Genomic DNA, 576,716 nt, shown 5'->3' on the forward strand with positions numbered 1-576,716 from the left:
ATAGGAGAAAACAGAGTGAAACCTAAAAATTCAAACTGTTACTGGAAATGAACGCTTCAACATAGAAGAACGAAATTTGGGGAACCAAGTCGCCTTAGTGTACTGATCATTACCTGAAAGTATCATCCAGTTTGGGTGAAAAAATGTTTGCTGAGATTTCTGGAGATTCGTAATTTTGGGAAACTTGGCAACCCCTTCTCATGAAAGTGTTTCTCGCCAGTCACTGCTTAGGGCTACATCAAGAGGAAACAAAACGTAGAGATAGAACGTGAAACTACTTTGTTGTGTCAAGTTTCAAGAAGCTAGCACAAACCATATTGGATTTAGAGTTCCAAATACATCTATCAATATAGGAGAAAACAGAGTGAAACCTAAAAATTCAAACTGTTACTGGAAATGAACGCTTCAACATAGAAGAACGAAATTTGGGGAACCAAGTCGCCTTAGTGTACTGATCATTACCTGAAAGTATCATCCAGTTTGGGTGAAAAAATATTTGCTGAGATTTCTGGAGATTCGTAATTTTTGGAAGCTTGGCAACCTCTTCCCATGAAAGTGTTTCTCGCCAGTCACTGTTTAGGGCTACATCAAGAGGAAACAAAATGTAGAGATAGAACGTGAAACTACTATGTTGTGTCACGTTTCAAGAAACTAGCACAAACCGTGTTGGATTTAGAGTTCCAAATACATCTATCAATATAGGAGAAAACAGAGTGAAACCTAAAAATTCAAACTGTTACTGGAAATGAACGCTTCAACATAGAAGAACGAAATTTCGGGAACCAAGTCGCCTTAGTGTACTGATCATTACCTGAAAGTATCATCCAGTTTGGGTGAAAAAATATTTGCTGAGATTTCTGGAGATTCGTAATTTTGGGAAGCTTGGCAACCCCTTCCCATGAAAGTGTTTCTCGCCAGTCACTGCTTAGGGCTACATCAAGAGGAAACAAAACGTAGAGATAGAACGTGAAACTACTTTGTTGTGTCAAGTTTCAAGAAGCTAGCACAAACCGTGTTGGATTTAGAGTTCCAAATACATCTATCAATATAGGAGAAAACAGAGTGAAACCTAAAAATTCAAACTGTTACTGGAAATGAACGCTTCAACATAGAAGAACGAAATTTGGGGAACCAAGTCGCCTTAGTGTACTGATCATTACCTGAAAGTATCATCCAGTTTCGGTGAAAAAATGTTTGCTGAGATTTCTGGAGATTCGTAATTTTGGGAAACTTGGCAACCCCTTCCCATGAAAGTGTTTCTTGCCAGTCACTGCTTAGGGCTACATCAAGAGGAAACAAAACGTAGAGATAGAACGTGAAACTACTATGTTGTGTCAAGTTTCAAGAAGCTAGCACAAACCGTGTTGGATTTAGAGTTCCAAATACATCTATCAATATAGGAGAAAACAGAGTGAAACCTAAAAATTCAAACTGTTACTGGAAATGAACGCTTCAACATAGAAGAACGAAATTTGGGGAACCAAGTCGCCTTAGTGTACTGATCATTACCTGAAAGTATCATCCAGTTTGGGTGAAAAAATGTTTGCTGAGATTTCTGGAGATTCGTAATTTTGGGAAGCTTGGCAACCCCTTCCCATGAAAGTGTTTCTCGCCAGTCACTGCTTAGGGCTACATCAAGCGGAAACAAAACGTAGAGATAGAACGTGAAACTACTTTGTTGTGTCAAGTTTCAAGAAGCTAGCACAAACCGTGTTGGATTTAGAGTTCCAAATACATCTATCAATATAGGAGAAAACAGAGTGAAACCTAAAAATTCAAACTGTTACTGGAAATGAACGCTTCAACATAGAAGAACGAAATTTGGGGAACCAAGTCGCCTTAGTGTACTGATCATTACCTGAAAGTATCATCCAGTTTGGGTGAAAAAATGTTTGCTGAGATTTCTGGAGATTCGTAATTTTGGGAAGCTTGGCAACCCCTTCCCATGAAAGTGTTTCTCGCCAGTCACTGCTTAGGGCTACATCAAGCGGAAACAAAACGTAGAGATAGAACGTGAAACTACTTTGTTGTGTCAAGTTTCAAGAAGCTAGCACAAACCGTGTTGGATTTAGAGTTCCAAATACATCTATCAATATAGGAGAAAACAGAGTGAAACCTAAAAATTCAAACTGTTACTGGAAATGAACGCTTCAACATAGAAGAACGAAATTTGGGGAACCAAGTCGCCTTAGTGTACTGATCATTACCTGAAAGTATCATCCAGTTTGGGTGAAAAAATATTTGCTGAGATTTCTGGAGATTCGTAATTTTGGGAAGCTTGGCAACCCCTTCCCATGAAAGTGTTTCTCGCCAGTCACTGCTTAGGGCTACATCAAGAGGAAACAAAACGTAGAGATAGAACGTGAAACTACTTTGTTGTGTCAAGTTTCAAGAAGCTAGCACAAACCGTGTTGGATTTAGAGTTCCAAATACATCTATCAATATAGGAGAAAACAGAGTGAAACCTAAAAATTCAAACTGTTACTGGAAATGAACGCTTCAACATAGAAGAACGAAATTTGGGGAACCAAGTCGCCTTAGTGTACTGATCATTACCTGAAAGTATCATCCAGTTTGGGTGAAAAAATGTTTGCTGAGATTTCTGGAGATTCGTAATTTTGGGAAACTTGGCAACCCCTTCCCATGAAAGTGTTTCTCGCCAGTCACTGCTAAGGGCTACATCAAGAGGAAACACAACGTAGAGATAGAACGTGAAACTACTTTGTTGTGTCAAGTTTCAAGAAGCTAGCATAAACCGTGTTGGATTTAGAGTTCCAAATAAATCTATCAATATAGGAGAAAACAGAGTGAAACCTAAAAATTCAAACTGTTACTGGAAATGAACGCTTCAACATAGAAGAACGAAATTTGGGGAACCAAGTCGCCTTAGTGTACTGATCATTACCTGAAAGTATCATCCAGTTTGGGTGAAAAAATGTTTGCTGAGATTTCTGGAGATTCGTAATTTTGGGAAACTTGGCAACCCCTTCCCATGAAAGTGTTTCTCGCCAGTCACTGCTTAGGGCTACATCAAGAGGAAACAAAATGTAGAGATAGAACGTGAAACTACTTTGTTGTGTCAAGTTTCAAGAAGCTAGCACAAACCGTGTTGGATTTAGAGTTCCAAATACATCTATCAATATAGGAGAAAACAGAGTGAAACCTAAAAATTCAAACTGTTACTGGAAATGAACGCTTCAACATAGAAGAACGAAATTTGGGGAACCAAGTCGCCTTAGTGTACTGATCATTACCTGAAAGTATCATCCAGTTTGGGTGAAAAAATATTTGCTGAGATTTCTGGAGATTCGTAATTTTGGGAAGCTTGGCAACCCCTTCCCATGAAAGTGTTTCTCGCCAGTCACTGCTTAGGGCTACATCAAGAGGAAACAAAACGTAGAGATAGAACGTGAAACTATTTTGTTGTGTCAAGTTTCAAGAAGCTAGCACAAACCGTGTTGGATTTAGAGTTCCAAATACATCTATCAATATAGGAGAAAACAGAGTGAAACCTAAAAATTCAAACTGTTACTGGAAATGAACGCTTCAACATAGAAGAACGGAATTTGGGGAACCAAGTCGCCTTAGTGTACTGATCATTACCTGAAAGTATCATCCAGTTTGGGTGAAAAAATATTTGCTGAGATTTCTGGAGATTCGTAATTTTGGGAAGCTTGGCAACCCCTTCCCATGAAAGTGTTTCTCGCCAGTCACTGCTTAGGGCTACATCAAGAGGAAAAAAAACGTAGAGATAGAACGTGAAACAACTTTGTTGTGTCAAGTTTCAAGAAGCTAGCACAAACCGTGTTGGATTCAGAGTTCCAAATACATCTATCAATATAGGAGAAAACAGAGTGAAACCTAAAAATTCAAACTGTTACTGGAAATGAACGCTTCAACATAGAAGAACGAAATTTGGGGAACCAAGTCGCCTTAGTGTACTGATCATTACCTGAAAGTATCATCCAGTTTGGGTGAAAAAATGTTTGCTGAGATTTCTGGAGATTCGTAATTTTGGGAAGCTTGGCAACCCCTTCCCATGAAAGTGTTTCTCGCCAGTCACTGCTTAGGGCTACATCAAGAGGAAACAAAATGTAGAGATAGAACGTGAAACTATTTTGTTGTGTCAAGTTTCAAGAAGCTAGCACAAACCGTGTGGGATTTAGAGTTCCAAATACATCTATCAATATAGGAGAAAACAGAGTGAAACCTAAAAATTCAAACTGTTACTGGAAATGAACGCTTCAACATAGAAGAACGAAATTTGGGGAACCAAGTCGCCTTAGTGTACTGATCATGACCTGAAAGTATCATCCAGTTTGGGTGAAAAAATATTTGCTGAGATTTCTGGAGATTCGTAATTTTGGGAAGCTTGGCAACCCCTTCCCATGAAAGTGTTTCTCGCCAGTCACTGCTTAGGGCTACATCAAGAGGAAACAAAACGTAGAGATAGAACGTGAAACTACTTTGTTGTGTCAAGTTTCAAGAAGCTAGCACAAACCGTGTTGGATTTAGAGTTCCAAATACATCTATCAATATAGGAGAAAACAGAGTGAAACCTAAAAATTCAAACTGTTACTGGAAATGAACGCTTCAACATAGAAGAACGAAATTTGGGGAACCAAGTCGCCTTAGTGTACTGATCATTACCTGAAAGTATCATCCAGTTTGGGTGAAAAAATGTTTGCTGAGATTTCTGGAGATTCGTAATTTTGGGAAACTTGGCAACCCCTTCCCATGAAAGTGTTTCTCGCCAGTCACTGCTAAGGGCTACATCAAGAGGAAACAAAACGTAGAGATAGAACGTGAAACTACTTTGTTGTGTCAAGTTTCAAGAAGCTAGCACAAACCGTGTTGGATTTAGAGTTCCAAATACATCTATCAATATAGGAGAAAACAGAGTGAAACCTAAAAATTCAAACTGTTACTGGAAATGAACGCTTCAACATAGAAGAACGAAATTTGGGGAACCAAGTCGCCTTAGTGTACTGATCATTACCTGAAAGTATCATCCAGTTTGGGTGAAAAAATGTTTGCTGAGATTTCTGGAGATTCGTAATTTTGGGAAACTTGGCAACCCCTTCCCATGAAAGTGTTTCTCGCCAGTCACTGCTTAGGGCTACATCAAGAGGAAACAAAATGTAGAGATAGAACGTGAAACTACTTTGTTGTGTCAAGTTTCAAGAAGCTAGCACAAACCGTGTTGGATTTAGAGTTCCAAATACATCTATCAATATAGGAGAAAACAGAGTGAAACCTAAAAATTCAAACTGTTACTGGAAATGAACGCTTCAACATAGAAGAACGAAATTTGGGGAACCAAGTCGCCTTAGTGTACTGATCATTAACCGAAAGTATCATCCAGTTTGGGTGAAAAAATGTTTGCTGAGATTTCTGGAGATTCGTAATTTTGGGAAGCTTGGCAACCCCTTCCCATGAAAGTGTTTCTCGCCAGTCACTGCTTAGGGCTACATCAAGCGGAAACAAAACGTAGAGATAGAACGTGAAACTACTTTGTTGTGTCAAGTTTCAAGAAGCTAGCACAAACCGTGTTGGATTTAGAGTTCCAAATACATCTATCAATATAGGAGAAAACAGAGTGAAACCTAAAAATTCAAACTGTTACTGGAAATGAACGCTTCAACATAGAAGAACGAAATTTGGGGAACCAAGTCGCCTTAGTGTACTGATCATTACCTGAAAGTATCATCCAGTTTGGGTGAAAAAATATTTGCTGAGATTTCTGGAGATTCGTAATTTTGGGAAGCTTGGCAACCCCTTCCCATGAAAGTGTTTCTCGCCAGTCACTGCTTAGGGCTACATCAAGAGGAAACAAAACGTAGAGATAGAACGTGAAACTACTTTGTTGTGTCAAGTTTCAAGAAGCTAGCACAAACCGTGTTGGATTTAGAGTTCCAAATACATCTATCAATATAGGAGAAAACAGAGTGAAACCTAAAAATTCAAACTGTTACTGGAAATGAACGCTTCAACATAGAAGAACGAAATTTGGGGAACCAAGTCGCCTTAGTGTACTGATCATTACCTGAAAGTATCATCCAGTTTGGGTGAAAAAATGTTTGCTGAGATTTCTGGAGATTCGTAATTTTGGGAAACTTGGCAACCCCTTCCCATGAAAGTGTTTCTTGCCAGTCACTGCTAAGGGCTACATCAAGAGGAAACACAACGTAGAGATAGAACGTGAAACTACTTTGTTGTGTCAAGTTTCAAGAAGCTAGCATAAACCGTGTTGGATTTAGAGTTCCAAATAAATCTATCAATATAGGAGAAAACAGAGTGAAACCTAAAAATTCAAACTGTTACTGGAAATGAACGCTTCAACATAGAAGAACGAAATTTGGGGAACCAAGTCGCCTTAGTGTACTGATCATTACCTGAAAGTATCATCCAGTTTGGGTGAAAAAATGTTTGCTGAGATTTCTGGAGATTCGTAATTTTGGGAAACTTGGCAACCCCTTCCCATGAAAGTGTTTCTCGCCAGTCACTGCTTAGGGCTACATCAAGAGGAAACAAAATGTAGAGATAGAACGTGAAACTACTTTGTTGTGTCAAGTTTCAAGAAGCTAGCACAAACCGTGTTGGATTTAGAGTTCCAAATACATCTATCAATATAGGAGAAAACAGAGTGAAACCTAAAAATTCAAACTGTTACTGGAAATGAACGCTTCAACATAGAAGAACGAAATTTGGGGAACCAAGTCGCCTTAGTGTACTGATCATTACCTGAAAGTATCATCCAGTTTGGGTGAAAAAATATTTGCTGAGATTTCTGGAGATTCGTAATTTTTGGAAGCTTGGCAACCCCTTCCCATGAAAGTGTTTCTCGCCAGTCACTGCTTAGGGCTACATCAAGAGGAAACAAAACGTAGAGATAGAACGTGAAACTACTTTGTTGTGTCAAGTTTCAAGAAGCTAGCACAAACCGTGTTGGATTTAGAGTTCCAAATACATCTATCAATATAGGAGAAAACAGAGTGAAACCTAAAAATTCAAACTGTTACTGGAAATGAACGCTTCAACATAGAAGAACGGAATTTGGGGAACCAAGTCGCCTTAGTGTACTGATCATTACCTGAAAGTATCATCCAGTTTGGGTGAAAAAATATTTGCTGAGATTTCTGGAGATTCGTAATTTTGGGAAGCTTGGCAACCCCTTCCCATGAAAGTGTTTCTCGCCAGTCACTGCTTAGGGCTACATCAAGAGGAAAAAAAACGTAGAGATAGAACGTGAAACAACTTTGTTGTGTCAAGTTTCAAGAAGCTAGCACAAACCGTGTTGGATTCAGAGTTCCAAATACATCTATCAATATAGGAGAAAACAGAGTGAAACCTAAAAATTCAAACTGTTACTGGAAATGAACGCTTCAACATAGAAGAACGAAATTTGGGGAACCAAGTCGCCTTAGTGTACTGATCATTACCTGAAAGTATCATCCAGTTTGGGTGAAAAAATGTTTGCTGAGATTTCTGGAGATTCGTAATTTTGGGAAGCTTGGCAACCCCTTCCCATGAAAGTGTTTCTCGCCAGTCACTGCTTAGGGCTACATCAAGCGGAAACAAAACGTAGAGATAGAACGTGAAACTACTTTGTTGTGTCAAGTTTCAAGAAGCTAGCACAAACCGTGTTGGATTTAGAGTTCCAAATACATCTATCAATATAGGAGAAAACAGAGTGAAACCTAAAAATTCAAACTGTTACTGGAAATGAACGCTTCAACATAGAAGAACGAAATTTGGGGAACCAAGTCGCCTTAGTGTACTGATCATTACCTGAAAGTATCATCCAGTTTGGGTGAAAAAATGTTTGCTGAGATTTCTGGAGATTCGTAATTTTGGGAAGCTTGGCAACCCCTTCCCATGAAAGTGTTTCTCGCCAGTCACTGCTTAGGGCTACATCAAGCGGAAACAAAACGTAGAGATAGAACGTGAAACTACTTTGTTGTGTCAAGTTTCAAGAAGCTAGCACAAACCGTGTTGGATTTAGAGTTCCAAATACATCTATCAATATAGGAGAAAACAGAGTGAAACCTAAAAATTCAAACTGTTACTGGAAATGAACGCTTCAACATAGAAGAACGAAATTTGGGGAACCAAGTCGCCTTAGTGTACTGATCATTACCTGAAAGTATCATCCAGTTTGGGTGAAAAAATATTTGCTGAGATTTCTGGAGATTCGTAATTTTGGGAAGCTTGGCAACCCCTTCCCATGAAAGTGTTTCTCGCCAGTCACTGCTTAGGGCTACATCAAGAGGAAACAAAACGTAGAGATAGAACGTGAAACTACTTTGTTGTGTCAAGTTTCAAGAAGCTAGCACAAACCGTGTTGGATTTAGAGTTCCAAATACATCTATCAATATAGGAGAAAACAGAGTGAAACCTAAAAATTCAAACTGTTACTGGAAATGAACGCTTCAACATAGAAGAACGAAATTTGGGGAACCAAGTCGCCTTAGTGTACTGATCATTACCTGAAAGTATCATCCAGTTTGGGTGAAAAAATGTTTGCTGAGATTTCTGGAGATTCGTAATTTTGGGAAACTTGGCAACCCCTTCCCATGAAAGTGTTTCTCGCCAGTCACTGCTAAGGGCTACATCAAGAGGAAACACAACGTAGAGATAGAACGTGAAACTACTTTGTTGTGTCAAGTTTCAAGAAGCTAGCATAAACCGTGTTGGATTTAGAGTTCCAAATAAATCTATCAATATAGGAGAAAACAGAGTGAAACCTAAAAATTCAAACTGTTACTGGAAATGAACGCTTCAACATAGAAGAACGAAATTTGGGGAACCAAGTCGCCTTAGTGTACTGATCATTACCTGAAAGTATCATCCAGTTTGGGTGAAAAAATGTTTGCTGAGATTTCTGGAGATTCGTAATTTTGGGAAACTTGGCAACCCCTTCCCATGAAAGTGTTTCTCGCCAGTCACTGCTTAGGGCTACATCAAGAGGAAACAAAATGTAGAGATAGAACGTGAAACTACTTTGTTGTGTCAAGTTTCAAGAAGCTAGCACAAACCGTGTTGGATTTAGAGTTCCAAATACATCTATCAATATAGGAGAAAACAGAGTGAAACCTAAAAATTCAAACTGTTACTGGAAATGAACGCTTCAACATAGAAGAACGAAATTTGGGGAACCAAGTCGCCTTAGTGTACTGATCATTACCTGAAAGTATCATCGAGTTTGGGTGAAAAAATATTTGCTGAGATTTCTGGAGATTCGTAATTTTGGGAAGCTTGGCAACCCCTTCCCATGAAAGTGTTTCTCGCCAGTCACTGCTTAGGGCTACATCAAGAGGAAACAAAACGTAGAGATAGAACGTGAAACTACTTTGTTGTGTCAAGTTTCAAGAAGCTAGCACAAACCGTGTTGGATTTAGAGTTCCAAATACATCTATCAATATAGGAGAAAACAGAGTGAAACCTAAAAATTCAAACTGTTACTGGAAATGAACGCTTCAACATAGAAGAACGGAATTTGGGGAACCAAGTCGCCTTAGTGTACTGATCATTACCTGAAAGTATCATCCAGTTTGGGTGAAAAAATATTTGCTGAGATTTCTGGAGATTCGTAATTTTGGGAAGCTTGGCAACCCCTTCCCATGAAAGTGTTTCTCGCCAGTCACTGCTTAGGGCTACATCAAGAGGAAAAAAAACGTAGAGATAGAACGTGAAACAACTTTGTTGTGTCAAGTTTCAAGAAGCTAGCACAAACCGTGTTGGATTCAGAGTTCCAAATACATCTATCAATATAGGAGAAAACAGAGTGAAACCTAAAAATTCAAACTGTTACTGGAAATGAACGCTTCAACATAGAAGAACGAAATTTGGGGAACCAAGTCGCCTTAGTGTACTGATCATTACCTGAAAGTATCATCCAGTTTGGGTGAAAAAATGTTTGCTGAGATTTCTGGAGATTCGTAATTTTGGGAAGCTTGGCAACCCCTTCCCATGAAAGTGTTTCTCGCCAGTCACTGCTTAGGGCTACATCAAGAGGAAACAAAACGTAGAGATAGAACGTGAAACTATTTTGTTGTGTCAAGTTTCAAGAAGCTAGCACAAACCGTGTGGGATTTAGAGTTCCAAATACATCTATCAATATAGGAGAAAACAGAGTGAAACCTAAAAATTCAAACTGTTACTGGAAATGAACGCTTCAACATAGAAGAACGAAATTTGGGGAACCAAGTCGCCTTAGTGTACTGATCATGACCTGAAAGTATCATCCAGTTTGGGTGAAAAAATATTTGCTGAGATTTCTGGAGATTCGTAATTTTGGGAAGCTTGGCAACCCCTTCCCATGAAAGTGTTTCTCGCCAGTCACTGCTTAGGGCTACATCAAGAGGAAACAAAACGTAGAGATAGAACGTGAAACTACTTTGTTGTGTCAAGTTTCAAGAAGCTAGCACAAACCGTGTTGGATTTAGAGTTCCAAATACATCTATCAATATAGGAGAAAACAGAGTGAAACCTAAAAATTCAAACTGTTACTGGAAATGAACGCTTCAACATAGAAGAACGAAATTTGGGGAACCAAGTCGCCTTAGTGTACTGATCATTACCTGAAAGTATCATCCAGTTTGGGTGAAAAAATGTTTGCTGAGATTTCTGGAGATTCGTAATTTTGGGAAACTTGGCAACCCCTTCCCATGAAAGTGTTTCTCGCCAGTCACTGCTAAGGGCTACATCAAGAGGAAACAAAACGTAGAGATAGAACGTGAAACTACTTTGTTGTGTCAAGTTTCAAGAAGCTAGCACAAACCGTGTTGGATTTAGAGTTCCAAATACATCTATCAATATAGGAGAAAACAGAGTGAAACCTAAAAATTCAAACTGTTACTGGAAATGAACGCTTCAACATAGAAGAACGAAATTTGGGGAACCAAGTCGCCTTAGTGTACTGATCATTACCTGAAAGTATCATCCAGTTTGGGTGAAAAAATGTTTGCTGAGATTTCTGGAGATTCGTAATTTTGGGAAACTTGGCAACCCCTTCCCATGAAAGTGTTTCTCGCCAGTCACTGCTTAGGGCTACATCAAGAGGAAACAAAATGTAGAGATAGAACGTGAAACTACTTTGTTGTGTCAAGTTTCAAGAAGCTAGCACAAACCGTGTTGGATTTAGAGTTCCAAATACATCTATCAATATAGGAGAAAACAGAGTGAAACCTAAAAATTCAAACTGTTACTGGAAATGAACGCTTCAACATAGAAGAACGAAATTTGGGGAACCAAGTCGCCTTAGTGTACTGATCATTAACCGAAAGTATCATCCAGTTTGGGTGAAAAAATGTTTGCTGAGATTTCTGGAGATTCGTAATTTTGGGAAGCTTGGCAACCCCTTCCCATGAAAGTGTTTCTCGCCAGTCACTGCTTAGGGCTACATCAAGCGGAAACAAAACGTAGAGATAGAACGTGAAACTACTTTGTTGTGTCAAGTTTCAAGAAGCTAGCACAAACCGTGTTGGATTTAGAGTTCCAAATACATCTATCAATATAGGAGAAAACAGAGTGAAACCTAAAAATTCAAACTGTTACTGGAAATGAACGCTTCAACATAGAAGAACGAAATTTGGGGAACCAAGTCGCCTTAGTGTACTGATCATTACCTGAAAGTATCATCCAGTTTGGGTGAAAAAATATTTGCTGAGATTTCTGGAGATTCGTAATTTTGGGAAGCTTGGCAACCCCTTCCCATGAAAGTGTTTCTCGCCAGTCACTGCTTAGGGCTACATCAAGAGGAAACAAAACGTAGAGATAGAACGTGAAACTACTTTGTTGTGTCAAGTTTCAAGAAGCTAGCACAAACCGTGTTGGATTTAGAGTTCCAAATACATCTATCAATATAGGAGAAAACAGAGTGAAACCTAAAAATTCAAACTGTTACTGGAAATGAACGCTTCAACATAGAAGAACGAAATTTGGGGAACCAAGTCGCCTTAGTGTACTGATCATTACCTGAAAGTATCATCCAGTTTGGGTGAAAAAATGTTTGCTGAGATTTCTGGAGATTCGTAATTTTGGGAAACTTGGCAACCCCTTCCCATGAAAGTGTTTCTCGCCAGTCACTGCTAAGGGCTACATCAAGAGGAAACACAACGTAGAGATAGAACGTGAAACTACTTTGTTGTGTCAAGTTTCAAGAAGCTAGCATAAACCGTGTTGGATTTAGAGTTCCAAATAAATCTATCAATATAGGAGAAAACAGAGTGAAACCTAAAAATTCAAACTGTTACTGGAAATGAACGCTTCAACATAGAAGAACGAAATTTGGGGAACCAAGTCGCCTTAGTGTACTGATCATTACCTGAAAGTATCATCCAGTTTGGGTGAAAAAATGTTTGCTGAGATTTCTGGAGATTCGTAATTTTGGGAAACTTGGCAACCCCTTCCCATGAAAGTGTTTCTCGCCAGTCACTGCTTAGGGCTACATCAAGAGGAAACAAAATGTAGAGATAGAACGTGAAACTACTTTGTTGTGTCAAGTTTCAAGAAGCTAGCACAAACCGTGTTGGATTTAGAGTTCCAAATACATCTATCAATATAGGAGAAAACAGAGTGAAACCTAAAAATTCAAACTGTTACTGGAAATGAACGCTTCAACATAGAAGAACGAAATTTGGGGAACCAAGTCGCCTTAGTGTACTGATCATTACCTGAAAGTATCATCCAGTTTGGGTGAAAAAATATTTGCTGAGATTTCTGGAGATTCGTAATTTTTGGAAGCTTGGCAACCCCTTCCCATGAAAGTGTTTCTCGCCAGTCACTGCTTAGGGCTACATCAAGAGGAAACAAAACGTAGAGATAGAACGTGAAACTACTTTGTTGTGTCAAGTTTCAAGAAGCTAGCACAAACCGTGTTGGATTTAGAGTTCCAAATACATCTATCAATATAGGAGAAAACAGAGTGAAACCTAAAAATTCAAACTGTTACTGGAAATGAACGCTTCAACATAGAAGAACGGAATTTGGGGAACCAAGTCGCCTTAGTGTACTGATCATTACCTGAAAGTATCATCCAGTTTGGGTGAAAAAATATTTGCTGAGATTTCTGGAGATTCGTAATTTTGGGAAGCTTGGCAACCCCTTCCCATGAAAGTGTTTCTCGCCAGTCACTGCTTAGGGCTACATCAAGAGGAAAAAAAACGTAGAGATAGAACGTGAAACAACTTTGTTGTGTCAAGTTTCAAGAAGCTAGCACAAACCGTGTTGGATTCAGAGTTCCAAATACATCTATCAATATAGGAGAAAACAGAGTGAAACCTAAAAATTCAAACTGTTACTGGAAATGAACGCTTCAACATAGAAGAACGAAATTTGGGGAACCAAGTCGCCTTAGTGTACTGATCATTACCTGAAAGTATCATCCAGTTTGGGTGAAAAAATGTTTGCTGAGATTTCTGGAGATTCGTAATTTTGGGAAGCTTGGCAACCCCTTCCCATGAAAGTGTTTCTCGCCAGTCACTGCTTAGGGCTACATCAAGAGGAAACAAAACGTAGAGATAGAACGTGAAACTACTTTGTTGTGTCAAGTTTCAAGAAGCTAGCACAAACCGTGTGGGATTTAGAGTTCCAAATACATCTATCAATATAGGAGAAAACAGAGTGAAACCTAAAAATTCAAACTGTTACTGGAAATGAACGCTTCAACATAGAAGAACGAAATTTGGGGAACCAAGTCGCCTTAGTGTACTGATCATGATCTGAAAGTATCATCCAGTTTGGGTGAAAAAATATTTGCTGAGATTTCTGGAGATTCGTAATTTTGGGAAGCTTGGCAACCCCTTCCCATGAAAGTGTTTCTCGCCAGTCACTGCTTAGGGCTACATCAAGAGGAAACAAAACGTAGAGATAGAACGTGAAACTACTTTGTTGTGTCAAGTTTCAAGAAGCTAGCACAAACCGTGTTGGATTTAGAGTTCCAAATACATCTATCAATATAGGAGAAAACAGAGTGAAACCTAAAAATTCAAACTGTTACTGGAAATGAACGCTTCAACATAGAAGAACGAAATTTGGGGAACCAAGTCGCCTTAGTGTACTGATCATTACCTGAAAGTATCATCCAGTTTGGGTGAAAAAATGTTTGCTGAGATTTCTGGAGATTCGTAATTTTGGGAAACTTGGCAACCCCTTCCCATGAAAGTGTTTCTCGCCAGTCACTGCTAAGGGCTACATCAAGAGGAAACAAAACGTAGAGATAGAACGTGAAACTACTTTGTTGTGTCAAGTTTCAAGAAGCTAGCACAAACCGTGTTGGATTTAGAGTTCCAAATACATCTATCAATATAGGAGAAAACAGAGTGAAACCTAAAAATTCAAACTGTTACTGGAAATGAACGCTTCAACATAGAAGAACGAAATTTGGGGAACCAAGTCGCCTTAGTGTACTGATCATTACCTGAAAGTATCATCCAGTTTGGGTGAAAAAATGTTTGCTGAGATTTCTGGAGATTCGTAATTTTGGGAAACTTGGCAACCCCTTCCCATGAAAGTGTTTCTCGCCAGTCACTGCTTAGGGCTACATCAAGAGGAAACAAAATGTAGAGATAGAACGTGAAACTACTTTGTTGTGTCAAGTTTCAAGAAGCTAGCACAAACCGTGTTGGATTTAGAGTTCCAAATACATCTATCAATATAGGAGAAAACAGAGTGAAACCTAAAAATTCAAACTGTTACTGGAAATGAACGCTTCAACATAGAAGAACGAAATTTGGGGAACCAAGTCGCCTTAGTGTACTGATCATTACCTGAAAGTATCATCCAGTTTGTGTGAAAAAATATTTGCTGAGATTTCTGGAGATTCGTAATTTTGGGAAGCTTGGCAACCCCTTCCCATGAAAGTGTTTCTCGCCAGTCACTGTTTAGGGCTACATCATGAGGAAACAAAACGTAGAGATAGAACGTGAAACTACTTTGTTGTGTCAAGTTTCAAGAAGCTAGCACAAACCGTGTTGGATTTAGAGTTCCAAATACATCTATCAATATAGGAGAAAACAGAGTGAAACCTAAAAATTCAAACTATTACTGGAAATGAACGCTTCAACATAGAAGAACGAAATTTGGGGAACCAAGTCGCCTTAGTGTACTGATCATTACCTGAAAGTATCATCCAGTTTGGGTGAAAAAATATTTGCTGAGATTTCTGGAGATTCGTAATTTTGGGAAGCTTGGCAACCCCTTCCCATGAAAGTGTTTCTCGCCAGTCACTGCTTAGGGCTACATCAAGAGGAAACAAAACGTAGAGATAGAACGTGAAACCACTTTGTTGTGTCAAGTTTCAAGAAGCTAGCCCAAACCGTGTTGGATTTAGAGTTCCAAATACATCTATCAATATAGGAGAAAACAGAGTGAAACCTAAAAATTCAAACTGTTACTGGAAATGAACGCTTCAACATAGAAGAACGAAATTTGGGGAACCAAGTCGCCTTAGTGTACTGATCATTACCTGAAAGTATCATCCAGTTTGGGTGAAAAAATATTTGCTGAGATTTCTGGAGATTCGTAATTTTGGGAAGCTTGGCAACCCCTTCCCATGAAAGTGTTTCTCGCCAGTCACTGCTTAGGGCTACATCAAGAGGAAACAAAACGTAGAGATAGAACATGAAGCAACTTTGTTGTGTCAAGTTTCAAGAAGCTAGCACAAACCGTGTTGGATTCAGAGTTCCAAATACATCTATCAATATAGGAGAAAACAGAGTGAAACCTAAAAATTCAAACTGTTACTGGAAATGAACGCTTCAACATAGAAGAACGAAATTTGGGGAACCAAGTCGCCTTAGTGTACTGATCATTTCCTGAAAGTATCATCCAGTTTGGGTGAAAAAATGTTTGCTGAGATTTCTGGAGATTCGTAATTTTGGGAAACTTGGCAACCCCTTCCCATGAAAGTGTTTCTCGCCAGTCACTGCTTAGGGCTACATCAAGAGGAAACAAAACGTAGAGATAGAACGTGAAACTACTTTGTTGTGTCAAGTTTCAAGAAGCTAGCACAAACCATATTGGATTTAGAGTTCCAAATACATCTATCAATATAGGAGAAAACAGAGTGAAACCTAAAAATTCAAACTGTTACTGGAAATGAACGCTTCAACATAGAAGAACGAAATTTGGGGAACCAAGTCGCCTTAGTGTACTGATCATTACCTGAAAGTATCATCCAGTTTGGGTGAAAAAATATTTGCTGAGATTTCTGGAGATTCGTAATTTTTGGAAGCTTGGCAACCTCTTCCCATGAAAGTGTTTCTCGCCAGTCACTGTTTAGGGCTACATCAAGAGGAAACAAAATGTAGAGATAGAACGTGAAACTACTATGTTGTGTCACGTTTCAAGAAACTAGCACAAACCGTGTTGGATTTAGAGTTCCAAATACATCTATCAATATAGGAGAAAACAGAGTGAAACCTAAAAATTCAAACTGTTACTGGAAATGAACGCTTCAACATAGAAGAACGAAATTTGGGGAACCAAGTCGCCTTAGTGTACTGATCATTACCTGAAAGTATCATCCAGTTTGGGTGAAAAAATGTTTGCTGAGATTTCTGGAGATTCGTAATTTTGGGAAACTTGGCAACCCCTTCCCATGAAAGTGTTTCTCGCCAGTCACTGCTTAGGGCTACATCAAGAGGAAACAAAACGTAGAGATAGAACGTGAAACTACTTTGTTGTGTCAAGTTTCAAGAAGCTAGCACAAACCATATTGGATTTAGAGTTCCAAATACATCTACCAATATAGGAGAAAACAGAGTGAAACCTAAAAATTCAAACTGTTACTGGAAATGAACGCTTCAACATAGAAGAACGAAATTTGGGGAACCAAGTCGCCTTAGTGTACTGATCATTACCTGAAAGTATCATCCAGTTTGGGTGAAAAAATATTTGCTGAGATTTCTGGAGATTCGTAATTTTTGGAAGCTTGGCAACCTCTTCCCATGAAAGTGTTTCTCGCCAGTCACTGTTTAGGGCTACATCAAGAGGAAACTAAATGTAGAGATAGAACGTGAAACTACTATGTTGTGTCACGTTTCAAGAAACTAGCACAAACCGTGTTGGATTTAGAGTTCCAAATACATCTATCAATATAGGAGAAAACAGAGTGAAACCTAAAAATTCAAACTGTTACTGGAAATGAACGCTTCAACATAGAAGAACGAAATTTCGGGAACCAAGTCGCCTTAGTGTACTGATCATTACCTGAAAGTATCATCCAGTTTGGGTGAAAAAATATTTGCTGAGATTTCTGGAGATTCGTAATTTTGGGAAGCTTGGCAACCCCTTCCCATGAAAGTGTTTCTCGCCAGTCACTGCTTAGGGCTACATCAAGAGGAAACAAAACGTAGAGATAGAACGTGAAACTACTTTGTTGTGTCAAGTTTCAAGAAGCTAGCACAAACCGTGTTGGATTTAGAGTTCCAAATACATCTATCAATATAGGAGAAAACAGAGTGAAACCTAAAAATTCAAACTGTTACTGGAAATGAACGCTTCAACATAGAAGAACGAAATTTGGGGAACCAAGTCGCCTTAGTGTACTGATCATTACCTGAAAGTATCATCCAGTTTGGGTGAAAAAATGTTTGCTGAGATTTCTGGAGATTCGTAATTTTGGGAAACTTGGCAACCCCTTCCCATGAAAGTGTTTCTCGCCAGTCACTGCTTAGGGCTACATCAAGAGGAAACAAAACGTAGAGATAGAACGTGAAACTACTATGTTGTGTCAAGTTTCAAGAAGCTAGCACAAACCGTGTTGGATTTAGAGTTCCAAATACATCTATCAATATAGGAGAAAACAGAGTGAAACCTAAAAATTCAAACTGTTACTGGAAATGAACGCTTCAACATAGAAGAACGAAATTTGGGGAACCAAGTCGCCTTAGTGTACTGATCATTACCTGAAAGTATCATCCAGTTTGGGTGAAAAAATGTTTGCTGAGATTTCTGGAGATTCGTAATTTTGGGAAGCTTGGCAACCCCTTCCCATGAAAGTGTTTCTCGCCAGTCACTGCTTAGGGCTACATCAAGCGGAAACAAAACGTAGAGATAGAACGTGAAACTACTTTGTTGTGTCAAGTTTCAAGAAGCTAGCACAAACCGTGTTGGATTTAGAGTTCCAAATACATCTATCAATATAGGAGAAAACAGAGTGAAACCTAAAAATTCAAACTGTTACTGGAAATGAACGCTTCAACATAGAAGAACGAAATTTGGGGAACCAAGTCGCCTTAGTGTACTGATCATTACCTGAAAGTATCATCCAGTTTGGGTGAAAAAATATTTGCTGAGATTTCTGGAGATTCGTAATTTTGGGAAGCTTGGCAACCCCTTCCCATGAAAGTGTTTCTCGCCAGTCACTGCTTAGGGCTACATCAAGAGGAAACAAAACGTAGAGATAGAACGTGAAACTACTTTGTTGTGTCAAGTTTCAAGAAGCTAGCACAAACCGTGTTGGATTTAGAGTTCCAAATACATCTATCAATATAGGAGAAAACAGAGTGAAACCTAAAAATTCAAACTGTTACTGGAAATGAACGCTTCAACATAGAAGAACGAAATTTGGGGAACCAAGTCGCCTTAGTGTACTGATCATTACCTGAAAGTATCATCCAGTTTGGGTGAAAAAATGTTTGCTGAGATTTCTGGAGATTCGTAATTTTGGGAAACTTGGCAACCCCTTCCCATGAAAGTGTTTCTCGCCAGTCACTGCTAAGGGCTACATCAAGAGGAAACACAACGTAGAGATAGAACGTGAAACTACTTTGTTGTGTCAAGTTTCAAGAAGCTAGCATAAACCGTGTTGGATTTAGAGTTCCAAATAAATCTATCAATATAGGAGAAAACAGAGTGAAACCTAAAAATTCAAACTGTTACTGGAAATGAACGCTTCAACATAGAAGAACGAAATTTGGGGAACCAAGTCGCCTTAGTGTACTGATCATTACCTGAAAGTATCATCCAGTTTGGGTGAAAAAATGTTTGCTGAGATTTCTGGAGATTCGTAATTTTGGGAAACTTGGCAACCCCTTCCCATGAAAGTGTTTCTCGCCAGTCACTGCTTAGGGCTACATCAAGAGGAAACAAAACGTAGAGATAGAACGTGAAACTACTTTGTTGTGTCAAGTTTCAAGAAGCTAGCACAAACCGTGTTGGATTTAGAGTTCCAAATACATCTATCAATATAGGAGAAAACAGAGTGAAACCTAAAAATTCAAACTGTTACTGGAAATGAACGCTTCAACATAGAAGAACGAAATTTGGGGAACCAAGTCGCCTTAGTGTACTGATCATTACCTGAAAGTATCATCCAGTTTGGGTGAAAAAATATTTGCTGAGATTTCTGGAGATTCGTAATTTTTGGAAGCTTGGCAACCCCTTCCCATGAAAGTGTTTCTCGCCAGTCACTGCTTAGGGCTACATCAAGAGGAAACAAAACGTAGAGATAGAACGTGAAACTACTTTGTTGTGTCAAGTTTCAAGAAGCTAGCACAAACCGTGTTGGATTTAGAGTTCCAAATACATCTATCAATATAGGAGAAAACAGAGTGAAACCTAAAAATTCAAACTGTTACTGGAAATGAACGCTTCAACATAGAAGAACGGAATTTGGGGAACCAAGTCGCCTTAGTGTACTGATCATTACCTGAAAGTATCATCCAGTTTGGGTGAAAAAATATTTGCTGAGATTTCTGGAGATTCGTAATTTTGGGAAGCTTGGCAACCCCTTCCCATGAAAGTGTTTCTCGCCAGTCACTGCTTAGGGCTACATCAAGAGGAAAAAAAACGTAGAGATAGAACGTGAAACAACATTGTTGTGTCAAGTTTCAAGAAGTTAGCACAAACCGTGTTGGATTCAGAGTTCCAAATACATCTATCAATATAGGAGAAAACAGAGTGAAACCTAAAAATTCAAACTGTTACTGGAAATGAACGCTTCAACATAGAAGAACGAAATTTGGGGAACCAAGTCGCCTTAGTGTACTGATCATTACCTGAAAGTATCATCCAGTTTGGGTGAAAAAATGTTTGCTGAGATTTCTGGAGATTCGTAATTTTGGGAAGCTTGGCAACCCCTTCCCATGAAAGTGTTTCTCGCCAGTCACTGCTTAGGGCTACATCAAGAGGAAACAAAACGTAGAGATAGAACGTGAAACTACTTTGTTGTGTCAAGTTTCAAGAAGCTAGCACAAACCGTGTTGGATTTAGAGTTCCAAATACATCTATCAATATAGGAGAAAACAGAGTGAAACCTAAAAATTCAAACTGTTACTGGAAATGAACGCTTCAACATAGAAGAACGAAATTTGGGGAACCAAGTCGCCTTAGTGTACTGATCATTACCTGAAAGTATCATCCAGTTTGGGTGAAAAAATGTTTGCTGAGATTTCTGGAGATTCGTAATTTTGGGAAACTTGGCAACCCCTTCCCATGAAAGTGTTTCTCGCCAGTCACTGCTTAGGGCTACATCAAGAGGAAACAAAACGTAGAGATAGAACGTGAAACTACTTTGTTGTGTCAAGTTTCAAGAAGCTAGCACAAACCATATTGGATTTAGAGTTCCAAATACATCTATCAATATAGGAGAAAACAGAGTGAAACCTAAAAATTCAAACTGTTACTGGAAATGAACGCTTCAACATAGAAGAACGAAATTTGGGGAACCAAGTCGCCTTAGTGTACTGATCATTACCTGAAAGTATCATCCAGTTTGGGTGAAAAAATATTTGCTGAGATTTCTGGAGATTCGTAATTTTTGGAAGCTTGGCAACCTCTTCCCATGAAAGTGTTTCTCGCCAGTCACTGTTTAGGGCTACATCAAGAGGAAACAAAATGTAGAGATAGAACGTGAAACTACTATGTTGTGTCACGTTTCAAGAAACTAGCACAAACCGTGTTGGATTTAGAGTTCCAAATACATCTATCAATATAGGAGAAAACAGAGTGAAACCTAAAAATTCAAACTGTTACTGGAAATGAACGCTTCAACATAGAAGAACGAAATTTCGGGAACCAAGTCGCCTTAGTGTACTGATCATTACCTGAAAGTATCATCCAGTTTGGGTGAAAAAATATTTGCTGAGATTTCTGGAGATTCGTAATTTTGGGAAGCTTGGCAACCCCTTCCCATGAAAGTGTTTCTCGCCAGTCACTGCTTAGGGCTACATCAAGAGGAAACAAAACGTAGAGATAGAACGTGAAACTACTTTGTTGTGTCAAGTTTCAAGAAGCTAGCACAAACCGTGTTGGATTTAGAGTTCCAAATACATCTATCAATATAGGAGAAAACAGATTGAAACCTAAAAATTCAAACTGTTACTGGAAATGAACGCTTCAACATAGAAGAACGAAATTTGGGGAACCAAGTCGCCTTAGTGTACTGATCATTACCTGAAAGTATCATCCAGTTTCGGTGAAAAAATGTTTGCTGAGATTTCTGGAGATTCGTAATTTTGGGAAACTTGGCAACCCCTTCCCATGAAAGTGTTTCTCGCCAGTCACTGCTTAGGGCTACATCAAGAGGAAACAAAACGTAGAGATAGAACGTGAAACTACTATGTTGTGTCAAGTTTCAAGAAGCTAGCACAAACCGTGTTGGATTTAGAGTTCCAAATACATCTATCAATATAGGAGAAAACAGAGTGAAACCTAAAAATTCAAACTGTTACTGGAAATGAACGCTTCAACATAGAAGAACGAAATTTGGGGAACCAAGTCGCCTTAGTGTACTGATCATTACCTGAAAGTATCATCCAGTTTGGGTGAAAAAATGTTTGCTGAGATTTCTGGAGATTCGTAATTTTGGGAAGCTTGGCAACCCCTTCCCATGAAAGTGTTTCTCGCCAGTCACTGCTTAGGGCTACATCAAGCGGAAACAAAACGTAGAGATAGAACGTGAAACTACTTTGTTGTGTCAAGTTTCAAGAAGCTAGCACAAACCGTGTTGGATTTAGAGTTCCAAATACATCTATCAATATAGGAGAAAACAGAGTGAAACCTAAAAATTCAAACTGTTACTGGAAATGAACGCTTCAACATAGAAGAACGAAATTTGGGGAACCAAGTCGCCTTAGTGTACTGATCATTACCTGAAAGTATCATCCAGTTTGGGTGAAAAAATATTTGCTGAGATTTCTGGAGATTCGTAATTTTGGGAAGCTTGGCAACCCCTTCCCATGAAAGTGTTTCTCGCCAGTCACTGCTTAGGGCTACATCAAGAGGAAACAAAACGTAGAGATAGAACGTGAAACTACTTTGTTGTGTCAAGTTTCAAGAAGCTAGCACAAACCGTGTTGGATTTAGAGTTCCAAATACATCTATCAATATAGGAGAAAACAGAGTGAAACCTAAAAATTCAAACTGTTACTGGAAATGAACGCTTCAACATAGAAGAACGAAATTTGGGGAACCAAGTCGCCTTAGTGTACTGATCATTACCTGAAAGTATCATCCAGTTTGGGTGAAAAAATGTTTGCTGAGATTTCTGGAGATTCGTAATTTTGGGAAACTTGGCAACCCCTTCCCATGAAAGTGTTTCTCGCCAGTCACTGCTAAGGGCTACATCAAGAGGAAACACAACGTAGAGATAGAACGTGAAACTACTTTGTTGTGTCAAGTTTCAAGAAGCTAGCATAAACCGTGTTGGATTTAGAGTTCCAAATAAATCTATCAATATAGGAGAAAACAGAGTGAAACCTAAAAATTCAAACTGTTACTGGAAATGAACGCTTCAACATAGAAGAACGAAATTTGGGGAACCAAGTCGCCTTAGTGTACTGATCATTACCTGAAAGTATCATCCAGTTTGGGTGAAAAAATGTTTGCTGAGATTTCTGGAGATTCGTAATTTTGGGAAGCTTGGCAACCCCTTCCCATGAAAGTGTTTCTCGCCAGTCACTGCTTAGGGCTACATCAAGAGGAAACAAAATGTAGAGATAGAACGTGAAACTACTTTGTTGTGTCAAGTTTCAAGAAGCTAGCACAAACCGTGTTGGATTTAGAGTTCCAAATACATCTATCAATATAGGAGAAAACAGAGTGAAACCTAAAAATTCAAACTGTTACTGGAAATGAACGCTTCAACATAGAAGAACGAAATTTGGGGAACCAAGTCGCCTTAGTGTACTGATCATTACCTGAAAGTATCATCCAGTTTGGGTGAAAAAATATTTGCTGAGATTTCTGGAGATTCGTAATTTTTGGAAGCTTGGCAACCCCTTCCCATGAAAGTGTTTCTCGCCAGTCACTGCTTAGGGCTACATCAAGAGGAAACAAAACGTAGAGATAGAACGTGAAACTACTTTGTTGTGTCAAGTTTCAAGAAGCTAGCACAAACCGTGTTGGATTTAGAGTTCCAAATACATCTATCAATATAGGAGAAAACAGAGTGAAACCTAAAAATTCAAACTGTTACTGGAAATGAACGCTTCAACATAGAAGAACGGAATTTGGGGAACCAAGTCGCCTTAGTGTACTGATCATTACCTGAAAGTATCATCCAGTTTGGGTGAAAAAATATTTGCTGAGATTTCTGGAGATTCGTAATTTTGGGAAGCTTGGCAACCCCTTCCCATGAAAGTGTTTCTCGCCAGTCACTGCTTAGGGCTACATCAAGAGGAAAAAAAACGTAGAGATAGAACGTGAAACAACATTGTTGTGTCAAGTTTCAAGAAGTTAGCACAAACCGTGTTGGATTCAGAGTTCCAAATACATCTATCAATATAGGAGAAAACAGAGTGAAACCTAAAAATTCAAACTGTTACTGGAAATGAACGCTTCAACATAGAAGAACGAAATTTGGGGAACCAAGTCGCCTTAGTGTACTGATCATTACCTGAAAGTATCATCCAGTTTGGGTGAAAAAATGTTTGCTGAGATTTCTGGAGATTCGTAATTTTGGGAAGCTTGGCAACCCCTTCCCATGAAAGTGTTTCTCGCCAGTCACTGCTTAGGGCTACATCAAGAGGAAACAAAACGTAGAGATAGAACGTGAAACTACTTTGTTGTGTCAAGTTTCAAGAAGCTAGCACAAACCGTGTTGGATTTAGAGTTCCAAATACATCTATCAATATAGGAGAAAACAGAGTGAAACCTAAAAATTCAAACTGTTACTGGAAATGAACGCTTCAACATAGAAGAACGAAATTTGGGGAACCAAGTCGCCTTAGTGTACTGATCATTACCTGAAAGTATCATCCAGTTTGGGTGAAAAAATATTTGCTGAGATTTCTGGAGATTCGTAATTTTTGGAAGCTTGGCAACCCCTTCCCATGAAAGTGTTTCTCGCCAGTCACTGTTTAGGGCTACATCAAGAGGAAACAAAACGTAGAGATAGAACGTGAAACTACTTTGTTGTGTCAAGTTTCAAGAAACTAGCACAAACCGTGTTGGATTTAGAGTTCCAAATACATCTATCAATATAGGAGAAAACAGAGTGAAACCTAAAAATTCAAACTGTTACTGGAAATGAACGCTTCAACATAGAAGAATGAAATTTGGGGAACCAAGTCGCCTTAGTGTACTGATCATTACCTGAAAGTATCATCCAGTTTGGGTGAAAAAATATTTGCTGAGATTTCTGGAGATTCGTAATTTTTGGAAGCTTGGCAACCCCTTCCCATGAAAGTGTTTCTCGCCAGTCACTGCTTAGGGCTACATCAAGAGGAAACAAAACGTAGAGATAGAACGTGAAACAACTTTGTTGTGTCAAGTTTCAAGAAGCTAGCACAAACCGTGTTGGATTCAGAGTTCCAAATACATCTATCAATATAGGAGAAAACAGAGTGAAACCTAAAAATTCAAACTGTTACTGGAAATGAACGCTTCAACATAGAAGAACGAAATTTGGGGAACCAAGTCGCCTTAGTGTACTGATCATTACCTGAAAGTATCATCCAGTTTGGGTGAAAAAATGTTTGCTGAGATTTCTGGAGATTCGTAATTTTGGGAAGCTTGGCAACCCCTTCCCATGAAAGTGTTTCTCGCCAGTCACTGCTTAGGGCTACATCAAGAGGAAACAAAACGTAGAGATAGAACGTGAAACTACTTTGTTGTGTCAAGTTTCAAGAAGCTAGCACAAACCGTGTTGGATTTAGAGTTCCAAATACATCTATCAATATAGGAGAAAACAGAGTGAAACCTAAAAATTCAAACTGTTACTGGAAATGAACGCTTCAACATAGAAGAACGAAATTTGGGGAACCAAGTCGCCTTAGTGTACTGATCATTACCTGAAAGTATCATCCAGTTTGGGTGAAAAAATATTTGCTGAGATTTCTGGAGATTCGTAATTTTTGGAAGCTTGGCAACCCCTTCCCATGAAAGTGTTTCTCGCCAGTCACTGTTTAGGGCTACATCAAGAGGAAACAAAACGTAGAGATAGAACGTGAAACTACTTTGTTGTGTCAAGTTTCAAGAAACTAGCACAAACCGTGTTGGATTTAGAGTTCCAAATACATCTATCAATATAGGAGAAAACAGAGTGAAACCTAAAAATTCAAACTGTTACTGGAAATGAACGCTTCAACATAGAAGAATGAAATTTGGGGAACCAAGTCGCCTTAGTGTACTGATCATTACCTGAAAGTATCATCCAGTTTGGGTGAAAAAATATTTGCTGAGATTTCTGGAGATTCGTAATTTTTGGAAGCTTGGCAACCCCTTCCCATGAAAGTGTTTCTCGCCAGTCACTGCTTAGGGCTACATCAAGAGGAAACAAAACGTAGAGATAGAACGTGAAACAACTTTGTTGTGTCAAGTTTCAAGAAGCTAGCACAAACCGTGTTGGATTCAGAGTTCCAAATACATCTATCAATATAGGAGAAAACAGATTGAAACCTAAAAATTCAAACTGTTACTGGAAATGAACGCTTCAACATAGAAGAACGAAATTTGGGGAACCAAGTCGCCTTAGTGTACTGATCATTACCTGAAAGTATCATCCAGTTTGGGTGAAAAAATATTTGCTGAGATTTCTTGAGATTCGTAATTTTGGGAAGCTTGGCAACCCCTTCCCATGAAAGTGTTTCTCGCCAGTCACTGCTTAGGGCTACATCAAGAGGAAACAAAAAGTAGAGATAGAACGTGAAACTACTTTGTTGTGTCAAGTTTCAAGAAGCTAGCACAAACCGTGTTGGATTTAGAGTTCCAAATACATCTATCAATATAGAAGAAAACAGAGTGAAACCTAAAAATTCAAACTGTTACTGGAAATGAACGCTTCAACATAGAAGAACGAAATTTGGGGAACCAAGTCGCCTTAGTGTACTGATCATTACCTGAAAGTATCATCCAGTTTGGGTGAAAAAATATTTGCTGAGATTTCTGGAGATTCGTAATTTTGAGAAGCTTGGCAACCCCTTCCCATGAAAGTGTTTCTCGCCAGTCACTGCTTAGGGCTACATCAAGAGGAAACAAAACATAGAGATAGAACGTGAAACAACTTTGTTGTGTCAAGTTTCAAGAAGCTAGCACAAACCGTGTTGGATTCAGAGTTCCAAATACATCTATCAATATAGGAGAAAACAGAGTGAAACCTAAAAATTCAAACTGTTACTGGAAATGAACGCTTCAACATAGAAGAACGAAATTTGGGGAACCAAGTCGCCTTAGTGTACTGATCATTACCTGAAAGTATCATCCAGTTTGGGTGAAAAAATGTTTGCTGAGATTTCTGGAGATTCGTAATTTTGGGAAGCTTGGCAACCCCTTCCCATGAAAGTGTTTCTCGCCAGTCACTGCTTAGGGCTACATCAAGCGGAAACAAAACGTAGAGATAGAACGTGAAACTACTTTGTTGTGTCAAGTTTCAAGAAGCTAGCACAAACCGTGTTGGATTTAGAGTTCCAAATACATCTATCAATATAGGAGAAAACAGAGTGAAACCTAAAAATTCAAACTGTTACTGGAAATGAACGCTTCAACATAGAAGAACGAAATTTGGGGAACCAAGTCGCCTTAGTGTACTGATCATTACCTGAAAGTATCATCCAGTTTGGGTGAAAAAATATTTGCTGAGATTTCTGGAGATTCGTAATTTTGGGAAGCTTGGCAACCCCTTCCCATGAAAGTGTTTCTCGCCAGTCACTGCTTAGGGCTACATCAAGAGGAAACAAAACGTAGAGATAGAACGTGAAACTACTTTGTTGTGTCAAGTTTCAAGAAGCTAGCACAAACCGTGTTGGATTTAGAGTTCCAAATACATCTATCAATATAGGAGAAAACAGAGTGAAACCTAAAAATTCAAACTGTTACTGGAAATGAACGCTTCAACATAGAAGAACGAAATTTGGGGAACCAAGTCGCCTTAGTGTACTGATCATTACCTGAAAGTATCATCCAGTTTGGGTGAAAAAATGTTTGCTGAGATTTCTGGAGATTCGTAATTTTGGGAAACTTGGCAACCCCTTCCCATGAAAGTGTTTCTCGCCAGTCACTGCTAAGGGCTACATCAAGAGGAAACACAACGTAGAGATAGAACGTGAAACTACTTTGTTGTGTCAAGTTTCAAGAAGCTAGCATAAACCGTGTTGGATTTAGAGTTCCAAATAAATCTATCAATATAGGAGAAAACAGAGTGAAACCTAAAAATTCAAACTGTTACTGGAAATGAACGCTTCAACATAGAAGAACGAAATTTGGGGAACCAAGTCGCCTTAGTGTACTGATCATTACCTGAAAGTATCATCCAGTTTCGGTGAAAAAATGTTTGCTGAGATTTCTGGAGATTCGTAATTTTGGGAAACTTGGCAACCCCTTCCCATGAAAGTGTTTCTCGCCAGTCACTGCTTAGGGCTACATCAAGAGGAAACAAAATGTAGAGATAGAACGTGAAACTACTTTGTTGTGTCAAGTTTCAAGAAGCTAGCACAAACCGTGTTGGATTTAGAGTTCCAAATACATCTATCAATATAGGAGAAAACAGAGTGAAACCTAAAAATTCAAACTGTTACTGGAAATGAACGCTTCAACATAGAAGAACGAAATTTGGGGAACCAAGTCGCCTTAGTGTACTGATCATTACCTGAAAGTATCATCCAGTTTGGGTGAAAAAATATTTGCTGAGATTTCTGGAGATTCGTAATTTTTGGAAGCTTGGCAACCCCTTCCCATGAAAGTGTTTCTCGCCAGTCACTGCTTAGGGCTACATCAAGAGGAAACAAAACGTAGAGATAGAACGTGAAACTACTTTGTTGTGTCAAGTTTCAAGAAGCTAGCACAAACCGTGTTGGATTTAGAGTTCCAAATACATCTATCAATATAGGAGAAAACAGAGTGAAACCTAAAAATTCAAACTGTTACTGGAAATGAACGCTTCAACATAGAAGAACGGAATTTGGGGAACCAAGTCGCCTTAGTGTACTGATCATTACCTGAAAGTATCATCCAGTTTGGGTGAAAAAATATTTGCTGAGATTTCTGGAGATTCGTAATTTTGGGAAGCTTGGCAACCCCTTCCAATGAAAGTGTTTCTCGCCAGTCACTGCTTAGGGCTACATCAAGAGGAAAAAAAACGTAGAGATAGAACGTGAAACAACTTTGTTGTGTCAAGTTTCAAGAAGCTAGCACAAACCGTGTTGGATTCAGAGTTCCAAATACATCTATCAATATAGGAGAAAACAGAGTGAAACCTAAAAATTCAAACTGTTACTGGAAATGAACTCTTCAACATAGAAGAACGAAATTTGGGGAACCAAGTCGCCTTAGTGTACTGATCATTACCTGAAAGTATCATCCAGTTTGGGTGAAAAAGTGTTTGCTGAGATTTCTGGAGATTCGTAATTTTGGGAAGCTTGGCAACCCCTTCGCATGAAAGTGTTTCTCGCCAGTCACTGCTTAGGGCTACATCAAGAGGAAACAAAACGTAGAGATAGAACGTGAAACTACTTTGTTGTGTCAAGTTTCAAGAAGCTAGCACAAACCGTGTTGGATTTAGAGTTCCAAATACATCTATCAATATAGGAGAAAACAGAGTGAAACCTAAAAATTCAAACTGTTACTGGAAATGAACGCTTCAACATAGAAGAACGAAATTTGGGGAACCAAGTCGCCTTAGTGTACTGATCATAACCTGAAAGTATCATCCAGTTTGGGTGAAAAAATGTTTGCTGAGATTTCTGGAGATTCGTAATTTTGGGAAACTTGGCAACCCCTTCCCATGAAAGTGTTTCTCGCCAGTCACTGCTTAGGGCTACATCAAGAGGAAACAAAACGTAGAGATAGAACGTGAAACTACTTTGTTGTGTCAAGTTTCAAGAAGCTAGCACAAACCGTGTTGGATTTAGAGTTCCAAATACATCTATCAATATAGGAGAAAACAGAGTGAAACCTAAAAATTCAAACTGTTACTGGAAATGAATGCTTCAACATAGAAGAACGAAATTTGGGGAACCAAGTCGCCTTAGTGTACTGATCATTACCTGAAACTATCATCCAGTTTGGGTGAAAAAATATTTGCTGAGATTTCTGGAGATTCGTAATTTTGGGAAGCTTGGCAACCCCTTCCCATGAAAGTGTTTCTCGCCAGTCACTGCTTAGGGCTACATCAAGAGGAAACAAAACGTAGAGATAGAACGTGAAACTACTTTGTTGTGTCAAGTTTCAAGAAGCTAGCACAAACCGTGTTGGATTTAGAGTTCCAAATACATCTATCAATATAGGAGAAAACAGAGTGAAACCTAAAAATTCAAACTGTTACTGGAAATGAACGCTTCAACATGGAAGAACGAAATTTGGGGAACCAAGTCGCCTTAGTGTACTGATCATTACCTGAAAGTATCATCCAGTTTGGGTCAAAAAATATTTGCTGAGATTTCTGGAGATTCGTAATTTTTGGAAGCTTGGCAACCCCTTCCCATGAAAGTGTTTCTCGCCAGTCACTGCTTAGGGCTACATCAAGAGGAAACAAAACGTAGAGATAGAACGTGAAACAACTTTGTTGTGTCAAGTTTCAAGAAGCTAGCACAAACCGTGTTGGATTCAGAGTTCCAAATACATCTATCAATATAGGAGAAAACAGAGTGAAACCTAAAAATTCAAACTGTTACTGGAAATGAACGCTTCAACATAGAAGAACGAAATTTGGGGAACCAAGTCGCCTTAGTGTACTGATCATTACCTGAAAGTATCATCCAGTTTGGGTGAAAAAATGTTTGCTGAGATTTCTGGAGATTCGTAATTTTGGGAAGCTTGGCAACCCCTTCCCATGAAAGTGTTTCTCGCCAGTCACTGCTTAGGGCTACATCAAGAGGAAACAAAACGTAGAGATAGAACGTGAAACTACTTTGTTGTGTCAAGTTTCAAGAAGCTAGCACAAACCGTGTTGGATTTAGAGTTCCAAATACATCTATCAATATATGAGAAAACAGAGTGAAACCTAAAAATTCAAACTGTTACTGGAAATGAACGCTTCAACATAGAAGAACGAAATTTGGGGAACCAAGTCGCCTTAGTGTACTGATCATTACCTGAAAGTATCATCCAGTTTGGGTGAAAAAATATTTGCTGAGATTTCTGGAGATTCGTAATTTTTGGAAGCATGGCAACCTCTTCCCATGAAAGTGTTTCTCGCCAGTCACTGTTTAGGGCTACATCAAGAGGAAACAAAACGTAGAGATAGAACGTGAAACTACTATGTTGTGTCAAGTTTCAAGAAACTAGCACAAACCGTGTTGGATTTAGAGTTCCAAATACATCTATCAATATAGGAGAAAACAGAGTGAAACCTAAAAATTCAAACTGTTACTGGAAATGAACGCTTCAACATACAAGAACGAAATTTTGGGAACCAAGTCGCCTTAGTGTACTGATCATTACCTGAAAGTATCATCCAGTTTGGGTGAAAAAATATTTGCTGAGATTTCTGGAGATTCGTAATTTTGGGAAGCTTGGCAACCCCTTCCCATGAAAGTGTTTCTCGCCAGTCACTGCTTAGGGCTACATCAAGAGGAAACAAAACGTAGAGATAGAACGTGAAACTACTTTGTTGTGTCAAGTTTCAAGAAGCTAGCACAAACCGTGTTGGATTTAGAGTTCCAAATACATCTATCAATATAGGAGAAAACAGAGTGAAACCTAAAAATTCAAACTGTTACTGGAAATGAACGCTTCAACATAGAAGAACGAAATTTGGGGAACCAAGTCGCCTTAGTGTACTGATCATTACCTGAAAGTATCATCCAGTTTGGGTGAAAAAATGTTTGCTGAGATTTCTGAAGATTCGTAATTTTGGGAAACTTGGCAACCCCTTCCCTTGAAAGTGTTTCTCGCCAGTCACTGCTTAGGGCTACTTCAAGAGGAAACAAAACGTAGAGATAGAACGTGAAACTACTTTGTTGTGTCAAGTTTCAAGAAGCTAGCACAAACCGTGTTGGATTTAGAGTTCCAAATACATCTATCAATATAGGAGAAAACAGAGTGAAACCTAAAAATTCAAACTGTTACTGGAAATGAACGCTTCAACATAGAAGAACGAAATTTGGGGAACCAAGTCGCCTTAGTGTACTGATCATTACCTGAAAGTATCATCCAGTTTGGGTGAAAAAATATTTGCTGAGATTTCTGGAGATTCGTAATTTTTGGAAGCTTGGCAACCCCTTCCCATGAAAGTGTTTCTCGCCAGTCACTGCTTAGGGCTACATCAAGAGGAAACAAAACGTAGAGATAGAACGTGAAACTACTTTGTTGTGTCAAGTTTCAAGAAGCTAGCACAAACCGTGTTGGATTTAGAGTTCCAAATACATCTATCAATATAGGAGAAAACAGAGTGAAACCTAAAAATTCAAACTGTTACTGGAAATGAACGCTTCAACATAGAAGAACGGAATTTGGGGAACCAAGTCGCCTTAGTGTACTGATCATTACCTGAAAGTATCATCCAGTTTGGGTGAAAAAATATTTGCTGAGATTTCTGGAGATTCGTAATTTTGGGAAGCTTGGCAACCCCTTCCAATGAAAGTGTTTCTCGCCAGTCACTGCTTAGGGCTACATCAAGAGGAAAAAAAACGTAGAGATAGAACGTGAAACAACTTTGTTGTGTCAAGTTTCAAGAAGCTAGCACAAACCGTGTTGGATTCAGAGTTCCAAATACATCTATCAATATAGGAGAAAACAGAGTGAAACCTAAAAATTCAAACTGTTACTGGAAATGAACTCTTCAACATAGAAGAACGAAATTTGGGGAACCAAGTCGCCTTAGTGTACTGATCATTACCTGAAAGTATCATCCAGTTTGGGTGAAAAAGTGTTTGCTGAGATTTCTGGAGATTCGTAATTTTGGGAAGCTTGGCAACCCCTTCGCATGAAAGTGTTTCTCGCCAGTCACTGCTTAGGGCTACATCAAGAGGAAACAAAACGTAGAGATAGAACGTGAAACTACTTTGTTGTGTCAAGTTTCAAGAAGCTAGCACAAACCGTGTTGGATTTAGAGTTCCAAATACATCTATCAATATATGAGAAAACAGAGTGAAACCTAAAAATTCAAACTGTTACTGGAAATGAACGCTTCAACATAGAAGAACGAAATTTGGGGAACCAAGTCGCCTTAGTGTACTGATCATAACCTGAAAGTATCATCCAGTTTGGGTGAAAAAATGTTTGCTGAGATTTCTGGAGATTCGTAATTTTGGGAAACTTGGCAACCCCTTCCCATGAAAGTGTTTCTCGCCAGTCACTGCTTAGGGCTACATCAAGAGGAAACAAAACGTAGAGATAGAACGTGAAACTACTTTGTTGTGTCAAGTTTCAAGAAGCTAGCACAAACCGTGTTGGATTTAGAGTTCCAAATACATCTATCAATATAGGAGAAAACAGAGTGAAACCTAAAAATTCAAACTGTTACTGGAAATGAACGCTTCAACATGGAAGAACGAAATTTGGGGAACCAAGTCGCCTTAGTGTACTGATCATTACCTGAAAGTATCATCCAGTTTGGGTCAAAAAATATTTGCTGAGATTTCTGGAGATTCGTAATTTTTGGAAGCTTGGCAACCCCTTCCCATGAAAGTGTTTCTCGCCAGTAACTGCTTAGGGCTACATCAAGAGGAAACAAAACGTAGAGATAGAACGTGAAACAACTTTGTTGTGTCAAGTTTCAAGAAGCTAGCACAAACCGTGTTGGATTCAGAGTTCCAAATACATCTATCAATATAGGAGAAAACAGAGTGAAACCTAAAAATTCAAACTGTTACTGGAAATGAACGCTTCAACATAGAAGAACGAAATTTGGGGAACCAAGTCGCCTTAGTGTACTGATCATTACCTGAAAGTATCATCCAGTTTGGGTGAAAAAATGTTTGCTGAGATTTCTGGAGATTCGTAATTTTGGGAAGCTTGGCAACCCCTTCCCATGAAAGTGTTTCTCGCCAGTCACTGCTTAGGGCTACATCAAGAGGAAACAAAACGTAGAGATAGAACGTGAAACTACTTTGTTGTGTCAAGTTTCAAGAAGCTAGCACAAACCGTGTTGGATTTAGAGTTCCAAATACATCTATCAATATATGAGAAAACAGAGTGAAACCTAAAAATTCAAACTGTTACTGGAAATGAACGCTTCAACATAGAAGAACGAAATTTGGGGAACCAAGTCGCCTTAGTGTACTGATCATTACCTGAAAGTATCATCCAGTTTGGGTGAAAAAATATTTGCTGAGATTTCTGGAGATTCGTAATTTTTGGAAGCATGGCAACCTCTTCCCATGAAAGTGTTTCTCGCCAGTCACTGTTTAGGGCTACATCAAGAGGAAACAAAACGTAGAGATAGAACGTGAAACTACTATGTTGTGTCAAGTTTCAAGAAACTAGCACAAACCGTGTTGGATTTAGAGTTCCAAATACATCTATCAATATAGGAGAAAACAGAGTGAAACCTAAAAATTCAAACTGTTACTGGAAATGAACGCTTCAACATACAAGAACGAAATTTTGGGAACCAAGTCGCCTTAGTGTACTGATCATTACCTGAAAGTATCATCCAGTTTGGGTGAAAAAATATTTGCTGAGATTTCTGGAGATTCGTAATTTTGGGAAGCTTGGCAACCCCTTCCCATGAAAGTGTTTCTCGCCAGTCACTGCTTAGGGCTACATCAAGAGGAAACAAAACGTAGAGATAGAACGTGAAACTACTTTGTTGTGTCAAGTTTCAAGAAGCTAGCACAAACCGTGTTGGATTTAGAGTTCCAAATACATCTATCAATATAGGAGAAAACAGAGTGAAACCTAAAAATTCAAACTGTTACTGGAAATGAACGCTTCAACATAGAAGAACGAAATTTGGGGAACCAAGTCGCCTTAGTGTACTGATCATTACCTGAAAGTATCATCCAGTTTGGGTGAAAAAATGTTTGCTGAGATTTCTGAAGATTCGTAATTTTGGGAAACTTGGCAACCCCTTCCCTTGAAAGTGTTTCTCGCCAGTCACTGCTTAGGGCTACTTCAAGAGGAAACAAAACGTAGAGATAGAACGTGAAACTACTTTGTTGTGTCAAGTTTCAAGAAGCTAGCACAAACCGTGTTGGATTTAGAGTTCCAAATACATCTATCAATATAGGAGAAAACAGAGTGAAACCTAAAAATTCAAACTGTTACTGGAAATGAACGCTTCAACATAGAAGAACGAAATTTGGGGAACCAAGTCGCCTTAGTGTACTGATCATTACCTGAAAGTATCATCCAGTTTGGGTGATAAAATGTTTGCTGAGATTTCTGGAGATTCATAATTTTGGGAAGCTTGGCAACCCCTTCCCATGAAAGTGTTTCTCGCCAGTCACTGCTTAGGGCTACATCAAGAGGAAACAAAACGTAGAGATAGAACGTGAAACTACTTTGTTGTGTCAAGTTTCAAGAAGCTAGCACAAACCGTGTTGGATTTAGAGTTCCAAATACATCTATCAATATAGGAGAAAACAGAGTGAAACCTAAAAATTCAAACTGTTACTGGAAATGAACGCTTCAACATGGAAGAACGAAATTTGGGGAACCAAGTCGCCTTAGTGTACTGATCATTACCTGAAAGTATCATCCAGTTTGGGTCAAAAAATATTTGCTGAGATTTCTGGAGATTCGTAATTTTTGGAAGCTTGGCAACCCCTTCCCATGAAAGTGTTTCTCGCCAGTAACTGCTTAGGGCTACATCAAGAGGAAACAAAACGTAGAGATAGAACGTGAAACAACTTTGTTGTGTCAAGTTTCAAGAAGCTAGCACAAACCGTGTTGGATTCAGAGTTCCAAATACATCTATCAATATAGGAGAAAACAGAGTGAAACCTAAAAATTCAAACTGTTACTGGAAATGAACGCTTCAACATAGAAGAACGAAATTTGGGGAACCAAGTCGCCTTAGTGTACTGATCATTACCTGAAAGTATCATCCAGTTTGGGTGAAAAAATGTTTGCTGAGATTTCTGGAGATTCGTAATTTTGGGAAGCTTGGCAACCCCTTCCCATGAAAGTGTTTCTCGCCAGTCACTGCTTAGGGCTACATCAAGAGGAAACAAAACGTAGAGATAGAACGTGAAACTACTTTGTTGTGTCAAGTTTCAAGAAGCTAGCACAAACCGTGTTGGATTTAGAGTTCCAAATACATCTATCAATATATGAGAAAACAGAGTGAAACCTAAAAATTCAAACTGTTACTGGAAATGAACGCTTCAACATAGAAGAACGAAATTTGGGGAACCAAGTCGCCTTAGTGTACTGATCATTACCTGAAAGTATCATCCAGTTTGGGTGAAAAAATATTTGCTGAGATTTCTGGAGATTCGTAATTTTTGGAAGCATGGCAACCTCTTCCCATGAAAGTGTTTCTCGCCAGTCACTGTTTAGGGCTACATCAAGAGGAAACAAAACGTAGAGATAGAACGTGAAACTACTATGTTGTGTCAAGTTTCAAGAAACTAGCACAAACCGTGTTGGATTTAGAGTTCCAAATACATCTATCAATATAGGAGAAAACAGAGTGAAACCTAAAAATTCAAACTGTTACTGGAAATGAACGCTTCAACATACAAGAACGAAATTTTGGGAACCAAGTCGCCTTAGTGTACTGATCATTACCTGAAAGTATCATCCAGTTTGGGTGAAAAAATATTTGCTGAGATTTCTGGAGATTCGTAATTTTGGGAAGCTTGGCAACCCCTTCCCATGAAAGTGTTTCTCGCCAGTCACTGCTTAGGGCTACATCAAGAGGAAACAAAACGTAGAGATAGAACGTGAAACTACTTTGTTGTGTCAAGTTTCAAGAAGCTAGCACAAACCGTGTTGGATTTAGAGTTCCAAATACATCTATCAATATAGGAGAAAACAGAGTGAAACCTAAAAATTCAAACTGTTACTGGAAATGAACGCTTCAACATAGAAGAACGAAATTTGGGGAACCAAGTCGCCTTAGTGTACTGATCATTACCTGAAAGTATCATCCAGTTTGGGTGAAAAAATGTTTGCTGAGATTTCTGAAGATTCGTAATTTTGGGAAACTTGGCAACCCCTTCCCTTGAAAGTGTTTCTCGCCAGTCACTGCTTAGGGCTACTTCAAGAGGAAACAAAACGTAGAGATAGAACGTGAAACTACTTTGTTGTGTCAAGTTTCAAGAAGCTAGCACAAACCGTGTTGGATTTAGAGTTCCAAATACATCTATCAATATAGGAGAAAACAGAGTGAAACCTAAAAATTCAAACTGTTACTGGAAATGAACGCTTCAACATAGAAGAACGAAATTTGGGGAACCAAGTCGCCTTAGTGTACTGATCATTACCTGAAAGTATCATCCAGTTTGGGTGATAAAATGTTTGCTGAGATTTCTGGAGATTCATAATTTTGGGAAGCTTGGCAACCCCTTCCCATGAAAGTGTTTCTCGCCAGTCACTGCTTAGGGCTACATCAAGAGGAAACAAAACGTAGAGAGAGAACGTGAAACTACTTTGTTGTGTCAAGTTTCAAGAAGCTAGCACAAACCGTGTTGGATTTAGAGTTCCAAATATATCTATCAATATAGGAGAAAACAGAGTGAAACCTAAAAATTCAAACAGTTACTGGAAATGAACGCTTCAACATAGAAGAACGAAATTTGGGGAACCAAGTCGCCTTAGTGTACTGATCATTACCTGAAAGTATCATCCAGTTTGGGTGAAAAAATATTTGCTGAGATTTCTGGAGATTCGTAATTTTGAGAAGCTTGGCAACCCCTTCCCATGAAAGTGTTTCTCGCCAGTCACTGCTTAGGGCTACATCAAGAGGAAACAAAACATAGAGATAGAACGTGAAACAACTTTGTTGTGTCAAGTTTCAAGAAGCTAGCACAAACCGTGTTGGATTCAGAGTTCCAAATACATCTATCAATATAGGAGAAAACAGAGTGAAACCTAAAAATTCAAACTGTTACTGGAAATGAACGCTTCAACATAGAAGAACGAAATTTGGGGAACCAAGTCGCCTTAGTGTACTGATCATTACCTGAAAGTATCATCCAGTTTGGGTGATAAAATGTTTGCTGAGATTTCTGGAGATTCATAATTTTGGGAAGCTTGGCAACCCCTTCCCATGAAAGTGTTTCTCGCCAGTCACTGCTTAGGGCTACATCAAGAGGAAACAAAACGTAGAGAGAGAACGTGAAACTACTTTGTTGTGTCAAGTTTCAAGAAGCTAGCACAAACCGTGTTGGATTTAGAGTTCCAAATACATCTATCAATATAGGAGAAAACAGAGTGAAACCTAAAAATTCAAACAGTTACTGGAAATGAACGCTTCAACATAGAAGAACGAAATTTGGGGAACCAAGTCGCCTTAGTGTACTGATCATTACCTGAAAGTATCATCCAGTTTGGGTGAAAAAATATTTGCTGAGATTTCTGGAGATTCGTAATTTTGAGAAGCTTGGCAACCCCTTCCCATGAAAGTGTTTCTCGCCAGTCACTGCTTAGGGCTACATCAAGAGGAAACAAAACATAGAGATAGAACGTGAAACAACTTTGTTGTGTCAAGTTTCAAGAAGCTAGCACAAACCGTGTTGGATTCAGAGTTCCAAATACATCTATCAATATAGGAGAAAACAGAGTGAAACCTAAAAATTCAAACTGTTACTGGAAATGAACGCTTCAACATAGAAGAACGAAATTTGGGGAACCAAGTCGCCTTAGTGTACTGATCATTACCTGAAAGTATCATCCAGTTTGGGTGAAAAAATGTTTGCTGAGATTTCTGGAGATTCGTAATTTTGGGAAGCTTGGCAACCCCTTCCCATGAAAGTGTTTCTCGCCAGTCACTGCTTAGGGCTACATCAAGCGGAAACAAAACGTAGAGATAGAACGTGAAACTACTTTGTTGTGTCAAGTTTCAAGAAGCTAGCACAAACCGTGTTGGATTTAGAGTTCCAAATACATCTATCAATATAGGAGAAAACAGAGTGAAACCTAAAAATTCAAACTGTTACTGGAAATGAACGCTTCAACATAGAAGAACGAAATTTGGGGAACCAAGTCGCCTTAGTGTACTGATCATTACCTGAAAGTATCATCCAGTTTGGGTGAAAAAATATTTGCTGAGATTTCTGGAGATTCGTAATTTTGGGAAGCTTGGCAACCCCTTCCCATGAAAGTGTTTCTCGCCAGTCACTGCTTAGGGCTACATCAAGAGGAAACACAACGTAGAGATAGAACGTGAAACTACTTTGTTGTGTCAAGTTTCAAGAAGCTAGCATAAACCGTGTTGGATTTAGAGTTCCAAATAAATCTATCAATATAGGAGAAAACAGAGTGAAACCTAAAAATTCAAACTGTTACTGGAAATGAACGCTTCAACATAGAAGAACGAAATTTGGGGAACCAAGTCGCCTTAGTGTACTGATCATTACCTGAAAGTATCATCCAGTTTCGGTGAAAAAATGTTTGCTGAGATTTCTGGAGATTCGTAATTTTGGGAAACTTGGCAACCCCTTCCCATGAAAGTGTTTCTCGCCAGTCACTGCTTAGGGCTACATCAAGAGGAAACAAAATGTAGAGATAGAACGTGAAACTACTTTGTTGTGTCAAGTTTCAAGAAGCTAGCACAAACCGTGTTGGATTTAGAGTTCCAAATACATCTATCAATATAGGAGAAAACAGAGTGAAACCTAAAAATTCAAACTGTTACTGGAAATGAACGCTTCAACATAGAAGAACGAAATTTGGGGAACCAAGTCGCCTTAGTGTACTGATCATTACCTGAAAGTATCATCCAGTTTGGGTGAAAAAATATTTGCTGAGATTTCTGGAGATTCGTAATTTTTGGAAGCTTGGCAACCCCTTCCCATGAAAGTGTTTCTCGCCAGTCACTGCTTAGGGCTACATCAAGAGGAAACAAAACGTAGAGATAGAACGTGAAACTACTTTGTTGTGTCAAGTTTCAAGAAGCTAGCACAAACCGTGTTGGATTTAGAGTTCCAAATACATCTATCAATATAGGAGAAAACAGAGTGAAACCTAAAAATTCAAACTGTTACTGGAAATGAACGCTTCAACATAGAAGAACGGAATTTGGGGAACCAAGTCGCCTTAGTGTACTGATCATTACCTGAAAGTATCATCCAGTTTGGGTGAAAAAATATTTGCTGAGATTTCTGGAGATTCGTAATTTTGGGAAGCTTGGCAACCCCTTCCAATGAAAGTGTTTCTCGCCAGTCACTGCTTAGGGCTACATCAAGAGGAAAAAAAACGTAGAGATAGAACGTGAAACAACTTTGTTGTGTCAAGTTTCAAGAAGCTAGCACAAACCGTGTTGGATTCAGAGTTCCAAATACATCTATCAATATAGGAGAAAACAGAGTGAAACCTAAAAATTCAAACTGTTACTGGAAATGAACTCTTCAACATAGAAGAACGAAATTTGGGGAACCAAGTCGCCTTAGTGTACTGATCATTACCTGAAAGTATCATCCAGTTTGGGTGAAAAAGTGTTTGCTGAGATTTCTGGAGATTCGTAATTTTGGGAAGCTTGGCAACCCCTTCGCATGAAAGTGTTTCTCGCCAGTCACTGCTTAGGGCTACATCAAGAGGAAACAAAACGTAGAGATAGAACGTGAAACTACTATGTTGTGTCAAGTTTCAAGAAGCTAGCACAAACCGTGTTGGATTTAGAGTTCCAAATACATCTATCAATATAGGAGAAAACAGAGTGAAACCTAAAAATTCAAACTGTTACTGGAAATGAACGCTTCAACATAGAAGAACGAAATTTGGGGAACCAAGTCGCCTTAGTGTACTGATCATTACCTGAAAGTATCATCCAGTTTGGGTGAAAAAATGTTTGCTGAGATTTCTGAAGATTCGTAATTTTGGGAAACTTGGCAACCCCTTCCCTTGAAAGTGTTTCTCGCCAGTCACTGCTTAGGGCTACTTCAAGAGGAAACAAAACGTAGAGATAGAACGTGAAACTACTTTGTTGTGTCAAGTTTCAAGAAGCTAGCACAAACCGTGTTGGATTTAGAGTTCCAAATACATCTATCAATATAGGAGAAAACAGAGTGAAACCTAAAAATTCAAACTGTTACTGGAAATGAACGCTTCAACATAGAAGAACGAAATTTGGGGAACCAAGTCGCCTTAGTGTACTGATCATTACCTGAAAGTATCATCCAGTTTGGGTGATAAAATGTTTGCTGAGATTTCTGGAGATTCATAATTTTGGGAAGCTTGGCAACCCCTTCCCATGAAAGTGTTTCTCGCCAGTCACTGCTTAGGGCTACATCAAGAGGAAACAAAACGTAGAGAGAGAACGTGAAACTACTTTGTTGTGTCAAGTTTCAAGAAGCTAGCACAAACCGTGTTGGATTTAGAGTTCCAAATACATCTATCAATATAGGAGAAAACAGAGTGAAACCTAAAAATTCAAACAGTTACTGGAAATGAACGCTTCAACATAGAAGAACGAAATTTGGGGAACCAAGTCGCCTTAGTGTACTGATCATTACCTGAAAGTATCATCCAGTTTGGGTGAAAAAATATTTGCTGAGATTTCTGGAGATTCGTAATTTTGGGAAGCTTGGCAACCCCTTCCCATGAAAGTGTTTCTCGCCAGTCACTGCTTAGGGCTACATCAAGAGGAAACAAAACGTAGAGATAGAACGTGAAACTACTATGTTGTGTCAAGTTTCAAGAAGCTAGCACAAACCGTGTTGGATTTAGAGTTCCAAATACATCTATCAATATAGGAGAAAACAGAGTGAAACCTAAAAATTCAAACTGTTACTGGAAATGAACGCTTCAACATAGAAGAACGAAATTTGGGGAACCAAGTCGCCTTAGTGTACTGATCATTACCTGAAAGTATCATCCAGTTTGGGTGAAAAAATGTTTGCTGAGATTTCTGAAGATTCGTAATTTTGGGAAACTTGGCAACCCCTTCCCTTGAAAGTGTTTCTCGCCAGTCACTGCTTAGGGCTACTTCAAGAGGAAACAAAACGTAGAGATAGAACGTGAAACTACTTTGTTGTGTCAAGTTTCAAGAAGCTAGCACAAACCGTGTTGGATTTAGAGTTCCAAATACATCTATCAATATAGGAGAAAACAGAGTGAAACCTAAAAATTCAAACTGTTACTGGAAATGAACGCTTCAACATAGAAGAACGAAATTTGGGGAACCAAGTCGCCTTAGTGTACTGATCATTACCTGAAAGTATCATCCAGTTTGGGTGATAAAATGTTTGCTGAGATTTCTGGAGATTCATAATTTTGGGAAGCTTGGCAACCCCTTCCCATGAAAGTGTTTCTCGCCAGTCACTGCTTAGGGCTACATCAAGAGGAAACAAAACGTAGAGAGAGAACGTGAAACTACTTTGTTGTGTCAAGTTTCAAGAAGCTAGCACAAACCGTGTTGGATTTAGAGTTCCAAATACATCTATCAATATAGGAGAAAACAGAGTGAAACCTAAAAATTCAAACAGTTACTGGAAATGAACGCTTCAACATAGAAGAACGAAATTTGGGGAACCAAGTCGCCTTAGTGTACTGATCATTACCTGAAAGTATCATCCAGTTTGGGTGAAAAAATATTTGCTGAGATTTCTGGAGATTCGTAATTTTGGGAAGCTTGGCAACCCCTTCCCATGAAAGTGTTTCTCGCCAGTCACTGCTTAGGGCTACATCAAGAGGAAACAAAACGTAGAGATAGAACGTGAAACTACTTTGTTGTGTCAAGTTTCAAGAAGCTAGCACAAACCGTGTTGGATTTAGAGTTCCAAATACATCTATCAATATATGAGAAAACAGAGTGAAACCTAAAAATTCAAACTGTTACTGGAAATGAACGCTTCAACATAGAAGAACGAAATTTGGGGAACCAAGTCGCCTTAGTGTACTGATCATAACCTGAAAGTATCATCCAGTTTGGGTGAAAAAATGTTTGCTGAGATTTCTGGAGATTCGTAATTTTGGGAAACTTGGCAACCCCTTCCCATGAAAGTGTTTCTCGCCAGTCACTGCTTAGGGCTACATCAAGAGGAAACAAAACTTAGAGATAGAACGTGAAACTACTTTGTTGTGTCAAGTTTCAAGAAGCTAGCACAAACCGTGTTGGATTTAGAGTTCCAAATACATCTATCAATATAGGAGAAAACAGAGTGAAACCTAAAAATTCAAACTGTTACTGGAAATGAATGCTTCAACATAGAAGAACGAAATTTGGGGAACCAAGTCGCCTTAGTGTACTGATCATTACCTGAAACTATCATCCAGTTTGGGTGAAAAAATATTTGCTGAGATTTCTGGAGATTCGTAATTTTGGGAAGCTTGGCAACCCCTTCCCATGAAAGTGTTTCTCGCCAGTCACTGCTTAGGGCTACATCAAGAGGAAACAAAACGTAGAGATAGAACGTGAAACTACTTTGTTGTGTCAAGTTTCAAGAAGCTAGCACAAACCGTGTTGGATTTAGAGTTCCAAATACATCTATCAATATAGGAGAAAACAGAGTGAAACCTAAAAATTCAAACTGTTACTGGAAATGAACGCTTCAACATGGAAGAACGAAATTTGGGGAACCAAGTCGCCTTAGTGTACTGATCATTACCTGAAAGTATCATCCAGTTTGGGTCAAAAAATATTTGCTGAGATTTCTGGAGATTCGTAATTTTTGGAAGCTTGGCAACCCCTTCCCATGAAAGTGTTTCTCGCCAGTCACTGCTTAGGGCTACATCAAGAGGAAACAAAACGTAGAGATAGAACGTGAAACAACTTTGTTGTGTCAAGTTTCAAGAAGCTAGCACAAACCGTGTTGGATTCAGAGTTCCAAATACATCTATCAATATAGGAGAAAACAGAGTGAAACCTAAAAATTCAAACTGTTACTGGAAATGAACGCTTCAACATAGAAGAACGAAATTTGGGGAACCAAGTCGCCTTAGTGTACTGATCATTACCTGAAAGTATCATCCAGTTTGGGTGAAAAAATGTTTGCTGAGATTTCTGGAGATTCGTAATTTTGGGAAGCTTGGCAACCCCTTCCCATGAAAGTGTTTCTCGCCAGTCACTGCTTAGGGCTACATCAAGAGGAAACAAAACGTAGAGATAGAACGTGAAACTACTTTGTTGTGTCAAGTTTCAAGAAGCTAGCACAAACCGTGTTGGATTTAGAGTTCCAAATACATCTATCAATATATGAGAAAACAGAGTGAAACCTAAAAATTCAAACTGTTACTGGAAATGAACGCTTCAACATAGAAGAACGAAATTTGGGGAACCAAGTCGCCTTAGTGTACTGATCATTACCTGAAAGTATCATCCAGTTTGGGTGAAAAAATATTTGCTGAGATTTCTGGAGATTCGTAATTTTTGGAAGCATGGCAACCTCTTCCCATGAAAGTGTTTCTCGCCAGTCACTGTTTAGGGCTACATCAAGAGGAAACAAAACGTAGAGATAGAACGTGAAACTACTATGTTGTGTCAAGTTTCAAGAAACTAGCACAAACCGTGTTGGATTTAGAGTTCCAAATACATCTATCAATATAGGAGAAAACAGAGTGAAACCTAAAAATTCAAACTGTTACTGGAAATGAACGCTTCAACATACAAGAACGAAATTTTGGGAACCAAGTCGCCTTAGTGTACTGATCATTACCTGAAAGTATCATCCAGTTTGGGTGAAAAAATATTTGCTGAGATTTCTGGAGATTCGTAATTTTGGGAAGCTTGGCAACCCCTTCCCATGAAAGTGTTTCTCGCCAGTCACTGCTTAGGGCTACATCAAGAGGAAACAAAACGTAGAGATAGAACGTGAAACTACTTTGTTGTGTCAAGTTTCAAGAAGCTAGCACAAACCGTGTTGGATTTAGAGTTCCAAATACATCTATCAATATAGGAGAAAACAGAGTGAAACCTAAAAATTCAAACTGTTACTGGAAATGAACGCTTCAACATAGAAGAACGAAATTTGGGGAACCAAGTCGCCTTAGTGTACTGATCATTACCTGAAAGTATCATCCAGTTTGGGTGAAAAAATGTTTGCTGAGATTTCTGAAGATTCGTAATTTTGGGAAACTTGGCAACCCCTTCCCTTGAAAGTGTTTCTCGCCAGTCACTGCTTAGGGCTACTTCAAGAGGAAACAAAACGTAGAGATAGAACGTGAAACTACTTTGTTGTGTCAAGTTTCAAGAAGCTAGCACAAACCGTGTTGGATTTAGAGTTCCAAATACATCTATCAATATAGGAGAAAACAGAGTGAAACCTAAAAATTCAAACTGTTACTGGAAATGAACGCTTCAACATAGAAGAACGAAATTTGGGGAACCAAGTCGCCTTAGTGTACTGATCATTACCTGAAAGTATCATCCAGTTTGGGTGAAAAAATATTTGCTGAGATTTCTGGAGATTCGTAATTTTTGGAAGCTTGGCAACCCCTTCCCATGAAAGTGTTTCTCGCCAGTCACTGCTTAGGGCTACATCAAGAGGAAACAAAACGTAGAGATAGAACGTGAAACTACTTTGTTGTGTCAAGTTTCAAGAAGCTAGCACAAACCGTGTTGGATTTAGAGTTCCAAATACATCTATCAATATAGGAGAAAACAGAGTGAAACCTAAAAATTCAAACTGTTACTGGAAATGAACGCTTCAACATAGAAGAACGGAATTTGGGGAACCAAGTCGCCTTAGTGTACTGATCATTACCTGAAAGTATCATCCAGTTTGGGTGAAAAAATATTTGCTGAGATTTCTGGAGATTCGTAATTTTGGGAAGCTTGGCAACCCCTTCCAATGAAAGTGTTTCTCGCCAGTCACTGCTTAGGGCTACATCAAGAGGAAAAAAAACGTAGAGATAGAACGTGAAACAACTTTGTTGTGTCAAGTTTCAAGAAGCTAGCACAAACCGTGTTGGATTCAGAGTTCCAAATACATCTATCAATATAGGAGAAAACAGAGTGAAACCTAAAAATTCAAACTGTTACTGGAAATGAACTCTTCAACATAGAAGAACGAAATTTGGGGAACCAAGTCGCCTTAGTGTACTGATCATTACCTGAAAGTATCATCCAGTTTGGGTGAAAAAGTGTTTGCTGAGATTTCTGGAGATTCGTAATTTTGGGAAGCTTGGCAACCCCTTCGCATGAAAGTGTTTCTCGCCAGTCACTGCTTAGGGCTACATCAAGAGGAAACAAAACGTAGAGATAGAACGTGAAACTACTTTGTTGTGTCAAGTTTCAAGAAGCTAGCACAAACCGTGTTGGATTTAGAGTTCCAAATACATCTATCAATATAGGAGAAAACAGAGTGAAACCTAAAAATTCAAACTGTTACTGGAAATGAACGCTTCAACATAGAAGAACGAAATTTGGGGAACCAAGTCGCCTTAGTGTACTGATCATAACCTGAAAGTATCATCCAGTTTGGGTGAAAAAATGTTTGCTGAGATTTCTGGAGATTCGTAATTTTGGGAAACTTGGCAACCCCTTCCCATGAAAGTGTTTCTCGCCAGTCACTGCTTAGGGCTACATCAAGAGGAAACAAAACGTAGAGATAGAACGTGAAACTACTTTGTTGTGTCAAGTTTCAAGAAGCTAGCACAAACCGTGTTGGATTTAGAGTTCCAAATACATCTATCAATATAGGAGAAAACAGAGTGAAACCTAAAAATTCAAACTGTTACTGGAAATGAATGCTTCAACATAGAAGAACGAAATTTGGGGAACCAAGTCGCCTTAGTGTACTGATCATTACCTGAAACTATCATCCAGTTTGGGTGAAAAAATATTTGCTGAGATTTCTGGAGATTCGTAATTTTGGGAAGCTTGGCAACCCCTTCCCATGAAAGTGTTTCTCGCCAGTCACTGCTTAGGGCTACATCAAGAGGAAACAAAACGTAGAGATAGAACGTGAAACTACTTTGTTGTGTCAAGTTTCAAGAAGCTAGCACAAACCGTGTTGGATTTAGAGTTCCAAATACATCTATCAATATAGGAGAAAACAGAGTGAAACCTAAAAATTCAAACTGTTACTGGAAATGAACGCTTCAACATGGAAGAACGAAATTTGGGGAACCAAGTCGCCTTAGTGTACTGATCATTACCTGAAAGTATCATCCAGTTTGGGTCAAAAAATATTTGCTGAGATTTCTGGAGATTCGTAATTATTGGAAGCTTGGCAACCCCTTCCCATGAAAGTGTTTCTCGCCAGTCACTGCTTAGGGCTACATCAAGAGGAAACAAAACGTAGAGATAGAACGTGAAACAACTTTGTTGTGTCAAGTTTCAAGAAGCTAGCACAAACCGTGTTGGATTCAGAGTTCCAAATACATCTATCAATATAGGAGAAAACAGAGTGAAACCTAAAAATTCAAACTGTTACTGGAAATGAACGCTTCAACATAGAAGAACGAAATTTGGGGAACCAAGTCGCCTTAGTGTACTGATCATTACCTGAAAGTATCATCCAGTTTGGGTGAAAAAATGTTTGCTGAGATTTCTGGAGATTCGTAATTTTGGGAAGCTTGGCAACCCCTTCCCATGAAAGTGTTTCTCGCCAGTCACTGCTTAGGGCTACATCAAGAGGAAACAAAACGTAGAGATAGAACGTGAAACTACTTTGTTGTGTCAAGTTTCAAGAAGCTAGCACAAACCGTGTTGGATTTAGGGTTCCAAATACATCTATCAATATATGAGAAAACAGAGTGAAACCTAAAAATTCAAACTGTTACTGGAAATGAACGCTTCAACATAGAAGAACGAAATTTGGGGAACCAAGTCGCCTTAGTGTACTGATCATTACCTGAAAGTATCATCCAGTTTGGGTGAAAAAATATTTGCTGAGATTTCTGGAGATTCGTAATTTTTGGAAGCATGGCAACCTCTTCCCATGAAAGTGTTTCTCGCCAGTCACTGTTTAGGGCTACATCAAGAGGAAACAAAACGTAGAGATAGAACGTGAAACTACTATGTTGTGTCAAGTTTCAAGAAACTAGCACAAACCGTGTTGGATTTAGAGTTCCAAATACATCTATCAATATAGGAGAAAACAGAGTGAAACCTAAAAATTCAAACTGTTACTGGAAATGAACGCTTCAACATACAAGAACGAAATTTTGGGAACCAAGTCGCCTTAGTGTACTGATCATTACCTGAAAGTATCATCCAGTTTGGGTGAAAAAATATTTGCTGAGATTTCTGGAGATTCGTAATTTTGGGAAGCTTGGCAACCCCTTCCCATGAAAGTGTTTCTCGCCAGTCACTGCTTAGGGCTACATCAAGAGGAAACAAAACGTAGAGATAGAACGTGAAACTACTTTGTTGTGTCAAGTTTCAAGAAGCTAGCACAAACCGTGTTGGATTTAGAGTTCCAAATACATCTATCAATATAGGAGAAAACAGAGTGAAACCTAAAAATTCAAACTGTTACTGGAAATGAACGCTTCAACATAGAAGAACGAAATTTGGGGAACCAAGTCGCCTTAGTGTACTGATCATTACCTCAAAGTATCATCCAGTTTGGGTGAAAAAATGTTTGCTGAGATTTCTGAAGATTCGTAATTTTGGGAAACTTGGCAACCCCTTCCCTTGAAAGTGTTTCTCGCCAGTCACTGCTTAGGGCTACTTCAAGAGGAAACAAAACGTAGAGATAGAACGTGAAACTACTTTGTTGTGTCAAGTTTCAAGAAGCTAGCACAAACCGTGTTGGATTTAGAGTTCCAAATACATCTATCAATATAGGAGAAAACAGAGTGAAACCTAAAAATTCAAACTGTTACTGGAAATGAACGCTTCAACATAGAAGAACGAAATTTGGGGAACCAAGTCGCCTTAGTGTACTGATCATTACCTGAAAGTATCATCCAGTTTGGGTGATAAAATGTTTGCTGAGATTTCTGGAGATTCATAATTTTGGGAAGCTTGGCAACCCCTTCCCATGAAAGTGTTTCTCGCCAGTCACTGCTTAGGGCTACATCAAGAGGAAACAAAACGTAGAGAGAGAACGTGAAACTACTTTGTTGTGTCAAGTTTCAAGAAGCTAGCACAAACCGTGTTGGATTTAGAGTTCCAAATACATCTATCAATATAGGAGAAAACAGAGTGAAACCTAAAAATTCAAACAGTTACTGGAAATGAACGCTTCAACATAGAAGAACGAAATTTGGGGAACCAAGTCGCCTTAGTGTACTGATCATTACCTGAAAGTATCATCCAGTTTGGGTGAAAAAATATTTGCTGAGATTTCTGGAGATTCGTAATTTTGGGAAGCTTGGCAACCCCTTCCCATGAAAGTGTTTCTCGCCAGTCACTGCTTAGGGCTACATCAAGAGGAAACAAAACGTAGAGATAGAACGTGAAACTACTTTGTTGTGTCAAGTTTCAAGAAGCTAGCACAAACCGTGTTGGATTTAGAGTTCCAAATACATCTATCAATATAGGAGAAAACAGAGTGAAACCTAAAAATTCAAACTGTTACTGGAAATGAACGCTTCAACATAGAAGAACGAAATTTGGGGAACCAAGTCGCCTTAGTGTACTGATCATTACCTGAAAGTATCATCCAGTTTGGGTGAAAAAATATTTGCTGAGATTTCTGGAGATTCGTAATTTTTGGAAGCTTGGCAACCCCTTCCCATGAAAGTGTTTCTCGCCAGTCACTGTTTAGGGCTACATCAAGAGGAAACAAAACGTAGAGATAGAACGTGAAACTACTTTGTTGTGTCAAGTTTCAAGAAACTAGCACAAACCGTGTTGGATTTAGAGTTCCAAATACATCTATCAATATAGGAGAAAACAGAGTGAAACCTAAAAATTCAAACTGTTACTGGAAATGAACGCTTCAACATAGAAGAATGAAATTTGGGGAACCAAGTCGCCTTAGTGTACTGATCATTACCTGAAAGTATCATCCAGTTTGGGTGAAAAAATATTTGCTGAGATTTCTGGAGATTCGTAATTTTTGGAAGCTTGGCAACCCCTTCCCATGAAAGTGTTTCTCGCCAGTCACTGCTTAGGGCTACATCAAGAGGAAACAAAACGTAGAGATAGAACGTGAAACAACTTTGTTGTGTCAAGTTTCAAGAAGCTAGCACAAACCGTGTTGGATTCAGAGTTCCAAATACATCTATCAATATAGGAGAAAACAGATTGAAACCTAAAAATTCAAACTGTTACTGGAAATGAACGCTTCAACATAGAAGAACGAAATTTGGGGAACCAAGTCGCCTTAGTGTACTGATCATTACCTGAAAGTATCATCCAGTTTGGGTGAAAAAATATTTGCTGAGATTTCTGGAGATTCGTAATTTTGGGAAGCTTGGCAACCCCTTCCCATGAAAGTGTTTCTCGCCAGTCACTGCTTAGGGCTACATCAAGAGGAAACAAAAAGTAGAGATAGAACGTGAAACTACTTTGTTGTGTCAAGTTTCAAGAAGCTAGCACAAACCGTGTTGGATTTAGAGTTCCAAATACATCTATCAATATAGAAGAAAACAGAGTGAAACCTAAAAATTCAAACTGTTACTGGAAATGAACGCTTCAACATAGAAGAACGAAATTTGGGGAACCAAGTCGCCTTAGTGTACTGATCATTACCTGAAAGTATCATCCAGTTTGGGTGAAAAAATGTTTGCTGAGATTTCTGGAGATTCGTAATTTTGGGAAGCTTGGCAACCCCTTCCCATGAAAGTGTTTCTCGCCAGTCACTACTTAGGGCTACATCAAGAGGAAACAAAACGTAGAGATAGAACGTGAAACTACTTTGTTGTGTCAAGTTTCAAGAAGCTTGCACAAACCGAGTTGGATTTAGAGTTCCAAATACATCTATCAATATAGGAGAAAACAGAGTGAAACCTAAAAATTCAAACTATTACTGGAAATGAACGCTTCAACATAGAAGAACGAAATTTGGGGAACCAAGTCGCCTTAGTGTACTGATCATTACCTGAAAGTATCATCCAGTTTGGGTGAAAAAATATTTGCTGAGATTTCTGGAGATTCGTAATTTTGGGAAGCTTGGCAACCCCTTCCCATGAAAGTGTTTCTCGCCAGTCACTGCTTAGGGCTACATCAAGAGGAAACAAAACGTAGAGATAGAACGTGAAACTACTTTGTTGTGTCAAGTTTCAAGAAGCTAGCACAAACCGTGTTGGATTTAGAGTTCCAAATACATCTATCAATATAGGAGAAAACAGAGTGAAACCTAAAAATTCAAACTGTTACTGGAAATGAACGCTTCAACATAGAAGAACGAAATTTGGGGAACCAAGTCGCATTAGTGTACTGATCATTACCTGAAAGTATCATCCAGTTTGGGTGAAAAAATATTTGCTGAGATTTCTGAAGATTCGTAATTTTGGGAAGATTGGCAACCCCTTCCCATGAAAGTGTTTCTCGCCAGTCACTGCTTAGGGCTACATCAAGAGGAAACAAAACGTAGAGATAGAACATGAAACTAATTTGTTGTGTCAACTTTCAAGAAGCTAGCACAAACCGTGTTGGATTCAGAGTTCCAAATACATCTATCAATATAGGAGAAAACAGAGTGAAACCTAAAAATTCAAACTGTTACTGGAAATGAACGCTTCAACATTGAAGAACGAAATTTGGGGAACCAAGTCGCCTTAGTGTACTGATCATTACCTGAAAGTATCATCCAGTTTGGGTGAAAAAATATTTGCTGAGATTTCTGGAGATTCGTAATTTTGGGAAGCTTGGCAACCCCTTCCCATGAATGTGTTTCTCGCCAGTCACTGCTTAGGGCTACATCAAGAGGAAACAAAACGTAGAGATAGAACGTGAAACTACTTTGTTGTGTCAAGTTTCAAGAAGCTAGCACAAACCGTGTTGGATTTAGAGTTCCAAATACATCTATCAATATAGGAGAAAATAGAGTGAAACCTAAAAATTCAAACTGTTACTGGAAATGAACGCTTCAACATAGAAGAACGAAATTTGGGGAACCAAGTCGCATTAGTGTACTGATCATTACCTGAAAGTATCATCCAGTTTGGGTGAAAAAATATTTGCTGAGATTTCTGGAGATTCGTAATTTTGGGAAGCTTGGCAACCCCTTCCCATGAAAGTGTTTCTCGCCAGTCACTGCTTAGGGCTACATCAAGAGGAAACAAAACGTAGAGATAGAACATGAAACTAATTTGTTGTGTCAACTTTCAAGAAGCTAGCACAAACCGTGTTGGATTCAGAGTTCTAAATACATCTATCAATATAGGAGAAAACAGAGTGAAACCTAAAAATTCAAACTGTTACTGGAAATGAACGCTTCAACATTGAAGAACGAAATTTGGGGAACCAAGTCGCCTTAGTGTACTGATCATTACCTGAAAGTATCATCCAGTTTGGGTGAAAAAATATTTGCTGAGATTTCTGGAGATTCGTAATTTTTGGAAGCTTGGCAACCCCTTCCCATGAAAGTGTTTCTCGCCAGTCAGTGCTTAGGGCTACATCAAGAGGAAACAAAACGTAGAGACAGAACGTGAAACTACTTTGTTGTGTCAAGTTTCAAGAAGCTAGAACAAACCGTGTTGGATTTAGTGTTCCAAATACATCTATCAATATAGGAGAAAACAGAGTGAAACCTAAAAATTCAAACTCTTACTGGAAATGAACGCTTCAACATAGAAGAACGAAATTTGGGGAACCAAGTCGCCTTAGTGTACTGATCATTACCTGAAAGTATCATCCAGTTTGGGTGAAAAAATGTTTGCTGAGATTTCTGGAGATTCGTAATTTTGGGAAGCTTGGCAACCCCTTCCCATGAAAGTGTTTCTCGCCAGTCACTGCTTAGGGCTACATCAAGAGGAAACAAAACGTAGAGATAGAACGTGAAACTACTTTGTTGTGTCATGTTTCAAGAAGCTAGCACAAACCGTGTTGGATTTAGAGTTCCAAATATATCTATCAATATAGGAGAAAACAGAGTGAAACCTAAAAATTCAAACTGTTACTGGAAATGAACGCTTCAACATAGAAGAACGAAATTTGGGGAACCAAGTCGCCTTAGTGTACTGATCATTACCTGAAAGTATCATCCAGTTTGGGTGAAAAAATATTTGCTGAGATTTCTGGAGATTCGTAATTTTGGGAAGCGTGGCAACCCCTTCCCATGAAAGTGTTTCTCGCCAGTCACTGCTTAGGGCTACATCAAGAGGAATCAAAACGTAGAGATAGAACGTGAAACAACTTTGTTGTGTCAAGTTTCAAGAAGCTAGCACAAACCGTGTTGGATTCAGAGTTCCAAATACATCTATCAATATAGGAGAAAACAGAGTGAAACCTAAAAATTCAAACTGTTACTGGAAATGAACGCTTCAACATAGAAGAACGAAAATTGGGGAACCAAGTTGCCTTAGTGTACTGATCATTACCTGAAAGTATCATCCAGTTTGGGTGAAAAAATGTTTGCTGAGATTTCTGGAGATTCGTAATTTTGGGAAGCTTGGCAACCCCTTCCCATGAAAGTGTTTCTCGCCAGTCACTGCTTAGGGCTACATCAAGAGGAAACAAAACGTAGAGATAGAACGTGAAACTACTTTGTTGTGTCAACTTTCAAGAAGCTAGCACAAACCGTGTTGGATTCAGAGTTCCAAATACATCTATCAATATAGGAGAAAACAGAGTGAAACCTAAAAATTCAAACTGTTACTGGAAATGAACGCTTCAACATAGAAGAACGAAATTTGGGGAACCAAGTCGCCTTAGTGTACTGATCATTACCTGAAAGTATCATCCAGTTTGGGTGAAAAAATATTTGCTGAGATTTCTGGAGATTCGTAATATTTGGAAGCTTGGCAACCTCTTCCCATGAAAGTGTTTCTCGCCAGTCACTGTTTAGGGCTACATCAAGAGGAAACAAAACGTAGAGATAGAACGTGAAACTACTTTGTTGTGTCAAGTTTCAAGAAACTAGCACAAACCGTGTTGGATTTAGAGTTCCAAATACATCTATCAATATAGGAGAAAACAGAGTGAAACCTAAAAATTCAAACTGTTACTGGAAATGAACGCTTCAACATAGAAGAACGAAATTTGGGGAACCAAGTCGCCTTAGTGTACTGATCATTACCTGAAAGTATCATCCAGTTTGGGTGAAAAAATATTTGCTGAGATTTCTGGAGATTCGTAATATTTGGAAGCTTGGCAACCTCTTCCCATGAAAGTGTTTCTCGCCAGTCACTGTTTAGGGCTACATCAAGAGGAAACAAAACGTAGAGATAGAACGTGAAACTATTATGTTGTGTCAAGTTTCAAGAAACTAGCACAAACCGTGTTGGATTTAGAGTTCCAAATACATCTATCAATATAGGAGAAAACAGAGTGAAACCTAAAAATTCAAACTGTTACTGGAAATGAACGCTTCAACATAGAAGAACGAAATTTGGGGAACCAAGTCGCCTTAGTGTACTGATCATTACCTGAAAGTATCATCCAGTTTGGGTGAAAAAATATTTGCTGAGATTTCTGGATATTCGTAATTTTTGGAAGCTTGGCAACCCCTTCCCATGAAAGTGTTTCTCGCCAGTCACTGCTTAGGGCTACATCAAGAGGAAACAAAACGTAGAGATAGAACGTGAAACTACTTTGTTGTGTCAAGTTTCAAGAAGCTAGCACAAACCGTGTTGGATTTAGAGTTCCAAATACATCTATCAATATAGGAGAAAACAGAGTGAAACCTAAAAATTCAAACTGTTACTGGAAATGAACGCTTCAACATAGAAGAACGAAATTTGGGGAACCAAGTCGCCTTAGTGTACTGATCATTACCTGAAAGTATCATCCAGTTTGGGTGATAATATGTTTGCTGAGATTTCTGGAGATTCGTAATTTTGGGAAGCTTGGCAACCCCTTCCCATGAAAGTGTTTCTCGCCAGTCACTGCTTAGGGCTACATCAAGAGGAAACAAAACGTAGAGATAGAACGTGAAACTACTTTGTTGTGTCAAGTTTCAAGAAGCTAGCACAAACCGTGTTGGATTTAGAGTTCCAAATACATCTATCAATATAGGAGAAAACAGAGTGAAACCTAAAAATTCAAACTGTTACTGGAAATGAACGCTTCAACATAGAAGAACGAAATTTGGGGAACCAAGTCGCCTTAGTGTACTGATCATTACCTGAAAGTATCATCCAGTTTGGGTGAAAAAATATTTGCTGAGATTTCTGGATATTCGTAATTTTTGGAAGCTTGGCAACCCCTTCCCATGAAAGTGTTTCTCGCCAGTCACTGCTTAGGGCTACATCAAGAGGAAACAAAACGTAGAGATAGAACGTGAAACTACTTTGTTGTGTCAAGTTTCAAGAAGCTAGCACAAACCGTGTTGGATTTAGAGTTCCAAATACATCTATCAATATAGGAGAAAACAGAGTGAAACCTAAAAATTCAAACTGTTACTGGAAATGAACGCTTCAACATAGAAGAACGAAATTTGGGGAACCAAGTCGCCTTAGTGTACTGATCATTACCTGAAAGTATCATCCAGTTTGGGTGATAATATGTTTGCTGAGATTTCTGGAGATTCGTAATTTTGGGAAGCTTGGCAACCCCTTCCCATGAAAGTGTTTCTCGCCAGTCACTGCTTAGGGCTACATCAAGAGGAAACAAAACGTAGAGATAGAACGTGAAACTACTTTGTTGTGTCAAGTTTCAAGAAGCTAGCACAAACCGTGTTGGATTTAGAGTTCCAAATACATCTATCAATATAGGAGAAAACAGAGTGAAACCTAAAAATTCAAACAGTTACTGGAAATGAACGCTTCAACATAGAAGAACGAAATTTAGGGAACCAAGTCGCCTTAGTGTACTGATCATTACCTGAAAGTATCATCCAGTTTGGGTGAAAAAATATTTGCTGAGATTTCTGGAGATTCGTAATTTTGGGAAGCTTGGCAACCCCTTCCCATGAAAGTGTTTCTCGCCAGTCACTGCTTAGGGCTACATCAAGAGGAAACAAAACGTAGAGATAGAACGTGAAACTACTTTGTTGTGTCAAGTTTCAAGAAGCTAGCACAAACCGTGTTGGATTTAGAGTTCCAAATACATCTATCAATATAGGAGAAAACAGAGTGAAACCTAAAAATTCAAACTGTTACTGGAAATGAACGCTTCAACATAGAAGAACGAAATTTGGGGAACCAAGTCGCCTTAGTGTACTGATCATTACCTGAAAGTATCATCCAGTTTGGGTGATAATATGTTTGCTGAGATTTCTGGAGATTCGTAATTTTTGGAAGCTTGGCAACCCCTTCCCATGAAAGTGTTTCTCGCCAGACACTGCTTAGGGCTACATCAAGAGGAAACAAAACGTAGAGATAGAACGTGAAACTACTTTGTTGTGTCAAGTTTCAAGAAGCTAGCACAAACCGTGTTGGATTTAGAGTTCCAAATACATCTATCAATATAGGAGAAAACAGAGTGAAACCTAAAAATTCAAACTGTTACTGGAAATGAACGCTTCAACATAGAAGAACGAAATTTGGGGAACCAAGTCGCCTTAGTGTACTGATCATGACCTGAAAGTATCATCCAGATTGGGTGAAAAAGTGTTTGCTGAGATTACTGGAGATTCGTAATTTTGGGAAACTTGGCAACCCCTTCACATGAAAGTGTTTCTCGCCAGTCACTGCTTAGGGCTACATCAAGAGGAAACAAAACGTAGAGATAGAACGTGAAACTACTTTGTTGTGTCAAGTTTCAAGAAGCTAGCACAAACCGTGTTGGATTTAGAGTTCCAAATACATCTATCAATATAGGAGAAAACAGAGTGAAACCTAAAAATTCAAACTGTTACTGGAAATGAACGCTTCAACATAGAAGAACGAAATTTGGGGAACCAAGTCGCCTTAGTGTACTGATCATTACCTGAAAGTATCATCCAGTTTGGGTGAAAAAATATTTGCTGAGATTTCTGGAGATTCGTAATATTTGGAAGCTTGGCAACCTCTTCCCATGAAAGTGTTTCTCGCCAGTCACTGTTTAGGGCTACATCAAGAGGAAAAAAAACGTAGAGATAGAACGTGAAACTATTATGTTGTGTCAAGTTTCAAGAAACTAGCACAAACCGTGTTGGATTTAGAGTTCCAAATACATCTATCAATATAGGAGAAAACAGAGTGAAACCTAAAAATTCAAACTGTTACTGGAAATGAACGCTTCAACATAGAAGAACGAAATTTGGGGAACCAAGTCGCCTTAGTGTACTGATCATTACCTGAAAGTATCATCCAGTTTGGGTGAAAAAATATTTGCTGAGATTTCTGGAGATTCGTAATTTTTGGAAGCTTGGCAACCCCTTCCCATGAAAGTGTTTCTCGCCAGTCACTGCTTAGGGCTACATCAAGAGGAAACAAAACGTAGAGATAGAACGTGAAACTACTTTGTTGTGTCAAGTTTCAAGAAGCTAGCACAAACCGTGTTGGATTTAGAGTTCCAAATACATCTATCAATATAGGAGAAAACAGAGTGAAACCTAAAAATTCAAACTGTTACTGGAAATGAACGCTTCAACATAGAAGAACGAAATTTGGGGAACCAAGTCGCCTTAGTGTACTGATCATTACCTGAAAGTATCATCCAGTTTGGGTGATAATATGTTTGCTGAGATTTCTGGAGATTCGTAATTTTGGGAAGCTTGGCAACCCCTTCCCATGAAAGTGTTTCTCGCCAGTCACTGCTTAGGGCTACATCAAGAGGAAACAAAACGTAGAGATAGAACGTGAAACTACTTTGTTGTGTCAAGTTTCAAGAAGCTAGCACAAACCGTGTTGGATTTAGAGTTCCAAATACATCTATCAATATAGGAGAAAACAGAGTGAAACCTAAAAATTCAAACAGTTACTGGAAATGAACGCTTCAACATAGAAGAACGAAATTTAGGGAACCAAGTCGCCTTAGTGTACTGATCATTACCTGAAAGTATCATCCAGTTTGGGTGAAAAAATATTTGCTGAGATTTCTGGAGATTCGTAATTTTGGGAAGCTTGGCAACCCCTTCCCATGAAAGTGTTTCTCGCCAGTCACTGCTTAGGGCTACATCAAGAGGAAACAAAACGTAGAGATAGAACGTGAAACTACTTTGTTGTGTCAAGTTTCAAGAAGCTAGCACAAACCGTGTTGGATTTAGAGTTCCAAATACATCTATCAATATAGGAGAAAACAGAGTGAAACCTAAAAATTCAAACTGTTACTGGAAATGAACGCTTCAACATAGAAGAACGAAATTTGGGGAACCAAGTCGCCTTAGTGTACTGATCATTACCTGAAAGTATCATCCAGTTTGGGTGAAAAAATGTTTGCTGAGATTTCTGGAGATTCGTAATTTTTGGAAGCTTGGCAACCCCTTCCCATGAAAGTGTTTCTCGCCAGACACTGCTTAGGGCTACATCAAGAGGAAACAAAACGTAGAGATAGAACGTGAAACTACTTTGTTGTGTCAAGTTTCAAGAAGCTAGCACAAACCGTGTTGGATTTAGAGTTCCAAATACATCTATCAATATAGGAGAAAACAGAGTGAAACCTAAAAATTCAAACTGTTACTGGAAATGAATGCTTCAACATAGAAGAACGAAATTTGGGGAACCAAGTCGCCTTAGTGTACTGATCATGACCTGAAAGTATCATCCAGTTTGGGTGAAAAAGTGTTTGCTGAGATTTCTGGAGATTCGTAATTTTGGGAAACTTGGCAACCCCTTCCCTTGAAAGTGTTTCTCGCCAGTCACTGCTTAGGGCTACATCAAGAGGAAACAAAACGTAGAGATAGAACGTGAAACTACTTTGTTGTGTCAAGTTTCAAGAAGCTAGCACAAACCGTGTTGGATTTAGAGTTCCAAATACATCTATCAATATAGGAGAAAACAGAGTGAAACCTAAAAATTCAAACTGTTACTGGAAATGAACGCTTCAACATAGAAGAACGAAATTTGGGGAACCAAGTCGCCTTAGTGTACTGATCATTACCTGAAAGTATCATCCAGTTTGGGTGATAAAATGTTTGCTGAGATTTCTGGAGATTCGTAATTTTGGGAAGCTTGGCAACCCCTTCCCATGAAAGTGTTTCTCGCCAGTCACTGCTTAGGGCTACATCAAGAGGAAACAAAACGTAGAGATAGAACGTGAAACTACTTTGTTGTGTCAAGTTTCAAGAAGCTAGCACAAACCGTGTTGGATTTAGAGTTCCAAATACATCTATCAATATAGGAGAAAACAGAGTGAAACCTAAAAATTCAAACAGTTACTGGAAATGAACGCTTCAACATAGAAGAACGAAATTTGGGGAACCAAGTCGCCTTAGTGTACTGATCATTACCTGAAAGTATCATCCAGTTTGGGTGAAAAAATATTTGCTGAGATTTCTGGAGATTCGTAATTTTGGGAATCTTGGCAAACCCTTCCCATGAAAGTGTTTCTCGCCAGTCACTGCTTAGGGCTACATCAAGAGGAAACAAAACGTAGAGATAGAACGTGAAACAACTTTGTTGTGTCAAGTTTCAAGAAGCTAGCACAAACCGTGTTGGATTTAGAGTTCCAAATACATCTATCAATATAGGAGAAAACAGAGTGAAACCTAAAAATTCAAACTGTTACTGGAAATGAACGCTTCAACATAGAAGAACGAAATTTGGGGAACCAAGTCGCCTTAGTGTACTGATCATTACCTGAAAGTATCATCCAGTTTGGGTGAAAAAATATTTGCTGAGATTTCTTGAGATTCGTAATTTTGGGAAGCTTGGCAACCCCTTCCCATGAAAGTGTTTCTCGCCAGTCACTGCTTAGGGCTACATCAAGAGGAAACAAAACGTAGAGATAGAACGTGAAACTACTTTGTTGTGTCAAGTTTCAAGAAGCTAGCACAAACCGTGTTGGATTTAGAGTTCCAAATACATCTATCAATATAGGAGAAAACAGAGTGAAACCTAAAAATTCAAACTGTTACTGGAAATGAATGCTTCAACATAGAAGAACGAAATTTGGGGAACCAAGTTGCCTTAGTTTACTGATCATTACCTGAGAGTATCATCCAGTTTGGGTGAAAAAATATTTGCTGAGATTTCTGGAGATTCCTAATTTTTGGAAGCTTGGCAACCCCTTCCCATGAAAGTGTTTCTCGCCAGTCACTGTTTAGGGCTACATCAAGAGGAAACAAAACGTAGAGATAGAACGTGAAACTACATTGTTGTGTCAACTTTCAAGAAGCTAGCACAAACCGTGTTGGATTTAGAGTTCCAAATACATCTATCAATATAGGAGAAAACAGAGTGAAACCTAAAAATTCAAACTGTTACTGGAAATGAACGCTTCAACATAGAAGAACGAAATTTGGGGAACCAAGTCGCCTTAGTGTACTGATCATTACCTGAAAGTATCATCCAGTTTGGGTGAAAAAATATTTGCTGAGATTTGTGGAGATTCGTAATTTTTGGAAGCTTGGCAACCCCTTCCCATGAAAGTGTTTCTCGCCAGTCACTGCTTAGGGCTACATCAAGAGGAAACAAAACGTAGAGATAGAACGTGAAACTACTTTGTTGTGTCAACTTTCAAGAAGCTAGCACAAACCGTGTTGGATTCAGAGTTCCAAAACATCTATCAATATAGGAGAAAACAGAGTGAAACCTAAAAATTCAAACTGTTACTGGAAATGAACGCTTCAACATAGAAGAACGAAATTTGGGGAACCAAGTCACCTTAGTGTACTGATCATTACCTGAAAGTATCATCCAGTTTGGGTGAAAAAATATTTGCTGAGATTTCTGGAGATTCGTAATTTTGGGAAGCTTGGCAACCCCTTCCCATGAAAGTGTTTCTCGCCAGTCACTGCTTAGGGCTACATCAAGAGGAAACAAAACGTAGAGATAGAACGTGAAACTACTTTGTTGTGTCAAGTTTCAAGAAGCTAGCACAAACCGTGTTGGATTTAGAGTTCCAAATACATCTATCAATATAGGAGAAAACAGAGTGAAACCTAAAAATTCAAACTATTACTGGAAATGAACGCTTCAACATAGAAGAACGAAATTTGGGGAACCAAGTCGCCTTAGTGTACTGATCATTACCTGAAAGTATCATCTAGTTTGGGTGAAAAAATATTTGCTGAGATTTCTGGAGATTCGTAATTTTGGGAAGCTTGGCAACCCCTTCCCATGAAAGTGTTTCTCGCCAGTCACTGCTTAGGGCTACATCAAGAGGAAACAAAACGTAGAGATAGAACGTGAAACTACTTTGTTGTGTCAAGTTTCAAGAAGCTAGCACAAACCGTGTTGGATTTAGAGTTCCAAATACATCTATCAATATAGGAGAAAACAGAGTGAAACCTAAAAATTCAAACTGTTACTGGAAATGAACGCTTCAACATAGAAGAACGAAATTTGGGGAACCAAGTCGCATTAGTGTACTGATCATTACCTGAAAGTATCATCCAGTTTGGGTGAAAAAATATTTGCTGAGATTTCTGAAGATTCGTAATTTTGGGAAGATTGGCAACCCCTTCCCATGAAAGTGTTTCTCGCCAGTCACTGCTTAGGGCTACATCAAGAGGAAACAAAACGTAGAGATAGAACATGAAACTAATTTGTTGTGTCAACTTTCAAGAAGCTAGCACAAACCGTGTTGGATTCAGAGTTCCAAATACATCTATCAATATAGGAGAAAACAGAGTGAAACCTAAAAATTCAAACTGTTACTGGAAATGAACGCTTCAACATTGAAGAACGAAATTTGGTGAACCAAGTCGCCTTAGTGTACTGATCATTACCTGAAAGTATCATCCAGTTTGGGTGAAAAAATATTTGCTGAGATTTCTGGAGATTCGTAATTTTTGGAAGCTTGGCAACCCCTTCCCATGAAAGTGTTTCTCGCCAGTCAGTGCTTAGGGCTACATCAAGAGGAAACAAAACGTAGAGACAGAACGTGAAACTACTTTGTTGTGTCAAGTTTCAAGAAGCTAGAACAAACCGTGTTGGATTTAGTGTTCCAAATACATCTATCAATATAGGAGAAAACAGAGTGAAACCTAAAAATTCAAACTCTTACTGGAAATGAACGCTTCAACATAGAAGAACGAAATTTGGGGAACCAAGTCGCCTTAGTGTACTGATCATTACCTGAAAGTATCATCCAGTTTGGGTGAAAAAATGTTTGCTGAGATTTCTGGAGATTCGTAATTTTGGGAAGCTTGGCAACCCGTTCCCATGAAAGTGTTTCTCGCCAGTCACTGCTTAGGGCTACATCAAGAGGAAACAAAACGTAGAGATAGAACGTGAAACTACTTTGTTGTGTCATGTTTCAAGAAGCTAGCACAAACCGTGTTGGATTTAGAGTTCCAAATGTATCTATCAATATAGGAGAAAACAGAGTGAAACCTAAAAATTCAAACTGTTACTGGAAATGAACGCTTCAACATAGAAGAACGAAATTTGGGGAACCAAGTCGCCTTAGTGTACTGATCATTACCTGAAAGTATCATCCAGTTTGGGTGAAAAAATATTTGCTGAGATTTCTGGAGATTCGTAATTTTGGGAAGCGTGGCAACCCCTTCCCATGAAAGTGTTTCTCGCCAGTCACTGCTTAGGGCTACATCAAGAGGAATCAAAACGTAGAGATAGAACGTGAAACAACTTTGTTGTGTCAAGTTTCAAGAAGCTAGCACAAACCGTGTTGGATTCAGAGTTCCAAATACATCTATCAATATAGGAGAAAACAGAGTGAAACCTAAAAATTCAAACTGTTACTGGAAATGAACGCTTCAACATAGAAGAACGAAAATTGGGGAACCAAGTTGCCTTAGTGTACTGATCATTACCTGAAAGTATCATCCAGTTTGGGTGAAAAAATGTTTGCTGAGATTTCTGGAGATTCGTAATTTTGGGAAGCTTGGCAACCCCTTCCCATGAAAGTGTTTCTCGCCAGTCACTGCTTAGGGCTACATCAAGAGGAAACAAAACGTAGAGATAGAACGTGAAACTACTTTGTTGTGTCAACTTTCAAGAAGCTAGCACAAACCGTGTTGGATTCAGAGTTCCAAATACATCTATCAATATAGGAGAAAACAGAGTGAAACCTAAAAATTCAAACTGTTACTGGAAATGAACGCTTCAACATAGAAGAACGAAATTTGGGGAACTAAGTCGCCTTAGTGTACTGATCATTACCTGAAAGTATCATCCAGTTTGGGTGAAAAAATATTTGCTGAGATTTCTGGAGATTCGTAATTTTGGGAAGCTTGGCAACCCCTTCCCATGAAAGTGTTTCTCGCCAGTCACTGCTTAGGGCTACATCAAGAGGAAACAAAACGTAGAGATAGAACGTGAAACTACTTTGTTGTGTCAAGTTTCAAGAAGGAAGCACAAACCGTGTTGGATTTAGAGTTTCAAATACATCTATCAATATAGGAGAAAACAGAGTGAAACCTAAAAATTCAAACTGTTACTGGAAATGAACGCTTCAACATAGAAGAACGAAATTTGGGGAACCAAGTCGCCTTAGTGTACTGATCATTACCTGAAAGTATCATCCAGTTTGGGTGAAAAAATATTTGCTGAGATTTCTGGAGATTCGTAATTTTGGGAAGCTTGGCAACCCCTTCCCATGAAAGTGTTTCTCGCCAGTCACTGCTTAGGGCTACATCAAGAGGAAACAATACGTAGAGATAGAACGTGAAACTACTTTGTTGTGTCAACTTTCAAGAAGCTAGCACAAACCGTGTTGGATTCAGAGTTCCAAATACATCTATCAATATAGGAGAAAACAGAGTGAAACCTAAAAATTCAAACTGTTACTGGAAATGAACGCTTCAACATAGAAGAACGAAATTTGGGGAACCAAGTCGCCTTAGTGTACTGATCATTACCTGAAAGTATCATCCAGTTTGGGTGAAAAAATATTTGCTGAGATTTCTGGAGATTCATAATTTTGGGAAGCTTGGCAACCCCTTCCCATGAAAGTGTTTCTCGCCAGTCACTGCTTAGGGCTACATCAAGAGGAAACAAAACGTAGAGATAGAGCGTGAAACTACTTTGTTGTGTCAAGTTTCAAGAAGCTAGCACAAACCGTGTTGGATTTAGAGTTCCAAATACATCTATCAATATAGGAGAAAACAGAGTGAAACCTAAAAATTCAAACTATTACTGGAAATGAACGCTTCAACATAGAAGAACGAAATTTGGGGAACCAAGTCGCCTTAGTGTACTGATCATTACCTGAAAGTATCATCCAGTTTGGGTGAAAAAATATTTGCTGAGATTTCTGGAGATTCGTAATTTTGGGAAGCTTGGCAACCCCTTCCCATGAAAGTGTTTCTCGCCAGTCACTGCTTAGGGCTACATCAAGAGGAAACAAAACGTAGAGATAGAACGTGAAACTACTTTGTTGTGTCAAGTTTCAAGAAGCTAGCACAAACCGTGTTGGATTTAGAGTTCCAAATACATCTATCAATATAGGAGAAAACAGAGTGAAACCAAAAAATTCAAACTGTTACTGGAAATGAACGCTTCAACATAGAAGAACGAAATTTGGGGAACCACGTCGCATTAGTGTACTGATCATTACCTGAAAGTATCATCCAGTTTGGGTGAAAAAATATTTGCTGAGATTTCTGAAGATTCGTAATTTTGGGAAGATTGGCAACCCCTTCCCATGAAAGTGTTTCTCGCCAGTCACTGCTTAGGGCTACATCAAGAGGAAACAAAACGTAGAGATAGAACATGAAACTAATTTGTTGTGTCAACTTTCAAGAAGCTAGCACAAACCGTGTTGGATTCAGAGTTCCAAATACATCTATCAATATAGGAGAAAACAGAGTGAAACCTAAAAATTCAAACTGTTACTGGAAATGAACGCTTCAACATTGAAGAACGAAATTTGGGGAACCAAGTCGCCTTAGTGTACTGATCATTACCTGAAAGTATCATCCAGTTTGGGTGAAAAAATATTTGCTGAGATTTCTGGAGATTCGTAATTTTGGGAAGCTTGGCAACCCCTTCCCATGAATGTGTTTCTCGCCAGTCACTGCTTAGGGCTACATCAATAGGAAACAAAACGTAGAGATAGAACGTGAAACTACTTTGTTGTGTCAAGTTTCAAGAAGCTAGCACAAACCGTGTTGGATTTAGAGTTCCAAATACATCTATCAATATAGGAGAAAACAGAGTGAAACCTAAAAATTCAAACTGTTACTGGAAATGAACGCTTCAACACAGAAGAACGAAATTTGGGGAACCAAGTCGCATTAGTGTACTGATCATTACCTGAAAGTATCATCCAGTTTGGGTGAAAAAATATTTGCTGAGATTTCTGGAGATTCATAATTTTGGGAAGCTTGGCAACCCCTTCCCATGAAAGTGTTTCTCGCCAGTCACTGATTAGGGCTACATCAAGAGGAAACAAAACGTAGAGATAAAACATGAAACTAATTTGTTGTGTCAACTTTCAAGAAGCTAGCACAAACCGTGTTGGATTCAGAGTTCCAAATACATCTATCAATATAGGAGAAAACAGAGTGAAACCTAAAAATTCAAACTGTTACTGGAAATGAACGCTTCAACATAGAAGAACGAAATTTGGGGAACCAAGTCGCCTTAGTGTACTGATCATTACCTGAAAGTATCATCCAGTTTGGGTGAAAAAATATTTGCTGAGATTTCTGGAGATTCGTAATTTTTGGAAGCTTGGCAACCCCTTCCCATGAAAGTGTTTCTCGCCAGTCAGTGCTTAGGGCTACATCAAGAGGAAACAAAACGTAGAGACAGAACGTGAAACTACTTTGTTGTGTCAAGTTTCAAGAAGCTAGAACAAACCGTGTTGGATTTAGTGTTCCAAATACATCTATCAATATAGGAGAAAACAGAGTGAAACCTAAAAATTCAAACTGTTACTGGAAATGAACGCTTCAACATAGAAGAACGAAATTTGGGGAACCAAGTCGCCTTAGTGTACTGATCATTACCTGAAAGTATCATCCAGTTTGGGTGAAAAAATGTTTGCTGAGATTTCTGGAGATTCGTAATTTTGGGAAGCTTGGCAACCCCGTTCCATGAAAGGGTTTCTCGCCAGTCACTGCTTAGGGCTACATCAAGAGGAAACAAAACGTAGAGATAGAACGTGAAACTACTTTGTTGTGTCAAGTTTCAAGAAGCTAGCACAAACCGTGTTGGATTTAGAGTTCCAAATACATCTATCAATATAGGAGAAAACAGAGTGAAACCTAAAAATTCAAACTGTTACTGGAAATGAACGCTTCAACATAGAAGAACGAAATTTGGGGAACCAAGTCGCCTTAGTGTACTGATCATTACCTGAAAGTATCATCCAGTTTGGGTGAAAAAATATTTGCTGAGATTTCTGGAGATTCGTAATTTTGGGAAGCGTGGCAACCCCTTCCCATGAAAGTGTTTCTCGCCAGTCACTGCTTAGGGCTACATCAAGAGGAATCAAAACGTAGAGATAGAACGTGAAACAACTTTGTTGTGTCAAGTTTCAAGAAGCTAGCACAAACCGTGTTGGATTCAGAGTTCCAAATACATCTATCAATATAGGAGAAAACAGAGTGAAACCTAAAAATTCAAACTGTTACTGGAAATGAACGCTTCAACATAGAAGAACGAAAATTGGGGAACCAAGTTGCCTTAGTGTACTGATCATTACCTGAAAGTATCATCCAGTTTGGGTGAAAAAATGTTTGCTGAGATTTCTGGAGATTCGTAATTTTGGGAAGCTTGGCAACCCCTTCCCATGAAAGTGTTTCTCGCCAGTCACTGCTTAGGGCTACATCAAGAGGAAACAAAACGTAGAGATAGAACGTGAAACTACTTTGTTGTGTCAACTTTCAAGAAGCTAGCACAAACCGTGTTGGATTCAGAGTTCCAAATACATCTATCAATATAGGAGAAAACAGAGTGAAACCTAAAAATTCAAACTGTTACTGGAAATGAACGCTTCAACATAGAAGAACGAAATTTGGGGAACCAAGTCGCCTTAGTGTACTGATCATTACCTGAAAGTATCATCCAGTTTGGGTGAAAAAATATTTGCTGAGATTTCTGGAGATTCGTAATTTTGGGAAGCTTGGCAACCCCTTCCCATGAAAGTGTTTCTCGCCAGTCACTGCTTAGGGCTACATCAAGAGGAAACAAAACGTAGAGATAGAACGTGAAACTACTTTGTTGTGTCAACTTTCAAGAAGCTAGCACAAACCGTGTTGGATTCAGAGTTCCAAATACATCTATCAATATAGGAGAAAACAGAGTGAAACCTAAAAATTCAAACTGTTACTGGAAATGAACGCTTCAACATAGAAGAACGAAATTTGGGGAACCAAGTCGCCTTAGTGTACTGATCATTACCTGAAAGTATCATCCAGTTTGGGTGAAAAAATATTTGCTGAGATTTCTGGAGATTCGTAATTTTGGGAAGCTTGGCAACCCCTTCCCATGAAAGTGTTTCTCGCCAGTCACTGCTTAGGGCTACATCAAGAGGAAACAAAACGTAGAGATAGAACGTGAAACTACTTTGTTGTGTCAAGTTTCAAGAAGCAAGCACAAACCGTGTTGGATTTAGAGTTCCAAATACATCTATCAATATAGGAGAAAACAGAGTGAAACCTAAAAATTCAAACTATTACTGGAAATGAACGCTTCAACATAGAAGAACGAAATTTGGGGAACCAAGTCGCCTTAGTGTACTGATCATTACCTGAAAGTATCATCCAGTTTGGGTGAAAAAATATTTGCTGAGATTTCTGGAGATTCGTAATTTTTGGAAGCTTGGCAACCCCTTCCCATGAAAGTGTTTCTCGCCAGTCACTGCTTAGGGCTACATCAAGAGGAAACAAAACGTAGAGATAGAACGTGAAACTACTTTGTTGTGTCAAGTTTCAAGAAGCTAGCACAAACCGTGTTGGATTTAGAGTTCCAAATACATCTATCAATATAGGAGAAAACAGAGTGAAACCTAAAAATTCAAACTGTTACTGGAAATGAACGCTTCAACATAGAAGAACGAAATTTGGGGAACCAAGTCGCCTTAGTGTACTGATCATTACCTGAATGTATCATCCAGTTTGGGTGAAAAAATATTTGCTGAGATTTCTGGAGATTCGTAATTTTGGGAAGCTTGGCAACCCCTTCCCATGAAAGTGTTTCTCGCCAGTCACTGCTTAGGGCTACATCAAGAGGAAACAAAACGTAGAGATAGAACATGAAACTAATTTGTTGTGTCAATTTTCAAGAAGCTAGCACAAACCGTGATGGATTCAGAGTTCCAAATACATCTATCAATATAGGAGAAAACAGAGTGAAACCTAAAAATTCAAACTGTTACTGGAAATGAACGCTTCAACATTGAAGAACGAAATTTGGGGAACCAAGTCGCCTTAGTGTACTGATCATTACCTGAAAGTATCATCCAGTTTGGGTGAAAAAATATTTGCTGAGATTTCTGGAGATTCGTAATTTTTGGAAGCTTGGCAACCCCTTCCCATGTAAGTGTTTCTCGCCAGTCAGTGCTTAGGGCTACATCAAGAGGAAACAAAACGTAGAGACAGAACGTGAAACTACTTTGTTGTGTCAAGTTTCAAGAAGCTAGAACAAACCGTGTTGGATTTAGTGTTCCATATACATCTATCAATATAGGAGAAAACAGAGTGAAACCTAAAAATTCAAACTCTTACTGGAAATGAACGCTTCAACATAGAAGAACGAAATTTGGGGAACCAAGTTGCCTTAGTGTACTGATCATTACCTGAAAGTATCATCCAGTTTGGGTGAAAAAATGTTTGCTGAGATTTCTGGAGATTCGTAATTTTGGGAAGCTTGGCAACCCCTTCCCATGAAAGTGTTTCTCGCCAGTCACTGCTTAGGGCTACATCAAGAGTAAACAAAACGTAGAGATAGAACGTGAAACTACTTTGTTGTGTCATGTTTCAAGAAGCTAGCACAAACCGTGTTGGATTTAGAGTTCCAAATATATCTATCAATATAGGAGAAAACAGAGTGAAACCTAAAAATTCAAACTGTTACTGGAAATGAACGCTTCAACATAGAAGAACGAAATTTGGGGAACCAAGTCGCCTTAGTGTACTGATCATTACCTGAAAGTATCATCCAGTTTGGGTGATAATATGTTTGCTGAGATTTCTGGAGATTCGTAATTTTGGGAAGCTTGGCAACCCCTTCCCATGAAAGTGTTTCTCGCCAGTCACTGCTTAGGGCTACATCAAGAGGAATCAAAACGTAGAGATAGAACGTGAAACAACTTTGTTGTGTCAAGTTTCAAGAAGCTAGCACAAACCGTGTTGGATTCAGAGTTCCAAATACATCTATCAATATAGGAGAAAACAGTGAAACCTAAAAATTCAAACTATTACTGGAAATGAACGCTTCAACATAGAAGAACGAAAATTGGGGAACCAAGTTGCCTTAGTGTACTGATCATTACCTGAAAGTATCATCCAGTTTGGGTGAAAAAATGTTTGCTGAGATTTCTGGAGATTCGTAATTTTGGGAAGCTTGGCAACCCCTTCCCATGAAAGTGTTTCTCGCCAGTCACTGCTTAGGGCTACATCAAGAGGAAACAAAACGTAGAGATAGAACGTGAAACTACTTTGTTGTGTCAACTTTCAAGAAGCTAGCACAAACCGTGTTGGATTCAGAGTTCCAAATACATCTATCAATATAGGAGAAAACAGAGTGAAACCTAAAAATTCAAACTGTTACTGGAAATGAACGCTTCAACATAGAAGAACGAAATTTGGGGAACCAAGTCGCCTTAGTGTACTGATCATTACCTGAAAGTATCATCCAGTTTGGGTGAAAAAATATTTGCTGAGATTTCTGGAGATTCGTAATTTTGGGAAGCTTGGCAACCCCTTCCCATGAAAGTGTTTCTCGCCAGTCACTGCTTAGGGCTACATCAAGAGGAAACAAAACGTAGAGATAGAACGTGAAACTACTTTGTTGTGTCAAGTTTCAAGAAGCAAGCACAAACCGTGTTGGATTTAGAGTTCCAAATACATCTATCAATATAGGAGAAAACAGAGTGAAACCTAAAAATTCAAACTATTACTGGAAATGAACGCTTCAACATAGAAGAACGAAATTTGGGGAACCAAGTCGCCTTAGTGTACTGATCATTACCTGAAAGTATCATCCAGTTTGGGTGAAAAAATATTTGCTGAGATTTCTGGAGATTCGTAATTTTTGGAAGCTTGGCAACCCCTTCCCATGAAAGTGTTTCTCGCCAGTCACTGCTTAGGGCTACATCAAGAGGAAACAAAACGTAGAGACAGAACGTGAAACTACTTTGTTGTGTCAAGTTTCAAGAAGCTAGCACAAACCGTGTTGGATTTAGAGTTCCAAATACATCTATCAATATAGGAGAAAACAGAGTGAAACCTAAAAATTCAAACTGTTACTGGAAATGAACGCTTCAACATAGAAGAACGAAATTTGGGGAACCAAGTCGCCTTAGTGTACTGATCATTACCTGAGAGTATCATCCAGTTTGGGTGAAAAAATATTTGCTGAGATTTCTGGAGATTCGTAATTTTGGGAAGCTTGGCAACCCCTTCCCATGAAAGTGTTTCTCGCCAGTCACTGCTTAGGGCTACATCAAGAGGAAACAAAACGTAGAGATAGAACATGAAACTAATTTGTTGTGTCAACTTTCAAGAAGCTAGCACAAACCGTGATGGATTCAGAGTTCCAAATACATCTATCAATATAGGAGAAAACAGAGTGAAACCTAAAAATTCAAACTGTTACTGGAAATGAACGCTTCAACATTGAAGAACGAAATTTGGGGAACCAAGTCGCCTTAGTGTACTGATCATTACCTGAAAGTATCATCCAGTTTGGGTGAAAAAATATTTGCTGAGATTTCTGGAGATTCGTAATTTTTGGAAGCTTGGCAACCCCTTCCCATGAAAGTGTTTCTCGCCAGTCAGTGCTTAGCGCTACATCAAGAGGAAACAAAACGTAGAGACAGAACGTGAAACTACTTTGTTGTGTCAAGTTTCAAGAAGCTAGAACAAACCGTGTTGGATTTAGTGTTCCAAATACATCTATCAATATAGGAGAAAACAGAGTGAAACCTAAAAATTCAAACTCTTACTGGAAATGAACGCTTCAACATAGAAGAACGAAATTTGGGAAACCAAGTCGCCTTAGTGTACTGATCATTACCTGAAAGTATCATCCAGTTTGGGTGAAAAAATGTTTGCTGAGATTTCTGGAGATTCGTAATTTTGGGAAGCTTGGCAACCCCTTCCCATGAAAGTGTTTCTCGCCAGTCACTGCTTAGGGCTACATCAAGAGGAAACAAAACGTAGAGATAGAACGTGAAACTACTTTGTTGTGTCATGTTTCAAGAAGCTAGCACAAACCGTGTTGGATTTAGAGTTCCAAATATATCTATCAATATAGGAGAAAACAGAGTGAAACCTAAAAATTCAAACTGTTACTGGAAATGAACGCTTCAACATAGAAGAACGAAATTTGGGGAACCAAGTCACCTTAGTGTACTGATCATTACCTGAAAGTATCATCCAGTTTGGGTGAAAAAATATTTGCTGAGATTTCTGGAGATTCGTAATTTTGGGAAGCTTGGCAACCCCTTCCCATGAAAGTGTTTCTCGCCAGTCACTGCTTAGGGCTACATCAAGAGGAAACAAAACGTAGAGATAGAACGTGAAACTACTTTGTTGTGTCAACTTTCAAGAAGCTAGCACAAACCGTGTTGGATTCAGAGTTCCAAATACATCTATCAATATAGGAGAAAACAGAGTGAAACCTAAAAATTCAAACTGTTACTGGAAATGAACGCTTCAACATAGAAGAACGAAATTTGGGGAACCAAGTCGCCTTAGTGTACTGATCATTACCTGAAAGTATCATCCAGTTTGGGTGAAAAAATATTTGCTGAGATTTCTGGAGATTCGTAATTTTGGGAAGCTTGGCAACCCCTTCCCATGAAAGTGTTTCTCGCCAGTCACTGCTTAGGGCTACATCAAGAGGAAACAAAATGTAGAGATAGAACGTGAAACTACTTTGTTGTGTCAAGTTTCAAGAAGCTAGCACAAACCGTGTTGGATTTAGAGTTCCAAATACATCTATCAATATAGGAGAAAACAGAGTGAAACCTAAAAATTCAAACTGTTACTGGAAATGAACGCTTCAACATAGAAGAACGAAATTTGGGGAACCAAGTCGCCTTAGTGTACTGATCATTACCTGAGAGTATCATCCAGTTTGGGTGAAAAAATATTTGCTGAGACTTCTGGAGATTCGTAATTTTTGGAAGCTTGGCAACCCCTTCCCATGAAAGTGTTTCTCGCCAGTCACTGCTTAGGGCTACATCAAGAGGAAACAAAACGTAGAGATAGAACGTGAAACTACTTTGTTGTGTCAAGTTTCAAGAAGCTAGCACAAACCGTGTTGGATTTAGAGTTCCAAATACATCTATCAATATAGGAGAAAACAGAGTGAAATCTAAAAATTCAAACTGTTACTGGAAATGAACGCTTCAACATAGAAGAACGAAATTTGGGGAACCAAGTCGCCTTAGTGTACTGATCATTACCTGAAAGTATCATCCAGTTTGGGTGAAAAAATACTTGCTGAGATTTCTGGAGATTCGTAATTTTGGGAAGCTTGGCAACCCCTTCCCATGAAAGTGTTTCTCGCCAGTCACTGCTTAGGGCTACATCAAGAGGAAACAAAACGTAGAGATAGAACGTGAAACTACTTTGTTGTGTCAAGTTTCAAGAAGCTAGCACAAACCGTGTTGGATTTAGAGTTCCAAATACATCTATCTATATAGGAGAAAACAGAGTGAAACCTAAAAATTCAAACTGTTACTGGAAATGAACGCTTCAACATAGAAGAACGAAAATTGGGGAACCAAGTTGCCTTAGTGTACTGATCATTACCTGAAAGTATCATCCAGTTTGGGTGAAAAAATGTTTGCTGAGATTTCTGGAGATTCGTAATTTTGGGAAGCTTGGCAACCCCTTCCCATGAAAGTGTTTCTCGCCAGTCACTGCTTAGGGCTACATCAAGAGGAAACAAAACGTAGAGATAGAACGTGAAACTACTTTGTTGTGTCAAGTTTCAAGAAGCTAGCACAAACCGTGTTGGATTCAGAGTTCCAAATACATCTATCAATATAGGAGAAAACAGAGTGAAACCTACAAATTCAAACTGTTACTGGAAATGAACGCTTCAACATAGAAGAACAAAATTTTTGGAACCAAGTCGCCTTAGTGTACTGATCATTACCTGAAAGTATCATCCAGTTTGGGTGAAAAAATATTTGCTGAGATTTCTGGAGATTCGTAATTTTGGGAAGCTTGGCAACCCCTTCCCATGAAAGTGTATCTCGCCAGTCACTGCTTAGGGCTACATCAAAAGGAAACAAATCATAGAGATAGAACGTGAAACTACTTTGTTGTGTCAAGTTTCAAGAAGCTAGCACAAACCGTGTTGGATTTAGAGTTCCAAATACATCTATCAATATAGGAGAAAACAGAGTGAAACCTAAAAATTCAATCTCTTACTGGAAATGAACGCTTCAACATAGAAGAACGAAATTTGGGGAACCAAGTCGCCTTAGTGTACTGATCATTACCTGAAAGTATCATCCAGGTTGGGTGAAAAAATGTTTGCTGAGATTTCTGGAGATTCGTAATTTTGGGAAGCTTGGCAACCCCTTCCCATGAAAGTGTTTCTCGCCAGTCACTGCTTAGGGCTACATCAAGAGGAAACAAAACGTAGAGATAGAACGTGAAACTACTTTGTTGTGTCATGTTTCAAGAAGCTAGCACAAACCGTGTTGGATTTAGAGTTCCAAATATATCTATCAATATAGGAGAAAACAGAGTGAAACCTAAAAATTCAAACTGTTACTGGAAATGAACGCTTCAACATAGAAGAACGAAATTTGGGGAACCAAGTCGCCTTAGTGTACTGATCATTACCTGAAAGTATCATCCAGTTTGGGTGAAAAAATATTTGCTGAGATTTCTGGAGATTCGTAATTTTGGGAAGCTTGGCAACCCCTTCCCATGAAAGTGTTTCTCGCCAGTCACTGCTTAGGGCTACATCAAGAGGAATCAAAACGTAGAGATAGAACGTGAAACAACTTAGTTGTGTCAAGTTTCAAGAAGCTAGCACAAACCGTGTTGGATTCAGAGTTCCAAATACATCTATTAATATAGGAGAAAACAGAGTGAAACCTAAAAATTCAAACTATTACTGGAAATGAACGCTTCAACATAGAAGAACGAAAATTGGGGAACCAAGTCGCCTTAGTGTACTGATCATTACCTGAAAGTATCATCCAGTTTGGGTGAAAAAATGTTTGCTGAGATTTCTGGAGATTCGTAATTTTGGGAAGCTTGGCAACCCCTTCCCATGAAAGTGTTTCTCGCCAGTCACTGCTTAGGGCTACATCAAGAGGAAACAAAACGTTGAGATAGAACGTGAAACTACTTTGTTGTGTCAACTTTCAAGAAGCTAGCACAAACCGTGTTGGATTCAGAGTTCCAAATACATCTATCAATATAGGAGAAAACAGAGTGAAACCTAAAAATTCAAACTGTTACTGGAAATGAACGCTTCAACATAGAAGAACGAAATTTGGGGAACCAAGTCGCCTTAGTGTACTGATCATTACCTGAAAGTATCATCCAGTTTGGGTGAAAAAATATTTGCTGAGATTTCTGGAGATTCGTAATTTTGGGAAGCTTGGCAACCCCTTCCCATGAAAGTGTTTCTCGCCAGTCACTGCTTAGGGCTACATCAAGAGGAAACAAAACGTAGAGATAGAACGTGAAACTACTTTGTTGTGTCAAGTTTCAAGAAGCAAGCACAAACCGTGTTGGATTTAGAGTTCCAAATACATCTATCAATATAGGAGAAAACAGAGTGAAACCTAAAAATTCAAACTATTACTGGAAATGAACGCTTCAACATAGAAGAACGAAATTTGGGGAACCAAGTCGCCTTAGTGTACTGATCATTACCTGAGAGTATCATCCAGTTTGGGTGAAAAAATATTTGCTGAGATTTCTGGAGATTCGTAATTTTTGGAAGCTTGGCAACCCCTTCCCATGAAAGTGTTTCTCGCCAGTCACTGCTTAGGGCTACATCAAGAGGAAACAAAACGTAGAGATAGAACGTGAAACTACTTTGTTGTGTCAAGTTTCAAGAAGCTAGCACAAACCGTGTTGGATTTAGAGTTCCAAATACATCTATCAATATAGGAGAAAACAGAGTGAAACCTAAAAATTCAAACTGTTACTGGAAATGAACGCTTCAACATAGAAGAACGAAATTTGGGGAACCAAGTCGCCTTAGTGTACTGATCATTACCTGAATGTATCATCCATTTTGGGTGAAAAAATATTTGCTGAGATTTCTGGAGATTCGTAATTTTGGGAAGCTTGGCAACCCCTTCCCATGAAAGTGTTTCTCGCCAGTCACTGCTTAGGGCTACATCAAGAGGAAACAAAACGTAGAGAAAGAACATGAAACTAATTTGTTGTGTCAATTTTCAAGAAGCTAGCACAAACCGTGATGGATTCAGAGTTCCAAATACATCTATCAATATAGGAGAAAACAGAGTGAAACCTAAAAATTCAAACTGTTACTGGAAATGAACGCTTCAACATTGAAGAACGAAATTTGGGGAACCAAGTCGCCTTAGTGTACTGATCATTACCTGAAAGTATCATCCAGTTTGGGTGAAAAAATATTTGCTGAGATTTCTGGAGATTCGTAATTTTTGGAAACTTGGCAACCCCTTCCCATGAAAGTGTTTCTCGCCAGTCAGTGCTTAGGGCTACATCAAGAGGAAATAAAACGTAGAGATAGAACGTGAAACTACTTTGTTGTGTCAAGTTTCAAGAAGCTAGAACAAACCGTGTTGGATTTAGTGTTCCATATACATCTATCAATATAGGAGAAAACAGAGTGAAACCTAAAAATTCAAACTCTTACTGGAAATGAACGCTTCAACATAGAAGAACGAAATTTGGGGAACCAAGTCGCCTTAGTGTACTGATCATTACCTGAAAGTATCATCCAGTTTGGGTGAAAAAATGTTTGCTGAGATTTCTGGAGATTCGTAATTTTGGGAAGCTTGGCAACCCCTTCCCATGAAAGTGTTTCTCGCCAGTCACTGCTTAGGGCTACATCAAGAGGAAACAAAACGTAGAGATAGAACGTGAAACTACTTTGTTGTGTCAACTTTCAAGAAGCTAGCACAAACCGTGTTGGATTCAGAGTTCCAAATACATCTATCAATATAGGAGAAAACAGAGTGAAACCTAAAAATTCAAACTGTTACTGGAAATGAACGCTTCAACATAGAAGAACGAAAATTGGGGAACCAAGTTGCCTTAGTGTACTGATCATTACCTGAAAGTATCATCCAGTTTGGGTGAAAAAATGTTTGCTGAGATTTCTGGAGATTCGTAATTTTGGGAAGCTTGGCAACCCCTTCCCATGAAAGTGTTTCTCGCCAGTCACTGCTTAGGGCTACATCAAGAGGAAACAAAACGTAGAGATAGAACGTGAAACTACTTTGTTGTGTCAAGTTTCAAGAAGCTAGCACAAACCGTGTTGGATTCAGAGTTCCAAATACATCTATCAATATAGGAGAAAACAGAGTGAAACCTACAAATTCAAACTGTTACTGGAAATGAACGCTTCAACATAGAAGAACAAAATTTTTGGAACCAAGTCGCCTTAGTGTACTGATCATTACCTGAAAGTATCATCCAGTTTGGGTGAAAAAATATTTGCTGAGATTTCTGGAGATTCGTAATTTTGGGAAGCTTGGCAACCCCTTCCCATGAAAGTGTATCTCGCCAGTCACTGCTTAGGGCTACATCAAAAGGAAACAAATCATAGAGATAGAACGTGAAACTACTTTGTTGTGTCAAGTTTCAAGAAGCTAGCACAAACCGTGTTGGATTTAGAGTTCCAAATACATCTATCAATATAGGAGAAAACAGAGTGAAACCTAAAAATTCAAACTCTTACTGGAAATGAACGCTTCAACATAGAAGAACGAAATTTGGGGAACCAAGTCGCCTTAGTGTACTGATCATTACCTGAAAGTATCATCCAGTTTGGGTGAAAAAATGTTTGCTGAGATTTCTGGAGATTCGTAATTTTGGGAAGCTTGGCAACCCCTTCCCATGAAAGTGTTTCTCGCCAGTCACTGCTTAGGGCTACATCAAGAGGAAACAAAACGTAGAGATAGAACGTGAAACTACTTTGTTGTGTCAAGTTTCAAGAAGCTAGCACAAACCGTGTTGGATTTAGAGTTCCAAATACATCTATCAATATAGGAGAAAACAGAGTGAAACCTAAAAATTCAAACTGTTACTGGAAATGAACGCTTCAACATAGAAGAACGAAATTTGGGGAACCAAGTCGCCTTAGTGTACTGATCATTACCTGAATGTATCATCCATTTTGGGTGAAAAAATATTTGCTGAGATTTCTGGAGATTCGTAATTTTGGGAAGCTTGGCAACCCCTTCCCATGAAAGTGTTTCTCGCCAGTCACTGCTTAGGGCTACATCAAGAGGAAACAAAACGTAGAGATAGAACATGAAACTAATTTGTTGTGTCAATTTTCAAGAAGCTAGCACAAACCGTGATGGATTCAGAGTTCCAAATACATCTATCAATATAGGAGAAAACAGAGTGAAACCTAAAAATTCAAACTGTTACTGGAAATGAACGCTTCAACATTGAAGAACGAAATTTGGGGAACCAAGTCGCCTTAGTGTACTGATCATTACCTGAAAGTATCATCCAGTTTGGGTGAAAAAATATTTGCTGAGATTTCTGGAGATTCGTAATTTTTGGAAACTTGGCAACCCCTTCCCATGAAAGTGTTTCTCGCCAGTCAGTGCTTAGGGCTACATCAAGAGGAAATAAAACGTAGAGACAGAACGTGAAACTACTTTGTTGTGTCAAGTTTCAAGAAGCTAGAACAAACCGTGTTGGATTTAGTGTTCCATATACATCTATCAATATAGGAGAAAACAGAGTGAAACCTAAAAATTCAAACTCTTACTGGAAATGAACGCTTCAACATAGAAGAACGAAATTTGGGGAACCAAGTCGCCTTAGTGTACTGATCATTACCTGAAAGTATCATCCAGTTTCGGTGAAAAAATGTTTGCTGAGATTTCTGGAGATTCGTAATTTTGGGAAGCTTGGCAACCCCTTCCCATGAAAGTGTTTCTCGCCAGTCACTGCTTAGGGCTACATCAAGAGTAAACAAAACGTAGAGATAGAACGTGAAACTACTTTGTTGTGTCATGTTTCAAGAAGCTAGCACAAACCGTGTTGGATTTAGAGTTCCAAATATATCTATCAATATAGGAGAAAACAGAGTGAAACCTAAAAATTCAAACTGTTACTGGAAATGAACGCTTCAACATAGAAGAACGAAATTTGGGGAACCAAGTCGCCTTAGTGTACTGATCATTACCTGAAAGTATCATCCAGTTTGGGTGAAAAAATATTTGCTGAGATTTCTGGAGATTCGTAATTTTGGGAAGCTTGGCAACCCCTTCCCATGAAAGTGTTTCTCGCCAGTCACTGCTTAGGGCTACATCAAGAGGAATCAAAACGTAGAGATAGAACGTGAAACAACTTTGTTGTGTCAAGTTTCAAGAAGCTAGCACAAACCGTGTTGGATTCAGAGTTCCAAATACATCTATCAATATAGGAGAAAACAGAGTGAAACCTAAAAATTCAAACTGTTACTGGAAATGAACGCTTCAACATAGAAGAACGAAATTTGGGGAACCAAGTCGCCTTAGTGTACTGATCATTACCTGAAAGTATCATCCAGTTTGGGTGAAAAAATATTTGCTGAGATTTCTGGAGATTCGTAATTTTGGGAAGCTTGGCAACCCCTTCCCATGAAAGTGTTTCTCGCCAGTCACTGCTTAGGGCTACATCAAGAGGAAACAAAACGTAGAGATAGAACGTGAAACTACTTTGTTGTGTCAAGTTTCAAGAAGCAAGCACAAACCGTGTTGGATTTAGAGTTCCAAATACATCTATCAATATAGGAGAAAACAGAGTGAAACCTAAAAATTCAAACTATTACTGGAAATGAACGCTTCAACATAGAAGAACGAAATTTGGGGAACCAAGTCGCCTTAGTGTACTGATCATTACCTGAAAGTATCATCCAGTTTGGGTGAAAAAATATTTGCTGAGATTTCTGGAGATTCGTAATTTTTGGAAGCTTGGCAACCCCTTCCCATGAAAGTGTTTCTCGCCAGTCACTGCTTAGGGCTACATCAAGAGGAAACAAAACGTAGAGATAGAACGTGAAACTACTTTGTTGTGTCAAGTTTCAAGAAGCTAGCACAAACCGTGTTGGATTTAGAGTTCCAAATACATCTATCAATATAGGAGAAAACAGAGTGAAACCTAAAAATTCAAACTGTTACTGGAAATGAACGCTTCAACATAGAAGAACGAAATTTGGGGAACCAAGTCGCCTTAGTGTACTGATCATTACCTGAATGTATCATCCAGTTTGGGTGAAAAAATGTTTGCTGAGATTTCTGGAGATTCGTAATTTTGGGAAGCTTGGCAACCCCTTCCCATGAAAGTGTTTCTCGCCAGTCACTGCTTAGGGCTACATCAAGAGGAAACAAAACGTAGAGATAGAACATGAAACTAATTTGTTGTGTCAACTTTCAAGAAGCTAGCACAAACCGTGATGGATTCAGAGTTCCAAATACATCTATCAATATAGGAGAAAACAGAGTGAAACCTAAAAATTCAAACTGTTACTGGAAATGAACGCTTCAACATTGAAGAACGAAATTTGGGGAACCAAGTCGCCTTAGTGTACTGATCATTACCTGAAAGTATCATCCAGTTTGGGTGAAAAAATATTTGCTGAGATTTCTGGAGATTCGTAATTTTTGGAAGCTTGGCAACCCCTTCCCATGAAAGTGTTTCTCGCCAGTCAGTGCTTAGTGCTACATCAAGAGGAAACAAAACGTAGAGACAGAACGTGAAACTACTTTGTTGTGACAAGTTTCAAGAAGCTAGAACAAACCGTGTTGGATTTAGTGTTCCAAATACATCTATCAATATAGGAGAAAACAGAGTGAAACCTAAAAATTCAAACTCTTACTGGAAATGAACGTTTCAACATAGAAGAACGAAATTTGGGAAACCAAGTCGCCTTAGTGTACTGATCATTACCTGAAAGTATCATCCAGTTTAGGTGAAAAAATGTTTGCTGAGATTTCTGGAGATTCGTAATTTTGGGAAGCTTGGCAACCCCTTCCCATGAAAGTGTTTCTCGCCAGTCACTGCTTAGGGCTACATCAAGAGTAAACAAAACGTAGAGATAGAACGTGAAACTACTTTGTTGTGTCATGTTTCAAGAAGCTAGCACAAACCGTGTTGGATTTAGAGTTCCAAATATATCTATCAATATAGGAGAAAACAGAGTGAAACCTAAAAATTCAAACTGTTACTGGAAATGAACGCTTCAACATAGAAGAACGAAATTTGGGGAACCAAGTCGCCTTAGTGTACTGATCATTACCTGAAAGTATCATCCAGTTTGGGTGAAAAAATATTTGCTGAGATTTCTGGAGATTCGTAATTTTGGGAAGCTTGGCAACCCCTTCCCATGAAAGTGTTTCTCGCCAGTCACTGCTTAGGGCTACATCAAGAGGAATCAAAACGTAGAGATAGAACGTGAAACAACTTTGTTGTGTCAAGTTTCAAGAAGCTAGCACAAACCGTGTTGGATTCAGAGTTCCAAATACATCTATCAATATAGGAGAAAACAGTGAAACCTAAAAATTCAAACTGTTACTGGAAATGAACGCTTCAACATAGAAGAACGAAAATTGGGGAACCAAGTTGCCTTAGTGTACTGATCATTACCTGAAAGTATCATCCAGTTTGGGTGAAAAAATGTTTGCTGAGATTTCTGGAGATTCGTAATTTTGGGAAGCTTGGCAACCCCTTCCCATGAAAGTGTTTCTCGCCAGTCACTGCTTAGGGCTACATCAAGAGGAAACAAAACGTAGAGATAGAACGTGAAACTACTTTGTTGTGTCAACTTTCAAGAAGCTAGCACAAACCGTGTTTTATTCAGAGTTCCAAATACATCTATCAATATAGGAGAAAACAGAGTGAAACCTAAAAATTCAAACTGTTACTGGAAATGAACGCTTCAACATAGAAGAACGAAATTTGGGGAACCAAGTCGCCTTAGTGTACTGATCATTACCTGAAAGTATCATCCAGTTTGGGTGAAAAAATATTTGCTGAGATTTCTGGAGATTCGTAATTTTGGGAAGCTTGGCAACCCCTTCCCATGAAAGTGTTTCTCGCCAGTCACTGCTTAGGGCTACATCAAGAGGAAACAAAATGTAGAGATAGAACGTGAAACTACTTTGTTGTGTCAAGTTTCAAGAAGCTAGCACAAACCGTGTTGGATTTAGAGTTCCAAATACATCTATCAATATAGGAGAAAACAGAGTGAAACCTAAAAATTCAAACTGTTACTGGAAATGAACGCTTCAACATAGAAGAACGAAATTTGGGGAACCAAGTCGCCTTAGTGTACTGATCATTACCTGAGAGTATCATCCAGTTTGGGTGAAAAAATATTTGCTGAGATTTCTGGAGATTCGTAATTTTGGGAAGCTTGGCAACCCCTTCCCATGAAAGTGTTTCTCGCCAGTCACTGCTTAGGGCTACATCAAGAGGAAACAAAACGTAGAGATAGAACGTGAAACTACTTTGTTGTGTCAAGTTTCAAGAAGCTAGCACAAACCGTGTTGGATTTAGAGTTCCAAATACATCTATCAATATAGGAGAAAACAGAGTGAAATCTAAAAATTCAAACTGTTACTGGAAATGAACGCTTCAACATAGAAGAACGAAATTTGGGGAACCAAGTCGCCTTAGTGTACTGATCATTACCTGAAAGTATCATCCAGTTTGGGTGAAAAAATATTTGCTGAGATTTCTGGAGATTCGTAATTTTTGGAAGCTTGGCAACCCCTTCCCATGAAAGTGTTTCTCGCCAGTCACTGCTTAGGGCTACATCAAGAGGAAACAAAACGTAGAGATAGAACGTGAAACTACTTTGTTGTGTCAAGTTTCAAGAAGCTAGCACAAACCGTGTTGGATTTAGAGTTCCAAATACATCTATCAATATAGGAGAAAACAGAGTGAAACCTAAAAATTCAAACTGTTACTGGAAATGAACGCTTCAACATAGAAGAACGAAATTTGGGGAACCAAGTCGCCTTAGTGTACTGATCATTACCTGAATGTATCATCCAGTTTGGGTGAAAAAATATTTGCTGAGATTTCTGGAGATTCGTAATTTTGGGAAGCTTGGCAACCCCTTCCCATGAAAGTGTTTCTCGCCAGTCACTGCTTAGGGCTACATCAAGAGGAAACAAAACGTAGAGATAGAACATGAAACTAATTTGTTGTGTCAACTTTCAAGAAGCTAGCACAAACCGTGATGGATTCAGAGTTCCAAATACATCTATCAATATAGGAGAAAACAGAGTGAAACCTAAAAATTCAAACTGTTACTGGAAATGAACGCTTCAACATTGAAGAACGAAATTTGGGGAACCAAGTCGCCTTAGTGTACTGATCATTACCTGAAAGTATCATCCAGTTTGGGTGAAAAAATATTTGCTGAGATTTCTGGAGATTCGTAATTTTTGGAAGCTTGGCAACCCCTTCCCATGAAAGTCTTTCTCGCCAGTCAGTGCTTAGTGCTACATCAAGAGGAAACAAAACGTAGAGACAGAACGTGAAACTACTTTGTTGTGACAAGTTTCAAGAAGCTAGAACAAACCGTGTTGGATTTAGTGTTCCAAATACATCTATCAATATAGGAGAAAACAGAGTGAAACCTAAAAATTCAAACTCTTACTGGAAATGAACGTTTCAACATAGAAGAACGAAATTTGGGAAACCAAGTCGCCTTAGTGTACTGATCATTACCTGAAAGTATCATCCAGTTTAGGTGAAAAAATGTTTGCTGAGATTTCTGGAGATTCGTAATTTTGGGAAGCTTGGCAACCCCTTCCCATGAAAGTGTTTCTCGCCAGTCACTGCTTAGGGCTACATCAAGAGTAAACAAAACGTAGAGATAGAACGTGAAACTACTTTGTTGTGTCATGTTTCAAGAAGCTAGCACAAACCGTGTTGGATTTAGAGTTCCAAATATATCTATCAATATAGGAGAAAACAGAGTGAAACCTAAAAATTCAAACTGTTACTGGAAATGAACGCTTCAACATAGAAGAACGAAATTTGGGGAACCAAGTCGCCTTAGTGTACTGATCATTACCTGAAAGTATCATCCAGTTTGGGTGAAAAAATATTTGCTGAGATTTCTGGAGATTCGTAATTTTGGGAAGCTTGGCAACCCCTTCCCATGAAAGTGTTTCTCGCCAGTCACTGCTTAGGGCTACATCAAGAGGAATCAAAACGTAGAGATAGAACGTGAAACAACTTTGTTGTGTCAAGTTTCAAGAAGCTAGCACAAACCGTGTTGGATTCAGAGTTCCAAATACATCTATCAATATAGGAGAAAACAGTGAAACCTAAAAATTCAAACTGTTACTGGAAATGAACGCTTCAACATAGAAGAACGAAAATTGGGGAACCAAGTTGCCTTAGTGTACTGATCATTACCTGAAAGTATCATCCAGTTTGGGTGAAAAAATGTTTGCTGAGATTTCTGGAGATTCGTAATTTTGGGAAGCTTGGCAACCCCTTCCCATGAAAGTGTTTCTCGCCAGTCACTGCTTAGGGCTACATCAAGAGGAAACAAAACGTAGAGATAGAACGTGAAACTACTTTGTTGTGTCAACTTTCAAGAAGCTAGCACAAACCGTGTTTTATTCAGAGTTCCAAATACATCTATCAATATAGGAGAAAACAGAGTGAAACCTAAAAATTCAAACTGTTACTGGAAATGAACGCTTCAACATAGAAGAACGAAATTTGGGGAACCAAGTCGCCTTAGTGTACTGATCATTACCTGAAAGTATCATCCAGTTTGGGTGAAAAAATATTTGCTGAGATTTCTGGAGATTCGTAATTTTGGGAAGCTTGGCAACCCCTTCCCATGAAAGTGTTTCTCGCCAGTCACTGCTTAGGGCTACATCAAGAGGAAACAAAATGTAGAGATAGAACGTGAAACTACTTTGTTGTGTCAAGTTTCAAGAAGCTAGCACAAACCGTGTTGGATTTAGAGTTCCAAATACATCTATCAATATAGGAGAAAACAGAGTGAAACCTAAAAATTCAAACTGTTACTGGAAATGAACGCTTCAACATAGAAGAATGAAATTTGGGGAACCAAGTCGCCTTAGTGTACTGATCATTACCTGAGAGTATCATCCAGTTTGGGTGAAAAAATATTTGCTGAGATTTCTGGAGATTCGTAATTTTGGGAAGCTTGGCAACCCCTTCCCATGAAAGTGTTTCTCGCCAGTCACTGCTTAGGGCTACATCAAGAGGAAACAAAACGTAGAGATAGAACGTGAAACTACTTTGTTGTGTCAAGTTTCAAGAAGCTAGCACAAACCGTGTTGGATTTAGAGTTCCAAATACATCTATCAATATAGGAGAAAACAGAGTGAAATCTAAAAATTCAAACTGTTACTGGAAATGAACGCTTCAACATAGAAGAACGAAATTTGGGGAACCAAGTCGCCTTAGTGTACTGATCATTACCTGAAAGTATCATCCAGTTTGGGTGAAAAAATACTTGCTGAGATTTCTGGAGATTCGTAATTTTGGGAAGCTTGGCAACCCCTTCCCATGAAAGTGTTTCTCGCCAGTCACTGCTTAGGGCTACATCAAGAGGAAACAAAACGTAGAGATAGAACGTGAAACTACTTTGTTGTGTCAAGTTTCAAGAAGCTAGCACAAACCGTGTTGGATTTAGAGTTCCAAATACATCTATCTATATAGGAGAAAACAGAGTGAAACCTAAAAATTCAAACTGTTACTGGAAATGAACGCTTCAACATAGAAGAACGAAAATTGGGGAACCAAGTTGCCTTAGTGTACTGATCATTACCTGAAAGTATCATTCAGTTTGGGTGAAAAAATGTTTGCTGAGATTTCTGGAGATTCGTAATTTTGGGAAGCTTGGCAACCCCTTCCCATGAAAGTGTTTCTCGCCAGTCACTGCTTAGGGCTACATCAAGAGGAAACAAAACGTAGAGATAGAACGTGAAACTACTTTGTTGTGTCAAGTTTCAAGAACCTAGCACAAACCGTGTTGGATTCAGAGTTCCAAATACATCTATCAATATAGGAGAAAACAGAGTGAAACCTACAAATTCAAACTGTTACTGGAAATGAACGCTTCAACAAAGAAGAACGAAATTTGGGGAACCAAGTCGCCTTAGTGTACTGATCATTACCTGAAAGTATCATCCCGATTGGGTGAAAAAATATTTGCTGAGATTTCTGGAGATTCGTAATTTTGGGAAGCTTGGCAACCCCTTCCCATGAAAGTGTTTCTCGCCAGTCACTGCTTAGGGCTACATCAAGAGGAAACAAAACATAGAGATAGAACGTGAAACTACTTTTTTGTGTCAAGTTTCAAGAAGCTAGCACAAACCGTGTTGGATTTAGAGTTCCAAATACATCTATCAATATAGGAGAAAACAGAGTGAAACCTAAAAATTCAAACTGTTACTGGAAATGAACGCTTCAACATAGAAGAACAAAATTTTTGGAACCAAGTCGCCTTAGTGTACTGATCATTACCTGAAAGTATCATCCAGTTTGGGTGAAAAAATATTTGCTGAGATTTCTGGAGATTCGTAATTTTGGGAAGCTTGGCAACCCCTTCCCATGAAAGTGTATCTCGCCAGTCACTGCTTAGGGCTACATCAAAAGGAAACAAATCATAGAGATAGAACGTGAAACTACTTTGTTGTGTCAAGTTTCAAGAAGCTAGCACAAACCGTGTTGGATTTAGAGTTCCAAATACATCTATCAATATAGGAGAAAACAGAGTGAAACCTAAAAATTCAAACTGTTACTGGAAATGAACGCTTCAACATAGAAGAATGAAATTTGGGGAACCAAGTCGTCTTAGTGTACTGATCATTATCTGAAAGTATCATCCAGTTTGGGTGAAAAAATATTTGCTGAGATTTCTGGAGATTCGTAATTTTGGGAAGCTTGGCAACCCCTTCCCATCAAAGTGTTTCTCGGCAGTCACAGTTTAGGGCTACATCAAGAGGAAAAAAAACGTAGAGATAGAACGTGAAACTACTTTGTTGTGTCAAGTTTCAAGAAGCTAGCACAAACCGTGTTGGATTTAGAGTTCCAAATACATCTATCAATATAGGAGAAAACAGAGTGAAACCTAAAAATTCAAACTGTTACTGGAAATGAACGCTTCAACATAGAAGAACGAAATTTGGGGAACCAAGTCGCCTTAGTGTACTAATCATTACCTGAAATTATCATCCAGTTTGGGTGAAAAAATATTTGCTGAGATTTCTGGAGATTCGTAATTTTGGGAAGCTTGGCAACCCCTTCCCATGAAAGTGTTTCTCGCCAGTCACTGCTTAGGGCTACATCAAGAGGAAACAAAACGTAGAGATAGAACGTGAAACTACTTTGTTGTGTCAAGTTTCAAGAAGCTAGCACAAACCGTGTTGGATTTAGAGTTCCAAATACATCTATCAATATAGGAGAAAACAGAGTGAAACCTAAAAATTCAAACTGTTACTGGAAATGAACGCTTCAACATAGAAGAACGAAATTTGGGGAACCAAGTCGCCTTAGTGTACTGATCGTTGCCTGAGAGTATCAAACAGTTTGGGTGAAAAAATATTTGCTGAGATTTCTGGAGATTCGTAATTTTGGGAAGCTTGGCAACCCCTTCCCATGAGAGTGTTTCTCGCCAGTCACTGCTTAGGGCTACATCAAGAGGAAACAAAACGTAGAGATAGAACGTGAAACTACTTTGTTGTGTCAAGTTTCAAGAAGCAAGCACAAACCGTGTTGGATTTAGAGTTCCAAATACATCTATCAATATAGGAGAAAACAGAGTGAAACCTAAAAATTCAAACTATTACTGGAAATGAACGCTTCAACATAGAAGAACGAAATTTGGGGAACCAAGTCGCCTTAGTGTACTGATCATTACCTGAATGTATCATCCAGTTTGGGTGAAAAAATATTTGCTGAGTTTTCTGGAGATTCGTAATTTTGGGAAGCTTGGCAACCCCTTCCCATGAAAGTGTTTCTCGCCAGTCACTGCTTAGGGCTACATCAAGAGGAAACAAAACGTAGAGATAGAACGTGAAACTACTTTGTTGTGTCAAGTTTCAAGAAGCTAGCACAAACCGTGTTGGATTTAGAGTTCCAAATACATCTATCAATATAGGAGAAAACAGAGTGAAACCTAAAAATTCAAACTGTTACTGGAAATGAACGCTTCAACATAGAAGAACGAAATTTGGGGAACCAAGTCGCCTTAGTGTACTGATCATTACCTGAATGTATCATCCAGTTTGGGTGAAAAAATATTTGCTGAGATTTCTGGAGATTCGTAATTTTGGGAAGCTTGGCAACCCCTTCCCATGAAAGTGTTTCTCGCCAGTCACTGCTTAGGGCTACATCAAGAGGAAACAAAACGTAGAGATAGAACGTGAAACTACTTTGTTGTGTCAAGTTTCAAGAAGCTTGCACAAACCGTGTTGGATTTAGAGTTCCAAATACATCTATCAATATAGGAGAAAACAGAGTGAAACCTAAAAATTCAAACTGTTACTGGAAATGAACGCTTCAACATAGAAGAACAAAATTTGGGGAATTAAGTCGCCTTTGTGTACTGATCATTACCTGAAAGTATCATCCAGTTTGGGTGAAAAAATATTTGCTGAGATTTCTGGAGATTCGTAATTTTTGGAAGCTTGGCAACCTCTTCCCATGAAAGTGTTTCTCGCCAGTCACTGTTTAGGGCTACATCAAGAGGAAACAAAACGTAGAGATAGAACGTGAAACTACTATGTTGTGTCAAGTTTCAAGAAACTAGCACAAACCGTGTTGGATTTAGAGTTCCAAATACATCTATCAATATAGGAGAAAACAGAGTGAAACCTAAAAATTCAAACTGTTACTGGAAATGAACGCTTCAACATAGAAGAACGAAATTTGGGGAACCAAGTCGCCTTAGTGTACTGATCATTACCTGAAAGTATCATCCAGTTTGGGTGATAAAATGTTTGCTGAGATTTCTGGAGATTCGTAATTTTGGGAAGCTTGGCAACCCCTTCCCATGAAAGTGTTTCTCGCCAGTCACTGCTTAGGGCTACATCAAGAGGAAACAAAACGTAGAGATAGAACGTGAAACTACTTTGTTGTGTCAAGTTTCAAGAAGCTAGCACAAACCGTGTTGGATTTAGAGTTCCAAATACATCTATCAATATAGGAGAAAACAGAGTGAAACCTAAAAATTCAAACTGTTACTGGAAATGAACGCTTCAACATAGAAGAACGAAATTTGGGGAACCAAGTCGCCTTAGTGTACTGATCATTACCTGAAAGTATCATCCAGTTTGGTTGAAAAAATATTTGCTGAGATTTCTGGAGATTCGTAATATTTGGAAGCTTGGCAACCTCTTCCCATGAAAGTGTTTCTCGCCAGTCACTGTTTAGGGCTACATCAAGAGGAAACAAAACGTAGAGATAGAACGTGAAACTATTATGTTGTGTCAAGTTTCAAGAAACTAGCACAAACCGTGTTGGATTTAGAGTTCCAAATACATCTATCAATATAGGAGAAAACAGAGTGAAACCTAAAAATTCAAACTGTTACTGGAAATGAACGCTTCAACATAGAAGAACGAAATTTGGGGAACCAAGTCGCCTTAGTGTACTGATCATTACCTGAAAGTATCATCCAGTTTGGGTGATAATATGTTTGCTGAGATTTCTGGAGATTCGTAATTTTGGGAAGCTTGGCAACCCCTTCCCATGAAAGTGTTTCTCGCCAGTCACTGCTTAGGGCTACATCAAGAGGAAACAAAACGTAGAGATAGAACGTGAAACTACTTTGTTGTGTCAAGTTTCAAGAAGCGAGCACAAACCGTGTTGGATTTAGAGTTCCAAATACATCTATCAATATAGGAGAAAACAGAGTGAAACCTAAAAATTCAAACAGTTACTGGAAATGAACGCTTCAACATAGAAGAACGAAATTTAGGGAACCAAGTCGCCTTAGTGTACTGATCATTACCTGAAAGTATCATCCAGTTTGGGTGAAAAAATATTTGCTGAGATTTCTGGAGATTCGTAATTTTGGGAAGCTTGGCAACCCCTTCCCATGAAAGTGTTTCTCGCCAGTCACTGCTTAGGGCTACATCAAGAGGAAACAAAACGTAGAGATAGAACGTGAAACTACTTTGTTGTGTCAAGTTTCAAGAAGCTAGCACAAACCGTGTTGGATTTAGAGTTCCAAATACATCTATCAATATAGGAGAAAACAGAGTGAAACCTAAAAATTCAAACTGTTACTGGAAATGAACGCTTCAACATAGAAGAACGAAATTTGGGGAACCAAGTCGCCTTAGTGTACTGATCATTACCTGAAAGTATCATCCAGTTTGGGTGAAAAAATGTTTGCTGAGATTTCTGGAGATTCGTAATTTTTGGAAGCTTGGCAACCCCTTCCCATGAAAGTGTTTCTCGCCAGACACTGCTTAGGGCTACATCAAGAGGAAACAAAACGTAGAGATAGAACGTGAAACTACTTTGTTGTGTCAAGTTTCAAGAAGCTAGCACAAACCGTGTTGGATTTAGAGTTCCAAATACATCTATCAATATAGGAGAAAACAGAGTGAAACCTAAAAATTCAAACTGTTACTGGAAATGAACGCTTCAACATAGAAGAACGAAATTTGGGGAACCAAGTCGCCTTAGTGTACTGATCATTACCTGAAAGTATCATCCAGTTTGGGTGAAAAAGTGTTTGCTGAGATTTCTGGAGATTCGTAATTTTGGGAAACTTGGCAACCCCTTCCCTTGAAAGTGTTTCTCGCCAGTCACTGCTTAGGGCTACATCAAGAGGAAACAAAACGTAGAGATAGAACGTGAAACTACTTTGTTGTGTCAAGTTTCAAGAAGCTAGCACAAACCGTGTTGGATTTAGAGTTCCAAATACATCTATCAATATAGGAGAAAACAGAGTGAAACCTAAAAATTCAAACTGTTACTGGAAATGAACGCTTCAACATAGAAGAACGAAATTTGGGGAACCAAGTCGCCTTAGTGTACTGATCATTACCTGAAAGTATCATCCAGTTTGGGTGATAAAATGTTTGCTGAGATTTCTGGAGATTCGTAATTTTGGGAAGCTTGGCAACCCCTTCCCATGAAAGTGTTTCTCGCCAGTCACTGCTTAGGGCTACATCAAGAGGAAACAAAACGTAGAGATAGAACGTGAAACTACTTTGTTGTGTCAAGTTTCAAGAAGCTAGCACAAACCGTGTTGGATTTAGAGTTCCAAATACATCTATCAATATAGGAGAAAACAGAGTGAAACCTAAAAATTCAAACAGTTACTGGAAATGAACGCTTCAACATAGAAGAACGAAATTTGGGGAACCAAGTCGCCTTAGTGTACTGATCATTACCTGAAAGTATCATCCAGTTTGGGTGAAAAAATATTTGCTGAGATTTCTGGAGATTCGTAATTTTGGGAATCTTGGCAAACCCTTCCCATGAAAGTGTTTCTCGCCAGTCACTGCTTAGGGCTACATCAAGAGGAAACAAAACGTAGAGATAGAACGTGAAACTACTTTGTTGTGTCAAGTTTCAAGAAGCTAGCACAAACCGTGTTGGATTTAGAGTTCCAAATACATCTATCAATATAGGAGAAAACAGAGTGAAACCTAAAAATTCAAACTGTTACTGGAAATGAACGCTTCAACATAGAAGAACGAAATTTGGGGAACCAAGTCGCCTTAGTGTACTGATCATTACCTGAAAGTATCATCCAGTTTGGGTGAAAAAATATTTGCTGAGATTTCTTGAGATTCGTAATTTTGGGAAGCTTGGCAACCCCTTCCCATGAAAGTGTTTCTCGCCAGTCACTGCTTAGGGCTACATCAAGAGGAAACAAAACGTAGAGATAGAACGTGAAACTACTTTGTTGTGTCAAGTTTCAAGAAGCTAGCACAAACCGTGTTGGATTTAGAGTTCCAAATACATCTATCAATATAGGAGAAAACAGAGTGAAACCTAAAAATTCAAACTGTTACTGGAAATGAATGCTCCAACATAGAAGAACGAAATTTGGGGAACCAAGTTGCCTTAGTGTACTGATCATTACCTGAGAGTATCATCCAGTTTGGGTGAAAAAATATTTGCTGAGATTTCTGGAGATTCCTAATTTTTGGAAGCTTGGCAACCCCTTCCCATGAAAGTGTTTCTCGCCAGTCACTGTTTAGGGCTACATCAAGAGGAAACAAAACGTAGAGATAGAACGTGAAACTACATTGTTGTGTCAACTTTCAAGAAGCTAGCACAAACCGTGTTGGATTTAGAGTTCCAAATACCTCTATCAATATAGGAGAAAACAGAGTGAAACCTAAAAATTCAAACTGTTACTGGAAATGAACGCTTCAACATAGAAGAACGAAATTTGGGGAACCAAGTCGCCTAAGTGTACTGATCATTACCTGAAAGTATCATCCAGTTTGGGTGAAAAAATATTTGCTGAGATTTGTGGAGATTCGTAATTTTTGGAAGCTTGGCAACCCCTTCCCATGAAAGTGTTTCTCGCCAGTCACTGCTTAGGGCTACATCAAGAGGAAACAAAACGTAGAGATAGAACGTGAAACTACTTTGTTGTGTCAACTTTCAAGAAGCTAGCACAAACCGTGTTGGATTCAGAGTTCCAAAACATCTATCAATATAGGAGAAAACAGAGTGAAATCTAAAAATTCAAACTGTTACTGGAAATGAACGCTTCAACATAGAAGAACGAAATTTGGGGAACCAAGTCGCCTTAGTGTACTGATCATTACCTGAAAGTATCATCCAGTTTGGGTGAAAAAATATTTGCTGAGATTTCTGGAGATTCGTAATTTTGGGAAGCTTGGCAACCCCTTCCCATGAAAGTGTTTCTCGCCAGTCACTGCTTAGGGCTACATCAAGAGGAAACAAAACGTAGAGATAGAACGTGAAACTACTTTGTTGTGTCAAGTTTCAAGAAGCTAGCACAAACCGTGTTGGATTTAGAGTTCCAAATACATCTATCAATATAGGAGAAAACAGAGTGAAACCTAAAAATTCAAACTATTACTGGAAATGAACGCTTCAACATAGAAGAACGAAATTTGGGGAACCAAGTCGCCTTAGTGTACTGATCATTACCTGAAAGTATCATCCAGTTTGGGTGAAAAAATATTTGCTGAGATTTCTGGAGATTCGTAATTTTGGGAAGCTTGGCAACCCCTTCCCATGAAAGTGTTTCTCGCCAGTCACTGCTTAGGGCTACATCAAGAGGAAACAAAACCTAGAGATAGAACGTGAAACTACTTTGTTGTGTCAAGTTTCAAGAAGCTAGCACAAACCGTGTTGGATTTAGAGTTCCAAATACATCTATCAATATAGGAGAAAACAGAGTGAAACCTAAAAATTCAAACTGTTACTGGAAATGAACGCTTCAACATAGAAGAACGAAATTTGGGGAACCAAGTCGCATTAGTGTACTGATCATTACCTGAAAGTATCATCCAGTTTGGGTGAAAAAATATTTGCTGAGATTTCTGAAGATTCGTAGTTTTGGGAAGATTGGCAACCCCTTCCCATGAAAGTGTTTCTCGCCAGTCACTGCTTAGGGCTACATCAAGAGGAAACAAAACGTAGAGATAGAACATGAAACTAATTTGTTGTGTCAACTTTCAAGAAGCTAGCACAAACCGTGTTGGATTCAGAGTTCCAAATACATCTATCAATATAGGAGAAAACAGAGTGAAACCTAAAAATTCAAACTGTTACTGGAAATGAACGCTTCAACATTGAAGAACGAAATTTGGGGAACCAAGTCGCCTTAGTGTACTGATCATTACCTGAAAGTATCATCCAGTTTGGGTGAAAAAATATTTGCTGAGATTTCTGGAGATTCGTAATTTTGGGAAGCTTGGCAACCCCTTCCCATGAATGTGTTTCTCGCCAGTCACTGCTTAGGGCTACATCAAGAGGAAACAAAACGTAGAGATAGAACGTGAAACTACTTTGTTGTGTCAAGTTTCAAGAAGGTAGCACAAACCGTGTTGGATTTAGAGTTCCAAATACATCTATCAATATAGGAGAAAACAGAGTGAAACCTAAAAATTCAAACTGTTACTGGAAATGAACGCTTCAACATAGAAGAACGAAATTTGGGGAACCAAGTCGCATTAGTGTACTGATCATTACATGAAAGTATCATCCAGTTTGGGTGAAAAAATATTTGCTGAGATTTCTGGAGATTCGTAATTTTGGGAAGCTTGGCAACCCCTTCCCATGAAAGTGTTTCTCGCCAGTCACTGCTTAGGGCTACATCAAGAGGAAACAAAACGTAGAGATAGAACATGAAACTAATTTGTTGTGTCAACTTTCAAGAAGCTAGCACAAACCGTGTTGGATTCAGAGTTCCAAATACATCTATCAATATAGGAGAAAACAGAGTGAAACCTAAAAATTCAAACTGTTACTGGAAATGAACGCTTCAACATTGAAGAACGAAATTTGGGGAACCAAGTCGCCTTAGTGTACTGATCATTACCTGAAAGTATCATCCAGTTTGGGTGAAAAAATATTTGCTGAGATTTCTGGAGATTCGTAATTTTTGGAAGCTTGGCAACCCCTTCCCATGAAAGTGTTTCTCGCCAGTCAGTGCTTAGGGCTACATCAAGAGGAAACAAAACGTAGAGACAGAACGTGAAACTACTTTGTTGTGTCAAGTTTCAAGAAGCAAGCACAAACCGTGTTGGATTTAGTGTTCCAAATACATCTATCAATATAGGAGAAAACAGAGTGAAACCTAAAAATTCAAACTGTTACTGGAAATGAACGCTTCAACATAGAAGAACGAAATTTGGGGAACCAAGTCGCCTTAGTGTACTGATCATTACCTGAAAGTATCATCCAGTTTGGGTGAAAAAATGTTTGCTGAGATTTCTGGAGATTCGTAATTTTGGGAAGCTTGGCAACCCCTTCCCATGAAAGTGTTTCTCGCCAGTCACTGCTTAGGGCTACATCAAGAGGAAACAAAACGTAGAGATAGAACGTGAAACTACTTTGTTGTGTCATGTTTCAAGAAGCTAGCACAAACCGTGTTGGATTTAGAGTTCCAAATATATCTATCAATATAGGAGAAAACAGAGTGAAACCTAAAAATTCAAACTGTTACTGGAAATGAACGCTTCAACATAGAAGAACGAAATTTGGGGAACCAAGTTGCCTTAGTGTACTGATCATTACCTGAAAGTATCATCCAGTTTGGGTGAAAAAATATTTGCTGAGATTTCTGGAGATTCGTAATTTTGGGAAGCGTGGCAACCCCTTCCCATGAAAGTGTTTCTCGCCAGTCACTGCTTAGGGCTACATCAAGAGGAATCAAAACGTAGAGATAGAACGTGAAACAACTTTGTTGTGTCAAGTTTCAAGAAGCTAGCACAAACCGTGTTGGATTCAGAGTTCCAAATACATCTATCAATATAGGAGAAAACAGAGTGAAACCTAAAAATTCAAACTGTTACTGGAAATGAACGCTTCAACATAGAAGAACGAAAATTGGGGAACCAAGTTGCCTTAGTGTACTGATCATTACCTGAAAGTATCATCCAGTTTGGGTGAAAAAATGTTTGCTGAGATTTCTGGAGATTCGTAATTTTGGGAAGCTTGGCAACCCCTTCCCATGAAAGTGTTTCTCGCCAGTCACTGCTTAGGGCTACATCAAGAGGAAACAAAACGTAGAGATAGAACGTGAAACTACTTTGTTGTGTCAACTTTCAAGAAGCTAGCACAAACCGTGTTGGATTCAGAGTTCCAAATACATCTATCAATATAGGAGAAAACAGAGTGAAACCTAAAAATTCAAACTGTTACTGGAAATGAACGCTTCAACATAGAAGAACGAAATTTGGGGAAACAAGTCGCCTTAGTGTACTGATCATTACCTGAAAGTATCATCCAGTTTGGGTGAAAAAATATTTGCTGAGATTTCTGGAGATTCGTAATTTTGGGAAACTTGGCAACCCCTTCCCATGAAAGTGTTTCTCGCCAGTCACTGCTTAGGGCTACATCAAGAGGAAACAAAACGTAGAGATAGAACGTGAAACTACTTTGTTGTGTCAAGTTTCAAGAAGCAAGCACAAACCGTGTTGGATTTAGAGTTTCAAATACATCTATCAATATAGGAGAAAACAGAGTGAAACCTAAAAATTCAAACTGTTACTGGAAATGAACGCTTCAACATAGAAGAACGAAATTTGGGGAACCAAGTCGCCTTAGTGTACTGATCATTACCTGAAAGTATCATCCAGTTTGGGTGAAAAAATATTTGCTGAGATTTCTGGAGATTCGTAATTTTGGGAAGCTTGGCAACCCCTTCCCATGAAAGTGTTTCTCGCCAGTCACTGCTTAGGGCTACATCAAGAGGAAACAAAACGTAGAGATAGAACGTGAAACTACTTTGTTGTGTCAACTTTCAAGAAGCTAGCACAAACCGTGTTGGATTCAGAGTTCCAAATACATCTATCAATATAGGAGAAAACAGAGTGAAACCTAAAAATTCAAACTGTTACTGGAAATGAACGCTTCAACATAGAAGAACGAAATTTGGGGAACCAAGTCGCCTTAGTGTACTGATCATTACCTGAAAGTATCATCCAGTTTGGGTGAAAAAATATTTGCTGAGATTTCTGGAGATTCGTAATTTTGGGAAGCTTGGCAACCCCTTCCCATGAAAGTGTTTCTCGCCAGTCACTGCTTAGGGCTACATCAAGAGGAAACAAAACGTAGAGATAGAACGTGAAACTACTTTGTTGTGTCAAGTTTCAAGAAGCTAGCACAAACCGTGTTGGATTTAGAGTTCCAAATACATCTATCAATATAGGAGAAAACAGAGTGAAACCTAAAAATTCAAACTATTACTGGAAATGAACGCTTCAACATAGAAGAACGAAATTTGGGGAACCAAGTCGCCTTAGTGTACTGATCATTACCTGAAAGTATCATCCAGTTTGGGTGAAAAAATATTTGCTGAGATTTCTGGAGATTCGTAATTTTGGGAAGCTTGGCAACCCCTTCCCATGAAAGTGTTTCTCGCCAGTCACTGCTTAGGGCTACATCAAGAGGAAACAAAACGTAGAGATAGAACGTGAAACTACTTTGTTGTGTCAAGTTTCAAGAAGGTAGCACAAACCGTGTTGGATTTAGAGTTCCAAATACATCTATCAATATAGGAGAAAACAGAGTGAAACCTAAAAATTCAAACTGTTACTGGAAATGAACGCTTCAACATAGAAGAACGAAATTTGGGGAACCAAGTCGCATTAGTGTACTGATCATTACATGAAAGTATCATCCAGTTTGGGTGAAAAAATATTTGCTGAGATTTCTGGAGATTCGTAATTTTGGGAAGATTGGCAACCCCTTCCCATGAAAGTGTTTCTCGCCAGTCACTGCTTAGGGCTACATCAAGAGGAAACAAAACGTAGAGATAGATCATGAAACTAATTTGTTGTGTCAACTTTCAAGAAGCTAGCACAAACCGTGTTGGATTCAGAGTTCCAAATACATCTATCAATATAGGAGAAAACAGAGTGAAACCTAAAAATTCAAACTGTTACTGGAAATGAACGCTTCAACATTGAAGAACGAAATTTGGGGAACCAAGTCGCCTTAGTGTACTGATCATTACCTGAAAGTATCATCCAGTTTGGGTGAAAAAATATTTGCTGAGATTTCTGGAGATTCGTAATTTTGGGAAGCTTGGCAACCCCTTCCCATGAATGTGTTTCTCGCCAGTCACTGCTTAGGGCTACATCAATAGGAAACAAAACGTAGAGATAGAACGTGAAACTACTTTGTTGTGTCAAGTTTCAAGAAGCTAGCACAAACCGTGTTGGATTTAGAGTTCCAAATACATCTATCAATATAGGAGAAAACAGAGTGAAACCTAAAAATTCAAACTGTTACTGGAAATGAACGCTTCAACACAGAAGAACGAAATTTGGGGAACCAAGTCGCATTAGTGTACTGATCATTACCTGAAAGTATCATCCAGTTTGGGTGAAAAAATATTTGCTGAGATTTCTGGAGATTCGTAATTTTGGGAAGCTTGGCAACCCCTTCCCATGAAAGTGTTTCTCGCCAGTCACTGCTTAGGGCTACATCAAGAGGAAACAAAACGTAGAGATAGAACATGAAACTAATTTGTTGTGTCAACTTTCAAGAAGCTAGCACAAACCGTGTTGGATTCAGAGTTCCAAATACATCTATCAATATAGGAGAAAACAGAGTGAAACCTAAAAATTCAAACTGTTACTGGAAATGAACCCTTCAACATTGAAGAACGAAATTTGGGGAACCAAGTCGCCTTAGTGTACTGATCATTACCTGAAAGTATCATCCAGTTTGGGTGAAAAAATATTTGCTGAGATTTCTGGAGATTCGTAATTTTTGGAAGCTTGGCAACCCCTTCCCATGAAAGTGTTTCTCGCCAGTCAGTGCTTAGGGCTACATCAAGAGGAAACAAAACGTAGAGACAGAACGTGAAACTACTTTGTTGTGTCAAGTTTCAAGAAGCTAGAACAAACCGTGTTGGATTTAGTGTTCCAAATACATCTATCAATATAGGAGAAAACAGAGTGAAACCTAAAAATTCAAACTCTTACTGGAAATGAACGCTTCAACATAGAAGAACGAAATTTGGGGAACCAAGTCGCCTTAGTGTACTGATCATTACCTGAAAGTATCATCCAGTTTGGGTGAAAAAATGTTTGCTGAGATTTCTGGAGATTCGTAATTTTGGGAAGCTTGGCAACCCCTTCCCATGAAAGTGTTTCTCGCCAGTCACTGCTTAGGGCTACATCAAGAGGAAACAAAACGTAGAGATAGAACGTGAAACTACTTTGTTGTGTCATGTTTCAAGAAGCTAGCACAAACCGTGTTGGATTTAGAGTTCCAAATATATCTATCAATATAGGAGAAAACAGAGTGAAACCTAAAAATTCAAAGTGTTACTGGAAATGAACGCTTCAACATAGAAGAACGAAATTTGGGGAACCAAGTCGCCTTAGTGTACTGATCATTACCTGAAAGTATCATCCAGTTTGGGTGAAAAAATATTTGCTGAGATTTCTGGAGATTCGTAATTTTGGGAAGCGTGGCAACCCCTTCCCATGAAAGTGTTTCTCGCCAGTCACTGCTTAGGGCTACATCAAGAGGAATCAAAACGTAGAGATAGAACGTGAAACAACTTTGTTGTGTCAAGTTTCAAGAAGCTAGCACAAACCGTGTTGGATTCAGAGTTCCAAATACATCTATCAATATAGGAGAAAACAGAGTGAAACCTAAAAATTCAAACTGTTACTGGAAATGAACGCTTCAACATAGAAGAACGAAAATTGGGGAACCAAGTTGCCTTAGTGTACTGATCATTACCTGAAAGTATCATCCAGTTTGGGTGAAAAAATGTTTGCTGAGATTTCTGGAGATTCGTAATTTTGGGAAGCTTGGCAACCCCTTCCCATGAAAGTGTTTCTCGCCAGTCACTGCTTAGGGCTACATCAAGAGGAAACAAAACGTAGAGATAGAACGTGAAACTACTTTGTTGTGTCAAGTTTCAAGAAGGTAGCACAAACCGTGTTGGATTTAGAGTTCCAAATACATCTATCAATATAGGAGAAAACAGAGTGAAACCTAAAAATTCAAACTGTTACTGGAAATGAACGCTTCAACATAGAAGAACGAAATTTGGGGAACCAAGTCGCATTAGTGTACTGATCATTACATGAAAGTATCATCCAGTTTGGGTGAAAAAATATTTGCTGAGATTTCTGGAGATTCGTAATTTTGGGAAGATTGGCAACCCCTTCCCATGAAAGTGTTTCTCGCCAGTCACTGCTTAGGGCTACATCAAGAGGAAACAAAACGTAGAGATAGATCATGAAACTAATTTGTTGTGTCAACTTTCAAGAAGCTAGCACAAACCGTGTTGGATTCAGAGTTCCAAATACATCTATCAATATAGGAGAAAACAGAGTGAAACCTAAAAATTCAAACTGTTACTGGAAATGAACGCTTCAACATTGAAGAACGAAATTTGGGGAACCAAGTCGCCTTAGTGTACTGATCATTACCTGAAAGTATCATCCAGTTTGGGTGAAAAAATATTTGCTGAGATTTCTGGAGATTCGTAATTTTGGGAAGCTTGGCAACCCCTTCCCATGAATGTGTTTCTCGCCAGTCACTGCTTAGGGCTACATCAATAGGAAACAAAACGTAGAGATAGAACGTGAAACTACTTTGTTGTGTCAAGTTTCAAGAAGCTAGCACAAACCGTGTTGGATTTAGAGTTCCAAATACATCTATCAATATAGGAGAAAACAGAGTGAAACCTAAAAATTCAAACTGTTACTGGAAATGAACGCTTCAACACAGAAGAACGAAATTTGGGGAACCAAGTCGCATTAGTGTACTGATCATTACCTGAAAGTATCATCCAGTTTGGGTGAAAAAATATTTGCTGAGATTTCTGGAGATTCGTAATTTTGGGAAGCTTGGCAACCCCTTCCCATGAAAGTGTTTCTCGCCAGTCACTGCTTAGGGCTACATCAAGAGGAAACAAAACGTAGAGATAGAACATGAAACTAATTTGTTGTGTCAACTTTCAAGAAGCTAGCACAAACCGTGTTGGATTCAGAGTTCCAAATACATCTATCAATATAGGAGAAAACAGAGTGAAACCTAAAAATTCAAACTGTTACTGGAAATGAACCCTTCAACATTGAAGAACGAAATTTGGGGAACCAAGTCGCCTTAGTGTACTGATCATTACCTGAAAGTATCATCCAGTTTGGGTGAAAAAATATTTGCTGAGATTTCTGGAGATTCGTAATTTTTGGAAGCTTGGCAACCCCTTCCCATGAAAGTGTTTCTCGCCAGTCAGTGCTTAGGGCTACATCAAGAGGAAACAAAACGTAGAGACAGAACGTGAAACTACTTTGTTGTGTCAAGTTTCAAGAAGCTAGAACAAACCGTGTTGGATTTAGTGTTCCAAATACATCTATCAATATAGGAGAAAACAGAGTGAAACCTAAAAATTCAAACTCTTACTGGAAATGAACGCTTCAACATAGAAGAACGAAATTTGGGGAACCAAGTCGCCTTAGTGTACTGATCATTACCTGAAAGTATCATCCAGTTTGGGTGAAAAAATGTTTGCTGAGATTTCTGGAGATTCGTAATTTTGGGAAGCTTGGCAACCCCTTCCCATGAAAGTGTTTCTCGCCAGTCACTGCTTAGGGCTACATCAAGAGGAAACAAAACGTAGAGATAGAACGTGAAACTACTTTGTTGTGTCATGTTTCAAGAAGCTAGCACAAACCGTGTTGGATTTAGAGTTCCAAATATATCTATCAATATAGGAGAAAACAGAGTGAAACCTAAAAATTCAAAGTGTTACTGGAAATGAACGCTTCAACATAGAAGAACGAAATTTGGGGAACCAAGTCGCCTTAGTGTACTGATCATTACCTGAAAGTATCATCCAGTTTGGGTGAAAAAATATTTGCTGAGATTTCTGGAGATTCGTAATTTTGGGAAGCGTGGCAACCCCTTCCCATGAAAGTGTTTCTCGCCAGTCACTGCTTAGGGCTACATCAAGAGGAATCAAAACGTAGAGATAGAACGTGAAACAACTTTGTTGTGTCAAGTTTCAAGAAGCTAGCACAAACCGTGTTGGATTCAGAGTTCCAAATACATCTATCAATATAGGAGAAAACAGAGTGAAACCTAAAAATTCAAACTGTTACTGGAAATGAACGCTTCAACATAGAAGAACGAAAATTGGGGAACCAAGTTGCCTTAGTGTACTGATCATTACCTGAAAGTATCATCCAGTTTGGGTGAAAAAATGTTTGCTGAGATTTCTGGAGATTCGTAATTTTGGGAAGCTTGGCAACCCCTTCCCATGAAAGTGTTTCTCGCCAGTCACTGCTTAGGGCTACATCAAGAGGAAACAAAACGTAGAGATAGAACGTGAAACTACTTTGTTGTGTCAACTTTCAAGAAGCTAGCACAAACCGTGTTGGATTCAGAGTTCCAAATACATCTATCAATATAGGAGAAAACAGAGTGAAACCTAAAAATTCAAACTGTTACTGGAAATGAACGCTTCAACATAGAAGAACGAAATTTGGAGAACCAAGTCGCCTTAGTGTACTGATCATTACCTGAAAGTATCATCCAGTTTGGGTGAAAAAATATTTGCTGAGATTTCTGGAGATTCGTAATTTTGGGAAGCTTGGCAACCCCTTCCCATGAAAGTGTTTCTCGCCAGTCACTGCTTAGGGCTACATCAAGAGGAAACAAAACGTAGAGATAGAACGTGAAACTACTTTGTTGTGTCAAGTTTCAAGAAGCTAGAACAAACCGTGTTGGATTTAGTGTTCCAAATACATCTATCAATATAGGAGAAAACAGAGTGAAACCTAAAAATTCAAACTCTTACTGGAAATGAACGCTTCAACATAGAAGAACGAAATTTGGGAAACCAAGTCGCCTTAGTGTACTGATCATTACCTGAAAGTATCATCCAGTTTGGGTGAAAAAATACTTGCTGAGATTTCTGGAGATTCGTAATTTTGGGAAGCTTGGCAACCCCTTCCCATGAAAGTGTTTCTCTCCAGTCACTGCTTAGGGCTACATCAAGAGGAAACAAAACGTAGAGATAGAACGTGAAACTACTTTGTTGTGTCATGTTTCAAGAAGCTAGCACAAACCGTGTTGGATTTAGAGTTCCAAATATATCTATCAATATAGGAGAAAACAGAGTGAAACCTAAAAATTCAAACTGTTACTGGAAATGAACGCTTCAACATAGAAGAACGAAATTTGGGGAACCAAGTCGCCTTAGTGTACTGATCATTACCTGAAAGTATCATCCAGTTTGGGTGAAAAAATATTTGCTGAGATTTCTGGAGATTCGTAATTTTGGGAAGCTTGGCAACCCCTTCCCATGAAAGTGTTTCTCGCCAGTCACTGCTTAGGGCTACATCAAGAGGAATCAAAACGTAGAGATAGAACGTGAAACAACTTTGTTGTGTCAAGTTTCAAGAAGCTAGCACAAACCGTGTTGGATTCAGAGTTCCAAATACATCTATCAATATAGGAGAAAACAGAGTGAAACCTAAAAATTCAAACTGTTACTGGAAATGAACGCTTCAACATAGAAGAACGAAAATTGGGGAACCAAGTTGCCTTAGTGTACTGATCATTACCTGAAAGTATCATCCAGTTTGGGTGAAAAAATGTTTGCTGAGATTTCTGGAGATTCGTAATTTTGGGAAGCTTGGCAACCCCTTCCCATGAAAGTGTTTCTCGCCAGTCACTGCTTAGGGCTACATCAAGAGGAAACAAAACGTAGAGATAGAACGTGAAACTACTTTGTTGTGTCAACTTTCAAGAAGCTAGCACAAACCGTGTTGGATTCAGAGTTCCAAATACATCTATCAATATAGGAGAAAACAGAGTGAAACCTAAAAATTCAAACTGTTACTGGAAATGAACGCTTCAACATAGAAGAACGAAATTTGGGGAACCAAGTCGCCTTAGTGTACTGATCATTACCTGAAAGTATCATCCAGTTTGGGTGAAAAAATATTTGCTGAGATTTCTGGAGATTCGTAATTTTGGGAAGCTTGGCAACCCCTTCCCATGAAAGTGTTTCTCGCCAGTCACTGCTTAGGGCTACATCAAGAGGAAACAAAACGTAGAGATAGAACGTGAAACTACTTTGTTGTGTCAAGTTTCAAGAAGCAAGCACAAACCGTGTTGGATTTAGAGTTCCAAATACATCTATCAATATAGGAGAAAACAGAGTGAAACCTAAAAATTCAAAGTGTTACTGGAAATGAACGCTTCAACATAGAAGAACGAAATTTGGGGAACCAAGTCGCCTTAGTGTACTGATCATTACCTGAAAGTATCATCCAGTTTGGGTGAAAAAATATTTGCTGAGATTTCTGGAGATTCGTAATTTTTGGAAGCTTGGCAACCCCTTCCCATGAAAGTGTTTCTCGCCAGTCACTGCTTAGGGCTACATCAAGAGGAAACAAAACGTAGAGATAGAACGTGAAACTACTTTGTTGTGTCAAGTTTCAAGAAGCTAGCACAAACCGTGTTGGATTTAGAGTTCCAAATACATCTATCAATATAGGAGAAAACAGAGTGAAACCTAAAAATTCAAACTGTTACTGGAAATGAACGCTTCAACATAGAAGAACGAAATTTGGGGAACCAAGTCGCCTTAGTGTACTGATCATTACCTGAATGTATCATCCAGTTTGGGTGAAAAAATATTTGCTGAGATTTCTGGAGATTCGTAATTTTGGGAAGCTTGGCAACCCCTTCCCATGAAAGTGTTTCTCGCCAGTCACTGCTTAGGGCTACATCAAGAGGAAACAAAACGTAGAGATAGAACGTGAAACTAATTTGTTGTGTCAATTTTCAAGAAGCTAGCACAAACCGTGATGGATTCAGAGTTCCAAATACATCTATCAATATAGGAGAAAACAGAGTGAAACCTAAAAATTCAAACTGTTACTGGAAATGAACGCTTCAACATTGAAGAACGAAATTTGGGGAACCAAGTCGCCTTAGTGTACTGATCATTACCTGAAAGTATCATCCAGTTTGGGTGAAAAAATATTTGCTGAGATTTCTGGAGATTCGTAATTTTTGGAAGCTTGGCAACCCCTTCCCATGAAAGTGTTTCTCGCCAGTCAGTGCTTAGGGCTACATCAAGAGGAAACAAAACGTAGAGACAGAACGTGAAACTACTTTGTTGTGTCAAGTTTCAAGAAGCTAGAACAAACCGTGTTGGATTTAGTGTTCCATATACATCTATCAATATAGGAGAAAACAGAGTGAAACCTAAAAATTCAAACTCTTACTGGAAATGAACGCTTCAACATAGAAGAACGAAATTTGGGGAACCAAGTCGCCTTAGTGTACTGATCATTACCTGAAAGTATCATCCAGTTTGGGTGAAAAAATGTTTGCTGAGATTTCTGGAGATTCGTAATTTTGGGAAGCTTGGCAACCCCTTCCCATGAAAGTGTTTCTCGCCAGTCACTGCTTAGGGCTACATCAAGAGTAAACAAAACGTAGAGATAGAACGTGAAACTACTTTGTTGTGTCATGTTTCAAGAAGCTAGCACAAACCGTGTTGGATTTAGAGTTCCAAATATATCTATCAATATAGGAGAAAACAGAGTGAAACCTAAAAATTCAAACTGTTACTGGAAATGAACGCTTCAACATAGAAGAACGAAATTTGGGGAACCAAGTCGCCTTAGTGTACTGATCATTACCTGAAAGTATCATCCAGTTTGGGTGAAAAAATATTTGCTGAGATTTCTGGAGATTCGTAATTTTGGGAAGCTTGGCAACCCCTTCCCATGAAAGTGTTTCTCGCCAGTCACTGCTTAGGGCTACATCAAGAGGAATCAAAACGTAGAGATAGAACGTGAAACAACTTTGTTGTGTCAAGTTTCAAGAAGCTTGCACAAACCGTGTTGGATTCAGAGTTCCAAATACATCTATCAATATAGGAGAAAACAGTGAAACCTAAAAATTCAAACTGTTACTGGAAATGAACGCTTCAACATAGAAGAACGAAAATTGGGGAACCAAGTTGCCTTAGTGTACTGATCATTACCTGAAAGTATCATCCAGTTTGGGTGAAAAAATGTTTGCTGAGATTTCTGGAGATTCGTAATTTTGGGAAGCTTGGCAACCCCTTCCCATGAAAGTGTTTCTCGCCAGTCACTGCTTAGGGCTACATCAAGAGGAAACAAAACGTAGAGATAGAACGTGAAACTACTTTGTTGTGTCAACTTTCAAGAAGCTAGCACAAACCGTGTTGGATTCAGAGTTCCAAATACATCTATCAATATAGGAGAAAACAGAGTGAAACCTAAAAATTCAAACTGTGACTGGAAATGAACGCTTCAACATAGAAGAACGAAATTTGGGGAACCAAGTCGCCTTAGTGTACTGATCATTACCTGAAAGTATCATCCAGTTTGGGTGAAAAAATATTTGCTGAGATTTCTGGAGATTCGTAATTTTGGGAAGCTTGGCAACCCCTTCCCATGAAAGTGTTTCTCGCCAGTCACTGCTTAGGGCTACATCAAGAGGAAACAAAATGTAGAGATAGAACGTGAAACTACTTTGTTGTGTCAAGTTTCAAGAAGCAAGCACAAACCGTGTTGGATTTAGAGTTCCAAATACATCTATCAATATAGGAGAAAACAGAGTGAAACCTAAAAATTCAAACTATTACTGGAAATGAACGCTTCAACATAGAAGAACGAAATTTGGGGAACCAAGTCGCCTTAGTGTACTGATCATTACCTGAAAGTATCATCCAGTTTGGGTGAAAAAATATTTGCTGAGATTTCTGGAGATTCGTAATTTTTGGAAGCTTGGCAACCCCTTCCCATGAAAGTGTTTCTCGCCAGTCACTGCTTAGGGCTACATCAAGAGGAAACAAAACGTAGAGATAGAACGTGAAACTACTTTGTTGTGTCAAGTTTCAAGAAGCTAGCACAAACCGTGTTGGATTTAGAGTTCCAAATACATCTATCAATATAGGAGAAAACAGAGTGAAACCTAAAAATTCAAACTGTTACTGGAAATGAACGCTTCAACATAGAAGAACGAAATTTGGGGAACCAAGTCGCCTTAGTGTACTGATCATTACCTGAATGTATCATCCAGTTTGGGTGAAAAAATATTTGCTGAGATTTCTGGAGATTCGTAATTTTGGGAAGCTTGGCAACCCCTTCCCATGAAAGTGTTTCTCGCCAGTCACTGCTTAGGGCTACATCAAGAGGAAACAAAACGTAGAGATAGAACATGAAACTAATTTGTTGTGTCAACTTTCAAGAAGCTAGCACAAACCGTGATGGATTCAGAGTTCCAAATACATCTATCAATATAGGAGAAAACAGAGTGAAACCTAAAAATTCAAACTGTTACTGGAAATGAACGCTTCAACATTGAAGAACGAAATTTGGGGAACCAAGTCGCCTTAGTGTACTGATCATTACCTGAAAGTATCATCCAGTTTGGGTGAAAAAATATTTGCAGAGATTTCTGGAGATTCGTAATTTTTGGAAGCTTGGCAACCCCTTCCCATGAAAGTGTTTCTCGCCAGTCAGTGCTTAGGGCTACATCAAGAGGAAACAAAACGTAGAGACAGAACGTGAAACTACTTGTTGTGTCAAGTTTCAAGAAGCTAGAACAAACCGTGTTGGATTTAGTGTTCCAAATACATCTATCAATATAGGAGAAAACAGAGTGAAACCTAAAAATTCAAACTCTTACTGGAAATGAACGCTTCAACATAGAAGAAAGAAATTTGGGGAACCAAGTCGCCTTAGTGTACTGATCATTACCTGAAAGTATCATCCAGTTTGGGTGAAAAAATGTTTGCTGAGATTTCTGGAGATTCGTAATTTTGGGAAGCTTGGCAACCCCTTCCCATGAAAGTGTTTCTCGCCAGTCACTGCTTAGGGCTACATCAAGAGGAAACAAAACGTAGAGATAGAACGTGAAACTACTTTGTTGTGTCAAGTTTCAAGAAGCTAGCACAAACCGTGTTGGATTTAGAGTTCCAAATACATCTATCAATATAGGAGAAAACAGAGTGAAACCTAAAAATTCAAACTGTTACTGGAAATGAACGCTTCAACATAGAAGAACAAAATTTGGGGAACCAAGTCGCCTTAGTGTACTGATCATTACCTGAAAGTATCATCCAGTTTGGGTGAAAAAATATTTGCTGAGATTTCTGGAGATTCGTAATTTTTGGAAGCTTGGCAACCTCTTCCCATGAAAGTGTTTCTCGCCAGTCACTGTTTAGGGCTACATCAAGAGGAAACAAAACGTAGAGATAGAACGTGAAACTACTATGTTGTGTCAAGTTTCAAGAAACTAGCACAAACCGTGTTGGATTTAGAGTTCCAAATACATCTATCAATATAGGAGAAAACAGAGTGAAACCTAAAAATTCAAACTGTTACTGGAAATGAACGCTTCAACATAGAAGAACGAAATTTGGGGAACCAAGTCGCCTTAGTGTACTGATCATTACCTGAAAGTATCATCCAGTTTGGGTGATAAAATGTTTGCTGAGATTTCTGGAGATTCGTAATTTTGGGAAGCTTGGCAACCCCTTCCCATGAAAGTGTTTCTCGCCAGTCACTGCTTAGGGCTACATCAAGAGGAAACAAAACGTAGAGATAGAACGTGAAACTACTTTGTTGTGTCAAGTTTCAAGAAGCTAGCACAAACCGTGTTGGATTTAGAGTTCCAAATACATCTATCAATATAGGAGAAAACAGAGTGAAACCTAAAAATTCAAACTGTTACTGGAAATGAACGCTTCAACATAGAAGAACGAAATTTGGGGAACCAAGTCGCCTTAGTGTACTGATCATTACCTGAAAGTATCATCCAGTTTGGTTGAAAAAATATTTGCTGAGATTTCTGGAGATTCGTAATATTTGGAAGCTTGGCAACCTCTTCCCATGAAAGTGTTTCTCGCCAGTCACTGTTTAGGGCTACATCAAGAGGAAACAAAACGTAGAGATAGAACGTGAAACTATTATGTTGTGTCAAGTTTCAAGAAACTAGCACAAACCGTGTTGGATTTAGAGTTCCAAATACATCTATCAATATAGGAGAAAACAGAGTGAAACCTAAAAATTCAAACTGTTACTGGAAATGAACGCTTCAACATAGAAGAACGAAATTTGGGGAACCAAGTCGCCTTAGTGTACTGATCATTACCTGAAAGTATCATCCAGTTTGGGTGAAAAAATATTTGCTGAGATTTCTGGAGATTCGTAATTTTTGGAAGCTTGGCAACCCCTTCCCATGAAAGTGTTTCTCGCCAGTCACTGCTTAGGGCTACATCAAGAGGAAACAAAACGTAGAGATAGAACGTGAAACTACTTTGTTGTGTCAAGTTTCAAGAAGCTAGCACAAACCGTGTTGGATTTAGAGTTCCAAATACATCTATCAATATAGGAGAAAACAGAGTGAAACCTAAAAATTCAAACTGTTACTGGAAATGAACGCTTCAACATAGAAGAACGAAATTTGGGGAACCAAGTCGCCTTAGTGTACTGATCATTACCTGAAAGTATCATCCAGTTTGGGTGATAATATGTTTGCTGAGATTTCTGGAGATTCGTAATTTTGGGAAGCTTGGCAACCCCTTCCCATGAAAGTGTTTCTCGCCAGTCACTGCTTAGGGCTACATCAAGAGGAAACAAAACGTAGAGATAGAACGTGAAACTACTTTGTTGTGTCAAGTTTCAAGAAGCTAGCACAAACCGTGTTGGATTTAGAGTTCCAAATACATCTATCAATATAGGAGAAAACAGAGTGAAACCTAAAAATTCAAACTGTTACTGGAAATGAACGCTTCAACATAGAAGAACGAAATTTGGGGAACCAAGTCGCCTTAGTGTACTGATCATTACCTGAAAGTATCATCCAGTTTGGGTGAAAAAATGTTTGCTGAGATTTCTGGAGATTCGTAATTTTTGGAAGCTTGGCAACCCCTTCCCATGAAAGTGTTTCTCGCCAGACACTGCTTAGGGCTACATCAAGAGGAAACAAAACGTAGAGATAGAACGTGAAACTACTTTGTTGTGTCAAGTTTCAAGAAGCTAGCACAAACCGTGTTGGATTTAGAGTTCCAAATACATCTATCAATATAGGAGAAAACAGAGTGAAACCTAAAAATTCAAACTGTTACTGGAAATGAACGCTTCAACATAGAAGAACGAAATTTGGGGAACCAAGTCGCCTTAGTGTACTGATCATTACCTGAAAGTATCATCCAGTTTGGGTGAAAAAGTGTTTGCTGAGATTTCTGGAGATTCGTAATTTTGGGAAACTTGGCAACCCCTTCCCTTGAAAGTGTTTCTCGCCAGTCACTGCTTAGGGCTACATCAAGAGGAAACAAAACGTAGAGATAGAACGTGAAACTACTTTGTTGTGTCAAGTTTCAAGAAGCTAGCACAAACCGTGTTGGATTTAGAGTTCCAAATACATCTATCAATATAGGAGAAAACAGAGTGAAACCTAAAAATTCAAACTGTTACTGGAAATGAACGCTTCAACATAGAAGAACGAAATTTGGGGAACCAAGTCGCCTTAGTGTACTGATCATTACCTGAAAGTATCATCCAGTTTGGGTGATAAAATGTTTGCTGAGATTTCTGGAGATTCGTAATTTTGGGAATCTTGGCAACCCCTTCCCATGAAAGTGTTTCTCGCCAGTCACTGCTTAGGGCTACATCAAGAGGAAACAAAACGTAGAGATAGAACGTGAAACTACTTTGTTGTGTCAAGTTTCAAGAAGCTAGCACAAACCGTGTTGGATTTAGAGTTCCAAATACATCTATCAATATAGGAGAAAACAGAGTGAAACCTAAAAATTCAAACAGTTACTGGAAATGAACGCTTCAACATAGAAGAACGAAATTTGGGGAACCAAGTCGCCTTAGTGTACTGATCATTACCTGAAAGTATCATCCAGTTTGGGTGAAAAAATATTTGCTGAGATTTCTGGAGATTCGTAATTTTGGGAATCTTGGCAAACCCTTCCCATGAAAGTGTTTCTCGCCAGTCACTGCTTAGGGCTACATCAAGAGGAAACAAAACGTAGAGATAGAACGTGAAACTACTTTGTTGTGTCAAGTTTCAAGAAGCTAGCACAAACCGTGTTGGATTTAGAGTTCCAAATACATCTATCAATATAGGAGAAAACAGAGTGAAACCTAAAAATTCAAACTGTTACTGGAAATGAACGCTTCAACATAGAAGAACGAAATTTGGGGAACCAAGTCGCCTTAGTGTACTGATCATTACCTGAAAGTATCATCCAGTTTGGGTGAAAAAATATTTGCTGAGATTTCTGGAGATTCGTAATTTTGGGAAGCTTGGCAACCCCTTCCCATGAAAGTGTTTCTCGCCAGTCACTGCTTAGGGCTACATCAAGAGGAAACAAAACGTAGAGATAGAACATGAAACTAATTTGTTGTGTCAACTTTCAAGAAGCTAGCACAAACCGTGTTGGATTCAGAGTTCCAAATGCATCTATCAATATAGGAGAAAACAGTGTGAAACCTAAAAATTCAAACTGTTACTGGAAATGAACGCTTCAACATTGAAGAACGAAATTTGGGGAACCAAGTCGCCTTAGTGTACTGATCATTACCTGAAAGTATCATCCAGTTTGGGTGAAAAAATATTTTGAGATTTCTGGAGATTCGTAATTTTTGGAAGCTTGGCAACCCCTTCCCATGAAAGTGTTTCTCGCCAGTCAGTGCTTAGGGCTACATCAAGAGGAAACAAAACGTAGAGACAGAACGTGAAACTACTTTGTTGTGTCAAGTTTCAAGAAGCTAGAACAAACCGTGTTGGATTTAGTGTTCCAAATACATCTATCAATATAGGAGAAAACAGAGTGAAACCTAAAAATTCAAACTCTTACTGGAAATGAACGCTTCAACATAGAAGAACGAAATTTGGGGAACCAAGTCGCCTTAGTGTACTGATCATTACCTGAATGTATCATCCAGTTTGGGTGAAAAAATATTTGCTGAGATTTCTGGAGATTCGTAATTTTGGGAAGCTTGGCAACCCCTTCCCATGAAAGTGTTTCTCGCCAGTCACTGCTTAGGGCTACATCAAGAGGAAACAAAACGTAGAGATAGAACATGAAACTAATTTGTTGTGTCAACTTTCAAGAAGCTAGCACAAACCGTGATGGATTCAGAGTTCCAAATACATCTATCAATATAGGAGAAAACAGAGTGAAACCTAAAAATTCAAACTGTTACTGGAAATGAACGCTTCAACATTGAAGAACGAAATTTGGGGAACCAAGTCGCCTTAGTGTACTGATCATTACCTGAAAGTATCATCCAGTTTGGGTGAAAAAATATTTGCTGAGATTTCTGGAGATTCGTAATTTTTGGAAGCTTGGCAACCCCTTCCCATGAAAGTGTTTCTCGCCAGTCAGTGCTTAGGGCTACATCAAGAGGAAACAAAACGTAGAGACAGAACGTGAAACTACTTGTTGTGTCAAGTTTCAAGAAGCTAGAACAAACCGTGTTGGATTTAGTGTTCCAAATACATCTATCAATATAGGAGAAAACAGAGTGAAACCTAAAAATTCAAACTCTTACTGGAAATGAACGCTTCAACATAGAAGAACGAAATTTGGGGAACCAAGTCGCCTTAGTGTACTGATCATTACCTGAAAGTATCATCCAGTTTGGGTGAAAAAATGTTTGCTGAGATTTCTGGAGATTCGTAATTTTGGGAAGCTTGGCAACCCCTTCCCATGAAAGTGTTTCTCGCCAGTCACTGCTTAGGGCTACATCAAGAGGAAACAAAACGTAGAGATAGAACGTGAAACTACTTTGTTGTGTCAAGTTTCAAGAAGCTAGCACAAACCGTGTTGGATTTAGAGTTCCAAATACATCTATCAATATAGGAGAAAACAGAGTGAAACCTAAAAATTCAAACTGTTACTGGAAATGAACGCTTCAACATAGAAGAACGAAATTTGGGGAACCAAGTCGCCTTAGTGTACTGATCATTACCTGAATGTATCATCCAGTTTGGGTGAAAAAATATTTGCTGAGATTTCTGGAGATTCGTAATTTTGGGAAGCTTGGCAACCCCTTCCCATGAAAGTGTTTCTCGCCAGTCACTGCTTAGGGCTACATCAAGAGGAAACAAAACGTAGAGATAGAACGTGAAACTACTTTGTTGTGTCAAGTTTCAAGAAGCTTGCACAAACCGTGTTGGATTTAGAGTTCCAAATACATCTATCAATATAGGAGAAAACAGAGTGAAACCTAAAAATTCAAACTGTTACTGGAAATGAACGCTTCAACATAGAAGAACAAAATTTGGGGAACCAAGTCGCCTTAGTGTACTGATCATTACCTGAAAGTATCATCCAGTTTGGGTGAAAAAATATTTGCTGAGATTTCTGGAGATTCGTAATTTTTGGAAGCTTGGCAACCTCTTCCCATGAAAGTGTTTCTCGCCAGTCACTGTTTAGGGCTACATCAAGAGGAAACAAAACGTAGAGATAGAACGTGAAACTACTATGTTGTGTCAAGTTTCAAGAAACTAGCACAAACCGTGTTGGATTTAGAGTTCCAAATACATCTATCAATATAGGAGAAAACAGAGTGAAACCTAAAAATTCAAACTGTTACTGGAAATGAACGCTTCAACATAGAAGAACGAAATTTGGGGAACCAAGTCGCCTTAGTGTACTGATCATTACCTGAAAGTATCATCCAGTTTGGGTGATAAAATGTTTGCTGAGATTTCTGGAGATTCGTAATTTTGGGAAGCTTGGCAACCCCTTCCCATGAAAGTGTTTCTCGCCAGTCACTGCTTAGGGCTACATCAAGAGGAAACAAAACGTAGAGATAGAACGTGAAACTACTTTGTTGTGTCAAGTTTCAAGAAGCTAGCACAAACCGTGTTGGATTTAGAGTTCCAAATACATCTATCAATATAGGAGAAAACAGAGTGAAACCTAAAAATTCAAACTGTTACTGGAAATGAACGCTTCAACATAGAAGAACGAAATTTGGGGAACCAAGTCGCCTTAGTGTACTGATCATTACCTGAAAGTATCATCCAGTTTGGTTGAAAAAATATTTGCTGAGATTTCTGGAGATTCGTAATATTTGGAAGCTTGGCAACCTCTTCCCATGAAAGTGTTTCTCGCCAGTCACTGTTTAGGGCTACATCAAGAGGAAACAAAACGTAGAGATAGAACGTGAAACTATTATGTTGTGTCAAGTTTCAAGAAACTAGCACAAACCGTGTTGGATTTAGAGTTCCAAATACATCTATCAATATAGGAGAAAACAGAGTGAAACCTAAAAATTCAAACTGTTACTGGAAATGAACGCTTCAACATAGAAGAACGAAATTTGGGGAACCAAGTCGCCTTAGTGTACTGATCATTACCTGAAAGTATCATCCAGTTTGGGTGAAAAAATATTTGCTGAGATTTCTGGAGATTCGTAATTTTTGGAAGCTTGGCAACCCCTTCCCATGAAAGTGTTTCTCGCCAGTCACTGCTTAGGGCTACATCAAGAGGAAACAAAACGTAGAGATAGAACGTGAAACTACTTTGTTGTGTCAAGTTTCAAGAAGCTAGCACAAACCGTGTTGGATTTAGAGTTCCAAATACATCTATCAATATAGGAGAAAACAGAGTGAAACCTAAAAATTCAAACTGTTACTGGAAATGAACGCTTCAACATAGAAGAACGAAATTTGGGGAACCAAGTCGCCTTAGTGTACTGATCATTACCTGAAAGTATCATCCAGTTTGGGTGATAATATGTTTGCTGAGATTTCTGGAGATTCGTAATTTTGGGAAGCTTGGCAACCCCTTCCCATGAAAGTGTTTCTCGCCAGTCACTGCTTAGGGCTACATCAAGAGGAAACAAAACGTAGAGATAGAACGTGAAACTACTTTGTTGTGTCAAGTTTCAAGAAGCTAGCACAAACCGTGTTGGATTTAGAGTTCCAAATACATCTATCAATATAGGAGAAAACAGAGTGAAACCTAAAAATTCAAACAGTTACTGGAAATGAACGCTTCAACATAGAAGAACGAAATTTAGGGAACCAAGTCGCCTTAGTGTACTGATCATTACCTGAAAGTATCATCCAGTTTGGGTGAAAAAATATTTGCTGAGATTTCTGGAGATTCGTAATTTTGGGAAGCTTGGCAACCCCTTCCCATGAAAGTGTTTCTCGCCAGTCACTGCTTAGGGCTACATCAAGAGGAAACAAAACGTAGAGATAGAACGTGAAACTACTTTGTTGTGTCAAGTTTCAAGAAGCTAGCACAAACCGTGTTGGATTTAGAGTTCCAAATACATCTATCAATATAGGAGAAAACAGAGTGAAACCTAAAAATTCAAACTGTTACTGGAAATGAACGCTTCAACATAGAAGAACGAAATTTGGGGAACCAAGTCGCCTTAGTGTACTGATCATTACCTGAAAGTATCATCCAGTTTGGGTGAAAAAATGTTTGCTGAGATTTCTGGAGATTCGTAATTTTTGGAAGCTTGGCAACCCCTTCCCATGAAAGTGTTTCTCGCCAGACACTGCTTAGGGCTACATCAAGAGGAAACAAAACGTAGAGATAGAACGTGAAACTACTTTGTTGTGTCAAGTTTCAAGAAGCTAGCACAAACCGTGTTGGATTTAGAGTTCCAAATACATCTATCAATATAGGAGAAAACAGAGTGAAACCTAAAAATTCAAACTGTTACTGGAAATGAACGCTTCAACATAGAAGAACGAAATTTGGGGAACCAAGTCGCCTTAGTGTACTGATCATTACCTGAAAGTATCATCCAGTTTGGGTGAAAAAGTGTTTGCTGAGATTTCTGGAGATTCGTAATTTTGGGAAACTTGGCAACCCCTTCCCTTGAAAGTGTTTCTCGCCAGTCACTGCTTAGGGCTACATCAAGAGGAAACAAAACGTAGAGATAGAACGTGAAACTACTTTGTTGTGTCAAGTTTCAAGAAGCTAGCACAAACCGTGTTGGATTTAGAGTTCCAAATACATCTATCAATATAGGAGAAAACAGAGTGAAACCTAAAAATTCAAACTGTTACTGGAAATGAACGCTTCAACATAGAAGAACGAAATTTGGGGAACCACGTCGCATTAGTGTACTGATCATTACCTGAAAGTATCATCCAGTTTGGGTGATAAAATGTTTGCTGAGATTTCTGGAGATTCGTAATTTTGGGAATCTTGGCAACCCCTTCCCATGAAAGTGTTTCTCGCCAGTCACTGCTTAGGGCTACATCAAGAGGAAACAAAACGTAGAGATAGAACGTGAAACTACTTTGTTGTGTCAAGTTTCAAGAAGCTAGCACAAACCGTGTTGGATTTAGAGTTCCAAATACATCTATCAATATAGGAGAAAACAGAGTGAAACCTAAAAATTCAAACAGTTACTGGAAATGAACGCTTCAACATAGAAGAACGAAATTTGGGGAACCAAGTCGCCTTAGTGTACTGATCATTACCTGAAAGTATCATCCAGTTTGGGTGAAAAAATATTTGCTGAGATTTCTGGAGATTCGTAATTTTGGGAATCTTGGCAAACCCTTCCCATGAAAGTGTTTCTCGCCAGTCACTGCTTAGGGCTACATCAAGAGGAAACAAAACGTAGAGATAGAACGTGAAACTACTTTGTTGTGTCAAGTTTCAAGAAGCTAGCACAAACCGTGTTGGATTTAGAGTTCCAAATACATCTATCAATATAGGAGAAAACAGAGTGAAACCTAAAAATTCAAACTGTTACTGGAAATGAACGCTTCAACATAGAAGAACGAAATTTGGGGAACCAAGTCGCCTTAGTGTACTGATCATTACCTGAAAGTATCATCCAGTTTGGGTGAAAAAATATTTGCTGAGATTTCTGGAGATTCGTAATTTTGGGAAGCTTGGCAACCCCTTCCCATGAAAGTGTTTCTCGCCAGTCACTGCTTAGGGCTACATCAAGAGGAAACAAAACGTAGAGATAGAACATGAAACTAATTTGTTGTGTCAACTTTCAAGAAGCTAGCACAAACCGTGTTGGATTCAGAGTTCCAAATACATCTATCAATATAGGAGAAAACAGAGTGAAACCTAAAAATTCAAACTGTTACTGGAAATGAACGCTTCAACATTGAAGAACGAAATTTGGGGAACCAAGTCGCCTTAGTGTACTGATCATTACCTGAAAGTATCATCCAGTTTGGGTGAAAAAATATTTTGAGATTTCTGGAGATTCGTAATTTTTGGAAGCTTGGCAACCCCTTCCCATGAAAGTGTTTCTCGCCAGTCAGTGCTTAGGGCTACATCAAGAGGAAACAAAACGTAGAGACAGAACGTGAAACTACTTTGTTGTGTCAAGTTTCAAGAAGCTAGAACAAACCGTGTTGGATTTAGTGTTCCAAATACATCTATCAATATAGGAGAAAACAGAGTGAAACCTAAAAATTCAAACTCTTACTGGAAATGAACGCTTCAACATAGAAGAACGAAATTTGGGGAACCAAGTCGCCTTAGTGTACTGATCATTACCTGAAAGTATCATCCAGTTTGGGTGAAAAAATGTTTGCTGAGATTTCTGGAGATTCGTAATTTTGGGAAGCTTGGCAACCCCTTTCCATGAAAGTGTTTCTCGCCAGTCACTGCTTAGGGCTACATCAAGAGGAAACAAAACGTAGAGATAGAACGTGAAACTACTTTGTTGTGTCATGTTTCAAGAAGCTAGCACAAACCGTGTTGGTTTTAGAGTTCCAAATATATCTATCAATATAGGAGAAAACAGAGTGAAACCTAAAAATTCAAACTGTTACTGGAAATGAACGCTTCAACATAGAAGAACGAAATTTGGGGAACCAAGTCGCCTTAGTGTACTGATCATTACCTGAAAGTATCATCCAGTTTGGGTGAAAAAATATTTGCTGAGATTTCTGGAGATTCGTAATTTTGGGAAGCGTGGCAACCCCTTCCCATGAAAGTGTTTCTCGCCAGTCACTGCTTAGGGCTACATCAAGAGGAATCAAAACGTAGAGATAGAACGTGAAACAACTTTGTTGTGTCAAGTTTCAAGAAGCTAGCACAAACCGTGTTGGATTCAGAGTTCCAAATACATCTATCAATATAGGAGAAAACAGAGTGAAACCTAAAAATTCAAACTGTTACTGGAAATGAACGCTTCAACATAGAAGAACGAAATTTGGGGAACCAAGTTGCCTTAGTGTACTGATCATTACCTGAAAGTATCATCCAGTTTGGGTGAAAAAATGTTTGCTGAGATTTCTGGAGATTCGTAATTTTGGGAAGCTTGGCAACCCCTTCCCATGAAAGTGTTTCTCGCCAGTCACTGCTTAGGGCTACATCAAGAGGAAACAAAACGTAGAGATAGAACGTGAAACTACTTTGTTGTGTCAACTTTCAAGAAGCTAGCACAAACCGTGTTGGATTCAGAGTTCCAAATACATCTATCAATATAGGAGAAAACAGAGTGAAACCTAAAAATTCAAACTGTTACTGGAAATGAACGCTTCAACATAGAAGAACGAAATTTGAGGAACCAAGTCGCCTTAGTGTACTGATCATTACCTGAAAGTATCATCCAGTTTGGGTGAAAAAATATTTGCTGAGATTTCTGGAGATTCGTTATTTTGGGAAGCTTGGCAACCCCTTCCCATGAAAGTGTTTCTCGCCAGTCACTGCTTAGGGCTACATCAAGAGGAAACAAAACGTAGAGATAGAACGTGAAACTACTTTGTTGTGTCAAGTTTCAAGAAGCAAGCACAAACCGTGTTGGATTTAGAGTTTCAAATACATCTATCAATATAGGAGAAAACAGAGTGAAACCTAAAAATTCAAACTGTTACTGGAAATGAACGCTTCAACATAGAAGAACGAAATTTGGGGAACCAAGTCGCCTTAGTGTACTGATCATTACCTGAAAGTATCATCCAGTTTGGGTGAAAAAATATTTGCTGAGATTTCTGGAGATTCGTAATTTTGGGAAGCTTGGCAACCCCTTCCCATGAAAGTGTTTCTCGCCAGTCACTGCTTAGGGCTACATCAAGAGGAAACAAAACGTAGAGATAGAACGTGAAACTACTTTGTTGTGTCAACTTTCAAGAAGCTAGCACAAACCGTGTTGGATTCAGAGTTCCAAATACATCTATCAATATAGGAGAAAACAGAGTGAAACCTAAAAATTCAAACTGTTACTGGAAATGAACGCTTCAACATAGAAGAACGAAATTTGGGGAACCAAGTCGCCTTAGTGTACTGATCATTACCTGAAAGTATCATCCAGTTTGGGTGAAAAAATATTTGCTGAGATTTCTGGAGATTCGTAATTTTGGGAAGCTTGGCAACCCCTTCCCATGAAAGTGTTTCTCGCCAGTCACTGCTTAGGGCTACATCAAGAGGAAACAAAACGTAGAGATAGAACGTGAAACTACTTTGTTGTGTCAAGTTTCAAGAAGCTAGCACAAACCGTGTTGGATTTAGAGTTCCAAATACATCTATCAATATAGGAGAAAACAGAGTGAAACCTAAAAATTCAAACTATTACTGGAAATGAACGCTTCAACATAGAAGAACGAAATTTGGGGAACCAAGTCTCCTTAGTGTACTGATCATTACCTGAAAGTATCATCCAGTTTGGGTGAAAAAATATTTGCTGAGATTTCTGGAGATTCGTAATTTTGGGAAGCTTGGCAACCCCTTCCCATGAAAGTGTTTCTCGCCAGTCACTGCTTAGGGCTACATCAAGAGGAAACAAAACGTAGAGATAGAACGTGAAACTACTTTGTTGTGTCAAGTTTCAAGAAGCTAGAACAAACCGTGTTGGATTTAGAGTTCCAAATACATCTATCAATATAGGAGAAAACAGAGTGAAACCTAAAAATTCAAACTGTTACTGGAAATGAACGCTTCAACATAGAAGAACGAAATTTGGGGAACCACGTCGCATTAGTGTACTGATCATTACCTGAAAGTATCATCCAGTTTGGGTGAAAAAATATTTGCTGAGATTTCTGAAGATTCGTAATTTTGGGAAGATTGGCAACCCCTTCCCATGAAAGTGTTTCTCGCCAGTCACTGCTTAGGGCTACATCAAGAGGAAACAAAACGTAGAGATAGATCATGAAACTAATTTGTTGTGTCAACTTTCAAGAAGCTAGCACAAACCGTGTTGAATTCAGAGTTCCAAATACATCTATCAATATAGGAGAAAACAGAGTGAAACCTAAAAATTCAAACTGTTACTGGAAATGAACGCTTCAACATTGAAGAACGAAATTTGGGGAACCAAGTCGCCTTAGTGTACTGATCATTACCTGAAAGTATCATCCAGTTTGGGTGAAAAAATATTTGCTGAGATTTCTGGAGATTCGTAATTTTGGGAAGCTTGGCAACCCCTTCCCATGAATGTGTTTCTCGCCAGTCACTGCTTAGGGCTACATCAATAGGAAACAAAACGTAGAGATAGAACGTGAAACTACTTTGTTGTGTCAAGTTTCAAGAAGCTAGCACAAACCGTGTTGGATTTAGAGTTCCAAATACATCTATCAATATAGGAGAAAACAGAGTGAAACCTAAAAATTCAAACTGTTACTGGAAATGAACGCTTCAACACAGAAGAACGAAATTTGGGGAACCAAGTCGCATTAGTGTACTGATCATTACCTGAAAGTATCATCCAGTTTGGGTGAAAAAATATTTGCTGAGATTTCTGGAGATTCGTAATTTTGGGAAGCTTGGCAACCCCTTCCCATGAAAGTGTTTCTCGCCAGTCACTGCTTAGGGCTACATCAAGAGGAAACAAAACGTAGAGATAGAACATGAAACTAATTTGTTGTGTCAACTTTCAAGAAGCTAGCACAAACCGTGTTGGATTCAGAGTTCCAAATACATCTATCAATATAGGAGAAAACAGAGTGAAACCTAAAAATTCAAACTGTTACTGGAAATGAACGCTTCAACATAGAAGAACGAAATTTGGGGAACCAAGTCGCCTTAGTGTACTGATCATTACCTGAAAGTATCATCCAGTTTGGGTGAAAAAATATTTGCTGAGATTTCTGGAGATTCGTAATTTTTGGAAGCTTGGCAACCCCTTCCCATGAAAGTGTTTCTCGCCAGTCAGTGCTTAGGGCTACATCAAGAGGAAACAAAACGTAGAGACAGAACGTGAAACTACTTTGTTGTGTCAAGTTTCAAGAAGCTAGAACAAACCGTGTTGGATTTAGTGTTCCAAATACATCTATCAATATAGGAGAAAACAGAGTGAAACCTAAAAATTCAAACTCTTACTGGAAATGAACGCTTCAACATAGAAGAACGAAATTTGGGGAACCAAGTCGCCTTAGTGTACTGATCATTACCTGAAAGTATCATCCAGTTTGGGTGAAAAAATGTTTGCTGAGATTTCTGGAGATTCGTAATTTTGGGAAGCTTGGCAACCCCTTCCCATGAAAGTGTTTCTCGCCAGTCACTGCTTAGGGCTACATCAAGAGGAAACAAAACGTAGAGATAGAACGTGAAACTACTTTGTTGTGTCAACTTTCAAGAAGCTAGCACAAACCGTGTTGGATTCAGAGTTCCAAATACATCTATCAATATAGGAGAAAACAGAGTGAAACCTAAAAATTCAAACTGTTACTGGAAATGAACGCTTCAACATAGAAGAACGAAATTTGGGGAACCAAGTCGCCTTAGTGTACTGATCATTACCTGAAAGTATCATCCAGTTTGGGTGAAAAAATATTTGCTGAGATTTCTGGAGATTCGTAATTTTGGGAAGCTTGGCAACCCCTTCCCATGAAAGTGTTTCTCGCCAGTCACTGCTTAGGGCTACATCAAGAGGAAACAAAACGTAGAGATAGAACGTGAAACTACTTTGTTGTGTCAAGTTTCAAGAAGCAAGCACAAACCGTGTTGGATTTAGAGTTTCAAATACATCTATCAATATAGGAGAAAACAGAGTGAAACCTAAAAATTCAAACTATTACTGGAAATGAAAGCTTCAACATAGAAGAACGAAATTTGGGGAACCAAGTCGCCTTAGTGTACTGATCATTACCTGAAAGTATCATCCAGTTTGGGTGAAAAAATATTTGCTGAGATTTCTGGAGATTCGTAATTTTGGGAAGCTTGGCAACCCCTTCCCATGAAAGTGTTTCTCGCCAGTCACTGCTTAGGGCTACATCAAGAGGAAACAAAACGTAGAGATAGAACGTGAAACTACTTTGTTGTGTCAAGTTTCAAGAAGCTAGCACAAACCGTGTTGGATTTAGAGTTCCAAATACATCTATCAATATAGGAGAAAACAGAGTGAAACCTAAAAATTCAAACTGTTACTGGAAATGAACGCTTCAACATAGAAGAACGACATTTGGGGAACCAAGTCGCCTTAGTGTACTGATCATTACCTGAAAGTATCATCCAGTTTGGGTGAAAAAAAATTTGCTGAGATTTCTGGAGATTCGTAATTTTGGGAAGCTTGGCAACCCCTTCCCATGAAAGTGTTTCTCGCCAGTCACTGCTTAGGGCTACATCAAGAGGAAACAAAACGTAGAGATAGAACATGAAACTAATTTGTTGTGTCAACTTTCAAGAAGCTAGCACAAACCGTGATGGATTCAGAGTTCCAAATACATCTATCAATATAGGAGAAAACAGAGTGAAACCTAAAAATTCAAACTGTTACTGGAAATGAACGCTTCAACATTGAAGAACGAAATTTGGGGAACCAAGTCGCCTTAGTGTACTGATCATTACCTGAAAGTATCATCCAGTTTGGGTGAAAAAATATTTGCTGAGATTTCTGGAGATTCGTAATTTTTGGAAGCTTGGCAACCCCTTCCCATGAAAGTGTTTCTCGCCAGTCAGTGCTTAGGGCTACATCAAGAGGAAACAAAACGTAGAGACAGAACGTGAAACTACTTTGTTGTGTCAAGTTTCAAGAAGCTAGAACAAACCGTGTTGGATTTAGTGTTCCAAATACATCTATCAATATAGGAGAAAACAGAGTGAAACCTAAAAATTCAAACTCTTACTGGAAATGAACGCTTCAAGATAGAAGAACGAAATTTGGGGAACCAAGTCGCCTTAGTGTACTGATCATTACCTGAAAGTATCATCCAGTTTGGGTGAAAAAATGTTTGCTGAGATTTCTGGAGATTCGTAATTTTGGGAAGCTTGGCAACCCCTTCCCATGAAAGTGTTTCTCGCCAGTCACTGCTTAGGGCTACATCAAGAGGAAACAAAACGTAGAGATAGAACGTGAAACTACTTTGTTGTGTCATGTTTCAAGAAGCTAGCACAAACCGTGTTGGATTTAGAGTTCCAAATATATCTATCAATATAGGAGAAAACAGAGTGAAACCTAAAAATTCAAACTGTTACTGGAAATGAACGCTTCAACATAGAAGAACGAAATTTGGGGAACCAAGTCGCCTTAGTGTACTGATCATTACCTGAAAGTATCATCCAGTTTGGGTGAAAAAATATTTGCTGAGATTTCTGGAGATTCGTAATTTTGGGAAGCTTGGCAACCCCTTCCCATGAAAGTGTTTCTCGCCAGTCACTGCTTAGGGCTACATCAAGAGGAATCAAAACGTAGAGATAGAACGTGAAACAACTTTGTTGTGTCAAGTTTCAAGAAGCTAGCACAAACCGTGTTGGATTCAGAGTTCCAAATACATCTATCAATATAGGAGAAAACAGAGTGAAACCTAAAAATTCAAACTGTTACTGGAAATGAACGCTTCAACATAGAAGAACGAAAATTGGGGAACCAAGTTGCCTTAGTGTACTGATCATTACCTGAAAGTATCATCCAGTTTGGGTGAAAAAATGTTTGCTGAGATTTCTGGAGATTCGTAATTTTGGGAAGCTTGGCAACCCCTTCCCATGAAAGTGTTTCTCGCCAGTCACTGCTTAGGGCTACATCAAGAGGAAACAAAACGTAGAGATAGAACATGAAACTAATTTGTTGTGTCAACTTTCAAGAAGCTAGCACAAACCGTGTTGGATTCAGAGTTCCAAATACATCTATCAATATAGGAGAAAACAGAGTGAAACCTAAAAATTCAAACTGTTACTGGAAATGAACGCTTCAACATTGAAGAACGAAATTTGGGGAACCAAGTCGCCTTAGTGTACTGATCATTACCTGAAAGTATCATCCAGTTTGGGTGAAAAAATATTTGCTGAGATTTCTGGAGATTCGTAATTTTTGGAAGCTTGGCAACCCCTTCCCATGAAAGTGTTTCTCGCCAGTCAGTGCTTAGGGCTACATCAAGAGGAAACAAAACGTAGAGACAGAACGTGAAACTACTTTGTTGTGTCAAGTTTCAAGAAGCTAGAACAAACCGTGTTGGATTTAGTGTTCCAAATACATCTATCAATATAGGAGAAAACAGAGTGAAACCTAAAAATTCAAACTCTTACTGGAAATGAACGCTTCAACATAGAAGAACGAAATTTGGGGAACCAAGTCGCCTTAGTGTACTGATCATTACCTGAAAGTATCATCCAGTTTGGGTGAAAAAATGTTTGCTGAGATTTCTGGAGATTCGTAATTTTGGGAAGCTTGGCAACCCCTTCCCATGAAAGTGTTTCTCGCCAGTCACTGCTTAGGGCTACATCAAGAGGAAACAAAACGTAGAGATAGAACGTGAAACTACTTTGTTGTGTCATGTTTCAAGAAGCTAGCACAAACCGTGTTGGATTTAGAGTTCCAAATATATCTATCAATATAGGAGAAAACAGAGTGAAACCTAAAAATTCAAACTGTTACTGGAAATGAACGCTTCAACATAGAAGAACGAAATTTGGGGAACCAAGTCGCCTTAGTGTACTGATCATTACCTGAAAGTATCATCCAGTTTGGGTGAAAAAATATTTGCTGAGATTTCTGGAGATTCGTAATTTTGGGAAGCGTGGCAACCCCTTCCCATGAAAGTGTTTCTCGCCAGTCACTGCTTAGGGCTACATCAAGAGGAATCAAAACGTAGAGATAGAACGTGAAACAACTTTGTTGTGTCAAGTTTCAAGAAGCTAGCACAAACCGTGTTGGATTCAGAGTTCCAAATACATCTATCAATATAGGAGAAAACAGAGTGAAACCTAAAAATTCAAACTGTTACTGGAAATGAACGCTTCAACATAGAGGAACGAAAATTGGGGAACCAAGTTGCCTTAGTGTACTGATCATTACCTGAAAGTATCATCCAGTTTGGGTGAAAAAATGTTTGCTGAGATTTCTGGAGATTCGTAATTTTGAGAAGCTTGGCAACCCCTTCCCATGAAAGTGTTTCTCGCCAGTCACTGCTTAGGGCTACATCAAGAGGAAACAAAACGTAGAGATAGAACGTGAAACTACTTTGTTGTGTCAACTTTCAAGAAGCTAGCACAAACCTAGTTGGATTCAGAGTTCCAAATACATCTATCAATATAGGAGAAAACAGAGTGAAACCTAAAAATTCAAACTGTTACTGGAAATGAACGCTTCAACATAGAAGAACGAAATTTGGGGAACCAAGTCGCCTTAGTGTACTGATCATTACCTGAAAGTATCATCCAGTTTGGGTGAAAAAATATTTGCTGAGATTTCTGGAGATTCGTAATTTTGGGAAGCTTGGCAACCCCTTCCCATGAAAGTGTTTCTCGCCAGTCACTGCTTAGGGCTACATCAAGAGGAAACAAAACGTAGAGATAGAACGTGAAACTACTTTGTTGTGTCAAGTTTCAAGAAGCAAGCACAAACCGTGTTGGATTTAGAGTTTCAAATACATCTATCAATATAGGAGAAAACAGAGTGAAACCTAAAAATTCAAACTATTACTGGAAATGAAAGCTTCAACATAGAAGAACGAAATTTGGGGAACCAAGTCGCCTTAGTGTACTGATCATTACCTGAAAGTATCATCCAGTTTGGGTGAAAAAATATTTGCTGAGATTTCTGGAGATTCGTAATTTTGGGAAGCTTGGCAACCCCTTCCCATGAAAGTGTTTCTCGACAGTCACTGCTTAGGGCTACATCAAGAGGAAACAAAACGTAGAGATAGAACGTGAAACTACTTTGTTGTGTCAAGTTTCAAGAAGCTAGCACAAACCGTGTTGGATTTAGAGTTCCAAATACATCTATCAATATAGGAGAAAACAGAGTGAAACCTAAAAATTCAAACTGTTACTGGAAATGAACGCTTCAACATAGAAGAACGACATTTGGGGAACCAAGTCGCCTTAGTGTACTGATCATTACCTGAAAGTATCATCCAGTTTGGGTGAAAAAAAATTTGCTGAGATTTCTGGAGATTCGTAATTTTGGGAAGCTTGGCAACCCCTTCCCATGAAAGTGTTTCTCGCCAGTCACTGCTTAGGGCTACATCAAGAGGAAACAAAACGTAGAGATAGAACATGAAACTAATTTGTTGTGTCAACTTTCAAGAAGCTAGCACAAACCGTGATGGATTCAGAGTTCCAAATACATCTATCAATATAGGAGAAAACAGAGTGAAACCTAAAAATTCAAACTGTTACTGGAAATGAACGCTTCAACATTGAAGAACGAAATTTGGGGAACCAAGTCGCCTTAGTGTACTGATCATTACCTGAAAGTATCATCCAGTTTGGGTGAAAAAATATTTGCTGAGATTTCTGGAGATTCGTAATTTTTGGAAGCTTGGCAACCCCTTCCCATGAAAGTGTTTCTCGCCAGTCAGTGCTTAGGGCTACATCAAGAGGAAACAAAACGTAGAGACAGAACGTGAAACTACTTTGTTGTGTCAAGTTTCAAGAAGCTAGAACAAACCGTGTTGGATTTAGTGTTCCAAATACATCTATCAATATAGGAGAAAACAGAGTGAAACCTAAAAATTCAAACTCTTACTGGAAATGAACGCTTCAAGATAGAAGAACGAAATTTGGGGAACCAAGTCGCCTTAGTGTACTGATCATTACCTGAAAGTATCATCCAGTTTGGGTGAAAAAATGTTTGCTGAGATTTCTGGAGATTCGTAATTTTGGGAAGCTTGGCAACCCCTTCCCATGAAAGTGTTTCTCGCCAGTCACTGCTTAGGGCTACATCAAGAGGAAACAAAACGTAGAGATAGAACGTGAAACTACTTTGTTGTGTCATGTTTCAAGAAGCTAGCACAAACCGTGTTGGATTTAGAGTTCCAAATATATCTATCAATATAGGAGAAAACAGAGTGAAACCTAAAAATTCAAACTGTTACTGGAAATGAACGCTTCAACATAGAAGAACGAAATTTGGGGAACCAAGTCGCCTTAGTGTACTGATCATTACCTGAAAGTATCATCCAGTTTGGGTGAAAAAATATTTGCTGAGATTTCTGGAGATTCGTAATTTTGGGAAGCTTGGCAACCCCTTCCCATGAAAGTGTTTCTCGCCAGTCACTGCTTAGGGCTACATCAAGAGGAATCAAAACGTAGAGATAGAACGTGAAACAACTTTGTTGTGTCAAGTTTCAAGAAGCTAGCACAAACCGTGTTGGATTCAGAGTTCCAAATACATCTATCAATATAGGAGAAAACAGAGTGAAACCTAAAAATTCAAACTGTTACTGGAAATGAACGCTTCAACATAGAAGAACGAAAATTGGGGAACCAAGTTGCCTTAGTGTACTGATCATTACCTGAAAGTATCATCCAGTTTGGGTGAAAAAATGTTTGCTGAGATTTCTGGAGATTCGTAATTTTGGGAAGCTTGGCAACCCCTTCCCATGAAAGTGTTTCTCGCCAGTCACTGCTTAGGGCTACATCAAGAGGAAACAAAACGTAGAGATAGAACATGAAACTAATTTGTTGTGTCAACTTTCAAGAAGCTAGCACAAACCGTGTTGGATTCAGAGTTCCAAATACATCTATCAATATAGGAGAAAACAGAGTGAAACCTAAAAATTCAAACTGTTACTGGAAATGAACGCTTCAACATTGAAGAACGAAATTTGGGGAACCAAGTCGCCTTAGTGTACTGATCATTACCTGAAAGTATCATCCAGTTTGGGTGAAAAAATATTTGCTGAGATTTCTGGAGATTCGTAATTTTTGGAAGCTTGGCAACCCCTTCCCATGAAAGTGTTTCTCGCCAGTCAGTGCTTAGGGCTACATCAAGAGGAAACAAAACGTAGAGACAGAACGTGAAACTACTTTGTTGTGTCAAGTTTCAAGAAGCTAGAACAAACCGTGTTGGATTTAGTGTTCCAAATACATCTATCAATATAGGAGAAAACAGAGTGAAACCTAAAAATTCAAACTCTTACTGGAAATGAACGCTTCAACATAGAAGAACGAAATTTGGGGAACCAAGTCGCCTTAGTGTACTGATCATTACCTGAAAGTATCATCCAGTTTGGGTGAAAAAATGTTTGCTGAGATTTCTGGAGATTCGTAATTTTGGGAAGCTTGGCAACCCCTTCCCATGAAAGTGTTTCTCGCCAGTCACTGCTTAGGGCTACATCAAGAGGAAACAAAACGTAGAGATAGAACGTGAAACTACTTTGTTGTGTCATGTTTCAAGAAGCTAGCACAAACCGTGTTGGATTTAGAGTTCCAAATATATCTATCAATATAGGAGAAAACAGAGTGAAACCTAAAAATTCAAACTGTTACTGGAAATGAACGCTTCAACATAGAAGAACGAAATTTGGGGAACCAAGTCGCCTTAGTGTACTGATCATTACCTGAAAGTATCATCCAGTTTGGGTGAAAAAATATTTGCTGAGATTTCTGGAGATTCGTAATTTTGGGAAGCGTGGCAACCCCTTCCCATGAAAGTGTTTCTCGCCAGTCACTGCTTAGGGCTACATCAAGAGGAATCAAAACGTAGAGATAGAACGTGAAACAACTTTGTTGTGTCAAGTTTCAAGAAGCTAGCACAAACCGTGTTGGATTCAGAGTTCCAAATACATCTATCAATATAGGAGAAAACAGAGTGAAACCTAAAAATTCAAACTGTTACTGGAAATGAACGCTTCAACATAGAGGAACGAAAATTGGGGAACCAAGTTGCCTTAGTGTACTGATCATTACCTGAAAGTATCATCCAGTTTGGGTGAAAAAATGTTTGCTGAGATTTCTGGAGATTCGTAATTTTGAGAAGCTTGGCAACCCCTTCCCATGAAAGTGTTTCTCGCCAGTCACTGCTTAGGGCTACATCAAGAGGAAACAAAACGTAGAGATAGAACGTGAAACTACTTTGTTGTGTCAACTTTCAAGAAGCTAGCACAAACCTAGTTGGATTCAGAGTTCCAAATACATCTATCAATATAGGAGAAAACAGAGTGAAACCTAAAAATTCAAACTGTTACTGGAAATGAACGCTTCAACATAGAAGAACGAAATTTGGGGAACCAAGTCGCCTTAGTGTACTGATCATTACCTGAAAGTATCATCCAGTTTGGGTGAAAAAATATTTGCTGAGATTTCTGGAGATTCGTAATTTTGGGAAGCTTGGCAACCCCTTCCCATGAAAGTGTTTCTCGCCAGTCACTGCTTAGGGCTACATCAAGAGGAAACAAAACGTAGAGATAGAACGTGAAACTACTTTGTTGTGTCAAGTTTCAAGAAGCAAGCACAAACCGTGTTGGATTTAGAGTTTCAAATACATCTATCAATATAGGAGAAAACAGAGTGAAACCTAAAAATTCAAACTATTACTGGAAATGAAAGCTTCAACATAGAAGAACGAAATTTGGGGAACCAAGTCGCCTTAGTGTACTGATCATTACCTGAAAGTATCATCCAGTTTGGGTGAAAAAATATTTGCTGAGATTTCTGGAGATTCGTAATTTTGGGAAGCTTGGCAACCCCTTCCCATGAAAGTGTTTCTCGACAGTCACTGCTTAGGGCTACATCAAGAGGAAACAAAACGTAGAGATAGAACGTGAAACTACTTTGTTGTGTCAAGTTTCAAGAAGCTAGCACAAACCGTGTTGGATTTAGAGTTCCAAATACATCTATCAATATAGGAGAAAACAGAGTGAAACCTAAAAATTCAAACTGTTACTGGAAATGAACGCTTCAACATAGAAGAACGACATTTGGGGAACCAAGTCGCCTTAGTGTACTGATCATTACCTGAAAGTATCATCCAGTTTGGGTGAAAAAAAATTTGCTGAGATTTCTGGAGATTCGTAATTTTGGGAAGCTTGGCAACCCCTTCCCATGAAAGTGTTTCTCGCCAGTCACTGCTTAGGGCTACATCAAGAGGAAACAAAACGTAGAGATAGAACATGAAACTAATTTGTTGTGTCAACTTTCAAGAAGCTAGCACAAACCGTGATGGATTCAGAGTTCCAAATACATCTATCAATATAGGAGAAAACAGAGTGAAACCTAAAAATTCAAACTGTTACTGGAAATGAACGCTTCAACATTGAAGAACGAAATTTGGGGAACCAAGTCGCCTTAGTGTACTGATCATTACCTGAAAGTATCATCCAGTTTGGGTGAAAAAATATTTGCTGAGATTTCTGGAGATTCGTAATTTTTGGAAGCTTGGCAACCCCTTCCCATGAAAGTGTTTCTCGCCAGTCAGTGCTTAGGGCTACATCAAGAGGAAACAAAACGTAGAGACAGAACGTGAAACTACTTTGTTGTGTCAAGTTTCAAGAAGCTAGAACAAACCGTGTTGGATTTAGTGTTCCAAATACATCTATCAATATAGGAGAAAACAGAGTGAAACCTAAAAATTCAAACTGTTACTGGAAATGAACGCTTCAACATAGAAGAACGAAATTTGGGGAACCAAGTCGCCTTAGTGTACTGATCATTACCTGAAAGTATCATCCAGTTTGGGTGAAAAAATGTTTGCTGAGATTTCTGGAGATTCGTAATTTTGGGAAGCTTGGCAATCCCTTCCCATGAAAGTGTTTCTCGCCAGTCACTGCTTAGGGCTACATCAAGAGGAAACAAAACGTAGAGATAGAACGTGAAACTACTTTGTTGTGTCATGTTTCAAGAAGCTAGCACAAACCGTGTTGGATTTAGAGTTCCAAATATATCTATCAATATAGGAGAAAACAGAGTGAAACCTAAAAATTCAAACTGTTACTGGAAATGAACGCTTCAACATAGAAGAACGAAATTTGGGGAACCAAGTCGCCTTAGTGTACTGATCATTACCTGAAAGTATCATCCAGTTTGGGTGAAAAAATATTTGCTGAGATTTCTGGAGATTCGTAATTTTGGGAAGCTTGGCAACCCCTTCCCATGAAAGTGTTTCTCGCCAGTCACTGCTTAGGGCTACATCAAGAGGAATCAAAACGTAGAGATAGAACGTGAAACAACTTTGTTGTGTCAAGTTTCAAGAAGCTAGCACAAACCGTGTTGGATTCAGAGTTCCAAATACATCTATCAATATAGGAGAAAACAGAGTGAAACCTAAAAATTCAAACTGTTACTGGAAATGAACGCTTCAACATAGAAGAACGAAAATTGGGGAACCAAGTTGCCTTAGTGTACTGATCATTACCTGAAAGTATCATCCAGTTTGGGTGAAAAAATGTTTGCTGAGATTTCTGGAGATTCGTAATTTTGGGAAGCTTGGCAACACTTCCCATGAAAGTGTTTCTCGCCAGTCACTGCTTAGGGCTACATCAAGAGGAAACAAAACGTAGAGATAGAACGTGAAACTACTTTGTTGTGTCAACTTTCAAGAAGCTAGCACAAACCGTGTTGGATTCAGAGTTTCAAATACATCTATCAATATAGGAGAAAACAGAGTGAAACCTAAAAATTCAAACTGTTACTGGAAATGAACGCTTCAACATAGAAGAACGAAATTTGGGGAACCAAGTCGCCTTAGTGTACTGATCATTACCTGAAAGTATCATCCAGTTTGGGTGAAAAAATATTTGCTGAGATTTCTGGAGATTCGTAATTTTGGGAAGCTTGGCAACCCCTTCCCATGAAAGTGTTTCTCGCCCGTCACTGCTTAGGGCTACATCAAGAGGAAACAAAACGTAGAGATAGAACGTGAAACTACTTTGTTGTGTCAAGTTTCAAGAAGCAAGCACAAACCGTGTTGGATTTAGAGTTCCAAATACATCTATCAATATAGGAGAAAACAGAGTGAAACCTAAAAATTCAAACTATTACTGGAAATGAACGCTTCAACATAGAAGAACGAAATTTGGGGAACCAAGTCGCCTTAGTGTACTGATCATTACCTGAAAGTATCATCCAGTTTGGGTGAAAAAATATTTGCTGAGATTTCTGGAGATTCGTAATTTTGGGAAGCTGGCAACCCCTTCCCATGAAAGTGTTTCTCGCCAGTCACTGCTTAGGGCTACATCAAGAGGAAACAAAACGTAGAGATAGAACATGAAACTAATTTGTTGTGTCAATTTTCAAGAAGCTAGCACAAACCGTGATGGATTCAGAGTTCCAAATACATCTATCAATATAGGAGAAAACAGAGTGAAACCTAAAAATTCAAACTGTTACTGGAAATGAACGCTTCAACATTGAAGAACGAAATTTGGGGAACCAAGTCGCCTTAGTGTACTGATCATTACCTGAAAGTATCATCCAGTTTGGGTGAAAAAATATTTGCTGAGATTTCTGGAGATTCGTAATTTTTGGAAGCTTGGCAACCCCTTCCCATGAAAGTGTTTCTCGCCAGTCAGTGCTTAGGGCTACATCAAGAGGAAACAAAACGTAGAGACAGAACGTGAAACTACTTTGTTGTGTCAAGTTTCAAGAAGCTAGAACAAACCGTGTTGGATTTAGTGTTCCATATACATCTATCAATATAGGAGAAAACAGAGTGAAACCTAAAAATTCAAACTCTTACTGGAAATGAACGCTTCAACATAGAAGAACGAAATTTGGGGAACCAAGTCGCCTTAGTGTACTGATCATTACCTGAAAGTATCATCCAGTTTGGGTGAAAAAATGTTTGCTGAGATTTCTGGAGATTCGTAATTTTGGGAAGCTTGGCAACCCCTTCCCATGAAAATGTTTCTCGCCAGTCACTGCTTAGGGCTACATCAAGAGTAAACAAAACGTAGAGATAGAACGTGAAACTACTTTGTTGTGTCATGTTTCAAGAAGCTAGCACAAACCGTGTTGGATTTAGAGTTCCAAATATATCTATCAATATAGGAGAAAACAGAGTGAAACCTAAAAATTCAAACTGTTACTGGAAATGAACGCTTCAACATAGAAGAACGAAATTTGGGGAACCAAGTCGCCTTAGTGTACTGATCATTACCTGAAAGTATCATCCAGTTTGGGTGAAAAAATATTTGCTGAGATTTCTGGAGATTCGTAATTTTGGGAAGCTTGGCAACCCCTTCCCATGAAAGTGTTTCTCGCCAGTCACTGCTTAGGGCTACATCAAGAGGAATCAAAACGTAGAGATAGAACGTGAAACAACTTTGTTGTGTCATGTTTCAAGAAGCTAGCACAAACCGTGTTGGATTCAGAGTTCCAAATACATCTATCAATATAGGAGAAAACAGTGAAACCTAAAAATTCAAACTGTTACTGGAAATGAACGCTTCAACATAGAAGAACGAAAATTGGGGAACCAAGTTGCCTTAGTGTACTGATCATTACCTGAAAGTATCATCCAGTTTGGGTGAAAAAATGTTTGCTGAGATTTCTGGAGATTCGTAATTTTGGGAAGCTTGGCAACCCCTTCCCATGAAAGTGTTTCTCGCCAGTCACTGCTTAGGGCTACATCAAGAGGAAACAAAACGTAGAGATAGAACGTGAAACTACTTTGTTGTGTCAACTTTCAAGAAGCTAGCACAAACCGTGTTGGATTCAGAGTTCCAAATACATCTATCAATATAGGAGAAAACAGAGTGAAACCTAAAAATTCAAACTGTTACTGGAAATGAACGCTTCAACATAGAAGAACGAAATTTGGGGAACCAAGTCGCCTTAGTGTACTGATCATTACCTGAAAGTATCATCCAGTTTGGGTGAAAAAATATTTGCTGAGATTTCTGGAGATTCGTAATTTTGGGAAGCTTGGCAACCCCTTCCCATGAAAGTGTTTCTCGCCAGTCACTGCTTAGGGCTACATCAAGAGGAAACAAAACGTAGAGATAGAACGTGAAACTACTTTGTTGTGTCAAGTTTCAAGAAGCAAGCACAATCCGTGTTGGATTTAGAGTTCCAAATACATCTATCAATATAGGAGAAAACAGAGTGAAACCTAAAAATTCAAACTATTACTGGAAATGAACGCTTCAACATAGAAGAACGAAATTTGGGGAACCAAGTCGCCTTAGTGTACTGATCATTACCTGAAAGTATCATCCAGTTTGGGTGAAAAAATATTTGCTGAGATTTCTGGAGATTCGTAATTTTTGGAAGCTTGGCAACCCCTTCCCATGAAAGTGTTTCTCGCCAGTCACTGCTTAGGGCTACATCAAGAGGAAACAAAACGTAGAGATAGAACGTGAAACTACTTTGTTGTGTCAAGTTTCAAGAAGCTAGCACAAACCGTGTTGGATTTAGAGTTCCAAATACATCTATCAATATAGGAGAAAACAGAGTGAAACCTAAAAATTCAAACTGTTACTGGAAATGAACGCTTCAACATAGAAGAACGAAATTTGGGGAACCAAGTCGCCTTAGTGTACTGATCATTACCTGAATGTATCATCCAGTTTGGGTGAAAAAATATTTGCTGAGATTTCTGGAGATTCGTAATTTTGGGAAGCTTGGCAACCCCTTCCCATGAAAGTGTTTCTCGCCAGTCACTGCTTAGGGCTACATCAAGAGGAAACAAAACGTAGAGATAGAAAATGAAACTAATTTGTTGTGTCAACTTTCAAGAAGCTAGCACAAACCGTGATGGATTCAGAGTTCCAAATACATCTATCAATATAGGAGAAAACAGAGTGAAACCTAAAAATTCAAACTGTTACTGGAAATGAACGCTTCAACATTGAAGAACGAAATTTGGGGAACCAAGTCGCCTTAGTGTACTGATCATTACCTGAAAGTATCATCCAGTTTGGGTGAAAAAATATTTGCTGAGATTTCTGGAGATTCGTAATTTTTGGAAGCTTGGCAACCCCTTCCCATGAAAGTGTTTCTCGCCAGTCAGTGCTTAGGGCTACATCAAGAGGAAACAAAACGTAGAGACAGAACGTGAAACTACTTTGTTGTGTCAAGTTTCAAGAAGCTAGAACAAACCGTGTTGGATTTAGTGTTCCAAATACATCTATCAATATAGGAGAAAACAGAGTGAAACCTAAAAATTCAAACTCTTACTGGAAATGAACGCTTCAACATAGAAGAACGAAATTTGGGGAACCAAGTCGCCTTAGTGTACTGATCATTACCTGAAAGTATCATCCAGTTTGGGTGAAAAAATGTTTGCTGAGATTTCTGGAGATTCGTAATTTTGGGAAGCTTGGCAACCCCTTCCCATGAAAGTGTTTCTCGCCAGTCACTGCTTAGGGCTACATCAAGAGTAAACAAAACGTAGAGATAGAACGTGAAACTACTTTGTTGTGTCATGTTTCAAGAAGCTAGCACAAACCGTGTTGGATTTAGAGTTCCAAATATATCTATCAATATAGGAGAAAACAGAGTGAAACCTAAAAATTCAAACTGTTACTGGAAATGAACGCTTCAACATAGAAGAACAAAATTTGGGGAACCAAGTCGCCTTAGTGTACTGATCATTACCTGAAAGTATCATCCAGTTTGGGTGAAAAAATATTTGCTGAGATTTCTGGAGATTCGTAATTTTGGGAAGCTTGGCAACCCCTTCCCATGAAAGTGTTTCTCGCCAGTCACTGCTTAGGGCTACATCAAGAGGAATCAAAACGTAGAGATAGAACGTGAAACAACTTTGTTGTGTCAAGTTTCAAGAAGCTAGCACAAACCGTGTTGGATTCAGAGTTCCAAATACATCTATCAATATAGGAGAAAACAGTGAAACCTAAAAATTCAAACTGTTACTGGAAATGAACGCTTCAACATAGAAGAACGAAAATTGGGGAACCAAGTTGCCTTAGTGTACTGATCATTACCTGAAAGTATCATCCAGTTTGGGTGAAAAAATGTTTGCTGAGATTTCTGGAGATTCGTAATTTTGGGAAGCTTGGCAACCCCTTCCCATGAAAGTGTTTCTCGCCAGTCACTGCTTAGGGCTACATCAAGAGGAAACAAAACGTAGAGATAGAACGTGAAACTACTTTGTTGTGTCAACTTCCAAGAAGCTAGCACAAACCGTGTTGGATTCAGAGTTCCAAATACATCTATCAATATAGGAGAAAACAGAGTGAAACCTAAAAATTCAAACTGTTACTGGAAATGAACGCTTCAACATAGAAGAACGAAATTTGGGGAACCAAGTCGCCTTAGTGTACTGATCATTACCTGAAAGTATCATCCAGTTTGGGTGAAAAAATATTTGCTGAGATTTCTGGAGATTCGTAATTTTGGGAAGCTTGGCAACCCCTTCCCATGAAAGTGTTTCTCGCCAGTCACTGCTTAGGGCTACATCAAGAGGAAACAAAATGTAGAGATAGAACGTGAAACTACTTTGTTGTGTCAAGTTTCAAGAAGCTAGCACAAACCGTGTTGGATTTAGAGTTCCAAATACATCTATCAATATAGGAGAAAACAGAGTGAAACCTAAAAATTCAAACTGTTACTGGAAATGAACGCTTCAACATAGAAGAACGAAATTTGGGGAACCAAGTCGCCTTAGTGTACTGATCATTACCTGAGAGTATCATCCAGTTTGGGTGAAAAAATATTTGCTGAGATTTCTGGAGATTCGTAATTTTGGGAAGCTTGGCAACCCCTTCCCATGAAAGTGTTTCTCGCCAGTCACTGCTTAGGGCTACATCAAGAGGAAACAAAACGTAGAGATAGAACGTGAAACTACTTTGTTGTGTCAAGTTTCAAGAAGCTAGCACAAACCGTGTTGGATTCAGAGTTCCAAATACATCTATCAATATAGGAGAAAACAGAGTGAAACCTAAAAATTCAAACTGTTACTGGAAATGAACGCTTCAACATAGAAGAACGAAATTTGGGGAACCAAGTCGCCTTAGTGTACTGATCATTACCTGAAAGTATCATCCAGTTTGGGTGAAAAAATATTTGCTGAGATTTCTGGAGATTCGTAATTTTGGGAAGCTTGGCAACCCCTTCCCATGAAAGTGTTTCTCGCCAGTCACTGCTTAGGGCTACATCAAGAGGAAACAAAACGTAGAGATAGAACGTGAAACTACTTTGTTGTGTCAAGTTTCAAGAAGCTAGCACAAACCGTGTTGGATTTAGAGTTCCAAATACATCTATCTATATAGGAGAAAACAGAGTGAAACCTAAAAATTCAAACTGTTACTGGAAATGAACGCTTCAACATAGAAGAACGAAAATTGGGGAACCAAGTTGCCTTAGTGTACTGATCATTACCTGAAAGTATCATCCAGTTTGGGTGAAAAAATGTTTGCTGAGATTTCTGGAGATTCGTAATTTTGGGAAGCTTGGCAACCCCTTCCCATGAAAGTGTTTCTCGCCAGTCACTGCTTAGGGCTACATCAAGAGGAAACAAAACGTAGAGATAGAACGTGAAACTACTTTGTTGTGTCAAGTTTCAAGAAGCTAGCACAAACCGTGTTGGATTCAGAGTTCCAAATACATCTATCAATATAGGAGAAAACAGAGTGAAACCTACAAATTCAAACTGTTACTGGAAATGAACGCTTCAACAAAGAAGAACGAAATTTGGGGAACCAAGTCGCCTTAGTGTACTGATCATTACCTGAAAGTATCATCCCGATTGGGTGAAAAAATATTTGCTGAGATTTCTGGAGATTCGTAATTTTGGGAAGCTTGGCAACGCTTCCCATGAAAGTGTTTCTCGCCAGTCACTGCTTAGGGCTACATCAAGAGGAAACAAAACATAGAGATAGAACGTGAAACTACTTTGTTGTGTCAAGTTTCAAGAAGCTAGCACAAACCGTGTTGGATTTAGAGTTCCAAATACATCTATCAATATAGGAGAAAACAGAGTGAAACCTAAAAATTCAAACTGTTACTGGAAATGAACGCTTCAACATAGAAGAACAAAATTTTTGGAACCAAGTCGCCTTAGTGTACTGATCATTACCTGAAAGTATCATCCAGTTTGGGTGAAAAAATATTTGCTGAGATTTCTGGAGATTCGTAATTTTGGGAAGCTTGGCAACCCCTTCCCATGAAAGTGTATCTCGCCAGTCACTGCTTAGGGCTACATCAAAAGGAAACAAATCATAGAGATAGAACGTGAAACTACTTTGTTGTGTCAAGTTTCAAGAAGCTAGCACAAACCGTGTTGGATTTAGAGTTCCAAATACATCTATCAATATAGGAGAAAACAGAGTGAAACCTAAAAATTCAAACTGTTACTGGAAATGAACGCTTCAACATAGAAGAAGGAAATTTGGGGAACCAAGTCGCCTTAGTGTACTGATCATTACCTGAAAGTATCATCCAGTTTGGGTGAAAAAATACTTGCTGAGATTTCTGGAGATTCGTAATTTTTGGAAGCTTGGCAACACCTTCCCATGAAAGTGTTTCTCGCCAGTCACTGCTTAGGACTACATCAAGAGGAAACAAAACGTAGAGATAGAACGGGAAACTACTTTGTTGTGTCAAGTTTCAAGAAGCTAGCACAAACCGTGTTGGATTTAGAGTTCCAAAAACATCTATCAATATAGGAGAAAACAGAGTGAAACCTAAAAATTCAAACTGTTACTGGAAATGAACGCTTCAACATAGAAGAACGAAATTTGGGGAACCAAGTCGCCTTAGTGTACTGATCATTACCTGAGAGTATCATCCAGTTTGGGTGAAAAAATATTTGCTGAGATTTCTGGAGATTCGTAATTTTGGGAAGCTTGGCAACCCCTTCCCATGAAAGTGTTTCTCGCCAATCACTGCTTAGGGCTACATCAAGAGGAAACAAAACGTAGAGATAGAACGTGAAACTACTTTGTTGTGTCAACTTTCAAGAAGCTAGCACAAACCGTGTTGGATTCAGAGTTCCAAATACATCTATCAATATAGGAGAAAACAGAGTGAAACCTAAAAATTCAAACTGTTACTGGAAATGAACGCTTCAACATAGAAGAACGAAATTTGGGGAACCAAGTCGCCTTAGTGTACTGATCATTACCTGAAAGTATCATCCAGTTTGGGTGAAAAAATACTTGCTGAGATTTCTGGAGATTCGTAATTTTGGGAAGCTTGGCTACCCCTTCCCATGAAAGTGTTTCTCGCCAGTCACTGCTTAGGGCTACATCAAGAGGAAACAAAACGTAGAGATAGAACGTGAAACTACTTTGTTGTGTCAACTTTCAAGAAGCTAGCACAATCCGTGTTGGATTCAGAGTTCCAAATACATCTATCAATATAGGAGAAAACAGAGTGAAACCTAAAAATTCAAACTGTTACTGGAAATGAACGCTTCAACATAGAAGAACGAAATTTGGGGAACCAAGTCGCCTTAGTGTAGTGATCATTGCCTGAGAGTATCATCCAGTTTGGGTGAAAAAATATTTGCTGAGATTTCTGGAGATTCGTAATTTTGGGAAGCTTGGCAACCCCTTCCCATGAAAGTGTTTCTCGCCAGTCACTGCTTAGGGCTACATCAAGAAGAAACAAAACGTAGAGATAGAACGTGAAACTACTTTGTTGTGTCAAGTTTCAAGAAGCTAGCACAAACCGTGTTGGATTTAGAGTTCCAAATACATCTATCAATATAGGAGAAAACAGAGTGAAACCTAAAAATTCAAACTGTTACTGGAAATGAACGCTTCAACATAGAAGAACGAAATTTGGGGAACCAAGTCGCCTTAGTGTACTGATCATTACCTGAAAGTATCATCCAGTTTGGGTGAAAAAATATTTGCTGAGATTTGTGGAGATTCGTAATTTTGGGAAGCTTGGCAACCCCTTCCCATGAAAGGGTTTCTCGCCAATCACTGCTTTGGGCTACATCAAGAGGAAACAAAACGTAGAGATAGAACGTGAAACTACTTTGTTGTGTCAACTTTCAAGAAGCTAGCACAAACCGTGTTGGATTCAGAGTTCCAAATACATCTATCAATATAGGAGAAAACAGAGTGAAACCTAAAAATTCAAACTGTTACTGGAAATGAACGCTTCAACATAGAAGAACGAAATTTGGGGAACCAAGTCGCCTTAGTGTACTGATCATTACCTGAAAGTATCATCCAGTTTGGGTGAAAAAATACTTGCTGAGATTTCTGGAGATTCGTAATTTTTGGAAGCTTGGCAACCCCTTCCCATGAAAGTGTTTCTCGCCAGTCACTGCTTAGGGCTACATCAAGAGGAAACAAAACGTAGAGATAGAACGGGAAACTACTTTGTTGTGTCAAGTTTCAAGAAGCTAGCACAAACCGTGTTGGATTTAGAGTTCCAAATACATCTATCAATATAGGAGAAAACAGAGTGAAACCTAAAAATTCAAACTGTTACTGGAAATGAACGCTTCAACATAGAAGAACGAAATTTGGGGAACCAAGTCGCCTTAGTGTACTGATCATTACCTGAGAGTATCATCCAGTTTGGGTGAAAAAATATTTGCTGAGATTTCTGGAGATTCGTAATTTTGGGAAGCTTGGCAACCCCTTCCCATGAAAGTGTTTCTCGCCAATCACTGCTTAGGGCTACATCAAGAGGAAACAAAACGTAGAGATAGAACGTGAAACTACTTTGTTGTGTCAACTTTCAAGAAGCTAGCACAAACCGTGTTGGATTCAGAGTTCCAAATACATCTATCAATATAGGAGAAAACAGAGTGAAACCTAAAAATTCAAAGTGTTACTGGAAATGAACGCTTCAACATAGAAGAACGAAATTTGGGGAACCAAGTCGCCTTAGTGTACTGATCATTACCTGAAAGTATCATCCAGTTTGGGTGAAAAAATACTTGCTGAGATTTCTGGAGATTCGTAATTTTGGGAAGCTTGGCAACCCCTTCCCATGAAAGTGTTTCTCGCCAGTCACTGCTTAGGGCTACATCAAGAGGAAACAAAACGTAGAGATAGAACGTGAAACTACTTTGTTGTGTCAAGTTTCAAGAAGCTAGCACAAACCGTGTTGGATTTAGAGTTCCAAATACATCTATCTATATAGGAGAAAACAGAGTGAAACCTAAAAATTCAAACTGTTACTGGAAATGAACGCTTCAACATAGAAGAACGAAATTTGGGAAACCAAGTCGCCTTAGTGTACTGATCATTACCTGAGAGTATCATCCAGTTTGGGTGAAAAAATATTTGCTGAGATTTCTGGAGATTCGTAATTTTGGGAAGCTTGGCAACCCCTTCCCATGAAAGTGTTTCTCGCCAGTCACTGCTTAGGGCTACATCAAGAGGAAACAAAACGTAGAGATAGAACGTGAAACTACTTTGTTGTGTCAACTTTCAAGAACCTAGCACAAACCGTGTTGGATTCAGAGTTCCAAATACATCTATCAATATAGGAGAAAACAGAGTGAAACCTAAAAATTCAAACTGTTACTGGAAATGAACGCTTCAACAAAGAAGAACGAAATTTGGGGAACCAAGTCGCCTTAGTGTACTGATCATTGCCTGAGAGTATCATCCAGTTTGGGTGAAAAAATATTTGCTGAGATTTCTGGAGATTCGTAATTTTGGGAAGCTTGGCAACCCCTTCCCATGAAAGTGTTTCTCGCCAGTCACTGCTTAGGGCTACATCAAGAGGAAACAAAACGTAGAGATAGAACGTGAAACTACTTTGTTGTGTCAAGTTTCAAGAAGCTAGCACAAACCGTGTTGGATTTAGAGTTCCAAATACATCTATCTATATAGGAGAAAACAGAGTGAAACCTAAAAATTCAAACTGTTACTGGAAATGAACGCTTCAACATAGAAGAACGAAATTTGGGGAACCAGGTTGCCTTAGTGTACTGATCATTACCTGAAAGTATCATCCAGTTTGGGTGAAAAAATATTTGCTGAGATTTCTGGAGATTCGTAATTTTGGGAAGCTTGGCAACCCCTTCCCATGAAAGTGTTTCTCGCCAGTCACTGCTTAGGGCTACATCAAGAGGAAACAAAACGTAGAGATAGAACGTGAAACTACTTTGTTGTGTCAAGTTTCAAGAAGCTAGCACAAACCGTGTTGGATTTAGAGTTCCAAATACATCTATCAATATAGGAGAAAACAGAGTGAAACCTAAAAATTCAAACTGTTACTGGAAATGAACGCTTCAACATAGAAGATCGAAATTTGGGGAACCAAGTCGCCTTAGTGTACTGATCATTACCTGAAAGTATCATCCAGTTTGGGTGAAAAAATATTTGCTGAGATTTCTGGAGATTCGTAATTTTGGGAAGCTTGGCAACCCCTTCACATGAAAGTGTTTCTCGCCAGTCACTGCTTAGGGCTACATCAAGAGGAAACAAAACGTAGAGATAGAATGTGAAACTACTTTGTTGTGTCAAGTTTCAAGAAGCTAGCACAAACCGTGTTGGATTTAGAGTTCCAAATACATCTATCAATATAGGAGAAAACAGAGTGAAACCTAAAAATTCAAACTGTTACTGGAAATGAACACTTCAACATAGAAGAACGAAATTTGGGGAACCAAGTCGCCTTAGTGTACTGATCATTACCTGAAAGTATCATCCAGTTTGGGTGAAAAAATATTTGCTGAGATTTGTGGAAATTCGTAATTTTGGGAAGCTTGGCAACCCCTTCCCATGAAAGGGTTTCTCGCCAATCACTGCTTAGGGCTACATCAAGAGGAAACAAAACGTAGAGATAGAACGTGAAACTACTTTGTTGTGTCAACTTTCAAGAAGCTAGCACAAACCGTGTTGGATTCAGAGTTCCAAATACATCTATCAATATAGGAGAAAACAGAGTGAAACCTAAAAATTCAAACTGTTACTGGAAATGAACGCTTCAACATAGAAGAACGAAATTTGGGGAACCAAGTCGCCTTAGTGTACTGATCATTACCTGAAAGTATCATCCAGTTTGGGTGAAAAAATACTTGCTGAGATTTCTGGAGATTCGTAATTTTGGGAAGCTTGGCAACCCCTTCCCATGAAAGTGTTTCTCGCCAGTCACTGCTTAGGGCTACATCAAGAGGAAACAAAACGTAGAGATAGAACGTGAAACTACTTTGTTGTGTCAAGTTTCAAGAAGCTAGCACAAACCGTGTTGGATTTAGAGTTCCAAATACATCTATCAATATAGGAGAAAACAGAGTGAAACCTAAAAATTCAAACTGTTACTGGAAATGAACGCTTAAACATAGAAGAACGAAATTTGGGTAACCAAGTCGCCTTAGTGTACTGATCATTACCTGAAAGTATCATCCAGTTTGGGTGAAAAAATATTTGCTGAGATTTGTGGAGATTCGTAATTTTTGGAAGCTTGGCAACCCCTTCCCATGAAAGTGTTTCTCGCCAGTCACTGCTTAGGGCTACATCAAGAGGAAACAAAACGTAGAGATAGAACGTGAAACTACTTTGTTGTGTCAAGTTTCAAGAAGCTAGCACAAACCGTGTTGGATTTAGAGTTCCAAATACATCTATCAATATAGGAGAAAACAGAGTGAAACCTAAAAATTCAAACTGTTACTGGAAATGAACGCTTCAACATAGAAGAACGAAATTTGGGGAACCAAGTCGCCTTAGTGTACTGATCATTACCTGAAAGTATCATCCAGTTGGGGTGAAAAAATATTTGCTGAGATTTCTGGAGATTCGTAATTTTGGGAAGCTTGGCAACCCCTTCCCATGAAAGTGTTTCTCGCCAGTCACTGCTTAGGGCTACATCAAGAGGAAACAAAACGTAGTGATAGAATGTGAAACTACTTTGTTGTGTCAAGTTTCAAGAAGCTAGCACAAACCGTGTTGGATTTAGAGTTCCAAATACATCTATCAATATAGGAGAAAACAGAGTGAAACCTAAAAATTCAAACTGTTACTGGAAATGAACGCTTCAACATAGAAGAACGAAATTTGGGGAACCAAGTCGCCTTAGTGTACTGATCATTACCTGAAAGTATCATCCAGTTTGGGTGAAAAAATATTTGCTGAGATTTGTGGAGATTCGTAATTTTGGGAAGCTTGGCAACCCCTTCCCATGAAAGGGTTTCTCGCCAATCACTGCTTAGGGCTACATCAAGAGGAAACAAAACGTAGAGATAGAACGTGAAACTACTTTGTTGTGTCAACTTTCAAGAAGCTAGCACAAACCGTGTTGGATTCAGAGTTCCAAATACATCTATCAATATAGGAGAAAACAGAGTGAAACCTAAAAATTCAAACTGTTACTGGAAATGAACGCTTCAACATAGAAGAACGAAATTTGGGGAACCAAGTCGCCTTAGTGTACTGATCATTACCTGAAAGTATCATCCAGTTTGGGTGAAAAAATACTTGCTGAGATTTCTGGAGATTCGTAATTTTGGGAAGCTTGGCAACCCCTTCCCATGAAAGTGTTTCTCGCCAGTCACTGCTTAGGGCTACATCAAGAGGAAACAAAACGTAGAGATAGAACGTGAAACTACTTTGTTGTGTCAAGTTTCAAGAAGCTAGCACAAACCGTGTTGGATTTAGAGTTCCAAATACATCTATCAATATAGGAGAAAACAGAGTGAAACCTAAAAATTCAAACTGTTACTGGAAATGAACGCTTCAACATAGAAGAACGAAATTTGGGGAACCAAGTCGCCTTAGTGTACTGATCATTACCTGAAAGTATCATCCAGTTGGGGTGAAAAAATATTTGCTGAGATTTCTGGAGATTCGTAATTTTGGGAAGCTTGGCAACCCCTTCCCATGAAAGTGTTTCTCGCCAGTCACTGCTTAGGGCTACATCAAGAGGAAACAAAACGTAGTGATAGAATGTGAAACTACTTTGTTGTGTCAAGTTTCAAGAAGCTAGCACAAACCGTGTTGGATTTAGAGTTCCAAATACATCTATCAATATAGGAGAAAACAGAGTGAAACCTAAAAATTCAAACTGTTACTGGAAATGAACGCTTCAACATAGAAGAACGAAATTTGGGGAACCAAGTCGCCTTAGTGTACTGATCATTACCTGAAAGTATCATCCAGTTTGGGTGAAAAAATATTTGCTGAGATTTGTGGAGATTCGTAATTTTGGGAAGCTTGGCAACCCCTTCCCATGAAAGGGTTTCTCGCCAATCACTGCTTAGGGCTACATCAAGAGGAAACAAAACGTAGAGATAGAACGTGAAACTACTTTGTTGTGTCAACTTTCAAGAAGCTAGCACAAACCGTGTTGGATTCAGAGTTCCAAATACATCTATCAATATAGGAGAAAACAGAGTGAAACCTAAAAATTCAAACTGTTACTGGAAATGAACGCTTCAACATAGAAGAACGAAATTTGGGGAACCAAGTCGCCTTAGTGTACTGATCATTACCTGAAAGTATCATCCAGTTTGGGTGAAAAAATACTTGCTGAGATTTCTGGAGATTCGTAATTTTGGGAAGCTTGGCAACCCCTTCCCATGAAAGTGTTTCTCGCCAGTCACTGCTTAGGGCTACATCAAGAGGAAACAAAACGTAGAGATAGAACGTGAAACTACTTTGTTGTGTCAAGTTTCAAGAAGCTAGCACAAACCGTGTTGGATTTAGAGTTCCAAATACATCTATCAATATAGGAGAAAACAGAGTGAAACCTAAAAATTCAAACTGTTACTGGAAATGAACGCTTCAACATAGAAGAACGAAATTTGGGGAACCAAGTCGCCTCAGTGTACTGATCATTACCTGAGAGTATCATCCAGTTTGGGTGAAAAAATATTTGCTGAGATTTCTGGAGATTCGTAATTTTGGGAAGCTTGGCAACCCCTTCCCATGAAAGTGTTTCTCGCCAATCACTGCTTAGGGCTACATCAAGAGGAAACAAAACGTAGAGATAGAACGTGAAACTACTTTGTTGTGTCAAGTTTCAAAAAGCTAGCACAAACCGTGTTGGATTCAGAGTTCCAAATACATCTATCAATATAGGAGAAAACAGAGTGAAACCTAAAAATTCAAACTGTTACTGGAAATGAACGCTTCAACATAGAAGAACGAAATTTGGGGAACCAAGTCGCCTTAGTGTACTGATCATTACCTGAGAGTATCATCCAGTTTGGGTGAAAAAATATTTGCTGAGATTTCTGGAGATTCGTAATTTTGGGAAGCTTGGCAACCCCTTCCCATGAAAGTGTTTCTCGCCAATCACTGCTTAGGGCTACATCAAGAGGAAACAAAACGTAGAGATAGAACGTGAAACTACTTTGTTGTGTCAACTTTCAAGAAGCTAGCACAAACCGTGTTGGATTCAGAGTTCCAAATACATCTATCAATATAGGAGAAAACAGAGTGAAACCTAAAAATTCAAACTGTTACTGGAAATGAACGCTTCAACATAGAAGAACGAAATTTGGGGAACCAAGTCGCCTTAGTGTACTGATCATTACCTGAAAGTATCATCCAGTTTGGGTGAAAAAATACTTGCTGAGATTTCTGGAGATTCGTAATTTTGGGAAGCTTGGCAACCCCTTCCCATGAAAGTGTTTCTCGCCAGTCACTGCTTAGGGCTACATCAAGAGGAAACAAAACGTAGAGATAGAACGTGAAACTACTTTGTTGTGTCAAGTTTCAAGAAGCTAGCACAAACCATGTTGGATTTAGAGTTCCAAATACATCTATCTATATAGGAGAAAACAGAGTGAAACCTAAAAATTCAAACTGTTACTGGAAATGAACGCTTCAACATAGAAGAACGAAATTTGGGGAACCAAGTCGCCTTAGTGTACTGATCATTACCTGAAAGTATCATCCAGTTTGGGTGAAAAAATATTTGCTGAGATTTGTGGAGATTCGTAATTTTTGGAAGCTTGGCAACCCCTTCCCATGAAAGTGTTTCTCGCCAATCACTTCTTAGGGCTACATCAAGAGGAAACAAAACGTAGAGATAGAACGGGAAACTACTTTGTTGTGTCAAGTTTCAAGAAGCTAGCATAAACCGTGTTGGATTCAGAGTTCCAAATACATCTATCAATATAGGAGAAAACAGAGTGAAACCTAAAAATTCAAACTGTTACTGGAAATGAACGCTTCAACATAGAAGAACGACATTTGGGGAACCAAGTCGCCTTAGTGTACTGATCATTACCTGAAAGTATCATCCAGTTTGGGTGAAAAAATATTTGCTGAGATTTCTGGAGATTCGTAATTTTGGGAAGCTTGGCAACCCCTTCCCATGAAAGTGTTTCTCGCCAGTCACTGCTTAGGGCTACATCAAGAGGAATCAAAACGTAGAGATAGAACGTGAAACAACTTTGTTGTCAAGTTTCAAGAAGCTAGCACAAACCGTGTTGGATTCAGAGTTCCAAATACATCTATCAATATAGGAGAAAACAGAGTGAAACCTAAAAATTCAAACTGTTACTGGAAATGAACGCTTCAACATAGAAGAACGAAAATTGGGGAACCAAGTTGCCTTAGTGTACTGATCATTACCTGAAAGTATCATCCAGTTTGGGTGAAAAAATGTTTGCTGAGATTTCCGGAGATTCGTAATTTTGGGAAGCTTGGCAACCCCTTCCCATGAAAGTGTTTCTCGCCAGTCACTGCTTAGGGCTACATCAAGAGGAAACAAAACGTAGAGATAGAACGTGAAACTACTTTGTTGTGTCAACTTTCAAGAAGCTAGCACAAACTGTGTTGGATTCAGAGTTCCAAATACATCTATCAATATAGGAGAAAACAGAGTGAAACCTACAAATTCAAACTGTTACTGGAAATGAACGCTTCAACAAAGAAGAACGAAATTTGGGGAACCAAGTCGCCTTAGTGTACTGATCATTACCTGAAAGTATCATCCAGTTTGGGTGAAAAAATATTTGCTGAGATTTCTGGAGATTCGTAATTTTGGGAAGCTTGGCAACCCCTTCCCATGAAAGTGTTTCTCGCCAGTCACTGCTTAGGGCTACATCAAGAGGAAACAAAACGTAGAGATAGAACGTGAAACTACTTTGTTGTGTCAAGTTTCAAGAAGCTAGCACAAACCGTGTTGGATTCAGAGTTCCAAATACATCTATCAATATAGGAGAAAACAGAGTGAAACCTACAAATTCAAACTGTTACTGGAAATGAACGCTTCAACAAAGAAGAACGAAATTTGGGGAACCAAGTCGCCTTAGTGTACTGATCATTACCTGAAAGTATCATCCAGTTTGGGTGAAAAAATATTTGCTGAGATTTCTGGAGATTCGTAATTTTGGGAAGCTTGGCAACCCCTTCCCATGAAAGTGTTTCTCGCCAGTCACTGCTTAGGGCTACATCAAGAGGAAACAAAACGTAGAGATAGAACGTGAAACTACTTTGTTGTGTCAAGTTTCAAGAAGCTAGCACAAACCATGTTGGATTCAGAGTTCCAAATACATCTATCAATATAGGAGAAAACAGAGTGAAACCTAAAAATTCAAACTGTTACTGGAAATGAACGCTTCAACATAGAAGAACGAAATTTGGGGAACCAAGTCGCCTTAGTGTACTGATCATTACCTGAGAGTATCATCCAGTTTGGGTGAAAAAATATTTGCTGAGATTTCTGGAGATTCGTAATTTTGGGAAGCTTGGCAACCCCTTCCCATGAAAGTGTTTCTCGCCAATCACTGCTTAGGGCTACATCAAGAGGAAACACAACGTAGAGATAGAACGTGAAACTACTTTGTTGTGTCAACTTTCAAGAAGCTAGCACAAACCGTGTTGGATTCAGAGTTCCAAATACATCTATCTATATAGGAGAAAACAGAGTGAAACCTAAAAATTCAAACTGTTACTGGAAATGAACGCTTCAACATAGAAGAACGAAATTTGGGGAACCAAGTCGCCTTAGTGTACTGATCATTACCTGAAAGTATCATCCAGTTTGGGTGAAAAAATATTTGCTGAGATTTGTGGAGATTCGTAATTTTTGGAAGCTTGGCAACCCCTTCCCATGAAAGTGTTTCTCGCCAATCACTGCTTAGGGCTACATCAAGAGGAAACAAAACGTAGAGATAGAACGTGAAACTACTTTGTTGTGTCAAGTTTCAAGAAGCTAGCATAAACCGTGTTGGATTCAGAGTTCCAAATACATCTATCAATATAGGAGAAAACAGAGTGAAACCTAAAAATTCAAACTGTTACTGGAAATGAACGCTTCAACATAGAAGAACGACATTTGGGGAACCAAGTCGCCTTAGTGTACTGATCATTACCTGAAAGTATCATCCAGTTTGAGTGAAAAAATATTTGCTGAGATTTCTGGAGATTCGTAATTTTGGGAAGCTTGGCAACCCCTTCCCATGAAAGTGTTTCTCGCCAGTCACTGCTTAGGGCTACATCAAGAGGAATCAAAACGTAGAGATAGAACGTGAAACAACTTTGTTGTCAAGTTTCAAGAAGCTAGCACAAACCGTGTTGGATTCAGAGTTCCAAATACATCTATCAATATAGGAGAAAACAGAGTGAAACCTAAAAATTCAAACTGTTACTGGAAATGAACGCTTCAACATAGAAGAACGAAAATTGGGGAACCAAGTTGCCTTAGTGTACTGATCATTACCTGAAAGTATCATCCAGTTTGGGTGAAAAAATGTTTGCTGAGATTTCCGGAGATTCGTAATTTTGGGAAGCTTGGCAACCCCTTCCCATGAAAGTGTTTCTCGCCAGTCACTGCTTAGGGCTACATCAAGAGGAAACAAAACGTAGAGATAGAACGTGAAACTACTTTGTTGTGTCAACTTTCAAGAAGCTAGCACAAACTGTGTTGGATTCAGAGTTCCAAATACATCTATCAATATAGGAGAAAACAGAGTGAAACCTACAAATTCAAACTGTTACTGGAAATGAACGCTTCAACAAAGAAGAACGAAATTTGGGGAACCAAGTCGCCTTAGTGTACTGATCATTACCTGAAAGTATCATCCAGTTTGGGTGAAAAAATATTTGCTGAGATTTCTGGAGATTCGTAATTTGGGGAAGCTTGGCAACCCCTTCCCATGAAAGTGTTTCTCGCCAGTCACTGCTTAGGGCTACATCAAGAGGAAACAAAACGTAGAGATAGAAGGTGAAACTACTTTGTTGTGTCAACTTTCAAGAAGCTAGCACAAACCGTGTTGGATTCAGAGTTCCAAATACATCTATCAATATAGGAGAAAACAGAGTGAAACCTACAAATTCAAACTGTTACTGGAAATGAACGCTTCAACAAAGAAGAACGAAATTTGGGGAACCAAGTCGCCTCAGTGTACTGATCATTACCTGAAAGTATCATCCAGTTTGGGTGAAAAAATATTTGCTGAGATTTCTGGAGATTCGTAATTTTGGGAAGCTTGGCAACCCCTTCCCATGAAAGTGTTTCTCGCCAGTCACTGCTTAGGGCTACATCAAGAGGAAACAAAACGTAGAGATAGAACGTGAAACTACTTTGTTGTGTCAAGTTTCAAGAAGCTAGCACAAACCGTGTTGGATTTAGAGTTCCAAATACATCTATCAATATAGGAGAAAACAGAGTGAAACCTAAAAATTCAAACTGTTACTGGAAATGAACGCTTCAACATAGAAGAACGAAATTTGGGGAACCAAGTTGCCTTAGTGTACTGATCATTACCTGAAAGTATCATCCTGTTTGGGTGAAAAAATATTTGCTGAGATTTCTGGAGATTCGTAATTTTGGGAAGCTTGGCAACCCCTTCCCATGAAAGTGTTTCTCGCCAGTCACTGCTTAGGGCTACATCAAGAGGAAACAAAACGTAGAGATAGAACGTGAAACTACTTTGTTGTGTCAACTTTCAAGAAGCTAGCACAAACCGTGTTGGATTCAGAGTTCCAAATACATCTATCAATATAGGAGAAAACAGAGTGAAACCTAAAAATTCAAACTGTTACTGGAAATGAACGCTTCAACATAGAAGAACGAAATTTGGGGAACCAAGTCGCCTTAGTGTACTGATCATTACCTGAAAGTATCATCCAGTTTGGGTGAAAAAATACCTGCTGAGATTTCTGGAGATTCGTAATTTTGGGAAGCTTGGCAACCCCTTCCCATGAAAGTGTTTCTCGCCAGTCACTGCTTAGGGCTACATCAAGAGGAAACAAAACGTAGAGATAGAACGTGAAACTACTTTGTTGTGTCAAGTTTCAAGAAGCTAGCACAAACCGTGTTGGATTTAGAGTTCCAAATACATCTATCAATATAGGAGAAAACAGAGTGAAACCTAAAAATTCAAACTGTTACTGGAAATGAACGCTTCAACATAGAAGAACGAAATTTGGGGAACCAAGTCGCCTTAGTGTACTGATCATTACCTGAAAGTATCATCCAGTTTGGGTGAAAAAATATTTGCTGAGATTTCTGGAGATTCGTAATTTTGGGAAGCTTGGCAACCCCTTCCCATGAAAGTGTTTCTCGCCAGTCACTGCTTAGGGCTACATCAAGAGGAAACAAAACGTAGAGATAGAACGTGAAACTACTTTGTTGTGTCAAGTTTCAAGAAGCTAGCACAAACTGTGTTGGATTCAGAGTTCCAAATACATCTATCAATATAGGAGAAAACAGAGTGAAACCTAAAAATTCAAACTGTTACTGGAAATGAACGCTTCAACATAGAAGAACGAAATTTGGGGAACCAAGTCGCCTTAGTGTACTGATCATTACCTGAAAGTATCATCCAGTTTGGGTGAAAAAATACTTGCTGAGATTTCTGGAGATTCGTAATTTTGGGAAGCTTGGCAACCCCTTCCCATGAAAGTGTTTCTCGCCAGTCACTGCTTAGGGCTACATCAAGAGGAAACAAAACGTAGAGATAGAACGTGAAACTACTTTGTTGTGTCAAGTTTCAAGAAGCTAGCACAAACCGTGTTGGATTTAGAGTTCCAAATACATCTATCTATATAGGAAAAAACAGAGTGAAACCTAAAAATTCAAACTGTTACTGGAAATGAACGCTTCACCATAGAAGAACGAAATTTGGGGAACCAAGTCGCCTTAGTGTACTGATCATTACCTGAAAGTATCATCCAGTTTGGGTGAAAAAATATTTGCTGAGATTTCTGGAGATTCATAATTTTGGGAAGCTTGGCAACCCCTTCCCATGAAAGTGTTTCTCGCCAGTCACTGCTTAGGGCTACATCAAGAGGAAACAAAACGTAGAGATAGAACGTGAAACTACTTTGTTGTGTCAAGTTTCAAGAAGCTAGCATAAACCGTGTTGGATTCAGAGTTCCAAATACATCTATCAATATAGGAGAAAACAGAGTGAAACCTAAAAATTCAAACTGTTACTGGAAATGAACGCTTCAACATAGAAGAACGAAATTTGGGGAACCAAGTCGCCTTAGTGTACTGATCATTACCTGAAAGTATCATCCAGTTTGGGTGAAAAAATATTTGCTGAGATTTCTGGAGATTCGTAATTTTGGGAAGCTTGGCAACCCCTTCCCATGAAAGTGTTTCTCGCCAGTCACTGCTTAGGGCTACATCAAGAGGAAACAAAACGTAGAGATAGAACGTGAAACTACTTTGTTGTGTCAAGTTTCAAGAAGCTAGCACAAACCATGTTGGATTTAGAGTTCCAAATACATCTATCAATATAGGAGAAAACAGAGTGAAACCTAAAAATTCAAACTGTTACTGGAAATGAACGCTTCAACATAGAAGAACGAAATTTGGGGAACCAAGTTGCCTTAGTGTACTGATCATTACCTGAAAGTATCATCCAGTTTGGGTGAAAAAATATTTGCTGAGATTTCTGGAGATTCGCAATTTTTGTAAGCTTGGCAACCCCTTCCCATGAAAGTGTTTCTCGCCAGTCACTGCTTAGGGCTACATCAAGAGGAAACAAAACGTAGAGATAGAACGTGAAACTACTTTGTTGTGTCAACTTTCAAGAAGCTAGCACAAACCGTGTTGGATTCAGAGTTCCAAATACATCTATCAATATAGGAGAAAACAGAGTGAAACCTACAAATTCAAACTGTTACTGGAAATGAACGCTTCAACAAAGAAGAACGAAATTTGGGGAACCAAGTCGCCTTAGTGTACTGATCATTACCTGAAAGTATCATCCAGTTTGGGTGAAAAAATATTTGCTGAGATTTCTGGAGATTCGTAATTTTGGGAAGCTTTGCAACCCTTTTCCATGAAAGTGTATCTCGCCAGTCACTGCTTAGGGCTACATCAATAGGAAACAAAACATAGAGATAGAACGTGAAACTACTTTGTTGTGTCAAGTTTCAAGAAGCTAGCACAAACCGTGTTGGATTTAGAGTTCCAAATACATCTATCAATATAGGAGAAAACAGAGTGAAACCTAAAAATTCAAACTGTTCCTGGAAATGAAGGCTTCAACATAGAAGAACAAAATTTGGGGAACCAAGTCGCCTTAGTGTACTGATCATTACCTGAAAGTATCATCCAGTTTGGGTGAAAAAATATTTGCTGAGATTTCTGGAGATTCGTAATTTTGGGAAGCTTGGCAACCCCTTCCCATGAAAGTGTTTCTCGCCAGTCACTGCTTAGGGCTACATCAAGAGGAATCAAAACGTAGAGATAGAACGTGAAACAACTTTGTTGTGTCAAGTTTCAAGAAGCTAGCACAAACCGTGTTGGATTCAGAGTTCCAAATACATCTATCAATATAGGAGAAAACAGAGTGAAACCTAAAAATTCAAACTGTTACTGGAAAAGAACGCTTCAACATAGAAGTACGAAAATTGGGGAACCAAGTTGCCTTAGTGTACTGATCATTACCTGAAAGTATCATCCAGTTTGGGTGAAAAAATGTTTCTTGAGATTTCTGTAGATTCGTAATTTTGGGAACTTGGCAACCCCTTCCCATGAAAGTGTTTCTCGCCAGTCACTGCTTAGGGCTACATCAAGAGGAAACAAAACGTAGAGATAGAACGTGAAACTACTTTGTTGTGTCAAGTTTCAAGAAGCTAGCACAAACCGTGTTGGATTTAGAGTTCCAAATACATCTATCAATATAGGAGAAAACAGAGTGAAACCTAAAAATTCAAACTGTTACTGGAAATGAACGCTTCAACATAGAAGAACAAAATTTGGGGAACCAAGTCGCCTTAGTGTACTGATCATTACCTGAAAGTATCATCCAGTTTGGGTGAAAAAATATTTGCTGAGATTTCTGGAGATTCGTAATTTTGGGAAGCTTGGCAACCCCTTCCCATGAAAGTCTTTCTCGCCAGTCACTGCTTAGGGCTACATCAAGAGGAAACAAAACGTAGAGATAGAACGTGAAACTACTTTGTTGTGTCAAGTTTCAAGAAGCTAGCACAAACCGTGTTGGATTTAGAGTTCCAAATACATCTATCAATATAGGAGAAAACAGAGTGAAACCTAAAAATTCAAACTGTTACTGGAAATGAACGCTTCAACATAGAAGAACAAAATTTGGGGAACCAAGTCGCCTTAGTGTACTGATCATTACCTGAAAGTATCATCCAGTTTGGGTGAAAAAATATTTGCTGAGATTTCTGGAGATTCGTAATTTTGGGAAGCTTGGCAACCCCTTCCCATGAAAGTGTATCTCGCCAGTCACTGCTTAGGGCTACATCAAGAGGAAACAAAACATAGAGATAGAACGTGAAACTACTTTGTTGTGTCAAGTTTCAAGAAGCTAGCACAAACCGTGTTGGATTTAGAGTTCCAAATACATCTATCAATATAGGAGAAAACAGAGTGAAACCTAAAAATTCAAACTGTTACTGGAAATGAACGCTTCAACATAGAAGAACGAAATTTGGGGAACCAAGTCGCCTTAGTGTACTGATCATTACCTGAAAGTATCATCCAGTTTGGGTGAAAAAATATTTGCTGAGATTTGTGGAGATTCGTAATTTTTGGAAGCTTGGCAACCCCTTCCCATGAAAGTGTTTCTCGCCAATCATGCTTAGGGCTACATCAAGAGGAAACAAAACGTAGAGATAGAACGTGAAACTACTTTGTTGTGTCAAGTTTCAAGAAGCTAGCATAAACCGTGTTGGATTCAGAGTTCCAAATACATCTATCAATATAGGAGAAAACAGAGTGAAACCTAAAAATTCAAACTGTTACTGGAAATGAACGCTTCAACATAGAAGAACGAAATTTGGGGAACCAAGTCGCCTTAGTGTACTGATCATTACCTGAAAGTATCATCCAGTTTGGGTGAAAAAATATTTGCTGAGATTTCTGGAGATTCGTAATTTTGGGAAGCTTGGCAACCCCTTCCCATGAAAGTGTTTCTCGCCAGTCACTGCTTAGGGCTACATCAAGAGGAATCAAAACGTAGAGATAGAACGTGAAACAACTTTGTTGTCAAGTTTCAAGAAGCTAGCACAAACCGTGTTGGATTCAGAGTTCCAAATACATCTATCAATATAGGAGAAAACAGAGTGAAACCTAAAAATTCAAACTGTTACTGGAAATGAACGCTTCAACATAGAAGAACGAAAATTGGGGAACCAAGTTGCCTTAGTGTACTGATCATTACCTGAAAGTATCATCCAGTTTGGGTGAAAAAATGTTTGCTGAGATTTCCGGAGATTCGTAATTTTGGGAAGCTTGGCAACCCCTTCCCATGAAAGTGTTTCTCGCCAGTCACTGCTTAGGGCTACATCAAGAGGAAACAAAACGTAGAGATAGAACGTGAAACTACTTTGTTGTGTCAACTTTCAAGAAGCTAGCACAAACTGTGTTGGATTCAGAGTTCCAAATACATCTATCAATATAGGAGAAAACAGAGTGAAACCTACAAATTCAAACTGTTACTGGAAATGAACGCTTCAACAAAGAAGAACGAAATTTGGGGAACCAAGTCGCCTTAGTGTACTGATCATTACCTGAAAGTATCATCCAGTTTGGGTGAAAAAATATTTGCTGAGATTTCTGGAGATTCGTAATTTGGGGAAGCTTGGCAACCCCTTCCCATGAAAGTGTTTCTCGCCAGTCACTGCTTAGGGCTATATCAAGAGGAAACAAAACGTAGAGATAGAACGTGAAACTACTTTGTTGTGTCAACTTTCAAGAAGCTAGCACAAACCGTGTTGGATTCAGAGTTCCAAATACATCTATCAATATAGGAGAAAACAGAGTGAAACCTACAAATTCAAACTGTTACTGGAAATGAACGCTTCAACAAAGAAGAACGAAATTTGGGGAACCAAGTCGCCTCAGTGTACTGATCATTACCTGAAAGTATCATCCAGTTTGGGTGAAACAATATTTGCTGAGATTTCTGGAGATTCGTAATTTTGGGAAGCTTGGCAACCCCTTCCCATGAAAGTGTTTCTCGCCAGTCACTGCTTAGGGCTACATCAAGAGGAAACAAAACGTAGAGATAGAACGTGAAACTACTTTGTTGTGTCAAGTTTCAAGAAGCTAGCACAAACCGTGTTGGATTTAGAGTTCCAAATACATCTATCAATATAGGAGAAAATAGAGTGAAACCTAAAAATTCAAACTGTTACTGGAAATGAACGCTTCAACATAGAAGAACGAAATTTGGGGAACCAAGTTGCCTTAGTGTACTGATCATTACCTGAAAGTATCATCCAGTTTGGGTGAAAAAATATTTGCTGAGATTTCTGGAGATTCGTAATTTTGGGAAGCTTGGCAACCCCTTCCCATGAAAGTGTTTCTCGCCAGTCACTGCTTAGGGATATACATCAAGAGGAAACAAAACGTAGAGATAGAACGTGAAACTACTTTGTTGTGTCAACTTTCAAGAAGCTAGCACAAACCGTGTTGGATTCAGAGTTCCAAATACATCTATCAATATAGGAGAAAACAGAGTGAAACCTAAAAATTCAAACTGTTACTGGAAATGAACGCTTCAACATAGAAGAACGAAATTTGGGGAACCAAGTCGCCTTAGTGTACTGATCATTACCTGAAAGTATCATCCAGTTTGGGTGAAAAAATACTTGCTGAGATTTCTGGAGATTCGTAATTTTGGGAAGCTTGGCAACCCCTTCCCATGAAAGTGTTTCTCGCCAGTCACTGCTTAGGGCTACATCAAGAGGAAACAAAACGTAGAGATAGAACGTGAAACTACTTTGTTGTGTCAAGTTTCAAGAAGCTAGCACAAACCGTGTTGGATTTAGAGTTCCAAATACATCTATCAATATAGGAGAAAACAGAGTGAAACCTAAAAATTCAAACTGTTACTGGAAATGAACGCTTCAACATAGAAGAACGAAATTTGGGGAACCAAGTCGCCTTAGTGTACTGATCATTACCTGAAAGTATCATCCAGTTTGGGTGAAAAAATATTTGCTGAGATTTCTGGAGATTCGTAATTTTGGGAAGCTTGGCAACCCCTTCCCATGAAAGTGTTTCTCGCCAGTCACTGCTTAGGGCTACATCAAGAGGAAACAAAACGTAGAGATAGAACGTGAAACAACTTTGTTGTGTCAAGTTTCAAGAAGCTAGCACAAACCGTGTTGGATTCAGAGTTCCAAATACATCTATCAATATAGGAGAAAACAGAGTGAAACCTAAAAATTCAAACTGTTACTGGAAATGAACGCTTCAACATAGAAGAACGAAATTTGGGGAACCAAGTCGCCTTAGTGTACTGATCATTACCTGAAAGTATCATCCAGTTTGGGTGAAAAAATACTTGCTGAGATTTCTGGAGATTCGTAATTTTGGGAAGCTTGGCAACCCCTTCCCATGAAAGTGTTTCTCGCCAGTCACTGCTTAGGGCTACATCAAGAGGAAACAAAACGTAGAGATAGAACGTGAAACTACTTTGTTGTGTCAAGTTTCAAGAAGCTAGCACAAACCGTGTTGGATTTAGAGTTCCAAATACATCTATCTATATAGGAAAAAACAGAGTGAAACCTAAAAATTCAAACTGTTACTGGAAATGAACGCTTCAACATAGAAGAACGAAATTTGGGGAACCAAGTCGCCTTAGTGTACTGATCATTACCTGAAAGTATCATCCAGTTTGGGTGAAAAAATATTTGCTGAGATTTCTGGAGATTCGTAATTTTGGGAAGCTTGGCAACCCCTTCCCATGAAAGTGTTTCTCGCCAGTCACTGCTTAGGGCTACATCAAGAGGAAACAAAACGTAGAGATAGAACGTGAAACTACTTTGTTGTGTCAAGTTTCAAGAAGCTAGCATAAACCGTGTTGGATTCAGAGTTCCAAATACATCTATCAATATAGGAGAAAACAGAGTGAAACCTAAAAATTCAAACTGTTACTGGAAATGAACGCTTCAACATAGAAGAACGAAATTTGGGGAACCAAGTCGCCTTAGTGTACTGATCATTACCTGAAAGTATCATCCAGTTTGGGTGAAAAAATATTTGCTGAGATTTCTGGAGATTCGTAATTTTGGGAAGCTTGGCAACCCCTTCCCATGAAAGTGTTTCTCGCCAGTCACTGCTTAGGGCTACATCAAGAGGAAACAAAACGTAGAGATAGAACGTGAAACTACTTTGTTGTGTCAAGTTTCAAGAAGCTAGCACAAACCATGTTGGATTTAGAGTTCCAAATACATCTATCAATATAGGAGAAAACAGAGTGAAACCTAAAAATTCAAACTGTTACTGGAAATGAACGCTTCAACATAGAAGAACGAAATTTGGGGAACCAAGTTGCCTTAGTGTACTGATCATTACCTGAAAGTATCATCCAGTTTGGGTGAAAAAATATTTGCTGAGATTTCTGGAGATTCGCAATTTTTGTAAGCTTGGCAACCCCTTCCCATGAAAGTGTTTCTCGCCAGTCACTGCTTAGGGCTACATCAAGAGGAAACAAAACGTAGAGATAGAACGTGAAACTACTTTGTTGTGTCAAGTTTCAAGAAGCTAGCACAAACCGTGTTGGATTTAGAGTTCCAAATACATCTATCAATATAGGAGAAAATAGAGTGAAACCTAAAAATTCAAACTGTTACTGGAAATGAACGCTTCAACATAGAAGAACGAAATTTGGGGAACCAAGTTGCCTTAGTGTACTGATCATTACCTGAAAGTATCATCCAGTTTGGGTGAAAAAATATTTGCTGAGATTTCTGGAGATTCGTAATTTTGGGAAGCTTGGCAACCCCTTCCCATGAAAGTGTTTCTCGCCAGTCACTGCTTAGGGATATACATCAAGAGGAAACAAAACGTAGAGATAGAACGTGAAACTACTTTGTTGTGTCAACTTTCAAGAAGCTAGCACAAACCGTGTTGGATTCAGAGTTCCAAATACATCTATCAATATAGGAGAAAACAGAGTGAAACCTAAAAATTCAAACTGTTACTGGAAATGAACGCTTCAACATAGAAGAACGAAATTTGGGGAACCAAGTCGCCTTAGTGTACTGATCATTACCTGAAAGTATCATCCAGTTTGGGTGAAAAAATACTTGCTGAGATTTCTGGAGATTCGTAATTTTGGGAAGCTTGGCAACCCCTTCCCATGAAAGTGTTTCTCGCCAGTCACTGCTTAGGGCTACATCAAGAGGAAACAAAACGTAGAGATAGAACGTGAAACTACTTTGTTGTGTCAAGTTTCAAGAAGCTAGCACAAACCGTGTTGGATTTAGAGTTCCAAATACATCTATCAATATAGGAGAAAACAGAGTGAAACCTAAAAATTCAAACTGTTACTGGAAATGAACGCTTCAACATAGAAGAACGAAATTTGGGGAACCAAGTCGCCTTAGTGTACTGATCATTACCTGAAAGTATCATCCAGTTTGGGTGAAAAAATATTTGCTGAGATTTCTGGAGATTCGTAATTTTGGGAAGCTTGGCAACCCCTTCCCATGAAAGTGTTTCTCGCCAGTCACTGCTTAGGGCTACATCAAGAGGAAACAAAACGTAGAGATAGAACGTGAAACTAGTTTGTTGTGTCAAGTTTCAAGAAGCTAGCACAAACCGTGTTGGATTCAGAGTTCCAAATACATCTATCAATATAGGAGAAAACAGAGTGAAACCTAAAAATTCAAACTGTTACTGGAAATGAACGCTTCAACATAGAAGAACGAAATTTGGGGAACCAAGTCGCCTTAGTGTACTGATCATTACCTGAAAGTATCATCCAGTTTGGGTGAAAAAATACTTGCTGAGATTTCTGGAGATTCGTAATTTTGGGAAGCTTGGCAACCCCTTCCCATGAAAGTGTTTCTCGCCAGTCACTGCTTAGGGCTACATCAAGAGGAAACAAAACGTAGAGATAGAACGTGAAACTACTTTGTTGTGTCAAGTTTCAAGAAGCTAGCACAAACCGTGTTGGATTTAGAGTTCCAAATACATCTATCTATATAGGAAAAAACAGAGTGAAACCTAAAAATTCAAACTGTTACTGGAAATGAACGCTTCAACATAGAAGAACGAAATTTGGGGAACCAAGTCGCCTTAGTGTACTGATCATTACCTGAAAGTATCATCCAGTTTGGGTGAAAAAATATTTGCTGAGATTTCTGGAGATTCGTAATTTTGGGAAGCTTGGCAACCCCTTCCCATGAAAGTGTTTCTCGCCAGTCACTGCTTAGGGCTACATCAAGAGGAAACAAAACGTAGAGATAGAACGTGAAACTACTTTGTTGTGTCAAGTTTCAAGAAGCTAGCATAAACCGTGTTGGATTCAGAGTTCCAAATACATCTATCAATATAGGAGAAAACAGAGTGAAACCTAAAAATTCAAACTGTTACTGGAAATGAACGCTTCAACATAGAAGAACGAAATTTGGGGAACCAAGTCGCCTTAGTGTACTGATCATTACCTGAAAGTATCATCCAGTTTGGGTGAAAAAATATTTGCTGAGATTTCTGGAGATTCGTAATTTTGGGAAGCTTGGCAACCCCTTCCCATGAAAGTGTTTCTCGCCAGTCACTGCTTAGGGCTACATCAAGAGGAAACAAAACGTAGAGATAGAACGTGAAACTACTTTGTTGTGTCAAGTTTCAAGAAGCTAGCACAAACCATGTTGGATTTAGAGTTCCAAATACATCTATCAATATAGGAGAAAACAGAGTGAAACCTAAAAATTCAAACTGTTACTGGAAATGAACGCTTCAACATAGAAGAACGAAATTTGGGGAACCAAGTTGCCTTAGTGTACTGATCATTACCTGAAAGTATCATCCAGTTTGGGTGAAAAAATATTTGCTGAGATTTCTGGAGATTCGCAATTTTTGTAAGCTTGGCAACCCCTTCCCATGAAAGTGTTTCTCGCCAGTCACTGCTTAGGGCTACATCAAGAGGAAACAAAACGTAGAGATAGAACGTGAAACTACTTTGTTGTGTCAACTTTCAAGAAGCTAGCACAAACCGTGTTGGATTCAGAGTTCCAAATACATCTATCAATATAGGAGAAAACAGAGTGAAACCTACAAATTCAAACTGTTACTGGAAATGAACGCTTCAACAAAGAAGAACGAAATTTGGGGAACCAAGTCGCCTTAGTGTACTGATCATTACCTGAAAGTATCATCCAGTTTGGGTGAAAAAATATTTGCTGAGATTTCTGGAGATTCGTAATTTTGGGAAGCTTTGCAACCCTTTCCCATGAAAGTGTATCTCGCCAGTCACTGCTTAGGGCTACATCAAGAGGAAACAAAACATAGAGATAGAACGTGAAACTACTTTGTTGTGTCAAGTTTCAAGAAGCTAGCACAAACCGTGTTGGATTTAGAGTTCCAAATACATCTATCAATATAGGAGAAAACAGAGTGAAACCTAAAAATTCAAACTGTTACTGGAAATGAACGCTTCAACATAGAAGAACAAAATTTGGGGAACCAAGTCGCCTTAGTGTACTGATCATTACCTGAAAGTATCATCCAGTTTGGGTGAAAAAATATTTGCTGAGATTTCTGGAGATTCGTAATTTTGGGAAGCTTGGCAACCCCTTCCCATGAAAGTGTTTCTCGCCAGTCACTGCTTAGGGCTACATCAAGAGGAATCAAAACGTAGAGATAGAACGTGAAACAACTTTGTTGTGTCAAGTTTCAAGAAGCTAGCACAAACCGTGTTGGATTCAGAGTTCCAAATACATCTATCAATATAGGAGAAAACAGAGTGAAACCTAAAAATTCAAACTGTTACTGGAAATGAACGCTTAAACATAGAAGTACGAAAATTGGGGAACCAAGTTGCCTTAGTGTACTGATCATTACCTGAAAGTATCATCCAGTTTGGGTGAAAAAATGTTTCTTGAGATTTCTGTAGATTCGTAATTTTGGGAAGCTTGGCAACCCCTTCCCATGAAACTGTTTCTCGCCAGTCACTGCTTAGGGCTACATCAAGAGGAAACAAAACGTAGAGATAGAACGTGAAACTACTTTGTTGTGTCAAGTTTCAAGAAGCTAGCACAAACCGTGTTGGATTTAGAGTTCCAAATACATCTATCAATATAGGAGAAAACAGAGTGAAACCTAAAAATTCAAACTGTTACTGGAAATGAACGCTTCAACATAGAAGAACAAAATTTGGGGAACCAAGTCGCCTTAGTGTACTGATCATTACCTGAAAGTATCATCCAGTTTGGGTGAAAAAATATTTGCTGAGATTTCTGGAGATTCGTAATTTTGGGAAGCTTGGCAACCCCTTCCCATGAAAGTCTTTCTCGCCAGTCACTGCTTAGGGCTACATCAAGAGGAAACAAAACGTAGAGATAGAACGTGAAACTACTTTGTTGTGTCAAGTTTCAAGAAGCTAGCACAAACCGTGTTGGATTTAGAGTTCCAAATACATCTATCAATATAGGAGAAAACAGAGTGAAACCTAAAAATTCAAACTGTTACTGGAAATGAACGCTTCAACATAGAAGAACAAAATTTGGGGAACCAAGTCGCCTTAGTGTACTGATCATTACCTGAAAGTATCATCCAGTTTGGGTGAAAAAATATTTGCTGAGATTTCTGGAGATTCGTAATTTTGGGAAGCTTGGCAACCCCTTCCCATGAAAGTGTATCTCGCCAGTCACTGCTTAGGGCTACATCAAGAGGAAACAAAACATAGAGATAGAACGTGAAACTACTTTGTTGTGTCAAGTTTCAAGAAGCTAGCACAAACCGTGTTGGATTTAGAGTTCCAAATACATCTATCAATATAGGAGAAAACAGAGTGAAACCTAAAAATTCAAACTGTTACTGGAAATGAACGCTTCAACATAGAAGAACGAAATTTGGGGAACCAAGTCGCCTTAGTGTACTGATCATTACCTGAAAGTATCATCCAGTTTGGGTGAAAAAATATTTGCTGAGATTTCTGGAGATTCGTAATTTTGGGAAGCTTGGCAACCCCTTCCCATGAAAGTGTTTCTCGGCAGTCACTGTTTAGGGCTACATCAAGAGGAAAAAAAACGTAGAGATAGAACGTGAAACTACTTTGTTGTGTCAAGTTTCAAGAAGCTAGCACAAACCGTGTTGGATTTAGAGTTCCAAATACATCTATCAATATAGGAGAAAACAGAGTGAAACCTAAAAATTCAAACTGTTACTGGAAATGAACGCTTCAACATAGAAGAACGAAATTTGGGGAACCAAGTCGCCTTAGTGTACTGATCATTACCTGAAAGTATCATCCAGTTTGGGTGAAAAAATATTTGCTGAGATTTCTGGAGATTCGTAATTTTGGGAAGCTTGGCAACCCCTTCCCATGAAAGTGTTTCTCGCCAGTCACTGCTTAGGGCTACATCAAGAGGAAACAAAACGTAGAGATAGAACGTGAAACTACTTTGTTGTGTCAACTTTCAAGAAGCTAGCACAAACCGTGTTGGATTCAGAGTTCCAAATACATCTATCAATATTGGAGAAAACAGAGTGAAACCTAAAAATTCAAACTGTTACTGGAAATGAACGCTTCAACATTGAAGAACGAAATTTGGGGAACCAAGTCGCCTTAGTGTACTGATCATTGCCTGAGAGTATCATCCAGTTTGGGTGAAAAAATATTTGCTGAGATTTCTGGAGATTCGTAATTTTGGGAAGCTTGGCAACCCCTTCCCATGAAAGTGTTTCTCGCCAGTCACTGCTTAGGGCTACATCAAGAAGAAACAAAACGTAGAGATAGAACGTGAAACTAGTTTGTTGTGTCAAGTATCAAGAAGCTAGCACAAACCGTGTTGGATTTAGAGTTCCAAATACATCTATCTATATAGGAGAAAACAGAGTGAAACCTAAAAATTCAAACTGTTACTGGAAATGAACGCTTCAACATAGAAGAACGAAAATTGGGGAACCAAGTTGCCTTAGTGTACTGATCATTACCTGAAAGTATCATCCAGTTTGGGTGAAAAAATGTTTGCTGAGATTTCTGGAGATTCGTAATTTTGGGAAGCTTGGCAACCCCTTCCCATGAAAGTGTTTCTCGCCAGTCACTGCTTAGGGCTACATCAAGAGGAAACAAAACGTAGAGATAGAACGTGAAACTACTTTGTTGTGTCAACTTTCAAGAAGCTAGCACAAACCGTGTTGGATTCAGAGTTCCAAATACATCTATCAATATAGGAGAAAACAGAGTGAAACCTAAAATTTCAAACTGTTAATGGAAATGAACGCTTCAACATAGAAGAACGAAATTTGGGGAACCAAGTCGCCTTAGTGTACTGATCATTACCTGAAAGTATCATCCAGTTTGGGTGAAAAAATATTTGCTGAGATTTCTGGAGATTCGTAATTTTGGGAAGCTGGGCAACCCCTTCCCATGAAAGTGTTTCTCGCCAGTCACTGCTTAGGGCTACATCAAGAGGAAACAAAACGTAGAGATAGAATGTGAAACTACTTTGTTGTGTCAAGTTTCAAGAAGCTAGCACAAACCGTGTTGGATTTAGAGTTCCAAATACATCTATCAATATAGGAGAAAACAGAGTGAAACCTAAAAATTCAAACTCTTACTGGAAATGAACGCTTCAACATAGAAGAACGAAATTTGGGGAACCAAGTCGCCTTAGTGTACTGATCATTACCTGAAAGTATCATCCAGTTTGGGTGAAAAAATATTTGCTGAGATTTGTGGAGATTCGTAATTTTGGGAAGCTTGGCAACCCCTTCCCATGAAAGTGTTTCTCGCCAATCACTGTTTAGGGCTACATCAAGAGGAAACAAAACGTAGAGATAGAACGTGTAACTACTTTGTTGTGTCAACTTTCAAGAAGCTAGCACAAACCGTGTTGGATTCAGAGTTCCAAATACATCTATCAATATAGGAGAAAACAGAGTGAAACCTAAAAATTCAAACTGTTACTGGAAATGAACGCTTCAACATAGAAGAACGAAATTTGGGGAACCAAGTCGCCTTAGTGTACTGATCATTACCTGAAAGTATCATCCATTTTGGGTGAAAAAATACTTGCTGAGATTTCTGGAGATTCGTAATTTTGGGAAGCTTGGCAACCCCTTCCCATGAAAGTGTTTCTCGCCAGTCACTGCTTAGGGCTACATCAAGAGGAAACAAAACGTAGAGATAGAACGTGAAACTACTTTGTTGTGTCAAGTTTCAAGAAGCTAGCACAAACAGTGTTGGATTTAGAGTTCCAAATACATCTATCTATATAGGAGAAAACAGAGTGAAACCTAAAAATTCAAACTGTTACTTGAAATGTACGCTTCAACATAGAAGAACGAAATTTGGGGAACCAAGTCGCCTTAGTGTACTGATCATTACCTGAAAGTATCATCCAGTTTGGGTGAAAAAATATTTGCTGAGATTTCTGGAGATTCGTAATTTTGGGAAGCTTGGCAACCCCTTCCCATGAAAGTGTTTCTCGCCAGTCACTGCTTAGGGCTACATCAAGAGGAAACAAAACGTAGAGATAGAACGTGAAACTACTTTGTTGTGTCAACTTTCAAGAAGCTAGCACAAACTGTGTTGGATTCAGAGTTCCAAATACATCTATCAATATAGGAGAAAACAGAGTGAAACCTACAAATTCAAACTGTTACTGGAAATGAACGCTTCAACAAAGAAGAACGAAATTTGGGGAACCAAGTCGCCTTAGTGTACTGATCATTACCTGAAAGTATCATCCAGTTTGGGTGAAAAAATATTTGCTGAGATTTCTGGAGATTCGTAATTTGGGGAAGCTTGGCAACCCCTTCCCATGAAAGTGTTTCTCGCCAGTCACTGCTTAGGGCTACATCAAGAGGAAACAAAACGTAGAGATAGAACGTGAAACTACTTTGTTGTGTCAACTTTCAAGAAGCTAGCACAAACCGTGTTGGATTCAGAGTTCCAAATACATCTATCAATATAGGAGAAAACAGAGTGAAACCTACAAATTCAAACTGTTACTGGAAATGAACGCTTCAACAAAGAAGAACGAAATTTGGGGAACCAAGTCGCCTCAGTGTACTGATCATTACCTGAAAGTATCATCCAGTTTGGGTGAAAAAATATTTGCTGAGATTTCTGGAGATTCGTAATTTTGGGAAGCTTGGCAACCCCTTCCCATGAAAGTGTTTCTCGCCAGTCACTGCTTAGGGCTACATCAAGAGGAAACAAAACGTAGAGATAGAACGTGAAACTACTTTGTTGTGTCAAGTTTCAAGAACCTAGCACAAACCGTGTTGGATTTAGAGTTCCAAATACATCTATCAATATAGGAGAAAACAGAGTGAAACCTAAAAATTCAAACTGTTACTGGAAATGAACGCTTCAACATAGAAGAACGAAATTTGGGGAACCAAGTTGCCTTAGTGTACTGATCATTACCTGAAAGTATCATCCTGTTTGGGTGAAAAAATATTTGCTGAGATTTCTGGAGATTCGTAATTTTGGGAAGCTTGGCAACCCCTTCCCATGAAAGTGTTTCTCGCCAGTCACTGCTTAGGGCTACATCAAGAGGAAACAAAACGTAGAGATAGAACGTGAAACTACTTTGTTGTGTCAACTTTCAAGAAGCTAGCACAAACCGTGTTGGATTCAGAGTTCCAAATACATCTATCAATATAGGAGAAAACAGAGTGAAACCTAAAAATTCAAACTGTTACTGGAAATGAACGCTTCAACATAGAAGAACGAAATTTGGGGAACCAAGTCGCCTTAGTGTACTGATCATTACCTGAAAGTATCATCCAGTTTGGGTGAAAAAATACCTGCTGAGATTTCTGGAGATTCGTAATTTTGGGAAGCTTGGCAACCCCTTCCCATGAAAGTGTTTCTCGCCAGTCACTGCTTAGGGCTACATCAAGAGGAAACAAAACGTAGAGATAGAACGTGAAACTACTTTGTTGTGTCAACTTTCAAGAAGCTAGCACAAACCGTGTTGGATTCAGAGTTCCAAATACATCTATCAATATAGGAGAAAACAGAGTGAAACCTAAAAATTCAAACTGTTACTGGAAATGAACGCTTCAACATAGAAGAACGAAATTTGGGGAACCAAGTCGCCTTAGTGTACTGATCATTACCTGAAAGTATCATCCAGTTTGGGTGAAAAAATATTTGCTGAGATTTCTGGAGATTCGTAATTTTGGGAAGCTTGGCAACCCCTTCCCATGAAAGTGTTTCTCGCCAGTCACTGCTTAGGGCTACATCAAGAGGAAACAAAACGTAGAGATAGAACGTGAAACTACTTTGTTGTGTCAAGTTTCAAGAAGCTAGCACAAACCGTGTTGGATTCAGAGTTCCAAATACATCTATCAATATAGGAGAAAACAGAGTGAAACCTAAAAATTCAAACTGTTACTGGAAATGAACGCTTCAACATAGAAGAACGAAATTTGGGGAACCAAGTCGCCTTAGTGTACTGATCATTACCTGAAAGTATCATCCAGTTTGGGTGAAAAAATACTTGCTGTGATTTCTGGAGATTCGTAATTTTGGGAAGCTTGGCAACCCCTTCCCATGAAAGTGTTTCTCGCCAGTCACTGCTTAGGGCTACATCAAGAGGAAACAAAACGTAGAGATAGAACGTGAAACTACTTTGTTGTGTCAAGTTTCAAGAAGCTAGCACAAACCGTGTTGGATTCAGAGTTCCAAATACATCTATCAATATAGGAAAAAACAGAGTGAAACCTAAAAATTCAAACTGTTACTGGAAATGAACGCTTCAACATAGAAGAACGAAATTTGGGGAACCAAGTTGCCTTAGTGTACTGATCATTACCTGAAAGTATCATCCAGTTTGGGTGAAAAAATATTTGCTGAGATTTCTGGAGATTCGCAATTTTTGTAAGCTTGGCAACCCCTTCCCATGAAAGTGTTTCTCGCCAGTCACTGCTTAGGGCTACATCAAGAGGAAACAAAATGTAGAGATAGAACGTGAAACTACTTTGTTGTGTCAACTTTCAAGAAGCTAGCACAAACCGTGTTGGATTCAGAGTTCCAAATACATCTATCAATATAGGAGAAAACAGAGTGAAACCTACAAATTCAAACTGTTACTGGAAATGAACGCTTCAACAAAGAAGAACGAAATTTGGGGAACCAAGTCGCCTTAGTGTACTGATCATTACCTGAAAGTATCATCCAGTTTGGGTGAAAAAATATTTGCTGAGATTTCTGGAGATTCGTAATTTTGGGAAGCTTTGCAACCCTTTCCCATGAAAGTGTATCTCGCCAGTCACTGCTTAGGGCTACATCAAGAGGAAACAAAACATAGAGATAGAACGTGAAACTACTTTGTTGTGTCAAGTTTCAAGAAGCTAGCACAAACCGTGTTGGATTTAGAGTTCCAAATACATCTATCAATATAGGAGAAAACAGAGTGAAACCTAAAAATTCAAACTGTTACTGGAAATGAACGCTTCAACATAGAAGAACAAAATTTGGGGAACCAAGTCGCCTTAGTGTACTGATCATTACCTGAAAGTATCATCCAGTTTGGGTGAAAAAATATTTGCTGAGATTTCTGGAGATTCGTAATTTTGGGAAGCTTGGCAACCCCTTCCCATGAAAGTGTTTCTCGCCAGTCACTGCTTAGGGCTACATCAAGAGGAATCAAAACGTAGAGATAGAACGTGAAACAACTTTGTTGTGTCAAGTTTCAAGAAGCTAGCACAAACCGTGTTGGATTCAGAGTTCCAAATACATCTATCAATATAGGAGAAAACAGAGTGAAACCTAAAAATTCAAACTGTTACTGGAAATGAACGCTTCAACATAGAAGTACGAAAATTGGGGAACCAAGTTGCCTTAGTGTACTGATCATTACCTGAAAGTATCATCCAGTTTGGGTGAAAAAATGTTTCTTGAGATTTCTGTAGATTCGTAATTTTGGGAAGCTTGGCAACCCCTTCCCATGAAAGTGTTTCTCGCCAGTCACTGCTTAGGGCTACATCAAGAGGAAACAAAATGTAGAGATAGAACGTGAAACTACTTTGTTGTGTCAAGTTTCAAGAAGCTAGCACAAACCGTGTTGGATTTAGAGTTCCAAATACATCTATCAATATAGGAGAAAACAGAGTGAAACCTAAAAATTCAAACTGTTACTGGAAATGAACGCTTCAACATAGAAGAACAAAATTTGGGGAACCAAGTCGCCTTAGTGTACTGATCATTACCTGAAAGTATCATCCAGTTTGGGTGAAAAAATATTTGCTGAGATTTCTGGAGATTCGTAATTTTGGGAAGCTTGGCAACCCCTTCCCATGAAAGTCTTTCTCGCCAGTCACTGCTTAGGGCTACATCAAGAGGAAACAAAACGTAGAGATAGAACGTGAAACTACTTTGTTGTGTCAAGTTTCAAGAAGCTAGCACAAACCGTGTTGGATTTAGAGTTCCAAATACATCTATCAATATAGGAGAAAACAGAGTGAAACCTAAAAATTCAAACTGTTACTGGAAATGAACGCTTCAACATAGAAGAACAAAATTTGGGGAACCAAGTCGCCTTAGTGTACTGATCATTACCTGAAAGTATCATCCAGTTTGGGTGAAAAAATATTTGCTGAGATTTCTGGAGATTCGTAATTTTGGGAAGCTTGGCAACCCCTTCCCATGAAAGTGTTTCTCGCCAGTCACTGCTTAGGGCTACATCAAGAGGAAACAAAACGTAGAGATAGAACGTGAAACTACTTTGTTGTGTCAACTTTCAAGAAGCTAGCACAAACCGTGTTGGATTCAGAGTTCCAAATACATCTATCAATATAGGAGAAAACAGAGTGAAACCTAAAAATTCAAACTGTTACTGGAAATGAACGCTTCAACATAGAAGAACGAAATTTGGGGAACCAAGTCGCCTTAGTGTACTGATCATTACCTGAAAGTATCATCCAGTTTGGGTGAAAAAATACCTGCTGAGATTTCTGGAGATTCGTAATTTTGGGAAGCTTGGCAACCCCTTCCCATGAAAGTGTTTCTCGCCAGTCACTGCTTAGGGCTACATCAAGAGGAAACAAAACGTAGAGATAGAACGTGAAACTACTTTGTTGTGTCAAGTTTCAAGAAGCTAGCACAAACCGTGTTGGATTTAGAGTTCCAAATACATCTATCAATATAGGAGAAAACAGAGTGAAACCTAAAAATTCAAACTGTTACTGGAAATGAACGCTTCAACATAGAAGAACGAAATTTGGGGAACCAAGTCGCCTTAGTGTACTGATCATTACCTGAAAGTATCATCCAGTTTGGGTGAAAAAATATTTGCTGAGATTTCTGGAGATTCGTAATTTTGGGAAGCTTGGCAACCCCTTCCCATGAAAGTGTTTCTCGCCAGTCACTGCTTAGGGCTACATCAAGAGGAAACAAAACGTAGAGATAGAACGTGAAACTACTTTGTTGTGTCAAGTTTCAAGAAGCTAGCACAAACTGTGTTGGATTCAGAGTTCCAAATACATCTATCAATATAGGAGAAAACAGAGTGAAACCTAAAAATTCAAACTGTTACTGGAAATGAACGCTTCAACATAGAAGAACGAAATTTGGGGAACCAAGTCGCCTTAGTGTACTGATCATTACCTGAAAGTATCATCCAGTTTGGGTGAAAAAATACTTGCTGAGATTTCTGGAGATTCGTAATTTTGGGAAGCTTGGCAACCCCTTCCCATGAAAGTGTTTCTCGCCAGTCACTGCTTAGGGCTACATCAAGAGGAAACAAAACGTAGAGATAGAACGTGAAACTACTTTGTTGTGTCAAGTTTCAAGAAGCTAGCACAAACCGTGTTGGATTTAGAGTTCCAAATACATCTATCTATATAGGAAAAAACAGAGTGAAACCTAAAAATTCAAACTGTTACTGGAAATGAACGCTTCACCATAGAAGAACGAAATTTGGGGAACCAAGTCGCCTTAGTGTACTGATCATTACCTGAAAGTATCATCCAGTTTGGGTGAAAAAATATTTGCTGAGATTTCTGGAGATTCATAATTTTGGGAAGCTTGGCAACCCCTTCCCATGAAAGTGTTTCTCGCCAGTCACTGCTTAGGGCTACATCAAGAGGAAACAAAACGTAGAGATAGAACGTGAAACTACTTTGTTGTGTCAAGTTTCAAGAAGCTAGCATAAACCGTGTTGGATTCAGAGTTCCAAATACATCTATCAATATAGGAGAAAACAGAGTGAAACCTAAAAATTCAAACTGTTACTGGAAATGAACGCTTCAACATAGAAGAACGAAATTTGGGGAACCAAGTCGCCTTAGTGTACTGATCATTACCTGAAAGTATCATCCAGTTTGGGTGAAAAAATATTTGCTGAGATTTCTGGAGATTCGTAATTTTGGGAAGCTTGGCAACCCCTTCCCATGAAAGTGTTTCTCGCCAGTCACTGCTTAGGGCTACATCAAGAGGAAACAAAACGTAGAGATAGAACGTGAAACTACTTTGTTGTGTCAAGTTTCAAGAAGCTAGCACAAACCATGTTGGATTTAGAGTTCCAAATACATCTATCAATATAGGAGAAAACAGAGTGAAACCTAAAAATTCAAACTGTTACTGGAAATGAACGCTTCAACATAGAAGAACGAAATTTGGGGAACCAAGTTGCCTTAGTGTACTGATCATTACCTGAAAGTATCATCCAGTTTGGGTGAAAAAATATTTGCTGAGATTTCTGGAGATTCGCAATTTTTGTAAGCTTGGCAACCCCTTCCCATGAAAGTGTTTCTCGCCAGTCACTGCTTAGGGCTACATCAAGAGGAAACAAAACGTAGAGATAGAACGTGAAACTACTTTGTTGTGTCAACTTTCAAGAAGCTAGCACAAACCGTGTTGGATTCAGAGTTCCAAATACATCTATCAATATAGGAGAAAACAGAGTGAAACCTACAAATTCAAACTGTTACTGGAAATGAACGCTTCAACAAAGAAGAACGAAATTTGGGGAACCAAGTCGCCTTAGTGTACTGATCATTACCTGAAAGTATCATCCAGTTTGGGTGAAAAAATATTTGCTGAGATTTCTGGAGATTCGTAATTTTGGGAAGCTTTGCAACCCTTTTCCATGAAAGTGTATCTCGCCAGTCACTGCTTAGGGCTACATCAATAGGAAACAAAACATAGAGATAGAACGTGAAACTACTTTGTTGTGTCAAGTTTCAAGAAGCTAGCACAAACCGTGTTGGATTTAGAGTTCCAAATACATCTATCAATATAGGAGAAAACAGAGTGAAACCTAAAAATTCAAACTGTTCCTGGAAATGAAGGCTTCAACATAGAAGAACAAAATTTGGGGAACCAAGTCGCCTTAGTGTACTGATCATTACCTGAAAGTATCATCCAGTTTGGGTGAAAAAATATTTGCTGAGATTTCTGGAGATTCGTAATTTTGGGAAGCTTGGCAACCCCTTCCCATGAAAGTGTTTCTCGCCAGTCACTGCTTAGGGCTACATCAAGAGGAATCAAAACGTAGAGATAGAACGTGAAACAACTTTGTTGTGTCAAGTTTCAAGAAGCTAGCACAAACCGTGTTGGATTCAGAGTTCCAAATACATCTATCAATATAGGAGAAAACAGAGTGAAACCTAAAAATTCAAACTGTTACTGGAAAAGAACGCTTCAACATAGAAGTACGAAAATTGGGGAACCAAGTTGCCTTAGTGTACTGATCATTACCTGAAAGTATCATCCAGTTTGGGTGAAAAAATGTTTCTTGAGATTTCTGTAGATTCGTAATTTTGGGAACTTGGCAACCCCTTCCCATGAAAGTGTTTCTCGCCAGTCACTGCTTAGGGCTACATCAAGAGGAAACAAAACGTAGAGATAGAACGTGAAACTACTTTGTTGTGTCAAGTTTCAAGAAGCTAGCACAAACCGTGTTGGATTTAGAGTTCCAAATACATCTATCAATATAGGAGAAAACAGAGTGAAACCTAAAAATTCAAACTGTTACTGGAAATGAACGCTTCAACATAGAAGAACAAAATTTGGGGAACCAAGTCGCCTTAGTGTACTGATCATTACCTGAAAGTATCATCCAGTTTGGGTGAAAAAATATTTGCTGAGATTTCTGGAGATTCGTAATTTTGGGAAGCTTGGCAACCCCTTCCCATGAAAGTCTTTCTCGCCAGTCACTGCTTAGGGCTACATCAAGAGGAAACAAAACGTAGAGATAGAACGTGAAACTACTTTGTTGTGTCAAGTTTCAAGAAGCTAGCACAAACCGTGTTGGATTTAGAGTTCCAAATACATCTATCAATATAGGAGAAAACAGAGTGAAACCTAAAAATTCAAACTGTTACTGGAAATGAACGCTTCAACATAGAAGAACAAAATTTGGGGAACCAAGTCGCCTTAGTGTACTGATCATTACCTGAAAGTATCATCCAGTTTGGGTGAAAAAATATTTGCTGAGATTTCTGGAGATTCGTAATTTTGGGAAGCTTGGCAACCCCTTCCCATGAAAGTGTATCTCGCCAGTCACTGCTTAGGGCTACATCAAGAGGAAACAAAACATAGAGATAGAACGTGAAACTACTTTGTTGTGTCAAGTTTCAAGAAGCTAGCACAAACCGTGTTGGATTTAGAGTTCCAAATACATCTATCAATATAGGAGAAAACAGAGTGAAACCTAAAAATTCAAACTGTTACTGGAAATGAACGCTTCAACATAGAAGAACGAAATTTGGGGAACCAAGTCGCCTTAGTGTACTGATCATTACCTGAAAGTATCATCCAGTTTGGGTGAAAAAATATTTGCTGAGATTTCTGGAGATTCGTAATTTTGGGAAGCTTGGCAACCCCTTCCCATGAAAGTGTTTCTCGCCAGTCACTGCTTAGGGCTACATCAAGAGGAAACAAAACGTAGAGATAGAACGTGAAACTACTTTGTTGTGTCAAGTTTCAAGAAGCTAGCACAAACTGTGTTGGATTCAGAGTTCCAAATACATCTATCAATATAGGAGAAAACAGAGTGAAACCTAAAAATTCAAACTGTTACTGGAAATGAACGCTTCAACATAGAAGAACGAAATTTGGGGAACCAAGTCGCCTTAGTGTACTGATCATTACCTGAAAGTATCATCCAGTTTGGGTGAAAAAATACTTGCTGAGATTTCTGGAGATTCGTAATTTTGGGAAGCTTGGCAACCCCTTCCCATGAAAGTGTTTCTCGCCAGTCACTGCTTAGGGCTACATCAAGAGGAAACAAAACGTAGAGATAGAACGTGAAACTACTTTGTTGTGTCAAGTTTCAAGAAGCTAGCACAAACCGTGTTGGATTTAGAGTTCCAAATACATCTATCTATATAGGAAAAAACAGAGTGAAACCTAAAAATTCAAACTGTTACTGGAAATGAACGCTTCACCATAGAAGAACGAAATTTGGGGAACCAAGTCGCCTTAGTGTACTGATCATTACCTGAAAGTATCATCCAGTTTGGGTGAAAAAATATTTGCTGAGATTTCTGGAGATTCATAATTTTGGGAAGCTTGGCAACCCCTTCCCATGAAAGTGTTTCTCGCCAGTCACTGCTTAGGGCTACATCAAGAGGAAACAAAACGTAGAGATAGAACGTGAAACTACTTTGTTGTGTCAAGTTTCAAGAAGCTAGCATAAACCGTGTTGGATTCAGAGTTCCAAATACATCTATCAATATAGGAGAAAACAGAGTGAAACCTAAAAATTCAAACTGTTACTGGAAATGAACGCTTCAACATAGAAGAACGAAATTTGGGGAACCAAGTCGCCTTAGTGTACTGATCATTACCTGAAAGTATCATCCAGTTTGGGTGAAAAAATATTTGCTGAGATTTCTGGAGATTCGTAATTTTGGGAAGCTTGGCAACCCCTTCCCATGAAAGTGTTTCTCGCCAGTCACTGCTTAGGGCTACATCAAGAGGAAACAAAACGTAGAGATAGAACGTGAAACTACTTTGTTGTGTCAAGTTTCAAGAAGCTAGCACAAACCATGTTGGATTTAGAGTTCCAAATACATCTATCAATATAGGAGAAAACAGAGTGAAACCTAAAAATTCAAACTGTTACTGGAAATGAACGCTTCAACATAGAAGAACGAAATTTGGGGAACCAAGTTGCCTTAGTGTACTGATCATTACCTGAAAGTATCATCCAGTTTGGGTGAAAAAATATTTGCTGAGATTTCTGGAGATTCGCAATTTTTGTAAGCTTGGCAACCCCTTCCCATGAAAGTGTTTCTCGCCAGTCACTGCTTAGGGCTACATCAAGAGGAAACAAAACGTAGAGATAGAACGTGAAACTACTTTGTTGTGTCAACTTTCAAGAAGCTAGCACAAACCGTGTTGGATTCAGAGTTCCAAATACATCTATCAATATAGGAGAAAACAGAGTGAAACCTACAAATTCAAACTGTTACTGGAAATGAACGCTTCAACAAAGAAGAACGAAATTTGGGGAACCAAGTCGCCTTAGTGTACTGATCATTACCTGAAAGTATCATCCAGTTTGGGTGAAAAAATATTTGCTGAGATTTCTGGAGATTCGTAATTTTGGGAAGCTTTGCAACCCTTTTCCATGAAAGTGTATCTCGCCAGTCACTGCTTAGGGCTACATCAATAGGAAACAAAACATAGAGATAGAACGTGAAACTACTTTGTTGTGTCAAGTTTCAAGAAGCTAGCACAAACCGTGTTGGATTTAGAGTTCCAAATACATCTATCAATATAGGAGAAAACAGAGTGAAACCTAAAAATTCAAACTGTTCCTGGAAATGAAGGCTTCAACATAGAAGAACAAAATTTGGGGAACCAAGTCGCCTTAGTGTACTGATCATTACCTGAAAGTATCATCCAGTTTGGGTGAAAAAATATTTGCTGAGATTTCTGGAGATTCGTAATTTTGGGAAGCTTGGCAACCCCTTCCCATGAAAGTGTTTCTCGCCAGTCACTGCTTAGGGCTACATCAAGAGGAATCAAAACGTAGAGATAGAACGTGAAACAACTTTGTTGTGTCAAGTTTCAAGAAGCTAGCACAAACCGTGTTGGATTCAGAGTTCCAAATACATCTATCAATATAGGAGAAAACAGAGTGAAACCTAAAAATTCAAACTGTTACTGGAAAAGAACGCTTCAACATAGAAGTACGAAAATTGGGGAACCAAGTTGCCTTAGTGTACTGATCATTACCTGAAAGTATCATCCAGTTTGGGTGAAAAAATGTTTCTTGAGATTTCTGTAGATTCGTAATTTTGGGAACTTGGCAACCCCTTCCCATGAAAGTGTTTCTCGCCAGTCACTGCTTAGGGCTACATCAAGAGGAAACAAAACGTAGAGATAGAACGTGAAACTACTTTGTTGTGTCAAGTTTCAAGAAGCTAGCACAAACCGTGTTGGATTTAGAGTTCCAAATACATCTATCAATATAGGAGAAAACAGAGTGAAACCTAAAAATTCAAACTGTTACTGGAAATGAACGCTTCAACATAGAAGAACAAAATTTGGGGAACCAAGTCGCCTTAGTGTACTGATCATTACCTGAAAGTATCATCCAGTTTGGGTGAAAAAATATTTGCTGAGATTTCTGGAGATTCGTAATTTTGGGAAGCTTGGCAACCCCTTCCCATGAAAGTCTTTCTCGCCAGTCACTGCTTAGGGCTACATCAAGAGGAAACAAAACGTAGAGATAGAACGTGAAACTACTTTGTTGTGTCAAGTTTCAAGAAGCTAGCACAAACCGTGTTGGATTTAGAGTTCCAAATACATCTATCAATATAGGAGAAAACAGAGTGAAACCTAAAAATTCAAACTGTTACTGGAAATGAACGCTTCAACATAGAAGAACAAAATTTGGGGAACCAAGTCGCCTTAGTGTACTGATCATTACCTGAAAGTATCATCCAGTTTGGGTGAAAAAATATTTGCTGAGATTTCTGGAGATTCGTAATTTTGGGAAGCTTGGCAACCCCTTCCCATGAAAGTGTATCTCGCCAGTCACTGCTTAGGGCTACATCAAGAGGAAACAAAACATAGAGATAGAACGTGAAACTACTTTGTTGTGTCAAGTTTCAAGAAGCTAGCACAAACCGTGTTGGATTTAGAGTTCCAAATACATCTATCAATATAGGAGAAAACAGAGTGAAACCTAAAAATTCAAACTGTTACTGGAAATGAACGCTTCAACATAGAAGAACGAAATTTGTGGAACCAAGTCGCCTTAGTGTACTGATCATTACCTGAAAGTATCATCCAGTTTGGGTGAAAAAATATTTGCTGAGATTTGTGGAGATTCGTAATTTTTGGAAGCTTGGCAACCCCTTCCCATGAAAGTGTTTCTCGCCAATCATGCTTAGGGCTACATCAAGAGGAAACAAAACGTAGAGATAGAACGTGAAACTACATTGTTGTGTCAAGTTTCAAGAAGCTAGCATAAACCGTGTTGGATTCAGAGTTCCAAATACATCTATCAATATAGGAGAAAACAGAGTGAAACCTAAAAATTCAAACTGTTACTGGAAATGAACGCTTCAACATAGAAGAACGAAATTTGGGGAACCAAGTCGCCTTAGTGTACTGATCATTACCTGAAAGTATCATCCAGTTTGGGTGAAAAAATATTTGCTGAGATTTCTGGAGATTCGTAATTTTGGGAAGCTTGGCAACCCCTTCCCATGAAAGTGTTTCTCGCCAGTCACTGCTTAGGGCTACATCAAGAGGAATCAAAACGTAGAGATAGAACGTGAAACAACTTTGTTGTCAAGTTTCAAGAAGCTAGCACAAACCGTGTTGGATTCAGAGTTCCAAATACATCTATCAATATAGGAGAAAACAGAGTGAAACCTAAAAATTCAAACTGTTACTGGAAATGAACGCTTCAACATAGAAGAACGAAAATTGGGGAACCAAGTTGCCTTAGTGTACTGATCATTACCTGAAAGTATCATCCAGTTTGGGTGAAAAAATGTTTGCTGAGATTTCCGGAGATTCGTAATTTTGGGAAGCTTGGCAACCCCTTCCCATGAAAGTGTTTCTCGCCAGTCACTGCTTAGGGCTACATCAAGAGGAAACAAAACGTAGAGATAGAACGTGAAACTACTTTGTTGTGTCAACTTTCAAGAAGCTAGCACAAACTGTGTTGGATTCAGAGTTCCAAATACATCTATCAATATAGGAGAAAACAGAGTGAAACCTACAAATTCAAACTGTTACTGGAAATGAACGCTTCAACAAAGAAGAACGAAATTTGGGGAACCAAGTCGCCTTAGTGTACTGATCATTACCTGAAAGTATCATCCAGTTTGGGTGAAAAAATATTTGCTGAGATTTCTGGAGATTCGTAATTTGGGGAAGCTTGGCAACCCCTTCCCATGAAAGTGTTTCTCGCCAGTCACTGCTTAGGGCTACATCAAGAGGAAACAAAACGTAGAGATAGAACGTGAAACTACTTTGTTGTGTCAACTTTCAAGAAGCTAGCACAAACCGTGTTGGATTCAGAGTTCCAAATACATCTATCAATATAGGAGAAAACAGAGTGAAACCTAAAAATTCAAACTGTTACTGGAAATGAACGCTTCAACATAGAAGAACGAAATTTGGGGAACCAAGTCGCCTTAGTGTACTGATCATTACCTGAAAGTATCATCCAGTTTGGGTGAAAAAATACTTGCTGAGATTTCTGGAGATTCGTAATTTTGGGAAGCTTGGCAACCCCTTCCCATGAAAGTGTTTCTCGCCAGTCACTGCTTAGGGCTACATCAAGAGGAAACAAAACGTAGAGATAGAACGTGAAACTACTTTGTTGTGTCAAGTTTCAAGAAGCTAGCACAAACCGTGTTGGATTTAGAGTTCCAAATACATCTATCAATATAGGAGAAAACAGAGTGAAACCTAAAAATTCAAACTGTTACTGGAAATGAACGCTTCAACATAGAAGAACGAAATTTGGGGAACCAAGTCGCCTTAGTGTACTGATCATTACCTGAAAGTATCATCCAGTTTGGGTGAAAAAATATTTGCTGAGATTTCTGGAGATTCGTAATTTTGGGAAGCTTGGCAACCCCTTCCCATGAAAGTGTTTCTCGCCAGTCACTGCTTAGGGCTACATCAAGAGGAAACAAAACGTAGAGATAGAACGTGAAACTAGTTTGTTGTGTCAAGTTTCAAGAAGCTAGCACAAACCGTGTTGGATTCAGAGTTCCAAATACATCTATCAATATAGGAGAAAACAGAGTGAAACCTAAAAATTCAAACTGTTACTGGAAATGAACGCTTCAACATAGAAGAACGAAATTTGGGGAACCAAGTCGCCTTAGTGTACTGATCATTACCTGAAAGTATCATCCAGTTTGGGTGAAAAAATACTTGCTGAGATTTCTGGAGATTCGTAATTTTGGGAAGCTTGGCAACCCCTTCCCATGAAAGTGTTTCTCGCCAGTCACTGCTTAGGGCTACATCAAGAGGAAACAAAACGTAGAGATAGAACGTGAAACTACTTTGTTGTGTCAAGTTTCAAGAAGCTAGCACAAACCGTGTTGGATTTAGAGTTCCAAATACATCTATCTATATAGGAAAAAACAGAGTGAAACCTAAAAATTCAAACTGTTACTGGAAATGAACGCTTCAACATAGAAGAACGAAATTTGGGGAACCAAGTCGCCTTAGTGTACTGATCATTACCTGAAAGTATCATCCAGTTTGGGTGAAAAAATATTTGCTGAGATTTCTGGAGATTCGTAATTTTGGGAAGCTTGGCAACCCCTTCCCATGAAAGTGTTTCTCGCCAGTCACTGCTTAGGGCTACATCAAGAGGAAACAAAACGTAGAGATAGAACGTGAAACTACTTTGTTGTGTCAAGTTTCAAGAAGCTAGCATAAACCGTGTTGGATTCAGAGTTCCAAATACATCTATCAATATAGGAGAAAACAGAGTGAAACCTAAAAATTCAAACTGTTACTGGAAATGAACGCTTCAACATAGAAGAACGAAATTTGGGGAACCAAGTCGCCTTAGTGTACTGATCATTACCTGAAAGTATCATCCAGTTTGGGTGAAAAAATATTTGCTGAGATTTCTGGAGATTCGTAATTTTGGGAAGCTTGGCAACCCCTTCCCATGAAAGTGTTTCTCGCCAGTCACTGCTTAGGGCTACATCAAGAGGAAACAAAACGTAGAGATAGAACGTGAAACTACTTTGTTGTGTCAAGTTTCAAGAAGCTAGCACAAACCATGTTGGATTTAGAGTTCCAAATACATCTATCAATATAGGAGAAAACAGAGTGAAACCTAAAAATTCAAACTGTTACTGGAAATGAACGCTTCAACATAGAAGAACGAAATTTGGGGAACCAAGTTGCCTTAGTGTACTGATCATTACCTGAAAGTATCATCCAGTTTGGGTGAAAAAATATTTGCTGAGATTTCTGGAGATTCGCAATTTTTGTAAGCTTGGCAACCCCTTCCCATGAAAGTGTTTCTCGCCAGTCACTGCTTAGGGCTACATCAAGAGGAAACAAAACGTAGAGATAGAACGTGAAACTACTTTGTTGTGTCAAGTTTCAAGAAGCTAGCACAAACCGTGTTGGATTTAGAGTTCCAAATACATCTATCAATATAGGAGAAAATAGAGTGAAACCTAAAAATTCAAACTGTTACTGGAAATGAACGCTTCAACATAGAAGAACGAAATTTGGGGAACCAAGTTGCCTTAGTGTACTGATCATTACCTGAAAGTATCATCCAGTTTGGGTGAAAAAATATTTGCTGAGATTTCTGGAGATTCGTAATTTTGGGAAGCTTGGCAACCCCTTCCCATGAAAGTGTTTCTCGCCAGTCACTGCTTAGGGATATACATCAAGAGGAAACAAAACGTAGAGATAGAACGTGAAACTACTTTGTTGTGTCAACTTTCAAGAAGCTAGCACAAACCGTGTTGGATTCAGAGTTCCAAATACATCTATCAATATAGGAGAAAACAGAGTGAAACCTAAAAATTCAAACTGTTACTGGAAATGAACGCTTCAACATAGAAGAACGAAATTTGGGGAACCAAGTCGCCTTAGTGTACTGATCATTACCTGAAAGTATCATCCAGTTTGGGTGAAAAAATACTTGCTGAGATTTCTGGAGATTCGTAATTTTGGGAAGCTTGGCAACCCCTTCCCATGAAAGTGTTTCTCGCCAGTCACTGCTTAGGGCTACATCAAGAGGAAACAAAACGTAGAGATAGAACGTGAAACTACTTTGTTGTGTCAAGTTTCAAGAAGCTAGCACAAACCGTGTTGGATTTAGAGTTCCAAATACATCTATCAATATAGGAGAAAACAGAGTGAAACCTAAAAATTCAAACTGTTACTGGAAATGAACGCTTCAACATAGAAGAACGAAATTTGGGGAACCAAGTCGCCTTAGTGTACTGATCATTACCTGAAAGTATCATCCAGTTTGGGTGAAAAAATATTTGCTGAGATTTCTGGAGATTCGTAATTTTGGGAAGCTTGGCAACCCCTTCCCATGAAAGTGTTTCTCGCCAGTCACTGCTTAGGGCTACATCAAGAGGAAACAAAACGTAGAGATAGAACGTGAAACTAGTTTGTTGTGTCAAGTTTCAAGAAGCTAGCACAAACCGTGTTGGATTCAGAGTTCCAAATACATCTATCAATATAGGAGAAAACAGAGTGAAACCTAAAAATTCAAACTGTTACTGGAAATGAACGCTTCAACATAGAAGAACGAAATTTGGGGAACCAAGTCGCCTTAGTGTACTGATCATTACCTGAAAGTATCATCCAGTTTGGGTGAAAAAATACTTGCTGAGATTTCTGGAGATTCGTAATTTTGGGAAGCTTGGCAACCCCTTCCCATGAAAGTGTTTCTCGCCAGTCACTGCTTAGGGCTACATCAAGAGGAAACAAAACGTAGAGATAGAACGTGAAACTACTTTGTTGTGTCAAGTTTCAAGAAGCTAGCACAAACCGTGTTGGATTTAGAGTTCCAAATACATCTATCTATATAGGAAAAAACAGAGTGAAACCTAAAAATTCAAACTGTTACTGGAAATGAACGCTTCAACATAGAAGAACGAAATTTGGGGAACCAAGTCGCCTTAGTGTACTGATCATTACCTGAAAGTATCATCCAGTTTGGGTGAAAAAATATTTGCTGAGATTTCTGGAGATTCGTAATTTTGGGAAGCTTGGCAACCCCTTCCCATGAAAGTGTTTCTCGCCAGTCACTGCTTAGGGCTACATCAAGAGGAAACAAAACGTAGAGATAGAACGTGAAACTACTTTGTTGTGTCAAGTTTCAAGAAGCTAGCATAAACCGTGTTGGATTCAGAGTTCCAAATACATCTATCAATATAGGAGAAAACAGAGTGAAACCTAAAAATTCAAACTGTTACTGGAAATGAACGCTTCAACATAGAAGAACGAAATTTGGGGAACCAAGTCGCCTTAGTGTACTGATCATTACCTGAAAGTATCATCCAGTTTGGGTGAAAAAATATTTGCTGAGATTTCTGGAGATTCGTAATTTTGGGAAGCTTGGCAACCCCTTCCCATGAAAGTGTTTCTCGCCAGTCACTGCTTAGGGCTACATCAAGAGGAAACAAAACGTAGAGATAGAACGTGAAACTACTTTGTTGTGTCAAGTTTCAAGAAGCTAGCACAAACCATGTTGGATTTAGAGTTCCAAATACATCTATCAATATAGGAGAAAACAGAGTGAAACCTAAAAATTCAAACTGTTACTGGAAATGAACGCTTCAACATAGAAGAACGAAATTTGGGGAACCAAGTTGCCTTAGTGTACTGATCATTACCTGAAAGTATCATCCAGTTTGGGTGAAAAAATATTTGCTGAGATTTCTGGAGATTCGCAATTTTTGTAAGCTTGGCAACCCCTTCCCATGAAAGTGTTTCTCGCCAGTCACTGCTTAGGGCTACATCAAGAGGAAACAAAACGTAGAGATAGAACGTGAAACTACTTTGTTGTGTCAACTTTCAAGAAGCTAGCACAAACCGTGTTGGATTCAGAGTTCCAAATACATCTATCAATATAGGAGAAAACAGAGTGAAACCTACAAATTCAAACTGTTACTGGAAATGAACGCTTCAACAAAGAAGAACGAAATTTGGGGAACCAAGTCGCCTTAGTGTACTGATCATTACCTGAAAGTATCATCCAGTTTGGGTGAAAAAATATTTGCTGAGATTTCTGGAGATTCGTAATTTTGGGAAGCTTTGCAACCCTTTCCCATGAAAGTGTATCTCGCCAGTCACTGCTTAGGGCTACATCAAGAGGAAACAAAACATAGAGATAGAACGTGAAACTACTTTGTTGTGTCAAGTTTCAAGAAGCTAGCACAAACCGTGTTGGATTTAGAGTTCCAAATACATCTATCAATATAGGAGAAAACAGAGTGAAACCTAAAAATTCAAACTGTTACTGGAAATGAACGCTTCAACATAGAAGAACAAAATTTGGGGAACCAAGTCGCCTTAGTGTACTGATCATTACCTGAAAGTATCATCCAGTTTGGGTGAAAAAATATTTGCTGAGATTTCTGGAGATTCGTAATTTTGGGAAGCTTGGCAACCCCTTCCCATGAAAGTGTTTCTCGCCAGTCACTGCTTAGGGCTACATCAAGAGGAATCAAAACGTAGAGATAGAACGTGAAACAACTTTGTTGTGTCAAGTTTCAAGAAGCTAGCACAAACCGTGTTGGATTCAGAGTTCCAAATACATCTATCAATATAGGAGAAAACAGAGTGAAACCTAAAAATTCAAACTGTTACTGGAAATGAACGCTTAAACATAGAAGTACGAAAATTGGGGAACCAAGTTGCCTTAGTGTACTGATCATTACCTGAAAGTATCATCCAGTTTGGGTGAAAAAATGTTTCTTGAGATTTCTGTAGATTCGTAATTTTGGGAAGCTTGGCAACCCCTTCCCATGAAACTGTTTCTCGCCAGTCACTGCTTAGGGCTACATCAAGAGGAAACAAAACGTAGAGATAGAACGTGAAACTACTTTGTTGTGTCAAGTTTCAAGAAGCTAGCACAAACCGTGTTGGATTTAGAGTTCCAAATACATCTATCAATATAGGAGAAAACAGAGTGAAACCTAAAAATTCAAACTGTTACTGGAAATGAACGCTTCAACATAGAAGAACAAAATTTGGGGAACCAAGTCGCCTTAGTGTACTGATCATTACCTGAAAGTATCATCCAGTTTGGGTGAAAAAATATTTGCTGAGATTTCTGGAGATTCGTAATTTTGGGAAGCTTGGCAACCCCTTCCCATGAAAGTCTTTCTCGCCAGTCACTGCTTAGGGCTACATCAAGAGGAAACAAAACGTAGAGATAGAACGTGAAACTACTTTGTTGTGTCAAGTTTCAAGAAGCTAGCACAAACCGTGTTGGATTTAGAGTTCCAAATACATCTATCAATATAGGAGAAAACAGAGTGAAACCTAAAAATTCAAACTGTTACTGGAAATGAACGCTTCAACATAGAAGAACAAAATTTGGGGAACCAAGTCGCCTTAGTGTACTGATCATTACCTGAAAGTATCATCCAGTTTGGGTGAAAAAATATTTGCTGAGATTTCTGGAGATTCGTAATTTTGGGAAGCTTGGCAACCCCTTCCCATGAAAGTGTATCTCGCCAGTCACTGCTTAGGGCTACATCAAGAGGAAACAAAACATAGAGATAGAACGTGAAACTACTTTGTTGTGTCAAGTTTCAAGAAGCTAGCACAAACCGTGTTGGATTTAGAGTTCCAAATACATCTATCAATATAGGAGAAAACAGAGTGAAACCTAAAAATTCAAACTGTTACTGGAAATGAACGCTTCAACATAGAAGAACGAAATTTGGGGAACCAAGTCGCCTTAGTGTACTGATCATTACCTGAAAGTATCATCCAGTTTGGGTGAAAAAATATTTGCTGAGATTTCTGGAGATTCGTAATTTTGGGAAGCTTGGCAACCCCTTCCCATGAAAGTGTTTCTCGGCAGTCACTGTTTAGGGCTACATCAAGAGGAAAAAAAACGTAGAGATAGAACGTGAAACTACTTTGTTGTGTCAAGTTTCAAGAAGCTAGCACAAACCGTGTTGGATTTAGAGTTCCAAATACATCTATCAATATAGGAGAAAACAGAGTGAAACCTAAAAATTCAAACTGTTACTGGAAATGAACGCTTCAACATAGAAGAACGAAATTTGGGGAACCAAGTCGCCTTAGTGTACTGATCATTACCTGAAAGTATCATCCAGTTTGGGTGAAAAAATATTTGCTGAGATTTCTGGAGATTCGTAATTTTGGGAAGCTTGGCAACCCCTTCCCATGAAAGTGTTTCTCGCCAGTCACTGCTTAGGGCTACATCAAGAGGAAACAAAACGTAGAGATAGAACGTGAAACTACTTTGTTGTGTCAACTTTCAAGAAGCTAGCACAAACCGTGTTGGATTCAGAGTTCCAAATACATCTATCAATATTGGAGAAAACAGAGTGAAACCTAAAAATTCAAACTGTTACTGGAAATGAACGCTTCAACATTGAAGAACGAAATTTGGGGAACCAAGTCGCCTTAGTGTACTGATCATTGCCTGAGAGTATCATCCAGTTTGGGTGAAAAAATATTTGCTGAGATTTCTGGAGATTCGTAATTTTGGGAAGCTTGGCAACCCCTTCCCATGAAAGTGTTTCTCGCCAGTCACTGCTTAGGGCTACATCAAGAAGAAACAAAACGTAGAGATAGAACGTGAAACTAGTTTGTTGTGTCAAGTATCAAGAAGCTAGCACAAACCGTGTTGGATTTAGAGTTCCAAATACATCTATCTATATAGGAGAAAACAGAGTGAAACCTAAAAATTCAAACTGTTACTGGAAATGAACGCTTCAACATAGAAGAACGAAAATTGGGGAACCAAGTTGCCTTAGTGTACTGATCATTACCTGAAAGTATCATCCAGTTTGGGTGAAAAAATGTTTGCTGAGATTTCTGGAGATTCGTAATTTTGGGAAGCTTGGCAACCCCTTCCCATGAAAGTGTTTCTCGCCAGTCACTGCTTAGGGCTACATCAAGAGGAAACAAAACGTAGAGATAGAACGTGAAACTACTTTGTTGTGTCAACTTTCAAGAAGCTAGCACAAACCGTGTTGGATTCAGAGTTCCAAATACATCTATCAATATAGGAGAAAACAGAGTGAAACCTAAAATTTCAAACTGTTAATGGAAATGAACGCTTCAACATAGAAGAACGAAATTTGGGGAACCAAGTCGCCTTAGTGTACTGATCATTACCTGAAAGTATCATCCAGTTTGGGTGAAAAAATATTTGCTGAGATTTCTGGAGATTCGTAATTTTGGGAAGCTGGGCAACCCCTTCCCATGAAAGTTTTTCTCGCCAGTCACTGCTTAGGGCTACATCAAGAGGAAACAAAACGTAGAGATAGAATGTGAAACTACTTTGTTGTGTCAAGTTTCAAGAAGCTAGCACAAACCGTGTTGGATTTAGAGTTCCAAATACATCTATCAATATAGGAGAAAACAGAGTGAAACCTAAAAATTCAAACTCTTACTGGAAATGAACGCTTCAACATAGAAGAACGAAATTTGGGGAACCAAGTCGCCTTAGTGTACTGATCATTACCTGAAAGTATCATCCAGTTTGGGTGAAAAAATATTTGCTGAGATTTGTGGAGATTCGTAATTTTGGGAAGCTTGGCAACCCCTTCCCATGAAAGTGTTTCTCGCCAATCACTGTTTAGGGCTACATCAAGAGGAAACAAAACGTAGAGATAGAACGTGTAACTACTTTGTTGTGTCAACTTTCAAGAAGCTAGCACAAACCGTGTTGGATTCAGAGTTCCAAATACATCTATCAATATAGGAGAAAACAGAGTGAAACCTAAAAATTCAAACTGTTACTGGAAATGAACGCTTCAACATAGAAGAACGAAATTTGGGGAACCAAGTCGCCTTAGTGTACTGATCATTACCTGAAAGTATCATCCATTTTGGGTGAAAAAATACTTGCTGAGATTTCTGGAGATTCGTAATTTTGGGAAGCTTGGCAACCCCTTCCCATGAAAGTGTTTCTCGCCAGTCACTGCTTAGGGCTACATCAAGAGGAAACAAAACGTAGAGATAGAACGTGAAACTACTTTGTTGTGTCAAGTTTCAAGAAGCTAGCACAAACAGTGTTGGATTTAGAGTTCCAAATACATCTATCTATATAGGAGAAAACAGAGTGAAACCTAAAAATTCAAACTGTTACTTGAAATGTACGCTTCAACATAGAAGAACGAAATTTGGGGAACCAAGTCGCCTTAGTGTACTGATCATTACCTGAAAGTATCATCCAGTTTGGGTGAAAAAATATTTGCTGAGATTTCTGGAGATTCGTAATTTTGGGAAGCTTGGCAACCCCTTCCCATGAAAGTGTTTCTCGCCAGTCACTGCTTAGGGCTACATCAAGAGGAAACAAAACGTAGAGATAGAACGTGAAACTACTTTGTTGTGTCAACTTTCAAGAAGCTAGCACAAACTGTGTTGGATTCAGAGTTCCAAATACATCTATCAATATAGGAGAAAACAGAGTGAAACCTACAAATTCAAACTGTTACTGGAAATGAACGCTTCAACAAAGAAGAACGAAATTTGGGGAACCAAGTCGCCTTAGTGTACTGATCATTACCTGAAAGTATCATCCAGTTTGGGTGAAAAAATATTTGCTGAGATTTCTGGAGATTCGTAATTTGGGGAAGCTTGGCAACCCCTTCCCATGAAAGTGTTTCTCGCCAGTCACTGCTTAGGGCTACATCAAGAGGAAACAAAACGTAGAGATAGAACGTGAAACTACTTTGTTGTGTCAACTTTCAAGAAGCTAGCACAAACCGTGTTGGATTCAGAGTTCCAAATACATCTATCAATATAGGAGAAAACAGAGTGAAACCTACAAATTCAAACTGTTACTGGAAATGAACGCTTCAACAAAGAAGAACGAAATTTGGGGAACCAAGTCGCCTCAGTGTACTGATCATTACCTGAAAGTATCATCCAGTTTGGGTGAAAAAATATTTGCTGAGATTTCTGGAGATTCGTAATTTTGGGAAGCTTGGCAACCCCTTCCCATGAAAGTGTTTCTCGCCAGTCACTGCTTAGGGCTACATCAAGAGGAAACAAAACGTAGAGATAGAACGTGAAACTACTTTGTTGTGTCAAGTTTCAAGAACCTAGCACAAACCGTGTTGGATTTAGAGTTCCAAATACATCTATCAATATAGGAGAAAACAGAGTGAAACCTAAAAATTCAAACTGTTACTGGAAATGAACGCTTCAACATAGAAGAACGAAATTTGGGGAACCAAGTTGCCTTAGTGTACTGATCATTACCTGAAAGTATCATCCTGTTTGGGTGAAAAAATATTTGCTGAGATTTCTGGAGATTCGTAATTTTGGGAAGCTTGGCAACCCCTTCCCATGAAAGTGTTTCTCGCCAGTCACTGCTTAGGGCTACATCAAGAGGAAACAAAACGTAGAGATAGAACGTGAAACTACTTTGTTGTGTCAACTTTCAAGAAGCTAGCACAAACCGTGTTGGATTCAGAGTTCCAAATACATCTATCAATATAGGAGAAAACAGAGTGAAACCTAAAAATTCAAACTGTTACTGGAAATGAACGCTTCAACATAGAAGAACGAAATTTGGGGAACCAAGTCGCCTTAGTGTACTGATCATTACCTGAAAGTATCATCCAGTTTGGGTGAAAAAATACCTGCTGAGATTTCTGGAGATTCGTAATTTTGGGAAGCTTGGCAACCCCTTCCCATGAAAGTGTTTCTCGCCAGTCACTGCTTAGGGCTACATCAAGAGGAAACAAAACGTAGAGATAGAACGTGAAACTACTTTGTTGTGTCAAGTTTCAAGAAGCTAGCACAAACCGTGTTGGATTTAGAGTTCCAAATACATCTATCAATATAGGAGAAAACAGAGTGAAACCTAAAAATTCAAACTGTTACTGGAAATGAACGCTTCAACATAGAAGAACGAAATTTGGGGAACCAAGTCGCCTTAGTGTACTGATCATTACCTGAAAGTATCATCCAGTTTGGGTGAAAAAATATTTGCTGAGATTTCTGGAGATTCGTAATTTTGGGAAGCTTGGCAACCCCTTCCCATGAAAGTGTTTCTCGCCAGTCACTGCTTAGGGCTACATCAAGAGGAAACAAAACGTAGAGATAGAACGTGAAACTACTTTGTTGTGTCAAGTTTCAAGAAGCTAGCACAAACCGTGTTGGATTCAGAGTTCCAAATACATCTATCAATATAGGAGAAAACAGAGTGAAACCTAAAAATTCAAACTGTTACTGGAAATGAACGCTTCAACATAGAAGAACGAAATTTGGGGAACCAAGTCGCCTTAGTGTACTGATCATTACCTGAAAGTATCATCCAGTTTGGGTGAAAAAATACTTGCTGTGATTTCTGGAGATTCGTAATTTTGGGAAGCTTGGCAACCCCTTCCCATGAAAGTGTTTCTCGCCAGTCACTGCTTAGGGCTACATCAAGAGGAAACAAAACGTAGAGATAGAACGTGAAACTACTTTGTTGTGTCAAGTTTCAAGAAGCTAGCACAAACCGTGTTGGATTTAGAGTTCCAAATACATCTATCTATATAGGAAAAAACAGAGTGAAACCTAAAAATTCAAACTGTTACTGGAAATGAACGCTTCACCATAGAAGAACGAAATTTGGGGAACCAAGTCGCCTTAGTGTACTGATCATTACCTGAAAGTATCATCCAGTTTGGGTGAAAAAATATTTGCTGAGATTTCTGGAGATTCGTAATTTTGGGAAGCTTGGCAACCCCTTCCCATGAAAGTGTTTCTCGCCAGTCACTGCTTAGGGCTACATCAAGAGGAAACAAAACGTAGAGATAGAACGTGAAACTATTTGTTGTGTCAAGTTTCAAGAAGCTAGCATAAACCGTGTTGGATTCAGAGTTCCAAATACATCTATCAATATAGGAGAAAACAGAGTGAAACCTAAAAATTCAAACTGTTACTGGAAATGAACGCTTCAACATAGAAGAACGAAATTTGGGGAACCAAGTCGCCTTAGTGTACTGATCATTACCTGAAAGTATCATCCAGTTTGGGTGAAAAAATATTTGCTGAGATTTCTGGAGATTCGTAATTTTGGGAAGCTTGGCAACCCCTTCCCATGAAAGTGTTTCTCGCCAGTCACTGCTTAGGGCTACATCAAGAGGAAACAAAACGTAGAGATAGAACGTGAAACTACTTTGTTGTGTCAAGTTTCAAGAAGCTAGCACAAACCATGTTGGATTTAGAGTTCCAAATACATCTATCAATATAGGAGAAAACAGAGTGAAACCTAAAAATTCAAACTGTTACTGGAAATGAACGCTTCAACATAGAAGAACGAAATTTGGGGAACCAAGTTGCCTTAGTGTACTGATCATTACCTGAAAGTATCATCCAGTTTGGGTGAAAAAATATTTGCTGAGATTTCTGGAGATTCGCAATTTTTGTAAGCTTGGCAACCCCTTCCCATGAAAGTGTTTCTCGCCAGTCACTGCTTAGGGCTACATCAAGAGGAAACAAAACGTAGAGATAGAACGTGAAACTACTTTGTTGTGTCAACTTTCAAGAAGCTAGCACAAACCGTGTTGGATTCAGAGTTCCAAATACATCTATCAATATAGGAGAAAACAGAGTGAAACCTACAAATTCAAACTGTTACTGGAAATGAACGCTTCAACAAAGAAGAACGAAATTTGGGGAACCAAGTCGCCTTAGTGTACTGATCATTACCTGAAAGTATCATCCAGTTTGGGTGAAAAAATATTTGCTGAGATTTCTGGAGATTCGTAATTTTGGGAAGCTTTGCAACCCTTTCCCATGAAAGTGTATCTCGCCAGTCACTGCTTAGGGCTACATCAAGAGGAAACAAAACATAGAGATAGAACGTGAAACTACTTTGTTGTGTCAAGTTTCAAGAAGCTAGCACAAACCGTGTTGGATTTAGAGTTCCAAATACATCTATCAATATAGGAGAAAACAGAGTGAAACCTAAAAATTCAAACTGTTACTGGAAATGAACGCTTCAACATAGAAGAACAAAATTTGGGGAACCAAGTCGCCTTAGTGTACTGATCATTACCTGAAAGTATCATCCAGTTTGGGTGAAAAAATATTTGCTGAGATTTCTGGAGATTCGTAATTTTGGGAAGCTTGGCAACCCCTTCCCATGAAAGTGTTTCTCGCCAGTCACTGCTTAGGGCTACATCAAGAGGAATCAAAACGTAGAGATAGAACGTGAAACAACTTTGTTGTGTCAAGTTTCAAGAAGCTAGCACAAACCGTGTTGGATTCAGAGTTCCAAATACATCTATCAATATAGGAGAAAACAGAGTGAAACCTAAAAATTCAAACTGTTACTGGAAATGAACGCTTCAACATAGAAGTACGAAAATTGGGGAACCAAGTTGCCTTAGTGTACTGATCATTACCTGAAAGTATCATCCAGTTTGGGTGAAAAAATGTTTCTTGAGATTTCTGTAGATTCGTAATTTTGGGAAGCTTGGCAACCCCTTCCCATGAAAGTGTTTCTCGCCAGTCACTGCTTAGGGCTACATCAAGAGGAAACAAAACGTAGAGATAGAACGTGAAACTACTTTGTTGTGTCAAGTTTCAAGAAGCTAGCACAAACCGTGTTGGATTTAGAGTTCCAAATACATCTATCAATATAGGAGAAAACAGAGTGAAACCTAAAAATTCAAACTGTTACTGGAAATGAACGCTTCAACATAGAAGAACAAAATTTGGGGAACCAAGTCGCCTTAGTGTACTGATCATTACCTGAAAGTATCATCCAGTTTGGGTGAAAAAATATTTGCTGAGATTTCTGGAGATTCGTAATTTTGGGAAGCTTGGCAACCCCTTCCCATGAAAGTCTTTCTCGCCAGTCACTGCTTAGGGCTACATCAAGAGGAAACAAAACGTAGAGATAGAACGTGAAACTACTTTGTTGTGTCAAGTTTCAAGAAGCTAGCACAAACCGTGTTGGATTTAGAGTTCCAAATACATCTATCAATATAGGAGAAAACAGAGTGAAACCTAAAAATTCAAACTGTTACTGGAAATGAACGCTTCAACATAGAAGAACAAAATTTGGGGAACCAAGTCGCCTTAGTGTACTGATCATTACCTGAAAGTATCATCCAGTTTGGGTGAAAAAATATTTGCTGAGATTTCTGGAGATTCGTAATTTTGGGAAGCTTGGCAACCCCTTCCCATGAAAGTGTATCTCGCCAGTCACTGCTTAGGGCTACATCAAGAGGAAACAAAACATAGAGATAGAACGTGAAACTACTTTGTTGTGTCAAGTTTCAAGAAGCTAGCACAAACCGTGTTGGATTTAGAGTTCCAAATACATCTATCAATATAGGAGAAAACAGAGTGAAACCTAAAAATTCAAACTGTTACTGGAAATGAACGCTTCAACATAGAAGAACGAAATTTGGGGAACCAAGTCGCCTTAGTGTACTGATCATTACCTGAAAGTATCATCCAGTTTGGGTGAAAAAATATTTGCTGAGATTTCTGGAGATTCGTAATTTTGGGAAGCTTGGCAACCCCTTCCCATGAAAGTGTTTCTCGGCAGTCACTGTTTAGGGCTACATCAAGAGGAAAAAAAACGTAGAGATAGAACGTGAAACTACTTTGTTGTGTCAAGTTTCAAGAAGCTAGCACAAACCGTGTTGGATTTAGAGTTCCAAATACATCTATCAATATAGGAGAAAACAGAGTGAAACCTAAAAATTCAAACTGTTACTGGAAATGAACGCTTCAACATAGAAGAACGAAATTTGGGGAACCAAGTCGCCTTAGTGTACTGATCATTACCTGAAAGTATCATCCAGTTTGGGTGAAAAAATATTTGCTGAGATTTCTGGAGATTCGTAATTTTGGGAAGCTTGGCAACCCCTTCCCATGAAAGTGTTTCTCGCCAGTCACTGCTTAGGGCTACATCAAGAGGAAACAAAACGTAGAGATAGAACGTGAAACTACTTTGTTGTGTCAACTTTCAAGAAGCTAGCACAAACCGTGTTGGATTCAGAGTTCCAAATACATCTATCAATATTGGAGAAAACAGAGTGAAACCTAAAAATTCAAACTGTTACTGGAAATGAACGCTTCAACATTGAAGAACGAAATTTGGGGAACCAAGTCGCCTTAGTGTACTGATCATTGCCTGAGAGTATCATCCAGTTTGGGTGAAAAAATATTTGCTGAGATTTCTGGAGATTCGTAATTTTGGGAAGCTTGGCAACCCCTTCCCATGAAAGTGTTTCTCGCCAGTCACTGCTTAGGGCTACATCAAGAAGAAACAAAACGTAGAGATAGAACGTGAAACTAGTTTGTTGTGTCAAGTTTCAAGAAGCTAGCACAAACCGTGTTGGATTTAGAGTTCCAAATACATCTATCTATATAGGAGAAAACAGAGTGAAACCTAAAAATTCAAACTGTTACTGGAAATGAACGCTTCAACATAGAAGAACGAAATTTGGGGAACCAAGTTGCCTTAGTGTACTGATCATTACCTGAAAGTATCATCCAGTTTGGGTGAAAAAATATTTGCTGAGATTTCTGGAGATTCGCAATTTTTGTAAGCTTGGCAACCCCTTCCCATGAAAGTGTTTCTCGCCAGTCACTGCTTAGGGCTACATCAAGAGGAAACAAAACGTAGAGATAGAACGTGAAACTACTTTGTTGTGTCAACTTTCAAGAAGCTAGCACAAACCGTGTTGGATTCAGAGTTCCAAATACATCTATCAATATAGGAGAAAACAGAGTGAAACCTACAAATTCAAACTGTTACTGGAAATGAACGCTTCAACAAAGAAGAACGAAATTTGGGGAACCAAGTCGCCTTAGTGTACTGATCATTACCTGAAAGTATCATCCAGTTTGGGTGAAAAAATATTTGCTGAGATTTCTGGAGATTCGTAATTTTGGGAAGCTTTGCAACCCTTTCCCATGAAAGTGTATCTCGCCAGTCACTGCTTAGGGCTACATCAAGAGGAAACAAAACATAGAGATAGAACGTGAAACTACTTTGTTGTGTCAAGTTTCAAGAAGCTAGCACAAACCGTGTTGGATTTAGAGTTCCAAATACATCTATCAATATAGGAGAAAACAGAGTGAAACCTAAAAATTCAAACTGTTACTGGAAATGAACGCTTCAACATAGAAGAACAAAATTTGGGGAACCAAGTCGCCTTAGTGTACTGATCATTACCTGAAAGTATCATCCAGTTTGGGTGAAAAAATATTTGCTGAGATTTCTGGAGATTCGTAATTTTGGGAAGCTTGGCAACCCCTTCCCATGAAAGTGTTTCTCGCCAGTCACTGCTTAGGGCTACATCAAGAGGAATCAAAACGTAGAGATAGAACGTGAAACAACTTTGTTGTGTCAAGTTTCAAGAAGCTAGCACAAACCGTGTTGGATTCAGAGTTCCAAATACATCTATCAATATAGGAGAAAACAGAGTGAAACCTAAAAATTCAAACTGTTACTGGAAATGAACGCTTCAACATAGAAGTACGAAAATTGGGGAACCAAGTTGCCTTAGTGTACTGATCATTACCTGAAAGTATCATCCAGTTTGGGTGAAAAAATGTTTCTTGAGATTTCTGTAGATTCGTAATTTTGGGAAGCTTGGCAACCCCTTCCCATGAAAGTGTTTCTCGCCAGTCACTGCTTAGGGCTACATCAAGAGGAAACAAAACGTAGAGATAGAACGTGAAACTACTTTGTTGTGTCAAGTTTCAAGAAGCTAGCACAAACCGTGTTGGATTTAGAGTTCCAAATACATCTATCAATATAGGAGAAAACAGAGTGAAACCTAAAAATTCAAACTGTTACTGGAAATGAACGCTTCAACATAGAAGAACAAAATTTGGGGAACCAAGTCGCCTTAGTGTACTGATCATTACCTGAAAGTATCATCCAGTTTGGGTGAAAAAATATTTGCTGAGATTTCTGGAGATTCGTAATTTTGGGAAGCTTGGCAACCCCTTCCCATGAAAGTCTTTCTCGCCAGTCACTGCTTAGGGCTACATCAAGAGGAAACAAAACGTAGAGATAGAACGTGAAACTACTTTGTTGTGTCAAGTTTCAAGAAGCTAGCACAAACCGTGTTGGATTTAGAGTTCCAAATACATCTATCAATATAGGAGAAAACAGAGTGAAACCTAAAAATTCAAACTGTTACTGGAAATGAACGCTTCAACATAGAAGAACAAAATTTGGGGAACCAAGTCGCCTTAGTGTACTGATCATTACCTGAAAGTATCATCCAGTTTGGGTGAAAAAATATTTGCTGAGATTTCTGGAGATTCGTAATTTTGGGAAGCTTGGCAACCCCTTCCCATGAAAGTGTATCTCGCCAGTCACTGCTTAGGGCTACATCAAGAGGAAACAAAACATAGAGATAGAACGTGAAACTACTTTGTTGTGTCAAGTTTCAAGAAGCTAGCACAAACCGTGTTGGATTTAGAGTTCCAAATACATCTATCAATATAGGAGAAAACAGAGTGAAACCTAAAAATTCAAACTGTTACTGGAAATGAACGCTTCAACATAGAAGAACGAAATTTGGGGAACCAAGTCGCCTTAGTGTACTGATCATTACCTGAAAGTATCATCCAGTTTGGGTGAAAAAATATTTGCTGAGATTTCTGGAGATTCGTAATTTTGGGAAGCTTGGCAACCCCTTCCCATGAAAGTGTTTCTCGGCAGTCACTGTTTAGGGCTACATCAAGAGGAAAAAAAACGTAGAGATAGAACGTGAAACTACTTTGTTGTGTCAAGTTTCAAGAAGCTAGCACAAACCGTGTTGGATTTAGAGTTCCAAATACATCTATCAATATAGGAGAAAACAGAGTGAAACCTAAAAATTCAAACTGTTACTGGAAATGAACGCTTCAACATAGAAGAACGAAATTTGGGGAACCAAGTCGCCTTAGTGTACTGATCATTACCTGAAAGTATCATCCAGTTTGGGTGAAAAAATATTTGCTGAGATTTCTGGAGATTCGTAATTTTGGGAAGCTTGGCAACCCCTTCCCATGAAAGTGTTTCTCGCCAGTCACTGCTTAGGGCTACATCAAGAGGAAACAAAACGTAGAGATAGAACGTGAAACTACTTTGTTGTGTCAACTTTCAAGAAGCTAGCACAAACCGTGTTGGATTCAGAGTTCCAAATACATCTATCAATATTGGAGAAAACAGAGTGAAACCTAAAAATTCAAACTGTTACTGGAAATGAACGCTTCAACATTGAAGAACGAAATTTGGGGAACCAAGTCGCCTTAGTGTACTGATCATTGCCTGAGAGTATCATCCAGTTTGGGTGAAAAAATATTTGCTGAGATTTCTGGAGATTCGTAATTTTGGGAAGCTTGGCAACCCCTTCCCATGAAAGTGTTTCTCGCCAGTCACTGCTTAGGGCTACATCAAGAAGAAACAAAACGTAGAGATAGAACGTGAAACTAGTTTGTTGTGTCAAGTTTCAAGAAGCTAGCACAAACCGTGTTGGATTTAGAGTTCCAAATACATCTATCTATATAGGAGAAAACAGAGTGAAACCTAAAAATTCAAACTGTTACTGGAAATGAACGCTTCAACATAGAAGAACGAAAATTGGGGAACCAAGTTGCCTTAGTGTACTGATCATTACCTGAAAGTATCATCCAGTTTGGGTGAAAAAATGTTTGCTGAGATTTCTGGAGATTCGTAATTTTGGGAAGCTTGGCAACCCCTTCCCATGAAAGTGTTTCTCGCCAGTCACTGCTTAGGGCTACATCAAGAGGAAACAAAACGTAGAGATAGAACGTGAAACTACTTTGTTGTGTCAACTTTCAAGAAGCTAGCACAAACCGTGTTGGATTCAGAGTTCCAAATACATCTATCAATATAGGAGAAAACAGAGTGAAACCTAAAAATTCAAACTGTTACTGGAAATGAACGCTTCAACATAGAAGAACGAAATTTGGGGAACCAAGTCGCCTTAGTGTACTGATCATTACCTGAAAGTATCATCCAGTTTGGGTGAAAAAATATTTGCTGAGATTTCTGGAGATTCGTAATTTTGGGAAGCTTTCCAACCCCTTCCCATGAAAGTGTTTCTCGCCAGTCACTGCTTAGGGCTACATCAAGAGGAAACAAAACGTAGAGATAGAATGTGAAACTACTTTGTTGTGTCAAGTTTCAAGAAGCTAGCACAAACCGTGTTGGATTTAGAGTTCCAAATACATCTATCAATATAGGAGAAAACAGAGTGAAACCTAAAAATTCAAACTGTTACTGGAAATGAACGCTTCAACATAGAAGAACGAAATTTGGGGAACCAAGTCGCCTTAGTGTACTGATCATTACCTGAAAGTATCATCCAGTTTGGGTGAAAAAATATTTGCTGAGATTTGTGGAGATTCGTAATTTTGGGAAGCTTGGCAACCCCTTCCCATGAAAGTGTTTCTCGCCAATCACTGTTTAGGGCTACATCAAGAGGAAACAAAACGTAGAGATAGAACGTGTAACTACTTTGTTGTGTCAACTTTCAAGAAGCTAGCACAAACCGTGTTGGATTCAGAGTTCCAAATACATCTATCAATATAGGAGAAAACAGAGTGAAACCTAAAAATTCAAACTGTTACTGGAAATGAACGCTTCAACATAGAAGAACGAAATTTGGGGAACCAAGTCGCCTTAGTGTACTGATCATTACCTGAAAGTATCATCCATTTTGGGTGAAAAAATACTTGCTGAGATTTCTGGAGATTCGTAATTTTGGGAAGCTTGGCAACCCCTTCCCATGAAAGTGTTTCTCGCCAGTCACTGCTTAGGGCTACATCAAGAGGAAACAAAACGTAGAGATAGAACGTGAAACTACTTTGTTGTGTCAAGTTTCAAGAAGCTAGCACAAACAGTGTTGGATTTAGAGTTCCAAATACATCTATCTATATAGGAGAAAACAGAGTGAAACCTAAAAATTCAAACTGTTACTTGAAATGTACGCTTCAACATAGAAGAACGAAATTTGGGGAACCAAGTCGCCTTAGTGTACTGATCATTACCTGAAAGTATCATCCAGTTTGGGTGAAAAAATATTTGCTGAGATTTCTGGAGATTCGTAATTTTGGGAAGCTTGGCAACCCCTTCCCATGAAAGTGTTTCTCGCCAGTCACTGCTTAGGGCTACATCAAGAGGAAACAAAACGTAGAGATAGAACGTGAAACTACTTTGTTGTGTCAAGTTTCAAGAAGCTAGCACAAACCGTGTTGGATTTAGAGTTCCAAATACATCTATCAATATAGGAGAAAACAGAGTGAAACCTAAAAATTCAAACTGTTACTGGAAATGAACGCTTCAACATAGAAGAACGAAATTTGGGGAACCAAGTCGCCTTAGTGTACTGATCATTACCTGAGAGTATCATCCAGTTTGGGTGAAAATATATTTGCTGAGATTTCTGGAGATTCGTAATTTTGGGAAGCTTGGCAACCCCTTCCCATGAAAGTGTTTCTCGCCAGTCACTGCTTAGGGCTACATCAAGAGGAAACAAAACGTAGAGATAGAACGTGAAACTACTTTGTTGTGTCAAGTTTCAAGAAGCTAGCACAAACCGTGTTGGATTTAGAGTTCCAAATACATCTATCAATATAGGAGAAAACAGAGTGAAACCTAAAAATTCAAACTGTTACTGGAAATGAACGCTTCAACATAGAAGAACGAAATTTGGGGAACCAAGTCGCCTTAGTGTACTGATCATTACCTGAGAGTATCATCCAGTTTGGGTGAAAAAATATTTGCTGAGATTTCTGGAGATTCGTAATTTTGGGAAGCTTGGCAACCCCTTCCCATGAAAGTGTTTCTCGCCAATCACTGCTTAGGGCTACATCAAGAGGAAACACAACGTAGAGATAGAACGTGAAACTACTTTGTTGTGTCAACTTTCAAGAAGCTAGCACAAACCGTGTTGGATTCAGAGTTCCAAATACATCTATCAATATAGGAGAAAACAGAGTGAAACCTAAAAATTCAAACTGTTACTGGAAATGAACGCTTCAACATAGAAGAACGAAATTTGGGGAACCAAGTCGCCTTAGTGTACTGATCATTACCTGAAAGTATCATCCAGTTTGGGTGAAAAAATACTTGCTGAGATTTCTGGAGATTCGTAATTTTGGGAAGCTTGGCAACCCTTTCCCATGAAAGTGTTTCTCGCCAGTCACTGGTTAGGGCTACATCAAGAGGAAACAAAACGTAGAGATAGAACGTGAAACTACGTTGTTGTGTCTAGTTTCAAGAAGCTAGCACAAAACGTGCTGGATTTAGAGTTCCAAATACATCTATCAATATAGGAGAAAACAGAGTGAAACCTAAAAATTCAAACTGTTACTGGAAATGAACGCTTCAAATAGAAGAACGAAATTTGGGGAACCAAGTCGCCTTAGTGTACTGATCATTACCTGAAAATATCATCCAGTTTGGGTGAAAAAATATTTGCTGAGATTTCTGGAGATTCGTAATTTGGGGAAGCTTGGCAACCCCTTCCCATGAAAGTGTTTCTCGCCAGTCACTGCTTAGGGCTACATCAAGAGGAAACAAAACATAGAGATAGAACGTGAAACTACTTTGTTGTGTCAAGTTTCAAGAAGCTAGCACAAACCGTGTTGGATTTAGAGTTCCAAATACATCTATCAATATAGAAGAAACAGAGTGAAACCTAAAAATTCAAACTGTTACTGGAAATGAACGCTTCAACATAGAAGAACGAAATTTGGGGAACCAAGTCGCCTTAGTGTACTGATCATTACCTGAGAGTATCATCCAGTTTGGGTGAAAAAATATTTGCTGAGATTTCTGGAGATTCGTAATTTTTGGAAGCTTGGCAACTCCTTCCCATGAAAGTGTTTCTCGCCAGTCACTGCTTAGGGCTACATCAAGAGGAAACAAAACGTAGAGATAGAACGTGAAACTACTTTGTTGTGTCAAGTTTCAAGAAGCTAGCACAAACCGTGTTGGATTTAGAGTTCCAAATACATCTATCAATATAGGAGAAAACAGAGTGAAACCTAAAAATTCAAACTGTTACTGGAAATGAACGCTTCAACATAGAAGAACGAAATTTGGGGAACCAAGTCGACTTAGTGTACTGATCATTACCTGAAAGTATCATCCAGTTTGGGTGAAAAAATATTTGCTGAGATTTCTGGAGATTCGTAATTTTGGGAAGCTTGGCAACCCCGTTCCATGAAAGGGTTTCTCGCCAGTCACTGCTTAGGGCTACATCAAGAGGAAACAAAACGTAGAGATAGAACGTGAAACTACTTTGTTGTGTCAAGTTTCAAGAAGCTAGAAGAAACCGTGTTGGATTTAGAGTTCCAAATACATCTATCAATATAGGAGAAAACAGAGTGAAACCTAAAAATTCAAACTGTTACTGGAAATGAACGCTTCAACATAGAAGAACGAAATTTGGGGAACCAAGTCGCCTTAGTGTACTGATCATTACCTGAGAGTATCATCCAGTTTGGGTGAAAAAATATTTGCTGAGATTTGTGGAGATTCGTAATTTTGGGAAGCTTGGCAACCCCTTCCCATGAAAGGGTTTCTCGCCAATCACTGCTTAGGGCTACATCAAGAGGAAACACAACGTAGAGATAGAACGTGAAACTACTTTGTTGTGTCAACTTTCAAGAAGCTAGCACAAACCGTGTTGGATTCAGAGTTCCAAATACATCTATCAATATAGGAGAAAACAGAGTGAAACCTAAAAATTCAAACTGTTACTGGAAATGAACGCTTCAACATAGAAGAACGAAATTTGGGGAACCAAGTCGCCTTAGTGTACTGATCATTACCTGAAAGTATCATCCAGTTTGGGTGAAAAAATACTTGCTGAGATTTCTGGAGATTCGTAATTTTGGGAAGCTTGGCAACCCCTTCCCATGAAAGTGTTTCTCGCCAGTCACTGCTTAGGGCTACATCAAGAGGAAACAAAACGTACAGATAGAACGTGAAACTACGTTGTTGTGTCTAGTTTCAAGAAGCTAGCACAAAACGTGTTGGATTTAGAGTTCCAAATACATCTATCAATATAGGAGAAAACAGAGTGAAACCTAAAAATTCAAACTGTTACTGGAAATGAACGCTTCAAATAGAAGAACGAAATTTGGGGAACCAAGTCGCCTTAGTGTACTGATCATTACCTGAAAGTATCATCCAGTTTGGGTGAAAAAATATTTGCTGAGATTTCTGGAGATTCGTAATTTTGGGAAGCTTGGCAACCCCTTCCCATGAAAGTGTTTCTCGCCAGTCACTGCTTAGGGCTACATCAAGAGGAAACAAAACATAGAGATAGAACGTGAAACTACTTTGTTGTGTCAAGTTTCAAGAAGCTAGCACAAACCGTGTTGGATTTAGAGTTCCAAATACATCTATCAATACAGAAGAAAACAGAGTGAAACCTAAAAATTCAAACTGTTACTGGAAATGAACGCTTCAACATAGAAGAACGAAATTTGGGGAACCAAGTCGCCTTAGTGTACTGATCATTACCTGAGAGTATCATCCAGTTTGGGTGAAAAAATATTTGCTGAGATTTCTGGAGATTCGTAATTTTTGGAAGCTTGGCAACTCCTTCCCATGAAAGTGTTTCTCGCCAGTCACTGCTTAGGGCTACATCAAGAGGAAACAAAACGTAGAGATAGAACGTGAAACTACTTTGTTGTGTCAAGTTTCAAGAAGCTAGCACAAACCGTGTTGGATTTAGAGTTCCAAATACATCTATCAATATAGGAGAAAACAGAGTGAAACCTAAAAATTCAAACTGTTACTGGAAATGAACGCTTCAACATAGAAGAACGAAATTTGGGGAACCAAGTCGACTTAGTGTACTGATCATTACCTGAAAGTATCATCCAGTTTGGGTGAAAAAATATTTGCTGAGATTTCTGGAGATTCGTAATTTTGGGAAGCTTGGCAACCCCGTTCCATGAAAGGGTTTCTCGCCAGTCACTGCTTAGGGCTACATCAAGAGGAAACAAAACGTAGAGATAGAACGTGAAACTACTTTGTTGTTTCAAGTTTCAAGAAGCTAGAAGAAACCGTGTTGGATTTAGAGTTCCAAATACATCTATCAATATAGGAGAAAACAGAGTGAAACCTAAAAATTCAAACTGTTACTGGAAATGAACGCTTCAACATAGAAGAACGAAATTTGGGGAACCAAGTCGCCTTAGTGTACTGATCATTACCTGAAAGTATCATCCAGTTTGGGTGAAAAAATGTTTGCTGAGATTTCTGGAGATTCGTAATTTTGGGAAACTTGGCAACCCCTTCCCATGAAAGTGTTTCTCGCCAGTCACTGCTTAGGGCTACATCAAGAGGAAACAAAACGTAGAGATAGAACGTGAAACTACTTTGTTGTGTCAAGTTTCAAGAAGCTAGCACAAACCGTGTTGGATTTAGAGTTCCAAATACATCTATCAATATAGGAGAAAACAGAGTGAAACCTAAAAATTCAAACTGTTACTGGAAATGAACGCTTCAACATAGAAGAACGAAATTTGGGGAACCAAGTCGCCTTAGTGTACTGATCATTACCTGAAAGTATCATCCAGTTTGGGTGAAAAAATATTTGCTGAGATTTATGGAGATTCGTAATTTTGGGAAGCTTGGCAACCCCTTCCCATGAAAGTGTTTCTCGCCAGTCACTGCTTAGGTATACATCAAGAGGAAACAAAACGTAGAGATAGAACGTGAAACTACTTTGTTGTGTCAAGTTTCAAGATGCTAGCACAAACCGTGTTGGATTTAGAGTTCCAAATACATCTATCAATATAGGAGAAAACAGAGTGAAACCTAAAAATTCAAACTGTTACTGGAAATGAACGCTTCAACATAGAAGAACGAAATTTGGGGAAACAAGTCGCCTTAGTGTACTGATCATTACCTGAAAGTATCATCCAGTTTGGGTGAAAAAATATTTGCTGAGATTTCTGGAGATTCGTAATTTTGGGAAGCTTGGCAACCCCTTCCCATGAAAGTGTTTCTCGCCAGTCACTGCTTAGGGCTACATCAAGAGGAAACAAAACGTAGAGATAGAACGTGAAACTACTTTGTTGTGTCAAGTTTCAAGAAGCTAGCACAAACCGTGTTGGATTTAGAGTTCCAAATACATCTATCAATATAGGAGAAAACAGAGTGAAACCTAAAAATTCAAACTGTTACTGGAAATGAACGCTTCGACATAGAAGAACGAAATTTGGGGAACCAAGTCGCCTTAGTGTACTGATCACTACCTGAAAGTATCATCCAGTTTGGGTGAAAAAATATTTGCTGAGATTTCTGGAGATTCGTAATTTTGGGAAGCTTGGCAACCCCTTCCCATGAAAGTGTTTCTCGCCAGTCACTGCTTAGGGCTACATCAAGAGGAAACAAAACGTAGAGATAGAACGTGAAACTACTTTGTTGTGTCAAGTTTCAAGAAGCTAGCACAAACCGTGTTGGATTTAGAGTTCCAAATACATCTATCAATATAGGAGAAAACAGAGTGAAACCTAAAAATTCAAACTGTTACTGGAAATGAACGCTTCAACATAGAAGAACGAAATTTGGGGAACCAAGTCGCCTTAGTGTACTGATCATTACCTGAAAGTATCATCCAGTTTGGGTGAAAAAATATTTGCTGAGATTTCTGGAGATTCGCAATTTTTGGAAGCTTGGCAACCCCTTCCCATGAAAGTGTTTCTCGCCAGTCACTGCTTAGGGCTACATCAAGAGGAAACAAAACGTAGAGATAGAACGTGAAACTACTTTGTTGTGTCAAGTTTCAAGAAGCTAGAACAAACCGTGTTGGATTTAGAGTTCCAAATACATCTATCAATATAGGAGAAAACAGAGTGAAACCTAAAAATTCAAACTGTTACTGGAAATGAATGCTTCAACATAGAAGAACGAAATTTGGGGAACCAAGTCGCCTTAGTGTACTGATCATTACCTGAGAGTATCATCCAGTTTGGGTGAAAAAATATTTGCTGAGATTTCTGGAGATTCGTAATTTTTGGAAGCATGGCAACCCCTTCCCATGAAAGTGTTTCTCGCCAGTCACTGCTTAGGGCTACATCAAGAGGAAACAAAACGTAGAGATAGAACGTGAAACTACTTTGTTGTGTCAAGTTTCAAGAAGCTAGCACAAACCGTGTTGGATTTAGAGTTCCAAATACATCTATCAATATAGGAGAAAACAGAGTGAAACCTAAAAATTCAAACTGTTACTGGAAATGAACGCTTCAACATAGAAGAACGAAATTTGGGGAACCAAGTCGCCTTAGTGTACTGATCATTACCTGAGAGTATCATCCAGTTTGCGTGAAAAAATATTTGCTGAGATTTCTGGAGATTCGTAATTTTTGGAAGCATGGCAACCCCTTCCCATGAAAGTGTTTCTCGCCAGTCACTGCTTAGGGCTACATCAAGAGGAAACAAAACGTAGAGATAGAACGTGAAACTACTTTGTTGTGTCAAGTTTCAAGAAGCTAGCACAAACCGTGTTGGATTTAGAGTTCCAAATACATCTATCAATATAGGAGAAAACAGAGTGAAACCCAAAAATTCAAACTGTTACTGGAAATGAACGCTTCAACATATAAGAACGAAATTTGGGGAACCAAGTCGCCTTAGTGTACTGATCATTACCTGAAAGTATCATCCAGTTTGGGTGAAAAAATATTTGCTGAGATTTCTGGAGATTCGCAATTTTTGGAAGCTTGGCAACCCCTTCCCATGAAAGTGTTTCTCGCCAGTCACTGCTTAGGGCTACATCAAGAGGAAACAAAACGTAGAGATAGAACGTGAAACTACTTTGTTGTGTCAAGTTTCAAGAAGCTAGCACAAACCGTGTTGGATTTAGAGTTCCAAATACATCTATCAATATAGAAGAAACAGAGTGAAACCTAAAAATTCAAACTGTTACTGGAAATGAACGCTTCAACATAGAAGAACGAAATTTGGGGAACCAAGTCGCCTTAGTGTACTGATCATTACCTGAGAGTATCATCCAGTTTGGGTGAAAAAATATTTGCTGAGATTTCTGGAGATTCGTAATTTTTGGAAGCTTGGCAACTCCTTCCCATGAAAGTGTTTCTCGCCAGTCACTGCTTAGGGCTACATCAAGAGGAAACAAAACGTAGAGATAGAACGTGAAACTACTTTGTTGTGTCAAGTTTCAAGAAGCTAGCACAAACCGTGTTGGATTTAGAGTTCCAAATACATCTATCAATATAGGAGAAAACAGAGTGAAACCTAAAAATTCAAACTGTTACTGGAAATGAACGCTTCAACATAGAAGAACGAAATTTGGGGAACCAAGTCGACTTAGTGTACTGATCATTACCTGAAAGTATCATCCAGTTTGGGTGAAAAAATATTTGCTGAGATTTCTGGAGATTCGTAATTTTGGGAAGCTTGGCAACCCCGTTCCATGAAAGGGTTTCTCGCCAGTCACTGCTTAGGGCTACATCAAGAGGAAACAAAACGTAGAGATAGAACGTGAAACTACTTTGTTGTGTCAAGTTTCAAGAAGCTAGAAGAAACCGTGTTGGATTTAGAGTTCCAAATACATCTATCAATATAGGAGAAAACAGAGTGAAACCTAAAAATTCAAACTGTTACTGGAAATGAACGCTTCAACATAGAAGAACGAAATTTGGGGAACCAAGTCGCCTTAGTGTACTGATCATTACCTGAGAGTATCATCCAGTTTGGGTGAAAAAATATTTGCTGAGATTTGTGGAGATTCGTAATTTTGGGAAGCTTGGCAACCCCTTCCCATGAAAGGGTTTCTCGCCAATCACTGCTTAGGGCTACATCAAGAGGAAACACAACGTAGAGATAGAACGTGAAACTACTTTGTTGTGTCAACTTTCAAGAAGCTAGCACAAACCGTGTTGGATTCAGAGTTCCAAATACATCTATCAATATAGGAGAAAACAGAGTGAAACCTAAAAATTCAAACTGTTACTGGAAATGAACGCTTCAACATAGAAGAACGAAATTTGGGGAACCAAGTCGCCTTAGTGTACTGATCATTACCTGAAAGTATCATCCAGTTTGGGTGAAAAAATACTTGCTGAGATTTCTGGAGATTCGTAATTTTGGGAAGCTTGGCAACCCCTTCCCATGAAAGTGTTTCTCGCCAGTCACTGCTTAGGGCTACATCAAGAGGAAACAAAACGTACAGATAGAACGTGAAACTACGTTGTTGTGTCTAGTTTCAAGAAGCTAGCACAAAACGTGTTGGATTTAGAGTTCCAAATACATCTATCAATATAGGAGAAAACAGAGTGAAACCTAAAAATTCAAACTGTTACTGGAAATGAACGCTTCAAATAGAAGAACGAAATTTGGGGAACCAAGTCGCCTTAGTGTACTGATCATTACCTGAAAGTATCATCCAGTTTGGGTGAAAAAATATTTGCTGAGATTTCTGGAGATTCGTAATTTTGGGAAGCTTGGCAACCCCTTCCCATGAAAGTGTTTCTCGCCAGTCACTGCTTAGGGCTACATCAAGAGGAAACAAAACATAGAGATAGAACGTGAAACTACTTTGTTGTGTCAAGTTTCAAGAAGCTAGCACAAACCGTGTTGGATTTAGAGTTCCAAATACATCTATCAATACAGAAGAAAACAGAGTGAAACCTAAAAATTCAAACTGTTACTGGAAATGAACGCTTCAACATAGAAGAACGAAATTTGGGGAACCAAGTCGCCTTAGTGTACTGATCATTACCTGAGAGTATCATCCAGTTTGGGTGAAAAAATATTTGCTGAGATTTCTGGAGATTCGTAATTTTTGGAAGCTTGGCAACTCCTTCCCATGAAAGTGTTTCTCGCCAGTCACTGCTTAGGGCTACATCAAGAGGAAACAAAACGTAGAGATAGAACGTGAAACTACTTTGTTGTGTCAAGTTTCAAGAAGCTAGCACAAACCGTGTTGGATTTAGAGTTCCAAATACATCTATCAATATAGGAGAAAACAGAGTGAAACCTAAAAATTCAAACTGTTACTGGAAATGAACGCTTCAACATAGAAGAACGAAATTTGGGGAACCAAGTCGACTTAGTGTACTGATCATTACCTGAAAGTATCATCCAGTTTGGGTGAAAAAATATTTGCTGAGATTTCTGGAGATTCGTAATTTTGGGAAGCTTGGCAACCCCGTTCCATGAAAGGGTTTCTCGCCAGTCACTGCTTAGGGCTACATCAAGAGGAAACAAAACGTAGAGATAGAACGTGAAACTACTTTGTTGTGTCAAGTTTCAAGAAGCTAGAAGAAACCGTGTTGGATTTAGAGTTCCAAATACATCTATCAATATAGGAGAAAACAGAGTGAAACCTAAAAATTCAAACTGTTACTGGAAATGAACGCTTCAACATAGAAGAACGAAATTTGGGGAACCAAGTCGCCTTAGTGTACTGATCATTACCTGAAAGTATCATCCAGTTTGGGTGAAAAAATGTTTGCTGAGATTTCTGGAGATTCGTAATTTTGGGAAACTTGGCAACCCCTTCCCATGAAAGTGTTTCTCGCCAGTCACTGCTTAGGGCTACATCAAGAGGAAACAAAACGTAGAGATAGAACGTGAAACTACTTTGTTGTGTCAAGTTTCAAGAAGCTAGCACAAACCGTGTTGGATTTAGAGTTCCAAATACATCTATCAATATAGGAGAAAACAGAGTGAAACCTAAAAATTCAAACTGTTACTGGAAATGAACGCTTCAACATAGAAGAACGAAATTTGGGGAACCAAGTCGCCTTAGTGTACTGATCATTACCTGAAAGTATCATCCAGTTTGGGTGAAAAAATATTTGCTGAGATTTATGGAGATTCGTAATTTTGGGAAGCTTGGCAACCCCTTCCCATGAAAGTGTTTCTCGCCAGTCACTGCTTAGGTATACATCAAGAGGAAACAAAACGTAGAGATAGAACGTGAAACTACTTTGTTGTGTCAAGTTTCAAGATGCTAGCACAAACCGTGTTGGATTTAGAGTTCCAAATACATCTATCAATATAGGAGAAAACAGAGTGAAACCTAAAAATTCAAACTGTTACTGGAAATGAACGCTTCAACATAGAAGAACGAAATTTGGGGAAACAAGTCGCCTTAGTGTACTGATCATTACCTGAAAGTATCATCCAGTTTGGGTGAAAAAATATTTGCTGAGATTTCTGGAGATTCGTAATTTTGGGAAGCTTGGCAACCCCTTCCCATGAAAGTGTTTCTCGCCAGTCACTGCTTAGGGCTACATCAAGAGGAAACAAAACGTAGAGATAGAACGTGAAACTACTTTGTTGTGTCAAGTTTCAAGAAGCTAGCACAAACCGTGTTGGATTTAGAGTTCCAAATACATCTATCAATATAGGAGAAAACAGAGTGAAACCTAAAAATTCAAACTGTTACTGGAAATGAACGCTTCGACATAGAAGAACGAAATTTGGGGAACCAAGTCGCCTTAGTGTACTGATCACTACCTGAAAGTATCATCCAGTTTGGGTGAAAAAATATTTGCTGAGATTTCTGGAGATTCGTAATTTTGGGAAGCTTGGCAACCCCTTCCCATGAAAGTGTTTCTCGCCAGTCACTGCTTAGGGCTACATCAAGAGGAAACAAAACGTAGAGATAGAACGTGAAACTACTTTGTTGTGTCAAGTTTCAAGAAGCTAGCACAAACCGTGTTGGATTTAGAGTTCCAAATACATCTATCAATATAGGAGAAAACAGAGTGAAACCTAAAAATTCAAACTGTTACTGGAAATGAACGCTTCAACATAGAAGAACGAAATTTGGGGAACCAAGTCGCCTTAGTGTACTGATCATTACCTGAAAGTATCATCCAGTTTGGGTGAAAAAATATTTGCTGAGATTTCTGGAGATTCGTAATTTTGGGAAGCTTGGCAACCCCGTTCCATGAAAGGGTTTCTCGCCAGTCACTGCTTAGTGCTACATCAAGAGGAAACAAAACGTAGAGATAGAACGTGAAACTACTTTGTTGTGTCAAGTTTCAAGAAGCTAGCACAAACCGTGTTGGATTTAGAGTTCCAAATACATCTATCAATATAGGAGAAAACAGAGTGAAACCTAAAAATTCAAACTGTTACTGGAAATGAACGCTTCAACATATAAGAACGAAATTTGGGGAACCAAGTCGCCTTAGTGTACTGATCATTACCTGAAAGTATCATCCAGTTTGGGTGAAAAAATATTTGCTGAGATTTCTGGAGATTCGCAATTTTTGGAAGCTTGGCAACCCCTTCCCATGAAAGTGTTTCTCGCCAGTCACTGCTTAGGGCTACATCAAGAGGAAACAAAACGTAGAGATAGAACGTGAAACTACTTTGTTGTGTCAAGTTTCAAGAAGCTAGAACAAACCGTGTTGGATTTAGAGTTCCAAATACATCTATCAATATAGGAGAAAACAGAGTGAAACCTAAAAATTCAAACTGTTACTGGAAATGAATGCTTCAACATAGAAGAACGAAATTTGGGGAACCAAGTCGCCTTAGTGTACTGATCATTACCTGAGAGTATCATCCAGTTTGGGTGAAAAAATATTTGCTGAGATTTCTGGAGATTCGTAATTTTTGGAAGCATGGCAACCCCTTCCCATGAAAGTGTTTCTCGCCAGTCACTGCTTAGGGCTACATCAAGAGGAAACAAAACGTAGAGATAGAACGTGAAACTACTTTGTTGTGTCAAGTTTCAAGAAGCTAGCACAAACCGTGTTGGATTTAGAGTTCCAAATACATCTATCAATATAGGAGAAAACAGAGTGAAACCTAAAAATTCAAACTGTTACTGGAAATGAACGCTTCAACATAGAAGAACGAAATTTGGGGAACCAAGTCGCCTTAGTGTACTGATCATTACCTGAGAGTATCATCCAGTTTGCGTGAAAAAATATTTGCTGAGATTTCTGGAGATTCGTAATTTTTGGAAGCATGGCAACCCCTTCCCATGAAAGTGTTTCTCGCCAGTCACTGCTTAGGGCTACATCAAGAGGAAACAAAACGTAGAGATAGAACGTGAAACTACTTTGTTGTGTCAAGTTTCAAGAAGCTAGCACAAACCGTGTTGGATTTAGAGTTCCAAATACATCTATCAATATAGGAGAAAACAGAGTGAAACCCAAAAATTCAAACTGTTACTGGAAATGAACGCTTCAACATATAAGAACGAAATTTGGGGAACCAAGTCGCCTTAGTGTACTGATCATTACCTGAAAGTATCATCCAGTTTGGGTGAAAAAATATTTGCTGAGATTTCTGGAGATTCGCAATTTTTGGAAGCTTGGCAACCCCTTCCCATGAAAGTGTTTCTCGCCAGTCACTGCTTAGGGCTACATCAAGAGGAAACAAAACGTAGAGATAGAACGTGAAACTACTTTGTTGTGTCAACTTTCAAGAAGCTAGCACAAACCGTGTTGGATTCAGAGTTCCAAATACATCTATCAATATAGGAGAAAACAGAGTGAAACCTAAAAATTCAAACTGTTACTGGAAATGAACGCTTCAACATAGAAGAACGAAATTTGGGGAACCAAGTCGCCTTAGTGTACTGATCATTACCTGAGAGTATCATCCAGTTTGGGTGAAAAAATATTTGCTGAGATTTCTGGAGATTCGTAATTTTTGGAAGCATGGCAACCCCTTCCCATGAAAGTGTTTCTCGCCAGTCACTGCTTAGGGCTACATCAAGAGGAAACAAAACGTAGAGATAGAACGTGAAACTACTTTGTTGTGTCAAGTTTCAAGAAGCTAGCACAAACCGTGTTGGATTTAGAGTTCCAAATACATCTATCAATATAGGAGAAAACAGAGTGAAACCTAAAAATTCAAACTGTTACTGGAAATGAACGCTTCAACATAGAAGAACGAAATTTGGGGAACCAAGTCGCCTTAGTGTACTGATCATTACCTGAGAGTATCATCCAGTTTGCGTGAAAAAATATTTGCTGAGATTTCTGGAGATTCGTAATTTTTGGAAGCATGGCAACCCCTTCCCATGAAAGTGTTTCTCGCCAGTCACTGCTTAGGGCTACATCAAGAGGAAACAAAACGTAGAGATAGAACGTGAAACTACTTTGTTGTGTCAAGTTTCAAGAAGCTAGCACAAACCGTGTTGGATTTAGAGTTCCAAATACATCTATCAATATAGGAGAAAACAGAGTGAAACCTAAAAATTCAAACTGTTACTGGAAATGAACGCTTCAACATAGAAGAACGAAATTTGGGGAACCAAGTTGCCTTAGTGTACTGATCATTACCTGAAAGTATCATCCAGTTTGGGTGAAAAAATATTTGCTGAGATTTCTGGAGATTCGCAATTTTTGTAAGCTTGGCAACCCCTTCCCATGAAAGTGTTTCTCGCCAGTCACTGCTTAGGGCTACATCAAGAGGAAACAAAACGTAGAGATAGAACGTGAAACTACTTTGTTGTGTCAACTTTCAAGAAGCTAGCACAAACCGTGTTGGATTCAGAGTTCCAAATACATCTATCAATATAGGAGAAAACAGAGTGAAACCTACAAATTCAAACTGTTACTGGAAATGAACGCTTCAACAAAGAAGAACGAAATTTGGGGAACCAAGTCGCCTTAGTGTACTGATCATTACCTGAAAGTATCATCCAGTTTGGGTGAAAAAATATTTGCTGAGATTTCTGGAGATTCGTAATTTTGGGAAGCTTTGCAACCCTTTCCCATGAAAGTGTATCTCGCCAGTCACTGCTTAGGGCTACATCAAGAGGAAACAAAACATAGAGATAGAACGTGAAACTACTTTGTTGTGTCAAGTTTCAAGAAGCTAGCACAAACCGTGTTGGATTTAGAGTTCCAAATACATCTATCAATATAGGAGAAAACAGAGTGAAACCTAAAAATTCAAACTGTTACTGGAAATGAACGCTTCAACATAGAAGAACAAAATTTGGGGAACCAAGTCGCCTTAGTGTACTGATCATTACCTGAAAGTATCATCCAGTTTGGGTGAAAAAATATTTGCTGAGATTTCTGGAGATTCGTAATTTTGGGAAGCTTGGCAACCCCTTCCCATGAAAGTGTTTCTCGCCAGTCACTGCTTAGGGCTACATCAAGAGGAATCAAAACGTAGAGAGAGAACGTGAAACAACTTTGTTGTGTCAAGTTTCAAGAAGCTAGCACAAACCGTGTTGGATTCAGAGTTCCAAACACATCTATCAATATAGGAGAAAACAGAGTGAAACCTAAAAATTCAAACTGTTACTGGAAATGAACGCTTCGACATAGAAGAACGAAATTTGGGGAACCAAGTCGCCTTAGTGTACTGATCACTACCTGAAAGTATCATCCAGTTTGCGTGAAAAAATATTTGCTGAGATTTCTGGAGATTCGTAATTTTGGGAAGCTTGGCAACCCCTTCCCATGAAAGTGTTTCTCGCCAGTCACTGCTTAGGGCTACATCAAGAGGAAACAAAACGTAGAGATAGAACGTGAAACTACTTTGTTGTGTCAAGTTTCAAGAAGCTAGCACAAACCGTGTTGGATTTAGAGTTCCAAATACATCTATCAATATAGGAGAAAACAGAGTGAAACCTAAAAATTCAAACTGTTACTGGAAATGAACGCTTCAACTTAGAAGAACGAAATTTGGGGAACCAAGTCGCCTTAGTGTACTGATCATTACCTGAAAGTATCATCCAGTTTGGGTGAAAAAATATTTCCTGAGATTTCTGAAGATTCGTAATTTTTGGAAGCTTGGCAACCCCTTCCCATGAAAGTGTTTCTCGCCAGTCACTGCTTAGGGCTACATCAAGAGGAAACAAAATGTAGAGATAGAACGTGAAACTACTTTGTTGTGTCAAGTTTCAAGAAGCTAGCACAAACCGTGTTGGATTTAGAGTTCCAAATACATCTATCAATATAGGAGAAAACAGAGTGAAACCTAAAAATTCAAACTGTTACTGGAAATGAACGCTTCAACATAGAAGAACGAAATTTGGGGAACCAAGTCGCCTTAGTGTACTGATCATTACCTGAGAGTATCATCCAGTTTGGGTGAAAAAATATTTGCTGAGATTTCTGGAGATTCGTAATTTTGGGAAGCTTGGCAACCCCTTCCCATGAAAGTGTTTCTCGCCAGTCACTGCTTAGGGCTACATCAAGAGGAAACAAAACGTAGAGATAGAACGTGAAACTACTTTGTTGTGTCAAGTTTCAAGAAGCTAGCACAAACCGTGTTGGATTTAGAGTTCCAAATACATCTATCAATATAGGAGAAAACAGAGTGAAACCTAAAAATTCAAACTGTTACTGGAAATGAACGCTTCAACATAGAAGAACGAAATTTGGGGAACCAAGTCGCCTTAGTGTACTGATCATTACCTGAAAGTATCATCCAGTTTGGGTGAAAAAAAATTTGCTGAGATTTCTGGAGATTAGTAATTTTGGGAAGCTTGGCAACCCCTTCCCATGAAAGTGTTTCTCGCCAGTCACTGCTTAGGGCTACATCAAGAGGAATCAAAACGTAGAGATAGAACGTGAAACAACTTTGTTGTGTCAAGCTTCAAGAAACTAGCACAAACCGTGTTGGATTCAGAGTTCCAAATACATCTATCAATATAGGAGAAAACAGAGTGAAACCTAAAAATTCAAACTGTTACTGGAAATGAACGCTTCAACATAGAAGAACGAAATTTTTGGAACCAAGTCGCCTTAGTGTACTGATCATTACCTGAAAGTACCATCCAGTTTGGGTGAAAAAATATTTGCTGAGATTTCTGGAGATTCGTAATTTTGGGAAGCTTGGCAACCCCTTCCCATGAAAGTGTATCTCGCCAGTCACTGCTTAGGGCTACATCAAGAGGAAACAAAACATAGAGATAGAACGTGAAACTACTTTGTTGTGTCAAGTTTCAAGAAGCTAGCACAAACCGTGTTGGATTTAGAGTTCCAAATACATCTATCAATATAGGAGAAAACAGAGTGAAACCTAAAAATTCAAACTGTTACTGGAAATGAACGCTTCAACATAGAAGAACGAAATTTGGGGAACCAAGTCGCCTTAGTGTACTGATCATTACCTGAAAGTATCATCCAGTTTGGGCGAAAAAATATTTGCTGAGATTTCTGGAGATTCGTAATTTTGGGAAGCTTGGCAACCCCTTCCCATGAAAGTGTTTCTCGCCAGTCACTGCTTAGGGCTACATCAAGAGGAAACAAAACGTAGAGATAGAACGTGAAACTACTTTGTTGTGTCAAGTTTCAAGAAGCTAGCACAAACCGTGTTGGATTTAGAGTTCCAAATACATCTATCAATATAGGAGAAAACAGAGTGAAACCTAAAAATTCAAACTGTTACTGGAAATGAACGCTTCAACATAGAAGAACGAAATTTGGGGAACCAAGTTGCCTTAGTGTACTGATCATTACCTGAAAGTATCATCCAGTTTGGGTGAAAAAATATTTGCTGAGATTTCTGGAGATTCGTAATTTTGGGAAGCTTGGCAACCCCTTCCCATGAAAGTGTTTCTCGCCAGTCACTGCTTAGGGCTACATCAAGAGGAAACAAAACGTAGAGATAGAACGTGAAACTACTTTGTTGTGTCAACTTTCAAGAAGCTAGCACAAACCGTGTTGGATTCAGAGTTCCAAATACATCTATCAATATAGGAGAAAACAGAGTGAAACCTAAAAATTCAAACTGTTACTGGAAATGAACGCTTCAACATAGAAGAACGAAATTTGGGGAACCAAGTCGCCTTAGTGTACTGATCATTACCTGAAAGTATCATCCAGTTTGGGTGAAAAAATATTTGCTGAGATTTCTGGAGATTCGTAATTTTGGGAAGCTTGGCAACCCCTTCCCATGAAAGTGTTTCTCGCCAGTCACTGCTTAGGGCTACATCAAGAGGAAACAAAACGTAGAGATAGAACGTGAAACTACTTTGTTGTGTCAAGTTTCAAGAAGCTAGCACAAACCGTGTTGGATTTAGAGTTCCAAATACATCTATCAATATAGGAGAAAACAGAGTGAAACCTAAAAATTCAAACTGTTACTGGAAATGAACGCTTCAACATAGAAGAACGAAATTTGGGGAACCAAGTCGCCTTAGTGTACTGATCATTACCTGAAAGTATCATCCAGTTTGGGTGAAAAAATATTTGCTGAGATTTCTGGAGATTCGTAATTTTGGGAAGCTTGGCAACCCCTTCCCATGAAAGTGTTTCTCGCCAATCACTGCTTAGGGCTACATCAAGAGGAAACAAAACGTAGAGATAGAACGTGAAACTACTTTGTTGTGTCAACTTTCAAGAAGCTAGCACAAACCGTGTTGGATTCAGAGTTCCAAATACATCTATCAATATAGGAGAAAACAGAGTGAAACCTAAAAATTCAAACTGTTACTGGAAATGAACGCTTCAACATATAAGAACGAAATTTGGGGAACCAAGTCGCCTTAGTGTACTGATCATTACCTGAAAGTATCATCCAGTTTGGGTGAAAAAATACTTGCTGAGATTTCTGGAGATTCGTAATTTTGGGAAGCTTGGCAACCCCTTCCCATGAAAGTGTTTCTCGCCAGTCACTGCTTAGGGCTACATCAAGAGGAAACAAAACGTAGAGATAGAACGTGAAACTACTTTGTTGTGTCAAGTTTCAAGAAGCTAGCACAAACAGTGTTGGATTTAGAGTTCCAAATAAATCTATCTATATAGGAGAAAACAGAGTGAAACCTAAAAATTCAAACTGTTACTGGAAATGAACGCTTCAACATAGAAGAACGAAATTTGGGGAACCAAGTTGCCTTAGTGTACTGATCATTACCTGAAAGTATCATCCAGTTTGGGTGAAAAAATATTTCCTGAGATTTCTGGAGATTCGTAATTTTTGGAAGCTTGGCAACCCCTTCCCATGAAAGTGTTTCTCGCCAGTCACTGCTTAGGGCTACATCAAGAGGAAACAAAATGTAGAGATAGAACGTGAAACTACTTTGTTGTGTCAAGTTTCAAGAAGCTAGCACAAACCGTGTTGGATTTAGAGTTCCAAATACATCTATCAATATAGGAGAAAACAGAGTGAAACCTAAAAATTCAAACTGTTACTGGAAATGAACGCTTCAACATAGAAGAACGAAATTTGGGGAACCAAGTCGCCTTAGTGTACTGATCATTACCTGAGAGAATCATCCAGTTTGGGTGAAAAAATATTTGCTGAGATTTCTGGAGATTCGTAATTTTGGGAAGCTTGGCAACCCCTTCCCATGAAAGTGTTTCTCGCCAGTCACTGCTTAGGGCTACATCAAGAGGAAACAAAACGTAGAGATAGAACGTGAAACTACTTTGTTGTGTCAAGTTTCAAGAAGCTAGCACAAACAGTGTTGGATTTAGAGTTCCAAATAAATCTATCTATATAGGAGAAAACAGAGTGAAACCTAAAAATTCAAACTGTTACTGGAAATGAACGCTTCAACATAGAAGAACGAAATTTGGGGAACCAAGTTGCCTTAGTGTACTGATCATTACCTGAAAGTATCATCCAGTTTGGGTGAAAAAATATTTCCTGAGATTTCTGGAGATTCGTAATTTTTGGAAGCTTGGCAACCCCTTCCCATGAAAGTGTTTCTCGCCAGTCACTGCTTAGGGCTACATCAAGAGGAAACAAAATGTAGAGATAGAACGTGAAACTACTTTGTTGTGTCAAGTTTCAAGAAGCTAGCACAAACCGTGTTGGATTTAGAGTTCCAAATACATCTATCAATATAGGAGAAAACAGAGTGAAACCTAAAAATTCAAACTGTTACTGGAAATGAACGCTTCAACATAGAAGAACGAAATTTGGGGAACCAAGTCGCCTTAGTGTACTGATCATTACCTGAGAGAATCATCCAGTTTGGGTGAAAAAATATTTGCTGAGATTTCTGGAGATTCGTAATTTTGGGAAGCTTGGCAACCCCTTCCCATGAAAGTGTTTCTCGCCAGTCACTGCTTAGGGCTACATCAAGAGGAAACAAAACGTAGAGATAGAACGTGAAACTACTTTGTTGTGTCAAGTTTCAAGAAGCTAGCACAAACCGTGTTGGATTTAGAGTTCCAAATACATCTATCAATATAGGAGAAAACAGAGTGAAACCTAAACATTCAAACTGTTACTGGAAATGAACGCTTCAACATAGAAGAACGAAATTTGGGGAACCAAGTCGCCTTAGTGTACTGATCATTACCTGAGAGTATCATCCAGTTTGGGTGAAAAAATATTTGCTGAGATTTCTGGAGATTCGTAATTTTGGGAAGCTTGGCAACCCCTTCTCATGAAAGTGTTTCTCGCCAATCACTGCTTAGGGCTACATCAAGAGGAAACAAAACGTAGAGATAGAACGTGAAACTACTTTGTTGTGTCAAGTTTCAAGAAGCTAGCACAAACCGTGTTGGATTCAGAGTTCCAAATACATCTATCAATATAGGAGAAAACAGAGTGAAACCTAAAAATTCAAACTGTTACTGGAAATGAACGCTTCAACATAGAAGAACGAAATTTGGGGAACCAAGTCGCCTTAGTGTACTGATCATTACCTGAAAGTATCATCCAGTTTGGGTGAAAAAATACTTGCTGAGATTTCTGGAGATTCGTAATTTTGGGAAGCTTGGCAACCCCTTCCCATGAAAGTGTTTCTCGCCAGTCACTGCTTAGGGCTACATCAAGAGGAAACAAAACGTAGAGATAGAACGTGAAACTACTTTGTTGTGTCAAGTTTCAAGAAGCTAGCACAAACCGTGTTGGATTTAGAGTTCCAAATACATCTATCTATATAGGAGAAAACAGAGTGAAACCTAAAAATTCAAACTGTTACTGGAAATGAACGCTTCAACATAGAAGAACGAAATTTGGGGAACCAAGTCGCCTTAGTGTACTGATCATTACCTGAAAGTATCATCCAGTTTGGGTGAAAAAATATTTGCTGAGATTTGTGGAGATTCGTAATTTTTGGAAGCTTGGCAACCCCTTCCCATGAAAGTGTTTCTCGCCAATCACTGCTTAGGGCTACATCAAGAGGAAACAAAACGTAGAGATAGAACGTGAAACTACTTTGTTGTGTCAAGTTTCAAGAAGCTAGCATAAACCGTGTTGGATTCAGAGTTCCAAATACATCTATCAATATAGGAGAAAACAGAGTGAAACCTACAAATTCAAACTGTTACTGGAAATGAACGCTTCAACAAAGAAGAACGAAATTTGGGGAACCAAGTCGCCTTAGTGTACTGATCATTACCTGAAAGTATCATCCAGTTTGGGTGAAAAAATATTTGCTGAGATTTCTGGAGATTCGTAATTTTGGGAAGCTTGGCAACCCCTTCCCATGAAAGTGTTTCTCGCCAGTCACTGCTTAGGGCTACATCAAGAGGAAACAAAACGTAGAGATAGAACGTGAAACTACTTTGTTGTGTCAAGTTTCAAGAAGCTAGCACAAACCGTGTTGGATTTAGAGTTCCAAATACATCTATCAATATAGGAGAAAACAGAGTGAAACCTAAAAATTCAAACTGTTACTGGAAATGAACGCTTCAACATAGAAGAACGAAATTTGGGGAACCAAGTCGCCTTAGTGTACTGATCATTACCTGAGAGTATCATCCAGTTTGGGTGAAAAAATATTTGCTGAGATTTCTGGAGATTCGTAATTTTGGGAAGCTTGGCAACCCCTTCCCATGAAAGTGTTTCTCGCCAATCACTGCTTAGGGCTACATCAAGAGGAAACAAAACGTAGAGATAGAACGTGAAACTACTTTGTTGTGTCAACTTTCAAGAAGCTAGCACAAACCGTGTTGGATTCAGAGTTCCAAATACATCTATCAATATAGGAGAAAACAGAGTGAAACCTAAAAATTCAAACTGTTACTGGAAATGAACGCTTCAACATAGAAGAACGAAATTTGGGGAACCAAGTCGCCTTAGTGTACTGATCATTACCTGAAAGTATCATCCAGTTTGGGTGAAAAAATACTTGCTGAGATTTCTGGAGATTCGTAATTTTGGGAAGCTTGGCAACCCCTTCCCATGAAAGTGTTTCTCGCCAGTCACTGCTTAGGGCTACATCAAGAGGAAACAAAACGTAGAGATAGAACGTGAAACTACTTTGTTGTGTCAAGTTTCAAGAAGCTAGCATAAACCGTGTTGGATTCAGAGTTCCAAATACATCTATCAATATAGGAGAAAACAGAGTGAAACCTAAAAATTCAAACTGTTACTGGAAATGAACGCTTCAACATAGAAGAACGAAATTTGGGGAACCAAGTTGCCTTAGTGTACTGATCATTACCTGAAAGTATCATCCAGTTTGGGTGAAAAAATATTTGCTGAGATTTCTGGAGATTCGTAATTTTGGGAAGCTTGGCAACCCCTTCCCATGAAAGTGTTTCTCGCCAGTCACTGCTTAGGGCTACATCAAGAGGAAACAAAACGTAGAGATAGAACGTGAAACTACTTTGTTGTGTCAAGTTTCAAGAAGCTAGCACAAACCGTGTTGGATTTAGAGTTCCAAATACATCTATCAATATAGGAGAAAACAGAGTGAAACCTAAAAATTCAAACTGTTACTGGAAATGAACGCTTCAACATAGAAGAACGAAATTTGGGGAACCAAGTCGCCTTAGTGTACTGATCATTACCTGAGAGTATCATCCAGTTTGGGTGAAAAAATATTTGCTGAGATTTCTGGAGATTCGTAATTTTTGGAAGCTTGGCAACCCCTTCCCATGAAAGTGTTTCTCGCCAGTCACTGCTTAGGGCTACATCAAGAGGAAACAAAACGTAGAGATAGAACGTGAAACTACTTTGTTGTGTCAAGTTTCAAGAAGCTAGCACAAACCGTGTTGGATTTAGAGTTCCAAATACATCTATCAATATAGGAGAAAACAGAGTGAAACCTAAAAATTCAAACTGTTACTGGAAATGAACGCTTCAACATAGAAGAAAGAAATTTGGGGAACCAAGTCGCCTTAGTGTACTGATCATTACCTGAGAGTATCATCCAGTTTGGGTGAAAAAATATTTGCTGAGATTTCTGGAGATTCGTAATTTTGGGAAGCTTGGCAACCCCTTCCCATGAAAGTGTTTCTCGCCAATCACTGCTTAGGGCTACATCAAGAGGAAACAAAACGTAGAGATAGAACGTGAAACTACTTTGTTGTGTCAACTTTCAAGAAGCTAGCACAAACCGTGTTGGATTCAGAGTTCCAAATACATCTATCAATATAGGAGAAAACAGAGTGAAACCTAAAAATTCAAACTGTTACTGGAAATGAACGCTTCAACATAGAAGAACGAAATTTGGGGAACCAAGTCGCCTTAGTGTACTGATCATTACCTGGAAGTATCATCCAGTTTGGGTGAAAAAATACTTGCTGAGATTTCTGGAGATTCGTAATTTTGGGAAGCTTGGCAACCCCTTCCCATGAAAGTGTTTCTCGCCAGTCACTGCTTAGGGCTACATCAAGAGGAAACAAAACGTAGAGATAGAACGTGAAACTACTTTGTTGTGTCAAGTTTCAAGAAGCTAGTACAAACCGTATTGGATTTAGAGTTCCAAATACATCTATCTATATAGGAGAAAACAGAGTGAAACCTAAAAATTCAAACTGTTACTGGAAATGAACGCTTCAACATAGAAGAACGAAATTTGGGGAACCAAGTCGCCTTAGTGTACTGATCATTACCTGAGAGTATCATCCAGTTTGGGTGAAAAAATATTTGCTGAGATTTCTGGAGATTCGTAATTTTGGGAAGCTTGGCAACCCCTTCCCATGAAAGTGTTTCTCGCCAGTCACTGCTTAGGGCTACATCAAGAGGAAACAAAACGTAGAGATAGAACGTGAAACTACTTTGTTGTGTCAAGTTTCAAGAAGCTAGCACAAACCGTGTTGGATTTAGAGTTCCAAATACATCTATCAATATAGGAGAAAACAGAGTGAAACCTAAAAATTCAAACTGTTACTGGAAATGAACGCTTCAACATAGAAGAACGAAATTTGGGGAACCAAGTCGCCTTAGTGTACTGATCATTACCTGAGAGTATCATCCAGTTTGGGTGAAAAAATATTTGCTGAGATTTCTGGAGATTCGTAATTTTGGGAAGCTTGGCAACCCCTTCCCATGAAAGTGTTTCTCGCCAATCACTGCTTAGGGCTACATCAAGAGGAAACAAAACGTAGAGATAGAACGTGAAACTACTTTGTTGTGTCAACTTTCAAGAAGCTAGCACAAACCGTGTTGGATTCAGAGTTCCAAATACATCTATCAATATAGGAGAAAACAGAGTGAAACCTAAAAATTCAAACTGTTACTGGAAATGAACGCTTCAACATAGAAGAACGAAATTTGGGGAACCAAGTCGCCTTAGTGTACTGATCATTACCTGAAAGTATCATCCAGTTTGGGTGAAAAAATACTTGCTGAGATTTCTGGAGATTCGTAATTTTGGGAAGCTTGGCAACCCCTTCCCATGAAAGTGTTTCTCGCCAGTCACTGCTTAGGGCTACATCAAGAGGAAACAAAACGTAGAGATAGAACGTGAAACTACTTTGTTGTGTGAAGTTTCAAGAAGCTAGCATAAACCGTGTTGGATTCAGAGTTCCAAATACATCTATCAATATAGGAGAAAACAGAGTGAAACCTAAAAATTCAAACTGTTACTGGAAATGAACGCTTCAACATAGAAGAACGAAATTTGGGGAACCAAGTCGCCTTAGTGTACTGATCATTACCTGAAAGTATCATCCAGTTTGGGTGAAAAAATATTTGCTGAGATTTCTGGAGATTCGTAATTTTGGGAAGCTTGGCAACCCCTTCCCATGAAAGTGTTTCTCGCCAGTCACTGCTTAGGGCTACATCAAGAGGAATCAAAACGTAGAGATAGAACGTGAAACAACTTTGTTGTGTCAAGTTTCAAGAAGCTAGCACAAACCGTGTTGGATTCAGAGTTCCAAATACATCTATCAATATAGGAGAAAACAGAGTGAAACCTAAAAATTCAAACTGTTACTGGAAATGAACGCTTCAACATAGAAGAACGAAAATTGGGGAACCAAGTTGCCTTAGTGTACTGATCATTACCTGAAAGTATCATCCAGTTTGGGTGAAAAAATGTTTGCTGAGATTTCCGGAGATTCGTAATTTTGGGAAGCTTGGCAACCCCTTCCCATGAAAGTGTTTCTCGCCAGTCACTGCTTAGGGCTACATCAAGAGGAAACAAAACGTAGAGATAGAACGTGAAACTACTTTGTTGTGTCAACTTTCAAGAAGCTAGCACAAACTGTGTTGGATTCAGAGTTCCAAATACATCTATCAATATAGGAGAAAACAGAGTGAAACCTACAAATTCAAACTGTTACTGGAAATGAACGCTTCAACAAAGAAGAACGAAATTTGGGGAACCAAGTCGCCTTAGTGTACTGATCATTACCTGAAAGTATCATCCAGTTTGGGTGAAAAAATATTTGCTGAGATTTCTGGAGATTCGTAATTTTGGGAAGCTTGGCAACCCCTTCCCATGAAAGTGTTTCTCGCCAGTCACTGCTTAGGGCTACATCAAGAGGAAACAAAACGTAGAGATAGAACGTGAAACTACTTTGTTGTGTCAACTTTCAAGAAGCTAGCACAAACCGTGTTGGATTCAGAGTTCCAAATACATCTATCAATATAGGAGAAAACAGAGTGAAACCTAAAAATTCAAACTGTTACTGGAAATGAACGCTTCAACATAGAAGAACGAAATTTGGGGAACCAAGTCGCCTTAGTGTACTGATCATTACCTGAAAGTATCATCCAGTTTGGGTGAAAAAATATTTGCTGAGATTTCTGGAGATTCGTAATTTTGGGAAGCTTGGCAACCCCTTCTCATGAAAGTGTTTCTCGCCAGTCACTGCTTAGGGCTACATCAAGAGGAAACAAAACGTAGAGATAGAACGTGAAACTACTTTGTTGTGTCAAGTTTCAAGAAGCTAGCACAAACCGTGCTGGATTCAGAGTTCCAAATACATCTATCAATATAGGAGAAAACAGAGTGAAACCTAAAAATTCAAACTGTTACTGGAAATGAACGCTTCAACATAGAAGAACGAAATTTGGGGAACCAAGTCGCCTTAGTGTACTGATCATTGCCTGAGAGTATCATCCAGTTTGGGTGAAAAAATATTTGCTGAGATTTCTGGAGATTCATAATTTTGGGAAGCTTGGCAACCCCTTCCCATGAAAGTGTTTCTCGCCAGTCACTGCTTAGGGCTACATCAAGAGGAAACAAAACGTAGAGATAGAACGTGAAACTACTTTGTTGTGTCAAGTTTCAAGAAGCTAGCACAAACCGTGTTGGATTTAGAGTTCCAAATACATCTATCTATATAGGAGAAAACAGAGTGAAACCTAAAAATTCAAACTGTTACTGGAAATGAACGCTTCAACATAGAAGAACGAAATTTGGGAAACCAAGTCGCCTTAGTGTACTGATCATTACCTGAAAGTATCATCCAGTTTGGGCGAAAAAATATTTGCTGAGATTTCTGGAGATTCGTAATTTTGGGAAGCTTGGCAACCCCTTCCCATGAAAGTGTTTCTCGCCAGTCACTGCTTAGGGCTACATCAAGAGGAAACAAAACGTAGAGATAGAACGTGAAACTACTTTGTTGTGTCAAGTTTCAAGAAGCTAGCACAAACCGTGTTGGATTTAGAGTTCCAAATACATCTATCAATATAGGAGAAAACAGAGTGAAACCTAAAAATTCAAACTGTTACTGGAAATGAACGCTTCAACATAGAAGAACGAAATTTGGGGAACCAAGTCGCCTTAGTGTACTGATCATTACCTGAAAGTATCATCCAGTTTGGGTGAAAAAATACTTGCTGAGATTTCTGGAGATTCGTAATGTTGGGAAGCTTGGCAACCCCTTCCCATGAAAGTGTATCTCGCCAGTCACTGCTTAGGGCTACATCAAGAGGAAACAAAACATAGAGATAGAACGTGAAACTACTTTGTTGTGTCAAGTTTCAAGAAGCTAGCACAAACCGTGTTGGATTTAGAGTTCCAAATACATCTATCAATATAGGAGAAAACAGAGTGAAACCTAAAAATTCAAACTGTTACTGGAAATGAACGCTTCAACATAGAAGAACGAAATTTGGGGAACCAAGTCGCCTTAGTGTACTGATCATTACCTGAAAGTATAATCCAGTTTGGGTGAAAAAATATTTGCTGAGATTTGTGGAGATTCATAATTTTGGGAAGCTTGGCAACCCCTTCCCATGAAAGGGTTTCTCGCCAATCACTGCTTAGGGCCACATCAAGAGGAAACAAAACGTAGAGATAGAACGTGAAACTACTTTGTTGTGTCAACTTTCAAGAAGCTAGCACAAACCGTGTTGGATTCAGAGTTCCAAATACATCTATCAATATAGGAGAAAACAGAGTGAAACCTAAAAATTCAAACTGTTACTGGAAATGAACGCTTCAACATACAAGAACGAAATTTGGGGAACCAAGTCGCCTTAGTGTACTGATCATTACCTGAAAGTATCATCCAGTTTGGGTGAAAAAATATTTGCTGAGATTTCTGGATATTCGTAATTTTGGGAAGCTTGGCAACCCCTTCCCATGAAAGTGTTTCTCGCCAGTCACTGCTTAGGGCTACATCAAGAGGAAACAAAACGTAGAGATAGAACGTGAAACTACTTTGTTGTGTCAAGTTTCAAGAAGCTAGCACAAACCGTGTTGGATTTAGAGTTCCAAATACATCTATCTATATAGGAGAAAACAGAGTGAAACCTAAAAATTCAAACTGTTACTGGAAATGAACGCTTCAACATAGAAGAACGAAATTTGGGGAACCAAGTTGCCTTAGTGTACTGATCATTACCTGAAAGTATCATCCAGTTTGGGTGAAAAAATATTTGCTGAGATTTCTGGAGATTCGTAATTTTGGGAAGCTTGGCAACCCCTTCCCATGAAAGTGTTTCTCGCCAGTCACTGCTTAGGGCTACATCAAGAGGAAACAAAACGTAGAGATAGAACATGAAACTACTTTGTTGTGTCAAGTTTCAAGAAGCTAGCACAAACCGTGTTGGATTTAGAGTTCCAAATACATCTATCAATATAGGAGAAAACAGAGTGAAACCTAAAAATTCAAACTGTTACTGGAAATGAACGCTTCAACATAGAAGAACGAAATTTGGGGAACCAAGTCGCCTTAGTGTACTGATCATTACCTGAAAGTATCATCCAGTTTGGGTGAAAAAATATTTGCTGAGATTTCTGGAGATTCGTAATTTTGGGAAGCTTGGCAACCCCTTCCCCTGAAAGTGTTTCTCGCCAGTCACTGCTTAGGGCTACATCAAGAGGAAACAAAACGAAGAGATAGAATGTGAAACTACTTTGTTGTGTCAAGTTTCAAGAAGCTAGAACAAACCGTGTTGGATTTAGAGTTCCAAATACATCTATCAATATAGGAGAAAACAGAGTGAAACCTAAAAATTCAAACTGTTACTGGAAATGAACGCTTCAACATAGAAGATCGAAATTTGGGGAACCAAGTCGCCTTAGTGTACTGATCATTACCTGAGAGTATCATCCAGTTTGGGTGAAAAAATATTTGCTGAGATTTCTGGAGATTCGTAATTTTTGGAAGCTTGGCAACCCCTTGCCATGAAAGTGTTTCTCGCCAGTCACTGCTTAGGGCTACATCAAGAGGAAACAAAACGTAGAGATAGAACGTGAAACTACTTTGTTGTGTCAAGTTTCAAGAAGCTAGCACAAACCGTGTTGGATTTAGAGTTCCAAATACATCTATCAATATAGGAGAAAACAGAGTGAAACCTAAAAATTCAAACTGTTACAGGAAATGAACGCTTCAACATAGAAGAACGAAATTTGGGGAACCAAGTCGCCTTAGTGTACTGATCATTACCTGAGAGTATCATCCAGTTTAGGTGAAAAAATATTTGCTGAGATTTCTGGAGATTCGTAATTTTGGGAAGCTTGGCAACCCCTTCCCAAGAAAGTGTTTCTCGCCAATCACTGCTTAGGGCTACATCAAGAGGAAACAAAACGTAGAGATAGAACGTGAAACTACTTTGTTGTGTCAAGTTTCAAGAAGCTAGCACAAACCGTGTTGGATTCAGAGTTCCAAATACATCTATTAATATAGGAGAAAACAGAGTGAAACCTAAAAATTCAAACTGTTACTGGAAATGAACGCTTCAACATAGAAGAACGAAATTTGGGGAACCAAGTCGCCTTAGTGTACTGATCATTACCTGAAAGTATCATCCAGTTTGGGTGAAAAAATACTTGCTGAGATTTCTGGAGATTCGTAATTTTGGGAAGCTTGGCAACCACTTCCCATGAAAGTGTTTCTCGCCAGTCACTGCTTAGGGCTACATCAAGAGGAAACAAAACGTAGAGATAGAACGTGAAACTACTTTGTTGTGTCAAGTTTCAAGAAGCTAGTACAAACCGTGTTGGATTTAGAGTTCCAAATACATCTATCTATATAGGAGAAAACAGAGTGAAACCTAAAAATTCAAACTGTTACTGGAAATGAACTCTTCAACATAGAAGAACGAAATTTGGGGAACCAAGTCGCCTTAGTGTACTGATCATTACCTGAGAGTATCATCCAGTTTGGGTGAAAAAATATTTGCTGAGATTTCTGGAGATTCGTAATTTTGGGAAGCTTGGCAACCCCTTCCCATGAAAGTGTTTCTCGCCAGTCACTGCTTAGGGCTACATCAAGAGGAAACAAAACGTAGAGATAGAACGTGAAACTACTTTGTTGTGTCAAGTTTCAAGAAGCTAGCACAAACCGTGTTGGATTTAGAGTTCCAAATACATCTATCAATATAGGAGAAAACAGAGTGAAACCTAAAAATTCAAACTGTTCCTGGAAATGAACGCTTCAACATAGAAGAACGAAATTTGGGGAACCAAGTCGCCTTAGTGTACTGATCATTACCTGAGAGTATCATCCAGTTTGGGTGAAAAAATATTTGCTGAGATTTCTGGAGATTCGTAATTTTGGGAAGCTTGGCAACCCCTTCCCATGAAAGTGTTTCTCGCCAATCACTGCTTAGGGCTACATCAAGAGGAAACAAAACGTAGAGATAGAACGTGAAACTACTTTGTTGTGTCAACTTTCAAGAAGCTAGCACAAACCGTGTTGGATTCAGAGTTCCAAATACATCTATCAATATAGGAGAAAACAGAGTGAAACCTAAAAATTCAAACTGTTACTGGAAATGAACGCTTCAACATAGAAGAACGAAATTTGGGGAACCAAGTCGCCTTAGTGTACTGATCATTACCTGAAAGTATCATCCAGTTTGGGTGAAAAAATACTTGCTGAGATTTCTGGAGATTCGTAATTTTGGGAAGCTTGGCAACCCCTTCCCATGAAAGTGTTTCTCGCCAGTCACTGCTTAGGGCTACATCAAGAGGAAACAAAACGTAGAGATAGAACGTGAAACTACTTTGTTGTGTCAAGTTTCAAGAAGCTAGCATAAACCGTGTTGGATTCAGAGTTCCAAATACATCTATCAATATAGGAGAAAACAGAGTGAAACCTAAAAATTCAAACTGTTACTGGAAATGAACGCTTCAACATAGAAGAACGAAATTTGGGGAACCAAGTCGCCTTAGTGTACTGATCATTACCTGAAAGTATCATCCAGTTTGGGTGAAAAAATATTTGCTGAGATTTCTGGAGATTCGTAATTTTGGGAAGCTTGGCAACCCCTTCCCATGAAAGTGTTTCTCGCCAGTCACTGCTTAGGGCTACATCAAGAGGAATCAAAACGTAGAGATAGAACGTGAAACAACTTTGTTGTGTCAAGTTTCAAGAAGCTAGCACAAACCGTGTTGGATTCAGAGTTCCAAATACATCTATCAATATAGGAGAAAACAGAGTGACACCTAAAAATTCAAACTGTTACTGGAAATGAACGCTTCAACATAGAAGAACGAAAATTGGGGAACCAAGTTGCCTTAGTGTACTGATCATTACCTGAAAGTATCATCCAGTTTGGGTGAAAAAATGTTTGCTGAGATTTCCGGAGATTCGTAATTTTGGGAAGCTTGGCAACCCCTTCCCATGAAAGTGTTTCTCGCCAGTCACTGCTTAGTGCTACATCAAGAGGAAACAAAACGTAGAGATAGAACGTGAAACTACTTTGTTGTGTCAACTTTCAAAAAGCTAGCACAAACTGTGTTGGATTCAGAGTTCCAAATACATCTATCAATATAGGAGAAAACAGAGTGAAACCTACAAATTCAAACTGTTACTGGAAATGAACGCTTCAACAAAGAAGAACGAAATTTGGGGAACCAAGTCGCCTTAGTGTACTGATCATTACCTGAAAGTATCATCCAGTTTGGGTGAAAAAATATTTGCTGAGATTTCTGGAGATTCGTAATTTTGGGAAGCTTGGCAACCCCTTCCCATGAAAGTGTTTCTCGCCAGTCACTGCTTAGGGCTACATCAAGAGGAAACAAAACGTAGAGATAGAACGTGAAACTACTTTGTTGTGTCAAGTTTCAAGAAGCTAGCACAAACCGTGTTGGATTTAGAGTTCCAAATACATCTATCAATATAGGAGAAAACAGAGTGAAACCTAAAAATTAAAACTGTTACTGGAAATGAACGCTTCAACATAGAAGAACGAAATTTGGGGAACCAAGTCGCCTTAGTGTACTGATCATTACCTGAAAGTATCATCCAGTTTGGGTGAAAAAATATTTGCTGAGATTTCTGGAGATTCGTAATGTTGGGAAGCTTGGCAACCCCTTCCCATGAAAGTGTATCTCGCCAGTCACTGCTTAGGGCTACATCAAGAGGAAACAAAACATAGAGATAGAACGTGAAACTACTTTGTTGTGTCAAGTTTCAAGAAGCTAGCACAAACCGTGTTGGATTTAGAGTTCCAAATACATCTATCAATATAGGAGAAAACAGAGTGAAACCTAAAAATTCAAACTGTTACTGGAAATGAACGCTTCAACATAGAAGAACGAAATTTGGGGAACCAAGTCGCCTTAGTGTACTGATCATTACCTGAAAGTATAATCCAGTTTGGGTGAAAAAATATTTGCTGAGATTTCTGGAGATTCGTAATTTTGGGAAGCTTGGCAACCCCTTCCCATGAAAGTGTTTCTCGGCAGTCACTGTTTAGGGCTACATCAAGAGGAAAAAAAACATAGAGATAGAACGTGAAACTACTTTGTTGTGTCAAGTTTCAAGAAGCTAGCACAAACCGTGTTGGATTTAGAGTTCCAAATACATCTATCAATATAGGAGAAAACAGAGTGAAACCTAAAAATTCAAACTGTTACTGGAAATGAACGCTTCAACATAGAAGAACGAAATTTGGGGAACCAAGTCGCCTTAGTGTACTGATCATTACCTGAAAGTATCATCCAGTTTGGGTGAAAAAATATTTGCTGAGATTTCTGGAGATTCGTAATTTTGGGAAGCTTGGCAACCCCTTCCCATGAAAGTGTTTCTCGCCAGTCACTGCTTAGGGCTACATCAAGAGGAAACAAAACGTAGAGATAGAATGTGAAACTACTTTGTTGTGTCAAGTTTCAAGAAGCTAGCACAAACCGTGTTGGATTTAGAGTTCCAAATACATCTATCAATATAGGAGAAAACAGAGTGAAACCTAAAAATTCAAACTGTTACTGGAAATGAACGCTTCAACATAGAAGAACGAAATTTGGGGAACCAAGTCGCCTTAGTGTACTGATCATTGCCTGAGAGTATCATCCAGTTTGGGTGAAAAAATATTTGCTGAGATTTCTGGAGATTCGTAATTTTGGGAAGCTTGGCAACCCCTTCCCATGAAAGTGTTTTTCGCCAGTCACTGCTTAGGGCTACATCAAGAGGAAACAAAACGTAGAGATAGAACGTGAAACTACTTTGTTGTGTCAAGTTTCAAGAAGCTAGCACAAACCGTGTTGGATTTAGAGTTCCAAATACATCTATCTATATAGGAGAAAACAGAGTGAAACCTAAAAATTCAAACTGTTACTGGAAATGAACGCTTCAACATAGAAGAACGAAATTTGGGGAACCAAGTTGCCTTAGTGTACTGATCATTACCTGAAAGTATCATCCAGTTTGGGTGAAAAAATATTTGCTGAGATTTCTGGAGATTCGTAATTTTGGGAAGCTTGGCAACCCCTTCCCATGAAAGTGTTTCTCGCCAGTCACTGCTTAGGGCTACATCAAGAGGAAACAAAACGTAGAGATAGAACATGAAACTACTTTGTTGTGTCAAGTTTCAAGAAGCTAGCACAAACCGTGTTGGATTTAGAGTTCCAAATACATCTATCAATATAGGAGAAAACAGAGTGAAACCTAAAAATTCAAACTGTTACTGGAAATGAACGCTTCAACATAGAAGAACGAAATTTGGGGAACCAAGTCGCCTTAGTGTACTGATCATTACCTGAAAGTATCATCCAGTTTGGGTGAAAAAATATTTGCTGAGATTTCTGGAGATTCGTAATTTTGGGAAGCTTGGCAACCCCTTCCCCTGAAAGTGTTTCTCGCCAGTCACTGCTTAGGGCTACATCAAGAGGAAACAAAACGAAGAGATAGAATGTGAAACTACTTTGTTGTGTCAAGTTTCAAGAAGCTAGCACAAACCGTGTTGGATTTAGAGTTCCAAATACATCTATCAATATAGGAGAAAACAGAGTGAAACCTAAAAATTCAAACTGTTACTGGAAATGAACGCTTCAACATAGAAGAACAAAATTTGGGGAACCAAGTCGCCTTAGTGTACTGATCATTGCCTGAGAGTATCATCCAGTTTGGGTGAAAAAATATTTGCTGAGATTTCTGGAGATTCGTAATTTTGGGAAGCTTGGCAACCCCTTCCCATGAAAGTGTTTCTCGCCAGTCACTGCTTAGGGCTACATCAAGAGGAAACAAAACGTAGAGATAGAACGTGAAACTACTTTGTTGTGTCAAGTTTCAAGAAGCTAGCACAAACCGTGTTGGATTTAGAGTTCCAAATACATCTATCTATATAGGAGAAAACAGAGTGAAACCTAAAAATTCAAACTGTTACTGGAAATGAACGCTTCAACATAGAAGAACGAAATTTGGGGAACCAAGTTGCCTTAGTGTACTGATCATTACCTGAAAGTATCATCCAGTTTGGGTGAAAAAATATTTGCTGAGATTTCTGGAGATTCGTAATTTTGGGAAGCTTGGCAACCCCTTCCCATGAAAGTGTTTCTCGCCAGTCACTGCTTAGGGCTACATCAAGAGGAAACAAAACGTAGAGATAGAACATGAAACTACTTTGTTGTGTCAAGTTTCAAGAAGCTAGCACAAACCGTGTTGGATTTAGAGTTCCAAATACATCTATCAATATAGGAGAAAACAGAGTGAAACCTAAAAATTCAAACTGTTACTGGAAATGAACGCTTCAACATAGAAGAACGAAATTTGGGGAACCAAGTCGCCTTAGTGTACTGATCATTACCTGAAAGTATCATCCAGTTTGGGTGAAAAAATATTTGCTGAGATTTCTGGAGATTCGTAATTTTGGGAAGCTTGGCAACCCCTTCCCCTGAAAGTGTTTCTCGCCAGTCACTGCTTAGGGCTACATCAAGAGGAAACAAAACGAAGAGATAGAATGTGAAACTACTTTGTTGTGTCAAGTTTCAAGAAGCTAGCACAAACCGTGTTGGATTTAGAGTTCCAAATACATCTATCAATATAGGAGAAAACAGAGTGAAACCTAAAAATTCAAACTGTTACTGGAAATGAACGCTTCAACATAGAAGAACGAAATTTGGGGAACCAAGTCGCCTTAGTGTACTGATCATTACCTGAGAGTATCATCCAGTTTGGGTGAAAAAATATTTGCTGAGATTTCTGGAGATTCGTAATTTTTGGAAGCTTGGCAACCCCTTCCCATGAAAGTGTTTCTCGCCAGTCACTGCTTAGGGCTACATCAAGAGGAAACAAAACGTAGAGATAGAACGTGAAACTACTTTGTTGTGTCAAGTTTCAAGAAGCTAGCACAAACCGTGTTGGATTTAGAGTTCCAAATACATCTATCAATATAGGAGAAAACAGAGTGAAACCTAAAAATTCAAACTGTTACAGGAAATGAACGCTTCAACATAGAAGAACGAAATTTGGGGAACCAAGTCGCCTTAGTGTACTGATCATTACCTGAGAGTATCATCCAGTTTAGGTGAAAAAATATTTGCTGAGATTTCTGGAGATTCGTAATTTTGGGAAGCTTGGCAACCCCTTCCCAAGAAAGTGTTTCTCGCCAATCACTGCTTAGGGCTACATCAAGAGGAAACAAAACGTAGAGATAGAACGTGAAACTACTTTGTTGTGTCAACTTTCAAGAAGCTAGCACAAACCGTGTTGGATTCAGAGTTCCAAATACATCTATTAATATAGGAGAAAACAGAGTGAAACCTAAAAATTCAAACTGTTACTGGAAATGAACGCTTCAACATAGAAGAACGAAATTTGGGGAACCAAGTCGCCTTAGTGTACTGATCATTACCTGAAAGTATCATCCAGTTTGGGTGAAAAAATACTTGCTGAGATTTCTGGAGATTCGTAATTTTGGGAAGCTTGGCAACCCCTTCCCATGAAAGTGTTTCTCGCCAGTCACTGCTTAGGGCTACATCAAGAGGAAACAAAACGTAGAGATAGAACGTGAAACTACTTTGTTGTGTCAAGTTTCAAGAAGCTAGTACAAACCGTGTTGGATTTAGAGTTCCAAATACATCTATCTATATAGGAGAAAACAGAGTGAAACCTAAAAATTCAAACTGTTACTGGAAATGAACGCTTCAACATAGAAGAACGAAATTTGGGGAACCAAGTCGCCTTAGTGTACTGATCATTACCTGAGAGTATCATCCAGTTTGGGTGAAAAAATATTTGCTGAGATTTCTGGAGATTCGTAATTTTGGGAAGCTTGGCAACCCCTTCCCATGAAAGAGTTTCTCGCCAGTCACTGCTTAGGGCTACATCAAGAGGAAACAAAATGTAGAGATAGAACGTGAAACTACTTTGTTGTGTCAAGTTTCAAGAAGCTAGCACAAACCGTGTTGGATTTAGAGTTCCAAATACATCTATCAATATAGGAGAAAACAGAGTGAAACCTAAAAATTCAAACTGTTCCTGGAAATGAACGCTTCAACATAGAAGAACGAAATTTGGGGAACCAAGTCGCCTTAGTGTACTGATCATTACCTGAGAGTATCATCCAGTTTGGGTGAAAAAATATTTGCTGAGATTTCTGGAGATTCGTAATTTTGGGAAGCTTGGCAACCCCTTCCCATGAAAGTGTTTCTCGCCAATCACTGCTTAGGGCTACATCAAGAGGAAACAAAACGTAGAGATAGAACATGAAACTACTTTGTTGTGTCAACTTTCAAGAAGCTAGCACAAACCGTGTTGGATTCAGAGTTCCAAATACATCTATCAATATAGGAGAAAACAGAGTGAAACCTAAAAATTCAAACTGTTACTGGAAATGAACGCTTCAACATAGAAGAACGAAATTTGGGGAACCAAGTCGCCTTAGTGTACTGATCATTACCTGAAAGTATCATCCAGTTTGGGTGAAAAAATATTTGCTGAGATTTCTGGAGATTCGTAATTTTGGGAAGCTTGGCAACCCCTTCCCATGAAAGTGTTTCTCGCCAGTCACTGCTTAGGGCTACATCAAGAGGAATCAAAACGTAGAGATAGAACGTGAAACAACTTTGTTGTGTCAAGTTTCAAGAAGCTAGCACAAACCGTGTTGGATTCAGAGTTCCAAATACATCTATCAATATAGGAGAAAACAGAGTGACACCTAAAAATTCAAACTGTTACTGGAAATGAACGCTTCAACATAGAAGAACGAAAATTGGGGAACCAAGTTGCCTTAGTGTACTGATCATTACCTGAAAGTATCATCCAGTTTGGGTGAAAAAATGTTTGCTGAGATTTCCGGAGATTCGTAATTTTGGGAAGCTTGGCAACCCCTTCCCATGAAAGTGTTTCTCGCCAGTCACTGCTTAGTGCTACATCAAGAGGAAACAAAACGTAGAGATAGAACGTGAAACTACTTTGTTGTGTCAACTTTCAAGAAGCTAGCACAAACTGTGTTGGATTCAGAGTTCCAAATACATCTATCAATATAGGAGAAAACAGAGTGAAACCTACAAATTCAAACTGTTACTGGAAATGAACGCTTCAACAAAGAAGAACGAAATTTGGGGAACCAAGTCGCCTTAGTGTACTGATCATTACCTGAAAGTATCATCCAGTTTGGGTGAAAAAATATTTGCTGAGATTTCTGGAGATTCGTAATTTTGGGAAGCTTGGCAACCCCTTCCCATGAAAGTGTTTCTCGCCAGTCACTGCTTAGGGCTACATCAAGAGGAAACAAAACGTAGAGATAGAACGTGAAACTACTTTGTTGTGTCAACTTTCAAGAAGCTAGCACAAACCGTGTTGGATTCAGAGTTCCAAATACATCTATCAATATAGGAGAAAACAGAGTGAAACCTACAAATTCAAACTGTTACTGGAAATGAACGCTTCAACAAAGAAGAACGAAATTTGGGGAACCAAGTCGCCTTAGTGTACTGATCATTACCTGAAAGTATCATCCAGTTTGGGTGAAAAAATATTTGCTGAGATTTCTGGAGATTCGTAATTTTGGGAAGCTTGGCAACCCCTTCCCATGAAAGTGTTTCTCGCCAGTCACTGCTTAGGGCTACATCAAGAGGAAACAAAACGTAGAGATAGAACGTGAAACTACTTTGTTGTGTCAAGTTTCAAGAAGCTAGCACAAACCGTGTTGGATTTAGAGTTCCAAATACATCTATCAATATAGGAGAAAACAGAGTGAAACCTAAAAATTCAAACTGTTACTGGAAATGAACGCTTCAACATAGAAGAACGAAATTTGGGGAACCAAGTCGCCTTAGTGTACTGATCATTACCTGAAAGTATCATCCAGTTTGGGTGAAAAAATATTTGCTGAGATTTCTGGAGATTCGTAATGTTGGGAAGCTTGGCAACCCCTTCCCATGAAAGTGTATCTCGCCAGTCACTGCTTAGGGCTACATCAAGAGGAAACAAAACATAGAGATAGAACGTGAAACTACTTTGTTGTGTCAAGTTTCAAGAAGCTAGCACAAACCGTGTTGGATTTAGAGTTCCAAATACATCTATCAATATAGGAGAAAACAGAGTGAAACCTAAAAATTCAAACTGTTACTGGAAATGAACGCTTCAACATAGAAGAACGAAATTTGGGGAACCAAGTCGCCTTAGTGTACTGATCATTATCTGAAAGTATAATCCAGTTTGGGTGAAAAAATATTTGCTGAGATTTCTGGAGATTCGTAATTTTGGGAAGCTTGGCAACCCCTTCCCATGAAAGTGTTTCTCGCCAGTCACTGCTTAGGGCTACATCAAGAGGAAACAAAACGTAGAGATAGAACGTGAAACTACTTTGTTGTGTCAAGTTTCAAGAAGCTAGCACAAACCGTGTTGGATTTAGAGTTCCAAATACATCTATCAATATAGGAGAAAACAGAGTGAAACCTAAAAATTCAAACTGTTACTGGAAATGAACGCTTCAATATAGAAGAACGAAATTTGGGGAACCAAGTCGCCTTAGTGTACTGATCATTGCCTGAGAGTATCATCCAGTTTGGGTGAAAAAATATTTGCTGAGATTTCTGGAGATTCGTAATTTTGGGAAGCTTGGCAACCCCTTCCCATGAAAGTGTTTCTCGCCAGTCACTGCTTAGGGCTACATCAAGAGGAAACAAAACGTAGAGATAGAACGTGAAACTACTTTGTTGTGTCAAGTTTCAAGAAGCTAGCACAAACCGTGTTGGATTTAGAGTTCCAAATACATCTATCTATATAGGAGAAAACAGAGTGAAACCTAAAAATTCAAACTGTTACTGGAAATGAACGCTTCAACATAGAAGAACGAAATTTGGGGAACCAAGTCGCCTTAGTGTACTGATCATTACCTGAAAGTATCATCCAGTTTGGGCGAAAAAATATTTGCTGAGATTTCTGGAGATTCGTAATTTTGGGAAGCTTGGCAACCCCTTCCAATGAAAGTGTTTCTCGCCAGTCACTGCTTAGGGCTACATCAAGAGGAAACAAAACGTAGAGATAGAACGTGAAACTACTTTGTTGTGTCAAGTTTCAAGAAGCTAGCACAAACCGTGTTGGATTTAGAGTTCCAAATACATCTATCAATATAGGAGAAAACAGAGTGAAACCTAAAAATTCAAACTGTTACTGGAAATGAACGCTTCAACATAGAAGAACGAAATTTGGGGAACCAAGTCGCCTTAGTGTACTGATCATTACCTGAAAGTATCATCCAGTTTGGGTGAAAAAATATTTGCTGAGATTTCTGGAGATTCGTAATTTTGGGAAGCTTGACAACCCCTTCCCATGAAAGTGTTTCTCGCCAGTCACTGCTTAGGGCTACATCAAGAGGAAACAAAACGTAGAGATAGAACGTGAAACTACTTTGTTGTGTCAAGTTTCAAGAAGCTAGCACAAACCGTGTTGGATTTAGAGTTCCAAATACATCTATCAATATAGGAGAAAACAGAGTGAAACCTAAAAATTCAAACTGTTCCTGGAAATTAACGCTTCAACATAGAAGAACGAAATTTGGGGAACCAAGTCGCCTTAGTGTACTGATCATTACCTGAAAGTATCATCCAGTTTGGGTGAAAAAATATTTGCTGAGATTTCTGGAGATTCGTAATGTTGGGAAGCTTGGCAACCCCTTCCCATGAAAGTGTATCTCGCCAGTCACTGCTTAGGGCTACATCAAGAGGAAACAAAACATAGAGATAGAACGTGAAACTACTTTGTTGTGTCAAGTTTCAAGAAGCTAGCACAAACCGTGTTGGATTTAGAGTTCCAAATACATCTATCAATATAGGAGAAAACAGAGTGAAACCTAAAAATTCAAACTGTTACTGGAAATGAACGCTTAAACATAGAAGAACGAAATTTGGGGAACCAAGTCGCCTTAGTGTACTGATCATTACCTGAAAGTATAATCCAGTTTGGGTGAAAAAATATTTGCTGAGATTTCTGGAGATTCGTAATTTTGGGAAGCTTGGCAACCCCTTCCCATGAAAGTGTTTCTCGGCAGTCACTGTTTAGGGCTACATCAAGAGGAAAAAAAACGTAGAGATAGAACGTGAAACTACTTTGTTGTGTCAAGTTTCAAGAAGCTAGCACAAACCGTGTTGGATTTAGAGTTCCAAATACATCTATCAATATAGGAGAAAACAGAGTGAAACCTAAAAATTCAAACTGTTACTGGAAATGAACGCTTCAACACAGAAGAACGAAATTTGGGGAACCAAGTCGCCTTAGTGTACTGATCATTACCTGAAAGTATCATCCAGTTTGGGTGAAAAAATATTTGCTGAGATTTGTGGAGATTCGTAATTTTGGGAAGCTTGGCAACCCCTTCCCATGAAAGGGTTTCTCGCCAATCACTGCTTAGGGCTACATCAAGAGGAAACAAAACGTAGAGATAGAACGTGAAACTACTTTGTTGTGTCAAGTTTCAAGAAGCTAGCACAAACCGTGTTGGATTCAGAGTTCCAAATACATCTATCAATATAGGAGAAAACAGAGTGAAACCTAAAAATTCAAACTGTTACTGGAAATGAACGCTTCAACATAGAAGAACGAAATTTGGGGAACCAAGTCGCCTTAGTGTACTGATCATTACCTGAAAGTATCATCCAGTTTGGGTGAAAAAATATTTGCTGAGATTTCTGGAGATTCGTAATTTTGGGAAGCTTGGCAACCCCTTCCCATGAAAGTGTTTCTCGCCAGTCACTGCTTAGGGCTACATCAAGAGGAAACAAAACGTAGAGATAGAACGTGAAACTACTTTGTTGTGTCAAGTTTCAAGAAGCTAGCACAAACCGTGTTGGATTTAGAGTTCCAAATACATCTATCTATATAGGAGAAAACAGAGTGAAACCTAAAAATTCAAACTGTTACTGGAAATGAACGCTTCAACATAGAAGAACGAAATTTGGGGAACCAAGTTGCCTTAGTGTACTGATCATTACCTGAAAGTATCATCCAGTTTGGGTGAAAAAATATTTGCTGAGATTTCTGGAGATTCGTAATTTTGGGAAGCTTGGCAACCCCTTCCCATGAAAGTGTTTCTCGCCAGTCACTGCATAGGGCTACATCAAGAGGAAACAAAACGTAGATATAGAACGTGAAACTACTTTGTTGTGTCAAGTTTCAAGAAGCTAGCACAAACCGTGTTGGATTTAGAGTTCCAAATACATCTATCAATATAGGAGAAAACAGAGTGAAACCTAAAAATTCAAACTGTTACTGGAAATGAACGCTTCAACATAGAAGAACGAAATTTGGGGAACCAAGTCGCCTTAGTGTACTGATCATTACCTGAAAGTATCATCCAGTTTGGGTGAAAAAATATTTGCTGAGATTTCTGGAGATTCGTAATTTTGGGAAGCTTGGCAACCCCTTCCCATGAAAGTGTTTCTCGCCAGTCACTGCTTAGGGCTACATCAAGAGGAAACAAAACGTAGAGATAGAATGTGAAACTACTTTGTTGTGTCAAGTTTCAAGAAGCTAGCACAAACCGTGTTGGATTTAGAGTTCCAAATACATCTATCAATATAGGAGAAAACAGAGTGAAACCTAAAAATTCAAACTGTTACTGGAAATGAACGCTTCAACATAGAAGAACGAAATTTGGGGAACCAAGTCGCCTTAGTGTACTGATCATTACCTGAGAGTATCATCCAGTTTGGGTGAAAAAATATTTGCTGAGATTTCTGGAGATTCGTAATTTTTGGAAGCTTGGCAACCCCTTCCCATGAAAGTGTTTCTCGCCAGTCACTGCTTAGGGCTACATCAAGAGGAAACAAAACGTAGAGATAGAACGTGAAACTACTTTGTTGTGTCAAGTTTCAAGAAGCTAGCACAAACCGTGTTGGATTTAGAGTTCAAAATACATCTATCAATATAGGAGAAAACAGAGTGAAACCTAAAAATTCAAACTGTTACTGGAAATGAACGCTTCAACATAGAAGAACGAAATTTGGGGAACCAAGTCGCCTTAGTGTACTGATCATTACCTGAGAGTATCATCCAGTTTGGGTGAAAAAATATTTGCTGAGATTTCTGGAGATTCGTAATTTTTGGAAGCTTGGCAACCCCTTCCCATGAAAGTGTTTCTCGCCAGTCACTGCTTAGGGCTACATCAAGAGGAAACAAAACGTAGAGATAGAACGTGAAACTACTTTGTTGTGTCAACTTTCAAGAAGCTAGCACAAACCGTGTTGGATTCAGAGTTCCAAATACATCTATCAATATAGGAGAAAACAGAGTGAAACCTAAAAATTCAAACTGTTACTGGAAATGAACGCTTCAACATAGAAGAACGAAATTTGGGGAACCAAGTCGCCTTAGTGTACTGATCATTACCTGAAAGTATCATCCAGTTTGGGTGAAAAAATACTTGCTGAGATTTCTGGAGATTCGTAATTTTGGGAAGCTTGGCAACCCCTTCCCATGAAAGTGTTTCTCGCCAGTCACTGCTTAGGGCTACATCAAGAGGAAACAAAACGTAGAGATAGAACGTGAAACTACTTTGTTGTGTCAAGTTTCAAGAAGCTAGTACAAACCGTGTTGGATTTAGAGTTCCAAATACATCTATCTATATAGGAGAAAACAGAGTGAAACCTAAAAATTCAAACTGTTACTGGAAATGAACGCTTCAACATAGAAGAACGAAATTTGGGGAACCAAGTCGCCTTAGTGTACTGATCATTACCTGAGAGTATCATCCAGTTTGGGTGAAAAAATATTTGCTGAGATTTCTGGAGATTCGTAATTTTGGGAAGCTTGGCAACCCCTTCCCATGAAAGTGTTTCTCGCCAGTCACTGCTTAGGGCTACATCAAGAGGAAACAAAACGTAGAGATAGAACGTGAAACTACTTTGTTGTGTCAAGTTTCAAGAAGCTAGCACAAACCGTGTTGGATTTAGAGTTCCAAATACATCTATCAATATAGGAGAAAACAGAGTGAAACCTAAAAATTCAAACTGTTACTGGAAATGAACGCTTCAACATAGAAGAACGAAATTTGGGGAACCAAGTCGCCTTAGTGTACTGATCATTACCTGAGAGTATCATCCAGTTTGGGTGAAAAAATATTTGCTGAGATTTCTGGAGATTCGTAATTTTGGGAAGCTTGGCAACCCCTTCCCATGAAAGTGTTTCTCGCCAGTCACTGCTTAGGGCTACATCAAGAGGAAACAAAACGTAGAGATAGAACGTGAAACTACTTTGTTGTGTCAACTTTCAAGAAGCTAGCACAAACCGTGTTGGATTCAGAGTTCCAAATACATCTATCAATATAGGAGAAAACAGAGTGAAACCTAAAAATTCAAACTGTTACTGGAAATGAACGCTTCAACATAGAAGAACGAAATTTGGGGAACCAAGTCGCCTTAGTGTACTGATCATTACCTGAAAGTATCATCCAGTTTGGGTGAAAAAATACTTGCTGAGATTTCTGGAGATTCGTAATTTTGGGAAGCTTGGCAACCCCTTCACATGAAAGTGTTTCTCGCCAGTCACTGCTTAGGGCTACATCAAGAGGAAACAAAACGTAGAGATAGAACGTGAAACTACTTTGTTGTGTCAACTTTCAAGAAGCTAGCATAAACCGTGTTGGATTCAGAGTTCCAAATACATCTATCAATATAGGAGAAAACAGAGTGAAACCTAAAAATTCAAACTGTTACTGGAAATGAACGCTTCAACATAGAAGAACGAAATTTGGGGAACCAAGTCGCCTTAGTATACTGATCATTACCTGAAAGTATCATCCAGTTTGGGTGAAAAAATATTTGCTGAGATTTCTGGAGATTCGTAATTTTGGGAAGCTTGGCAACCCCTTCCCATGAAAGTGTTTCTCGCCAGTCACTGCTTAGGGCTACATCAAGAGGAATCAAAACGTAGAGATAGAACGTGAAACAACTTTGTTGTGTCAAGTTACAAGAAGCTAGCACAAACCGTGTTGGATTCAGAGTTCCAAATACATCTATCAATATACGAGAAAACAGAGTGAAACCTAAAAATTCAAACTGTTACTGGAAATGAACGCTTCAACATAGAAGAACGAAAATTGGGGAACCAAGTTGCCTTAGTGTACTGATCATTACCTGAAAGTATCATCCAGTTTGGGTGAAAAAATGTTTGCTGAGATTTCCGGAGATTCGTAATTTTGGGAAGCTTGGCAACCCCTTCCCATGAAAGTGTTTTTCGCCAGTCACTGCTTAGGGCTACATCAAGAGGAAACAAAACGTAGAGATAGAACGTGAAACTACTTTGTTGTGTCAACTTTCAAGAAGCTAGCACAAACTGTGTTGGATTCAGAGTTCCAAATACATCTATCAATATAGGAGAAAACAGAGTGAAACCTACAAATTCAAACTGTTACTGGAAATGAACGCTTCAACAAAGAAGAACGAAATTTGGGGAACCAAGTCGCCTTAATGTACTGATCATTACCTGAAAGTATCATCCAGTTTGGGTGAAAAAATATTTGCTGAGATTTCTGGAGATTCGTAATTTTGGGAAGCTTGGCAACCCCTTCCCATGAAAGTGTTTCTCGCCAGTCACTGCTTAGGGCTACATCAAGAGGAAAAAAAACGTAGAGATAGAACGTGAAACTAGTTTGTTGTGTCAACTTTCAAGAAGCTAGCACAAACCGTGTTGGATTCAGAGTTCCAAATACATCTATCAATATAGGAGAAAACAGAGTGAAACCTACAAATTCAAACTGTTACTGGAAATGAACGCTTCAACAAAGAAGAACGAAATTTGGGGAACCAAGTCGCCTTAGTGTACTGATCATTACCTGAAAGTATCATCCAGTTTGGGTGAAAAATTATTTGCTGAGATTTCTGGAGATTCGTAATTTTGGGAAGCTTGGCAACCCCTTCCCATGAAAGTGTTTCTCGCCAGTCACTGCTTAGGGCTACATCAAGAGGAAATAAAACGTAGAGATAGAACGTGAAACTACTTTGTTGTGTCAAGTTTCAAGAAGCTAGCACAAACCGTGTTGGATTTAGAGTTCCAAATACATCTATCAATATAGGAGAAAACAGAGTGAAACCTAAAAATTCAAACTGTTACTGGAAATGAACGCTTCAACATAGAAGAACGAAATTTGGGGAACCAAGTCGCCTTAGTGTACTGATCATTACCTGAAAGTATCATCCAGTTTGGGTGAAAAAATATTTGCTGAGATTTCTGGAGATTCGTAATGTTGGGAAGCTTGGCAACCCCTTCCCATGAAAGTGTATCTCGCCAGTCACTGCTTAGGGCTACATCAAGAGGAAACAAAACATAGAGATAGAACGTGAAACTACTTTGTTGTGTCAAGTTTCAAGAAGCTAGCACAAACCGTGTTGGATTTAGAGTTCCAAATACATCTATCAATATAGGAGAAAACAGAGTGAAACCTAAAAATTCAAACTGTTACTGGAAATGAACGCTTCAACATAGAAGAACGAAATTTGGGGAACCAAGTCGCCTTAGTGTACTGATCATTACCTGAAAGTATAATCCAGTTTGGGTGAAAAAATATTTGCTGAGATTTCTGGAGATTCGTAATTTTGGGAAGCTTGGCAACCCCTTCCCAGAAAGTGTTTCTCGGCAGTCACTGTTTAGGGCTACTTCAAGAGGAAAAAAAACGTAGAGATAGAACCTGAAACTACTTTGTTGTGTCAAGTTTCAAGAAGCTAGCACAAACCGTGTTGGATTTAGAGTTCCAAATACATCTATCAATATAGGAGAAAACAGAGTGAAACCTAAAAATTCAAACTGTTACTGGAAATGAACGCTTCAACATAGAAGAACGAAATTTGGGGAACCAAGTCGCCTTAGTGTACTGATCATTACCTGAAAGTATCATCCAGTTTGGGTGAAAAAATATTTGCTGAGATTTCTGGAGATTCGTAATTTTGGGAAGCTTGGCAACCCCTTCCCATGAAAGTGTTTCTCGCCATTCACTGCTTAGGGCTACATCAAGAGGAAACAAAACGTAGAGATAGAACGTGAAACTACTTTGTTGTGTCAACTTTCAAGAAGCTAGCACAAACCGTGTTGGATTCAGAGTTCCAAATACATCTATCAATATAGGAGAAAACAGAGTGAAACCTAAAAATTCAAACTGTTACTGGAAATGAACGCTTCAACATAGAAGAACGAAATTTGGGGAACCAAGTCGCCTTAGTGTACTGATCATTGCCTGAGAGTATCATCCAGTTTGGGTGAAAAAATATTTGCTGAGATTTCTGGAGATTCGTAATTTTGGGAAGCTTGGCAACCCCTTCCCATGAAAGTGTTTCTCGCCAGTCACTGCTTAGGGCTACATCAAGAGGAAACAAAACGTAGAGATAGAACGTGAAACTACTTTGTTGTGTCAACTTTCAAGAAGCTAGCACAAACCGTGTTGGATTCAGAGTTCCAAATACATCTATCAATATAGGAGAAAACAGAGTGAAACCTAAAAATTCAAACTGTTACTGGAAATGAACGCTTCAACATAGAAGAACGAAATTTGGGGAACCAAGTCGCCTTAGTGTACTGATCATTGCCTGAGAGTATCATCCAGTTTGGGTGAAAAAATATTTGCTGAGATTTCTGGAGATTCGTAATTTTGGGAAGCTTGGCAACCCCTTCCCATGAAAGTGTTTCTCGCCAGTCACTGCTTAGGGCTACATCAAGAGGAAACAAAACATAGAGATAGAACGTGAAACTACTTTGTTGTGTCAAGTTTCAAGAAGCTAGCACAAACCGTGTTGGATTTAGAGTTCCAAATACATCTATCAATATAGGAGAAAACAGAGTGAAACCTAAAAATTCAAACTGTTACTGGAAATGAACGCTTCAACATAGAAGAACGAAATTTGGGGAACCAAGTCGCCTTAGTGTACTGATCATTACCTGAAAGTATCATCCAGTTTGGGTGAAAAAATATTTGCTGAGATTTCTGGATATTCGTAATTTTGGGAAGCTTGGCAACCCCTTCCCATGAAAGTGTTTCTCGCCAGTCACTGCTTAGGGCTACATCAAGAGGAAACAAAACGTAGAGATAGAACGTGAAACTACTTTGTTGTGTCAACTTTCAAGAAGCTAGCACAAACCGTGTTGGATTCAGAGTTCCAAATACATCTATCAATATAGGAGAAAACAGAGTGAAACCTAAAAATTCAAACTGTTACTGGAAATGAACGCTTCAACATAGAAGAACGAAATTTGGGGAACCAAGTCGCCTTAGTGTACTGATCATTGCCTGAGAGTATCATCCAGTTTGGGTGAAAAAATATTTGCTGAGATTTCTGGAGATTCGTAATTTTGGGAAGCTTGGCAACCCCTTCCCATGAAAGTGTTTCTCGCCAGTCACTGCTTAGGGCTACATCAAGAGGAAACAAAACGTAGAGATAGAACGTGAAACTACTTTGTTGTGTCAAGTTTCAAGAAGCTAGCACAAACCGTGTTGGATTTAGAGTTCCAAATACATCTATCTATATAGGAGAAAACAGAGTGAAACCTAAAAATTCAAACTGTTACTGGAAATGAACGCTTCAACATAGAAGAACGAAATTTGGGGAACCAAGTCACCTTAGTGTACTGATCATTACCTGAAAGTATCATCCAGTTTGGGTGAAAAAATATTTGCTGAGATTTCTGGAGATTCATAATTTTGGGAAGCTTGGCAACCCCTTCCCATGAAAGTGTTTCTCGCCAGTCACTGCTTAGGGCTACATCAAGAGGAAACAAAACGTAGAGATAGAACGTGAAACTACTTTGTTGTGTCAACTTTCAAGAAGCTAGCACAAACCGTGTTGGATTCAGAGTTCCAAATACATCTATCAATATAGGAGAAAACAGAGTGAAACCTAAAAATTCAAACTGTTACTGGAAATGAACGCTTCAACATAGAAGAACGAAATTTGGGGAACCAAGTCGCCTTAGTGTACTGATCATTACCTGAAAGTATCATCCAGTTTGGGTGAAAAAATACTTGCTGAGATTTCTGGAGATTCGTAATTTTGGGAAGCTTGGCAACCCCTTCCCATGAAAGTGTTTCTCGCCATTCACTGCTTAGGGCTACATCAAGAGGAAACAAAACGTAGAGATAGAACGTGAAACTACTTTGTTGTGTCAAGTTTCAAGAAGCTAGCACAAACCGTGTTGGATTTAGAGTTCCAAATACATCTATCTATATAGGAGAAAACAGAGTGAAACCTAAAAATTCAAACTGTTACTGGAAATGAACGCTTCAACATAGAAGAACGAAATTTGGGGAACCAAGTCGCCTTAGTGTACTGATCATTACCTGAGAGTATCATCCAGTTTGGGTGAAAAAATATTTGCTGAGATTTCTGGAGATTCGTAATTTTGGGAAGCTTGGCAACCCCTTCCCATGAAAGTGTTTCTCGCCAGTCACTGCTTAGGGCTACATCAAGAGGAAACAAAACGTAGAGATAGAACGTGAAACTACTTTGTTGTGTCAAGTTTCAAGAAGCTAGCACAAACCGTGTTGGATTTAGAGTTCCAAATACATCTATCAATATAGGAGAAAACAGAGTGAAACCTAAAAATTCAAACTGTTACTGGAAATGAACGCTTCAACATAGAAGAACGAAATTTGGGGAACCAAGTCGCCTTAGTGTACTGATCATTACCTGAGAGTATCATCCAGTTTGGGTGAAAAAATATTTGCTGAGATTTCTGGAGATTCGTAATTTTGGGAAGCTTGGCAACCCCTTCCCATGAAAGTGTTTCTCGCCAATCACTGCTTAGGGCTACATCAAGAGGAAACAAAACGTAGAGATAGAACGTGAAACTACTTTGTTGTGTCAACTTTCAAGAAGCTAGCACAAACCGTGTTGGATTCAGAGTTCCAAATACATCTATCAATATAGGAGAAAACAGAGTGAAACCTAAAAATTCAAACTGTTACTGGAAATAAACGCTTCAACATAGAAGAACGAAATTTGGGGAACCAAGTCGCCTTAGTGTACTGATCATTACCTGAAAGTATCATCCAGTTTGGGTGAAAAAATATTTGCTGAGATTTCTGGAGATTCGTAATTTTGGGAAGCTTGACAACCCCTTCCCATGAAAGTGTTTCTCGCCAGTCACTGCTTAGGGCTACATCAAGAGGAAACAAAACGTAGAGATAGAACGTGAAACTACTTTGTTGTGTCAAGTTTCAAGAAGCTAGCACAAACCGTGTTGGATTTAGAGTTCCAAATACATCTATCAATATAGGAGAAAACAGAGTGAAATCTAAAAATTCAAACTGTTCCTGGAAATGAACGCTTCAACATAGAAGAACGAAATTTGGGGAACCAAGTCGCCTTAGTGTACTGATCATTACCTGAAAGTATCATCCAGTTTGGGTGAAAAAATATTTGCTGAGATTTCTGGAGATTCGTAATGTTGGGAAGCTTGGCAACCCCTTCCCATGAAAGTGTATCTCGCCAGTCACTGCTTAGGGCTACATCAAGAGGAAACAAAACGTAGAGATAGAACGTGAAACTACTTTGTTGTGTCAACTTTCAAGAAGCTAGCACAAACCGTGTTGGATTTAGAGTTCCAAATACATCTATCAATATAGGAGAAAACAGAGTGAAACCTAAAAATTCAAACTGTTACTGGAAATGAACGCTTCAACATAGAAGAACGAAATTTGGGGAACCAAGTCGCCTTAGTGTACTGATCATTACCTGAAAGTATCATCCAGTTTGGGTGAAAAAATATTTGCTGAGATTTCTGGAGATTCGTAATTTTGGGAAGCTTGGCAACCCCTTCCCATGAAAGTGTTTCTCGGCAGTCACTGTTTAGGGCTACTTCAAGAGGAAAAAAAACGTAGAGATAGAACCTGAAACTACTTTGTGGTGTCAAGTTTCAAGAAGCTAGCACAAACCGTGTTGGATTTAGAGTTCCAAATACATCTATCAATATAGGAGAAAACAGAGTGAAACCTAAAAATTCAAACTGTTACTGGAAATGAACGCTTCAACATAGAAGAACGAAATTTGGGGAACCAAGTCGCCTTAGTGTACTGATCATTACCTGAAAGTATCATCCAGTTTGGGTGAAAAAATATTTGCTGAGATTTCTGGAGATTCGTAATTTTGGGAAGCTTGGCAACCCCTTCCCATGAAAGTGTTTCTCGCCAGTCACTGCTTAGGGCTACATCAAGAGGAAACAAAACGTAGAGATAGAACGTGAAACTACTTTGTTGTGTCAACTTTCAAGAAGCTAGCACAAACCGTGTTGGATTCAGAGTTCCAAATACATCTATCAATATAGGAGAAAACAGAGTGAAACCTAAAAATTCAAACTGTTACTGGAAATGAACGCTTCAACATAGAAGAACGAAATTTGGGGAACCAAGTCGCCTTAGTGTACTGATCATTACCTGAAAGTATCATCCAGTTTGGGTGAAAAAATACTTGCTGAGATTTCTGGAGATTCGTAATTTTGGGAAGCTTGGCAACCCCTTCACATGAAAGTGTTTCTCGCCAGTCACTGCTTAGGGCTACATCAAGAGGAAACAAAACGTAGAGATAGAACGTGAAACTACTTTGTTGTGTCAAGTTTCAAGAAGCTAGCATAAACCGTGTTGGATTCAGAGTTCCAAATACATCTATCAATATAGGAGAAAACAGAGTGAAACCTAAAAATTCAAACTGTTACTGGAAATGAACGCTTCAACATAGAAGAACGAAATTTGGGGAACCAAGTCGCCTTAGTATACTGATCATTACCTGAAAGTATCATCCAGTTTGGGTGAAAAAATATTTGCTGAGATTTCTGGAGATTCGTAATTTTGGGAAGCTTGGCAACCCCTTCCCATGAAAGTGTTTCTCGCCAGTCACTGCTTAGGGCTACATCAAGAGGAATCAAAACGTAGAGATAGAACGTGAAACAACTTTGTTGTGTCAAGTTACAAGAAGCTAGCACAAACCGTGTTGGATTCAGAGTTCCAAATACATCTATCAATATACGAGAAAACAGAGTGAAACCTAAAAATTCAAACTGTTACTGGAAATGAACGCTTCAACATAGAAGAACGAAAATTGGGGAACCAAGTTGCCTTAGTGTACTGATCATTACCTGAAAGTATCATCCAGTTTGGGTGAAAAAATGTTTGCTGAGATTTCCGGAGATTCGTAATTTTGGGAAGCTTGGCAACCCCTTCCCATGAAAGTGTTTTTCGCCAGTCACTGCTTAGGGCTACATCAAGAGGAAACAAAACGTAGAGATAGAACGTGAAACTACTTTGTTGTGTCAACTTTCAAGAAGCTAGCACAAACTGTGTTGGATTCAGAGTTCCAAATACATCTATCAATATAGGAGAAAACAGAGTGAAACCTACAAATTCAAACTGTTACTGGAAATGAACGCTTCAACAAAGAAGAACGAAATTTGGGGAACCAAGTCGCCTTAATGTACTGATCATTACCTGAAAGTATCATCCAGTTTGGGTGAAAAAATATTTGCTGAGATTTCTGGAGATTCGTAATTTTGGGAAGCTTGGCAACCCCTTCCCATGAAAGTGTTTCTCGCCAGTCACTGCTTAGGGCTACATCAAGAGGAAAAAAAACGTAGAGATAGAACGTGAAACTAGTTTGTTGTGTCAACTTTCAAGAAGCTAGCACAAACCGTGTTGGATTCAGAGTTCCAAATACATCTATCAATATAGGAGAAAACAGAGTGAAACCTACAAATTCAAACTGTTACTGGAAATGAACGCTTCAACAAAGAAGAACGAAATTTGGGGAACCAAGTCGCCTTAGTGTACTGATCATTACCTGAAAGTATCATCCAGTTTGGGTGAAAAATTATTTGCTGAGATTTCTGGAGATTCGTAATTTTGGGAAGCTTGGCAACCCCTTCCCATGAAAGTGTTTCTCGCCAGTCACTGCTTAGGGCTACATCAAGAGGAAATAAAACGTAGAGATAGAACGTGAAACTACTTTGTTGTGTCAAGTTTCAAGAAGCTAGCACAAACCGTGTTGGATTTAGAGTTCCAAATACATCTATCAATATAGGAGAAAACAGAGTGAAACCTAAAAATTCAAACTGTTACTGGAAATGAACGCTTCAACATAGAAGAACGAAATTTGGGGAACCAAGTCGCCTTAGTGTACTGATCATTACCTGAAAGTATCATCCAGTTTGGGTGAAAAAATATTTGCTGAGATTTCTGGAGATTCGTAATGTTGGGAAGCTTGGCAACCCCTTCCCATGAAAGTGTATCTCGCCAGTCACTGCTTAGGGCTACATCAAGAGGAAACAAAACATAGAGATAGAACGTGAAACTACTTTGTTGTGTCAAGTTTCAAGAAGCTAGCACAAACCGTGTTGGATTTAGAGTTCCAAATACATCTATCAATATAGGAGAAAACAGAGTGAAACCTAAAAATTCAAACTGTTACTGGAAATGAACGCTTCAACATAGAAGAACGAAATTTGGGGAACCAAGTCGCCTTAGTGTACTGATCATTACCTGAAAGTATAATCCAGTTTGGGTGAAAAAATATTTGCTGAGATTTCTGGAGATTCGTAATTTTGGGAAGCTTGGCAACCCCTTCCCATGAAAGTGTTTCTCGGCAGTCACTGTTTAGGGCTACATCAAGAGGAAAAAAAACGTAGAGATAGAACGTGAAACTACTTTGTTGTGTCAAGTTTCAAGAAGCTAGCACAAACCGTGTTGGATTTAGAGTTCCAAATACATCTATCAATATAGGAGAAAACAGAGTGAAACCTAAAAATTCAAACTGTTACTGGAAATGAACGCTTCAACATAGAAGAACGAAATTTGGGGAACCAAGTCGCCTTAGTGTACTGATCATTACCTGAAAGTATCATCCAGTTTGGGTGAAAAAATATTTGCTGAGATTTCTGGAGATTCGTAATTTTGGGAAGCTTGGCCACCCCTTCCCATGAAAGTGTTTCTCGCCAGTCACTGCTTAGGGCTACATCAAGAGGAAACAAAACGTAGAGATAGAACGTGAAACTACTTTGTTGTGTCAACTTTCAAGAAGCTAGCACAAACCGTGTTGGATTCAGAGTTCCAAATACATCTATCAATATAGGAGAAAACAGAGTGAAACCTAAAAATTCAAACTGTTACTGGAAATGAACGCTTCAACATAGAAGAACGAAATTTGGGGAACCAAGTCGCCTTAGTGTACTGATCATTGCCTGAGAGTATCATCCAGTTTGGGTGAAAAAATATTTGCTGAGATTTCTGGAGATTCGTAATTTTGGGAAGCTTGGCAACCCCTTCCCATGAAAGTGTTTCTCGCCAGTCACTGCTTAGGGCTACATCAAGAGGAAACAAAACGTAGAGATAGAACGTGAAACTACTTTGTTGTGTCAACTTTCAAGAAGCTAGCACAAACCGTGTTGGATTTAGAGTTCCAAATACATCTATCTATATAGGAGAAAACAGAGTGAAACCTAAAAATTCAAACTGTTACTGGAAATGAACGCTTCAACATAGAAGAACGAAATTTGGGGAACCAAGTCGCCTTAGTGTACTGATCATTACCTGAAAGTATAATCCAGTTTGGGTGAAAAAATATTTGCTGAGATTTCTGGAGATTCGTAATTTTGGGAAGCTTGGCAACCCCTTCCCATGAAAGTGTTTCTCGGCAGTCACTGTTTAGGGCTACATCAAGAGGAAAAAAAACGTAGAGATAGAACGTGAAACTACTTTGTTGTGTCAAGTTTCAAGAAGCTAGCACAAACCGTGTTGGATTTAGAGTTCCAAATACATCTATCAATATAGGAGAAAACAGAGTGAAACCTAAAAATTCAAACTGTTACTGGAAATGAACGCTTCAACATAGAAGAACGAAATTTGGGGAACCAAGTCGCCTTAGTGTACTGATCATTACCTGAAAGTATCATCCAGTTTGGGTGAAAAAATATTTGCTGAGATTTCTGGAGATTCGTAATTTTGGGAAGCTTGGCCACCCCTTCCCATGAAAGTGTTTCTCGCCAGTCACTGCTTAGGGCTACATCAAGAGGAAACAAAACGTAGAGATAGAACGTGAAACTACTTTGTTGTGTCAACTTTCAAGAAGCTAGCACAAACCGTGTTGGATTCAGAGTTCCAAATACATCTATCAATATAGGAGAAAACAGAGTGAAACCTAAAAATTCAAACTGTTACTGGAAATGAACGCTTCAACATAGAAGAACGAAATTTGGGGAACCAAGTCGCCTTAGTGTACTGATCATTGCCTGAGAGTATCATCCAGTTTGGGTGAAAAAATATTTGCTGAGATTTCTGGAGATTCGTAATTTTGGGAAGCTTGGCAACCCCTTCCCATGAAAGTGTTTCTCGCCAGTCACTGCTTAGGGCTACATCAAGAGGAAACAAAACGTAGAGATAGAACGTGAAACTACTTTGTTGTGTCAACTTTCAAGAAGCTAGCACAAACCGTGTTGGATTCAGAGTTCCAAATACATCTATCAATATAGGAGAAAACAGAGTGAAACCTAAAAATTCAAACTGTTACTGGAAATGAACGCTTCAACATAGAAGAACGAAATTTGGGGAACCAAGTCGCCTTAGTGTACTGATCATTGCCTGAGAGTATCATCCAGTTTGGGTGAAAAAATATTTGCTGAGATTTCTGGAGATTCGTAATTTTGGGAAGCTTGGCAACCCCTTCCCATGAAAGTGTTTCTCGCCAGTCACTGCTTAGGGCTACATCAAGAGGAAACAAAACGTAGAGATAGAACGTGAAACTACTTTGTTGTGTCAACTTTCAAGAAGCTAGCACAAACCGTGTTGGATTCAGAGTTCCAAATACATCTATCAATATAGGAGAAAACAGAGTGAAACCTAAAAATTCAAACTGTTACTGGAAATGAACGCTTCAACATAGAAGAACGAAATTTGGGGAACCAAGTCGCCTTAGTGTACTGATCATTGCCTGAGAGTATCATCCAGTTTGGGTGAAAAAATATTTGCTGAGATTTCTGGAGATTCGTAATTTTGGGAAGCTTGGCAACCCCTTCCCATGAAAGTGTTTCTCGCCAGTCACTGCTTAGGGCTACATCAAGAGGAAACAAAACGTAGAGATAGAACGTGAAACTACTTTGTTGTGTCAAGTTTCAAGAAGCTAGCACAAACCGTGTTGGATTTAGAGTTCCAAATACATCTATCAATATAGGAGAAAACAGAGTGAAACCTAAAAATTCAAACTGTTACTGGAAATGAACGCTTCAACATAGAAGAACGAAATTTGGGGAACCAAGTCGCCTTAGTGTACTGATCATTACCTGAAAGTATCATCCAGTTTGGGTGAAAAAATATTTGCTGAGATTTCTGGATATTCGTAATTTTGGGAAGCTTGGCAACCCCTTCCCATGAAAGTGTTTCTCGCCAGTCACTGCTTAGGGCTACATCAAGAGGAAACAAAACGTAGAGATAGAACGTGAAACTACTTTGTTGTGTCAACTTTCAAGAAGCTAGCACAAACCGTGTTGGATTCAGAGTTCCAAATACATCTATCAATATAGGAGAAAACAGAGTGAAACCTAAAAATTCAAACTGTTACTGGAAATGAACGCTTCAACATAGAAGAACGAAATTTGGGGAACCAAGTCGCCTTAGTGTACTGATCATTGCCTGAGAGTATCATCCAGTTTGGGTGAAAAAATATTTGCTGAGATTTCTGGAGATTCGTAATTTTGGGAAGCTTGGCAACCCCTTCCCATGAAAGTGTTTCTCGCCAGTCACTGCTTAGGGCTACATCAAGAGGAAACAAAACGTAGAGATAGAACGTGAAACTACTTTGTTGTGTCAAGTTTCAAGAAGCTAGCACAAACCGTGTTGGATTTAGAGTTCCAAATACATCTATCAATATAGGAGAAAACAGAGTGAAACCTAAAAATTCAAACTGTTACTGGAAATGAACGCTTCAACATAGAAGAACGAAATTTGGGGAACCAAGTCGCCTTAGTGTACTGATCATTACCTGAAAGTATCATCCAGTTTGGGTGAAAAAATACTTGCTGAGATTTCTGGAGATTCGTAATTTTGGGAAGCTTGGCAACCCCTTCCCATGAAAGTGTTTCTCGCCATTCACTGCTTAGGGCTACATCAAGAGGAAACAAAACGTAGAGATAGAACGTGAAACTACTTTGTTGTGTCAAGTTTCAAGAAGCTAGCACAAACCGTGTTGGATTTAGAGTTCCAAATACATCTATCTATATAGGAGAAAACAGAGTGAAACCTAAAAATTCAAACTGTTACTGGAAATGAACGCTTCAACATAGAAGAACGAAATTTGGGGAACCAAGTCGCCTTAGTGTACTGATCATTACCTGAGAGTATCATCCAGTTTGGGTGAAAAAATATTTGCTGAGATTTCTGGAGATTCGTAATTTTGGGAAGCTTGGCAACCCCTTCCCATGAAAGTGTTTCTCGCCAGTCACTGCTTAGGGCTACATCAAGAGGAAACAAAACGTAGAGATAGAACGTGAAACTACTTTGTTGTGTCAAGTTTCAAGAAGCTAGCACAAACCGTGTTGGATTTAGAGTTCCAAATACATCTATCAATATAGGAGAAAACAGAGTGAAACCTAAAAATTCAAACTGTTACTGGAAATGAACGCTTCAACATAGAAGAACGAAATTTGGGGAACCAAGTCGCCTTAGTGTACTGATCATTACCTGAGAGTATCATCCAGTTTGGGTGAAAAAATATTTGCTGAGATTTCTGGAGATTCGTAATTTTGGGAAGCTTGGCAACCCCTTCCCATGAAAGTGTTTCTCGCCAATCACTGCTTAGGGCTACATCAAGAGGAAACAAAACGTAGAGATAGAACGTGAAACTACTTTGTTGTGTCAACTTTCAAGAAGCTAGCACAAACCGTGTTGGATTCAGAGTTCCAAATACATCTATCAATATAGGAGAAAACAGAGTGAAACCTAAAAATTCAAACTGTTACTGGAAATGAACGCTTCAACATAGAAGAACGAAATTTGGGGAACCAAGTCGCCTTAGTGTACTGATCATTACCTGAAAGTATCATCCAGTTTGGGTGAAAAAATACTTGCTGAGATTTCTGGAGATTCGTAATTTTGGGAAGCTTGGCAACCCCTTCACATGAAAGTGTTTCTCGCCAGTCACTGCTTAGGGCTACATCAAGAGGAAACAAAACGTAGAGATAGAACGTGAAACTACTTTGTTGTGTCAAGTTTCAAGAAGCTAGCATAAACCGTGTTGGATTCAGAGTTCCAAATACATCTATCAATATAGGAGAAAACAGAGTGAAACCTAAAAATTCAAACTGTTACTGGAAATGAACGCTTCAACATAGAAGAACGAAATTTGGGGAACCAAGTCGCCTTAGTGTACTGATCATTACCTGAAAGTATCATCCAGTTTGGGTGAAAAAATATTTGCTGAGATTTCTGGAGATTCGTAATTTTGGGAAGCTTGGCAACCCCTTCCCATGAAAGTGTTTCTCGCCAGTCACTGCTTAGGGCTACATCAAGAGGAATCAAAACGTAGAGATAGAACGTGAAACAACTTTGTTGTGTCAAGTTACAAGAAGCTAGCACAAACCGTGTTGGATTCAGAGTTCCAAATACATCTATCAATATACGAGAAAACAGAGTGAAACCTAAAAATTCAAACTGTTACTGGAAATGAACGCTTCAACATAGAAGAACGAAAATTGGGGAACCAAGTTGCCTTAGTGTACTGATCATTACCTGAAAGTATCATCCAGTTTGGGTGAAAAAATGTTTGCTGAGATTTCCGGAGATTCGTAATTTTGGGAAGCTTGGCAACCCCTTCCCATGAAAGTGTTTCTCGCCAGTCACTGCTTAGGGCTACATCAAGAGGAAACAAAACGTAGAGATAGAACGTGAAACTACTTTGTTGTGTCAACTTTCAAGAAGCTAGCACAAACTGTGTTGGATTCAGAGTTCCAAATACATCTATCAATATAGGAGAAAACAGAGTGAAACCTACAAATTCAAACTGTTACTGGAAATGAACGCTTCAACAAAGAAGAACGAAATTTGGGGAACCAAGTCGCCTTAGTGTACTGATCATTACCTGAAAGTATCATTCAGTTTGGGTGAAAAAATATTTGCTGAGATTTCTGGAGATTCGTAATTTTGGGAAGCTTGGCAACCCCTTCCCATGAAAGTGTTTCTCGCCAGTCACTGCTTAGGGCTACATCAAGAGGAAACAAAACGTAGAGATAGAACGTGAAACTACTTTGTTGTGTCAACTTTCAAGAAGCTAGCACAAACCGTGTTGGATTCAGAGTTCCAAATACATCTATCAATATAGGAGAAAACAGAGTGAAACCTAAAAATTCAAACTGTTACTGGAAATGAACGCTTCAACATAGAAGAACGAAATTTGGGGAACCAAGTCGCCTTAGTGTACTGATCATTGCCTGAGAGTATCATCCAGTTTGGGTGAAAAAATATTTGCTGAGATTTCTGGAGATTCGTAATTTTGGGAAGCTTGGCAACCCCTTCCCATGAAAGTGTTTCTCGCCAGTCACTGCTTAGGGCTACATCAAGAGGAAACAAAACGTAGAGATAGAACGTGAAACTACTTTGTTGTGTCAACTTTCAAGAAGCTAGCACAAACCGTGTTGGATTCAGAGTTCCAAATACATCTATCAATATAGGAGAAAACAGAGTGAAACCTAAAAATTCAAACTGTTACTGGAAATGAACGCTTCAACATAGAAGAACGAAATTTGGGGAACCAAGTCGCCTTAGTGTACTGATCATTGCCTGAGAGTATCATCCAGTTTGGGTGAAAAAATATTTGCTGAGATTTCTGGAGATTCGTAATTTTGGGAAGCTTGGCAACCCCTTCCCATGAAAGTGTTTCTCGCCAGTCACTGCTTAGGGCTACATCAAGAGGAAACAAAACGTAGAGATAGAACGTGAAACTACTTTGTTGTGTCAAGTTTCAAGAAGCTAGCACAAACCGTGTTGGATTTAGAGTTCCAAATACATCTATCAATATAGGAGAAAACAGAGTGAAACCTAAAAATTCAAACTGTTACTGGAAATGAACGCTTCAACATAGAAGAACGAAATTTGGGGAACCAAGTCGCCTTAGTGTACTGATCATTACCTGAAAGTATCATCCAGTTTGGGTGAAAAAATATTTGCTGAGATTTCTGGATATTCGTAATTTTGGGAAGCTTGGCAACCCCTTCCCATGAAAGTGTTTCTCGCCAGTCACTGCTTAGGGCTACATCAAGAGGAAACAAAACGTAGAGATAGAACGTGAAACTACTTTGTTGTGTCAACTTTCAAGAAGCTAGCACAAACCGTGTTGGATTCAGAGTTCCAAATACATCTATCAATATAGGAGAAAACAGAGTGAAACCTAAAAATTCAAACTGTTACTGGAAATGAACGCTTCAACATAGAAGAACGAAATTTGGGGAACCAAGTCGCCTTAGTGTACTGATCATTACCTGAAAGTATCATCCAGTTTGGGTGAAAAAATACTTGCTGAGATTTCTGGAGATTCGTAATTTTGGGAAGCTTGGCAACCCCTTCACATGAAAGTGTTTCTCGCCAGTCACTGCTTAGGGCTACATCAAGAGGAAACAAAACGTAGAGATAGAATGTGAAACTACTTTGTTGTGTCAAGTTTCAAGAAGCTAGCATAAACCGTGTTGGATTCAGAGTTCCAAATACATCTATCAATATAGGAGAAAACAGAGTGAAACCTAAAAATTCAAACTGTTACTGGAAATGAACGCTTCAACATAGAAGAACGAAATTTGGGGAACCAAGTCGCCTTAGTGTACTGATCATTACCTGAAAGTATCATCCAGTTTGGGTGAAAAAATATTTGCTGAGATTTCTGGAGATTCGTAATTTTGGGAAGCTTGGCAACCCCTTCCCATGAAAGTGTTTCTCGCCAGTCACTGCTTAGGGCTACATCAAGAGGAATCAAAACGTAGAGATAGAACGTGAAACAACTTTGTTGTGTCAAGTTACAAGAAGCTAGCACAAACCGTGTTGGATTCAGAGTTCCAAATACATCTATCAATATACGAGAAAACAGAGTGAAACCTAAAAATTCAAACTGTTACTGGAAATGAACGCTTCAACATAGAAGAACGAAAATTGGGGAACCAAGTTGCCTTAGTGTACTGATCATTACCTGAAAGTATCATCCAGTTTGGGTGAAAAAATGTTTGCTGAGATTTCCGGAGATTCGTAATTTTGGGAAGCTTGGCAACCCCTTCCCATGAAAGTGTTTCTCGCCAGTCACTGCTTAGGGCTACATCAAGAGGAAACAAAACGTAGAGATAGAACGTGAAACTACTTTGTTGTGTCAACTTTCAAGAAGCTAGCACAAACTGTGTTGGATTCAGAGTTCCAAATACATCTATCAATATAGGAGAAAACAGAGTGAAACCTACAAATTCAAACTGTTACTGGAAATGAACGCTTCAACAAAGAAGAACGAAATTTGGGGAACCAAGTCGCCTTAGTGTACTGATCATTACCTGAAAGTATCATTCAGTTTGGGTGAAAAAATATTTGCTGAGATTTCTGGAGATTCGTAATTTTGGGAAGCTTGGCAACCCCTTCCCATGAAAGTGTTTCTCGCCAGTCACTGCTTAGGGCTACATCAAGAGGAAACAAAACGTAGAGATAGAACGTGAAACTACTTTGTTGTGTCAACTTTCAAGAAGCTAGCACAAACCGTGTTGGATTCAGAGTTCCAAATACATCTATCAATATAGGAGAAAACAGAGTGAAACCTACAAATTCAAACTGTTACTGGAAATGAACGCTTCAACAAAGAAGAACGAAATTTGGGGAACCAAGTCGCCTTAGTGTACTGATCATTACCTGAAAGTATCATCCAGTTTGGGTGAAAAAATATTTGCTGAGATTTCTGGAGATTCGTAATTTTGGGAAGCTTGGCAACCCCTTCCCATGAAAGTGTTTCTCGCCAGTCACTGCTTAGGGCTACATCAAGAGGAAATAAAACGTAGAGATAGAACGTGAAACTACTTTGTTGTGTCAAGTTTCAAGAAGCTAGCACAAACCGTGTTGGATTCAGAGTTCCAAATACATCTATCAATATAGGAGAAAACAGAGTGAAACCTAAAAATTCAAACTGTTACTGGAAATGAACGCTTCAACATAGAAGAACGAAATTTGGGGAACCAAGTCGCCTTAGTGTACTGATCATTACCTGAAAGTATCATCCAGTTTGGGTGAAAAAATATTTGCTGAGATTTCTGGAGATTCGTAATGTTGGGAAGCTTGGCAACCCCTTCCCATGAAAGTGTATCTCGCCAGTCACTGCTTAGGGCTACATCAAGAGGAAACAAAACATAGAGATAGAACGTGAAACTACTTTGTTGTGTCAAGTTTCAAGAAGCTAGCACAAACCGTGTTGGATTTAGAGTTCCAAATACATCTATCAATATAGGAGAAAACAGAGTGAAACCTAAAAATTCAAACTGTTACTGGAAATGAACGCTTCAACATAGAAGAACGAAATTTGGGGAACCAAGTCGCCTTAGTGTACTGATCATTACCTGAAAGTATAATCCAGTTTGGGTGAAAAAATATTTGCTGAGATTTCTGGAGATTCGTAATTTTGGGAAGCTTGGCAACCCCTTCCCATGAAAGTGTTTCTCGGCAGTCACTGTTTAGGGCTACATCAAGAGGAAAAAAAACGTAGAGATAGAACGTGAAACTACTTTGTTGTGTCAAGTTTCAAGAAGCTAGCACAAACCGTGTTGGATTTAGAGTTCCAAATACATCTATCAATATAGGAGAAAACAGAGTGAAACCTAAAAATTCAAACTGTTACTGGAAATGAACGCTTCAACATAGAAGAACGAAATTTGGGGAACCAAGTCGCCTTAGTGTACTGATCATTACCTGAAAGTATCATCCAGTTTGGGTGAAAAAATACTTGCTGAGATTTCTGGAGATTCGTAATTTTGGGAAGCTTGGCAACCCCTTCCCATGAAAGTGTTTCTCGCCATTCACTGCTTAGGGCTACATCAAGAGGAAACAAAACGTAGAGATAGAACGTGAAACTACTTTGTTGTGTCAAGTTTCAAGAAGCTAGCACAAACCGTGTTGGATTTAGAGTTCCAAATACATCTATCTATATAGGAGAAAACAGAGTGAAACCTAAAAATTCAAACTGTTACTGGAAATGAACGCTTCAACATAGAAGAACGAAATTTGGGGAACCAAGTCGCCTTAGTGTACTGATCATTACCTGAGAGTATCATCCAGTTTGGGTGAAAAAATATTTGCTGAGATTTCTGGAGATTCGTAATTTTGGGAAGCTTGGCAACCCCTTCCCATGAAAGTGTTTCTCGCCAGTCACTGCTTAGGGCTACATCAAGAGGAAACAAAACGTAGAGATAGAACGTGAAACTACTTTGTTGTGTCAAGTTTCAAGAAGCTAGCACAAACCGTGTTGGATTTAGAGTTCCAAATACATCTATCAATATAGGAGAAAACAGAGTGAAACCTAAAAATTCAAACTGTTACTGGAAATGAACGCTTCAACATAGAAGAACGAAATTTGGGGAACCAAGTCGCCTTAGTGTACTGATCATTACCTGAGAGTATCATCCAGTTTGGGTGAAAAAATATTTGCTGAGATTTCTGGAGATTCGTAATTTTGGGAAGCTTGGCAACCCCTTCCCATGAAAGTGTTTCTCGCCAATCACTGCTTAGGGCTACATCAAGAGGAAACAAAACGTAGAGATAGAACGTGAAACTACTTTGTTGTGTCAACTTTCAAGAAGCTAGCACAAACCGTGTTGGATTCAGAGTTCCAAATACATCTATCAATATAGGAGAAAACAGAGTGAAACCTAAAAATTCAAACTGTTACTGGAAATGAACGCTTCAACATAGAAGAACGAAATTTGGGGAACCAAGTCGCCTTAGTGTACTGATCATTACCTGAAAGTATCATCCAGTTTGGGTGAAAAAATACTTGCTGAGATTTCTGGAGATTCGTAATTTTGGGAAGCTTGGCAACCCCTTCACATGAAAGTGTTTCTCGCCAGTCACTGCTTAGGGCTACATCAAGAGGAAACAAAACGTAGAGATAGAACGTGAAACTACTTTGTTGTGTCAAGTTTCAAGAAGCTAGCATAAACCGTGTTGGATTCAGAGTTCCAAATACATCTATCAATATAGGAGAAAACAGAGTGAAACCTAAAAATTCAAACTGTTACTGGAAATGAACGCTTCAACATAGAAGAACGAAATTTGGGGAACCAAGTCGCCTTAGTGTACTGATCATTACCTGAAAGTATCATCCAGTTTGGGTGAAAAAATATTTGCTGAGATTTCTGGAGATTCGTAATTTTGGGAAGCTTGGCAACCCCTTCCCATGAAAGTGTTTCTCGCCAGTCACTGCTTAGGGCTACATCAAGAGGAATCAAAACGTAGAGATAGAACGTGAAACAACTTTGTTGTGTCAAGTTACAAGAAGCTAGCACAAACCGTGTTGGATTCAGAGTTCCAAATACATCTATCAATATACGAGAAAACAGAGTGAAACCTAAAAATTCAAACTGTTACTGGAAATGAACGCTTCAACATAGAAGAACGAAAATTGGGGAACCAAGTTGCCTTAGTGTACTGATCATTACCTGAAAGTATCATCCAGTTTGGGTGAAAAAATGTTTGCTGAGATTTCCGGAGATTCGTAATTTTGGGAAGCTTGGCAACCCCTTCCCATGAAAGTGTTTCTCGCCAGTCACTGCTTAGGGCTACATCAAGAGGAAACAAAACGTAGAGATAGAACGTGAAACTACTTTGTTGTGTCAACTTTCAAGAAGCTAGCACAAACTGTGTTGGATTCAGAGTTCCAAATACATCTATCAATATAGGAGAAAACAGAGTGAAACCTACAAATTCAAACTGTTACTGGAAATGAACGCTTCAACAAAGAAGAACGAAATTTGGGGAACCAAGTCGCCTTAGTGTACTGATCATTACCTGAAAGTATCATTCAGTTTGGGTGAAAAAATATTTGCTGAGATTTCTGGAGATTCGTAATTTTGGGAAGCTTGGCAACCCCTTCCCATGAAAGTGTTTCTCGCCAGTCACTGCTTAGGGCTACATCAAGAGGAAACAAAACGTAGAGATAGAACATGAAACTACTTTGTTGTGTCAACTTTCAAGAAGCTAGCACAAACCGTGTTGGATTCAGAGTTCCAAATACATCTATCAATATAGGAGAAAACAGAGTGAAACCTAAAAATTCAAACTGTTACTGGAAATGAACGCTTCAACATAGAAGAACGAAATTTGGGGAACCAAGTCGCCTTAGTGTACTGATCATTGCCTGAGAGTATCATCCAGTTTGGGTGAAAAAATATTTGCTGAGATTTCTGGAGATTCGTAATTTTGGGAAGCTTGGCAACCCCTTCCCATGAAAGTGTTTCTCGCCAGTCACTGCTTAGGGCTACATCAAGAGGAAACAAAACGTAGAGATAGAACGTGAAACTACTTTGTTGTGTCAACTTTCAAGAAGCTAGCACAAACCGTGTTGGATTCAGAGTTCCAAATACATCTATCAATATAGGAGAAAACAGAGTGAAACCTAAAAATTCAAACTGTTACTGGAAATGAACGCTTCAACATAGAAGAACGAAATTTGGGGAACCAAGTCGCCTTAGTGTACTGATCATTGCCTGAGAGTATCATCCAGTTTGGGTGAAAAAATATTTGCTGAGATTTCTGGAGATTCGTAATTTTGGGAAGCTTGGCAACCCCTTCCCATGAAAGTGTTTCTCGCCAGTCACTGCTTAGGGCTACATCAAGAGGAAACAAAACGTAGAGATAGAACGTGAAACTACTTTGTTGTGTCAAGTTTCAAGAAGCTAGCACAAACCGTGTTGGATTTAGAGTTCCAAATACATCTATCAATATAGGAGAAAACAGAGTGAAACCTAAAAATTCAAACTGTTACTGGAAATGAACGCTTCAACATAGAAGAACGAAATTTGGGGAACCAAGTCGCCTTAGTGTACTGATCATTACCTGAAAGTATCATCCAGTTTGGGTGAAAAAATATTTGCTGAGATTTCTGGATATTCGTAATTTTGGGAAGCTTGGCAACCCCTTCCCATGAAAGTGTTTCTCGCCAGTCACTGCTTAGGGCTACATCAAGAGGAAACAAAACGTAGAGATAGAACGTGAAACTACTTTGTTGTGTCAACTTTCAAGAAGCTAGCACAAACCGTGTTGGATTCAGAGTTCCAAATACATCTATCAATATAGGAGAAAACAGAGTGAAACCTAAAAATTCAAACTGTTACTGGAAATGAACGCTTCAACATAGAAGAACGAAATTTGGGGAACCAAGTCGCCTTAGTGTACTGATCATTGCCTGAGAGTATCATCCAGTTTGGGTGAAAAAATACTTGCTGAGATTTCTGGAGATTCGTAATTTTGGGAAGCTTGGCAACCCCTTCCCATGAAAGTGTTTCTCGCCATTCACTGCTTAGGGCTACATCAAGAGGAAACAAAACGTAGAGATAGAACGTGAAACTACTTTGTTGTGTCAAGTTTCAAGAAGCTAGCACAAACCGTGTTGGATTTAGAGTTCCAAATACATCTATCTATATAGGAGAAAACAGAGTGAAACCTAAAAATTCAAACTGTTACTGGAAATGAACGCTTCAACATAGAAGAACGAAATTTGGGGAACCAAGTCGCCTTAGTGTACTGATCATTACCTGAGAGTATCATCCAGTTTGGGTGAAAAAATATTTGCTGAGATTTCTGGAGATTCGTAATTTTGGGAAGCTTGGCAACCCCTTCCCATGAAAGTGTTTCTCGCCAGTCACTGCTTAGGGCTACATCAAGAGGAAACAAAACGTAGAGATAGAACGTGAAACTACTTTGTTGTGTCAAGTTTCAAGAAGCTAGCACAAACCGTGTTGGATTTAGAGTTCCAAATACATCTATCAATATAGGAGAAAACAGAGTGAAACCTAAAAATTCAAACTGTTACTGGAAATGAACGCTTCAACATAGAAGAACGAAATTTGGGGAACCAAGTCGCCTTAGTGTACTGATCATTACCTGAGAGTATCATCCAGTTTGGGTGAAAAAATATTTGCTGAGATTTCTGGAGATTCGTAATTTTGGGAAGCTTGGCAACCCCTTCCCATGAAAGTGTTTCTCGCCAATCACTGCTTAGGGCTACATCAAGAGGAAACAAAACGTAGAGATAGAACGTGAAACTACTTTGTTGTGTCAACTTTCAAGAAGCTAGCACAAACCGTGTTGGATTCAGAGTTCCAAATACATCTATCAATATAGGAGAAAACAGAGTGAAACCTAAAAATTCAAACTGTTACTGGAAATGAACGCTTCAACATAGAAGAACGAAATTTGGGGAACCAAGTCGCCTTAGTGTACTGATCATTACCTGAAAGTATCATCCAGTTTGGGTGAAAAAATACTTGCTGAGATTTCTGGAGATTCGTAATTTTGGGAAGCTTGGCAACCCCTTCACATGAAAGTGTTTCTCGCCAGTCACTGCTTAGGGCTACATCAAGAGGAAACAAAACGTAGAGATAGAACGTGAAACTACTTTGTTGTGTCAAGTTTCAAGAAGCTAGCATAAACCGTGTTGGATTCAGAGTTCCAAATACATCTATCAATATAGGAGAAAACAGAGTGAAACCTAAAAATTCAAACTGTTACTGGAAATGAACGCTTCAACATAGAAGAACGAAATTTGGGGAACCAAGTCGCCTTAGTGTACTGATCATTACCTGAAAGTATCATCCAGTTTGGGTGAAAAAATATTTGCTGAGATTTCTGGAGATTCGTAATTTTGGGAAGCTTGGCAACCCCTTCCCATGAAAGTGTTTCTCGCCAGTCACTGCTTAGGGCTACATCAAGAGGAATCAAAACGTAGAGATAGAACGTGAAACAACTTTGTTGTGTCAAGTTACAAGAAGCTAGCACAAACCGTGTTGGATTCAGAGTTCCAAATACATCTATCAATATACGAGAAAACAGAGTGAAACCTAAAAATTCAAACTGTTACTGGAAATGAACGCTTCAACATAGAAGAACGAAAATTGGGGAACCAAGTTGCCTTAGTGTACTGATCATTACCTGAAAGTATCATCCAGTTTGGGTGAAAAAATGTTTGCTGAGATTTCCGGAGATTCGTAATTTTGGGAAGCTTGGCAACCCCTTCCCATGAAAGTGTTTCTCGCCAGTCACTGCTTAGGGCTACATCAAGAGGAAACAAAACGTAGAGATAGAACGTGAAACTACTTTGTTGTGTCAACTTTCAAGAAGCTAGCACAAACTGTGTTGGATTCAGAGTTCCAAATACATCTATCAATATAGGAGAAAACAGAGTGAAACCTACAAATTCAAACTGTTACTGGAAATGAACGCTTCAACAAAGAAGAACGAAATTTGGGGAACCAAGTCGCCTTAGTGTACTGATCATTACCTGAAAGTATCATTCAGTTTGGGTGAAAAAATATTTGCTGAGATTTCTGGAGATTCGTAATTTTGGGAAGCTTGGCAACCCCTTCCCATGAAAGTGTTTCTCGCCAGTCACTGCTTAGGGCTACATCAAGAGGAAACAAAACGTAGAGATAGAACGTGAAACTACTTTGTTGTGTCAACTTTCAAGAAGCTAGCACAAACCGTGTTGGATTCAGAGTTCCAAATACATCTATCAATATAGGAGAAAACAGAGTGAAACCTAAAAATTCAAACTGTTACTGGAAATGAACGCTTCAACATAGAAGAACGAAATTTGGGGAACCAAGTCGCCTTAGTGTACTGATCATTGCCTGAGAGTATCATCCAGTTTGGGTGAAAAAATATTTGCTGAGATTTCTGGAGATTCGTAATTTTGGGAAGCTTGGCAACCCCTTCCCATGAAAGTGTTTCTCGCCAGTCACTGCTTAGGGCTACATCAAGAGGAAACAAAACGTAGAGATAGAACGTGAAACTACTTTGTTGTGTCAACTTTCAAGAAGCTAGCACAAACCGTGTTGGATTCAGAGTTCCAAATACATCTATCAATATAGGAGAAAACAGAGTGAAACCTAAAAATTCAAACTGTTACTGGAAATGAACGCTTCAACATAGAAGAACGAAATTTGGGGAACCAAGTCGCCTTAGTGTACTGATCATTGCCTGAGAGTATCATCCAGTTTGGGTGAAAAAATATTTGCTGAGATTTCTGGAGATTCGTAATTTTGGGAAGCTTGGCAACCCCTTCCCATGAAAGTGTTTCTCGCCAGTCACTGCTTAGGGCTACATCAAGAGGAAACAAAACGTAGAGATAGAACGTGAAACTACTTTGTTGTGTCAAGTTTCAAGAAGCTAGCACAAACCGTGTTGGATTTAGAGTTCCAAATACATCTATCAATATAGGAGAAAACAGAGTGAAACCTAAAAATTCAAACTGTTACTGGAAATGAACGCTTCAACATAGAAGAACGAAATTTGGGGAACCAAGTCGCCTTAGTGTACTGATCATTACCTGAAAGTATCATCCAGTTTGGGTGAAAAAATATTTGCTGAGATTTCTGGATATTCGTAATTTTGGGAAGCTTGGCAACCCCTTCCCATGAAAGTGTTTCTCGCCAGTCACTGCTTAGGGCTACATCAAGAGGAAACAAAACGTAGAGATAGAACGTGAAACTACTTTGTTGTGTCAACTTTCAAGAAGCTAGCACAAACCGTGTTGGATTCAGAGTTCCAAATACATCTATCAATATAGGAGAAAACAGAGTGAAACCTAAAAATTCAAACTGTTACTGGAAATGAACGCTTCAACATAGAAGAACGAAATTTGGGGAACCAAGTCGCCTTAGTGTACTGATCATTGCCTGAGAGTATCATCCAGTTTGGGTGAAAAAATATTTGCTGAGATTTCTGGAGATTCGTAATTTTGGGAAGCTTGGCAACCCCTTCCCATGAAAGTGTTTCTCGCCAGTCACTGCTTAGGGCTACATCAAGAGGAAACAAAACGTAGAGATAGAACGTGAAACTACTTTGTTGTGTCAAGTTTCAAGAAGCTAGCACAAACCGTGTTGGATTTAGAGTTCCAAATACATCTATCTATATAGGAGAAAACAGAGTGAAACCTAAAAATTCAAACTGTTACTGGAAATGAACGCTTCAACATAGAAGAACGAAATTTGGGGAACCAAGTCACCTTAGTGTACTGATCATTACCTGAAAGTATCATCCAGTTTGGGTGAAAAAATATTTGCTGAGATTTCTGGAGATTCGTAATTTTGGGAAGCTTGGCAACCCCTTCCCATGAAAGTGTTTCTCGCCAGTCACTGCTTAGGGCTACATCAAGAGGAAACAAAACGTAGAGATAGAACGTGAAACTACTTTGTTGTGTCAACTTTCAAGAAGCTAGCACAAACCGTGTTGGATTCAGAGTTCCAAATACATCTATCAATATAGGAGAAAACAGAGTGAAACCTAAAAATTCAAACTGTTACTGGAAATGAACGCTTCAACATAGAAGAACGAAATTTGGGGAACCAAGTCGCCTTAGTGTACTGATCATTACCTGAAAGTATCATCCAGTTTGGGTGAAAAAATACTTGCTGAGATTTCTGGAGATTCGTAATTTTGGGAAGCTTGGCAACCCCTTCCCATGAAAGTGTTTCTCGCCATTCACTGCTTAGGGCTACATCAAGAGGAAACAAAACGTAGAGATAGAACGTGAAACTACTTTGTTGTGTCAAGTTTCAAGAAGCTAGCACAAACCGTGTTGGATTTAGAGTTCCAAATACATCTATCTATATAGGAGAAAACAGAGTGAAACCTAAAAATTCAAACTGTTACTGGAAATGAACGCTTCAACATAGAAGAACGAAATTTGGGGAACCAAGTCGCCTTAGTGTACTGATCATTACCTGAGAGTATCATCCAGTTTGGGTGAAAAAATATTTGCTGAGATTTCTGGAGATTCGTAATTTTGGGAAGCTTGGCAACCCCTTCCCATGAAAGTGTTTCTCGCCAGTCACTGCTTAGGGCTACATCAAGAGGAAACAAAACGTAGAGATAGAACGTGAAACTACTTTGTTGTGTCAAGTTTCAAGAAGCTAGCACAAACCGTGTTGGATTTAGAGTTCCAAATACATCTATCAATATAGGAGAAAACAGAGTGAAACCTAAAAATTCAAACTGTTACTGGAAATGAACGCTTCAACATAGAAGAACGAAATTTGGGGAACCAAGTCGCCTTAGTGTACTGATCATTACCTGAGAGTATCATCCAGTTTGGGTGAAAAAATATTTGCTGAGATTTCTGGAGATTCGTAATTTTGGGAAGCTTGGCAACCCCTTCCCATGAAAGTGTTTCTCGCCAATCACTGCTTAGGGCTACATCAAGAGGAAACAAAACGTAGAGATAGAACGTGAAACTACTTTGTTGTGTCAACTTTCAAGAAGCTAGCACAAACCGTGTTGGATTCAGAGTTCCAAATACATCTATCAATATAGGAGAAAACAGAGTGAAACCTAAAAATTCAAACTGTTACTGGAAATGAACGCTTCAACATAGAAGAACGAAATTTGGGGAACCAAGTCGCCTTAGTGTACTGATCATTACCTGAAAGTATCATCCAGTTTGGGTGAAAAAATACTTGCTGAGATTTCTGGAGATTCGTAATTTTGGGAAGCTTGGCAACCCCTTCACATGAAAGTGTTTCTCGCCAGTCACTGCTTAGGGCTACATCAAGAGGAAACAAAACGTAGAGATAGAACGTGAAACTACTTTGTTGTGTCAAGTTTCAAGAAGCTAGCATAAACCGTGTTGGATTCAGAGTTCCAAATACATCTATCAATATAGGAGAAAACAGAGTGAAACCTAAAAATTCAAACTGTTACTGGAAATGAACGCTTCAACATAGAAGAACGAAATTTGGGGAACCAAGTCGCCTTAGTGTACTGATCATTACCTGAAAGTATCATCCAGTTTGGGTGAAAAAATATTTGCTGAGATTTCTGGAGATTCGTAATTTTGGGAAGCTTGGCAACCCCTTCCCATGAAAGTGTTTCTCGCCAGTCACTGCTTAGGGCTACATCAAGAGGAATCAAAACGTAGAGATAGAACGTGAAACAACTTTGTTGTGTCAAGTTACAAGAAGCTAGCACAAACCGTGTTGGATTCAGAGTTCCAAATACATCTATCAATATACGAGAAAACAGAGTGAAACCTAAAAATTCAAACTGTTACTGGAAATGAACGCTTCAACATAGAAGAACGAAAATTGGGGAACCAAGTTGCCTTAGTGTACTGATCATTACCTGAAAGTATCATCCAGTTTGGGTGAAAAAATGTTTGCTGAGATTTCCGGAGATTCGTAATTTTGGGAAGCTTGGCAACCCCTTCCCATGAAAGTGTTTCTCGCCAGTCACTGCTTAGGGCTACATCAAGAGGAAACAAAACGTAGAGATAGAACGTGAAACTACTTTGTTGTGTCAACTTTCAAGAAGCTAGCACAAACTGTGTTGGATTCAGAGTTCCAAATACATCTATCAATATAGGAGAAAACAGAGTGAAACCTACAAATTCAAACTGTTACTGGAAATGAACGCTTCAACAAAGAAGAACGAAATTTGGGGAACCAAGTCGCCTTAGTGTACTGATCATTACCTGAAAGTATCATTCAGTTTGGGTGAAAAAATATTTGCTGAGATTTCTGGAGATTCGTAATTTTGGGAAGCTTGGCAACCCCTTCCCATGAAAGTGTTTCTCGCCAGTCACTGCTTAGGGCTACATCAAGAGGAAACAAAACGTAGAGATAGAACGTGAAACTACTTTGTTGTGTCAACTTTCAAGAAGCTAGCACAAACCGTGTTGGATTCAGAGTTCCAAATACATCTATCAATATAGGAGAAAACAGAGTGAAACCTACAAATTCAAACTGTTACTGGAAATGAACGCTTCAACAAAGAAGAACGAAATTTGGGGAACCAAGTCGCCTTAGTGTACTGATCATTACCTGAAAGTATCATCCAGTTTGGGTGAAAAAATATTTGCTGAGATTTCTGGAGATTCGTAATTTTGGGAAGCTTGGCAACCCCTTCCCATGAAAGTGTTTCTCGCCAGTCACTGCTTAGGGCTACATCAAGAGGAAATAAAACGTAGAGATAGAACGTGAAACTACTTTGTTGTGTCAAGTTTCAAGAAGCTAGCACAAACCGTGTTGGATTCAGAGTTCCAAATACATCTATCAATATAGGAGAAAACAGAGTGAAACCTAAAAATTCAAACTGTTACTGGAAATGAACGCTTCAACATAGAAGAACGAAATTTGGGGAACCAAGTCGCCTTAGTGTACTGATCATTACCTGAAAGTATCATCCAGTTTGGGTGAAAAAATATTTGCTGAGATTTCTGGAGATTCGTAATGTTGGGAAGCTTGGCAACCCCTTCCCATGAAAGTGTATCTCGCCAGTCACTGCTTAGGGCTACATCAAGAGGAAACAAAACATAGAGATAGAACGTGAAACTACTTTGTTGTGTCAAGTTTCAAGAAGCTAGCACAAACCGTGTTGGATTTAGAGTTCCAAATACATCTATCAATATAGGAGAAAACAGAGTGAAACCTAAAAATTCAAACTGTTACTGGAAATGAACGCTTCAACATAGAAGAACGAAATTTGGGGAACCAAGTCGCCTTAGTGTACTGATCATTACCTGAAAGTATAATCCAGTTTGGGTGAAAAAATATTTGCTGAGATTTCTGGAGATTCGTAATTTTGGGAAGCTTGGCAACCCCTTCCCATGAAAGTGTTTCTCGGCAGTCACTGTTTAGGGCTACATCAAGAGGAAAAAAAAACGTAGAGATAGAACGTGAAACTACTTTGTTGTGTCAAGTTTCAAGAAGCTAGCACAAACCGTGTTGGATTTAGAGTTCCAAATACATCTATCAATATAGGAGAAAACAGAGTGAAACCTAAAAATTCAAACTGTTACTGGAAATGAACGCTTCAACATAGAAGAACGAAATTTGGGGAACCAAGTCGCCTTAGTGTACTGATCATTACCTGAAAGTATCATCCAGTTTGGGTGAAAAAATACTTGCTGAGATTTCTGGAGATTCGTAATTTTGGGAAGCTTGGCAACCCCTTCCCATGAAAGTGTTTCTCGCCATTCACTGCTTAGGGCTACATCAAGAGGAAACAAAACGTAGAGATAGAACGTGAAACTACTTTGTTGTGTCAAGTTTCAAGAAGCTAGCACAAACCGTGTTGGATTTAGAGTTCCAAATACATCTATCTATATAGGAGAAAACAGAGTGAAACCTAAAAATTCAAACTGTTACTGGAAATGAACGCTTCAACATAGAAGAACGAAATTTGGGGAACCAAGTCGCCTTAGTGTACTGATCATTACCTGAGAGTATCATCCAGTTTGGGTGAAAAAATATTTGCTGAGATTTCTGGAGATTCGTAATTTTGGGAAGCTTGGCAACCCCTTCCCATGAAAGTGTTTCTCGCCAGTCACTGCTTAGGGCTACATCAAGAGGAAACAAAACGTAGAGATAGAACGTGAAACTACTTTGTTGTGTCAAGTTTCAAGAAGCTAGCACAAACCGTGTTGGATTTAGAGTTCCAAATACATCTATCAATATAGGAGAAAACAGAGTGAAACCTAAAAATTCAAACTGTTACTGGAAATGAACGCTTCAACATAGAAGAACGAAATTTGGGGAACCAAGTCGCCTTAGTGTACTGATCATTACCTGAGAGTATCATCCAGTTTGGGTGAAAAAATATTTGCTGAGATTTCTGGAGATTCGTAATTTTGGGAAGCTTGGCAACCCCTTCCCATGAAAGTGTTTCTCGCCAATCACTGCTTAGGGCTACATCAAGAGGAAACAAAACGTAGAGATAGAACGTGAAACTACTTTGTTGTGTCAACTTTCAAGAAGCTAGCACAAACCGTGTTGGATTCAGAGTTCCAAATACATCTATCAATATAGGAGAAAACAGAGTGAAACCTAAAAATTCAAACTGTTACTGGAAATGAACGCTTCAACATAGAAGAACGAAATTTGGGGAACCAAGTCGCCTTAGTGTACTGATCATTACCTGAAAGTATCATCCAGTTTGGGTGAAAAAATACTTGCTGAGATTTCTGGAGATTCGTAATTTTGGGAAGCTTGGCAACCCCTTCACATGAAAGTGTTTCTCGCCAGTCACTGCTTAGGGCTACATCAAGAGGAAACAAAACGTAGAGATAGAACGTGAAACTACTTTGTTGTGTCAAGTTTCAAGAAGCTAGCATAAACCGTGTTGGATTCAGAGTTCCAAATACATCTATCAATATAGGAGAAAACAGAGTGAAACCTAAAAATTCAAACTGTTACTGGAAATGAACGCTTCAACATAGAAGAACGAAATTTGGGGAACCAAGTCGCCTTAGTGTACTGATCATTACCTGAAAGTATCATCCAGTTTGGGTGAAAAAATATTTGCTGAGATTTCTGGAGATTCGTAATTTTGGGAAGCTTGGCAACCCCTTCCCATGAAAGTGTTTCTCGCCAGTCACTGCTTAGGGCTACATCAAGAGGAATCAAAACGTAGAGATAGAACGTGAAACAACTTTGTTGTGTCAAGTTACAAGAAGCTAGCACAAACCGTGTTGGATTCAGAGTTCCAAATACATCTATCAATATACGAGAAAACAGAGTGAAACCTAAAAATTCAAACTGTTACTGGAAATGAACGCTTCAACATAGAAGAACGAAAATTGGGGAACCAAGTTGCCTTAGTGTACTGATCATTACCTGAAAGTATCATCCAGTTTGGGTGAAAAAATGTTTGCTGAGATTTCCGGAGATTCGTAATTTTGGGAAGCTTGGCAACCCCTTCCCATGAAAGTGTTTCTCGCCAGTCACTGCTTAGGGCTACATCAAGAGGAAACAAAACGTAGAGATAGAACGTGAAACTACTTTGTTGTGTCAACTTTCAAGAAGCTAGCACAAACTGTGTTGGATTCAGAGTTCCAAATACATCTATCAATATAGGAGAAAACAGAGTGAAACCTACAAATTCAAACTGTTACTGGAAATGAACGCTTCAACAAAGAAGAACGAAATTTGGGGAACCAAGTCGCCTTAGTGTACTGATCATTACCTGAAAGTATCATTCAGTTTGGGTGAAAAAATATTTGCTGAGATTTCTGGAGATTCGTAATTTTGGGAAGCTTGGCAACCCCTTCCCATGAAAGTGTTTCTCGCCAGTCACTGCTTAGGGCTACATCAAGAGGAAACAAAACGTAGAGATAGAACGTGAAACTACTTTGTTGTGTCAACTTTCAAGAAGCTAGCACAAACCGTGTTGGATTCAGAGTTCCAAATACATCTATCAATATAGGAGAAAACAGAGTGAAACCTACAAATTCACACTGTTACTGGAAATGAACGCTTCAACAAAGAAGAACGAAATTTGGGGAACCAAGTCGCCTTAGTGTACTGATCATTACCTGAAAGTATCATCCAGTTTGGGTGAAAAAATATTTGCTGAGATTTCTGGAGATTCGTAATTTTGGGAAGCTTGGCAACCCCTTCCCATGAAAGTGTTTCTCGCCAGTCACTGCTTAGGGCTACATCAAGAGGAAATAAAACGTAGAGATAGAACGTGAAACTACTTTGTTGTGTCAAGTTTCAAGAAGCTAGCACAAACCGTGTTGGATTCAGAGTTCCAAATACATCTATCAATATAGGAGAAAACAGAGTGAAACCTAAAAATTCAAACTGTTACTGGAAATGAACGCTTCAACATAGAAGAACGAAATTTGGGGAACCAAGTCGCCTTAGTGTACTGATCATTACCTGAAAGTAATATCCAGTTTGGGTGAAAAAATATTTGCTGAGATTTCTGGAGATTCGTAATGTTGGGAAGCTTGGCAACCCCTTCCCGTGAAAGTGTATCTCGCCAGTCACTGCTTAGGGCTACATCAAGAGGAAACAAAACATAGAGATAGAACGTGAAACTACTTTGTTGTGTCAAGTTTCAAGAAGCTAGCACAAACCGTGTTGGATTTAGAGTTCCAAATACATCTATCAATATAGGAGAAAACAGAGTGAAACCTAAAAATTCAAACTGTTACTGGAAATGAACGCTTCAACATAGAAGAACGAAATTTGGGGAACCAAGTCGCCTTAGTGTACTGATCATTACCTGAAAGTATAATCCAGTTTGGGTGAAAAAATATTTGCTGAGATTTCTGGAGATTCGTAATTTTGGGAAGCTTGGCAACCCCTTCCCATGAAAGTGTTTCTCGGCAGTCACTGTTTAGGGCTACATCAAGAGGAAAAAAAACGTAGAGATAGAACGTGAAACTACTTTGTTGTGTCAAGTTTCAAGAAGCTAGCACAAACCGTGTTGGATTTAGAGTTCCAAATACATCTATCAATATAGGAGAAAACAGAGTGAAACCTAAAAATTCAAACTGTTACTGGAAATGAACGCTTCAACATAGAAGAACGAAATTTGGGGAACCAAGTCGCCTTAGTGTACTGATCATTACCTGAAAGTATCATCCAGTTTGGGTGAAAAAATACTTGCTGAGATTTCTGGAGATTCGTAATTTTGGGAAGCTTGGCAACCCCTTCCCATGAAAGTGTTTCTCGCCATTCACTGCTTAGGGCTACATCAAGAGGAAACAAAACGTAGAGATAGAACGTGAAACTACTTTGTTGTGTCAAGTTTCAAGAAGCTAGCACAAACCGTGTTGGATTTAGAGTTCCAAATACATCTATCTATATAGGAGAAAACAGAGTGAAACCTAAAAATTCAAACTGTTACTGGAAATGAACGCTTCAACATAGAAGAACGAAATTTGGGGAACCAAGTCGCCTTAGTGTACTGATCATTACCTGAAAGTATCATCCAGTTTGGGTGAAAAAATATTTGCTGAGATTTCTGGAGATTCGTAATTTTGGGAAGCTTGGCAACCCCTTCCCATGAAAGTGTTTCTCGCCAGTCACTGCTTAGGGCTACATCAAGAGGAATCAAAACGTAGAGATAGAACGTGAAACAACTTTGTTGTGTCAAGTTACAAGAAGCTAGCACAAACCGTGTTGGATTCAGAGTTCCAAATACATCTATCAATATACGAGAAAACAGAGTGAAACCTAAAAATTCAAACTGTTACTGGAAATGAACGCTTCAACATAGAAGAACGAAAATTGGGGAACCAAGTTGCCTTAGTGTACTGATCATTACCTGAAAGTATCATCCAGTTTGGGTGAAAAAATGTTTGCTGAGATTTCCGGAGATTCGTAATTTTGGGAAGCTTGGCAACCCCTTCCCATGAAAGTGTTTCTCGCCAGTCACTGCTTAGGGCTACATCAAGAGGAAACAAAACGTAGAGATAGAACGTGAAACTACTTTGTTGTGTCAACTTTCAAGAAGCTAGCACAAACTGTGTTGGATTCAGAGTTCCAAATACATCTATCAATATAGGAGAAAACAGAGTGAAACCTACAAATTCAAACTGTTACTGGAAATGAACGCTTCAACAAAGAAGAACGAAATTTGGGGAACCAAGTCGCCTTAGTGTACTGATCATTACCTGAAAGTATCATTCAGTTTGGGTGAAAAAATATTTGCTGAGATTTCTGGAGATTCGTAATTTTGGGAAGCTTGGCAACCCCTTCCCATGAAAGTGTTTCTCGCCAGTCACTGCTTAGGGCTACATCAAGAGGAAACAAAACGTAGAGATAGAACGTGAAACTACTTTGTTGTGTCAACTTTCAAGAAGCTAGCACAAACCGTGTTGGATTCAGAGTTCCAAATACATCTATCAATATAGGAGAAAACAGAGTGAAACCTACAAATTCAAACTGTTACTGGAAATGAACGCTTCAACAAAGAAGAACGAAATTTGGGGAACCAAGTCGCCTTAGTGTACTGATCATTACCTGAAAGTATCATCCAGTTTGGGTGAAAAAATATTTGCTGAGATTTCTGGAGATTCGTAATTTTGGGAAGCTTGGCAACCCCTTCCCATGAAAGTGTTTCTCGCCAGTCACTGCTTAGGGCTACATCAAGAGGAAATAAAACGTAGAGATAGAACGTGAAACTACTTTGTTGTGTCAAGTTTCAAGAAGCTAGCACAAACCGTGTTGGATTCAGAGTTCCAAATACATCTATCAATATAGGAGAAAACAGAGTGAAACCTAAAAATTCAAACTGTTACTGGAAATGAACGCTTCAACATAGAAGAACGAAATTTGGGGAACCAAGTCGCCTTAGTGTACTGATCATTACCTGAAAGTATCATCCAGTTTGGGTGAAAAAATATTTGCTGAGATTTCTGGAGATTCGTAATGTTGGGAAGCTTGGCAACCCCTTCCCATGAAAGTGTATCTCGCCAGTCACTGCTTAGGGCTACATCAAGAGGAAACAAAACATAGAGATAGAACGTGAAACTACTTTGTTGTGTCAAGTTTCAAGAAGCTAGCACAAACCGTGTTGGATTTAGAGTTCCAAATACATCTATCAATATAGGAGAAAACAGAGTGAAACCTAAAAATTCAAACTGTTACTGGAAATGAACGCTTCAACATAGAAGAACGAAATTTGGGGAACCAAGTCGCCTTAGTGTACTGATCATTACCTGAAAGTATAATCCAGTTTGGGTGAAAAAATATTTGCTGAGATTTCTGGAGATTCGTAATTTTGGGAAGCTTGGCAACCCCTTCCCATGAAAGTGTTTCTCGGCAGTCACTGTTTAGGGCTACATCAAGAGGAAAAAAAACGTAGAGATAGAACGTGAAACTACTTTGTTGTGTCAAGTTTCAAGAAGCTAGCACAAACCGTGTTGGATTTAGAGTTCCAAATACATCTATCAATATAGGAGAAAACAGAGTGAAACCTAAAAATTCAAACTGTTACTGGAAATGAACGCTTCAACATAGAAGAACGAAATTTGGGGAACCAAGTCGCCTTAGTGTACTGATCATTACCTGAAAGTATCATCCAGTTTGGGTGAAAAAATACTTGCTGAGATTTCTGGAGATTCGTAATTTTGGGAAGCTTGGCAACCCCTTCCCATGAAAGTGTTTCTCGCCATTCACTGCTTAGGGCTACATCAAGAGGAAACAAAACGTAGAGATAGAACGTGAAACTACTTTGTTGTGTCAAGTTTCAAGAAGCTAGCACAAACCGTGTTGGATTTAGAGTTCCAAATACATCTATCTATATAGGAGAAAACAGAGTGAAACCTAAAAATTCAAATGTTACTGGAAATGAACGCTTCAACATAGAAGAACGAAATTTGGGGAACCAAGTCGCCTTAGTGTACTGATCATTACCTGAGAGTATCATCCAGTTTGGGTGAAAAAATATTTGCTGAGATTTCTGGAGATTCGTAATTTTGGGAAGCTTGGCAACCCCTTCCCATGAAAGTGTTTCTCGCCAGTCACTGCTTAGGGCTACATCAAGAGGAAACAAAACGTAGAGATAGAACGTGAAACTACTTTGTTGTGTCAAGTTTCAAGAAGCTAGCACAAACCGTGTTGGATTTAGAGTTCCAAATACATCTATCAATATAGGAGAAAACAGAGTGAAACCTAAAAATTCAAACTGTTACTGGAAATGAACGCTTCAACATAGAAGAACGAAATTTGGGGAACCAAGTCGCCTTAGTGTACTGATCATTACCTGAGAGTATCATCCAGTTTGGGTGAAAAAATATTTGCTGAGATTTCTGGAGATTCGTAATTTTGGGAAGCTTGGCAACCCCTTCCCATGAAAGTGTTTCTCGCCAATCACTGCTTAGGGCTACATCAAGAGGAAACAAAACGTAGAGATAGAACGTGAAACTACTTTGTTGTGTCAACTTTCAAGAAGCTAGCACAAACCGTGTTGGATTCAGAGTTCCAAATACATCTATCAATATAGGAGAAAACAGAGTGAAACCTAAAAATTCAAACTGTTACTGGAAATGAACGCTTCAACATAGAAGAACGAAATTTGGGGAACCAAGTCGCCTTAGTGTACTGATCATTACCTGAAAGTATCATCCAGTTTGGGTGAAAAAATACTTGCTGAGATTTCTGGAGATTCGTAATTTTGGGAAGCTTGGCAACCCCTTCACATGAAAGTGTTTCTCGCCAGTCACTGCTTAGGGCTACATCAAGAGGAAACAAAACGTAGAGATAGAACGTGAAACTACTTTGTTGTGTCAAGTTTCAAGAAGCTAGCATAAACCGTGTTGGATTCAGAGTTCCAAATACATCTATCAATATAGGAGAAAACAGAGTGAAACCTAAAAATTCAAACTGTTACTGGAAATGAACGCTTCAACATAGAAGAACGAAATTTGGGGAACCAAGTCGCCTTAGTGTACTGATCATTACCTGAAAGTATCATCCAGTTTGGGTGAAAAAATATTTGCTGAGATTTCTGGAGATTCGTAATTTTGGGAAGCTTGGCAACCCCTTCCCATGAAAGTGTTTCTCGCCAGTCACTGCTTAGGGCTACATCAAGAGGAATCAAAACGTAGAGATAGAACGTGAAACAACTTTGTTGTGTCAAGTTACAAGAAGCTAGCACAAACCGTGTTGGATTCAGAGTTCCAAATACATCTATCAATATACGAGAAAACAGAGTGAAACCTAAAAATTCAAACTGTTACTGGAAATGAACGCTTCAACATAGAAGAACGAAAATTGGGGAACCAAGTTGCCTTAGTGTACTGATCATTACCTGAAAGTATCATCCAGTTTGGGTGAAAAAATGTTTGCTGAGATTTCCGGAGATTCGTAATTTTGGGAAGCTTGGCAACCCCTTCCCATGAAAGTGTTTCTCGCCAGTCACTGCTTAGGGCTACATCAAGAGGAAACAAAACGTAGAGATAGAACGTGAAACTACTTTGTTGTGTCAACTTTCAAGAAGCTAGCACAAACTGTGTTGGATTCAGAGTTCCAAATACATCTATCAATATAGGAGAAAACAGAGTGAAACCTACAAATTCAAACTGTTACTGGAAATGAACGCTTCAACAAAGAAGAACGAAATTTGGGGAACCAAGTCGCCTTAGTGTACTGATCATTACCTGAAAGTATCATTCAGTTTGGGTGAAAAAATATTTGCTGAGATTTCTGGAGATTCGTAATTTTGGGAAGCTTGGCAACCCCTTCCCATGAAAGTGTTTCTCGCCAGTCACTGCTTAGGGCTACATCAAGAGGAAACAAAACGTAGAGATAGAACGTGAAACTACTTTGTTGTGTCAACTTTCAAGAAGCTAGCACAAACCGTGTTGGATTCAGAGTTCCAAATACATCTATCAATATAGGAGAAAACAGAGTGAAACCTACAAATTCAAACTGTTACTGGAAATGAACGCTTCAACAAAGAAGAACGAAATTTGGGGAACCAAGTCGCCTTAGTGTACTGATCATTACCTGAAAGTATCATCCAGTTTGGGTGAAAAAATATTTGCTGAGATTTCTGGAGATTCGTAATTTTGGGAAGCTTGGCAACCCCTTCCCATGAAAGTGTTTCTCGCCAGTCACTGCTTAGGGCTACATCAAGAGGAAATAAAACGTAGAGATAGAACGTGAAACTACTTTGTTGTGTCAAGTTTCAAGAAGCTAGCACAAACCGTGTTGGATTCAGAGTTCCAAATACATCTATCAATATAGGAGAAAACAGAGTGAAACCTAAAAATTCAAACTGTTACTGGAAATGAACGCTTCAACATAGAAGAACGAAATTTGGGGAACCAAGTCGCCTTAGTGTACTGATCATTACCTGAAAGTAATATCCAGTTTGGGTGAAAAAATATTTGCTGAGATTTCTGGAGATTCGTAATGTTGGGAAGCTTGGCAACCCCTTCCCGTGAAAGTGTATCTCGCCAGTCACTGCTTAGGGCTACATCAAGAGGAAACAAAACATAGAGATAGAACGTGAAACTACTTTGTTGTGTCAAGTTTCAAGAAGCTAGCACAAACCGTGTTGGATTTAGAGTTCCAAATACATCTATCAATATAGGAGAAAACAGAGTGAAACCTAAAAATTCAAACTGTTACTGGAAATGAACGCTTCAACATAGAAGAACGAAATTTGGGGAACCAAGTCGCCTTAGTGTACTGATCATTACCTGAAAGTATAATCCAGTTTGGGTGAAAAAATATTTGCTGAGATTTCTGGAGATTCGTAATTTTGGGAAGCTTGGCAACCCCTTCCCATGAAAGTGTTTCTCGGCAGTCACTGTTTAGGGCTACATCAAGAGGAAAAAAAACGTAGAGATAGAACGTGAAACTACTTTGTTGTGTCAAGTTTCAAGAAGCTAGCACAAACCGTGTTGGATTTAGAGTTCCAAATACATCTATCAATATAGGAGAAAACAGAGTGAAACCTAAAAATTCAAACTGTTACTGGAAATGAACGCTTCAACATAGAAGAACGAAATTTGGGGAACCAAGTCGCCTTAGTGTACTGATCATTACCTGAAAGTATCATCCAGTTTGGGTGAAAAAATATTTGCTGAGATTTCTGGAGATTCGTAATTTTGGGAAGCTTGGCCACCCCTTCCCATGAAAGTGTTTCTCGCCAGTCACTGCTTAGGGCTACATCAAGAGGAAACAAAACGTAGAGATAGAACGTGAAACTACTTTGTTGTGTCAACTTTCAAGAAGCTAGCACAAACCGTGTTGGATTCAGAGTTCCAAATACATCTATCAATATAGGAGAAAACAGAGTGAAACCTAAAAATTCAAACTGTTACTGGAAATGAACGCTTCAACATAGAAGAACGAAATTTGGGGAACCAAGTCGCCTTAGTGTACTGATCATTGCCTGAGAGTATCATCCAGTTTGGGTGAAAAAATATTTGCTGAGATTTCTGGAGATTCGTAATTTTGGGAAGCTTGGCAACCCCTTCCCATGAAAGTGTTTCTCGCCAGTCACTGCTTAGGGCTACATCAAGAGGAAACAAAACGTAGAGATAGAACGTGAAACTACTTTGTTGTGTCAAGTTTCAAGAAGCTAGCACAAACCGTGTTGGATTTAGAGTTCCAAATACATCTATCTATATAGGAGAAAACAGAGTGAAACCTAAAAATTCAAACTGTTACTGGAAATGAACGCTTCAACATAGAAGAACGAAATTTGGGGAACCAAGTTGCCTTAGTGTACTGATCATTACCTGAAAGTATCATCCAGTTTGGGCGAAAAAATATTTGCTGAGATTTCTGGAGATTCGTAATTTTGGGAAGCTTGGCAACCCCTTCCCATGAAAGTGTTTCTCGCCAGTCACTGCTTAGGGCTACATCAAGAGGAAACAAAACGTAGAGATAGAACGTGAAACTACTTTGTTGTGTCAAGTTTCAAGAAGCTAGCACAAACCGTGTTGGATTTAGAGTTCCACATCCATCTATCAATATAGGAGAAAACAGAGTGAAACCTAAAAATTCAAACTGTTACTGGAAATGAACGCTTCAACATAGAAGAACGAAATTTGGGGAACCAAGTCGCCTTAGTGTACTATCATTACCTGAAAGTATCATCCAGTTTGGGTGAAAAAATATTTGCTGAGATTTCTGGAGATTCGTAATTTTGGGAAGCTTGGCAACCCCTTCCCATGAAAGTGTTTCTCGGCAGTCACTGTTTAGGGCTACTTCAAGAGGAAAAAAAACGTAGAGATAGAACGTGAAACTACTTTGTTGTGTCAAGTTTCAAGAAGCTAGCACAAACCGTGTTGGATTTAGAGTTCCAAATACATCTATCAATATAGGAGAAAACAGAGTGAAACCTAAAAATTCAAACTGTTACTGGAAATGAACGCTTCAACATAGAAGAACGAAATTTGGGGAACCAAGTCGCCTTAGTGTACTGATCATTACCTGAAAGTATCATCCAGTTTGGGTGAAAAAATATTTGCTGAGATTTCTGGAGATTCGTAATGTTGGGAAGCTTGGCAACCCCTTCCCATGAAAGTGTATCTCGCCAGTCACTGCTTAGGGCTACATCAAGAGGAAACAAAACATAGAGATAGAACGTGAAACTACTTTGTTGTGTCAAGTTTCAAGAAGCTAGCACAAACCGTGTTGGATTTAGAGTTCCAAATACATCTATCAATATAGGAGAAAACAGAGTGAAACCTAAAAATTCAAACTGTTACTGGAAATGAACGCTTCAACATAGAAGAACGAAATTTGGGGAACCAAGTCGCCTTAGTGTACTGATCATTACCTGAAAGTATAATCCAGTTTGGGTGAAAAAATATTTGCTGAGATTTCTGGAGATTCGTAATTTTGGGAAGCTTGGCAACCCCTTCCCATGAAAGTGTTTCTCGGCAGTCACTGTTTAGGGCTACATCAAGAGGAAAAAAAACGTAGAGATAGAACGTGAAACTACTTTGTTGTGTCAAGTTTCAAGAAGCTAGCACAAACCGTGTTGGATTTAGAGTTCCAAATACATCTATCAATATAGGAGAAAACAGAGTGAAACCTAAAAATTCAAACTGTTACTGGAAATGAACGCTTCAACATAGAAGAACGAAATTTGGGGAACCAAGTCGCCTTAGTGTACTGATCATTACCTGAAAGTATCATCCAGTTTGGGTGAAAAAATATTTGCTGAGATTTCTGGAGATTCGTAATTTTGGGAAGCTTGGCCACCCCTTCCCATGAAAGTGTTTCTCGCCAGTCACTGCTTAGGGCTACATCAAGAGGAAACAAAACGTAGAGATAGAACGTGAAACTACTTTGTTGTGTCAACTTTCAAGAAGCTAGCACAAACCGTGTTGGATTCAGAGTTCCAAATACATCTATCAATATAGGAGAAAACAGAGTGAAACCTAAAAATTCAAACTGTTACTGGAAATGAACGCTTCAACATAGAAGAACGAAATTTGGGGAACCAAGTCGCCTTAGTGTACTGATCATTGCCTGAGAGTATCATCCAGTTTGGGTGAAAAAATATTTGCTGAGATTTCTGGAGATTCGTAATTTTGGGAAGCTTGGCAACCCCTTCCCATGAAAGTGTTTCTCGCCAGTCACTGCTTAGGGCTACATCAAGAGGAAACAAAACGTAGAGATAGAACGTGAAACTACTTTGTTGTGTCAAGTTTCAAGAAGCTAGCACAAACCGTGTTGGATTTAGAGTTCCAAATACATCTATCTATATAGGAGAAAACAGAGTGAAACCTAAAAATTCAAACTGTTACTGGAAATGAACGCTTCAACATAGAAGAACGAAATTTGGGGAACCAAGTTGCCTTAGTGTACTGATCATTACCTGAAAGTATCATCCAGTTTGGGCGAAAAAATATTTGCTGAGATTTCTGGAGATTCGTAATTTTGGGAAGCTTGGCAACCCCTTCCCATGAAAGTGTTTCTCGCCAGTCACTGCTTAGGGCTACATCAAGAAAAAACAAAACGTAGAGATAGAACGTGAAACTACTTTGTTGTGTCAAGTTTCAAGAAGCTAGCACAAACCGTGTTGGATTTAGAGTTCCAAATACATCTATCAATATAGGAGAAAACAGAGTGAAACCTAAAAATTCAAACTGTTACTGGAAATGAACGCTTCAACATAGAAGAACGAAATTTGGGGAACCAAGTCGCCTTAGTGTACTGATCATTACCTGAAAGTATCATCCAGTTTGGGTGAAAAAATATTTGCTGAGATTTCTGGAGATTCGTAATTTTGGGAAGCTTGACAACCCCTTCCCATGAAAGTGTTTCTCGCCAGTCACTGCTTAGGGCTACATCAAGAGGAAACAAAACGTAGAGATAGAACGTGAAACTACTTTGTTGTGTCAAGTTTCAAGAAGCTAGCACAAACCGTGTTGGATTTAAAGTTCCAAATACATCTATCAATATAGGAGAAAACAGAGTGAAACCTAAAAATTCAAACTGTTCCTGGAAATGAATGCTTCAACATAGAAGAACGAAATTTGGGGAACCAAGTCGCCTTAGTGTACTGATCATTACCTGAAAGTATCATCCAGTTTGGGTGAAAAAATATTTGCTGAGATTTCTGGAGATTCGTAATGTTGGGAAGCTTGGCAACCCCTTCCCATGAAAGTGTATCTCGCCAGTCACTGCTTAGGGGTACATCAAGAGGAAACAAAACGTAGAGATAGAACGTGAAACTACTTTGTTGTGTCAACTTTCAAGAAGCTAGCACAAACCGTGTTGGATTTAGAGTTCAAAATACATCTATCAATATAGGAGAAAACAGAGTGAAACCTAAAAATTCAAACTGTTACTGGAAATGAACGCTTCAACATAGAAGAACGAAATTTGGGGAACCAAGTCGCCTTAGTGTACTGATCATTACCTGAAAGTATCATCCAGTTTGGGTGAAAAAATATTTGCTGAGATTTCTGGAGATTCGTAATTTTGGGAAGCTTGGCAACCCCTTCCCATGAAAGTGTTTCTCGGCAGTCACTGTTTAGGGCTACTTCAAGAGGAAAAAAAAACCTAGAGATAGAACGTGAAACTACTTTGTTGTGTCAAGTTTCAAGAAGCTAGCACAAACCGTGTTGGATTTAGAGTTCCAAATACATCTATCAATATAGGAGAAAACAGAGTGAAACCTAAAAATTCAAACTGTTACTGGAAATGAACGCTTCAACATAGAAGAACGAAATTTGGGGAACCAAGTCGCCTTAGTGTACTGATCATTACCTGAAAGTATCATCCAGTTTGGGTGAAAAAATATTTGCTGAGATTTCTGGAGATTCGTAATTTTGGGAAGCTTGGCAACCCCTTCCCATGAAAGTGTTTCTCGCCAGTCACTGCTTAGGGCTACATCAAGAGGAAACAAAACGTAGAGATAGAACGTGAAACTACTTTGTTGTGTCAACTTTCAAGAAGCTAGCACAAACCGTGTTGGATTCAGAGTTCCAAATACATCTATCAATATAGGAGAAAACAGAGTGAAACCTAAAAATTCAAACTGTTACTGGAAATGAACGCTTCGACATAGAAGAACGAAATTTGGGGAACCAAGTCGCCTTAGTGTACTGATCATTGCCTGAGAGTATCATCCAGTTTGGGTGAAAAAATATTTGCTGAGATTTCTGGAGATTCGTAATTTTGGGAAGCTTGGCAACCCCTTCCCATGAAAGTGTTTCTCGCCAGTCACTGCTTAGGGCTACATCAAGAGGAAACAAAACGTAGAGATAGAACGTGAAACTACTTTGTTGTGTCAAGTTTCAAGAAGCTAGCACAAACCGTGTTGGATTTAGAGTTCCAAATACATCTATCTATATAGGAGAAAACAGAGTGAAACCTAAAAATTCAAACTGTTACTGGAAATGAACGCTTCAACATAGAAGAACGAAATTTGGGGAACCAAGTCGCCTTAGTGTACTGATCATTACCTGAAAGTATCATCCAGTTTGGGTGAAAAAATATTTGCTGAGATTTCTGGAGATTCGTAATGTTGGGAAGCTTGGCAACCCCTTCCCATGAAAGTGTATCTCGCCAGTCACTGCTTAGGGCTACATCAAGAGGAAACAAAACGTAGAGATAGAACGTGAAACTACTTTGTTGTGTCAACTTTCAAGAAGCTAGCACAAACCGTGTTGGATTTAGAGTTCCAAATACATCTATCAATATAGGAGAAAACAGAGTGAAACCTAAAAATTCAAACTGTTACTGGAAATGAACGCTTCAACATAGAAGAACGAAATTTGGGGAACCAAGTCGCCTTAGTGTACTGATCATTACCTGAAAGTATCATCCAGTTTGGGTGAAAAAATATTTGCTGAGATTTCTGGAGATTCGTAATTTTGGGAAGCTTGGCAACCCCTTCCCATGAAAGTGTTTCTCGGCAGTCACTGTTTAGGGCTACTTCAAGAGGAAAAAAAAACGTAGATATAGAACGTGAAACTACTTTGTTGTGTCAAGTTTCAAGAAGCTAGCACAAACCGTGTTGGATTTAGAGTTCCAAATACATCTATCAATATAGGAGAAAACAGAGTGAAACCTAAAAATTCAAACTGTTACTGGAAATGAACGCTTCAACATAGAAGAACGAAATTTGGGGAACCAAGTCGCCTTAGTGTACTGATCATTACCTGAAAGTATCATCCAGTTTGGGGGAAAAAATATTTGCTGAGATTTCTGGAGATTCGTAATTTTGGGAAGCTTGGCAACCCCTTCCCATGAAAGTGTTTCTCGCCAGTCACTGCTTAGGGCTACATCAAGAGGAAACAAAACGTAGAGATAGAACGTGAAACTACTTTGTTGTGTCAACTTTCAAGAAGCTAGCACAAACCGTGTTGGATTCAGAGTTCCAAATACATCTATCAATATAGGAGAAAACAGAGTGAAACCTAAAAATTCAAACTGTTACTGGAAATGAACGCTTCAACATAGAAGAACGAAATTTGGGGAACCAAGTCGCCTTAGTGTACTGATCATTGCCTGAGAGTATCATCCAGTTTGGGTGAAAAAATATTTGCTGAGATTTCTGGAGATTCGTAATATTGGGAAGCTTGGCAACCCCTTCCCATGAAAGTGTTTCTCGCCAGTCACTGCTTAGGGCTACATCAAGAGGAAACAAAACGTAGAGATAGAACGTGAAACTACTTTGTTGTGTCAAGTTTCAAGAAGCTAGCACAAACCGTGTTGGATTTAGAGTTCCAAATACATCTATCTATATAGGAGAAAACAGAGTGAAACCTAAAAATTCAAACTGTTACTGGAAATGAACGCTTCAACATAGAAGAACGAAATTTGGGGAACCAAGTCACCTTAGTGTACTGATCATTACCTGAAAGTATCATCCAGTTTGGGTGAAAAAATATTTGCTGAGATTTCTGGAGATTCGTAATTTTGGGAAGCTTGGCAACCCCTTCCCATGAAAGTGTTTCTCGCCAGTCACTGCTTAGGGCTACATCAAGAGGAAACAAAACGTAGAGATAGAACGTGAAACTACTTTGTTGTGTCAACTTTCAAGAAGCTAGCACAAACCTTGTTGGATTCAGAGTTCCAAATACATCTATCAATATAGGAGAAAACAGAGTGAAACCTAAAAATTCAAACTGTTACTGGAAATGAACGCTTCAACATAGAAGACGAAATTTGGGGAACCAAGTCGCCTTAGTGTACTGATCATTACCTGAAAGTATCATCCAGTTTGGGTGAAAAAATACTTGCTGAGATTTCTGGAGATTCGTAATTTTGGGAAGCTTGGCAACCCCTTCCCATGAAAGTGTTTCTCGCCATTCACTGCTTAGGGCTACATCAAGAGGAAACAAAACGTAGAGATAGAACGTGAAACTACTTTGTTGTGTCAAGTTTCAAGAAGCTATCACAAACCGTGTTGGATTTAGAGTTCCAAATACATCTATCAATATAGGAGAAAACAGAGTGAAACCTAAAAATTCAAACTGTTACTGGAAATGAACGCTTCAACATAGAAGAACGAAATTTGGGGAACCAAGTCGCCTTAGTGTACTGATCATTACCTGAGAGTATCATCCAGTTTGGGTGAAAAAATATTTGCTGAGATTTCTGGAGATTCGTAATTTTGGGAAGCTTGGCAACCCCTTCCCATGAAAGTGTTTCTCGCCAGTCACTGCTTAGGGCTACATCAAGAGGAAACAAAACGTAGAGATAGAACGTGAAACTACTTTGTTGTGTCAAGTTTCAAGAAGCTAGCACAAACCGTGTTGGATTTAGAGTTCCAAATACATCTATCAATATAGGAGAAAACAGAGTGAAACCTAAAAATTCAAACTGTTACTGGAAATGAACGCTTCAACATAGAAGAACGAAATTTGGGGAACCAAGTCGCCTTAGTGTACTGATCATTACCTGAGAGTATCATCCAGTTTGGGTGAAAAAATATTTGCTGAGATTTCTGGAGATTCGTAATTTTGGGAAGCTTGGCAACCCCTTCCCATGAAAGTGTTTCTCGCCAATCACTGCTTAGGGCTACATCAAGAGGAAACAAAACGTAGAGATAGAACGTGAAACTACTTTGTTGTGTCAACTTTCAAGAAGCTAGCACAAACCGTGTTGGATTCAGAGTTCCAAATACATCTATCAATATAGGAGAAAACAGAGTGAAACCTAAAAATTCAAACTGTTACTGGAAATGAACGCTTCAACATAGAAGAACGAAATTTGGGGAACCAAGTCGCCTTAGTGTACTGATCATTACCTGATAGTATCATCCAGTTTGGGTGAAAAAATACTTGCTGAGATTTCTGGAGATTCGTGATTTTGGGAAGCTTGGCAACCCCTTCACATGAAAGTGTTTCTCGCCAGTCACTGCTTAGGGCTACATCAAGAGGAAACAAAACGTAGAGATAGAACGTGAAACTACTTTGTTGTGTCAAGTTTCAAGAAGCTAGCATAAACCGTGTTGGATTCAGAGTTCCAAATACATCTATCAATATAGGAGAAAACAGAGTGAAACCTAAAAATTCAAACTGTTACTGGAAATGAACGCTTCAACATAGAAGAACGAAATTTGGGGAACCAAGTCGCCTTAGTGTACTGATCATTACCTGAAAGTATCATCCAGTTTGTGTGAAAAAATATTTGCTGAGATTTCTGGAGATTCGTAATTTTGGGAAGCTTGGCAACCCCTTCCCATGAAAGTGTTTCTCGCCAGTCACTGCTTAGGGCTACATCAAGAGGAATCAAAACGTAGAGATAGAACGTGAAACAACTTTGTTGTGTCAAGTTACAAGAAGCTAGCACAAACCGTGTTGGATTCAGAGTTCCAAATACATCTATCAATATACGAGAAAACAGAGTGAAACCTAAAAATTCAAACTGTTACTGGAAATGAACGCTTCAACATAGAAGAACGAAAATTGGGGAACCAAATTGCCTTAGTGTACTGATCATTACCTGAAAGTATCATCCAGTTTGGGTGAAAAAATGTTTGCTGAGATTTCCGGAGATTCGTAATTTTGGGAAGCTTGGCAACCCCTTCCCATGAAAGTGTTTCTCGCCAGTCACTGTTTAGGGCTACATCAAGAGGAAACAAAACGTAGAGATAGAACGTGAAACTACTTTGTTGTGTCAACTTTCAAGAAGCTAGCACAAACTGTGTTGGATTCAGAGTTCCAAATACATCTATCAATATAGGAGAAAACAGAGTGAAACCTACAAATTCAAACTGTTACTGGAAATGAACGCTTCAACAAAGAAGAACGAAATTTGGGGAACCAAGTCGCCTTAGTGTACTGATCATTACCTGAAAGTATCATCCAGTTTGGGTGAAAAAATATTTGCTGAGATTTCTGGAGATTCGTAATTTTGGGAAGCTTGGCAACCCCTTCCCATGAAAGTGTTTCTCGCCAGTCACTGCTTAGGGCTACATCAAGAGGAAACAAAACGTAGAGATAGAACGTGAAACTACTTTGTTGTGTCAAGTTTCAAGAAGCTAGCACAAACCGTGTTGGATTTAGAGTTCCAAATACATCTATCTATATAGGAGAAAACAGAGTGAAACCTAAAAATTCAAACTGTTACTGGAAATGAACGCTTCAACATAGAAGAACGAAATTTGGGGAACCAAGTCACCTTAGTGTACTGATCATTACCTGAAAGTATCATCCAGTTTGGGTGAAAAAATATTTGCTGAGATTTCTGGAGATTCGTAATTTTGGGAAGCTTGGCAACCCCTTCCCATGAAAGTGTTTCTCGCCAGTCACTGCTTAGGGCTACATCAAGAGGAAACAAAACGTAGAGATAGAACGTGAAACTACTTTGTTGTGTCAAGTTTCAAGAAGCTAGCATAAACCGTGTTGGATTCAGAGTTCCAAATACATCTATCTATATAGGAGAAAACAGAGTGAAACCTAAAAATTCAAACTGTTACTGGAAATGAACGCTTCAACATAGAAGAACGAAATTTGGGGAACCAAGTCGCCTTAGTGTACTGATCATTACCTGAAAGTATCATCCAGTTTGGGTGAAAAAATACTTGCTGAGATTTCTGGAGATTCGTAATTTTGGGAAGCTTGGCAACCCCTTCCCATGAAAGTGTTTCTCGCCAGTCACTGCTTAGGGCTACATCAAGAGGAAACAAAACGTAGAGATAGAACGTGAAACTACTTTGTTGTGTCAAGTTTCAAGAAGCTAGCACAAACTGTGTTGGATTTAGAGTTCCAAATACATCTATCTATATAGGAGAAAACAGAGTGAAACCTAAAAATTCAAACTGTTACTTGAAATGTACGCTTCAACATAGAAGAACGAAATTTGGGGAACCAAGTCGCCTTAGTGTACTGATCATTACCTGAAAGTATCATCCAGTTTGGGTGAAAAAATATTTCCTGAGATTTCTGGAGATTCGTAATTTTTGGAAGCTTGGCAACCCCTTCCCATGAAAGTGTTTCTCGCCAGTCACTGCTTAGGGCTACATCAAGAGGAAACAAAATGTAGAGATAGAACGTGAAAGTACTTTGTTGTGTCAAGTTTCAAGAAGCTAGCACAAACCGTGTTGGATTTAGAGTTCCAAATACATCTATCAATATAGGAGAAAACAGAGTGAAACCTAAAAATTCAAACTGTTACTGGAAATGAACGCTTCAACATAGAAGAACGAAATTTGGGGAACCAAGTCGCCTTAGTGTACTGATCATTACCTGAGAGTATCATCCAGTTTGGGTGAAAAAATATTTGCTGAGATTTCTGGAGATTCGTAATTTTGGGAAGCTTGGCAACCCCTTCCCATGAAAGTGTTTCTCGCCAATCACTGCTTAGGGCTACATCAAGAGGAAACACAACGTAGAGATAGAACGTGAAACTACTTTGTTGTGTCAACTTTCAAGAAGCTAGCACAAACCGTGTTGGATTCAGAGTTCCAAATACATCTATCAATATAGGAGAAAACAGAGTGAAACCTAAAAATTCAAACTGTTACTGGAAATGAACGCTTCAACATAGAAGAACGAAATTTGGGGAACCAAGTCGCCTTAGTGTACTGATCATTACCTGAAAGTATCATCCAGTTTGGGTGAAAAAATATTTGCTGAGATTTCTGGAGATTCATAATTTTGGGAAGCTTGGCAACCCCTTCCCATGAAAGTGTTTCTCGCCAGTCACTGCTTAGGGCTACATCAAGAGGAAACAAAACGTAGAGATAGAACGTGAAACTACGTTGTTGTGTCTAGTTTCAAGAAGCTAGCACAAAACGTGTTGGATTTAGAGTTCCAAATACATCTATCAATATAGGAGAAAACAGAGTGAAACCTAAAAATTCAAACTGTTACTGGAAATGAACGCTTCAAATAGAAGAACGAAATTTGGGGAACCAAGTCGCCTTAGTGTACTGATCATTACCTGAAAGTATCATCCAGTTTGGGTGAAAAAATATTTGCTGAGATTTCTGGAGATTCGTAATTTTTGGAAGCTTGGCAACTCCTTCCCATGAAAGTGTTTCTCGCCAGTCACTGCATAGGGCTACATCAAGAGGAAACAAAACGTAGAGATAGAACGTGAAACTACTTTGTTGTGTCAAGTTTCAAGAAGCTAGCACAAACCGTGTTGGATTTAGAGTTCCAAATACATCTATCAATATAGGAGAAAACAGAGTGAAACCTAAAAATTCAAACTGTTACTGGAAATGAACGCTTCAACATAGAAGAACGAAATTTGGGGAACCAAGTCGACTTAGTGTACTGATCATTACCTGAAAGTATCATCCAGTTTGGGTGAAAAAATACTTGCTGAGATTTCTGGAGATTCGTAATTTTGGGAAGCTTGGCAACCCCTTCCCATGAAAGTGTTTCTCGCCAGTCACTGCTTAGGGCTACATCAAGAGGAAACAAAACGTAGAGATAGAACGTGAAACTACTTTGTTGTGTCAAGTTTCATAAAGCTAGCACAAACCGTGTTGGATTTAGAGTTCCAAATACATCTATCTATATAGGAGAAAACAGAGTGAAACCTAAAAATTCAAACTGTTACTGGAAATGAACGCTTCAACATAGAAGAACGAAATTTGGGGAACCAAGTCGCCTTAGTGTACTGATCATTACCTGAAAGTATCATCCAGTTTGGGTGAAAAAGTATTTGCTGAGATTTCTGGAGATTCGTAATTTTGGGAAGCTTGGCAACCCCTTCCCATGAAAGTGTTTCTCGCCAGTCACTGCTTAGGGCTACGTCAAGAGGAAACAAAACGTAGAGATAGAACGTGAAACTACTTTGTTGTGTCAAGTTTCAAGAAGCTAGCACAAACCGTGTTGGATTTAGAGTTCCAAATACATCTATCAATATAGGAGAAAACAGAGTGAAACCTAAAAATTCAAACTGTTACTGGAAATGAACGCTTCAACATAGAAGAACGAAAATTGGGGAACCAAGTTGACTTAGTGTACTGATCATTACCTGAAAGTATCATCCAGTTTGGGTGAAAAAATGTTTCTTGAGATTTGTGTAGATTCGTAATTTTGGGAAGCTTGGCAACCCCTTCCCATGAAAGTGTTTCTCGCCAGTCACTGCTTAGGGCTACATCAAGAGGAAACAAAATGTAGAGATAGAACGTGAAACTACTTTGTTGTGTCAACTTTCAAGAAGCTAGCACAAACCGTGTTGGATTCAGAGTTCCAAATACATCTATCAATATAGGAGAAAACAGAGTGAAACCTACAAATTCAAACTGTTACTGGAAATGAACGCTTCAACAAAGAAGAACGAAATTTGGGGAACCAAGTCGCCTTAGTGTACTGATCATTACCTGAAAGTATCATCCAGTTTCGGTGAAAAAATATTTGCTGAGATTTCTGGAGATTCGTAATTTTGGGAAGCTTGGCAACCCCTTCCCATGAAAGTGTTTCTCGCCAGTCACTGCTTAGGGCTACATCAAGAGGAAACAAAACGTAGAGATAGAACGTGAAACTACTTTGTTGTGTCAAGTTTCAAGAAGCTAGCATAAACCGTGTTGGATTCAGAGTTCCAAATACATCTATCAATATAGGAGAAAACAGAGTGAAACCTAAAAATTCAAACTGTTACTGGAAATGAACGCTTCAACATAGAAGAACGAAATTTGGGGAACCAAGTCGCCTTAGTGTACTGATCATTACCTGAGAGTATCATCCAGTTTGGGTGAAAAAATATTTGCTGAGATTTCTGGAGATTCGTAATTTTGGGAAGCTTGGCAACCCCTTCCCATGAAAGTGTTTCTCGCCAATCACTGCTTAGGGCTACATCAAGAGGAAACACAACGTAGAGATAGAACGTGAAACTACTTTGTTGTGTCAACTTTCAAGAAGCTAGCACAAACCGTGTTGGATTCAGAGTTCCAAATACATCTATCAATATAGGAGAAAACAGAGTGAAACCTAAAAATTCAAACTGTTACTGGAAATGAACGCTTCAACATAGAAGAACGAAATTTGGGGAACCAAGTCGCCTTAGTGTACTGATCATTACCTGAAAGTATCATCCAGTTTGGGTGAAAAAATATTTGCTGAGATTTCTGGAGATTCATAATTTTGGGAAGCTTGGCAACCCCTTCCCATGAAAGTGTTTCTCGCCAGTCACTGCTTAGGGCTACATCAAGAGGAAACAAAACGTAGAGATAGAACGTGAAACTACGTTGTTGTGTCTAGTTTCAAGAAGCTAGCACAAAACGTGTTGGATTTAGAGTTCCAAATACATCTATCAATATAGGAGAAAACAGAGTGAAACCTAAAAATTCAAACTGTTACTGGAAATGAACGCTTCAAATAGAAGAACGAAATTTGGGGAACCAAGTCGCCTTAGTGTACTGATCATTACCTGAAAGTATCATCCAGTTTGGGTGAAAAAATATTTGCTGAGATTTCTGGAGATTCGTAATTTTTGGAAGCTTGGCAACTCCTTCCCATGAAAGTGTTTCTCGCCAGTCACTGCATAGGGCTACATCAAGAGGAAACAAAACGTAGAGATAGAACGTGAAACTACTTTGTTGTGTCAAGTTTCAAGAAGCTAGCACAAACCGTGTTGGATTTAGAGTTCCAAATACATCTATCAATATAGGAGAAAACAGAGTGAAACCTAAAAATTCAAACTGTTACTGGAAATGAACGCTTCAACATAGAAGAACGAAATTTGGGGAACCAAGTCGACTTAGTGTACTGATCATTACCTGAAAGTATCATCCAGTTTGGGTGAAAAAATACTTGCTGAGATTTCTGGAGATTCGTAATTTTGGGAAGCTTGGCAACCCCTTCCCATGAAAGTGTTTCTCGCCAGTCACTGCTTAGGGCTACATCAAGAGGAAACAAAACGTAGAGATAGAACGTGAAACTACTTTGTTGTGTCAAGTTTCATAAAGCTAGCACAAACCGTGTTGGATTTAGAGTTCCAAATACATCTATCTATATAGGAGAAAACAGAGTGAAACCTAAAAATTCAAACTGTTACTGGAAATGAACGCTTCAACATAGAAGAACGAAATTTGGGGAACCAAGTCGCCTTAGTGTACTGATCATTACCTGAAAGTATCATCCAGTTTGGGTGAAAAAGTATTTGCGGAGATTTCTGGAGATTCGTAATTTTGGGAAGCTTGGCAACCCCTTCCCATGAAAGTGTTTCTTGCCAGTCACTGCTTAGGGCTACGTCAAGAGGAAACAAAACGTAGAGATAGAACGTGAAACTACTTTGTTGTGTCAAGTTTCAAGAAGCTAGCATAAACCGTGTTGGATTCAGAGTTCCAAATACATCTATCAATATAGGAGAAAACAGAGTGAAACCTAAAAATTCAAACTGTTACTGGAAATGAACGCTTCAACATAGAAGAACGAAAATTGGGGAACCAAGTTGACTTAGTGTACTGATCATTACCTGAAAGTATCATCCAGTTTGGGTGAAAAAATGTTTCTTGAGATTTCTGTAGATTCGTAATTTTGGGAAGCTTGGCAACCCCTTCCCATGAAAGTGTTTCTCGCCAGTCACTGCTTAGGGCTACATCAAGAGGAAACAAAATGTAGAGATAGAACGTGAAACTACTTTGTTGTGTCAACTTTCAAGAAGCTAGCACAAACCGTGTTGGATTCAGAGTTCCAAATACATCTATCAATATAGGAGAAAACAGAGTGAAACCTACAAATTCAAACTGTTACTGGAAATGAACGCTTCAACAAAGAAGAACGAAATTTGGGGAACCAAGTCGCCTTAGTGTACTGATCATTACCTGAAAGTATCATCCAGTTTCGGTGAAAAAATATTTGCTGAGATTTCTGGAGATTCGTAATTTTGGGAAGCTTGGCAACCCCTTCCCATGAAAGTGTTTCTCGCCAGTCACTGCTTAGGGCTACATCAAGAGGAAACAAAACGTAGAGATAGAACGTGAAACTACTTTGTTGTGTCAAGTTTCAAGAAGCTAGCATAAACCGTGTTGGATTCAGAGTTCCAAATACATCTATCAATATAGGAGAAAACAGAGTGAAACCTAAAAATTCAAACTGTTACTGGAAATGAACGCTTCAACATAGAAGAACGAAATTTGGGGAACCAAGTCGCCTTAGTGTACTGATCATTACCTGAAAGTATCATCCAGTTTGGGTGAAAAAATATTTGCTGAGATTTCTGGAGATTCGTAATTTTGGGAAGCTTGGCAACCCCTTCCCATGAAAGTGTTTCTCGCCTGTCACTGCTTAGGGCTACATCAAGAGGAATCAAAACGTAGAGATAGAACGTGAAACAACTTTGTTGTGTCAAGTTTCAAGAAGCTAGCACAAACCGTGTTGGATTTAGAGTTCCAAATACATCTATCAATATAGGAGAAAACAGAGTGAAACCTAAAAATTCAAACTGTTACTGGAAATGAACGCTTCAACATAGAAGAACGAAATTTGGGGAACCAAGTAGCCTTAGTGTACTGATCATTACCTGAGAGTATCATCCAGTTTGGGTGAAAAAATATTTGCTGAGATTTCTGGAGATTCGTAATTTTGGGAATCTTGGCAACCCCTTCCCATGAAAGTGTTTCTCGGCAGTCACTGTTTAGGGCTACATCAAGAGGAAAAAAAACGTAGAGATAGAACGTGAAACTACTTTGTTGTGTCAAGTTTCAAGAAGCTAGCACAAACCGTGTTGGATTTAGAGTTCCAAATACATCTATCAATATAGGAGAAAACAGAGTGAAACCTAAAAATTCAAACTGTTACTGGAAATGAACGCTTCAACATAGAAGAACGAAATTTGGGGAACCAAGTCGCCTTAGTGTACTGATCATTACCTGAAAGTATCATCCAGTTTGGGTGAAAAAATATTTGCTGAGATTTGTGGAGATTCGTAATTTTGGGAAGCTTGGCAACCCCTTCCCATGAAAGTGTTTCTCGCCAATCACTGCTTAGGGCTACATCAAGAGGAAACAAAACGTAGAGATAGAACGTGAAACTACTTTGTTGTGTCAACTTTCAAGAAGCTAGCACAAACCGTGTTGGATTCAGAGTTCCAAATACATCTATCAATATAGGAGAAAACAGAGTGAAACCTAAAAATTCAAACTGTTACTGGAAATGAACGCTTCAACATAGAAGAACGAAATTTGGGGAACCAAGTCGCCTTAGTGTACTGATCATTACCTGAAAGTATCATCCAGTTTGGGTGAAAAAATACTTGCTGAGATTTCTGGAGATTCGTAATTTTGGGAAGCTTGGCAACCCCTTCCCATGAAAGTGTTTCTCGCCAGTCACTGCTTAGGGCTACATCAAGAGGAAACAAAATGTAGAGATAGAACGTGAAACTACTTTGTTGTGTCAAGTTTCAAGAAGCTAGCACAAACCGTGTTGGATTTAGAGTTCCAAATACATCTATCAATATAGGAGAAAACAGAGTGAAACCTAAAAATTCAAACTGTTACTGGAAATGAACGCTTCAACATAGAAGAACGAAATTTGGGGAACCAAGTCGCCTTAGTGTACTGATCATTACCTGAGAGTATCATCCAGTTTGGGTGAAAAAATATTTGCTGAGATTTCTGGAGATTCGTAATTTTGGGAAGCTTGGCAACCCCTTCCCATGAAAGTGTTTCTCGCCAGTCACTGCTTAGGGCTACATCAAGAGGAAACAAAACGTAGAGAGAGAACGTGAAACTACTTTGTTGTGTCAAGTTTCAAGAAGCTAGCACAAACCGTGTTGGATTTAGAGTTCCAAATACATCTATCAATATAGGAGAAAACAGAGTGAAACCTAAAAATTCAAACTGTTACTGGAAATGAACGCTTCAACATAGAAGAACGAAATTTGGGGAACCAAGTCGCCTTAGTGTACTGATCATTACCTGAGAGTATCATCCAGTTTGGGTGAAAAAATATTTGCTGAGATTTCTGGAGATTCGTAATTTTGGGAAGCTTGGCAACCCCTTCCCATGAAAGTGTTTCTCGCTAATCACTGCTTAGGGCTACATCAAGAGGAAACACAACGTAGAGATAGAACGTGAAACTACTTTGTTGTGTCAACTTTCAAGAAGCTAGCACAAACCGTGTTGGATTCAGAGTTCCAAATACATCTATCAATATAGGAGAAAACAGAGTGAAACCTAAAAATTCAAACTGTTACTGGAAATGAACGCTTCAACATAGAAGAACGAAATTTGGGGAACCAAGTCGCCTTAGTGTACTGATCATTACCTGAAAGTATCATCCAGTTTGGGTGAAAAAATACTTGCTGAGATTTCTGGAGATTCGTAATTTTGGGAAGCTTGGCAACCCCTTCCCATGAAAGTGTTTCTCGCCAGTCACTGCTTAGGGCTACATCAAGAGGAAACAAAACGTAGAGATAGAACGTGAAACTACGTTGTTGTGTCTAGTTTCAAGAAGCTAGCACAAAACGTGTTGGATTTAGAGTTCCAAATACATCTATCAATATTGGAGAAAACAGAGTGAAACCTAAAAATTCAAACTGTTACTGGAAATGAACGCTTCAAATAGAAGAACGAAATTTGGGGAACCAAGTCGCCTTAGTGTACTGATCATTACCTGAAAGTATCATCCAGTTTGGGTGAAAAAATATTTGCTGAGATTTCTGGAGATTCGTAATTTTGGGAAGCTTGGCAACCCCTTCCCATGAAAGTGTTTCTCGCCAGTCACTGCTTAGGGCTACATCAAGAGGAAACAAAACATAGAGAGAGAACGTGAAACTACTTTGTTGTGTCAAGTTTCAAGAAGCTAGCACAAACCGTGTTGGATTTAGAGTTCCAAATACATCTATCAATATAGGAGAAAACAGAGTGAAACCTAAAAATTCAAACTGTTACTGGAAATGAACGCTTCAACATAGAAGAACGAAATTTGGGGAACCAAGTCGCCTTAGTGTACTGATCATTACCTGAGAGTATCATCCAGTTTGGGTGAAAAAATATTTGCTGAGATTTCTGGAGATTCGTAATTTTTGGAAGCTTGGCAACTCCTTCCCATGAAAGTGTTTCTCGCCAGTCACTGCTTAGGGCTACATCAAGAGGAAACAAAACGTAGAGATAGAACGGGAAACTACTTTGTTGTGTCAAGTTTCAAGAAGCTAGCACAAACCGTGTTGGATTTAGAGTTCCAAATACATCTATCAATATAGGAGAAAACAGAGTGAAACCTAAAAATTCAAACTGTTACTGGAAATGAACGCTTCAACATAGAAGAACGAAATTTGGGGAACCAAGTCGACTTAGTGTACTGATCATTACCTGAAAGTATCATCCAGTTTGGGTGAAAAAATATTTGCTGAGATTTCTGGAGATTCGTAATTTTGGGAAGCTTGGCAACCCCGTTCCATGAAAGGGTTTCTCGCCAGTCACTGCTTAGGGCTACATCAAGAGGAAACAAAACGTAGAGATAGAACGTGAAACTACTTTGTTGTGTCAAGTTTCAAGAAGCTAGAACAAACCGTGTTGGATTTAGAGTTCCAAATACATCTATCAATATAGGAGAAAACAGAGTGAAACCTAAAAATTCAAACTGTTACTGGAAATGAACGCTTCAACATAGAACAACGAAATTTGGGGAACCAAGTCGCCTTAGTGTACTGATCATTACCTGAAAGTATCATCCAGTTTGGGTGAAAAAATGTTTGCTGAGATTTCTGGAGATTCGTAATTTTGGGAAGCTTGGCAACCCCTTCCCATGAAAGTGTTTCTCGCCAGTCACTGCTTAGGGCTACATCAAGAGGAAACAAAACGTAGAGATAGAACGTGAAACTACTTTGTTGTGTCAAGTTTCAAGAAGCTAGCACAAACCGTGTTGGATTTAGAGTTCCAAATACATCTATCAATATAGGAGAAAACAGAGTGAAACCTAAAAATTCAAACTGTTACTGGAAATGAATGCTTCAAAATAGAAGAACAAAATTTGGGGAACCAAGTCGCCTTAGTGTACTGATCATTACCTGAAAGTATCATCCAGTTTGGGTGAAAAAATATTTGCTGAGATTTATGGAGATTCGTAATTTTGGGAAGCTTGGCAACCCCTTCCCATGAAAGTGATTCTCGCCAGTCACTGCTTAGGTATACATCAAGAGGAAACAAAACGTAGAGATAGAACGTGAAACTACTTTGTTGTGTCAAGTTTCAAGATGCTAGCACAAACCGTGTTGGATTTAGAGTTCCAAATACATCTATCAATATAGGAGAAAACAGAGTGAAACCTAAAAATTCAAACTGTTACTGGAAATGAACGCTTCAACATAGAAGAACGAAATTTGGGGAACCAAGTCGCCTTAATGTACTGATCATTACCTGAAAGTATCATCCAGTTTGGGTGAAAAAATATTTGCTGAGATTTCTGGAGATTCGTAATTTTTGGAAGCTTGGCAACCCCTTCCCATGAAAGTGTTTCTCGCCAGTCACTGCTTAGGGCTACATCAAGAGGAAACAAAACGTAGAGATAGAACGTGAAACTACTTTGTTGTGTCAAGTTTCAAGAAGCTAGCACAAACCGTGTTGGATTTAGAGTTCCAAATACATCTATCAATATAGGAGAAAACAGAGTGAAAATTAAAAATTCAAACTGTTACTGGAAATGAACGCTTCGACATAGAAGAACGAAATTTGGGGAACCAAGTCGCCTTAGTGTACTGATCACTACCTGAAAGTATCATCCAGTTTGGGTGAAAAAATATTTGCTGAGATTTCTGGAGATTCGTAATTTTGGGAAGCTTGGCAACCCCTTCCCATGAAAGTGTTTCTCGCCAGTCACTGCTTAGGGCTACATCAAGAGGAAACAAAACGTAGAGATAGAACGTGAAACTACTTTGTTGTGTCAAGTTTCAAGAAGCTAGCACAAACCGTGTTGGATTTAGAGTTCCAAATACATCTATCAATATAGGAGAAAACAGAGTGAAACCTAAAAATTCAAACTGTTACTGGAAATGAACGCTTCAACATATAAGAACGAAATTTGGGGAACCAAGTCGCCTTAGTGTACTGATCATTGCCTGAAAGTATCATCCAGTTTGGGTGAAAAAATATTTGCTGAGATTTCTGGAGATTCGCAATTTTTGGAAGCTTGGCAACCCCTTCCCATGAAAGGGTTTCTCGCCAGTCACTGCTTAGGGCTACATCAAGAGGAAACAAAACGTAGAGATAGAACGTGAAACTACTTTGTTGTGTCAAGTTTCAAGAAGCTAGAACAAACCGTGTTGGATTTAGAGTTCCAAATACATCTATCAATATAGGAGAAAACAGAGTGAAACCTAAAAATTCAAACTGTTACTGGAAATGAACGCTTCAATATAGAAGAACGAAATTTGGGGAACCAAGTCGACTTAGTGTACTGATCATTACCTGAAAGTATCATCCAGTTTGGGTGAAAAAATATTTGCTGAGATTTCTGGAGATTCGTAATTTTGGGAAGCTTGGCAACCCCGTTCCATGAAAGGGTTTCTCGCCAGTCACTGCTTAGGGCTACATCAAGAGGAAACAAAACGTAGAGATAGAACGTGAAACTACTTTGTTGTGTCAAGTTTCAAGAAGCTAGAACAAACCGTGTTGGATTTAGAGTTCCAAATACATCTATCAATATAGGAGAAAACAGAGTGAAACCTAAAAATTCAAACTGTTACTGGAAATGAACGCTTCAACATAGAAGAACGAAATTTGGGGAACCAAGTCGCCTTAGTGTACTGATCATTACCTGAAAGTATCATCCAGTTTGGGTGAAAAAATGTTTGCTGATATTTCTGGAGATTCGTAATTTTGGGAAGCTTGGCAACCCCTTCCCATGAAAGTGTTTCTCGCCAGTCACTGCTTAGGGCTACATCAAGAGGAAACAAAACGTAGAGATAGAACGTGAAACTACTTTGTTGTGTCAAGTTTCAAGAAGCTGGCACAAACTGTGTTGGATTTAGAGTTCCAAATACATCTATCAATATAGGAGAAAACAGAGTGAAACCTAAAAATTCAAACTGTTACTGGAAATGAATGCTTCAAAATAGAAGAACAAAATTTGGGGAACCAAGTCGCCTTAGTGTACTGATCATTACCTGAAAGTATCATCCAGTTTGGGTGAAAAAATATTTGCTGAGATTTATGGAGATTCGTAATTTTGGGAAGCTTGGCAACCCCTTCCCATGAAAGTGATTCTCGCCAGTCACTGCTTAGGTACACATCAAGAGGAAACAAAACGTAGAGATAGAACGTGAAACTACTTTGTTGTGTCAAGTTTCAAGATGCTAGCACAAACCGTGTTGGATTTAGAGTTCCAAATACATCTATCAATATAGGAGAAAACAGAGTGAAACCTAAAAATTCAAACTGTTACTGGAAATGAACGCTTCAACATAGAAGAACGAAATTTGGGGAACCAAGTCGCCTTAGTGTACTGATCATTACCTGAAAGTATCATCCAGTTTGGATGAAAAAATATTTGCTGAGATTTCTGGAGATTCGTAATTTTTGGAAGCTTGGCAACCCCTTCCCATGAAAGTGTTTCTCGCCAGTCACTGCTTAGGGCTACATCAAGAGGAAACAAAACGTAGAGATAGAACGTGAAACTACTTTGTTGTGTCAAGTTTCAAGAAGCTAGCACAAACCGTGTTGGATTTAGAGTTCCAAATACATCTATCAATATAGGAGAAAACAGAGTGAAAATTAAAAATTCAAACTGTTACTGGAAATGAACGCTTCGACATAGAAGAACGAAATTTGGGGAACCAAGTCGCCTTAGTGTACTGATCACTACCTGAAAGTATCATCCAGTTTGGGTGAAAAAATATTTGCTGAGATTTCTGGAGATTCGTAATTTTGGGAAGCTTGGCAACCCCTTCCCATGAAAGTGTTTCTCGCCAGTCACTGCTTAGGGCTACATCAAGAGGAAACAAAACGTAGAGATAGAACGTGAAACTACTTTGTTGTGTCAAGTTTCAAGAAGCTAGCACAAACCGTGTTGGATTTAGAGTTCCAAATACATCTATCAATATAGGAGAAAACAGAGTGAAACTTAAAAATTCAAACTGTTACTGGAAATGAACGCTTCAACATAGAAGAACGAAATTTGGGGAACCAAGTCGCCTTAGTGTACTGATCATTACCTGAAAGTATCATCCAGTTTGGGTGAAAAAATATTTGCTGAGATTTCTGGAGATTCGTAATTTTGGGAAGCTTGGCAACCCCGTTCCATGAAAGGGTTTCTCGCCAGTCACTGCTTAGGGCTACATCAAGAGGAAACAAAACGTAGAGATAGAACGTGAAACTACTTTGTTGTGTCAAGTTTCAAGAAGCTAGCACAAACCGTGTTGGATTTAGAGTTCCAAATACATCTATCAATATAGGAGAAAACAGAGTGAAACCTAAAAATTCAAACTGTTACTGGAAATGAACGCTTCAACATATAAGAACGAAATTTGGGGAACCAAGTCGCCTTAGTGTACTGATCATTACCTGAAAGTATCATCCAGTTTGGGTGAAAAAATATTTGCTGAGATTTCTGGAGATTCGCAATTTTTGGAAGCTTGGCAACCCCTTCCCATGAAAGGGTTTCTCGCCAGTCACTGCTTAGGGCTACATCAAGAGGAAACAAAACATAGAGATAGAACGTGAACCTACTTTGTTGTGTCAAGTTTCAAGAAGCTAGAACAAACCGTGTTGGATTTAGAGTTCCAAATACATCTATCAATATAGGAGAAAACAGAGTGAAACCTAAAAATTCAAACTGTTACTGGAAATGAACGCTTCAACATAGAAGAACGAAATTTGGGGAACCAAGTCGCCTTAGTGTACTGATCATTACCTGAAAGTATCATCCAGTTTGGGTGAAAAAATATTTGCTGAGATTTCTGGAGATTCGTAATTTTGGGAAGCTTGGCAACCCCTTCCCATGAAAGTGTTTCTCGCCAGTCACTGCTTAGGGCTACATCAAGAGGAAACAAAACGTAGAGATAGAACGTGAAACTACTTTGTTGTGTCAAGTTTCAAGAAGCTAGCACAAACCGTGTTGGATTTAGAGTTCCAAATACATCTATCAATATAGGAGAAAACAGAGTGAAACCTAAAAATTCAAACTGTTACTGGAAATGAACGCTTCAACATAGAAGAACGAAATTTGGGGAACCAAGTCGCCTTAGTGTACTGATCATTACCTGAGAGTATCATCCAGTTTGGGTGAAAAAATGTTTGCTGAGATTTCTGGAGATTCGTAATTTTGGGAAGCTTGGCAACCCCTTCCCATGAAAGTGTTTCTCGCCAGTCACTGCTTAGGCCTACATCAAGAGGAAACAAAACGTAGAGATAGAACGTGAAACTACTTTGTTGTGTCAAGTTTCAAGAAGCTAGAACAAACCGTGTTGGATTTAGAGTTTCAAATACATCTATCAATATAGGAGAAAACAGAGTGAAACCTAAAAATTCAAACTGTTACTGGAAATGAACGCTTCAACATAGAAGAACGAAATTTGGGGAACCAAGTCGCCTTAGTGTACTGATCATTACCTGAAAGTATCATCCAGTTTGGGTGAAAAAATGTTTGCTGAGATTTCTGGAGATTCGTAATTTTGGGAAGCTTGGCAACCCCTTCCCATGAAAGTGTTTCTCGCCAGTCACTGCTTAGGGCTACATCAAGAGGAAACAAAACGTAGAGATAGAACGTGAAACTACTTTGTTGTGTCAACTTTCAAGAAGCTAGCACAAACCGTGTTGGATTCAGAGTTCCAAATACATCTATCAATATAGGAGAAAACAGAGTGAAACCTAAAAATTCAAACTGTTACTGGAAATGAACGCTTCAAAATAGAAGAACAAAATTTGGGGAACCAATTCGCCTTAGTGTACTGATCATTACCTGAGAGTATCATCCAGTTTGGGTGAAAAAATATTTGCTGAGATTTCTGGAGATTCGTAATTTTGGGAAGCTTGGCAACTCCTTCCCATGAAAGTGTTTCTCGCCAGTCACTGCTTAGGGCTACATCAAGAGGAAACAAAACGTAGAGATAGAACGTGAAACTACTTTGTTGTGTCAAGTTTCAAGAAGCTAGCACAAACCGTGTTGGATTTAGAGTTCCAAATACATCTATCAATATAGGAGAAAACAGAGTGAAACCTAAAAATTCAAACTGTTACTGGAAATGAACGCTTCAACATAGAAGAACGAAATTTGGGGAACCAAGTCGCCTTAGTGTACTGATCATTACCTGAAAGTATCATCCAGTTTGGGTGAAAAAATACTTGCTGAGATTTCTGGAGATTCGTAATTTTAGGAAGCTTGGCAACCCCGTTCCATGAAAGTGTTTCTCGCCAGTCACTGCTTAGGGCTACATCAAGAGGAAACAAAACGTAGAGATAGAACGTGAAACTACTTTGTTGTGTCAAGTTTCAAGAAGCTAGAACAAACCGTGTTGGATTTAGAGTTCCAAATACATCTATCAATATAGGAGAAACAGAGTGAAACCTAAAAATTCAAACTGTTACTGCAAATGAACGCTTCAACATAGAAGAACGAAATTTGGGGAACCAAGTCGCCTTAGTGTACTGATCATTACCTGAAAGTATCATCCAGTTTGGGTGAAAAAATGTTTGCTGAGATTTCTGGAGATTCGTAATTTTGGGAAGCTTGGCAACCCCTTCCCATGAAAGTGTTTCTCGCCAGTCACTGCTTAGGGCTACATCAAGAGGAAACAAAACGTAGAGATAGAACGTGAAACTACTTTGTTGTGTCAAGTTTCAAGAAGCTAGCACAAACCATGTTGGATTTAGAGTTCCAAATACATCTATCAATATAGGAGAAAACAGAGTGAAACCTAAAAATTCAAACTGTTACTGGAAATGAACGCTTCAACATAGAAGAACGAAATTTGGGGAACCAAGTCGCCTTAGTGTACTGATCATTACCTGAAAGTATCATCCAGTTTGGGTGAAAAAATATTTGCTGAGATTTCTGGAGATTCGTAATTTTTGGAAGCTTGGCAACCCCTTCCCATGAAAGTGTTTCTCGCCAGTCACTGCTTAGGGCTACATCAAGAGGAAACAAAACGTAGAGATAGAACGTGAAACTACTTTGTTGTGTCAAGTTTCAAGAAGCTAGCACAAACCGTGTTGGATTTAGAGTTCCAAATACATCTATCAATATAGGAGAAAACAGAGTGAAACCTAAAAATTCAAACTGTTACTGGAAATGAACGCTTCGACATAGAAGAACGAAATTTGGGGAACCAAGTCGCCTTAGTGTACTGATCACTACCTGAAAGTATCATCCAGTTTGGGTGAAAAAATATTTGCTGAGATTTCTGGAGATTCGTAATTTTGGGAAGATTGGCAACCCCTTCCCATGAAAGTGTTTCTCGCCAGTCACTGCTTAGGGCTACATCAAGAGGAAACAAAACGTAGAGATAGAACGTGAAACTACTTTGTTGTGTCAAGTTTCAAGAAGCTAGCACAAACCGTGTTGGATTTAGAGTTCCAAATACATCTATCAATATAGGAGAAAACAGAGTGAAACCTAAAAATTCAAACTGTTACTGGAAATGAACGCTTCAACATAGAAGAACGAAATTTGGGGAACCAAGTCGCCTTAGTGTACTGATCATTACCTGAAAGTATCATCCAGTTTGGGTGAAAAAATGTTTGCTGAGATTTCTGGAGATTCGTAATTTTGGGAAGCTTGGCAACCCCTTCCCATGAAAGTGTTTCTCGCCAGTCACTGTTTAGGGCTACATCAAGAGGAAAAAAAAACGTAGAGATAGAACGTGGAACTACTTTGTTGTGTCAAGTTTCAAGAAGCTAGCACAAACTGTGTTGGATTTAGAGTTCCAAATACATCTATCAATATAGGAGAAAACAGAGTGAAACCTAAAAATTCAAACTGTTACTGGAAATGAACGCTTCAAAATAGAAGAACAAAATTTGGGGAACCAAGTCGCCTTAGTGTACTGATCATTACCTGAAAGTATCATCCAGTTTGGGTGAAAAAAATATTTGGTGAGATTTATGGAGATTCGTAATTTTGGGAAGCTTGGCAACCCCTTCCCATGAAAGTGTTTCTCGCCAGTCACTGCTTAGGGCTACATCAAGAGGAAACAAAACGTAGAGATAGAACGTGAAACTACTTTGTTGTGTCAAGTTTCAAGAAGCTAGCACAAACCGTGTTGGATTTAGAGTTCCAAATACATCTATCAATATAGGAGAAAACAGAGTGAAACCTAAAAATTCAAACTGTTACTGGAAATGAACGCTTCAACATAGAAGAACCAAATATGGGGAACCAAGTCGCCTTAGTGTACTGATCATTACCTGAAAGTATCATCCAGTTTGGGTGAAAAAATATTTGCTGAGATTTCTGGAGATTCGTAATTTTTGGAAGCTTGGCAACCCCTTCCCATGAAAGTGTTTCTCGCCAGTCACTGCTTAGGGCTACATCAAGAGGAAACAAAACGTAGAGATAGAACGTGAAACTACTTTGTTGTGTCAAGTTTCAAGAAGCTAGAACAAACCGTGTTGGATTTAGAGTTCCAAATACATCTATCAATATAGGAGAAAACAGCGTGAAACCTAAAAATTCAAACTGTTACTGGAAATGAACGCTTCAACATAGAAGAACGAAATTTGGGGAACCAAGTCGCCTTAGTGTACTGATCATTACCTGAATGTATCATCCAGTTTGGGTGAAAAAATGTTTGCTGAGATTTCTGGAGATTCGTAATTTTTGGAAGCTTGGCAACCCCTTCCCATGAATGTGTTTCTCGCCAGTCACTGCTTAGGGCTACATCAAGAGGAAACAAAACGTAGAGATAGAACGTGAAACTACTTTGTTTTGTCAAGTTTCAAGAAGCTAGCACAAACCGTGTTGGATTTAGAGTTCCAAATACATCTATCAATATAGGAGAAAACAGAGTGAAACCTAAAAATTCAAACTGTTACTGGAAATGAACGCTTCGACATAGAAGAACGAAATTTGGGGAACCAAGTCGCCTTAGTGTACTGATCATTACCTGAAAGTATCATCCAGTTTGGGTGAAAAAATATTTGCTGAGATTTCTGGAGATTCGTAATTTTGGGAAGCTTGGCAACCCCTTCCCATGAAAGTGTTTCTCGCCAGTCACTGCTTAGGGCTACATCAAGAGGAAACAAAACGTAGAGATAGAACGTGAAACTACTTTGTTGTGTCAAGTTTCAAGAAGCTAGCACAAACCGTGTTGGATTTAGAGTTCCAAATACATCTATCAATATAGGAGAAAACAGAGTGAAACCTAAAAATTCAAACTGTTACTGGAAATGAACGCTTCAACATAGAAGAACGAAATTTGGGGAACCAAGTCGCCTTAGTGTACTGATCATTACCTGAAAGTATCATCCAGTTTGGGTGAAAAAATGTTTGCTGAGATTTCTGGAGATTCGTAATTTTGGGAAGCTTGACAACCCCTTCCCATGAAAGTGTTTCTCGCCAGTCACTGTTTAGGGCTACATCAAGAGGAAAAAAAAACGTAGAGATAGAACGTGGAACTACTTTGTTGTGTCAAGTTTCAAGAAGCTAGCACAAACTGTGTTGGATTTAGAGTTCCAAATACATCTATCAATATAGGAGAAAACAGAGTGAAACCTAAAAATTCAAACTGTTACTGGAAATGAACGCTTCAAAATAGAAGAACAAAATTTGGGGAACCAAGTCGCCTTACTGTTCTGATCATTACCTGAAAGTATCATCCAGTTTGGGTGAAAAATATATTTGCTGAGATTTATGGAGATTCGTAATTTTGGGAAGCTTGGCAACCCCTTCCCATGAAAGTGTTTCTCGCCAGTCACTGCTTAGGGCTACATCAAGAGGAAACAAAACGTAGAGATAGAACGTGAAACTACTTTGTTGTGTCAAGTTTCAAGAAGCTAGCACAAACCGTGTTGGATTTAGAGTTCCAAATACATCTATCAATATAGGAGAAAACAGAGTGAAACCTAAAAATTCAAACTGTTACTGGAAATGAACGCTTCAACATAGAAGAACCAAATTTGGGGAACCAAGTCGCCTTAGTGTACTGATCATTACCTGAAAGTATCATCCAGTTTGGGTGAAAAAATATTTGCTGAGATTTCTGGAGATTCGTAATTTTTGGAAGCTTGGCAACCCCTTCCCATGAAAGTGTTTCTCGCCAGTCACTGCTTAGGGCTACATCAAGAGGAAACAAAACGTAGAGATAGAACGTGAAACTACTTTGTTGTGTCAAGTTTCAAGAAGCTAGCACAAACCGTGTTGGATTTAGAGTTCCAAATACATCTATCAATATAGGAGAAAACAGAGTGAAACCTAAAAATTCAAACTGTTACTGGAAATGAACGCTTCGACATAGAAGAACGAAATTTGGGGAACCAAGTCGCCTTAGTGTACTGATCACTACCTGAAAGTATCATCCAGTTTGGGTGAAAAAATATTTGCTGAGATTTCTGGAGATTCGTAATTTTGGGAAGCTTGGCAACCCCTTCCCATGAAAGTGTCTCTCGCCAGTCACTGCTTAGGGCTACATCAAGAGGAAACAAAACGTAGAGATAGAACGTGAAACTACTTTGTTGTGTCAAGTTTCAAGAAGCTAGCACAAACCGTGTTGGATTTAGAGTTCCAAATACATCTATCAATATAGGAGAAAACAGAGTGAAACCTAAAAATTCAAACTGTTACTGGAAATGAACGCTTCAACATAGAAGAACGAAATTTGGGGAACCAAGTCGCCTTAGTGTACTGATCATTACCTGAAAGTATCATCCAGTTTGGGTGAAAAAATATTTGCTGAGATTTATGGAGATTCGTAATTTTTGGAAGCTTGGCAACCCCTTCCCATGAAAGTGTTTCTCGCCAGTCACTGCTTAGGGCTACATCAAGAGGAAACAAAACGTAGAGATAGAACGTGAAACTACTTTGTTGTGTCAAGTTTCAAGAAGCTAGCCCAAACCGTGTTGGATTTAGAGTTCCAAATACATCTATCAATATAGGAGAAAACAGAGTGAAACCTAAAAATTCAAACTGTTACTGGAAATGAACGCTTCGACATAGAAGAACGAAATTTGGGGAACCAAGTCGCCTTAGTGTACTGATCACTACCTGAAAGTATCATCCAGTTTGGGTGAAAAAATATTTGCTGAGATTTCTGGAGATTCGTAATTTTGGGAAGCATGGCAACCCCTTCCCATGAAAGTGTTTCTCGCCAGTCACTGCTTAGGGCTACATCAAGAGGAAACAAAACGTAGAGATAGAACGTGAAACTACTTTGTTGTGTAAGGTTCAAGAAGCTAGCACAAACCGTGTTGGATTTAGAGTTCCAAATACATCTATCAATATAGGAGAAAACAGAGTGAAACCTAAAAATTCAAACTGTTACTGGAAATGAACGCTTCAACATAGAAGAACGAAATTTGGGGAACCAAGTCGCCTTAGTGTACTGATCATTACCTGAAAGTATCATCCAGTTTGGGTGAAAAAATATTTGCTGAGATTTCTGGAGATTCGTAATTTTGGGAAGCTTGGCAACCCCTTCCCATGAAAGTGTTTCTCGCCAGTCACTGTTTAGGGCTACATCAAGAGGAAACAAAACGTAGAGATAGAACATGAAACTACTTTGTTGTGTCAACTTTCAAGAAGCTAGCACAAACCGTGTTGGATTTAGAGTTCCAAATACATCTATCAATATAGGAGAAAACAGAGTGAAACCTAAAAATTCAAACTGTTACTGGAAATGAACGCTTCAACATAGAAGAACGAAATTTGGGGAACCAAGTCGCCTTAGTGTACTGATCATTACCTGAAAGTATCATCCAGTTTGGGTGAAAAAATATTTGCTGAGATTTCTGGAGATTCGTAATTGTGGGAAGCTTGGCAACCCCTTCCCATGAAAGTGTTTCTCGCCAGTCACTGTTTAGGGCTACATCAAGAGGAAACAAAACGTAGAGATAGAACATGAAACTACTTTGTTGTGTCAACTTTCAAGAAGCTAGCACAAACCGTGTTGGATTTAGAGTTCCAAATACATCTATCAATATAGGAGAAAACAGAGTGAAACCTAAAAATTCAAACTGTTACTGGAAATGAACGCTTCAACATAGAAGAACGAAATTTGGGGAACCAAGTTACCTTAGTGTACTGATCATTACCTGAAATATCATCCAGTTTGGGTGAAAAATTATTTGCTGAGATTTCTGGAGATTCGTAATTTTTGGAAGCTTGGCAATCCCTTCCCATGAAAGTGTTTCTCGCCAGTCACTGCTTAGGGCTACATCAAGAGGAAACAAAACGTAGAGATAGAACGTGAAACTACTTTGTTGTGTCAAGTTTCAAGAAGCTAGCACAAACCGTGTTGGATTTAGAGTTCCAAATACATCTATCAATATAGGAGAAAACAGAGTGAAACCTAAAAATTCAAACTGTTACTGGAAATGAACGCTTCAACATAGAAGAACGAAATTTGGGGAACCAAGTCGCCTTAGTGTACTGATCATTACCTGAAAGTATCATCCAGTTTGGGTGAAAAAATATTTGCTGAGATTTCTGGAGATTCGTAATTTTGGGAAGCTTGGCAACCCCTTCCCATGAAAGTGTTTCTCGCCAGTCACTGCTTAGGGCTACATCAAGAGGAAACAAAACGTAGAGATAGAACGTGAAACTACTTTGTTGTGTCTAGTTTCAAGAAGCTATCACAAACCGTGTTGGATTTAGAGTTCCAAATACATCTATCAATATAGGAGAAAACAGAGTGAAACCTAAAAATTCAAACTGTTACTGGAAATGAACGCTTCGACATAGAAGAACGAAATTTGGGGAACCAAGTCGCCTTAGTGTACTGATCATTACCTGAAAGTATCATCCAGTTTGGGTGAAAAAATATTTGCTGAGATTTCTGGAGATTCGTAATTTTGGGAAGCTTGGCAACCCCTTCCCATGAAAGTGTTTCTCGCCAGTCACTGCTTAGGGCTACATCAAGAGGAAACAAAACGTAGAGATAGAACGTGAAACTACTTTGTTGTGTCAAGTTTCAAGAAGCTAGCACAAACCGTGTAGGATTTAGAGTTCCAAATACATCTATCAATATAGGAGAAAACAGAGTGAAACCTAAAAATTCAAACTGTTACTGGAAATGAACGCTTCGACATAGAAGAACGAAATTTGGGGAACCAAGTCGCCTTAGTGTACTGATCACTACCTGAAAGTATCATCCAGTTTGGGTGAAAAAATATTTGCTGAGATTTCTGGAGATTCGTAATTTTGGGAAGCTTGGCAACCCCTTCCCATGAAAGTGTTTCTCGCCAGTCACTGCTTAGGGCTACATCAAGAGGAAACAAAACGTAGAGATAGAACGTGAAACTACTTTGTTGTGTCAAGTTTCAAGAAGCTAGCACAAACCGTGTTGGATTTAGAGTTCCAAATACATCTATCAATATAGGAGAAAACAGAGTGAAACCTAAAAATTCAAACTGTTACTGGAAATGAACGCTTCAACATAGAAGAACGAAATTTGGGGAACCAAGTCGCCTTAGTGTACTGATCATTACCTGAGAGTATCATCCAGTTTGGGTGAAAAAATATTTGCTGAGATTTCTGGAGATTCGTAATTTTTGGAAGCATGGCAACCCCTTCCCATGAAAGTGTTTCTCGCCAGTCACTGCTTAGGGCTACATCAAGAGGAAACAAAACGTAGAGATAGAACGTGAAACTACTTTGTTGTGTCAAGTTTCAAGAAGCTAGCACAAACCGTGTTGGATTTAGAGTTCCAAATCCATCTATCAATATAGGAGAAAACAGAGTGAAACCTAAAAATTCAAACTGTTACTGGAAATGAACGCTTCGACATAGAAGAACGAAATTTGGGGAACCAAGTCGCCTTAGTGTACTGATCACTACCTGAAAGTATCATCCAGTTTGGGTGAAAAAATATTTGCTGAGATTTCTGGAGATTCGTAATTTTGGGAAGCTTGGCAACCCCTTCCCATGAAAGTGTTTCTCGCCAGTCACTGCTTAGGGCTACATCAAGAGGAAACAAAACGTAGGGATAGAACGTGAAACTACTTTGTTGTGTCAAGTTTCAAGAAGCTAGCACAAACCGTGTTGGATTTAGAGTTCCAAATACATCTATCAATATAGGAGAAAACAGAGTGAAACCTAAAAATTCAAACTGTTACTGGAAATGAACGCTTCAACATAGAAGAACGAAATTTGGGGAACCAAGTCGCCTTAGTGTACTGATCATTACCTGAAAGTATCATCCAGTTTGGGTGAAAAAATATTTGCTGAGATTTCTGGAGATTCGTAATTTTGGGAAGCTTGGCAACCCCTTCCCATGAAAGTGTTTCTCGCCAGTCACTGCTTAGGGCTACATCAAGAGGAAACAAAACGTAGAGATAGAACGTGAAACTACTTTGTTGTGTCAAGTTTCAAGAAGCTAGCACAAACCGTGTTGGATTCAGAGTTCCAAATACATCTATCAATATAGGAGAAAACAGAGTGAAACCTAAAAATTCAAACTGTTACTGGAAATGAACGCTTCAACATAGAAGAACGAAATTTGGGGAACCAAGTCGCCTTAGTGTACTGATCATTAACTGAGAGTATCATCCTGTTTGGTTGAAAAAATATTTGCTGAGATATCTGGAGATTCGTAATTTTTGGAAGCTTGGCAACCCCTTCCCATGAAAGTGTTTCTCGCCAGTCACTGCTTAGGGCTACATCAAGAGGAAACAAAACGTAGAGATAGAACGTGAAACTACTTTGTTGTGTCAAGTTTCAAGAAGCTATCACAAACCGTGTTGGATTTAGAGTTCCAAATACATCTATCAATATAGGAGAAAACAGAGTGAAACCTAAAAATTCAAACTGTTACTGGAAATGAACGCTTCAACATAGAAGAACGAAATTTGGGGAACCAAGTTACCTTAGTGTACTGATCATTACCTGAAAGTATCATCCAGTTTGGGTGAAAAATTATTTGCTGAGATTTCTGGAGATTCGTAATTTTTGGAAGCTTGGCAATCCCTTCCCATGAAAGTGTTTCTCGCCAGTCACTGCTTAGGGCTACATCAAGAGGAAACAAAACGTAGAGATAGAACGTGAAACTACTTTGTTGTGTCAAGTTTCAAGAAGCTAGCACAAACCGTGTTGGATTTAGAGTTCCAAATACATCTATCAATATAGGAGAAAACAGAGTGAAACCTAAAAATTCAAACTGTTACTGGAAATGAACGCTTCAACATAGAAGAACGAAATTTGGGGAACCAAGTCGCCTTAGTGTACTGATCATTACCTGAAAGTATCATCCAGTTTGGGTGAAAAAATATTTGCTGAGATTTCTGGAGATTCGTAATTTTGGGAAGCTTGGCAACCCCTTCCCATGAAAGTGTTTCTCGCCAGTCACTGCTTAGGGCTACATCAAGAGGAAACAAAACGTAGAGATAGAACGTGAAACTACTTTGTTGTGTCAAGTTTCAAGAAGCTAGCACAAACCGTGTTGGATTCAGAGTTCCAAATACATCTATCAATATAGGAGAAAACAGAGTGAAACCTAAAAATTCAAACTGTTACTGGAAATGAACGCTTCAACATAGAAGAACGAAATTTGGGGAACCAAGTCGCCTTAGTGTACTGATCATTAACTGAGAGTATCATCCTGTTTGGTTGAAAAAATATTTGCTGAGATATCTGGAGATTCGTAATTTTTGGAAGCTTGGCAACCCCTTCCCATGAAAGTGTTTCTCGCCAGTCACTGCTTAGGGCTACATCAAGAGGAAACAAAACGTAGAGATAGAACGTGAAACTACTTTGTTGTGTCAAGTTTCAAGAAGCTAGCACAAACCGTGTTGGATTTAGAGTTCCAAATACATCTATCAATATAGGAGAAAACAGAGTGAAACCTAAAAATTCAAACTGTTACTGGAAATGAACGCTTCAACATAGAAGAACGAAATTTGGGGAACCAAGTTACCTTAGTGTACTGATCATTACCTGAAAGTATCATCCAGTTTGGGTGAAAAATTATTTGCTGAGATTTCTGGAGATTCGTAATTTTTGGAAGCTTGGCAATCCCTTCCCATGAAAGTGTTTCTCGCCAGTCACTGCTTAGGGCTACATCAAGAGGAAACAAAACGTAGAGATAGAACGTGAAACTACTTTGTTGTGTCAAGTTTCAAGAAGCTAGCACAAACCGTGTTGGATTTAGAGTTCCAAATACATCTATCAATATAGGAGAAAACAGAGTGAAACCAAAAATTCAAACTGTTACTGGAAATGAACGCTTCAACATAGAAGAATGAAATTTGGGGAACCAAGTCGCCTTAGTGTACTGATCATTACCTGAAAGTATCATCCAGTTTGGGTGAAAAAATATTTGCTGAGATTTCTGGAGATTCGTAATTTTGGGAAGCTTGGCAACCCCTTCCCATGAAAGTGTTTCTCGCCAGTCACTGTTTAGGGCTACATCAAGAGGAAACAAAACGTAGAGATAGAACATGAAACTACTTTGTTGTGTCAACTTTCAAGAAGCTAGCACAAACCGTGTTGGATTTAGAGTTCCAAATACATCTATCAATATAGGAGAAAACAGAGTGAAACCTAAAAATTCAAACTGTTACTGGAAATGAACGCTTCAACATAGAAGAACGAAATTTGGGGAACCAAGTTACCTTAGTGTACTGATCATTACCTGAAAGTATCATCCAGTTTGGGTGAAAAATTATTTGCTGAGATTTCTGGAGATTCGTAATTTTTGGAAGCTTGGCAATCCCTTCCCATGAAAGTGTTTCTCGCCAGTCACTGCTTAGGGCTACATCAAGAGGAAACAAAACGTAGAGATAGAACGTGAAACTACTTTGTTGTGTCAAGTTTCAAGAAGCTAGCACAAACCGTGTTGGATTTAGAGTTCCAAATACATCTATCAATATAGGAGAAAACAGAGTGAAACCTAAAAATTCAAACTGTTACTGGAAATGAACGCTTCAACATAGAAGAACGAAATTTGGGGAACCAAGTCGCCTTAGTGTACTGATCATTACCTGAAAGTATCATCCAGTTTGGGTGAAAAAATATTTGCTGAGATTTCTGGAGATTCGTAATTTTGGGAAGCTTGGCAACCCCTTCCCATGAAAGTGTTTCTCGCCAGTCACTGCTTAGGGCTACATCAAGAGGAAACAAAACGTAGAGATAGAACGTGAAACTACTTTGTTGTGTCAAGTTTCAAGAAGCTATCACAAACCGTGTTGGATTTAGAGTTCCAAATACATCTATCAATATAGGAGAAAACAGAGTGAAACCTAAAAATTCAAACTGTTACTGGAAATGAACGCTTCAACATAGAAGAACGAAATTTGGGGAACCAAGTCGCCTTAGTGTACTGATCATTACCTGAAAGTATCATCTAGTTTGGGTGAAAAAATATTTGCTGAGATTTCTGGAGATTCGTAATTTTGGGAAGCTTGGCAACCCCTTCCCATGAAAGTGTTTCTCGCCAGTCACTGCTTAGGGCTACATCAAGAGGAAACAAAACGTAGAGATAGAACGTGAAACTACTTTGTTGTGTCAAGTTTCAAGAAGCTAGCACAAACCGTGTTGGATTTAGAGTTCCAAATACATCTATCAATATAGGAGAAAACAGAGTGAAACCTAAAAATTCAAACTGTTACTGGAAATGAACGCTTCAACATAGAAGAACAAAATTTGGGGAACCAAGTCGCCTTAGTGTACTGATCATTACCTGAGAGTATCATCCAGTTTGGGTGAAAAAATATTTCCTGAGATTTCTGGAGATTCGTAATTTTTGGAAGCATGGCAACCCCTTCCCATGAAAGTGTTTCTCGCCAGTCACTGCTTAGGGCTACATCAAGAGGAAACAAAACGTAGAGATAGAACGTGAAACTACTTTGTTGTGTCAAGTTTCAAGAAGCTAGCACAAACCGTGTTGGATTTAGAGTTCCAAATCCATCTATCAAAATAGGAGAAAACAGAGTGAAACCTAAAAATTCAAACTGTTACTGGAAATGAATGCTTCGACATAGAAGAACGAAATTTGGGGAACCAAGTCGCCTTAGTGTACTGATCACTACCTGAAAGTATCATCCAGTTTGGGTGAAAAAATATTTGCTGAGATTTCTGAAGATTCGTAATTTTGGGAAGCTTGGCAACCCCTTCCCATGAAAGTGTTTCTCGCCAGTCACTGCTTAGGGCTACATCAAGAGGAAACAAAACGTAGGGATAGAACGTGAAACTACTTTGTTGTGTCAAGTTTCAAGAAGCTAGCACAAACCGTGTTGGATTTAGAGTTCCAAATACATCTATCAATATAGGAGAAAACAGAGTGAAACCTAAAAATTCAAACTGTTACTGGAAATGAACGCTTCAACATAGAAGAACGAAATTTGGGGAACCAAGTCGCCTTAGTGTACTGATCATTACCTGAAAGTATCATCCAGTTTGGGTGAAAAAATATTTGCTGAGATTTCTGGAGATTCGTAATTTTGGGAAGCTTGGCAACCCCTTCCCATGAAAGTGTTTCTCGCCAGTCACTGTTTAGGGCTACATCAAGAGGAAACAAAACATAGAGATAGAACATGAAACTACTTTGTTGTGTCAACTTTCAAGAAGCTAGCACAAACCGTGTTGGATTTAGAGTTCCAAATACATCTATCAATATAGGAGAAAACAGAGTGAAACCTAAAAATTCAAACTGTTACTGGAAATGAACGCTTCAACATAGAAGAACGAAATTTGGGGAACCAAGTCGCCTTAGTGTACTGATCATTACCTGAAAGTATCATCCAGTTTGGGTGAAAAAATATTTGCTGAGATTTCTGGAGATTCGTAATTTTGGGAAGCTTGGCAACCCCTTCCCATGAAAGTGTTTCTCGCCAGTCACTGCTTAGGGCTACATCAAGAGGAAACAAAACGTAGAGATAGAACGTGAAACTACTTTGTTGTGTCAAGTTTCAAGAAGCTAGCACAAACCGTGTTGGATTCAGAGTTCCAAATACATCTATCAATATAGGAGAAAACAGAGTGAAACCTAAAAATTCAAACTGTTACTGGAAATGAACGCTTCAACATAGAAGAACGAAATTTGGGGAACCAAGTCGCCTTAGTGTACTGATCATTACCTGAGAGTATCATCCAGTTTGGGTGAAAAAATATTTCCTGAGATTTCTGGAGATTCGTAATTTTTGGAAGCATGGCAACCCCTTCCCATGAAAGTGTTTCTCGCCAGTCACTGCTTAGGGCTACATCAAGAGGAAACAAAACGTAGAGATAGAACGTGAAACTACTTTGTTGTGTCAAGTTTCAAGAAGCTAGCACAAACCGTGTTGGATTTAGAGTTCCAAATCCATCTATCAATATAGGAGAAAACAGAGTGAAACCTAAAAATTCAAACTGTTACTGGAAATGAATGCTTCGACATAGAAGAACGAAATTTGGGGAACCAAGTCGCCTTAGTGTACTGATCACTACCTGAAAGTATCATCCAGTTTGGGTGAAAAAATATTTGCTGAGATTTCTGAAGATTCGTAATTTTGGGAAGCTTGGCAACCCCTTCCCATGAAAGTGTTTCTCGCCAGTCACTGCTTAGGGCTACATCAAGAGGAAACAAAACGTAGGGATAGAACGTGAAACTACTTTGTTGTGTCAAGTTTCAAGAAGCTAGCACAAACCGTGTTGGATTTAGAGTTCCAAATACATCTATCAATATAGGAGAAAACAGAGTGAAACCTAAAAATTCAAACTGTTACTGGAAATGAACGCTTCAACATAGAAGAACGAAATTTGGGGAACCAAGTCGCCTTAGTGTACTGATCATTACCTGAAAGTATCATCCAGTTTGGGTGAAAAAATATTTGCTGAGATTTCTGGAGATTCGTAATTTTGGGAAGCTTGGCAACCCCTTCCCATGAAAGTGTTTCTCGCCAGTCACTGTTTAGGGCTACATCAAGAGGAAACAAAACGTAGAGATAGAACATGAAACTACTTTGTTGTGTCAACTTTCAAGAAGCTAGCACAAACCGTGTTGGATTTAGAGTTCCAAATACATCTATCAATATAGGAGAAAACAGAGTGAAACCTAAAAATTCAAACTGTTACTGGAAATGAACGCTTCAACATAGAAGAACGAAATTTGGGGAACCAAGTCGCCTTAGTGTACTGATCATTACCTGAAAGTATCATCCAGTTTGGGTGAAAAAATATTTGCTGAGATTTCTGGAGATTCGTAATTTTGGGAAGCTTGGCAACCCCTTCCCATGAAAGTGTTTCTCGCCAGTCACTGCTTAGGGCTACATCAAGAGGAAACAAAACGTAGAGATAGAACGTGAAACTACTTTGTTGTGTCAAGTTTCAAGAAGCTAGCACAAACCGTGTTGGATTCAGAGTTCCAAATACAACTATCAATATAGGAGAAAACAGAGTGAAACCTAAAAATTCAAACTGTTACTGGAAATGAACGCTTCAACATAGAAGAACGAAATTTGGGGAACCAAGTCGCCTTAGTGTACTGATCATTAACTGAGAGTATCATCCTGTTTGGTTGAAAAAATATTTGCTGAGATATCTGGAGATTCGTAATTTTTGGAAGCTTGGCAACCCCTTCCCATGAAAGTGTTTCTCGCCAGTCACTGCTTAGGGCTACATCAAGAGGAAACAAAACGTAGAGATAGAACGTGAAACTACTTTGTTGTGTCAAGTTTCAAGAAGCTAGCACAAACCGTGTTGGATTTAGAGTTCCAAATACATCTATCAATATAGGAGAAAACAGAGTGAAACCTAAAAATTCAAACTGTTACTGGAAATGAACGCTTCAACATAGAAGAACGAAATTTGGGGAACCAAGTTACCTTAGTGTACTGATCATTACCTGAAAGTATCATCCAGTTTGGGTGAAAAATTATTTGCTGAGATTTCTGGAGATTCGTAATTTTTGGAAGCTTGGCAATCCCTTCCCATGAAAGTGTTTCTCGCCAGTCACTGCTTAGGGCTACATCAAGAGGAAACAAAACGTAGAGATAGAACGTGAAACTACTTTGTTGTGTCAAGTTTCAAGAAGCTAGCACAAACCGTGTTGGATTTAGAGTTCCAAATACATCTATCAATATAGGAGAAAACAGAGTGAAACCAAAAATTCAAACTGTTACTGGAAATGAACGCTTCAACATAGAAGAACAAAATTTGGGGAACCAAGTCGCCTTAGCGTACTGATCATTACCCGAAAGTATCATCCAGTTTGGGTGAAAAAATATTTGCTGAGATTTCTGGAGATTCGTAATTGTGGGAAGCTTGGCAACCCCTTCCCATGAAAGTGTTTCTCGCCAATCACTGTTTAGGGCTACATCAAGAGGAAACAAAACGTAGAGATAGAACATGAAACTACTTTGTTGTGTCAACTTTCAAGAAGCTAGCACAAACCGTGTTGGATTTAGAGTTCCAAATACATCTATCAATATAGGAGAAAACAGAGTGAAACCTAAAAATTCAAACTGTTACTGGAAATGAACGCTTCAACATAGAAGAACGAAATTTGGGGAACCAAGTTACCTTAGTGTACTGATCATTACCTGAAAGTATCATCCAGTTTGGGTGAAAAATTATTTGCTGAGATTTCTGGAGATTCGTAATTTTTGGAAGCTTGGCAATCCCTTCCCATGAAAGTGTTTCTCGCCAGTCACTGCTTAGGGCTACATCAAGAGGAAACAAAACGTAGAGATAGAACGTGAAACTACTTTGTTGTGTCAAGTTTCAAGAAGCTAGCACAAACCGTGTTGGATTTAGAGTTCCAAATACATCTATCAATATAGGAGAAAACAGAGTGAAACCTAAAAATTCAAACTGTTACTGGAAATGAACGCTTCAACATAGAAGAACGAAATTTGGGGAACCAAGTCGCCTTAGTGTACTGATCATTACCTGAAAGTATCATCCAGTTTGGGTGAAAAAATATTTGCTGAGATTTCTGGAGATTCGTAATTTTGGGAAGCTTGGCAACCCCTTCCCATGAAAGTGTTTCTCGCCAGTCACTGCTTAGGGCTACATCAAGAGGAAACAAAACGTAGAGATAGAACGTGAAACTACTTTGTTGTGTCAAGTTTCAAGAAGCTAGCACAAACCGTGTTGGATTTAGAGTTCCAAATACATCTATCAATATAGGAGAAAACAGAGTGAAACCTAAAAATTCAAACTGTTACTGGAAAAGAACGCTTCAACATAGAAGAACGAAATTTGGGGAACCAAGTCGCCTTAGTGTACTGATCATTACCTGAAAGTATCATCCAGTTTGGGTGAAAAAATATTTGCTGAGATTTCTGGAGATTCGCAATATTTGGAAGCTTGGCAACCCCTTCCCATGAAAGTGTTTCTCGCCAGTCACTGCTTAGGGCTACATCAAGAGGAAACAAAACGTAGAGATAGAACGTGAAACTACTTTGTTGTGTCAAGTTTCAAGAAGCTATCACAAACCGTGTTGGATTTAGAGTTCCAAATACATCTATCAATATAGGAGAAAACAGAGTGAAACCTAAAAATTCAAACTGTTACTGGAAATGAACGCTTCAACATAGAAGAACGAAATTTGGGGAACCAAGTCGCCTTAGTGTACTGATCATTACCTGAGAGTATCATCCAGTTTGGGTGAAAAAATATTTGCTGAGATTTCTGGAGATTCGTAATTTTTGGAAGCATGGCAACCCCTTCCCATGAAAGTGTTTCTCGCCAGTCACTGCTTAGGGCTACATCAAGAGGAAACAAAACGTAGAGATAGAACGTGAAACTACTTTGTTGTGTCAAGTTTCAAGAAGCTAGCACAAACCGTGTTGGATTTAGAGTTCCAAATCCATCTATCGATATAGGAGAAAACAGAGTGAAACCTAAAAATTCAAACTGTTACTGGAAATGAACGCTTCGACATAGAAGAACAAAATTTGGGGAACCAAGTCGCCTTAGTGTACTGATCACTACCTGAAAGTATCATCCAGTTTGGGTGAAAAAATATTTGCTGAGATTTCTGGAGATCGTAATTTTGGGAAGCTTGGCAACCCCTTCCCATGAAAGTGTTTCTCGCCAGTCACTGCTTAGGGCTACATCAAGAGGAAACAAAACGTAGAGATAGAACGTGAAACTACTTTGTTGTGTCAAGTTTCAAGAAGCTAGCACAAACCGTGTTGGATTTAGAGTTCCAAATACATCTATCAATATAGGAGAAAACAGAGTGAAACCTAAAAATTCAAACTGTTACTGGAAATGAACGCTTCAACATAGAAGAACGAAATTTGGGGAACCAAGTCGCCTTAGTGTACTGATCATTAACTGAGAGTATCATCCTTTTTGGTTGAAAAAATATTTGCTGAGATATCTGGAGATTCGTAATTTTTGGAAGCTTGGCAACCCCTTCCCATGAAAGTGTTTCTCGCCAGTCACTGCTTAGGGCTACATCAAGAGGAAACAAAACGTAGAGATAGAACGTGAAACTACTTTGTTGTGTCAAGTTTCAAGAAGCTAGCACAAACCGTGTTGGATTTAGAGTTCCAAATACATCTATCAATATAGGAGAAAACAGAGTGAAACCTAAAAATTCAAACTGTTACTGGAAATGAACGCTTCGACATAAAAGAACGAAATTTGGGTAACCAAGTCGCCTTAGTGTACTGATCATTACCTGAAAGTATCATCCAGTTTGGGTGAAAAAATATTTGCTGAGATTTCTGGAGATTCGTAATTTTGGGAAGCTTGGCAACCCCGTTCCATGAAAGGGTTTCTCGCCAGTCACTGCTTAGGGCTACATCAAGAGGAAACAAAACATAGAGATAGAACGTGAAACTACTTTGTTGTGTCAAGTTTCAAGAAACTAGCACAAACCGTGTTGGATTTAGAGTTCCAAATACATCTATTAATATAGGAGAAAACAGAGTGAAACCTAAAAATTCAAACTGTTACTGGAAATGAACGCTTCAACATAGAAGAACGAAATTTGGGGAACCAAATTACCTTAGTGTACTGATAATTACCTGAAAGTATCATCCAGTTTGGGTGAAAAATTATTTGCTGAGATTTCTGGAGATTCGTAATTTTTGGAAGCTTGGCAATCCCTTCCCATGAATGTGTTTCTCGCCAGTCACTGCTTAGGGCTACATCAAGAGGAAACAAAACGTAGAGATAGAACGTGAAACTACTTTGTTGTGTCAAGTTTCAAGAAGCTATCACAAACCGTGTTGGATTTAGAGTTCCAAATACATCTATCAATATAGGAGAAAACAGAGTGAAACCTAAAAATTCAAACTGTTACTGGAAATGAACGCTTCAACATAGAAGAACGAAATTGGGGGAACCAAGTCGCCTTAGTGTACTGATCATTACCTGAAAGTATCATCCAGTTTGGGAGAAAAAATATTTGCTGAGATTTCTGGAGATTCGTAATTTTGGGAAGCTTGGCAACCCCGTTCCATGAAAGGGTTTCTCGCCAGTCACTGCTTAGGGCTACATCAAGAGGAAACAAAACATAGAGATAGAACGTGAAACTACTTTGTTGTGTCAAGTTTCATGAAGCTAGCACAAACCGTGTTGGATTTAGAGTTCCAAATACATCTATTAATATAGGAGAAAACAGAGTGAAACCTAAAAATTCAAACTGTTACTGGAAATGAACGCTTCAACCTAGAAGAACGAAATTTGGGGAACCAAGTTACCTTAGTGTACTGATCATTACCTGAAAGTATCATCCAGTTTGGGTGAAAAATTATTTGCTGAGATTTGTGGAGATTCGTAATTTTTGGAAGCTTGGCAATCCCTTCCCATGAACGTGTTTCTCGCCAGTCACTGCTTAGGGCTACATCAAGAGGAAACAAAACGTAGAGATAGAACGTGAAACTACTTTGTTGTGTCAAGTTTCAAGAAGCTATCACAAACCGTGTTGGATTTAGAGTTCCAAATACATCTATCAATATAGGAGAAAACAGAGTGAAACCTAAAAATTCAAACTGTTACTGGAAATGAACGCTTCAACATAGAAGAACGAAATTTGGGGAACCAAGTCGCCTTAGTGTACTGATCATTACCTGAAAGTATCATCCAGTTTGGGTGACAAAATATTTGCTGAGATTTCTGAAGATTCGTAATTTTGGGAAGCTTGGCAACCCCTTCCCATGAAAGTGTTTCTCGCCAGTCACTGCTTAGGGCTACATCAAGAGGAAACAAAACGTAGAGATAGAACGTGAAACTACTTTGTTGTGTCAAGTTTCAAGAAGCTATCACAAACCGTGTTGGATTTAGAGTTCCAAATACATCTATCAATATAGGAGAAAACAGAGTGAAACCTAAAAATTCAAACTGTTACTGCAAATGAACGCTTCAACATAGAAGAACGAAAATTGGGGAACCAAGTCGCCTTAGTGTACTGATCATTACCTGAGAGTATCATCCAGTTTGGGTGAAAAAATATTTGCTGAGATTTCTGGAGATTCGTAATTTTTGGAAGCATGGCAACCACTTCCCATGAAAGTGTTTCTCGCCAGTCACTGCTTAGGGCTACATCAAGAGGAAACAAAACGTAGAGATAGAACGTGAAACTACTTTGTTGTGTCAAGTTTCAAGAAGCTAGCACAAACCGTGTTGGATTTAGAGTTCCAAATCCATCTATCAATATAGGAGAAAACAGAGTGAAACCTAAAAATTCAAACTGTTACTGGAAATGAACGCTTCGACATAGAAGAACGAAATTTGGGGAACCAAGTCGCCTTAGTGTACTGATCACTACCTGAAAGTATCATCCAGTTTGGGTGAAAAAATATTTGCTGAGATTTCTGGAGATTCGTAATTTTGGGAAGCTTGGCAACCCCTTCCCATGAAAGTGTTTCTCGCCAGTCACTGCTTAGGGCTACATCAAGAGGAAACAAAACGTAGGGATAGAATGTGAAACTACTTTGTTGTGTCAAGTTTCAAGAAGGTAGCACAAACCGTGTTGGATTTAGAGTTCCAAATACATCTATCAATATAGGAGAAAACAGAGTGAAACCTAAAAATTCAAACTGTTACTGGAAATGAACGCTTCAACATAAAAGAACGAAATTTGGGGAACCAAGTCGCCTTAGTGTACTGATCATTACCTGAAAGTATCATCCAGTTTGGGTGAAAAAATATTTGCTGAGATTTCTGGAGATTCGTAATTTTGGGAACCTTGGCAACCCCTTCCCATGAAAGTGTTTCTCGCCAGTCACTGCTTAGGGCTACATCAAGAGGAAACAAAACGTAGAGATAGAACGTGAAACTACTTTGTTGTGTCAAGTTTCAAGAAGCTAGCACAAACCGTGTTGGATTCAGAGTTCCAAATACATCTATCAATATAGGAGAAAACAGAGTGAAACCTAAAAATTCAAACTGTTACTGGAAATGAACGCTTCAACATAGAAGAACGAAATTTGGGGAACCAAGTCGCCTTAGTGTACTGATCATTAACTGAGAGTATCATCCTGTTTGGTTGAAAAAATATTTGCTGAGATATCTGGAGATTCGTAATTTTTGGAAGCTTGGCAACCCCTTCCCATGAAAGTGTTTCTCACCAGTCACTGCTTAGGGCTACATCAAGAGGAAACAAAACGTAGAGATCGAACGTGAAACTACTTTGTTGTGTCAAGTTTCAAGAAGCTAGCACAAACCGTGTTGGATTTAGAGTTCCAAATACATCTATCAATATAGGAGAAAACAGAGTGAAACCTAAAAATTCAAACTGTTACTGGAAATGAACGCTTCAACATAGAAGAACGAAATTTGGGGAACCAAGTCGCCTTAGTGTACTGATCATTACCTGAAAGTATCATCCAGTTTGGGTGAAAAATTATTTGCTGAGATTTCTGGAGATTCGTAATTTTTGGAAGCTTGGCAATCCCTTCCCATGAAAGTGTTTCTCGCCAGTCACTGCTTAGGGCTACATCAAGAGGAAACAAAACGTAGAGATAGAACGTGAAACTACTTTGTTGTGTCAAGTTTCAAGAAGCTAGCACAAACCGTGTTGGATTTAGAGTTCCAAATACATCTATCAATATAGGAGAAAACAGAGTGAAACCTAAAAATTCAAACTGTTACTGGAAATGAACGCTTCAACATAGAAGAACGAAATTTGGGGAACCAAGTCGCCTTAGTGTACTGATCATTACCTGAAAGTATCATCCAGTTTGGGTGAAAAAATATTTGCTGAGATTTCTGGAGATTCGTAATTTTGGGAAGCTTGGCAACCCCTTCCCATGAAAGTGTTTCTCGCCAGTCACTGTTTAGGGCTACATCAAGAGGAAACAAAACGTAGAGATAGAACATGAAACTACTTTGTTGTGTCAACTTTCAAGAAGCTAGCACAAACCGTGTTGGATTTAGAGTTCCAAATACATCTATCAATATAGGAGAAAACAGAGTGAAACCTAAAAATTCAAACTGTTACTGGAAATGAACGCTTCAACATAGAAGAACGAAATTTGGGGAACCAAGTCGCCTTAGTGTACTGATCATTACCTGAAAGTATCATCCAGTTTGGGTGAAAAAATATTTGCTGAGATTTCTGGAGATTCGTAATTTTGGGAAGCTTGGCAACCCCGTTCCATGAAAGGGTTTCTCGCCAGTCACTGCTTAGGGCTACATCAAGAGGAAACAAAACATAGAGATAGAACGTGAAACTACTTTGTTGTGTCAAGTTTCAAGAAGCTAGCACAAACCGTGTTGGATTTAGAGTTCCAAATACATCTATCAATATAGGAGAAAACAGAGTGAAACCTAAAAATTCAAACTGTTACTGGAAATGAACGCTTCAACATAGAAGAACGAAATTTGGGGAACCAAGTTACCTTAGTGTACTGATCATTACCTGAAAGTATCATCCAGTTTGGGTGAAAAATTATTTGCTGAGATTTCTGGAGATTCGTAATTTTTGGAAGCTTGGCAATCCCTTCCCATGAAAGTGTTTCTCGCCAGTCACTGCTCAGGGCTACATCAAGAGGAAACAAAACGTAGAGATAGAACGTGAAACTACTTTGTTGTGTCAAGTTTCAAGAAGCTATCACAAACCGTGTTGGATTTAGAGTTCCAAATACATCTATCAATATAGGAGAAAACAGAGTGAAACCTAAAAATTCAAACTGTTACTGGAAATGAACGCTTCAACATAGGAGAACGAAATTTGGGGAACCAAGTCGCCTTAGTGTACTGATCATTACCTGAAAGTATCATCCAGTTTGGGTGAAAAAATATTTGCTGAGATTTCTGGAGATTCGTAATTTTGGGAAGCTTGGCAACCCCTTCCCATGAAAGTGTTTCTCGCCAGTCACTGTTTAGGGCTACATCAAGAGGAAACAAAACGTAGAGATAGAACGTGAAACTACTTTGTTGTGTCAACTTTCAAGAAGCTAGCACAAACCGTGTTGGATTTAGAGTTCCAAATACATCTATCAATATAGGAGAAAACAGACTGAAACCTAAAAATTCAAACTGTTACTGGAAATGAACGCTTCAACATAAAAGAACGAAAATTGGGGAACCAAGTCGCCTTAGTGTACTGATCATTACCTGAAAGTATCATCCAGTTTGGGTGAAAAAATATTTGCTGAGATTTCTGGAGATTCGTAATTTTGGGAAGCTTGGCAACCCCGTTCCATGAAAGGGTTTCTCGCCAGTCACTGCTTAGGGCTACATCAAGAGGAAACAAAACATAGAGATAGAACGTGAAACTACTTTGTTGTGTCAAGTTTCAAGAAGCTAGCACAAACCGTGTTGGATTTAGAGTTCCAAATACATCTATTAATATAGGAGAAAACAGAGTGAAACCTAAAAATTCAAACTGTTACTGGAAATGAACGCTTCAACATAGAAGAACGAAATTTGGGGAACCAAGTTACCTTAGTGTACTGATCATTAACTGAGAGTATCATCCTGTTTGGTTGAAAAAATATTTGCTGAGATATCTGGAGATTCGTAATTTTTGGAAGCTTGGCAACCCCTTCCCATGAAAGTGTTTCTCACCAGTCACTGCTTAGGGCTACATCAAGAGGAAACAAAACGTAGAGATCGAACGTGAAACTACTTTGTTGTGTCAAGTTTCAAGAAGCTAGCACAAACCGTGTTGGATTTAGAGTTCCAAATACATCTATCAATATAGGAGAAAACAGAGTGAAACCTAAAAATTCAAACTGTTACTGGAAATGAACGCTTCAACATAGAAGAACGAAATTTGGGGAACCAAGTCGCCTTAGTGTACTGATCATTACCTGAAAGTATCATCCAGTTTGGGTGAAAAATTATTTGCTGAGATTTCTGGAGATTCGTAATTTTTGGAAGCTTGGCAATCCCTTCCCATGAAAGTGTTTCTCGCCAGTCACTGCTTAGGGCTACATCAAGAGGAAACAAAACGTAGAGATAGAACGTGAAACTACTTTGTTGTGTCAAGTTTCAAGAAGCTAGCACAAACCGTGTTGGATTTAGAGTTCCAAATACATCTATCAATATAGGAGAAAACAGAGTGAAACCTAAAAATTCAAACTGTTACTGGAAATGAACGCTTCAACATAGAAGAACGAAATTTGGGGAACCAAGTCGCCTTAGTGTACTGATCATTACCTGAAAGTATCATCCAGTTTGGGTGAAAAAATATTTGCTGAGATTTCTGGAGATTCGTAATTTTGGGAAGCTTGGCAACCCCTTCCCATGAAAGTGTTTCTCGCCAGTCACTGTTTAGGGCTACATCAAGAGGAAACAAAACGTAGAGATAGAACATGAAACTACTTTGTTGTGTCAACTTTCAAGAAGCTAGCACAAACCGTGTTGGATTTAGAGTTCCAAATACATCTATCAATATAGGAGAAAACAGAGTGAAACCTAAAAATTCAAACTGTTACTGGAAATGAACGCTTCAACATAGAAGAACGAAATTTGGGGAACCAAGTCGCCTTAGTGTACTGATCATTACCTGAAAGTATCATCCAGTTTGGGTGAAAAAATATTTGCTGAGATTTCTGGAGATTCGTAATTTTGGGAAGCTTGGCAACCCCGTTCCATGAAAGGGTTTCTCGCCAGTCACTGCTTAGGGCTACATCAAGAGGAAACAAAACATAGAGATAGAACGTGAAACTACTTTGTTGTGTCAAGTTTCAAGAAGCTAGCACAAACCGTGTTGGATTTAGAGTTCCAAATACATCTATCAATATAGGAGAAAACAGAGTGAAACCTAAAAATTCAAACTGTTACTGGAAATGAACGCTTCAACATAGAAGAACGAAATTTGGGGAACCAAGTTACCTTAGTGTACTGATCATTACCTGAAAGTATCATCCAGTTTGGGTGAAAAATTATTTGCTGAGATTTCTGGAGATTCGTAATTTTTGGAAGCTTGGCAATCCCTTCCCATGAAAGTGTTTCTCGCCAGTCACTGCTCAGGGCTACATCAAGAGGAAACAAAACGTAGAGATAGAACGTGAAACTACTTTGTTGTGTCAAGTTTCAAGAAGCTATCACAAACCGTGTTGGATTTAGAGTTCCAAATACATCTATCAATATAGGAGAAAACAGAGTGAAACCTAAAAATTCAAACTGTTACTGGAAATGAACGCTTCAACATAGGAGAACGAAATTTGGGGAACCAAGTCGCCTTAGTGTACTGATCATTACCTGAAAGTATCATCCAGTTTGGGTGAAAAAATATTTGCTGAGATTTCTGGAGATTCGTAATTTTGGGAAGCTTGGCAACCCCTTCCCATGAAAGTGTTTCTCGCCAGTCACTGTTTAGGGCTACATCAAGAGGAAACAAAACGTAGAGATAGAACGTGAAACTACTTTGTTGTGTCAACTTTCAAGAAGCTAGCACAAACCGTGTTGGATTTAGAGTTCCAAATACATCTATCAATATAGGAGAAAACAGACTGAAACCTAAAAATTCAAACTGTTACTGGAAATGAACGCTTCAACATAAAAGAACGAAAATTGGGGAACCAAGTCGCCTTAGTGTACTGATCATTACCTGAAAGTATCATCCAGTTTGGGTGAAAAAATATTTGCTGAGATTTCTGGAGATTCGTAATTTTGGGAAGCTTGGCAACCCCGTTCCATGAAAGGGTTTCTCGCCAGTCACTGCTTAGGGCTACATCAAGAGGAAACAAAACATAGAGATAGAACGTGAAACTACTTTGTTGTGTCAAGTTTCAAGAAGCTAGCACAAACCGTGTTGGATTTAGAGTTCCAAATACATCTATTAATATAGGAGAAAACAGAGTGAAACCTAAAAATTCAAACTGTTACTGGAAATGAACGCTTCAACATAGAAGAACGAAATTTGGGGAACCAAGTTACCTTAGTGTACTGATCATTACCTGAAAGTATCATCCAGTTTGGGTGAAAAATTATTTGCTGAGATTTCTGGAGATTCGTAATTTTTGGAAGCTTGGCAATCCCTTCCCATGAAAGTGTTTCTCGCCAGTCACTGCTTAGGGCTACATCAAGAGGAAACAAAACGTAGAGATAGAACGTGAAACTACTTTGTTGTGTCAAGTTTCAAGAAGCTATCACAAACCGTGTTGGATTTAGAGTTCCAAATACATCTATCAATATAGGAGAAAACAGAGTGAAACCTAAAAATTCAAACTGTTACTGGAAATGAACGCTTCAACATAGAAGAACGAAATTTGGGGAACCAAGTCGCCTTAGTGTACTGATCATTACCTGAAAGTATCATCCAGTTTGGGTGAAAAAATATTTGCTGAGATTTCTGGAGATTCGTAATTTTGGGAAGCTTGGCAACCCCTTCCCATGAAAGTGTTTCTCGCCAGTCACTGCTTAGGGCTACATCAAGAGGAAACAAAACGTAGAGATAGAACGTGAAACTACTTTGTTGTGTCAAGTTTCAAGAAGCTAGCACAAACCGTGTTGGATTTAGAGTTCCAAATACATCTATCAATATAGGAGAAAACAGAGTGAAACCTAAAAATTCAAACTGTTACTGGAAATGAACGCTTCAACATAGAAGAACGAAATTTGGGGAACCAAGTCGCCTTAGTGTACTGATCATTACCTGAAACTATCATCCAGTTTGGGTGAAAAAATATTTGCTGAGATTTCTGGAGATTCGCAATTTTTGGAAGCTTGGCAACCCCTTCCCATGAAAGTGTTTCTCGCCAGTCACTGCTTAGGGCTACATCAAGAGGAAACAAAACGTAGAGATAGAACGTGAAACTACTTTGTTGTGTCAAGTTTCAAGAAGCTAGCACAAACCGTGTTGGATTTAGAGTTCCAAATACATCTATCAATAAAGGAGAAAACAGAGTGAAACCTAAAAATTCAAACTGTTACTGGAAATGAACGCTTCAACATAGAAGAACGAAATTTGGGGAACCAAGTCGCCTTAGTGTACTGATCATTACCTGAGAGTATCATCCAGTTTGGGTGAAAAAATATTTGCTGAGATTTCTGGAGATTCGTAATTTTGGGAAGCTTGGCAACCCCTTCCCATGAAAGTGTTTCTCGCCAGTCACTGCTTAGGGCGACATCAAGAGGAAACAAAACGTAGAGATAGAACGTGAAACTACTTTGTTGTGTCAAGTTTCAAGAAGCTAGCACAAACCGTGTTGGATTTAGAGTTCCAAATACATCTATCAATATAGGAGAAAACAGAGTGAAACCTAAAAATTCAAACTGTTACTGGAAATGAACGCTTCAACATAGAAGAACGAAATTTGGGGAACCAAGTTACCTTAGTGTACTGATCATTACCTGAAAGTATCATCCAGTTTGGGTGAAAAATTATTTGCTGAGATTTCTGGAGATTCGTAATTTTTGGAAGCTTGGCAATCCCTTCCCATGAAAGTGTTTCTCGCCAGTCACTGCTTAGTGCTACATCAAGAGGAAACAAAACGTAGAGATAGAACGTGAAACTACTTTGTTGTGTCAAGTTTCAAGAAGCTAGCACAAACCGTGTTGGATTTAGAGTTCCAAATACATGTATCAATATAGGAGAAAACAGAGTGAAACCTAAAAATTCAAACTGTTACTGGAAATGAACGCTTCGACATAGAAGAACGAAATTTGGGGAACCAAGTCGCCTTAGTGTACTGATCACTACCTGAAAGTATCATCCAGTTTGGGTGAAAAAATATTTGCTGAGATTTCTGGAGATTCGTAATTTTGGGAAGCTTGGCAACCCCTTCCCATGAAAGTGTTTCTCGCCAGTCACTGCTTAGGGCTACATCAAGAGGAAAGAAAACGTAGAGATAGAACGTGAAACTACTTTGTTGTGTCAACTTTCAAGAAGCTAGCACAAACCGTGTTGGATTTAGAGTTCCAAATACATCTATCAATATAGGAGAAAACAGAGTGAAACCTAAAAATTCAAACTGTTACTGGAAATGAACGCTTCAACATAGAAGAACGAAATTTGGGGAACCAAGTCGCCTTAGTGTACTGATCATTACCTGAAAGTATCATCCAGTTTGGGTGAAAAAATATTTGCTGAGATTTCTGGAGATTCGTAATTTTGGGAAGCTTGGCAACCCCGTTCCATGAAAGGGTTTCTCGCCAGTCACTGCTTAGGGCTACATCAAGAGGAAACAAAACATAGAGATAGAACGTGAAACTACTTTGTTGTGTCAAGTTTCAAGAAGCTAGCACAAACCGTGTTGGATTTAGAGTTCCAAATACATCTATTAATATAGGAGAAAACAGAGTGAAACCTAAAAATTCAAACTGTTACTGGAAATGAACGCTTCAACATAGAAGAACGAAATTTGGGGAACCAAGTTACCTTAGTGTACTGATCATTACCTGAAAGTATCATCCAGTTTGGGTGAAAAATTATTTGCTGAGATTTCTGGAGATTCGTAATTTTTGGAAGCTTGGCAATCCCTTCCCATGAAAGTGTTTCTCGCCCGTCACTGCTTAGGTCTACATCAAGAGGAAACAAAACGTAGAGATAGAACGTGAAACTACTTTGTTGTGTCAAGTTTCAAGAAGCTATCACAAACCGTGTTGGATTTAGAGTTTTAAATACATCTATCAATATAGGAGAAAACAGAGTGAAACCTAAAAATTCAAACTGTTACTGGAAATGAACGCTTCAACATAGAAGAACGAAATTTGGGGAACCAAGTCGCCTTAGTGTACTGATCATTACCTGAAAGTATCATCCAGTTTGGGTGAAAAAATATTTGCTGAGATTTCTGGAGATTCGTAATTTTGGGAAGCTTGGCAACCCCTTCCCATGAAAGTGTTTCTCGCCAGTCACTGCTTAGGGCTACATCAAGAGGAAACAAAACGTAGAGATAGAACGTGAAACTACGTTGTTGTGTCAAGTTTCAAGAAGCTAGCACAAACCGTGTTGGATTTAGAGTTCCAAATACATCTATCAATATAGGAGAAAACAGAGTGAAACCTAAAAATTCAAACTGTTACTGGAAATGAACGCTTCGACATAGAAGAACGAAATTTGGGGAACCAAGTCGCCTTAGTGTACTGATCACTACCTGAAAGTATCATCCAGTTTGGGTGAAAAAATATTTGCTGAGATTTCTGGAGATTCATAATTTTGGGAAGCTTGGCAACCCCTTCCCATGAAAGTGTTTCTCGCCAGTCACTGCTTAGGGCTACATCAAGAGGAAACAAAACGTAGAGATAGAACGTGAAACTACTTTGTTGTGTCAAGTTTCAAGAAGCTAGCACAAACCGTGTTGGATTTAGAGTTCCAAATACATCTATCAATATAGGAGAAAACAGAGTGAAACCTAAAAATTCAAACTGTTACTGGAAATGAACGCTTCAACATAGAAGAACGAAATTTGGGGAACCAAGTCGCCTTAGTGTACTGATCATTATCTGAAAGTATCATCCAGTTTGGGTGAAAAAATATTTGCTGAGATTTCTGGAGATTCGTAATTTTGGGAAGCTTGGCAACCCCTTCCCATGAAAGTGTTTCTCGCCAGTCACTGCTTAGGGCTACATCAAGAGGAAACAAAACGTAGAGATAGAACGTGAAACTACTTTGTTGTGTCAACTTTCAAGAAGCTAGCACAAACCGTGTTGGATTTAGAGTTCCAAATACATCTATCAATATAGGAGAAAACAGAGTGAAACCTAAAAATTCAAACTGTTACTGGAAATGAACGCTTCAACATAGAAGAACGAAATTTGGGGAACCAAGTCGCCTTAGTGTACTGATCATTACCTGAAAGTATCATCCAGTTTGGGTGAAAAAATATTTGCTGAGATTTCTGGAGATTCGTAATTTTGGGAAGCTTGGCAACCCCGTTCCATGAAAGGGTTTCTCGCCAGTCACTGCTTAGGGCTACATCAAGAGGAAACAAAACATAGAGATAGAACCTGAAACTACTTTGTTGTGTCAAGTTTCAAGAAGCTAGCACAAAACGTGTTGGATTTAGAGTTCCAAATACATCTATCAATATAGGAGAAAACAGAGTGAAACCTAAAAATTCAAACTGTTACTGGAAATGAACGCTTCAACATAGAAGAACGAAATTTGGGGAACCAAGTCGCCTTAGTGTACTGATCATTACCTGAAAGTATCATCCAGTTTGGGTGAAAAAATATTTGCTGAGATTTCTGGAGATTCGTAATTGTGGGAAGCTTGGCAACCCCGTCCCATGAAAGTGTTTCTCGCCATTCACTGCTTAGGTCTACATCAAGAGGAAACAAAACGTAGAGATAGAACGTGAAACTACTTTGTTGTGTCAAGTTTCAAGAACCTAGGAAAAACCGTGTTGGATTTAGAGTTCCAAATACATCTATTAATATAGGAGAAAACAGAGTGAAACCTAAAAATTCAAACTGTTACTGGAAATGAACGCTTCAACATAGAAGAACGAAATTTGGGGAACCAAGTTACCTTAGTGTACTGATCATTACCTGAAAGTATCATCCAGTTTGGGTGAAAAATTATTTGCTGAGATTTCTGGAGATTCGTAATTTTTGGAAGCTTGGCAATCCCTTCCCATGAAAGTGTTTCTCGCCAGTCACTGCTTAGGGCTACATCAAGAGGAAACAAAACGTAGAGATAGAACGTGAAACTACTTTGTTGTGTCAAGTTTCAAGAAGCTATCACAAACCGTGTTGGATTTAGAGTTCCAAATACATCTATCAATATAGGAGAAAACAGAGTGAAACCTAAAAATTCAAACTGTTACTGGAAATGAACGCTTCAACATAGAAGAACGAAATTTGGGGAACCAAGTCGCCTTAGTGTACTGATCATTACCTGAAAGTATCATCCAGTTTGGGTGAAAAAATATTTGCTGAGATTTCTGGAGATTCGTAATTTTGGGAAGCTTGGCAACCCCTTCCCATGAAAGTGTTTCTCGCCAGTCACTGCTTAGGGCTACATCAAGAGGAAACAAAACGTAGAGATAGAACGTGAAACTACTTTGTTGTGTCAAGTTTCAAGAAGCTAGCACAAACCGTGTTGGATTTAGAGTTCCAAATACATCTATCAATATAGGAGAAAACAGAGTGAAACCTAAAAATTCAAACTGTTACTGGAAATGAACGCTTCAACATAGAAGAACGAAATTTGGGGAACCAAGTCGCCTTAGTGTACTGATCATTACCTGAAACTATCATCCAGTTTGGGTGAAAAAATATTTGCTGAGATTTCTGGAGATTCGCAATTTTTGGAAGCTTGGCAACCCCTTCCCATGAAAGTGTTTCTCGCCAGTCACTGCTTAGGGCTACATCAAGAGGAAACAAAACGTAGAGATAGAACGTGAAACTACTTTGTTGTGTCAAGTTTCAAGAAGCTAGCACAAACCGTGTTGGATTTAGAGTTCCAAATACATCTATCAATAAAGGAGAAAACAGAGTGAAACCTAAAAATTCAAACTGTTACTGGAAATGAACGCTTCAACATAGAAGAACGAAATTTGGGGAACCAAGTCGCCTTAGTGTACTGATCATTACCTGAGAGTATCATCCAGTTTGGGTGAAAAAATATTTGCTGAGATTTCTGGAGATTCGTAATTTTGGGAAGCTTGGCAACCCCTTCCCATGAAAGTGTTTCTCGCCAGTCACTGCTTAGGGCTACATCAAGAGGAAACAAAACGTAGAGATAGAACGTGAAACTACTTTGTTGTGTCAAGTTTCAAGAAGCTAGCACAAACCGTGTTGGATTTAGAGTTCCAAATACATCTATCAATATAGGAGAAAACAGAGTGAAACCTAAAAATTCAAACTGTTACTGGAAATGAACGCTTCAACATAGAAGAACGAAATTTGGGGAACCAAGTTACCTTAGTGTACTGATCATTACCTGAAAGTATCATCCAGTTTGGGTGAAAAATTATTTGCTGAGATTTCTGGAGATTCGTAATTTTTGGAAGCTTGGCAATCCCTTCCCATGAAAGTGTTTCTCGCCAGTCACTGCTTAGTGCTACATCAAGAGGAAACAAAACGTAGAGATAGAACGTGAAACTACTTTGTTGTGTCAAGTTTCAAGAAGCTAGCACAAACCGTGTTGGATTTAGAGTTCCAAATACATGTATCAATATAGGAGAAAACAGAGTGAAACCTAAAAATTCAAACTGTTACTGGAAATGAACGCTTCGACATAGAAGAACGAAATTTGGGGAACCAAGTCGCCTTAGTGTACTGATCACTACCTGAAAGTATCATCCAGTTTGGGTGAAAAAATATTTGCTGAGATTTCTGGAGATTCGTAATTTTGGGAAGCTTGGCAACCCCTTCCCATGAAAGTGTTTCTCGCCAGTCACTGCTTAGGGCTACATCAAGAGGAAAGAAAACGTAGAGATAGAACGTGAAACTACTTTGTTGTGTCAACTTTCAAGAAGCTAGCACAAACCGTGTTGGATTTAGAGTTCCAAATACATCTATCAATATAGGAGAAAACAGAGTGAAACCTAAAAATTCAAACTGTTACTGGAAATGAACGCTTCAACATAGAAGAACGAAATTTGGGGAACCAAGTCGCCTTAGTGTACTGATCATTACCTGAAAGTATCATCCAGTTTGGGTGAAAAAATATTTGCTGAGATTTCTGGAGATTCGTAATTTTGGGAAGCTTGGCAACCCCGTTCCATGAAAGGGTTTCTCGCCAGTCACTGCTTAGGGCTACATCAAGAGGAAACAAAACATAGAGATAGAACGTGAAACTACTTTGTTGTGTCAAGTTTCAAGAAGCTAGCACAAACCGTGTTGGATTTAGAGTTCCAAATACATCTATTAATATAGGAGAAAACAGAGTGAAACCTAAAAATTCAAACTGTTACTGGAAATGAACGCTTCAACATAGAAGAACGAAATTTGGGGAACCAAGTTACCTTAGTGTACTGATCATTACCTGAAAGTATCATCCAGTTTGGGTGAAAAATTATTTGCTGAGATTTCTGGAGATTCGTAATTTTTGGAAGCTTGGCAATCCCTTCCCATGAAAGTGTTTCTCGCCCGTCACTGCTTAGGTCTACATCAAGAGGAAACAAAACGTAGAGATAGAACGTGAAACTACTTTGTTGTGTCAAGTTTCAAGAAGCTATCACAAACCGTGTTGGATTTAGAGTTTTAAATACATCTATCAATATAGGAGAAAACAGAGTGAAACCTAAAAATTCAAACTGTTACTGGAAATGAACGCTTCAACATAGAAGAACGAAATTTGGGGAACCAAGTCGCCTTAGTGTACTGATCATTACCTGAAAGTATCATCCAGTTTGGGTGAAAAAATATTTGCTGAGATTTCTGGAGATTCGTAATTTTGGGAAGCTTGGCAACCCCTTCCCATGAAAGGGTTTCTCGCCAGTCACTGCTTAGGGCTACATCAAGAGGAAACAAAACGTAGAGATAGAACGTGAAACTACGTTGTTGTGTCAAGTTTCAAGAAGCTAGCACAAACCGTGTTGGATTTAGAGTTCCAAATACATCTATCAATATAGGAGAAAACAGAGTGAAACCTAAAAATTCAAACTGTTACTGGAAATGAACGCTTCGACATAGAAGAACGAAATTTGGGGAACCAAGTCGCCTTAGTGTACTGATCACTACCTGAAAGTATCATCCAGTTTGGGTGAAAAAATATTTGCTGAGATTTCTGGAGATTCATAATTTTGGGAAGCTTGGCAACCCCTTCCCATGAAAGTGTTTCTCGCCAGTCACTGCTTAGGGCTACATCAAGAGGAAACAAAACGTAGAGATAGAACGTGAAACTACTTTGTTGTGTCAAGTTTCAAGAAGCTAGCACAAACCGTGTTGGATTTAGAGTTCCAAATACATCTATCAATATAGGAGAAAACAGAGTGAAACCTAAAAATTCAAACTGTTACTGGAAATGAACGCTTCAACATAGAAGAACGAAATTTGGGGAACCAAGTCGCCTTAGTGTACTGATCATTATCTGAAAGTATCATCCAGTTTGGGTGAAAAAATATTTGCTGAGATTTCTGGAGATTCGTAATTTTGGGAAGCTTGGCAACCCCTTCCCATGAAAGTGTTTCTCGCCAGTCACTGCTTAGGGCTACATCAAGAGGAAACAAAACGTAGAGATAGAACGTGAAACTACTTTGTTGTGTCAACTTTCAAGAAGCTAGCACAAACCGTGTTGGATTTAGAGTTCCAAATACATCTATCAATATAGGAGAAAACAGAGTGAAACCTAAAAATTCAAACTGTTACTGGAAATGAACGCTTCAACATAGAAGAACGAAATTTGGGGAACCAAGTCGCCTTAGTGTACTGATCATTACCTGAAAGTATCATCCAGTTTGGGTGAAAAAATATTTGCTGAGATTTCTGGAGATTCGTAATTTTGGGAAGCTTGGCAACCCCGTTCCATGAAAGGGTTTCTCGCCAGTCACTGCTTAGGGCTACATCAAGAGGAAACAAAACATAGAGATAGAACCTGAAACTACTTTGTTGTGTCAAGTTTCAAGAAGCTAGCACAAAACGTGTTGGATTTAGAGTTCCAAATACATCTATCAATATAGGAGAAAACAGAGTGAAACCTAAAAATTCAAACTGTTACTGGAAATGAACGCTTCAACATAGAAGAACGAAATTTGGGGAACCAAGTCGCCTTAGTGTACTGATCATTACCTGAAAGTATCATCCAGTTTGGGTGAAAAAATATTTGCTGAGATTTCTGGAGATTCGTAATTGTGGGAAGCTTGGCAACCCCGTCCCATGAAAGTGTTTCTCGCCATTCACTGCTTAGGTCTACATCAAGAGGAAACAAAACGTAGAGATAGAACGTGAAACTACTTTGTTGTGTCAAGTTTCAAGAACCTAGGAAAAACCGTGTTGGATTTAGAGTTCCAAATACATCTATTAATATAGGAGAAAACAGAGTGAAACCTAAAAATTCAAACTGTTACTGGAAATGAACGCTTCAACATAGAAGAACGAAATTTGGGTAACCAAGTTACCTTAGTGTACTGATCATTACCTGAAATTATCATCCAGTTTGGGTGAAAAATTATTTGCTGAGATTTCTGGAGATTCGTAATTTTTGGAAGCTTGGCAACCCCTTCCCATGAAAGTGTTTCTCGCCAGTCACTGCTTAGGGCTACATCAAGAGGAAACAAAACGTAGAGATAGAACGTGAAACTACTTTGTTGTGTCAAGTTTCAAGAAGCTAGCACAAACCGTGTTGGATTTAGAGTTCCAAATACATCTATCAATATAGGAGAAAACAGAGTGAAACCTAAAAATTCAAACTGTTACTGGAAATGAACGCTTCAACATAGAAGAACGAAATTTGGGGAACCAAGTCGCCTTAGTGTACTGATCATTACCTGAAAGTATCATCCAGTTTGGGTGAAAAAATATTTGCTGAGATTTCTGGAGATTCGTAATTTTGGGAAGCTTGGCAACCCCTTCCCATGAAAGTGTTTCTCGCCAGTCACTGCTTAGGGCTACATCAAGAGTAAACAAAACGTAGAGATAGAACGTGAAACAACTTTGTTGTGTCAAGTTACAAGAAGCTAGCACAAACCGTGTTGGATTCAGAGTTCCAAATACATCTATCAATATACGAGAAAACAGAGTGAAACCTAAAAATTCAAACTGTTACTGGAAATGAACGCTTCAACATAGAAGAACGAAAATTGGGGAACCAAGTCGCCTTAGTGTACTGATCATTACCTGAAAGTATCATCCAGTTTGGGTGAAAAAATGTTTGCTGAGATTTCCGGAGATTCGTAATTTTGGGAAGCTTGGCAACCCCTTCCCATGAAAGTGTTTCTCGCCAGTCACTGCTTAGGGCTACATCAAGAGGAAACAAAACGTAGAGATAGAACGTGAAACTACTTTGTTGTGTCAACTTTCAAGAAGCTAGCACAAACTGTGTTGGATTCAGAGTTCCAAATACATCTATCAATATAGGAGAAAACAGAGTGAAACCTACAAATTCAAACTGTTACTGGAAATGAACGCTTCAACATAGAAGAACGAAATTTGGGGAACCAAGTCGCCTTAGTGTACTGATCATTACCTGAAAGTATCATCCAGTTTGGGTGAAAAAATACTTGCTGAGATTTCTGGAGATTCGTAATTTTGGGAAGCTTGGCAACCCCTTCCCATGAAAGTGTTTCTCGCCAGTCACTGCTTAGGGATACATCAAGAGGAAACAAAACGTAGAGATAGAACGTGAAACTACTTTGTTGTGTCAAGTTTCAAGAAGCTAGCACAAACCGTGTTGGATTTAGAGTTCCAAATACATCTATCTATATAGGAGAAAACAGAGTGAAACCTAAAAATTCAAACTGTTACTGGAAATGAACGCTTCAACATAGAAGAACGAAATTTGGGGAACCAAGTCGCCTTAGTGTACTGATCATTACCTGAGAGTATCATCCAGTTTGGGTGAAAAAATATTTGCTGAGATTTCTGGAGATTCGTAATTTTGGGAAGCTTGGCAACCCCTTCCCATGAAAGTGTTTCTCGCCAATCACTGCTTAGGGCTACATCAAGAGGAAACAAAACGTAGAGATAGAACGTGAAACTACTTTGTTGTGTCAACTTTCAAGAAGCTAGCACAAACCGTGTTGGATTCAGAGTTCCAAATACATCTATCAATATAGGAGAAAACAGAGTGAAACCTAAAAATTCAAACTGTTACTGGAAATGAACGCTTCAACATAGAAGAACGAAATTTGGGGAACCAAGTCGCCTTAGTGTACTGATCATTACCTGAAAGTATCATCCAGTTTGGGTGAAAAAATATTTCCTGAGATTTCTGAAGATTCGTAATTTTTGGAAGCTTGGCAACCCCTTCCCATGAAAGTGTTTCTCGCCAGTCACTGCTTAGGGCTACATCAAGAGGAAACAAAATGTAGAGATAGAACGTGAAACTACTTTGTTGTGTCAAGTTTCAAGAAGCTAGCACAAACCGTGTTGGATTTAGAGTTCCAAATACATCTATCAATATAGGAGAAAACAGAGTGAAACCTAAAAATTCAAACTGTTACTGGAAATGAACGCTTCAACATAGAAGAACGAAATTTGGGGAACCAAGTCGCCTTAGTGTACTGATCATTACCTGAGAGTATCATCCAGTTTGGGTGAAAAAATATTTGCTGAGATTTCTGGAGATTCGTAATTTTGGGAAGCTTGGCAACCCCTTCCCATGAAAGTGTTTCTCGCCAGTCACTGCTTAGGGCTACATCAAGAGGAAACAAAACGTAGAGATAGAACGTGAAACTACTTTGTTGTGTCAAGTTTCAAGAAGCTAGCACAAACCGTGTTGGATTTAGAGTTCCAAATACATCTATCAATATAGGAGAAAACAGAGTGAAACCTAAAAATTCAAACTGTTACTGGAAATGAACGCTTCAACATAGAAGAACGAAATTTGGGGAACCAAGTCGCCTTAGTGTACTGATCATTACCTGAAAGTATCATCCAGTTTGGGTGAAAAAATATTTGCTGAGATTTCTGGAGATTCGTAATTTTGGGAAGCTTGGCAACCCCTTCCCATGAAAGTGTTTCTCGCCAGTCACTGCTTAGGGCTACATCAAGAGGAAACAAAACGTAGAGATAGAATGTGAAACTACTTTGTTGTGTCAAGTTTCAAGAAGCTAGCACAAACCGTGTTGGATTTAGAGTTCCAAATACATCTATCAATATAGGAGAAAACAGAGTGAAACCTAAAAATTCAAACTGTTACTGGAAATGAACGCTTCAACATAGAAGAACGAAATTTGGGGAACCAAGTCGCCTTAGTGTACTGATCATTACCTGAGAGTATCATCCAGTTTGGGTGAAAAAATATTTGCTGAGATTTCTGGAGATTCGTAATTTTTGGAAGCTTGGCAACCCCTTCCCATGAAAGTGTTTCTCGCCAGTCACTGCTTAGGGCTACATCAAGAGGAAACAAAACGTAGAGATAGAACGTGAAACTACTTTTTTGTGTCAAGTTTCAAGAAGCTAGCACAAACCGTGTTGGATTTAGAGTTCCAAATACATCTATCAATATAGGAGAAAACAGAGTGAAACCTAAAAATTCAAACTGTTACTGGAAATGAACACTTCAACATAGAAGAACGAAATTTGGGGAACCAAGTCGCCTTAGTGTACTGATCATTACCTGAGAGTATCATCCAGTTTGGGTGAAAAAATATTTGCTGAGATTTCTGGAGATTCGTAATTTTGGGAAGCTTGGCAACCCCTTCCCATGAAAGTGTTTCTCGCCAGTCACTGCTTAGGGCTACATCAATAGGAAACAAAACGTAGAGATAGAACGTGAAACTACTTTGTTGTGTCAAGTTTCAAGAAGCTAGCACAAACCGTGTTGGATTTAGAGTTCCAAATACATCTATCTATATAGGAGAAAACAGAGTGAAACCTAAAAATTCAAACTGTTACTGGAAATGAACGCTTCAACATAGAAGAACGAAATTTGGGGAACCAAGTCGCCTTAGTGTACTGATCATTACCTGAGAGTATCATCCAGTTTGGGTGAAAAAATATTTGCTGAGATTTCTGGAGATTCGTAATTTTGGGAAGCTTGGCAACCCCTTCCCATGAAAGTGTTTCTCGCCAGTCACTGCTTAGGGCTACATCAAGAGGAAACAAAACGTAGAGATAAAACGTGAAACTACTTTGTTGTGTCAAGTTTCAAGAAGCTAGCACAAACCGTGTTGGATTTAGAGTTCCAAATACATCTATCAATATAGGAGAAAACAGAGTGAAACCTAAAAATTCAAACTGTTACTGGAAATGAACGCTTCAACATAGAAGAACGAAATTTGGGGAACCAAGTCGCCTTAGTGTACTGATCATTACCTGAGAGTATCATCCAGTTTGGGTGAAAAAATATTTGCTGAGATTTCTGGAGATTCGTAATTTTGGGAAGCTTGGCAACCCCTTCCCATGAAAGTGTTTCTCGCCAGTCACTGCTTAGAGCTACATCAAGAGGAAACAAAACGTAGAGATAGAACGTGAAACTACTTTGTTGTGTCAACTTTCAAGAAGCTAGCACAAACCGTGTTGGATTCAGAGTCCCAAATACATCTATCAATATAGGAGAAAACAGAGTGAAACCTAAAAATTCAAACTGTTACTGGAAATGAACGCTTCAACATAGAAGAACGAAATTTGGGGAACCAAGTCGCCTTAGTGTACTGATCATTACCTGAAAGTATCATCCAGTTTGGGTGAAAAAATACTTGCTGAGATTTCTGGAGATTCGTAATTTTGGGAAGCTTGGCAACCCCTTCCCATGAAAGTGTTTCTCGCCAGTCACTGCTTAGGGCTACATCAAGAGGAAACAAAACGTAGAGATAGAACGTGAAACTACTTTGTTGTGTCAACTTTCAAGAAGCTAGCACAAACCGTGTTGGATTCAGAGTTCCAAATACATCTATCAATATAGGAGAAAACAGAGTGAAACCTAAAAATTCAAACTGTTACTGGAAATGAACGCTTCAACAAAGAAGAACAAAATTTGGGGAACCAAGTCGCCTTAGTGTACTGATCATTACCTGAAAGTATCATCCAGTTTGGGTGAAAAAATATTTGCTGAGATTTCTGGAGATTCGTAATTTTGGGAAGCTTGGCAACCCCTTCCCATGAAAGTGTTTCTCGCCAGTCACTGCTTAGGGCTACATCAAGAGGAAACAAAACGTAGAGATAGAACGTGAAACTACTTTCTTGTGTCAAGTTTCAAGAAGCTAGCACAAACCTTGTTGGATTCAGAGTTCCAAATACATCTATCAATATAGGAGAAAACAGAGTGAAACCTAAAAATTCAAACTGTTACTGGAAATGAACGCTTCAACATAGAAGAACGAAATTTGGGGAACCAAGTCGCCTTAGTGTACTGATCATTACCTGAAAGTATCATCCAGTTTGGGTGAAAAAATATTTGCTGAGATTTCTGGAGATTCGTAATTTTGGGAAGCTTGGCAACCCCTTCCCATGAAAGTGTTTCTCGCCAGTCACTGCTTAGGGCTACATCAAGAGGAAACAAAACGTAGCGATAGAACGTGAAACTACTTTGTTGTGTCAACTTTCAAGAAGCTAGCACAAACCGTGTTGGATTCAGAGTTCCAAATACATCTATCAATATAGGAGAAAACAGAGTGAAACCTACAAATTCAAACTGTTACTGGAAATGAACGCTTCAACAAAGAAGAACGAAATTTGGGGAACCAAGTCGCCTTAGTGTACTGATCATTACCTGAAAGTATCATCCAGTTTGGTGAAAAAATATTTGCTGAGATTTCTGGAGATTCGTAATTTTGGGAAGCTTGGCAACCCCTTCCCATGAAAGTGTTTCTCGCCAGTCACTGCTTAGGGCTACATCAAGAGGAAACAAAACGTAGAGATAGAACGTGAAACTACTTTGTTGTGTCAAGTTTCAAGAAGCTAGCACAAACCGTGTTGGATTTAGAGTTCCAAATACATCTATCAATATAGGAGAAAACAGAGTGAAACCTAAAAATTCAAACTGTTACTGGAAATGAACGCTTCAACATAGAAGAACGAAATTTGGGGAATCAAGTCGCCTTAGTGTACTGATCATTACCTGAAAGTATCATCCAGTTTGGGTGAAAAAATATTTGCTGAGATTTCTGGAGATTCGTAATGTTGGGAAGCTTGGCAACCCCTTCCCATGAAAGTGTATCTCGCCAGTCACTGCTTAGGGCTACATCAAGAGGAAACAAAACATAGAGATAGAACGTGAAACTACTTTGTTGTGTCAAGTTTCAAGAAGCTAGCACAAACCGTGTTGGATTTAGAGTTCCAAATACATCTATCAATATAGGAGAAAACAGAGTGAAACCTAAAAATTCAAACTGTTACTGGAAATGAACGCTTCAACATAGAAGAACGAAATTTGGGGAACCAAGTCGCCTTAGTGTACTGATCATTACCTGAAAGTATAATCCAGTTTGGGTGAAAAAATATTTGCTGAGATTTCTGGAGATTCGTAATTTTGGGAAGCTTGGCAACCCCTTCCCATGAAAGTGTTTCTCGGCAGTCACTGTTTAGGGCTACATCAAGAGGAAACAAACCGTAGAGATAGAACGTGAAACTACTTTGTTGTGTCAAGTTTCAAGAAGCTAGCACAAACCGTGTTGGATTTAGAGTTCCAAATACATCTATCAATATAGGAGAAAACAGAGTGAAACCTAAAAATTCAAACTGTTACTGGAAATGAACGCTTCAACATAGAAGAACGAAATTTGGGGAACCAAGTCGCCTTAGTGTACTGATCATTACCTGAAAGTATCATCCAGTTTGGGTGAAAAAATATTTCCTGAGATTTCTGGAGATTCGTAATTTTGGGAAGCTTGGCAACCCCTTCCCATGAAAGTGTTTCTCGCCAGTCACTGCTTAGGGCTACATCAAGAGGAAACAAAACGTAGAGATAGAACGTGAAACTACTTTGTTGTGTCAAGTTTCAAGAAGCTAGCACAAACCGTGTTGGATTCAGAGTTCCAAATACATCTATCAATATAGGAGAAAACAGAGTGAAACCTAAAAATTCAAACTGTTACTGGAAATGAACGCTTCAACATAGAAGAACGAAATTTGGGGAACCAAGTCGCCTTAGTGTACTGATCATTACCTGAGAGTATCATCCAGTTTGGGTGAAAATATATTTGCTGAGATTTCTGGAGATTCGTAATTTTGGGAAGCTTGGCAACCCCTTCCCATGAAAGTGTTTCTCGCCAGTCACTGCTTAGGGCTACATCAAGAGGAAACAAAACGTAGAGATAGAACGTGAAACTACTTTGTTGTGTCAAGTTTCAAGAAGCTAGCACAAACCGTGTTGGATTTAGAGTTCCAAATACATCTATCTATATAGGAGAAAACAGAGTGAAACCTAAAAATTCAAACTGTTACTGGAAATGAACGCTTCAACATAGAAGAACGAAATTTGGGGAACCAAGTCGCCTTAGTGTACTGATCATTACCTGAGAGTATCATCCAGTTTGGGTGAAAAAATATTTGCTGAGATTTCTGGAGATTCGTAATTTTGGGAAGCTTGGCAACCCCTTCCCATGAAAGTGTTTCTCGCCAGTCACTGCTTAGGGCTACATCAAGAGGAAACAAAACGTAGAGATAGAACGTGAAACTACTTTGTTGTGTCAAGTTTCAAGAAGCTAGCACAAACCGTGTTGGATTTAGAGTTCCAAATACATCTATCAATATAGGAGAAAACAGAGTGAAACCTAAAAATTCAAACTGTTACTGGAAATGAACGCTTCAACATAGAAGAACGAAATTTGGGGAACCAAGTCGCCTTAGTGTACTGATCATTACCTGAGAGTATCATCCAGTTTGGGTGAAAAAATATTTGCTGAGATTTCTGGAGATTCGTAATTTTGGGAAGCTTGGCAAGCCCTTCCCATGAAAGTGTTTCTCGCCAGTCACTGCTTAGGGCTACATCAAGAGGAAACAAAACGTAGAGATAGAACGTGAAACTACTTTGTTGTGTCAACTTTCAAGAAGCTAGCACAAACCGTGTTGGATTCAGAGTTCCAAATACATCTATCAATATAGGAGAAAACAGAGTGAAACCTAAAAATTCAAACTGTTACTGGAAATGAACGCTTCAACATAGAAGAACGAAATTTGGGGAACCAAGTCGCCTTAGTGTACTGATCATTACCTGAAAGTATCATCCAGTTTGGGTGAAAAAATACTTGCTGAGATTTCTGGAGATTCGTAATTTTGGGAAGCTTGGCAACCCCTTCCCATGAAAGTGTTTCTCGCCAGTCACTGCTTAGGGCTACATCAAGAGGAATCAAAACGTAGAGATAGAACGTGAAACAACTTTGTTGTGTCAAGTTTCAAGAAGCTAGCACAAACCGTGTTGGATTCAGAGTTCCAAATACATCTATCAATATAGGAGAAAACAGAGTGAAACCTAAAAATTCAAACTGTTACTGGAAATGAACGCTTCAACATAGAAGAACGAAATTTGGGGAACCAAGTCGCCTTAGTGTACTGATCATTACCTGAAAGTATCATCCAGTTTGGGTGAAAAAATACTTGCTGAGATTTCTGGAGATTCGTAATTTTGGGAAGCTTGGCAACCCCTTCCCATGAAAGTGTTTCTCGCCAGTCACTGCTTAGGGCTACATCAAGAGGAAACAAAACGTAGAGATAGAACGTGAAACTACTTTGTTGTGTCAACTTTCAAGAAGCTAGCACAAACTGTGTTGGATTCAGAGTTCCAAATACATCTATCAATATAGGAGAAAACAGAGTGAAACCTACAAATTCAAACTGTTACTGGAAATGAACGCTTCAACAAAGAAGAACGAAATTTGGGGAACCAAGTCGCCTTAGTGTACTGATCATTACCTGAAAGTATCATCCAGTTTGGGTGAAAAAATATTTGCTGAGATTTCTGGAGATTCATAATTTTGGGAAGCTTGGCAACCCCTTCCCATGAAAGTGTTTCTCGCCAGTCACTGCTTAGGGCTACATCAAGAGGAAACAAAACGTAGAGATAGAACGTGAAACTACTTTGTTGTGTCAACTTTCAAGAAGCTAGCACAAACCGTGTTTTATTCAGAGTTCCAAATACATCTATCAATATAGGAGAAAACAGAGTGAAACCTAAAAATTCAAACTGTTACTGGAAATGAACGCTTCAACAAAGAAGAACGAAATTTGGGGAACCATGTCGCCTTAGTGTACTGATCATTACCTGAAAGTATCATCCAGTTTGGGTGAAAAAATATTTGCTGAGATTTCTGGAGATTCGTAATTTTGGGAAGCTTGGCAACCCCTTCCCATGAAAGTGTTTCTCGCCAGTCACTGCTTAGGGCTACATCAAGAGGAAACAAAACGTAGAGATAGAACGTGAAACAACTTTGTTGTGTCAAGTTTCAAGAAGCTAGCACAAACCTTGTTGGATTCAGAGTTCCAAATACATCTATCAATATAGGAGAAAACAGAGTGAAACCTAAAAATTCAAACTGTTACTGGAAATGAACGCTTCAACATAGAAGAACGAAATTTGGGGAACCAAGTCGCCTTAGTGTACTGATCATTACCTGAAAGTATCATCCAGTTTGGGTGAAAAAATATTTGCTGAGATTTCTGGAGATTCGTAATTTTGGGAAGCTTGGCAACCCCTTCCCATGAAAGTGTTTCTCGCCAGTCACTGCTTAGGGCTACATCAAGAGGAAACAAAACGTAGAGATAGAACGTGAAACTACTTTGTTGTGTCAACTTTCAAGAAGCTAGCACAAACCGTGTTGGATTCAGAGTTCCAAATACATCTATCAATATAGGAGAAAACAGAGTGAAACCTACAAATTCAAACTGTTACTGGAAATGAACGCTTCAACAAAGAAGAACGAAATTTGGGGAACCAAGTCGCCTTAGTGTACTGATCATTACCTGAAAGTATCATCCAGTTTGGGTGAAAAAATATTTGCTGAGATTTCTGGAGATTCGTAATTTTGGGAAGCTTGGCAACCCCTTCCCATGAAAGTGTTTCTCGCCAGTCACTGCTTAGGGCTACATCAAGAGGAAACAAAACGTAGAGATAGAACGTGAAACAACTTTGTTGTGTCAAGTTTCAAGAAGGTAGCACAAACCTTGTTGGATTCAGAGTTCCAAATACATCTATCAATATAGGAGAAAACAGAGTGAAACCTAAAAATTCAAACTGTTACTGGAAATGAACGCTTCAACATAGAAGAACGAAATTTGGGGAACCAAGTCGCCTTAGTGTACTGATCATTACCTGAAAGTATCATCCAGTTTGGGTGAAAAAATATTTGCTGAGATTTCTGGAGATTCGTAATTTTGGGAAGCTTGGCAACCCCTTCCCATGAAAGTGTTTCTCGCCAGTCACTGCTTAGGGCTACATCAAGAGGAAACAAAACGTAGAGATAGAACGTGAAACTACTTTGTTGTGTCAACTTTCAAGAAGCTAGCACAAACCGTGTTGGATTCAGAGTTCCAAATACATCTATCAATATAGGAGAAAACAGAGTGAAACCTACAAATTCAAACTGTTACTGGAAATGAACGCTTCAACAAAGAAGAACGAAATTTGGGGAACCAAGTCGCCTTAGTGTACTGATCATTACCTGAAAGTATCATCCAGTTTGGGTGAAAAAATATTTGCTGAGATTTCTGGAGATTCGTAATTTTGGGAAGCTTGGCAACCCCTTCCCATGAAAGTGTTTCTCGCCAGTCACTGCTTAGGGCTACATCAAGAGGAAACAAAACGTAGAGATAGAACGTGAAACTACTTTGTTGTGTCAAGTTTCAAGAAGCTAGCACAAACCGTGTTGGATTTAGAGTTCCAAATACATCTATCAATATAGGAGAAAACAGAGTGAAACCTAAAAATTCAAACTGTTACTGGAAATGAACGCTTCAACATAGAAGAACGAAATTTGGGGAACCAAGTCGCCTTAGTGTACTGATCATTACCTGAAAGTATCATCCAGTTTGGGTGAAAAAATATTTGCTGAGATTTCTGGAGATTCGTAATGTTGGGAAGCTTGGCAACCCCTTCCCATGAAAGTGTATCTCGCCAGTCACTGCTTAGGGCTACATCAAGAGGAAACAAAACATAGAGATAGAACGTGAAACTACTTTGTTGTGTCAAGTTTCAAGAAGCTAGCACAAACCGTGTTGGATTTAGAGTTCCAAATACATCTATCAATATAGGAGAAAACAGAGTGAAACCTAAAAATTCAAACTGTTACTGGAAATGAACGCTTCAACATAGAAGAACGAAATTTGGGGAACCAAGTCGCCTTAGTGTACTGATCATTACCTGAAAGTATAATCCAGTTTGGGTGAAAAAATATTTGCTGAGATTTCTGGAGATTCGTAATTTTGGGAAGCTTGGCAACCCCTTCCCATGAAAGTGTTTCTCGGCAGTCACTGTTTAGGGCTACATCAAGAGGAAACAAAACGTAGAGATAGAACGTGAAACTACTTTGTTGTGTCAAGTTTCAAGAAGCTAGCACAAACCGTGTTGGATTTAGAATTCCAAATACATCTATCAATATAGGAGAAAACAGAGTGAAACCTAAAAATTCAAACTGTTACTGGAAATGAACGCTTCAACATAGAAGAACGAAATTTGGGGAACCAAGTCGCCTTAGTGTACTGATCATTACCTGAAAGTATCATCCAGTTTGGGTGAAAAAATATTTGCTGAGATTTCTGGAGATTCGTAATTTTGGGAAGCTTGGCAACCCCTTCCCATGAAAGTGTTTCTCGCCAGTCACTGCTTAGGGCTACATCAAGAGGAAACAAAACGTAGAGATAGAACGTGAAACTACTTTGTTGTGTCAACTTTCAAGAAGCTAGCACAAACCGTGTTGGATTCAGAGTTCCAAATACATCTATCAATATAGGAGAAAACAGAGTGAAACCTAAAAATTCAAACTGTTACTGGAAATGAACGCTTCAACATAGAAGAACGAAATTTGGGGAACCAAGTCGCCTTAGTGTACTGATCATTACCTGAGAGTATCATCCAGTTTGGGTGAAAAAATATTTGCTGAGATTTCTGGAGATTCGTAATTTTGGGAAGCTTGGCAACCCCTTCCCATGAAAGTGTTTCTCGCCAGTCACTGCTTAGGGCTACATCAAGAGGAAACAAAACGTAGAGATAGAACGTGAAACTACTTTGTTGTGTCAAGTTTCAAGAAGCTAGCACAAACCGTGTTGGATTTAGAGTTCCAAATACATCTATCAATATAGGAGAAAACAGAGTGAAACCTAAAAATTCAAACTGTTACTGGAAATGAACGCTTCAACATAGAAGAACGAAATTTGGGGAACCAAGTCGCCTTAGTGTACTGATCATTACCTGAGAGTATCATCCAGTTTGGGTGAAAAAATATTTGCTGAGATTTCTGGAGATTCGTAATTTTGGGAAGCTTGGCAACCCCTTCCCATGAAAGTGTTTCTCGCCAGTCACTGCTTAGGGCTACATCAAGAGGAAACAAAACGTAGAGATAGAACGTGAAACTACTTTGTTGTGTCAACTTTCAAGAAGCTAGCACAAACCGTGTTGGATTCAGAGTTCCAAATACATCTATCAATATAGGAGAAAACAGAGTGAAACCTAAAAATTCAAACTGTTACTGGAAATGAACGCTTCAACATAGAAGAACGAAATTTGGGGAACCAAGTCGCCTTAGTGTACTGATCATTACCTGAAAGTATCATCCAGTTTGGGTGAAAAAATACTTGCTGAGATTTCTGGAGATTCGTAATTTTGGGAAGCTTGGCAACCCCTTCCCATGAAAGTGTTTCTCGCCAGTCACTGCTTAGGGCTACATCAAGAGGAATCAAAACGTAGAGATAGAACGTGAAACAACTTTGTTGTGTCAAGTTTCAAGAAGCTAGCACAAACCGTGTTGGATTCAGAGTTCCAAATACATCTATCAATATAGGAGAAAACAGAGTGAAACCTAAAAATTCAAACTGTTACTGGAAATGAACGCTTCAACATAGAAGAACGAAAATTGGGGAACCAAGTGGCCTTAGTGTACTGATCATTACCTGAAAGTATCATCCAGTTTGGGTGAAAAAATATTTGCTGAGATTTCCGGAGATTCGTAATTTTGGGAAACTTGGCAACCCCTTCCCATGAAAGTGTTTCTCGCCAGTCACTGCTTAGGGCTACATCAAGAGGAAACAAAACGTAGAGATAGAACGTGAAACTACTTTGTTGTGTCAACTTTCAAGAAGCTAGCACAAACTGTGTTGGATTCAGAGTTCCAAATACATCTATCAATATAGGAGAAAACAGAGTGAAACCTACAAATTCAAACTGTTACTGGAAATGAACGCTTCAACAAAGAAGAACGAAATTTGGGGAACCAAGTCGCCTTAGTGTACTGATCATTACCTGAAAGTATCATCCAGTTTGGGTGAAAAAATATTTGCTGAGATTTCTGGAGATTCGTAATTTTGGGAAGCTTGGCAACCCCTTCCCATGAAAGTGTTTCTCGCCAGTCACTGCTTAGGGCTACATCAAGAGGAAACAAAACGTAGAGATAGAACGTGAAACTACTTTGTTGTGTCAACTTTCAAGAAGCTAGCACAAACCGTGTTGGATTCAGAGTTCCAAATACATCTATCAATATAGGAGAAAACAGAGTGAAACCTACAAATTCAAACTGTTACTGGAAATGAACGCTTCAACAAAGAAGAACGAAATTTGGGGAACCAAGTCGCCTTAGTGTACTGATCATTACCTGAAAGTATCATCCAGTTTGGGTGAAAAAATATTTGCTGAGATTTCTGGAGATTCGTAATTTTGGGAAGCTTGGCAACCCCTTCCCATGAAAGTGTTTCTCGCCAGTCACTGCTTAGGGCTACATCAAGAGGAAACAAAACGTAGAGATAGAACGTGAAACAACTTTGTTGTGTCAAGTTTCAAGAAGCTAGCACAAACCTTGTTGGATTCAGAGTTCCAAATACATCTATCAATATAGGAGAAAACAGAGTGAAACCTAAAAATTCAAACTGTTACTGGAAATGAACGCTTCAACATAGAAGAACGAAAATTGGGGAACCAAGTTGCCTTAGTGTACTGATCATTACCTGAAAGTATCATCCAGTTTGGGTGAAAAAATGTTTGCTGAGATTTCCGGAGATTCGTAATTTTGGGAATCTTGGCAACCCCTTCCCATGAAAGTGTTTCTCGCCAGTCACTGCTTAGGGCTACATAAAGAGGAAACAAAACGTAGAGATAGAACGTGAAACTACTTTGTTGTGTCAACTTTCAAGAAGCTAGCACAAACTGTGTTGGATTCAGAGTTCCAAATACATCTATCAATATAGGAGAAAACAGAGTGAAACCTACAAATTCAAACTGTTACTGGAAATGAACGCTTCAACAAAGAAGAACGAAATTTGGGGAACCAAGTCGCCTTAGTGTACTGATCATTACCTGAAAGTATCATCCAGTTTGGGTGAAAAAATATTTGCTGAGATTTCTGGAGATTCGTAATTTTGGGAAGCTTGGCAACCCCTTCCCATGAAAGTGTTTCTCGCCAGTCACTGCTTAGGGCTACATCAAGAGGAAACAAAACGTAGAGATAGAACGTGAAACTACTTTGTTGTGTCAACTTTCAAGAAGCTAGCACAAACCGTGTTGGATTCAGAGCTCCAAATACATCTATCAATATAGGAGAAAACAGAGTGAAACCTACAAATTCAAACTGTTACTGGAAATGAACGCTTCAACAAAGAAGAACGAAATTTGGGGAACCAAGTCGCCTTAGTGTACTGATCATTACCTGAAAGTATCATCCAGTTTGGGTGAAAAAATATTTGCTGAGATTTCTGGAGATTCGTAATTTTGGGAAGCTTGGCAACCCCTTCCCATGAAAGTGTTTCTCGCCAGTCACTGCTTAGGGCTACATCAAGAGGAAACAAAACGTAGAGATAGAACGTGAAACTACTTTGTTGTGTCAAGTTTCAAGAAGCTAGCACAAACCGTGTTGGATTTAGAGTTCCAAATACATCTATCAATATAGGAGAAAACAGAGTGAAACCTAAAAATTCAAACTGTTACTGGAAATGAACGCTTCAACATAGAAGAACGAAATTTGGGGAACCAAGTCGCCTTAGTGTACTGATCATTACCTGAAAGTATCATCCAGTTTGGGTGAAAAAATATTTGCTGAGATTTCTGGAGATTCGTAATTTTGGGAAGCTTGGCAACCCCTTCCCATGAAAGTGTATCTCGCCAGTCACTGCTTAGGGCTACATCAAGAGGAAACAAAACATAGAGATAGAACGTGAAACTACTTTGTTGTGTCAAGTTTCAAGAAGCTAGCACAAACCGTGTTGGATTTAGAGTTCCAAATACATCTATCAATATAGGAGAAAACAGAGTGAAACCTAAAAATTCAAACTGTTACTGGAAATGAACGCTTCAACATAGAAGAACGAAATTTGGGGAACCAAGTCGCCTTAGTGTACTGATCATTACCTGAAAGTATAATCCAGTTTGGGTGAAAAAATATTTGCTGAGATTTCTGGAGATTCGTAATTTTGGGAAGCTTGGCAACCCCTTCCCATGAAAGTGTTTCTCGGCAGTCACTGTTTAGGGCTACATCAAGAGGAAAAAAAACGTAGAGATAGAACGTGAAACTACTTTGTTGTGTCAAGTTTCAAGAAGCTAGCACAAACCGTGTTGGATTTAGAGTTCCAAATACATCTATCAATATAGGAGAAAACAGAGTGAAACCTAAAAATTCAAACTGTTACTGGAAATGAACGCTTCAACATAGAAGAACGAAATTTGGGGAACCAAGTCGCCTTAGTGTACTGATCATTACCTGAAAGTATCATCCAGTTTGGGTGAAAAAATATTTGCTGAGATTTCTGGAGATTCGTAATGTTGGGAAGCTTGGCAACCCCTTCCCATGAAAGTGTATCTCGCCAGTCACTGCTTAGGGCTACATCAAGAGGAAACAAAACATAGAGATAGAACGTGAAACTACTTTGTTGTGTCAAGTTTCAAGAAGCTAGCACAAACCGTGTTGGATTTAGAGTTCCAAATACATCTATCAATATAGGAGAAAACAGAGTGAAACCTAAAAATTCAAACTGTTACTGGAAATGAACGCTTCAACATAGAAGAACGAAATTTGGGGAACCAAGTCGCCTTAGTGTACTGATCATTACCTGAAAGTATAATCCAGTTTGGGTGAAAAAATATTTGCTGAGATTTCTGGAGATTCGTAATTTTGGGAAGCTTGGCAACCCCTTCCCATGAAAGTGTTTCTCGGCAGTCACTGTTTAGGGCTACATCAAGAGGAAAAAAAACGTAGAGATAGAACGTGAAACTACTTTGTTGTGTCAAGTTTCAAGAAGCTAGCACAAACCGTGTTGGATTTAGAGTTCCAAATACATCTATCAATATAGGAGAAAACAGAGTGAAACCTAAAAATTCAAACTGTTACTGGAAATGAACGCTTCAACATAGAAGAACGAAATTTGGGGAACCAAGTCGCCTTAGTGTACTGATCATTACCTGAAAGTATCATCCAGTTTGGGTGAAAAAATATTTGCTGAGATTTCTGGAGATTCGTAATTTTGGGAAGCTTGGCAACCCCTTCCCATGAAAGTGTTTCTCGCCAGTCACTGCTTAGGGCTACATCAAGAGGAAACAAAACGTAGAGATAGAACGTGAAACTACTTTGTTGTGTCAAGTTTCAAGAAGCTAGCACAAACCGTGTTGGATTCAGAGTTCCAAATACATCTATCAATATAGGAGAAAACAGAGTGAAACCTAAAAATTCAAACTGTTACTGGAAATGAACGCTTCAACATAGAAGAACGAAATTTGGGGAACCAAGTCGCCTTAGTGTACTGATCATTGCCTGAGAGTATCATCCAGTTTGGGTGAAGAAATATTTGCTGAGATTTCTGGAGATTCGTAATTTTGGGAAGCTTGGCAACCCCTTCCCATGAAAGTGTTTCTCGCCAGTCACTGCTTAGGGCTACATCAAGAGGAAACAAAACGTAGAGAGAGAACGTGAAACTACTTTGTTGTGTCAAGTTTCAAGAAGCTAGCACAAACCGTGTTGGATTTAGAGTTCCAAATACATCTATCTATATAGGAGAAAACAGAGTGAAACCTAAAAATTCAAACTGTTACTGGAAATGAACGCTTCAACATAGAAGAACGAAATTTGGGGAACCAAGTCGCCTTAGTGTACTGATCATTACCTGAAAGTATCATCCAGTTTGGGCGAAAAAATATTTGCTGAGATTTCTGGAGATTCGTAATTTTGGGAAGCTTGGCAACCCCTTCCCATGAAAGTGTTTCTCGCCAGTCACTGCTTAGGGCTACATCAAGAGGAAACAAAACGTAGAGATAGAACGTGAAACAACTTTGTTGTGTCAAGTTTCAAGAAGCTAGCACAAACCGTGTTGGATTTAGAGTTCCAAATACATCTATCAATATAGGAGAAAACAGAGTGAAACCTAAAAATTCAAACTGTTACTGGAAATGAACGCTTCAACATAGAAGAACGAAATTTGGGGAACCAAGTTGCCTTAGTGTACTGATCATTACCTGAAAGTATCATCCAGTTTGGGTGAAAAAATATTTGCTGAGATTTCTGGAGATTCGTAATTTTGGGAAGCTTGGCAACCCCTTCCCATGAAAGTGTTTCTCGCCAGTCACTGCTTAGGGCTACATCAAGAGGAAACAAAACGTAGAGATAGAACGTGAAACTACTTTGTTGTGTCAACTTTCAAGAAGCTAGCACAAACCGTGTTGGATTCAGAGTTCCAAATACATCTATCAATATAGGAGAAAACAGAGTGAAACCTAAAAATTCAAACTGTTACTGGAAATGAACGCTTCAACATAGAAGAACGAAATTTGGGGAACCAAGTCGCCTTAGTGTACTGATCATTACCTGAAAGTATCATCCAGTTTGGGTGAAAAAATACTTGCTGAGATTTCTGGAGATTCGTAATTTTGGGAAGCTTGGCAACCCCTTCCCATGAAAGTGTTTCTCGCCATTCACTGCTTAGGGCTACATCAAGAGGAAACAAAACGTAGAGATAGAACGTGAAACTACTTTGTTGTGTCAAGTTTCAAGAAGCTAGCACAAACCGTGTTGGATTTAGAATTCCAAATACATCTATCAATATAGGAGAAAACAGAGTGAAACCTAAAAATTCAAACTGTTACTGGAAATGAACGCTTCAACATAGAAGAACGAAATTTGGGGAACCAAGTCGCCTTAGTGTACTGATCATTACCTGAAAGTATCATCCAGTTTGGGTGAAAAAATATTTGCTGAGATTTCTGGAGATTCGTAATTTTGGGAAGCTTGGCAACCCCTTCCCATGAAAGTGTTTCTCGCCAGTCACTGCTTAGGGCTACATCAAGAGGAAACAAAACGTAGAGATAGAACGTGAAACTACTTTGTTGTGTCAACTTTCAAGAAGCTAGCACAAACCGTGTTGGATTCAGAGTTCCAAATACATCTATCAATATAGGAGAAAACAGAGTGAAACCTAAAAATTCAAACTGTTACTGGAAATGAACGCTTCAACATAGAAGAACGAAATTTGGGGAACCAAGTCGCCTTAGTGTACTGATCATTACCTGAGAGTATCATCCAGTTTGGGTGAAAATATATTTGCTGAGATTTCTGGAGATTCGTAATTTTGGGAAGCTTGGCAACCCCTTCCCATGAAAGTGTTTCTCGCCAGTCACTGCTTAGGGCTACATCAAGAGGAAACAAAACGTAGAGATAGAACGTGAAACTACTTTGTTGTGTCAAGTTTCAAGAAGCTAGCACAAACCGTGTTGGATTCAGAGTTCCAAATACATCTATCAATATAGGAGAAAACAGAGTGAAACCTAAAAATTCAAACTGTTACTGGAAATGAACGCTTCAACATAGAAGAACGAAATTTGGGGAACCAAGTCGCCTTAGTGTACTGATCATTGCCTGAGAGTATCATCCAGTTTGGGTGAAGAAATATTTGCTGAGATTTCTGGAGATTCGTAATTTTGGGAAGCTTGGCAACCCCTTCCCATGAAAGTGTTTCTCGCCAGTCACTGCTTAGGGCTACATCAAGAGGAAACAAAACGTAGAGAGAGAACGTGAAACTACTTTGTTGTGTCAAGTTTCAAGAAGCTAGCACAAACCGTGTTGGATTTAGAGTTCCAAATACATCTATCTATATAGGAGAAAACAGAGTGAAACCTAAAAATTCAAACTGTTACTGGAAATGAACGCTTCAACATAGAAGAACGAAATTTGGGGAACCAAGTCGCCTTAGTGTACTGATCATTACCTGAAAGTATCATCCAGTTTGGGCGAAAAAATATTTGCTGAGATTTCTGGAGATTCGTAATTTTGGGAAGCTTGGCAACCCCTTCCCATGAAAGTGTTTCTCGCCAGTCACTGCTTAGGGCTACATCAAGAGGAAACAAAACGTAGAGATAGAACGTGAAACAACTTTGTTGTGTCAAGTTTCAAGAAGCTAGCACAAACCGTGTTGGATTTAGAGTTCCAAATACATCTATCAATATAGGAGAAAACAGAGTGAAACCTAAAAATTCAAACTGTTACTGGAAATGAACGCTTCAACATAGAAGAACGAAATTTGGGGAACCAAGTTGCCTTAGTGTACTGATCATTACCTGAAAGTATCATCCAGTTTGGGTGAAAAAATATTTGCTGAGATTTCTGGAGATTCGTAATTTTGGGAAGCTTGGCAACCCCTTCCCATGAAAGTGTTTCTCGCCAGTCACTGCTTAGGGCTACATCAAGAGGAAACAAAACGTAGAGATAGAACGTGAAACTACTTTGTTGTGTCAACTTTCAAGAAGCTAGCACAAACCGTGTTGGATTCAGAGTTCCAAATACATCTATCAATATAGGAGAAAACAGAGTGAAACCTAAAAATTCAAACTGTTACTGGAAATGAACGCTTCAACATAGAAGAACGAAATTTGGGGAACCAAGTCGCCTTAGTGTACTGATCATTACCTGAAAGTATCATCCAGTTTGGGTGAAAAAATACTTGCTGAGATTTCTGGAGATTCGTAATTTTGGGAAGCTTGGCAACCCCTTCCCATGAAAGTGTTTCTCGCCATTCACTGCTTAGGGCTACATCAAGAGGAAACAAAACGTAGAGATAGAACGTGAAACTACTTTGTTGTGTCAAGTTTCAAGAAGCTAGCACAAACCGTGTTGGATTTAGAATTCCAAATACATCTATCAATATAGGAGAAAACAGAGTGAAACCTAAAAATTCAAACTGTTACTGGAAATGAACGCTTCAACATAGAAGAACGAAATTTGGGGAACCAAGTCGCCTTAGTGTACTGATCATTACCTGAAAGTATCATCCAGTTTGGGTGAAAAAATATTTGCTGAGATTTCTGGAGATTCGTAATTTTGGGAAGCTTGGCAACCCCTTCCCATGAAAGTGTTTCTCGCCAGTCACTGCTTAGGGCTACATCAAGAGGAAACAAAACGTAGAGATAGAACGTGAAACTACTTTGTTGTGTCAACTTTCAAGAAGCTAGCACAAACCGTGTTGGATTCAGAGTTCCAAATACATCTATCAATATAGGAGAAAACAGAGTGAAACCTAAAAATTCAAACTGTTACTGGAAATGAACGCTTCAACATAGAAGAACGAAATTTGGGGAACCAAGTCGCCTTAGTGTACTGATCATTACCTGAGAGTATCATCCAGTTTGGGTGAAAATATATTTGCTGAGATTTCTGGAGATTCGTAATTTTGGGAAGCTTGGCAACCCCTTCCCATGAAAGTGTTTCTCGCCAGTCACTGCTTAGGGCTACATCAAGAGGAAACAAAACGTAGAGATAGAACGTGAAACTACTTTGTTGTGTCAAGTTTCAAGAAGCTAGCACAAACCGTGTTGGATTTAGAGTTCCAAATACATCTATCTATATAGGAGAAAACAGAGTGAAACCTAAAAATTCAAACTGTTACTGGAAATGAACGCTTCAACATAGAAGAACGAAATTTGGGGAACCAAGTCGCCTTAGTGTACTGATCATTACCTGAGAGTATCATCCAGTTTGGGTGAAAAAATATTTGCTGAGATTTCTGGAGATTCGTAATTTTGGGAAGCTTGGCAACCCCTTCCCATGAAAGTGTTTCTCGCCAGTCACTGCTTAGGGCTACATCAAGAGGAAACAAAACGTAGAGATAGAACGTGAAACTACTTTGTTGTGTCAAGTTTCAAGAAGCTAGCACAAACCGTGTTGGATTTAGAGTTCCAAATACATCTATCAATATAGGAGAAAACAGAGTGAAACCTAAAAATTCAAACTGTTACTGGAAATGAACGCTTCAACATAGAAGAACGAAATTTGGGGAACCAAGTCGCCTTAGTGTACTGATCATTACCTGAGAGTATCATCCAGTTTGGGTGAAAAAATATTTGCTGAGATTTCTGGAGATTCGTAATTTTGGGAAGCTTGGCAACCCCTTCCCATGAAAGTGTTTCTCGCCAGTCACTGCTTAGGGCTACATCAAGAGGAAACAAAACGTAGAGATAGAACGTGAAACTACTTTGTTGTGTCATCTTTCAAGAAGCTAGCACAAACCGTGTTGGATTCAGAGTTCCAAATACATCTATCAATATAGGAGAAAACAGAGTGAAACCTAAAAATTCAAACTGTTACTGGAAATGAACGCTTCAACATAGAAGAACGAAATTTGGGGAACCAAGTCGCCTTAGTGTACTGATCATTACCTGAAAGTATCATCCAGTTTGGGTGAAAAAATACTTGCTGAGATTTCTGGAGATTCGTAATTTTGGGAAGCTTGGCAACCCCTTCCCATGAAAGTGTTTCTCGCCAGTCACTGCTTAGGGCTACATCAAGAGGAATCAAAACGTAGAGATAGAACGTGAAACAACTTTGTTGTGTCAAGTTTCAAGAAGCTAGCACAAACCGTGTTGGATTCAGAGTTCCAAATACATCTATCAATATAGGAGAAAACAGAGTGAAACCTAAAAATTCAAACTGTTACTGGAAATGAACGCTTCAACATAGAAGAACGAAAATTGGGGAACCAAGTGGCCTTAGTGTACTGATCATTACCTGAAAGTATCATCCAGTTTGGGTGAAAAAATATTTGCTGAGATTTCCGGAGATTCGTAATTTTGGGAAACTTGGCAACCCCTTCCCATGAAAGTGTTTCTCGCCAGTCACTGCTTAGGGCTACATCAAGAGGAAACAAAACGTAGAGATAGAACGTGAAACTACTTTGTTGTGTCAACTTTCAAGAAGCTAGCACAAACTGTGTTGGATTCAGAGTTCCAAATACATCTATCAATATAGGAGAAAACAGAGTGAAACCTACAAATTCAAACTGTTACTGGAAATGAACGCTTCAACAAAGAAGAACGAAATTTGGGGAACCAAGTCGCCTTAGTGTACTGATCATTACCTGAAAGTATCATCCAGTTTGGGTGAAAAAATATTTGCTGAGATTTCTGGAGATTCGTAATTTTGGGAAGCTTGGCAACCCCTTCCCATGAAAGTGTTTCTCGCCAGTCACTGCTTAGGGCTACATCAAGAGGAAACAAAACGTAGAGATAGAACGTGAAACTACTTTGTTGTGTCAACTTTCAAGAAGCTAGCACAAACCGTGTTGGATTCAGAGTTCCAAATACATCTATCAATATAGGAGAAAACAGAGTGAAACCTACAAATTCAAACTGTTACTGGAAATGAACGCTTCAACAAAGAAGAACGAAATTTGGGGAACCAAGTCGCCTTAGTGTACTGATCATTACCTGAAAGTATCATCCAGTTTGGGTGAAAAAATATTTGCTGAGATTTCTGGAGATTCGTAATTTTGGGAAGCTTGGCAACCCCTTCCCATGAAAGTGTTTCTCGCCAGTCACTGCTTAGGGCTACATCAAGAGGAAACAAAACGTAGAGATAGAACGTGAAACTACTTTGTTGTGTCAAGTTTCAAGAAGCTAGCACAAACCGTGTTGGATTCAGAGTTCCAAATACATCTATCAATATAGGAGAAAACAGAGTGAAACCTAAAAATTCAAACTGTTACTGGAAATGAACGCTTCAACATAGAAGAACGAAATTTGGGGAACCAAGTCGCCTTAGTGTACTGATCATTGCCTGAGAGTATCATCCAGTTTGGGTGAAAAAATATTTGCTGAGATTTCTGGAGATTCGTAATTTTGGGAAGCTTGGCAACCCCTTCCCATGAAAGTGTTTCTCGCCAGTCACTGCTTAGGGCTACATCAAGAGGAAACAAAACGTAGAGAGAGAACGTGAAACTACTTTGTTGTGTCAAGTTTCAAGAAGCTAGCACAAACCGTGTTGGATTTAGAGTTCCAAATACATCTATCTATATAGGAGAAAACAGAGTGAAACCTAAAAATTCAAACTGTTACTGGAAATGAACGCTTCAACATAGAAGAACGAAATTTGGGGAACCAAGTCGCCTTAGTGTACTGATCATTACCTGAAAGTATCATCCAGTTTGGGCAAAAAAATATTTGCTGAGATTTCTGGAGATTCGTAATTTTGGGAAGCTTGGCAACCCCTTCCCATGAAAGTGTTTCTCGCCAGTCACTGCTTAGGGCTACATCAAGAGGAAACAAAACGTAGAGATAGAACGTGAAACAACTTTGTTGTGTCAAGTTTCAAGAAGCTAGCACAAACCATGTTGGATTTAGAGTTCCAAATACATCTATCAATATAGGAGAAAACAGAGTGAAACCTAAAAATTCAAACTGTTACTGGAAATGAACGCTTCAACATAGAAGAACGAAATTTGGGGAACCAAGTTGCCTTAGTGTACTGATCATTACCTGAAAGTATCATCCAGTTTGGGTGAAAAAATATTTGCTGAGATTTCTGGAGATTCGTAATTTTGGGAAGCTTGGCAACCCCTTCCCATGAAAGTGTTTCTCGCCAGTCACTGCTTAGGGCTACATCAAGAGGAAACAAAACGTAGAGATAGAACGTGAAACTACTTTGTTGTGTCAACTTTCAAGAAGCTAGCACAAACCGTGTTGGATTCAGAGTTCCAAATACATCTATCAATATAGGAGAAAACAGAGTGAAACCTAAAAATTCAAACTGTTACTGGAAATGAACGCTTCAACATAGAAGAACGAAATTTGGGGAACCAAGTCGCCTTAGTGTACTGATCATTACCTGAAAGTATCATCCAGTTTGGGTGAAAAAATACTTGCTGAGATTTCTGGAGATTCGTAATTTTGGGAAGCTTGGCAACCCCTTCCCATGAAAGTGTTTCTCGCCATTCACTGCTTAGGGCTACATCAAGAGGAAACAAAACGTAGAGATAGAACGTGAAACTACTTTGTTGTGTCAAGTTTCAAGAAGCTAGCACAAACCGTGTTCGATTTAGAGTTCCAAATACATCTATCTATATTGGAGAAAACAGAGTGAAACCTAAAAATTCAAACTGTTACTGGAAATGAACGCTTCAACATAGAAGAACGAAATTTGGGGAACCAAGTCGCCTTAGTGTACTGATCATTACCTGAAAGTATCATCCAGTTTGGGTGAAAAAATATTTTCTGAGATTTCTGGAGATTCGTAATTTTGGGAAGCTTGACAACCCCTTCCCATGAAAGTGTTTCTCGCCAGTCACTGCTTAGGGCTACATCAAGAGGAAACAAAACGTAGAGATAGAACGTGAAACTACTTTGTTGTGTCAAGTTTCAAGAAGCTAGCACAAACCGTGTTGGATTTAGAGTTCCAAATACATCTATCAATATAGGAGAAAACAGAGTGAAACCTAAAAATTCAAACTGTTACTGGAAATGAACGCTTCAACAAAGAAGAACGAAATTTGGGGAACCAAGTCGCCTTAGTGTACTGATCATTACCTGAAAGTATCATCCAGTTTGGGTGAAAAAATATTTGCTGAGATTTCTGGAGATTCGTAATTTTGGGAAGCTTGGCAACCCCTTCCCATGAAAGTGTTTCTCGCCAGTCACTGCTTAGGGCTACATCAAGAGGAAACAAAACGTAGAGATAGAACGTGAAACTACTTTGTTGTGTCAAGTTTCAAGAAGCTAGCACAAACCGTGTTGGATTCAGAGTTCCAAATACATCTATCAATATAGGAGAAAACAGAGTGAAACCTAAAAATTCAAACTGTTACTGGAAATGAACGCTTCAACATAGAAGAACGAAATTTGGGGAACCAAGTCGCCTTAGTGTACTGATCATTGCCTGAGAGTATCATCCAGTTTGGGTGAAAAAATATTTGCTGAGATTTCTGGAGATTCGTAATTTTGGGAAGCTTGGCAACCCCTTCCCATGAAAGTGTTTCTCGCCAGTCACTGCTTAGGGCTACATCAAGAGGAAACAAAACGTAGAGAGAGAACGTGAAACTACTTTGTTGTGTCAAGTTTCAAGAAGCTAGCACAAACCGTGTTGGATTTAGAGTTCCAAATACATCTATCTATATAGGAGAAAACAGAGTGAAACCTAAAAATTCAAACTGTTACTGGAAATGAACGCTTCAACATAGAAGAACGAAATTTGGGGAACCAAGTCGCCTTAGTGTACTGATCATTACCTGAAAGTATCATCCAGTTTGGGCAAAAAAATATTTGCTGAGATTTCTGGAGATTCGTAATTTTGGGAAGCTTGGCAACCCCTTCCCATGAAAGTGTTTCTCGCCAGTCACTGCTTAGGGCTACATCAAGAGGAAACAAAACGTAGAGATAGAACGTGAAACAACTTTGTTGTGTCAAGTTTCAAGAAGCTAGCACAAACCGCGTTGGATTTAGAGTTCCAAATACATCTATCAATATAGGAGAAAACAGAGTGAAACCTAAAAATTCAAACTGTTACTGGAAATGAACGCTTCAACATAGAAGAACGAAATTTGGGGAACCAAGTCGCCTTAGTGTACTGATCATTACCTGAGAGTATCATCCAGTTTGGGTGAAAATATATTTGCTGAGATTTCTGGAGATTCGTAATTTTGGGAAGCTTGGCAACCCCTTCCCATGAAAGTGTTTCTCGCCAGTCACTGCTTAGGGCTACATCAAGAGGAAACAAAACGTAGAGATAGAACGTGAAACAACTTTGTTGTGTCAAGTTTCAAGAAGCTAGCACAAACCGTGTTGGATTTAGAGTTCCAAATACATCTATCAATATAGGAGAAAACAGAGTGAAACCTAAAAATTCAAACTGTTACTGGAAATGAACGCTTCAACATAGAAGAACGAAATTTGGGGAACCAAGTCGCCTTAGTGTACTGATCATTACCTGAGAGTATCATCCAGTTTGGGTGAAAATATATTTGCTGAGATTTCTGGAGATTCGTAATTTTGGGAAGCTTGGCAACCCCTTCCCATGAAAGTGTTTCTCGCCAGTCACTGCTTAGGGCTACATCAAGAGGAAACAAAACGTAGAGATAGAACGTGAAACTACTTTGTTGTGTCAAGTTTCAAGAAGCTAGCACAAACCGTGTTGGATTTAGAGTTCCAAATACATCTATCTATATAGGAGAAAACAGAGTGAAACCTAAAAATTCAAACTGTTACTGGAAATGAACGCTTCAACATAGAAGAACGAAATTTGGGGAACCAAGTCGCCTTAGTGTACTGATCATTACCTGAGAGTATCATCCAGTTTGGGTGAAAAAATATTTGCTGAGATTTCTGGAGATTCGTAATTTTGGGAAGCTTGGCAACCCCTTCCCATGAAAGTGTTTCTCGCCAGTCACTGCTTAGGGCTACATCAAGAGGAAACAAAACGTAGAGATAGAACGTGAAACAACTTTGTTGTGTCAAGTTTCAAGAAGCTAGCACAAACCGTGTTGGATTTAGAGTTCCAAATACATCTATCAATATAGGAGAAAACAGAGTGAAACCTAAAAATTCAAACTGTTACTGGAAATGAACGCTTCAACATAGAAGAACGAAATTTGGGGAACCAAGTCGCCTTAGTGTACTGATCATTACCTGAGAGTATCATCCAGTTTGGGTGAAAATATATTTGCTGAGATTTCTGGAGATTCGTAATTTTGGGAAGCTTGGCAACCCCTTCCCATGAAAGTGTTTCTCGCCAGTCACTGCTTAGGGCTACATCAAGAGGAAACAAAACGTAGAGATAGAACGTGAAACTACTTTGTTGTGTCAAGTTTCAAGAAGCTAGCACAAACCGTGTTGGATTTAGAGTTCCAAATACATCTATCTATATAGGAGAAAACAGAGTGAAACCTAAAAATTCAAACTGTTACTGGAAATGAACGCTTCAACATAGAAGAACGAAATTTGGGGAACCAAGTCGCCTTAGTGTACTGATCATTACCTGAGAGTATCATCCAGTTTGGGTGAAAAAATATTTGCTGAGATTTCTGGAGATTCGTAATTTTGGGAAGCTTGGCAACCCCTTCCCATGAAAGTGTTTCTCGCCAGTCACTGCTTAGGGCTACATCAAGAGGAAACAAAACGTAGAGATAGAACGTGAAACTACTTTGTTGTGTCAAGTTTCAAGAAGCTAGCACAAACCGTGTTGGATTTAGAGTTCCAAATACATCTATCAATATAGGAGAAAACAGAGTGAAACCTAAAAATTCAAACTGTTACTGGAAATGAACGCTTCAACATAGAAGAACGAAATTTGGGGAACCAAGTCGCCTTAGTGTACTGATCATTACCTGAGAGTATCATCCAGTTTGGGTGAAAAAATATTTGCTGAGATTTCTGGAGATTCGTAATTTTGGGAAGCTTGGCAACCCCTTCCCATGAAAGTGTTTCTCGCCAGTCACTGCTTAGGGCTACATCAAGAGGAAACAAAACGTAGAGATAGAACGTGAAACTACTTTGTTGTGTCATCTTTCAAGAAGCTAGCACAAACCGTGTTGGATTCAGAGTTCCAAATACATCTATCAATATAGGAGAAAACAGAGTGAAACCTAAAAATTCAAACTGTTACTGGAAATGAACGCTTCAACATAGAAGAACGAAATTTGGGGAACCAAGTCGCCTTAGTGTACTGATCATTACCTGAAAGTATCATCCAGTTTGGGTGAAAAAATACTTGCTGAGATTTCTGGAGATTCGTAATTTTGGGAAGCTTGGCAACCCCTTCCCATGAAAGTGTTTCTCGCCAGTCACTGCTTAGGGCTACATCAAGAGGAATCAAAACGTAGAGATAGAACGTGAAACAACTTTGTTGTGTCAAGTTTCAAGAAGCTAGCACAAACCGTGTTGGATTCAGAGTTCCAAATACATCTATCAATATAGGAGAAAACAGAGTGAAACCTAAAAATTCAAACTGTTACTGGAAATGAACGCTTCAACATAGAAGAACGAAAATTGGGGAACCAAGTGGCCTTAGTGTACTGATCATTACCTGAAAGTATCATCCAGTTTGGGTGAAAAAATATTTGCTGAGATTTCCGGAGATTCGTAATTTTGGGAAACTTGGCAACCCCTTCCCATGAAAGTGTTTCTCGCCAGTCACTGCTTAGGGCTACATCAAGAGGAAACAAAACGTAGAGATAGAACGTGAAACTACTTTGTTGTGTCAACTTTCAAGAAGCTAGCACAAACTGTGTTGGATTCAGAGTTCCAAATACATCTATCAATATAGGAGAAAACAGAGTGAAACCTACAAATTCAAACTGTTACTGGAAATGAACGCTTCAACAAAGAAGAACGAAATTTGGGGAACCAAGTCGCCTTAGTGTACTGATCATTACCTGAAAGTATCATCCAGTTTGGGTGAAATAATATTTGCTGAGATTTCTGGAGATTCGTAATTTTGGGAAGCTTGGCAACCCCTTCCCATGAAAGTGTTTCTCGCCAGTCACTGCTTAGGGCTACATCAAGAGGAAACAAAACGTAGAGATAGAACGTGAAACTACTTTGTTGTGTCATCTTTCAAGAAGCTAGCACAAACCGTGTTGGATTCAGAGTTCCAAATACATCTATCAATATAGGAGAAAACAGAGTGAAACCTACAAATTCAAACTGTTACTGGAAATGAACGCTTCAACATAGAAGAACGAAATTTGGGGAACCAAGTCGCCTTAGTGTACTGATCATTACCTGAAAGTATCATCCAGTTTGGGTGAAAAAATACTTGCTGAGATTTCTGGAGATTCGTAATTTTGGGAAGCTTGGCAACCCCTTCCCATGAAAGTGTTTCTCGCCAGTCACTGCTTAGGGCTACATCAAGAGGAATCAAAACGTAGAGATAGAACGTGAAACAACTTTGTTGTGTCAAGTTTCAAGAAGCTAGCACAAACCGTGTTGGATTCAGAGTTCCAAATACATCTATCAATATAGGAGAAAACAGAGTGAAACCTAAAAATTCAAACTGTTACTGGAAATGAACGCTTCAACATAGAAGAACGAAATTTGGGGAACCAAGTCGCCTTAGTGTACTGATCATTGCCTGAGAGTATCATCCAGTTTGGGTGAAAAAATATTTGCTGAGATTTCTGGAGATTCGTAATTTTGGGAAGCTTGGCAACCCCTTCCCATGAAAGTGTTTCTCGCCAGTCACTGCTTAGGGCTACATCAAGAGGAAACAAAACGTAGAGAGAGAACGTGAAACTACTTTGTTGTGTCAAGTTTCAAGAAGCTAGCACAAACCGTGTTGGATTTAGAGTTCCAAATACATCTATCTATATAGGAGAAAACAGAGTGAAACCTAAAAATTCAAACTGTTACTGGAAATGAACGCTTCAACATAGAAGAACGAAATTTGGGGAACCAAGTCGCCTTAGTGTACTGATCATTACCTGAAAGTATCATCCAGTTTGGGTGAAAAAATATTTGCTGAAATTTCTGGAGATTCGTAATTTTGGGAAGCTTGGCAACCCCTTCCCATGAAAGTGTTTCTCGCCAGTCACTGCTTAGGGCTACATCAAGAGGAAACAAAACGTAGAGATAGAACGTGAAACTACTTTGTTGTGTCAACTTTCAAGAAGCTAGCACAAACCGTGTTGGATTCAGAGTTCCAAATACATCTATCAATATAGGAGAAAACAGAGTGAAACCTACAAATTCAAACTGTTACTGGAAATGAACGCTTCAACAAAGAAGAACGAAATTTGGGGAACCAAGTCGCCTTAGTGTACTGATCATTACCTGAAAGTATCATCCAGTTTGGGTGAAAAAATATTTGCTGAGATTTCTGGAGATTCGTAATTTTGGGAAGCTTGGCAACCCCTTCCCATGAAAGTGTTTCTCGCCAGTCACTGCTTAGGGCTACATCAAGAGGAAACAAAACGTAGAGATAGAACGTGAAACTACTTTGTTGTGTCAACTTTCAAGAAGCTAGCACAAACCGTGTTGGATTCAGAGTTCCAAATACATCTATCAATATAGGAGAAAACAGAGTGAAACCTAAAAATTCAAACTGTTACTGGAAATGAACGCTTCAACATAGAAGAACGAAATTTGGGGAACCAAGTCGCCTTAGTGTACTGATCATTACCTGAAAGTATCATCCAGTTTGGGTGAAAAAATACTTGCTGAGATTTCTGGAGATTCGTAATTTTGGGAAGCTTGGCAACCCCTTCCCATGAAAGTGTTTCTCGCCATTCACTGCTTAGGGCTACATCAAGAGGAAACAAAACGTAGAGATAGAACGTGAAACTACTTTGTTGTGTCAAGTTTCAAGAAGCTAGCACAAACCGTGTTCGATTTAGAGTTCCAAATACATCTATCTATATTGGAGAAAACAGAGTGAAACCTAAAAATTCAAACTGTTACTGGAAATGAACGCTTCAACATAGAAGAACGAAATTTGGGGAACCAAGTCGCCTTAGTGTACTGATCATTACCTGAAAGTATCATCCAGTTTGGGTGAAAAAATATTTTCTGAGATTTCTGGAGATTCGTAATTTTGGGAAGCTTGACAACCCCTTCCCATGAAAGTGTTTCTCGCCAGTCACTGCTTAGGGCTACATCAAGAGGAAACAAAACGTAGAGATAGAACGTGAAACTACTTTGTTGTGTCAAGTTTCAAGAAGCTAGCACAAACCGTGTTGGATTTAGAGTTCCAAATACATCTATCAATATAGGAGAAAACAGAGTGAAACCTAAAAATTCAAACTGTTACTGGAAATGAACGCTTCAACATAGAAGAACGAAATTTGGGGAACCAAGTCGCCTTAGTGTACTGATCATTACCTGAAAGTATCATCCAGTTTGGGTGAAAAAATATTTGCTGAGATTTCTGGAGATTCGTAATGTTGGGAAGCTTGGCAACACCTTCCCATGAAAGTGTATCTCGCCAGTCACTGCTTAGGGCTACATCAAGAGGAAACAAAACATAGAGATAGAACGTGAAACTACTTTGTTGTGTCAAGTTTCAAGAAGCTAGCACAAACCGTGTTGGATTTAGAGTTCCAAATACATCTATCAATATAGGAGAAAACAGAGTGAAACCTAAAAATTCAAACTGTTACTGGAAATGAACGCTTCAACATAGAAGAACGAAATTTGGGGAACCAAGTTGCCTTAGTGTACTGATCATTACCTGAAAGTATCATCCAGTTTGGGTGAAAAAATATTTGCTGAGATTTCTGGAGATTCGTAATTTTGGGAAGCTTGGCAACCCCTTCCCATGAACGTGTTTCTCGCCAGTCACTGCTTAGGGCTACATCAAGAGGAAACAAAACGTAGAGATAGAACGTGAAACTACTTTGTTGTGTCAACTTTCAAAAAGCTAGCACAAACCGTGTTGGATTCAGAGTTCCAAATACATCTATCAATATAGGAGAAAACAGAGTGAAACCTAAAAATTCAAACTGTTACTGGAAATGAACGCTTCAACATAGAAGAACGAAATTTGGGGAACCAAGTCGCCTTAGTGTACTGATCATTACCTGAAAGTATCATCCAGTTTGGGTGAAAAAATACTTGCTGAGATTTCTGGAGATTCGTAATTTTGGGAAGCTTGGCAACCCCTTCCCATGAAAGTGTTTCTCGCCAGTCACTGCTTAGGGCTACATCAAGAGGAAACAAAACGTAGAGATAGAACGTGAAACTACTTTGTTGTGTCAACTTTCAAGAAGCTAGCACAAACCGTGTTGGATTCAGAGTTCCAAATACATCTATCAATATAGGAGAAAACAGAGTGAAACCTAAAAATTCAAACTGTTACTGGAAATGAACGCTTCAACATAGAAGAACGAAATTTGGGGAACCAAGTCGCCTTAGTGTACTGATCATTGCCTGAGAGTATCATCCAGTTTGGGTGAAAAAATATTTGCTGAGATTTCTGGAGATTCGTAATTTTGGGAAGCTTGGCAACCCCTTCCCATGAAAATGTTTCTCGCCAGTCACTGCTTAGGGCTACATCAAGAGGAAACAAAACGTAGAGATAGAACGTGAAACTACTTTGTTGTGTCAAGTTTCAAGAAGCTAGCACAAACCGTGTTGGATTTAGAGTTCCAAATACATCTATCTATATAGGAGAAAACAGAGTGAAACCTAAAAATTCAAACTGTTACTGGAAATGAACGCTTCAACATAGAAGAACGAAATTTGGGGAACCAAGTCGCCTTAGTGTACTGATCATTACCTGAAAGTATCATCCAGTTTGGGCGAAAAAATATTTGCTGAGATTTCTGGAGATTCGTAATTTTGGGAAGCTTGGCAACCCCTTCCCATGAAATTGTTTCTCGCCAGTCACTGCTTAGGGCTACATCAAGAGGAAACAAAACGTAGAGAGAGAACGTGAAACTACTTTGTTGTGTCAAGTTTCAAGAAGCTAGCACAAACCGTGTTGGATTTAGAGTTCCAAATACATCTATCTATATAGGAGAAAACAGAGTGAAACCTAAAAATTCAAACTGTTACTGGAAATGAACGCTTCAACATAGAAGAACGAAATTTGGGGAACCAAGTCGCCTTAGTGTACTGATCATTACCTGAAAGTATCATCCAGTTTGGGTGAAAAAATATTTGCTGAAATTTCTGGAGATTCGTAATTTTGGGAAGCTTGGCAACCCCTTCCCATGAAAGTGTTTCTCGCCAGTCACTGCTTAGGGCTACATCAAGAGGAAACAAAACGTAGAGATAGAACGTGAAACTACTTTGTTGTGTCAACTTTCAAGAAGCTAGCACAAACCGTGTTGGATTCAGAGTTCCAAATACATCTATCAATATAGGAGAAAACAGAGTGAAACCTACAAATTCAAACTGTTACTGGAAATGAACGCTTCAACAAAGAAGAACGAAATTTGGGGAACCAAGTCGCCTTAGTGTACTGATCATTACCTGAAAGTATCATCCAGTTTGGGTGAAAAAATATTTGCTGAGATTTCTGGAGATTCGTAATTTTGGGAAGCTTGGCAACCCCTTCCCATGAAAGTGTTTCTCGCCAGTCACTGCTTAGGGCTACATCAAGAGGAAACAAAACGTAGAGATAGAACGTGAAACTACTTTGTTGTGTCAACTTTCAAGAAGCTAGCACAAACCGTGTTGGATTCAGAGTTCCAAATACATCTATCAATATAGGAGAAAACAGAGTGAAACCTAAAAATTCAAACTGTTACTGGAAATGAACGCTTCAACATAGAAGAACGAAATTTGGGGAACCAAGTCGCCTTAGTGTACTGATCATTACCTGAAAGTATCATCCAGTTTGGGTGAAAAAATACTTGCTGAGATTTCTGGAGATTCGTAATTTTGGGAAGCTTGGCAACCCCTTCCCATGAAAGTGTTTCTCGCCATTCACTGCTTAGGGCTACATCAAGAGGAAACAAAACGTAGAGATAGAACGTGAAACTACTTTGTTGTGTCAAGTTTCAAGAAGCTAGCACAAACCGTGTTCGATTTAGAGTTCCAAATACATCTATCTATATTGGAGAAAACAGAGTGAAACCTAAAAATTCAAACTGTTACTGGAAATGAACGCTTCAACATAGAAGAACGAAATTTGGGGAACCAAGTCGCCTTAGTGTACTGATCATTACCTGAAAGTATCATCCAGTTTGGGTGAAAAAATATTTTCTGAGATTTCTGGAGATTCGTAATTTTGGGAAGCTTGACAACCCCTTCCCATGAAAGTGTTTCTCGCCAGTCACTGCTTAGGGCTACATCAAGAGGAAACAAAACGTAGAGATAGAACGTGAAACTACTTTGTTGTGTCAAGTTTCAAGAAGCTAGCACAAACCGTGTTGGATTTAGAGTTCCAAATACATCTATCAATATAGGAGAAAACAGAGTGAAACCTAAAAATTCAAACTGTTACTGGAAATGAACGCTTCAACATAGAAGAACGAAATTTGGGGAACCAAGTCGCCTTAGTGTACTGATCATTACCTGAAAGTATCATCCAGTTTGGGTGAAAAAATATTTGCTGAGATTTCTGGAGATTCGTAATGTTGGGAAGCTTGGCAACACCTTCCCATGAAAGTGTATCTCGCCAGTCACTGCTTAGGGCTACATCAAGAGGAAACAAAACATAGAGATAGAACGTGAAACTACTTTGTTGTGTCAAGTTTCAAGAAGCTAGCACAAACCGTGTTGGATTTAGAGTTCCAAATACATCTATCAATATAGGAGAAAACAGAGTGAAACCTAAAAATTCAAACTGTTACTGGAAATGAACGCTTCAACATAGAAGAACGAAATTTGGGGAACCAAGTTGCCTTAGTGTACTGATCATTACCTGAAAGTATCATCCAGTTTGGGTGAAAAAATATTTGCTGAGATTTCTGGAGATTCGTAATTTTGGGAAGCTTGGCAACCCCTTCCCATGAACGTGTTTCTCGCCAGTCACTGCTTAGGGCTACATCAAGAGGAAACAAAACGTAGAGATAGAACGTGAAACTACTTTGTTGTGTCAACTTTCAAAAAGCTAGCACAAACCGTGTTGGATTCAGAGTTCCAAATACATCTATCAATATAGGAGAAAACAGAGTGAAACCTAAAAATTCAAACTGTTACTGGAAATGAACGCTTCAACATAGAAGAACGAAATTTGGGGAACCAAGTCGCCTTAGTGTACTGATCATTACCTGAAAGTATCATCCAGTTTGGGTGAAAAAATACTTGCTGAGATTTCTGGAGATTCGTAATTTTGGGAAGCTTGGCAACCCCTTCCCATGAAAGTGTTTCTCGCCAGTCACTGCTTAGGGCTACATCAAGAGGAAACAAAACGTAGAGATAGAACGTGAAACTACTTTGTTGTGTCAACTTTCAAGAAGCTAGCACAAACCGTGTTGGATTCAGAGTTCCAAATACATCTATCAATATAGGAGAAAACAGAGTGAAACCTAAAAATTCAAACTGTTACTGGAAATGAACGCTTCAACATAGAAGAACGAAATTTGGGGAACCAAGTCGCCTTAGTGTACTGATCATTGCCTGAGAGTATCATCCAGTTTGGGTGAAAAAATATTTGCTGAGATTTCTGGAGATTCGTAATTTTGGGAAGCTTGGCAACCCCTTCCCATGAAAATGTTTCTCGCCAGTCACTGCTTAGGGCTACATCAAGAGGAAACAAAACGTAGAGATAGAACGTGAAACTACTTTGTTGTGTCAAGTTTCAAGAAGCTAGCACAAACCGTGTTGGATTTAGAGTTCCAAATACATCTATCTATATAGGAGAAAACAGAGTGAAACCTAAAAATTCAAACTGTTACTGGAAATGAACGCTTCAACATAGAAGAACGAAATTTGGGGAACCAAGTCGCCTTAGTGTACTGATCATTACCTGAAAGTATCATCCAGTTTGGGCGAAAAAATATTTGCTGAGATTTCTGGAGATTCGTAATTTTGGGAAGCTTGGCAACCCCTTCCCATGAAATTGTTTCTCGCCAGTCACTGCTTAGGGCTACATCAAGAGGAAACAAAACGTAGAGATAGAACGTGAAACTACTTTGTTGTGTCAAGTTTCAAGAAGCTAGCACAAACCGTGTTGGATTTAGAGTTCCAAATACATCTATCAATATAGGAGAAAACAGAGTGAAACCTAAAAATTCAAACTGTTACTGGAAATGAACGCTTCAACATAGAAGAAAGAAATTTGGGGAACCAAGTTGCCTTAGTGTACTGATCATTACCTGAAAGTATCATCCAGTTTGGGTGAAAAAATATTTGCTGAGATTTCTGGAGATTCGTAATTTTGGGAAGCTTGGCAACCCCTTCCCATGAAAGTGTTTCTCGCCAGTCACTGCTTAGGGCTACATCAAGAGGAAACAAAACGTAGAGATAGAACGTGAAACTACTTTGTTGTGTCAACTTTCAAGAAGCTAGCACAAACCGTGTTGGATTCAGAGTTCCAAATACATCTATCAATATAGGAGAAAACAGAGTGAAACCTAAAAATTCAAACTGTTACTGGAAATGAACGCTTCAACATAGAAGAACGAAATTTGGGGAACCAAGTCGCCTTAGTGTACTGATCATTACCTGAAAGTATCATCCAGTTTGGGTGAAAAAATACTTGCTGAGATTTCTGGAGTTTCGTAATTTTGGGAAGCTTGGCAACCCTTCCCATGAAAGTGTTTCTCGCCATTCACTGCTTAGGGCTACATCAAGAGGAAACAAAACGTAGAGATAGAACGTGAAACTACTTTGTTGTGTCAAGTTTCAAGAAGCTAGCACAAACCGTGTTGGATTTAGAGTTCCAAATACATCTATCTATATTGGAGAAAACAGAGTGAAACCTAAAAATTCAAACTGTTACTGGAAATGAACGCTTCAACATAGAAGAACGAAATTTGGGGAACCAAGTCGCCTTAGTGTACTGATCATTACCTGAAAGTATCATCCAGTTTGGGTGAAAAAATATTTGCTGAGATTTCTGGAGATTCGTAATTTTGGGAAGCTTGGCAACCCCTTCCCATGAAAGTGTTTCTCGCCAGTCACTGCTTAGGGCTACATCAAGAGGAAACAAAACGTAGAGATAGAACGTGAAACTACTTTGTTGTGTCAAGTTTCAAGAAGCTAGCACAAACCGTGTTGGATTTAGAGTTCCAAATACATCTATCAATATAGGAGAAAACAGAGTGAAACCTAAAAATTCAAACTGTTACTGCAAATGAACGCTTCAACAGAGAAGAACGAAATTTGGGGAACCAAGTCGCCTTAGTGTACTGATCATTACCTGAAAGTATCATCCAGTTTGGGTGAAAAAATATTTGCTGAGATTTCTGGAGATTCGTAATTTTGGGAAGCTTGGCAACCCCTTCCCATGAAAGTGTTTCTCGCCAGTCACTGCTTAGGGCTACATCAAGAGGAAACAAAACGTAGAGATAGAACGTGAAACTACTTTGTTGTGTCAAGTTTCAAGAAGCTAGCACAAACCGTGTTGGATTTAGAGTTCCAAATACATCTATCAATATAGGAGAAAACAGAGTGAAACCTAAAAATTCAAACTGTTACTGGAAATGAACGCTTCAACATAGAAGAACGAAATTTGGGGAACCAAGTCGCCTTAGTGTACTGATCATTACCTGAAAGTATCATCCAGTTTGGGTGAAAAAATATTTGCTGAGATTTCTGGAGATTCGTAATTTTGGGAAGCTTGGCAACCCCTTCCCATGAAAGTGTTTCTCGCCAGTCACTGCTTAGGGCTACATCAAGAGGAAACAAAACGTAGAGATAGAACGTGAAACTACTTTGTTGTGTCAAGTTTCAAGAAGCTAGCATAAACCGTGTTGGATTCAGAGTTCCAAATACATCTATCAATATAGGAGAAAACAGAGTGAAACCTAAAAATTCAAACTGTTACTGGAAATGAACGCTTCAACATAGAAGAACGAAATTTGGGGAACCAAGTCGCCTTAGTGTACTGATCATTACCTGAAAGTATCATCCAGTTTGGGCGAAAAAATATTTGCTGAGATTTCTGGAGATTCGTAATTTTGGGAAGCTTGGCAACCCCTTCCCATGAAAGTGTTTCTCGCCAGTCACTGCTTAGGGCTACATCAAGAGGAAACAAAACGTAGAGATAGAACGTGAAACTACTTTGTTGTGTCAACTTTCAAGAAGCTAGCACAAACCGTGTTGGATTCAGAGTTCCAAATACATCTATCAATATAGGAGAAAACAGAGTGAAACCTAAAAATTCAAACTGTTACTGGAAATGAACGCTTCAACATAGAAGAACGAAATTTGGGGAACCAAGTCGCCTTAGTGTACTGATCATTGCCTGAGAGTATCATCCAGTTTGGGTGAAAAAATATTTGCTGAGATTTCTGGAGATTCGTAATTTTGGGAAGCTTGGCAACCCCTTCCCATGAAAGTGTTTCTCGCCAGTCACTGCTTAGGGCTACATCAAGAGGTAACAAAATGTAGAGATAGAACGTGAAACTACTTTGTTGTGTCAAGTTTCAAGAAGCTAGCACAAACCGTGTTGGATTTAGAGTTCCAAATACATCTATCTATATAGGAGAAAACAGAGTGAAACCTAAAAATTCAAACTGTTACTGGAAATGAACGCTTCAACATAGAAGAACGAAATTTGGGGAACCAAGTCGCCTTAGTGTACTGATCATTACCTGAAAGTATCATCCAGTTTGGGCGAAAAAATATTTGCTGAGATTTCTGGAGATTCGTAATTTTGGGAAGCTTGGCAACCCCTTCCCATTAAAGTGTTTCTCGCCAGTCACTGCTTAGGGCTACATCAAGAGGAAACAAAACGTAGAGATAGAACGTGAAACTACTTTGTTGTGTCAAGTTTCATAAAGCTAGCACAAACCGTGTTGGATTTAGAGTTCCAAATACATCTATCTATATAGGAGAAAACAGAGTGAAACCTAAAAATTCAAACTGTTACTGGAAATGAACGCTTCAACATAGAGGAACGAAATTTGGGGAACCAAGTCGCCTTAGTGTACTGATCATTACCTGAAAGTATCATCCAGTTTGGGTGAAAAAATATTTGCTGAGATTTCTGGAGATTCGTAATTTTGGGAAGCTTGGCAACCCCTTCCCATGAAAGTGTTTCTCGCCAGTCACTGCTTAGGGCTACATCAAGAAGAAACAAAACGTAGAGATAGAACGTGAAACTACTTTGTTGTGTCAACTTTCAAGAAGCTAGCACAAACCGTGTTGGATTCAGAGTTCCAAATACATCTATCTATATAGGAGAAAACAGAGTGAAACCTAAAAATTCAAACTGTTACTGGAAATGAACGCTTCAACATAGAAGAACGAAATTTGGGGAACCAAGTCGCCTTAGTGTACTGATCATTACCTGAAAGTATCATCCAGTTTGGGTGAAAAAATATTTGCTGAGATTTCTGGAGATTCGTAATTTTGGGAAGCTTGGCAACCCCTTCCCATGAAAGTGTTTCTCGCCAGTCACTGCTTAGGGCTACATCAAGAGGAAACAAAACGTAGAGATAGAACGTGAAACTACTTTGTTGTGTCAACTTTCAAGAAGCTAGCACAAACCGTGTTGGATTCAGAGTTCCAAATACATCTATCAATATAGGAGAAAACAGAGTGAAACCTAAAAATTCAAACTGTTACTGGAAATGAACGCTTCAACATAGAAGAACGAAATTTGGGGAACCAAGTCGCCTTAGTGTACTGATCATTACCTGAAAGTATCATCCAGTTTGGGTGAAAAAATACTTGCTGAGATTTCTGGAGATTGGTAATTTTGGGAAGCTTGGCAACCCCTTCCCATGAAAGTGTTTCTCGCCATTCACTGCTTAGGGCTACATCAAGAGGAAACAAAACGTAGAGATAGAACGTGAAACTACTTTGTTGTGTCAAGTTTCAAGAAGCTAGCACAAACCGTGTTGGATTTAGAGTTCCAAATACATCTATCTATATTGGAGAAAACAGAGTGAAACCTAAAAATTCAAACTGTTACTGGAAATGAACACTTCAACATAGAAGAACAAAATTTGGGGAACCAAGTCGCCTTAGTGTACTGATCATTACCTGAAAGTATCATCCAGTTTGGGTGAAAAAATATTTGCTGAGATTTCTGGAGATTCGTAATTTTGGGAAGCTTGGCAACCCCTTCCCATGAAAGTGTTTCTCGCCAGTCACTGCTTAGGGCTACATCAAGAGGAAACAAAACGTAGAGATAGAACGTGAAACTACTTTGTTGTGTCAAGTTTCAAGAAGCTAGCACAAACCGTGTTGGATTTAGAGTTCCAAATACATCTATCAATATAGGAAAAAACAGAGTGAAACCTAAAAATTCAAACTGTTACTGGAAATGAACGCTTCAACATAGAAGAACGAAATTTGGGGAACCAAGTCGCCTTAGTGTACTGATCATTACCTGAAAGTATCATCCAGTTTGGGTGAAAAAATATTTGCTGAGATTTCTGGAGATTCGTAATTTTGGGAAGCTTGGCAACCCCTTCCCATGAAAGTGTTTCTCGCCAGTCACTGCTTAGGGCTACATCAAGAGGAAACAAAACGTAGAGATAGAACGTGAAACTACTTTGTTGTGTCAAGTTTCAAGAAGCTAGCACAAACCGTGTTGGATTCAGAGTTCCAAATACATCTATCAATATAGGAGAAAACAGAGTGAAACCTAAAAATTCAAACTGTTACTGGAAATGAACGCTTCAACATAGAAGAACGAAATTTGAGGAACCAAGTCGCTTTAGTGTACTGATCATTACCTGAAAGTATCATCCAGTTTGGGTGAAAAAATATTTGCTGAGATTTCTGGAGATTCGTAATTTTGGGAAGCTTGGCAACCCCTTCCCATGAAAGTGTTTCTCGCCAGTCACTGCTTAGGGCTACATCAAGAGGAATCAAAACGTAGAGATAGAACGTGAAACAACTTTGTTGTGTCAAGTTTCAAGAAGCTAGCACAAACCGTGTTGGATTCAGAGTTCCAAATACATCTATCACTATAGGAGAAAACAGAGTGAAACCTAAAAATTCAAACTGTTACTGGAAATGAACGCTTCAACATAGAAGAACGAAATTTGGGGAACCAAGTCGTCTTAGTGTACTGATCATTACCTGAAAGTATCATCCAGTTTGGGCGAAAAAATATTTGCTGAGATTTCTGGAGATTCGTAATTTTGGGAAGCTTGGCAACCCCTTCCCATGAAAGTGTTTCTCGCCAGTCACTGCTTAGGGCTACATCAAGAGGAAACAAAACGTAGAGATAGAACGTGAAACTACTTTGTTGTGTCAACTTTCAAGAAGCTAGCACAAACCGTGTTGGATTTAGAGTTCCAAATACATCTATCAATATAGGAGAAAACAGAGTGAAACCTAAAAATTCAAACTGTTACTGGAAATGAACGCTTCAACATAGAAGAACGAAATTTGGGGAACCAAGTCGCCTTACTGTACTGATCATTGCCTGAGAGTATCATCCAGTTTGGGTGAAAAAATATTTGCTGAGATTTCTGGAGATTCGTAATTTTGGGAAGCTTGGCAACCCCTTCCCATGATAGTGTTTCTCCCCAGTCACTGCTTAGGGCTACATCAAGAGGAAACAAAACCTAGAGATAGAACGTGAAACTACTTTGTTGTGTCAAGTTTCAAGAAGCTAGCACAAACCGTGTTGGATTTAGAGTTCCAAATACATCTATCTATATAGGAGAAAACAGAGTGAAACCTAAAAATTCAAACTGTTACTGGAAATGAACGCTTCAACATAGAAGAACGAAATTTGGGGAACCAAGTCGCCTTAGTGTACTGATCATTACCTGAAAGTATCATCCAGTTTGGGTGAAAAAATACTTGCTGAGATTTCTGGAGATTCGTAATTTTGGGAAGCTTGGCAACCCCTTCCCATGAAAGTGTTTCTCGCCAGTCACTGCTTAGGGCTACATCAAGAGGAATCAAAACGTAGAGACAGAACGTGAAACAACTTTGTTGTGTCAAGTTTCAAGAAGCTAGCACAAACCGTGTTGGATTTAGAGTTCCAAATACATCTATCAATATAGGAGAAAACAGAGTGAAACCTAAAAATTCAAACTGTTACTGGAAATGAACGCTTCAACATAGAATAACGAAATTTGGGGAACCAAGTCGCCTTAGTGTACTGATCATTACCTGAAAGTATCATCCAGTTTGGGTGAAAAAATATTTGCTGAGATTTCTGGAGATTCGTAATTTTGGGAAGCTTGGCAACCCCTTCCCATGAAAGTGTTTCTCGCCAGTCACTGCTTAGGGCTACATCAAGAGGAAAAAAAACGTAGAGATAGAACGTGAAACTACTTTGTTGTGTCAAGTTTCAAGAATCTAGCACAAACCGTGTTGGATTCAGAGTTCCAAATACATCTATCAATATAGGAGAAAACAGAGTGAAACCTAAAAATTCAAACTGTTACTGGAAATGAACGCTTCAACATAGAAGAACGAAATTTGGGGAACCAAGTCGCCTTAGTGTACTGATCATTGCCTGAGAGTATCATCCAGTTTGGGTGAAAAAATATTTGCTGAGATTTCTGGAGATTCGTAATTTTGGGAAGCTTGGCAACCCCTTCCCATGAAAGTGTTTCTCGCCAGTCACTGCTTAGGGCTACATCAAGAGGAAACAAAACGTAGAGATAGAACGTGAAACTACTTTGTTGTGTCAAGTTTCAAGAAGCTAGCACAAACCGTGTTGGATTTAGAGTTCCAAATACATGTATCTATATAGGAGAAAACAGAGTGAAACCTAAAAATTCAAACTGTTACTGGAAATGAACGCTTCAACATAGAAGAACGAAATTTGGGGAACCAAGTCGCCTTAGTGTACTGATCATTACCTGAAAGTATCATCCAGTTTGGGCGAAAAAATATTTGCTGAGATTTCTGGAGATTCGTAATTTTGGGAAGCTTGGCAACCCCTTCCCATGAAAGTGTTTCTCGCCAGTCACTGCTTAGGGCTACATCAAGAGGAAACAAAACGTAGAGATAGAACGTGAAACTACTTTGTTGTGTCAAGTTTCAAGAAGCTAGCACAAACCGTGTTGGATTTAGAGTTCCAAATACATCTATCAATATAGGAGAAAACAGAGTGAAACCTAAAAATTCAAACTGTTACTGGAAATGAACGCTTCAACATAGAAGAACGAAATTTGGGGAACCAAGTTGCCTTAGTGTACTGATCATTACCTGAAAGTATCATCCAGTTTGGGTGAAAAAATATTTGCTGAGATTTCTGGAGATTCGTAATTTTGGGAAGCTTGGCAACCCCTTCCCATGAAAGTGTTTCTCGCCAGTCACTGCTTAGGGCTACATCAAGAGGAAACAAAACGTAGAGATAGAACGTGAAACTACTTTGTTGTGTCAACTTTCAAGAAGCTAGCACAAACCGTGTTGGATTCAGAGTTCCAAATACATCTATCAATATAGGAGAAAACAGAGTGAAACCTAAAAATTCAAACTGTTACTGGAAATGAACGCTTCAACATAGAAGAACGAAATTTGGGGAACCAAGTCGCCTTAGTGTACTGATCATTACCTGAAAGTATCATCCAGTTTGGGTGAAAAAATACTTGCTGAGATTTCTGGAGATTCGTAATTTTGGGAAGCTTGGCAACCCCTTTCCATGAAAGTGTTTCTCACCAGTCACTGCTTAGGGCTACATCAAGAGGAAACAAAACGTAGAGATAGAACGTGAAACTACTTTGTTGTGTCAAGTTTCAAGAAGCTAGCACAAACCGTGTTGGATTTAGAGTTCCAAATACATCTATCTATATTGGAGAAAACAGAGTGAAACCTAAAAATTCAAACTGTTACTGGAAATGAACGCTTCAACATAGAAGAACGAAATTTGGGGAACCAAGTCGCCTTAGTGTACTGATCATTACCTGAAAGTATCATCCAGTTTGGGTGAAAAAATATTTGCTGAGATTTCTGGAGATTCGTAATTTTGGGAAGCTTGGCAACCCCTTCCCATGAAAGTGTTTCTCGCCAGTCACTGCTTAGGGCTACATCAAGAGGAAACAAAACGTAGAGATAGAACGTTAAACTACTTTGTTGTGTCAAGTTTCAAGAAGCTAGCACAAACCGTGTTGGATTTAGAGTTCCAAATACATCTATCAATATAGGAGAAAACAGAGTGAAACCTAAAAATTCAAACTGTTACTGGAAATGAACGCTTCAACATAGAAGAACGAAATTTGGGGAACCAAGTCGCCTTAGTGTACTGATCATTACCTGAAAGTATCATCCAGTTTGGGTGAAAAAATATTTGCTGAGATTTCTGGAGATTCGTAATTTTTGGAAGCTTGGCAACCCCTTCCCATGAAAGTGTTTCTCGCCAGTCACTGCTTAGGGCTACATCAAGAGGAAACAAAACGTAGAGATAGAACGTGAAACTACTTTGTTGTGTCAAGTTTCAAGAAGCTAGCACAAACCGTGTTGGATTCAGAGTTCCAAATACATCTATCAATATAGGAGAAAACAGAGTGAAACCTAAAAATTCAAACTGTTACTGGAAATGAACGCTTCAACATAGAAGAACGAAATTTGGGGAACCAAGTCGCCTTAGTGTACTGATCATTACCTGAAAGTATCATCCAGTTTGGGTGAAAAAATACTTGCTGAGATTTCTGGAGATTCGTAATTTTGGGAAGCTTGGCAACCCCTTCCCATGAAAGTGTTTCTCGCCAGTCACTGCTTAGGGCTACATCAAGAGGAAACAAAACGTAGAGATAGAACGTGAAACTACTTTGTTGTGTCAAGTTTCATAAAGCTAGCACAAACCGTGTTGGATTTAGAGTTCCAAATACATCTATCTATATAGGAGAAAACAGAGTGAAACCTAAAAATTCAAACTGTTACTGGAAATGAACGCTTCAACATAGAAGAACGAAATTTGGGGAACCAAGTCGCCTTAGTGTACTGATCATTACCTGAAAGTATCATCCAGTTTGGGTGAAAAAATATTTGCTGAGATTTCTGGAGATTCGTAATTTTTGGAAGCTTGGCAACCCCTTCCCATGAAAGTGTTTCTCGCCAGTCACTGCTTAGGGCTACATCAAGAGGAATCAAAACGTAGAGATAGAACGTGAAACAACTTTGTTGTGTCAAGTTTCAAGAAGCTAGCACAAACCGTGTTGGATTCAGAGTTCCAAATACATCTATCAATATAGGAGAAAACAGAGTGAAACCTAAAAATTCAAACTGTTACTGGAAATGAACGCTTCAACATAGAAGAACGAAATTTGGGGAACCAAGTCGCCTTAGTGTACTGATCATTACCTGAAAGTATCATCCAGTTTGGGCGAAAAAATATTTGCTGAGATTTCTGGAGATTCGTAATTTTGGGAAGCTTGGCAACCCCTTCCCATGAAAGTGTTTCTCGCCAGTCACTGCTTAGGGCTACATCAAGAGGAAACAAAACGTAGAGATAGAACGTGAAACTACTTTGTTGTGTCAACTTTCAAGAAGCTAGCACAAACCGTGTTGGATTCAGAGTTCCAAATACATCTATCAATATAGGAGAAAACAGAGTGAAACCTAAAAATTCAAACTGTTACTGGAAATGAACGCTTCAACATAGAAGAACGAAATTTGGGGAACCAAGTCGCCTTAGTGTACTGATCATTGCCTGAGAGTATCATCCAGTTTGGGTGAAAAAATATTTGCTGAGATTTCTGGAGATTCGTAATTTTGGGAAGCTTGGCAACCCCTTCCCATGAAAGTGTTTCTCGCCAGTCACTGCTTAGGGCTACATCAAGAGGAAACAAAACGTAGAGATAGAACGTGAAACTACTTTGTTGTGTCAAGTTTCAAGAAGCTAGCCCAAACCGTGTTGGATTTAGAGTTCCAAATACATCTATCTATATAGGAGAAAACAGAGTGAAACCTAAAAATTCAAACTGTTACTGGAAATGAACGCTTCAACATAGAAGAACGAAATTTGGGGAACCAAGTCGCCTTAGTGTACTGATCATTACCTGAAAGTATCATCCAGTTTGGGCAAAAAAATATTTGCTGAGATTTCTGGAGATTCGTAATTTTGGGAAGCTTGGCAACCCCTTCCCATGAAAGTGTTTCTCGCCAGTCACTGCTTAGGGCTACATCAAGAGGAAACAAAACGTAGAGATAGAACGTGAAACTACTTTGTTGTGTCAAGTTTCAAGAAGCTAGCACAAACCGTGTTGGATTTAGAGTTCCAAATACATCTATCTATATAGGAGAAAACAGAGTGAAACCTAAAAATTCAAACTGTTACTGGAAATGAACGCTTCAACATAGAAGAACGAAATTTGGGGAACCAAGTCGCCTTAGTGTACTGATCATTACCTGAAAGTATCATCCAGTTTGGGTGAAAAAATATTTGCTGAGATTTCTGGAGATTCGTAATTTTGGGAAGCTTGGCAACCCCTTCCCATGAAAGTGTTTCTCGCCAGTCACTGCTTAGGGCTACATCAAGAGGAAACAAAACGTAGAGATAGAACGTGAAACTACTTTGTTGTGTCAACTTTCAAGAAGCTAGCACAAACCGTGTTGGATTCAGAGTTCCAAATACATCTATCAATATAGGAGAAAACAGAGTGAAACCTAAAAATTCAAACTGTTACTGGAAATGAACGCTTCAACATAGAAGAACGAAATTTGGGGAACCAAGTCGCCTTAGTGTACTGATCATTACCTGAAAGTATCATCCAGTTTGGGTGAAAAAATACTTGCTGAGATTTCTGGAGATTCGTAATTTTGGGAAGCTTGGCAACCCCTTTCCATGAAAGTGTTTCTCACCAGTCACTGCTTAGGGCTACATCAAGAGGAAACAAAACGTAGAGATAGAACGTGAAACTACTTTGTTGTGTCAAGTTTCAAGAAGCTAGCACAAACCGTGTTGGATTTAGAGTTCCAAATACATCTATCTATATTGGAGAAAACAGAGTGAAACCTAAAAATTCAAACTGTTACTGGAAATGAACGCTTCAACATAGAAGAACGAAATTTGGGGAACCAAGTCGCCTTAGTGTACTGATCATTACCTGAAAGTATCATCCAGTTTGGGTGAAAAAATATTTGCTGAGATTTCTGGAGATTCGTAATTTTGGGAAGCTTGGCAACCCCTTCCCATGAAAGTGTTTCTCGCCAGTCACTGCTTAGGGCTACATCAAGAGGAAACAAAACGTAGAGATAGAACGTTAAACTACTTTGTTGTGTCAAGTTTCAAGAAGCTAGCACAAACCGTGTTGGATTTAGAGTTCCAAATACATCTATCAATATAGGAGAAAACAGAGTGAAACCTAAAAATTCAAACTGTTACTGGAAATGAACGCTTCAACATAGAAGAACGAAATTTGGGGAACCAAGTCGCCTTAGTGTACTGATCATTACCTGAAAGTATCATCCAGTTTGGGTGAAAAAATATTTGCTGAGATTTCTGGAGATTCGTAATTTTTGGAAGCTTGGCAACCCCTTCCCATGAAAGTGTTTCTCGCCAGTCACTGCTTAGGGCTACATCAAGAGGAAACAAAACGTAGAGATAGAACTTGAAACTACTTTGTTGTGTCAAGTTTCAAGAAGCTAGCACAAACCGTGTTGGATTCAGAGTTCCAAATACATCTATCAATATAGGAGAAAACAGAGTGAAACCTAAAAATTCAAACTGTTACTGGAAATGAACGCTTCAACATAGAAGAACGAAATTTGGGGAACCAAGTCGCCTTAGTGTACTGATCATTACCTGAAAGTATCATCCAGTTTGGGTGAAAAAATACTTGCTGAGATTTCTGGAGATTCGTAATTTTGGGAAGCTTGGCAACCCCTTCCCATGAAAGTGTTTCTCGCCAGTCACTGCTTAGGGCTACATCAAGAGGAAACAAAATGTAGAGATAGAACGTGAAACTACTTTGTTGTGTCAAGTTTCATAAAGCTAGCACAAACCGTGTTGGATTTAGAGTTCCAAATACATCTATCTATATAGGAGAAAACAGAGTGAAACCTAAAAATTCAAACTGTTACTGGAAATGAACGCTTCAACATAGAAGAACGAAATTTGGGGAACCAAGTTGCCTTAGTGTACTGATCATTACCTGAATGTATCATCCAGTTTGGGTGAAAAAATGTTTCTTGAGATTTCTGTAGATTCGTAATTTTGGGAAGCTTGGCAACCCCTTCCCATGAAAGTGTTTCTCGCCAGTCACTGCTTAGGGCTACATCAAGAGGAAACAAAATGTAGAGATAGAACGTGAAACTACTTTGTTGTGTCAACTTTCAAGAAGCTAGCACAAACCGTGTTGGATTCAGAGTTCCAAATACATCTATCAATATAGGAGAAAACAGAGTGAAACCTACAAATTCAAACTGTTACTGGAAATGAACGCTTCAACATAGAAGAACGAAATTTGGGGAACCAAGTCGCCTTAGTGTACTGATCATTACCTGAAAGTATCATCCAGTTTGGGTGAAAAAATATTTGCTGAGATTTCTGGAGATTCGTAATTTTGGGAAGCTTGGCAACCCCTTCCCATGAAAGTGTTTCTCGCCAGTCACTGCTTAGGGCTACATCAAGAGGAAACAAAACGTAGAGATAGAACGTTAAACTACTTTGTTGTGTCAAGTTTCAAGAAGCTAGCACAAACCGTGTTGGATTTAGAGTTCCAAATACATCTATCAATATAGGAGAAAACAGAGTGAAACCTAAAAATTCAAACTGTTACTGGAAATGAACGCTTCAACATAGAAGAACGAAATTTGGGGAACCAAGTCGCCTTAGTGTACTGATCATTACCTGAAAGTATCATCCAGTTTGGGTGAAAAAATATTTGCTGAGATTTCTGGAGATTCGTAATTTTTGGAAGCTTGGCAACCCCTTCCCATGAAAGTGTTTCTCGCCAGTCACTGCTTAGGGCTACATCAAGAGGAAACAAAACGTAGAGATAGAACTTGAAACTACTTTGTTGTGTCAAGTTTCAAGAAGCTAGCACAAACCGTGTTGGATTCAGAGTTCCAAATACATCTATCAATATAGGAGAAAACAGAGTGAAACCTAAAAATTCAAACTGTTACTGGAAATGAACGCTTCAACATAGAAGAACGAAATTTGGGGAACCAAGTCGCCTTAGTGTACTGATCATTACCTGAAAGTATCATCCAGTTTGGGTGAAAAAATACTTGCTGAGATTTCTGGAGATTCGTAATTTTGGGAAGCTTGGCAACCCCTTCCCATGAAAGTGTTTCTCGCCAGTCACTGCTTAGGGCTACATCAAGAGGAAACAAAATGTAGAGATAGAACGTGAAACTACTTTGTTGTGTCAAGTTTCATAAAGCTAGCACAAACCGTGTTGGATTTAGAGTTCCAAATACATCTATCTATATAGGAGAAAACAGAGTGAAACCTAAAAATTCAAACTGTTACTGGAAATGAACGCTTCAACATAGAAGAACGAAATTTGGGGAACCAAGTTGCCTTAGTGTACTGATCATTACCTGAATGTATCATCCAGTTTGGGTGAAAAAATGTTTCTTGAGATTTCTGTAGATTCGTAATTTTGGGAAGCTTGGCAACCCCTTCCCATGAAAGTGTTTCTCGCCAGTCACTGCTTAGGGCTACATCAAGAGGAAACAAAATGTAGAGATAGAACGTGAAACTACTTTGTTGTGTCAACTTTCAAGAAGCTAGCACAAACCGTGTTGGATTCAGAGTTCCAAATACATCTATCAATATAGGAGAAAACAGAGTGAAACCTACAAATTCAAACTGTTACTGGAAATGAACGCTTCAACATAGAAGAACGAAATTTGGGGAACCAAGTCGCCTTAGTGTACTGATCATTACCTGAAAGTATCATCCAGTTTGGGTGAAAAAATATTTGCTGAGATTTCTGGAGATTCGTAATTTTGGGAAGCTTGGCAACCCCTTCCCATGAAAGTGTTTCTCGCCAGTCACTGCTTAGGGCTACATCAAGAGGAAACAAAACGTAGAGATAGAACGTTAAACTACTTTGTTGTGTCAAGTTTCAAGAAGCTAGCACAAACCGTGTTGGATTTAGAGTTCCAAATACATCTATCAATATAGGAGAAAACAGAGTGAAACCTAAAAATTCAAACTGTTACTGGAAATGAACGCTTCAACATAGAAGAACGAAATTTGGGGAACCAAGTCGCCTTAGTGTACTGATCATTACCTGAAAGTATCATCCAGTTTGGGTGAAAAAATATTTGCTGAGATTTCTGGAGATTCGTAATTTTTGGAAGCTTGGCAACCCCTTCCCATGAAAGTGTTTCTCGCCAGTCACTGCTTAGGGCTACATCAAGAGGAAACAAAACGTAGAGATAGAACGTGAAACTACTTTGTTGTGTCAAGTTTCAAGAAGCTAGCACAAACCGTGTTGGATTCAGAGTTCCAAATACATCTATCAATATAGGAGAAAACAGAGTGAAACCTAAAAATTCAAACTGTTACTGGAAATGAACGCTTCAACATAGAAGAACGAAATTTGGGGAACCAAGTCGCCTTAGTGTACTGATCATTACCTGAAAGTATCATCCAGTTTGGGTGAAAAAATACTTGCTGAGATTTCTGGAGATTCGTAATTTTGGGAAGCTTGGCAACCCCTTCCCATGAAAGTGTTTCTCGCCAGTCACTGCTTAGGGCTACATCAAGAGGAAACAAAACGTAGAGATAGAACGTGAAACTACTTTGTTGTGTCAAGTTTCATAAAGCTAGCACAAACCGTGTTGGATTTAGAGTTCCAAATACATCTATCTATATAGGAGAAAACAGAGTGAAACCTAAAAATTCAAACTGTTACTGGAAATGAACGCTTCAACATAGAAGAACGAAATTTGGGGAACCAAGTCGCCTTAGTGTACTGATCATTACCTGAAAGTATCATCCAGTTTGGGTGAAAAAATATTTGCTGAGATTTCTGGAGATTCGTAATTTTTGGAAGCTTGGCAACCCCTTCCCATGAAAGTGTTTCTCGCCAGTCACTGCTTAGGGCTACATCAAGAGGAATCAAAACGTAGAGATAGAACGTGAAACAACTTTGTTGTGTCAAGTTTCAAGAAGCTAGCACAAACCGTGTTGGATTTAGAGTTCCAAATACATCTATCAATATAGGAGAAAACAGAGTGAAACCTAAAAATTCAAACTGTTACTGGAAATGAACGCTTCAACATAGAAGAACGAAATTTGGGGAACCAAGTCGCCTTAGTGTACTGATCATTACCTGAAAGTATCATCCAGTTTGGGCGAAAAAATATTTGCTGAGATTTCTGGAGATTCGTAATTTTGGGAAGCTTGGCAACCCCTTCCCATGAAAGTGTTTCTCGCCAGTCACTGCTTAGGGCTACATCAAGAGGAAACAAAACGTAGAGATAGAACGTGAAACTACTTTGTTGTGTCAACTTTCAAGAAGCTAGCACAAACCGTGTTGGATTCAGAGTTCCAAATACATCTATCAATATAGGAGAAAACAGAGTGAAACCTAAAAATTCAAACTGTTACTGGAAATGAACGCTTCAACATAGAAGAACGAAATTTGGGGAACCAAGTCGCCTTAGTGTACTGATCATTGCCTGAGAGTATCATCCAGCTTGGGTGAAAAAATATTTGCTGAGATTTCTGGAGATTCGTAATTTTGGGAAGCTTGGCAACCCCTTCCCATGAAAGTGTTTCTCGCCAGTCACTGCTTAGGGCTACATCAAGAGGAAACAAAACGTAGAGATAGAACGTGAAACTACTTTGTTGTGTCAAGTTTCAAGAAGCTAGCCCAAACCGTGTTGGATTTAGAGTTCCAAATACATCTATCTATATAGGAGAAAACAGAGTGAAACCTAAAAATTCAAACTGTTACTGGAAATGAACGCTTCAACATAGAAGAACGAAATTTGGGGAACCAAGTCGCCTTAGTGTACTGATCATTACCTGAAAGTATCATCCAGTTTGGGCGAAAAAATATTTGCTGAGATTTCTGGAGATTCGTAATTTTGGGAAGCTTGGCAACCCCTTCCCATGAAAGTGTTTCTCGCCAGTCACTGCTTAGGGCTACATCAAGAGGAAACAAAACGTAGAGATAGAACGTGAAACTACATTGTTGTGTCAAGTTTCAAGAAGCTAGCACAAACCGTGTTGGATTTAGAGTTCCAAATACATCTATCTATATAGGAGAAAACAGAGTGAAACCTAAAAATTCAAACTGTTACTGGAAATGAACGCTTCAACATAGAAGAACGAAATTTGGGGAACCAAGTCGCCTTAGTGTACTGATCATTACCTGAAAGTATCATCCAGTTTGGGCGAAAAAATATTTGCTGAGATTTCTGGAGATTCGTAATTTTGGGAAGCTTGGCAACCCCTTCCCATGAAAGTGTTTCTCGCCAGTCACTGCTTAGGGCTACATCAAGAGGAAACAAAACGTAGAGATAGAACGTGAAACTACTTTGTTGTGTCAACTTTCAAGAAGCTAGCACAAACCGTGTTGGATTCAGAGTTCCAAATACATCTATCAATATAGGAGAAAACAGAGTGAAACCTAAAAATTCAAACTGTTACTGGAAATGAACGCTTCAACATAGAAGAACGAAATTTGGGGAACCAAGTCGCCTTAGTGTACTGATCATTACCTGAAAGTATCATCCAGTTTGGGTGAAAAAATACTTGCTGAGATTTCTGGAGATTCGTAATTTTGGGAAGCTTGGCAACCCCTTTCCATGAAAGTGTTTCTCACCAGTCACTGCTTAGGGCTACATCAAGAGGAAACAAAACGTAGAGATAGAACGTGAAACTACTTTGTTGTGTCAAGTTTCAAGAAGCTAGCACAAACCGTGTTGGATTTAGAGTTCCAAATACATCTATCTATATTGGAGAAAACAGAGTGAAACCTAAAAATTCAAACTGTTACTGGAAATGAACGCTTCAACATAGAAGAACGAAATTTGGGGAACCAAGTCGCCTTAGTGTACTGATCATTACCTGAAAGTATCATCCAGTTTGGGTGAAAAAATATTTGCTGAGATTTCTGGAGATTCGTAATTTTGGGAAGCTTGGCAACCCCTTCCCATGAAAGTGTTTCTCGCCAGTCACTGCTTAGGGCTACATCAAGAGGAAACAAAACGTAGAGATAGAACGTTAAACTACTTTGTTGTGTCAAGTTTCAAGAAGCTAGCACAAACCGTGTTGGATTTAGAGTTCCAAATACATCTATCAATATAGGAGAAAACAGAGTGAAACCTAAAAATTCAAACTGTTACTGGAAATGAACGCTTCAACATAGAAGAACGAAATTTGGGGAACCAAGTCGCCTTAGTGTACTGATCATTACCTGAAAGTATCATCCAGTTTGGGTGAAAAAATATTTGCTGAGATTTCTGGAGATTCGTAATTTTTGGAAGCTTGGCAACCCCTTCCCATGAAAGTGTTTCTCGCCAGTCACTGCTTAGGGCTACATCAAGAGGAAACAAAACGTAGAGATAGAACTTGAAACTACTTTGTTGTGTCAAGTTTCAAGAAGCTAGCACAAACCGTGTTGGATTCAGAGTTCCAAATACATCTATCAATATAGGAGAAAACAGAGTGAAACCTAAAAATTCAAACTGTTACTGGAAATGAACGCTTCAAGATAGAAGAACGAAATTTGGGGAACCAAGTCGCCTTAGTGTACTGATCATTACCTGAAAGTATCATCCAGTTTGGGTGAAAAAATACTTGCTGAGATTTCTGGAGATTCGTAATTTTGGGAAGCTTGGCAACCCCTTCCCATGAAAGTGTTTCTCGCCAGTCACTGCTTAGGGCTACATCAAGAGGAAACAAAATGTAGAGATAGAACGTGAAACTACTTTGTTGTGTCAAGTTTCATAAAGCTAGCACAAACCGTGTTGGATTTAGAGTTCCAAATACATCTATCTATATAGGAGAAAACAGAGTGAAACCTAAAAATTCAAACTGTTACTGGAAATGAACGCTTCAACATAGAAGAACGAAATTTGGGGAACCAAGTTGCCTTAGTGTACTGATCATTACCTGAATGTATCATCCAGTTTGGGTGAAAAAATGTTTCTTGAGATTTCTGTAGATTCGTAATTTTGGGAAGCTTGGCAACCCCTTCCCATGAAAGTGTTTCTCGCCAGTCACTGCTTAGGGCTACATCAAGAGGAAACAAAATGTAGAGATAGAACGTGAAACTACTTTGTTGTGTCAACTTTCAAGAAGCTAGCACAAACCGTGTTGGATTCAGAGTTCCAAATACATCTATCAATATAGGAGAAAACAGAGTGAAACCTACAAATTCAAACTGTTACTGGAAATGAACGCTTCAACAAAGAAGAACGAAATTTGGGGAACCAAGTCGCCTTAGTGTACTGATCATTACCTGAAAGTATCATCCAGTTTGGGTGAAAAAATATTTGCTGAGATTTCTGGAGATTCGTAATTTTGGGAAGCTTGGCAACCCCTTCCCATGAAAGTGTATCTCGCCAGTCACTGCTTAGGGCTACATCAAGAGGAAACAAAACGTAGAGATAGAACGTGAAACTACTTTGTTGTGTCAAGTTTCAAGAAGCTAGCACAAACCGTGTTGGATTCAGAGTTCCAAATACATCTATCAATATAGGAGAAAACAGAGTGAAACCTACAAATTCAAACTGTTACTGGAAATGAACGCTTCAACAAAGAAGAACGAAATTTGGGGAACCAAGTCGCCTTAGTGTACTGATCATTACCTGAAAGTATCATCCAGTTTGGGTGAAAAAATATTTGCTGAGATTTCTGGAGATTCGTAATTTTGGGAAGCTTGGCAACCCCTTCCCATGAAAGTGTTTCTCGCCAGTCACTGCTTAGGGCTACATCAAGAGGAATCAAAACATAGAGATAGAACGTGAAACAACTTTGTTGTGTCAAGTTTCAAGAAGCTAGCACAAACCGTGTTGGATTTAGAGTTCCAAATACATCTATCAATATAGGAGAAAACAGAGTGAAACCTAAAAATTCAAACTGTTACTGGAAATGAACGCTTCAACATAGAAGAACGAAATTTGGGGAACCAAGTCGCCTTAGTGTACTGATCATTACCTGAAAGTATCATCCAGTTTGGGTGAAAAAATATTTGCTGAGATTTCTGGAGATTCGTAATTTTGGGAAGCTTGGCAACCCCTTCCCATGAAAGTGTTTCTCGGCAGTCACTGTTTAGGGCTACATCAAGAGGAAAAAAAACGTAGAGATAGAACGTGAAACTACTTTGTTGTGTCAAGTTTCAAGAAGCTAGCACAAACCGTGTTGGATTTAGAGTTCCAAATACATCTATCAATATAGGAGAAAACAGAGTGAAACCTAAAAATTCAAACTGTTACTGGAAATGAACGCTTCAACATAGAAGAACGAAATTTGGGGAACCAAGTCGCCTTAGTGTACTGATCATTACCTGAAAGTATCATCCAGTTTGGGTGAAAAAATATTTGCTGAGATTTGTGGAGATTCGTAATTTTGGGAAGCTTGGCAACCCCTTCCCATGAAAGTGTTTCTCGCCAATCACTGCTTAGGGCTACATCAAGAGGAAACAAAACGTAGAGATAGAACGTGAAACTACTTTCTTGTGTCAACTTTCAAGAAGCTAGCACAAACCGTGTTGGATTCAGAGTTCCAAATACATCTATCAATATAGGAGAAAACAGAGTGAAACCTAAAAATTCAAACTGTTACTGGAAATGAACGCTTCAACATAGAAGAACGAAATTTGGGGAACCAAGTCGCCTTAGTGTACTGATCATTACCTGAAAGTATCATCCAGTTTGGGTGAAAAAATACTTGCTGAGATTTCTGGAGATTCGTAATTTTGGGAAGCTTGGCAACCCCTTCCCATGAAAGTGTTTCTCGCCAGTCACTGCTTAGGGCTACATCAAGAGGAAACAAAACGTAGAGATAGAACGTGAAACTACTTTGTTGTGTCAAGTTTCAAGAAGCTAGCACAAACAGTGTTGGATTTAGAGTTCCAAATACATCTATCTATATAGGAGAAAACAGAGTGAAACCTAAAAATTCAAACTGTTACTTGAAATGTACGCTTCAACATAGAAGAACGAAATTTGGGGAACCAAGTCGCCTTAGTGTACTGATCATTACCTGAAAGTATCATCCAGTTTGGGTGAAAAAATATTTCCTGAGATTTCTGGAGATTCGTAATTTTTGGAAGCTTGGCAACCCCTTCCCATGAAAGTGTTTCTCGCCAGTCACTGCTTAGGGCTACATCAAGAGGAAACAAAATGTAGAGATAGAACGTGAAACTACTTTGTTGTGTCAAGTTTCAAGAAGCTAGCACAAACCGTGTTGGATTTAGAGTTCCAAATACATCTATCAATATAGGAGAAAACAGAGTGAAACCTAAAAATTCAAACTGTTACTGGAAATGAACGCTTCAACATAGAAGAACGAAATTTGGGGAACCAAGTCGCCTTAGTGTACTGATCATTACCTGAGAGTATCATCCAGTTTGGGTGAAAAAATATTTGCTGAGATTTCTGGAGATTCGTAATTTTGGGAAGCTTGGCAACCCCTTCCCATGAAAGTGTTTCTCGCCAATCACTGCTTAGGGCTACATCAAGAGGAAACACAACGTAGAGATAGAACGTGAAACTACTTTGTTGTGTCAACTTTCAAGAAGCTAGCACAAACCGTGTTGGATTCAGAGTTCCAAATACATCTATCAATATAGGAGAAAACAGAGTGAAACCTAAAAATTCAAACTGTTACTGGAAATGAACGCTTCAACATAGAAGAACGAAATTTGGGGAACCAAGTCGCCTTAGTGTACTGATCATTACCTGAAAGTATCATCCAGTTTGGGTGAAAAAATACTTGCTGAGATTTCTGGAGATTCGTAATTTTGGGAAGCTTGGCAACCCCTTCCCATGAAAGTGTTTCTTGCCAGTCACTGCTTAGGGCTACATCAAGAGGAAACAAAACGTAGAGATAGAACGTGAAACTACTTTGTTGTGTCAAGTTTCAAGAAGCTAGCACAAACTGTGTTGGATTTAGAGTTCCAAATATATCTATCAATATAGGAGAAAACAGAGTGAAACCTAAAAATTCAAACTGTTACTGGAAATGAATGCTTCAAAATAGAAGAAGAAAATTTGGGGAACCAAGTCGCCTTAGTGTACTGATCATTACCTGAAAGTATCATCCAGTTTGGGTGAAAAAATATTTGCTGAGATTTATGGAGATTCGTAATTTTGGGAAGCTTGGCAACCCCTTCCCATGAAAGTGTTTCTCGCCAGTCACTGCTTAGGGCTACATCAAGAGGAAACAAAATGTAGAGATAGAACGTGAAACTACTTTGTTGTGTCAACTTTCAAGAAGCTAGCACAAACCGTGTTGGATTCAGAGTTCCAAATACATCTATCAATATAGGAGAAAACAGAGTGAAACCTACAAATTCAAACTGTTACTGGAAATGAACGCTTCAACAAAGAAGAACGAAATTTGGGGAACCAAGTCGCCTTAGTGTACTGATCATTACCTGAAAGTATCATCCAGTTTGGGTGAAAAAATATTTGCTGAGATTTCTGGAGATTCGTAATTTTGGGAAGCTTGGCAACCCCTTCCCATGAAAGTGTTTCTCGCCAGTCACTGCTTAGGGCTACATCAAGAGGAAACAAAACGTAGAGATAGAACGTGAAACTACTTTGTTGTGTCAAGTTTCAAGAAGCTAGCATAAACCGTGTTGGATTCAGAGTTCCAAATACATCTATCAATATAGGAGAAAAGAGAGTGAAACCTAAAAATTCAAACTGTTACTGGAAATGAACGCTTCAACATAGAAGAACGAAATTTGGGGAACCAAGTCGCCTTAGTGTACTGATCATTACCTGAAAGTATCATCCAGTTTGGGTGAAAAAATATTTGCTGAGATTTCTGGAGATTCGTAATTTTGGGAAGCTTGGCAACCCCTTCCCATGAAAGTGTTTCTCGGCAGTCACTGTTTAGGGCTACATCAAGAGGAAAAAAAACGTAGAGATAGAACGTGAAACTACTTTGTTGTGTCAAGTTTCAAGAAGCTAGCACAAACCGTGTTGGATTTAGAGTTCCAAATACATCTATCAATATAGGAGAAAACAGAGTGAAACCTAAAAATTCAAACTGTTACTGGAAATGAACGCTTCAACATAGAAGAACGAAATTTGGGGAACCAAGTCGCCTTAGTGTACTGATCATTACCTGAGAGTATCATCCAGTTTGGGTGAAAAAATATTTGCTGAGATTTCTGGAGAGTCGTAATTTTGGGAAGCTTGGCAACCCCTTCCCTTGAAAGTGTTTCTCGCCAATCACTGCTTAGGGCTACATCAAGAGGAAACACAACGTAGAGATAGAACGTGAAACTACTTTGTTGTGTCAACTTTCAAGAAGCTAGCACAAACCGTGTTGGATTCAGAGTTCCAAATACATCTATCAATATAGGAGAAAACAGAGTGAAACCTAAAAATTCAAACTGTTACTGGAAATGAACGCTTCAACATAGAAGAACGAAATTTGGGGAACCAAGTCGCCTTAGTGTACTGATCATTACCTGAAAGTATCATCCAGTTTGGGTGAAAAAATACTTGCTGAGATTTCTGGAGATTCGTAATTTTGGGAAGCTTGGCAACCCCTTCCCATGAAAGTGTTTCTCGCCAGTCACTGCTTAGGGCTACATCAAGAGGAAACAAAACGTAGAGATAGAACGTGAAACTACGTTGTTGTGTCTAGTTTCAAGAAGCTAGCACAAACCGTGTTGGATTTAGAGTTCCAAATACATCTATTAATATAGGAGAAAACAGAGTGAAACCTAAAAATTCAAACTGTTACTGGAAATGAACGCTTCAACATAGAAGAACGAAATTTGGGGAACCAAGTCGCCTTAGTGTACTGATCATTACCTGAAAGTATCATCCAGTTTGGGTGAAAAAATACTTGCTGAGATTTCTGGAGATTCGTAATTTTGGGAAGCTTGGCAACCCCTTTCCATGAAAGTGTTTCTCACCAGTCACTGCTTAGGGCTACATCAAGAGGAAACAAAACGTAGAGATAGAACGTGAAACTACGTTGTTGTGTCTAGTTTCAAGAAGCTAGCACAAACCGTGTTGGATTTAGAGTTCCAAATACATCTATCTATATTGGAGAAAACAGAGTGAAACCTAAAAATTCAAACTGTTACTGGAAATGAACGCTTCAACATAGAAGAACGAAATTTGGGGAACCAAGTCGCCTTAGTGTACTGATCATTACCTGAAAGTATCATCCAGTTTGGGTGAAAAAATATTTGCTGAGATTTCTGGAGATTCGTAATTTTGGGAAGCTTGGCAACCCATTCCCATGAAAGTGTTTCTGGCCAGTCACTGTTTAGGGCTACATCAAGAGGAAACAAAACGTAGAGATAGAACGTGAAACTACTTTGTTGTGTCAAGTTTCAAGAAGCTAGCACAAACTGTGTTGGATTTAGAGTTCCAAATACATCTATCAATATAGGAGAAAACAGAGTGAAACCTAAAAATTCAAACTGTTACTGGAAATGAATGCTTCAAAATAGAAGAACAAAATTTGGGGAACCAAGTCGCCTTAGTGTACTGATCATTACCTGAAAGTATCATCCAGTTTGGGTGAAAAAATATTTGCTGAGATTTATGGAGATTCGTAATTTTGGGAAGCTTGGCAACCCCTTCCCATGAAAGTGTTTCTCGCCAGTCACTGCTTAGGTATACATCAAGAGGAAACAAAACGTAGAGATAGAACGTGAAACTACTTTGTTGTGTCAAGTTTCAAGAAGCTAGCATAAACCGTGTTGGATTCAGAGTTCCAAATACATCTATCAATATAGGAGAAAACAGAGTGAAACCTAAAAATTCAAACTGTTACTGGAAATGAACGCTTCAACATAGAAGAACGAAATTTGGGGAACCAAGTCGCCTTAGTGTACTGATCATTACCTGAAAGTATCATCCAGTTTGGGTGAAAAAATATTTGCTGAGATTTCTGGAGATTCGTAATTTTGGGAAGCTTGGCAACCCCTTCCCATGAAAGTGTTTCTCGGCAGTCACTGTTTAGGGCTACATCAAGAGGAAAAAAAACGTAGAGATAGAACGTGAAACTACTTTGTTGTGTCAAGTTTCAAGAAGCTAGCACAAACCGTGTTGGATTTAGAGTTCCAAATACATCTATCAATATAGGAGAAAACAGAGTGAAACCTAAAAATTCAAACTGTTACTGGAAATGAACGCTTCAACATAGAAGAACGAAATTTGGGGAACCAAGTCGCCTTAGTGTACTGATCATTACCTGAGAGTATCATCCAGTTTGGGTGAAAAAATATTTGCTGAGATTTCTGGAGAGTCGTAATTTTGGGAAGCTTGGCAACCCCTTCCCTTGAAAGTGTTTCTCGCCAATCACTGCTTAGGGCTACATCAAGAGGAAACACAACGTAGAGATAGAACGTGAAACTACTTTGTTGTGTCAACTTTCAAGAAGCTAGCACAAACCGTGTTGGATTCAGAGTTCCAAATACATCTATCAATATAGGAGAAAACAGAGTGAAACCTAAAAATTCAAACTGTTACTGGAAATGAACGCTTCAACATAGAAGAACGAAATTTGGGGAACCAAGTCGCCTTAGTGTACTGATCATTACCTGAAAGTATCATCCAGTTTGGGTGAAAAAATACTTGCTGAGATTTCTGGAGATTCGTAATTTTGGGAAGCTTGGCAACCCCTTCCCATGAAAGTGTTTCTCGCCAGTCACTGCTTAGGGCTACATCAAGAGGAAACAAAACGTAGAGATAGAACGTGAAACTACGTTGTTGTGTCTAGTTTCAAGAAGCTAGCACAAACCGTGTTGGATTTAGAGTTCCAAATACATCTATTAATATAGGAGAAAACAGAGTGAAACCTAAAAATTCAAACTGTTACTGGAAATGAACGCTTCAACATAGAAGAACGAAATTTGGGGAACCAAGTCGCCTTAGTGTACTGATCATTACCTGAAAGTATCATCCAGTTTGGGTGAAAAAATACTTGCTGAGATTTCTGGAGATTCGTAATTTTGGGAAGCTTGGCAACCCCTTTCCATGAAAGTGTTTCTCACCAGTCACTGCTTAGGGCTACATCAAGAGGAAACAAAACGTAGAGATAGAACGTGAAACTACGTTGTTGTGTCTAGTTTCAAGAAGCTAGCACAAACCGTGTTGGATTTAGAGTTCCAAATACATCTATCTATATTGGAGAAAACAGAGTGAAACCTAAAAATTCAAACTGTTACTGGAAATGAACGCTTCAACATAGAAGAACGAAATTTGGGGAACCAAGTCGCCTTAGTGTACTGATCATTACCTGAAAGTATCATCCAGTTTGGGTGAAAAAATATTTGCTGAGATTTCTGGAGATTCGTAATTTTGGGAAGCTTGGCAACCCATTCCCATGAAAGTGTTTCTGGCCAGTCACTGTTTAGGGCTACATCAAGAGGAAACAAAACGTAGAGATAGAACGTGAAACTACTTTGTTGTGTCAAGTTTCAAGAAGCTAGCACAAACTGTGTTGGATTTAGAGTTCCAAATACATCTATCAATATAGGAGAAAACAGAGTGAAACCTAAAAATTCAAACTGTTACTGGAAATGAATGCTTCAAAATAGAAGAACAAAATTTGGGTAACCAAGTCGCCTTAGTGTACTGATCATTACCTGAAAGTATCATCCAGTTTGGGTGAAAAAATATTTGCTGAGATTTATGGAGATTCGTAATTTTGGGAAGCTTGGCAACCCCTTCCCATGAAAGTGTTTCTCGCCAGTCACTGCTTAGGTATACATCAAGAGGAAACAAAACGTAGAGATAGAACGTGAAACTACTTTGTTGTGTCAAGTTTCAAGATGCTAGCACAAACCGTGTTGGATTTAGAGTTCCAAATACATCTATCAATATAGGAGAAAACAGAGTGAAACCTAAAAATTCAAACTGTTACTGGAAATGAACGCTTCAACATAGAAGAACGAAATTTGGGGAACCAAGTCGCCTTAGTGTACTGATCATTACCTGAAAGTATCATCCAGTTTGGGTGAAAAAATATTTGCTGAGATTTCTGGAGATTCGTAATTTTTGGAAGCTTGGCAACCCCTTCCCATGAAAGTGTTTCTCGCCAGTCACTGCTTAGGGCTACATCAAGAGGAAACAAAACGTAGAGATAGAACGTGAAACTACTTTGTTGTGTCAAGTTTCAAGAAGCTAGCACAAACCGTGTTGGATTCAGAGTTCTAAATACATCTATCTATATAGGAGAAAACAGAGTGAAACCTAAAAATTCAAACTGTTACTGGAAATGAACGCTTCAACATAGAAGAACGAAATTTGGGGAACCAAGTCGCCTTAGTGTACTGATCATTACCTGAAAGTATCATCCAGTTTGGGTGAAAAAATACTTGCTGAGATTTCTGGAGATTCGTAATTTTGGGAAGCTTGGCAACCCCTTCCCATGAAAGTGTTTCTCGCCAGTCACTGCTTAGGGCTACATCAAGAGGAAACAAAACGTAGAGATAGAACGTGAAACTACTTTGTTGTGTCAAGTTTCAAGAAGCTAGCACAAACCGTGTTGGATTTAGAGTTCCAAATACATCTATCTATATAGGAGAAAACAGAGTGAAACCTAAAAATTCAAACTGTTACTGGAAATGAACGCTTCAACATAGAAGAACGAAATTTGGGGAACCAAGTCGCCTTAGTGTACTGATCATTACCTGAAAGTATCATCCAGTTTGGGTGAAAAAATACTTGCTGAGATTTCTGGAGATTCGTAATTTTGGGAAGCTTGGCAACCCCTTTCCATGAAAGTGTTTCTCACCAGTCACTGCTTAGGGCTACATCAAGAGGAAACAAAACGTAGAGATAGAACGTGAAACTACGTTGTTGTGTCTAGTTTCAAGAAGCTAGCACAAACCGTGTTGGATTTAGAGTTCCAAATACATCTATCTATATTGGAGAAAACAGAGTGAAACCTAAAAATTCAAACTGTTACTGGAAATGAACGCTTCAACATAGAAGAACGAAATTTGGGGAACCAAGTCGCCTTAGTGTACTGATCATTACCTGAAAGTATCATCCAGTTTGGGTGAAAAAATATTTGCTGAGATTTCTGGAGATTCGTAATTTTGGGAAGCTTGGCAACCCATTCCCATGAAAGTGTTTCTGGCCAGTCACTGTTTAGGGCTACATCAAGAGGAAACAAAACGTAGAGATAGAACGTGAAACTACTTTGTTGTGTCAAGTTTCAAGAAGCTAGCACAAACTGTGTTGGATTTAGAGTTCCAAATACATCTATCAATATAGGAGAAAACAGAGTGAAACCTAAAAATTCAAACTGTTACTGGAAATGAATGCTTCAAAATAGAAGAACAAAATTTGGGGAACCAAGTCGCCTTAGTGTACTGATCATTACCTGAAAGTATCATCCAGTTTGGGTGAAAAAATATTTGCTGAGATTTATGGAGATTCGTAATTTTGGGAAGCTTGGCAACCCCTTCCCATGAAAGTGTTTCTCGCCAGTCACTGCTTAGGTATACATCAAGAGGAAACAAAACGTAGAGATAGAACGTGAAACTACTTTGTTGTGTCAAGTTTCAAGATGCTAGCACAAACCGTGTTGGATTTAGAGTTCCAAATACATCTATCAATATAGGAGAAAACAGAGTGAAACCTAAAAATTCAAACTGTTACTGGAAATGAACGCTTCAACATAGAAGAACGAAATTTGGGGAACCAAGTCGCCTTAGTGTACTGATCATTACCTGAAAGTATCATCCAGTTTGGGTGAAAAAATATTTGCTGAGATTTCTGGAGATTCGTAATTTTTGGAAGCTTGGCAACCCCTTCCCATGAAAGTGTTTCTCGCCAGTCACTGCTTAGGGCTACATCAAGAGGAAACAAAACGTAGAGATAGAACGTGAAACTACTTTGTTGTGTCAAGTTTCAAGAAGCTAGCACAAACCGTGTTGGATTCAGAGTTCTAAATACATCTATCTATATAGGAGAAAACAGAGTGAAACCTAAAAATTCAAACTGTTACTGGAAATGAACGCTTCAACATAGAAGAACGAAATTTGGGGAACCAAGTCGCCTTAGTGTACTGATCATTACCTGAAAGTATCATCCAGTTTGGGTGAAAAAATACTTGCTGAGATTTCTGGAGATTCGTAATTTTGGGAAGCTTGGCAACCCCTTCCCATGAAAGTGTTTCTCGCCAGTCACTGCTTAGGGCTACATCAAGAGGAAACAAAACGTAGAGATAGAACGTGAAACTACTTTGTTGTGTCAAGTTTCATAAAGCTAGCACAAACCGTGTTGGATTTAGAGTTCCAAATACATCTATCTATATAGGAGAAAACAGAGTGAAACCTAAAAATTCAAACTGTTACTGGAAATGAACGCTTCAACATAGAAGAACGAAATTTGGGGAACCAAGTCGCCTTAGTGTACTGATCATTACCTGAAAGTATCATCCAGTTTGGGTGAAAAAGTATTTGCTGAGATTTCTGGAGATTCGTAATTTTGGGAAGCTTGGCAACCCCTTCCCATGAAAGTGTTTCTCGCCAGTCACTGCTTAGGGCTACGTCAAGAGGAAACAAAACGTAGAGATAGAACGTGAAACTACTTTGTTGTGTCAAGTTTCAAGAAGCTAGCATAAACCATGTTGGATTCAGAGTTCCAAATACATCTATCAATATAGGAGAAAACAGAGTGAAACCTAAAAATTCAAACTGTTACTGGAAATGAACGCTTCAACATAGAAGAACGAAAATTGGGGAACCAAGTTGCCTTAGTGTACTGATCATTACCTGAAAGTATCATCCAGTTTGGGTGAAAAAATGTTTCTTGAGATTTCTGTAGATTCGTAATTTTGGGAAGCTTGGCAACCCCTTCCCATGAAAGTGTTTCTCGCCAGTCACTGCTTAGGGCTACATCAAGAGGAAACAAAATGTAGAGATAGAACGTGAAACTACTTTGTTGTGTCAACTTTCAAGAAGCTAGCACAAACCGTGTTGGATTCAGAGTTCCAAATACATCTATCAATATAGGAGAAAACAGAGTGAAACCTAAAAATTCAAACTGTTACTGGAAATGAACGCTTCAACATAGAAGAACGAAATTTGGGGAACCAAGTCGCCTTAGTGTACTGATCATTACCTGAAAGTATCATCCAGTTTGGGTGAAAAAATATTTCCTGAGATTTCTGGAGATTCATAATTTTGGAAGCTTGGCAACCCCTTCCCATGAAAGTGTTTCTCGCCAGTCACTGCTTAGGGCTACATCAAGAGGAAACAAAATGTAGAGATAGAACGTGAAACTACTTTGTTGTGTCAAGTTTCAAGAAGCTAGCACAAACCGTGTTGGATTTAGAGTTCCAAATACATCTATCAATATAGGAGAAAACAGAGTGAAACCTAAAAATTCAAACTGTTACTGGAAATGAACGCTTCAACATAGAAGAACGAAATTTGGGGAACCAAGTCGCCTTAGTGTACTGATCATTACCTGAGAGTATCATCCAGTTTGGGTGAAAAAATATTTGCTGAGATTTCTGGAGATTCGTAATTTTGGGAAGCTTGGCAACCCCTTCCCATGAAAGTGTTTCTCGCCAGTCACTGCTTAGGGCTACATCAAGAGGAAACAAAACGTAGAGATAGAACGTGAAACTACTTTGTTGTGTCAGGTTTCAAGAAGCTAGCACAAACCGTGTTGGATTTAGAGTTCCAAATACATCTATCAATATAGGAGAAAACAGAGTGAAACCTAAAAATTCAAACTGTTACTGGAAATGAACGCTTCAACATAGAAGAACGAAATTTGGGGAACCAAGTCGCCTTAGTGTACTGATCATTACCTGAAAGTATCATCCAGTTTGGGTGAAAAAATATTTGCTGAGATTTCTGGAGATTCGTAATTTTGGGAAGCTTGGCAACCCCTTCCCATGAAAGTGTTTCTCGCCAATCACTGCTTAGGGCTACATCAAGAGGAAACACAATGTAGAGATAGAACGTGAAACTACTTTGTTGTGTCAACTTTCAAGAAGCTAGCACAAACCGTGTTGGATTCAGAGTTCCAAATACATCTATCAATATAGGAGAAAACAGAGTGAAACCTAAAAATTCAAACTGTTACTGGAAATGAACGCATCAACATAGAAGAACGAAATTTGGGGAACCAAGTCGCCTTAGTGTACTGATCATTACCTGAAAGTATCATCCAGTTTGGGTGAAAAAATACTTGCTGAGATTTCTGGAGATTCGTAATTTTGGGAAGCTTGGCAACCCCTTCCCATGAAAGTGTTTCTCGCCAGTCACTGCTTAGGGCTACATCAAGAGGAAACAAAACGTAGAGATAGAACGTGAAACTACGTTGTTGTGTCTAGTTTCAAGAAGCTAGCACAAAACGTGTTGGATTTAGAGTTCCAAATACATCTATCAATATAGGAGAAAACAGAGTGAAACCTAAAAATTCAAACTGTTACTGGAAATGAACGCTTCAAATAGAAGAACGAAATTTGGGGAACCAAGTCGCCTTAGTGTACTGATCATTACCTGAAAGTATCATCCAGTTTGGGTGAAAAAATATTTGCTGAGATTTCTGGAGATTCGTAATTTTTGGAAGCTTGGCAACCCCTTCCCATGAAAGTGTTTCTCGCCAGTCACTGCTTAGGGCTACATCAAGAGGAAACAAAACATAGAGAGAGAACGTGAAACTACTTTGTTGTGTCAAGTTTCAAGAAGCTAGCACAAACCGTGTTGGATTTAGAGTTCCAAATACATCTATCAATATAGGAGAAAACAGAGTGAAACCTAAAAATTCAAACTGTTACTGGAAATGAACGCTTCAACATAGAAGAACGAAATTTGGGGAACCAAGTCGCCTTAGTGTACTGATCATTACCTGAGAGTATCATCCAGTTTGGGTGAAAAAATGTTTGCTGAGATTTCTGGAGATTCGTAATTTTGGGAAGCTTGGCAACCCCTTCCCATGAAAGTGTTTCTCGCCAGTCACTGCTTAGGGCTACATAAAGAGGAAACAAAACGTAGAGATAGAACGTGAAACTACTTTGTTGTGTCAAGTTTCAAGAAGCTAGCACAAACTGTGTTGGATTTAGAGTTCCAAATACATCTATCAATATAGGAGAAAACAGAGTGAAACCTAAAAATTCAAACTGTTACTGGAAATGAATGCTTCAAAATAGAAGAACAAAATTTGGGGAACCAAGTCGCCTTAGTGTACTGATCATTACCTGAAAGTATCATCCAGTTTGGGTGAAAAAATATTTGCTGAGATTTATGGAGATTCGTAATTTTGGGAAGCTTGGCAACCCCTTCCCATGAAAGTGATTGTCGCCAGTCACTGCTTAGGTATACATCAAGAGGAAACAAAACGTAGAGATAGAACGTGAAACTACTTTGTTGTGTCAAGTTTCAAGAAGCTAGAACAAACCGTGTTGGATTTAGAGTTCCAAATACATCTATCAATATAGGAGAAAACAGAGTGAAACCTAAAAATTCAAACTGTTACTGGAAATGAACGCTTCAACATAGAAGAACGAAATTTGGGGAACCAAGTCGCCTTAGTGTACTGATCATTACCTGAGAGTATCATCCAGTTTGGGTGAAAAAATGTTTGCTGAGATTTCTGGAGATTCGTAATTTTGGGAAGCTTGGCAACCCCTTCCCATGAAAGTGTTTCTCGCCAGTCACTGCTTAGGGCTACATAAAGAGGAAACAAAACGTAGAGATAGAACGTGAAACTACTTTGTTGTGTCAAGTTTCAAGAAGCTAGCACAAACTGTGTTGGATTTAGAGTTCCAAATACATCTATCAATATAGGAGAAAACAGAGTGAAACCTAAAAATTCAAACTGTTACTGGAAATGAATGCTTCAAAATAGAAGAACAAAATTTGGGGAACCAAGTCGCCTTAGTGTACTGATCATTACCTGAAAGTATCATCCAGTTTGGGTGAAAAAATATTTGCTGAGATTTATGGAGATTCGTAATTTTGGGAAGCTTGGCAACCCCTTCCCATGAAAGTGATTGTCGCCAGTCACTGCTTAGGTATACATCAAGAGGAAACAAAACGTAGAGATAGAACGTGAAACTACTTTGTTGTGTCAAGTTTCAAGATGCTAGCACAAACCGTGTTGGATTTAGAGTTCCAAATACATCTATCAATATAGGAGAAAACAGAGTGAAACCTAAAAATTCAAACTGTTACTGGAAATGAACGCTTCAACATAGAAGAACGAAATTTGGGGAACCAAGTCGCCTTAGTGTACTGATCATTACCTGAAAGTATCATCCAGTTTGGGTGAAAAAATATTTGCTGAGATTTCTGGAGATTCGTAATTTTTGGAAGCTTGGCAACCCCTTCCCATGAAAGTGTTTCTCGCCAGTCACTGCTTAGGGCTACATCAAGAGGAAACAAAACGTAGAGATAGAACGTGAAACTACTTTGTTGTGTCAAGTTTCAAGAAGCTAGCACAAACCGTGTTGGATTTAGAGTTCCAAATACATCTATCAATATAGGAGAAAACAGAGTGAAAATTAAAAATTCAAACTGTTACTGGAAATGAACGCTTCGACATAGAAGAACGAAATTTGGGGAACCAAGTCGCCTTAGTGTACTGATCACTACCTGAAAGTATCATCCAGTTTGGGTGAAAAAATATTTGCTGAGATTTCTGGAGATTCGTAATTTTGGGAAGCTTGGCAACCCCTTCCCATGAAAGTGTTTCTCGCCAGTCACTGCTTAGGGCTACATCAAGAGGAAATAAAACGTAGAGATAGAACGTGAAACTACTTTGTTGTGTCAAGTTTCAAGAAGCTAGCACAAACCGTGTTGGATTTAGAGTTCCAAATACATCTATCAATATAGGAGAAAACAGAGTGAAACCTAAAAATTCAAACTGTTACTGGAAATGAACGCTTCAACATAGAAGAACGAAATTTGGGGAACCAAGTCGCCTTAGTGTACTGATCATTACCTGAAAGTATCATCCAGTTTGGGTGAAAAAATATTTGCTGAGATTTCTGGAGATTCGTAATTTTGGGAAGCTTGGCAACCCCGTTCCATGAAAGGGTTTCTCGCCAGTCACTGCTTAGGGCTACATCAAGAGGAAACAAAACGTAGAGATAGAACGTGAAACTACTTTGTTGTGTCAAGTTTCAAGAAGCTAGCACAAACCGTGTTGGATTTAGAGTTCCAAATACATCTATCAATATAGGAGAAAACAGAGTGAAACCTAAAAATTCAAACTGTTACTTGAAATGAATGCTTCAACATAGAAGAACGAAATTTGGGGAACCAAGTCGCCTTAGTGTACTGATCATTACCTGAAAGTATCATCCAGTTTGGGTGAAAAAATATTTGCTGAGATTTCTGGAGATTCGCAATTTTTGGAAGCTTGGCAACCCCTTCCCATGAAAGGGTTTCTCGCCAGTCACTGCTTAGGGCTACATCAAGAGGAAACAAAACGTAGAGATAGAACGTGAAACTACTTTGTTGTGTCAAGTTTCAAGAAGCTAGAACAAACCGTGTTGGATTTAGAGTTCCAAATACATCTATCAATATAGGAGAAAACAGAGTGAAACCTAAAAATTCAAACTGTTACTGGAAATGAACGCTTCAACATAGAAGAACGAAATTTGGGGAACCAAGTCGCCTTAGTGTACTGATCATTACCTGAGAGTATCATCCAGTTTGGGTGAAAAAATATTTGCTGAGATTTCTGGAGATTCGTAATTTTTGGAAGCATGGCAACCCCTTCCCATGAAAGTGTTTCTCGCCAGTCACTGCTTAGGGCTACATCAAGAGGAAACAAAACGTAGAGATAGAACGTGAAACTACTTTGTTGTGTCAAGTTTCAAGAAGCTAGCACAAACCGTGTTAGATTTAGAGTTCCAAATACATCTATCAATATAGGAGAAAACAGAGTGAAACCTAAAAATTCAAACTGTTACTGGAAATGAACGCTTCGACATAGAAGAACGAAATTTGGGGAACCAAGTCGCCTTAGTGTACTGATCACTACCTGAAAGTATCATCCAGTTTGGGTGAAAAAATATTTGCTGAGATTTCTGGAGATTCGCAATTTTTGGAAGCTTGGCAACCCCTTCCCATGAAAGTGTTTCTCGCCAGTCACTGCTTAGGGCTACATCAAGAGGAAACAAAACGTAGAGATAGAACGTGAAACTACTTTGTTGTGTCAAGTTTCAAGAAGCTAGCACAAACCGTGTTGGATTTAGAGTTCCAAATACATCTATCAATATAGGAGAAAACAGAGTGAAACCTAAAAATTCAAACTGTTACTGGAAATGAACGCTTCAACATAGAAGAACGAAATTTGGGGAACCAAGTCGCCTTAGTGTACTGATCATTACCTGAAAGTATCATCCAGTTTGGGTGAAAAAATATTTGCTGAGATTTCTGGAGATTCGTAATTTTGGGAAGCTTGGCAACCCCTTCCCATGAAAGTGTTTCTCGCCAGTCACTGTTTAGGGCTACATCAAGAGGAAACAAAACGTAGAGATAGAACATGAAACTACTTTGTTGTGTCAACTTTCAAGAAGCTAGCACAAACCGTGTTGGATTTAGAGTTCCAAATACATCTATCAATATAGGAGAAAACAGAGTGAAACCTAAAAATTCAAACTGTTACTGGAAATGAACGCTTCAACATAGAAGAACGAAATTTGGGGAACCAAGTCGCCTTAGTGTACTGATCATTACCTGAAAGTATCATCCAGTTTGGGTGAAAAAATATTTGCTGAGATTTCTGGAGATTCGTAATTTTGGGAAGCTTGGCAACCCCGTTCCATGAAAGGGTTTCTCGCCAGTCACTGCTTAGGGCTACATCAAGAGGAAACAAAACGTAGAGATAGAACGTGAAACTACTTTGTTGTGTCAAGTTTCAAGAAGCTAGCACAAACCGTGTTGGATTTAGAGTTCCAAATACATCTATTAATATAGGAGAAAACAGAGTGAAACCTAAAAATTCAAACTGTTACTGGAAATGAACGCTTCAACATAGAAGAACGAAATTTGCGGAACCAAGTTACCTTAGTGTACTGATCATTACCTGAAACTATCATCCAGTTTGGGTGAAAAATTATTTGCTGAGATTTCTGGAGATTCGTAATTTTTGGAAGCTTGGCAACCCCTTCCCATGAAAGTGTTTCTCGCCAGTCACTGCTTAGGGCTACATCAAGAGGAAACAAAACGTAGAGATAGAACGTGAAACTACTTTGTTGTGTCAAGTTTCAAGAAGCTATCACAAACCGTGTTGGATTTAGTGTTCCAAATACATCTATCAATATAGGAGAAAACAGAGTGAAACCTAAAAATTCAAACTGTTACTGGAAATGAACGCTTCAAGATAGAAGAACGAAATTTGGGGAACCAAGTCGCCTTAGTGTACTGATCATTACCTGAAAGTATCATCCAGTTTGGGTGAAAAAATATTTGCTGAGATTTCTGGAGATTCGTAATTTTGGGAAGCTTGGCAACCCCTTCCCATGAAAGTGTTTCTCGCCAGTCACTGCTTAGGGCTACATCAAGAGGAAAAAAAACGTAGAGATAGAACGTGAAACTACGTTGTTGTGTCAAGTTTCAAGAAGCTAGCACAAAACGTGTAGGATTTAGAGTTCCAAATACATCTATTAATATAGGAGAAAACAGAGTGAAACCTAAAAATTCAAACTGTTACTGGAAATGAACGCTTCAACATAGAAGAACGAAATTTGGGGAACCAAGTTACCTTAGTGTACTGATCATTACCTGAAACTATCATCCAGTTTGGGTAAAAAATTATTTGCTGAGATTTCTGGAGATTCGTAATTTTTGGAAGCTTGGCAACCCCTTCCCATGAAAGTGTTTCTCGCCAATCACTGCTTAGGGCTACATCAAGAGGAAACAAAACGTAGAGATAGAACGTGAAACTACTTTGTTGTGTCAACTTTCAAGAAGCTAGCACAAACCGTGTTGGATTCAGAGTTCCAAATACATCTATCAATATAGGAGAAAACAGAGTGAAACCTAAAAATTCAAACTGTTACTGGAAATGAACGCTTCAACATAGAAGAACGAAATTTGGGGAACCAAGTCGCCTTAGTGTACTGATCATTACCTGAGAGTATCATCCAGTTTGGGTGAAAAAATATTTGCTGAGATTTCTGGAGATTCGTAATTTTGGGAAGCTTGGCAACCCCTTCCCATGAAAGTGTTTCTCGCCAGTCACTGCTTAGGGCTACATCAAGAGGAAACAAAACGTAGAGATAGAACGTGAAACTACTTTGTTGTGTCAAGTTTCAAGAAGCTAGCACAAACCGTGTTGGATTTAGAGTTCCAAATACATCTATCAATATAGGAGAAAACAGAGTGAAACCTAAAAATTCAAACTGTTACTGGAAATGAACGCTTCAACATAGAAGAACGAAATTTGGGGAACCAAGTCGCCTTAGTGTACTGATCATTACCTGAAAGTATCATCCAGTTTGGGTGAAAAAATACTTGCTGAGATTTCTGGAGATTCGTAATTTTGGGAAGCTTGGCAACCCCTTCCCATGAAAGTGTTTCTCGCCAGTCACTGCTTAGGGCTACATCAAGAGGAAACAAAACGTAGAGATAGAACGTGAAACTACGTTGTTGTGTCTAGTTTCAAGAAGCTAGCACAAAACGTGTTGGATTTAGAGTTCCAAATACATCTATCAATATAGGAGAAAACAGAGTGAAACCTAAAAATTCAAACTGTTACTGGAAATGAACGCTTCAAATAGAAGAACGAAATTTGGGGAACCAAGTCGCCTTAGTGTACTGATCATTACCTGAAAGTATCATCCAGTTTGGGTGAAAAAATATTTGCTGAGATTTCTGGAGATTCGTAATTTTGGGAAGCTTGGCAACCCCTTCCCATGAAAGTGTTTCTCGCCAGTCACTGCTTAGGGCTACATCAAGAGGAAACAAAACATAGAGAGAGAACGTGAAACTACTTTGTTGTGTCAAGTTTCAAGAAGCTAGCACAAACCGTGTTGGATTTAGAGTTCCAAATACATCTATCAATATAGGAGAAAACAGAGTGAAACCTAAAAATTCAAACTGTTACTGGAAATGAACGCTTCAACATAGAAGAACGAAATTTGGGGAACCAAGTCGCCTTAGTGTACTGATCATTACCTGAGAGTATCATCCAGTTTGGGTGAAAAAATGTTTGCTGAGATTTCTGGAGATTCGTAATTTTGGGAAGCTTGGCAACCCCTTCCCATGAAAGTGTTTCTCGCCAGTCACTGCTTAGGGCTACATCAAGAGGAAACAAAACGTAGAGATAGAACGTGAAACTACTTTGTTGTGTCAAGTTTCAAGAAGCTAGCACAAACTGTGTTGGATTTAGAGTTCCAAATACATCTATCAATATAGGAGAAAACAGAGTGAAACCTAAAAATTCAAACTGTTACTGGAAATGAATGCTTCAAAATAGAAGAACAAAATTTGGGGAACCAAGTCGCCTTAGTGTACTGATCATTACCTGAAAGTATCATCCAGTTTGGGTGAAAAAATATTTGCTGAGATTTCTGGAGATTCGTAATTTTGGGAAGCTTGGCAACCCCGTTCCATGAAAGGGTTTCTCGCCAGTCACTGCTTAGGGCTACATCAAGAGGAAACAAAACGTAGAGATAGAACGTGAAACTACTTTGTTGTGTCAAGTTTCAAGAAGCTAGCACAAACCGTGTTGGATTTAGAGTTCCAAATACATCTATCAATATAGGAGAAAACAGAGTGAAACCTAAAAATTCAAACTGTTACTGGAAATGAACGCTTCAACATAGAAGAACGAAATTTGGGGAACCAAGTCGCCTTAGTGTACTGATCATTACCTGAAAGTATCATCCAGTTTGGGTGAAAAAATATTTGCTGAGATTTCTGGAGATTCGCAATTTTTGGAAGCTTGGCAACCCCTTCCCATGAAAGGGTTTCTCGCCAGTCACTGCTTAGGGCTACATCAAGAGGAAACAAAACGTAGAGATAGAACGTGAAACTACTTTGTTGTGTCAAGTTTCAAGAAGCTAGAACAAACCGTGTTGGATTTAGAGTTCCAAATACATCTATCAATATAGGAGAAAACAGAGTGAAACCTAAAAATTCAAACTGTTACTGGAAATGAACGCTTCAACATAGAAGAACGAAATTTGGGGAACCAAGTCGCCTTAGTGTACTGATCATTACCTGAGAGTATCATCCAGTTTGGGTGAAAAAATATTTGCTGAGATTTCTGGAGATTCGTAATTTTTGGAAGCATGGCAACCCCTTCCCATGAAAGTGTTTCTCGCCAGTCACTGCTTAGGGCTACATCAAGAGGAAACAAAACGTAGAGATAGAACGTGAAACTACTTTGTTGTGTCAAGTTTCAAGAAGCTAGCACAAACCGTGTTGGATTTAGAGTTCCAAATACATCTATCAATATAGGAGAAAACAGAGTGAAACCTAAAAATTCAAACTGTTACTGGAAATGAAAGCTTCGACATAGAAGAACGAAATTTGGGGAACCAAGTCGCCTTAGTGTACTGATCACTACCTGAAAGTATCATCCAGTTTGGGTGAAAAAATATTTGCTGAGATTTCTGGAGATTCGTAATTTTGGGAAGCTTGGCAACCCCTTCCCATGAAAGTGTTTCTCGCCAGTCACTGCTTAGGGCTACATCAAGAGGAAACAAAACGTAGAGATAGAACGTGAAACTACTTTGTTGTGTCAAGTTTCAAGAAGCTAGCACAAACCGTGTTGGATTTAGAGTTCCAAATACATCTATCAATATAGGAGAAAACAGAGTGAAACCTAAAAATTCAAACTGTTACTGGAAATGAACGCTTCAACATAGAAGAACGAAATTTGGGGACCCAAGTCGCCTTAGTGTACTGATCATTACCTGAAAGTATCATCCAGTTTGGGTGAAAAAATATTTGCTGAGATTTCTGGAGATTCGTAATTTTGGGAAGCTTGGCAACCCCTTCCCATGAAAGTGTTTCTCGCCAGTCACTGTTTAGGGCTACATCAAGAGGAAACAAAACGTAGAGATAGAACATGAAACTACTTTGTTGTGTCAACTTTCAAGAAGCTAGCACAAACCGTGTTGGATTTAGAGTTCCAAATACATCTATCAATATAGGAGAAAACAGAGTGAAACCTAAAAATTCAAACTGTTACTGGAAATGAACGCTTCAACATAGAAGAACGAAATTTGGGGAACCAAGTCGCCTTAGTGTACTGATCATTACCTGAAAGTATCATCCAGTTTGGGTGAAAAAATATTTGCTGAGATTTCTGGAGATTCGTAATTTTGGGAAGCTTGGCAACCCCGTTCCATGAAAGGGTTTCTCGCGAGTCACTGCTTAGGGCTACATCAAGAGGAAACAAAACGTAGAGATAGGACGTGAAACTACTTTGTTGTGTCAAGTTTCAAGAAGCTAGCACAAACCGTGTTGGATTTAGAGTTCCAAATACATCTATCAATATAGGAGAAAACAGAGTGAAACCTAAAAATTCAAACTGTTACTGGAAATGAACGCTTCAACATAGAAGAACGGAATTTGGGGAACCAAGTCGCCTTAGTGTACTGATCATTACCTGAGAGTATCATCCAGTTTGGGTGAAAAAATATTTGCTGAGATTTCTGGAGATTCGTAATTTTGGGAAGCTTGGCAACCCCTTCCCATGAAAGTGTTTCTCGCCAGTCACTGCTTAGGGCTACATCAAGAGGAAACAAAACGTAGAGATAGAACGTGAAACTACGTTGTTGTGTCTAGTTTCAAGAAGCTAGCACAAAACGTGTTGGATTTAGAGTTCCAAATACATCTATCAATATAGGAGAAAACAGAGTGAAACCTAAAAATTCAAACTGTTACTGGAAATGAACGCTTCAAATAGAAGAACGAAATTTGGGGAACCAAGTCGCCTTAGTGTACTGATCATTACCTGAAAGTATCATCCAGTTTGGGTGAAAAAATATTTGCTGAGATTTCTGGAGATTCGTAATTTTGGGAAGCTTGGCAACCCCTTCCCATGAAAGTGTTTCTCGCCAGTCACTGCTTAGGGCTACATCAAGAGGAAACAAAACATAGAGAGAGAACGTGAAACTACTTTGTTGTGTCAAGTTTCAAGAAGCTAGCACAAACCGTGTTGGATTTAGAGTTCCAAATACATCTATCAATATAGGAGAAAACAGAGTGAAACCTAAAAATTCAAACTGTTACTGGAAATGAACGCTTCAACATAGAAGAACGAAATTTGGGGAACCAAGTCGCCTTAGTGTACTGATCATTACCTGAGAGTATCATCCAGTTTGGGTGAAAAAATATTTGCTGAGATTTCTGGAGATTCGTAATTTTTGGAAGCTTGGCAACTCCTTCCCATGAAAGTGTTTCTCGCCAGTCACTGCTTAGGGCTACATCAAGAGGAAACAAAACGTAGAGATAGAACGGGAAACTACTTTGTTGTGTCAAGTTTCAAGAAGCTAGCACAAACCGTGTTGGATTTAGAGTTCCAAATACATCTATCAATATAGGAGAAAACAGAGTGAAACCTAAAAATTCAAACTGTTACTGGAAATGAACGCTTCAACATAGAAGAACGAAATTTGGGGAACCAAGTCGACTTAGTGTACTGATCATTACCTGAAAGTATCATCCAGTTTGGGTGAAAAAATATTTGCTGAGATTTCTGGAGATTCGTAATTTTGGGAAGCTTGGCAACCCCGTTCCATGAAAGGGTTTCTCGCCAGTCACTGCTTAGGGCTACATCAAGAGGAAACAAAACGTAGAGATAGAACGTGAAACTACTTTGTTGTGTCAAGTTTCAAGAAGCTAGAAAAAACCGTGTTGGATTTAGAGTTCCAAATACATCTATCAATATAGGAGAAAACAGAGTGAAACCTAAAAATTCAAACTGTTACTGGAAATGAACGCTTCAACATAGAAGAACGAAATTTGGGGAACCAAGTCGCCTTAGTGTACTGATCATTACCTGAGAGTATCATCCAGTTTGGGTGAAAAAATGTTTGCTGAGATTTCTGGAGATTCGTAATTTTGGGAAGCTTGGCAACCCCTTCCCATGAAAGTGTTTCTCGCCAGTCACTGCTTAGGGCTACATAAAGAGGAAACAAAACGTAGAGATAGAACGTGAAACTACTTTGTTGTGTCAAGTTTCAAGAAGCTAGCACAAACTGTGTTGGATTTAGAGTTCCAAATACATCTATCAATATAGGAGAAAACAGAGTGAAAATTAAAAATTCAAACTGTTACTGGAAATGAACGCTTCGACATAGAAGAACGAAATTTGGGGAACCAAGTCGCCTTAGTGTACTGATCACTACCTGAAAGTATCATCCAGTTTGGGTGAAAAAATATTTGCTGAGATTTCTGGAGATTCGTAATTTTGGGAAGCTTGGCAACCCCTTCCCATGAAAGTGTTTCTCGCCAGTCACTGCTTAGGGCTACATCAAGAGGAAATAAAACGTAGAGATAGAACGTGAAACTACTTTGTTGTGTCAAGTTTCAAGAAGCTAGCACAAACCGTGTTGGATTTAGAGTTCCAAATACATCTATCAATATAGGAGAAAACAGAGTGAAACCTAAAAATTCAAACTGTTACTGGAAATGAACGCTTCAACATAGAAGAACGAAATTTGGGGAACCAAGTCGCCTTAGTGTACTGATCATTACCTGAAAGTATCATCCAGTTTGGGTGAAAAAATATTTGCTGAGATTTCTGGAGATTCGTAATTTTGGGAAGCTTGGCAACCCCGTTCCATGAAAGGGTTTCTCGCCAGTCACTGCTTAGGGCTACATCAAGAGGAAACAAAACGTAGAGATAGAACGTGAAACTACTTTGTTGTGTCAAGTTTCAAGAAGCTAGCACAAACCGTGTTGGATTTAGAGTTCCAAATACATCTATCAATATAGGAGAAAACAGAGTGAAACCTAAAAATTCAAACTGTTACTGGAAATGAACGCTTCAACATAGAAGAACGAAATTTGGGGAACCAAGTCGCCTTAGTGTACTGATCATTACCTGAAAGTATCATCCAGTTTGGGTGAAAAAATATTTGCTGAGATTTCTGGAGATTCGCAATTTTTGGAAGCTTGGCAACCCCTTCCCATGAAAGGGTTTCTCGCCAGTCACTGCTTAGGGCTACATCAAGAGGAAACAAAACTTAGAGATAGAACGTGAAACTACTTTGTTGTGTCAAGTTTCAAGAAGCTAGAACAAACCGTGTTGGATTTAGAGTTCCAAATACATCTATCAATATAGGAGAAAACAGAGTGAAACCTAAAAATTCAAACTGTTACTGGAAATGAACGCTTCAACATAAAAGAACGAAATTTGGGGAACCAAGTCGCCTTAGTGTACTGTTCATTACCTGAGAGTATCATCCAGTTTGGGTGAAAAAATATTTGCTGAGATTTCTGGAGATTCGTAATTTTTGGAAGCATGGCAACCCCTTCCCATGAAAGTGTTTCTCGCCAGTCACTGCTTAGGGCTACATCAAGAGGAAACAAAACGTAGAGATAGAACGTGAAACTACTTTGTTGTGTCAACTTTCAAGAAGCTAGCACAAACCGTGTTGGATTTAGAGTTCCAAATACATCTATCAATATAGGAGAAAACAGAGTGAAACCTAAAAATTCAAACTGTTACTGGAAATGAACGCTTCGACATAGAAGAACGAAATTTGGGGAACCAAGTCGCCTTAGTGTACTGATCACTACCTGAAAGTATCATCCAGTTTGGGTGAAAAAATATTTGCTGAGATTTCTGGAGATTCGTAATTTTGGGAAGCTTGGCAACCCCTTCCCATGAAAGTGTTTCTCGCCAGTCACTGCTTAGGGCTACATCAAGAGGAAACAAAACGTAGAGATAGAACGTGAAACTACTTTGTTGTGTCAAGTTTCAAGAAGCTAGCACAAACCGTGTTGGATTTAGAGTTCCAAATACATCTATCAATATAGGAGAAAACAGAGTGAAACCAAAAAATTCAAACTGTTACTGGAAATGAACGCTTCAACATAGAAGAACGAAATTTGGGGAACCAAGTCGCCTTAGTGTACTGATCATTACCTGAAAGTATCATCCAGTTTGGGTGAAAAAATATTTGCTGAGATTTCTGGAGATTCGTAATTTTGGGAAGCTTGGCAACCCCTTCCCATGAAAGTGTTTCTCGCCAGTCACTGTTTAGGGCTACATCAAGAGGAAACAAAACGTAGAGATAGAACATGAAACTACTTTGTTGTGTCAACTTTCAAGAAGCTAGCACAAACCGTGTTGGATTTAGAGTTCCAAATACATCTATCAATATAGGAGAAAACAGAGTGAAACCTAAAAATTCAAACTGTTACTGGAAATGAACGCTTCAACATAGAAGAACGAAATTTGGGGAACCAAGTCGCCTTAGTGTACTGATCATTACCTGAAAGTATCATCCAGTTTGGGTGAAAAAATATTTCCTGAGATTTCTGGAGATTCGTAATTTTGGGAAGCTTGGCAACCCCGTTCCATGAAAGGGTTTCTCGCCAGTCACTGCTTAGGGCTACATCAAGAGGAAACAAAACGTAGAGATAGAACGTGAAACTACTTTGTTGTGTCAAGTTTCAAGAAGCTAGCACAAACCGTGTTGGATTTAGAGTTCCAAATACATCTATTAATATAGGAGAAAACAGAGTGAAACCTAAAAATTCAAACTGTTACTGGAAATGAACGCTTCAACATAGAAGAACGAAATTTGCGGAACCAAGTTACCTTAGTGTACTGATCATTACCTGAAACTATCATCCAGTTTGGGTGAAAAATTATTTGCTGAGATTTCTGGAGATTCGTAATTTTTGGAAGCTTGGCAATCCCTTCCCATGAAAGTGTTTCTCGCCAGTCACTGCTTAGGGCTACATCAAGAGGAAACAAAACGTAGAGATAGAACGTGAAACTACTTTGTTGTGTCAAGTTTCAAGAAGCTATCACAAACCGTGTTGGATTTAGTGTTCCAAATACATCTATCAATATAGGAGAAAACAGAGTGAAACCTAAAAATTCAAACTGTTACTGGAAATGAACGCTTCAAGATAGAAGAACGAAATTTGGGGAACCAAGTCGCCTTAGTGTACTGATCATTACCTGAAAGTATCATCCAGTTTGGGTGAAAAAATATTTGCTGAGATTTCTGGAGATTCGTAATTTTGGGAAGCTTGGCAACCCCTTCCCATGAAAGTGTTTCTCGCCAGTCACTGCTTAGGGCTACATCAAGAGGAAACAAAACGTAGAGATAGAACGTGAAACTACGTTGTTGTGTCAAGTTTCAAGAAGCTAGCACAAAACGTGTAGGATTTAGAGTTCCAAATACATCTATTAATATAGGAGAAAACAGAGTGAAACCTAAAAATTCAAACTGTTACTGGAAATGAACGCTTAAACATAGAAGAACGAAATTTGGGGAACCAAGTTACCTTAGTGTACTGATCATTACCTGAAACTATCATCCAGTTTGGGTAAAAAATTATTTGCTGAGATTTCTGGAGATTCGTAATTTTTGGAAGCTTGGCAACCCCTTCCCATGAAAGTGTTTCTCGCCAATCACTGCTTAGGGCTACATCAAGAGGAAACAAAACGTAGAGATAGAACGTGAAACTACTTTGTTGTGTCAACTTTCAAGAAGCTAGCACAAACCGTGTTGGATTCAGAGTTCCAAATACATCTATCAATATAGGAGAAAACAGAGTGAAACCTAAAAATTCAAACTGTTACTGGAAATGAACGCTTCAACATAGAAGAACGAAATTTGGGGAACCAAGTCGCCTTAGTGTACTGATCATTACCTGAGAGTATCATCCAGTTTGGGTGAAAAAATATTTGCTGAGATTTCTGGAGATTCGTAATTTTGGGAAGCTTGGCAACCCCTTCCCATGAAAGTGTTTCTCGCCAGTCACTGCTTAGGGCTACATCAAGAGGAAACAAAACGTAGAGATAGAACGTGAAACTACTTTGTTGTGTCAAGTTTCAAGAAGCTAGCACAAACCGTGTTGGATTTAGAGTTCCAAATACATCTATCAATATAGGAGAAAACAGAGTGAAACCTAAAAATTCAAACTGTTACTGGAAATGAACGCTTCAACATAGAAGAACGAAATTTGGGGAACCAAGTCGCCTTAGTGTACTGATCATTACCTGAAAGTATCATCCAGTTTGGGTTAAAAAAATATTTGCTGAGATTTCTGGAGATTCGTAATTTTGGGAAGCTTGGCAACCCCTTCCCATGAAAGTGTTTCTCGCCAGTCACTGCTTAGGCCTACATCAAGAGGAAACAAAACGTAGAGATAGAACGTGAAACTACTTTGTTGTGTCAAGTTTCAAGAAGCTAGCACAAACCGTGTTGGATTTAGAGTTCCAAATACATCTATAAATATAGGAGAAAACAGAGTGAAACCTAAAAATTCAAACTGTTACTGGAAATGAACGCTTCAACATAGAAGAACGAAATTTGGGGAACCAAGTCGCCTTAGTGTACTGATCATTACCTGAAAGTATCATCCAGTTTGGGTGAAAAAATATTTGCTGAGATTTCTGGAGATTCGTAATTTTAGGAAGCTTGGCAACCCCGTTCCATGAAAGTGTTTCTCGCCAGTCACTGCTTAGGGCTACATCAAGAGGAAACAAAACGTAGAGATAGAACGTGAAACTACTTTGTTGTGTCAAGTTTCAAGAAGCTAGAACAAACCGTGTTGGATTTAGAGTTCCAAATACATCTATCAATATAGGAGAAAACAGAGTGAAACCTAAAAATTCAAACTGTTACTGCATATGAACGCTTCAACATAGAAGAATGAAATTTGGGGAACCAAGTCGCCTTAGTGTACTGATCATTACCTGAAAGTATCATCCAGTTTGGGTGAAAAAATGTTTGCTGAGATTTCTGGAGATTCGTAATTTTGGGAAGCTTGGCAACCCCTTCCCATGAGAGTGTTTCTCGCCAGTCACTGCTTAGGGCTACATCAAGAGGAAACAAAACGTAGAGATAGAACGTGAAACTACTTTGTTGTGTCAAGTTTCAAGAAGCTAGCACAAACCGTGTTGGATTTAGAGTTCCAAATACATCTATCAATATAGGAGAAAACAGAGTGAAACCTAAAAATTCAAACTGTTACTGGAAATGAACGCTTCAACATAGAAGAACGAAATTTGGGGAACCAAGTCGCCTTAGTGTACTGATCATTACCTGAAAGTATCATCCAGTTTGGGTGAAAAAATATTTGCTGAGATTTCTGGAGATTCGTAATTTTTGGAAGCTTGGCAACCCCTTCCCATGAAAGTGTTTCTCGCCAGTCACTGCTTAGGGCTACATCAAGAGGAAACAAAACGTAGAGATAGAACGTGAAACTACTTTGTTGTGTCAAGTTTCAAGAAGCTAGCACAAACCGTGTTGGATTTAGAGTTCCAAATACATCTATCAATATAGGAGAAAACAGAGTGAAACCTAAAAATTCAAACTGTTACTGGAAATGAACGCTTCGACATAGAAGAACGAAATTTGGGGAACCAAGTCGCCTTAGTGTACTGATCACTACCTGAAAGTATCATCCAGTTTGGGTGAAAAAATATTTGCTGAGATTTCTGGAGATTCGTAATTTTGGGAAGATTGGCAACCCCTTCCCATGAAAGTGTTTCTCGCCAGTCACTGCTTAGGGCTACATCAAGAGGAAACAAAACGTAGAGATAGAACGTGAAACTACTTTGTTGTGTCAAGTTTCAAGAAGCTAGCACAAACCGTGTTGGATTTAGAGTTCCAAATACATCTATCAATATAGGAGAAAACAGAGTGAAACCTAAAAATTCAAACTGTTACTGGAAATGAACGCTTCAACATAGAAGAACGAAATTTGGGGAACCAAGTCGCCTTAGTGTACTGATCATTACCTGAAAGTATCATCCAGTTTGGGTGAAAAAATATTTGCTGAGATTTCTGGAGATTCGTAATTTTGGGAAGCTTGGCAACCCCGTTCCATGAAAGGGTTTCTCGCCAGTCACTGCTTAGGGCTACATCAAGAGGAATTAAAACGTAGAGATAGAACGTGAAACTACTTTGTTGTGTCAAGTTTCAAGAAGCTAGAACAAACCGTGTTGGATTTAGAGTTCCAAATACATCTATCAATATAGGAGAAAACAGCGTGAAACCTAAAAATTCAAACTGTTACTGGAAATGAACGCTTCAACATAGAAGAACGAAATTTGGGGAACCAAGTCGCCTTAGTGTACTGATCATTACCTGAATGTATCATCCAGTTTGGGTGAAAAAATGTTTGCTGAGATTTCTGGAGATTCGTAATTTTTGGAAGCTTGGCAACCCCTTCCCATGAATGTGTTTCTCGCCAGTCACTGCTTAGGGCTACATCAAGAGGAAACAAAACGTAGAGATAGAACGTGAAACTACTTTGTTGTGTCAAGTTTCAAGAAGCTAGCACAAACTGTGTTGGATTTAGAGTTCCAAATACATCTATCAATATAGGAGAAAACAGAGTGAAACCTAAAAATTCAAACTGTTACTGGAAATGAACGCTTCAAAATAGAAGAACAAAATTTGGGGAACCAAGTCGCCTTAGTGTACTGATCATTACCTGAAAGTATCATCCAGTTTGGGTGAAAAAATATTTGCTGAGATTTCTGGAGATTCGTAATTTTGGGAAGCTTGGCAACCCCTTCCCATGAAAGTGTTTCTCTCCAGTCACTGCTTAGGGCTACATCAAGAGGAAACAAAACGTAGAGATAGAACGTGAAACTACTTTGTTGTGTCAAGTTTCAAGAAGCTAGCACAAACTGTGTTGGATTTAGAGTTCCAAATACATCTATCAATATAGGAGAAAACAGAGTGAAACCTAAAAATTCAAACTGTTACTGGAAATGAACGCTTCAACATAGAAGAACGAAATTTGGGGAACCAAGTTACCTTAGTGTACTGATCATTACCTGAAACTATCATCCAGTTTGGGTGAAAACATGTTTGCTGAGATTTCTGGAGATTCGTAATTTTGGGAAGCTTGGCAACCCCTTCCCATGAAAGTGTTTCTCGCCAGTCACTGTTTAGGGCTACATCAAGAGGAAAAAAAACGTAGAGATAGAACGTGGAACTACTTTGTTGTGTCAAGTTTCAAGAAGCTAGCACAAACTGTGTTGGATTTAGAGTTCCAAATACATCTATCAATATAGGAGAAAACAGAGTGAAACCTAAAAATTCAAACTGTTACTGGAAATGAACGCTTCAAAATAGAAGAACAAAATTTGGGGAACCAAGTCGCCTTAGTGTACTGATCATTACCTGAAAGTATCATCCAGTTTGGGTGAAAAAAATATTTGCTGAGATTTATGGAGATTCGTAATTTTGGGAAGCTTGGCAACCCCTTCCCATGAAAGTGTTTCTCGCCAGTCACTGCTTAGGGCTACATCAAGAGGAAACAAAACGTAGAGATAGAACGTGAAACTACTTTGTTGTGTCAAGTTTCAAGAAGCTAGCACAAACCGTGTTGGATTTAGAGTTCCAAATACATCTATCAATATAGGAGAAAACAGAGTGAAACCTAAAAATTCAAACTGTTACTGGAAATGAACGCTTCAACATAGAAGAACCAAATTTGGGGAACCAAGTCGCCTTAGTGTACTGATCATTACCTGAAAGTATCATCCAGTTTGGGTGAAAAAATATTTGCTGAGATTTCTGGAGATTCGTAATTTTGGGAAGCTTGGCAACCCCTTCCCATGAAAGTGTTTCTCGCCAGTCACTGTTTAGGGCTACATCAAGAGGAAACAAAACGTAGAGATAGAACATGAAACTACTTTGTTGTGTCAACTTTCAAGAAGCTAGCACAAACCGTGTTGGATTTAGAGTTCCAAATACATCTATCAATATAGGAGAAAACAGAGTGAAACCTAAAAATTCAAACTGTTACTGGAAATGAACGCTTCAACATAGAAGAACGAAATTTGGGGAACCAAGTCGCCTTAGTGTACTGATCATTACCTGAAAGTATCATCCAGTTTGGGTGAAAAAATATTTGCTGAGATTTCTGGAGATTCGTAATTTTGGGAAGCTTGGCAACCCCGTTCCATGAAAGGGTTTCTCGCCAGTCACTGCTTAGGGCTACATCAAGAGGAAACAAAACGTAGAGATAGAACGTGAAACTACTTTGTTGTGTCAAGTTTCAAGAAGCTAGCACAAACCGTGTTGGATTTAGAGTTCCAAATACATCTATTAATATAGGAGAAAACAGAGTGAAACCTAAAAATTCAAACTGTTACTGGAAATGAACGCTTCAACATAGAAGAACGAAATTTGGGGAACCAAGTTACCTTAGTGTACTGATCATTACCTGAAACTATCATCCAGTATGGGTGAAAAATTATTTGCTGAGATTTCTGGAGATTCGTAATTTTTGGAAGCTTGGCAATCCCTTCCCATGAAAGTGTTTCTCGCCAGTCACTGCTTAGGGCTACATCAAGAGGAAACAAAACGTAGAGATAGAACGTGAAACTACTTTGTTGTGTCAAGTTTCAAGAAGCTATCACAAACCGTGTTGGATTTAGTGTTCCAAATACATCTATCAATATAGGAGAAAACAGAGTGAAACCTAAAAATTCAAACTGTTACTGGAAATGAACGCTTCAAGATAGAAGAACGAAATTTGGGGAACCAAGTCGCCTTAGTGTACTGATCATTACCTGAAAGTATCATCCAGTTTGGGTGAAAAAATATTTGCTGAGATTTCTGGAGATTCGTAATTTTGGGAAGCTTGGCAACCCCTTCCCATGAAAGTGTTTCTCGCCAGTCACTGCTTAGGGCTACATCAAGAGGAAACAAAACGTAGAGATAGAACGTGAAACTACGTTGTTGTGTCAAGTTTCAAGAAGCTAGCACAAAACGTGTAGGATTTAGAGTTCCAAATACATCTATTAATATAGGAGAAAACAGAGTGAAACCTAAAAATTCAAACTGTTACTGGAAATGAACGCTTCAACATAGAAGAACGAAATTTGGGGAACCAAGTTACCTTAGTGTACTGATCATTACCTGAAACTATCATCCAGTTTGGGTAAAAAATTATTTGCTGAGATTTCTGGAGATTCGTAATTTTTGGAAGCTTGGCAACCCCTTCCCATGAAAGTGTTTCTCGCCAATCACTGCTTAGGGCTACATCAAGAGGAAACAAAACGTAGAGATAGAACGTGAAACTACTTTGTTGTGTCAACTTTCAAGAAGCTACACAAACCGTGTTGGATTCAGAGTTCCAAATACATCTATCAATATAGGAGAAAACAGAGTGAAACCTAAAAATTCAAACTGTTACTGGAAATGAACGCTTCAACATAGAAGAACGAAATTTGGGGAACCAAGTCGCCTTAGTGTACTGATCATTACCTGAGAGTATCATCCAGTTTGGGTGAAAAAATATTTGCTGAGATTTCTGGAGATTCGTAATTTTGGGAAGCTTGGCAACCCCTTCCCATGAAAGTGTTTCTCGCCAGTCACTGCTTAGGGCTACATCAAGAGGAAACAAAACGTAGAGATAGAACGTGAAACTACTTTGTTGTGTCAAGTTTCAAGAAGCTATCACAAACCGTGTTGGATTTAGAGTTCCAAATACATCTATCAATATAGGAGAAAACAGAGTGAAACCTAAAAATTCAAACTGTTACTGGAAATGAACGCTTCAACATAGAAGAACGAAATTTGGGGAACCAAGTCGCCTTAGTGTACTGATCATTACCTGAAAGTATCATCCAGTTTGGGTTAAAAAATATTTGCTGAGATTTCTGGAGATTCGTAATTTTTGGAAGCTTGGCAACCCCTTCCCATGAAAGTGTTTCTCGCCAGTCACTGCTTAGGGCTACATCAAGAGGAAACAAAACATAGAGATAGAACGTGAAACTACTTTGTTGTGTCAAGTTTCAAGAAGCTAGCACAAACCGTGTTGGATTTAGAGTTCCAAATACATCTATCAATATAGGAGAAAACAGAGTGAAACCTAAAAATTCAAACTGTTACTGGAAATGAACGCTTCAACATAGAAGAACGAAATTTGGGGAACCAAGTCGCCTTAGTGTACTGATCATTACCTGAAAGTATCATCCAGTTTGGGTGAAAAAATATTTGCTGAGATTTCTGGAGATTCGTAATTTTTGGAAGCTTGGCAACTCCTTCCCATGAAAGTGTTTCTCGCCAGTCACTGCTTAGGGCTACATCAAGAGGAAACAAAACGTAGAGATAGAACGTGAAACTACTTTGTTGTGTCAAGTTTCAAGAAGCTAGCACAAACCGTGTTGGATTTAGAGTTCCAAATACATCTATCAATATAGGAGAAAACAGAGTGAAACCTAAAAATTCAAACTGTTACTGGAAATGAACGCTTCAACATAGAAGAACGAAATTTGGGGAACCAAGTCGCCTTAGTGTACTGATCATTACCTGAAAGTATCATCCAGTTTGGGTGAAAAAATATTTGCTGAGATTTCTGGAGATTCGTAATTTTGGGAAGCTTGGCAACCCCTTCCCATGAAAGTGTTTCTCGCCAGTCACTGCTTAGGGCTACATCAAGAGGAAACAAAACGTAGAGATAGAACGTGAAACTACTTTGTTGTGTCAAGTTTCAAGAAGCTAGCACAAACCGTGTTGGATTTAGAGTTCCAAATACATCTATCAATATAGGAGAAAACAGAGTGAAACCTAAAAATTCAAACTGTTACTGGAAATGAACGCTTCAACATAGAAGAACGAAATTTGGGGAACCAAGTCGCCTTAGTGTACTGATCATTACCTGAAAGTATCATCCAGTTTGGGTGAAAAAATGTTTGCTGAGATTTCTGGAGATTCGTAATTTTGGGAAGCTTGGCAACCCCTTCCCATGAAAGTGTTTCTCGCCAGTCACTGCTTAGGCCTACATCAAGAGGAAACAAAACGTAGAGATAGAACGTGAAACTACTTTGTTGTGTCAAGTTTCAAGAAGCTAGCACAAACCGTGTTGGATTTAGAGTTCCAAATACATCTATAAATATAGGAGAAAACAGAGTGAAACCTAAAAATTCAAACTGTTACTGGAAATGAACGCTTCAACATAGAAGGACGAAATTTGGGGAACCAAGTCGCCTTAGTGTACTGATCATTACCTGAAAGTATCATCCAGTTTGGGTGAAAAAATATTTGCTGAGATTTCTGGAGATTCGTAATTTTAGGAAGCTTGGCAACCCCGTTCCATGAAAGTGTTTCTCGCCAGTCACTGCTTAGGGCTACATCAAGAGGAAACAAAACGTAGAGATAGAACGTGAAACTACTTTGTTGTGTCAAGTTTCAAGAAGCTAGAACAAACCGTGTTGGATTTAGAGTTCCAAATACATCTATCAATATAGGAGAAAACAGAGTGAAACCTAAAAATTCAAACTGTTACTGCAAATGAACGCTTCAACATAGAAGAACGAAATTTGGGGAACCAAGTCGCCTTAGTGTACTGATCATTACCTGAAAGTATCATCCAGTTTGGGTGAAAAAATGTTTGCTGAGATTTCTGGAGATTCGTAATTTTGGGAAGCTTGGCAACCCCTTCCCATGAAAGTGTTTCTCGCCAGTCACTGCTTAGGGCTACATCAAGAGGAAACAAAACGTAGAGATAGAACGTGAAACTACTTTGTTGTGTCAAGTTTCAAGAAGCTAGCACAAACCGTGTTGGATTTAGAGTTCCAAATACATCTATCAATATAGGAGAAAACAGAGTGAAACCTAAAAATTCAAACTGTTACTGGAAATGAACGCTTCAACATAGAAGAACGAAATTTGGGGAACCAAGTCGCCTTAGTGTACTGATCATTACCTGAAAGTATCATCCAGTTTGGGTGAAAAAATATTTGCTGAGATTTCTGGAGATTCGTAATTTTTGGAAGCTTGGCAACCCCTTCCCATGAAAGTGTTTCTCGCCAGTCACTGCTTAGGGCTACATCAAGAGGAAACAAAACGTAGAGATAGAACGTGAAACTACTTTGTTGTGTCAAGTTTCAAGAAGCTAGCACAAACCGTGTTGGATTTAGAGTTCCAAATACATCTATCAATATAGGAGAAAACAGAGTGAAACCTAAAAATTCAAACTGTTACTGGAAATGAACGCTTCGACATAGAAGAACGAAATTTGGGGAACCAAGTCGCCTTAGTGTACTGATCACTACCTGAAAGTATCATCCAGTTTGGGTGAAAAAATATTTGCTGAGATTTCTGGAGATTCGTAATTTTGGGAAGCTTGGCAACCCCTTCCCATGAAAGTGTTTCTCGCCAGTCACTGCTTAGGGCTACATCAAGAGGAAACAAAACGTAGAGATAGAACGTGAAACTACTTTGTTGTGTCAAGTTTCAAGAAGCTAGCACAAACCGTGTTGGATTTAGAGTTCCAAATACATCTATCAATATAGGAGAAAACAGAGTGAAACCTAAAAATTCAAACTGTTACTGGAAATGAACGCTTCAACATAGAAGAACGAAATTTGGGGAACCAAGTCGCCTTAGTGTACTGATCATTACCTGAAAGTATCATCCAGTTTGGGTGAAAAAATATTTGCTGAGATTTCTGGAGATTCGTAATTTTGGGAAGCTTGGCAACCCCGTTCCATGAAAGGTTTTCTCGCCAGTCACTGCTTAGGGCTACATCAAGAGGAATTAAAACGTAGAGATAGAACGTGAAACTACTTTGTTGTGTCAAGTTTCAAGAAGCTAGAACAAACCGTGTTGGATTTAGAGTTCCAAATACATCTATCAATATAGGAGAAAACAGCGTGAAACCTAAAAATTCAAACTGTTACTGGAAATGAACGCTTCAACATAGAAGAACGAAATTTGGGGAACCAAGTCGCCTTAGTGTACTGATCATTACCTGAATGTATCATCCAGTTTGGGTGAAAAAATGTTTGCTGAGATTTCTGGAGATTCGTAATTTTTGGAAGCTTGGCAACCCCTTCCCATGAATGTGTTTCTCGCCAGTCACTGCTTAGGGCTACATCAAGAGGAAACAAAACGTAGAGATAGAACGTGAAACTACTTTGTTGTGTCAAGTTTCAAGAAGCTAGCACAAACTGTGTTGGATTTAGAGTTCCAAATACATCTATCAATATAGGAGAAAACAGAGTGAAACCTAAAAATTCAAACTGTTACTGGAAATGAACGCTTCAAAATAGAAGAACAAAATTTGGGGAACCAAGTCGCCTTAGTGTACTGATCATTACCTGAAAGTATCATCCAGTTTGGGTGAAAAAATATTTGCTGAGATTTCTGGAGATTCGTAATTTTGGGAAGCTTGGCAACCCCTTCCCATGAAAGTGTTTCTCTCCAGTCACTGCTTAGGGCTACATCAAGAGGAAACAAAACGTAGAGATAGAACGTGAAACTACTTTGTTGTGTCAAGTTTCAAGAAGCTAGCACAAACTGTGTTGGATTTAGAGTTCCAAATACATCTATCAATATAGGAGAAAACAGAGTGAAACCTAAAAATTCAAACTGTTACTGGAAATGAACGCTTCAACATAGAAGAACGAAATTTGGGGAACCAAGTTACCTTAGTGTACTGATCATTACCTGAAACTATCATCCAGTTTGGGTGAAAAAATGTTTGCTGAGATTTCTGGAGATTCGTAATTTTGGGAAGCTTGGCAACCCCTTCCCATGAAAGTGTTTCTCGCCAGTCACTGTTTAGGGCTACATCAAGAGGAAAAAAAACGTAGAGATAGAACGTGGAACTACTTTGTTGTGTCAAGTTTCAAGAAGCTAGCACAAACTGTGTTGGATTTAGAGTTCCAAATACATCTATCAATATAGGAGAAAACAGAGTGAAACCTAAAAATTCAAACTGTTACTGGAAATGAACGCTTCAAAATAGAAGAACAAAATTTGGGGAACCAAGTCGCCTTAGTGTACTGATCATTACCTGAAAGTATCATCCAGTTTGGGTGAAAAAAATATTTGCTGAGATTTATGGAGATTCGTAATTTTGGGAAGCTTGGCAACCCCTTACCATGAAAGTGTTTCTCGCCAGTCACTGCTTAGGGCTACATCAAGAGGAAACAAAACGTAGAGATAGAACGTGAAACTACTTTGTTGTGTCAAGTTTCAAGAAGCTAGCACAAACCGTGTTGGATTTAGAGTTCCAAATAAATCTATCAATATAGGAGAAAACAGAGTGAAACCTAAAAATTCAAACTGTTACTGGAAATGAACGCTTCAACATAGAAGAACCAAATTTGGGGAACCAAGTCGCCTTAGTGTACTGCTCATTACCTGAAAGTATCATCCAGTTTGGGTCAAAAAATATTTGCTGAGATTTCTGGAGATTCGTAATTTTTGGAAGCTTGGCAACCCCTTCCCATGAAAGTGTTTCTCGCCAGTCACTGCTTAGGGCTACATCAAGAGGAAACAAAACGTAGAGATAGAACGTGAAACTACTTTGTTGTGTCAAGTTTCAAGAAGCTAGAACAAACCGTGTTGGATTTAGAGTTCCAAATACATCTATCAATATAGGAGAAAACAGCGTGAAACCTAAAAATTCAAACTGTTACTGGAAATGAACGCTTCAACATAGAAGAACGAAATTTGGGGAACCAAGTCGCCTTAGTGTACTGATCATTACCTGAATGTATCATCCAGTTTGGGTGAAAAAATGTTTGCTGAGATTTCTGGAGATTCGTAATTTTTGGAAGCTTGGCAACCCCTTCCCATGAATGTGTTTCTCGCCAGTCACTGCTTAGGGCTACATCAAGAGGAAACAAAACGTAGAGATAGAACGTGAAACTACTTTGTTGTGTCAAGTTTCAAGAAGCTAGCACAAACCGTGTTGGATTTAGAGTTCCAAATACATCTATCAATATAGGAGAAAACAGAGTGAAACCTAAAAATTCAAACTGTTACTGGAAATGAACGCTTCAAAATAGAAGAACAAAATTTGGGGAACCAAGTCGCCTTAGTGTACTGATCATTACCTGAAAGTATCATCCAGTTTGGGTGAAAAAATATTTGCTGAGATTTCTGGAGATTCGTAATTTTGGGAAGCTTGGCAACCCCTTCCCATGAAAGTGTTTCTCGCCAGTCACTGCTTAGGGCTACATCAAGAGGAAACAAAACGTAGAGATAGAACGTGAAACTACTTTGTTGTGTCAAGTTTCAAGAAGCTAGCTCAAACCGTGTTGGATTTAGAGTTCCAAATACATCTATCAATATAGGAGAAAACAGAGTGAAACCTAAAAATTCAAACTGTTACTGGAAATGAACGCTTCAACATAGAAGAACGAAATTTGGGGAACCAAGTCGCCTTAGTGTACTGATCATTACCTGAAAGTATCATCCAGTTTGGGTGAAAAAATGTTTGCTGAGATTTCTGGAGATTCGTAATTTTGGGAAGCTTGGCAACCCCTTCCCATGAAAGTGTTTCTCGCCAGTCACTGTTTAGGGCTACATCAAGAGGAAAAAAAAACCTAGAGATAGAACGTGGAACTACTTTGTTGTGTCAAGTTTCAAGAAGCTAGCACAAACTGTGTTGGATTTAGAGTTCCAAATACATCTATCAATATAGGAGAAAACAGAGTGAAACCTAAAAATTCAAACTGTTACTGGAAATGAACGCTTCAAAATAGAAGAACAAAATTTGGGGAACCAAGTCGCCTTAGTGTACTGATCATTACCTGAAAGTATCATCCAGTTTGGGTGAAAAAAATATTTGCTGAGATTTATGGAGATTCGTAATTTTGGGAAGCTTTGCAACCCCTTCCCATGAAAGTGTTTCTCGCCAGTCACTGCTTAGGGCTACATCAAGAGGAAACAAAACGTAGAGATAGAACGTGAAACTACTTTGTTGTGTCAAGTTTCAAGAAGCTAGCACAAACCGTGTTGGATTTAGAGTTCCAAATACATCTATCAATATAGGAGAAAACAGAGTGAAACCTAAAAATTCAAACTGTTACTGGAAATGAACGCTTCAACATAGAAGAACGAAATTTGGGGAAAGAAGTCGCCTTAGTGTACTGATCATTACCTGAAAGTATCATCCAGTTTGGGTGAAAAAATATTTGCTGAGATTTCTGGAGATTCGTAATTTTTGGAAGCTTGGCAACCCCTTTCCATGAAAGTGTTTCTCGCCAGTCACTGCTTAGGGCTACATCAAGAGGAAACAAAACGTAGAGATAGAACGTGAAACTACTTTGTTGTGTCAAGTTTCAAGAAGCTAGCACAAACCGTGTTGGATTTAGAGTTCCAAATACATCTATCAATATAGGAGAAAACAGAGTGAAACCTAAAAATTCAAACTGTTACTGGAAATGAACGCTTCAACATAGAAGAACGAAATTTGGGGAACCAAGTCGCCTTAGTGTACTGATCATTACCTGAGAGTATCATCCAGTTTGGGTGAAAAAATATTTGCTGAGATTTCTGGAGATTCGTAATTTTTGGAAGCTTGGCAACCCCTTCCCATGAAAGTGTTTCTCGCCAGTCACTGCTTAGGGCTACATCAAGAGGAAACAAAACGTAGAGATAGAACGTGAAACTACTTTGTTGTGTCAACTTTCAAGAAGCTAGCACAAACCGTGTTGGATTCAGAGTTCCAAATACATCTATCAATATAGGAGAAAACAGAGTGAAACCTAAAAATTCAAACTGTTACTGGAAATGAACGCTTCGACATAGAAGAACGAAATTTGGGGAACCAAGTCGCCTTAGTGTACTGATCACTACCTGAAAGTATCATCCAGTTTGGGTGAAAAAATATTTGCTGAGATTTCTGGAGATTCGTAATTTTGGGAAGCATGGCAACCCCTTCCCATGAAAGTGTTTCTCGCCAGTCACTGCTTAGGGCTACATCAAGAGGAAACAAAACGTAGAGGTAGAACGTGAAACTACTTTGTTGTGTAAGGTTCAAGAAGCTAGCACAAACCGTGTTGGATTTAGAGTTCCAAATACATCTATCAATATAGGAGAAAACAGAGTGAAACCTAAAAATTCAAACTGTTACTGGAAATGAACGCTTCAACATAGAAGAACGAAATTTGGGGAACCAAGTCGCCTTAGTGTACTGATCATTACCTGAAAGTATCATCCAGTTTGGGTGAAAAAATGTTTGCTGAGATTTCTGGAGATTCGTAATTTTGGGAAGCTTGGCAACCCCTTCCCATGAAAGTGTTTCTCGCCAGTCACTGTTTAGGGCTACATCAAGAGGAAAAAAAAACCTAGAGATAGAACGTGGAACTACTTTGTTGTGTCAAGTTTCAAGAAGCTAGCACAAACTGTGTTGGATTTAGAGTTCCAAATACATCTATCAATATAGGAGAAAACAGAGTGAAACCTAAAAATTCAAACTGTTACTGGAAATGAACGCTTCAAAATAGAAGAACAAAATTTGGGGAACCAAGTCGCCTTAGTGTACTGATCATTACCTGAAAGTATCATCCAGTTTGGGTGAAAAAAATATTTGCTGAGATTTATGGAGATTCGTAATTTTGGGAAGCTTTGCAACCCCTTCCCATGAAAGTGTTTCTCGCCAGTCACTGCTTAGGGCTACATCAAGAGGAAACAAAACGTAGAGATAGAACGTGAAACTACTTTGTTGTGTCAAGTTTCAAGAAGCTATCACAAACCGTGTTGGATTTAGAGTTCCAAATACATCTATCAATATAGGAGAAAACAGAGTGAAACCTAAAAATTCAAACTGTTACTGGAAATGAACGCTTCAACATAGAAGAACGAAATTTGGGGAACCAAGTTACCTTAGTGTACTGATCATTACCTGAAAGTATCATCCAGTTTGGGTGAAAAATTATTTGCTGAGATTTCTGGAGATTCGTAATTTTTGGAAGCTTGGCAATCCCTTCCCATGAAAGTGTTTCTCGTCAGTCACTGCTTAGGGCTACATCAAGAGGAAACAAAACGTAGAGATAGAACGTGAAACTACTTTGTTGTGTCAAGTTTCAAGAAGCTATCACAAACCGTGTTGGATTTAGAGTTCCAAATACATCTATCAATATAGGAGAAAACAGAGTGAAACCTAAAAATTCAAACTGTTACTGGAAATGAACGCTTCAACATAGAAGAACGAAATTTGGGGAACCAAGTCGCCTTAGTGTACTGATCATTACCTGAAAGTATCATCCAGTTTGGGTGAAAAAATATTTGCTGAGATTTCTGGAGATTCGTAATTTTGGGAAGCTTGGCAACCACTTCCCATGAAAGTGTTTCTCGCCAGTCACTGCTTAGGGCTACATCAAGAGGAAACAAAACGTAGAGATAGAACGTGAAACTACTTTGTTGTGTCAAGTTTCAGGAAGCTAGCACAAACCGTGTTGGATTTAGAGTTCCAAATACATCTATCAATATAGGAGAAAACAGAGTGAAACCTAAAAATTCAAACTGTTACTGGAAATGAACGCTTCAACATAAAAGAACGAAATTTGGGGAACCAAGTCGCCTTAGTGTACTGATCATTACCTGAAAGTATCATCCAGTTTGGGTGAAAAAATATTTGCTGAGATTTGTGGAGATTCGTAATTTTGGGAAGCTTGGCCACCCCTTCCCATGAAAGGGTTTCTCGCCAATCACTGCTTAGGGCTACATCAAGAGGAAACAAAACGTAGAGATAGAACGTGAAACTACTTTGTTGTGTCAAGTTTCAAGAAGCTAGAACAAACCGTGTTAGATTTAGAGTTCCAAATACATCTATCAATATAGGAGAAAACAGAGTGAAACCTAAAAATTCAAACTGTTACTGGAAATGAACGCTTCAACATAGAAGAACGAAATTTGGGGAACCAAGTCGCCTTAGTGTACTGATCATTACCTGAAAGTATCATCCAGTTTGGGTGAAAAAATATTTGCTGAGATTTCTGGAGATTCGTAATTTTGGGAAGCTTGGCAACCCCTTCCCATGAAAGTGTTTCTCGCCAGTCACTGCTTAGGGCTACATCAAGAGGAAACAAAACGTAGAGATAGAACGTGAAACTACTTTGTTGTGTCAAGTTTCAAGAAGCTAGCACAAACCGTGTTGGATTTAGAGTTCCAAATACATCTATCAATATAGGAGAAAACAGAGTGAAACCTACAAATTCAAACTGTTACTGGAAATGAACGCTTCAACATAGAAGAACGAAATTTGGGGAACCAAGTCGCCTTAGTGTACTGATCATTACCTGAGAGTATCATCCAGTTTGGGTGAAAAAATATTTGCTGAGATTTCTGGAGATTCGTAATTTTGGGAAGCTTGGCAACCCCTTCCCATGAAAGTGTTTCTCGCCAGTCACTGCTTAGGGCTACATCAAGAGGAAACAAAACATAGAGATAGAACGTGAAACTACTTTGTTGTGTCAAGTTTCAAGAAGCTAGCACAAAACGTGTTGGATTTAGAGTTCCAAATACATCTATCAATATAGGAGAAAACAGAGTGAAACCTAAAAATTCAAACTGTTACTGGAAATGAACGCTTCGACATAGAAGAACGAAATTTGGGGAACCAAGTCGCCTTAGTGTACTGATCACTACCTGAAAGTATCATCCAGTTTGGGTGAAAAAATATTTGCTGAGATTTCTGGAGATTCGTAATTTTGGGAAGCTTGGCAACCCCTTCCCATGAAAGTGTTTCTCGCCAGTCACTGCTTAGGGCTACATCAAGAGGAAACAAAACGTAGAGATAGAACGTGAAACTACTTTGTTGTGTCAAGTTTCAAGAAGCTAGCACAAACCGTGTTGGATGTAGAGTTCCAAATACATCTATCAATATAGGAGAAAACAGAGTGAAACCTAAAAATTCAAACTGTTACTGGAAATGAACGCTTCAACATAGAAGAACGAAATTTGGGGAACCAAGTCGCCTTAGTGTACTGATCATTACCTGAAAGTATCATCCAGTTTGGGTGAAAAAATATTTGCTGAGATTTCTGGAGATTCGTAATTTTGGGAAGCTTGGCAACCCCTTCCCATGAAAGTGTTTCTCGCCAGTCACTGTTTAGGGCTACATCAAGAGGAAACAAAACGTAGAGATAGAACGTGAAACTACTTTGTTGTGTCAACTTTCAAGAAGCAAGCACAAACCGTGTTGGATTTAGAGTTCCAAATACATCTATCAATATAGGAGAAAACAGAGTGAAACCTAAAAATTCAAACTGTTACTGGAAATGAATGCTTCAACATAAAAGAACGAAATTTGGGGAACCAAGTCGCCTTAGTGTACTGATCATTACCTGAAAGTATCATCCAGTTTGGGTGAAAAATTATTTGATGAGATTTCTGGAGATTCGTAATTTTGGGAAGCTTGGCAACCCCTTCCCATGAAAGTGTTTCTCTCCAGTCACTGCTTAGGGCTACATCAAGAGGAAACAAAACGTAGAGATAGAACGTGAAACTACTTTGTTGTGTCAAGTTTCAAGAAGCTAGCACAAACTGTGTTGGATTTAGAGTTCCAAATACATCTATCAATATAGGAGAAAACAGAGTGAAACCTAAAAATTCAAACTGTTACTGGAAATGAACGCTTCAACATAGAAGAACGAAATTTGGGGAACCAAGTTACCTTAGTGTACTGATCATTACCTGAAACTATCATCCAGTTTGGGTGAAAAAATGTTTGCTGAGATTTCTGGAGATTCGTAATTTTGGGAAGCTTGGAAACCCCTTCCCATGAAAGTGTTTCTCGCCAGTCACTGTTTAGGGCTACATCAAGAGGAAAAAAAACGTAGAGATAGAACGTGGAACTACTTTGTTGTGTCAAGTTTCAAGAAGCTAGCACAAACTGTGTTGGATTTAGAGTTCCAAATACATCTATCAATATAGGAGAAAACAGAGTGAAACCTAAAAATTCAAACTGTTACTGGAAATGAACGCTTCAAAATAGAAGAACAAAATTTGGGGAACCAAGTCGCCTTAGTGTACTGATCATTACCTGAAAGTATCATCCAGTTTGGGTGAAAAAAATATTTGCTGAGATTTATGGAGATTCGTAATTTTGGGAAGCTTGGCAACCCCTTCCCATGAAAGTGTTTCTCGCCAGTCACTGCTTAGGGCTACATCAAGAGGAAACAAAACGTAGAGATAGAACGTGAAACTACTTTGTTGTGTCAAGTTTCAAGAAGCTAGCACAAACCGTGTTGGATTTAGAGTTCCAAATACATCTATCAATATAGGAGAAAACAGAGTGAAACCTAAAAATTCAAACTGTTACTGGAAATGAACGCTTCAACATAGAAGAACCAAATTTGGGGAACCAAGTCGCCTTAGTGTACTGATCATTACCTGAAAGTATCATCCAGTTTGGGTCAAAAAATATTTGCTGAGATTTCTGGAGATTCGTAATTTTTGGAAGCTTGGCAACCCCTTCCCATGAAAGTGTTTCTCGCCAGTCACTGCTTAGGGCTACATCAAGAGGAAACAAAACGTAGAGATAGAACGTGAAACTACTTTGTTGTGTCAAGTTTCAAGAAGCTAGAACAAACCGTGTTGGATTTAGAGTTCCAAATACATCTATCAATATAGGAGAAAACAGCGTGAAACCTAAAAATTCAAACTGTTACTGGAAATGAACGCTTCAACATAGAAGAACGAAATTTGGGGAACCAAGTCGCCTTAGTGTACTGATCATTACCTGAATGTATCATCCAGTTTGGGTGAAAAAATGTTTGCTGAGATTTCTGGAGATTCGTAATTTTTGGAAGCTTGGCAACCCCTTCCCATGAATGTGTTTCTCGCCAGTCACTGCTTAGGGCTACATCAAGAGGAAACAAAACGTAGAGATAGAACGTGAAACTACTTTGTTGTGTCAAGTTTCAAGAAGCTAGCACAAACCCTGTTGGATTTAGAGTTCCAAATACATCTATCAATAAAGGAGAAAACAGAGTGAAACCTAAAAATTCAAACTGTTACTGGAAATGAACGCTTCAAAATAGAAGAACAAAATTTGGGGAACCAAGTCGCCTTAGTGTACTGATCATTACCTGAAAGTATCATCCAGTTTGGGTGAAAAAATATTTGCTGAGATTTCTGGAGATTCGTAATTTTGGGAAGCTTGGCAACCCCTTCCCATGAAAGTGTTTCTCGCCAGTCACTGCTTAGGGCTACATCAAGAGGAAACAAAACGTAGAGATAGAACGTGAAACTACTTTGTTGTGTCAAGTTTCAAGAAGCTAGCACAAACCGTGTTGGATTTAGAGTTCCAAATACATCTATCAATATAGGAGAAAACAGAGTGAAACCTAAAAATTCAAACTGTTACTGGAAATGAACGCTTCAACATAGAAGAACGAAATTTGGGGAACCAAGTCGCCTTAGTGTACTGATCATTACCTGAAAGTATCATCCAGTTTGGGTGAAAAAATGTTTGCTGAGATTTCTGGAGATTCGTAATTTTGGGAAGCTTGGCAACCCCTTCCCATGAAAGTGTTTCTCGCCAGTCACTGTTTAGGGCTACATCAAGAGGAAAAAAAAACCTAGAGATAGAACGTGGAACTACTTTGTTGTGTCAAGTTTCAAGAAGCTAGCACAAACTGTGTTGGATTTAGAGTTCCAAATCCATCTATCAATATAGGAGAAAACAGAGTGAAACCTAAAAATTCAAACTGTTACTGGAAATGAACGCTTCAAAATAGAAGAACAAAATTTGGGGAACCAAGTCGCCTTAGTGTACTGATCATTACCTGAAAGTATCATCCAGTTTGGGTGAAAAAAATATTTGCTGAGATTTATGGAGATTCGTAATTTTGGGAAGCTTTGCAACCCCTTCCCATGAAAGTGTTTCTCGCCAGTCACTGCTTAGGGCTACATCAAGAGGAAACAAAACGTAGAGATAGAACGTGAAACTACTTTCTTGTGTCAAGTTTCAATAAGCTAGCACAAACCGTGTTGGATTTAGAGTTCCAAATACATCTATCAATATAGGAGAAAACAGAGTGAAACCTAAAAATTCAAACTGTTACTGGAAATGAACGCTTCAACATAGAAGAACGAAATTTGGGGAAAGAAGTCGCCTTAGTGTACTGATCATTACCTGAAAGTATCATCCAGTTTGGGTGAAAAAATATTTGCTGAGATTTCTGGAGATTCGTAATTTTTGGAAGCTTGGCAACCCCTTTCCATGAAAGTGTTTCTCGCCAGTCACTGCTTAGGGCTACATCAAGAGGAAACAAAACGTAGAGATAGAACGTGAAACTACTTTGTTGTGTCAAGTTTCAAGAAGCTAGCACAAACCGTGTTGGATTTAGAGTTCAAAATACATCTATCAATATAGGAGAAAACAGAGTGAAACCTAAAAATTCAAACTGTTACTGGAAATGAACGCTTCGACATAGAAGAACGAAATTTGGGGAACCAAGTCGCCTTAGTGTACTGATCACTACCTGAAAGTATCATCCAGTTTGGGTGAAAAAATATTTGCTAAGATTTCTGGAGATTCGTAATTTTGGGAAGCTTGGCAACCCCTTCCCATGAAAGTGTTTCTCGCCAGTCACTGCTTAGGGCTACATCAAGAGGAAACAAAACGTAGAGATAGAACGTGAAACTACTTTGTTGTGTCAAGTTTCAAGAAGCTAGCACAAACCGTGTTGGATTTAGAGTTCCAAATACATCTATCAATATAGGAGAAAACAGAGTGAAACCTAAAAATTCAAACTGTTACTGGAAATGAACGCTTCAACATAGAAGAACAAAATTTGGGGAAAGAAGTCGCCTTAGTGTACTGATCATTACCTGAAAGTATCATCCAGTTTGGGTGAAAAAATATTTGCTGAGATTTATGGAGATTCGTAATTTTTGGAAGCTTGGCAACCCCTTCCCATGAAAGTGTTTCTCGCCAGTCACTGCTTAGGGCTACATCAAGAGGAAACAAAACGTAGAGATAGAACGTGAAACTACTTTGTTGTGTCAAGTTTCAAGAAGCTAGCCCAAACCGTGTTGGATTTAGAGTTCCAAATACATCTATCAATATAGGAGAAAACAGAGTGAAACCTACAAATTCAAACTGTTACTGGAAATGAACGCTTCAACATAGAAGAACGAAATTTGGGGAACCAAGTCGCCTTAGTGTACTGATCATTACCTGAGAGTATCATCCAGTTTGGGTGAAAAAATATTTGCTGAGATTTCTGGAGATTCGTAATTTTGGGAAGCTTGGCAACCCCTTCCCATGAAAGTGTTTCTCGCCAGTCACTGCTTAGGGCTACATCAAGAGGAAACAAAACATAGAGATAGAACGTGAAACTACTTTGTTGTGTCAAGTTTCAAGAAGCTAGCACAAAACGTGTTGGATTTAGAGTTCCAAATACATCTATCAATATAGGAGAAAACAGAGTGAAACCTAAAAATTCAAACTGTTACTGGAAATGAACGCTTCGACATAGAAGAACGAAATTTGGGGAACCAAGTCGCCTTAGTGTACTGATCACTACCTGAAAGTATCATCCAGTTTGGGTGAAAAAATATTTGCTGAGATTTCTGGAGATTCGTAATTTTGGGAAGCTTGGCAACCCCTTCCCATGAAAGTGTTTCTCGCCAGTCACTGCTTAGGGCTACATCAAGAGGAAACAAAACGTAGAGATAGAACGTGAAACTACTTTGTTGTGTCAAGTTTCAAGAAGCTAGCACAAACCGTGTTGGATGTAGAGTTCCAAATACATCTATCAATATAGGAGAAAACAGAGTGAAACCTAAAAATTCAAACTGTTACTGGAAATGAACGCTTCAACATAGAAGAACGAAATTTGGGGAACCAAGTCGCCTTAGTGTACTGATCATTACCTGAAAGTATCATCCAGTTTGGGTGAAAAAATATTTGCTGAGATTTCTGGAGATTCGTAATTTTGGGAAGCTTGGCAACCCCTTCCCATGAAAGTGTTTCTCGCCAGTCACTGTTTAGGGCTACATCAAGAGGAAACAAAACGTAGAGATAGAACATGAAACTACTTTGTTGTGTCAACTTTCAAGAAGCAAGCACAAACCGTGTTGGATTTAGAGTTCCAAATACATCTATCAATATAGGAGAAAACAGAGTGAAACCTAAAAATTCAAACTGTTACTGGAAATGAATGCTTCAACATAAAAGAACGAAATTTGGGGAACCAAGTCGCCTTAGTGTACTGATCATTACCTGAAAGTATCATCCAGTTTGGGTGAAAAATTATTTGATGAGATTTCTGGAGATTCGTAATTTTGGGAAGCTTGGCAACCCCTTCCCATGAAAGTGTTTCTCTCCAGTCACTGCTTAGGGCTACATCAAGAGGAAACAAAACGTAGAGATAGAACGTGAAACTACTTTGTTGTGTCAAGTTTCAAGAAGCTAGCACAAACTGTGTTGGATTTAGAGTTCCAAATACATCTATCAATATAGGAGAAAACAGAGTGAAACCTAAAAATTCAAACTGTTACTGGAAATGAACGCTTCAACATAGAAGAACGAAATTTGGGGAACCAAGTTACCTTAGTGTACTGATCATTACCTGAAACTATCATCCAGTTTGGGTGAAAAAATGTTTGCTGAGATTTCTGGAGATTCGTAATTTTGGGAAGCTTGGAAACCCCTTCCCATGAAAGTGTTTCTCGCCAGTCACTGTTTAGGGCTACATCAAGAGGAAAAAAAACGTAGAGATAGAACGTGGAACTACTTTGTTGTGTCAAGTTTCAAGAAGCTAGCACAAACTGTGTTGGATTTAGAGTTCCAAATACATCTATCAATATAGGAGAAAACAGAGTGAAACCTAAAAATTCAAACTGTTACTGGAAATGAACGCTTCAAAATAGAAGAACAAAATTTGGGGAACCAAGTCGCCTTAGTGTACTGATCATTACCTGAAAGTATCATCCAGTTTGGGTGAAAAAAATATTTGCTGAGATTTATGGAGATTCGTAATTTTGGGAAGCTTGGCAACCCCTTCCCATGAAAGTGTTTCTCGCCAGTCACTGCTTAGGGCTACATCAAGAGGAAACAAAACGTAGAGATAGAACGTGAAACTACTTTGTTGTGTCAAGTTTCAAGAAGCTAGCACAAACCGTGTTGGATTTAGAGTTCCAAATACATCTATCAATATAGGAGAAAACAGAGTGAAACCTAAAAATTCAAACTGTTACTGGAAATGAACGCTTCAACATAGAAGAACCAAATTTGGGGAACCAAGTCGCCTTAGTGTACTGATCATTACCTGAAAGTATCATCCAGTTTGGGTCAAAAAATATTTGCTGAGATTTCTGGAGATTCGTAATTTTTGGAAGCTTGGCAACCCCTTCCCATGAAAGTGTTTCTCGCCAGTCACTGCTTAGGGCTACATCAAGAGGAAACAAAACGTAGAGATAGAACGTGAAACTACTTTGTTGTGTCAAGTTTCAAGAAGCTAGAACAAACCGTGTTGGATTTAGAGTTCCAAATACATCTATCAATATAGGAGAAAACAGCGTGAAACCTAAAAATTCAAACTGTTACTGGAAATGAACGCTTCAACATAGAAGAACGAAATTTGGGGAACCAAGTCGCCTTAGTGTACTGATCATTACCTGAATGTATCATCCAGTTTGGGTGAAAAAATGTTTGCTGAGATTTCTGGAGATTCGTAATTTTTGGAAGCTTGGCAACCCCTTCCCATGAATGTGTTTCTCGCCAGTCACTGCTTAGGGCTACATCAAGAGGAAACAAAACGTAGAGATAGAACGTGAAACTACTTTGTTGTGTCAAGTTTCAAGAAGCTAGCACAAACCCTGTTGGATTTAGAGTTCCAAATACATCTATCAATAAAGGAGAAAACAGAGTGAAACCTAAAAATTCAAACTGTTACTGGAAATGAACGCTTCAAAATAGAAGAACAAAATTTGGGGAACCAAGTCGCCTTAGTGTACTGATCATTACCTGAAAGTATCATCCAGTTTGGGTGAAAAAATATTTGCTGAGATTTCTGGAGATTCGTAATTTTGGGAAGCTTGGCAACCCCTTCCCATGAAAGTGTTTCTCGCCAGTCACTGCTTAGGGCTACATCAAGAGGAAACAAAACGTAGAGATAGAACGTGAAACTACTTTGTTGTGTCAAGTTTCAAGAAGCTAGCACAAACCGTGTTGGATTTAGAGTTCCAAATACATCTATCAATATAGGAGAAAACAGAGTGAAACCTAAAAATTCAAACTGTTACTGGAAATGAACGCTTCAACATAGAAGAACGAAATTTGGGGAACCAAGTCGCCTTAGTGTACTGATCATTACCTGAAAGTATCATCCAGTTTGGGTGAAAAAATGTTTGCTGAGATTTCTGGAGATTCGTAATTTTGGGAAGCTTGGCAACCCCTTCCCATGAAAGTGTTTCTCGCCAGTCACTGTTTAGGGCTACATCAAGAGGAAAAAAAAACCTAGAGATAGAACGTGGAACTACTTTGTTGTGTCAAGTTTCAAGAAGCTAGCACAAACTGTGTTGGATTTAGAGTTCCAAATCCATCTATCAATATAGGAGAAAACAGAGTGAAACCTAAAAATTCAAACTGTTACTGGAAATGAACGCTTCAAAATAGAAGAACAAAATTTGGGGAACCAAGTCGCCTTAGTGTACTGATCATTACCTGAAAGTATCATCCAGTTTGGGTGAAAAAAATATTTGCTGAGATTTATGGAGATTCGTAATTTTGGGAAGCTTTGCAACCCCTTCCCATGAAAGTGTTTCTCGCCAGTCACTGCTTAGGGCTACATCAAGAGGAAACAAAACGTAGAGATAGAACGTGAAACTACTTTCTTGTGTCAAGTTTCAATAAGCTAGCACAAACCGTGTTGGATTTAGAGTTCCAAATACATCTATCAATATAGGAGAAAACAGAGTGAAACCTAAAAATTCAAACTGTTACTGGAAATGAACGCTTCAACATAGAAGAACGAAATTTGGGGAAAGAAGTCGCCTTAGTGTACTGATCATTACCTGAAAGTATCATCCAGTTTGGGTGAAAAAATATTTGCTGAGATTTCTGGAGATTCGTAATTTTTGGAAGCTTGGCAACCCCTTTCCATGAAAGTGTTTCTCGCCAGTCACTGCTTAGGGCTACATCAAGAGGAAACAAAACGTAGAGATAGAACGTGAAACTACTTTGTTGTGTCAAGTTTCAAGAAGCTAGCACAAACCGTGTTGGATTTAGAGTTCAAAATACATCTATCAATATAGGAGAAAACAGAGTGAAACCTAAAAATTCAAACTGTTACTGGAAATGAACGCTTCGACATAGAAGAACGAAATTTGGGGAACCAAGTCGCCTTAGTGTACTGATCACTACCTGAAAGTATCATCCAGTTTGGGTGAAAAAATATTTGCTAAGATTTCTGGAGATTCGTAATTTTGGGAAGCTTGGCAACCCCTTCCCATGAAAGTGTTTCTCGCCAGTCACTGCTTAGGGCTACATCAAGAGGAAACAAAACGTAGAGATAGAACGTGAAACTACTTTGTTGTGTCAAGTTTCAAGAAGCTAGCACAAACCGTGTTGGATTTAGAGTTCCAAATACATCTATCAATATAGGAGAAAACAGAGTGAAACCTAAAAATTCAAACTGTTACTGGAAATGAACGCTTCAACATAGAAGAACAAAATTTGGGGAAAGAAGTCGCCTTAGTGTACTGATCATTACCTGAAAGTATCATCCAGTTTGGGTGAAAAAATATTTGCTGAGATTTATGGAGATTCGTAATTTTTGGAAGCTTGGCAACCCCTTCCCATGAAAGTGTTTCTCGCCAGTCACTGCTTAGGGCTACATCAAGAGGAAACAAAACGTAGAGATAGAACGTGAAACTACTTTGTTGTGTCAAGTTTCAAGAAGCTAGCCCAAACCGTGTTGGATTTAGAGTTCCAAATACATCTATCAATATAGGAGAAAACAGAGTGAAACCTAAAAATTCAAACTGTTACTGGAAATGAACGCTTCGACATAGAAGAACGAAATTTGGGGAACCAAGTCGCCTTAGTGTACTGATCACTACCTGAAAGTATCATCCAGTTTGGGTGAAAAAATATTTGCTGAGATTTCTGGAGATTCGTAATTTTGGGAAGCATGGCAACCCCTTCCCATGAAAGTGTTTCTCGCCAGTCACTGCTTAGGGCTACATCAAGAGGAAACAAAACGTAGAGATAGAACGTGAAACTACTTTGTTGTGTAAGGTTCAAGAAGCTAGCACAAACCGTGTTGGATTTAGAGTTCCAAATACATCTATCAATATAGGAGAAAACAGAGTGAAACCTAAAAATTCAAACTGTTACTGGAAATGAACGCTTCAACATAGAAGAACGAAATTTGGGGAACCAAGTCGCCTTAGTGTACTGATCATTACCTGAAAGTATCATCCAGTTTGGGTGAAAAAATATTTGCTGAGATTTCTGGAGATTCCTAATTTTGGGAAGCTTGGCAACCCCTTCCCATGAAAGTGTTTCTCGCCAGTCACTGTTTAGGGCTACATCAAGAGGAAACAAAACGTAGAGATAGAACATGAAACTACTTTGTTGTGTCAACTTTCAAGAAGCTAGCACAAACCGTGTTGGATTTAGAGTTCCAAATACATCTATCAATATAGGAGAAAACAGAGTGAAACCTAAAAATTCAAACTGTTACTGGAAATGAACGCTTCAACATAGAAGAACGAAATTTGGGGAACCAAGTCGCCTTAGTGTACTGATCATTACCTGAAAGTATCATCCAGTTTGGGTGAAAAAATATTTGCTGAGATTTCTGGAGATTCGTAATTTTGGGAAGGTTGGCAACCCCGTTCCATGAAAGGGTTTCTCGCCAGTCACTGCTTAGGGCTACATCAAGAGGAAACAAAACGTAGAGATAGAACGTGAATCTACTTTGTTGTGTCAAGTTTCAAGAAGCTAGCACAAACCGTGTTGGATTTAGAGTTCCAAATACATCTATTAATATAGGAGAAAACAGAGTGAAACCTAAAAATTCAAACTGTTACTGGAAATGAACGCTTCAACATAGAAGAACGAAATTTGGGGAACCAAGTTACCTTAGTGTACTGATCATTACCTGAAAGTATCATCCAGTTTGGGTGAAAAATTATTTGCTGAGATTTCTGGAGATTCGTAATTTTTGGAAGCTTGGCAATCCCTTCCCAGGAAAGTGTTTCTCGCCAGTCACTGCTTAGGGCTACATCAAGAGGAAACAAAACGTAGAGATAGAACGTGAAACTACTTTGTTGTGTCAAGTTTCAAGAAGCTATCACAAACCGTGTTGGATTTAGAGTTCCAAATACATCTATCAATATAGGAGAAAACAGAGTGAAACCTAAAAATTCAAACTGTTACTGGAAATGAACGCTTCAACATAGAAGAACGAAATTTGGGGAACCAAGTTACCTTAGTGTACTGATCATTACCTGAAAGTATCATCCAGTTTGGGTGAAAAATTATTTGCTGAGATTTCTGGAGATTCGTAATTTTTGGAAGCTTGGCAATCCCTTCCCATGAAAGTGTTTCTCGCCAGTCACTGCTTAGGGCTACATCAAGAGGAAACAAAACGTAGAGATAGAACGTGAAACTATTTTGTTGTGTCAAGTTTCAAGAAGCTATCACAAACCGTGTTGGATTTAGAGTTCCAAATACATCTATCAATATAGGAGAAAACAGAGTGAAACCTAAAAATTCAAACTGTTACTGGAAATGAACGCTTCAACATAGAAGAACGAAATTTGGGGAACCAAGTCGCCTTAGTGTACTGATCATTACCTGAAAGTATCATCCAGTTTGGGTGAAAAAATATTTGCTGAGATTTCTGGAGATTCGTAATTTTGGGAAGCTTGGCAACCACTTCCCATGAAAGTGTTTCTCGCCAGTCACTGCTTAGGGCTACATCAAGAGGAAACAAAACGTAGAGATAGAACGTGAAACTACTTTGTTGTGTCAAGTTTCAGGAAGCTAGCACAAACCGTGTTGGATTTAGAGTTCCAAATACATCTATCAATATAGGAGAAAACAGAGTGAAACCTAAAAATTCAAACTGTTACTGGAAATGAACGCTTCAACATAAAAGAACGAAATTTGGGGAACCAAGTCGCCTTAGTGTACTGATCATTACCTGAAAGTATCATCCAGTTTGGGTGAAAAAATATTTGCTGAGATTTGTGGAGATTCGTAATTTTGGGAAGCTTGGCCACCCCTTCCCATGAAAGGGTTTCTCGCCAATCACTGCTTAGGGCTACATCAAGAGGAAACAAAACGTAGAGATAGAACGTGAAACTACTTTGTTGTGTCAAGTTTCAAGAAGCTAGAACAAACCGTGTTAGATTTAGAGTTCCAAATACATCTATCAATATAGGAGAAAACAGAGTGAAACCTAAAAATTCAAACTGTTACTGGAAATGAACGCTTCAACATAGAAGAACGAAATTTGGGGAACCAAGTCGCCTTAGTGTACTGATCATTACCTGAGAGTATCATCCATTTTGGGTGAAAAAATATTTGCTGAGATTTCTGGATGTTCGTAATTTTTGGAAGCATGGCAACCCCTTCCCATGAAAGTGTTTCTCGCCAGTCACTGCTTAGGGCTACATCAAGAGGAAACAAAACGTAGAGATAGAACGTGAAACTATTTTGTTGTGTCAAGTTTCAAGAAGCTAGCACAAACCGTGTTGGATTTAGAGTTCCAAATACATCTATCAATATAGGAGAAAACAGAGTGAAACCTAAAAATTCAAACTGTTACTGGAAATGAACGCTTCGACATAGAAGAACGAAATTTGGGGAACGAAGTCGCCTTAGTGTACTGATCACTACCTGAAAGTATCATCCAGTTTGGGTGAAAAAATATTTGCTGAGATTTCTGGAGATTCGTAATTTTGGGAAGCTTGGCAACCCCTTCCCATGAAAGTGTTTCTCGCCAGTCACTGCTTAGGGCTACATCAAGAGGAAACAAAACGTAGAGATAGAACGTGAAACTACTTTGTTGTGTCAAGTTTCAAGAAGCTAGCACAAACCGTGTTGGATTTAGAGTTCCAAATACATCTATCAATATAGGAGAAAACAGAGTGAAACCTACAAATTCAAACTGTTACTGGAAATGAACGCTTCAACATAGAAGAACGAAATTTGGGGAACCAAGTCGCCTTAGTGTACTGATCATTACCTGAGAGTATCATCCAGTTTGGGTGAAAAAATATTTGCTGAGATTTCTGGAGATTCGTAATTTTGGGAAGCTTGGCAACCCCTTCCCATGAAAGTGTTTCTCGCCAGTCACTGCTTAGGGCTACATCAAGAGGAAACAAAACATAGAGATAGAACGTGAAACTACTTTGTTGTGTCAAGTTTCAAGAAGCTAGCACAAAACGTGTTGGATTTAGAGTTCCAAATACATCTATCAATATAGGAGAAAACAGAGTGAAACCTAAAAATTCAAACTGTTACTGGAAATGAACGCTTCGACATAGAAGAACGAAATTTGGGGAACCAAGTCGCCTTAGTGTACTGATCACTACCTGAAAGTATCATCCAGTTTGGGTGAAAAAATATTTGCTGAGATTTCTGGAGATTCGTAATTTTGGGAAGCTTGGCAACCCCTTCCCATGAAAGTGTTTCTCGCCAGTCACTGCTTAGGGCTACATCAAGAGGAAACAAAACGTAGAGATAGAACGTGAAACTACTTTGTTGTGTCAAGTTTCAAGAAGCTAGCACAAACCGTGTTGGATGTAGAGTTCCAAATACATCTATCAATATAGGAGAAAACAGAGTGAAACCTAAAAATTCAAACTGTTACTGGAAATGAACGCTTCAACATAGAAGAACGAAATTTGGGGAACCAAGTCGCCTTAGTGTACTGATCATTACCTGAAAGTATCATCCAGTTTGGGTGAAAAAATATTTGCTGAGATTTCTGGAGATTCGTAATTTTGGGAAGCTTGGCAACCCCTTCCCATGAAAGTGTTTCTCGCCAGTCACTGTTTAGGGCTACATCAAGAGGAAACAAAACGTAGAGATAGAACATGAAACTACTTTGTTGTGTCAACTTTCAAGAAGCAAGCACAAACCGTGTTGGATTTAGAGTTCCAAATACATCTATCAATATAGGAGAAAACAGAGTGAAACCTAAAAATTCAAACTGTTACTGGAAATGAATGCTTCAACATAAAAGAACGAAATTTGGGGAACCAAGTCGCCTTAGTGTACTGATCATTACCTGAAAGTATCATCCAGTTTGGGTGAAAAATTATTTGATGAGATTTCTGGAGATTCGTAATTTTGGGAAGCTTGGCAACCCCGTTCCATGAAAGGGTTTCTCGCCAGTCACTGCTTAGGGCTACATCAAGAGGAAACAAAACATAGAGATAGAACGTGAAACTACTTTGTTGTGTCAAGTTTCAAGAAGCTAGCACAAACCGTGTTGGATTTAGAGTTCCAAATACATCTATTAATATAGGAGAAAACAGAGTGAAACCTAAAAATTCAAACTGTTACTGGAAATGAACGCTTCAACATAGAAGAAAGAAATTTGGGGAACCAAGTTACCTTAGTGTACTGATCATTACCTGAAAGTATCATCCAGTTTGGGTGAAAAATTATTTGCTGAGATTTCTTGAGATTCGTAAATTTTGGAATCTTGGCAATCCCTTCCCATGAAAGTGTTTCTCGCCAGTCACGGCTTAGGGCTACATCAAGAGGAAACAAAACGTAGAGATAGAACGTGAAACTACTTTGTTGTGTCAAGTTTCAAGAAGCTATCACAAACCGTGTTGGATTTAGAGTTCCAAATACATCTATCAATATAGGAGAAAACAGAGTGAAACCTAAAAATTCAAACTGTTACTGGAAATGAACGCTTCAACATAGAAGAACGAAATTTGGGGAACCAAGTCGCCTTAGTGTACTGATCATTACCTGAGAGTATCATCCAGTTTGGGTGAAAAAATATTTGCTGAGATTTCTGGAGATTCGTAATTTTGAGAAGCTTGGCAACCCCGTTCCATGAAAGGGTTTCTCGCCAGTCACTGCTTAGGGCTACATCAAGAGGAAACAAAACGTAGAGATAGAACGTGAAACTACTTTGTTGTGTCAACTTTCAAGAAGCTAGAACAAACCGTGTTGGATTTAGAGTTCCAAATACATCTATCAATATAGGAGAAAACAGAGTGAAACATAAAAATTCAAACTGTTACTGGAAATGAACGCTTCAACATAGAAGAACGAAATTTGGGGAACCAAGTCGCCTTAGTGTACTGATCATTACCTGAAAGTATCATCCAGTTTGGGTGAAAAAATATTTGCTGAGATTTCTGGAGATTCGTAATTTTGGGAAGCTTGGCAACCCCTTCCAATGAAAGTGTTTCTCGCCAGTCACTGTTTAGGGCTACATCAAGAGGAAACAAAACGTAGAGATAGAACATGAAACTACTTTGTTGTGTCAACTTTCAAGAAGCTAGCACAAACCGTGTTGGATTTAGAGTTCCAAATACATCTATCAATATAGGAGAAAACAGAGTGAAACCTAAAAATTCAAACTGTTACTGGAAATGAACGCTTCAACATAAAAGAACGAAATTTGGGGAACCAAGTCGCCTTAGTGTACTGATCATTACCTGAAAGTATCATCCAGTTTGGGTGAAAAAATATTTGCTGTGATTTCTGGAGATTCGTAATTTTGGGAAGCTTGGCAACCCCGTTCCATGAAAGGGTTTCTCGCCAGTCACTGCTTAGGGCTACATCAAGAGGAAACAAAACATAGAGATAGAACGTGAAACTACTTTGTTGTGTCAAGTTTCAAGAAGCTAGCACAAACCGTGTTGGATTTAGAGTTCCAAATACATCTATTAATATAGGAGAAAACAGAGTGAAACCTAAAAATTCAAACTGTTACTGGAAATGAACGCTTCAACATAGAAGAACGAAATTTGGGGAACCAAGTTACCTTAGTGTACTGATCATTACCTGAAAGTATCATCCAGTTTGGGTGAAAAATTATTTGCTGAGATTACTGGAGATTCGTAATTTTTGGAAGCTTGGCAATCCCTTCCCATGAAAGTGTTTCTCGCCAGTCACTGCTTAGGGCTACATCAAGAGGAAACAAAACGTAGAGATAGAACGTGAAACTACTTTGTTGTGTCAAGTTTCAAGAAGCTATCACAAACCGTGTTGGATTTAGAGTTCCAAATACATCTATCAATATAGGAGAAAACAGAGTGAAACCTAAAAATTCAAACTGTTACTGGAAATGAACGCTTCAACATAGAAGAACGAAATTTGGGGAACCAAGTCGCCTTAGTGTACTGATCATTACCTGAAAGTATCATCCAGTTTGGGTGAAAAAATATTTGCTGAGATTTCTGGAGATTCGTAATTTTGGGAAGCTTGGCAACCCCTTCCCATGAAAGTGTTTCTCGCCAGTCACTGCTTAGGGCTACATCAAGAGGAAACAAAACGTAGAGATAGAACGTGAAACTACGTTGTTGTGTCAAGTTTCAAGAAGCTAGCACAAAACGTGTTTAATTTAGAGTTCCAAATACATCTATCAATATAGGAGAAAACAGAGTGAAACCTAAAAATTCAAACTGTTACTGGAAATGAACGCTTCAAATAGAAGAACGAAATTTGGGGAACCAAGTCGCCTTAGTGTACTGATCATTACCTGAAAGTATCATCCAGTATGGGTGAAAAAATATTTGCTGAGATTTCTGGAGATTCGTAATTTTGGGAAGCTTGGCAACCCCTTCCCATGAAAGTGTTTCTCGCCAGTCACTGCTTAGGGCTACATCAAGAGGAAACAAAACATAGAGATAGAACGTGAAACTACTTTGTTGTGTCAAGTTTCAAGAAGCTAGCACAAACCGTGTTGGATTTAGAGTTCCAAATACATCTATCAATATAGGAGAAAACAGAGTGAAACCTAAAAATTCAAACTGTTACTGGAAATGAACGCTTCAACATAGAAGAACGAAATTTGGGGAACCAAGTCGCCTTAGTGTACTGATCACTACCTGAGAGTATCATCCAGTTTGGGTGAAAAAATATTTACTGAGATTTCTGGAGATTCGAAATTTTGGGAAGGTTGGCAACCCCTTCCCATGAAAGTGTTTCTCGCCAGTCACTGCTTAGGGCTACATCAAGAGGAAACAAAACGTAGAGATAGAACGTGAAACTACTTTGTTGTGTCAAGTTTCAAGAAGCTAGCACAAACTGTGTTGGATTTAGAGTTCCAAATACATCTATCAATATAGGAGAAAACAGAGTGAAACCTAAAAATTCAAACTGTTACTGGAAATGAACGCTTCAAAATAGAAGAACAAAATTTGGGGAACCAAGTCGCCTTAGTGTACTGATCATTACCTGAAAGTATCATCCAGTTTGGGTGAAAAAATATTTGCTGAGATTTATGGAGATTCGTAATTTTGGGAAGCTTGGCAACCCCTTCCCATGAAAGTGTTTCTCGCCAGTCACTGCTTAGGGCTACATCAAGAGGAAACAAAACGTAGAGATAGAACGTGAAACTACTTTGTTGTGTCAAGTTTCAAGAAGCTATCACAAACCGTGTTGGATTTAGAGTTCCAAATACATCTATCAATATAGGAGAAAACAGAGTGAAACCTAAAAATTCAAACTGTTACTGGAAATGAACGCTTCAACATAGAAGAACGAAATTTGGGGAACCAAGTCGCCTTAGTGTACTGATCATTACCTGAAAGTATCATCCAGTTTGGGTGAAAAAATATTTGCTGAGATTTCTGGAGATTCGTAATTTTGGGAAGCTTGGCAACCCCTTCCCATGAAAGTGTTTCTCGCCAGTCACTGCTTAGGGCTACATCAAGAGGAAACAAAACGTAGAGATAGAACGTGAAACTACTTTGTTGTGTCAAGTTTCAAGAAGCTAGCACAAACCGTGTTGGATTTAGAGTTCCAAATCCATCTATCAATATAGGAGAAAACAGAGTGAAACCTAAAAATTCAAACTGTTACTGGAAATGAACGCTTCGACATAGAAGAACGAAATTTGGGGAACCAAGTCGCCTTAGTGTACTGATCACTACCTGAAAGTATCATCCAGTTTGGGTGAAAAAATATTTGCTGAGATTTCTGGAGATTCGTAATTTTGGGAAGCTTGGCAACCCCTTCCCATGAAAGTGTTTCTCGCCAGTCACTGCTTAGGGCTACATCAAGAGGAAACAAAACGTAGGGATAGAACGTGAAACTACTTTGTTGTGTCAAGTTTCAAGAAGCTAGCACAAACCGTGTTGGATTTAGAGTTCCAAATACATCTATCAATATAGGAGAAAACAGAGTGAAACCTAAAAATTCAAACTGTTACTGGAAATGAACGCTTCAACATAGAAGAACGAAATTTGGGGAACCAAGTCACCTTAGTGTACTGATCATTACCTGAAAGTATCATCCAGTTTGGGTGAAAAAATATTTGCTGAGATTTCTGGAGATTCGTAATTTTGGGAAGCTTGGCAACCCCTTCCCATGAAAGTGTTTCTCGCCAGTCACTGCTTAGGGCTACATCAAGAGGAAACAAAACGTAGAGATAGAACGTGAAACTACTTTGTTGTGTCAAGTTTCAAGAAGCTAGCACAAACCGTGTTGGATTCAGAGTTCCAAATACATCTATCAATATAGGAGAAAACAGAGTGAAACCTAAAAATTCAAACTGTTACTGGAAATGAACGCTTCAACATAGAAGAACGAAATTTGGGGAACCAAGTCGCCTTAGTGTACTGATCATTAACTGAGAGTATCATCCTGTTTGGTTGAAAAAATATTTGCTGAGATATCTGGAGATTCGTAATTTTTGGAAGCTTGGCAACCCCTTCCCATGAAAGTGTTTCTCGCCAGTCACTGCTTAGGGCTACATCAAGAGGAAACAAAACGTAGAGATAGAACGTGAAACTACTTTGTTGTGTCAAGTTTCAAGAAGCTAGCACAAACCGTGTTGGATTTAGAGTTCCAAATACATCTATCAATATAGGAGAAAACAGAGTGAAACCTAAAAATTCAAACTGTTACTGGAAATGAACGCTTCAACATAGAAGAACGAAATTTGGGGAACCAAGTCGCCTTAGTGTACTGATCATTACCTGAAAGTATCATCCAGTTTGGGTGAAAAAATATTTGCTGAGATTTCTGGAGATTCGTAATTTTGGGAAGCTTGGCAACCCCTTCCCATGAAAGTGTTTCTCGCCAGTCACTGCTTAGGGCTACATCAAGAGGAAACAAAACGTAGAGATAGAACGTGAAACTACTTTGTTGTGTCAAGTTTCAAGAAGCTATCACAAACCGTGTTGGATTTAGAGTTCCAAATACATCTATCAATATAGGAGAAAACAGAGTGAAACCTAAAAATTCAAACTGTTACTGGAAATGAACGCTTCGACATAGAAGAACGAAATTTGGGGAACCAAGTCGCCTTAGTGTACTGATCATTACCTGAAAGTATCATCCAGTTTGGGTGAAAAAATATTTGCTGAGATTTCTGGAGATTCGTAATTTTGGGAAGCTTGGCAACCCCTTCCCATGAAAGTGTTTCTCGCCAGTCACTGCTTAGGGCTACATCAAGAGGAAACAAAACGTAGAGATAGAACGTGAAACTACTTTGTTGTGTCAAGTTTCAAGAAGCTAGCACAAACCGTGTTGGATTTAGAGTTCCAAATCCATCTATCAATATAGGAGAAAACAGAGTGAAACCTAAAAATTCAAACTGTTACTGGAAATGAACGCTTCGACATAGAAGAACGAAATTTGGGGAACCAAGTCGCCTTAGTGTACTGATCACTACCTGAAAGTATCATCCAGTTTGGGTGAAAAAATATTTGCTGAGATTTCTGGAGATTCGTAATTTTGGGAAGCTTGGCAACCCCTTCCCATGAAAGTGTTTCTCGCCAGTCACTGCTTAGGGCTACATCAAGAGGAAACAAAACGTAGGGATAGAACGTGAAACTACTTTGTTGTGTCAAGTTTCAAGAAGCTAGCACAAACCGTGTTGGATTTAGAGTTCCAAATACATCTATCAATATAGGAGAAAACAGAGTGAAACCTAAAAATTCAAACTGTTACTGGAAATGAACGCTTCAACATAGAAGAACGAAATTTGGGGAACCAAGTCACCTTAGTGTACTGATCATTACCTGAAAGTATCATCCAGTTTGGGTGAAAAAATATTTGCTGAGATTTCTGGAGATTCGTAATTTTGGGAAGCTTGGCAACCCCTTCCCATGAAAGTGTTTCTCGCCAGTCACTGCTTAGGGCTACATCAAGAGGAAACAAAACGTAGAGATAGAACGTGAAACTACTTTGTTGTGTCAAGTTTCAAGAAGCTAGCACAAACCGTGTTGGATTCAGAGTTCCAAATACATCTATCAATATAGGAGAAAACAGAGTGAAACCTAAAAATTCAAACTGTTACTGGAAATGAACGCTTCAACATAGAAGAACGAAATTTGGGGAACCAAGTCGCCTTAGTGTACTGATCATTAACTGAGAGTATCATCCTGTTTGGTTGAAAAAATATTTGCTGAGATATCTGGAGATTCGTAATTTTTGGAAGCTTGGCAACCCCTTCCCATGAAAGTGTTTCTCGCCAGTCACTGCTTAGGGCTACATCAAGAGGAAACAAAACGTAGAGATAGAACGTGAAACTACTTTGTTGTGTCAAGTTTCAAGAAGCTAGCACAAACCGTGTTGGATTTAGAGTTCCAAATACATCTATCAATATAGGAGAAAACAGAGTGAAACCTAAAAATTCAAACTGTTACTGGAAATGAACGCTTCAACATAGAAGAACGAAATTTGGGGAACCAAGTCGCCTTAGTGTACTGATCATTACCTGAAAGTATCATCCAGTTTGGGTGAAAAAATATTTGCTGAGATTTCTGGAGATTCGTAATTTTGGGAAGCTTGGCAACCCCTTCCCATGAAAGTGTTTCTCGCCAGTCACTGCTTAGGGCTACATCAAGAGGAAACAAAACGTAGAGATAGAACGTGAAACTACTTTGTTGTGTCAAGTTTCAAGAAGCTATCACAAACCGTGTTGGATTTAGAGTTCCAAATACATCTATCAATATAGGAGAAAACAGAGTGAAACCTAAAAATTCAAACTGTTACTGGAAATGAACGCTTCGACATAGAAGAACGAAATTTGGGGAACCAAGTCGCCTTAGTGTACTGATCATTACCTGAAAGTATCATCCAGTTTGGGTGAAAAAATATTTGCTGAGATTTCTGGAGATTCGTAATTTTGGGAAGCTTGGCAACCCCTTCCCATGAAAGTGTTTCTCGCCAGTCACTGCTTAGGGCTACATCAAGAGGAAACAAAACGTAGAGATAGAACGTGAAACTACTTTGTTGTGTCAAGTTTCAGGAAGCTAGCACAAACCGTGTTGGATTTAGAGTTCCAAATACATCTATCAATATAGGAGAAAACAGAGTGAAACCTAAAAATTCAAACTGTTACTGGAAATGAACGCTTCGACAGAGAAGAACGAAATTTGGGGAACCAAGTCGCCTTAGTGTACTGATCACTACCTGAAAGTATCATCCAGTTTGGGTGAAAAAATATTTGCTGAGATTTCTGGAGATTCGTAATTTTGGGAAGCTTGGCAACCCCTTCCCATGAAAGTGTTTCTCGCCAGTCACTGCTTAGGGCTACATCAAGAGGAAACAAAACGTAGAGATAGAACGTGAAACTACTTTGTTGTGTCAAGTTTCAAGAAGCTAGCACAAACCGTGTTGGATTTAGAGTTCCAAATACATCTATCAATATAGGAGAAAACAGAGTGAAACCTAAAAATTCAAACTGTTACTGGAAATGAACGCTTCAACATAGAAGAACGAAATTTGGGGAACCAAGTCGCCTTAGTGTACTGATCATTACCTGAGAGTATCATCCAGTTTGGGTGAAAAAATATTTGCTGAGATTTCTGGAGATTCGTAATTTTTGGAAGCATGGCAACCCCTTCCCATGAAAGTGTTTCTCGCCAGTCACTGCTTAGGGCTACATCAAGAGGAAACAAAACGTAGAGATAGAACGTGAAACTACTTTGTTGTGTCAAGTTTCAAGAAGCTAGCACAAACCGTGTTGGATTTAGAGTTCCAAATCCATCTATCAATATAGGAGAAAACAGAGTGAAACCTAAAAATTCAAACTGTTACTGGAAATGAACGCTTCGACATAGAAGAACGAAATTTGGGGAACCAAGTCGCCTTAGTGTACTGATCACTACCTGAAAGTATCATCCAGTTTGGGTGAAAAAATATTTGCTGAGATTTCTGGAGATTCGTAATTTTGGGAAGCTTGGCAACCCCTTCCCATGAAAGTGTTTCTCGCCAGTCACTGCTTAGGGCTACATCAAGAGGAAACAAAACGTAGGGATAGAACGTGAAACTACTTTGTTGTGTCAAGTTTCAAGAAGCTAGCACAAACCGTGTTGGATTTAGAGTTCCAAATACATCTATCAATATAGGAGAAAACAGAGTGAAACCTAAAAATTCAAACTGTTACTGGAAATGAACGCTTCAACATAGAAGAACGAAATTTGGGGAACCAAGTCGCCTTAGTGTACTGATCATTACCTGAAAGTATCATCCAGTTTGGGTGAAAAAATATTTGCTGAGATTTCTGGAGATTCGTAATTGTGGGAAGCTTGGCAACCCCTTCCCATGAAAGTGTTTCTCGCCAGTCACTGTTTAGGGCTACATCAAGAGGAAACAAAACGTAGAGATAGAACATGAAACTACTTTGTTGTGTCAACTTTCAAGAAGCTAGCACAAACCGTGTTGGATTTAGAGTTCCAAATACATCTATCAATATAGGAGAAAACAGAGTGAAACCTAAAAATTCAAACTGTTACTGGAAATGAACGCTTCAACATAAAAGAACGAAATTTGGGGAACCAAGTCGCCTTAGTGTACTGATCATTACCTGAAAGTATCATCCAGTTTGGGTGAAAAATTATTTGCTGAGATTTCTGGAGATTCGTAATTTTTGGAAGCTTGGCAATCCCTTCCCATGAAAGTGTTTCTCGCCAGTCACTGCTTAGGGCTACATCAAGAGGAAACAAAACGTAGAGATAGAACGTGAAACTACTTTGTTGTGTCAAGTTTCAAGAAGCTAGCACAAACCGTGTTGGATTTAGAGTTCCAAATACATCTATCAATATAGGAGAAAACAGAGTGAAACCTAAAAATTCAAACTGTTACTGGAAATGAACGCTTCAACATAGAAGAACGAAATTTGGGGAACCAAGTCGCCTTAGTGTACTGATCATTACCTGAAAGTATCATCCAGTTTGGGTGAAAAAATATTTGCTGAGATTTCTGGAGATTCGTAATTTTGGGAAGCTTGGCAACCCCTTCCCATGAAAGTGTTTCTCGCCAGTCACTGCTTAGGGCTACATCAAGAGGAAACAAAACGTAGAGATAGAACGTGAAACTACTTTGTTGTGTCAAGTTTCAAGAAGCTATCACAAACCGTGTTGGATTTAGAGTTCCAAATACATCTATCAATATAGGAGAAAACAGAGTGAAACCTAAAAATTCAAACTGTTACTGGAAATGAACGCTTCAACATAGAAGAACGAAATTTGGGGAACCAAGTCGCCTTAGTGTACTGATCATTACCTGAAAGTATCATCCAGTTTGGGTGAAAAAATATTTGCTGAGATTTCTGGAGATTCGTAATTTTTGGAAGCTTGGCAACCCCTTCCCATGAAAGTGTTTCTCGCCAGTCACTGCTTAGGGCTACATCAAGAGGAAACAAAACGTAGAGATAGAACGTGAAACTACTTTGTTGTGTCAACTTTCAAGAAGCTAGCACAAACCGTGTTGGATTTAGAGTTCCAAATACATCTATCAATATAGGAGAAAACAGAGTGAAACCTAAAAATTCAAACTGTTACTGGAAATGAACGCTTCGACATAGAAGAACGAAATTTGGGGAACCAAGTCGCCTTAGTGTACTGATCATTACCTGAAAGTATCATCCAGTTTGGGTGAAAAAATATTTGCTGAGATTTCTGGAGATTCGTAATTTTGGGAAGCTTGGCAACCCCTTCCCATGAAAGTGTTTCCCGCCAGTCACTGCTTAGGGCTACATCAAGAGGAAACAAAACGTAGAGATAGAACGTGAAACTACTTTGTTGTGTCAAGTTTCAAGAAGCTAGCACAAACCGTGTTGGATTTAGAGTTCCAAATACATCTATCAATATAGGAGAAAACAGAGTGAAACCTAAAAATTCAAACTGTTACTGGAAATGAACGCTTCGACATAGAAGAACGAAATTTGGGGAACCAAGTCGCCTTAGTGTACTGATCACTACCTGAAAGTATCATCCAGTTTGGGTGAAAAAATATTTGCTGAGATTTCTGGAGATTCGTAATTTTGGGAAGCTTGGCAACCCCTTCCCATGAAAGTGTTTCTCGCCAGTCACTGCTTAGGGCTACATCAAGAGGAAACAAAACGTAGAGATAGAACGTGAAACTACTTTGTTGTGTCAAGTTTCAAGAAGCTAGCACAAACCGTGTTGGATTTAGAGTTCCAAATACATCTATCAATATAGGAGAAAACAGAGTAAAACCTAAAAATTCAAACTGTTACTGGAAATGAATGCTTCAACATAGAAGAACGAAATTTGGGGAACCAAGTCGCCTTAGTGTACTGATCATTACCTGAGAGTATCATCCAGTTTGGGTGAAAAAATATTTGCTGAGATTTCTGGAGATTCGTAATTTTTGGAAGCATGGCAACCCCTTCCCATGAAAGTGTTTCTCGCCAGTCACTGCTTAGGGCTACATCAAGAGGAAACAAAACGTAGAGATAGAACGTGAAACTACTTTGTTGTGTCAAGTTTCAAGAAGCTAGCACAAACCGTGTTGGATTTAGAGTTCCAAATACATCTATCAATATAGGAGAAAACAGAGTGAAACAAAAAATTCAAACTGTTACTGGAAATGAACGCTTCGACATAGAAGAACGAAATTTGGGGAACCAAGTCGCCTTAGTGTACTGATCATTACCTGAAAGTATCATCCAGTTTGGGTGAAAAAATATTTGCTGAGATTTCTGGAGATTCGTAATTTTGGGAAGCTTGGCAACCCCTTCCCATGAAAGTGTTTCTCGCCAGTCACTGCTTAGGGCTACATCAAGAGGAAACAAAATGTAGAGATAGAACGTGAAACTACTTTGTTGTGTCAAGTTTCAAGAAGCTAGCACAAACCGTGTTGGATTTAGAGTTCCAAATACATCTATCAATATAGGAGAAAACAGAGTGAAACCTAAAAATTCAAACTGTTACTGGAAAAGAACGCTTCAACATAGAAGAACGAAATTTGGGGAACCAAGTCGCCTTAGTGTACTGATCATTACCTGAAAGTATCATCCAGTTTGGGTGAAAAAATATTTGCTGAGATTTCTGGAGATTCGCAATTTTTGGAAGCTTGGCAACCCCTTCCCATGAAAGTGTTTCTCGCCAGTCACTGCTTAGGGCTACATCAAGAGGAAACAAAACGTAGAGATAGAACGTGAAACTACTTTGTTGTGTCAAGTTTCAAGAAGCTATCACAAACCGTGTTGGATTTAGAGTTCCAAATACATCTATCAATATAGGAGAAAACAGAGTGAAACCTAAAAATTCAAACTGTTACTGGAAATGAACGCTTCAACATAGAAGAACGAAATTTGGGGAACCAAGTCGCCTTAGTGTACTGATCATTACCTGAGAGTATCATCCAGTTTGGGTGAAAAAATATTTGCTGAGATTTCTGGAGATTCGTAATTTTTGGAAGCATGGCAACCCCTTCCCATGAAAGTGTTTCTCGCCAGTCACTGCTTAGGGCTACATCAAGAGGAAACAAAACGTAGAGAGAGAACGTGAAACTACTTTGTTGTGTCAAGTTTCAAGAAGCTAGCACAAACCGTGTTGGATTTAGAGTTCCAAATCCATCTATCAATATAGGAGAAAACAGAGTGAAACCTAAAAATTCAAACTGTTACTGGAAATGAACGCTTCGACATAGAAGAACGAAATTTGGGGAACCAAGTCGCCTTAGTGTACTGATCACTACCTGAAAGTATCATCCAGTTTGGGTGAAAAAATATTTGCTGAGATTTCTGGAGATTCGTAATTTTGGGAAGCTTGGCAACCCCTTCCCATGAAAGTGTTTCTCGCCAGTCACTGCTTAGGGCTACATCAAGAGGAAACAAAACGTAGAGATAGAACGTGAAACTACTTTGTTGTGTCAAGTTTCAAGAAGCTAGCACAAACCGTGTTGGATTTAGAGTTCCAAATACATCTATCAATATAGGAGAAAACAGAGTGAAACCTAAAAATTCAAACTGTTACTGGAAATGAACGCTTCAACATAGAAGAACGAAATTTGGGGAACCAAGTCGCCTTAGTGTACTGATCATTAACTGAGAGTATCATCCTTTTTGGTTGAAAAAATATTTGCTGAGATATCTGGAGATTCGTAATTTTTGGAAGCTTGGCAACCCCTTCCCATGAAAGTGTTTCTCGCCAGTCACTGCTTAGGGCTACATCAAGAGGAAACAAAACGTAGAGATAGAACGTGAAACTACTTTGTTGTGTCAAGTTTCAAGAAGGTAGCACAAACCGTGTTGGATTTAGAGTTCCAAATACATCTATCAATATAGGAGAAAACAGAGTGAAACCTAAAAATTCAAACTGTTACTGGAAATGAACGCTTCAACATAAAAGAACGAAATTTGGGTAACCAAGTCGCCTTAGTGTACTGATCATTACCTGAAAGTATCATCCAGTTTGGGTGAAAAAATATTTGCTGAGATTTCTGGAGATTCGTAATTTTGGGAAGCTTGGCAACCCCGTTCCATGAAAGGGTTTCTCGCCAGTCACTGCTTAGGGCTACATCAAGAGGAAACAAAACATAGAGATAGAACCTGAAACTACTTTGTTGTGTCAAGTTTCAAGAAACTAGCACAAACCGTGTTGGATTTAGAGTTCCAAATACATCTATTAATATAGGAGAAAACAGAGTGAAACCTAAAAATTCAAACTGTTACTGGAAATGAACGCTTCAACATAGAAGAACGAAATTTGGGGAACCAAATTACCTTAGTGTACTGATCATTACCTGAAAGTATCATCCAGTTTGGGTGAAAAATTATTTGCTGAGATTTCTGGAGATTCGTAATTTTGGAAGCTTGGCAATCCCTTCCCATGAATGTGTTTCTCGCCAGTCACTGCTTAGGGCTACATCAAGAGGAAACGAAACGTAGAGATAGAAGGTGAAACTACTTTGTTGTGTCAAGTTTCAAGAAGCTATCACAAACCGTGTTGGATTTAGAGTTCCAAATACATCTATCAATATAGGAGAAAACAGAGTGAAACCTAAAAATTCAAACTGTTACTGGAAATGAACGCTTCAACATAGAAGAACGAAATTTGGGGAACCAAGTCGCCTTAGTGTACTGATCATTACCTGAAAGTATCATCCAGTTTGGGTGAAAAAATATTTGCTGAGATTTCTGGAGATTCGTAATTTTGGGAAGATTGGCAACCCCTTCACATGAAAGTGTTTCTCGCCAGTCACTGTTTAGGGCTACATCAAGAGGAAACAAAACGTAGAGATAGAACATGAAACTACTTTGTTGTGTCAACTTTCAAGAAGCTAGCACAAACCGTGTTGGATTTAGAGTTCCAAATACATCTATCAATATAGGAGAAAACAGAGTAAAACCTAAAAATTCAAACTGTTACTGGAAATGAACGCTTCAACATAAAAGAACGAAAATTGGGGAACCAAGTCGCCTTAGTGTACTGATCATTACCTGAAAGTATCATCCAGTTTGGGTGAAAAAATATTTGATGAGATTTCTGGAGATTCGTAATTTTGGGAAGCTTGGCAACCCCGTTCCATGAAAGTGTTTCTCGCCAGTCACTGCTTAGGGCTACATCAAGAGGAAACAAAACGTAGAGATAGAACGTGAAACTACTTTGTTGTGTCAAGTTTCAAGAAGCTAGCACAAACCGTGTTGGATTCAGAGTTCCAAATACATCTATCAATATAGGAGAAAACAGAGTGAAACCTAAAAATTCAAACTGTTACTGGAAATGAACGCTTCAACATAGAAGAACGAAATTTGGGGAACCAAGTCACCTTAGTGTACTGATCATTAACTGAGAGTATCATCCTGTTTGGTTGAAAAAATATTTGCTGAGATATCTGGAGATTCGTAATTTTGGGAAGCTTGGCAACCCCTTCCCATGAAAGTGTTTCTCGCCAGTCACTGCTTAGGGCTACATCAAGAGGAAACAAAACGTAGAGATAGAACGTGAAACTACTTTGTTGTGTCAAGTTTCAAGAAGCTAGCACAAACCGTGTTGGATTTAGAGTTCCAAATACATCTATCAATATAGGAGAAAACAGAGTGAAACCTAAAAATTCAAACTGTTACTGGAAATGAACGCTTCAACATAGAAGAACGAAATTTGGGGAACCAAGTTACCTTAGTGTACTGATCATTACCTGAAAGTATCATCCAGTTTGGGTGAAAAATTATTTGCTGAGATTTCTGGAGATTCGTAATTTTTGGAAGCTTGGCAATCCCTTCCCATGAAAGTGTTTCTCGCCAGTCACTGCTTAGGGCTACATCAAGAGGAAACAAAACGTAGAGATAGAACGTGAAACTACTTTGTTGTGTCAAGTTTCAAGAAGCTAGCACAAACCGTGTTGGATTTAGAGTTCCAAATACATCTATCAATATAGGAGAAAACAGAGTGAAACCTAAAAATTCAAACTGTTACTGGAAATGAACGCTTCGACATAGAAGAACGAAATTTGGGGAACCAAGTCGCCTTAGTGTACTGATCATTACCTGAAAGTATCATCCAGTTTGGGTGAAAAAATATTTGCTGAGATTTCTGGAGATTCGTAATTTTGGGAAGCTTGGCAACCCCTTCCCATGAAAGTGTTTCCCGCCAGTCACTGCTTAGGGCTACATCAAGAGGAAACAAAACGTAGAGATAGAACGTGAAACTACTTTGTTGTGTCAAGTTTCAAGAAGCTAGCACAAACCGTGTTGGATTTAGAGTTCCAAATACATCTATCAATATAGGAGAAAACAGAGTGAAACCTAAAAATTCAAACTGTTACTGGAAATGAACGCTTCGACATAGAAGAACGAAATTTGGGGAACCAAGTCGCCTTAGTGTACTGATCACTACCTGAAAGTATCATCCAGTTTGGGTGAAAAAATATTTGCTGAGATTTCTGGAGATTCGTAATTTTGGGAAGCTTGGCAACCCCTTCCCATGAAAGTGTATCTCGCCAGTCACTGCTTAGGGCTACATCAAGAGGAAACAAAACGTAGAGATAGAACGTGAAACTACTTTGTTGTGTCAAGTTTCAAGAAGCTAGCACAAACCGTGTTGGATTTAGAGTTCCAAATACATCTATCAATATAGGAGAAAACAGAGTGAAACCTAAAAATTCAAACTGTTACTGGAAAAGAACGCTTCAACATAGAAGAACGAAATTTGGGGAACCAAGTCGCCTTAGTGTACTGATCATTACCTGAAAGTATCATCCAGTTTGGGTGAAAAAATATTTGCTGAGATTTCTGGAGATTCGCAATTTTTGGAAGCTTGGCAACCCCTTCCCATGAAAGTGTTTCTCGCCAGTCACTGCTTAGGGCTACATCAAGAGGAAACAAAACGTAGAGATAGAACGTGAAACTACTTTGTTGTGTCAAGTTTCAAGAAGCTATCACAAACCGTGTTGGATTTAGAGTTCCAAATACATCTATCAATATAGGAGAAAACAGAGTGAAACCTAAAAATTCAAACTGTTACTGGAAATGAACGCTTCAACATAGAAGAACGAAATTTGGGGAACCAAGTCGCCTTAGTGTACTGATCATTACCTGAGAGTATCATCCAGTTTGGGTGAAAAAATATTTGCTGAGATTTCTGGAGATTCGTAATTTTTGGAAGCATGGCAACCCCTTCCCATGAAAGTGTTTCTCGCCAGTCACTGCTTAGGGCTACATCAAGAGGAAACAAAACGTAGAGAGAGAACGTGAAACTACTTTGTTGTGTCAAGTTTCAAGAAGCTAGCACAAACCGTGTTGGATTTAGAGTTCCAAATCCATCTATCAATATAGGAGAAAACAGAGTGAAACCTAAAAATTCAAACTGTTACTGGAAATGAACGCTTCGACATAGAAGAACGAAATTTGGGGAACCAAGTCGCCTTAGTGTACTGATCACTACCTGAAAGTATCATCCAGTTTGGGTGAAAAAATATTTGCTGAGATTTCTGGAGATTCGTAATTTTGGGAAGCTTGGCAACCCCTTCCCATGAAAGTGTTTCTCGCCAGTCACTGCTTAGGGCTACATCAAGAGGAAACAAAACATAGAGATAGAACGTGAAACTACTTTGTTGTGTCAAGTTTCAAGAAGCTAGCACAAACCGTGTTGGATTTAGAGTTCCAAATACATCTATCAATATAGGAGAAAACAGAGTGAAACCTAAAAATTCAAACTGTTACTGGAAATGAACGCTTCAACATAGAAGAACGAAATTTGGGGAACCAAGTCGCCTTAGTGTACTGATAATTAACTGTGAGTATCATCCTTTTTGGTTGAAAAAATATTTGCTGAGATATCTGGAGATTCGTAATTTTTGGAAGCTTGGCAACCCCTTCCCATGAAAGTGTTTCTCGCCAGTCACTGCTTAGGGCTACATCAAGAGGAAACAAAACGTAGAGATAGAACGTGAAACTACTTTGTTGTGTCAAGTTTCAAGAAGGTAGCACAAACCGTGTTGGATTTAGAGTTCCAAATACATCTATCAATATAGGAGAAAACAGAGTGAAACCTAAAAATTCAAACTGTTACTGGAAATGAACGCTTCAACATAAAAGAACGAAATTTGGGTAACCAAGTCGCCTTAGTGTACTGATCATTACCTGAAAGTATCATCCAGTTTGGGTGAAAAAATATTTGCTGAGATTTCTGGAGATTCGTAATTTTGGGAAGCTTGGCAACCCCGTTCCATGAAAGGGTTTCTCGCCAGTCACTGCTTAGGGCTACATCAAGAGGAAACAAAACATAGAGATAGAACCTGAAACTACTTTGTTGTGTCAAGTTTCAAGAAACTAGCACAAACCGTGTTGGATTTAGAGTTCCAAATACATCTATTAATATAGGAGAAAACAGAGTGAAACCTAAAAATTCAAACTGTTACTGGAAATGAACGCTTCAACATAGAAGAACGAAATTTGGGGAACCAAATTACCTTAGTGTACTGATCATTACCTGAAAGTATCATCCAGTTTGGGTGAAAAATTATTTGCTGAGATTTCTGGAGATTCGTAATTTTGGAAGCTTGGCAATCCCTTCCCATGAATGTGTTTCTCGCCAGTCACTGCTTAGGGCTACATCAAGAGGAAACGAAACGTAGAGATAGAACGTGAAACTACTTTGTTGTGTCAAGTTTCAAGAAGCTATCACAAACCGTGTTGGATTTAGAGTTCCAAATACATCTATCAATATAGGAGAAAACAGAGTGAAACCTAAAAATTCAAACTGTTACTGGAAATGAACGCTTCAACATAGAAGAACGAAATTTGGGGAACCAAGTCGCCTTAGTGTACTGATCATTACCTGAAATTATCATCCAGTTTGGGTGAAAAAATATTTGCTGAGATTTCTGGAGATTCGTAATTTTGGGAAGATTGGCAACCCCTTCACATGAAAGTGTTTCTCGCCAGTCACTGTTTAGGGCTACATCAAGAGGAAACAAAACGTAGAGATAGAACATGAAACTACTTTGTTGTGTCAACTTTCAAGAAGCTAGCACAAACCGTGTTGGATTTAGAGTTCCAAATACATCTATCAATATAAGAGAAAACAGAGTGAAACCTAAAAATTCAAACTGTTACTGGAAATGAACGCTTCAACATAAAAGAACGAAAATTGGGGAACCAAGTCGCCTTAGTGTACTGATCATTACCTGAAAGTATCATCCAGTTTGGGTGAAAAAATATTTGATGAGATTTCTGGAGATTCGTAATTTTGGGAAGCTTGGCAACCCCGTTCCATGAAAGTGTTTCTCGCCAGTCACTGCTTAGGGCTACATCAAGAGGAAACAAAACGTAGAGATAGAACGTGAAACTACTTTGTTGTGTCAAGTTTCAAGAAGCTAGCACAAACCGTGTTGGATTCAGAGTTCCAAATACATCTATCAATATAGGAGAAAACAGAGTGAAACCTAAAAATTCAAACTGTTACTGGAAATGAACGCTTCAACATAGAAGAACGAAATTTGGGGAACCAAGTCACCTTAGTGTACTGATCATTAACTGAGAGTATCATCCTGTTTGGTTGAAAAAATATTTGCTGAGATATCTGGAGATTCGTAATTTTTGGAAGCTTGGCAACCCCTTCCCATGAAAGTGTTTCTCGCCAGTCACTGCTTAGGGCTACATCAAGAGGAAACAAAACGTAGAGATCGAACGTGAAACTACTTTGTTGTGTCAAGTTTCAAGAAGCTAGCACAAACCGTGTTGGATTTAGAGTTCCAACTACATCTATCAATATAGGAGAAAACAGAGTGAAACCTAAAAATTCAAACTGTTACTGGAAATGAACGCTTCAACATAGAAGAACGAAATTTGGGGAACCAAGTTACCTTAGTGTACTGATCATTACCTGAAAGTATCATCCAGTTTGGGTGAAAAATTATTTGCTGAGATTTCTGGAGATTCGTAATTTTTGGAAGCTTGGCAATCCCTTCCCATGAAAGTGTTTCTCGCCAGTCACTGCTTAGGGCTACATCAAGAGGAAACAAAACGTAGAGATAGAACGTGAAACTACTTTGTTGTGTCAAGTTTCAAGAAGCTAGCACAAACCGTGTTGGATTTAGAGTTCCAAATACATCTATCAATATAGGAGAAAACAGAGTGAAACCTAAAAATTCAAACTGTTACTGGAAATGAACGCTTCAACATAGAAGAACGAAATTTGGGGAACCAAGTCGCCTAAGTGTACTGATCATTACCTGAAAGTATCATCCAGTTTGGGTGAAAAAATATTTGCTGAGATTTCTGGAGATTCGTAATTTTGGGAAGCTTGGCAACCCCTTCCCATGAAAGTGTTTCTCGCCAGTCACTGTTTAGGGCTACATCAAGAGGAAACAAAACGTAGAGATAGAACATGAAACTACTTTGTTGTGTCAACTTTCAAGAAGCTAGCACAAACCGTGTTGGATTTAGAGTTCCAAATACATCTATCAATATAGGAGAAAACAGAGTGAAACCTAAAAATTCAAACTGTTACTGGAAATGAACGCTTCAACATAGAAGAACGAAATTTGGGGAACCAAGTCGCCTTAGTGTACTGATCATTACCTGAAAGTATCATCCAGTTTGGGTGAAAAAATATTTGCTGAGATTTCTGGAGATTCGTAATTTTGGGAAGCTTGGCAACCCCGTTCCATGAAAGTGTTTCTCGCCAGTCACTGCTTAGGGCTACATCAAGAGGAAACAAAACATAGAGATAGAACGTGAAACTACTTTGTTGTGTCAAGTTTCAAGAAGCTAGCACAAACCGTGTTGGATTTAGAGTTCCAAATACATCTATTAATATAGGAGAAAACAGAGTGAAACCTAAAAATTCAAACTGTTACTGGAAATGAACGCTTCAACATAGAAGAACGAAATTTGGGGAACCAAGTTACCTTAGTGTACTGATCATTACCTGAAAGTATCATCCAGTTTGGGTGAAAAATTATTTGCTGAGATTTCTGGATATTCGTAATTTTTGGAAGCTTGGCAATCCCTTCCCATGAAAGTGTTTCTCGCCAGTCACTGCTCAGGGCTACATCAAGAGGAAACAAAACGTAGAGATAGAACGTGAAACTACTTTGTTGTGTCAAGTTTCAAGAAGCTATCACAAACCGTGTTGGATTTAGAGTTCCAAATACATCTATCAATATAGGAGAGAACAGAGTGAAACCTAAAAATTCAAACTGTTACTGGAAATGAACGCTTCAACATAGAAGAACGAAATTTGGGGAACCAAGTCGCCTTAGTGTACTGATCATTACCTGAAAGTATCATCCAGTTTGGGTGAAAAAATATTTGCTGAGATTTCTGGAGATTCGTAATTTTGGGAAGATTGGCAACCCCTTCCCATGAAAGTGTTTCTCGCCAGTCACTGTTTAGGGCTACATCAAGAGGAAACAAAACGTAGAGATAGAACATGAAACTACTTTGTTGTGTCAACTTTCAAGAAGCTAGCACAAACCGTGTTGGATTTAGAGTTCCAAATACATCTATCAATATAGGAGAAAACAGAGTGAAACCTAAAAATTCAAACTGTTACTGGAAATGAACGCTTCAACATAAAAGAACGAAAATTGGGGAACCAAGTCGCCTTAGTGTTCTGATCATTACCTGAAAGTATCATCCAGTTTGGGTGAAAAAATATTTGCTGAGATTTCTGGAGATTCGTAATTTTGGGAAGCTTGGCAACCCCGTTCCATGAAAGGGTTTCTCGCCAGTCACTGCTTAGGGCTACATCAAGAGGAAACAAAACGTAGAGATAGAACGTGAAACTACTTTGTTGTGTCAAGTTTCAAGAAGCTAGCACAAACCGTGTTGGATTCAGAGTTCCAAATACATCTATCAATATAGGAGAAAACAGAGTGAAACCTAAAAATTCAAACTGTTACTGGAAATGAACGCTTCAACATAGAAGAACGAAATTTGGGGAACCAAGTCACCTTAGTGTACTGATCATTAACTGAGAGTATCATCCTGTTTGGTTGAAAAAATATTTGCTGAGATATCTGGAGATTCGTAATTTTGGGAAGCTTGGCAACCCCTTCCCATGAAAGTGTTTCTCGCCAGTCACTGCTTAGGGCTACATCAAGAGGAAACAAAACGTAGAGATAGAACGTGAAACTACTTTGTTGTGTCAAGTTTCAAGAAGCTAGCACAAACCGTGTTGGATTTAGAGTTCCAAATACATCTATCAATATAGGAGAAAACAGAGTGAAACCTAAAAATTCAAACTGTTACTGGAAATGAACGCTTCAACATAGAAGAACGAAATTTGGGGAACCAAGTTACCTTAGTGTACTGATCATTACCTGAAAGTATCATCCAGTTTGGGTGAAAAATTATTTGCTGAGATTTCTGGAGATTCGTAATTTTTGGAAGCTTGGCAATCCCTTCCCATGAAAGTGTTTCTCGCCAGTCACTGCTTAGGGCTACATCAAGAGGAAACAAAACGTAGAGATAGAACGTGAAACTACTTTGTTGTGTCAAGTTTCAAGAAGCTAGCACAAACCGTGTTGGATTTAGAGTTCCAAATACATCTATCAATATAGGAGAAAACAGAGTGAAACCTAAAAATTCAAACTGTTACTGGAAATGAACGCTTCGACATAGAAGAACGAAATTTGGGGAACCAAGTCGCCTTAGTGTACTGATCATTACCTGAAAGTATCATCCAGTTTGGGTGAAAAAATATTTGCTGAGATTTCTGGAGATTCGTAATTTTGGGAAGCTTGGCAACCCCTTCCCATGAAAGTGTTTCCCGCCAGTCACTGCTTAGGGCTACATCAAGAGGAAACAAAACGTAGAGATAGAACGTGAAACTACTTTGTTGTGTCAAGTTTCAAGAAGCTAGCACAAACCGTGTTGGATTTAGAGTTCCAAATACATCTATCAATATAGGAGAAAACAGAGTGAAACCTAAAAATTCAAACTGTTACTGGAAATGAACGCTTCGACATAGAAGAACGAAATTTGGGGAACCAAGTCGCCTTAGTGTACTGATCACTACCTGAAAGTATCATCCAGTTTGGGTGAAAAAATATTTGCTGAGATTTCTGGAGATTCGTAATTTTGGGAAGCTTGGCAACCCCTTCCCATGAAAGTGTATCTCGCCAGTCACTGCTTAGGGCTACATCAAGAGGAAACAAAACGTAGAGATAGAACGTGAAACTACTTTGTTGTGTCAAGTTTCAAGAAGCTAGCACAAACCGTGTTGGATTTAGAGTTCCAAATACATCTATCAATATAGGAGAAAACAGAGTGAAACCTAAAAATTCAAACTGTTACTGGAAAAGAACGCTTCAACATAGAAGAACGAAATTTGGGGAACCAAGTCGCCTTAGTGTACTGATCATTACCTGAAAGTATCATCCAGTTTGGGTGAAAAAATATTTGCTGAGATTTCTGGAGATTCGCAATTTTTGGAAGCTTGGCAACCCCTTCCCATGAAAGTGTTTCTCGCCAGTCACTGCTTAGGGCTACATCAAGAGGAAACAAAACGTAGAGATAGAACGTGAAACTACTTTGTTGTGTCAAGTTTCAAGAAGCTATCACAAACCGTGTTGGATTTAGAGTTCCAAATACATCTATCAATATAGGAGAAAACAGAGTGAAACCTAAAAATTCAAACTGTTACTGGAAATGAACGCTTCAACATAGAAGAACGAAATTTGGGGAACCAAGTCGCCTTAGTGTACTGATCATTACCTGAGAGTATCATCCAGTTTGGGTGAAAAAATATTTGCTGAGATTTCTGGAGATTCGTAATTTTTGGAAGCATGGCAACCCCTTCCCATGAAAGTGTTTCTCGCCAGTCACTGCTTAGGGCTACATCAAGAGGAAACAAAACGTAGAGAGAGAACGTGAAACTACTTTGTTGTGTCAAGTTTCAAGAAGCTAGCACAAACCGTGTTGGATTTAGAGTTCCAAATCCATCTATCAATATAGGAGAAAACAGAGTGAAACCTAAAAATTCAAACTGTTACTGGAAATGAACGCTTCGACATAGAAGAACGAAATTTGGGGAACCAAGTCGCCTTAGTGTACTGATCACTACCTGAAAGTATCATCCAGTTTGGGTGAAAAAATATTTGCTGAGATTTCTGGAGATTCGTAATTTTGGGAAGCTTGGCAACCCCTTCCCATGAAAGTGTTTCTCGCCAGTCACTGCTTAGGGCTACATCAAGAGGAAACAAAACATAGAGATAGAACGTGAAACTACTTTGTTGTGTCAAGTTTCAAGAAGCTAGCACAAACCGTGTTGGATTTAGAGTTCCAAATACATCTATCAATATAGGAGAAAACAGAGTGAAACCTAAAAATTCAAACTGTTACTGGAAATGAACGCTTCAACATAGAAGAACGAAATTTGGGGATCCAAGTCGCCTTAGTGTACTGATAATTAACTGTGAGTATCATCCTTTTTGGTTGAAAAAATATTTGCTGAGATATCTGGAGATTCGTAATTTTTGGAAGCTTGGCAACCCCTTCCCATGAAAGTGTTTCTCGCCAGTCACTGCTTAGGGCTACATCAAGAGGAAACAAAACGTAGAGATAGAACGTGAAACTACTTTGTTGTGTCAAGTTTCAAGAAGGTAGCACAAACCGTGTTGGATTTAGAGTTCCAAATACATCTATCAATATAGGAGAAAACAGAGTGAAACCTAAAAATTCAAACTGTTACTGGAAATGAACGCTTCAACATAAAAGAACGAAATTTGGGTAACCAAGTCGCCTTAGTGTACTGATCATTACCTGAAAGTATCATCCAGTTTGGGTGAAAAAATATTTGCTGAGATTTCTGGAGATTCGTAATTTTGGGAAGCTTGGCAACCCCGTTCCATGAAAGGGTTTCTCGCCAGTCACTGCTTAGGGCTACATCAAGAGGAAACAAAACATAGAGATAGAACCTGAAACTACTTTGTTGTGTCAAGTTTCAAGAAACTAGCACAAACCGTGTTGGATTTAGAGTTCCAAATACATCTATTAATATAGGAGAAAACAGAGTGAAACCTAAAAATTCAAACTGTTACTGGAAATGAACGCTTCAACATAGAAGAACGAAATTTGGGGAACCAAATTACCTTAGTGTACTGATCATTACCTGAAAGTATCATCCAGTTTGGGTGAAAAATTATTTGCTGAGATTTCTGGAGATTCGTAATTTTGGAAGCTTGGCAATCCCTTCCCATGAATGTGTTTCTCGCCAGTCACTGCTTAGGGCTACATCAAGAGGAAACGAAACGTAGAGATAGAACGTGAAACTACTTTGTTGTGTCAAGTTTCAAGAAGCTATCACAAACCGTGTTGGATTTAGAGTTCCAAATACATCTATCAATATAGGAGAAAACAGAGTGAAACCTAAAAATTCAAACTGTTACTGGAAATGAACGCTTCAACATAGAAGAACGAAATTTGGGGAACCAAGTCGCCTTAGTGTACTGATCATTACCTGAAATTATCATCCAGTTTGGGTGAAAAAATATTTGCTGAGATTTCTGGAGATTCGTAATTTTGGGAAGATTGGCAACCCCTTCACATGAAAGTGTTTCTCGCCAGTCACTGTTTAGGGCTACATCAAGAGGAAACAAAACGTAGAGATAGAACATGAAACTACTTTGTTGTGTCAACTTTCAAGAAGCTAGCACAAACCGTGTTGGATTTAGAGTTCCAAATACATCTATCAATATAAGAGAAAACAGAGTGAAACCTAAAAATTCAAACTGTTACTGGAAATGAACGCTTCAACATAAAAGAACGAAAATTGGGGAACCAAGTCGCCTTAGTGTACTGATCATTACCTGAAAGTATCATCCAGTTTGGGTGAAAAAATATTTGATGAGATTTCTGGAGATTCGTAATTTTGGGAAGCTTGGCAACCCCGTTCCATGAAAGTGTTTCTCGCCAGTCACTGCTTAGGGCTACATCAAGAGGAAACAAAACGTAGAGATAGAACGTGAAACTACTTTGTTGTGTCAAGTTTCAAGAAGCTAGCACAAACCGTGTTGGATTCAGAGTTCCAAATACATCTATCAATATAGGAGAAAACAGAGTGAAACCTAAAAATTCAAACTGTTACTGGAAATGAACGCTTCAACATAGAAGAACGAAATTTGGGGAACCAAGTCACCTTAGTGTACTGATCATTAACTGAGAGTATCATCCTGTTTGGTTGAAAAAATATTTGCTGAGATATCTGGAGATTCGTAATTTTTGGAAGCTTGGCAACCCCTTCCCATGAAAGTGTTTCTCGCCAGTCACTGCTTAGGGCTACATCAAGAGGAAACAAAACGTAGAGATCGAACGTGAAACTACTTTGTTGTGTCAAGTTTCAAGAAGCTAGCACAAACCGTGTTGGATTTAGAGTTCCAACTACATCTATCAATATAGGAGAAAACAGAGTGAAACCTAAAAATTCAAACTGTTACTGGAAATGAACGCTTCAACATAGAAGAACGAAATTTGGGGAACCAAGTTACCTTAGTGTACTGATCATTACCTGAAAGTATCATCCAGTTTGGGTGAAAAATTATTTGCTGAGATTTCTGGAGATTCGTAATTTTTGGAAGCTTGGCAATCCCTTCCCATGAAAGTGTTTCTCGCCAGTCACTGCTTAGGGCTACATCAAGAGGAAACAAAACGTAGAGATAGAACGTGAAACTACTTTGTTGTGTCAAGTTTCAAGAAGCTAGCACAAACCGTGTTGGATTTAGAGTTCCAAATACATCTATCAATATAGGAGAAAACAGAGTGAAACCTAAAAATTCAAACTGTTACTGGAAATGAACGCTTCAACATAGAAGAACGAAATTTGGGGAACCAAGTCGCCTAAGTGTACTGATCATTACCTGAAAGTATCATCCAGTTTGGGTGAAAAAATATTTGCTGAGATTTCTGGAGATTCGTAATTTTGGGAAGCTTGGCAACCCCTTCCCATGAAAGTGTTTCTCGCCAGTCACTGTTTAGGGCTACATCAAGAGGAAACAAAACGTAGAGATAGAACATGAAACTACTTTGTTGTGTCAACTTTCAAGAAGCTAGCACAAACCGTGTTGGATTTAGAGTTCCAAATACATCTATCAATATAGGAGAAAACAGAGTGAAACCTAAAAATTCAAACTGTTACTGGAAATGAACGCTTCAACATAGAAGAACGAAATTTGGGGAACCAAGTCGCCTTAGTGTACTGATCATTACCTGAAAGTATCATCCAGTTTGGGTGAAAAAATATTTGCTGAGATTTCTGGAGATTCGTAATTTTGGGAAGCTTGGCAACCCCGTTCCATGAAAGTGTTTCTCGCCAGTCACTGCTTAGGGCTACATCAAGAGGAAACAAAACATAGAGATAGAACGTGAAACTACTTTGTTGTGTCAAGTTTCAAGAAGCTAGCACAAACCGTGTTGGATTTAGAGTTCCAAATACATCTATTAATATAGGAGAAAACAGAGTGAAACCTAAAAATTCAAACTGTTACTGGAAATGAACGCTTCAACATAGAAGAACGAAATTTGGGGAACCAAGTTACCTTAGTGTACTGATCATTACCTGAAAGTATCATCCAGTTTGGGTGAAAAATTATTTGCTGAGATTTCTGGATATTCGTAATTTTTGGAAGCTTGGCAATCCCTTCCCATGAAAGTGTTTCTCGCCAGTCACTGCTCAGGGCTACATCAAGAGGAAACAAAACGTAGAGATAGAACGTGAAACTACTTTGTTGTGTCAAGTTTCAAGAAGCTATCACAAACCGTGTTGGATTTAGAGTTCCAAATACATCTATCAATATAGGAGAGAACAGAGTGAAACCTAAAAATTCAAACTGTTACTGGAAATGAACGCTTCAACATAGAAGAACGAAATTTGGGGAACCAAGTCGCCTTAGTGTACTGATCATTACCTGAAAGTATCATCCAGTTTGGGTGAAAAAATATTTGCTGAGATTTCTGGAGATTCGTAATTTTGGGAAGATTGGCAACCCCTTCCCATGAAAGTGTTTCTCGCCAGTCACTGTTTAGGGCTACATCAAGAGGAAACAAAACGTAGAGATAGAACATGAAACTACTTTGTTGTGTCAACTTTCAAGAAGCTAGCACAAACCGTGTTGGATTTAGAGTTCCAAATACATCTATCAATATAGGAGAAAACAGAGTGAAACCTAAAAATTCAAACTGTTACTGGAAATGAACGCTTCAACATAAAAGAACGAAAATTGGGGAACCAAGTCGCCTTAGTGTTCTGATCATTACCTGAAAGTATCATCCAGTTTGGGTGAAAAAATATTTGCTGAGATTTCTGGAGATTCGTAATTTTGGGAAGCTTGGCAACCCCGTTCCATGAAAGGGTTTCTCGCCAGTCACTGCTTAGGGCTACATCAAGAGGAAACAAAACATAGAGATAGAACGTGAAACTACTTTGTTGTGTCAAGTTTCAAGAAGCTAGCACAAACCGTGTTGGATTTAGAGTTCCAAATACATCTATTAATATAGGAGAAAACAGAGTGAAACCTAAAAATTCAAACTGTTACTGGAAATGAACGCTTCAACATAGAAGAACGAAATTTGGGGAACCAAGTTACCTTAGTGTACTGATCATTACCTGAAAGTATCATCCAGTTTGGGTGAAAAATTATTTGCTGAGATTTCTGGAGATTCGTAATTTTTGGAAGCTTGGCAATCCCTTCCCATGAAAGTGTTTCTCGCCAGTCACTGCTTAGGGCTACATCAAGAGGAAACAAAACGTAGAGATAGAACGTGAAAATACTTTGTTGTGTCAAGTTTCAAGAAGCTATCACAAACCGTGTTGGATTTAGAGTTCCAAATACATCTATCAATATAGGAGAAAACAGAGTGAAACCTAAAAATTCAAACTGTTACTGGAAATGAACGCTTCAACATAGAAGAACGAAATTTGGGGAACCAAGTCGCCTTAGTGTACTGATCATTACCTGAAAGTATCATCCAGTTTGGGTGAAAAAATATTTGCTGAGATTTCTGGAGATTCGTAATTTTGGGAAGCTTGGCAACCCCGTTCCATGAAAGGGTTTCTCGCCAGTCACTGCTTAGGGCTACATCAAGAGGAAACAAAACGTAGAGATAGAACGTGAAACTACTTTGTTGTGTCAAGTTTCAAGAAGCTAGCACAAACCGTGTTGGATTTAGAGTTCCAAATACATCTATTAATATAGGAGAAAACAGAGTGAAACCTAAAAATTCAAACTGTTACTGGAAATGAACGCTTCAACATAGAAGAACGAAATTTGGGGAACCAAGTTACCTTAGTGTACTGATCATTACGTGAAAGTATCATCCAGTTTGGGTGAAAAATTATTTGCTGAGATTTCTGGAGATTCGTAATTTTTGGAAGCTTGGCAATCCCTTCCCATGAAAGTGTTTCTCGCCAGTCACTGCTTAGGGCTACATCAAGAGGAAACAAAACGTAGAGATAGAACGTGAAACTACTTTGTTGTGTCAAGTTTCAAGAAGCTATCACAAACCGTGTTGGATTTAGAGTTCCAAATACATCTATCAATATAGGAGAAAACAGAGTGAAACCTAAAAATTCAAACTGTTACTGGAAATGAACGCTTCAACATAGAAGAACGAAATTTGGGGAACCAAGTCGCCTTAGTGTACTGATCATTACCTGAAAGTATCATCCAGTTTGGGTGAAAAAATATTTGCTGAGATTTCTGGAGATTCGTAATTTTGGGAAGCTTGGCAACCCCGTTCCATGAAAGTGTTTCTCGCCAGTCACTGTTTAGGGCTACATCAAGAGGAAACAAAACGTAGAGATAGAACATGAAACTACTTTGTTGTGTCAACTTTCAAGAAGCTAGCACAAACCGTGTTGGATTTAGAGTTCCAAATACATCTATCAATATAGGAGAAAACAGAGTGAAACCTAAAAATTCAAACTGTTACTGGAAATGAACGCTTCAACATAGAAGAACGAAATTTGGGGAACCAAGTCGCCTTAGTGTACTGATCATTACCTGAAAGTATCATCCAGTTTGGGTGAAAAAATATTTGCTGAGATTTCTGGAGATTCGTAATTGTGGGAAGCTTGGCAACCCCTTCCCATGAAAGTGTTTCTCGCCAGTCACTGCTTAGGGCTACATCAAGAGGAAACAAAACGTAGAGATAGAACGTGAAACTACTTTGTTGTGTCAAGTTTCAAGAAGCTAGCACAAACCGTGTTGGATTTAGAGTTCCAAATACATCTATCTATATAGGAGAAAACAGAGTGAAACCTAAAAATTCAAACTGTTACTGGAAAAGAACGCTTCAACATAGAAGAACGAAATTTGGGGAACCAAGTCACCTTAGTGTACTGATCATTACCTGAAAGTATCATCCAGTTTGGGTGAAAAAATATTTGCTGAGATTTCTGGAGATTCGCAATTTTTGGAAGCTTGGCAACCCCTTCCCATGAAAGTGTTTCTCTCCAGTCACTGCTTAGGGCTACATCAAGAGGAAACAAAACGTAGAGATAGAACGTGAAACTACTTTGTTGTGTCAAGTTTCAAGAAGCTATCACAAACCGTGTTGGATTTAGAGTTCCAAATACATCTATCAATATAGGAGAAAACAGAGTGAAACCTAAAAATTCAAACTGTTACTGGAAATGAACGCTTCAACATAGAAGAACGAAATTTTGGGAACCAAGTCGCCTTAGTGTACTGATCATTACCTGAGAGTATCATCCAGTTTGGGTGAAAAAATATTTGCTGAGATTTCTGGAGATTCGTAATTTTTGGAAGCATGGCAACCCCTTCCCATGAAAGTGTTTCTCGCCAGTCACTGCTTAGGGCTACATCAAGAGGAAACAAAACGTAGAGATAGAACGTGAAACTACTTTGTTGTGTCAAGTTTCAAGAAGCTAGCACAAACCGTGTTGGATTTAGAGTTCCACATCCATCTATCAATATAGGAGAAAACAGAGTGAAACCTAAAAATTCAAACTGTTACTGGAAATGAACGCTTCGACATAGAAGAACGAAATTTGGGGAACCAAGTCGCCTTAGTGTACTGATCACTACCTGAAAGTATCATCCAGTTTGGGTGAAAAAATATTTGCTGAGATTTCTGGAGATTCGTAATTTTGGGAAGCTTGGCAACCCCTTCCCATGAAAGTGTTTCTCGCCAGTCACTGCTTAGGGCTACATCAAGAGGAAACAAAACGTAGAGATAGAACGTGAAACTACTTTGTTGTGTCAAGTTTCAAGAAGCTAGCACAAACCGTGTTGGATTTAGAGTTCCAAATACATCTATCAATATAGGAGAAAACAGAGTGAAACCTAAAAATTCAAACTGTTACTGGAAATGAACGCTTCAACATAGAAGAACGAAATTTGGGGAACCAAGTCGCCTTAGTGTACTGATCATTAACTGAGAGTATCATCCTTTTTGGTTGAAAAAATATTTGCTGAGATATCTGGAGATTCGTAATTTTTGGAAGCTTGGCAACCCCTTCCCATGAAAGTGTTTCTCGCCAGTCACTGCTTAGGGCTACATCAAGAGGAAACAAAACGTAGAGATAGAACGTGAAACTACTTTGTTGTGTCAAGTTTCAAGAAGCTAGCACAAACCGTGTTGGATTTAGAGTTCCAAATACATCTATCAATATAGGAGAAAACAGAGTGAAACCTAAAAATTCAAACTGTTACTGGAAATGAACGCTTCAACATAAAAGAACGAAATTTGGGTAACCAAGTCGCCTTAGTGTACTGATCATTACCTGAAAGTATCATCCAGTTTGGGTGAAAAAATATTTGCTGAGATTTCTGGAGATTCGTAATTTTGGGAAGCTTGGCAACCCCGTTCCATGAAAGGGTTTCTCGCCAGTCACTGCTTAGGGCTACATCAAGAGGAAACAAAACATAGAGATAGAACCTGAAACTACTTTGTTGTGTCAAGTTTCAAGAAACTAGCACAAACCGTGTTGGATTTAGAGTTCCAAATACATCTATTAATATAGGAGAAAACAGAGTGAAACCTAAAAATTCAAACTGTTACTGGAAATGAACGCTTCAACATAGAAGAACGAAATTTGGGGAAGCAAATTACCTTAGTGTACTGATAATTACCTGAAAGTATCATCCAGTTTGGGTGAAAAATTATTTGCTAAGATTTCTGGAGATTCGTAATTTTTGGAAGCTTGGCAATCCCTTCCCATGAATGTGTTTCTCGCCAGTCACTGCTTAGGGCTACATCAAGAGGAAACAAAACGTAGAGATAGAACGTGAAACTACTTTGTTGTGTCAAGTTTCAAGAAGCTATCACAAACCGTGTTGGATTTAGAGTTCCAAATACATCTATCAATATAGGAGAAAACAGAGTGAAACCTAAAAATTCAAACTGTTACTGGAAATGAACGCTTCAAAATAGAAGAACGAAATTTGGGGAACCAAGTCGCCTTAGTGTACTGATCATTACCTGAAAGTATCATCCAGTTTGGGAGAAAAAATATTTGCTGAGATTTCTGGAGATTCGTAATTTTGGGAAGCTTGGCAACCCCGTTCCATGAAAGGGTTTCTCGCCAGTCACTGCTTAGGGCTACATCAAGAGGAAACAAAACATAGAGATAGAACGTGAAACTACTTTGTTGTGTCAAGTTTCAAGAAGCTAGCACAAACCGTGTTGGATTTAGAGTTCCAAATACATCTATTAATATAGGAGAAAACAGAGTGAAACCTAAAAATTCAAACTGTTACTGGAAATGAACGCTTCAACATACAAGAACGAAATTTGGGGAACCAAGTTACCTTAGTGTACTGATCATTACCTGAAAGTATCATGCAGTTTGGGTGAAAAATTATTTGCTGAGATTTGTGGAGATTCGTAATTTTTGGAAGCTTGGCAATCCCTTCCCATGAAAGTGTTTCTCGCCAGTCACTGCTTAGGGCTACATCAAGAGGAAACAAAACGTAGAGATAGAACGTGAAACTACTTTGTTGTGTCAAGTTTCAAGAAGCTAGCACAAACCGTGTTGGATTTAGAGTTCCAAATACATCTATCAATATAGGAGAAAACAGAGTGAAACCTAAAAATTCAAACTGTTACTGGAAATGAACGCTTCAACATAAAAGAACGAAATTTGGGTAACCAAGTCGCCTTAGTGTACTGATCATTACCTGAAAGTATCATCCAGTTTGGGTGAAAAATTATTTGCTGAGATTTCTGGAGATTCGTAATTTTTGGAAGCTTGGCAATCCCTTCCCATGAATGTGTTTCTCGCCAGTCACTGCTTAGGGCTACATCAAGAGGAAACAAAACATAGAGATAGAACGTGAAACTACTTTGTTGTGTCAAGTTTCAAGAAGCTATCACAAACCGTGTTGGATTTAGAGTTCCAAATACATCTATCAATATAGGAGAAAACAGAGTGAAACCTAAAAATTCAAACTGTTACTGGAAATGAACGCTTCAAAATAGAAGAACGAAATTTGGGGAACCAAGTCGCCTTAGTTTACTGATCATTACCTGAAAGTATCATCCAGTTTGGGAGAAAAAATATTTCCTGAGATTTCTGGAGATTCGTAATTTTGGGAAGCTTGGCAACCCCGTTCCATGAAAGGGTTTCTCGCCAGTCACTGCTTAGGGCTACATCAAGAGGAAACAAAACATAGAGATAGAACGTGAAACTACTTTGTTGTGTCAAGTTTCAAGAAGCTAGCACAAACCGTGTTGGATTTAGAGTTCCAAATACATCTATCAATATAGGAGAAAACAGAGTGAAACCTAAAAATTCAAACTGTTACTGGAAATGAACGCTTCAACATACAAGAACGAAATTTGGGGAACCAAGTTACCTTAGTGTACTGATCATTACCTGAAAGTATCATCCAGTTTGGGTGAAAAATTTTTTGCTGAGATTTGTGGAGATTCGTAATTTTTGGAAGCTTGGCAATCCCTTCCCATGAAAGTGTTTCTCGCCAGTCACTGCTTAGGGCTACATCAAGAGGAAACAAAACGTAGAGATAGAACGTGAAACTACTTTGTTGTGTCAAGTTTCAAGAAGCTATCACAAACCGTGTTGGATTTAGAGTTCCAAATACATCTATCAATATAGGAGAAAACAGAGTGAAACCTAAAAATTCAAACTGTTACTGGAAATGAACGCTTCAACATAGAAGAACGAAATTTGGGGAACCAAGTCGCCTTAGTGTACCGATCATTACCTGAAAGTATCATCCAGTTTGGGTGAAAAAATATTTGCTGAGAATTCTGGAGATTCGTAATTTTGGGAAGCTTGGCAACCCCTTCCCATGAAAGTGTTTCTCGCCAGTCACTGCTTAGGGCTACATCAAGAGGAAACAAAACGTAGAGATAGAACGTGAAACTACTTTGTTGTGTCAAGTTTCAAGAAGCTATCACAAACCGTGTTGGATTTAGAGTTCCAAATACATCTATCAATATAGGAGAAAACAGAGTGAAACCTAAAAATTCAAACTGTTACTGGAAATGAACGCTTCAACATAGAAGAACGAAAATTGGGGAACCAAGTCGCCTTAGTGTACTGATCATTACCTGAGAGTATCCTCCAGTTTGGGTGAAAAAATATTTGCTGAGATTTCTGGAGATTCGTAATTTTGGGAAGCATGGCAACCCCTTCCCATGAAAGTGTTTCTCGCCAGTCACTGCTTAGGGCTACATAAAGAGGAAACAAAACGTAGAGATAGAACGTGAAACTACTTTGTTGTGTCAAGTTTCAAGAAGCTAGCACAAACCGTGTTGGATTTAGAGTTCCAAATCCATCTATCAATATAGGAGAAAACAGAGTGAAACCTAAAAATTCAAACTGTTACTGGAAATGAACGCTTCGACATAGAAGAACGAAATTTGGGGAACCAAGTCGCCTTAGTTTACTGATCACTACCTGAAAGTATCATCCAGTTTGGGTGAAAAAATATTTGCTGAGATTTCTGGAGATTCGTAATTTTGGGAAGCTTGGCAACCCCTTCCCATGAAAGTGTTTCTCGCCAGTCACTGCTTAGGGCTACATCAAGAGGAAACAAAACGTAGGGATAGAATGTGAAACTACTTTGTTGTGTCAAGTTTCAAGAAGCTAGCACAAACCGTGTTGGATTTAGAGTTCCAAATACATCTATCAATATAGGAGAAAACAGAGTGAAACCTAAAAATTCAAACTGTTACTGGAAATGAACGCTTCAACATAGAAGAACGAAATTTGGGGAACCAAGTCGCCTTAGTGTACTGATCATTACCTGAAAGTATCATCCAGTTTGGGTGAAAAAATATTTGCTGAGATTTCTGGAGATTCGTACTTTTGGGAAGCTTGGCAACCCCTTCCCATGAAAGTGTTTCTCGCCAGTCACTGTTTAGGGCTACATCAAGAGGAAACAAAACGTAGAGATAGAACATGAAACTACTTTGTTGTGTCAACTTTCAAGAAGCTAGCACAAACCGTGTTGGATTTAGAGTTCCAAATACATCTATCAATATAGGAGAAAACAGAGTGAAACCTAAAAATTCAAACTGTTACTGGAAATGAACGCTTCAACATAGAAGAACGAAAATTGGGGAACCAAGTCGCCTTAGTGTACTGATCATTACCTGAGAGTATCCTCCAGTTTGGGTGAAAAAATATTTGCTGAGATTTCTGGAGATTCGTAATTTTTGGAAGCATGGCAACCCCTTCCCATGAAAGTGTTTCTCGCCAGTCACTGCTTAGGGCTACATCAAGAGGAAACAAAACGTAGAGATAGAACGTGAAACTACTTTGTTGTGTCAAGTTTCAAGAAGCTAGCACAAACCGTGTTGGATTTAGAGTTCCAAATCCATCTATCAATATAGGAGAAAACAGAGTGAAACCTAAAAATTCAAACTGTTACTGGAAATGAACGCTTCGACATAGAAGAACGAAATTTGGGGAACCAAGTCGCCTTAGTGTACTGATCACTACCTGAAAGTATCATCCAGTTTGGGTGAAAAAATATTTGCTGAGATTTCTGGAGATTCGTAATTTTGGGAAGCTTGGCAACCCCTTCCCATGAAAGTGTTTCTCGCCAGTCACTGTTTAGGGCTACATCAAGAGGAAACAAAACGTAGAGATAGAACATGAAACTACTTTGTTGTGTCAACTTTCAAGAAGCTAGCACAAACCGTGTTGGATTTAGAGTTCCAAATACATCTATCAATATAGGAGAAAACAGAGTGAAACCTAAAAATTCAAACTGTTACTGGAAATGAACGCTTCAACATAGAAGAACGAAATTTGGGGAACCAAGTCGCCTTAGTGTACTGATCATTACCTGAAAGTATCATCTAGTTTGGGTGAAAAAATATTTGCTGAGATTACTGGAGATTCGTAATTTTGGGAAGCTTGGCAATCCCTTCCCATGAAAGTGTTTCTCGCCAGTCACTGCTCAGGGCTACATCAAGAGGAAACAAAACGTAGAGATAGAACGTGAAACTACTTTGTTGTGTCAAGTTTCAAGAAGCTATCACAAACCGTGTTGGATTTAGAGTTCCAAATACATCTATCAATATAGGAGAAAACAGAGTGAAACCTAAAAATTCAAACTGTTACTGGAAATGAACGCTTCAACATAGAAGAACGAAATTTGGGGAACCAAGTCGCCTTAGTGTACTGATCATTACCTGAAAGTATCATCCAGTTTGGGTGAAAAAATATTTGCTGAGATTTCTGGAGATTCGTAATTTTGGGAAGATTGGCAACCCCTTCCCATGAAAGTGTTTCTCGCCAGTCACTGTTTAGGGCTACATCAAGAGGAAACAAAACGTAGAGATAGAACATGAAACTACTTTGTTGTGTCAACTTTCAAGAAGCTAGCACAAACCGTGTTGGATTTAGAGTTCCAAATACATCTATCAATATAGGAGAAAACAGAGTGAAACCTAAAAATTCAAACTGTTACTGGAAATGAACGCTTCAACATAAAAGAACGAAAATTGGGGAACCAAGTCGCCTTAGTGTTCTGATCATTACCTGAAAGTATCATCCAGTTTGGGTGAAAAAATATTTGCTGAGATTTCTGGAGATTCATAATTTTGGGAAGCTTGGCAACCCCGTTCCATGAAAGGGTTTCTCGCCAGTCACTGCTTAGGGCTACATCAAGAGGAAACAAAACATAGAGATAGAACGTGAAACTACTTTGTTGTGTCAAGTTTCAAGAAGCTAGCACAAACCGTGTTGGATTTAGAGTTCCAAATACATCTATTAATATAGGAGAAAACAGAGTGAAACCTAAAAATTCAAACTGTTACTGGAAATGAACGCTTCAACATAGAAGAACGAAATTTGGGGAACCAAGTTACCTTAGTGTACTGATCATTACCTGAAAGTATCATCCAGTTTGGGTGAAAAATTATTTGCTGAGATTTCTGGAGATTCGTAATTTTTGGAAGCTTGGCAATCCCTTCCCATGAAAGTGTTTCTCGCCAGTCACTGCTTAGGGCTACATCAAGAGGAAACAAAACGTAGAGATAGAACGTGAAAATACTTTGTTGTGTCAAGTTTCAAGAAGCTATCACAAACCGTGTTGGATTTAGAGTTCCAAATACATCTATCAATATAGGAGAAAACAGAGTGAAACCTAAAAATTCAAACTGTTACTGGAAATGAACGCTTCAACATAGAAGAACGAAATTTGGGGAACCAAGTCGCCTTAGTGTACTGATCATTACCTGAAAGTATCATCCAGTTTGGGTGAAAAAATATTTGCTGAGATTTCTGGAGATTCGTAATTGTGGGAAGCTTGGCAACCCCTTCCCATGAAAGTGTTTCTCGCCAGTCACTGTTTAGGGCTACATCAAGAGGAAACAAAACGTAGAGATAGAACATGAAACTACTTTGTTGTGTCAACTTTCAAGAAGCTAGCACAAACCGTGTTGGATTTAGAGTTCCAAATACATCTATCAATATAGGAGAAAACAGAGTGAAACCTAAAAATTCAAACTGTTACTGGAAATGAACGCTTCAACATAGAAGAACGAAATTTGGGGAACCAAGTTACCTTAGTGTACTGATCATTACCTGAAAGTATCATCCAGTTTGGGTGAAAAATTATTTGCTGAGATTTCTGGAGATTCGTAATTTTTGGAAGCTTGGCAATCCCTTCCCATGAAAGTGTTTCTCGCCAGTCACTGCTTAGGGCTACATCAAGAGGAAACAAAACGTAGAGATAGAACGTGAAACTACTTTGTTGTGTCAAGTTTCAAGAAGCTAGCACAAACCGTGTTGGATTTAGAGTTCCAAATACATCTATCAATATAGGAGAAAACAGAGTGAAACCTAAAAATTCAAACTGTTACTGGAAATGAACGCTTCAACATAGAAGAACGAAATTTGGGGAACCAAGTCGCCTTAGTGTACTGATCATTACCTGAAAGTATCATCCAGTTTGGGTGAAAAAATATTTGCTGAGATTTCTGGAGATTCGTAATTTTGGGAAGCTTGGCAACCCCTTCCCATGAAAGTGTTTCTCGCCAGTCACTGCTTAGGGCTACATCAAGAGGAAACAAAACGTAGAGATAGAACGTGAAACTACTTTGTTGTGTCAAGTTTCAAGAAGCTAGCACAAACCGTGTTGGATTTAGAGTTCCAAATACATCTATCTATATAGGAGAAAACAGAGTGAAACCTAAAAATTCAAACTGTTACTGGAAAAGAACGCTTCAACATAGAAGAACGAAATTTGGGGAACCAAGTCACCTTATTGTACTGATCATTACCTGAAAGTATCATCCAGTTTGGGTGAAAAAATATTTGCTGAGATTTCTGGAAATTCGCAATTTTTGGAAGCTTGGCAACCCCTTCCCATGAAAGTGTTTCTCGCCAGTCACTGCTTAGGGCTACATCAAGAGGAAACAAAACGTAGAGATAGAACGTGAAACTACTTTGTTGTGTCAAGTTTCAAGAAGCTAGCACAAACCGTGTTGGATTTAGAGTTCCAAATACATCTATCAATATAGGAGAAAACAGAGTGAAACCTAAAAATTCAAACTGTTACTGGAAATGAACGCTTCAACATAAAAGAACGAAATTTGGGTAACCAAGTCGCCTTAGTGTACTGATCATTACCTGAAAGTATCATCCAGTTTGGGTGAAAAAATATTTGCTGAGATTTCTGGAGATTCGTATTTTTGGGAAGCTTGGCAACCCCGTTCCATGAAAGGGTTTCTCGACAGTCACTGCTTAGGGCTACATCAAGAGGAAACAAAACATAGAGATAGAACCTGAAACTACTTTGTTGTGTCAAGTTTCAAGAAACTAGCACAAACCGTGTTGGATTTAGAGTTCAAAATACATCTATTAATATAGGAGAAAACAGAGTGAAACCTAAAAATTCAAACTGTTACTGGAAATGAACGCTTCAACATAGAAGAACGAAATTTGGAGAACCAAATTACCTTAGTGTACTGATAATTACCTGAAAGTATCATCCAGTTTGGGTGAAAAATTATTTGCTGAGATTTCTGGAGATTCGTAATTTTTGGAAGCTTGGCAATCCCTTCCCATGAATGTGTTTCTCGCCAGTCACTGCTTAGGGCTACATCAAGAGGAAACAAAACGTAGAGATAGAACGTGAAACTACTTTGTTGTGTCAAGTTTCAAGAAGCTATCACAAACCGTGTTGGATTTAGAGTTCCAAATACATCTATCAATATAGGAGAAAACAGAGTGAAACCTAAAAATTCAAACTGTTACTGGAAATGAACGCTTCAAAATAGAAGAACGAAATTTGGGGAACCAAGTCACCTTAGTGTACTCATCATTACCTGAAAGTATCATCCAGTTTGGGAGAAAAAATATTTGCTGAGATTTCTGGAGATTCGTAATTTTGGGAAGCTTGGCAACCCCGTTCCATGAAAGGGTTTCTCGCCAGTCACTGCTTAGGGCTACATCAAGAGGAAACAAAACATAGAGATAGAACGTGAAACTACTTTGTTGTGTCAAGTTTCAAGAAGCTAGCACAAACCGTGTTGGATTTAGAGTTCCAAATACATCTATTAATATAGGAGAAAACAGAGTGAAACCTAAAAATTCAAACTGTTACTGGAAATGAACGCTTCAACATACAAGAACGAAATTTGGGGAACCAAGTTACCTTAGTGTACTGATCATTACCTGAAAGTATCATCCAGTTTGGGTGAAAAATTATTTGCTGAGATTTGTGGAGATTCGTAATTTTTGGAAGCTTGGCAATCCCTTCCCATGAAAGTGTTTCTCGCCAGTCACTGCTTAGGGCTACATCAAGAGGAAACAAAACGTAGAGATAGAACGTGAAACTACTTTGTTGTGTCAAGTTTCAAGAAGCTATCACAAACCGTGTTGGATTTAGAGTTCCAAATACATCTATCAATATAGGAGAAAACAGAGTGAAACCTAAAAATTCAAACTGTTACTGGAAATGAACGCTTCAACATAGAAGAACGAAAATTTGGGAACCAAGTCGCCTTAGTGTACTGATCATTACCTGAGAGTATCATCCAGTTTGGGTGAAAAAATATTTGCTGAGATTTCTGGAGATTCGTAATTTTTGGAAGCATGGCAACCCCTTCCCATGAAAGTGTTTCTCGCCAGTCACTGCTTAGGGCTACATCAAGAGGAAACAAAACGTAGAGATAGAACGTGAAACTACTTTGTTGTGTCAAGTTTCAAGAAGCTAGCACAAACCGTGTTGGATTTACAGTTCCAAATCCATCTATCAATATAGGAGAAAACAGAGTGAAACCTAAAAATTCAAACTGTTACTGGAAATGAACGCTTCGACATAGAAGAACGAAATTTGGGGAACCAAGTCGCCTTAGTGTACTGATCACTACCTGAAAGTATCATCCAGTTTGGGTGAAAAAATATTTGCTGAGATTTCTGGAGATTCGTAATTTTGGGAAGCTTGGCAACCCCTTCCCATGAAAGTGTTTCTCGCCAGTCACTGCTTAGGGCTACATCAAGAGGAAACAAAACGTAGGGATAGAATGTGAAACTACTTTGTTGTGTCAAGTTTCAAGAAGCTAGCACAAACCGTGTTGGATTTAGAGTTCCAAATACATCTATCAATATAGGAGAAAACAGAGTGAAACCTAAAAATTCAAACTGTTACTGGAAATGAACGCTTCAACATAGAAGAACGGAATTTGGGGAACCAAGTCGCCTTAGTGTACTGATCATTACCTGAAAGTATCATCCAGTTTGGGTGAAAAAATATTTGCTGAGATTTCTGGAGATTCGTAATTTTGGGAAGCTTGGCAACCCCTTCCCATGAAAGTGTTTCTCGCCAGTCACTGTTTAGGGCTACATCAAGAGGAAACAAAACGTAGAGATAGAACATGAAACTACTTTGTTGTGTCAACTTTCAAGAAGCTAGCACAAACCGTGTTGGATTTAGAGTTCCAAATACATCTATCAATATAGGAGAAAACAGAGTGAAACCTAAAAATTCAAACTGTTACTGGAAATGAACGCTTCAACATAGAAGAACGAAATTTGGGGAACCAAGTCTCCTTAGTGTACTGATCATTACCTGAAAGTATCATCCAGTTTGGGTGAAAAAATATTTGCTGAGAATTCTGGAGATTCGTAATTTTGGGAAGCTTGGCAACCCCTTCCCATGAAAGTGTTTCTCGCTAGTCACTGCTTAGGGCTACATCAAGAGGAAACAAAACGTAGAGATAGAACGTGAAACTACTTTGTTGTGTCAAGTTTCAAGAAGCTATCACAAACCGTGTTGGATTTAGAGTTCCAAATACATCTATCAATATAGGAGAAAACAGAGTGAAACCTAAAAATTCAAACTGTTACTGGAAATGAACGCTTCAACATAGAAGAACGAAAATTTGGGAACCAAGTCGCCTTAGTGTACTGATCATTACCTGAGAGTATCATCCAGTTTGGGTGAAAAAATATTTGCTGAGATTTCTGGAGATTCGTAATTTTTGGAAGCATGGCAACCCCTTCCCATGAAAGTGTTTCTCGCCAGTCACTGCTTAGGGCTACATCAAGAGGAAACAAAACGTAGAGATAGAACGTGAAACTACTTTGTTGTGTCAAGTTTCAAGAAGCTAGCACAAACCGTGTTGGATTTAGAGTTCCAAATCCATCTATCAATATAGGAGAAAACAGAGTGAAACCTAAAAATTCAAACTGTTACTGGAAATGAACGCTTCGACATAGAAGAACGAAATTTGGGGAACCAAGTCGCCTTAGTGTACTGATCACTACCTGAAAGTATCATCCAGTTTGGGTGAAAAAATATTTGCTGAGATTTCTGGAGATTCGTAATTTTGGGAAGCTTGGCAACCCCTTCCCATGAAAGTGTTTCTCGCCAGTCACTGCTTAGGGCTACATCAAGAGGAAACAAAACGTAGGGATAGAATGTGAAACTACTTTGTTGTGTCAAGTTTCAAGAAGCTAGCACAAACCGTGTTGGATTTAGAGTTCCAAATACATCTATCAATATAGGAGAAAACAGAGTGAAACCTAAAAATTCAAACTGTTACTGGAAATGAACGCTTCAACATAGAAGAACGGAATTTGGGGAACCAAGTCGCCTTAGTGTACTGATCATTACCTGAAAGTATCATCCAGTTTGGGTGAAAAAATATTTGCTGAGATTTCTGGAGATTCGTAATTTTGGGAAGCTTGGCAACCCCTTCCCATGAAAGTGTTTCTCGCCAGTCACTGTTTAGGGCTACATCAAGAGGAAACAAAACGTAGAGATAGAACATGAAACTACTTTGTTGTGTCAACTTTCAAGAAGCTAGCACAAACCGTGTTGGATTTAGAGTTCCAAATACATCTATCAATATAGGAGAAAACAGAGTGAAACCTAAAAATTCAAACTGTTACTGGAAATGAACGCTTCAACATAGAAGAACGAAATTTGGGGAACCAAGTCGCCTTAGTGTACTGATCATTACCTGAAAGTATCATCTAGTTTGGGTGAAAAAATATTTGCTGAGATTTCTGGAGATTCGTAATTTTGGGAAGCTTGGCAACCCCTTCCCATGAAAGTGTTTCTCGCCAGTCACTGCTTAGGGCTACATCAAGAGGAAACAAAACGTAGAGATAGAACGTGAAACTACTTTGTTGTGTCAAGTTTCAAGAAGCTATCACAAACCGTGTTGGATTCAGAGTTCCAAATACATCTATCAATATAGGAGAAAACAGAGTGAAACCTAAAAATTCAAACTGTTACTGGAAATGAACGCTTCAACATAGAAGAACGAAATTTGGGGAACCAAGTCGCCTTAGTGTACTGATCATTAACTGAGAGTATCATCCTGTTTGGTTGAAAAAATATTTGCTGAGATATCTGGAGATTCGTAATTTTTGGAAGCTTGGCAACCCCTTCCCATGAAAGTGTTTCTCGCCAGTCACTGCTTAGGGCTACATCAAGAGGAAACAAAACGTAGAGATCGAACGTGAAACTACTTTGTTGTGTCAAGTTTCAAGAAGCTAGCACAAACCGTGTTGGATTTAGAGTTCCAAATACATCTATCAATATAGGAGAAAACAGAGTGAAACCTAAAAATTCAAACTGTTACTGGAAATGAACGCTTCAACATAGAAGAACGAAATTTGGGGAACCAAGTCGCCTTAGTGTACTGATCATTACCTGAAAGTATCATCCAGTTTGGGTGAAAAATTATTTGCTGAGATTTCTGGAGATTCGTAATTTTTGGAAGCTTGGCAATCCCTTCCCATGAAAGTGTTTCTCGCCAGTCACTGCTTAGGGCTACATCAAGAGGAAACAAAACGTAGAGATAGAACGTGAAACTACTTTGTTGTGTCAAGTTTCAAGAAGCTAGCACAAACCGTGTTGGATTTAGAGTTCCAAATACATCTATCAATATAGGAGAAAACAGAGTGAAACCTAAAAATTCAAACTGTTACTGGAAATGAACGCTTCAACATAGAAGAACGAAATTTGGGGAACCAAGTCGCCTTAGTGTACCGATCATTACCTGAAAGTATCATCCAGTTTGGGTGAAAAAATATTTGCTGAGATTTCTGGAGATTCGTAATTTTGGGAAGCTTGGCAACCCCTTCCCATGAAAGTGTTTCTCGCCAGTCACTGTTTAGGGCTACATCAAGAGGAAACAAAACATAGAGATAGAACATGAAACTACTTTGTTGTGTCAACTTTCAAGAAGCTAGCACAAACCGTGTTGGATTTAGAGTTCCAAATACATCTATCAATATAGGAGAAAACAGAGTGAAACCTAAAAATTCAAACTGTTACTGGAAATGAACGCTTCAACATAGAAGAACGAAATTTGGGGAACCAAGTCGCCTTAGTGTACTGATCATTACCTGAAAGTATCATCCAGTTTGGGTGAAAAAATATTTGCTGAGATTTCTGGAGATTCGTAATTTTGGGAAGCTTGGCAACCCCGTTCCATGAAAGGGTTTCTCGCCAGTCACTGCTTAGGGCTACATCAAGAGGAAACAAAACGTAGAGATAGAACGTGAAACTACTTTTTTGTGTCAAGTTTCAAGAAGCTATCACAAACCGTGTTGGATTTAGAGTTCCAAATACATCTATCAATATAGGAGAAAACAGAGTGAAACCTAAAAATTCAAACTGTTACTGGAAATGAACGCTTCAACATAGAAGAACGAAATTTGGGGAACCAAGTCGCCTTAGTGTACTGATCATTACCTGAAAGTATCATCCAGTTTGGGTGAAAAAATATTTGCTGAGATTTCTGGAGATTCGTAATTTTGGGAAGCTTGGCAACCCCTTCCCATGAAAGTGTTTCTCGCCAGTCACTGTTTAGGGCTACATCAAGAGGAAACAAAACGTAGAGATAGAACATGAAACTACTTTGTTGTGTCAACTTTCAAGAAGCTAGCACAAACCGTGTAGGATTTAGAGTTCCAAATACATCTATCAATATAGGAGAAAACAGAGTGAAACCTAAAAATTCAAACTGTTACTGGAAATGAACGCTTCAATATAAAAGAACGAAAATTGGGGAACCAAGTCGCCTTAGTGTACTGATCATTACCTGAAAGTATCATCCAGTTTGGGTGAAAAAATATTTGCTGAGATTTCTGGAGATTCGTAATTTTGGGAAGCTTGGCAACCCCGTTCCATGAAAGGGTTTCTCGCCAGTCACTGCTTAGGGCTACATCAAGAGGAAACAAAACATAGAGATAGAACGTGAAACTACTTTGTTGTGTCAAGTTTCAAGAAGCTAGCACAAACCGTGTTGGATTTAGAGTTCCAAATACATCTATTAATATAGGAGAAAACAGAGTGAAACCTAAAAATTCAAACTGTTACTGGAAATGAACGCTTCAACATAGAAGAACGAAATTTGGGGAACCAAGTTACCTTAGTGTACTGATCATTACCTGAAAGTATCATCCAGTTTGGGTGAAAAATTATTTGCTGAGATTTCTGGAGATTCGTAATTTTTGGAAGCTTGGCAATCCCTTCCCATGAAAGTGTTTCTCGCCAGTCACTGCTTAGGGCTACATCAAGAGGAAACAAAACGTAGAGATAGAACGTGAAAATACTTTGTTGTGTCAAGTTTCAAGAAGCTATCACAAACCGTGTTGGATTTAGAGTTCCAAATACATCTATCAATATAGGAGAAAACAGAGTGAAACCTAAAAATTCAAACTGTTACTGGAAATGAACGCTTCAACATAGAAGAACGAAATTTGGGGAACCAAGTCGCCTTAGTGTACTGATCATTACCTGAAAGTATCATCCAGTTTGGGTGAAAAAATATTTGCTGAGATTTCTGGAGATTCGTAATTTTGGGAAGCTTGGCAACCCCGTTCCATGAAAGGGTTTCTCGCCAGTCACTGTTTAGGGCTACATCAAGAGGAAACAAAACGTAGAGATAGAACATGAAACTACTTTGTTGTGTCAACTTTCAAGAAGCTAGCACAAACCGTGTAGGATTTAGAGTTCCAAATACATCTATCAATATAGGAGAAAACAGAGTGAAACCTAAAAATTCAAACTGTTACTGGAAATGAACGCTTCAATATAAAAGAACGAAAATTGGGGAACCAAGTCGCCTTAGTGTACTGATCATTACCTGAAAGTATCATCCAGTTTGGGTGAAAAAATATTTGCTGAGATTTCTGGAGATTCGTAATTTTGGGAAGCTTGGCAACCCCGTTCCATGAAAGGGTTTCTCGCCAGTCACTGCTTAGGGCTACATCAAGAGGAAACAAAACATAGAGATAGAACGTGAAACTACTTTGTTGTGTCAAGTTTCAAGAAGCTAGCACAAACCGTGTTGGATTTAGAGTTCCAAATACATCTATTAATATAGGAGAAAACAGAGTGAAACCTAAAAATTCAAACTGTTACTGGAAATGAACGCTTCAACATAGAAGAACGAAATTTGGGGAACCAAGTTACCTTAGTGTACTGATCATTACCTGAAAGTATCATCCAGTTTGGGTGAAAAATTATTTGCTGAGATTTCTGGAGATTCGTAATTTTTGGAAGCTTGGCAATCCCTTCCCATGAAAGTGTTTCTCGCCAGTCACTGCTTAGGGCTACATCAAGAGGAAACAAAACGTAGAGATAGAACGTGAAAATACTTTGTTGTGTCAAGTTTCAAGAAGCTATCACAAACCGTGTTGGATTTAGAGTTCCAAATACATCTATCAATATAGGAGAAAACAGAGTGAAACCTAAAAATTCAAACTGTTACTGGAAATGAACGCTTCAACATAGAAGAACGAAATTTGGGGAACCAAGTCGCCTTAGTGTACTGATCATTACCTGAAAGTATCATCCAGTTTGGGTGAAAAAATATTTGCTGAGATTTCTGGAGATTCGTAATTTTGGGAAGCTTGGCAACCCCGTTCCATGAAAGGGTTTCTCGCCAGTCACTGCTTAGGGCTACATCAAGAGGAAACAAAACGTAGAAATAGAACGTGAAACTACTTTGTTGTGTCAAGTTTCAAGAAGCTAGCACAAACCGTGTTGGATTTAGAGTTCCAAATACATCTATTAATATAGGAGAAAACAGAGTGAAACCTAAAAATTCAAACTGTTACTGGAAATGAACGCTTCAACATAGAAGAACGAAATTTGGGGAACCAAGTTACCTTAGTGTACTGATCATTACCTGAAAGTATCATCCAGTTTGGGTGAAAAATTATTTGCTGAGATTTCTGGAGATTCGTAATTTTTGGAAGCTTGGCAATCCCTTCCCATGAAAGTGTTTCTCGCCAGTCACTGCTTAGGGCTACATCAAGAGGAAACAAAACGTAGAGATAGAACGTGAAACTACTTTGTTGTGTCAAGTTTCAAGAAGCTATCACAAACCGTGTTGGATTTAGAGTTCCAAATACATCTATCAATATAGGAGAAAACAGAGTGAAACCTAAAAATTCAAACTGTTACTGGAAATGAACGCTTCAACATAGAAGAACGAAATTTGGGGAACCAAGTCGCCTTAGTGTACTGATCATTACCTGAAAGTATCATCCAGTTTGGGTGAAAAAATATTTGCTGAGATTTCTGGAGATTCGTAATTTTGGGAAGCTTGGCAACCCCTTCCCATGAAAGTGTTTCTCGCCAGTCACTGCTTAGGGCTACATCAAGAGGAAACAAAACGTAGAGATAGAACGTGAAACTACTTTGTTGTGTCAAGTTTCAAGAAGCTAGCACAAACCGTGTAGGATTTAGAGTTCCAAATACATCTATCAATATAGGAGAAAACAGAGTGAAACCTAAAAATTCAAACTGTTACTGGAAATGAACGCTTCAACATAGAAGAACGAAATTTGGGGAACCAAGTCGCCTTAGTGTACTGATCATTACCTGAAAGTATCATCCAGTTTGGGTGAAAAAATATTTGCTGAGATTTCTGGAGATTCGCAATTTTTGGAAGCTTGGCAACCCCTTCCCATGAAAGTGTTTCTCGCCAGTCACTGCTTAGGGCTACATCAAGAGGAAACAAAACGTAGAGATAGAACGTGAAACTACTTTGTTGTGTCAAGTTTCAAGAAGCTAGAACAAACCGTGTTGGATTTAGAGTTCCAAATACATCTATCAATAAAGGGGAAAACAGAGTGAAACCTAAAAATTCAAACTGTTACTGGAAATGAACGCTTCAACATAGAAGAACGAAATTTGGGGAACCAAGTCGCCTTAGTGTACTGATCATTACCTGAGAGTATCATCCAGTTTGGGTGAAAAAATATTTGCTGAGATTTCTGGAGATTCGTAATTTTTGGAAGCATGGCAACCCCTTCCCATGAAAGTGTTTCTCGCCAGTCACTGCTTAGGGCTACATCAAGAGGAAACAAAACGTAGAGATAGAACGTGAAACTACTTTGTTGTGTCAAGTTTCAAAAAGCTAGCACAAACCGTGTTGGATTTAGAGTTCCAAATACATCTATCAATAAAGGAGAAAACAGAGTGAAACCTAAAATTTCAAACTGTTACTGGAAATGAACGCTTCAACATAGAAGAACGAAATTTGGGGAACCAAGTCGCCTTAGTGTACTGATCATTACCTGAGAGTATCATCCAGTTTGGGTGAAAAAATATTTGCTGAGATTTCTGGAGATTCGTAATTTTTGGAAGCATGGCAACCCCTTCCCATGAAAGTGTTTCTCGCCAGTCACTGCTTAGGGCTACATCAAGAGGAAACAAAACGTAGAGATAGAACGTGAAACTACTTTGTTGTGTCAAGTTTCAAAAAGCTAGCACAAACCGTGTTGGATTTAGAGTTCCAAATCCATCTATCAATATAGGAGAAAACAGAGTGAAACCTAAAAATTCAAACTGTTACTGGAAATGAACGCTTCGACATAGAAGAACGAAATTTGGGGAACCAAGTCGCCTTAGTGTACTGATCACTACCTGAAAGTATCATCCAGTTTGGGTGAAAAAATATTTGCTGAGATTTCTGGAGATTCGTAATTTTGGGAAGCTTGGCAACCCCTTCCCATGAAAGTGTTTCTCGCCAGTCACTGCTTAGGGCTACATCAAGAGGAAACAAAACGTAGGGATAGAACGTGAAACTACTTTGTTGTGTCAAGTTTCAAGAAGCTAGCACAAACCGTGTTGGATTTAGAGTTCCAAATACATCTATCAATATAGGAGAAAACAGAGTGAAACCTAAAAATTCAAACTGTTACTGGAAATGAACGCTTCAACATAGAAGAACGAAATTTGGGGAACCAAGTCGCCTTAGTGTACTGATCATTACCTGAAAGTATCATCCAGTTTGGGTGAAAAAATATTTGCTGAGATTTCTGGAGATTCGTAATTTTGGGAAGCTTGGCAACCCCTTCCCATGAAAGTGTTTCTCGCCAGTCACTGTTTAGGGCTACATCAAGAGGAAACAAAACGTAGAGATAGAACATGAAACTACTTTGTTGTGTCAACTTTCAAGAAGCTAGCACAAACCGTGTTGGATTTAGAGTTCCAAATACATCTATCAATATAGGAGAAAACAGAGTGAAACCTAAAAATTCAAACTGTTACTGGAAATGAACGCTTCAACATAGAAGAACGAAATTTGGGGAACCAAGTCGCCTTAGTGTACTGATCATTACCTGAAAGTATCATCTAGTTTGGGTGAAAAAATATTTGCTGAGATTTCTGGAGATTCGTAATTTTGGGAAGCTTGGCAACCCCTTCCCATGAAAGTGTTTCTCGCCAGTCACTGCTTAGGGCTACATCAAGAGGAAACAAAACATAGAGATAGAACGTGAAACTACTTTGTTGTGTCAAGTTTCAAGAAGCTAGCACAAACCGTGTTGGATTCAGATTTCCAAATACATCTATCAATATAGGAGAAAACAGAGTGAAACCTAAAAATTCAAACTGTTACTGGAAATGAACGCTTCAACATAGAAGAACGAAATTTGGGGAACCAAGTCGCCTTAGTGTACTGATCATTAACTGAGAGTATCATCCTGTTTGGTTGAAAAAATATTTGCTGAGATATCTGGAGATTCGTAATTTTTGGAAGCTTGGCAACCCCTTCCCATGAAAGTGTTTCTCGCCAGTCACTGCTTAGGGCTACATCAAGAGGAAACAAAACGTAGAGATAGAACGTGAAACTACTTTGTTGTGTCAAGTTTCAAGAAGCTAGCACAAACCGTGTTGGATTTAGAGTTCCAAATACATCTATCAATATAGGAGAAAACAGAGTGAAACCTAAAAATTCAAACTGTTACTGGAAATGAACGCTTCAACATAGAAGAACGAAATTTGGGGAACCAAGTTACCTTAGTGTACTGATCATTACCTGAAAGTATCATCCAGTTTGGGTGAAAAATTATTTGCTGAGATTTCTGGAGATTCGTAATTTTTGGAAGCTTGGCAATCCCTTCCCATGAAAGTGTTTCTCGCCAGTCACTGCTTAGTGCTACATCAAGAGGAAACAAAACGTAGAGATAGAACGTGAAACTACTTTGTTGTGTCAAGTTTCAAGAAGCTAGCACAAACCGTGTTGGATTTAGAGTTCCAAATACATCTATCAATATAGGAGAAAACAGAGTGAAACCTAAAAATTCAAACTGTTACTGGAAATGAACGCTTCGACATAGAAGAACGAAATTTGGGGAACCAAGTCGCCTTAGTGTACTGATCACTACCTGAAAGTATCATCCAGTTTGGGTGAAAAAATATTTGCTGAGATTTCTGGAGATTCGTAATTTTGGGAAGCTTGGCAACCCCTTCCCATGAAAGTGTTTCTCGCCAGTCACTGCTTAGGGCTACATCAAGAGGAAACAAAACGTAGAGATAGAACGTGAAACTACTTTGTTGTGTCAAGTTTCAAGATGCTAGCACAAACCGTGTTGGATTTAGAGTTCCAAATACATCTATCAATATAGGAGAAAACAGAGTGAAACCTAAAAATTCAAACTGTTACTGGAAATGAACGCTTCAACATAGAAGAACGAAATTTGGGGAACCAAGTCGCCTTAGTGTACTGATCATTACCTGAAAGTATCATCAAGTTTGGGTGAAAAAATATTTGCTGAGATTTCTGGAGATTCGTAATTTTGGGAAGCTTGGCAACCCCGTTCCATGAAAGGGTTTCTCGCCAGTCACTGCTTAGGGCTACATCAAGAGGAAACAAAACATAGAGATAGAACGTGAAACTACTTTGTTGTGTCAAGTTTCAAGAAGCTAGCACAAACCGTGTTGGATTTAGAGTTCCAAATACATCTATCAATATAGGAGAAAACAGAGTGAAACCTAAAAATTCAAACTGTTACTGGAAATGAACGCTTCAACATAGAAGAACGAAATTTGGGGAACCAAGTTACCTTAGTGTACTGATCATTACCTGAAAGTATCATCCAGTTTGGGTGAAAAATTATTTGCTGAGATTTCTGGAGATTCGTAATTTTTGGAAGCTTGGCAATCCCTTCCCATGAAAGTGTTTCTCGCCAGTCACTGCTTAGGTCTACATCAAGAGGAAACAAAACGTAGAGATAGAACGTGAAACTACTTTGTTGTGTCAAGTTTCAAGAAGCTATCACAAACCGTGTTGGATTTAGAGTTCCAAATACATCTATCAATATAGGAGAAAACAGAGTGAAACCTAAAAATTCAAACTGTTACTGGAAATGAACGCTTCAACATAGAAGAACGAAATTTGGGGAACCAAGTCGCCTTAGTGTACTGATCATTACCTGAAAGTATCATCCAGTTTGGGTGAAAAAATATTTGCTGAGATTTCTGGAGATTTGTAATTTTGGGAAGCTTGGCAACCCCTTCCCATGAAAGTGTTTCTCGCCAGTCACTGCTTAGGGCTACATCAAGAGGAAACAAAACGTAGAGATAGAACGTGAAACTACGTTGTTGTGTCAAGTTTCAAGAAGCTAGCACAAAACGTGTTGGATTTAGAGTTCCAAATACATCTATCAATATAGGAGAAAACAGAGTGAAACCTAAAAATTCAAACTGTTACTGGAAATGAACGCTTCGACATAGAAGAACGAAATTTGGGGAACCAAGTCGCCTTAGTGTACTGATCACTACCTGAAAGTATCATCCAGTTTGGGTGAAAAAATATTTGCTGAGATTTCTGGAGATTCGTAATTTTGGGAAGCTTGGCAACCCCTTCCCATGAAAGTGTTTCTCGCCAGTCACTGCTTAGGGCTACATCAAGAGGAAACAAAACGTAGAGATAGAACGTGAAACTACTTTGTTGTGTCAAGTTTCAAGAAGCTAGCACAAACCGTGTTGGATTTAGAGTTCCAAATACATCTATCAATATAGGAGAAAACAGAGTGAAACCTAAAAATTCAAACTGTTACTGGAAATGAACGCTTCAACATAGAAGAACGAAATTTGGGGAACCAAGTCGCCTTAGTGTACTGATCATTATCTGAAAGTATCATCCATTTTGGGTGAAAAAATATTTGCTGAGATTTCTGGAGATTCGTAATTTTGGGAAGCTTGGCAACCCCTTCCCATGAAAGTGTTTCTCGCCAGTCACTGCTTAGGGCTACATCAAGAGGAAACAAAACGTAGAGATAGAACGTGAAACTACTTTGTTGTGTCAACTTTCAAGAAGCTAGCACAAACCGTGTTGGATTTAGAGTTCCAAATACATCTATCAATATAGGAGAAAACAGAGTGAAACCTAAAAATTCAAACTGTTACTGGAAATGAACGCTTCAACATAGAAGAACGAAATTTGGGTAACCAAGTCGCCTTAGTGTACTGATCATTACCTGAAAGTATCATCCAGTTTGGGTGAAAAAATATTTGCTGAGATTTCTGGAGATTCGTAATTTTGGGAAGCTTGGCAACCCCGTTCCATGAAAGGGTTTCTCGCCAGTCACTGCTTAGGGCTACATCAAGAGGAAACAAAACATAGAGATAGAACCTGAAACTACTTTGTTGTGTCAAGTTTCAAGAAGCTAGCACAAAACGTGTTGGATTTAGAGTTCCAAATACATCTATCAATATAGGAGAAAACAGAGTGAAACCTAAAAATTCAAACTGTTACTGGAAATGAACGCTTCAACATAGAAGAACGAAATTTGGGGAACCAAGTCGCCTTAGTGTACTGATCATTACCTGAAAGTATCATCCAGTTTGGGTGAAAAAATATTTGCTGAGATTTCTGGAGATTCGTAATTGTGGGAAGCTTGGCAACCCCGTCCCATGAAAGTGTTTCTCGCCATTCACTGCTTAGGGCTACATCAAGAGGAAACAAAACGTAGAGATAGAACGTGAAACTACTTTGTTGTGTCAAGTTTCAAGAACCTAGCAAAAACCGTGTTGGATTTAGAGTTCCAAATACATCTATTAATATAGGAGAAAACAGAGTGAAACCTAAAAATTCAAACTGTTACTGGAAATGAACGCTTCAACATAGAAGAACGAAATTTGGGTAACCAAGTTACCTTAGTGTACTGATCATTACCTGAAATTATCATCCAGTTTGGGTGAAAAATTATTTGCTGAGATTTCTGGAGATTCGTAATTTTTGGAAGCTTGGCAACCCCTTCCCATGAAAGTGTTTCTCGCCAGTCACTGCTTAGGGCTACATCAAGAGGAAACAAAACGTAGAGATAGAACGTGAAACTACTTTGTTGTGTCAAGTTTCAAGAAGCTAGCACAAACCGTGTTGGATTTAGAGTTCCAAATACATCTATCAATATAGGAGAAAACAGAGTGAAACCTAAAAATTCAAACTGTTACTGGAAATGAACGCTTCAACATAGAAGAACGAAAATTGGGGAACCAAGTCGCCTTAGTGTACTGATCATTACCTGAAAGTATCATCCAGTTTGGGTGAAAAAATATTTGCTGAGATTTCTGGAGATTCGTAATTTTGGGAAGCTTGGCAACCCCCCCCATGAAAGTGTTTCTCGCCAGTCACTGCTTAGGGCTACATCAAGAGGAAACAAAACGTAGAGATAGAACGTGAAACTACTTTGTTGTGTCAAGTTTCAAGAAGCTAGCACAAACCGTGTTGGATTTAGAGTTCCAAATACATCTATCAATATAGGAGAAAACAGAGTGAAACCTAAAAATTCAAACTGTTACTGGAAATGAACGCTTCAACATAGAAGAACGAAATTTGGGGAACCAAGTCGCCTTAGTGTACTGATCATTACCTGAAAGTATCATCCAGTTTGGGTGAAAAAATATTTGCTGAGATTTCTGGAGATTCGTAATTTTGGGAAGCTTGGCAACCCCTTCCCATGAAAGTGTTTCTCGCCAGTCACTGCTTAGGGCTACATCAAGAGGAAACAAAACGTAGAGATAGAACATGAAACTACTTTGTTGTGTCAAGTTTCAAGAAGCTAGCACAAACCGTGTTGGATTTAGAGTTCCAAATACATCTATTAATATAGGAGAAAACAGAGTGAAACCTAAAAATTCAAACTGTTACTGGAAATGAACGCTTCAACATAGAAGAACGAAATTTGGGGAACCAAATTACCTTAGTGTACTGATCATTACCTGAAAGTATCATCCAGTTTGGGTGAAAAATTATTTGCTGAGATTTCTGGAGATTCGTAATTTTTGGAAGCTTTGCAATCCCTTCCCATGAATGTGTTTCTCGCCAGTCACTGCTTAGGGCTACATCAAGAGGAAACAAAACGTAGAGATAGAACGTGAAACTACTTTGTTGTGTCAAGTTTCAAGAAGCTAGCACAAACCGTGTAGGATTTAGAGTTCCAAATACATCTATCAATATAGGAGAAAACAGAGTGAAACCTAAAAATTCAAACTGTTACTGGAAATGAACGCTTCAACATAGAAGAACGAAATTTGGGGATCCAAGTCGCCTTAGTGTACTGATCATTACCTGAAAGTATCATCCAGTTTGGGTGAAAAAATATTTGCTGAGATTTCTGGAGATTCGTAATTTTGGGAAGCTTGGCAACCCCTTCCCATGAAAGTGTTTCTCGCCAGTCACTGCTTAGGGCTACATCAAGAGTAAACAAAACGTAGAGATAGAACGTGAAACTACTTTGTTGTGTCAAGTTTCAAGAAGCTAGCACAAACCGTGTTGGATTTAGAGTTCCAAATACATCTATCAATATAGGAGAAAACAGAGTGAAACCTAAAAATTCAAACTGTTACTGGAAATGAACGCTTCAACATAGAAGAACGAAATTTGGGGAACCAAGTCGCCTTAGTGTACTGATCATTAACTGAGAGTATCATCCAGTTTGGGTGAAAAAATATTTGCTGAGATTTCTGGAGATTCGTAATTTTTGGAAGCTTGGCAACCCCTTCCCATGAAAGTGTTTCTCGCCAGTCACTGCTTAGGGCTACATCAAGAGGAAACAAAACGTAGAGATAGAACGTGAAATTACTTTGTTGTGTCAAGTTTCAAGAAGCTAGCACAAACCGTGTTGGATTTAGAGTTCCAAATACATCTATCAATATAGGAGAAAACAGAGTGAAACCTAAAAATTCAAACTGTTACTGGAAATGAACACTTCAATATAGAAGAACGAAATTTGGGGAACCAAGTCGCCTTAGTGTACTGATCACTACCTGAAAGTATCATCCAGTTTGGGTGAAAAAATATTTGCTGAGATTTCTGGAGATTCGTAATTGTGGGAAGCTTGGCAACCCCTTCCCATGAAGGTGTTTCTCGCCAGTCACTGCTTAGGTCTACATCAAGAGGAAACAAAACGTAGAGATAGAACCTGAAACTACTTTGTTGTGTCAAGTTTCAAGAAGCTAGCACAAACCGTGTTGGATTTAGAGTTCCAAATACATCTATCAATATAGGAGAAAACAGAGTGAAACCTAAAAATTCAAACTGTTACTGGAAATGAACGCTTCAACATAGAAGAACGAAATTTGGGGAACCAAGTCGCCTTAGTGTACTGATCATTACCTGAAAGTATCATCCAGTTTGGGTGAAAAAATATTTGCTGAGATTTCTGGAGATTCGTAATTTTGGGAAGCTTGGCATCCCCTTCCCATGAAAGTGTTTCTCGCCAGTCACTGCTTAGGGCTACATCAAGAGGAAACAAAACGTAGAGATAGAACGTGAAACTACTTTGTTGTGTCAAGTTTCAAGAAGCTAGCACAAACCGTGTTTTATTTAGAGTTCCAAATACATCTATCAATATAGGAGAAAACAGAGTGAAACCTAAAAATTCAAACTGTTACTGGAAATGAACGCTTCAACATAGAAGAACGAAATTTGGGGAACCAAGTCGCCTTAGTGTACTGATCATTAACTGAGAGTATCATCCAGTTTGGGTGAAAAAATATTTGCTGAGATTTCTGGAGATTCGTAATTTTTGGAAGCTTGGCAACCCCTTCCCATGAAAGTGTTTCTCGCCAGTAACTGTTTAGGGCTACATCAAGAGGAAACAACAAAACGTAGAGATAGAACGTGAAACTACTTTGTTGTGTCAACTTTCAAGAAGCTAGCACAAACCGTGTTGGATTCAGAGTTCCAAATACATCTATCAATATAGGAGAAAACAGAGTGAAACCTACAAATTCAAACTGTTACTGGAAATGAACGCTTCAACATAGAAGAACGAAATTTGGGGAACCAAGACGCCTTAGTGTACTGATCATTACCTGAAAGTATCATCCAGTTTGGGTGAAAAAATGTTTGCTGAGATTTCTGGAGATTCGTAATTTTGGGATGCTTGGCAACCCCTTCCCATGAAAGTGTTTCTCGCCAGTCACTGCTTAGGGCTACATCAAGAGGAAACAAAACGTAGGGATAGAACGTGAAACTACTTTGTTGTGTCAAGTTTCAAGAAGCTAGCACAAACCGTGTTGGATTTAGAGTTCCAAATACATCTATCAATATAGGAGAAAACAGAGTGAAACCTAAAAATTCAAACTGTTACTGGAAATGAACGCTTCAACATAGAAGAACGAAATTTGGGGAACCAAGTCGCCTTAGTGTACTGATCATTACCTGAAAGTATCATCCAGTTTGGGTGAAAAAATATTTGCTGAGATTTCTGGAGATTCGTAATTTTGGGAAGCTTGGCAACCCCTTCCCATGAAAGTGTTTCTCGCCAGTCACTGCTTAGGGCTACATCAAGAGGAAACAAAACGTAGAGATAGAACGTGAAACTACTTTACTGTGTCAAGTTTCAAGAAGCTAGCACAAACCGTGTTGGATTTAGAGTTCCAAATACATCTATCCATATAGGAGAAAACAGAGTGAAACCTAAAAATTCAAACTGTTACTGGAAATGAACGCTTCAACATAGAAGAACGAAATTTGGGGAACCAAGTCGCCTTAGTGTACTGATCATTACCTGAAAGTATCATCCAGTTTGGGTGAAAAAATATTTGCTGAGATTTCTGGAGATTCGTAATTTTGGGAAGCTTGGCAACCCCTTCCCATGAAAGTGTTTCTCGCCAGTCACTGCTTAGGGCTACATCAAGAGGAAACAAAACGTAGAGATAGAACATGAAAGTAATTTGTTGTGTCAACTTTCAAGAAGCTAGCACAAACCGTGTTGGATTTAGAGTTCCAAATACATCTATCAATATAGGAGAAAACAGAGTGAAACCTAAATATTCAAACTGTTACTGGAAATGAACGCTTCAACATAGAAGAACGAAATTTGGGTAACCAAGTCGCCTTAGTGTACTGATCATTACCTGAAAGTATCATCCAGTTTGGGTCAAAAAATATTTGCTGAGATTTCTGGAGATTCGTAATTTTGGGAAGCTTGGCAACCCCGTTCCATGAAAGGGTTTCTCGCCAGTCACTGCTTAGGGCTACATCAAGAGGAAACAAAACATAGAGATAGAACCTGAAACTACTTTGTTGTGTCAAGTTTCAAGAAACTAGCACAAACCGTGTTGGATTTAGAGTTCCAAATACATCTATTAATATAGGAGAAAACAGAGTGAAACCTAAAAATTCAAACTGTTACTGGAAATGAACGCTTCAACATAGAAGAACAAAATTTGGGGAACCAAATTACCTTAGTGTACTGATCATTACCTGAAAGTATCATCCAGTTTGGGTGAAAAATTATTTGCTGAGATTTCTGGAGATTCGTAATTTTTGGAAGCTTTGCAATCCCTTCCCATGAATGTGTTTCTCGCCAGTCACTGCTTAGGGCTACATCAAGAGGAAACAAAACGTAGAGATAGAACGTGAAACTACTTTGTTGTGTCAAGTTTCAAGAAGCTAGCACAAACCGTGTAGGATTTAGAGTTCCAAATACATCTATCAATATAGGAGAAAACAGAGTGAAACCTAAAAATTCAAACTGTTACTGGAAATGAACGCTTCAACATAGAAGAACGAAATTTGGGGAACCAAGTCGCCTTAGTGTACTGATCATTACCTGAAAGTATCATCCAGTTTGGGTGAAAAAATATTTGCTGAGATTTCTGGAGATTCGTAATTTTGGGAAGCTTGGCAACCCCTTCCCATGAAAGTGTTTCTCGCCAGTCACTGCTTAGGGCTACATCAAGAGTAAACAAAACGTAGAGATAGAACGTGAAACTACTTTGTTGTGTCAAGTTTCAAGAAGCTAGCACAAACCGTGTTGGATTTAGAGTTCCAAATACATCTATCAATATAGGAGAAAACAGAGTGAAACCTAAAAATTCAAACTGTTACTGGAAATGAACGCTTCAACATAGAAGAACGAAATTTGGGGAACCAAGTCGCCTTAGTGTACTGATCATTAACTGAGAGTATCATCCAGTTTGGGTGAAAAAATATTTGCTGAGATTTCTGGAGATTCGTAATTTTTGGAAGCTTGGCAACCCCTTCCCATGAAAGTGTTTCTCGCCAGTCACTGCTTAGGGCTACATCAAGAGGAAACAAAACGTAGAGATAGAACGTGAAATTACTTTGTTGTGTCAAGTTTCAAGAAGCTAGCACAAACCGTGTTGGATTTAGAGTTCCAAATACATCTATCAATATAGGAGAAAACAGAGTGAAACCTAAAAATTCAAACTGTTACTGGAAATGAACACTTCAATATAGAAGAACGAAATTTGGGGAACCAAGTCGCCTTAGTGTACTGATCACTACCTGAAAGTATCATCCAGTTTGGGTGAAAAAATATTTGCTGAGATTTCTGGAGATTCGTAATTGTGGGAAGCTTGGCAACCCCTTCCCATGAAGGTGTTTCTCGCCAGTCACTGCTTAGGTCTACATCAAGAGGAAACAAAACGTAGAGATAGAACGTGAAACTACTTTGTTGTGTCAAGTTTCAAGAAGCTAGCACAAACCGTGTTGGATTTAGAGTTCCAAATACATCTATCAATATAGGAGAAAACAGAGTGAAACCTAAAAATTCAAACTGTTACTGGAAATGAACGCTTCAACATAGAAGAACGAAATTTGGGGAACCAAGTCGCCTTAGTGTACTGATCATTACCTGAAAGTATCATCCAGTTTGGGTGAAAAAATATTTGCTGAGATTTCTGGAGATTCGTAATTTTGGGAAGCTTGGCATCCCCTTCCCATGAAAGTGTTTCTCTCCAGTCACTGCTTAGGGCTACATCAAGAGGAAACAAAACGTAGAGATAGAACGTGAAACTACTTTGTTGTGTCAAGTTTCAAGAAGCTAGCACAAACCGTGTTTTATTTAGAGTTCCAAATACATCTATCAATATAGGAGAAAACAGAGTGAAACCTAAAAATTCAAACTGTTACTGGAAATGAACGCTTCAACATAGAAGAACGAAATTTGGGGAACCAAGTCGCCTTAGTGTACTGATCATTAACTGAGAGTATCATCCAGTTTGGGTGAAAAAATATTTGCTGAGATTTCTGGAGATTCGTAATTTTTGGAAGCTTGGCAACCCCTTCCCATGAAAGTGTTTCTCGCCAGTAACTGTTTAGGGCTACATCAAGAGGAAACAACAAAACGTAGAGATAGAACGTGAAACTACTTTGTTGTGTCAACTTTCAAGAAGCTAGCACAAACCGTGTTGGATTCAGAGTTCCAAATACATCTATCAATATAGGAGAAAACAGAGTGAAACCTACAAATTCAAACTGTTACTGGAAATGAACGCTTCAACATAGAAGAACGAAATTTGGGGAACCAAGACGCCTTAGTGTACTGATCATTACCTGAAAGTATCATCCAGTTTGGGTGAAAAAATGTTTGCTGAGATTTCTGGAGATTCGTAATTTTGGGATGCTTGGCAACCCCTTCCCATGAAAGTGTTTCTCGCCAGTCACTGCTTAGGGCTACATCAAGAGGAAACAAAACGTAGGGATAGAACGTGAAACTACTTTGTTGTGTCAAGTTTCAAGAAGCTAGCACAAACCGTGTTGGATTTAGAGTTCCAAATACATCTATCAATATAGGAGAAAACAGAGTGAAACCTAAAAATTCAAACTGTTACTGGAAATGAACGCTTCAACATAGAAGAACGAAATTTTTGGGAACCAAGTCGCCTTAGTGTACTGATCATTACCTGAAAGTATCATCCAGTTTGGGTGAAAAAATATTTGCTGAGATTTCTGGAGATTCGTAATTTTGGGAAGCTTGGCAACCCCTTCCCATGAAAGTGTTTCTCGCCAGTCACTGCTTAGGGCTACATCAAGAGGAAACAAAACGTAGAGATAGAACGTGAAACTACTTTGCTGTGTCAAGTTTCAAGAAGCTAGCACAAACCGTGTTGGATTTAGAGTTCCAAATACATCTATCAATATAGGAGAAAACAGAGTGAAACCTAAAAATTCAAACTGTTACTGGAAATGAACGCTTCAACATAGAAGAACGAAATTTGGGGAACCAAGTCGCCTTAGTGTACTGATCATTAACTGAGAGTATCATCCAGTTTGGGTGAAAAAATATTTGCTGAGATTTCTGGAGATTCGTAATTTTGGGAAGCTTGGCAACCCCTTCCCATGAAAGTGTTTCTCGCCAGTCACTGCTTAGGGCTACATCAAGAGGAAACAAAACGTAGAGATAGAACGTGAAATTACTTTGTTGTGTCAAGTTTCAAGAAGCTAGCACAAACCGTGTTGGATTTAGAGTTCCAAATACATCTATCAATATAGGAGAAAACAGAGTGAAACCTAAAAATTCAAACTGTTACTGGAAATGAACACTTCAATATAGAAGAACGAAATTTGGGGAACCAAGTCGCCTTAGTGTACTGATCACTACCTGAAAGTATCATCCAGTTTGGGTGAAAAAATATTTGCTGAGATTTCTGGAGATTCGTAATTGTGGGAAGCTTGGCAACCCCTTCCCATGAAGGTGTTTCTCGCCAGTCACTGCTTAGGTCTACATCAAGAGGAAACAAAACGTAGAGATAGAACCTGAAACTACTTTGTTGTGTCAAGTTTCAAGAAGCTAGCACAAACCGTGTTGGATTTAGAGTTCCAAATACATCTATCAATATAGGAGAAAACAGAGTGAAACCTAAAAATTCAAACTGTTACTGGAAATGAACGCTTCAACATAGAAGAACGAAATTTGGGGAACCAAGTCGCCTTAGTGTACTGATCATTACCTGAAAGTATCATCCAGTTTGGGTGAAAAAATATTTGCTGAGATTTCTGGAGATTCGTAATTTTGGGAAGCTTGGCATCCCCTTCCCATGAAAGTGTTTCTCTCCAGTCACTGCTTAGGGCTACATCAAGAGGAAACAAAACGTAGAGATAGAACGTGAAACTACTTTGTTGTGTCAAGTTTCAAGAAGCTAGCACAAACCGTGTTTTATTTAGAGTTCCAAATACATCTATCAATATAGGAGAAAACAGAGTGAAACCTAAAAATTCAAACTGTTACTGGAAATGAACGCTTCAACATAGAAGAACGAAATTTGGGGAACCAAGTCGCCTTAGTGTACTGATCATTAACTGAGAGTATCATCCAGTTTGGGTGAAAAAATATTTGCTGAGATTTCTGGAGATTCGTAATTTTTGGAAGCTTGGCAACCCCTTCCCATGAAAGTGTTTCTCGCCAGTAACTGTTTAGGGCTACATCAAGAGGAAACAACAAAACGTAGAGATAGAACGTGAAACTACTTTGTTGTGTCAACTTTCAAGAAGCTAGCACAAACCGTGTTGGATTCAGAGTTCCAAATACATCTATCAATATAGGAGAAAACAGAGTGAAACCTACAAATTCAAACTGTTACTGGAAATGAACGCTTCAACATAGAAGAACGAAATTTGGGGAACCAAGACGCCTTAGTGTACTGATCATTACCTGAAAGTATCATCCAGTTTGGGTGAAAAAATGTTTGCTGAGATTTCTGGAGATTCGTAATTTTGGGATGCTTGGCAACCCCTTCCCATGAAAGTGTTTCTCGGCAGTCACTGCTTAGGGCTACATCAAGAGGAAACAAAACGTAGGGATAGAACGTGAAACTACTTTGTTGTGTCAAGTTTCAAGAAGCTAGCACAAACCGTGTTGGATTTAGAGTTCCAAATACATCTATCAATATAGGAGAAAACAGAGTGAAACCTAAAAATTCAAACTGTTACTGGAAATGAACGCTTCAACATAGAAGAACGAAATTTGGGGAACCAAGTCGCCTTAGTGTACTGATCATTACCTGAAAGTATCATCCAGTTTGGGTGAAAAAATATTTGCTGAGATTTCTGGAGATTCGTAATTTTGGGAAGCTTGGCAACCCCTTCCCATGAAAGTGTTTCTCGCCAGTCACTGCTTAGGGCTACATCAAGAGGAAACAAAACGTAGAGATAGAACGTGAAACTACTTTGCTGTGTCAAGTTTCAAGAAGCTAGCACAAACCGTGTTGGATTTAGAGTTCCAAATACATCTATCAATATAGGAGAAAACAGAGTGAAACCTAAAAATTCAAACTGTTACTGGAAATGAACGCTTCAACATAGAAGAACGAAATTTGGGGAACCAAGTCGCCTTAGTGTACTGATCATTAACTGAGAGTATCATCCAGTTTGGGTGAAAAAATATTTGCTGAGATTTCTGGAGATTCGTAATTTTGGGAAGCTTGGCAACCCCTTCCCATGAAAGTGTTTCTCGCCAGTCACTGCTTAGGGCTACATCAAGAGGAAACAAAACGTAGAGATAGAACGTGAAATTACTTTGTTGTGTCAAGTTTCAAGAAGCTAGCACAAACCGTGTTGGATTTAGAGTTCCAAATACATCTATCAATATAGGAGAAAACAGAGTGAAACCTAAAAATTCAAACTGTTACTGGAAATGAACACTTCAATATAGAAGAACGAAATTTGGGGAACCAAGTCGCCTTAGTGTACTGATCACTACCTGAAAGTATCATCCAGTTTGGGTGAAAAAATATTTGCTGAGATTTCTGGAGATTCGTAATTGTGGGAAGCTTGGCAACCCCTTCCCATGAAGGTGTTTCTCGCCAGTCACTGCTTAGGTCTACATCAAGAGGAAACAAAACGTAGAGATAGAACCTGAAACTACTTTGTTGTGTCAAGTTTCAAGAAGCTAGCACAAACCGTGTTGGATTTAGAGTTCCAAATACATCTATCAATATAGGAGAAAACAGAGTGAAACCTAAAAATTCAAACTGTTACTGGAAATGAACGCTTCAACATAGAAGAACGAAATTTGGGGAACCAAGTCGCCTTAGTGTACTGATCATTACCTGAAAGTATCATCCAGTTTGGGTGAAAAAATATTTGCTGAGATTTCTGGAGATTCGTAATTTTGGGAAGCTTGGCATCCCCTTCCCATGAAAGTGTTTCTCGCCAGTCACTGCTTAGGGCTACATCAAGAGGAAACAAAACGTAGAGATAGAACGTGAAACTACTTTGTTGTGTCAAGTTTCAAGAAGCTAGCACAAACCGTGTTTTATTTAGAGTTCCAAATACATCTATCAATATAGGAGAAAACAGAGTGAAACCTAAAAATTCAAACTGTTACTGGAAATGAACGCTTCAACATAGAAGAACGAAATTTGGGGAACCAAGTCGCCTTAGTGTACTGATCATTAACTGAGAGTATCATCCAGTTTGGGTGAAAAAATATTTGCTGAGATTTCTGGAGATTCGTAATTTTTGGAAGCTTGGCAACCCCTTCCCATGAAAGTGTTTCTCGCCAGTAACTGTTTAGGGCTACATCAAGAGGAAACAACAAAACGTAGAGATAGAACGTGAAACTACTTTGTTGTGTCAACTTTCAAGAAGCTAGCACAAACCGTGTTGGATTCAGAGTTCCAAATACATCTATCAATATAGGAGAAAACAGAGTGAAACCTACAAATTCAAACTGTTACTGGAAATGAACGCTTCAACATAGAAGAACGAAATTTGGGGAACCAAGACGCCTTAGTGTACTGATCATTACCTGAAAGTATCATCCAGTTTGGGTGAAAAAATGTTTGCTGAGATTTCTGGAGATTCGTAATTTTGGGATGCTTGGCAACCCCTTCCCATGAAAGTGTTTCTCGGCAGTCACTGCTTAGGGCTACATCAAGAGGAAACAAAACGTAGGGATAGAACGTGAAACTACTTTGTTGTGTCAAGTTTCAAGAAGCTAGCACAAACCGTGTTGGATTTAGAGTTCCAAATACATCTATCAATATAGGAGAAAACAGAGTGAAACCTAAAAATTCAAACTGTTACTGGAAATGAACGCTTCAACATAGAAGAACGAAATTTGGGGAACCAAGTCGCCTTAGTGTACTGATCATTACCTGAAAGTATCATCCAGTTTGGGTGAAAAAATATTTGCTGAGATTTCTGGAGATTCGTAATTTTGGGAAGCTTGGCAACCCCTTCCCATGAAATTGTTTCTCGCCAGTCACTGCTTAGGGCTACATCAAGAGGAAACAAAACGTAGAGATAGAACGTGAAACTACTTTGCTGTGTCAAGTTTCAAGAAGCTAGCACAAACCGTGTTGGATTTAGAGTTCCAAATACATCTATCAATATAGGAGAAAACAGAGTGAAACCTAAAAATTCAAACTGTTACTGGAAATGAACGCTTCAACATAGAAGAACGAAATTTGGGGAACCAAGTCGCCTTAGTGTACTGATCATTACCTGAAAGTATCATCCAGTTTGGGTGAAAAAATATTTGCTGAGATTTCTGGAGATTCGTAATTTTGGGAAGCTTGGCAACCCCTTCCCATGAAAGTGTTTCTCGCCAGTCACTGCTTAGGGCTACATCAAGAGGAAACAAAACGTAGAGATAGAACGTGAAACTACTTTGCTGTGTCAAGTTTCAAGAAGCTAGCACAAACCGTGTTGGATTTAGAGTTCCAAATACATCTATCCATATAGGAGAAAACAGAGTGAAACCTAAAAATTCAAACTGTTACTGGAAATGAACGCTTCAACATAGAAGAACGAAATTTGGGGAACCAAGTCGCCTTAGTGTACTGATCATTACCTGAAAGTATCATCCAGTTTGGGTGAAAAAATATTTGCTGAGATTTCTGGAGATTCGTAATTTTGGGAAGCTTGGCAACCCCTTCCCATGAAAGTGTTTCTCGCCAGTCACTGTTTAGGGCTACATCAAGAGGAAACAAAACGTAGAGATAGAACATGAAACTACTTTGTTGTGTCAAGTTTCAAGAAGCTAGCACAAACCGTGTTGGATTTAGAGTTCCAAATACATCTATCAATATAGGAGAAAACAGAGTGAAACCTAAAAATTCAAACTGTTACTGGAAATGAACGCTTCAACATAGAAGAACGAAATTTGGGGAACCAAGTCGCCTTAGTGTACTGATCATTACCTGAAAGTATCATCCAGTTTGGGTGAAAAAATATTTGCTGAGATTTCTGGAGATTCGTAATTTTGGGAAGCTTGGCAACCCCGTTCCATGAAAGGGTTTCTCGCCAGTCACTGCTTAGGGCTACATCAAGAGGAAACAAAACGTAGAGATAGAACGTGAAACTACTTTGTTGTGTCAAGTTTCAAGAAGCTAGCACAAACCGTGTTGGATTTAGAGTTCCAAATACATCTATTAATATAGGGAAAAGAGAGTGAAACCTAAAAATTCAAACTCTTACTGGAAGTGAACGCTTCAACATAGAAGAACGAAATTTGATGAACCAAGTCGCCTTAGTGTACTGATCATTACCTGAAAGTATCATCCAGTTTGGGTGAAAAAATATTTGCTGAGATTTCTGGAGATTCGTAATTTTGGGAAGCTTGGCAACCCCTTCCCATGAAGGTGTTTCTCGCCAGTCACTTCTTAGGGCTACATCAAGAGGAAACAAAACGTAGAGATAGAACCTGAAACTACTTTGTTGTGTCAAGTTTCAAGAAGCTAGCACAAACCGTGTTGGATTTAGAGTTCCAAATACATCTATCAATATAGGAGAAAACAGAGTGAAACCTAAAAATTCAAACTGTTACTGGAAATGAACGCTTCAACATAGAAGAACGAAATTTGGGGAACCAAGTCGCCTTAGTGTACTGATCATTACCTGAAAGTATCATCCAGTTTGGGTGAAAAAATATTTGCTGAGATTTCTGGAGATTCGTAATTTTGGGAAGCTTGGCATCCCCTTCCCATGAAAGTGTTTCTCGCCAGTCACTGCTTAGGGCTACATCAAGAGGAAACAAAACGTAGAGATAGAACGTGAAACTACTTTGTTGTGTCAAGTTTCAAGAAGCTAGCACAAACCGTGTTGGATTTAGAGTTCCAAATACATCTATCAATATAGGAGAAAACAGAGTGAAACCTAAAAATTCAAACTGTTACTGGAAATGAACGCTTCAACATAGAAGAACGAAATTTGGGGAACCAAGTCGCCTTAGTGTACTGATCATTAACTGAGAGTATCATCCAGTTTGGGTGAAAAAATATTTGCTGAGATTTCTGGAGATTCGTAATTTTTGGAAGCTTGGCAACCCCTTCCCATGAAAGTGTTTCTCGCCAGTCACTGTTTAGGGCTACATCAAGAGGAAACAACAAAACGTAGAGATAGAACGTGAAACTACTTTGTTGTGTCAACTTTCAAGAAGCTAACACAAACCGTGTTGGATTCAGAATTCCAAATACATCTATCAATATAGGAGAAAACAGAGTGAAACCTACAAATTCAAACTGTTACTGGAAATGAACGCTTCAACATAGAAGAACGAAATTTGGGGAACCAAGACGCCTTAGTGTACTGATCATTACCTGAAAGTATCATCCAGTTTGGGTGAAAAAATGTTTGCTGAGATTTCTGGAGATTCGTAATTTTGGGATGCTTGGCAGCCCTTTCCCATGAAAGTGTTTCTCGCCAGTCACTGCTTAGGGCTACATCAAGAGGAAACAAAACGTAGGGATAGAACGTGAAACTACTTTGTTGTGTCAAGTTTCAAGAAGCTAGCACAAACCGTGTTGGATTTAGAGTTCCAAATACATCTATCAATATAGGAGAAAACAGAGTGAAACCTAAAAATTCAAACTGTTACTGGAAATGAACGCTTCGACATAGAAGAACGAAATTTGGGGAACCAAGTCGCCTTAGTGTACTGATCATTACCTGAAAGTATCATCCAGTTTGGGTGAAAAAATATTTGCTGAGATTTCTGGAGATTCGTAATATTGGGAAGCTTGGCAACCCCTTCCCATGAAAGTGTTTCTCGCCAGTCACTGCTTAGGGCTACATCAAGAGGAAACAAAACGTAGAGATAGAACGTGAAACTACTTTGCTGTGTCAAGTTTCAAGAAGCTAGCACAAACCGTGTTGGATTTAGAGTTCCAAATACATCTATCCATATAGGAGAAAACAGAGTGAAACCTAAAAATTCAAACTGTTACTGGAAATGAACGCTTCAACATAGAAGAACGAAGTTTGGGGAACCAAGTCGCCTTAGTGTACTGATCATTACCTGAAAGTATCATCCAGTTTGGGTGAAAAAATATTTGCTGAGATTTCTGGAGATTCGTAATTTTGGGAAGCTTGGCAACCCCTTCCCATGAAAGTGTTTCTCGCCAGTCACTGTTTAGGGCTACATCAAGAGGAAACAAAACGTAGAGATAGAACATGAAACTACTTTGTTGTGTCAAGTTTCAAGAAGCTAGCACAAACCGTGTTGGATTTAGAGTTCCAAATACATCTATCAATATAGGAGAAAACAGAGTGAAACCTAAAAATTCAAACTGTTACTGGAAATGAACGCTTCAACATAGAAGAACGAAATTTGGGGAACCAAGTCGCCTTAGTGTACTGATCATTACCTGAAAGTATCATCCAGTTTGGGTGAAAAAATATTTGCTGAGATTTCTGGAGATTCGTAATTTTGGGAAGCTTGGCAACCCTGTTCCATGAAAGGGTTTCTCGCCAGTCACTGCTTAGGGCTACATCAAGAGTAAACAAAACGTAGAGATAGAACGTGAAACTACTTTGTTGTGTCAAGTTTCAAGAAGCTAGCACAAACCGTGTTGGATTTAGAGTTCCAAATACATCTATCAATATAGGAGAAAACAGAGTGAAACCTACAAATTCAAACTGTTACTGGAAATGAAGGCTTCAACATAGAAGAACGAAATTTGGGGAACCAAGTCGCCTTAGTGTACTGATCATTACCTGAAAGTATCATCCAGTTTGGGTGAAAAAATATTTGCTGAGATTTCTGGAGATTCGTAATTGTGGGAAGCTTGGCAACCCCGTTCCATGAAAGTGTTTCTCGCCAGTCACTGCTTAGGGCTACATCAAGAGGAATCAAAACGTAGAGATAGAACGTGAAACTACTTTGTTGTGTCAAGTTTCAAGAAGCTAGCAAAAACCGTGTTGGATTTAGAGTTCCAAATACATCTATCAATATAGGAGAAAACAGAGTGAAATCTAAAAATTCAAACTGTTACTGAAAATGAACGCTTCAACATAGAAGAACGAAATTTGGGGAACCAAGTCGCCTTAGTGTACTGATCATTACCTGAAAGTATCATCCAGTTTGGGTGAAAAAATATTTGCTGAGATTTCTGGAGATTCGTAATTTTGGGAAGCTTGGCAACCCCTTCCCATGAAAGTGTTTCTCGCCAGTCACTGTTTAGGGCTACATCAAGAGGAAACAACAAAACGTAGAGATAGAACGTGAAACTACTTTGTTGTGTCAACTTTCAAGAAGCTAGCACAAACCGTGTTGGATTCAGAGTTCCAAATACATCTATCAATATAGGAGAAAACAGAGTGAAACCTAAAAATTCAAACTGTTACTGGAAATGAACGCTTCAACATAGAAGAACGAAATTTGGGTAACCATGTCGCCTTAGTGTACTGATCATTACCTGAAAGTATCATCCAGTTTGGGTGAAAAAATATTTGCTGAGATTTCTGGAGATTCGTAATTTTGGGAAGCTTGGCATCCCCTTCCCATGAAAGTGTTTCTCGCCAGTCACTGCTTAGGGCTACATCAAGAGGAAACAAAACGTAGAGATAGAACGTGAAACTACTTTGTTGTGTCAAGTTTCAAGAAGCTAGCACAAACGGTGTTGGATTTAGAGTTCCAAATACATCTATCAATATAGGAGAAAACAGAGTGAAACCTAAAAATTCAAACTGTTACTGGAAATGAACGCTTCAACATAGAAGAACGAAATTTGGGGAACCAAGTCGCCTTAGTGTACTGATCATTACCTGAGAGTATCATCCAGTTTGGGTGAAAAAATATTTGCTGAGATTTCTGGAGATTCGTAATTTTGGAAGCTTGGCAACCCCTTCCCATGAAAGTGTTTCTCGCCAGTCACTGTTTAGGGCTACATCAAGAGGAAACAAAACGTAGAGATAGAACATGAAACTACTTTGTTGTGTCAAGTTTCAAGAAGCTAGCACAAACCGTGTTGGATTTAGAGTTCCAAATACATCTATCAATATAGGAGAAAACAGAGTGAAACCTAAAAATTCAAACTGTTACTGGAAATGAACGCTTCAACATAGAAGAACGAAATTTGGGGAACCAAGTCGCCTTAGTGTACTGATCATTACCTGAAAGTATCATCCAGTTTGGGTGAAAAAATATTTGCTGAGATTTCTGGAGATTCGTAATTTTGGGAAGCTTGGCAACCCCGTTCCATGAAAGGGTTTCTCGCCAGTCACTGCTTAGGGCTACATCAAGAGGAAACAAAACGTAGAGATAGAACGTGAAACTACTTTGTTGTGTCAAGTTTCAAGAAGCTAGCACAAACCGTGTTGGATTTAGAGTTCCAAATACATCTATTAATATAGGGAAAAGAGAGTGAAACCTAAAAATTCAAACTCTTACTGGAAGTGAACGCTTCAACATAGAAGAACGAAATTTGATGAACCAAGTCGCCTTAGTGTACTGATCATTACCTGAAAGTATCATCCAGTTTGGGTGAAAAAATATTTGCTGAGATTTCTGGAGATTCGTAATTTTGGGAAGCTTGGCAACCCCTTCCCATGAAGGTGTTTCTCGCCAGTCACTGCTTAGGGCTACATCAAGAGGAAACAAAACGTAGAGATAGAACCTGAAACTACTTTGTTGTGTCAAGTTTCAAGAAGCTAGCACAAACCGTGTTGGATTTAGAGTTCCAAATACATCTATCAATATAGGAGAAAACAGAGTGAAACCTAAAAATTCAAACTGTTACTGGAAATGAACGCTTCAACATAGAAGAACGAAATTTGGGGAACCAAGTCGCCTTAGTGTACTGATCATTACCTGAAAGTATCATCCAGTTTGGGTGAAAAAATATTTGCTGAGATTTCTGGAGATTCGTAATTTTGGGAAGCTTGGCATCCCCTTCCCATGAAAGTGTTTCTCGCCAGTCACTGCTTAGGGCTACATCAAGAGGAAACAAAACGTAGAGATAGAACGTGAAACTACTTTGTTGTGTCAAGTTTCAAGAAGCTAGCACAAACCGTGTTGGATTTAGAGTTCCAAATACATCTATCAATATAGGAGAAAACAGAGTGAAACCTAAAAATTCAAACTGTTACTGGAAATGAACGCTTCAACATAGAAGAACGAAATTTGGGGAACCAAGTCGCCTTAGTGTACTGATCATTAACTGAGAGTATCATCCAGTTTGGGTGAAAAAATATTTGCTGAGATTTCTGGAGATTCGTAATTTTTGGAAGCTTGGCAACCCCTTCCCATGAAAGTGTTTCTCGCCAGTCACTGTTTAGGGCTACATCAAGAGGAAACAACAAAACGTAGAGATAGAACGTGAAACTACTTTGTTGTGTCAACTTTCAAGAAGCTAACACAAACCGTGTTGGATTCAGAATTCCAAATACATCTATCAATATAGGAGAAAACAGAGTGAAACCTACAAATTCAAACTGTTACTGGAAATGAACGCTTCAACATAGAAGAACGAAATTTGGGGAACCAAGACGCCTTAGTGTACTGATCATTACCTGAAAGTATCATCCAGTTTGGGTGAAAAAATGTTTGCTGAGATTTCTGGAGATTCGTAATTTTGGGATGCTTGGCAGCCCTTTCCCATGAAAGTGTTTCTCGCCAGTCACTGCTTAGGGCTACATCAAGAGGAAACAAAACGTAGGGATAGAACGTGAAACTACTTTGTTGTGTCAAGTTTCAAGAAGCTAGCACAAACCGTGTTGGATTTAGAGTTCCAAATACATCTATCAATATAGGAGAAAACAGAGTGAAACCTAAAAATTCAAACTGTTACTGGAAATGAACGCTTCGACATAGAAGAACGAAATTTGGGGAACCAAGTCGCCTTAGTGTACTGATCATTACCTGAAAGTATCATCCAGTTTGGGTGAAAAAATATTTGCTGAGATTTCTGGAGATTCGTAATATTGGGAAGCTTGGCAACCCCTTCCCATGAAAGTTTTTCTCGCCAGTCACTGCTTAGGGCTACATCAAGAGGAAACAAAACGTAGAGATAGAACGTGAAACTACTTTGCTGTGTCAAGTTTCAAGAAGCTAGCACAAACCGTGTTGGATTTAGAGTTCCAAATACATCTATCCATATAGGAGAAAACAGAGTGAAACCTAAAAATTCAAACTGTTACTGGAAATGAACGCTTCAACATAGAAGAACGAAGTTTGGGGAACCAAGTCGCCTTAGTGTACTGATCATTACCTGAAAGTATCATCCAGTTTGGGTGAAAAAATATTTGCTGAGATTTCTGGAGATTCGTAATTTTGGGAAGCTTGGCAACCCCTTCCCATGAAAGTGTTTCTCGCCAGTCACTGTTTAGGGCTACAACAAGAGGAAACAAAACGTAGAGATAGAACATGAAACTACTTTGTTGTGTCAAGTTTCAAGAAGCTAGCACAAACCGTGTTGGATTTAGAGTTCCAAATACATCTATCAATATAGGAGAAAACAGAGTGAAACCTAAAAATTCAAACTGTTACTGGAAATGAACGCTTCAACATAGAAGAACGAAATTTGGGGAACCAAGTCGCCTTAGTGTACTGATCATTACCTGAAAGTATCATCCAGTTTGGGTGAAAAAATATTTGCTGAGATTTCTGGAGATTCGTAATTTTGGGAAGCTTGGCAACCCTGTTCCATGAAAGGGTTTCTCGCCAGTCACTGCTTAGGGCTACATCAAGAGTAAACAAAACGTAGAGATAGAACGTGAAACTACTTTGTTGTGTCAAGTTTCAAGAAGCTAGCACAAACCGTGTTGGATTTAGAGTTCCAAATACATCTATCAATATAGGAGAAAACAGAGTGAAACCTACAAATTCAAACTGTTACTGGAAATGAAGGCTTCAACATAGAAGAACGAAATTTGGGGAACCAAGTCGCCTTAGTGTACTGATCATTACCTGAAAGTATCATCCAGTTTGGGTGAAAAAATATTTGCTGAGATTTCTGGAGATTCGTAATTGTGGGAAGCTTGGCAACCCCGTTCCATGAAAGTGTTTCTCGCCAGTCACTGCTTAGGGCTACATCAAGAGGAATCAAAACGTAGAGATAGAACGTGAAACTACTTTGTTGTGTCAAGTTTCAAGAAGCTAGCAAAAACCTTGTTGGATTTAGAGTTCCAAATACATCTATCAATATAGGAGAAAACAGAGTGAAATCTAAAAATTCAAACTGTTACTGAAAATGAACGCTTCAACATAGAAGAACGAAATTTGGGGAACCAAGTCGCCTTAGTGTACTGATCATTACCTGAAAGTATCATCCAGTTTGGGTGAAAAAATATTTGCTGAGATTTCTGGAGATTCGTAATTTTGGGAAGCTTGGCAACCCCTTCCCATGAAAGTGTTTCTCGCCAGTCACTGTTTAGGGCTACATCAAGAGGAAACAACAAAACGTAGAGATAGAACGTGAAACTACTTTGTTGTGTCAACTTTCAAGAAGCTAGCACAAACCGTGTTGGATTCAGAGTTCCAAATACATCTATCAATATAGGAGAAAACAGAGTGAAACCTAAAAATTCAAACTGTTACTGGAAATGAACGCTTCAACATAGAAGAACGAAATTTGGGTAACCATGTCGCCTTAGTGTACTGATCATTACCTGAAAGTATCATCCAGTTTGGGTGAAAAAATATTTGCTGAGATTTCTGGAGATTCGTAATTTTGGGAAGCTTGGCATCCCCTTCCCATGAAAGTGTTTCTCGCCAGTCACTGCTTAGGGCTACATCAAGAGGAAACAAAACGTAGAGATAGAACGTGAAACTACTTTGTTGTGTCAAGTTTCAAGAAGCTAGCACAAACGGTGTTGGATTTAGAGTTCCAAATACATCTATCAATATAGGAGAAAACAGAGTGAAACCTAAAAATTCAAACTGTTACTGGAAATGAACGCTTCAACATAGAAGAACGAAATTTGGGGAACCAAGTCTCCTTAGTGTACTGATCATTACCTGAGAGTATCATCCAGTTTGGGTGAAAAAATATTTGCTGAGATTTCTGGAGATTCGTAATTTTGGGAAGCTTGGCAACCCCTTCCCATGAAAGTGTTTCTCGCCAGTCACTGCTTAGGGCTACATCAAGAGGAAACAAAACGTAGAGATAGAACGTGAAACTACTTTGTTGTGTCAACTTTCAAGAAGCTAGCACAAACCGTGTTGGATTCAGAGTTCCAAATACATCTATCAATATAGGAGAAAACAGAGTGAAACCTAAAAATTCAAACTGTTACTGGAAATGAACGCTTCAACATAGAAGAACGAAATTAGGGGAACCAAGTCGCCTTAGTGTACTGATCATTACCTGAAAGTATCATCCAGTTTGGGTGAAAAAATATTTGCTGAGATTTCTGGAGATTCGTAATTTTGGGAAGCTTGGCAACCCCTTCCGATGAAAGTGTTTCTCGCCAGTCACTGCTTAGGGCTACAACAAGAGGAAACAAAACGTAGAGATAGAACGTGAAACTACTTTGTTGTGTCAAGTTTCAAGAAGCTAGCACAAACCGTGTTGGATTTAGAGTTCCAAATACATCTATCTATATAGGAGAAAACAGAGTGAAACCTAAAAATTCAAACTGTTACTGGAAATGAACGCTTCAACATAGAAGAACGAAATTTGGGGAACCAAGTCGCCTTAGTGTACTGATCATTACCTGAAAGTATCATCCAGTTTGGGTGAAAAAATATTTGCTGAGATTTCTGGAGATTCGTAATTGTGGGAAGCTTGGCAACCCCGTTCCATGAAAGTGTTTCTCGCCAGTCACTGCTTAGGGCTACATCAAGAGGAATCAAAACGTAGAGATAGAACGTGAAACTACTTTGTTGTGTCAAGTTTCAAGAAGCTAGCAAAAACCGTGTTGGATTTAGAGTTCCAAATACATCTATCAATATAGGAGAAAACAGAGTGAAATCTAAAAATTCAAACTGTTACTGAAAATGAACGCTTCAACATAGAAGAACGAAATTTGGGGAACCAAGTCGCCTTAGTGTACTGATCATTACCTGAAAGTATCATCCAGATTGGGTGAAAAAATATTTGCTGAGATTTCTGGAGATTCGTAATTTTGGGAAGCTTGGCAACCCCTTCCCATGAAAGTGTTTCTCGCCAGTCACTGTTTAGGGCTACATCAAGAGGAAACAACAAAACGTAGAGATAGAACGTGAAACTACTTTGTTGTGTCAACTTTCAAGAAGCTAGCACAAACCGTGTTGGATTCAGAGTTCCAAATACATCTATCAATATAGGAGAAAACAGAGTGAAACCTAAAAATTCAAACTGTTACTGGAAATGAACGCTTCAACATAGAAGAACGAAATTTGGGTAACCATGTCGCCTTAGTGTACTGATCATTACCTGAGAGTATCATCCAGTTTGGGTGAAAAAATATTTGCTGAGATTTCTGGAGATTCGTAATTTTGGAAGCTTGGCAACCCCTTCCCATGAAAGTGTTTCTCGCCAGTCACTGCTTAGGGCTACATCAAGAGGAAACAAAACGTAGAGATAGAACGTGAAACTACTTTGTTGTGTCAACTTTCAAGAAGCTAGCACAAACCGTGTTGGATTCAGAGTTCCAAATACATCTATCAATATAGGAGAAAACAGAGTGAAACCTAAAAATTCAAACTGTTACTGGAAATGAACGCTTCAACATAGAAGAACGAAATTAGGGGAACCAAGTCGCCTTAGTGTACTGATCATTACCTGAAAGTATCATCCAGTTTGGGTGAAAAAATATTTGCTGAGATTTCTGGAGATTCGTAATTTTGGGAAGCTTGGCAACCCCTTCCGATGAAAGTGTTTCTCGCCAGTCACTGCTTAGGGCTACAACAAGAGGAAACAAAACGTAGAGATAGAACGTGAAACTACTTTGTTGTGTCAAGTTTCAAGAAGCTAGCACAAACCGTGTTGGATTTAGAGTTCCAAATACATCTATCTATATAGGAGAAAACAGAGTGAAACCTAAAAATTCAAACTGTTACTGGAAATGAACGCTTCAACATAGAAGAACGAAATTTGGGGAACCAAGTCGCCTTAGTGTACTGATCATTACCTGAAAGTATCATCCAGTTTGGGTGAAAAAATATTTGCTGAGATTTCTGGAGATTCGTAATTTTGGGAAGCTTGGCAACCCCTTCCCATGAAAGTGTTTCTCGCCAGTCACTGCTTAGGGCTACATCAAGAGGAAACAAAACGTAGAGATAGAACGTGAAACAACTTTGTTGTGTCAAGTTTCAAGAAGCTAGCACAAACCGTGTTGGATTTAGAGTTCCAAATACATCTATCTATATAGGAGAAAACAGAGTGAAACCTAAAAATTCAAACTGTTACTGGAAATGAACGCTTCAACATAGAAGAACGAAATTTGGGGAACCAAGTCGCCTTAGTGTACTGATCATTACCTGAAAGTATCATCCAGTTTGGTTGAAAAAATATTTGCTGAGATTTCTGGAGATTCGTAATTTTGGGAAGCTTGGCAACCCCTTCCCATGAAAGTGTTTCTCGCCAGTCACTGCTTAGGGCTACATCAAGAGGAAACAAAACGTAGAGATAGAACGTGAAACTACTTTGTTGTGTCAAGTTTCAAGAAGCTAGCACAAACCGTGTTGTATTTAGAGTTCCAAATACATCTATCAATATAGGAGAAAATAGAGTGAAACCTAAAAATTCAAACTGTTACTGGAAATGAACGCTTCAACATCGAAGAACGAAATTTGGGGAACCAAGTCGCCTTAGTGTACTGATCATTACCTGAAAGTATCATCCAGTTTGGGTGAAAAAATATTTGCTGAGATTTCTGGAGATTCGTAATTTTGGGAAGCTTGGCAACCCCTTCCCATGAAAGTGTTTCTCGCCAGTCACTGTTTAGGGCTACATCAAGAGGAAACAAAACGTAGAGATAGAACGTGAAACTACTTTGTTGTGTCAAGTTTCAAGAAGCTAGCACAAACCGTGTTGGATTTAGAGTTCCAAATATATCCATCAATATAGGAGAAAACAGAGTGAAACCTAAAAATTCAAACTGTTACTGGAAATGAACGCTTCAACGTAGAAGAATGAAATTTGGGGAACCAAGTCGCCTTAGTGTACTCATCATTACCTGAAAGTATCATCCAGTTTGGGTGAAAAAATATTTGCTGAGATTTCTGGAGATTCGTAATTTTGGGAAGCTTGGAATCCCCTTCCCATGAAAGTGTTTCTCACCAGTCACTGCTTAGGGCTACATCAAGAGGAAACAAAACGTAGAGATAGAACGTGAAACTACTTTGTTGTGTCAAGTTTCAAGAAGCTAGCACAAACCGTGTTGGATTTAGAGTTCCAAATACATCTATCAATATAGGAGAAAACAGAGTGAAACCTAAAAATTCAAACTGTTACTGGAAATGAACGCTTCAACATCGAAGAACGAAATTTGGGGAACCAAGTAGCCTTAGTGTACTGATCATTACCTGAGAGTATCATCCCGTTTGGGTGAAAAAATATTTGCTGAGATTTCTGGAGATTCGTAATTTTTGGAAGCTTGGCAACCCCTTCCCATGAAAGTGTTTCTCGCCAGTCACTGCTTAGGGCTACATCAAGAGGAAACAAAACGTAGAGATAGAACGTGAAACTACTTTGTTGTGTCAAGTTTCAAGAAGCTAGCACAAACCGTGTTGGATTCAGAGTTCCAAATACATCTATCAATATAGGAGAAAACAGAGTGAAACCTAAAAATTCAAACTGTTACTGGAAATGAACGCTTCAACATAGAAGAATGAAATTTGGGGAACCAAGTCGCCTTAGTGTACTGATCATTACCTGAAAGTATCATCCAGTTTGGGTGAAAAAATGTTTGCTGAGATTTCTGGAGATTCGTAATTTTGGGAAGCTTGGCAACCCCTTCCGATGAAAGTGTTTCTCGCCAGTCACTGCTTAGGGCTACAACAAGAGGAAACAAAACGTAGAGATAGAACGTGAAACTACTTTGTTGTGTCAAGTTTCAAGAAGCTAGCACAAACCGTGTTGGATTTAGAGTTCCAAATACATCTATCTATATAGGAGAAAACAGAGTGAAACCTAAAAATTCAAACTGTTACTGGAAATGAACGCTTCAACATAGAAGAACGAAATTTGGGGAACCAAGTCGCCTTAGTGTACTGATCATTACCTGAAAGTATCATCCAGTTTGGGTGAAAAAATATTTGTTGAGATTTCTGGAGATTCGTAATTTTGGGAAGCTTGGCAACCCAGTTCCATGAAAGTGTTTCTCGCCAGTCACTGCTTAGGGCTACATCAAGAGGAAACAAAATGTAGAGATAGAACGTGAATCTACTTTGTTGTCTCAAGTTTCAAGAAGCTACTACAAACCGTGTTGGATTTAGAGTTCCAAATACATCTATTAATATAGGAGAAAAGAGAGTGATACCTAAAAATTCAAACTGTTACTGGAAATGAACGCTTCAACATAGAAGAACGAAATTTGGGGAACCAAGTCGCCTTAGTGTACTGATCATTACCTGAAAGTATCATCCAGTTTGGGTGAAAAAATATTTGCTGAGATTTCTGGAGATTCGTAATTTTGGGAAGCTTGGCAACCCCTTCCCATGAAAGTGTTTCTCGCCAGTCACTGCTTAGGGCTACATCAAGAGGAAACAAAACGTAGAGATAGAATGTGAAACTACTTTGTTGTGTCAAGTTTCAAGAAGCTAGCACAAACCGTGTTGTATTCAGAGTTCCAAATACATCTATCAATATAGGAGAAAACAGAGTGAAACCTAAAAATTCAAACTGTTACTGGAAATGAACGCTTCAATATAGAAGAACGAAATTTGGGGAACCAAGTCGCCTTAGTGTACTGATCATTACCTGAAAGTATCATCCAGTTTGGGTGAAAAAATGTTTGCTGAGATTTCTGGAGATTCGTAATTTTGGGAAGCTTGGCAACCCCTTCCCATGAAAGTGTTTCTCGCCAGTCACTGCTTAGGGCTACATCAAGAGGAAACAAAACGTAGAGATAGAACGTGAAACTACTTTGTTGTGTCAAGTTTCAAGAAGCTAGCACAAACCGTGTTGGATTCAGAGTTCCAAATACATCTATCAATATAGGAGAAAACAGAGTGAAACCTAAAAATTCAAACTGTTACTGGAAATGAACGCTTCAACATAGAAGAACGAAATTTGGGGAACCAAGTCGCCTTAGTGTACTGATCATTACCTGAAAGTATCATCCAGTTTGGGTGAAAAAATATTTGCTGAGATTTCTGGAGATTCGTAATTTTGGGAAGCTTGGCAACCCCGTTCCATGAAAGTGTTTCTCGCCAGTCACTGCTTAGGGCTACATCAAGAGGAAACAAAACGTAGAGATAGAACGTGAAACTACTTTGTTGTGTCAAGTTTCAAGAAGCTACCACAAACCGTGTTGGATTTAGAGTTCCAAATACATCTATCAATATAGGAGAAAACAGAGTGAAACCTACAAATTCAAACTGTTACTGGAAATGAACGCTTCAACATAGAAGAACGAAATTTGGGGAACCAAGTCGCCTTAGTGTACTGATCATTACCTGAAAGTATCTTCCAGTTTTGGGGAAAAAATATTTGCTGAGATTTCTGGAGATTCGTAATTTTGGGAAGCTTGGCAACCCCTTCCCATGAAAGTGTTTCTCGCCAGTCACTGCTTAGGGCTACATCAAGAGGAAACAAAACGTAGAGATAGAACGTGAAACTACTTTGTTGTGTCAAGTTTCAAGAAGCTAGCACAAACCGTGTTGGATTTAGAGTTCCAAATACATCTATCAATATAGGAGAAAACAGAGTGAAACCTAAAAATTCAAACTGTTACTGGAAATGAACGCTTCAACATAGAAGAATGAAATTTGGGGAACCAAGTCGCCTTAGTGTACTCATCATTACCTGAAAGTATCATCCAGTTTGGGTGAAAAAATATTTGCTGAGATTTCTGGAGATTCGTAGTTTTGGGAAGCTTGGAATCCCCTTCCCATGAAAGTGTTTCTCACCAGTCACTGCTTAGGGCTACATCAAGAGGAAACAAAACGTAGAGATAGAACGTGAAACTACTTTGTTGTGTCAAGTTTCAAGAAGCTAGCACAAACCGTGTTGGATTTGGAGTTCCAAATACATCTATCAATATAGGAGAAAACAGAGTGAAACCTAAAAATTCAAACTGTTACTGGAAATGAACGCTTCAACATCGAAGAACGAAATTTGGGGAACCAAGTAGCCTTAGTGTACTGATCATTACCTGAGAGTATCATCCAGTTTGGGTGAAAAAATATTTGCTGAGATTTCTGGAGATTCGTAATTTTTGGAAGCTTGGCAACCCCTTCCCATGAAAGTGTTTCTCGCCAGTCACTGCTTAGGGCTACATCAAGAGGAAACAAAACGTAGAGATAGAACGTGAAACTACTTTGTTGTGTCAAGTTTCAAGAAGCTAGCACAAACCGTGTTGGATTTAGAGTTCCAAATACATCTATCTATATAGGAGAAAACAGAGTGAAACCTAAAAATTCAAACTGTTACTGGAAATGAACGCTTCAACATAGAAGAACGAAATTTGGGGAACCAAGTCGCCTTAGTGTACTGATCATTACCTGAAAGTATCATCCAGTTTGGGTGAAAAAATGTTTGCTGAGATTTCTGGAGATTCGTAATTTTGGGAAGCTTGGCAACCCCTTCCCATGAAAGTGTTTCTGGCCAGTCTCTGCTTACGGCTACATCAAGAGGAAACAAAACGTAGAGATAGAACGTGAAACTACTTTGTTGTGTCAAGTTTCAAGAAGCTATCACAAACCGTGTTGGATTTAGAGTTCCAAATACATCTATCAATATAGGAGAAAACAGAGTGAAACCTAAAAATTCAAACTGTTACTGGAAATGAACGCTTCAACATAGAAGAACGAAATTTGGGGAACCAAGTCGCCTTAGTGTACTGATCATTACCTGAGAGTATCATCCAGTTTGGGTGGAAAAATATTTGCTGAGATTTCTGGAGATTCGTAATTTTTGGAAGCTTGGCAACCCCTTCCCATGAAAGTGTTTCTCGCCAGTCACTGCTTAGGGCTACATCAAGAGGAAACAAAACGTAGAGATAGAACGTGAAACTACTTTGTTGTGTCAAGTTTCAAGAAGCTAGCACAAACCGTGTTGGATTCAGAGTTCCAAATACATCTATCAATATAGGAGAAAACAGAGTGAAACCTAAAAATTCAAACTGTTACTGGAAATGAACGCTTCAACATAGAAGAATGAAATTTGGGGAACCAAGTCGCCTTAGTGTACTGATCATTACCTGAAAGTATCATCCAGTTTGGGTGAAAAAATGTTTGCTGAGATTTCTGGAGATTCGTAATTTTGGGAAGCTTGGCAACCCCGTTCCATGAAAGTGTTTCTCGCCAGTCACTGCTTAGGGCTACATCAAGAGGAAACAAAACGTAGAGATAGAACGTGAAACTACTTTGTTGTGTCAAGTTTCAAGAAGCTACCACAAACCGTGTTGGATTTAGAGTTCCAAATACATCTATTAATATAGGAGAAAAGAGAGTGAAACCTAAAAATTCAAACTGTTACTGGAAATGAACGCTTCAACATAGAAGAACGAAATTTGGGGAACCAAGTCGCCTTAGTGTACTGATCATTACCTGAAAGTATCATCCAGTTTGGGTGAAAAAATATTTGCTGAGATTTCTGGAGATTCGTAATTTTGGGAAGCTTGGAAACCCCTTCCCATGAAAGTGTTTCTCGCCAGTCACTTCTTAGGGCTACATCAAGAGGAAACAAAACGTAGAGATAGAACGTGAAACTACTTTGTTGTGTCAAGTTTCAAGAAGCTAGCACAAACCGTGTTGGATTCAGAGTTCCAAATACATCTATCAATAAAGGAGAAAACAGAGTGAAACCTAAAAATTCAAACTGTTACTGGAAATGAACGCTTCAACATAGAAGAACGAAATTTGGGGAACCAAGTCGCCTTAGTGTACTGATCATTACCTGAAAGTATCATCCAGTTTGGGTGAAAAAATGTTTGCTGAGATTTCTGGAGATTCGTAATTTTGGGAAGCTTGGCAACCCCTTCCCATGAAAGTGTTTCTCGCCAGTCACTGCTTAGGGCTACATCAAGAGGAAACAAAACGTAGAGATAGAACGTGAAACTACTTTGTTGTGTCAAGTTTCAAGAAGCTAGCACAAACCGTGTTGGATTCAGAGTTCCAAATACATCTATCAATATAGGAGAAAACAGAGTGAAACCTAAAAATTCAAACTGTTACTGGAAATGAACGCTTCAACATAGAAGAACGAAGTTTGGGGAACCAAGTCGCCTTAGTGTACTGATCATTACCTGAAAGTATCATCCAGTTTGGGTGAAAAAATATTTGCTGAGATTTCTGGAGATTCGTAATTTTGGGAAGCTTGGCAACCCCTTCCCATGAAAGTGTTTCTCGCCAGTCACTGCTTAGGGCTACATCAAGAGGAAACAAAACGTAGAGATAGAACGTGAAACTAATTTGTTGTGTCAAGTTTCAAGAAGCTAGCACAAACCGTGTTGGATTTAGAGTTCCAAATACATCTATCAATATAGGAGAAAACAGAGTGAAACATACAAATTCAAACTGTTACTGGAAATGAACGCTTCAACATAGAAGAATGAAATTTGGGGAACCAAGTCGCCTTAGTGTACTCATCATTACCTGAAAGTATCATCCAGTTTGGGTGAAAAAATATTTGCTGAGATTTCTGGAGATTCGTAATTTTGGGAAGCTTGGAATCCCCTTCCCATGAAAGTGTTTCTCACCAGTCACTGCTTAGGGCTACATCAAGAGGAAACAAAACGTAGAGATAGAACGTGAAACTACTTTGTTGTGTCAAGTTTCAAGAAGCTAGCACAAACCGTGTTGGATTTAGAGTTCCAAATACATCTATCAATATAGGAGAAAACAGAGTGAAACCTAAAAATTCAAACTGTTACTGGAAATGAACGCTTCAACATCGAAGAACGAAATTTGGGGAACCAAGTAGCCTTAGTGTACTGATCATTACCTGAGAGTATCATCCAGTTTGGGTGAAAAAATATTTGCTGAGATTTCTGGAGATTCGTAATTTTTGGAAGCTTGGCAACCCCTTCCCATGAAAGTGTTTCTCGCCAATCACTGCTTAGGGCTACATCAAGAGGAAACAAAACGTAGAGATAGAACGTGAAACTACTTTGTTGTGTCAAGTTTCAAGAAGCTAGCACAAACCGTGTTGGATTCAGAGTTCCAAATACATCTATCAATATAGGAGAAAACAGAGTGAAACCTAAAAATTCAAACTGTTACTGGAAATGAACGCTTCAACATAGAAGAACGAAATTTGGGGAACCAAGTCGCCTTATTGTACTGATCATTACCTTAAAGTATCATCCAGTTTGGGTGAAAAAATGTTTGCTGAGATTTCTGGAGATTCGTAATTTTGGGAAGCTTGGCAACCCCTTCCCATGAAAGTGTTTCTCGCCAGTCACTGCTTAGGGCTACAACAAGAGGAAACAAAACGTAGAGATAGAACGTGAAACTACTTTGTTGTGTCAAGTTTCAAGAAGCTAGCACAAACCGTGTTGGATTTAGAGTTCCAAATACATCTATCTATATAGGAGAAAACAGAGTGAAACCTAAAAATTCAAACTGTTACTGGAAATGAACGCTTCAACATAGAAGAACGAAATTTGGGGAACCAAGTCGCCTTAGTGTACTGATCATTACCTGAAAGTATCATCCAGTTTGGGTGAAAAAATATTTGCTGAGATTTCTGGAGATTCGTAATTTTGGGAAGCTTGGCAACCCCGTTCCATGAAAGGGTTTCTCGCCAGTCACTGCTTAGGGCTAAATCAAGAGGAAACAAAACGTAGAGATAGAACGTGAAACTACTTTGTTGTCTCAAGTTTCAAGAAGCTACTACAAACCGTGTTGGATTTAGAGTTCCAAATACATCTATTAATATAGGAGAAAAGAGAGTGATACCTAAAAATTCAAACTGTTACTGGAAATGAACGCTTCAACATAGAAGAACGAAATTTGGGGAACCAAGTCGCCTTAGTGTACTGATCATTACCTGAAAGTATCATCCAGTTTGGGTGAAAAAATATTTGCTGAGATTTCTGGAGATTCGTAATTTTGGGAAGCTTGGCAACCCCTTCCCATGAAAGTGTTTCTCGCCAGTCACTGCTTAGGGCTACATCAAGAGGAAACAAAACGTAGAGATAGAACGTGAAACTACTTTGTTGTGTCAAGTTTCAAGAAGCTAGCACAAACCGTGTTGGATTCAGAGTTCCAAATACATCTATCAATATAGGAGAAAACAGAGTGAAACCTAAAAATTCAAACTGTTACTGGAAATGAACGCTTCAACATAGAAGAACGAAATTTGGGGAACCAAGTCGCCTTAGTGTACTGATCATTACCTGAAAGTATCATCCAGTTTGGGTGAAAAAATGTTTGCTGAGATTTCTGGAGATTCGTAATTTTGGGAAGCTTGGCAACCCCTTCCCATGAAAGTGTTTCTCGCCAGTCACTGCTTAGGGCTACATCAAGAGGAAACAAAATGTAGAGATAGAACGTGAAACTACTTTGTTGTGTCAAGTTTCAAGAAGCTAGCACAAACCGTGTTGGATTCAGAGTTCCAAATACATCTATCAATATAGGAGAAAACAGAGTGAAACCTACAAATTCAAACTGTTACTGGACATAAACGCTTCAACATAGAAGAACGAAATTTGGGGAACCAAGTCGCCTTAGTGTACTGTTCATTACCTGAAAGTATCGTCCAGTTTGGGTGAAAAAATATTTGCTGAGATTTCTGGAGATTCGTAATTTTGGGAAGCTTGGCAACCCCTTCCCATGAAAGTGTTTCTCGCCAGTCACTGCTTAGGGCTACATCAAGAGGAAACAAAATGTAGAGATAGAACGTGAAACTACTTTGTTGTGTCAAGTTTCAAGAAGCTAGCACAAACCGTGTTGGATTTAGAGTTCCAAATACATCTATCAATATAGGAGAAAACAGAGTGAAACCTAAAAATTCAAACTGTTACTGGAAATGAACGATTCAACATAGAAGAACGAAATTTGGGGAACTAAGTCGCCTTAGTGTACTGATCATTACCTGAAAGTATCATCCAGTTTGGGTGAAAAAATATTTGCTGAGATCTCTGGAGATTCGTAATTTTGGGAAGCTTGGCAACCCCTTCCCATGAAAGTGTTTCTCGCCAGTCACTGTTTAGGGCTACATCAAGAGGAAACAAAACGTAGAGATAGAACGTGAAACTACTTTGTTGTGTCAAGTTTCAAGAAGCTAGCACAAACCGTGTTGGATTTAGAGTTCCAAATACATCTATCTATATAGGAGAAAACAGAGTGAAACCTAAAAATTCAAACTGTTACTGGAAATGAACGCTTCAACATAGAAGAACGAAATTTGGGGAACCAAGTCGCCTTAATGTACTGATCATTACCTGAAAGTATCATCCAGTTTGGTTGAAAAAATATTTGCTGAGATTTCTGGAGATTCGTAATTTTGGGAAGCTTGGCAACCCCTTCCCATGAAAGTGTTTCTCGCCAGTCACTGCATAGGGCTACATCAAGAGGAAACAAAACGTAGAGATAGAACGTGAAACTACTTTGTTGTGTCAAGTTTCAAGAAGCTAGCACAAACCGTGTTGGATTTAGAGTTCCAACTACATCTATCAATATAGGAGAAAATAGAGTGAAACCTAAAAATTCAAACTGTTACTGGAAATGAACGCTTCAACATCGAAGAACGAAATTTGGGGAACCAAGTCGCCTTAGTGTACTGATCATTACCTGAAAGTATCATCCAGTTTGGGTGAAAAAATATTTGCTGAGATTTCTGGAGATTCGTAATTTTGGGAAGCTTGGCAACCCCTTCCCATGAAAGTGTTTCTGGCCAGTCTCTGCTTAGGGCTACATCAAGAGGAAACAAAACGTAGAGATAGAACGTGAAACTACTTTGTTGTGTCAAGTTTCAAGAAGCTAGCACAAACCGTGTTGGATTTAGAGTTCCAAATACATCTATCAATATAGGAGAAAACAGAGTGAAACCTAAAAATTCAAACTGTTACTGGAAATGAACGCTTCAACATAGAAGAACGAAATTTGGGGAACCAAGTCGCCTTAGTGTACTGATCATTACCTGAGAGTATCATCCAGTTTGGGTGAAAAAATATTTGCTGAGATTTCTGGAGATTCGTAATTTTGGGAAGCTTGGCAACCCCTTCCCATGAAAGTGTTTCTCGCCAGTCACTGCTTAGGGCTACATCAAGAGGAAACAAAACGTAGAGATAGAACGTGAAACTACTTTGTTGTGTCAAGTTTCAAGAAGCTAGCACTAACCGTGTTGGATTTAGAGTTCCAAATACATCTATCAATATAGGAGAAAACAGAGTGAAACCTAAAAATTCAAACTGTTACTGGAAATGAACGCTTCAACATAGAAGAACGAAATTTGGGGAACCAAGTCGCCTTAGTGTACTGATCATTACCTGAAAGTATCATCCAGTTTGGGTGAAAAAATATTTGCTGAGATTTCTGGAGATTCGTAATTTTGGGAAGCTTGGCAAACCCGTTCCATGAAAGGGTTTCTCGCCAGTCACTGCTTAGGGCTACATCAAGAGGAAACAAAACGTAGAGATAGAACGTGAAACTACTTTGTTGTGTCAAGTTTCAAGAAGCTACCACAAACCGTGTTGGATTTAGAGTTCCAAATACATCTATTAATATAGGAGAAAAGAGAGTGAAACCTAAAAATTCAAACTGTTACTGGAAATGAACGCTTCAACATAGAAGAACGAAATTTGGGGAACCAAGTCGCCTTAGTGTACTGATCATTACCTGAAAGTATCATCCAGTTTGGGTGAAAAAATATTTGCTGAGATTTCTGGAGATTCGTAATTTTGGGAAGCTTGGCAACCCCTTCCCATGAAAGTGTTTCTCGCCAGTCACTGCTTACGGCTACATCAAGAGGAAACAAAACGTAGAGATAGAACGTGAAACTACTTGGTTGTGTCAAGTTTCAAGAAGCTAGCACAAACCGTGTTGGATTCAGAGTTCCAAATACATCTATCAATATAGGAGAAAACAGAGTGAAACCTAAAAATTCAAACTGTTACTGGAAATGAACGCTTCAACATAGAAGAACGAAATTTGGGGAACCAAGTCGCCTTAGTGTACTGACCATTACCTGAAAGTATCATCCAGTTTGGGTGAAAAAATGTTTGCTGAGATTTCTGGAGATTCGTAATTTTGGGAAGCTTGGCAACCCCTTCCCATGAAAGTGTTTCTCGCCAGTCACTGCTTAGGGCTACATCAAGAGGAAACAAAACGTAGAGATAGAACGTGAAACTACTTTGTTGTGTCAAGTTTCAAGAAGCTAGCACAAACCGTGTTGGATTCAGAGTTCCAAATACACCTATCAATATAGGAGAAAACAGAGTGAAACCTACAAATTCAAACTGTTACTGGAAATAAACGCTTCAACATAGAAGAACGAAATTTGGGGAACCAAGTCGCCTTAGTGTACTGATCATTACCTGAAAGTATCGTCCAGTTTGGGTGAAAAAATATTTGCTGAGATTTCTGGAGATTCGTAATTTTGGGAAGCTTGGCAACCCCTTCCCATGAAAGTGTTTCTCGCCAGTCACTGCTTAGGGCTACATCAAGAGGAAACAAAACGTAGAGATAGAACGTGAAACTACTTTGTTGTGCCAAGTTTCAAGAAGCTAGCACAAACCGTGTTGGATTCAGAGTTCCAAATACATCTATCAATATAGGAGAAAACAGAGTGAAACCTAAAAATTCAAACTGTTACTGGAAATGAACGCTTCAACATAGAAGAACGAAATTTGGGGAACCAAGTCGCCTTAGTGTACTGATCATTACCTGAAAGTATCATCCAGTTTGGGTGAAAAAATGTTTGCTGAGATTTCTGGAGATTCGTAATTTTGGGAAGCTTGGCAACCCCTTCCCATGAAAGTGTTTCTCGCCAGTCACTGCTTAGGGCTACATCAAGAGGAAACAAAATGTAGAGATAGAACGTGAAACTACTTTGTTGTGTCAAGTTTCAAGAAGCTAGCACAAACCGTGTTGGATTCAGAGTTCCAAATACATCTATCAATATAGGAGAAAACAGAGTGAAACCTACAAATTCAAACTGTTACTGGAAATAAACGCTTCAACATAGAAGAACGAAATTTGGGGAACCAAGTCGCCTTAGTGTACTGTTCATTACCTGAAAGTATCGTCCAGTTTGGGTGAAAAAATATTTGCTGAGATTTCTGGAGATTCGTAATTTTGGGAAGCTTGGCAACCCCTTCCCATGAAAGTGTTTCTCGCCAGTCACTGCTTAGGGCTACATCAAGAGGAAACAAAATGTAGAGATAGAACGTGAAACTACTTTGTTGTGTCAAGTTTCAAGAAGCTAGCACAAACCGTGTTGGATTTAGAGTTCCAAATACATCTATCAATATAGGAGAAAACAGAGTGAAACCTAAAAATTCAAACTGTTACTGGAAATGAACGCTTCAACATAGAAGAACGAAATTTGGGGAACTAAGTCGCCTTAGTGTACTGATCATTACCTGAAAGTATCATCCAGTTTGGGTGAAAAAATATTTGCTGAGATCTCTGGAGATTCGTAATTTTGGGAAGCTTGGCAACCCCTTCCCATGAAAGTGTTTCTCGCCAGTCACTGCTTAGGGCTACATCAAGAGGAAACAAAACGTAGAGATAGAACGTGAAACTACTTTATTGTGTCAAGTTTCAAAAAGCTAGCACAAACCGTGTTGGATTTAGAGTTCCAAATACATCTATCAATATAGGAGAAAACAGAGCGTAACCTAAAAATTCAAACTGTTACTGGAAATGAACGCTTCAACATAGAAGAACGAAATTTGGGGAACCAAGTCGCCTTAGTGTACTGATCATTACCTGAAAGTATCATCCAGTTTGGGTGAAAAAATATTTGCTGAGATTTCTGGAGATTCGTAATTTTGGGAAGCTTGGCAACCCCTTCCCATGAAAGTGTTTCTCGCCACTCACTGTTTAGGGCTACATCAAGAGGAAACAAAACGTAGAGATAGAACGTGAAACTACTTTGTTGTGTCAAGTTTCAAGAAGCTAGCACAAACCGTGTTGGATTTAGAGTTCCAAATACATCTATCTATATAGGAGAAAACAGAGTGAAACCTAAAAATTCAAACTGTTACTGGAAATGAACGCTTCAACATAGAAGAACGAAATTTGGGGAACCAAGTCGCCTTAATGTACTGATCATTACCTGAAAGTATCATCCAGTTTGGTTGAAAAAATATTTGCTGAGATTTCTGGAGATTCGTAATTTTGGGAAGCTTGGCAACCCCTTCCCATGAAAGTGTTTCTCGCCAGTCACTGCTTAGGGCTACATCAAGAGGAAACAAAACGTAGAGATAGAACGTGAAACTACTTTGTTGTGTCAAGTTTCAAGAAGCTAGCACAAACCGTGTTGGATTTAGAGTTCCAACTACATCTATCAATATAGGAGAAAATAGAGTGAAACCTAAAAATTCAAACTGTTACTGGAAATGAACGCTTCAACATCGAAGAACGAAATTTGGGGAACCAAGTCGCCTTAGTGTACTGATCATTACCTGAAAGTATCATCCAGTTTGGGTGAAAAAATATTTGCTGAGATTTCTGGAGATTCGTAATTTTGGGAAGCTTGGCAACCCCTTCCCATGAAAGTGTTTCTGGCCAGTCTCTGCTTACGGCTACATCAAGAGGAAACAAAACGTAGAGATAGAACGTGAAACTACTTTGTTGTGTCAAGTTTCAAGAAGCTAGCACAAACCGTGTTGGATTTAGAGTTCCAAATACATCTATCAATATAGGAGAAAACAGAGTGAAACCTAAAAATTCAAACTGTTACTGGAAATGAACGCTTCAACATAGAAGAACGAAATTTGGGGAACCAAGTCGCCTTAGTGTACTGATCATTACCTGAGAGTATCATCCAGTTTGGGTGAAAAAATATTTGCTGAGATTTCTGGAGATTCGTAATTTTTGGAAGCTTGGCAACCCCTTCCCATGAAAGTGTTTCTCGCCAGTCACTGCTTAGGGCTACATCAAGAGGAAACAAAACGTAGAGATAGAACGTGAAACTACTTTGTTGTGTCAAGTTTCAAGAAGCTAGCACAAACCGTGTTGGATTCAGAGTTCCAAATACACCTATCAATATAGGAGAAAACAGAGTGAAACCTACAAATTCAAACTGTTACTGGAAATAAACGCTTCAACATAGAAGAACGAAATTTGGGGAACCAAGTCGCCTTAGTGTACTGATCATTACCTGAAAGTATCGTCCAGTTTGGGTGAAAAAATATTTGCTGAGATTTCTGGAGATTCGTAATTTTGGGAAGCTTGGCAACCCCTTCCCATGAAAGTGTTTCTCGCCAGTCACTGCTTAGGGCTACATCAAGAGGAAACAAAACGTAGAGATAGAACGTGAAACTACTTTGTTGTGTCAAGTTTCAAGAAGCTAGCACAAACCGTGTTGGATTCAGAGTTCCAAATACATCTATCAATATAGGAGAAAACAGAGTGAAACCTAAAAATTCAAACTGTTACTGGAAATGAACGCTTCAACATAGAAGAACGAAATTTGGGGAACCAAGTCGCCTTAGTGTACTGATCATTACCTGAAAGTATCATCCAGTTTGGGTGAAAAAATGTTTGCTGAGATTTCTGGAGATTCGTAATTTTGGGAAGCTTGGCAACCCCTTCCCATGAAAGTGTTTCTCGCCAGTCACTGCTTAGGGCTACATCAAGAGGAAACAAAACGTAGAGATAGAACGTGAAACTACTTTGTTGTGTCAAGTTTCAAGAAGCTAGCACAAACCGTGTTGGATTCAGAGTTCCAAATACATCTATCAATATAGGAGAAAACAGAGTGAAACATACAAATTCAAACTGTTACTGGAAATAAACGCTTCAACATAGAAGAACGAAATTTGGGGAACCAAGTCGCCTTAGTGTACTGATCATTACCTGAAAGTATCGTCCTGTTTGGGTGAAAAAATATTTGCTGAGATTTCTGGAGATTCGTAATTTTGGGAAGCTTGGCAACCCCTTCCCATGAAAGTGTTTCTCGCCAGTCACTGCTTAGGGCTACATCAAGAGGAAACAAAACGTAGAGATAGAACGTGAAACTACTTTGTTGTGTCAAGTTTCAAGAAGCTAGCACAAACCGTGTTAGATTTAGAGTTCCAAATACATCTATCTATATAGGAGAAAACAGAGTGAAACCTAAAAATTCAAACTGTTACTGGAAATGAACGCTTCAACATAGAAGAACGAAATTTGGGGAACCAAGTCGCCTTAGTGTACTGATCATTACCTGAAAGTATCATCCAGTTTGGGTGAAAAAATATTTGCTGAGATTTCTGGAGATTCGTAATTTTGGGAAGCTTGGCAACCCCGTTCCATGAAAGGGTTTCTCGCCAGTCACTGCTTAGGGCTAAATCAAGAGGAAACAAAACGTAGAGATAGAACGTGAAACTACTTTGTTGTCTCAAGTTTCAAGAAGCTACTACAAACCGTGTTGGATTTAGAGTTCCAAATACATCTATTAATATAGGAGAAAAGAGAGTGATACCTAAAAATTCAAACTGTTACTGGAAATGAACGCTTCAACATAGAAGAACGAAATTTGGGGAACCAAGTCGCCTTAGTGTACTGATCATTACCTGAAAGTATCATCCAGTTTGGGTGAAAAAATATTTGCTGAGATTTCTGGAGATTCGTAATTTTGGGAAGCTTGGCAACCCCTTCCCATGAAAGTGTTTCTCGCCAGTCACTGCTTAGGGCTACATCAAGAGGAAACAAAACGTAGAGATAGAACGTGAAACTACTTTGTTGTGCCAAGTTTCAAGAAGCTAGCACAAACCGTGTTGGATTCAGAGTTCCAAATACATCTATCAATATAGGAGAAAACAGAGTGAAACCTAAAAATTCAAACTGTTACTGGAAATGAACGCTTCAACATAGAAGAACGAAATTTGGGGAACCAAGTCGCCTTAGTGTACTGATCATTACCTGAAAGTATCATCCAGTTTGGGTGAAAAAATGTTTGCTGAGATTTCTGGAGATTCGTAATTTTGGGAAGCTTGGCAACCCCTTCCCATGAAAGTGTTTCTCGCCAGTCACTGCTTAGGGCTACATCAAGAGGAAACAAAATGTAGAGATAGAACGTGAAACTACTTTGTTGTGTCAAGTTTCAAGAAGCTAGCACAAACCGTGTTGGATTCAGAGTTCCAAATACATCTATCAATATAGGAGAAAACAGAGTGAAACCTACAAATTCAAACTGTTACTGGAAATAAACGCTTCAACATAGAAGAACGAAATTTGGGGAACCAAGTCGCCTTAGTGTACTGTTCATTACCTGAAAGTATCGTCCAGTTTGGGTGAAAAAATATTTGCTGAGATTTCTGGAGATTCGTAATTTTGGGAAGCTTGGCAACCCCTTCCCATGAAAGTGTTTCTCGCCAGTCACTGCTTAGGGCTACATCAAGAGGAAACAAAATGTAGAGATAGAACGTGAAACTACTTTGTTGTGTCAAGTTTCAAGAAGCTAGCACAAACCGTGTTGGATTTAGAGTTCCAAATACATCTATCAATATAGGAGAAAACAGAGTGAAACCTAAAAATTCAAACTGTTACTGGAAATGAACGCTTCAACATAGAAGAACGAAATTTGGGGAACTAAGTCGCCTTAGTGTACTGATCATTACCTGAAAGTATCATCCAGTTTGGGTGAAAAAATATTTGCTGAGATCTCTGGAGATTCGTAATTTTGGGAAGCTTGGCAACCCCTTCCCATGAAAGTGTTTCTCGCCAGTCACTGCTTAGGGCTACATCAAGAGGAAACAAAACGTAGAGATAGAACGTGAAACTACTTTATTGTGTCAAGTTTCAAAAAGCTAGCACAAACCGTGTTGGATTTAGAGTTCCAAATACATCTATCAATATAGGAGAAAACAGAGCGTAACCTAAAAATTCAAACTGTTACTGGAAATGAACGCTTCAACATAGAAGAACGAAATTTGGGGAACCAAGTCGCCTTAGTGTACTGATCATTACCTGAAAGTATCATCCAGTTTGGGTGAAAAAATATTTGCTGAGATTTCTGGAGATTCGTAATTTTGGGAAGCTTGGCAACCCCTTCCCATGAAAGTGTTTCTCGCCACTCACTGTTTAGGGCTACATCAAGAGGAAACAAAACGTAGAGATAGAACGTGAAACTACTTTGTTGTGTCAAGTTTCAAGAAGCTAGCACAAACCGTGTTGGATTTAGAGTTCCAAATACATCTATCTATATAGGAGAAAACAGAGTGAAACCTAAAAATTCAAACTGTTACTGGAAATGAACGCTTCAACATAGAAGAACGAAATTTGGGGAACCAAGTCGCCTTAATGTACTGATCATTACCTGAAAGTATCATCCAGTTTGGTTGAAAAAATATTTGCTGAGATTTCTGGAGATTCGTAATTTTGGGAAGCTTGGCAACCCCTTCCCATGAAAGTGTTTCTCGCCAGTCACTGCTTAGGGCTACATCAAGAGGAAACAAAACGTAGAGATAGAACGTGAAACTACTTTGTTGTGTCATGTTTCAAGAAGCTAGCACAAACCGTGTTGGATTTAGAGTTCCAACTACATCTATCAATATAGGAGAAAATAGAGTGAAACCTAAAAATTCAAACTGTTACTGGAAATGAACGCTTCAACATCGAAGAACGAAATTTGGGGAACCAAGTCGCCTTAGTGTACTGATCATTACCTGAAAGTATCATCCAGTTTGGGTGAAAAAATATTTGCTGAGATTTCTGGAGATTCGTAATTTTGGGAAGCTTGGCAACCCCTTCCCATGAAAGTGTTTCTGGCCAGTCTCTGCTTACGGCTACATCAAGAGGAAACAAAACGTAGAGATAGAACGTGAAACTACTTTGTTGTGTCAAGTTTCAAGAAGCTAGCACAAACCGTGTTGGATTTAGAGTTCCAAATACATCTATCAATATAGGAGAAAACAGAGTGAAACCTAAAAATTCAAACTGTTACTGGAAATAAACGCTTCAACATAGAAGAACGAAATTTGGGGAACCAAGTCGCCTTAGTGTACTGATCATTACCTGAGAGTATCATCCAGTTTGGGTGAAAAAATATTTGCTGAGATTTCTGGAGATTCGTAATTTTTGGAAGCTTGGCAACCCCTTCCCATGAAAGTGTTTCTCGCCAGTAACTGCTTAGGGCTACATCAAGAGGAAACAAAACGTAGAGATAGAACGTGAAACTACTTTGTTGTGTCAAGTTTCAAGAAGCTAGCACAAACCGTGTTGGATTTAGAGTTCCAAATACATCTATCAATATAGGAGAAAACAGAGTGAAACCTAAAAATTCAAACTGTTACTGGAAATGAACGCTTCAACATAGAAGAACGAAATTTGGGGAACCAAGTCGCCTTAGTGTACTGATCATTACCTGAAAGTATCATCCAGTTTGGGTGAAAAAATATTTGCTGAGATTTCTGGAGATTCGTAATTTTGGGAAGCTTGGCAACCCCGTTCCATGAAAGGGTTTCTCGCCAGTCACTGCTTAGGGCTACATCAAGAGGAAACAAAACGTAGAGATAGAACGTGAAACTACTTTGTTGTGTCAAGTTTCAAGAAGCTACCACAAACCGTGTTGGATTTAGAGTTCCAAATACATCTATTAATATAGGAGAAAAGAGAGTGAAACCTAAAAATTCAAACTGTTACTGGAAATGAACGCTTCAACATAGAAGAACGAAATTTGGGGAACCAAGTCGCCTTAGTGTACTGATCATTACCTGAAAGTATCATCCAGTTTGGGTGAAAAAATATTTGCTGAGATTTCTGGAGATTCGTAATTTTGGGAAGCTTGGCAACCCCTTCCCATGAAAGTGTTTCTCGCCAGTCACTGCTTAGGGCTACATCAAGAGGAAACAAAACGTAGAGATAGAACGTGAAACTACTTTGTTGTGTCAAGTTTCAAGAAGCTAGCACAAACCGTGTTGGATTCAGAGTTCCAAATACATCTATCAATATAGGAGAAAACAGAGTGAAACCTAAAAATTCAAACTGTTACTGGAAATGAACGCTTCAACATAGAAGAACGAAATTTGGGGAACCAAGTCGCCTTAGTGTACTGACCATTACCTGAAAGTATCATCCAGTTTGGGTGAAAAAATGTTTGCTGAGATTTCTGGAGATTCGTAATTTTGGGAAGCTTGGCAACCCCTTCCCATGAAAGTGTTTCTCGCCAGTCACTGCTTAGGGCTACATCAAGAGGAAACAAAACGTAGAGATAGAACGTGAAACTACTTTGTTGTGTCAAGTTTCAAGAAGCTAGCACAAACCGTGTTGGATTCAGAGTTCCAAATACACCTATCAATATAGGAGAAAACAGAGTGAAACCTACAAATTCAAACTGTTACTGGAAATAAACGCTTCAACATAGAAGAACGAAATTTGGGGAACCAAGTCGCCTTAGTGTACTGATCATTACCTGAAAGTATCGTCCAGTTTGGGTGAAAAAATATTTGCTGAGATTTCTGGAGATTCGTAATTTTGGGAAGCTTGGCAACCCCTTCCCATGAAAGTGTTTCTCGCCAGTCACTGCTTAGGGCTACATCAAGAGGAAACAAAACGTAGAGATAGAACGTGAAACTACTTTGTTGTGTCAAGTTTCAAGAAGCTAGCACAAACCGTGTTGGATTTAGAGTTCCAAATACATCTATCAATATAGGAGAAAACAGAGTGAAACCTAAAAATTCAAACTGTTACTGGAAATGAACGCTTCAACATAGAAGAACGAAATTTGGGGAACCAAGTCGCCTTAGTGTACTGATCATTACCTGAAGGTATCATCCAGTTTGGGTGAAAAAATATTTGCTGAGATTTCTGGAGATTCGTAATTTTGGGAAGCTTGGCAACCCCTTCCCATGAAAGTGTTTCTCGCCAGTCACTGCTTAGGGCTACATCAAGAGGAAACAAAACGTAGAGATAGAACGTGAAACTACTTTGTTGTGTCAAGTTTCAAGAAGCTAGCACAAACCGTGTTGGATTCAGAGTTCCAAATACATCTATCAATATAGGAGAAAACAGAGTGAAACCTAAAAATTCAAACTGTTACTGGAAATGAACGCTTCAACATAGAAGAACGAAATTTGGGGAACCAAGTCGCCTTAGTGTACTGATCATTACCTGAAAGTATCATCCAGTTTGGGTGAAAAAATGTTTGCTGAGATTTCTGGAGATTCGTAATTTTGGGAAGCTTGGCAACCCCTTCCCATGAAAGTGTTTCTCGCCAGTCACTGCTTAGGGCTACATCAAGAGGAAACAAAACGTAGAGATAGAACGTGAAACTACTTTGTTGTGTCAAGTTTCAAGAAGCTAGCACAAACCGTGTTGGATTCAGAGTTCCAAATACATCTATCAATATAGGAGAAAACAGAGTGAAACATACAAATTCAAACTGTTACTGGAAATAAACGCTTCAACATAGAAGAACGAAATTTGGGGAACCAAGTCGCCTTAGTGTACTGATCATTACCTGAAAGTATCGTCCTGTTTGGGTGAAAAAATATTTGCTGAGATTTCTGGAGATTCGTAATTTTGGGAAGCTTGGCAACCCCTTCCCATGAAAGTGTTTCTCGCCAGGCACTGCTTAGGGCTACATCAAGAGGAAACAAAACGTAGAGATAGAACGTGAAACTACTTTGTTGTGTCAAGTTTCAAGAAGCTAGCACAAACCGTGTTAGATTTAGAGTTCCAAATACATCTATCAATATAGGAGAAAACAGAGTAAAACCTAAAAATTCAAACTGTTACTGGAAATGAACGCTTCAACATAGAAGAACGAAATTTGGGGAACCAAGTCGCCTTAGTGTACTGATCATTACCTGAAAGTATCATCCAGTTTGGGTGAAAAAATATTTGCTGAGATCTCTGGAGATTCGTAATTTTCGAAGCTTGGCAACCCCTTCCCATGAAAGTGTATCTCGCCAGTCACTGTTTAGGGCTACATCAAGAGGAAACAAAACGTAGAGATAGAACGTGAAACTACTTTGTTGTGTCAAGTTTCAAGAAGCTAGCACAAACCGTGTTGGATTTAGAGTTCCAAATACATCTATCTATATAGGAGAAAACAGAGTGAAACCTAAAAATTCAAACTGTTACTGGAAATGAACGCTTCAACATAGAAGAACGAAATTTGGGGAACCAAGTCGCCTTAATGTACTGATCATTACCTGAAAGTATCATCCAGTTTGGTTGAAAAAATATTTGCTGAGATTTCTGGAGATTCGTAATTTTGGGAAGCTTGGCAACCCCTTCCCATGAAAGTGTTTCTCGCCAGTCACTGCTTAGGGCTACATCAAGAGGAAACAAAATGTAGAGATAGAACGTGAAACTACTTTGTTGTGTCAAGTTTCAAGAAGCTAGCAAAAACCGTGTTGGATTCAGAGTTCCAAATACATCTATCAATATAGGAGAAAATAGAGTGAAACCTAAAAATTCAAACTGTTACTGGAAATGAACGCTTCAACATCGAAGAACGAAATTTGGGGAACCAAGTCGCCTTAGTGTACTGATCATTACCTGAAAGTATCATCCAGTTTGGGTGAAAAAATATTTGCTGAGATTTCTGGAGATTCGTAATTTTGGGAAGCTTGGCAACCCCTTCCCATGAAAGTGTTTTTGGCCAGTCTCTGCTTAGGGCTACATCAAGAGGAAACAAAACATAGAGATAGAACGTGAAACTACTTTGTTGTGTCAAGTTTCAAGAAGCTACCACAAACCGTGTTGGATTAAGAGTTCCAAATACATCTATTAATATAGGAGAAAAGAGAGTGAAACCTAAAAATTCAAACTGTTACTGGAAATGAACGCTTCAACATAGAAGAACGAAATTTGGGGAACCAAGTCGCCTTAGTGTACTGATCATTACCTGAAAGTATCATCCAGTTTGGGTGAAAAAATATTTGCTGAGATTTCTGGAGATTCGTAATTTTGGGAAGCTTGGCAACCCCGTTCCATGAAAGGGTTTCTCGCCAGTCACTGCTTAGGGCTACATCAAGAGGAAACAAAATGTAGAGATAGAACGTGAAACTACTTTGTTGTGTCAAGTTTCAAGAAGCTACCACAAACCGTGTTGGATTTAGAGTTCCAAATACATCTATTAATATAGGAGAAAAGAGAGTGAAACCTAAAAATTCAAACTGTTACTGGAAATGAACGCTTCAACATAGAAGAACGAAATTTGGGGAACCAAGTTACCTTAGTGTACTGATCATTACCTGAAAGTATCATCCAGTTTGGGTGAAAAATTATTTGCTGAGATTTCTGGAGATTCGTAATTTTTGGAAGCTTGGCAACCCCTTCCCATGAAAGTGTTTCTCGCCAATCACTGCTTAGGGCTACATCAAGAGGAAACAAAACGTAGAGATAGAACGTGAAACTACTTTGTTGTGTCAACTTTCAAGAAGCTAGCACAAACCGTGTTGGATTCAGAGTTCCAAATACATCTATCAATATAGGAGAAAACAGAGTGAAACCTAAAAATTCAAACTGTTACTGGAAATGAACGCTTCAACATAGAAGAACGAAATTTGGGGAACCAAGTCGCCTTAGTGTACTGATCATTACCTGAGAGTATCATCCAGTTTGGGTGAAAAAATATTTGCTGAGATTTCTGGAGATTCGTAATTTTGGGAAGCTTGGCAACCCCTTCCCATGAAAGTGTTTCTCGCCAGTCACTGCTTAGGGCTACATGAAGAGGAAACAAAACGTAGAGATAGAACGTGAAACTACTTTGTTGTGTCAAGTTTCAAGAAGCTAGCACAAACCGTGTTGGATTTAGAGTTCCAAATACATCTATCAATATAGGAGAAAACAGAGTGAAACCAAAAATTCAAACTGTTACTGGAAATGAACGCTTCAACATAGAAGAACGAAATTTGGGAAACCAAGTCGCCTTAGTGTACTGATCATTACCTGAAAGTATCATCCAGTTTGGGTGAAAAAATATTTGCTGAGATTTCTGGAGATTCGTAATTGTGGGAAGCTTGGCAACCCCTTCCCATGAAAGTGTTTCTCGCCAGTCACTGTTTAGGGCTACATCAAGAGGAAACAAAACTTAGAGATAGAACATGAAACTACTTTGTTGTGTCAACTTTCAAGAAGCTAGCACAAACCGTGTTGGATTTAGAGTTCCAAATACATCTATCAATATAGGAGAAAACAGAGTGAAACCTAAAAATTCAAACTGTTACTGGAAATGAACGCTTCAACATAGAAGAACGAAATTTGGGGAACCAAGTTACCTTAGTGTACTGATCATTACCTGAAAGTATCATCCAGTTTGGGTGAAAAATTATTTGCTGAGATTTCTGGAGATTCGTAATTTTTGGAAGCTTGGCAATCCCTTCCCATGAAAGTGTTTCTCGCCAGTCACTGCTTAGGGCTACATCAAGAGGAAACAAAACGTAGAGATAGAACGTGAAACTACTTTGTTGTGTCAAGTTTCAAGAAGCTAGCACAAACCGTGTTGGATTTAGAGTTCCAAATACATCTATCAATATAGGAGAAAACAGAGTGAAACCTAAAAATTCAAACTGTTACTGGAAATGAACGCTTCAACATAGAAGAACGAAATTTGGGGAACCAAGTCGCCTTAGTGTACTGATCATTACCTGAAAGTATCATCCAGTTTGGGTGAAAAAATATTTGCTGAGATTTCTGGAGATTCGTAATTTTGGGAAGCTTGGCAACCCCTTCCCATGAAAGTGTTTCTCGCCAGTCACTGCTTAGGGCTACATCAAGAGGAAACAAAACGTAGAGATAGAACGTGAAACTACTTTGTTGTGTCAAGTTTCAAGAAGCTAGCACAAACCGTGTTGGATTTAGAGTTCCAAATACATCTATCAATATAGGAGAAAACAGAGTGAAACCTAAAAATTCAAACTGTTACTGGAAATGAACGCTTCAACATAGAAGAACGAAATGTGGGGAACCAAGTCGCCTTAGTGTACTGATCATTACCTGAAAGTATCATCCAGTTTGGGTGAAAAAATATTTGCTGAGATTTCTGGAGATTCGCAATTTTTGGAAGCTTGGCAACCCCTTCCCATGAAAGTGTTTCTCGCCAGTCACTGCTTAGGGCTACATCAAGAGGAAACAAAACGTAGAGATAGAACGTGAAACTACTTTGTTGTGTCAAGTTTCAAGAAGCTATCACAAACCGTGTTGGATTTAGAGTTCCAAATACATCTATCAATATAGGAGAAAACAGAGTGAAACCTAAAAATTCAAACTGTTACTGGAAATGAACGCTTCAACATAGAAGAACGAAATTTGGGGAACCAAGTCGCCTTAGTGTACTGATCATTACCTGAGAGTATCATCCAGTTTGGGTGAAAAAATATTTGCTGAGATTTCTGGAGATTCGTAATTTTTGGAAGCATGGCAACCCCTTCCCATGAAAGTGTTTCTCGCCAGTCACTGCTTAGGGCTACATCAAGAGGAAACAAAACGTAGAGATAGAACGTGAAACTACTTTGTTGTGTCAAGTTTCAAGAAGCTAGCACAAACCGTGTTGGATTTAGAGTTCCAAATCCATCTATCAATATAGGAGAAAACAGAGTGAAACCTAAAAATTCAAACTGTTACTGGAAATGAACGCTTCGACATAGAAGAACGAAATTTGGGGAACCAAGTCGCCTTAGTGTACTGATCACTACCTGAAAGTATCATCCAGTTTGGGTGAAAAAATATTTGCTGAGATTTCTGGAGATTCGTAATTTTGGGAAGCTTGGCAACCCCTTCCCATGAAAGTGTTTCTCGCCAGTCACTGCTTAGGGCTACATCAAGAGGAAACAAAACGTAGAGATAGAACGTGAAACTACTTTGTTGTGTCAAGTTTCAAGAAGCTAGCACAAACCGTGTTGGATTTAGAGTTCCAAATACATCTATCAATATAGGAGAAAACAGAGTGAAACCTAAAAATTCAAACTGTTACTGGAAAAGAACGCTTCAACATAGAAGAACGAAATTTGGGGAACCAAGTCACCTTAGTGTACTGATCATTACCTGAAAGTATCATCCAGTTTGGGTGAAAAAATATTTGCTGAGATTTCTGGAGATTCGCAATTTTGGGAAGCTTGGCAACCCCTTCCCATGAAAGTGTTTCTCGCCAGTCACTGCTTAGGGCTACATCAAGAGGAAACAAAACGTAGAGATAGAACGTGAAACTACTTTGTTGTGTCAAGTTTCAAGAAGCTAGCACAAACCGTGTTGGATTTAGAGTTCCAAATACATCTATCAATATAGGAGAAAACAGAGTGAAACCTAAAAATTCAAACTGTTACTGGAAATGAACGCTTCAACATAGAAGAACGAAATTTGGGGAACCAAGTCGCCTTAGTGTATTGATCATTACCTGAGAGTATCATCCAGTTTGGGTGAAAAAATATTTGCTGAGATTTCTGGAGATTCGTAATTTTTGGAAGCATGGCAACCCCTTCCCATGAAAGTGTTTCTCGCCAGTCACTGCTTAGGGCTACATCAAGAGGAAACAAAACGTAGAGATAGAACGTGAAACTACTTTGTTGTGTCAAGTTTCAAGAAGCTAGCACAAACCGTGTTGGATTTAGAGTTCCAAATACATCTATCAATATAGGAGAAAACAGAGTGAAACCTAAAAATTCAAACTGTTACTGGAAATGAACGCTTCGACATAGAAGAACGAAATTTGGGGAACCAAGTCGCCTTAGTGTACTGATCACTACCTGAAAGTATCATCCAGTTTGGGTGAAAAAATATTTGCTGAGATTTCTGGAGATTCGTAATTTTGGGAAGCTTGGCAACCCCTTCCCATGAAAGTGTTTCTCGCCAGTCACTGCTTAGGGCTACATCAAGAGGAAACAAAACGTAGAGATAGAACGTGAAACTACTTTGTTGTGTCAAGTTTCAAGAAGCTAGCACAAACCGTGTTGGATTTAGAGTTCCAAATACATCTATCAATATAGGAGAAAACAGAGTGAAACCTAAAAATTCAAACTGTTACTGGAAATGAACGCTTCAACATAGAAGAACGAAATTTGGGGAACCAAGTCGCCTTAGTGTACTGATCATTACCTGAAAGTATCATCCAGTTTGGGTGAAAAAATATTTGCTGAGATTTCTGGAGATTCGCAATTTTTGGAAGCTTGGCAACCCCTTCCCATGAAAGTGTTTCTCGCCAGTCACTGCTTAGGGCTACATCAAGAGGAAACAAAACGTAGAGATCGAACGTGAAACTACTTTGTTGTGTCAAGTTTCAAGAAGCTAGCACAAACCGTGTTGGATTTAGAGTTCCAAATACATCTATCAATATAGGAGAAAACAGAGTGAAACCTAAAAATTCAAACTGTTACTGGAAATGAACGCTTCAACATAGAAGAACGAAATTTGGGGAACCAAGTTACCTTAGTGTACTGATCATTACCTGAAAGTATCATCCAGTTTGGGTGAAAAATTATTTGCTGAGATTTCTGGAGATTCGTAATTTTTGGAAGCTTGGCAATCCCTTCCCATGAAAGTGTTTCTCGCCAGTCACTGCTTAGGGCTACATCAAGAGGAAACAAAACGTAGAGATAGAATGTGAAACTACTTTGTTGTGTCAAGTTTCAAGAAGCTAGCACAAACCGTGTTGGATTTAGAGTTCCAAATACATCTATCTATATAGGAGAAAACAGAGTGAAACCTAAAAATTCAAACTGTTACTGGAAATGAACGCTTCAACATAGAAGAACGAAATTTGGGGAACCAAGTCGCCTTAGTGTACTGATCATTACCTGAAAGTATCATCCAGTTTGGGTGAAAAAATATTTGCTGAGATTTCTGGAGATTCGTAATTTTGGGAAGCTTGGCAACCCCTTCCTATGAAAGTGTTTCTCGCCAGTCACTGTTTAGGGCTACATCAAGAGGAAACAAAACGTAGAGATAGAACATGAAACTACTTTGTTGTGTCAACTTTCAAGAAGCTAGCACAAACCGTGTTGGATTTAGAGTTCCAAATACATCTATCAATATAGGAGAAAACAGAGTGAAACCTAAAAATTCAAACTGTTACTGGAAATGAACGCTTCAACATAGAAGAACGAAATTTGGGGAACCAAGTCGCCTTAGTGTACTGATCATTACCTGAAAGTATCATCCAGTTTGGGTGAAAAAATATTTGCTGAGATTTCTGGAGATTCGTAATTTTGGGAAGCTTGGCAACCCCGTTCCATGAAAGGATTTCTCGCCAGTCACTGCTTAGGGCTACATCAAGAGGAAACAAAACATAGAGATAGAACGTGAAACTACTTTGTTGTGTCAAGTTTCAAGAAGCTAGCACAAACCGTGTTGGATTTAGAGTTCCAAATACATCTATTAATATAGGAGAAAACAGAGTGAAACCTAAAAATTCAAACTGTTACTGGAAATGAACGCTTCAACATAGAAGAACGAAATTTGGGGAACCAAGTTACCTTAGTGTACTGATCATTACCTGAAAGTATCATCCAGTTTGGGTGAAAAATTATTTGCTGAGATTTCTGGAGATTCGTAATTTTTGGAAGCTTGGCAATCCCTTCCCATGAAAGTGTTTCTCGCCAGTCACTGCTCAGGGCTACATCAAGAGGAAACAAAACGTAGAGATAGAACGTGAAACTACTTTGTTGTGTCAAGTTTCAAGAAGCTATCACAAACCGTGTTGGATTTAGAGTTCCAAATACATCTATCAATATAGGAGAAAACAGAGTGAAACCTAAAAATTCAAACTGTTACTGGAAATGAACGCTTCAACATAGAAGAACGAAATTTGGGGAACCAAGTCGCCTTAGTGTACTGATCATTACCTGAAAGTATCATCCAGTTTGGGTGAAAAAATATTTGCTGAGATTTCTGGAGATTCGTAATTTTGGGAAGATTGGCAACCCCTTCCCATGAAAGTGTTTCTCGCCAGTCACTGTTTAGGGCTACATCAAGAGGAAACAAAACGTAGAGATAGAACATGAAACTACTTTGTTGTGTCAACTTTCAAGAAGCTAGCACAAACCGTGTTGGATTTAGAGTTCCAAATACATCTATCAATATAGGAGAAAACAGAGTGAAACCTAAAAATTCAAACTGTTACTGGAAATGAACGCTTCAACATAAAAGAACGAAAATTGGGGAACCAAGTCGCCTTAGTGTTCTGATCATTACCTGAAAGTATCATCCAGTTTGGGTGAAAAAATATTTGCTGAGATTTCTGGAGATTCGTAATTTTGGGAAGCTTGGCAACCCCGTTCCATGAAAGGGTTTCTCGCCAGTCACTGCTTAGGGCTACATCAAGAGGAAACAAAACATAGAGATAGAACGTGAAACTACTTTGTTGTGTCAAGTTTCAAGAAGCTAGCACAAACCGTGTTGGATTTAGAGTTCCAAATACATCTATTAATATAGGAGAAAACAGAGTGAAACCTAAAAATTCAAACTGTTACTGGAAATGAACGCTTCAACATAGAAGAACGAAATTTGGGGAACCAAGTTACCTTAGTGTACTGATCATTACCTGAAAGTATCATCCAGTTTGGGTGAAAAATTATTTGCTGAGATTTCTGGAGATTCGTAATTTTTGGAAGCTTGGCAATCCCTTCCCATGAAAGTGTTTCTCGCCAGTCACTGCTTAGGGCTACATCAAGAGGAAACAAAACGTAGAGATAGAACGTGAAAATACTTTGTTGTGTCAAGTTTCAAGAAGCTATCACAAACCGTGTTGGATTTAGAGTTCCAAATACATCTATCAATATAGGAGAAAACAGAGTGAAACCTAAAAATTCAAACTGTTACTGGAAATGAACGCTTCAACATAGAAGAACGAAATTTGGGGAACCAAGTCGCCTTAGTGTACTGATCATTACCTGAAAGTATCATCCAGTTTGGGTGAAAAAATATTTGCTGAGATTTCTGGAGATTCGTAATTTTGGGAAGCTTGGCAACCCCGTTCCATGAAAGGGTTTCTCGCCAGTCACTGCTTAGGGCTACATCAAGAGGAAACAAAACGTAGAGATAGAACGTGAAACTACTTTGTTTTGTCAAGTTTCAAGAAGCTAGCACAAACCTTGTTGGATTTAGAGTTCCAAATACATCTATTAATATAGGAGAAAACAGAGTGAAACCTAAAAATTCAAACTGTTACTGGAAATGAACGCTTCAACATAGAAGAACGAAATTTGGGGAACCAAGTTACCTTAGTGTACTGATCATTACCTGAAAGTATCATCCAGTTTGGGTGAAAAATTATTTGCTGAGATTTCTGGAGATTCGTAATTTTTGGAAGCTTGGCAATCCCTTCCCATGAAAGTGTTTCTCGCCAGTCACTGCTTAGGGCTACATCAAGAGGAAACAAAACGTAGAGATAGAACGTGAAACTACTTTGTTGTGTCAAGTTTCAAGAAGCTATCACAAACCGTGTTGGATTTAGAGTTCCAAATACATCTATCAATATAGGAGAAAACAGAGTGAAACCTAAAAATTCAAACTGTTACTGGAAATGAACGCTTCAACATAGAAGAACGAAATTTGGGGAACCAAGTCGCCTTAGTGTACTGATCATTACCTGAAAGTATCATCCAGTTTGGGTGAAAAAATATTTGCTGAGATTTCTGGAGATTCGTAATTTTGGGAAGCTTGGCAACCCCTTCCCATGAAAGTGTTTCTCGCCAGTCACTGCTTAGGGCTACATCAAGAGGAAACAAAACGTAGAGATAGAACGTGAAACTACTTTGTTGTGTCAAGTTTCAAGAAGCTAGCACAAACCGTGTTGGATTTAGAGTTCCAAATACATCTATCAATATAGGAGAAAACAGAGTGAAACCTAAAAATTCAAACTGTTACTGGAAATGAACGCTTCAACATAGAAGAACGAAATTTGGGGAACCAAGTCGCCTTAGTGTACTGATCATTACCTGAAAGTATCATCCAGTTTGGGTGAAAAAATATTTGCTGAGATTTCTGGAGATTCGTAATTTTGGGAAGCTTGGCAACCCCTTCCCATGAAAGTGTTTCTCGCCAGTCACTGCTTAGGGCTACATCAAGAGGAAACAAAACGTAGAGATAGAACGTGAAACTACTTTGTTGTGTCAAGTTTCAAGAAGCTAGCACAAACCGTGTTGGATTTAGAGTTCCAAATACATCTATCTATATAGGAGAAAACAGAGTGAAACCTAAAAATTCAAACTGTTACTGGAAAAGAACGCTTCAACATAGAAGAACGAAATTTGGGGAACCAAGTCACCTTAGTGTACTGATCATTACCTGAAAGTATCATCCAGTTTGGGTGAAAAAATATTTGCTGAGATTTCTGGAGATTCGCAATTTTGGGAAGCTTGGCAACCCCTTCCCATGAAAGTGTTTCTCGCCAGTCACTGCTTAGGGCTACATCAAGAGGAAACAAAACGTAGAGATAGAACGTGAAACTACTTTGTTGTGTCAAGTTTCAAGAAGCTATCACAAACCGTGTTGGATTTAGAGTTCCAAATACATCTATCAATATAGGAGAAAACAGAGTGAAACCTAAAAATTCAAACTGTTACTGGAAATGAACGCTTCAACATAGAAGAACGAAATTTGGGGAACCAAGTCGCCTTAGTGTACTGATCATTACCTGAGAGTATCATCCAGTTTGGGTGAAAAAATATTTGCTGAGATTTCTGGAGATTCGTAATTTTTGGAAGCATGGCAACCCCTTCCCATGAAAGTGTTTCTCGCCAGTCACTGCTTAGGGCTACATCAAGAGGAAACAAAACGTAGAGATAGAACGTGAAACTACTTTGTTGTGTCAAGTTTCAAGAAGCTAGCACAAACCGTGTTGGATTTAGAGTTCCAAATCCATCTATCAATATAGGAGAAAACAGAGTGAAACCTAAAAATTCAAACTGTTACTGGAAATGAACGCTTCGACATAGAAGAACGAAATTTGGGGAACCAAGTCGCCTTAGTGTACTGATCACTACCTGAAAGTATCATCCAGTTTGGGTGAAAAAATATTTGCTGAGATTTCTGGAGATTCGTAATTTTGGGAAGCTTGGCAACCCCTTCCCATGAAAGTGTTTCTCGCCAGTCACTGCTTAGGGCTACATCAAGAGGAAACAAAACGTAGAGATCGAACGTGAAACTACTTTGTTGTGTCAAGTTTCAAGAAGCTAGCACAAACCGTGTTGGATTTAGAGTTCCAAATACATCTATCAATATAGGAGAAAACAGAGTGAAACCTAAAAATTCAAACTGTTACTGGAAATGAACGCTTCAACATAGAAGAACGAAATTTGGGGAACCAAGTTACCTTAGTGTACTGATCATTACCTGAAAGTATCATCCAGTTTGGGTGAAAAATTATTTGCTGAGATTTCTGGAGATTCGTAATTTTTGGAAGCTTGGCAATCCCTTCCCATGAAAGTGTTTCTCGCCAGTCACTGCTTAGGGCTACATCAAGAGGAAACAAAACGTAGAGATAGAATGTGAAACTACTTTGTTGTGTCAAGTTTCAAGAAGCTAGCACAAACCGTGTTGGATTTAGAGTTCCAAATACATCTATCTATATAGGAGAAAACAGAGTGAAACCTAAAAATTCAAACTGTTACTGGAAATGAACGCTTCAACATAGAAGAACGAAATTTGGGGAACCAAGTCGCCTTAGTGTACTGATCATTACCTGAAAGTATCATCCAGTTTGGGTGAAAAAATATTTGCTGAGATTTCTGGAGATTCGTAATTTTGGGAAGCTTGGCAACCCCTTCCTATGAAAGTGTTTCTCGCCAGTCACTGTTTAGGGCTACATCAAGAGGAAACAAAACGTAGAGATAGAACATGAAACTACTTTGTTGTGTCAACTTTCAAGAAGCTAGCACAAACCGTGTTGGATTTAGAGTTCCAAATACATCTATCAATATAGGAGAAAACAGAGTGAAACCTAAAAATTCAAACTGTTACTGGAAATGAACGCTTCAACATAGAAGAACGAAATTTGGGGAACCAAGTCGCCTTAGTGTACTGATCATTACCTGAAAGTATCATCCAGTTTGGGTGAAAAAATATTTGCTGAGATTTCTGGAGATTCGTAATTTTGGGAAGCTTGGCAACCCCGTTCCATGAAAGGGTTTCTCGCCAGTCACTGCTTAGGGCTACATCAAGAGGAAACAAAACATAGAGATAGAACGTGAAACTACTTTGTTGTGTCAAGTTTCAAGAAGCTAGCACAAACCGTGTTGGATTTAGAGTTCCAAATACATCTATTAATATAGGAGAAAACAGAGTGAAACCTAAAAATTCAAACTGTTACTGGAAATGAACGCTTCAACATAGAAGAACGAAATTTGGGGAACCAAGTTACCTTAGTGTACTGATCATTACCTGAAAGTATCATCCAGTTTGGGTGAAAAATTATTTGCTGAGATTTCTGGAGATTCGTAATTTTTGGAAGCTTGGCAATCCCTTCCCATGAAAGTGTTTCTCGCCAGTCACTGCTCAGGGCTACATCAAGAGGAAACAAAACGTAGAGATAGAACGTGAAACTACTTTGTTGTGTCAAGTTTCAAGAAGCTATCACAAACCGTGTTGGATTTAGAGTTCCAAATACATCTATCAATATAGGAGAAAACAGAGTGAAACCTAAAAATTCAAACTGTTACTGGAAATGAACGCTTCAACATAGAAGAACGAAATTTGGGGAACCAAGTCGCCTTAGTGTACTGATCATTACCTGAAAGTATCATCCAGTTTGGGTGAAAAAATATTTGCTGAGATTTCTGGAGATTCGTAATTTTGGGAAGATTGGCAACCCCTTCCCATGAAAGTGTTTCTCGCCAGTCACTGTTTAGGGCTACATCAAGAGGAAACAAAACGTAGAGATAGAACATGAAACTACTTTGTTGTGTCAACTTTCAAGAAGCTAGCACAAACCGTGTTGGATTTAGAGTTCCAAATACATCTATCAATATAGGAGAAAACAGAGTGAAACCTAAAAATTCAAACTGTTACTGGAAATGAACGCTTCAACATAAAAGAACGAAAATTGGGGAACCAAGTCGCCTTAGTGTTCTGATCATTACCTGAAAGTATCATCCAGTTTGGGTGAAAAAATATTTGCTGAGATTTCTGGAGATTCGTAATTTTGGGAAGCTTGGCAACCCCGTTCCATGAAAGGGTTTCTCGCCAGTCACTGCTTAGGGCTACATCAAGAGGAAACAAAACATAGAGATAGAACGTGAAACTACTTTGTTGTGTCAAGTTTCAAGAAGCTAGCACAAACCGTGTTGGATTTAGAGTTCCAAATACATCTATTAATATAGGAGAAAACAGAGTGAAACCTAAAAATTCAAACTGTTACTGGAAATGAACGCTTCAACATAGAAGAACGAAATTTGGGGAACCAAGTTACCTTAGTGTACTGATCATTACCTGAAAGTATCATCCAGTTTGGGTGAAAAATTATTTGCTGAGATTTCTGGAGATTCGTAATTTTTGGAAGCTTGGCAATCCCTTCCCATGAAAGTGTTTCTCGCCAGTCACTGCTTAGGGCTACATCAAGAGGAAACAAAACGTAGAGATAGAACGTGAAAATACTTTGTTGTGTCAAGTTTCAAGAAGCTATCACAAACCGTGTTGGATTTAGAGTTCCAAATACATCTATCAATATAGGAGAAAACAGAGTGAAACCTAAAAATTCAAACTGTTACTGGAAATGAACGCTTCAACATAGAAGAACGAAATTTGGGGAACCAAGTCGCCTTAGTGTACTGATCATTACCTGAAAGTATCATCCAGTTTGGGTGAAAAAATATTTGCTGAGATTTCTGGAGATTCGTAATTTTGGGAAGCTTGGCAACCCCGTTCCATGAAAGGGTTTCTCGCCAGTCACTGCTTAGGGCTACATCAAGAGGAAACAAAACGTAGAGATAGAACGTGAAACTACTTTGTTTTGTCAAGTTTCAAGAAGCTAGCACAAACCGTGTTGGATTTAGAGTTCCAAATACATCTATTAATATAGGAGAAAACAGAGTGAAACCTAAAAATTCAAACTGTTACTGGAAATGAACGCTTCAACATAGAAGAACGAAATTTGGGGAACCAAGTTACCTTAGTGTACTGATCATTACCTGAAAGTATCATCCAGTTTGGGTGAAAAATTATTTGCTGAGATTTCTGGAGATTCGTAATTTTTGGAAGCTTGGCAATCCCTTCCCATGAAAGTGTTTCTCGCCAGTCACTGCTTAGGGCTACATCAAGAGGAAACAAAACGTAGAGATAGAACGTGAAACTACTTTGTTGTGTCAAGTTTCAAGAAGCTATCACAAACCGTGTTGGATTTAGAGTTCCAAATACATCTATCAATATAGGAGAAAACAGAGTGAAACCTAAAAATTCAAACTGTTACTGGAAATGAACGCTTCAACATAGAAGAACGAAATTTGGGGAACCAAGTCGCCTTAGTGTACTGATCATTACCTGAAAGTATCATCCAGTTTGGGTGAAAAAATATTTGCTGAGATTTCTGGAGATTCGTAATTTTGGGAAGCTTGGCAACCCCTTCCCATGAAAGTGTTTCTCGCCAGTCACTGCTTAGGGCTACATCAAGAGGAAACAAAACGTAGAGATAGAACGTGAAACTACTTTGTTGTGTCAAGTTTCAAGAAGCTAGCACAAACCGTGTTGGATTTAGAGTTCCAAATACATCTATCAATATAGGAGAAAACAGAGTGAAACCTAAAAATTCAAACTGTTACTGGAAATGAACGCTTCAACATAGAAGAACGAAATTTGGGGAACCAAGTCGCCTTAGTGTACTGATCATTACCTGAAAGTATCATCCAGTTTGGGTGAAAAAATATTTGCTGAGATTTCTGGAGATTCGTAATTTTGGGAAGCTTGGCAACCCCTTCCCATGAAAGTGTTTCTCGCCAGTCACTGCTTAGGGCTACATCAAGAGGAAACAAAACGTAGAGATAGAACGTGAAACTACTTTGTTGTGTCAAGTTTCAAGAAGCTAGCACAAACCGTGTTGGATTTAGAGTTCCAAATACATCTATCTATATAGGAGAAAACAGAGTGAAACCTAAAAATTCAAACTGTTACTGGAAAAGAACGCTTCAACATAGAAGAACGAAATTTGGGGAACCAAGTCACCTTAGTGTACTGATCATTACCTGAAAGTATCATCCAGTTTGGGTGAAAAAAATATTTGCTGAGATTTCTGGAGATTCGCAATTTTGGGAAGCTTGGCAACCCCTTCCCATGAAAGTGTTTCTCGCCAGTCACTGCTTAGGGCTACATCAAGAGGAAACAAAACGTAGAGACAGAACGTGAAACTACTTTGTTGTGTCAAGTTTCAAGAAGCTATCACAAACCGTGTTGGATTTAGAGTTCCAAATACATCTATCAATATAGGAGAAAACAGAGTGAAACCTAAAAATTCAAACTGTTACTGGAAATGAACGCTTCAACATAGAAGAACGAAATTTGGGGAACCAAGTCGCCTTAGTGTACTGATCATTACCTGAGAGTATCATCCAGTTTGGGTGAAAAAATATTTGCTGAGATTTCTGGAGATTCGTAATTTTTGGAAGCATGGCAACCCCTTCCCATGAAAGTGTTTCTCGCCAGTCACTGCTTAGGGCTACATCAAGAGGAAACAAAACGTAGAGATAGAACGTGAAACTACTTTGTTGTGTCAAGTTTCAAGAAGCTAGCACAAACCGTGTTGGATTTAGAGTTCCAAATCCATCTATCAATATAGGAGAAAACAGAGTGAAACCTAAAAATTCAAACTGTTACTGGAAATGAACGCTTCGACATAGAAGAACGAAATTTGGGGAACCAAGTCGCCTTAGTGTACTGATCACTACCTGAAAGTATCATCCAGTTTGGGTGAAAAAATATTTGCTGAGATTTCTGGAGATTCGTAATTTTGGGAAGCTTGGCAACCCCTTCCCATGAAAGTGTTTCTCGCCAGTCACTGCTTAGGGCTACATCAAGAGGAAACAAAACGTAGAGATAGAACGTGAAACTACTTTGTTGTGTCAAGTTTCAAGAAGCTAGCACAAACCGTGTTGGATTTAGAGTTCCAAATACATCTATCAATATAGGAGAAAACAGAGTGAAACCTAAAAATTCAAACTGTTACTGGAAATGAACGCTTCAAAATAGAAGAACGAAATTTGGGGAACCAAGTCGCCTTAGTGTACTGATCATTACCTGAAAGTATCATCCAGTTTGGGTGAAAAAATATTTGCTGAGATTTCTGGAGATTCGTAATTTTGGGAAGCTTGGCAACCCCGTTCCATGAAAGGGTTTCTCGCCAGTCACTGCTTAGGGCTACATCAAGAGGAAACAAAACATAGAGATAGAACGTGAAACTACTTTGTTGTGTCAAGTTTCAAGAAGCTAGCACAAACCGTGTTGGATTTAGAGTTCCAAATACATCTATTAATATAGGAGAAAACAGAGTGAAGCCTAAAAATTCAAACTGTTACTGGAAATGAACGCTTCAACATACAAGAACGAAATTTGGGGAACCAAGTTACCTTAGTGTACTGATCATTACCTGAAAGTATCATCCAGTTTGGGTGAAAAATTATTTGCTGAGATTTGTGGAGATTCGTAATTTTTGGAAGCTTGGCAATCCCTTCCCATGAAAGTGTTTCTCGCCAGTCACTGCTTAGGGCTACATCAAGAGGAAACAAAACGTAGAGATAGAACGTGAAACTACTTTGTTGTGTCAAGTTTCAAGAAGCTAGCACAAACCGTGTTGGATTTAGAGTTCCAAATACATCTATCAATATAGGAGAAAACAGAGTGAAACCTAAAAATTCAAACTGTTACTGGAAATGAACGCTTCAACATAGAAGAACGAAATTTGGGGAACCAAGTCGCCTTAGTGTACTGATCATTACCTGAAAGTATCATCCAGTTTGGGTGAAAAAATATTTGCTGAGAATTCTGGAGATTCGTAATTTTGGGAAGCTTGGCAACCCCTTCCCATGAAAGTGTTTCTCGCCAGTCACTGCTTAGGGCTACATCAAGAGGAAACAAAACGTAGACATAGAACGTGAAACTACTTTGTTGTGTCAAGTTTCAAGAAGCTAGCACAAACCGTGTTGGATTTAGAGTTCCAAATACATCTATCAATATAGGAGAAAACAGAGTGAAACCTAAAAATTCAAACTGTTACTGGAAATGAACGCTTCAACATAGAAGAACGAAATTTGGGGAACCAAGTCGCCTTAGTGTACTGATCATTACCTGAAAGTATCATCCAGTTTGGGTGAAAAAATATTTGCTGAGATTTCTGGAGATTCGTAATTTTGGGAAGCTTGGCAACCCCTTCCTATGAAAGTGTTTCTCGCCAGTCACTGTTTAGGGCTACATCAAGAGGAAACAAAACGTAGAGATAGAACATGAAACTACTTTGTTGTGTCAACTTTCAAGAAGCTAGCACAAACCGTGTTGGATTTAGAGTTCCAAATACATCTATCAATATAGGAGAAAACAGAGTGAAACCTAAAAATTCAAACTGTTACTGGAAATGAACGCTTCAACATAGAAGAACGAAATTTGGGGAACCAAGTCGCCTTAGTGTACTGATCATTACCTGAAAGTATCATCCAGTTTGGGTGAAAAAATATTTGCTGAGATTTCTGGAGATTCGTAATTTTGGGAAGCTTGGCAACCCCGTTCCATGAAAGGGTTTCTCGCCAGTCACTGCTTAGGGCTACATCAAGAGGAAACAAAACATAGAGATAGAACGTGAAACTACTTTGTTGTGTCAAGTTTCAAGAAGCTAGCACAAACCGTGTTGGATTTAGAGTTCCAAATACATCTATTAATATAGGAGAAAACAGAGTGAAACCTAAAAATTCAAACTGTTACTGGAAATGAACGCTTCAACATAGAAGAACGAAATTTGGGGAACCAAGTTACCTTAGTGTACTGATCATTACCTGAAAGTATCATCCAGTTTGGGTGAAAAATTATTTGCTGAGATTTCTGGAGATTCGTAATTTTTGGAAGCTTGGCAATCCCTTCCCATGAAAGTGTTTCTCGCCAGTCACTGCTCAGGGCTACATCAAGAGGAAACAAAACGTAGAGATAGAACGTGAAACTACTTTGTTGTGTCAAGTTTCAAGAAGCTATCACAAACCGTGTTGGATTTAGAGTTCCAAATACATCTATCAATATAGGAGAAAACAGAGTGAAACCTAAAAATTCAAACTGTTACTGGAAATGAACGCTTCAACATAGAAGAACGAAATTTGGGGAACCAAGTCGCCTTAGTGTACTGATCATTACCTGAAAGTATCATCCAGTTTGGGTGAAAAAATATTTGCTGAGATTTCTGGAGATTCGTAATTTTGGGAAGATTGGCAACCCCTTCCCATGAAAGTGTTTCTCGCCAGTCACTGTTTAGGGCTACATCAAGAGGAAACAAAACGTAGAGATAGAACATGAAACTACTTTGTTGTGTCAACTTTCAAGAAGCTAGCACAAACCGTGTTGGATTTAGAGTTCCAAATACATCTATCAATATAGGAGAAAACAGAGTGAAACCTAAAAATTCAAACTGTTACTGGAAATGAACGCTTCAACATAAAAGAACGAAAATTGGGGAACCAAGTCGCCTTAGTGTTCTGATCATTACCTGAAAGTATCATCCAGTTTGGGTGAAAAAATATTTGCTGAGATTTCTGGAGATTCGTAATTTTGGGAAGCTTGGCAACCCCGTTCCATGAAAGGGTTTCTCGCCAGTCACTGCTTAGGGCTACATCAAGAGGAAACAAAACATAGAGATAGAACGTGAAACTACTTTGTTGTGTCAAGTTTCAAGAAGCTAGCACAAACCGTGTTGGATTTAGAGTTCCAAATACATCTATTAATATAGGAGAAAACAGAGTGAAACCTAAAAATTCAAACTGTTACTGGAAATGAACGCTTCAACATAGAAGAACGAAATTTGGGGAACCAAGTTACCTTAGTGTACTGATCATTACCTGAAAGTATCATCCAGTTTGGGTGAAAAATTATTTGCTGAGATTTCTGGAGATTCGTAATTTTTGGAAGCTTGGCAATCCCTTCCCATGAAAGTGTTTCTCGCCAGTCACTGCTTAGGGCTACATCAAGAGGAAACAAAACGTAGAGATAGAACGGGAAAATACTTTGTTGTGTCAAGTTTCAAGAAGCTATCACAAACCGTGTTGGATTTAGAGTTCCAAATACATCTATCAATATAGGAGAAAACAGAGTGAAACCTAAAAATTCAAACTGTTACTGGAAATGAACGCTTCAACATAGAAGAACGAAATTTGGGGAACCAAGTCGCCTTAGTGTACTGATCATTACCTGAAAGTATCATCCAGTTTGGGTGAAAAAATATTTGCTGAGATTTCTGGAGATTCGTAATTTTGGGAAGCTTGGCAACCCCGTTCCATGAAAGGGTTTCACGCCAGTCACTGCTTAGGGCTACATCAAGAGGAAACAAAACGTAGAGATAGAACGTGAAACTACTTTGTTTTGTCAAGTTTCAAGAAGCTAGCACAAACCTTGTTGGATTTAGAGTTCCAAATACATCTATTAATATAGGAGAAAACAGAGTGAAACCTAAAAATTCAAACTGTTACTGGAAATGAACGCTTCAACATAGAAGAACGAAATTTGGGGAACCAAGTTACCTTAGTGTACTGATCATTACCTGAAAGTATCATCCAGTTTGGGTGAAAAATTATTTGCTGAGATTTCTGGAGATTCGTAATTTTTGGAAGCTTGGCAATCCCTTCCCATGAAAGTGTTTCTCGCCAGTCACTGCTTAGGGCTACATCAAGAGGAAACAAAACGTAGAGATAGAACGTGAAAATACTTTGTTGTGTCAAGTTTCAAGAAGCTATCACAAACCGTGTTGGATTTAGAGTTCCAAATACATCTATTAATATAGGAGAAAACAGAGTGAAACCTAAAAATTCAAACTGTTACTGGAAATGAACGCTTCAACATAGAAGAACGAAATTTGGGGAACCAAGTCGCCTTAGTGTACTGATCATTACCTGAAAGTATCATCCAGTTTGGGTGAAAAAATATTTGCTGAGATTTCTGGAGATTCGTAATTTTGGGAAGCTTGGCAACCCCTTCCCATGAAAGTGTTTCTCGCCAGTCACTGCTTAGGGCTACATCAAGAGGAAACAAAACGTAGAGATAGAACGTGAAACTACTTTGTTGTGTCAAGTTTCAAGAAGCTAGCACAAACCGTGTTGGATTTAGAGTTCCAAATACATCTATCAATATAGGAGAAAACAGAGTGAAACCAAAAATTCAAACTGTTACTGGAAATGAACGCTTCAACATAGAAGAACGAAATTTGGGGAACCAAGTCGCCTTAGTGTACTGATCATTACCTGAAAGTATCATCCAGTTTGGGTGAAAAAATATTTGCTGAGATTTCTGGAGATTCGTAATTGTGGGAAGCTTGGCAACCCCTTCCCATGAAAGTGTTTCTCGCCAGTCACTGTTTAGGGCTACATCAAGAGGAAACAAAACGTAGAGATAGAACATGAAACTACTTTGTTGTGTCAACTTTCAAGAAGCTAGCACAAACCGTGTTGGATTTAGAGTTCCAAATACATCTATCAATATAGGAGAAAACAGAGTGAAACCTAAAAATTCAAACTGTTACTGGAAATGAACGCTTCAACATAGAAGAACGAAATTTGGGGAACCAAGTTACCTTAGTGTACTGATCATTACCTGAAAGTATCATCCAGTTTGGGTGAAAAATTATTTGCTGAGATTTCTGGAGATTCGTAATTTTGGGAAGCTTGGCAATCCCTTCCCATGAAAGTGTTTCTCGCCAGTCACTGCTTAGGGCTACATCAAGAGGAAACAAAACGTAGAGATAGAACGTGAAACTACTTTGTTGTGTCAAGTTTCAAGAAGCTAGCACAAACCGTGTTGGATTTAGAGTTCCAAATACATCTATCAATATAGGAGAAAACAGAGTGAAACCTAAAAATTCAAACTGTTACTGGAAATGAACGCTTCAACATAGAAGAACGAAATTTGGGGAACCAAGTCGCCTTAGTGTACTGATCATTACCTGAAAGTATCATCCAGTTTGGGTGAAAAAATATTTGCTGCGATTTCTGGAGATTCGTAATTTTGGGAAGCTTGGCAACCCCTTCCCATGAAAGTGTTTCTCGCCAGTCACTGCTTAGGGCTACATCAAGAGGAAACAAAACGTAGAGATAGAACGTGAAACTACTTTGTTGTGTCAAGTTTCAAGAAGCTAGCACAAACCGTGTTGGATTTAGAGTTCCAAATACATCTATCTATATAGGAGAAAACAGAGTGAAACCTAAAAATTCAAACTGTTACTGGAAAAGAACGCTTCAACATAGAAGAACGAAATTTGGGGAACCAAGTCACCTTAGTGTACTGATCATTACCTGAAAGTATCATCCAGTTTGGGTGAAAAAATATTTGCTGAGATTTCTGGAGATTCGCAATTTTGGGAAGCTTGGCAACCCCTTCCCATGAAAGTGTTTCTCGCCAGTCACTGCTTAGGGCTACATCAAGAGGAAACAAAACGTAGAGATAGAACGTGAAACTACTTTGTTGTGTCAAGTTTCAAGAAGCTATCACAAACCGTGTTGGATTTAGAGTTCCAAATACATCTATCAATATAGGAGAAAACAGAGTGAAACCTAAAAATTCAAACTGTTACTGGAAATGAACGCTTCAACATAGAAGAACGAAAATTGGGGAACCAAGTCGCCTTAGTGTACTGATCATTACCTGAGAGTATCATCCAGTTTGGGTGAAAAAATATTTGCTGAGATTTCTGGAGATTCGTAATTTTTGGAAGCATGGCAACCCCTTCCCATGAAAGTGTTTCTCGCCAGTCACTGCTTAGGGCTACATCAAGAGGAAACAAAACGTAGAGATAGAACGTGAAACTACTTTGTTGTGTCAAGTTTCAAGAAGCTAGCACAAACCGTGTTGGATTTAGAGTTCCAAATCCATCTATCAATATAGGAGAAAACAGAGTGAAACCTAAAAATTCAAACTGTTACTGGAAATGAACGCTTCGACATAGAAGAACGAAATTTGGGGAACCAAGTCGCCTTAGTGTACTGATCACTACCTGAAAGTATCATCCAGTTTGGGTGAAAAAATATTTGCTGAGATTTCTGGAGATTCGTAATTTTGGGAAGCTTGGCAACCCCTTCCCATGAAAGTGTTTCTCGCCAGTCACTGCTTAGGGCTACATCAAGAGGAAACAAAACGTAGAGATAGAACGTGAAACTACTTTGTTGTGTCAACTTTCAAGAAGCTAGCACAAACCGTGTTGGATTTAGAGTTCCAAATACATCTATCAATATAGGAGAAAACAGAGTGAAACCTAAAAATTCAAACTGTTACTGGAAATGAACGCTTCAACATAGAAGAACGAAATTTGGGGAACCAAGTCGCCTTAGTGTACTGATCATTAACTGAGAGTATCATCCTTTTTGGTTGAAAAAATATTTGCTGAGATATCTGGAGATTCGTAATTTTTGGAAGCTTGGCAACCCCTTCCCATGAAAGTGTTTCTCGCCAGTCACTGCTTAGGGCTACATCAAGAGGAAACAAAACGTAGAGATAGAACGTGAAACTACTTTGTTGTGTCAAGTTTCAAGAAGCTAGCACAAACCGTGTTGGATTTAGAGTTCCAAATACATCTATCAATATAGGAGAAAACAGAGTGAAACCTAAAAATTCAAACTGTTACTGGAAATGAACGCTTCAAAATAGAAGAACGAAATTTGGGGAACCAAGTCGCCTTAGTGTACTGATCATTACCTGAAAGTATCATCCAGTTTGGGTGAAAAAATATTTGCTGAGATTTCTGGAGATTCGTAATTTTGGGAAGCTTGGCAACCCCGTTCCATGAAAGGGTTTCTCGCCAGTCACTGCTTAGGGCTACATCAAGAGGAAACAAAACATAGAGATAGAACGTGAAACTACTTTGTTGTGTCAAGTTTCAAGAAGCTAGCACAAACCGTGTTGGATTTAGAGTTCCAAATACATCTATTAATATAGGAGAAAACAGAGTGAAGCCTAAAAATTCAAACTGTTACTGGAAATGAACGCTTCAACATACAAGAACGAAATTTGGGGAACCAAGTTACCTTAGTGTACTGATCATTACCTGAAAGTATCATCCAGTTTGGGTGAAAAATTATTTGCTGAGATTTGTGGAGATTCGTAATTTTTGGAAGCTTGGCAATCCCTTCCCATGAAAGTGTTTCTCGCCAGTCACTGCTTAGGGCTACATCAAGAGGAAACAAAACGTAGAGATAGAACGTGAAACTACTTTGTTGTGTCAAGTTTCAAGAAGCTATCACAAACCGTGTTGGATTTAGAGTTCCAAATACATCTATCAATATAGGAGAAAACAGAGTGAAACCTAAAAATTCAAACTGTTACTGGAAATGAACGCTTCAACATAGAAGAACGAAATTTGGGGAACCAAGTCGCCTTAGTGTACTGATCATTACCTGAAAGTATCATCCAGTTTGGGTGAAAAAATATTTGCTGAGATTTCTGGAGATTCGTAATTTTGGGAAGCTTGGCAACCCCGTTCCATGAAAGGGTTTCTCGCCAGTCACTGCTTAGGGCTACATCAAGAGGAAACAAAACGTAGAGATAGAACGTGAAACTACTTTGTTGTGTCAAGTTTCAAGAAGCTATCACAAACCGTGTTGGATTTAGAGTTCCAAATACATCTATCAATATAGGAGAAAACAGAGTGAAACCTAAAAATTCAAACTGTTACTGGAAATGAACGCTTCAACATAGAAGAACGAAATTTGGGGAACCAAGTCGCCTTAGTGTACTGATCATTACCTGAAAGTATCATCCAGTTTGGGTGAAAAAATATTTGCTGAGATTTCTGGAGATTCGTAATTTTGGGAAGATTGGCAACCCCTTCCCATGAAAGTGTTTCTCGCCAGTCACTGTTTAGGGCTACATCAAGAGGAAACAAAACGTAGAGATAGAACATGAAACTACTTTGTTGTGTCAACTTTCAAGAAGCTAGCACAAACCGTGTTGGATTTAGAGTTCCAAATACATCTATCAATATAGGAGAAAACAGAGTGAAACCTAAAAATTCAAACTGTTACTGGAAATGAACGCTCCAACATAAAAGAACGAAAATTGGGGAACCAAGTCGCCTTAGTGTACTGATCATTACCTGAAAGTATCATCCAGTTTGGGTGAAAAAATATTTGCTGAGATTTCTGGAGATTCGTAATTTTGGGAAGCTTGGCAACCCCGTTCCATGAAAGGGTTTCTCGCCAGTCACTGCTTAGGGCTACATCAAGAGGAAACAAAACATAGAGATAGAACGTGAAACTACTTTGTTGTGTCAAGTTTCAAGAAGCTAGCACAAACCGTGTTGGATTTAGAGTTCCAAATACATCTATTAATATAGGAGAAAACAGAGTGAAACCTAAAAATTCAAACTGTTACTGGAAATGAACGCTTCAACATAGAAGAACGAAATTTGGGGAACCAAGTTACCTTAGTGTACTGATCATTACCTGAAAGTATCATCCAGTTTGGGTGAAAAATTATTTGCTGAGATTTCTGGAGATTCGTAATTTTTGGAAGCTTGGCAATCCCTTCCCATGAAAGTGTTTCTCGCCAGTCACTGCTTAGGGCTACATCAAGAGGAAACAAAACGTAGAGATAGAACGTGAAAATACTTTGTTGTGTCAAGTTTCAAGAAGCTATCACAAACCGTGTTGGATTTAGAGTTCCAAATACATCTATCAATATAGGAGAAAACAGAGTGAAACCTAAAAATTCAAACTGTTACTGGAAATGAACGCTTCAACATAGAAGAACGAAATTTGGGGAACCAAGTCGCCTTAGTGTACTGATCATTACCTGAAAGTATCATCCAGTTTGGGTGAAAAAATATTTGCTGAGATTTCTGGAGATTCGTAATTTTGGGAAGCTTGGCAACCCCGTTCCATGAAAGGGTTTCTCGCCAGTCAATGCTTAGGGCTACATCAAGAGGAAACAAAACGTAGAAATAGAACGTGAAACTACTTTGTTGTGTCAAGTTTCAAGAAGCTAGCACAAACCGTGTTGGATTTAGAGTTCCAAATACATCTATTAATATAGGAGAAAACAGAGTGAAACCTAAAAATTCAAACTGTTACTGGAAATGAACGCTTCAACATAGAAGAACGAAATTTGGGGAACCAAGTTACCTTAGTGTACTGATCATTACCTGAAAGTATCATCCAGTTTGGGTGAAAAATTATTTGCTGAGATTTCTGGAGATTCGTAATTTTTGGAAGCTTGGCAATCCCTTCCCATGAAAGTGTTTCTCGCCAGTCACTGCTTAGGGCTACATCAAGAGGAAACAAAACGTAGAGATAGAACGTGAAACTACTTTGTTGTGTCAAGTTTCAAGAAGCTATCACAAACCGTGTTGGATTTAGAGTTCCAAATACATCTATCAATATAGGAGAAAACAGAGTGAAACCTAAAAATTCAAACTGTTACTGGAAATGAACGCTTCAACATAGAAGAACGAAATTTGGGGAACCAAGTCGCCTTAGTGTACTGATCATTACCTGAAAGTATCATCCAGTTTGGGTGAAAAAATATTTGCTGAGATTTCTGGAGATTCGTAATTTTGGGAAGCTTGGCAACCCCTTCCCATGAAAGTGTTTCTCGCCAGTCACTGCTTAGGGCTACATCAAGAGGAAACAAAACGTAGAGATAGAACGTGAAACTACTTTGTTGTGTCAAGTTTCAAGAAGCTAGCACAAACCGTGTTGGATTTAGAGTTCCAAATACATCTATCAATATAGGAGAAAACAGAGTGAAACCTAAAAATTCAAACTGTTACTGGAAATGAACGCTTCAACATAGAAGAACGAAATTTGGGGAACCAAGTCGCCTTAGTGTACTGATCATTACCTGAAAGTATCATCCAGTTTGGGTGAAAAAATATTTGCTGAGATTTCTGGAGATTCGCAATTTTTGGAAGCTTGGCAACCCCTTCCCATGAAAGTGTTTCTCGCCAGTCACTGCTTAGGGCTACATCAAGAGGAAACAAAACGTAGAGATAGAACGTGAAACTACTTTGTTGTGTCAAGTTTCAAGAAGCTAGAACAAACCGTGTTGGATTTAGAGTTCCAAATACATCTATCAATATAGGAGAAAACAGAGTGAAACCTAAAAATTCAAACTGTTACTGGAAATGAACGCTTCAACATAGAAGAACGAAATTTGGGGAACCAAGTCGCCTTAGTGTACTGATCATTACCTGAGAGTATCATCCAGTTTGGGTGAAAAAATATTTGCTGAGATTTCTGGAGATTCGTAATTTTTGGAAGCATGGCAACCCCTTCCCATGAAAGTGTTTCTCGCCAGTCACTGCTTAGGGCTACATCAAGAGGAAACAAAACGTAGAGATAGAACGTGAAACTACTTTGTTGTGTCAAGTTTCAAAAAGCTAGCACAAACCGTGTTGGATTTAGAGTTCCAAATCCATCTATCAATATAGGAGAAAACAGAGTGAAACCTAAAAATTCAAACTGTTACTGGAAATGAACGCTTCAACATAGAAGAACGAAATTTGGGGAACCAAGTCGCCTTAGTGTACTGATCACTACCTGAAAGTATCATCCAGTTTGGGTGAAAAAATATTTGCTGAGATTTCTGGAGATTCGTAATTTTGGGAAGCTTGGCAACCCCTTCCCATGAAAGTGTTTCTCGCCAGTCACTGCTTAGGGCTACATCAAGAGGAAACAAAACGTAGGGATAGAACGTGAAACTACTTTGTTGTGTCAAGTTTCAAGAAGCTAGCACAAACCGTGTTGGATTTAGAGTTCCAAATACATCTATCAATATAGGAGAAAACAGAGTGAAACCTAAAAATTCAAACTGTTACTGGAAATGAACGCTTCAACATAGAAGAACGAAATTTGGGGAACCAAGTCGCCTTAGTGTACTGATCATTACCTGAAAGTATCATCCAGTTTGGGTGAAAAAATATTTGCTGAGATTTCTGGAGATTCGTAATTTTGGGAAGCTTGGCAACCCCTTCCCATGAAAGTGTTTCTCGCCAGTCACTGTTTAGGGCTACATCAAGAGGAAACAAAACGTAGAGATAGAACATGAAACTACTTTGTTGTGTCAACTTTCAAGAAGCTAGCACAAACCGTGTTGGATTCAGATTTCCAAATACATCTATCAATATAGGAGAAAACAGAGTGAAACCTAAAAATTCAAACTGTTACTGGAAATGAACGCTTCAACATAGAAGAACGAAATTTGGGGAACCAAGTCGCCTTAGTGTACTGATCATTAACTGAGAGTATCATCCTGTTTGGTTGAAAAAATATTTGCTGAGATATCTGGAGATTCGTAATTTTTGGAAGCTTGGCAACCCCTTCCCATGAAAGTGTTTCTCGCCAGTCACTGCTTAGGGCTACATCAAGAGGAAACAAAACGTAGAGATAGAACGTGAAACTACTTTGTTGTGTCAAGTTTCAAGAAGCTAGCACAAACCGTGTTGGATTTAGAGTTCCAAATACATCTATCAATATAGGAGAAAACAGAGTGAAACCTAAAAATTCAAACTGTTACTGGAAATGAACGCTTCAACATAGAAGAACCAAATTTGGGGAACCAAGTTACCTTAGTGTACTGATCATTACCTGAAAGTATCATCCAGTTTGGGTGAAAAATTATTTGCTGAGATTTCTGGAGATTCGTAATTTTTGGAAGCTTGGCAATCCCTTCCCATGAAAGTGTTTCTCGCCAGTCACTGCTTAGTGCTACATCAAGAGGAAACAAAACGTAGAGATAGAACGTGAAACTACTTTGTTGTGTCAAGTTTCAAGAAGCTAGCACAAACCGTGTTGGATTTAGAGTTCCAAATACATCTATCAATATAGGAGAAAACAGAGTGAAACCTAAAAATTCAAACTGTTACTGGAAATGAACGCTTCGACATAGAAGAACGAAATTTGGGGAACCAAGTCGCCTTAGTGTACTGATCACTACCTGAAAGTATCATCCAGTTTGGGTGAAAAAATATTTGCTGAGATTTCTGGAGATTCGTAATTTTGGGAAGCTTGGCAACCCCTTCCCATGAAAGTGTTTCTCGCCAGTCACTGCTTAGGGCTACATCAAGAGGAAACAAAACGTAGAGATAGAACGTGAAACTACTTTGTTGTGTCAAGTTTCAAGAAGCTAGCACAAACCGTGTTGGATTTAGAGTTCCAAATACATCTATCAATATAGGAGAAAACAGAGTGAAACCTAAAAATTCAAACTGTTACTGGAAATGAACGCTTCAACATAGAAGAACGAAATTTGGGGAACCAAGTCGCCTTAGTGTACTGATCATTACCTGAAAGTATCATCCAGTTTGGGTGAAAAAATATTTGCTGAGATTTCTGGAGATTCGTAATTTTGGGAAGCTTGGCAACCCCGTTCCATGAAAGGGTTTCTCGCCAGTCACTGCTTAGGGCTACATCAAGAGGAAACAAAACATAGAGATAGAACGTGAAACTACTTTGTTGTGTCAAGTTTCAAGAAGCTAGCACAAACCGTGTTGGATTTAGAGTTCCAAATACATCTATCAATATAGGAGAAAACAGAGTGAAACCTAAAAATTCAAACTGTTACTGGAAATGAACGCTTCAACATAGAAGAACGAAATTTGGGGAACCAAGTTACCTTAGTGTACTGATCATTACCTGAAAGTATCATCCAGTTTGGGTGAAAAATTATTTGCTGAGATTTCTGGAGATTCGTAATTTTTGGAAGCTTGGCAATCCCTTCCCATGAAAGTGTTTCTCGCCAGTCACTGCTTAGGTCTACATCAAGAGGAAACAAAACGTAGAGATAGAACGTGAAACTACTTTGTTGTGTCAAGTTTCAAGAAGCTATCACAAACCGTGTTGGATTTAGAGTTCCAAATACATCTATCAATATAGGAGAAAACAGAGTGAAACCTAAAAATTCAAACTGTTACTGGAAATGAACGCTTCAACATAGAAGAACGAAATTTGGGGAACCAAGTCGCCTTAGTGTACTGATCATTACCTGAAAGTATCATCCAGTTTGGGTGAAAAAATATTTGCTGAGATTTCTGGAGATTCGTAATTTTGGGAAGCTTGGCAACCCCTTCCCATGAAAGTGTTTCTCGCCAGTCACTGCTTAGGGCTACATCAAGAGGAAACAAAACGTAGAGATAGAACGTGAAACTACGTTGTTGTGTCAAGTTTCAAGAAGCTAGCACAAAACGTGTTGGATTTAGAGTTCCAAATACATCTATCAATATAGGAGAAAACAGAGTGAAACCTAAAAATTCAAACTGTTACTGGAAATGAACGCTTCGACATAGAAGAACGAAATTTGGGGAACCAAGTCGCCTTAGTGTACTGATCACTACCTGAAAGTATCATCCAGTTTGGGTGAAAAAATATTTGCTGAGATTTCTGGAGATTCGTAATTTTGGGAAGCTTGGCAACCCCTTCCCATGAAAGTGTTTCTCGCCAGTCACTGCTTAGGGCTACATCAAGAGGAAACAAAACGTAGAGATAAAACGTGAAACTACTTTGTTGTGTCAAGTTTCAAGAAGCTAGCACAAACCGTGTTGGATTTAGAGTTCCAAATACATCTATCAATATAGGAGAAAACAGAGTGAAACCTAAAAATTCAAACTGTTACTGGAAATGAACGCTTCAACATAGAAGAACGAAATTTGGGGAACCAAGTCGCCTTAGTGTACTGATCATTATCTGAAAGTATCATCCAGTTTGGGTGAAAAAATATTTGCTGAGATTTCTGGAGATTCGTAATTTTGGGAAGCTTGGCAACCCCTTCCCATGAAAGTGTTTCTCGCCAGTCACTGCTTAGGGCTACATCAAGAGGAAACAAAACGTAGAGATAGAACGTGAAACTACTTTGTTGTGTCAACTTTCAAGAAGCTAGCACAAACCGTGTTGGATTTAGAGTTCCAAATACATCTATCAATATAGGAGAAAACAGAGTGAAACCTAAAAATTCAAACTGTTACTGGAAATGAACGCTTCAACATAGAAGAACGAAATTTGGGTAACCAAGTCGCCTTAGTGTAGTGATCATTACCTGAAAGTATCATCCAGTTTGGGTGAAAAAATATTTGCTGAGATTTCTGGAGATTCGTAATTTTGGGAAGCTTGGCAACCCCGTTCCATGAAAGGGTTTCTCGCCAGTCACTGCTTAGGGCTACATCAAGAGGAAACAAAACATAGAGATAGAACCTGAAACTACTTTGTTGTGTCAAGTTTCAAGAAGCTAGCACAAAACGTGTTGGATTTAGAGTTCCAAATACATCTATCAATATAGGAGAAAACAGAGTGAAACCTAAAAATTCAAACTGTTACTGGAAATGAATGCTTCAACATAGAAGAACGAAATTTGGGGAACCAAGTCGCCTTAGTGTACTGATCATTACCTGAAAGTATCATCCAGTTTGGGTGAAAAAATATTTGCTGAGATTTCTGGAGATTCGTAATTGTGGGAAGCTTGGCAACCCCGTCCCATGAAAGTGTTTCTCGCCATTCACTGCTTAGGGCTACATCAAGAGGAAACAAAACGTAGAGATAGAACGTGAAACTACTTTGTTGTGTCAAGTTTCAAGAACCTAGCAAAAACCGTGTTGGATTTAGAGTTCCAAATACATCTATTAATATAGGAGAAAACAGAGTGAAACCTAAAAATTCAAACTGTTACTGGAAATGAACGCTTCAACATAGAAGAACGAAATTTGGGTAACCAAGTTACCTTAGTGTACTGATCATTACCTGAAATTATCATCCAGTTTGGGTGAAAAATTATTTGCTGAGATTTCTGGAGATTCGTAATTTTTGGAAGCTTGGCAACCCCTTCCCATGAAAGTGTTTCTCGCCAGTCACTGCTTAGGGCTACATCAAGAGGAAACAAAACGTAGAGATAGAACGTGAAACTATTTTGTTGTGTCAAGTTTCAAGAAGCTAGCACAAACCGTGTTGGATTTAGAGTTCCAAATACATCTATCAATATAGGAGAAAACAGAGTGAAACCTAAAAATTCAAACTGTTACTGGAAATGAACGCTTCAACATAGAAGAACGAAATTTGGGGAACCAAGTCGCCTTAGTGTACTGATCATTACCTGAAAGTATCATCCAGTTTGGGTGAAAAAATATTTGCTGAGATTTCTGGAGATTCGTAATTTTGGGAAGCTTGGCAACCCCTTCCCATGAAAGTGTTTCTCGCCAGTCACTGCTTAGGGCTACATCAAGAGGAAACAAAACGTAGAGATAGAACGTGAAACTACTTTGTTGTGTCAAGTTTCAAGAAGCTAGCACAAACCGTGTTGGATTTAGAGTTCCAAATACATCTATCAATATAGGAGAAAACAGAGTGAAACCTAAAAATTCAAACTGTTACTGGAAATGAACGCTTCAACATAGAAGAACGAAATTTGGGGAACCAAGTCGCCTTAGTGTACTGATCATTACCTGAAAGTATCATCCAGTTTGGGTGAAAAAATATTTGCTGAGATTTCTGGAGATTCGTAATTTTGGGAAGCTTGGCAACCCCTTCCCATGAAAGTGTTTCTCGCCAGTCACTGCTTAGGTCTACATCAAGAGGAAACAAAACGTAGAGATAGAACGTGAAACTACTTTGTTGTGTCAAGTTTCAAGAAGCTATCACAAACCGTGTTGGATTTAGAGTTCCAAATACATCTATCAATATAGGAGAAAACAGAGTGAAACCTAAAAATTCAAACTGTTACTGGAAATGAACGCTTCAACATAGAAGAACGAAATTTGGGGAACCAAGTCGCCTTAGTGTACTGATCATTACCTGAAAGTATCATCCAGTTTGGGTGAAAAAATATTTGCTGAGATTTCTGGAGATTCGTAATTTTGGGAAGCTTGGCAACCCCTTCCCATGAAAGTGTTTCTCGCCAGTCACTGCTTAGGGCTACATCAAGAGGAAACAAAACGTAGAGATAGAACGTGAAACTACGTTGTTGTGTCAAGTTTCAAGAAGCTAGCACAAAACGTGTTGGATTTAGAGTTCCAAATACATCTATCAATATAGGAGAAAACAGAGTGAAACCTAAAAATTCAAACTGTTACTGGAAATGAACGCTTCGACATAGAAGAACGAAATTTGGGGAACCAAGTCGCCTTAGTGTACTGATCACTACCTGAAAGTATCATCCAGTTTGGGTGAAAAAATATTTGCTGAGATTTCTGGAGATTCGTAATTTTGGGAAGCTTGGCAACCCCTTCCCATGAAAGTGTTTCTCGCCAGTCACTGCTTAGGGCTACATCAAGAGGAAACAAAACGTAGAGATAAAACGTGAAACTACTTTGTTGTGTCAAGTTTCAAGAAGCTAGCACAAACCGTGTTGGATTTAGAGTTCCAAATACATCTATCAATATAGGAGAAAACAGAGTGAAACCTAAAAATTCAAACTGTTACTGGAAATGAACGCTTCAACATAGAAGAACGAAATTTGGGGAACCAAGTCGCCTTAGTGTACTGATCATTATCTGAAAGTATCATCCAGTTTGGGTGAAAAAATATTTGCTGAGATTTCTGGAGATTCGTAATTTTTGGAAGCTTGGCAACCCCTTCCCATGAAAGTGTTTCTCGCCAGTCACTGTTTAGGGCTACATCAAGAGGAAACAACAAAACGTAGAGATAGAACGTGAAACTACTTTGTTGTGTCAACTTTCAAGAAGCTAGCTCAAACCGTGTTGGATTCAGAGTTCCAAATACATCTATCAATATAGGAGAAAACAGAGTGAAACCTACAAATTCAAACTGTTACTGGAAATGAACGCTTCAACATAGAAGAACGAAATTTGGGGAACCAAGACGCCTTAGTGTACTGATCATTACCTGAAAGTATCATCCAGTTTGGGTGAAAAAATGTTTGCTGAGATTTCTGGAGATTCGTAATTTTGGGATGCTTGGCAACCCCTTCCCATGAAAGTGTTTCTCGCCAGTCACTGCTTAGGGCTACATCAAGAGGAAACAAAACGTAGGGATAGAACGTGAAACTACTTTGTTGTGTCAAGTTTCAAGAAGCTAGCACAAACCGTGTTGGATTTAGAGTTCCAAATACATCTATCAATATAGGAGAAAACAGAGTGAAACCTAAAAATTCAAACTGTTACTGGAAATGAACGCTTCAACATAGAAGAACGAAATTTGGGGAACCAAGTCGCCTTAGTGTACTGATCATTACCTGAAAGTATCATCCAGTTTGGGTGAAAAAATATTTGCTGAGATTTCTGGAGATTCGTAATTTTGGGAAGCTTGGCAACCCCTTCCCATGAAAGTGTTTCTCGCCAGTCACTGCTTAGGGCTACATCAAGAGGAAACAAAACGTAGAGATAGAACGTGAAACTACTTTGCTGTGTCAAGTTTCAAGAAGCTAGCACAAACCGTGTTGGATTTAGAGTTCCAAATACATCTATCCATATAGGAGAAAACAGAGTGAAACCTAAAAATTCAAACTGTTACTGGAAATGAACGCTTCAACATAGAAGAACGAAATTTGGGGAACCAAGTCGCCTTAGTGTACTGATCATTACCTGAAAGTATCATCCAGTTTGGGTGAAAAAATATTTGCTGAGATTTCTGGAGATTCGTAATTTTGGGAAGCTTGGCAACCCCTTCCCATGAAAGTGTTTCTCGCCAGTCACTGTTTAGAGCTACATCAAGAGGAAACAAAAGGTAGAGATAGAACATGAAACTACTTTGTTGTGTCAAGTTTCAAGAAGCTAGCACAAACCGTGTTGGATTTAGAGTTCCAAATACATCTATCAATATAGGAGAAAACAGAGTGAAACCTAAAAATTCAAACTGTTACTGGAAATGAACGCTTCAACATAGAAGAACGAAATTTGGGGAACCAAGTCGCCTTAGTGTACTGATCATTACCTGAAAGTATCATCCAGTTTGGGTGAAAAAATATTTGCTGAGATTTCTGGAGATTCGTAATTTTGGGAAGCTTGGCAACCCCGTTCCATGAAAGTGTTTCTCGCCAGTCACTGCTTAGGGCTACATCAAGAGGAAACAAAACGTAGAGATAGAACGTGAAACTACTTTGTTGTGTCAAGTTTCAAGAAGCTAGCACAAACCGTGTTGGATTTAGAGTTCCAAATACATCTATTAATATAGGGAAAAGAGAGTGAAACCTAAAAATTCAAACTCTTACTGGAAGTGAACGCTTCAACATAGAAGAACGAAATTTGATGAACCAAGTCGCCTTAGTGTACTGATCATTACCTGAAAGTATCATCCAGTTTGGGTGAAAAAATATTTGCTGAGATTTCTGGAGATTCGTAATTTTGGGAAGCTTGGCAACCCCTTCCCATGAAGGTGTTTCTCGCCAGTCACTGCTTAGGGCTACATCAAGAGGAAACAAAACGTAGAGATAGAACCTGAAACTACTTTGTTGTGTCAAGTTTCAAGAAGCTAGCACAAACCGTGTTGGATTTAGAGTTCCAAATACATCTATCAATATAGGAGAAAACAGAGTGAAACCTAAAAATTCAAACTGTTACTGGAAATGAACGCTTCAACATAGAAGAACGAAATTTGGGGAACCAAGTCGCCTTAGTGTACTGATCATTACCTGAAAGTATCATCCAGTTTGGGTGAAAAAATATTTGCTGAGATTTCTGGAGATTCGTAATTTTGGGAAGCTTGGCATCCCCTTCCCATGAAAGTGTTTCTCGCCAGTCACTGCTTAGGGCTACATCAAGAGGAAACAAAACGTAGAGATAGAACGTGAAACTACTTTGTTGTGTCAAGTTTCAAGAAGCTAGCACACACCGTGTTGGATTTAGAGTTCCAAATACATCTATCAATATAGGAGAAAACAGAGTGAAACCTAAAAATTCAAACTGTTACTGGAAATGAACGCTTCAACATAGAAGAACGAAATTTGGGGAACCAAGTCGCCTTAGTGTACTGATCATTACCTGAAAGTATCATCCAGTTTGGGTGAAAAAATGTTTGCTGAGATTTCTGGAGATTCGTAATTTTTGGAAGCTTGGCAACCCCTTCCCATGAAAGTGTTTCTCGCCAGTCACTGTTTAGGGCTACATCAAGAGGAAACAACAAAACGTAGAGATAGAACGTGAAACTACTTTGTTGTGTCAAGTTTCAAGAAGCTAGCACAAACCGTGTTGGATTTAGAGTTCCAAATACATCTATCAATATAGGGGAAAACAGAGTGAAACCTACAAATTCAAACTGTTACTGGAAATGAACGCTTCAACATAGAAGAACGAAATTTGGGGAACCAAGACGCCTTAGTGTACTGATCATTACCTGAAAGTATCATCCAGTTTGGGTGAAAAAATGTTTGCTGAGATTTCTGGAGATTCGTAATTTTGGGAAGCTTGGCAACCCCTTCCCATGAAAGTGTTTCTCGCCAGTCACTGCTTAGGGCTACATCAAGAGGAAACAAAACGTAGAGATAGAACCTGAAACTACTTTGTTGTGTCAAGTTTCAAGAAGCTAGCACAAACCGTGTTGGATTTAGAGTTCCAAATACATCTATCAATATAGGAGAAAACAGAGTGAATCCTAAAAATTCAAACTGTTACTGGAAATGAACGCTTCAACATAGAAGAACGAAATTTGGGGAACCAAGTCGCCTTAGTGTACTGATCATTACCTGAAAGTATCATCCAGTTTGGGTGAAAAAATATTTGCTGAGATTTCTGGAGATTCGTAATTTTGGGAAGCT

This window comes from Spermophilus citellus, assembly GCF_964194105.1.
Source record: "Spermophilus citellus genome assembly, chromosome: 2".
In the NCBI taxonomy this organism is placed as follows: Eukaryota; Metazoa; Chordata; class Mammalia; order Rodentia; family Sciuridae; genus Spermophilus; species Spermophilus citellus.